The 472619-nt window shown below is 49.0% G+C and overlaps 9 protein-coding genes, 4 non-coding genes and 2 pseudogenes across 27 annotated transcripts; 7 read left to right on the top strand and 8 right to left on the bottom strand.

Annotated features, from left to right (window-relative positions):
• The first annotated feature begins 12564 nt into the window (after positions 1 to 12564).
• Positions 12565 to 12950, top strand: LOC133085719 (small ribosomal subunit protein eS17-like; annotated as a pseudogene).
• A 47495-nt stretch (positions 12951 to 60445) lies between these two features.
• Positions 60446 to 63335, top strand: ANKRD9 (ankyrin repeat domain 9). Of its 2 annotated transcripts, XM_061182909.1 has the most exons (3): positions 60446 to 60632; positions 61604 to 61678; positions 62247 to 63335. In XM_061182909.1, the coding sequence occupies exon 3, from the start codon at positions 62294 to 62296 to the stop codon at positions 63236 to 63238; it is 945 nt and encodes a 314-aa protein (XP_061038892.1). In that variant the 5' UTR covers positions 60446 to 60632; positions 61604 to 61678; positions 62247 to 62293; the 3' UTR covers positions 63239 to 63335. The 2 variants fall into 2 exon arrangements, with proteins under 2 accessions (XP_061038892.1, XP_061038893.1); XM_061182910.1 differs by lacking the exon at positions 61604 to 61678.
• Positions 63336 to 69959: 6624 nt separating this feature from the next.
• Positions 69960 to 167658, bottom strand: TECPR2 (tectonin beta-propeller repeat containing 2). 3 transcript variants are annotated; one of them, XM_061181289.1, is made up of 20 exons: positions 167527 to 167658; positions 152525 to 152814; positions 143200 to 143328; positions 142687 to 142818; positions 138442 to 138599; positions 129488 to 129800; positions 126862 to 126994; positions 123583 to 123900; positions 121372 to 122345; positions 119166 to 119349; positions 116827 to 117000; positions 113302 to 113482; positions 111950 to 112091; positions 108497 to 108761; positions 107730 to 107819; positions 105923 to 106156; positions 95326 to 95474; positions 71536 to 71677; positions 71025 to 71174; positions 69960 to 70704 (listed from the first exon to the last, which is right to left on the bottom strand). In XM_061181289.1, the coding sequence occupies exons 2-20, from the start codon at positions 152741 to 152743 to the stop codon at positions 70553 to 70555; spliced, it is 4239 nt and encodes a 1412-aa protein (XP_061037272.1). In that variant the 5' UTR covers positions 152744 to 152814; positions 167527 to 167658; the 3' UTR covers positions 69960 to 70552. The 3 variants fall into 3 exon arrangements, with proteins under 3 accessions (XP_061037272.1, XP_061037274.1, XP_061037275.1); XM_061181291.1 differs by having other exon boundaries at positions 108497 to 108737; positions 167527 to 167657; XM_061181292.1 differs by lacking the exon at positions 69960 to 70704 and having other exon boundaries at positions 71061 to 71174; positions 71564 to 71677.
• LOC133085792 (mitochondrial import inner membrane translocase subunit TIM14-like) lies at positions 130661 to 135346 on the bottom strand (annotated as a pseudogene).
• Positions 167550 to 180307, top strand: CINP (cyclin dependent kinase 2 interacting protein). The gene is made up of 5 exons (XM_061181293.1): positions 167550 to 167789; positions 170852 to 171020; positions 173347 to 173476; positions 178382 to 178511; positions 179442 to 180307. Exons 1-5 carry the CDS (start codon positions 167582 to 167584, stop codon positions 179642 to 179644), a joined length of 840 nt encoding a protein of 279 aa, XP_061037276.1. The 5' UTR covers positions 167550 to 167581; the 3' UTR covers positions 179645 to 180307.
• On the bottom strand, positions 172487 to 172602 carry LOC133086243 (U5 spliceosomal RNA). The gene has a single exon (XR_009700004.1). It is a non-coding gene; the product is annotated as a U5 spliceosomal RNA (small nuclear RNA).
• Positions 180308 to 184018: 3711 nt separating the features above from the next.
• ZNF839 (zinc finger protein 839) lies at positions 184019 to 200520 on the bottom strand. Of its 3 annotated transcripts, none has more exons than XM_061181286.1 (8): positions 200230 to 200520; positions 194249 to 195133; positions 191527 to 191760; positions 189277 to 189369; positions 188439 to 188579; positions 186333 to 186473; positions 186046 to 186175; positions 184019 to 185229 (listed from the first exon to the last, which is right to left on the bottom strand). In XM_061181286.1, the coding sequence occupies exons 1-8, from the start codon at positions 200518 to 200520 to the stop codon at positions 184373 to 184375; spliced, it is 2772 nt and encodes a 923-aa protein (XP_061037269.1). In that variant the 3' UTR covers positions 184019 to 184372. The 3 variants fall into 3 exon arrangements, with proteins under 3 accessions (XP_061037269.1, XP_061037270.1, XP_061037271.1); XM_061181287.1 differs by having other exon boundaries at positions 191587 to 191760; positions 200230 to 200308; XM_061181288.1 differs by having other exon boundaries at positions 185097 to 185229; positions 185994 to 186175.
• Positions 200521 to 205128: 4608 nt separating this feature from the next.
• On the top strand, positions 205129 to 205235 carry LOC133086050 (U6 spliceosomal RNA). The gene has a single exon (XR_009699834.1). It is a non-coding gene; the product is annotated as a U6 spliceosomal RNA (small nuclear RNA).
• A 436-nt stretch (positions 205236 to 205671) lies between these two features.
• On the bottom strand, positions 205672 to 205745 carry TRNAI-AAU (transfer RNA isoleucine (anticodon AAU)). Its single transcript has one exon. It is a non-coding gene; the product is annotated as a tRNA-Ile (tRNA).
• Positions 205746 to 215213: 9468 nt separating this feature from the next.
• MOK (MOK protein kinase) lies at positions 215214 to 265952 on the top strand. The gene is made up of 10 exons (XM_061182908.1): positions 215214 to 215384; positions 242178 to 242292; positions 258040 to 258118; positions 258248 to 258296; positions 260248 to 260426; positions 261906 to 262007; positions 262779 to 262952; positions 263527 to 263650; positions 265149 to 265349; positions 265430 to 265952. Exons 3-10 carry the CDS (start codon positions 258072 to 258074, stop codon positions 265508 to 265510), a joined length of 957 nt encoding a protein of 318 aa, XP_061038891.1. The 5' UTR covers positions 215214 to 215384; positions 242178 to 242292; positions 258040 to 258071; the 3' UTR covers positions 265511 to 265952.
• Positions 219975 to 221260, bottom strand: LOC133085716 (nucleophosmin). The gene has a single exon (XM_061182907.1). It carries the CDS (start codon positions 221168 to 221170, stop codon positions 220286 to 220288), a length of 885 nt encoding a protein of 294 aa, XP_061038890.1. The 5' UTR covers positions 221171 to 221260; the 3' UTR covers positions 219975 to 220285.
• Positions 265953 to 269256: 3304 nt separating the features above from the next.
• Positions 269257 to 331296, bottom strand: WDR20 (WD repeat domain 20). 10 transcript variants are annotated; one of them, XM_061181275.1, is made up of 5 exons: positions 331033 to 331296; positions 292897 to 293079; positions 290151 to 290243; positions 279559 to 280818; positions 269264 to 269640 (listed from the first exon to the last, which is right to left on the bottom strand). In XM_061181275.1, the coding sequence occupies exons 1-5, from the start codon at positions 331279 to 331281 to the stop codon at positions 269587 to 269589; spliced, it is 1839 nt and encodes a 612-aa protein (XP_061037258.1). In that variant the 5' UTR covers positions 331282 to 331296; the 3' UTR covers positions 269264 to 269586. The 10 variants fall into 10 exon arrangements, with proteins under 10 accessions (XP_061037265.1, XP_061037258.1, XP_061037259.1 ...); XM_061181276.1 differs by lacking the exon at positions 290151 to 290243 and having other exon boundaries at positions 269266 to 269640; XM_061181285.1 differs by lacking the exons at positions 269264 to 269640; positions 290151 to 290243 and adding an exon at positions 276143 to 277009.
• Positions 331297 to 364578: 33282 nt separating this feature from the next.
• TRNAE-UUC (transfer RNA glutamic acid (anticodon UUC)) lies at positions 364579 to 364651 on the top strand. Its single transcript has one exon. It is a non-coding gene; the product is annotated as a tRNA-Glu (tRNA).
• Positions 364652 to 372515: 7864 nt separating this feature from the next.
• On the top strand, positions 372516 to 378052 carry HSP90AA1 (heat shock protein 90 alpha family class A member 1). Its single transcript, XM_061181274.1, has 11 exons — positions 372516 to 372631; positions 373100 to 373261; positions 373354 to 373720; positions 374049 to 374182; positions 374480 to 374800; positions 375021 to 375186; positions 375355 to 375545; positions 375655 to 375802; positions 376028 to 376296; positions 376608 to 376941; positions 377248 to 378052. The coding sequence occupies exons 2-11, from the start codon at positions 373100 to 373102 to the stop codon at positions 377355 to 377357; spliced, it is 2202 nt and encodes a 733-aa protein (XP_061037257.1). The 5' UTR covers positions 372516 to 372631; the 3' UTR covers positions 377358 to 378052.
• Positions 378053 to 403820: 25768 nt separating this feature from the next.
• Positions 403821 to 471555, bottom strand: DYNC1H1 (dynein cytoplasmic 1 heavy chain 1). The gene is made up of 78 exons (XM_061181265.1): positions 471146 to 471555; positions 462644 to 462731; positions 460493 to 460666; positions 460000 to 460255; positions 459275 to 459461; positions 457522 to 457793; positions 457203 to 457430; positions 452770 to 453846; positions 451872 to 452051; positions 450339 to 450488; positions 448535 to 448681; positions 445914 to 446054; positions 445387 to 445563; positions 445143 to 445253; positions 444940 to 445059; positions 444288 to 444527; positions 442498 to 442653; positions 442254 to 442367; positions 441025 to 441135; positions 440737 to 440946; positions 440422 to 440568; positions 439903 to 440069; positions 439627 to 439800; positions 438744 to 438909; positions 438473 to 438661; positions 438185 to 438379; positions 437209 to 437491; positions 436601 to 436701; positions 435855 to 436014; positions 434575 to 434818; positions 434215 to 434398; positions 433723 to 433935; positions 432728 to 432966; positions 432386 to 432542; positions 430525 to 430752; positions 429800 to 430030; positions 429510 to 429650; positions 429093 to 429326; positions 428800 to 429006; positions 428589 to 428710; positions 427956 to 428121; positions 426665 to 426828; positions 424100 to 424229; positions 422541 to 422674; positions 421977 to 422091; positions 421720 to 421881; positions 421424 to 421638; positions 421135 to 421339; positions 419648 to 419821; positions 419416 to 419535; positions 419049 to 419169; positions 417667 to 417862; positions 417068 to 417185; positions 416770 to 416985; positions 415827 to 416039; positions 415568 to 415695; positions 413303 to 413456; positions 412514 to 412660; positions 412268 to 412418; positions 411861 to 412114; positions 411650 to 411784; positions 411441 to 411535; positions 411092 to 411266; positions 410831 to 410906; positions 409968 to 410128; positions 409727 to 409838; positions 409566 to 409626; positions 409348 to 409471; positions 409107 to 409220; positions 408486 to 408656; positions 408157 to 408374; positions 407965 to 408068; positions 406267 to 406478; positions 405683 to 405836; positions 405000 to 405142; positions 404685 to 404853; positions 404349 to 404476; positions 403821 to 404180 (listed from the first exon to the last, which is right to left on the bottom strand). Exons 1-78 carry the CDS (start codon positions 471396 to 471398, stop codon positions 404052 to 404054), a joined length of 13938 nt encoding a protein of 4645 aa, XP_061037248.1. The 5' UTR covers positions 471399 to 471555; the 3' UTR covers positions 403821 to 404051.
• Between the last annotated feature and the right edge of the window lie 1064 nt (positions 471556 to 472619).

The raw sequence follows: 472619 nt of genomic DNA, 5'->3' as shown, positions 1-472619 counted from the left end.
ACTCTGCCCTGCTCGCTTAGTGTCTGTGAAGTTACACCACAAGACTCTGGATAGATTAGCCTACAAGGGCACAAAGGTGATATTGAGTCATTTATTAGAGCAGCAGGAATGGCACAGCACATGGGGTCACCAGCACCACCTACCAAACCGCAAGGTTGGAGCTACTTCCTGGCTGGGTTATAACAATGGGTGCATCACTGGACCTTCCAGCCATTCACTTTTTTCAACAAATATTAACACCTAACATGTGCCAGGCCCCGTTCTAGTTTGACGCCAAAGCCACACAGATGCCTTGACCCTGACACAGATACTGGCCTTGACCCTCTCAGCTCCCTTGTCTGTAAAACACAGATAACAGTAACTACCTCCTGGCCTGGTGGATTTTTTACAGATTCCATCTCTCCAGCCCCTCTTCTTCCACCATAGGGAACCCCTCAACCTGAAGGAAACCCCCTTTCCTGCCCCTGCCTATTGTTTGGGGTGGGGGAAGGTGGCCCACACACAACCCTTCTGATTGGGAATTTGTGAGCTCAGAACTTCAAACCGGCACTCCATAGAGTCAGCAGCCCCACCAGGTTTTTCGGTGACACTCTCTCCCACCCTCTGAGACTAAGAGTTCACACCTTCTCTCCTCTCCTCACACTTCCCACAGCCCCTTCTGCCCTCACTCCCAGCCAGTGACCTCACCTCATTCTTCAGTGGGAAAAACTGAATCCGTCAGACGGGCTCTCATCTTCCAGTCCCCAAACTGACACATCTGCCTGCCTGGCACCCCCCCTCCCCCTCAGTCTCTCCCACCCGAATCTTGATCTCAGGCACCCACCTCCGGCTGCCCTCCCCTTGCTGCTCTCCTGTACCATCAGCCACTCTCTCTCTTTCCCCTTGGCTAGCATTTTCCCAAAAAAAGGGGAAAAACTCTTCCTTGCTCCCAAGCCCCTTTCCGCCTCCTCCCCATTTCTCTACTCCCAAGACAGAAGACCGAAAACTCCAAAGACGTGTCCATACCTGCCTTCCCCACTCCCTCCCTTCCCAGTCTCTCCTCACCCCACCCCAGCAGGGCTGTGTGCCTACTCCTACCTATTGCTAAGGTCACCCACAAGCTCCCGGCTGCCCGATCCAGCGGTCACTTCCGGGAACACTGCCCTTCTCAGCAGCACCTGAGTCCGCCACTCCTCCCTCTGGAAATTCCCTCTCTTGTCTGGACCTTGGTTCCCCTCCTACTTCACAGACCGCTCCCCCTCAGTCAGTCCCCTGTGCAGCTTCCAGCCCCTCCTTCCAACCTGTAGTCGTTGGGGTGCCTCCTGGGCCCTCTTCTCTGTGCCTGATGCATAGTAGGCACTCATTAACCGCACAGTGAGAAATAATGAAAGGGAACACAGGCTGCCGTGGGTGCACAGAGCAGGAGCCAGTCCTAGTGGGGGGAAGGTTCCTGGCACAGCTGAGGTCTGACCAAGACAACACGAAATATGCCCTATAAGGGGGACCTTTGGTTTTGTCAGCCCAGCGTCTCCCAAGTGGCAACCCATCCTTAACATACTCCTCCCGGTGGTTGGCTTGGGGCTTCCCCAACTCTAACCGGCACGTGACCCAGGCCTGGCCAATCAGAGCACCCCAGACCTCTGGCTACAGTGATTGGCTCCACAAGGGCACATGACCTAGCCAGGCCAATCAAGGGTCTTTCTGGAACTTTTTCCTGGAACTCTCAGGAAAGAAGGGACCTCTCTCTGTCTCTCTTTCTCTCTCTCTCTCTGAAATCAGGACCTAAGGATCTAAAAAGCCTAGAACCTCCAAAGCAGGGCCGGGGATGGGGCAGGCAGGACAGGCCCCACCGGGGCTGGAAGCTGGAGGAGGCGTTTGCGCCCCGGGGGCTCGCTTGCCCACAGGTCCAGGGCCTGTTCCAGGGAGCCCTTCTTACCCCACCAGTCTGTGGAGAAAGGCCGGTTGAGTCCTGATAGGATCTTTTGACCTCTCCCCACCGTCCAAACCGCATAAGCCAGGCCTGAAATCCTGGCTTTTTAAGTAGAGCGATTGGACTTGCTGTTACAACTCAAAGAATCCTGGATGTTACGAATAATTAGGCATTAATCCTGTGCAGAACGAGAGAAAGGAGACGCTGGCAGAGAAATAGCACCTTCCTGTCCCCTGTGAAAGGCTTAAAGATAATAGCTAATATCTTCAGGGTGTAACTGTGCCTGCTTGTGCTCTCTGTGTAGAAATCGTCAGCGCTTTCGATCCGCCCAGTACTCCCACTGGGTGTACACGGTTCTGACCGGCTCATCCGCGCCTTGTAGGTAGGGAAACTGAGGCACCACGAGGTGAAGTTTCCGCCTGAACCGTGCGATCCCACTCGCCGGCAGGTCTCAGCCACGTAGCCGTGCGGCCGCAGGCCTCACCAGAGACCTCAAGATGTTGGGAGGACCAGGGATGAGGATGTGGGCAGAATGCCTTGTCTGATTCTACACGTAGTGTTTATAATTCTTATTGCTGCTTTTTTTTTTTGTTTTAGTATTATTGTTAGATGGCTTGTTAGAAAATTCTGCCAGGCAAGGAATAGCTTCCCCAAAGCTGGACCAGGCAGAAGGCAGGGTGTGGGCTGGCAGGAAAACAGCCAGAAGCCAGTCCTGGGAGGGTTCATTTCCCCCCCAAGGCTCTTCAGAAACCGAGACTGGGCAGGAATTTTAGCCATCCTAGGAGTTCTTTTCCTTTTTTTTTTTTTTGTGGCTGCGTTGGGTCTTCGTTGCGGTGCGCGGGCTTCTGATCGCGGTGGCTTCTCTTGTTGTGGAGCTCGGGCTCTAGGCGCGTGGGCTTCAATAGTTGTGGCTCGCAGACTAAGTTGCTCCGCGGCATGTGGGATCTTCCCAAACCAGGGCTCAAATCCGTGTCCCCTGCACTGGCAGGCGGATTCTTAACCACTGCGCCACCAGGGAAGCCCCATCCTAGGAGTTCTTAACCTGCAGTCTGTGGATAGATTTCAGGGTTACCGTGAACCTGGGAGGGTAGTTACAGGTTTATTTAAATGAAACTTTAACTGAAATCTAGTATTTTCTTCAATTATGAATGTAGGCGGTATTAGCAATGGCTGGGACTATGGCACCCCTAGAAATCATGATACTGTCTCATCACATTACATGTTGGAGAGATCTCAGAACAGTGTGTACACTCATCTCCAAAATTACAGAAGATATTAGACCTGCTGCCAGATCTTGTTACTTAATGTGTTAATAACCAAAGAAAAAAACTCAAAATGGATTGTGTACCTAACTGTAAGAGCTAAAACTATAAAACTCTTAGGAGAAAACACAGGAGTAAATCTTCACTTCGCAAGGAGTGACCTCGAGTAGGCAAAGCCTTCCTAAATACAATTCCAAGAGCATAAGGAACAAAAGAAAAAAGTAGATAAATTGGACTTCATCAAAATTTTAATTTGGGTTTTGTTTTTTTTTTTTTTTTTTGCAAATGAAACCATCAATAAAGTTAAAAACAGTCCACACAGTGGGAGACAATATTTGCAAAACATGCCTGGTAAAGGACTTTATCTAGAACATGTAAAGAATTCTCACAACTCAATAATAAAAGATGAATAAAATGGGTAAAGTATCTGAATAAACATTTCTCCAAAGAAAGTATACAAATTGCTAATAAGCACATGAAAAGTTGCCCAACATTAGCCACCAGGGAAATGAAAATCAAAACTGCAGTGAGATACCACTAGGTATCCTAGCCCACTATGATAGCTATAATAAAAAAGAGTGGTAATAACAAGTATTGGGGAGGATGTGGAAACGTTAAAAACCTTCATACACTGCTGGTGTGAAATGATGCAGCTGCTTTGAAAAACAGTCTGGCAGTTCCTCAAAAAGTTAAAAATATAGTAACCATATGACCCAGCAATCCAACTTTTAGATGTATAACCAAAAGAATGAAAACATATGCCCACACAAAAACTTGGGCACAAATGTTCATAGTGGTGTTATTCACAATAGCCAAAAAGTGGAAAAAACTTAATGTCCATCAACTGATGAATGGATAAACAAAGTGTGGTCTATCCATAAGATGGAATTTTTTTTAACTTCATTTTTTAATTAATTTATTTTTTTGGCCGTGTCGTGGCTTGCAGGATCTTAGTTCCTCAACCGGGGATCGAACCTGTGCCCCCTGCGGTAGAAGCGCAGAGTCCTAACCATGGGACGGCCAGGGAATTCCCCCATAAGATGGAATATTATTCAACCATAAAAAGGAAAAGAATACTGACATGTGCTACAACATGGATGAGCCTTGAAAATGAGCCCTGCTGTGCGTGAGGCTCACAGACCACAGAGTAGCCTCATGGAGCTTACTTTCCAGAGGGAGAGAAAGACAGTGCCACACATAGACCATTATAATTGTGATCGGTCCCAGGAAGGAGGATCACAGGGACCTGGGCTGGGACAGGGGCCTCAGGCGGTCAGGGAAGTCAGGAGGGCTCCCTGGAGGAGGTGACCTGTGAGCTGAGACATGAAGGAGTGGGCCACGTGGCCTGGTGGGAGCAGCATGCTTGGGGCAACCCCGGGAAAGGAGGGGTCCCCAAAGTGTGGAAACTTGAGACAGACCTAGGGTCTTCTTTCATGTTAAATGAAAGAAGCCAGTCACAAAAGAGCACATACTATATGATTCCACTTATATAAAATGTCCAGAGTTGGCAAATGAACAGAGACAGAAAGAAAATTTTTGGTAGCCAGGGGCTGGGAGAGGAGGGCACTAGGCAGTGACTGCTGATGGGAATGGGGTTTCTTTTTGATGTGAGGAAATGCTCTAAAATTGATGGTAGTGCTGGTTGTACAACTCTGTGAATATACTAAAAACCGTTGAATTACACACTTTAAATGGGTACATTGTATGGTATATGAATTCTGTTTCAATAAAACTGTTTTCAATAAAGCCTCCCTGCTGGGCCTGGAGATCTCAGGTTCGGCTCTCCACACCGGCCGCCTCGGGTGCTGCAGATGAAGTTCTGACTTGGCCCGGATGCCAGGGCCAGCAATGGTGACTGCAGGAAGGCCACCTGAGGCTCTGTCTCACAGGTCCCTGCTCGGTCAGCTCCCCGTTGTGCATTATGGCACCCCAAGTCAAGTCTTTCAGCCTCGACCTCCACGTTACAATGAGCATCAGAGGCCAAGCCACAGCCTGTCTTCAGGGTGGGACTTGGGAGTGGAAGTATCAGGCCCAGGCCCTTCCTGCCCAGTTCCCCCCGCTCTTTCTTTAAGTACCTTCAGGAATGTTTCACTCTTTATGTAAGAGCCCTCCCCAAGAGAATTTGGGAGATGGCCACAGGCCTGGGATAAGCGTGGGGGCTCCAAGGGTGACCCCCTCAAGGGGCTACAGGCTTGTGAGAGGACCAGCTGAGACAGACCTTAGCCCCAGGCCTACAGGTGGCTGAGGGAGGTCTCCTCGCTAGAGTCCAGTGGCCCTCCAGCCCTAGGTCTGTCTCAAGTTTCCACACTTTGGGGACCCCCCCTTTCCCGGGGTTGCCCCAAGCATGCTGCTCCCACCAGGCCACGTGGCCCACTCCTTCGTGTCTCAGCTCACAGGTCACCTCCTCCAGGGAGCCCTCCTGACTTCCCTGACCACCTGAGGCCCCTGTCCCAGCCCAGGTCCCTGTGATCCTCCTTCCTGGGACCGATCACAATTATAATGGTCTATGTGTGGCACTGTCTTTCTCTCCCTCTGGAAAGTAAGCTCCATGAGGCTACTCTGTGGTCTGTGAGCCTCACGCACAGCAGGGCTCATTAAATCACCACTGCTGACTGTCGTGGGGTCAGGCTGGGACATTTAAACAAGACCTGAGTCAGAGCGTAAACATCGCTGGGCAATAAATGCTGAGCATAGCACTGGCTTCCCAGGTAGCCCCGTGGCTGGCAGATGCCGGCTTTCAGGCTGCCGCCTGGCTGCACCCAGACATTCAGACCCTCAGAGAGAGGAGCGCTCCTTCTCTCATCTAGAAACTGCCTTCCAGCGTGTGGTTTCCTGCCCGAGGACCCACCCCTTATCTACAGGAGCGACAGTGGGAGTAGGACCCCCTCCTCCCCTCACCCCACAGGATGCTGTGTCCGAAAAAGGCAAACCTGCTAAAGCCCCCCTGAGACAGACAGACACACAGACAGGGGAGACAGATGGCCCTGGCAGTTGGCGTGGGAGCGCTTAGTCCTGGAGCCAGGTCATCGCCACAGGGGCTGCAGGGAGCTTTCTCTTGGGCAGGGTAGGGGGTACCTGGGCTGTTCCTCCTCCCCTCCCTGCTTGAATGTCGGACACCATCCCTTCGCCCCAGAACAGCCAAGGATATCCTTGAAACATGGACTGGATCCTGCCCTCCCCAGCTCACAACCCCCGGGGCTTCCTGCTGAGGATAAAATTCAAAGCCCCCTCAGAGAGCTCCAGGCCCCCAAGGACGGCGTCTCCCTCCCCGCCTTCCACTCCCGGCCTCTCCCTCACCTCCTCAGGGACTTTGCACAGGCTGTTCCTGGCCTGGAGCACCTCTCCCCACCTGACTCGGCCATCACCTCCTCGGGGAGCCTTCCCGCCTCCAGCGCCCCCCTGGCCTCCCCCTGCAGCGCCCTCTCAGCCTCATCTCAACGACAGTTGTGGCTCTTTGTTCTTGTTGGCTGTTGCTCACTCACTAGACTCCACGTTGGCACCGGGACACGTCTGTCTGTCCTGCTCACAGCGCACTCCAGCCCTGGCTGGTGCCTGGCCTAGAGGAAAATACCCCTCAGGGTCCCCCTCGTGGTGCGCACGTGGGGTCGTGGGGTGCTGGGGGTGATGGAGGCGAAGGGGAGGCCCGGGGAAGACCACCTGGCCGCTTGCGAGAAGGACTGCCGTGGCCCAAGGGCAGGGCTCAGCCAAAGCCCCTCCTCAGTCCTCCCACCATCTCACCAGCCTTCCTCCCTACGGCCTGAGCATCTGTCTTTTTTTTTTTTTTTTAATTTTTTAATTTTTTTTTTTTTCCAGCCATGCCACGCGGCTTGTGGGATCTTAGTTCTCCAACCAGGGATGGAACCCGGGCCCTCGGCAATGAGAGCACGGAGTCCCAACCACTTGACCGCCAGGGAATTCCCCTGAACATCTGTCTTGCCAGCATCTGTCCCCTCACTGGCCTAGAACACGTGGGCCTCGGTAAAGGTGAGGGGTTCTGATGAGTGGCCCAAGAGGATGGCATCCTTTTAGGTGGGGGCACAACACGATTAACATCAGGGCCCTTTTACCAAATGCCTGACATTTGCAGAGCCAGTGGAGGAATCAGGCAGACCTGGGCCAGCCCTGCTCCATCTCCCGGGTGTGGCCTCTGCCCATTCAGCCTCCGTGCCCCTGCTTCCGCTCTGAGGAGCGGTGAAACCTGTCCCCAAGGGTTGCTTCAAAAATCTCAGAAATCCTTAGAAGGAATGGAAAGATGGTTGGTGGAGCCCATTTGTTCACCTTCGGTCCTGCCCCAAACCCCACCAAAAGGAAAACAAAGGGACAAAAACAACAGCAAAATCTTGGAAGCTGAAAATCAGGTGGGAGAGTGGTCACCGACTTCACCCACCAGATAGAGCTGGTACCAAATCCAGCTGTGGGGAAATCTGAGGAGTCACCCCGGACTATGCAAACCCCCAAAGCCTTCCCGTCCACACTGTGGGCACCAGGCCCGCCCCCTCTGCCCAGTGGGAAGTGGGCTCTCTACTTCCTGGTGTATTTAAGGGTCCTCCTGACAACCCGATGATGTAGGGTGGGAGACTGTGCAACTCAAGTTCGCAGAGCTGGCCAAGGATGGAGGGACCCAGCCAAAGAAAGGGATGAACTGTGTATGGACCCAACCACAAAGTGGATGAGCCTGAAAACAACATGCTAGGTGAAAGAAACCGGCCCCCAAAGGTCACACGGTGTCTGATTCCATTTCTATGAAATACAGAGTAGTCCATAGAGACAGAGAGCAGATTTGGGTTGTCAGGTGCTGGGGGAGGAGGGAACGGGAGTGGCTGTTTATGGGGACGGGGTTTCCTGTCGGTTCTGCAACAGATACTAGAGATGGTTGCACAACACGGTGAATGTACTTAACAGCCACTCAGCTATACAAGCCAAAACGGTAAAAGTGATACATTTTATGTTATGTGTATTTTCACACACACACACAGGAGAACTGAGGGACCAAAGTTAGAGCCCAGGACTTCCCTGGTGGTCCAGTGGTTAAGACTCCGCACTTCCAAGGCAGGAGGCACGGGTTTCATCCCTGGTCGGGGAACTAAGATCCCACATGCCGTGGAGCAACTAAGCCCATGCACCACAACTACTGAGCCTGTGCTTCAGAGCCCGTGAGCCACAACTACTGAGCCCACGCGCCACAACTACTGAGCCCACGCGCCCCAACTACTGAGCCCACGCACCTAGAGCCCGTGCTCTGCAACAAGAGAAACCACCGCAATAAGAAGCCCACGCACCACAACGAAGAGTAGCTCCCGCTCGCCGCAACTAGAGAAAGCCCGCGTGCAGCAACGAACACCCAACACAGCCAAAAATAAATAAATAAAATAAATTTTTAAAAAATACTTTAAAAAAAATTTTAAAAAACAGAAACCACATCACATCATTCCCCTGCTTTAAACCCTCCATTGGCTCCCATCTTACTCAGAAAGGAAACAAAGGCTTTCCAGTGGTTCCTAAGGCCCTACCCACGCAGGCCCCCAGTGACCTCTTGGACCGTGTCTTGTCATCTGGCCTCCTCTGTGTCACCAGCTGGCTCTAACTCCACTACCCTTCCTGCTGATCCTCGAACAAACCAAGCACACCCAGACCTCAGGCCCTTTGCACCTGCTGTTCTCTGTGCCAGGAATGCTCTTCAGCTAAGGACCCCCTCGGCTCACTCCTCACCTCCTTCAGGTCTGACCACTCTTTTGAAACAGGCCACCCTCCACCCAACACACTTTTTCATTTGCACGTGTCACCAGCTCGCATATTTTACAGATTTGTGCTGTCTGTCTCCCCCTTAGGATGGCAACCTCTTGAGGACAAGGATTTCTGTGTGCTTTGTTCACTCTTGTTTCTCCAGAACCTAGAGCAGTGCATGGCACACGGTGGGCTTCCATAAACATCTGATAAATGAATGAACCGTTTTAGGGTGAGGACACAGGGCCCAGAGGGGCAGAGTGATGCAGCTGTGACCAGCAGCTCCAGGGTTTCCTCCAGGCCTCTCTCCGGAGCTCCCCTATCCTTCCAGCTCTCGGTGCTTGTTATTTTTGTTAGTATCCACTCGTATTCAAGACGCAGTGTTCTCACAACATCTTCTTGCTGAGAAGGCAAATATTCAAAAATACTTTGACAATGACATTCTCCACTTCCCCAAGGCTGTGTGAGATGCCAGAAATGATGGGACTAATTAGCAGCACTGACTCCCCACACATCCTGGCATCTGTGTCTCCTGGGGAGAGGGCACGGTGGCCAAGACTCTCTGGGCACTGCACATGGACCAGGGCAGAGGGCAGTGGGGCCTTGAACCTGGGCTAGGACTGGCTCCACCTCTGGCAGCCCGAGGGCCCCTGAGCCCATCCTGGGCCTCTCTGGCCTCAGTTTCGCCATCTGTGAAATGAGAGGGCTTTTGCCTCAGGTTCAGGTCCAGATGCTGCCTGCTGCAGGCAGCTGCACTGCCCCCATCCTAGAGCGCAGGGCCCACGTGCCAGTGCCAGTGCCAGTGCCAGTGCCAGTGAGGTCTGAGCGGTTCTTTCTGAACAACCTCAGAGACCTGAGCCCCTCTCACTCAAGCCCACTCTCAGCCTCTTTCACTCTTTGGCCGTCCACACGGCTTGCAGGATCTTAGTTCCCTGACCAGGGATTGAACCCGGGCCCCAGCAGTGAAAGTGCTGAGTCCTAAGCACCGGACTGCCAGGGAATTCCCATCAGCCTCCTTCCCTCTTCAGGTTAGCTGCACACATCGTGAGTGTCCCGCCATGCCGGCTGCTAGGGACACAGCGACAGGTTCCCGCATCAAGGTCAGCTCTATCCCGGTCCCAGTCCCCTTGAGACCAGCTTTATTTGACCCTTGCAGCAACCCCAGGAGGCCTCCAGCACAGGGGCTATTGCTCCCATTTGACAGATGTGCAAAATGAGGCCCTGAGAGAGCAAGTGACTTGTTCCAGACCCCACAGGAAGCTGGGTGGACAGAACCACAACTTGAACATGGGCCTTCTGACTGCTGGTTCAGGACTCTCATCTGGACACCTCTGAGAAGTGTCAAGAGGGAGCCTCAAAAGCTGGGAAGGGCCCCCTATTCTCAATCACAGACAGATGGACCCAAGCCCAGCTCACAGACTCCACTAGGCTCCGGGGCCGCAGAGAATGGGGCTGGAACTGGCCAGGGGCCAGTGGAGGGCCAGAGGGGCTGGAACTGGCCAGGACCGAGGTGGGAGCTAGGTCCCTCCAAACATCAATTTCATCAAGCCACTCCTCTGCTAAAGAACCTTCCATGGCTCCCCCTGCTGAGCCGCACCAAGCCTACCTCCCTAGCATCACCCTAAAGCCCCACACGTGTCCCTTGTCACCCCCCACCCAGCTGCAGCAGACTGGTCTTCAGGTTCCTCCAGGTCCCAAACTCATCCCCACCCTGGCACCTTTGCTGGGGCGGGGATCCCCACGTGGAGCTCCCCACACCAACCTGGTCCCATTTCCTTCCCTCCTCAGCAGCCCTTACTCCATGCCAGCTCTCCCTCCCGTGGTCCTGGAGATCAGAATTCAGGAGGACAAGGTCCCCACCCTCCAGAAGCTCATGGCCTAGTTGGGGAAGCAAACATGTCTATGAAAAATCAGAATACAACGAGGCGACGGCATCTTGGGAGTGAAGGAGCCAGCAGGGATGGCAGCTCCTGATTCTACACGGGGCCAAGAGAGGCCGCAGGGTTCCCAAACCGAGAATAGCTGGAAGGACACTCCCAGCAGGAGGAACAGCCTGCGCAAAGGCCCCCGGGAGTGAAAGAATATGATTTTTTCCTGGAAAACAACCCACCATTTCCCAAGCCCAAGTCCTGCATGGAGATGTGACAGCAGACGAGGCCTGGGAACGTGAGGGAGCTTGAATGCCAGGCGAAGGTGTCGGGCTTTATCCTCTAGGATAGGAGTGAGCAAACTACCACCTACGGGCCACATCTAACCCACCACTGGTTTTTGTACAGCCCGTGAGCTGAGAATGCTTTTACTTTTTTAAATGGTTGAAAAAAATCAAAAGAAAAAGACTATACTGTGTGTGACACAGAAAGTTATATGAAATTCAAGGTTCAGTGTCTATAAATAACCTTTTATTGGAACACAGCCACACCCACTTGTTTACATATTACCTGTGGCTGCTTTTCACTACAACAGCGGCGTTGAGTAGTTGGTTCACAGGGCCTGCCAAACCTAAACTATTTTCTATCTGATGCTTTCCAAAAAGTCTGCCCACCTCTGCTCTAGGAAGTGGCAGTGGTTCCCAAAGGGGATTCCAGGGAACACTCATCCCATGAGATGCTCTGGGAGAATAGGGTTCCCCAGGTGAGTAAATCTGGCCTACTCTGCCTGCTGCATCCCACTCCCTCCAGAGAGGGACCGTGAACAATAGTACAGTAAAGGCACTGAGAAGTCCTGCAGGAAAGAACCTTATTTAACTGCGATGAGTCATTAGAGCTGTTCACAGAGATTTGAATCCTCTCCTTCCACGCCCATGGGAAGACTGCATATCTCCTTGGAGGTAGGCATGGCTGGGTGGCTCACTTTGCCACTGAGATGCAAGTGGAAGTGACATGCATTCTCTCTGAGTGGAAGCTTTATGAGCCCGTGGGTGACTTAACACTTCCTCCTCCTCTTCCCCCTGCCATGGCGATCAGTGTAGTTCCATCAGCCTGGGCCCTGGAGTGAGAAGACTTGGAACAGAGACCCTGCCAGCCCATGATGGCCATGAAACAAGAGCAAGAAAATGTCCCTTGCTGTGTTGTGCCACTAACAAATGGACAGGGGTGGAGGGGCATATGGGAAAGCTCTACCTTCCACTCAGCTGGGTTGTGAACCTAAACAACAAAGTCTAATTTAAAACAAATGGGCAGAGCATATGATCCAGCAATCCCACTCCTGGGCATATATCTGGAGAAAACTCTAAGTCGAAAAGATACATGCACCCCAATATTCACAGCAGCACTATTCACAGTAGCCAGGACATGGAAGCAACCTAAATGTTCATCAACAGATGAATGGATAAAGAAGTTGTGGTACATATATGCAATGGAATACTACTCAGCCATAAAAAGAACAAAATAATGCCATTTGCAGCAACATGGATGGACCTAGAGACTATCATACTAAGTGAAGTAAGCCAGACAGAGAAAGACAAATAGTATATGCTATCACTTATATGTGGAATCTAAAATATGATACAAATGAACTTATTCACAAAACAGAAACAGACTCACAGACATAGAAAACAAACGTATGGTTACCAAAGGGGAAAGGGGAGGAGGGATAAATTAGGAGTTTGGGATTAGCAGATACAAACTACTGTATATAAAATAAACACTCTTTTGCCGAGGACCTGCCAACATGGGCCATGTTTGCACCAAAACCGTGAAGAAGGCGGCCCGGGTCATCATTGAGAAGTACTACACTCATCTGGGCAACGACTTCCATACCAACAAGCAAGTGTGCTTTATTCCCAGCACGACGCTCTGCAACAAGATAGCAGGCTATGTCTGATGAAGCAGATTCAGAGGGGCCCAGTGAGAGGTATCTCCATCAAGCTGCAGGAGGAGAGAGAGAGAAGAGATAATTACGTGCCTGAGGTCTCAGCCCTAGATCAGGAGATCATTGAAGTAGATCCTGACACTAAGGAAATGCTGAAGCTGTTGGACTTGGGCAGTCTGTCCAACCTGCAGGTCACTCAGCCTCCAGCTGGGGTGAATTTCAAAGCGCTGTGTGGAGCCATTTGACTCTTCCTGCTGTGCTGTGATACCTTCAATACACCTCAGACAACAACAACAACAAGAAAAAGATAAACAGCAAGGTCCTTCTGTACAGCACAGGGAACTATATTTAATATCCTGTAATAAACCATAATGGAAAAGAATATGAAAAATAATATATATACATATATATCTGAATCACTTTGCTGTACACCAGAAATTAACACAACATTGTAAATCAACTATGCTTCAATAAAACTTTTTAAAAATTTAAAATGGGGCAGAGGACCTGAATAGACATTTCTCCAAAGAAGATACGTAAATGGCCAATAAACACATCAAAAAATGCTCACCACCATTAGTCAGGAGAGGAATGCAAATAAAAACCACAGTAAGATCCCACACCCAGAAGGTAGACAATCACAAGCGTTGGTGAGGATGTGTGGAAACTGGAACCCTCATGCCCTGCTGGTGAGAATGTGAAATGGTGCAGTCACTGTGAAAAGCATTCTGGCAGTTCCTCAAAATGTTAAACATAGAGTTACCATAAGACCCAGAAGTCCCATTTCTAGGTCTACGCCCCAGAGAAATGAAAACTTACGTCCACACAAATACTTGTACACAAATGCTCATAACAGCATTACTGTATTCATCATAGCTAAAAAGTAGAATCAACTTAATGTCCATCAACTGATGAATGGATGAACAAAATGTGGTCTATCCAGGGACTTCCCTGGTGGCTCAATGGTTAAGGATCCGCCGGCCAATGCAGGGGACACGGGTTCGAGCCCTGGTCTGGGAGGATCCCACAGGCTGTGGAGCAACTAAGCCCACGAGCCACAACTACTGAAGCCCGTGCGCCTAGAGCCCCTGCTCCGCAGCAAGAGAAGCCACCGCAATGAGAAGCCCGCACACTGCAGCAAAGAGTAGCCCCCGCTTGCCGCAACTAGAGAAAAGCCCGCACAGCAACAAAGACCCAACGCAGCCAAAAATAAATACATAAATTTAATTAAAAAAAAAAAGAATCCACCCTCTTAGGCAGGAGACGTGGGTTCGATCCCTGGTGGGGGAACTAAGATCCCACGGGGCAACTAAGCCCGTGCACCACAACTACTGAGTCCGTGCGCCACAACTAGAGAAAAGCCTGCATGCCGCAATGAAAGATCCCGTGTGCCGCAACTAAGACCTCACGCGGCCAAATAAATAAATATTTTTTTTAAATGTGGTCTATCCATATGATGGAATAGTATTCAACCATTAAAAGAAATTAAGTACACCATGGATTAACCTTGAAAACATTATGGTAAGTAAATTAGTCACAAAATGCCACATATAAGATTCCATTTATATGAAACATCCAGAATAGATAATGCTATAGAGGTAGAAGGATTAGTGGTTGCCAGGAGCTGGGGGGAAGTGGGTTAGTGGACATGGATTTCTAATGAGTGCAAGGTTTCTTTTGGGGGTGATGAAAATGTTCTAAAATTGTTTGTGGTGATGGTTACACAACTCTGTGAATACACTAACTGAATTGTACATTTCAGATGGGGAATTTTATGGCATCTCAATAAACCTTTTATTTTAAAAAATCTGTAGGCAAATTAAAAAAAAACAAAAGATTCTGGGGTCGTTTGTTACTATCACATACTCTAGCCCTTCCCTTATGATATAACTCAGAAAGAGGAAGTGACTTGCCCAGACCTCATGGCTAGTGGGCAGCAGGGCTGGCCACTCACCACCTGCCTTAGTCCCCTGGCTATGGAATGGGAACTGTGATCTTGGTGGGTCCCAGGTCCTGGGTCGCCTGGTGGTCTGAGAGAGCTCCAGGGTGACTACAGGGGCAGCCCCCCTCTATTCCACCTATCCCACCCTGCAGGACAGCTGTGGCTTCCTAGAGAGAATGCCTGGCAGGTGCTATGCGAGGGGCGGCTGGATCCCCAAATATAATTGCAACCAAGATGGAACCCGGTGATTTCCCATTTCTGGACACAGAGGCACTCTTCTCTCGGGCCCAGTGTGGGGCTGAGGGAATCACAGCCACGTGCAGAGCCCCTTCGCAGGCAGTTTCCCCAGGGCTGCAGTACTCACGGGACAGGCGGGCCCACCTCTTAGGTGGCTCCAATCCCGAGTACACGCCTCATGCGTTCATTCATTCACGGAGGGTCTGCTCTGTGCCGTCCTGAGCTGGGTACTGGGGCCAGCGCTGCATCAGCCCAACAGCCCCCTTGCCCTGGAGGCCATTACACCACTCACGTGGTCCCCACCAGACGCTCCAGTCCAGCCCCCAGTTACACGACCACGGCCCACCCCAGCTCCAAACGTGTGACGACTCCCAGCCACTTCTAAGCAAAAGGCAAGCTCCTCACCCTGGCATTTGAGGCCCTTCGTGGTCTGGTCCCTTCCAGCCTCTCCCATCACCCGAGTGCCCGGGGCTCCTGAAAAAGGGACCTGATCCCAAATTGTTCCCAGAATGGCCCCTGCCTGATCCCATCCCTCCTTCTGGTTCATTGCATTCCCTCGCCTGGAGTGCCCTTCCCTAGCCTGTCCGGTTGGTCCTAGTCTCTGCTGCTGGACGATGGGTAGGAGGGGAAAGGGCAGCAGAGCGGCCCCTGGCTCTGCCTCTGGCTGGGGGAGGGTGTATGGAGGTCAAGGAGGTGGTAACCAAGGCTCCCCTCATCGGAGTCAGCCCAGCTGAGCTCTTGCCTCCATGGATTAACCCGGTGGCTCCCGTGAAGCTATCATCTGTCAATTGTCCTCTTTGTGCACAGGAGTGGTCTGAAGCCCAGATGGAGAAGTGACCTGCTCCGTGTCACATGGGTGAGAAAGTGGCAGAGCAGGGACTTGAACCCAAGGAGCCAGAACCTCTGAATCTCAGTGCCACTCTCCCCCACCTAAGGGAGCCACCCTGGCTGTGGCCCCAGCTCTGGTACCATGGGCAGCCTGGGGTCCCATCACTTACTATCTCAGGGCCTCAGTTTCCCCATCTGCACCGAGGGGAGGCCGATCCTGTCTTTTCCTACCCAGAGGACACACTCTATCAGATGGTTGCACAAATACACCAGGCCCAGCTCTCCCGATGCCAGTCCGGCATGGCCACTGGGACCTGGAGGGACAGAGGCGTCATGCCCACACAGAGCGGTGTCCTTTCCCTGGCTGTCGGGGGAGACAGACCAGTAAAGGGACTGTGCGACCGGGGTGGAGAAGAGTGCTGTCTGGGTCAGTGCAGGGGCTGGAGGAGGGGACATGTGAGCTGAGTGAAGGGTGAAGAACAATTAGAGGTTTGCCAGGCAGACAAGGGTGGGAAGGGCATTCCAGGCACTGGGAAGAGCATGTGCAAAGGCAGGGGAGGAACCAGGGTGAGCAGAGCCTCTGCCCTCAGGCGCCCTGCAGTGTGGAGAGGGAGGGCAGGGTGGTGCCACGGTGGGAGCCTGGGTGAGGCTCCAGGGCAGCATTCCTGATGACCTGCCCCTGGGCCCCTAAGGTCCTGAGACCCAGAGCAGCAGGGTTGGGTTAGCCTTGGCCCAGAGGCCCAGAGAAGACAGGACACCCTGGTACCACACAGCAGGCAGGGCCCTAAGGGCGCCTACCCAGCTCACAGCTATTTCTGGTCTGTTCCCACAGGCCCTCCCACAAAAAAACATCTGCTGCCTGAGGTTTGGGGTGTATGTTCATTGGAGAGCTTCTTTCTGGGAATAAGTGTGGGTCTCCTAATTCCTGGTGTAATTCCCTTGATCAAATAATGAAGCTCCTACTCCCATTCTCATTCCCTTTATGCTTTGCCTGCCAGGAAACTCATAGCTACATTTGATGCCCAATTACTGATCATTAATGCCCTGGTATTGGAAAATGCATGTCTCTCCACATTCTTCATTGTTCAATATTATCTGTTCCTATTGTTATGAGTTCATTGTTTCTGACTTTCTGTAGGCTGTTGCTAATTCTTTCTGGAAGACAGAGTGGTATGAATCTCAGATTATACATAAGGAAAACCCAGCATATACATTTGACCCCGTGCACAAATTCTGGGACCACATGGCTGAGCAGGGAGGAGGGGCTGCTGGAGACCCTGCAGAACCTGCCATCGTCCTGTGCTGCACCCATTGAAAAGCCTCTGTCTCAGGCAGGCCTGTCTTCCTGCTGCTGCCAACAGGTCGAGGCACCCTTGCCCAGGCTGTGCCGCCTGCCTGAGTACCCTTCCTGCTCCTTCTAATCTATCCTGGTCTAGGCTTCAGGCTCAGCTGGAGGGCACTCTCCACCGCACAGCCCACCCCGACCACAGCCCAGGTAACCCAGGCTGGTCCCTGCATTACAGGGTGAGGGGGGTGGGCAGGGCCACATCATGGACATTTTCTGAGTCTCCACAGAAGTGAGGCCAAGATGAGATCTTCATCTTTGCCGATGGGACCTGAGCACATAGGGATGTTAGCCCAGGTGTGCGCAGGAAGGCTGGCCTTTGTCATGGGGCAGGGTTTGGGGGCCCATGGCTGCCCTGATGGGGAAGGGAACTCCCCATCCCAGGGAGGTTGGGCTGAGGATCTCTGAACTTCGGGAAGTACTCGGCTGGAGGACATGGCAGGGCCCTCCCTGCCTCCCCACACCCACCCCGTGGGCTGGGTGATGCTGCAGTTTGTTGATTGGCTGAGTGATTCCTGGCAGGGCCGCCACCAAAGTACCCCCCCTCCCCCGCCAAGTCTCCTGCTCCCAGTTGGGCAGGGGTGCTGGGCTCCATGGGGTGCCCCCACAGTATCACAGGCAGCTCCTCAGACACACGAGCAGGGTTCAAGGGGCCAGGGTGGGAAGGACAAAGAGGACAGCAGCCCCGGGGCTCACGATCCAGGGGGCCTGAGGGCTGCAGGGGGTGGGACTTGCAGGGCAGGAGGACATTCACCATCTGACACAGTTTATCTACATCTCATGCTGCTGCAGGCACTGCTGCACTTAGCCAGGTCCTGCTTCCTAGTGGGAGAACACGGGTGGGGCTTGCCTTAGGTCACCTGCAGGGAGGATGTCACACCTGCAGGGGGTCCTGGTGTCCTCACCGAGCCCCCTGAGGGTGGGCTAGAGCAGGAGTGGCTGAGCTTCTCTGAAGACCCCCCAGCGTGACCTATCACTTTTCTCTGCCCACTAGGAATGGCCTCTCCACTCCATCCCCATCCCCACTGGTCAGAATCACCACACACTGAGAGGAACTGGGATCACCCCCAAGTGTCAGGTGAGGAATCAAGCTCAGGGCCCCACCTGGCCTCCTCTGCTGGGTCCTGGGTCTGTGGGCTCTGGAAGGCAGGGACCAGACCCAACCCTCACTGTGGCTGGGCCCCTGGCTTGGAGTCTAGCCCAAGGGGGCTGGGCATAGAAGGAGACCACCTGCTACCTGCAGACACTCCTCACGCACCTGGGGTGGCACACACAGCCCAGAGGGGCCCTGGGCCCTACCACACCTCAGACCAGCCCATGGTGACTGGAACAGGCCTTGGGGAGCCTAGGGCTGCAAGAGGCTAGAGTCTAAACCTCTGCTCATCCCATTTTACAGATGGGGAAACTGAGACCCAGCTTGGGGTAAAGGGGAGGACCAGTGTCCCCCAGCCTGTAGACTAACAGTGCTCTCAGGAAGGAGCTGGGGAGCCAGGCAGGGCCTGGCCTACCCACCAGGAGGGCACAAGTGTCCCTGAAGTGGAGTGACGTGGGCCTCCGCCACCAGGGGAATAGGGCCTGGTCCTGTGGGACCCTTGGCTTGTGGCAGATGCTGAGGAAGGGCCAGGCGAAGAGAGGGGATCACGCGGGTCACCCCATGGCTCCCCACAGCCTGACCCCACGCTGGGAGGGGCTGCCCGGGGCCTCAACAGGTGCCAGGTGACCCTCCCCTCCCCCCTGCCAGGCCTGTCTGCTCTTAGGATGGAGGGAGGAGTCTGCCCCCGCCCCCGCCCCCCCGCAGAACTCAGCATTCTCTCTCCAGGTCCCCCGTGCGAGGACCTTCCAGACTGATTTATTTTTCCGAGGGAGGAGGAGGCGAAAGGAAAGAAAAGAACCGCCAAACCCAGCGAGAGTTTGGAGGAGCTACTGGGTCCCGACCCCGTTGTCCAGATAAGGAAACTGAGGCCCAGAGGACGCGAGACTGGCCCAAGGCCACCCGGAGGCCAGGGCTTGGCGGCGGCTGGGCCGCGGGGCCTCCGTGGGGGTCTCCGCGAGGCCGGCGCCTCCCCCGCAGCCCGCATCGCCGGCGCCGCCGGTTCTTTGTCTCCCGCGGTCACCATGACTACGGTTCCCGGCAGCTCCCGGCCGCGCCTCCTCCACCCGCTGCCTGCGAGGGCCCGGCCGGGGGTGGCGGGGAGGCGGCCGGCGGTGGCCTCGGCGGCCCCGCCGTCACTTCCAGGCCGGGCCTCGGTCTCCTGACCCGGCAAATGGGCGGGCACGCCGCCAGGGAGAAGCCTGGGAACCTGCCCGAAAGGCGGAGATCCTGACTTTTCCCCTTGGGGCGTGGGCTGAGTGTCCTGGGGCGGGCCCCTCCTCTTTCTGCGCCCCTTCCCGCCCTTGTCACATGGGTGAGACTCATGTGGCGGGAAGGCCACAGGAGCCTTGGGACACGGCAGTTACCCACTACTTGAGAGCCACTGTCGTCATTCTGAATAAAACATGATGACTTGGGTTGAGTTGCTTCAATCATCTAATGGCCAGCGAGCTGGGGCCTGGACAGGCCCGGGGTTGGTGCTGGGCTGCGGCAGGACGAGACCCAGGTGTCCCCACCTTCACTGAGCAGACAACACAGTCTACCCCGTTTGCTATTAAGAGGAGCTGAGCCTGGATCTGAAGATGCAGGAAACTGCCGGGGAAGGGCATTTCACGCTGAGGGAACAGCATAGACAAAGTCCCAGAGGCTAGAAGTCTGGGGCCCTTCCCCCAGCTGAAAGAAAGCCCGGTCACAGGAGGACCCCAGGGGGCGGCGTGGGGGGAGGCCAGCCCCTTGGGCTCTGCCATGTGCAATCCCAAGGGGGTCCTCTGCCCAGAAGAGCCCATGTTTGGTTTAATGCTCTGCTGTTGCCAATGTGAAATTCTTAATTTTTGAGCAGGGTCCTTGCAGTTGCATTTTACACTGGGCCCTGCAAATTATGTAGCTGGTCTGCCATGAGGCAATGCAGAGCCAAGGGAGGATTTCTTGTTTAATTATTATTTTTTAATTGTGGTAAAAATATACATAAAATTTACCATTTTAAAGTGTGCAGTTCACAGGGAACTTTATTCAATATCGTGTAATAAACCATAATGGAGGGATATGAAAAAGAATATATATATATATATTTATACATATGTATAACTGAATCAGTTTGCTGTACACCAGAAACTACACACAACGTTGTAAATCAACTATACTTCAACTAAAATAATAATAAAGTGTGCAGTTCAGTGGCATTAAGTAATAAACATCGTCGTGTAACCATCACCACTGTCCATCCACAGAACTCTTTTCATCTTGCAAAACTAAAACTCTATACTCTTAAACAACTCCCCATTTCCCCCTCTCCCAGCCCCTGGCAACCACCATTCTATTTTCTGTCTCTAAGATTTTGGCTACTCTAGGTACCCTCCCATAAGAGGGATCATGGGGAATTGCCCTTTCGTGACTGGCTTATTTCACTCAGCATAACGTTCTCAAGGTCCATCCATGTTGTAGCATCTGTCAGAATTTCCTTCCTTTCTAAGGCCTGAATATACTCCACTGGATGGATAAACCCCGTTATTTATCCATTCATCCTTCCATGGGGATAAAGCCAGCGGGCTCCCCGTGGCCTCGAGCCCCTCACAGTCTCGCCAGCTGAGCCCCAGCCTCACCTGACACTACCCTCCCTTGCTCCCAGCATTCATTCTTCTATCGTTCATCATTTAATGAAAATCTACTACATATCAGGCGCTGGGGATACATCACAGAACAAAGTGGACAAAGATCCGACCTCCAGAGGCACTCAGGCCACAAGGGCCACCAGTTCTCCCCAGTGCTTCGTGACCCTCCCACCTCAGGGTCTTCAGTCCTCCAACTCCCCTGCATGTACCGATCCCTCCCGCTTAGCTGCTCTCATGCTCCCCCTCAAATTTCTTTTCCCAAAACAATCTCCCCACCTCGCCACCATGGTCGGGTTTCCCTTGTACACATCTATACTTCCCTGTCCCTCTTTTCCACAGATGTTAGCACAGCCCAGTGGCGGACCACTGATTTACTAGTGGGTCATGAAATCAATTTATGGAACAACTAGCATTTTCTTTCTTTTATGCAAAATTGTCATACCGTGCAATGCACCCATTTTAAGTATCTAGTTCTTTACGTTTTAGCCAATGTATGCATCAATTATGATATAGAGCATTTCCGTCACCCCAAGATGTCCCTCAGTGCCCCTTCCCCATCAATCCTCGGGGCCCCAGCAACCCCAGATCCACTTTCTGTCACCACAGATTAACTTGGCCTGTTTTAGAATTTCACATAAATGGAATCATACAGTACGTAGCCGTTGTACAAGGATTTTTTTCACTCACTGTAATGTCTGTGAAATTCACTCATGGTGTTGTGTGTATTAGTAGTTTGTTTATTTTCACTGCAAAGCAGCATTCCTTTTTACAGATATACCACATTTGCTTATCCATTCACGGTTGATGGGAAATTGGGTTGTTTCCAGTTTGGGACAACTATGAATAAAGCGTTAAAAAAATTAAATAAGATAGGCTAGACATGGTACTTTGTAAGGGTAAGCTCTGTTCCATAAGCTTTTCTCTCCTTTCTGTAATTGAACATGAGTGCACAGGGCATGGGATAGAATATAATCCTTCCCGCAGCCATGGCGGAGCAGCCAGCTCTGGAGGCCACGTGTCCCTGGTCAGGGGCAAGCGGGGGTCTGCGTCAGAACTCTGCAGGCCTTGTTCTGAGCAAGGGTAGGAGTGGGGAGGATGGTCCGTGCCCGGAAAGAGACCTCCACCTGACCTGGAGATCTGGGACCAGGCACTGGGACCCCCAACAGTCCCTGGGAGAGTGTTTGGGCCATTACTGCTCTCAGGCCCCTGCACTTGGGCTGGTCCCCACTGTGCTTCTAGAGTGAGGGAAAGCCTGGTGGTCAGCCCCACTTCTGCTGTTCAGCAGCCCTTCCTCTGGGACCCCATCCCCATGGTCAGGACTTCCTCCACTGCTAGGTCCCAAGCCATGATTGTGGGAGGCCAGGGAGCTCAGGGAAGGAGCCCAGACACCCCCAGGGCCTCGGACTCGGTGACACTCCTTGTCTCTGGAAATGTGCCTGTTCCAAACTCGGGCTCCCCAGCAGAAGAGCAAGTGGGACTTGGCCACACTGTCCCCAGGAAGAGCAAAGGGGAGGCTGGGCTTGGCGCATCCCAGGGCTGCAGGGGCCCCTGGGCACGTGGGCTGGAAATGAAGTAGGGTTATTCGTTCACAGCCACGTCTCTCCAGGGTGGGGCTGCCGTGCCCATTATTAGGTTGAGGAAGCTGAGGCTAGGAGGGCCGGGGTGCCGGCCCTGCCGCAAGAGGGGCTGGAGCCACAGGGGCAGGCCGTTAAGACCAAAATTCTGACACACACCCACTTCCAATGCAACTCAGGAGGATTTTCTTGCCTTCACATCCCAGTCCCATCGGGGAGGGTCCCCTGACTCCTCTCTCTGCCCTCCCCGCTGTCTCCTGCCTCGCCTCCCACGACAGCTGCGCTGGTGTCACCCGAATTTTGCAGATGAGGAAACCGAGGCCGAGAGAGGTTAAGCAAGTTGTCAAGGCCACTTTAAAGTATGTGCAGGGGGACTTCCCTGGTGACGCAGTGGTTAAGAATCCACCTGCCAGCGCAGGGGACACGGGTTCGAGCCCTGGTCCGGGAAGATCCCACATGCCGCGGAGCAACTAAGCCCGTGCGCCACAACTATTGAGCCTGCGCTCTAGAGCCCACGAGCCACAACTACTAAGCCCACGAGCCACAACTACTGAGCCAGCGTGCCACAACTACTGAAGCCCACGCGCCTAGAGCCCATGCTCTGCAACAAGAGAAGCCACCTCAATGAGAAGCCCGCGCACCGCAACGAAGAGTAGCCCCTGCTCGCTGCAACTAGAGAAAAGCTTGCACGCAGCAACGAAGACCCAAGGCAGCCAAAAATTAATTAATTAATCACTTAATTAATTTAAAAAAATAAAGTATGTGCAGGGAGGGAGTGGCGAAGCCAGAGTTGCCCTCCAGCCACTATGCTCCAGGCAGGGGGTGTCTCCGCTAGTCCCAGCCCCACCCGGCAGGTGGGCAGCCCAGCACGGCCCTGTGCCCTGAGTGGTTGCCAGACACCCCCAGAAACCCCTTTCTCCTCCCACCCCTCACACCGTTCCTCTCTTCCCAGCTCCTTTGCACCAGGCCCTCCTCAGATGTTCAGGCCACACTGTTGTGAGGGCCTGGACTCCAGCCTGTGACAGGTGTTCCCAGCCAGACTCCCAGGGCCTTGGGGGCAAGAAAGCCTGGCAGGCCGCGTGGAGGTGTCCCAGCTGCAGCTGAGTTACTAAGAGCAAAATCCTACGCTCGACCTGAACACCCCCCCACTGGGGTCTGGGCGCTCCTGGCACAGGGGCCTGGAAAAGGAGCAAGATGGCCCTCTTTGGAGGTCTTGTCGTGGAAAGAGCGCCTGGACGGGTGGCTAAGTGAATAAAGCGGGCGCAGACCGTGGGTGCGGAGAGAGAGACCACTGCGTGCCTGGAAGAGAGAGACTGACATCGACAGGAACCGGAGGACACCTGGAAACCCAGACAGCCTGACGGCGGTCACCCTGCCGGGCACCAGAGCTGGGCTGTGCTTTTCCAAGTCATCCTGTGCTTCCCAGGGTTTTTACCAGAAACATCTGTTACTTAGATAAAAACAAATTATACAAAATCTACTGAACGAAAAACAAAGTGAAACCTCATTGGAGCCTTCAGTTTTCCCAAGAAATGTCTACGGAGAGGGGGACCACCAGAGTGGGGGCATATCACCCTGGGCCTGAGGTTCCCCCCACCCTAGGGGAGGGATCCCCGTTCCCCCCTCCCCCCTCCCCCCTCCCCCCTCCCCCCTCCCCGCTTCCTTTCCAAACCCTCCAAGCACCGCAACTTCCCCGGCCCCAGGCTGTTACCGTATTCTCCCTGTGGAAGCTCCGGTTACCATATTCCCTCGTGTATGTGCCAATTGGGTGCTCCCCTGGATCCGTGGAGCCCCTTCCCCCAGGGTAAGGAGAAGCTCGGATTGCTCAGGACCCCTGGGGACTTCACTGTTCACACCAGGGAATGTTCCTCCTCCTCCTCCTTATCCCTTTCTCTATTAATTAATGTGTATTTTTATCGAAGTAATGCAATAGTTTAAAGTATATGCACATGACATGCAAAGAACTTTAAAAGATAAATAGGCCTATAATGTAAAGCAGCAGCCCCTCGCCAACTGCCCCACCCCCATCCCTCCCCGGAAACAACCCCAGTCAAAGCTTTTGGCTTCTTCTGGATTTTATCTCCATGTTTATAAACAACATGCTTGTGCTGCTGTTACTTGATTTACCAATTTGAGCCATTATCTAGTGACTTCCTCTTACAGAAGACAAGGGTTGAGCTTTCTCACATATCGCCCCCAACACACCCATACAACACACTCTCCCTGTGTCACTTCCCATTACCAATATGTAACAATTTTTGGTTCAACCAATATTCAGTTGTTTCATCATAATGATTATATAAACATTGTTTGCTACTGAGTCAAGTAATGCACTATGGTTGAATTTCCTTTCCGGTTTAACTTTTAGTTTTTCATGAAGTTAATAATTAGCTTTGTTTAGGCTGCTTCAAAAGTGGCTCCCAAAGATCCCCACCACCTGGTGTTCACACCCTTTTGTAGCCCCTGTCCTTGAGTGCAGGCGTGACCGGTGACTCACTCTAACCAAAGGAACATGGCAAAGGCGATAGGATATACATGATTATGTGATACAGTATAAGATTGCAGAGCCCATCATGCTGGCGTCTCTTGTGCCTTCACTGGCTTAGAGAAGCAAGCTGCCATGTTGTGTGGCCATGGTAACTATATGTGGCCTTTAGGAGCTGAAGGCAGCTGCTGGTCAACTGTCAGCAAGAAACTGAAGCCCTCAGTCCTATGCAGCAAGGAAATGAATTCCACCCACAACTTCAGTGAGCTTGGAAGTAGATCCTTCCCCAGTCGAGCCTCTGATGAGTCTGCAGTCCCAGCAAGCACCTTGAGTGTAGCTTTGTGAGGCCCTGAGCAGAGGACCTAGCTAAATTATGCCCAGACTTCCACAGAAACTTTAAGATAAATTTGTGGCAATTTGTTATGCAGCAATAGATTACTAATAGTTTACTTTGTATCCATCGCTAAATCTTCCCAATGCTTGGATAATCTCTCAATACTATCTCCTAATACTATCTCCTACCTATCACAAAATCTGTCCTCCCCACCACCCCACAACTTCCCTCCCAGAAGCCCCCCCTCCTGCAACAATCCATGCTCGCTGCTCTCTGGGCCTTCAGCACAGCTACTGTTGACCTGGGATCCCCCTTTGCCTCTCTCTAGGGTTGGATCCCTGTTTCCTGGATCCCACGTCTTTCTTGTTCTTGGTTTCCTTGTCTCCAACAGCTTCCTGAGAAAAGGTGCATGGAAGATTGATTAGTATAATCCTTGCACATCTGAAAAGGTCTTCATCCAACAGCATGCTTGGTGATAGCTTGGCTAGATATAGAATTTCAAATTGAAAATCATTTTTACCAGCATTTTGAAAGCATTTCTCCATTGCCTTCTTAGCTCCCAGGGCTGCTGTTGAGAAGCCCATAGCCTCTCTGACCCTCAATCCTTTCATGACACTTGCTTTTCCTCTCTGGAACTGTTTAGGATCTTTGATTTAGCCCTGGTGCTCTGGAACCCCTCTACCTGGGGGGCAGGGTGGGGTGGTCTTTGTGCAACTATTGTGCAGGGCAGGCCTCTGCACTCTGGGAACTCATACCCTGCAGACCTCTCCTTCTGGGACTCCTGTACTTGGACTTAGCACTCCTGAGTTCATCCTCTAATTTTGTTGTTTTTCTCTTTTCCTATTTTCTATTTCTTTGTCATTTAGGTCTACTCTTTAGGGGATTTCCCTAACTTTTACTTCCACCCTTTATTTTGACTATTGTCTTTTAAACTTCTACAAGCTCTTTGCTCCATTAAAACAAATAACATCGTTCTGGTTTAATGTCCTCTCTAAGGAATTAGGATTTGTTTTGACATTTTCTTCTGCCCCCTGAATCCTCTCTTTTCACCCTACTTCCTTTTCTCTCTTCGTTTTGGTCTCTGTTCTTCCATCAGAGGGTTTCCTCTAATGCCTGGTGATCCTCGGCTGCCACTCACACTACCGTAGAGCACAGACAGGCCAGTTGGAATCTCTGTGTGTGGAAGGACTCCCTGTTGGATTTTCAGGCATCCAGACAGCTTCCTTGGGTGCATCAGTCAGCTTTGCTGAGTTATGCTACAGTAACAAACAACCCCCCAAATCTCAGGGACACAAAACAGCAAAGGTTTCTTTCTCCTTCATGTTATGTGGTGTCTGCAGGTTGCTACAGCTCTGCTCCATGTGTCCTTTTCATCCTGGGACCTGGGCTGAAGGAGCTGCCCCCTTCTATGGCAGAGGGAAAAGAGCAATGGCAGGACCACAGGATGACTCTTCAAGTTTTCAGAAAGTGCAACATGGCACTTCCACTCTCTCTTCATTCACCAAAGCAGGTCACATGGCCTTTACAGCAAGGGGCAGTGAGTGATCAGGAACCTTCCCGTGCTGGTGCTTTTGGGTCTCCACAGAGGACACCTCCAATCTCCCACCTGGGGACACATGCTTGGTTCCTGGCATTCCAGGAGCAGGGCAGGGAAGGATTGGGAAGCTGTGGTTATTCAAGCATCTTTTTCACCTCCACACTCATTCCTGCCTCTGCCATGCCTGATGCCCTGATTTTGGAATCTCTCTCCAGAGATGATGCATCTTGTCTTCTGCAGGGGGGTAGGGTGGGGTGGGTGGAAACAGGGAAGTAGATGGTGAGCAGCTGTGGGAGGACTTGGGAGTGTACACATGTTCTATGCTGTGTAACAAATGACCACAGACTGAACAACTGAAAACAACACACATTTATTCTTTCACATTTCCCAGGGGTTAGAGGTCTGGGTGAGCTGGTCCTCTGCTCAGGGTCTCACTTGGCTGCAATCAAGGTGCCACTCACTGTGTGTTCATCTGGAGAGTCGGCTGGGGGAGAAAAAATCTGCTTCCAAGCTCATTCTGTCGGTTGCTGGCAGGATTTCTGTCCTTGTGGCTGTGGGACTGAGGGCCCTGGCTTCTTGCGGGCTGGTGGCTGGAAGCCACACACGGTCCCTTGCCTCTTGGGCTTCCTCTACATGGCTGCTTACCTCATCCAGCCCGCCAGGAGAGTCTCTCCCTCATCTGCTTAGACGGAGGTGGGACGTCCCATCACCTGTGCCATGTTCTGTTGGTTAGAAGCAAGTCACAGGTCCTGCCTGCACTCCGGGGAAGGGATTACACAGGGATGTGAACATCAGGGGACAGGAGATCATCGGGGTCACATTAGGGTCTGTCCACCATGAGGGCTGTCATCAGACCCGCCCCCACCTTCCACAGAGCCCAGCCTAGTCCCCCCAGTCTCTCCTGGTCTATGCGTGCTGGTCTATGGTATATACCACCTCAGGGAGGCACATAGGTAGCTGTCCCCCTTCTCTGCTGAGTCCTGTCAGTTTCTATCTTCCTAAAATGTGCTGGACCTCTCATCTGCAGTCCTCTCCTCTCTCGTGTTTATACCTTTTTAAACTTTTTTGCCATCGTTTTTATAAAGTTTCCAGAGGAAGCGGAGATAAGCATGAGATTTATTCTCCAGGTTTAACCTCCCCCCTCTATCCACCAGCTAACCCTCCCCCATCTGACAGCCTTGGCTTTGATGTGGTCTTCCCTGCCCCCTCTGCCCATCCTCCACCACCCACCTCCTGCAACCACCAGCCCACCCAATTCAGAGGCCACTTGCTGCTCCTTGCCTGCACCTTCGCAGCCTCCGAGAGAGACACTGACACCTGTGCAGACACACTCCAAATTCTTTGAGCTCAAGTTCTAATTCGGGGGTTTTCTGCGCGCACTGTGCTCTTTCCTGCCACTGTGCCTTTGCACATGCTGTTCCCTCTCTGGTACTCCTCCACCCCCACCCTGCCTCTTGGCATATCTTCCTGTGACTCCTACTCATCTGCAGGCTAGGGCCCCTCTCCTGGGAAGCCTTCTCTAAGTGGTCCAGGATCTTGCATCGACAAACATCTGCAAAATGGGCATCCCATCCATTTCCCTTATCCTCCCACAAAGCCGACCAGGGTGAGGAGGTTGCAGGGTTGCCTGATGGAGCAAGAAATTCTTTTCTTCCCAAGCTGGCAGAGCCCTGAGAAGGCACCAAGGCCAGAGGGATCTATTAAAACCCTAATTGGCCGCACTACGCCCCTGCTTTCAACCCATCCGTGGCCCTCCTGTGCTGTTAGGCCAAGATCCAAAGGCCTGCGAGTGGCCCACAGTGCTCTGCGGGGCCGTCTCTGTGCCCTGCCCCCAGCTCGTTGTTCTTTCAAGGGAGACCAGGAGTCCTCTCCAGTCTCAGGGCCAGCTGCTTAGAGCCCTTTCTATCTCTCCAACTCCAGACCTTTCCCTAGTCATTTCCAAAGTCACGCTGCAGGTCTCTCAGTGTCTCTTCCTCGGGGACTCTCTGGGCCCCTGCCCCTCTGACATCCCCCTCCCTGTAGTTCTGGGGCACAGACCACCTTGTACCATCCCCAGGCTGTAAGACCCGTGGGGGGCATGGCTGTGTCTGTGTCACTCAGGACACGTCCCGAGGCTATCTCAGAGAGTAGGTGTTGAATGCAGGAATATGGAACTCGGGACAGCAAAACCCACTTTGCAGCTTAGAGTGCACAGATAACCAAGTCCAGAGGGTGCTCAGGGCCAGGGGGACGTGCTGTAAGCAGCCTGGAGCCAAAAAGCCAAACGGACAAGTGCAGTGTGGACCCAGCCTCAGCCTCAGCTGAGCCCAGGGCTCTGTGACGCCAGAACTATGCTCTCTGCCCCTCACCCTCCCTCAGATGGGGTCTCTGCCTGAGGTAGCCCTGGCAGCATCAGGTCACCAGCCCCCTCCCCACCTGCAGGGCTGGGTGCCCTTCTCCAAACCAAAGGGGGAAATGCTGGTTGCCAGGCCCAGAACTAGGAGGGTGGGGTGCCACCCACCATACCATATGCCTGCTGGTTGGCTGGGTACGGTTCCCCCTGGAACCCCGGGGTGCTCTTATCTGAAGAAGGAGGCATTGGAAGCTGGCCAGAGGACCCCTCAGGGTGAGCCCAGAGGAGTGGGAGCAGCCCTGGGGCCCCAGGAGACTCAGCCCTGGAGAGCTGTCACAGGTCACGGAGCCCAGCGCCTGGAGTGCAAGGCTGCAGGATGACTTTGCTCCAGACCCCATAGTGGTCCAGCCCAGACAGCAGGGCTGTCGAGTTGGAGGAAGAAGCAGTGACATGTGTGCCCTCCCCAGCAGGCACCCAGGGCACTGAACAAAGGACCCATCCCGGGCGGGCGGGGTGGGGGTGAGGGGTGAGTCACTAAGTGGAGAGAAGGCTTCCGGATAAGGTGGGCCTCCAGCGGGGCGAGGGAGGCGTCCACACGCACAGGAAAGAGCACTGGAAGACTCAAATCCCTGGTCAAGTCACTGCCCTGCCCCATTTGCCGCCTGTAAAATGGGTCAGCGATCCCCCTCCGTACAAGACCAGGCAGCATTGCAGACCAGCCCGAGAGAGGGGACGGGCAGCCTGGCTGCGGGGGGAGTTTGCAAGGCCAGGGTTTGAAAACAATCGGATTAATTCTCCCCATCAGGGCTTGGGGACAGGGTTCAAAGTTCCAGCTTAATCTCCTCGGGCGTGACGCGGAGGGGTGCATGCGCACTGGGCTGGGGGAGCCGCTCCCCCGCGGGTCCCCGGAGGCGCGGAGCCCCAAGTCCACAGACGGCGCGTCCGCACACGACACCCCCGTCCGCAAGCCCTGCGGGTGTCGAAGCGGGCTGCTCGGTCCCCGGGCCGTGCGGTGGCGCGCGGTGCTGCCCCCCAGGCTGAGCTGGGGGAGGTGACGCGGCAGTGGCGCGTCCTTACCAAGGAAAACCGTGCAGCCCTTGATGGGGTGGGGGCGGGAGTTCAAATCTCGACGACACCCCACCCTCCTGAGACCTTGGAGGCCACCTGGCCCCTTTTGTGCCTCCCTCTCCTCACCCGAAACGTGGGATAATAATAAAAGCTGCCTCGTGAAGTCGAGCGCTCCTCTAGTGGCTCCCGGCAGCTGCGAGGGTATTTCTCGGGGTGGAGCCCGGGTCACAAATATTTTGGGGTTTTTTTGGAGGGGGGAGGGGGAGTTATTTTCTGAGTTTTTGGGGTTTTTTTTCCAGTGACTGTGCATTACTGTTGGTCTTGGACGATAAACTGTCCTCCGAGAGGCCCGCAGTTAGGGGCACGGCTTGGAGGCGGTGCCATCGCCCCATTTTACAGTCGCAGAAGCCGAGGCGCACGGCTGGGGGCGGGGCCGGGTCCTCCCTGAGCTCAGCCGGGGCTGAGCGGTCAGAAACAGTCACACACGCACACGCACACACACACCCAGCCCCCCCCCGCCCCCCCCCCCCCCGGGTCAGGCTGTGCGCCCGCGGTTGTGGCGCGGCCGGGAGGGAAGCCCTGGGCTCTCGGATTTCATCCCGCCGCCCGTTCCCAGCAGCTCCGCACAGATGTTCTCCCGTTGGGCCTCCTGGGCCGCGTTTTAGGGGGCCTTCGCTGGTTCTTGGGGGATGGGGATGGGCCGCCCGTGCTTTAGTCACCAACTGGCAAGGCTTAGCGAGCACCTGGCCGGGATGAGAACAGCGGGCTGGGCGGATGTGCCCAGAAGGCCGCGAGGCTCGGGGGCCCCTCCTGTACACCAGGCCCCATGCAGGCCGAGCTTTCTTCCCTCCTCCCAGCTCCCCAAGGGAGGGACCGCTTTGCTTCCTGTTACGGCTGGGGAAACTGAGGCCCAGAGAAGTTAGGTAGCTTTTTCAAGCTCAGCAGGCAAGCTTTGAGCCGAGCCTTGAAGGATGGGACAGATCTGTTCATCTGGAGAAGGGAGGGTTGGTGTTAGGCAGGGGAACCGCTTGGGCAAAGGCATGGAGGTGGGCCAGGATGCAGGGGGCTACAAAGAGGGGTGGAAGCCAGCCGTGAGCGAGGTCGGGCCAGATGGCGAGGGCCCAGCATGCTGGATGGCATCCGCCCTGAGTGCACTGAGGCTTAGCTGGGCATCTGAGGAGCCGGGCGGTCAGATGGAATCAGGGGAGCAGCCAGGAGGTTGTCCAGTGTTTGCTGGAGAGATTTTGCCTCTGATCAGGAGGGGGACAGGGAGGGCCACTGGGAAGGAGGACAGGGCTTGCGGGGCCTGTCACACCTGGTGAGTGCTGGGAAGCTGGTTCTGGGGAGAAACCACCAAATATCTGCGTTTGTTGCGGGGGGAGGGGGGTGATTCTTGCAGCTCTCTCTGCACAAATCCCTCCTCTGCCCCCTCCAAAGGTCTGGGAATGGTTAGGAGGCCTAACCATTCCCAGAGGAGGAGGGCTCCCTGGAGGAGGAGGCACTTGGCACTGTGACAGCCTGGTCTGAGGTGGTGGGTTCCTCCATGAAAGGTGGTAGGGGCAGCAGGGGATGAGGGCAGAGGACAGCCAACAGGGTGCCCAGCAAGCTGGTTGGACCGGCTGGGGAGGGGGCACAGCCTCTGGGTGGGGCACCCGTGACACACTCCTGCCTGGAGGCCGGTGACCTCAGAGGCCGCATCCGGGGGTGCCACCCTGCTTGGGGTCTGGGGCAGCACCGCGCTGTAGAGAGCGCAGAGGGCGTGGCCCCAGCCCCACACCTGGCCACCCCGAGCAGAAACCTTAACCCCTCAGCCCTTGACCCTACACCTGCTCAACAGCTGTCCAGCCCTCTGTGCCTTTTCACAGCCGGGCTGCTCCCTAGAGGCATCCACCCCTCCTGCCCGCCGCCTCCCTCGTGGCCTCCCTCACCCTCGCTCTGCCTTCGGCTCCCCTAAGGCGTCCACCTCCCTGGCCGCCCTGGGACACAGAGCCCTCTTCTGCCCGGTCTGTACCCACTCTTCCTGGGGGGAGCTCCCCTCCCTGGGATTCATCAACCTCCACCCCCCAGCTAAGGGCGCCCACCCCGTGCCAGTTCCAACCTGCCTCTTCCTGAACTTCAGACCCAAATAACGGCTGCCCTGGGGGAACTTAGTGCCCACGTTCTGTAGGCTCCTCAGACACACCATGCCCCGCCCAACTTCCTCCTTGGGCTGAAACCCGTGTGGATTCGAATCCCAGCCTGCTCCAGCTCTTACAGGCTGTGGGATTTGAGAACAAGCTACTTGCCTCCCTGTGCCCCCCAAAATGGGGGTAATAATACTGCTGACCTCATAGTGTGGTAGAGAGGGGTCCGCGTTAAGTTCCCGGCACAATAAGGGTTCCGTTCCGAGGGTGTTAGAGTCTAAGAAGACCCCTCATCCCACTCAAAAGGGACATCTTCTCCGGGAGGTTGTGGTGGACAGCCTTCAAGAAGACCCCAAATGATCCCGCGTCTGGTATTTACAGCTGGGCATAATCTCCGCCCCTTTCAGTGTGGCCGGAAAGTAATGACCTATTCCAGGGAATAGAAAAGAGAGGACTTGATGGCATCGTCACTTCTGAGATTAGTTTATAAAAAGACTAACTTCTGTCTTGGGTGCTCACTCCCCCTCTCTTGCTGGGGGCGTGGGGTGCCATGCCCTGAGCAGCCCTGTGGCCAGGCCCCCTTCGCCAGGACCTGAAGCCACCAGCCTCCCATAGGGGAGCTCGGGAGCAGATCTATGCTCAGGGTCCTTCTAAGAGTTTACATTTTCCCCTGGTCTTTACAACTGTCTCATCTATACCTAATTCAATAGCAGTTTTAAAAATTAAATTGCTATGAACAGGTCTTTCCAACTTGCCAACTTAGTTTTCATAGGCCCAGTGACTCTCTTTTCACACTTGTATTTCAGCAGTTTGTGTATCACTCAAAGGACTCACAGTCACGTGTTTCAGGGTATAAAGAGGTTGGGGAACAAGGCAGTGATCTCAACGAGTAGGGCAGAAGCTTCGGGTAGGCATGGAGCAGCCTCTCTCAGGGGTTTCTACCCTGGCTGGGGTGGGAGGATGGCTTAAAGGTTCCAGGAGCTCCTAGAAAGTGTACCCACTTTATTGTCAGGGATGGGTGTGTGTGGGTTTTGGAAAGTAGCAAACGTCGGTTTTTGCGCATGTGCTTTACAGAGGGTGTGGAGTGGCCCCATGTAGTGAGCTGGTTAAGTGCAGCTGGGTTAAGAAAGCTTCTGCTGCGTTGTTATGGTTTAATTACCTACCGTGCTATGGCCTTTACAGCTTCTGGGGCTTCTAAGTGCTTAAATCTGGGGAACATCTCTGTCGACCCCCACATTTACCTCTGTACCCCATCAGTCACCAAGGCTCAGTGGTTGTGCCTCCCAGATATCCCCGTGGTCCCCTTCGCTTCCTCCCGGTAATCACACCCCCCCCCTCAGTTCAGCTCCTTCCAGAAAGCTGCACTGGGCTCTTCCTGCTCCCATGGGCAGCCAGAAGCTACCTCTCACTCCCCTGCTTACACCTTCCTGCTCCTCCCCTTCAGCCATCCCTCTGCCCCACCTGCCCGCCCCTCCTTTCATTGCTCCCCCTCCTGCGCTTTGACGTCCAACCTTCCCACCTCACCCAGGTATGTTTCCGAGGCCCCTCCTCGCCACCTGCTCACCCAAACTGCAGATAGAGGATGTGCAAAGAGCCTGGGGCTCTGGTCCTACCAGCTGGGACCACTTATCTGTCCTCCATGTCCTAGTTGTCCCAGCTATAAAACAGAAGTAACGGTGGCTGTCCTTGCTCTTCCCTAGATTGTTGGGGGGATCAGATAACAGAGATGAAAGGGCTTGAAAAGTGTCAAGGGCTTTGTGAAGGACTAGCATTATTATTATTGTTGTTGTTATTTTATTTTTTTATTTTTTATTTTGTTTTAGATTACAGCTAACATTTTATTTATTTTATTTTATTTTTTTATTGGAGTAGAGTTGCTTTACGATGTTGTGTTAGCTTCTGCTGTACAGCAAAGTGAATCAGTTATACATATACATATATCCACTCTTTTTTGGATTTCCTTTACCATTTAGGTCACCAGAGAGCATTGAGTAGAGTTCCGTGTGCTATACAGTAGGTTCTCATTAGTTATCTATTTTATATATAGTAGTGTATATATGTCAATCCCAATCTCCCAATTCATCCCACCCTATTATTATTATTAATTATCGTTGTTGTTATAAGCACTCAGAAACAAGACATTCAAAGCCATAAGATGGCTCGTAAGAAATGCCAAAAAGCAGCAAAAATCCACCAGGTCCTTCCCCAAGTGGCAGGCGGTGGGGAGAAGAGGTTGGGGGTGCAGAAGACCTGGTTCAAGACCTGGGTTCAAGTCAGCTTCCAATGGGAGGAGGCTGCCAGGCCAACTCCCCTTCCTCAGATACAGCGACACAGTGCCTGAGGCCACAGTCCTTTAGGGGCCCATGAATTGTTTCAATTCTGTTTAAAATCAGAAAGGAGAAAAAAAAGGAACTTTTAGGGCGAAGAAAATGTTCTAATGTATATTATTAATATATTCTTTATACTAATGCAGTCATAAAATAGAACTCTTGTTTTTTGGTTTTTGTTATTTGTTTTGTGTGGAGGAAGGAGCCCAGGAAGGCCAAGTCCCTCGGGTGTCTGAGAGTCAGGCGTGGCCCTGGGCCCTGGGCAAGGTTTTCACATCGTGAGCCTCAGTTTGCTGGCCTCCAGCACGGGTGTGGTTGTATGAGCCGCGTGGGAATGAGTGAGCTATGCAGCCTGGGTGCTGGGCTGGGGGCTCCTCCATCCACCCATCCAGCGGGGTCTCTGATCACTGCTCTGGCACTTGGGACGCAGTTTAAGAGAGGCCGACAAGGTCCAGGCCTCATGGGGCTTAAAGGGATTAAGATGAAGAAAGTGTGAAAGGAAAGAAAGGAAGAGGGAGTAGAGTGAACCAGGTACAAGGAAACCTTTGGAGAGGACAGACCCTTTCCTCCTTCTCCAGCCGGTGAAACAGAGGCGGGGGAACTAAAGCCGGTGGACAGAGCTCCACCGCCCTTGCTGGGGTCCCCTCCCGAGGAAGGAGCCGAGCAGGGTGAGGGACAGGAGCCCTCCACATCCTACCCACATTCCCAGCGTCCTGGGCATGTCGTCTGAGCGCTTCTCGTGCGTCAGCATGTGCCACGCGTGCATTGAACCCCTGTGAGGTGGGAGCAGGTAACTCACCTGCCTTACGGGTGAGGAAGCTGCCACTCAGGCAGGTTAAGCCTTGTCTGTTTGCCAGGCTTGGGCGTGGCCCCTCCATCTTAGGGAACGTGTGCTCTACTTAGAAGATGCTCAGGAGGAATTCCAGACAAGCTGATGGAGGGGCAGAGGTGTGTTTGGAACAGGAAGTCTGCCCCGGATGTCCCAATACCCAAGTGTGTGTGTGTGTGTGTGTGTGTGAGAGAGACAGAGATTTATCACCTACGGGCACATCCCAGCCCACAGCCCCACCACATACACACAAAAGTGCCCCTATGCAGTTGTCACCCAACACGCTCAACCCGCGTGCAGGCATAACTTCCATCCCGGGAGGTGACACAGCAGGCGGAAGAAAATGTTTGGCCTCCTTCATTCTGAATTCAGACACCACCCTGCCAAGCACCCCAGGACAAACTGCAGGGGCGACGTGTACCCTTCCTAAGAGGACGTGCATGGCCAGCTGCCCCAGCCCTGGGTCCCATCAGGACCCTCCTCTGTGCCGCCTGGGAGTGTGTGTGGTGGAGAGGGCCTCCCAGCGCAGCCCTGTAGCCCCTCTGGGCCCCGGGGCCCCTCCTAGCCTGCTGGGCAGCCTGCTGGGAGGATGAGGGCTATGGAAGGGGGGCTGAGGAGGGGGTGGGGCAGGCGTCAGGAGGGAGCACCAAGAGGGGCCCTGGTCTCTCTCCCTGCCGGCCTCCTGCCAGGACCCCTGCCAACTCCCCATTCCACCCCCCTCACCCCCGCCCTGGCTCCAGGCCTGGCAGCCTGCCCTTTACCACTCTCACGGTTCAAAAGAGGGGGTGGGGAGACCCCACTGAAGCACAGCCTCCAAAGTGTGTCTGGAAACTCCTGTGGAGCCTGGGTGGGGGCCGGGGGGCCCTGACTCCCCCTGGGCCTCAGTTTCTCCCAGGAAGACCCACCTAGAGCCTAGAGGAGCCCTGAGGACGGGGTGGGGTCGGGCATGCATGTGCTCCCCACCCGGCCTGGCAGGCTGTGGGCGTTCTTGGCAGGAGCCAGCCAATCCCGGGCTCTGGAGGAGGAGACCGGTTGGGGGTGGGAGGCTGCCAGCTCTGGCAGAAGGAGCAGCACAGCCTCCAGGCTCCCTAGGAAGGGCCTCCATCCTCCCCACCCAGAGAGGCCGGACCCCAAAGCGCAGTGGCCTCCTGCTGATGGAGGCGGGGACCTGGGTGTTGTCTTGGGTCATGGGTGGCCACACCCCCCACCCCCAAGATCCCTGGCCGTCTGCGAAGACCCGGGCCTCAGTCTCCACTTCTGTGCAACGAGGGGCTTCCGATTCAGCTGCCTGGGCGGGGCCGGGCTCTGAGCACGTGGGCCTCGTGGACTTTGGGAGCTGCCCTCTCCACCCCACTACGCTCACCTCCCTCCCAGATCACTAGAGGGGCTGTGGACCCCAGAGGCTAGAACCCAGTTCCTGGTATCCCAGACTCCAGAACCCCAGCACAGGGAATGCTGGGCCAAGAACGTGCTCCAGAGCTCGGGCTGCTGGCGGTAGAGTGTAAAATCGTCACTGTCCTCCATGCAGCTTAGTGCTTTTCATTCAGGCTCCCACGTCCAGGGCCGGGCAGAATGGAGCTCTTCCTGCAGAATCTTGGGGCTCTTCTCCGGAATCTCCCGGTCTCCGAGCCTGGGTGAGTGCATCCTGCCACTGGGGCTCAACCCCATCCTGGAGGCTCCTGTCATTGCCCTGCAGGGTCACCGGGAGGGAGCAATGCCCACATCTGTGGAGGAGGAAACCAGGGCCCCGCGGAGCTCACCCACCAACCCACCCATCCTTCTCAGAACAGGACTGCAGTGTCCTCAGGATGCCTTGCTGGCCCTGGCCCCAGCGGCTGCTCAGGATGGGGCGGGGCTCCGGGAGACCCAGGGGCGGGGCCTCCGGAGCCTCCAGCGGCTCAGTTCCCAGCGTGCTCTCTGCTCAGTGGCTTCGGGGGCTGATGTAACGAGGCATCCCCCCCTCCCCCGCTTGGGGCCGTGTGAGAAACCTAGCCAGGGAGCCTGTACCCCCCTGCTTGGGCGACCGGGGGGGGAGCTGGCACGTGCCCAGCCTCGGGAGCATCATGGTCATGGGTGCAGAGGGCATGCCCAGAGCCCACCCCAGGCTGGGGTGAGGGCACACCCCGAGTGTCTCTGGAGGCCCTGGGAGGAGCTTCTTTGACTAGAGCGTCAAGTGATGTCCTAATCGGACCTTGGACCTCCACAGAGCCTCAGTGAGCCCCAAATCGTGGCGGAGGCCAGGCCTAGAGAAGGGGATCTGAGCCCCCAGGGGTCCACGTAAAGCCCCGGCATTTCACGCTTCCCTGCTCACAGGCTCCAGTCTGTGGAACGGTAATAACCCCATCTCAGGGGCTGTGGTGAGGGCCAGATAACACCGGGGAAGGGCCAGCCTGGCACACGGCCTGCCCCGGGCCGGGCTGCCTGTCCCCCGCCCCACCCCATTAACCTGGAAGTAGTGCCAAGAACTTCGGAGGGGCGGGGCTGGAGGCTGGTTTTTAAACACCTGGAACCTTCTACAAGATCCAGGTCCACTTTGGGGCAGGGCTTTGGGGCCCAACCCCCCCCCCGCCCCGAGTCCTGGAAGGCCAGGCGGGCAGTGCAGGCCCCGGAGGGTGGCGGCTGGCCTCAATCACAGATTCTGTCCGTGGCCTGTCTCTCCGTAGGCACCCCGGGGCGTGCGGTGGGCAGTGCACTGGCCCGGATGGTCTGGAGCTCCCCTCGGCCCCTCCCCGCAGCTCATCCCTACAGATGGCACCTCCCTGCCTGCCCAGGCATCCCCGCCTGCCCCCACCATGCTGCACACTGCTTAGTCACCCTGCCTGCAGCCCTAAGTGTCCACACCTCAGACCTTCGCTCATGCCGTGGCCCTGCCGGCCAGGCTCTGCCTTCCCTCCCCATCCGTCCGTCCTCAGAACTAATTCCCCCCTCCCACGTTATCATAGCTCCTGCTATTTACATCAGCCAGCGTGGTGGGCCCTGACCTCCTATCCCCCACTGAAGTGGGCACCCCCCAGGGCAGGCGCCTGCATCTCCCGCCCTGGGAGCCAAGGACACAGCACCAAGGGCTGCTGAGCAAATGTCTGTGGAAAGTAGGAAAGTCTGAATGACAGAAACACACAGATCAACAGATGCTATTCACAGCCTCACAAGAATCTCACGTTTCCCCCATTTTACGGACGAAGTGGGCTCAGAGAGGTTAAGTGGCTTGCCTGAAGCCACACAGCCTGGAAGTGGCAGAGCTGATCCGAAGCCAGGTCAGTGAGCCTTCAGCACTGGCCTCTTGGGCCCCTGACAAGATGCAGGCGGAGACACCGTGGCCCTCACAGTCGGGCTGACAGACACAGGAACAGAGACTCCAGGTCTTGCCCTGGGAGGAGGGGAAACTGCCTGAGGAAGCTTCCTGCCTGAGGAAGGAAGTTTTCCACATCAGGGACCCACGGAGAGAGGGGCTCAGATACCAAGAGAGCAGGTTTGCCACGGCCTGGGGCCTCCGCGAGCACGCAGGCCCCTGAAGGCCTTGGTCGGGGGCTTGGCTGGGGGCATGACTGGGCAGCTGGTCCCAGGCCTTGCAGGCCCAGGGAAGGACGGTGCTGAGTATCCCTGGTGGTTGAGGTGCCCACTGCTTACTCCGGGCCCCCTTGGAGGTCCCCTCGCCACAGCAGTCGAGGTCTGAGGGCTTGGAGGACCCCAGAAGCCCTCTGCCAGCCCTGTTGCCCTCAGAGTGTCCGTGTGGGAATTGCCCAGGAGCGAATTACAGCGGAGAGTCCAGACAGGGATGAGGGGGGAGCAGGAGGCTGGCGTCTGCCTTTTAAACAAGCCTCACCTCCACACCCTCTCCTGTCTGCCTCGCCAGGGGAAGCAGGCCGGCCAGTATGGATTTGGCTTATCTGCAAGGCTGTGGTGTGGCCAGTGCCCTCAACGTTCGTCAGGGGCAGGTCAGTCCCCTACGTTTCCCGTCATTGTCACTGACCGTACTCAATCATACTATTAGCTTTCACTAAGCACTTACTTAGGCTGCTCTGAGGGCTGCTATAGAGGATCTCACTTAACCTCACAACTCCCGATTTTGCAGGTGAGGAAAGTAAGGCACAGAGAGCTATGTAACTTGTCTGGGGTCACACAGCTGCTATGTGTAGGGCTCGGGACTTGAACCCAGGTTGTCTGGCCCAGAATCCCTGCTCTTAACCACCAAGGTCACGAGGCTTTTGTATTTAACAGCTTGAGCACCCATCTTGAAACAGGGAGAATGTCCTTCTTGCCCCTCTGGACCCCTCACCCCATCCCACGGTAAGTCCAGGCACTCCCGGGCCTTGCTCGGGCCTGGAGAAAGACTAGGAAACCTGCTCTGTCACAGGGACGTGCTTCCCGGCTGCCTGACTGCTGGGGCCACCCCACACAGATGGGGGTCAAGGGACAGGAAGGGAGGAGGGAGGGGCCGCTCCCAGGGCCTGGCTGCCCGGAATCGCCCTCTGATTACACACGTCGCAAGCCACCCCCAGGCCTGGGTCATAGCAGACCCCTGCAGTTCCCCAGGGCCCTACCCCTTCCTGCCAGCCCCTCAGGGGCCTGAGAACAGCAAGTGGAGTGTCCCGGAGCCCTGGCTCCCCAGCAGGCCAGATGGCTTTTCCTTACTTAAATTTTTTTAGAGTTTCTTTTTTTTTTTTTTGCTTGTGAGATCTTAGTTCCCCGACCAGGGATTGAACATGGGGCCCGGCAGTGAAAGCGCAGAGTCCTAACCACTGGACCACCAGGGAATTCCCTAGAGCTCTTTAATATTTGTTATCACAGTAGTACAAGGGGTGAGGTTAGGAGAAAAGGGAGCCACAGAAAGGCTTGGGAGGAAAAGCACCCATGATTTCTTTCCTACCCGCCCGCCCCCAGAGAGCCATGTCAGCTCCTGGTGGTGACCTCCTCCCTCCCCCCGTCCCTCTTCACCAGCCCCCGAGTCCCTCCCCCATGGCACCCATCCCCAGTCTTGGTCCTCTCTTCCCCTGCCACCTCTGTGACCCTAAGAGATAGGATGCCCAGCCGTCCTCTGTCCCCTCAGATCCCTCCTGTCTCAGGATGACCCTGGGGGGCCTTCCCTCCCCCCACCCCCCAACGGTCTCCCTGTCTGTGTTAATCAGGTTGCAGGTTGAAAATCAATAATCAAGTTTTAGGCTCCTGCGAATCTGTAAGTGTTGGAACAGGCACCTTTTAAACAGGAGCTGTTCTACCCTTGGTTTTGGCCTCTGTGGGCTCTCTGCTGCAGGGTCACGAAATGTCAGGGCAGGGAAGGGCCTTGGAGACAGTCTTCCTACACCCCCATTTCACAGAGACACGCAGGAGCTCAGAGAGGTGAAGGGACTTGCCCAAGGGCACACAGCTTGCCAGTGGTTGGGGCAGAGACCTCTCACCACCCCTCAGGTTCCTGTTCCCACCCCACCACCTCCAGTGTCCAAGGAAATAGAACCTCTGAAGGTTTATCTGGGCATTTGCTGCCTGGAATTAAGATACTTCCCAGCCTCTCTTACACCTAGGTGTGGCCATATGACTAAGTTTTGGCCTAGATGTAAATAGTGTTTAATTTCAGGAAGGGTCCTTAAAGGACAAGGCACACCTTGCTCCCCTTCCTCCTTCCTGCTGCCTGTAATGCAGATATAATGGCAGGAGCTTCAGGAGCCATCTTGGAGCACAAGGTGATCTTTGGAATGAAAACTGTGCATGGCAGAGCCATGTATAGAAGGAGCCCAGGCTCCTGATGAGAGAAAACTAAACTTCCATCTTATGGTAGCCACTGGTATTTTGGGTTTCCAGCTGGGTCTGTTTCCTCTCCCAGGGTGTCTTCTCTAAGGAGGCCCCACAGGGAACAAGCAGGTCTTGGTGCAGAGCAGACCCTGGGGCTTGTGACTTGACGCCTCACGGGAGTGCAGGGGCGCCTAATGTTGTTTTAGTAGCTTAACCCCCAAGGAAGGAAATCTTACTCAGAGGCCCAAGAACAACAACAAAATCCCTTCTTCAAGTCGAGAAGCTCCAGTTGAAAGGAATGGGGTGGGAGCTCCCTTGCTCAGCCTCTCCTCACGGGCCCCAAAGCCCCTGAGCCCACCCAGCACCTGCCCAGGCTCTGTTCTCAGAAGCACCTGCCTCCTCCCCTTTATTGACACAGGTTGTAATGACTTAGCCTGGAGGTGCGAACAACCATTTCCCCCTGGGGCCAGGCGCGGGCTCCAGGAATTCAGGGTGTAGCTGCATCCCTCCCTGAGCCCTCCTCATCCTGCAGAGACAGGTGAGAGAAGCAGCAGTCCCCTCGCCCCCTCCAAGATACTGCCTGGCATGGCTGGGCAGCTGGAATCAGGGTCAAGCCCAGAGGAGCACGAGGGGCTGGGGCCACAGTCCTCCCACCAGACCCCTTCAGCACCTCTCCACCTCTCCTCCTGTGTGTATGGGCTCCTGGCCTCTCTGGGCGTCAGTGCTGCCTTCTGTCAAGTGGGCACATGGCACCTTGCCCTGCCTGCCTCTCTCTGTGACTCAGAGAGAAGAGATGAGCAGGACTCTGGGGTGAGGGGCTGGCATGCACGTTGCCAACCTAGCGGGCCAGGGAGGCAGCCGCAAACGACACCCTTGCTGACCCTTGCGTTCCAGGGGACCCATCCTTCTGTTTGATGAGTCATCCCGAAGCACGTCATGAAACAGGGTGGTGCTTTCTCCGCAAAGTGGCAGATGGAACACAAGCTTCTCGAACTTCTCCACCAACATTTCCTTAATTGTGGAGGCCAGTGAGCTCAGAGGATGGGACCTGCTGCTAGCACAGAATCCCTTGGTTTATCAAAACATTCATGTGGGTGTTGGGCTCTGTCCCTTTAAGATGGGAATGCTTCAGTAACAAGAGTTAGGTTTTATGCAGTCACTCAATTTCCCACTTCTCACCCCAAATGCCTGACTAAACCTGATGCTCTGGAAGCTGATCTGTGTCTATCCCGTGGCTATTCCCCCACACCCCACACCACACACACACACTCACACTCCTAGTTGAGAAGCAAAGTTTTAGGAGAGCGTGAGTTTTGCAGTCAGAGTGACTGGTTTCCAGTTGTGGCTCTGATGCTGTCAGCTGTGTGACCCTGGCCTTGTCACCTAACCTCTCTGAGCCTCCATTTCCTCTCTGCTTTCACTCCCCAGCGAGGCCAGTGTGGGGATGGAGGTAGGCGGGGTGGTAGTCAGGATGCTGTTTTCTTTTCTGGCACAGAGCAGGCCCCCAAGAACTTTAAAGAGGCTCTGTGGAGGGCTTCACTCTGTACAGGGAGACCGGGTCCATCAGAAGCTGTGTTGGGCAGACTCAGGAGACTGAAGATGCAGAGTGACTGAGGCCACAGTGAGCAGTGCCTGTCCTCCATTCACCGCTTCCAGGAAGAGGAGCTTCATGAGGGTTTCCTGCCTTGCTGTGAGGCTTCTCTCCAGGGGGGCCACCTGGAGCAGATCCAGCTGACCCCCGTAACTGACTCCCCTGACTCCAGGCTCCTAAGTCCACTTAGGACTGATGGTCCAGCAGGAGAGCCTGCCCGGCCACTTGGATCCGAGTTTTCCCACTGGCAACTGTGATGTCTCCTTGCGGGTGAGTGAAATGCCCAGATTTCACTCTTCAGTCTCAAGGCCTGGCTGGGTGAGGGCGTTCTGGCTTGGCAGCTCTGCCCTGGCCGGGACCACAGCAAGTCCACCCGGGAGACAAATACTTCTGGTTGTACAGCATAGAGGCCCTCCAGTTTCGCTCAGTGGGTGGATCCGAGGGTAGGATGAGCTCTTGGGTGCCTGGAGGAATTTCATTTTTAAAAATCGTGATAAAATACAAATTACGTAAAATGGACCACCTTAACCATTTTTAAGTGTAGCGTTCAGTGGTACTACATACATTCACATTGTTGTGCAACTCTCACCCCCATCCATCCCCAGAACTTTTTTCATCTTGCAAAATCGAAACTGTTTCCATTAAACAAGAATTCCCCTCTCCTCTTCTCTCCAGTCCCTGGCAACCACCCGTTTCTACTTTCCGTCTCTACGAATTTGACTTCTCCTGGTACCTCATCTGAGTAGGATCACGCAGCATTTGTCCTTTTTGACTCTGCATAATGTCCTCAAGGTTCATCCATGTTGTAGCATGTGCCAGAATTTCCTTCCTTTTTATGGCTGACTAATACTCCATTGTCTGTATAGGTTCCATTTTTTTTATCCATTCATCCATCCATCCATGGACACTTGGTTTTTTCCCACCTTTCGGCTACTGTGAAGAATGCAGCTCTGAACATGGGTGTGCAAATGAGGTAGTTTTTTTGATGGTGGCGAATTCACTTGAACACATATTGGAGCAAATGACAAGTACACCACACTTCACAGACATGAATGCTTAGGGCGCCGCCAAAGTGATGGTGATTTAAGGATAAACATCCAAGAATGACAGTGGAGGAGTGAAAGGCCCCGCATGCCTTGGGTACCACTAGGTTTTGAGAAAGTCGGAGCACCGTCAAGCGGAGGCCAAGCCCAGGCCTCCCTCCTTGTCTTTCCCTCTCCAAGGCCCTCCTCTTTCTCGTCAGCTCTACCCAGACAAAGCCCGGAGACCAGCCACCGCCCAGCGTGTCCCTCTGGGTCTCTTTTGGCTCCAAATCCCAGAAGGCATCTGATTAGCTGTGCTCTCACCAGGCCACCCTGATAGGTCACTGGTCAGCCAATGGATGGGCTCTCTGCGGTCAGGTGCTCTGCCTGGTCCAATCAGTGGTGGGGAGAGCGGGCTCACGTGGGGCTGCCTGGGGACCTGTGGGTCTCCCAGTGGCCCGCACTGCCCTCAGATTCCCAGCTCCCGTGGCTCCTCCGAGGTGGGCCCCGGAGGATCCCCTGCAGGCGGGAGGCTGAGGGTCAGGGTCTGAGCTGACTGCCCCTGAGCCCCAAGCCTGCCGATAAACAAGGGCGGGAGGAGTGATGGGGAGTCGTGCTGCTCGGTTGAGACCCGCCGGCGCCCCTTCTCCTAACGAGGCACCCGGGTCCTGGTGTTTGGAGAGTTGCTGTGGCTGTGTGTGTGGAGCAGGGGGTCCTAGGGGCTCCCCAGACGCCGCTTTGCTCTCCTGGGCAGCCGTGCCTTCCTGCCAGCGCCCCTTTTCTCACTCAGGGAGCCCGACAGTGAGGACTTCAGCTCCTGTGCTTTGTCGGCCTTGCCTAGATCAGGAAAACCCAGGTCCTAGGGTGTCCTGCTGGGAGGTGGGACCCTCTGCACCGGCTCTTCAGCGAGTCTCTGCGCACAGGGTCTGTGGGTTCCAGACCACGGGGCTCGGGGGAGGAGTGGTGTGTGTGTGTGTGCTGCTCTCCGCCAGGCTCTACTTCTCCCAGCGGATCTCCCCTCCCCGAAGTGTCTGCCCCCCATCCCAAGAGAGGAGCATCCCTAATTGCCCTGTACTAATTGCCACTTCACCTGTGCAGCTGGGCGGGGCCTCCGCTGGGCCTGGAGCTTGTTACTGGGAGGAAACGCATTTCTCCAGACTGGGAGAATTCAGACTTGGGGGGGGGGGGCGGGTAACTTCTTCTGGTTTGTAGCATTTATCATTCAAAACAGGCCTCATTCCCTTATGGAGGGTTTTCTGTAAACAACTTAGAAGGTATCCCCACATCATCTGGGCTCCTACCCAGCTGGGGTTCCTGGCCTAAGGGACAAGGGGTGGCACCCCAGGGCACTGCAACACTACACAGGCCCCCAAGGGTTTGGGATCTGAAACCTGGAAGGCTCAGGGCTGTCTCCAGCACTGGTGGGCCCTCAGCTGAGGCCCAGCCCACTCTGAAGGCCTAGCCCTGGTTTCTCTCTTGTTCTCTCAAGAGCTTTATTGATGTATAACTTATATACGATGAAATTTCTGGAGTTGAAAGGGCATAATTCAATGATTTTTAGTACATTTATAGAATTGTGCAACCATCACCACAATCTAGTTTTAGATCATTTCCACCTTCCAACATAATTCTCTGCGCCTCTTTGAAGTTAATCCCTGCTCCCACCCCCAGCCCCAGGCAAGCACCGACCTGCTCCCATATCTATATATCGTACTTGCCTTTTCTGTACACTTCATGAAAATGGAGTCATACAATACATAGTCTTTTGTGTTTGGTTTCTTTCTCTTTTTTTACGGTTGTTTTTTTTTTTACATATATCCCCATATCCCCTCCCTCTTGTGTCTCCCTCCCACCCTCCCTATCCCACCCCTCTAGGTGGACACAAAGCACCGAGCTGATCTCCCTGTGCTATGCGGCTGCTTCTCACTAGCTAACATATTTTACATTTGGTAGTGTATATATGTCCATGCCGCTCTCTCACTTTGTCGCAGCTTACCCTTCCCCCTCCCCGTGTCCTCAAGTCCATTCTCTACATCTGCGTCTTTATTCCTGTCCTGCCCCTAGGTTTGTCAGAACTATTTTTTTTTTTTTTTTTTTTTTAGATTCCATATATATGTGTTAGCATTCAGTATTTGTTTTTCTGACTTACTTCACTCTGTATGACAGGCTCTAGGTCCATCCACCTCGCTACAAATAACTCAATTTCGTTTCTTTTTATGGCTGAGTACTATTCCATTGTATATATGTGCCACATCTTCTTTAGCCATTCATCTGTCGATGGACACTTAGGTTGCTTCCATGTCCTGGCTATTGTAAATAGCGCTGTTAAGTTGTATTTTATTGTGATAAGATCTACCGTCCTAACATAATTTTAAGTGTGCAATACATTCTTGTTGACCATTGGTGTGTTTGATTTCTTTTACTTAGTATCATGTTTTTGAGGTTCCTCCTTGTTGTGACATATATCAGAGTTTGTTCCTTTTTATTGCTGAATAATTTCCCGTTGTATGGATAGACCACAATTCCTTGATCTATTCACCAGTTAATGGCCTGTGGACACGTGCTTCCACCTTTTGGCTATTACGAACAATGCTGCTGTGAATGTTCATGTACAAGTCTTTGTGGGGACATAGATTTTCATTTCTCTTGGATGGTTACCTGGGAGTGGAATTGCTGGGTCATACGGTAAGTTTAAGAAATTGCCAAATTGTTTTCCAAAGTGGCTGCACCCCGCTCCCAATGTATGAGAATTCCAGTTAGCTCCACATCCTTGTCAACAGTTGATATGGTCCATCTTTTTCATTTTAGACATTCTAATAGGTGTGTAGTGGTATTTCATTGTGCTTTACCTTGCATTTCCTTAATGACTAATGATGATGAACATGTTTTCATATGGTCATTGGCCTTCCTTGGCTCATTGGCTCATATACCTTCCTTGGTGAAGTGTCTGTTCAAATTTTTTGCCCCCTTTAAAAACTGGGTTGTGGGGGACTTCCCTGGTGGTCCAGTGGGTAAGACTCCGCACTCCCAGTGCAGGGGGCCCGGGTTCGATCCCTGGTCGGGGAACTAGATCCTGCATGCATGCTGCAACTAAGAGTTCACATGGCGCAACTAAGAAGTCCACTTGCTGCAACTAAAAGATCCCACACGCCGCAACTAAGACCTAGCGCAGTCAAAATAAATAAATAAATAAATAAATAAATAGATAAATAAATAAATAAATAAACTACAGCACATTTTAAAAAAAAACAACTGAGTTGTGGGAATTCCCTGGCAGTCCAGTGGTTAGGACTCCGCGCTTTCACTGCTGAGGGCTGCGCAGCACAGCCAAACCCCCCCCCCAAAAAACTGGGTTGTGTCTCATTATTAGTTCAAAGAATTATTGATATAGTCTGGATATGTGATTTGCAAATATTTTACCTCAGTCTGTGGCTTATCTTGTCATTTTATCAATGGTATCTTTTGAAGTGCAAATGTTTTCAATTTTGATAAGGTCCAATTTATCATTTTTGTTTGTTTGTTTTATAGGAAAAAAATCTAAGACATCTTTGTCTAACCCAAGGTCATGAAGATGATCTCCCAAGCTCATTCTTGAATTTATCTTCTTATCCCTCACCCCCCACTTCCTAGGCCTGACGGTTCCACCTCCTCCGTTTTTTCTCCTTGCACTCAGCCACCTCCTTTTGTTCCCTTTCAGCAGTGATTTTTTTAAAAATCCCCAAATCAGATCACACTCCACAAGGGCAGGGATGTTCCTCTGTTTTGTTCACCAATGAGTCCCAAGTGCCTAGAACAATGCCTGGCATACAGTAGGTGCTCAGTAGATGCACTTTGGGTTGAGTCATATTGTTCCTCAGGAGGCACTGTATTGCACTTGGAGAAAAGGCCAGCCTCACTATCCAGGCCTACAAGATCCAACACAATCCAACCGTACCCACCCTGCCCCCTTGCCCACTCCCCTCCTACCACCCCGATCTTCCCTCTAATCCTCAAAGGTGTCAAGCTCATTCCCATCTCAGGGCCTTTGCTTCAGCTGTTCCCTCTGCCTGCAATTCACTTCCCTCTGCATTCCCCAAGCCTGGCTCCTTTTGTCAGTATGAACTCAGCCTAAACATCACCTCCTCTGAGAAGCCTTCCCTGACCACCTCATCTAAAACAGCTGTCCCACCTGCCCATCACACTATCACCACCCTATTTTCATTGTCCACAGAGCACTTTTCTCCAGATATTTTCCCAGTTTATATATTTACTTAGTGGATGATTATCCTCCATCCTCCATGGGCCCCAAGATGGGAGCAGGGAGGAAAACAGAGCTCCCAGGCCCTCTTTAGCCAAGCCCTTCCTCCTTCAGGAGGCTTCCTTGGTTATTCCGGCCACTAAAGCTTTCCTGTCTCCTGTCCGTCTTCCTTCCTTTCCCACTGCAGTAAGCTGTAAAGTTGGTGCCCCACAATGGACCATGCTTCCTAGTATTCATGTCCTGGGGAGGTCTCATTCCACATTGTTGCTGAGCTCGGCCATGTCACTTGTTCTGGCCAATGAAATATTAGCAAATATGATGGAAGTAGAAGTTTGATGCTCTCTTGCATATTGAGGATTGTTCTCAGTGGAACGTAGCTGCCATGCTGTGAAGACGCCCAAGTTAGCCCTGTGTAGAGGCCAAGTAGAGGAGAACCAAAGTACAGTCATCCCTTGGTATCCACAGGGGATTGGTTCCAAGACCCCCGCAAATACCAATATCCAAGGATGCTCAAATACCTTATATAAAATGGCATAGTATTTGCATATAACCTAGGCACACCCTCATCTGTATTTTTAATCATCTCCAGATTGCATATAATACCTAAGACAATGTAAATGCTGTGTAAATCCTTGCTGGCACCAGGCAAATTCACGTTTTGCTTTTTGGAATATTTTCCCCAAATATTTTCGATCCTTGGTTGGTTAAATCCAGGAATGTGGAATCTGTGGATACAGAGGGCCACTGTACCTGAGATGACAGCCCATGCTGGCAGCCAGCTGAGTTCCCAAGCTGACAGTTAACATCAACTGCAGCCATGTGTGTGAAGCCACCTTGGACATTTCACCCCAGTTGAGCCGTCAGCTAATTGCAGCTGTATAAATGATCCCAGAGGACAAAATATGAAGCAGAAGAACTGTCCAGTCAATCCAGAGGATGGTGAGAAATAAAAAGTCATTGTTGTTTCAAGCCACAGTTGTGGGGTTGTTTGTTACACAGCAGTAGGTAACTGATACACCTGTGGAAGTCTCTTTTGTCTCTCAGGGCTCATTGGCATAATAACTGCAGCCCACCTACCCATCCTACCCTCCTTCCCGCTTTCCTGTTCATTGCTCTTGGAGTTTGGCAGTTTGCCTAATCCTCCCCCTCCTTGGAGCTGGGAAGTCCCTCCCAGGCCTTACTGACCTGTCTCCTCACCTGCCCAGTTCTGTGCTCCCTCCACAGTAGTCATCAGGAAAGCTTAGGACCTTAGCGACACCTGGTAAGGCCCTCCCTGCCCCTCTAGGACCTCAGCGCCCCATTGGACAGGGGGTGGCAGAGTGAGGGGCCACACCCTGAGGATCCCTGACCCTCCCATCCAGACTGCACTGGACCCTCAGTGGGCTCTGCTAGGCATGTCCCGTCCATTGCTCCCTGGAGTGGGAGCAGAGGACAGGCTTGGGACGCAGTGACATGGGGGTGGGTGGCCCAGGAGTGGGTCACAACCGACAGCTAGGTTCCCTCCAAGGCACCTCCCAGCTGGGCACCTTGTGGCCGGCTTCTCTGAACACTCTGGTCTCAGTGTCAGCCTTCTGTAAAATGGGCCGGGCTACGATGAACCCTCCCCTGGAGAGGAGCAGTTAGGCCGCTTGCAGGAGCAGCAGGCTCAGCTGGGGGGACAGCATTCCAAGCGAAGGGACAGCCAGCAGGAAGTTCTGTTCCCTGGGGGAGAGGTAGGGCTGGGCGAAGCGCTCGGGCAGAGCGGGTCACCGGGGGCCACTGTGGCCCGTAGGCCGCTGCAGGCGCTGGAGGGCAGAGGCGGGGTTGGGGGCCTTGTGGCTGTCTACCTACGGGGACCAGGGGCGCAGCGATCGTCCTCACTTCGAAGACGGGAAACAGAAGCACCCCTCGGCCTCTTCCACTCCCGGAGAGCTGCCCTCCGCACCCTGCGCCCTGCCGGGGTTCGAGGACTCCCTGGAAGGGGGCGCCCCAGGAAGGGATGCGAGGGGAGGGGGAAACGCAGAGCGGGGCCCCCCTCGCTTTTCGCGCCCTCCCCATCGGACAACACCCCCTTCCCTGCCACGCCCCCGGACTTCGGATTGGCCTATCGGGGCAGTGATCCCGCCCACGAGGAAAGGGAGGGGCCGCTAACCCCGGGGGACCCGGCGTGGGTAAGGAAAGCGGGGCTCGAGGAGCCCGAGCGGGCGGCCGAGTGGCCACAGGCGTGGGGTGGGCACGATTGTCGCTCTTTCACGGCGGAGACTGAGACCCAGAATGGGAAGGGGCCTGCGGCGGCCACGTGGCGAGTGGAGAGCGGGGTGGGCTGTTCGTGGGTGGAGACCCAAACCCGTGAATCCCGCCGCTGGGGCAAGGCGCCCAGTTGTCCCCTGTCCGCTAGTGACCTGGGGCGCCCCGGCCCCGCTCCCTCGCTGAGCCCCGTGCCGGGCTGAGGGCCGCGACGACGCGCGCGGCCGCCAGGGGGCGGTGTCGGCCCGCGCCGGCCGGTGGGACAGGCCACCGCTTCCAGCTCTGAGCGGATGGAGAAACTGAGGCCCGGCCCACAGTGGCTCCAGCCAGGGCCTCGCCCCCTCCTCCGTGGGGCCGCACGGCGGGATCCGATAAGGGGACCTCCCTCCCCAAGCCCCGGACCCGATGAGTCCCATAAGCCTAGTTGACGTCCCCGTCCCCCCACGCCCGCTCCAGCCCCTTGCTGAGTGGCTCCGCCTCCCCGGACCTCAGTTTCCCCTCGTGTCACCTGAGAGAAAGTGATAGACGCGGGGATCCAGGCCCGACTGCTCGGGGGTCTTGGGAAGCGGGAGGTTCCTGTGCGCGGCTGGCAGGCGGGGCCGCTGTTATCCTTAGGACTCGTCTGAGCTGTGTGACCAGGGCCAGGCCTTAGTTTCCCCTGCTGACTCTCTTCACTGCAAACCACAACTATTTACCGAAGGGGACAGTGGAAAAGAAAGCGGGAGGTGCAACGAAGTGGGGGGCTGCCCTTGGCCCGGCCCACCTTGGCTGTGCCCCCTCAGCACCCAGGGACGGGGTGCTGCCGGCTCTCCCAGGGCAGCCCGAGGCCTGGGCGTGGAGCCCCGAGGGGGCAGTGATGCGCTCAAGGTGACACAGGCAGGCCGGCGTCCAGCCCCTCCGTGCTGGGAGGCTCAGGGAGAGGGCCGGCCGGCCTGCCCCGCCAGCGTCCTGCCCCTGCCAGAGCTGGCCTCCCCCAGGAGAAGCCAGGTCTGAGCTCTGCGGGCTCCTGCCTGGGTGGGCCGGAACCTGGGCTGGGCCACGGCCGAGTCTCCCCTGTGCTCAGGGCTCCTGGTGCCTGGGACTCTGGTGCAAAAGAGATGAATCATGTACTTCCTGCTCCCCGCCCTCCAGGGACTGGCCCACACTCCCCATAGGGTGACTGGGCCGGCCAGACTCCTACCCATCCTGCTCCCCCTGTGCTCAGCCGGCCCTGACCCCACCCCCAGCCTGACCAACTCCTGCACTTAGTCATCAGTATTTATGGGGCACCTACTACCCTCCCGCAGGGACAGGCTGTGGGCAGAGGAGAAACCCCCAGGAGTGCAGGACACTGTGGTGGAGCCCAGAGAGGCTGGGCGAGCTCCTTCAGCCGGGTGGCACCTGAGGTGAGTCCGTGTGGACTTCTGGGGATGGGCAGTCCAGGCGGAGGCAACGGCGTGAGCAAGGGCTCGAGGCCCTGAGGCCTGAAGGCCAAGGTTCTCGTGGAATGTGAAGGGGTCTGGTCCTGAGGCAGAGCAGGGGTTTTCGACTCGGGTGGGTGGCATCTTTGAGCAGGGAGGGCTCCTAGCAGAAGGGCTGAGTTGACTTGGATTTGACGGGATCCCCTCAGGCTTCAAGAGGCTGGGGCTGAAGCTGGAGCCTGGAGAGTCCAGGGCAGCCTGGCCCTGGGAGGTGGGATGGAGTAGCGAGGGGGGTGGGGTGGGGTGTTTGGACACAGAGTCCAGGGGATGATGTGAGGGGTGCAGGTGACTCCTCTTCATCTCAGGTAGCCTCCTCCTCCAGGAAGCCTCTCCTGCCCACTCACCTCTGGTCCTCAGGGCAGGCTGCAGGGGCTTATTAGTTGAATTACTGAGTAAAGCTGCTCAAAAGGGCTGGCTGACCATCTGAGTCCCCTGGCAAGGGATGGAGGGGCCCCAGCCCACCATCCCAACCTGCATCTGAGGCCCCTCCATCCTGTGAGTGGGAGAGATTTCTAGCAGAACTTTCCTCAGCTTTCACAAGGGGTTGGGAACTCACGAAACCAAAGCCTTCCCTTCCTAGGCCCAGACGAGGCTTATATGCTCCAGCCCTGTGGGCAAAGCCCTGTCCCTTCTCTGAGCTTGTTTCCCTACCTGTAAAGTGGGCTGACAATCCAGCCTACCTCCCCTGCGAGCCCATGAGATGACGGCTGAGAGAGCATTTTGCCCGCGGGACCTGCCTCTTTAAAAACTTACCTTAATTATGCAAATAATATTTGAATATATGCCCCTTGTGAATGACTCAAACCATAAAGAAGGTACAGAGAATAAAAGCTAAGAGCTCCTTCCTCCTCCTCCCCCTCCCCCTCCCCCCTTCCTTTCTTCCTCCCACCCCACCCCCCCTCCCTGATGTTCTCCCCAGGAGGCCCTGCAGTCCACAGATCAGTGTGTGGTTTCCAGTATTTTTCAAACAATAGGGGGACTTCCCTGGCGGTCCAGTGGTTACGACACTGCGCTCCCGCCGCAAGGGGCACGGGTCTTTTAACATTTTTATGTTGAAATATTGAAAATTAATCCTAGGAGCTCTGTTACTGCCGTGTCCTGCAAGAACTCAGTGACTTCTCAGGAAGGCCCTCTTATCTCCTCTTGACAGATGAGGAAACTCAGGCTCTTTACTGCCGCCTGTGGCTGCATGATACCTGGGCTGTGCGTTAGTTAGTCACGTGGCAGCTGTAGGTCTTACCTCCTAAACCAGGACCTGTTGAGAGTGAGGGGGACACTATTATAATTATGCTGGGATGACAAGGGCTGTCCTGAGCAAATACTCTAAGGAGTCAGGACTTTTTCAAGTGATAAACCCCTGTCTCCAACTGGCCTAACCCAAAAACTGGATTATTTAAATATTAAATAAAATATTAAATAAAATTATTAAAGACTAAATATACTTTAATATAAATATTATATTAAACATTTATTTAATTAATTAAATATTAAATTAAAAAATAAAAAACTCAACCGGCTCATTTAATGAGGAAGCCTGAGTCCTCAGGCACGGCTGTTTCCAGGGATCCTACATGGACCCAGAGACACCAGCGAGAGTCTCACATTGGGCTGGTGGTGGGGGCGGATTTGAGGGAGATGCTCCCTAGGCTTCAGGCCGACACAAGGTCCTCTCCAAGAGCCAGGAGAGGAGCAGTGCCCAGCTGGGAAGGATGCAAAAATCCCAGCTGGGACGGATGCATCATGATTATTTTTGGTGTTCCTCTTTGGATGGTCACCTAGGAGGTTTCCGGTTTTGTTTTTTTTTAAGATTTTATTTTATTATTTATTTATTTATTTTATTATTTTTTTTTGGCTGCATCGGGTCTTAGTTGCGGCACGCGGGATCTTTCATTACAGCGCATGGGCTCTTCGTTGCGGTGCGCGGGCTTCTCTCTACTTGTGGAGTGTGGGTTTTCTCTCCTCTAGCTGTGGCGTGCAGGCTCCAGAGCGCGTGGGCCCTGTAGTTTGCGGCACACGGGCTCTCTAGTTGAGGCACGCGAGCTCAGTAATTGTGGCGCACGGACTTAGTTGCTCCGTGGCATGTGGGATCTTAGTTCCCTAACCAGGGATCGAACGCATGTCCCCTGCATTGGCAGGCGGATTCTTTACCACTGGACCACCAGGGAAGTCCCAGGTTTCCAGTTTTTTATTATTAAAAACACAGCAGGGACTGTAGCTGCTTAACAGTTGGTAGTTAACCTGTATTCTCTTCAAAGGTTTTACTCTGAAATAGTTAGAAATAAAATATGCAGGCAGACCTCATTTTATTGCACATTACTGTGCTCCACAGATATTATGTTTTTCTCAAATTGAAGGTTTGTGGCAACCCTACGTCGAGCAAGTCTGTTACCGCCATATTTCCAACTGCATTTGCTCACTTCCTGTCTCTGGGTCACGTTCTGGTAATTCTTACAATATTTCAAATCTTTTCATTGTTATTATATTTGTTATGATGATGTATGATCAGTGATCTTTGATGTTACCACGACAACTCACTGAAAGCCCAGATAATACTTAGTATTTTTACCAATAAAGTTTTTTTTTTTTTAATTTTATTTATTTATTTATGGCTGTGTTGGGTCTTCGTTTCTGTGCGAGGGCTTTCTCTAGTTGTGGCAAGTGGGGGCCACTCTTCATCACGGTGCGCGGGCCTCTCACTATCGCGGCCTCTCTTGTTGAGGAGCACAGGCTCCAGACGCGCAGGCTCAGCAATTGTGGCTCACGGGCCTAGTCGCTCCGCGGCATGTGGGATCTTCCCAGACCAGGGCTTGAACCCGTGTCCCCTGCATTGGCAGGCAGATTCTCAACCACTGCGCCACCAGGGAAGCCCCAAGTTTTTGTTTTTAATTAAGGTATGTGCCTTGTTTTTTTAGACATAGTGCTATTGCACACTTAATAGACTACAGTATAGAATGAATATAACTTTTATATGCCCAGGGAAACCACAAAATTTGTGTGACTCACTTTATTACAATATTTGCTTTATTGTGGTGGTCTGGAACAGAACCTGCAATACCTCTGAGGTCTGCCTGTAAAATTAAGGTTGAATTCTTTCATAAAACTGTAAAGAATTAAACAAGTGAACAAAACCAAAGCAGTGAGCATCGTACATGGAATTTGGCACTTGGGCCAGTATTTACCTGGGATAAGATACCTACAAAAGAAATTGGTGGACCCGAGAGCACGAGCATTTTCCCTGCTGGTGGCGCCTTCCAAGGTGCCCTCCCCTCCTCTGCATGAGAGTGAGGGCTTCATTCCTGACCTTGTCAGTACAGGCTGTTTTCGGTATCCTCAGTTTTTGCCAATAGGCAAAACAAGAACTTGTACGTTTGCCCATTTCTTACAGAGCTGAACATCTTCATGGGTATTGGCCAACCTGTGAATTGCCTATTCATACCCCTCGCCCGTTTTCCTGGGTTAATCTTTCTAACAGGTTGCAGGAGCGCCTTACACATTCTGAATGCAGACCCTTGGAGGCCAGGTGGGCTTTGGCCCAGTCCAGCCAGGTAGTGGTAGTGCAGGACCCAGGAGAGGTGGGGGTGGGTGAGGGATACCCGCCCCCCCCCGGTCCTGGCCACTTCCCATACTGGCCTTGGCCAATCCTGTACCCTGGAACAACTTCCTTTTTTTTTTTTTTTTTTAGAGTATTAGTCATTTTATTTTTTTTTATTTATTTATTTTATTTTTGGCTGTGTTGGATCTTCGTTTCTGTGCGAGGGCTTTCTCCAGTTGCGGCGAGCGGGGGCCACTCTTCATCGCGGTGCGCGGGCCTCTCACTATCGCAGCCTCTCTTGTTGTGGAGCACAGGCTCCAGACGCACAGGCTCAGTAATTGTGGCTCACGGGCCCAGCTGCTCCGCGGCATGTGGGATCTTCCCAGACCAGGGCTCGAACCCGTGTCCCCTGCATTGGCAGGCAGATTCTCAACCACTGCGCCACCAGGGAAGCCCCAACTTCCTTTGAGATCAAAAATCCACCTGACTCATGTCACAGATAGAGACTGGCACTCAGACAGGTGCAGTTACGCAGCCCAAGTCCCACAGCTGGTGAGTAGTGATTAGAACCCAGCTTGTCTGGCACCAGTTTCCTCCCCCAGGAAGCTGCCCGCCCTCCTCTCTACCTGCAGCACAAACCCCGAGCTGTGCTCCCAGCCCTGGGCCACCTGCCAGATCCCCCCTGCTCTGATGACAGGCTCTGCTGGGCTTGCTGGGGGCAGCTGGGGCTCAGGTCAGGGAGGATCTCCCTGTGGTCAATGAACCCCTCTCCTCAAGCGCCGCCCTCCATCCCTTATCACTCTCAGCGAATGACCTTGAAAATAGAAGCTATCTGAGTAGACTTCTCTGACTCACCTTTACCTGTGCTCTCATTGGCATCCATGCCCAACCCTCTGCCCCTCAGGAAAAACTGTCCATGCCCGTGGCAGGGGCCTTCCTTCCACTCGTGGCAGCCTGGTCCCTGCTGGCCTCCAGGTCATGGCTCCATAGGTCTTCCCTGCATCAGTGTTTTGGCGCATCAGTGTGCTGCACACATGAGCACACGTGTGCAAGGTGCAGCACACTGCACACGGACACTTGTGTACACACATGCAGGCACAGCATGCCAGGCATGTGCACAGATGCACACGTGCCTGCACGCACACACACGTGGCTCCAGTTTTTTTTTTAAATTATTTAAAATATTTATTTATTGAGGTTGCACCGGGTCTTAGTTGCAGCATGCAGAATCTAGTTTCCTGACCAGGGATCGAACCCGGGCCCTCTACATTGGGAGCCCGGAGTCTTATCCACTGGACCACCAGGGGAGTCTCTCTGCTCTTTTATTCTTTAACCCACTTACCTCCAGCCCCCTTTCCTCCCTACACATCTTTCCCCGTCCCTCCCCCCACTCTCCTCTCCACATAGGCTTCTCCTGCAGTCCCATGACCTTCTGTAAAGGGCACCATGACCTCCATGTAGCCAAATCCTCCTGACCCGCTGGTGGCACTTGTCCCAGGTGGCCACTCCCTCCTCCTCTGCACACCTGGGCCCTTTTGACTTCCAAGGGCCTCTCCCCATCCCTACATGCTAGATGTTCCAGCCTGGCCTCTGAGCCTTCACTCCGTTTTTGTTTTTGTTTTTTTAATGTTTTATTTAATTAATTAATTTATTTGGCTGCACTGGGTCTTAGTTGCGGCATGTGGGATCTTAGTTCCTTGACCAAGGATCGAACCTGGGCCCCCTGCATTGGGAGCGCGGAGTCTTAGCCACTGGACCACCAGGGAAGTCCCCGAGCCTTCGCTCCTGGTGTCATGCTTTCAGTGCCTTCTCTCTCCTGTGACCCCCAGCTGTATGTCACCAACGGGGCTTCTCCCTCCACCTCCCGTTACCATGGACACACCAAGGTGGCTGACAGGCATCTTCAGGGACGCCCCACCCCCTGCTCCTCCCCGACCCGGGCGGCATTCTAGACTGTTCTCTCCCTCTCACACCCACCCCAGTTGGTCAGAGCCCACACAGAATTCGCTGCTTGCCCCAGTGCCCTCCATGCCGCTCGCCCTGCCACCCCTTCCCAGGCCAGTCGGCTACTGGGGCTTCCACCCTCTCCTCCTGGGGTTTGCTCCCCGCGGCGAGAGGGAGCCTGAGAAAACTCGAGGCAGCCCCTGCTAGGAGCCCTGGCTCCCCCGAAGTCCTCCCACTGACCTCGGGGTCCGTCTGTGTTTGCAGCCTCGCCCACTACCCCTCCGACCTGGCCGCACACGGACGCCGCCGCCTGCCTGCGGGGGGGCGGGACAAGCTCTCCCAGGAGAGAGGGGAGTGGGTCAAAGGTCATACTTAGAAGGCTGTGCTGGTGAGCCAGGCCTGAGCCGGGCAGTCTGCCCACCCCCAGGCCCCCTTAGTCTCTCTGGGAATTGAGCCCTCTGCCCCTCCTCCGCCCACTCCCCACCCCCTGTTCGCAGCCTCAGAGGGCACCAACCCGACACAGGACGCTGCTTCCTTAGGGGGAGCACTTCCCCCCATCGCCGCCCCAGACTCTGCCACAGCCCCATGGAGGCGCGGGCAGGGTGTTCACAGCAGCACTGGGGGACCACACGCGTGCTGGGCACAGGGGACAGCTTTCACCAGCAGAAGACTCAACAGAGATGACGTGTGCCCCAGAGCGGCGCGTACCCCTGAGGGTGAGTCTAAAAGTGACCGTGGGAGAAAAAAGCAAGCTGCTGAGAGGGAGCGCTGACGGCGTGATGGAGAGGGTTACAGTGTCAGCTGCCACCGTGGGAAAGCGCCGGCGCTGGGACTGGGCGGCAGGACAGGCACGCAGGCCTTCAGATTTCCCCACATGTTAGTTCTTAAACCGGCTCATGGGCTCCCAGGCATTTCAAAGTTATATTATCATTTTGTATGCCTGAAATAATCCACTAACTTCCAAACCTCCAGGTCCTTGGACAAACCCAAGCTCCTTGTCTAGCCATTCAAGGCCCTATGCTTCCCGGCCCCTCCCAACTGACCTCTGGAGCCTCCCTCTGCCACTTCCAGACCTTTGCTCCAGCTGTGTCCGGGCCAGGAATGCCTTTCCTCTGCCCCACTTGGTCTTTCTGGCTAAGTCCATGTCCATGGGAAGCTTTCTAAGTAGTGGAGAAATGGGGTTGAAACCGTGCAACTTAGATTGGGACTTGGACCCACAGGCTGGGACTTGAACCCAGCCAAACCCAGATTGGGACTTGAACCCGTGGTCTTTTAACTGAGATCACACACCTGGTCTCAGGACTTAATGAAGCTCGGGTTCTTGATGTCTCATTGCAGAAAGAATTCAGTGAGAGGCAAAGTGATAGGTTAAGAAGTGGATTTATTTAGAGAGAAACACACACTCCACAGACAGAGTGTGGGCCGTCTCAGAAGGCGAGAGTGGCCCCAGGGTACGGGGTTGCCAGTTCGTATAGGGGTGGGTAGTTTCACAGGCTAATAAGTGGGAGGAGTATTCCAGCTATTTTAGGGAAGGAGTGAGGATTTCCAGGAATTGGCCCACGGCCCACCTTTAGACCTTTATGGTTGGCCTTGGAACTGTCATGGCGCCTGTGGGTGTGTCATTTAGCATATGCTAATATATTACAAGGAGCGTATACTGAGGCTCAAGGTCTAGTGGAAGTCGACTCGTTCACCATCTTGGACCTCTTTGGTCCTAATCAGTTTGTGTCGTGTCCTCGGGCTGTGTCATTCTTTTAAAGGTTGTGCCCTGCCCCCTTCCCTCCTGTTCCAGGGTCGGACTTGATTTTGAGCGAGGCCTTCGGGAAACCCAGCGAAGAGTGAGGAGGGCAAGTCAAAGGGGGAGGCGAGGAGGGTTCGAGGGGTGGAGAGAGACCTGCCCCGAGGCCAGCTGCACACCAGGCACCTACAGCCGATGCCCTGTCACCCTCATTCCACCGGTAGCCATGGAGATGGTGTGAGGTCTCACCTCCAGCCCTTGAAGAATAGAATGGGGACATGGGAGCAGGGCAGCTAGCGTCTTGAGCCACAGGTAGTTCACCTGGGACACCACCTCCCTACGTTGTCTCCCAGGGTCTGGGGGCTCCAGAAGGCCAATGTCAACCGTGCAACCCCAGGATTTCCATTCACTTTGCCCCACCCATCAGAGAGGTCTGGAACAGGACAGCTGGGAGAAATTGTAGGGAGACTGAGGACTAAAGCAGGGAGGAGAGGACAGGTGAGGTGGGGCAGAGGTAGAGCCTGGACTCCCAGCCCAGTGTTCCCTGTACCCCCCACCCCTGGTCCATGATCGTTTTCTGTAAATCTGGTGGTGATCATGGACCCCCTGAGAGGTATGGTAGGGCCTGCAGGGCCATGTTGCACTGAGGTGGGTGGCATTTTGGGTGCGGGTATCTGGTGGGTCTCCGGCACGTGCGTGCTCCACTCTTTGGCCCCCTTGTGGAGAGGCCGGGGTGGTCAGGGCCCCGACCACCACAAATGTCTGAAGGAAAGAAGGGGAAGTGCCCAGCTTCCCTTCAGGCTGCTCCTCACTTGGAGGTCACCTCCCAGTGAGCCCCGATTTCCTGGCCGGTGAATTAGGGGTCATAATCCCCACTGCTACCGGTTGCAAAACTGAATTGAAATCAAGTATGTTTAGCACAGAGATTGGTACACACTAGGCCCTCATAAATGGCTGTCTGCATCCGTTCATCCATTCGTTCCCTGGGAAAGTCAGCTTGGAGCAGGGGCTCGAGACGCCCCGACCCTCCCGGGCAGAAAGCGGCCGGGGCCCTTAGGGGTCACAGTTCCTACGCCCTGACCCCTCCACGTACAGTCCCGGAAAACAGTCCCGGAGGAGGTCATCCCCAAGGTCACAGAGGGTCAGCGTAAAGGGGACGTGGAATACGACTCGTGGGGTGCCGAAGAAAGTCACGCTCGGCGGAGCCGGGGCGCCTAAGTGCGCGCCCAGTCTCTCACTGAGCCGGGGCACAGCAGGCGGGGCCCAGGGGCCCTTCCCGGCGCGGGTCTCCCGCCGCCGGGAGCTCGAAGCCCGGAGCCTTTCCTCGCCGGCCACTCGGGTTTCCGGGAGCCCCGCCCCGCTCACTCCCCATCCCGGCCCCGCCCCCCCGCGCGCCCTCAAGTTTCTCCCAACTTTTCCGCGGGTCCCCCTGGGCGCCCCGCCCGCCGACCGGTGACGTAACAATGGTGCAGCGCGGCGGCCAATGGGCGGCGGCGGGGGCCGGCAGCGCGGGCCAATGGCGGCGGCGGGCGGCCCCGCGGTCCTGCCCGGCCGGGGCCGCACTGCGCCGCCCGCCGCCCGCCCGCCCGCCGCCGGCGCCGGCACCGCCGCCCAGCGATCTGGCCGCGGCGGCTCAGAGCGCGGCTGCGGCGGGCGCGGGCGGCGGCGGCACCCTCCCGTCCGTCTGTCCTGGGAGCTTCGCCTGCGCGCCGACCCGCGGGGGGACAGCAAGCTTTCCGGCCCGCAGCGGGGGCGGGGACGCCAGGCCAGCGGCCCCTCCGACCCCCAAGGTGAGTCCCCCTTCCTCGGCCGGCTCGGCGTGTAGCCGCCGCCCCCCTCATCCCCCCCAGACACACGCGCACGCAGGTGCAGCCCTCGCTGCGCCGGCCACCGGCCCGCAGACACTCTGGCCTCGACCCGCGACCCGCGCCCACCCGGGGTCCCGCCGTGCCGCCGGTAGGGGACGGGGAGGAGCTGGCGGGCGGCCCTGGGCTCGCGGCCTTGCCCTCGGTGGCCCAACCCCCCATTCACTGAGCCGCGACCGTGACTCGCTGCCCAGTGACGTGGGGCGGCTCAACTTTACGTAACCTGCCCCGCTCCCAGTGTCCACACAGGGTACACCCGGGGCGCGGAGACCCAGGGGTGGGGGGTTGCTCCAGTTACGGTGTCCCCAAAAGGGTGCTGTGTCTCCAGCCCCCAACCCCTGTGCCCCTCTCTGTAACTTAGTTACCCAGTGTGTGTGGACGCAGTTTATCCGCTGACCCAGGTCCCTTGTGACCAAGGGCTTACCCTTGAGAAAACGCAGTGGGGAGCTTGGGCCAGGGCCAGGGGTTGGAGATCAGGGCTCAGGTTGGCGCAGGGGGCTCAGAGGGCAAGGTTAGGGCTCAAGCTGGGTTCCCTGTGGGTTGGGGGTCCCCCCACTTCTGGAATGAGCCCGAAATAGGAGTTAGGAGATCTGGGTTCCAGGCCTATCTCTACCATGACTTGCCAACTGACCTTGGACAAGTTTGTCCCTTACTGGAAAATGGGATGACAGTACCTGCTTCTTCTAGTCGTTGGGAAGACTCAGGGAGCTAGCAGACCTGGAGGGGATTTACGGACTGTGAAGAGTGTACACGCCAGTTTCTAGGTTGATTTCATCCTCTTGCCTCCTCCCAGGAGCTGGGGGCGGTGACATCCAGTAAACACCATGTTCGGGTGGAAGGCTAGAGGCCCCCACTTCCTGCTGTGGCTCACAGACTGCCTTCCCTCTTTCTTACAGATGAGAAAGCTGAGGCTCAGGGAACAGTAATACACCCACCTACACAGAACTAGGTAATCGCGGTGCGCTAGCCAGGTAGGTCTGTCTAGAGCTCTGACCCTGCCTGGCCTGGGGTAGGGACCCCGACCGCAGTCGGGGGTCAGACAACAGGGTCAAGGTTAGATGGGGTTGGGGATAGGGAGCTTGGGCTACAGAAAAGATTTGGCTCAGCTTGAGATGTGGGATGCAGCTTTCCTAGTCCCCTACCTGGCTTTTCCCTTGATTGGAGTTGAATGCAGCTACCACAGGTGGGAGCAGGAACTCTTCCAGTGGGTCCCTGGGCTGGACGGGGTGTGGGGTTTCTGTGTGGCCTTGACGGTAGGTGGGGCAGTGAGGCCAGGGACAGGGAAGGGCATCTTTAGCAGAGGTACGGGAGAACAAGACAGTTTTGGGGAGGGCGATCAGGCGCAGCTAGATCAAGGATGTAGGAGGTGGTTCAGGGCCTAGGAGAGAAGGGAAGCTGTGAGGAGTGACTGGGAGGGCCGGTCGGAGGCTGGGGGCAGGTACGAGAGAGGCCCGGACAGGTGGGGCTGTGTGAGGATTGGACGGGAGACCCCTCTCCGCCCGGATCCTCAACCCTCACTGCGCTTCCCTCTGCCCGCAGGTGGTCGGCCCCAGGCCCATGCCCTGAGACCGGGAGGCGCCGCCAACATGCCGTGGGACGCGCGGCGGCCCGGGGGCGGCGCGGACGGCGGGCCCGAGGGCGCAAGCGCGGCGCGCTCGCGGGCGCAGAAGCAGTGCCGCAAGTCGTCGTTCGCTTTCTACCAGGCCGTGCGCGACCTGCTGCCCGTGTGGCTGCTGGAGGACATGCGCGCCAGCGAGGCCTTCCACTGGGACGAGCGCGGGCGCGCCGCCGCCTACTCACCGTCTGAGGCGCTGCTCTACGCACTCGTGCACGACCACCAGGCATACGCGCACTACCTGCTGGCTACGTTCCCGCGGCGCGCACTCGCGCCGCCCAGCGCCGGCTTCCGCTGCTGCGCGGCGCCCGGGCCGCACGTGGCGCTGGCCGTGCGCTACAACCGCGTGGGCATCCTGCGCCGCATCCTGCGCACCGTGCGCGACTTCCCGGCCGAGGAGCGCGCGCGCCTGCTCGACCGGCGAGGCTGTAGCCGCGTGGAGGGCGGCGGCACGTCGCTGCACGTGGCCTGCGAGCTGGCGCGCCCCGAGTGCCTCTTCCTGCTGCTCGGCCACGGCGCTTCGCCCGGCCTGCGCGACGGCGGCGGCCTCACGCCGCTCGAGCTGCTGCTGCGTCACCTGGGCCGTGATGCCGGGGCCGCCCCCGCCGTCGGGGCGCCTGCGCCCGGGGAGCCGCGCCAGCGCCGCCTGCTGCTGCTCGACTTACTGGCGCTGTACACGCCCGCGGACGCCGCCGGCCCGGCCCGCCGCGAGCTGCTGGGCGACCGGCCGCGCTGGCAGCGGCTGCTGGGCGAGGACAAGTTCCAGTGGCTGGCGGGCCTGGCACCACCCTCGCTCTTCGCGCGCGCCATGCAGGTGCTGGTCACCGCCATCTCGCCCGGCCGCTTCCCCGAGGCCCTGGACGAGCTGCCACTGCCGCCCTTCCTGCAGCCGCTGGACCTCACGGGCAAGGGCTAGACCGCGGGGGCACCCCGGGTGCTGGATTTTTGGAGAATACTATTTTTCAGAGCGTTGTACCCGGCACTTTACATATATTGTTGTCTGGACGGCAGAATCTCTGCTTTGTCTGTAGCGTGCTTTGGGGGCTGGGCCAGGACGGGCAGGCGGACCCGGAGCTGCAGGTCTTCTGGATCCGGCCGCGCTCAGCTCCCCACCTCCCTGCGTGGAGCTGAGCTGCGGGGTCAGGCGACGCCTGAGAGCCGGGCCCTGCCCTCAGCTCACTACCCAGACCCTGAGGAGCGGCCTCCCATCTTGATTTAGAGCCTCTGGGAAGGTGTCCCAGAGGGAGAGACAGCTGAGCTGGGCAGGTGCAGGGGGGGTGGACTGACGTGTCCAGGCAGGGGGACGGCGTGTGCAAAGGCCTGGAGGCCGAGGGAACCGCCCGTGGGCGCTGGGCGGAGGTTCTCTGCCCCGTCAGCAGGTGGGGCCTCGACCACTCCCCTGTGGGGCTGGGCCTCAGGTCCCGAACTGTGGCGGGCAGGACCCAGGCTGTGCCTCCTGTTTGCCCCCGTCCCGTACTGGTCACCTGCCTCCTCCTTGGCTGTCACTGGGACCGTCCCCTCCCCAAAGAAGCCCAGGCCTGGACTTGTCGCAGTCGCCCGTTTGGCTGTCTCCTCTGGCGACTAGCAGGTACCTAGTCCTGGGGCTCCTGACGGGGGTGACTGCGTCACACCGTGGGCGGGCCCTCCAGCCTCAGCCAATAGAGCTGGTTTCCGCAGGAAGGGTTTGCAGATGGAGACTGGTTGACCCTTCAGGACAAAGGGACCCTGGCTGAGAAGCTGGGTCCGTGCCCCGAGGAGCCTTGGGATCGGGGATGGCCAGGCTGTCCTGCCCGGGAATTCTGCTGGGCCGTGAAATTAAACCCGCGCCGGCATGGGCTGGAGGGCCACGATGTTCTGCCAGGAGCAGAGGGCTAACGATCTGCCCGATGAACAGTGACCGCCTGGCTGGGGGCACCCACTGCCCACCCTGCCCCCAGTGTCCCCGAGGGGGGGCATGCCTGGGGGCCGAAGGGGCTTTGGGTGGTGGTGGCAGAGTCCAGGGTGGTGGGCCGTCGGAGGGGGGCTGTGGAAGGGGCCTGGGCAGCGGGAAGCTCTGCCAGGGGGCCTGGTTCTGGTCTGCACCTGCCACCCACTCTGAGGGTGACCTTGGATAAACCCCTGCCTTGGGCTTCAGTGTCCCCAGCTGTTTACAAAGGGGTTTTGGAGCATCTCCAATCTCCCTACCTGCCCTGGAAAGGATGTGACCCCCGTTTTTGGGAAGCATAGGGTGGGTGGGCACACAGCCCTGGTGGGGAGGAGGGGGGGGATGGAGGGGTGTACGGCCCAGTGCTAATCCTAGATTCTGGGTGGGAGTGAGGGCTTCTCCCCTTCTGCTGTGTGTCCTGGCCCAGTTAAATAGCCTTTTTGAACCTTGACACTTGGGGGCAGTGGATACTAGCATCTCTTCTAGCTTAAAACTTGGGACATCAGGAGTCCCCTGGTTCTTACCGGGGATGCGTTGCTGGGGGAGGGTGCATTCCTTTGGAGGAGGTGGAAAGCACAGACCAGAGCAGCAGGTCACCGTGGCTTCTGGGCTTTGGGCTTAGGGAGATGTTGGGAACTCTTGGTGCCCTCGTGCCCAAGCAGCTTCTGCCTGGAAAGAGCCTGGGCACCTGATGGGGGACCTGGGCGTGCGGACTTCCCCTGATGTCTCCCCGGTCCCAACTCTGTCCTCTGGGGTCAGCTCTCCTGGCCCAAGGCTCAGGGCTAGGCCCCCATCTGCTTCCCTGCTAGACCTACAGCTGCCCCTTTGGTGACGAACTCCTTTGAGCCCCCTGGGCTGGGGATGGGGTGATGCAAGGTTTGGGGGGGCTCCCTGGCGGGGACCCCACAGAACCCACTGTCCGGAGAGCAGGAGGTGGCCCCTGGGCTGGTCCTGGCACGCAGGGCAGGATCCGGGCAGGAGTTGTTGTGGGCACCACAGCAGGGGGCCTAGCCGGAGCACAGCTTCATAGCTTGGAGGGGTGCAGGGCAGGAGGGCAGCAGGGGCGTCAGCCCAGGGTGTCCTGGCTGCGGCTGGGTGGGACAGGGAGCCACAGGGAAGGCTGAGGAAGCCCTGTGGCAGCAGAGCGGAGCCTGATTCCTGGCACAGCTCCCACTGAGTCCCACTGGGGATGCCTGGCTCAGGGCACCCCAGGCGTCCGTGGGAGCAGAGATCCCAGAGCAGCAGTGCAGGGCAGAGAAGCCTCAGGGTTATCTGGCCGCTGCTGCCGGCCGAGTGAGGGCGGGCGGGCGGGCCTCAGCACTGGCCTTATCGCTCCCCTGGGCCCTCCAGCACCCCCCGTCACCACTACCACCCTGGCGATGAGCAGGGAGGCCTGGGGAGGGCCAGAGTCAGCCAGGAGACTCAGCTCCTGGCTGTTGGCAGGTGGCCTTGATGGCTTCTCAAAGGCAATGGCTCTGCCTGGGACAAGGCCCACGTGTCTGGGGCAAAGCGCCTTGGTTCGTTTGTTCACTTCCTTCATTCCATGAACCTTGTCTAAGGAAAACCCCACTCCTGCCAGTACTGGCCCCGCCATGCCCACCCAGGGGCCCAGTGAACTTCTAACTCCGGAGAGCTCAGGGGCCAGAATCTCTGCACCCCAGACACCTGTCGGGGAGGACAGAGAAGGCTGGGCTGCTCCTCCCCGAGGTACTGTGACCCTGTGCCTGGAGCCCGAAAGGGACAAACAGCCCTGTGATGGCCTGTGGCCACAATGCCCCTGCTTTGCCCCCACTTTGGCCATGGTGACATGACTGTGCCTCCTTTGTGTGCTAACATCCCATTACTACCTCGATATTCCCACTGATTTCCTTTCCTGTTAATTTCTTCAACTTTAAAATACTGTATTGAGAGCAGTTTCCTAAGTTACCCGGAGTCCTGTTCAGAACAAGGATGCTTCCTGAAGTCAGGATGGAGGGGAAACAGGCGCAGTTGGGGAAGGCCTCTGCTCCAGAAGTGTGTGGATGTGAAGCAGCCCTGCTCCACGGTGACTGGTTTTGTCCTGCTACAGTTTAAAATTGAGGCATACTTGACATAATAAATGCACAGACTTTAACTGCGTGGTTTGAGGGGTCATGACCAATGTCAACACACGTGTAACCATCCCAACCAAGGCAGAGGTTGAAGATAAGAGATTTCTATCCTCAGTGGTTTTTTTTTTTTTTTAGCCACACTGCGGCTTGCGGGATCTTAGTTCCCCGACCAGGGATTGAATCCGGAGCCCAGGCAGTGAAAAGCGAGGAGTCCTAACCTCTGGACCGCCAGGGAATTCCCACATCTTCAGTGACTTTTATAAAGAATTTCTGCTGGTAGAATGCATGCTCGTGGTAGAACACTCGGATTGTGCAGAGAAATCCAGGGCAGGATGTGGCAGGGCCCCCTCCATGCGGCTCCCAGATAAAGAGGCTGCCTGCCTGCCTGGCGGCATCCTACCACCCAGACAACCACTGCTACTAGCATTTCGGTGTATTTTTTTCTGTTTTTCTCTATGCACATATATACATATGTTCAATTTTTTTTTCTATGCATACTTTTTCACATGACATCAGATCAAATCTAGTATTTAAAAACTTACTGTAGAGTAAGCATTTCCATATACTGTAAAACACTGTGTAAATACGATTTTTGAGAAGCCTTTGGTGTTTACTTTGTGATATTTGATTCAGCTAGCGCTGATACGATAAACAGTTGATGTTAGAACTGAGTCTTTAAAATGTGCATTTTATTTATTTTTGGAATAAATAACACATTTACATGGCTCAAATTCAAAAGATACAAAAAGGTACACACTACAGGTGACCACCATGACCAGCTGCTTGTGTAGTGTCTTTCTGCCCCTCCTCTGCCCCCTGGAATTATGGGAAAGATTTCAAACCCACCAAAAGTTAGAAGAGTACAACGTGTCCATTGGCATTATCTACCTCTCCCTGTATGTATGATCTCCTACAAACTCACATGATCATTACCACGCCCAAGAGATTTAACGCTGCTATGATAAAACTGCATGACAGACTGCTCAGAACACATTTCCCCCAGGAACACACCTGCTTTTTAACAGCTGCATACTGTTTCACGAGAGGAATGCTCCCGAACGTCAGCTGTTTTTAGTGTTTCACAATCACAAACAATGCTGCGCTGTATGTTTAACCCTGACTTAGGATTTGTTCTTGAGGACAGGCTTCCAGAAGTAGGAGTTCTGGGGCTTGAGGGTTTTAAGGCTGCTGCTGGACACTCGGTGGCTTTCCCAGAAGGGCCGTGCCAACAGGGGGCTCCCCGCTCGCTCCATCTGCACCCCTGCCCTGGGTGCTCACTAAGCAGTGCCCTTTCATCTCCTTTGTCCATACGTGTGTCTTCGGTGTTCCTCCGACTTGTTGCAATTATTTCCCCTTTTAATTCTATGCGGGGTTTTTACTTCACAGCATCTTTCTATTTTGAAGAAATCAAATCTATATAGTATTTTCCTCTGACTTTTCCCACTACTTTTGAGTTTAGAAAGTGCTTGCCATCCAGATATCAGATACTGTTTTTTGCCCCCTAGTTTTAAGATTCTTTAATCCACTTAATGTTTATTTTGTCTGAATGGTTAAGTAGCGGGCCACATCAGTTAACCGTCCTCTCACCTGTGTGCCGCCTTCACCTTGTTAACTCCCCGTGGGCCTCGCTGGGCTGCCCGACGTCACTGGCCCTTCCATCCACGTCCTACTTCATTTGCTGGCCCGTCATCACTCCTGGCAATCCTCATCTGTTTCTTCTTCTCAAGACGGTGAGGTGGCGTCAGACAGCACAGGTCTGGAGTCCCACAGAGCTAGGCTCCAATCCCAGCGCTCCTTGTGTCGACTTGAGCAAGTTACTTCGCCTCTCTGAGTCTCACTGGGGCTAACGGTATTGACCTCTCAGGGCCCTACTGAGGACGTGAAGCTGCACGCATGAGACCCTCGCAGCATATCTGGCACAGTCAAGGGGGGGTGTCTGTGGGTATGAACATTATTTTATGGATTCTTCTCTGCCTCCCCCCAACAAAAAAAATCCCAGTGGGGATTTTGACAAATTGAGTGAAAGCCATAAATGCCTTTGGAAAGGATTGGTGTCTTTTCTTTGCACAATGGCTGCGGTCTTCCATCAGGAATGTCGACTGCCTTCCCAATTCAGGCTTTCTTGGAAGTCTTCAGTAAAGCTTGGCCAGCCCTCGACTGTTTCCTGGCACGTGACGCATCCCGCTGCTGTCATGAACGTGATCTTTTTCCACGTGCTGGTTTCCACTAGGGCACTTCTGGTATCTGGTTTTGTGTCCTGGATGGAGACTCAGGCCCAGGGTCTTGAGCCCCCAGAGCCTGCCCACAGCGGCCCTGCGCTCTGCCTCACGGTAGGGTGTCCTCCCCAGGGCCACCTCTGCAGTGACACTCCCCCAGGACAGCCCCCGGGCAAACTGGTCACGAAATGACATCTGCCCACACCCTCCTGGCCGTGGGGCTGGGCTGGCAACACCAGCAGCAGATTCTTTGCGGCACCAGTGGGAACTCAGCCTTCCTGAGTGCCCGCTCAGGGCACCTTCTCACCACTCAGACATCAGACTCGACGAGGCTCGGAAAAGTCTAGTTTATTGCACTGTCTCAAAGCACAACTAAAAAAAAAAAAAAAAAAGGCTACAAGTAGTTTAAAAGTATCAAACTAACTAGACTGGGGTTTAATTGCACTAAAGTCCCGTGGGTTCAGGAGAGCTCTGCCATCTGAGGAGCCGGGCAAGGCACAACATACGCAGAAGAGGAGCCTCAGCCAGCCTGGGCTCCCTCTGCTGTCACCAGACTTTTGAGAAAAAGGGTTCTATAAAAGTGAAGTAGTAAGTAAGGTCTGGGATTTCAGCATCTTGTCCTCATTTAGACCTGGAAAGCCTCCATCCTCGTGGCTGGCTGGGTCCTGTCAGAGAACAAATCTTATCGCTCTTCACCTGTGGCCTGGGGGCTCCGGGACACACTTGCTTAGTAGAAAACAGGCATTGAGTAACTGGGCCCCGGGCCAAGGGCAGGCTAAAAAAAGCAGCCAGGCTGGAGTCCTTCCGTGGGGCTGCCTCCAAGGGGGGGGGGTGGCGGGCTCAGGGTGGATGCCTGGCTGGGCTGCCAAGTCCTACAGCTCAGAGGCCAGTGACAAGCGTGGGCACTGCAGGCCGAGCCCAGGGACTGAAGTCTGACGTGGCCACAGCAGGCCCCCGTTTCAACCTTGTTGGGCACCCACCCAGATGCCCGCTGACACTGCCTGGCTGCCACTCGCAGCCAGCAGGCAGGTCCCGTGGCTGCCCCGCACATCGAGGACACGCAGGGCGGTGTCCGTCCTCTGAAGCTGCAGCCGAGAACAGTAGAACAGTGCAGGCTCAGGATAAACCAGGGGAAGGAATCAAAGGCCTTCCCCTGGTTTCAGAAAATACATTTCTCTTCTAAATTTGTAAGATCTGATTTCAAGTGAGGTATCTCATGTAGGTTTGTAATACAACAAACAAAAAAGGCAAGAATTAGTAGATTCATCCTCTGAAGGTGCTTCTGGTTTTCACGACGTCACCAGCAGCAGGGCTGAGTGTCACCCTAAGACATTCCTATGTCACTAACATGGCTAAGGTTCCCACGTCCCACCACACCTGCCTCGGATACACACGCACACTTCCGTATTCCGGGTCACCCACTGGCCTTTATTGTTCTGCTGGAGGCGAGCCTGGCCCCCTGGGAGCGGGCAGGGAGGGCGTGCGTGGCGTGTGCATGTCGCTACGCATGTGTTCCTGTCCTGGCACAGCTGGCTTCCCATCTGGTGTGTCCAGCAGGGAATGGGTGCTGGGACCTGCATCTCAGAGAGGAGGTGGAGGGACCCTGTGATGGAGACGAAGCCATCCCAGGAACACATTCAGCGGGTGGACGGCACGGACCTTGGGCTCCACGGGCCCGGGAGCGGTCAGTGATGGGAAGGTGACCGCGGCAGACGGCGGTAACCGTAGTGCATGCAACTGGAGCAGCCACCGTCCCACTCGGGGACGGCCTCAGCGGGAGTTCAGAGGCACTGCTGCTACAGCCACAGCTCCGGACCTCTCGGCCGAGGCTGTGGGTTCTGGAACGAGATGGAAACAAACACGGAGGAAAGCAAGAGTGGGGCGTCCAACCTGGCTAGACGTGTCTGACGAGAGCGGGCGAGGCGTGTCCAAGGGCGAGTGACTCAAAACCGCCCGTGTCCACCACACGAGTCTCGGCGGCCTCTCCGCCGAGAGCTCCTTCAGATGACCTCCCACTCGTCGTCCAAGTCCTCGGGGTGGGGGGCGGTGGCCGGGCTGCTCTGGGCGCCGTGGGAGCGGCTGCAAGTCCTCGTCAGCCGCTGCAGGAGGGAGCCGGGGGGGCCCACTGCCCACAGCTCGTCTGACAAGGTCACTGCGGGGACAAGAGCCAGCCGCACGCCCGTCACTCCCCAGCCCGGCTCCCCGTCTGCACGCGCACTGCCTAGCGGCAGGGCCCCGGGCACCCCCCAACCGGCGCCTCGGCTTCCTCAGCCTTCAAGGGGGCGGCCCAGCACCCCGTCGTCTTCCCGGGAGACCCTGGCAGAGTCCGGGCGCTGCGTGGCCCCCGCCAGGTGTGACCTTGGGATGGGCTCTCGTTGGGGTTAACCAGCCCCGGGGGAGCAGCACCGCCCCGGCCCCCCGCCAGAGCCCCACCGACGCCATCCACGGAAGCCCCGGCGCCCCGGCACCTGCCTGTGAAACACGTCACGTGCCCGGGAATCTTCTTCCAGTAGTCTCCGGCAGGGTTTCTGTCGGTGACACCGTACCGTCGGGCAAGATCCCCGTTGGGGCAGCGGGCCCACACGGTCCTGGCGCTCAGGGCCAGCTGGCAGGCCTGCAACCCTGCAGGCAAACGGAGCGTCCGTCTGCCCTCGGCCTCGGCCGCAGAAGGGACGGACCAACCCTCCCCACAAGCCTGCTCTCCCCCTGGCTGGGCACCGAGTGGGAGCCCAGGGAAAGGATGCCCTGTCTGCAGGGCCGGCGAGGCCGCAAGAGCCCAAGACCCGAGGACCAGAGCCCAGGCGGTCCGGAAATGGTCGTCCCACAAGGAACCCAAGGACATGGGGCTGGCGCTCTGCTTGCGGGGTCCCCACGCTGGGGAACACTGAGGTAGACGCTTGCTGTCACCCGCCTCAGCAGAGCCTCGGAAACAAACCAGGCCCCAGTGTGGCCGCAGTGGCCACCGCCCACCCAGCGCCTCTACCTGGCACGTGCTCCCAGTCGGTCCCCACCGGCATCTCCTCGGTGATCCCAACGCGGACGTGCACGTTCCACCTGCTGTCCAGGGCCCACAGCATCTGGTCGCTGGGGCTGGAGTGGACGCTGACCAGGGCGACCCCGGCGGGCTGGAAGCAGGAAGGGCCTTTCCTCAGGGAAGGAGGTGGGCGCACATGATTGGGGAGGGCAGTTCCCGCACCGCCCAGGGCAGCCCGGCACGGCAGGAGCGGCGGGCAAGGGGGTGGGGGGACCAGGCCTGTCCCCAGAGCGCAGCCTCACAGGGACAGAAACGCCCCGAAGACCCAGGCCGAGGGACCTCCCACCAAGCAGGGAGCCCCAACTCTTCAGTGCTGCATGTCCTGGGGAACAAAGATGGGCCAGGTGGCAGGAGAAGGACACGGGGAGAAGACCTGCGGGATGCCGGGCCAGGAGGGGCGGGCTGCGTTAACGGGCAGCGACAGACGGCACGTGCCGCAGGGGAAGGGGAGGTGGCCGGGGGCCTGGCCTCTGAGGGTCCTCACAAGCCCCTGTTCACAGCTTCATGCTCGGAGAGAAAGCACACGTGGCCCAGTGTTGGCAGTGGGTGACTCTGGGTGGACCAGAGTCTATGGGAGTTACTGAAATCTGCCTGCAAGTTTTCTGTTGGTCTAAAGTTTTTCAAAATGAAAAGTTAAATTTTATAAATTATAAAGGTAAAAGACACCAAAAAATGCAGTTGCCATTGAGAGTGTTGGGACAGAGGGTCCACGGGGAGAAGGTGTGTGGACCGGCCCGGGAGCTCGATCAAGGGTGGCTGGGCAGCCTGGGGAGGGGTCGAGGCGGGTGTCTGTGGAGATGTGTCTCCCCACTCATGCCCCGAGCCCCCCTCTTCTGCTCTGCTTGTCATGCAGACAGGGCCAGGCCGAGAGCCAGGCCGACTGTGCACAGCTGCCACGAGCTTCGCAGGAAACAGGAACGGGCAGGCGAGGAGGCCAGTGGCCCTGCTCAGCCTTGCCTTCGGGGAGGGGTGCCCTAGGCCCAGCATCCTCCCCCTCCCCACACGGTTCCAGAGAGGAGGAGGGGCTGCAGGGAGCGGATGGAGGGCCCTGAGGTCGATCTGCACACCACGCTGGGCACAGACGCGGCTGACAGCGCCCTGTGTGCCTGTGAGAGATGCAATTAGAACGCATGGGCTCTCTCAGCTGAGGAGCATCCTAAATCCTTTTCAGGCAAGAACATAAATACTGAAAGCGTTCTTTGCCTTCCCATGACTGGTGTGGCTGTGACTTTTTCGGCTCTACTGAGACGGGGGTCTGTGCCCCTCCCCTGGAATCTGGCCTCTCACTTCTTTGACCAAAACAACATGGCGGAAGCATCCCGCTGGCAGGGCCGAGCCTGGCCTCGAGGAGCAGGCAGCGTCAGCTTCTCCTCTCAGAGCTCGGCCGGCGTGGAGAGGTCTGCGGTGCGGAGGCCCCGCGGAGGGGAGAGAGGTGTGCGCGGCCCACAGAGGCCCCGCCGCGGTGAAGCAGAGAAGGGCCGTCCATGCTGGACTCTGCCCGCACCCCAGCCCCAGAGTCCTGAGAGGCACGAGCACTGAAGCGCTGATGGAAGCCACGAACTTCCAGGCAGCGGAGCAGTGGGAAGACAGAGAAGACGGCTGTGATGTGGAGGCAGGGAAGAGCCGGCGGGGGGCAGGCGGGGGAGAAGCCCTCGGAGGAGGAGGGCCCGGAGGAGAGCCGGCGCCCCTTCTCTCTCGTCTCCCTCCTCGGGCTCCCGTCATCTCCTGGACGGCTCTGAACCTGGACCCCCTCGGCCCCCCGGCCCCACTGCCCGGTTTGGGCCCGGTCCCGCCCGTCACCAGGCTGCCCAGACACTGTGGGACCCCTCCTGCCTGCCTGCCTGCCTGCCTCGCTGCCACGTCTCCCGACTGCCCAGAGTACAGCGGGAACTCCTCGCGTGCCGTCCCTGCCTCCTCGGGGCCTCGGCCGGCCTGCCCTTCCCCCACACGTCCTCGTGCCCAGGGCAGGCTGCAGCCCACCCTGCACAACCCCACACAGCTCCTGGCCGGGGGAGCTACACCTGCCCGGGCTGAGCTCCCTGGATCCTGGAAGTGCTGGGGGCATGGACACGAGGCTCCCTGCTTCCCTCTGAGCCGGTGCCTGAGCCCAGCCCTTCACTTGTTCTCATCCAATAAAAGACAGCTCTTTACTGAAGGGTCACATACCTTTAAAAAACAACACAAATCCTAAGTGTACAGCTCGGCGGGCTTTCAGGGCATGAGCAGCAGCCGCTCCCCCCCCCCGCCCCCAAACTCGATGACGTCAGGACGGGACTTGAACCTCACTCCCAGGGGAGGCAGCGGTAGGGGCAAGGACGGGAGCCAGTTCTCAAAGGACAGGAGCGCAGAAGCAGCTGGAGTCCAAGCAAGGACGGTGCTGAGTGCACGTCGCGAGGATGAGCGAGGCCCCCGCAGGGACACATCCTATGGGGGGGGGTCATCCTGCAGCATTTCCCGGGCTGGGTTCCGCGGAACACCATGCCACCCCCGCAGCTCTCGGATCGGCTGCTTCCTGGACACGCACCTCCCCGTGGAGCCATGCGGTCACTTGCTCAGCAAACGCTGAGCCCCTGAGATGCTGGGCGCCGGGGAAACCTCCCCTGCAGACAGACCACGCGCCTCTGTCCTCACAGAGCCTCCATTCCACTGGGGGTGGGCCAGGCAAACACACCAGGGCTGCGCCGTGTAACGGGGAGAGAGGGGCCAGGGGAACACCATGGCAATGGGGTGGGGGGGTCCTTGACCCTGTCCCCCCAGCGGGGGCACGCCAGCCTGGAGGCCGGTGAGTGAGGAGGGAGAAGCGAGAAGGCAGCAGATTCCGTGCTAAGGGAGGTATGAAGAGAGGAGTGACGTGAACGGACACCGCTGCTGCGAGGACCGACCTCAGGGAAGCGGGAAGGAGCAGAGAGAGCCCCGTGCTGGAAGCTGGTGGAATAACCCAGGTGAGAGACAGCTCGGCTGGGGGCGCTGGGGAGGACCCAGGAGACGCTGTCCCCGCTCTGATTCTCAACACGGGCTGCTCACGCCAACCACCCTGAGGGCCCAGGCCTCGGCATTTGAAATGCCCCACTGGTCACTCTGGTGTCCAGTGGTGGTGGGGCTCTTTGAAAACACTTTAACTAATAGGATAATAAAGAAGCAGCGGGAAGGGCTGGGCAGTGGTAGCAAGTGTTACTCAGAGGTCAGGAGGAACACAAAATGAGCCCATTAGTAGCCCCTGGAGGCCTGCAGAGGGGTGGTGGAGGGCACAGCCGGGGCCGTTGAACCAGACTGCAAAGGGTTAAGAGGAGAAGAGGCCACAGGGCAGAACGAGGCTGCTGGGGGGCTACCTGGACAAGTCAGCTCCTGGGAGAGGGACAGGGATGCAGGGAGGCGGGCTGTTAAGGTTCCAGGAGGGGAGAAGGGGCAGGTGCAGTCCTGGGGTCGCTGGGGGGTGGGAGGCGGGGAGAGGAGCAGCGGACTTCTGCCTCAGAGACAGGTCTTGTCCCGGGAGGGGAGGCGGCGGCACAAAAGAGTTGTCAGGCGCCCCCGCCGGCCCCACACGCTGCCACCATCCTCTGGGACACTGGGTCACGGCCCTGGCAATGTTCTGTGTCTTTTCCAGGTGTCTCAGTCACCCGTGTGTCCTGAAGGACAGTCAAACAACAGGTCCCAAGGAGTGTTGTTTGATAAGGTGGAGAGGAAGGAGGTTCTGGAAACTCACTGACTGGTGCTTCCCAGCCAGCCAGCCAGCCAGCCACTCAGCCACCTACCCACCCACTCACCCATCATCTACCTGTCACTGCTCACCCCGCCCACCCATCACCGCACCCGCCCACCCGTGCCTCCACCGACCTCCCACCAACCCCAACCATCCAGCAGGTGTTTGCCTGAGCGCCTGCCCCGTGCCAGGCACTGTGCTAGGTGCTGGGGATCAATCTTCTTGACTCCTGGATTTTCAAGTCTGGTGAGAGACACGTCGTTAATCAAACAGTCACACGAGGACATGTAAGGCTGCAAAACAGGGAAGGGGAGCTACAGAGGTGAAGAACGTGGTGCTCTGAGAGCACGTACCTGGGGTCAGACAGGCGGTGAGGCAGGGCTGCCCTAGGAGCTGTCGGCCGAAGTGAGACTGAAGGCCGGCCAGGAAAGAACCAGGAGAAAAGGGCAGGGAGGAGTGTGCCGGGGAGCAAGAGCACGTGCAAAGGCGGCAGCACGGCCCGCAGGGCCGAGGCTGGGGCGGGAAGCGCAGGGCAGGGCACCACCTGCAAGGTCTGTCTCCTCAGTAGATCCCAGCAAGGTCTGCTGGGCCCCAGGGCTCTGAGATCAGAGGTGTTCAGACAGAGAGAGGTTTGGAAATGTATCCGAGGTCTGATGGCAAGAAACAAGACACAATGAACAAGAGGACCTCCCAGCCGAATCGAGGACTCAGTGCAGGTCAGACAGGCACACCACCCTGGCCTCTGGGAGGAAAGGGGTTAAGGCGGAGGCAGTATGGAAAAGACAGGGAGATTGCATAAATGTCACCCACCCTCTGCCACCCCGAGAGCTCCTGAACTCGGCCCAAGAAATGCTGCTTCACAAAAGTCAACTGGAACAAATTCCAATGACCTTACTCCCAGAGGTCAAGCAGGGCCAGAATGCCAAGAGGGGGCTGAACAGGAAGTAGTTGTGAAGACTACTCCTGCCCACGAACTGGCCATTTTCAAACTAGGAAACTCGGTCTTGCTGAACCCCAGACCCCTCCCTAGGGAAGATGGGTAAGGCCAGAGTGGTTCTCAAACCTTGGAGTCCCTGGGATTCGTGGGGGACCTTGGTAAACTGGCACATTCCTGGGCTTGGGGCCAGACCTTCCACATCAGACTTCGGGGCTGGAGCCCAGAAGTGACTAAACAAGCCCTCCTTCTGTGCGCTACCTTCTGTAAGACAGCGCTCTACACTGTGAAGTAGACAAGGCAATACTACCCAAAGCGATCTACAGATTTCAATGAAATCCCTACCAAAATCCCAGCTGGTATTCTTACAGAAATGGAAGAGCTAATCCTAAAATTCGTATGGAATTACAAGGGCCCCTGAACAGCCAAAACAATCTTGAAATAAAAAACACAGTTGGAAGACTCACACTGTCTGATTTCAAAACTATTATAAAGCTACAGTAATCAAACAGTGTGATACTGACATAAAGATAGACATGTAAATCAGTGGAATAGAACTGAGAGTTCAGAAATAAATCTATACAGCCAAGTAATTTTTGACAAGGTTGCCAAGATCATTCAATGAGAAAAGAGTAATCTTCAACAAATGGTGCTGGGAAAACTGGACAGCACACACGTAAGGGAATGAGGCTGGACCCTTAACTCACATGGTATATAAAATTAACTTGAAATGGATCAAAAATAAATTTAAGGGCTTCCCTGGTGCCACAGTGGTTAAGAATCCGCCTGCCGGGCTTCCCTGGTGGCGCAGTGGTTGAGAATCTGCCTGCCAATGCAGGGGACACGGGTTCGAGCCCTGGTCTGGGAAGATCCCACATGCCGCGGAGCAACTAGGCCCGTGAGCCACAATTACTGAGCCTGCGCGTCTGGAGCCTGTGCTCCGCAACAAGAGAGGCCGCGATAGTGAGAGGCCCGCGCACAGCGATGAAGAGTGGCCCCCACTTGCCACAACTAGAGAAAGCCCTCGCACAGAAACGAAGACCCAACACAGCCATAAATTAAAAATAAATAAATAAATAAATAAATAAAAATTAAAAAAAAAAAAAAAAGAATCCGCCTGCCAATGCAGGGGACACGGGTTTGAGCCCTGGTCTGGGAAGATCCCACATGCCGCGGAGCAACTAAGCCCATGCGCCACAACTACTGAGCCTGCGCTCTAGAGCCCGCGAGCCACAACTACTGAGCCTGCGCTCTAGAGCCCGTGACCCACAACTACTGAGCCTGCGCTCTAGAGCCCGCGAGCCACAACTACTGAGCCTGCGCTCTAGAGCCCGTGACCCACAACTACTGAGCCCACGTGCCACAACTACTGAAGCCCAAGTGCCTAGAGCCCGTGCTCTGCGACAAGAGAAGCCACCACAATGAGAAACCCACGCACCGCAATGACGAGTAGCTCCCGCTCGCCACAACTAGAGAAAGCTCACGCGCAACGAAAACCAAAAACGCAGCCAATAAATAAATAAATAAATAATAAATAAATGTAAGAGCTAAATCTGGCAATGATTTCTTAGATATGGCACCAATAACAAAAAAGATAAACTGGACCTCATCAAAATTGAAAACTTTTGTACATCAAAGGACACCATAAAGAAAGTGAAAAAACCCATAGAATAGGAGAAAATATCTCCAAATCATATATCTGATAAAGGTCTAGTATCCAGAATTAAAAACTCCTTAAAAATACAGCAACAACAAAAATAAAATAAAATAAAATCCAATAACAGAAAGACAACTGAATTTTAAAAAGGTCAAAGGACTTGAATGGACATTTCTCTGAAGACGTACACATGGCCAACAAACATATGAAAAGATGTTCAACGTCATTAGTCATTAGGGAAATATAAATGAAAACCACAGTGAGGTATCATTTCACACCCACTAGGATGGCTAAAAAAAAGAAAATGGAAAACAAGTATTGGTAAGGATATGGAGAAATAGGAATTCTCATCTATGCTGCTGGGGATGTCAAATGGTGCAGCTGTTGTGGAAAACAGTTTGGCAGTTCCTCCAAGGTTAAACATAGAATTACCATACAACCCAGAAATCCCACTCCTAGATATATACCTAAGGAATTGGAACAGATATTCAAACAGAAGCTACACGAATGTTCATGACAACACAACAATAGCCAAAAAGTGGAAACAACCCAAATGTCCACCAACTGATGAGTGGGTAAACAAAATGTGGTCTTATCCATACAATGGAATAGCATTCAGCAATAAAAAGGAATGACGTACTGATACTGATACAACATGGATGAACCTCAAAAACATGATGCTCAGGGCTTCCCTGGTGGTCTAGTGGTTAAGAATCTGTCTTGCAATACAGGGGACGCCGGTTCAATCCCTGGTTGGGGAACTAAGATCCCACATGCCGTGGGGCAACTAAGCCCGCGCCTCAACTAGAGAGCCAACGAAAGATCCCATGTGCCACAACTAAGACCCGATGCAGCCAATAAATAAATAAATATATTTTTAAAAAATGATGCTCAGTGAACGAAGCCAATCACAAAAGGCCACATATTGTATGACTCCATTGATATGAAACATCCAGGAGAGAAAAATCCATACAGAGGGAAGGCAGATTAGTGGTTGCCAGGGGTTGGGGGGTGGGAGGAACGGAGAGGGACTGCTACTGGGTGCAGGGCTTCCTTCCGGGATGACGAAACTGCTCTGCAGTCACACAGTGATAAAAGTCACACAACGCTGTGAATGCACTGAATGCCACTGATGGTAAATTTTATGTATGTGTATTTTACCACAATCTTTTTTTCTTTTAAATAAATTTATTTACTTATTTATTTTTGGCTGCGTTGGGTCTTCGTAGCTGTGCTGGACTTTCTCTAGTTGCCGCGAGCAGGGACTACTCTTTGTTGTGGTGTGCGGACTTCTCACTGTGGTGGCTTCTCTTATTGCGGAGCACGGGTTGCAGGCGCATGGGCTCAGTAGTTGTGGCATGTGGTCTCAGTAGGTGTGGCATGCGGGCTCAGTAGTTGTGGTTTGCGGGCTCTAGAGCGCAGGCTCAGTAGTTGTGGCGCACAGGCTTAGTTGCTCCGCAGCATGTGGGATCTTCCCGGACCAGGGCTTGAACCCGTGTCCCCAGCATCGGCAGGTGGATTCTTAACCACTGCGCCACCAGGGAAGTCCCTACCACAATTTTTTAAAAAACAAAAAGTAGACAGGCCTTGGTTGTGACAATGTACTATCGTTTTGCAAGATGTCATCATTGGGGGAGACCGGGTAAAAGGTACACAGGGTCTCTATTATTTCCTACAAATGCATGTGAATCTGCAGTTTTCACAATAAAAATCTCAATGAGAAAAAGAAGCAGACAGCCTAGAATTTTGGTTTATTCATATTCAAAACTTCATAAAAATGAAAAAAGGAAGAAGAAAGATGCAATTTGTAAAATGGAATAAATAAGGAATTTAAGATTTAAAATCATTTGGAAATGCTAAAAAATTATGTATAATCTTGGTGTGCTTCCAAAGTCTGTGAGACAGTATGTGTGTGTGTGTGTGTGTACGTGTGCAAGTGTGTGTGTGTGGGTGTGCGCCTGTTCCTGCTTATTTTTAAGTGTCCTTTAAAGATGAGCTGCAGTGCAGGTGATGGGGAGGAAGCCACACCCCCTTTCTGGAAGCACCCAGATCACAGCCACCAACCTGCTTTGATATTTACAAATCAAAGGGGCTGCTTGTGACTGTAAACATCCCATGTTCTCAAAAGATAAGCACTGGTTACTCATTATTATGAACAAGTAACACCAGTGTTACAGGATACACCATTACTCTCTCCCATTAACTGAGAGACTCTCTACACAATTTATAAACTGAGATCTTGACTAGACATGATGTTGAAGTTAAGGGGTGAAGTTTTCACGTGATGGACTGTTCCCAAACTGGGACTCCAAAGGCTCTGCTGCTGTGCGCACCGGCCTGGGGGCCCAGAGTGACCGTTCTCAGGTTAAGGGATTCTTCTTAGCTGCCAGATGCAGCGAAAATACAGCTGAGTTTAGATAACATGAACTGGAAATGTGACAGGTTCTGTGTTTCCTGGAATCAAGACAAGTTTGTTTTCGAGTTACATACAGTACTTGTTAACTCTGACTCCAAGCTTCTCGTCTCGTATATCCCCCCAAGAATTCTGACTACAGTCACTAAGTTAGTTGTGGTAAGACCACACACTCTGAAGACCACACATACAGATGGCCAAAAAGCACATGAAAAGATGCTCAAAATCACTAATTATTAGAGAAATGCAAATCAAAACGACAATGAGGTATCACCTCACACCGGTCAGAATGGCCATCATCAAAAAGTCTACAAACAATAAATGCTGGAGAAGGTGTGGAGAAAAGGGAACCCTCCTACACTGTTGGTGGGAATGTAAATTGCTGCAGCCACTATGGAAAACAGTATGGAGGTTCCTCAGAAAACTAAAAACAGAACTACCATATGACCCAGCAATCCCACTCCTAGGCATATCTGGAGAAAACCATAATTTGAAAGGATGCATGCACCCCGGTGTTCACTGCAGCACTATTTATAATAGCCAGGACATGGAAGCAACCTAAATGTCCACTGACAGAGGAATGGATAAAGAAGATGTGGTACATATATACAATGGAATGTTATTCAGCCATAAAAAAGAACAAAATAATGCCATTTGCAGCAACATGGATGGACCTAGAGATTGTCATACTGAGTGAAGTATGTCAGACACAGAAAGACAAATATCATATGATATCGCTTATATGTGGAATCTAAAAAAAGGATGCAAATGAACTTAATTACAAAACAGAAATAGAGTCACAGATGTAGAAAACAAACTTGTGGTTACCAGGGGATGGGGGGGGAGGGATAAACTGGGAGATTGGGATGGACATATACACACTACTATATATAAAATAGATAACTAATAACCTACTGTATAGCCCAGGGAACTCTACTCAGTACTCTGTAATGGCCTATATGGGAACAGAATCTAAAACAAGAGTGGATATATGTATACGTGTAACTGATTCACTTTGCTGTACAGCAGAAACTAACACAGCATTGTAAATCAACTATACTCCAATAAAAAAACAACCACCACACACTCATAGGATAAGACTCTGGTAATCACAGACAATGGAGAGATACAGCTGATGGCCCTGGTCACCGGTCACCCGCCCCTCCGCTGGTGGCAGCTGAGGCAGGCAAAAGTGTGCAACCCAGAGGTCATCCACCCCTCCCTCAGCTATTTTCACTAACATTGGTTTTCTACCCAATTTTGTGAGATTGCAAGCTTGGACCCTGTGGTGTGTGGCCTCAATTGCTTCAGGGGCCTCCGAACTGGTCTCCATCCTACCCGGGGCTGCAGGATAATCTGCACTGGGCATGTAACTGTCTTGCACCGTTGGCCATGGTCCCTGCTACCTGCAGGGTAACCCCCGCCCCCCATAGCCCTGCACCCTCTCCCAGCAGCACCCCCTTTCTGGCCTCGTGGTTGGCCAGGCCCAACAGCGCTGGGCTTTGGCTCTAAGCAAACAGGACTTTGCACCCCACCTCTGGATTCCCCTTTGCAAGTCTGCTGCTAAAACCCTCCCTGCTCTGCAAGGCCCAGCTCACAAACCACCTGCTTCACTGGCCTCCTGAAGGACCCCCTGCCCCATCTCCCAGCCCGAAGGCGCCCCATCCAGGCTCATCCCACCAGGCCTTCCCCAGTGTGCCCCCTATACCCCCACTCCCCTCGGGGCTGGGCAGACTCGGAATCCGTCACGCTTTTCCATTTTCACAGCTCGCAGAGCTCCAAGCGTGGCTGGTCTCACAGAGCCTCTGCTCAAGAAACTCTCATGCAACTGGCATATCGGGGGGCAGCGAGGCTCAGGAACCCCCCCGTGAGGAGAGGGAAGGCAGCACAACCGACTCCAGCTCAAGAGAAAACACAGCCTCTTACTAAAAAGCTCTGGCTTTTCTGAATCAAGGGCTCACCAAAACCGATTTGGGGCTGGAAGGGATGCAGGAGACTGGCTAAGCCCAACCCCCTCGTATCCTGGGTGAGAAAACTGACAAAACTCAGGCTGAGAAGTGAGGGTCCTGCCCATGGCTCTGGGGCTCAGACCAGAGTTCTCCAGACTTGTAGCAGACTGAGCCTTTGTCCCAAGGACGACACACACACACACACACACACACACACACACTTCCCTCAGCCAGAATGTGAATAAATCCAGGAGAAAAGAAAAAAAATTGAAAAATTTGCAGCCAAAGGTAATGTTTATCTAGACAGATCCTTCTGGTATGGACTTCATGTGACCTTGGATAAAATTCAGCAGGAGTGGTTCAGGAACACCAAGGTGGATGAACCGGAGAGCCTGCAGAGCAGCACAGACCCCACCGCGAAAGACGCCTTCTGGAGAGAAACCCTAACCCCTCGTGGTGGCCAGTCGCGCTTTCTCGATCCCCTTCCTTCCCCTCCAAGCTGTGCCCTCCCTCTGTCCTAATGAACCCTGAATCCACCTAACATTTGTGACACGCGGTGAACTCTGCCTTCCCTTGAGGATTTGGGGTCTGGACCGAGCACCCCGAGGCTGCTGTAGGGAAGCCCTCCGGCCGTCCCTGGGCACGTGGCCCCAGAGTGGCTGCGCTTCCTGAGGTCCGTCTGGTCGTTTTAGTTCCTCCACGCTTTTTCTCCTGCAGCAGAGCCTCGTGCTGCCTCGGGTCTATTCCTTCTCATTTCACAGAAGCTTGAGACCCGGATACCAGTGGTAACAGCCTGTATTTAAAGTACCAGCAGGCTCTCAGATACTTTGGCCTTCAACTCAGCGTGTGACCCGGGGCAGATCCCCTCCTCCTCGGGCTCTGTGTCCTCAGCTGGACGATGAGCAGGTGACCTGCGAGGCTCCCCTACCAGGTCTTCATGCTCTGAGTCTGGGACATGGCGGTTCTGGCTGCCCTGGGCCGGCCGTGCCACCCAGTGGTCTCCCCCGAGGCCTGCAAGCCCCGCTCTGCGAGCTGCCTTGGACCCCTGTGGCAGGCACCCAGGGCAGGTGCACGGGAGCAGCTCTGCCAGCACTGGTGGAACACATTTGGCTGAAGTACAGGATTTTATTTGGAGAATGAGCTGCACTGCTAAAACTGCTGACCCAGCTGAGCAAGGCACCCAGATGCCGGCCTCCGGATGGGAGCAAAGCTCCTCTGCTTCTTTCTTCCTCTAGTTGGCCGACTGCAAAGCCAGAGGACCTCCCTCCTGGGGATTCCTGCGCCGGCTCCTGCAATCTCCTCGGCCCCCGCAGCTGGTCTGAATCCAGCAAGACACAGCATCTGCTAACTGCAGGGGGATGTGCTAAAGAAAAACACTCAGAAACAGGTTTCCTGGGCAGCTGTTACGTTCCGTTCTTCCTGAGCAGGGGCTGGTGAGGTCGGCCGTGACCGCTCTTTCTGTTCACCACTGGGGAGCGGACCCCAGCCCGGGTGACTGTGCCCGTGGTCAGCGGCAGGGCTCCAGCGTTGCTGTGATGCGAGGTCTGCAGAAACTCCGTCCCCGGGCGCTGGTCCCAGGTGCCTCCAAGAGCTTCTCACATTCAGCTGCTCAGCTGAATGCCTGGGGCTGAGGCCCTGCTCACCGGCTGCTGCCCAGGCAGCCTGGGGCTGGCCGTCCAGAGCAGCAAAGCCCAGGAGGGAAAGGTCCCTGGAGGTGACCCTGTGGTTTGCTCCCCTGGGACCGCATGCGGACCCTTCCTGGTGCTTGCACACACCTGTCAGCTGGGACAGATCCCTGGGTGTTTGTTTCAACCTCTGGGTCATCGGGTGTTAGAGACTGGTGAGGGGACTGCTGCAGGGCTGGGGAGGCCCATCCGTACCCTGGCGGCCCTGGACTGCGGGTCACAGTCTTCCGGAACGAGAAGAAAGGCTTAGGGTCAAATCCCCCAGCGAAGGCTAATGTTTCTTAGGAACAGGGCTTGAGGGGATGAAAGCTCAAAACAACAGGTGTTCAAATGGAGCCATGGGGAAAAAGGCGACGTGGGGGAAAAAATAAAGAAGTGGCAGAAAACCAATTGCCCTCAAAGTGGGGCCGCTCCGTCCAACAGCGTTAGACTCCATCTTTGGAGGTCTTCGCCCTCACCCGCAGGCAGCACCACTGTGTGTGTCAGCGACTCCATGTGTAACAGAGAGCTCCACCGACACCTCGACACCACTCAGAGATGCTCAGAGGATTCAAGGAAAACGGACAGGAGGGAGGGGGCATCCTCCGAGGAGCCCTACCAGCACGAGTGTGGAGTGGGAAGGGAGGACCCACACCACGGCTCTCAGCACTGGGTGTGTGTCCGAATCACCTGCAGGGCTTTGAAAAGCCCACAGCCTCCTGGGCAATGATAACAGAAGGAACACACGCATCCATCCTTGCAGTCCCTTCTGAAAGAAACAACACTACAGCGGGAGTGGAAGAGGTTTTTTTTGTTGTTTAAGTTCAAATCTCACAAGGATAATGACAAGAGGAGAAAACTGCCACACAACTTTGGAGGCTGGAAAGTAGAGAATGAGCAGGAAAGGACTCAGCAGCTGAGAGCAGAGACCCCCCCAGCAAACCACGCAGCCCGATCACCACGCAGAGACCGCAGCCAGCAAGTCTCACGCACGCTCAGGGTCCCCAGCCAGGCTTGTGGGCCCCCCGCTTACATCAAGGTCGCCAACGTCTACAGAAAGCCTCTGCGTGGAGAAGACAGCGGAGAGACAGAAAGCAGGCAACTCAAGGGACACGGAGACTACGCATGGGAAGAAACTTCAAAAACGTCTTTGAGGGCAAGAGAAGACTCGACCACTGTGAAACAGCAAAAGGAGCGCCCAGAAATTTAAAATATAATCACAGAGGAATTCCCTGGCGGTCCAGTGATTAGGACTCCATGCTCTCACTCCCGAGGGCCCGGGTTCAACCCCTGGTCAGGGAACTAAGATCCCACAAGCCTCACAGTGTGGCCCAAAAAAAAAAAAAAAAAGGTATATGTGTGTGTGTGTGTGTGTGTGTATGTGTATGTGTGTATATTTTTATAGAAATAACCCAATAGAGGGATTGCAGGATAAAGAAGAAAGGTAAAAACATAAAGAGAAAGAAAATAGGAGAGAAAAGGTAAGAAAATTAGAGGCCACTTTAGGAAGTCCACAGTACAAAAGCAGGATGCCCAGGAAGAGCACACAGAAATGGGAGGGGCAGAGGCCAGAAGGTGACTGCCAACAGGGGAACAGGACACATCCCAGAACAAACGCCACAAGCTCCAGGCTGAAAGGGCTCCTGGCACGAAGAATAAAACAGGCTCCCCCAGGCACACATCACTCTCTGCTCTCAGAACGCTGGGAACAAACAGATCTTACAAACTTCCAGAGAGAAAAAGCAGGTCAAATATCAAGGATCAGGTATCAGAATGGCTTCAAACTTCTCAACAGCAATACTGGACACCAGGAGATGACGGAAGAAGACCTTAAAATTCTAAGGGAAGTCTATTTCCAACCTAGACTGCTATACTCATACAAGGTCAAGGATGAATGTGGGCAAAGACTTTCAGACACACAATGCCTCCAAAAGTTACCTCTACAAACCCTTCTCAGGAACCGACCGGAGGATAAACTCCACCAAAAAAGAGACAGAAAGAGGAAGACACAGGATCCAGGAGAGAAGGGATCCAAAGCACGAGCAAGGCAAAGGGGGCCCAGGAAGACAGAGTGACCAGGCCAGAGGGCTGGCCAAAGCATCCAGGACAGATGACTCCAAGAAGAATGGGATGGAGCCCACATGTCCAAGTGTACGGAAGGGAAACGGACACAGCTGACAGGGAGAGTCTGGGGTTGAATATGTAAAACACAGAAAACCAGATGGGAAAAAAAGACAACGATCGAGCCCATGGAAAACAGAGTCGTGCGGACAAGCAAACGGAGTGCAGTTTACTGCCTGGCTCAGCTCTGGAGGGCGTGCGCCCCATCACAGCACCGCAGCTCCCGAGGATGGAAGCAGGGAGACGGGCACACGGCTGGGGGGACAGGCACCCTTCCCTTCCAGCAGGAGTCAACCGAAAACCCCTAGAGCTAGAAGGATAGAGACGCAGCTCCCTACGAAGTTATTCAGGGAGATGACGCCAAAAGAAAGGAGTTCTCTAGACGGGGGACGATGGGCGGGGAGACGTGTTTCCTGTAGCACACCTGTAGAACCAGCTGACGTGTAACCTGTGTAGTTTCGTGTGTGACTCTGATTAAAATAAGAACCAACCAACCAAGATGCCTGAGCCCCATCCCGCAGAGCTGATCTCCAGGGGAGGGACCCAGGCCTGGACATTCTCAGCAAGTACCTCAGCCGGTCCCCAGGTGGATGTAATTCTTCACTTTCCTGGTCAGGAGATGAAGGGCCAGTGAGTTCGGACAACTTGCCCAAGGTCATTTGGTCTCATATGGAAAAAAATAACTTTTAGTTCAGGTTCTTTTGACTTCAAATAGCAGACTCTGCCACTGGAGGTCCTGGCTGGCAGAGCCCCAGGGGCCGTTGTGTCCCCGAGCACTGTCCCCTGCTGCTGAGGGGGAAATGCCGCCACACCTTCCCGCCATGTCAGCGAGACCTGACGGGTCAGCGACAGAGCTGGCAGGCACAACGGGGGCAGCCGGTCTCGTCAACGAGAGAAGGCCTGGACCCCAACACACACTGGCTTCCTGTGCCCCAAACATTCGGAGTCAGGGTCCCCACTCACCTGCCACCCCAGCCCTGCGTCTCACAGACGTGCACTCTGGATCCAGGGAACCAGGCCGAAGAGTTTCACGGCTCACTGCAGGCCTTCCTCACCTAGAGCCTGTCGCGCCCCAGCCGTCGGGGACACCCACTGCCCCTGGAGTCAACGGCAAACTCTCCAGGCCAAGAGCCAACTGCCCCAGAACCTGAGCCCGAGGACCTCTTGAGTCTCCCCTGTCACACGATGCCCTTCCTGCATCCTACCCTCCCAGAGGGTCTTGCTGGGTACGACTAGGATTTAGAGCCGAGAGGCACAAGAAACTGACGTCTCACCAGGCTCGGGATGGTTCCCAAGAATGGACTGTCCCCAACAACGAACCGTCCTGCCCAAAAGCACCACGGAGCAGCACTTTTCCCTACTCAGCAACACTGGGCCAAATGCGTTACTTGCTGGTCACTGCAAGTGCCCACTGGGTCTGCCAGGCCCAGTGCAAGGACTACATCGTCCACAGGAGCCAGAGCTGGCAACCCTTGGTGACCTGGGTTTCCTTCCTGGCTGCTACCCTGACCTACTGCCCCCTCTGCCTTTGGTCACTTAACCTTTACCTCCCTCCAGGGGTGGCCTCCCTCACTCCTGCTCCCCTGCAGCACCCAGCACAGCCCCGCGCACTCTCGCATTCCTTTCAACTTTTTTACTGTTTGATACATTTTAAACAGCTCTACAGGGGTGTGACTGACATCTAATAAAACGCACACATTTAAAGCGTATGATTTGTGGGAATTCCCTGATGGTCCAGTGGTTAGGACTCCGCATTTTCACTGCTGGGACCTGGGTTCACTCCCTGGTTGGGGAACTAAGATCCCACAAAACGAGTGGCGCAACCAAAAAAAAAAAAAAAGGAGTACAATTTGATCATTGTTGCCATATGCCTACACTGCTGACACCACCCCGCACCCCTCCTCCGTAACCCCCCCAATCCTGCTGCCCCCACAGGTCCCCAAGCAACCACTGCTCTCTGTAGCTACGGATGAGTCAGCGTTCTCTAAATCTCATGTAAGTTAATCATTATAATATGTATTATTTTTCCACCTGACTTCTTCACTCAACATAATTAGTTCATCAAGTTCGGGATATTTTCAGCCATATTTCCTCAAGTATTTTTCCTGTCACCTCCCCGTCTCTCTTCTCCTTTGGAACTCTGACTACATTTATATTAGGCCACGTGAAGTTGTCCTGTGCTCACTCATGCCCTGCTTTTTTTTTTCCAGTCTCTTTTCTCTCTGTTTCAGTTTGGAAGCTTTTTATCACTGTGTCTTCGAGCTCACCAATCTTTTCTCCTGTGATGTCTACACTGCCGCTGATCTCATCCAGGGGATTTGCATCTCAGCGATTACAATTTTTATCCCTGAAAGTTTGATTTGGGTCTTTTTTACGGCTCCCATTTTTCTACCTAACGTGTGCAATCTTTCCCCAGCTTCTAGAACATAAAGGATAAAGCCATAACAACTGTTGTAATGCCCTGCCTATGCATTTTATTTATTTACTTATTTTTTGGCCGCGCTGCGTGGCTTGCAGGATCTTAGCTCCCCAACCAGGGATTGAATCCGGGCCCTCGGCAATGAAAGCACCAAGTCTTAACCCCTGGACCGCCAGCGAAGTCCCCATCCGTAATTATTATAATAACTGTCATTGTGATAATCTGCTAAGCAGACTCTTTACAAGGGCGGGTGCCACCCCTGCTTCACTCCCCTATGCGGCCTTGCTGTCTGCACTGGACACAGTCAAGCTTCCACTGTCATAAACAGCATAAAAACAAAGAGCTTTGGGAACATTTCTGATTATTTCCCAAGACTGATTCTTATTAGATTATTCAGTTATGAACTTACTCCATAAGTAATACAAGTTCATTGCAAGATATTCACAAAATAGAAGTGAATTAAAGGAAGAAAAACAATCAGCCACAACAGCACCACACAGCTATAACCACTGCTATCATTTTGCTGTATATCTTTATAGATTTTTTCAATGTACACACAATCTTTAAAAAATATTTATTTACTTATTTATTTTTGGCTGTGTCGGGTCTTACTCGCGGCACATGGGATCTTCTGTTGTGGCGCGTGGGCTCTTTGTTGTGGCATGCAGGATCCAGAGCGTGTGGGCTCTGTAGTTGCAGCACACGGGCTCTCTAGTTGTGGCCCGCAGGCTCCATAGTTGTGGCACACAGGTCCAGTTGCCCCTCGGCATGTGGGATCTTAGTTCCCTGGTCAGGGAACTAACCCACGTCCCCTGCACTGGAAGGCGGATTCTTAACCATTGGACCACCATGGGAAGTCCCGCACATAATTTTATTTTTCTTCTAAACAAAAACAGAATCATCAGACATACTTGGTAACTGACATTTTTATTCTCCATGGGAAGAAAACCTCCTCTGGGAAGCATCGTGCAGGGGATGTCGCTGCCCATGCTGCACGCATCCTGCAGAACTCAACTTGGGCCTCAGCATGAACCCTTGGCAACATCCTCAGGAGCAGGGACCTCCTAGACACTAAGCATGTGACTAGCAATGCTGTTCTCTTTCTCTTATTAAAAAACCGGGACTGTCAGATGTGACTGTGCCTCATGTTTGGCACGTGGAGCTCTGAGCTCCCTGTCCCAGGATGCCGTGTCGTGTCTCTGTGTGGTATCGCTCACTGGGATGTGAGGAGGGATTTAACCCATGGTGCCCCAAATGCAGTGAGAGGAATCTGGTTTAATTACCCCCAAGGTCTTGTACTTTTATGTCAGGAGGGAACACGAGTCTTCAGAACACCCCAAAACTCTTAGAAGCAGGCGGCTGGTTGTACCTGCAGAGCTGGGCTTTGGGGTGTGGGTGCCCCGCTCCTTCTGCCATCTCTATCCCCTGTGTTTGTGACCTATGCCAGCCGCGGAGGGAGTATGAGCAGCATCCAGGGTTGCCCAGAGCCGCCCTGGACGGGAGCAGAGAGTGAGGGCCGCTCTCCCTGTGCCCTGCGCGCTCCCGGTGCCCCAAGACGAGTCAATGGAAGGCCCAGCAGGGGTGGGGGACTTCTCTAACCCTAACGCCTCTCCAACGCAAGCCTTCCTGACGCTAGCTGTGAACTTCTCTAAGGATCTGGATGTGTAAAGCAGCATCAAGTTCTGTGCCCACCGGCAGCATCTGCGAGCATGGCATTCTCATGGGATTACCTGTTATCATGTTTGCATATTTATTTTGGTTTTTTTCTCTTCATAGAGCTAAAAATACCCAAAGCAGCTGAGTTTAAAGTAAGTTTTTAAGTGTTCATTTGGCCATTTACCAGTCATATTAGTCTTAGTTTTCCTAGTTTCTCTCTTTTCCAGGAAAAGCTATAATCCAGGCAGAGTAAACGACCCCGGAGACCAGATGGGCCAGTCCACACAGGAAGAGTCGGCTGGAGCCTCCCCTACGGGAGGCCAGGACACTGGGCGGGCCAGGGAAGAGCAGGGACTGCTCTGGAGGCGGAGGGGGCAAAGAGAGGGCAGAGAGGATGCTCCGAAGGAAGAAGTGGGGCCAGTGCGGGTGGGGCAGCTGGACGAGCCTCTTCCACTCGGGCACTCAGTGCCCCCAGTGCAGCGAAATCCCAGCATCAACTGTGCTCGCTTCGCACACACCTCTACTATGGACAGAAAATTCTCCCACTGAAGCAGCAAACTCCAGAGAAAAGATGCTAAACACAACTATAAATATTTTCTCCACATCCTTCCAAATGTTAGCAAGTCTGAAAACTGAGTCATTCGTTTTGAGTACTTTGTTAAAACTTCACCCCAAAACTCCTACAGGAGGGATGTTTCACCAGAGAAGAGAAAGGGACACAGAAATAGAGAAACCGCTGCTAATTTAGGAAGATCCCTGTGGGTTCACTTCTCTGTGCCCTTTAGCATCTGTTACCGCTTCCGTTTGCTTCAGCTGCACACATCCTACCTGTAGACCAGGACGTGCACGTCCAAGAAGAAATAAAACAAACTAGAAAGAGGTCGAGGACTTCCCTGGTGGCGCAGTGGTGAAGAACCCACCTGCCAATGCAGGGGACACAGGTTTGAGCCCTGGTCCGGGAAGATCCCACATGCCGCGGAGCAACTAAGCCCGTGCGCCACAACTACTGAAGCCCGCGCGCCTAGAGCCCGTGCTCCGCGACAAGAGAAGCCACCGCAACGAGAAACCTGCGCACCGCAACGAAGAGTAGCACCCCCTCGCCACAACTAGAGAAAGCCCGTGCATAGCAATGAAGACCTGAAGTAGCCAAAAATAATTAATAAATTTTTTTTAAAAAGAGGTCGATTATGATCAAAACATGGAAACCCCATTTACATTCTGATACTTGAATTCAACCAAACTGTCCTGATTTTCTAAATCTTTTTTTAAAATAAATTTATTTACTTTTGGCTGCGTTGGGTCTTTGTTGTGGTGCATGGGCTTCTCATTGCGGTGGCTTCTCTTGTTGTGGAGCACGGGCTCTAGGCGCGTGGGCTTCAGTAGTTCTGGCACGTGGGCTCAGTAGTTGTGGCTCACGGGCTCTAGAGCGCAGGCTCAGTAGTTGTGGTGCACGGGCTTAGTTGCTCCGTGGCATGTGGGATCTTCCCGGACCAGGGCTCGAACCCGTGTCCCCTGCATTGGCAGGCGGATTCTTAACCACTGCGTCACCAGGGAAGCCCCTTTCTAAATCTTTTAACAAGGCCTCATCCCACCCCACCCCCACCCCGCCCCTGGACTAGTCTTCTCAGGACCCTCTGCAACTTTAAGATGAATTTGAAATTCAATTTAAAGGTAGGCTTTGTCCTAAAACACTGAGAGTGAGGCCGCCGAGCATGTGACACGCTGCCTGGACACAGCGTTCCATCGCAGCTCCGGCAGGCAGTGGCTGGCCCAGGCCTTGGTCCTCAGCAGGGCTTGGAAAAGCGCAGCAAAGGGCCTGTGCAAATGTAAAGCCTGTTTTTTGTCCCCACAGGAACCAACTCTCTATCTACAAATTCCACGGCCAAGTGCATTTCTTCTACAGCACGCTGAAGCTACTGAATAAGAAAATGTGGTCTCATTTAGCGGAACTACTTGAAATAGTTAATGTTTAACAGCCTATTTAGCAATCACTACTTTATTCAAAGCACAGCTTTGAGGCCCTTTCATGTGAATTTGTTCTATTTTGGCCATTTTCCTGGGCAAAGCTGTAGATCACCACAGTCAATAGAGCACTCCAAGTAAAGCTTTCTTCCCCCAGTTTTAGCTTTGCTTCCTAGAGGTTATTCTAGAATCTAAATGTTGAAAGGAAGAGGAATTCGCAGTTTCATGCAGTCCTTGATGTGACACCAAAAGCACAAGCAACTAAAGGAAAACGTAGATAAAATGGACTTCATCAAAATAAAAAACTTTTGTGCATCAAAGGACACCATAAAGAAAGTGAAAAGACAATCCAGAGAATGGGAGAAAACATTCGTAAATCATAATTCTTAAAAGGGTCTACTATCCAGAATATATAAAGAAGTCTTACAACTCAATAATAAAAAGACAACCCAATTACAAAATGAGCTAAGTATCTGAATATTTTAGTTCTCCAAATAAGATATACAAATGACCAATAAGCACATGAAAAGATGCTCATTAGTCGTTAGGGAAAAGCAAATCAAAATCACAAGGACATGGGGATGTAATGTACAGTATGACTATAGTTAATACTTATTGCATATTTGAAAGCTGCTAAGAGAGTAGATCTTCAAAGTTCTCATCACAATAAAAAAAAATTTGTAACTACGTATCATGACAGATGTTTACTAGACTTATTGCGGCGATTATTTTGCAAGATATACAAATGCTGAATCATTATGTTGTACACGTGAAACTAATACAATGCCATACGTCAATTATATCTCAATTTTTAAAAACCCTATTGAGGGACTTCCCTGGCGGTCCAATGGTTAAGAATCCTCCTTCCAATGCAGGGGATGCGGGTTCGAGCCCTGGTCAGGGACCTAAGATCCCACATCCCTCGTGGCCAAAAAACCAAAACATAAAACAGAAGCAGTACTGTAACAAATTCAATAAAGACTTTAAAAATGGTCCACATCAAAAAAATCTTAAAAAAACAAACAATAAAAACCAAATGAATTATAGCAAAAAGTGCCAAGTTGGATCAGATCAGCTTTCCTTTCTCTACAGGTCTGTTCTAATACAAATCAGAACATTCAGTAACCCACACAATATAAAAATTACTTCTTCCTGTTTCAATAAACTTTTTTACCCTGTTTTTTAAAAGAAACCCACAATGAGATACCATTTTACAACTATTAAGATGGGTAGAATTTAAAAACTGGGCAAGAAAGATTTTGCAGTGAGGATGTAGAGAAATTGGAATCCTCATACATTGCTGGTAGAATGTAGAATGGTGCAGCCACTGTGGCAAACAGTCTGGCGGTTCCTTAAAAAGTTAAACATACAATCACCATATGACCCCACAATTCCACTTAAAGTTATACACCCAGCAGAATTGAAAACGCATGTCCACATAGTCTTGTACACGAATGTTCACAGCAGCATTATTCATAGTAGCCAAAAAGTAGGAACAACCCAAATGTCAATCAACTGATGAATGGATAAGCAAAATGTGGTCTATGCATACAATGGAATATTATTCAGTCATAAAAAGGAATAAAGTACTGACACACGTTACAACGTGGATGAACTTTGAAAACGTGAAGCCAAGTGAAAGATGGCAGATACAAAGGCCACATATTATATGATTCCATTTATATGGAAAAGGAAAATCCAGAATAGGCAAGTGCATAGAAATACAAAGTAGATTAGTGGCTGCCAGGGGCTGAGGAGACAGGGGTTCCGGAAGAAAAGGGAGTGTCTACCAATGGGTAGGGGGCTTCTTTTCGGGGTGGTGAAAAAGTTCTAGAATTGGATAGCAGTGATGGTTGCACAACTTTGCGAATATACTAAAAAATACTGAGTTGTATGCTGTAAAAGGGTGAATTATAACTCTTTAAGAAATAACATAAAGCTGTCAGGGGTTAACGACGACATACCACAGGAGCAGGCAACAAGAGGGTGCCTCGTCTAAGGGGGCTTCAGACCAGCAATGAAACCAGCTAGAGGTCGGCTTGCCTTCACCCTCGCTGCGCACCAGCAGAGCCCACAGTGCCGGCGACACCACCTTCCCCTGTCGCCTGACCGTGGCTGTCAGCGCACCGCCGTGTGCAGACGAACGCGAAGCGGGCGTCCGCACAGCGCTTTCTAATTCGCAGACGCGATCCTACTCGCTCTTCGCAGGACCCTGTGAGGACGAAGATCCACGTGGAGCCAGCCTCCCCGTGGCCATGAGCGCTGACCAATGGCCTGAAAGAACTCGGGACCTGACTCCTGTCCAACTGTAGGGTCTCCCAGCACAGGCCCCGTGTCCCATGGGCAGGACTGGTGGTCCTCATGACCAGCCCTGCACCTTGACCTCAGCTGCCCCATCCCTGAGGGTTCATGATGCCCAAAATGTAGACACTCATGAACACAGGCATTCACCCAAACACCTGATTTCCTTCTTGTCCCCGTTTAAGCACTTTTTGTTCAAGGACTAACCACTCCTGCCACACTGCCACCTCTGCATAGGGCAACTTCATTTTTTCCCCCAACAAAGTCACAAAGCGGGGACTAGCAACAGTTAGAGCAAATAACTCTCATTAAATCACAGCCCCCCGCTTATAAATTTTAGCAGGAATACACTTAACATAGCAACCAGGCGCATCAGGTATTTAAGGGTAACTAAACAGTACACTAAAATCAGACTCCCGCTTCTGATTCGAGCGGTGGAACAGTCAAATGAAAAGGAAAAACATTTAGGATACATGGTAAACTGAAATATGGCCGGGGTCGGGGGAGGGGATGGGGCGCACGAGAAGAAGAATTTCTTCAACAAACCAGGAAAGGCACTCACAAAATAATGATAATACATTATCTCCATGACAAGATTTTAAAATGACTTTTACTTTCTTCTCTATACTTTTGGATATTGTTTGATGTTTTCAAAAATAATGTTCATTCTGTAAAAAGTTAGAAATGAAACACTTTTATTTTGAGAAAGAAAAAAAGCAGCATTGGCTCAGATAATCGTTAATCTGTTCGGCCCTGAACTTCACAAATATCAAACTCCAGGTGTGGGATGCCAGTGAATGAGCGTGTGTTGACCTGGGGCACACCTTAGTCCCCAGGCTCCCTGACACGCCCCTCCTCCCCCAGTGGCTGGGAGGCCACACTAGCAGGCGTGGTCCTCTCCCCAACACCAGCACCCGAGCAGCTTACTGACGAGCAAGTTAGTATCAGTTAACTTTTGCTTACCTGGACAGGCGGTTCAATCATTATCCAGGCTGGAAGCATCAGACTGGGATTCAGAGGCTGGGTACCGACACGGAAGTAAACCCCACCCCTGGAATCACAGGCCCAGACGTGCTGATTTCCACATGCCAGGCTCATCAGTTTTACAGCTCCTATAGACAAACAGAGAAAAAGTACACACATTAATTACTCTTGTAAGATGACTCATGTTTCATTTAATCTATGAACTTTGATTTTATACTTCAAAGAAAGAGATGATGCTGCCTTTGCAGATGAACTCTGTTGCTTGAGAACATTACAGTGCACGGGAGTCACCAAGGCCTCTGGCTGCCCTGGCACCTGCCCCGCGCCACAGAGCAGCCCTTGCACGCCACGGGCAGAGTAATCAAGATGCCATCCGGACAGTGCCCTGAGCCACCAAGCCCGGGAATTAATATCTCAATGTGGGCCCCATCATTAGCTTCATCAGATACGTGACTATTACCAGCAAATTCTGGATTTGGGCCAAGGGAATTCATCTTTTAGGTAATCTTTTTTTTTTTTTTTTTTTTTTGGCTGCGTAGGGTCTTAGTGGCAGCACGCGGGATCTTTGTTGTGGTGCGCGGGCTTCTCTCTAGTTGCAGCGTGTGGGTTTTCTCTCTTTGGCTGTGGCGTGCAGGCTCCAGGGCATGCGGGCTCTCTCGCTGAGGCGCGAGAGATCAAGATCCCACATGCCGCGGGGGCTTAGTTGCCCCGCGGCATGTGGGATCTTAGTTCTCCAACCAGGGATCGAACCCGTGTCCCCTGCAGTGGCAGGCGGATTCTTTACCCCTGGACAACCAGGGAAGTCCCTCTTTCAGGTAATCTTGATCCTAATTAGAATTAAAATTAACTAACTAAGCCTCCCAGGATCTTCATTTTTCTTTTTACATTTCTCCTTGTTTATTAAACCAATTTTAAGAGGAAAGGAAATGGGAGGAGTCTTCAAAGAGAAATTTGATTAATAGTTTATCTGGCAGAAAGAGCAACAGCCCATAGTTACTGACCTGCGCACAATGATGCACGGCTACTGCCGCCCCAGCTCATGCGTGAGGCCGTCAGGACGCAGACCCCGGGAGAGAACGCCGAGAAGCCGGGATGCAAAGGGCAGGCCGCGGCTTGAACCCAGGCCAGCCTGACCCTCCCTGCCAGCCACCTCTGACCTCGGGGCCCCACATCCCGTGAACACGCAGATCTTACACGGTCAAGCTCCCTCGCTTTTGACAGATGAACATGCCTGGGTAACCCATGGCTTATCAAGTTATGGAATGTTTTCATCGTCCCAGAAAGTTCCCTCAAGCCCCTTTCTCAAGAAAGTTCCGCCCCTCTGCCCCGAGGCAGCCACTCTTCTGATTTCTATCGCCATGTATCTGTTCAGTCTGGTCTAGATGACTGTAAAAACAGAATCACAGGTATGCACTCCCTGGGCCTGGCTTCTTTCACTCAGTGTGATGTTCTGTTCATGACATTCATCCAGTCACTCCTTTTTACTGCTGAGTATGAGTCCACACTGCATGTAAACGCCACAGTTAGTGGTGTATCCTACTGACGGGCATTTGGGCCATTTCCACTTTTTGCTATTAGGAGTAAAGCTGCTATCATCATCCCTGCAGAAGACTTTTTTTTGTGAACATGTGTTGTTTTTCTTGAATAACACCTAGGAGTGGAGCTCCGGGCTATAGGGTAGATATCTGTTTAACATGGAAAGAGACCGCCAGTCTTCCCATTTTACACGCCCACCAGCGGTGTGTGCTGGTGGCCCACACCCTCACCAGCATCCACTTCTGGCACCTCTGTCAGCCATTCTAGCAGGTGTAAAGTAGCATCTTGTCATGGTTTTAATTTGCATTTCCCTGGTAACTAGTGAGGTTGAGAATCTTTTAATGTGCTTATGGGGGGTATCTGTGTTATCTTCTTTTGTGAAGCGTCTGTCAAGTCTTTTGCCCGTTTTATCAGGTTGAATGGTTTGTCTTCTGATGGCTAAGTTAGAGGATGGCTCATTTTGACTGTGAAGCAGGGAAAAGGCGGCGCAGCTACATGCACCGGCAGTGCTGCTCCTGAACGCCTCACACAGTCGTCACCGCTATCAGATGACAGGCCAGGTGTCTACACCACAACGCACCGGCATGGATCCTGCTATGGGGAAATCTCGTCACATGTGTTTAGCTTAAAAGTATCAACCCACTACTACTGAAAAAATTCTTAGTATCCCTTTGTACATTTCCTGAAGATGATGATTTCTCTTATACTGAAATTAGCTGTATTTTTAAAATCTTTTATAGAATGTCTTACCGGGGAGTTAAAATAGACATCCCAGAGCTCTAACATTACCCATGAAAAGATTTGTAGCGATCCAAATAAAGTACTTTCAGCAGTAAGTTCCAGAAACAGCTGAGAAACAAATTCTAATTTTAAAATGCTAATTAAAAAATAATTTTATGTTGGAGTTGTCAACCTGCCCTAACAGGAACTACAGGTGGTAGCTGCTCATGTGAGGAGAGTTATGTGGTGACAAAAACACACTGGGTCAGCACCTCAGAATTAGCAGCGAATAACACCACCACCAGTGAAACACGGAGTTCACATTACAAGGCAAGTGTTCTTTTAGAACAAACATAAAAGGTTGCTAGAATATACACTTCAGTGTATAAATCAGCTTATTCTGAATTGAAGAGACAGGTCAAAGAAGAAAGCATTTAATCGAGGGCTTTTCCGTAGTCTCCGACTTCGCAGAGGGTCTCCCAGGCTGCCTGGGTGCAGGTGCATGAGGTCAGGGCAGGTGGCAGAGAACACTGGCCCCCCCGCACTCCCTGGCTCGTCAGTGCCCCGTGGAGTTAAGCGGGGCCCCATCACTGGTTCTGGACAATGGGCTGCAAGAAGGGACCTGTCACTCCTGAGCTGAACCACAGAAGAGCGGGCAAGAGGGCCTTGCCTTTCAGCTGTCCCCTGCCGCACGGACCACAGGGGCAGAGCCACAGAGCACCGCAGGGGGTCAGCAAGCCACCACCTGGGAACCACGACCACAACCATCGAAAGACTGACAGGTCGAGAGCCAACTTCGTGGGAGCAGAAAGCAACCTTCACTGTGTTACATCGCTGGTATTTGGGACTCGTTACTATAACAATATTAGTCCAACTAACACAGACATGCTGTGATTTTCCTGTCTTCCCATTTTGTTTTTCCCTCCCATTAAAAAAAAAGAAGTTTTAATTACTTTATTCAACAGATGAGATATTTTCCCTTTAGGATTACTTTTTTAACATGTATTTTAGAACAAAAAGTGGCATTTATTTGGTGTTTTACTATTTACAAGACACTTTTCTGCATAAATTACTATATAATATAATCCTATTTGTTACCTAAAGGCACGAACCGACACTGAATATTTCTTCATTAAATGCTGTGACCAGATGTATTCAATTACAAATTGCATTAGTTTGCTAAACATTCCAGTGCCTGACATATGCATATTTATGTGTACTGGGAAATCAAACGTTACGAGCATCTTAACTATCTGCTAAATGACGCAAATTTTCTTCCAAAAACTAGGACTGTCATAAATCATAAAATTCCATATTCAGTCTCTATAACTGGGTTCAGTAGCTAGACATTTAATTGAAGAATTCTCTTTATCTAAGAAATGGAAATCAAAACTACAATGAGGTACCACCTCACACCAGTCAGAATGGCCATCATTAAAAAAAATCTACAAAAAAAAAATCCACAAATAACAAATGCTGGAAAGGATGTGGAGAAAAGGGAACCCTCCTACACTGCTGGTGGGAATGTACATTGGTGCAGCCACTATGGAGAACAGTATGGAGGTTCCTCAGAAAACTAAAAATAGAGCTACCATATGATCCAGCAATCCCACTCCTGGGCATATATCCAGACAAAATTGTAATTCAAAACGATACATGCAGAATAAAACAACAACAACAACAACAAAATAACAACAAAAGGATACATTCACCTCTATGTTCACAGCAGCACTATTCACAATAGCCAAGACATGGAAACAACCTAAATGTCCATCGACAGATGAATGGATAAAGAAAATGTGGTACATATATATAATGGGATACTACCCGGCCATAAAAAGACGAAATAATGCCATTTGCAGCAACATGGATGCAACCAGAGATCATCATACTAAGTGAAGTAAGTCAGAAAGAGAAAGACAAATACCATATGATATCACTTATACGTGGAATCTAAAATATGACACAAATGAACCTATCTATGAAACAGAAACAGAATCACGGACATAGAGAACAGACTGATGGTTGCCAAGGCGGGGGGGCGGGGTTGGGGGAGGGATGGAGTGGGAGGTTGGGGCTAGCAGATGTAAACTATTATATACAGACTGGATGGACAGCAAGGTCCTCCTGTACAGCACAGGGAACTATATTAGGTATCCTATGATAAACCGTAATGGAAAAGAATATTTAAAAAAAAGAATGTAGAGCTTCCCTGGTGGCGCAGTGGTTAAGAATCCGCCTGCCAGTGCAGGGGACACGGGTTCGAGCCCTGGTCCGGGAAGATCCCACATGCCGTGGAGCAACTAAGCCCATGCGCCACAACTACTGAGCCTGCGCTCTAGAGCCTGCGAGCCACAACTACTGAAGCCCACACGCCTAGAGCCCGTGCTCTGCAACAATGAGAAGCCACAGCAATGAGAAGCCCGCGCACCGCAACGAAGAGTAGCCCCTGCTCTCTGCAACTAGAGAAGCCCGCGTGCGGCAACAAAGACCCAACGCAGCCAAAAGCAGATAAATAAATAAAATAAATAAATTAAAAAGAAAAATTAAAATGCTAAAAGAATGTATATATAACTGAATCACTTTGCTGTACAGCAGTAATTAACACAACACTGTAAATCAACTATACTCCAATTAAAAAAAAAAAAGAGAGAGAAAAAGAATTCTCCTAATCTAATCCCAAAGTAGCAACTGACTTGGTAATTTGTATAGGAGCAGAAAAGAGAGATGCTACCTCTTAAAAAAAGAAATTAAAGGCAGAAATCATGTTCATGACTTGATACTTTGCTAAAGTCATGCTTGAAATTGAAATGTCTGCTTGCAATGTAAAGACTGGTGACATTCCAGACTTTACAATGACCTGGAGCTGCCCAAGGTCAGTGCCAGCATGAGGTAGTCCGGATCACGTTTTCGGCACTGGGAAGATGGGCTTTTGTTTCTTGTTTTCAGTGTCAGAACGCCTGTAGAGGCCAGGACTGAAAGGGAACCAGGTGAAGCACATCTCTGAACAGCTCTAATAAAGCCAGCATCTCCTACCTCATGCCCTGGGCAGGCTGATGGCAACCTGGAGCTGGACTGATGAATTACAGGTGAAGACATCTTGTACCTGCTGTTAAGACAGTTTTATCTGTGATTATCAGTAACAAGGAATCAAAACTCATATCCCAGAATCAGCTAGAAATGGAGTTACAAACAACGACGGATTGCCCTGACAGTCCAATTTCCTGCTGCGCGTGGATGTGGCCATGCACAAGGCCCCTGCTGGCAGAGCCCCTCCACCTCCACGTGGAAACTCCTCGCAGGTCAGACCAAAATGACTGTTGGGACAGAGTAGGAGCAGGAAGCTCAGGGAAAAGCCCCAGGGTGGGGATGCTGACTGAAGTAGGCAAGAGCAGGGAGGACATTCTAGGCCATGGGAAGAGAGGCGACCCCAGGGGCCTAGACGGGCCTGGCACACAGGGAAGAGCGATGGCGGGTGGCCGGAGCCCCGCTGCACGAGGCCCTCGAAAGGCAGGCTGGGTCAGGCTGCCAGGGCACCAGGTGCTACCCCGAAGACTGGAACTTGATTGCAGGGCGTTGAGGGCATAGCCCGGGAGCCGTGTTTTAGGAGAGATCGGGCAACCATGGCAGGAGGTGGGCACACCTGGAGCCATGAGGCGGCTATGGCAGTGCAGGTGTGGAGGGGGAGCTCTAACCCTGGCAGTGGCGGGAGGGAAGCAGAGGGTAAGACAGCCCAGGAGATCTTCTGGGGTAGGTGGAAGAGACACTGCCAACCACACTGGCTGGCAGAGAAGCAAAAACAGCCAGAGAGAATTCTGCCCTTTCCAGCAGAATTTAATGGAACAGAGGAGTGAAGTCAGGAAAAAGAGTACATTTTGGACCATCAACAAAATGAAAAGGCAGCCTACTGAATGGGAAAAGATGTTTGCAAATAGTATGTCTGATAAAGGGTTAATATCCAAACTCCGTAAAGAACTCAGACAAATCAATATCAAATAAACAAACCGTCCAATTAAAAAATGGGCAGAGGGCCTGAATAGGCATTTTTCCAAAGAAGACATACAGATGGTCAACAGGCACGTGAAAAGACGCTCAACATCACTAATGATCAGGGAAATGCAAATCAAAACCACAATGAGATAGCACCTCACACCTATCAGGATGGCCATCATCAAAAAGACAACAAGGGACTTCCTTGGTGGTCCAGTGTCTAAGAGTCCGAGCTCCCAATGCTGGGGGCCCAGGTTCGATCCTGGTCAGGGAACTAGATCCCACATGCATTGCACCAACTAAAGATCCTGCATGCCACAACAAAGATCCTGCACGTGGCAACAAAGATCCTACGTGCTGCAACTAAGACCTGGTGCAGCCAAAAAATAAATAAATAAATAAATAAAATTTAAAAAGACAACAAATAACAAGTGTTGACAAGAATGTGGAGGAAAGGGAACCCTGTTGGTGGGAATGTAAACTGGTGCAGCCACTATGGAAAACATTATGGAGGTTCCTCAAAAAATTAAAAATAGGACTATCATATGATCCAGCAATTCCACTCTTGGGTATTCATCTGAAAAAAACGAAAACACTAATTTGGAAAGATATATGCACCCCAGCACGCTGTTCACTGCAGCACTATTTACAATAGCCAAGATGTGGAAACAACGTAAGTGTCTACCAACAGATGAATGGATAAAGAAGATGTGGGGTGTGTGTATGTGTATATACATACACACACACACAATGGAATATCACTCAGCCTTAAAAAAGAATGAAATCCTGCCATCTGCAACAATGTGAATTGATCTGGAGAGTGTTATATCTAGTGAGATGTCAGACAGAGAAAGACAAATACTGTATGTTTCACTTATATGTGGAATCTAAAAAAACAAATAAATGAACAAATACAACAAAACAGAAATAGAGTCACAGATTCAGAAAACAAACTAGTGGTTACCAGAGGGGGGTAGGAAGGGGGGAGGGGCAAAACATGTGAAGGGGATTAAGGGATACAAACTACCATTTAAAAAGCAAATTAAGGACTTCCCTGGTGGCGCAGTGGTTAAGAATCCACCTGCCATTGCAGGGGACATGGGTTCGAGCCCCGGTCCAGGAAGATCCCACATGCCGTGGAGCAACTAAGCCCGCGCGCCACAACTACTGAGCCTGCGCTGTGGAGTCCATGAGCCACAACAACTGAGCCCACGCGCCACAACTACTGAAGCCCATGCGCCACAACTACTGAAGCCCGCGCGCCTAGAGCCCATGCTCCGCAACAAGAGAAGCCACTGCAATGAGAAGCCCGCACACCGCAATGAAGAGTAGCCCCCGCTTGCCGCAACTAGAGAGAGCCCGCGCGCAGCAATGAAGACCCAACGCAGCCAAAAATAAATAAATTTATAAAAAATAAAAAAAATTTTTAATTAAAAAAATAAAAAGCAAATGAATTACAAAGATGTAACATACAGCACAGGGAATATAAACAATAATAATAACTTTATATGGTGTGTAATCTATAAAAATATCAAATCACTATATTGTACACCTGAAGCTAATATAATATTGTATGTCAACTATACTTCCCAAAAAAAAAAAAAGAGTGCATCTGGGAAAGAGAAGTTTGCTACTGAACAGAATCCTCACATGTAGAACCACAGTCTTGAAAAGGCTGTGCTTCCTTTCACTGCTGTGAGCACCACCATGGCCAACTTTTAAAACAATGAAGCGTCCCAGGTAACCCCAGGCAAGTAAGCAAGGCAGCATTAACGTTACCTGCGTTACCACACTCTCTGTTCACTACTCTCCAATGAGTGCTGCCGGATGACAGCCTGCCATGGACACTGGCAGAGAGCACACACCTGAACTCAAAATCTGCATCCCCTAATATAAATAATACTTTTTTTAGAAACCTTGATTCACCGGTTTGTCCCACAGGCTACACAGACCATCCCTGGAAAGAGCCAAACAACAGAGCAGCTGGTGGCCCTGACCTGCCTTTTGCTGCCCCCCACCCTGGCACGCGGAAGGCCAGCACCCCTCCTGCTGTTCCCTGCACGCCTCCGCTGCCTACCAACTCTGGACTTGCTTCGTTCTCCCAGGACGTTCAGAAAATGGTAAAAGAAGTCTTTACCCATCCTCTCAGTATCGGCCAGTAACCCAGATAAACAAAATCCAGAGCTCAGGGCAGGAAAGACTAAGGCAGAGCTTCCTGGACTCGGCCCCCGTCATGCACAGCGCCAGACGCGAGCGAGCACCGCCCCTCCCCCAGCAGCTTGAGGAGTTGGGCAGCTTTCAGGGCGTCACACCTGCCTGAGACAGGTTGCGTTTGCACACGATGCTTACTTGCACCATCATTCTGGAGCGGGGATTGCTGTCACCATCAGAAAGGTGAGGACTGAGGTTTGAAGGTGACCCGGCAGCTGGCCCGGGGCCCGGCTCTGCACGCGGCTAGCACCGCTCCCGCTGCCGCCCTGCCTCTGCCGGGAGCCCCACTCCTGGGCCCAACCACCTCACCTGCGGTCTGTGTGACCCACTCCAGGCCTGGCTGGACTCCGGACGATTCTGCAGGCAAGAGGCAGGGCGGCTCTGTGAAAGCCTGCCGTTCTCGACTCCTGCACCCCTGCCCCCAGCACGCAGCGAAAGCCAAAGCACATCCTGAACCCAGGGTGGCCCTGTCTGGCCCCTCCCACTCTGAAAGTGAGACTCAATCCCACCAAAGCCGAGTCACTCCCCTTGAAAGAACGGCCACCGACCCCAGGGAAACCCAGCCAGCCGCCTCAGAGGCTGTAACACTCTGGCCAGCGCGCCAGTGCGGGAGGACGGGACCGAACGGGAAGGGAGGTGTGAGCCGGGGGCCGGAGCCCGGAGGCCAAGCCGCGCTCGAGGCCGTTCTCTCAGCACGTGCTGCGGCACAAAGGCCTCCTCTGAGCGGGGGTGCCGGGCAGTGAGCTCCGCTTCTGCCCCAGAGGGGGGCAAGGGCAGGGCCCCCAGCGCTCCCAGGATCCTGCAGCAAGGAGGACACCAACCTCGCCCTGGCCTTTTTACCTCCAGAGACTCCCACACTGGTCTGCTTGGGGGCCAAAGGAGGGTGGCTCAGGCCCACAGGACCTCTGAACCGAGGAAAGGCTCCCCGGGGCCGGCGGGAGGGCGGCCCCGCGCTGGCAGGCAGAGGCACGGCCAGCTGCGGCCTCGCTGGTCCATCACCATCAACGATGGCGGCTGGCAGGCGCTCTCAGAAGCTGGACGGGGACCGGCCTTGGGGCTGGGATTAGGTTCAAAACACAGGGTGCGAGTGAGGCCAAAAGCATAATCAAAATGACCCTGGAAAACTCCTAGCCTTGGAACAAAGCTTGCTTCTTCAGTGGAGAACCAACCTGCTTCTTTAGCTAAGCTGGGCTGTATTTGGGGGCCTCGTGGGACAAAAGAATGACGATCCCTCTGCACATCATGGGACGGTGAGAGGCCCGTCAGCTGGAGACGCAGCCAGGGGCTGCCAGGGCGGGAGGTAGACAAGGCGTCCTCCCTTCCCTTCTTGCCTTCTTTGTCCTTTTTTTTTTTTTTTTTTTTTCAAACGAGTACATGTGGTTGAATTCTCAAACGTTAAATGTTTGTAAAATTCAATTCTACCACCTAACAAACAAAATACTGGTTGTCAGTTCACCAAAATGGGAAACCGTTGGGCAGGGAAGTATTCCTAAGGCTCGCGTGCACTCCGGAGCTGCCTGGCGCAGCCGGCACCTTCTGACAGCCACACCTGCCCATCGGCCCAGAGGATAACCTAAGGGTGTGGGCTCATTCTATCATCGTATTCCTTGGAACAGGAATGAATGATTTATAAACGGCCTCATGCTGCGTGGCGGCCCTGCAGCCCTGTGGGGGAGACTCAGAGAAGGGCGGCAGCGGGAGCGGCACACACCCCTCCAGCGGAGGGAGGCCTGGGCACTCTCCTGGCTGCGGGCTGCGGACCCTGGGTCCCCCAGACGGAAAGGGCACAAAGCAACTGCCACATTCAGACAGAGCAGCAGAGGCAGCTGCATCCACAGCATCATCTCGAGCGTGTCTTACAGCAGCTTTCTCTGAGTTCATGCTCCTCCTGGGTTCTGAAAACCCTGCGACCCGTAAAGCGTGGGAAAGAAAAGCTCCTCACGAAATTCTTAAGAGGCCCATTCCCCTGCAGGAGTGGCTAATCGACCTCCTGAAATCCAGCAACCAACCAGGCAGCCTACAGGAATTCACGAGCGTTGAACACAGGGCCCCGGGAAGCGGGTGGGCACCCCTCCCGATGAGGCCGGAAGGCAGGGCCTGGCGGCGGGGGCGGGCATACCTAGCTGCGAGAGGTCCAGCCTCGTCCAGTGCATGCCCGTGGGGCAGCTCGCGGACAGCGTCCGGATGAACACCTGGCCGAGGCTGTCCAGGGCCCACAGGGCGTCTTGGCAGGCGGCGTAGGCCCTCATCTCGGCGTCGGGGGGCAGCTGCACGGTGGACGGGCGTGACTGGGCGTGCTGGGCGCTGACGCGGCACAGGTCCTTGCTGCTCTGGCAGAGCCACAGGGAGCTTCCTGCGGAGAGGTCACGGCGTCACCGGCGAGGCTCTCGGGGCAGCCTTTGCCTGCAGAGTCTGGCTGCCCAGCTCCCACCCTCACCCCCCACCTCGGGGAAGGAGCAGCCAGGACTCAGGGGGACACACCGGGACCAGCCAGTTCATAGGAAACAAGTCCAACACACTTGAAAGAAATGAAAGGAAGCTGGGCTAACGAGACCTCAGGGGGCCCACAACGTTGCCTCAGAGGCCCGGACCTTGGACGTTGTATAATGGACCGGGAAGCGTTCAACTTGGTGTGTTAACCAGCGTCCTAGAGGGAGCAAGGTCGGCAATGCCTCGGAAGGACGGCACCGAGGAACCTCCCCTGTCCTGGTGGCGGGTGAGGGGAGGGCTGGCGGGGCGGAGGCTGCTGGAAAAGGCCCGGAAAGCTGCAAAGCCTTTTCTTCCCATCCTCACCTCAAAATTACATGCTTTCGTTCTCTCCCCCGTTTTTAGAGTCCTTCAGGTTTAATTCACTTTAAAATGCAAACCACACTTGGGGAAGTTAAAACCTCAGTCAGAATATATTATCTGAAGTATATTGAAAACTTGGGACCAGTTATGGTCTGGAATTCAAAATTACCTTGGATCTTGAAAACATAAGGTAACGGGTATGCCATATGTTTACGGAACAGCCCGGGAGCCAGCAGTACCCGCCCCCCCCACCACCACCCACGACGTGCAGCAACGTTCCTGCAACAAAACGCGTCACCGTCACAGTCAGCAGGACAGACGGAGGCTCTAAGGAGCCTCCCATCAGCTCAGGTCAGGCTTTGCTGCCGAATGACCTGTGCCAAGCTTGGGAAAGAACCTATGGTTTGCAGAGCTTACTCACTGCACGACTGCGGTCGGAACGAGCTGGGGAGGAAGCACTTTGTTGTACTGACCAAGCTCTAGCACATCCTAGTGGGACTACGGGCTCGAACTCACCAACTGCTCCCTCTGAACCAGGGACGCCCGACATCTTCTCATCTGACCCTCAGCGCGATCCTGGGAGGAGGCTTCGGCCTCCGCTGGGGCCGCCTGACTGCCCCAGCTCCCAGCTCCTGGGGTAGCTGCACTGCCTCTCCTGGCTCCAAACCCCGAGCTGTGGTCAGGGCTTTGGGAGGTCTGCCCTACCAGGGGCATGACAGTGGGACTTAGGCCAGCCGGAGGCTGTAAACCAGCCTGTGAGGAGGTGACAGAATTCACAGGGGAAATGGCCAGGCATCCAGAGAAGCCTGGTGCCTACTGGCCCTGAGACATGTCGCTGAAGTCAACAGCTGCCGGCCTCAGCGGTCACACTGTACGCTCCCCTCCTTCGGAAGGACAGCTCGCCTCCAGACCCCCTCAGATCACCACAGCAGGTCCTTCTCTCCTGGGCAGGCCTATCCAGCTTCGGGGGCCCTCGGCTCAGCCAACGAGGGCTGCGGGCCTGTGACACCAGCGCATCCAGTCCCTGGGGCCCCACGGCCATGCTCCCGCCCCAACTAGGCCACGTCAGACCATGGTTGTAACTGTCAGACTGCTGTAACATGGTTGTAACCTGTGCACTGCACTCCCCAACCAACCTTCCTTTGTGGGAGCAGTGGAAGCCAACACAAAGGCCCACTTTGTGGCAGAAGCTGTCCCCCGGGGAACAACATTATTCCAGTAAGTGCCTAGAAAGAATAATGGGAAGAGTATGTTAAAGAAAGAAGAAAGAAAAACCATACACACTTCAGAACTTTAGTTCTAGACTACAACTGGCCTTCAAAACCCCTTACAGCTGGTTCTAGAGTGTCCTCAAAGTAGGAGACCCAAGCCAACACTGCAGGAGCCAGCCCGACAAGCAGAGCACTGTCTAGCCCAGGGTCGGGGGAGGCCACGCAGGGGGCGGAGAGCTGGGGAAAATTCACAAAGCAGGGTTCACTCACAGAAATGAAGCCCCAGTGGGGAAATGTGGATTTACACCTACGTTTACAGATCTGGCCAGAGCCTTGCATGTTCAACAGTGCGATGATTTTTTCTGCCAGGCTCTTCAGGGACGGGAGGACTTTTTCATTTAGCTGGAAATTAGTAACGTAAGAATGAGCTCCGCGTGCTCTTCTTACAGCCTAGTAGGTTCCTAATGGAAACTGATCGCACACCATCCAGAGGCGGGTATCCAAGCCGTAGGAATGACAGACTAAAAGGAGGGAACTGATAGAAAGCAGAGGGAATGCCTCCATTCCAGACACTTCATACCACTGGCACTAAATTATCTTTTCCACTTGAGATCATAAAGCTTTTCCTTAAATGCTGGCTCTAAAGAGGAGCTGCCTATCAAGCCGGCATAGAAATGAAGTGATTCACCCACCGATGAGACTTCCTCTAGAGACGTGGATTTCATTCTTGCCTGAGGAGATCCAGACGCCGCTGCTGTTGACCCCTAGAAGGCTCGGCTGGCACTGGAGCTGCTGAGACCACAACGCCATGCGCAGTTTATCCGCCACCTTCTCAACAGGCACCTGGGCCGCTGTGGCCACCGAATGTGTGGCATGGATTATGGTCTGGAACAAGCTGCACTGGTCAAACACCACATAGTCTGTGATGCTCACCTGGAGGGGAGACGGGCAGACACCCTGCTCTCAGTGCAGTTACAAGCGCCTTCTGTATGCTCGCTGCCTGAGAGGTAAGGGCCCGGCCCCCACCCATCAAACACCCAAATACCCACGTGCACGTGCACATTTGTGTGAGGACTGGAGAGGAGTGTGGCAGGACACCCCCCACTGCTGGCTGTGATTACTTCCGAGGGGTGGATTCAGAGGGATGGAAGAAAACGTTCACCTTTTATTTTATACACTTTTCTATTGCATGGACCTGTTACAAAGAGCATGTATTATTTTTATGATTATCACCCCCTCGCACCCTATAAGTCTTTTATTCTAATTCTTACAGCAGCTTTCTCTGAGTTCATGCTCCTCCTGGGTTCTGAAAACCCTGCGACCCGGGTGAGAAAGGATTATTTTGTTTTTAAAATTTAGGAATTTCTAAGGGACAACAGTGTACAATACTTAGAATCATAATATGGGTTTAAAAAGGTAGTGTAAGTAGGGTGATGAAGCAATTCATGACCTAACTGGGACTGTTAATAATCATGCCAGAACAATAGCACAGACCAGACCTGTCCTGGACGTGTAGAAGGCACCCGGGCTCAGATTCAAGACACGCTTCTCTCACATTCCTGAAAGAGATCTTTCTCCAGGGTGCTGCCCTCTAAGGAACCCTCTCCCTTGCCGGCCAGCTCTGGCTGTTAGAAAGCTCTCTGACTCTGCGTGACTTTCCACGTACTTCTGCCCTGCTGGGTTGGGTTACAGAGAACGTCACCGCCCTACGCCTAGGACAGCCTCGTGCAGGCCACACTCCCAGATCACGCACAGCGAAGTGCTGAGTGAAAGTGACATCACTTAGGATAGGGAACTTAACGTATAATAAGCAAAACACACAAAAAGGAAACTATTATAAAAACCAGTACTGTAGTACATGTGCGATTGTGGCCCTTCTTATCTGTGAAAGGGCTCGCACTGACTGTGAGCCGCTGCCTGCACTGAGGTATAAGCAAACGGTGTCAGCACGTCAGCCCCAAGGCCCTGCTGTGGAGCCCGCGGCCCTGCTTCTCTTGAAGAGCAGAGCACGTGCCAGCCTGGCTAGGCAGACTCCATCAGAGCCCACAGGACACTGGGCAGGTACCTGGGGACCACTGCCACGCTGCCGTGTGATGGCCCGGGAGCTCTGCCCTTCGTCGGGGTGTATGACGCCAGGCCACACAGAAAGTCTGTGACAAGCTCAGTCCTAGCACCCAGGATTGGCAGATAAGCAGGATGCAAATTAACAAAAAGAAAAGAAAGGTTTAACAGCCAAACATAATGCTGGCTCTAGCACTACAGAGAAATCAATCTTATAGTAATTAAAATAACTCTGTTTCCAAACACCTCAGAGATGATTCTGTCAAATTTCTCTGAAGACAATGTTCTGAGTATTATGATAAAATGATAACTAGTTTTCTTTAGGCTAAAGACAGAATTTAGTACATCTACTACACTTGAGTGTGTGTGTGTGTGTGTGTGTGTGTGTGTGTATAAAACCATATAATATGGTTACAAATACAGGGAGGGTAATTTTCAATCAATTGTGTAACTTTTCAAATAGTACCTGGCGTATTAAATTAGAGACTGTGTATATACACACATACTGATCAAAGAGCAAACACAGCTTACTTTTCCACATCCTCATCTGAAAGACCTGAGAGCAGCCACTGGAAGACCTGCCCTCGACGAGGCAAGTCTAAGACGACAATAACACCTGAAACAATCTATGGAGACAGAACACTCAAGAGCTGCTGTGTATCCCACAGCCGCCGATGCCAGCACAGCCTTACCTGCCACGCTGGGGGACCACAGGCGCTACGTTTACACTGAATGGTGCCAAAAGGGCAAAAGTTAGCTTGATTATACCTTACTACTTCTTTCTTCTTTTTTTTTTTTAATTTCTTTTTGTTTATTTATTTATTTTTGGCCGCGTTGGGTCTTCGTTGCTGCGTGCGGGCTTTCTCTAGTTGCGGTGAGCGGAGGCTACCCTTCATTGTAGTGCGCGGGCTTCTCATTGCAGTGGCTTCTCTTGTTGTGGAGCACGGGCTCTAGGCGTGCGGGCTTCAGTAGTTGTGGCGCATGGGCTTAGTTGTTCCGCGGCATGTAGGATCTTCCTGGACCAGGGCTCGAACCCGTGTCCCCTGCATTGGCAGGCGGATTCTTAACCACTGTGCCACCAGGGAAGCCCCTACCTTACTATTTCTCAAAGTGTTTACTTTTCTGGGGGCATGTGGGAAAATTCCCCTTTCTTCGTTGAAATACCATTTACTTACAAGGCCTCTTGTACAAGCAGAGATAGTGAATTTTAATTGTGGGTTGGGTTTTTCACATCTATTGTCTAATCTCTTTTCTTCTTAGTACATTCCTCCAGAATTAATCATTATTATTATCTAGGTCTTCAAATGGCTGTCACTGGATTTATTTGGCATATAATGACAAATTTCTAAATAACATCAAAATTAAAAAATAAATAAATAGGGACTTCCCTGGTGGCACAGTGGTTAAGAATCCGTCAGCCAATGCAGGGAACACGGGTTCAACCCCTGGTCCGGGAAGATCCCACATGCCGTGGAGCAACTAAGCCCGTGCGCCACAACTACTGAGCCTGCGCTCTAGAGCCCATGCATCACAACAAGAGAAGCCACTGCAATGAGAAGCCCGCGTACTGCAACAAAGAGTAGCCCCTGCTCGCCACAACTAGAGAAAGCCCGCGTACAGCAACGAAGACCCAACGCAGCCAAAAATAAATAAATTTATAAATAAATAAATAAAGCCTACATGTTTAAGCAAAGAGGGCTTCACAAGTTACGTCCTGTGATGAAATCCCTGATAATTCTTTTTTTTTTAAATTGAAGTATAGTTGATTTACAATGTTGTGTTAGTTACTGCTGTACAGCAAAGTGATTCAGGTATACATATGTATACATTCTTTTTTTTTTAATATTCTTTTCCATTATGGTTTATCATAGGATACTAAATACAGCAGAGCCTTGTTGTGCCCTGGTATTTCTAATGTGCTCAAATACAGCAAAGTCTAACTCATCCAATAGTAAAAGCGAACACTGTTTATTTACTCCAAGCCCCCGATCTCTTTAGGGAAAAGAGAGGGGCTGTAAGAGGGAGAGCGGAGCCCCCGACTCAGGGAGGCACCCAGGCACGTGGCCCGGGAGCTCAACACCTACTTGCCACCAGTGGTCGTCGTCCCCTTGGGGCTTCTTGGAGACGACGCCAGTTCTGAACCACAGGTGTCCTCGGATGTCCAGGGCCCACAGGGTCTGTTGGTCCCCGAGAGTGATACAGACAGGTTCCAAAGCCTGCCTTTCACTGGAAACGAGGAAGAGAGCGCGGAGTCAGCACTCGCATTCATGGCCCCCAACGCGTCTAGGATGCCGGCATCAAGCGTCCTGGGGGGCTCAGTGTGGGACAAGAGACAAGTTCCTAGGAAGGAAGCTTGAGTTTCGAGTTAAACGACTGTGAGATATATACTGTTCCGAAGCGAGGGGGCGTCTGAAAGACTCCCTGAAGGCCCAGGACGGTAGGGGGAGCTCTTAAGGGAAACTAACCCAGGGAAGAAGAGAGCAGGCGCATGAGGGATTCCAGGCCCCGAGTGGCCCATCTCCCCACCCCTGCCTTCACCAATTAAGCGAACAGAAACTCCGCAGCGTGCCAGGCTGTGTTGGGCAGCTGCAGCCTGGCAGACGCTGCCCACTCTGCGGGCAATGCCCTCCTCCCACCCAGCCGGTGACGTCCCCGCCAGCTTCGAGGCCGAGCCGCGGGTCCACTCTGCACGGTGCCTGCCTGACCTCTGCAGGGGGAGCCGAGGCGTCCTCGGTGCTGCGCGTCCCTCTCCGGCTCAGGACCATCTACACTAGCTGGCGTTGGTTGCCCCGGATGGGGAGCTCTTCGAGGGCAGGGCAGGGTCACGCTCACTCAGCCCAGCGCGGTCCTGGCTCACAACAGGTGCTCACTCAAGCTTACTGGGTTGCTCAATTCAAACCGAGAGTATCCTGATCTAATTTTTCTAAAGACTACTGATAATTTCACACCAGCAAAAAGATCTGACAGTAATTCTTTAATTAAAATTTTGACTGGTAGAAAGTAACGAAATAAATTCCAATTCAGAGATTAATTTCAACTGACTAGGAGGATAATAAAGAAAAACATTTGGCCCTAAGTCATCTGAGACTCTAAACGGAAACTATCTGACACTGGGCAGTTCTATAGAAAGACCATCACGAGAGACTCGTGACCGTGTGGGGCTTGAGATTACACAGGAGGGCAGTAGCATTTATAAAACTGAGCTCTGACCCAAGGTCCAGTGTGCCAGTCAGAAGGAGACACAGAGTGCCTTCAAGGTCAGGCTGCTGAAATTGGCTCTGGCAATCCCAGAGGACACCACGACCTTGGAAACCTTCAGGGAACCAGCTCTGCCCAGGAGAGGCTCACGTGGGTCCCTTAAGAAGAGTCAAGTTGACAAAGAACAGACAGTGGGACAAACAGGACGCTGATAAAGTGTCTGCTCCTCCTCCGATACCTGACGATGTCACATTTCCAGTGCTCCCCTTCAGGACAGAAGCTGCTTACACCCTCCCGGTACAGGAGGACTCTCTGCTCCGTCAGTGCCCACACCACGCTGTTTCGGGCTGCGACCTGGGACAGTGGGTACGGACAGTCAACCTTCACGGCTCTGGCACAGGGGCGATCCACGCTGAGACCTGCCGGGGAGAAGGACAAGAAGCCCCCAAAGACACACAATCAGGACTTCACACCTCATTTTCATTCTGTTTGCTTACTTTTCTTTTTTGGTATTTTGCTATATCCTTTCACAATAAGTATTTTCTCCTTTTAAGGTCTAGTCAACATAAAATAGTTAGATTGTGCTTAAATATAATATCCACCTGAACTGTTTTCAGATGCTCTTTGAAAACTGGAGGAATAACAATTCCGAATCCTCTGGTGTCCCAAAGTAGCTAAGAATGTTCCGCAAGAACGTGAAAGCCCAGTGCAGGAGAGCAGCCAGCTCCGGAGCCAGGAGGGCCCAGGCCGAGAGGAGCCAGTACCAAGGGACGTCTTCTGTGGCCACGCCCCTCAGAGCCTCAGCTGCCCCTGGGCCCACAGGGATCTGAGGGCTCCAGGCATCCTCTGCAGAGCACCTCCAACAGGGTGGTTCCCCTCCCCCTGCTTTGTATGTGGCATGGGGGGCTTCCACTGCTAAAATGAAAACCCCGAATTTCCTAGATGGAAGGTGAGGGCCAGAGCTCAGGGTCCCCGACTCCCCACCCAGGGCTCTTCCCCCCTCTCTTTGCAACCTCTGTCTAACGAGCTTCAAGGCCACTCCTAAGGGAGCTGGCACAACAGCTGTTACCTAAAACCCCGTATTATTCCACAGCCTCAGCCTGCAGTCAGGCCTCGGAACTCAGCATACTCCCTGCCTGATCACAACAGCACCCTATGGTATCACAGTCCTTGGGCTGCATTTCCTCAAACTCAACTAGGTAGGAATCACCTCCTGGACTTCTTACACTGCAAACCCTCAGGACAACCCTGGAGACTCTAACCCAGTAGCTCTGGGTGGTTTGAGCTTGTCTGCAACCACTGCCCAGGTGACTCCTAAGGCCCTCCTCACCCCCAGGCCAGAAGTACACTGTTTCCCCAGCAGGAACAAAACTCAGATGCCACTGGAAGTTGGACGAGCGTATGCCTTTCCAGCTATTTTTCACTTTCAAGGGAGACATGGGAACCAGGCTGGAGAGACCAGGGCCGGCATGTGGCCCAGAGCTGGCAAGGCTGCCCTCTGGGCTCAAGCAGGAGCTGCTAGGATGCCGGCTCTCCCACATCTGAGAGCGAGCCAGATGTTCAAGGGCTTTCAATCTCAGAGAATCGAATATTTGCAAACGAAGCAACTGACAAAGGATTAATCTCCAAAATTTACAAGCAGCCCATGCAGCTCAATACCAAAAAAACAAACAACCCAATCCAAAAATGGGCAGAACACCTAAACAGACATTTCTCCAAAGAAGATATACAGATTGCCAACAAACACATGAAAGGATGCTCAACATCACTAATCATTAGAGAAATGCAAATCAAAACTACAATGAGATATCACCTCACACCGGTCAGAATGGCCATCATCAAAAAATCTACAAACAATAAATGCTGGAGAGGGTGTGGAGAAAAGGGAACCCTCTTGCACTGTTGGTGGGAACGTAAATTGATACAGCCACTATGGAGAACAGTACGGAGGTTCCTCAAAAAACTAAAAATAGAACTACCATACGGCCCAGCAATCCCACTACTGGGCATATACCCTGAGAAAACCATAATTCAAGAAGAGTCATGTACCACAATGTTCACTGCCGCTCTATTTACAATAGCCAGGACATGGACGCAACCTAAGTGTCCATCAACAGATGAATGGATAAAGACGATGTGGCACATATATACAATGGAATATTACTCAGCCATAAAAAGAAACGAAATTGAGTTATTTGTGAGGTGGATGGACCTAGAGTCTGTCATACAGAGTGAAGTAAGTCAGAAAGAGAAAAACAAATACCGCATGCTAACACATATATATGGAATCTAAAAAAAAAAAAAAAGGTTCTGAAGAACCTAGAGGCAGGACAGGGATAAAGACGCAGACATAGAGGATGGACCTGAGGACACGGGGAGGGGGAAGCGTAAGCTGGGATGAAGTGAGAAAGTGGCATGGACATATATACACTACCAAATGTAAAACAGATAGTGGGAAGCAGCCGCATAGCACAGGGAGATCAGCTCGGTGCTTGGTGACCACGTAGAGGGTGGGATAGGGAGGGTGGGAGGGAGACGCAAGAGGGAGGAGATATGGGGATGTATGTATATGTATAGCTGATTCACTTTGTTATAAAGCAGAAATTAACACACCATTGTAAAGCAATTATACTCTAATAAAAGATGTTAAAAAAAAAAATCTCAGAGAATCGTCCCTGGCTGACAGTTCATAACAGAGATTAAAACCTTCTCTTGGAGGGCTTCCCTGGTGGTGCAGTGGTTAAGAATCCACCTGCCAATGCAGGGGACACGGGTTCGAGCCCTGGTCCGGGAAGATCCCACATGCCACGGAGCAACTAAGCTCGTGCGCCACAACTACTGAGCCTGCGCTCTAGAGGCCGTGAGCCACAACTACTGAAGCCTGCACGCCTAGAGCCTGTACTCTGCAACAATGAGAAGCCCTCACACCCCAACCAAGAGTAGACCCCGCTCGCCGCAACTAGAGAAAGCCTGCGCACAGCAATGAAGACCCAACGCAGCCAATAAATAAATAAATAAATAAATAAAATCTATTAAAAAAAAAAACCTTCTCTTGGAATCAGCAATATTAAATGGTTAAAAGATTTACATTTACATAAATCCAGTACGGCCTCTTGACATCCGAAAAAGAGCTCCTGCCCCATAATCGTTTCCAGGCACTGGTGAATCACATTGCTTTTGGAAACCCGTATCTCATTTTGCTGACAGTGCGTAAACACTGACTCTCATTACAGTTTATTTTTAATAAACAAGTCCCACTGTGTCTCTTTCTGCTGCTAAAGGTCCCCCTCAGGGCAGTTTCCTAGGATGAGATAAACTGCTATTTAGAGCAAATTATTTCTCATTGTTTTTTCCTGACCCACGTGTAAGTAAGCGTATAGAACCAGGGCTTTGACCTGGCTGAAAAAATCCAGCCATAAGTTGAAGGGAAAAATGATTCTAATGCTATTTCTCTGTTATTCTTTCCTCTTCAGATCTGACATTGCAGGATAAGGGATACGCAATGGTTAGCCATAAGGAGAATAAGATTCTGTTTCTGTGCCTCACTAAATAATTCTATTAATTCCTGCCCTAAATTTGTCCCGGGTTGAATGTGAGTCAGTAGCAGAAAACTGCTAATAGATTCCAACGGCAAATACTCTCTTTCCAGAAGTGTTTTCATTTAAATTGACTTCTAGCTTCTTGGTCACTGTCTCTAAGCACGTCGCTGCCAAAGCGCAATCACACCAGACCCGACGGGCGCCGGGGCGCCGCCTGCAGCTACCTGTCTGTAGGTACAGGTCCCCATTTGTCCTGATGATCCAGGCCGTGTCATCGCTCAGGGCCACAAACACCGCCTGGGGCAGGGCTTCGTACCAGTGACGCTTCCCCTTGATGGTCACTTTTCCACAAGCAAAGGCTCGGTTAGATTTCTGTTCAATCTTCCAGAGAAGGGCTCCTGTGGAAATAAAAATTATATTCACTGTCCAATAAATACTGAGAATTTTCACCCCCAGAAGTCCATTCTGGGTGCTGTGGGGAAGAGAGATTTCTACAACACACCCCCCTTTGCTTCCACCCCGACTGGGGGAAGAGCCTGCGGCGCCGAGGTCTGAACCCCTGCCACCACCCCCCACCGTGTGGCTTGGGCGTCATGTCACTCAGTGTCTCCAAGCCTCATTTCCTCATCTGTGAAATGGGATCGTCTGCCCCGTACACGCTGCTAGGAAGGCTGCAGGTGAGACTGTATCAAGGACACAGCACACAGAGCTGGCGCATCAGGGGCACTCACTGCACGGAAGAGAGGCAGCACCAGCACTGCTAGGTGTGCCAGGTGAGGACCCAAGCGACCTTCAGGAGGCGCAGTCAGTGTCCTGAGAAAGGTCGAAAGTCCTACAGGGATGCAAAGGGAGTGGGTCAATTCTGGACCAGCCAAATGGATAAGGTGCAGATGGAAAGGAAGCACTTGAGCTGGGCTGTCCCTTTTTTCACTTAGAAAGGGACTGTGATACATAGAAGAAGGGGAGGGAAGGAGAAGGGCAGACAGGAAGGCCGTCTATGGAGATGCAGGTGCCATCTAAGAAACCACCGGAGTCACCAAGAGCACGGAGGGCTGGACGAGAGGGTCTGGCACGAGGCGCCGAGGGAGGTGTGGGAAGCGAGGCAGCTGGCCAAGCCCGCGGCCCCTGGGGTGCCCACGCTGGATGGGGCCCTGCAGGACCGCTCGGCCCGAGCACCAACCCTGGTGGAGACAGAGCTCCTGCTAGAGCAGCGCGGGGCTGAACGGTTTGGAAACACACAGTAATTCATACAATCAGGAAAAAACCAAAGTTTATACACGGCTGGGGAGACAGAGCCAAAGGCGAATGAGAGGAAAAGAATTAAAACCCGTAATTATATAAAGCCAGCTAATGGGACAGGCTATTATCTTAGTCTCTAAGGAAAAATATTTTTCAAAGAGGTAAAGAGATAGAACAGAACAACCCTGAACAAACTGGTATTTTACATAGTGACAAAGACCAGGAGAGTTAGAGGAAATCCATCTCAAAGCACAGAGGGCGGGGGGAGGTCACAGGCTCAGTGTTGTCTGCCTTGCATTCCAACGTCCTAACAGTAAACCAGCTACGATACACATACACACTTCTGTTCCACTCGCCATCCCCCAAATAGGTAAAGCGGCCAACATTGTGACAAACAAGCAAATTATTCTGTATAGATGAGGGGGTAGAACCTCATCCAGGAAGCGTCTGCTCCAGCTCGCTGAAAATGGCCTGATCATGGCATGAAGGAAGGAAGGCATTTTCTTTTCACAGTCAGGGAGTAGATTATTCACCCAAAGCATATATATAGCTCATTACCGAATAATTTCTAAGAAAGAAACCAAACAATCCAAACTTATCCAACACAACCACGGGCCCATCTTCATTAGTTCAGTTGCTTTAAAGCAACATTAAGGGACTTCCCTGGTGGCGCAGTGGTTCAGAATCCGCCTGCCAGTGCAGGGGACACGGGTTCGAGCCCTGGTCCGGGAAGATCCCACATGCCACCGAGCAACTAAGCCTGTGCGCCACAACTACTAAGCCTGCGCTCTAGAGCCCACGAGCCACAACTGCTGAGCCCACGTGCCACAACTACTGAGGCCCGCGCACCTAGAGCCCGTACTCCACAACAAGAGAAGCCACCGCAATGAGAAGCCCACACACCGCAACGAAGAGTAGCCCCCGCTCGCTGCAACTAGAGAAAGCCCGCACACAGCAACGAAGACCCAACGCAGCCAAAAATAAATAAATAAATAAGCTTTAAAACAACAACACTGAGAAATAGAAACAGATTTACTTTTATAAGGCATTTGTATGTTAATATTTCTAAAAAAAAAAAACCTCAAAAATGCAAGCTATTTGTATAACTTACAAAACATGTTCATGTGTTACCACTGCAATTAATAAAAAACCAAAAACTGAACTGCAATTACACTATTTTCAGTTGATGTCAAATGCAGCAATCCGCGTTCTTTGGAGAAAACCCCTCAAACCTGCGGGAAAAGGCAAGTCTGCTGAATGGACTGGTCCCTGTGTGCTCGGGCGTCTACACCTGGGGCAAGAAGCAGGGAGCCGGGAGGCGAACCTGAGGGCGAGACTGCCACCTGCTGGACGGCATCTTCAAACTTCTGCCAGCGCAGCCCAGCGCCCGGCAACGCGCTGCAGAACAGGCCGCCTTTGTAGTCCAGGCACCAAATGTACTTCTCGGAGACCGCCAAGCTGAGAATGCCGTAGCCCGGCCCGGAGTAACCCATCCAGCTTTCTGCAAACTAACAAGGACAGAGCCTGCTGAGTTCTGCGGCAGAGGATACAGCTGCATGTGTCGTACTGTCGTCAATGAGAAAAGTGTGCAATCACTTAAGTCGGCCCTCTATCTCTGGACCAGCTCTAACAGAAACATTGTGAAGTGGGAGCGGCTGTCCCCTACAAAGACCCCATAACGTTCCTGGATAACACTCTGTCACAGATACTACAACCTCTTCCCTCACCTAGTGCTTACATTCAAAGGATCTGGTTTTATTCTACAGGTATACCTCACTTCCCACTTGTATGCAAATTGATTTTTTGTACAGCTAATCATTACAGATGTGTTAGGAGAAATGGCACTACCACTATCTTCGTTTTTTTCACCGTATCTTTTTAAGCACTGATCCAATCATCGGACACGTGGCACATCATGTGGTTGATGGAAATCTGGCCAAGACACTGCCTAACTGAACCTTGTAGACTAAGGTTTAGATGTTAGGGTTCTTTTAAAAATCAAAGCTAAATAAAGTGTGCACTTTAACAGCTTTCCAAAACTGGAAAAGAAACCCATGTATCTGCACAATCACCCACACATGGACGTTCACTGCTTCACAGAGTATGGCACCCAACCCCTCTCGATCTGGCCCTGGCTCACCAGGACACGCCTTACCCACCCCCCAACCCAACAAAATGTGGCTTTCCAGCTCTCTGGAGGGGGACAAGGGGGGGAGCGGTGAAGGCTGGGGGAGGTCCTCAAAGTACCAGGTGTCCTCTCACCTAGGACTTTTCTAAAGTTCTGGCCTAGAATGCCAACTGCCCACGCCCTCGGCCTCAGCTGCTCGGCTCCTGCCATGGTTGGTGGGCACCGCACCCCGCCTGCACTTTGCTCATCACCATCGCCCGAGTCCCACTCAACTGGGAGGATCTGCACACACGTCCAGGACTCTGAGATCCACGACTGCCTGTCACGGGCACTGCAGTGTCCCCAGCGCCTGATGCAGAGTCTGGCAGCCGAAGGCACTCACGAAAGGGTGAATGCGCGGAAGACTGAGTGAAAGGGCATTTTGTCTTACAACAAATAAGCAGGACATTTCACTTTCGAGGCAGGACAGACAGCACAGAGGTTTGAGAGAGAGGGCCCTGGGCCACCCTGGCCCCACTTGCCATGCGACCTGGTGAAAGCCATTTAACTGTCTGAGTCTCCACTTCCTCCTGTGAAACGGGAGCACCTAGTTTGTGGATTTTGTTTTTAGAGAAGTATATGAGTTAAACTTGTAAAGTGCTTAGCATGGCACCTGGCACGTGGTGAGAGCTGCCCCAATGCCACACATCATTAGGACGGAGAGAATCCAGAGGCACACCTGGGGAAAGCACACATGGCTATAAGTTCACACGCATAATCCACACCTCACATCCACTTAGCAGGAAGGGTTACAATACACAGTTTTGAAACCAAATACAGCTAAATAATAATTACTTGCTAAGGAAAACAAGCACTTTTTAAAAGCCACTTTTTTATATGAAATGACCAAGAATAGCTAATAATCGTCTCTTAATTGCAGTAGGCTAGGTAGAACCCGACCCAGGAAACTGAACACTCGAAACCTGGTTTCTCCACAGCCTGCAGGGGAGCCCTGGTGCCGCTGTTTAGAGGTCAGGGAGACACGGCTCCTCGAGACGCGTGTCTGAGGGGCAGCGCCTTCCCCTCCACAGGTGGACGGGCCTCTCGCCACTGGTTTCTGGGAGCGGCCCCCAGGCCCATCCAGCTGTCCTCTGGGATGACTAGCACTAGCTGCCCGTGCTGGGCCGGCCCCGCCGGAATCAACAAGGAGAGGCTGCTTTTGTTGGTAAAGTGGGTAACTGAGCAGGGGTGACAGGTCAGCAGGAGTCCAAGCCATTCTAGATCCCTGCGCTGGAAATCCCCCAAAGCCAGACTTCCAAACACCTGGCATACAGGTTTTACAGTAGGAATATAATTTCTTTGCATAAACAGAAAAATATAATCAGTTTGCCAATGATTTCCCTTAAGAAAGGAGGGCACCTACCTCCTCTGACTTCAGCAGCCCGGGCTCATCTGTGCCCGGCGGGCGCAGGTCCTGCAGGGAGCGGCTCCCTGCCAGCTCTGCCACGCTCGTCTCCGAGGACGAAGAGGGCAGCCCGTGGGCATAGATGTCCTCCTCGTCACTGGACGTCAACGCCTGGTCCCGTGAGGGCTGCTCACGGGCGCTGGCCACCGAGGCGGAGACCCAGCGAGGCCGTCGTCCTCCTGCACTCCCCAAGTCACATTCGGAAGCAGCCACTGCTTGCTGGCCTGTGTCATCGTCAGTAACAGCGTGCCGGGGACTTGAGCCGAGGTGGCCTGGGGCCCCCAGGTGCCTCAGGAAGCCCTGCTCTTCACTGGGCTCCTCAGCTCTGGTCCCTGGAAGCCACTGCTCAGCACTGGGAGCCCAGCTGAGGCTGGAAGGCACCGGGGGTGAGCCCGGGAGGGGGGCTTCCGGAAGAGTGCTCTGGGGCTCAGCAGGCTCCATGCCCCCCACCTCCCGGGCCTCCGCTGAGCTGCCCTGCTCTCGGCAGGGTGACTGTGTGCTCCCTGGCCCACCGCTCACGGGACAGGGCTCCTCTTCGAGTTCCGCGATGTCATCACTCCCTTCCGCATCCTCCCTCGGATGCCAGGGTGAACTCAACACCCCGCTAGGCGGCTGTGTCTCGCCTGCGCCGTCACATAGTGGGATTTCGATTCTTCCGTCACCTTCTTCCTTCAATGAGTCAGGGGCGGGGAGGGGCACCTCCAAGACACTAAATGTTTCGGGGTCGCTATATTCTGGCAGGACACTGTTGGCCTCACCACTGAGACTGCACTCCTGGTCAGGAGACCCTGTGCTGGACTGATCCACGATGCTGCCCAAACTCGAGGCCGTGGACAGCAGGTCTGTGTTCAGGGACTGGGGGCTATCACCAGGACCCTCCCAGCAGGGAGTCGATTCAAGGGAACTGGGGCAGGGAGTCCCGCTTCCACCTTCTGTTTAAAAGAAGAACGTTTAAGATTAGGCATGAATCTAGTAAGACACTAACTAAAAAACAAAATTTTGGCTTAAGATAAAAGCATTTTAAATGAAGGATATCTAATTGGTGAAGAATAAATCTCTTAAGTACAAATTATCCCAGTGCAGGGATGTTTTAAATGGATGCAAATACTGTACACTGATGGGCTCTGAGCCCTCCTTCAAGAAATGTTAACTGGGGCTCCCCTGGTGGTGCAGTGGTTGAGAATCTGCCTGCCAATGCAGGGGACACGGTTCGATCCCTGGTCCGGGAAGATCCCACATGCCGCGGAGCAACTAGGCCCGTGAGCCACAACTACTGAGCCTGCGCGTCTGGAGCCTGTGCTCCGCAACAAGAGAGGCCGCGATAGTGAAGAGGCCTGCGCACCGCGATGAAGAGTGGCCCCCGCTTGCCACAACTAGAGAAAGCCCTCGCACAGAAACGAAGACCCAACACAGCCAAAAATAAATATAAAAATAAAATAAATAAAAGATTACTATAAAAAAAAATGTTAACTAAGAAAAACAAAGGAACAAATGGATCACAGACCAATTTCTTTTAATTACTGAAATGCTAAGGGATCTGATAACATTTTCCTTCAATATCGCAGTGATCTTTAGCTAGAGAGGCTCAATAGGCACCAAGGAGTAAAAAATTTTTAAAAATTCAGTGTTAAATCCCATATCTGGGAATTCCCTAGTGGTCCAGTGGTTAGGACTCCATGCTTCCACTGCCAAGGGCCCAGGTTCAATCCCTGGTTGGGGAACTAAGATCCTGCAAGCCGTGCAGTGCGGCCTAAAAAAAAAAAAAAAGAGAAAAGAGAAAAAAAAGCCCATATCTGATGACATACCCTACACTAAACATAAATTGATCCATCTAAAGATTTCCATGACCTTCCTTCCAGGTTCATAGAATCTCTGGTCTAATAAATGATGTACATGAATAAACTGAAATTTGTACTTAAATATTGAAAAGTGTAACACCCAGACCTGTTAAGCAGGGTGGTGTGTCACATACAGTTTAATGCTTTACGTGTGTGTACAATGTATAAATATTTCACAGTAAAACTCCTTCGAGGAGGAAAGACATCCGCTTTCTGTGCTCTCCAGCGCACGGGCAGTGCTCACTCCGCAAGCAGCAGCCGGCCCAGAGAGTTTGGTACAAGGCCCCACGGGGGCGGAAGGAGGTCGTGTGTGCTCGGCCGTGGACGGTACCTGTCTTCTTCTTCCTCTTCTTCTTCTTCACTTTGAGAGGCTTCACAATGAGCTCTTGGTCGAAGTCCTCCGAGCTGATCACGCTGAATCTCTTCGAGGTGAGCTGGCTGCTCTTGCCCAGCTCGGGAGCTGCCTGCGGCCCGGAGCCGCTGTCGGTGGAGTTGAGCGAGCTGCTCCGGCTCCTGGGCTCGCTGGCCACGGAGCTGGCCACGGAAGAGCCTCTGAGCCTCGTCTCGGAAGGCGTAGCCCCCGGCGGCTTCTCCGCACGCTGCCCATGGACTTGCTCTGGGCATCCTGACGTCTCCAGACCGTCCCGCACTGAGAAAGAAGAGTCAGTTTTACCATGGTTACTGGAGGGAAAGATGGAGTGCTCTTATTAAGGTTTGCCAGCCCTAAATACCAGCCTGCTAAATTCAGAGAAACCAGCGAAACTAAAAGAATTGTACAACAGGTTCCAACACATGGTTTTTGTTCTCCAGGAAGTTCACGTATCAAAATCAGTAAAATAACTCACAGCAGCTGTCTTCTGTAAATAACTCAAAGTAAGGGACTGTCATAAGGTAGAGCATTTCTCACTTCAACTCACAAATAATATATAAAGGTGAGATGCCTATTTAAAAAGGGCTTAGGAAAAATAATAATAATAAGGAAGAAGAAAGGGCTTAGAGGGAATTCCCTGGTGGTGCGGTGGTTAGGACTCGGTGCTTTCACTGCCGGGGCCCCCGTGGTGCAGCCAAAAAACAACTACTCCAGGGGCCTTTGAAAAACACACACGTACCTATAATAAAAATTCTCGAAGTTCAAGGAGGGAAAGGTAATTTTTCACTAGCGCAAACTCAAAACAGAGGAGTTCATTACAGGAGTCCGTGTGCGAAGAGAGAGAGCAGAGCAGGACTGGCAGTGGGATGGTGGGTCCTGGCGCTCTGTCCCCACCTCCATGGACACGTCCTCCTCTCAACACGACACCAGGAGGTTCCAGCCACAGGACCCTCAACACAGGACTGGGGCCCATTTTGATCCATCCAGCCATCCTTTTGTTACCGAGTACCTACTGCGTGCCAGACGCGTTCTAGGCATGGAGACACGGCCCTCACCCAGACGGGCGGGCATTCCTGCCTCGACTGGGGGCCACGAGGGCCGCCTGCAGGCTCCGGAGCGCACAGTGGGGACGAGCAGGGCAGGGAAGGGACTCGCAGAAGGTCACACAAGATTACACAGGCAGATCTTGGTCTGCAGCTGCACCGTCCAGGACAGTAGCCACCAGCCGTGTAGCTATTTAAATTCAAATTCATAGACATGAAACAAAACTTAAAACCAGTTCCTCAGCTGCACTCAGCACATTTCGAGTACTCGGCAGCCACGTGCGGGCAGTGCCGTTACAGAGTATCTTCATGCCTGCAGGAAGTCTACTGGCCGCGTGGCTCCTGGTCACTTCTCCCCTGTAAGCGGCACTGCCCCTTGGTGACACTGTTAAGGCCCCCAGCTCACAGGCTCAAGAGTAGAGCTCACGCCCCTTCTATGAAAGTTACGACCCTGGAATGATGTTCGCCCCAACCTGCCCTCTGTGACTTAAGAGGTAATTCACTCTCTTCTTGCCATCTCTTGGGAGATTACAAATTCAGGACAGAGACAGCTAATACTTCATTTTCGTCTTTTTGAGGCTAAATATCTGGCTAAAGTGAGGCTGTTTTTCATATTCTCCAAGCAGCCAAACCTCGTATTCTAACGTTTAAAAGACAAATGCTATAGCCGTGTCCCAGGCAGGCCGCTCCCTCCCGTGCTGGAGGGAGGGAGCCCCACTTCCTGCCCAGGATCCCCGCTGCCTCTCTTGCGGTCACTCAGACATTAGCTGATGCTGGTCAGAGTAGAAACACCGAGGATGGTCCTGTGGCCAAGAGACCCGAGGGACGCAGTGGCGTGCCCACAGCCACGGCACAGGGCGGGCCCTCCTGACTGACCTGGCGAGGCAGGGGAAACAGCGGCTGAAGCGGAAATCTGGACGGTGACTTGGGGCTTTCACGCACTACCCCATCCTCAATCTTCTAATCTGTGGAAGGAGGCACCGCTGACTAACGTGCTAGGGCCGTCTTCAAACCGCGCGCTGTGTTAGGGCCACAAGGTGAGCCACGAGAGCCTTGCAGTCAAAAATCTATTCTTTTGTAAGGTAAGTGGTAGGTCAGTGACCGTGAAGTCAAGGAGCAGCAGGAAAAGGGCCCCCAGGAACGCGGTGAGGAGAGACTGACTCAACTACGGCAACTGGAAGAAGTTATCAAAAGCGCAGCGATACCGACCGAGTCTTGAATGATGAGGGGGAGGGGTGCAGAGGGCAGCACCCGAGGAGGGCAGGCCTCATCGGGGAGACCCAGGCAGCAGTGTCAGGACAGGGGCACAGCGAGCGAGGAAGGGCCAAGGCCACTCCAGCCCCAGGGAGGAAGGCGGCCTGGTTGGGGAAAGGCGGGGGCAGGACGCCCGTGCAACTGCCCGGTGAACTTCAGAGGCCCCACGAGGCGCTGGCATCTGTGGGCACCGCCCTCACCTCGGGCATCGGGCCCTCCCGCACGGGGCTGTTCGGAGGACTGGACGAGATCGTGAACGTTAAGCGCTTAGCAGAGTCTCTGGAAGATGGCGAGCACAACTCAGTGATGACAAGGCGGGGAGGGGCAGCAGGGCAGGGGCCACACAGCTGTTGTTGCGACCACCAGGAACAAATACATAAAGTACCATGGCCGTGTGCATGCACGACAACACAGAGTAAGGTTCTCTGCTCATTAGAATTTGGGCTTAAATACGAATTACCAAAAAAAAAGTCAAAAGCACAGAGAATAATCAATACTACAAGGAAGAACTATGTTAAAGGTAAAAAAACGTGTTCCAGGTGACAGATTGAAATGTTCTAAAATCTTAGGCATCAATCCCACAGGCTGTCTCAGAGTGTCGGACGGAGATGAGTCAGGTGGGTGCCGAGTTCTCCTTCCTACTCACCCAACCTCCCCAACCTCCAGACCCACAGAAGCAACTCCACCAAATGTGAGACCCTGGCTGATGTAAGCCTGAAAGCAGGGTAACCGTCAAGAAAAGTATCACAAACCATCTTTTCAGAATCAAAGGAAACCCTCTGAACACCTCCTTGTTTCGAAAAAGCTACAATCATTTAACGAGCAAAAAAAATGGTACGTTTTATACATCACAAACTGTAATTACATACATTTTATAACAAATTTTGTAACAAATACATTTTATAACAAACACATTTTATAACATTTTACAACAAATACAAACCTATTGATGCTAGTCCTTCAGGCCTGCTTGAAATTCTTATAATGTTCCTGTCTCCCTTTAAGAAAAATATTTCATTTTCTGTGCAGGAAACAGACACGATATCACCTGATCCTTCCAAACCAGCAATTGTGGCCTGTCCAAAAAAAAAAAAAAAAAAAAAAAAAAAATCACAAAACCAGGCAATAGTAATAGTTCAAATCGTACAAGCATGTGTAGGAATCCAAATAAGTCAAACAACTGCTCTTTGTTATCATGACTTCTGAAACTTAGGGTAATTCAATCCAAAGTTAGGTAATATCTGACGGATGTGTGACTGAGTCGTACCCCCTGTCAGTAAATTTATGAGACTGAGCGAGCAGTCTCTCCCCGCCTCTCGGCCTCCCTCTGAACCGGTCCCCACCTTGCTCCCCGCTCCCTCACTGCCCTCATCTGGCTTCAGGTGCATCAACTGGCCAGTCCAAACCCCAGCCCTGTTCCTCCACGACGTCCCGCGCTCTGCTTGAATTCTTTTCCTGACCCTTGCTCACTGGGAGAGTTCCAACTTGATTCAGAGGCCGCCTCCTTGGGAAGCGTCCCTGACAAGCTCACCCTCCTCAGCAATGCCCAGGACTCTTCAGAGCTCACAGCACTTTACACAAACCCCCACCTGGCACGTCTCTCCTGGGCTGGAATGTGTGCTGGCAGGTCTAGGTCCCCTACAGTGTGGAGTCCTGTGGGAGAAACTAGTAGGCATTGCAACCCTTGGTTTTGAATGAATAAGTGAGGGAGGGAGGATTCCCCTAACGTCACCTGAAAGCAGACAGCAAACAAAACACAGGACATCCCTGACTTTAAAAAAAATTCTTGCTTCTCAGTCAACAGTGCAAATAAGAGACTAGTTCATTATAGAAGAGAAAATGAGTCTTAAGTCCTTTGTAAATTCTTAATAATCCTGACAGTAGTTTGAAAGCTTTCAATCATGTTGCCATGTTCAGACTGTTTGCTCATGACCAGGTCCTCTGTCTCCACTTCTCCATCTATAAGATGAAGTTAATTATACCTACTGGGGAAAGCCCTGGGTAAGTGCTCAGAAGAGAGGAACTGATGTACAATTAATTACACTGCATCTTGACCCCGCCAATTAACAAGTGCACATTAAGTTCAAAGAGTACCCAGAAAAAGAAGAAAAGCTGTGTTCTCTACACCTGGGGAAGAATACAAAAATGTCTTTCAAAACGTTCCTTAAGAAAAGAAACAAACTCAGGGCTAAAAGGCACCTTGGTGATTCCCTAACCCAACTCACCAGTCCCCTCCCCATGTTCCAGGTAGGGAAACCAAGCCAGGCAGATGAGAGACTCCTGGTTATACGTAGAACCAGACCAGAATCTCCCAGGAAGAAGAAAAAGGTCAGTTTTTCTTTCTACTAAACCAGTAGTACCAGGCATGGCTGATAACAATCATTAAGAAGCCTTGTAGACGAATTTCATTTTCTGTTCACACAACTAAGAAAACCCTTTGATTTCTACAGTGAAGCGCTGCTTGTAAAGAAAAGGGCGTCTGTTAGAGGCCTGCTGACTTCAAGAAGGAAGAACGTGAGCAGGATGGGGCTGGGGCGTGGGGTGAGGAGATGACTTACAAAACAGCAAAAGCTCTGCTCTTAAGAATAAACTGAAACTACACAGTTCTGTTTTTTTTTAATTCCTAATTCCACCCCTGTTGGCAATAACCTCTTATCATCCTGATTTAAACAGAAATTTTTTCCTACTATGATTTAATAATGCTGGAAAAAAAAATAACGCTGGAAAGTTGTCCAAATACATCATTAAGTGGGGAAAAAAATGGCAAAACAATGTGGCTCCATTTGGGTAGGAGAAATAAGGGTAAAAGAACAGGGTGGAAAGAAAGCTAGAGAAAGAGCCCCCTGCCCAACTCAGCGTTGCCCTGCGGAGGCCTTGGGGAATGAGTCCTTATCTTACTGTTTCCGTCATGTTTGAGTTTTCATTTAATACGCTCACAGTGGGCTTCCCTGGTGGCGCAGTGGTTGAGAATCTGTCTGCCAATGCAGGGGACACGGGTTCGAGCCCTGGTCTGGGAGGATCCCACGTGCCGCGGAGCAACTGGGCCCGTGAGCCACAGTTACTGAGCCTGCGCGTCTGGAGCCTGTGCTCCGCAACAAGAGAGGCCGCGATAGTGAGAGGCCCGCGCACCGCGATGAAGAGTGGCCCCCGCTTGCCACAACTGGAGAAAGCCCTCGCGCAGAAATGAAGACCCAACACAGCCATAAATAAATTAATTAATTAATTTTTTTAAAAAATGTACTTAAAAAAAAATACGCTCACAGTAATTTGGTAGTTAGAAAACACGTGATCCAAAGAAATTATAAAGAACAAGTTTAATTTTGTGCTTAAATAAAACACACACACACTTTCTTAGCAGGGGACAGGACTATGAATATTTAAACCAAATATTTTTTCAAATCTACAAAAACAACCAAACCTTCATTTGGATTCCTTGACTGGCCCAATGGAAAAAGCAAAGCATCAGAATCAACACTGTTCCTTCTATCATCTGAGAAATGAAGCAGAATAGTCTATAAACATTCTCTTGCCTCTAGACACCAAAGATGTGGTACAATCACTTTACTTACCTGGTTGACAGTGTCTAGAAGATAAATACTATATTCATTCCAACTCAACACCCAGCCTTCTTGAAAGAAACATGAAACAAGCCCCAGGTGTTTCTCGGGTGAGCTGCAACTTCCCTTGTCAGAGGATTCCAGGCGCGGGTAAAGCTCGAAAGGCTTGACTCCTCCAGCAAAGACATCTTTTAAGATAAACGTGGCCTGAACGGTCCCATGGATGTCAGCCTTCCACAGCCGGAGCCCAGGCCGTGATGCGTACAAGGTTAGATCGCTTTGCTTACAAAGTCCTGGTATAAAACAAGCACCAAATTTCCCAGTGCTGAAATTACAAGAAAAAAAGGAGGAAAGAAAGAAAGAGAATGGACTGATTTAAAGTGCTAGCTGTCAACCCCCGATATTAACTCTAACAAGAATTTCCGGACTAAGCCAAAACAAGATTGATTCTTTTTCGAACCCTTTTCTACAGTGTGTTTTTTGGTTAACTGAACCGCCTGGCCAACCCTGAGGCCACAGAGGACCCGGTCTCTGTCGTGCCCTCCCTACAGCATCCTCAGAAGCGTGCACCCCGCTGAGCACACACTCCGGTTACTGCACACAGTGTATTTTTTTTTAAATCATGCTGTTATAGTTTTTAATGTATGAAATCTGAAACAATTTAGATTTATCACTGACAAAGTGATAAATACATACCTAGATCAATTTCTTAGGTTAAGTTGTGGCTAAATTCACTTTTAAGTTCAAGGTTCTAAGTGACTGGGGGAGTCCTCTGTACCTTGAACAGCCTTCTGTCCCGATGAGATGAGCCCCTACTATAACAACCTGTGCTAATTCCATCATATTTATCACACTGTACTTTAATTATCACTTTATCAGTCTCCCCTCAGATTGGGGATTCCTTCAGGGAGAGACTATCTTGTTCACTTTGTCTTGAAATAGGTACCAAATTATTTGACAAATGAGTAATGAACAACACTTCAAATGGCATGCATTTATCCATAATTATTGAGTATTAACCTACAAATATTCTATAATCCGATTTTAAATCCTCAAATTTATACCAAGGCTTTGATTTAGCTTATGCTAATTTTTAAAATGTGTAGCTTTGAGGCATTTTATTATAAAAAGCTGGTACTCATATAGGTAAATGAGTAAGAACTTAACATTCATCATACATTTACTTCATTTTTTAGCTTGACCTTCTAGTAAATCTTTAGCTTCATTGATTTTGGCTGCTATATAAGGAGATCCTCCCTTGTCTGAGTGATTTAAAAGCATTATTCATCGATGAGCATCTCTTATGTTTCCCTTATTGGCAGCAGGGCTTACACCTAGTATTAATGCTGCTTCCCGTTTTGTCATTTTGTGTTCAAACCCACCTCTGTAATAGCCACCACTGAAGGCAGATTTCGGTAGACTTTGAACGACTTGTTTTACTTGAGGCTCCGTATGCTTCATGGCTTGCAAAGCGTAACCCCCTGCAAATCCGGCAGCAGCAATGGCCAGTCCAACCGCTACCACTGTACTGGCCGCGATTCCCGCTCGGCTCCCCGGCTCCACCTGGAGCCCGGCGCATCCCACCCCGCCAACTCTACGCCTCTACCCTGCACACAGGGCTTTATCTCCACTCTCCTTTAATCCTCAACACAGCCCTGTGAGGCAAGTATCACGACTCCCGTTTCAGAGAAGAGGAAACGGAGGCAGAGGTGACAGAGCCAGGACTGACCATCCTCTCCTGCTCTGAAATTCTGTTCCTTCTAACATCTGACTGCTGTGCTCATCGCAACCAACATCCCAGTGAATGAGCTTCAGGTCCAGAATTGGGGCAGCACTTTCAGAATTTCTCTTAAACCCATCAGAGGGACCAATCTCCATTCTGATCCTCCGGCTTGGGTTTTTTTTTTTTCCTTCTATTTTTAATATCATGAAATATCTAACACAAACAAAAGAATATATATGCTTTGAAGCCTAATAATGAAATATACACCCAGGAACCCATCCCTCAACTTTGGAAATAAATCGGTAGTCACATCGCTGATGCTCTCTGGCTCCAAGAGTCCCTGCCCACTCCGTTCCCCCTGTGTGAGCCCTGAATTTTGTGTTCATTACTCCCTTGCTTTTATCGATAGTTTAACCACATACCTACGTGCTCCTAAACGCTACATAATTTAGTATTGTTTGCCTTTCATTTGTATAAAAATAATAGTATGATGCTATTTGCATCCTTTTGCAACTTGCTTTTAACTTGACATAATATTTCTAAGATTTATCCTTGTGGATAAATAAAAAAGCTGTAGCTTATTCATTTCCACTGCTATAAAGTGTTCCACAATTTATTCACCCTCTTGTTGAAGGGTATTTGAATTATTTCCACTTCGTCGTTTTGAATAGTGCTCATTATGAGCATTTCTGCAAATAACCTCCTAGTACACAGGTGTAAGAGTTTGTCAAGGATATTTCAGAAGTGGAACTGTTGGATTGTTGGGTAACTGCTGGGCTGTTGAGTAAAAGCAGATTCAACTTTGGAAGACAACTTCAAACTTTTTCCATTGTGTTTACACCAGCCTATACTCGCATCAGCAATCTATGAGTTCTCATTGCTCCACATCTTTGCCAAATCCCAGACGTCCACCAGAGTTCAAATATTAAAAGAGTTTCAGTTTGGGGGCCTCCCTGGTGGCGCAATGGTTAAGAATCCGCCTGCCAACACAGGGGACACGGGTTCGAGCCCTGGCCCAGGAAGATCCCACACGCCAGGGAGCAACCAAGCCCGTGCGCCACAACTACTGAGCCTGCGCTCTAGAGCCCGTGAGCCACAACTACTGAGCCCGTGTGCCACAACTACTGAGCCCGTGTGCCAAAACTACTGAGCCTGTGCTCTAGAGCCCGTGCTCTGCAACAAGAGAAGCCACAACAATGAGAAGCCCGCGCACCACAACGAAGAGTGGCCCCCGCTCACCACAACTAGAGAAAGCCCACACAGCAACGAAGACCCAAAGCAGCCAAAAATAAATAAATTAATAAATTAATTAATTAATTGATTTAAAAAAGAGTTTCAGTTTAACCCTAAGTCCTGCTGATTCTCTCTCCAAAGTATTTCCCTGATTTTGAACGGTAGAAAGAGGACTGGCTTTAGGTCGACACCTGGGCTCAATTTCCAGCCCTGACATTTAATAGCTATGTGGTATGGATCTCAGTTTCCTAGTCTGTAAACCAGGGATAATAATTCCCATCTCAAAGGCTGATGTGAGGACTGAATGACAATCTATGAAGACACAAAAAAGCAATGCTTGTGACACTGTAAGTCCCCACAAACGCTCAACTGCCTCTAATTCTACCCCTGCTACCATCGTGTGCTCCTGTGGGTGCTGGGCCCTCTCCTTACCCTCACTGCACACACAGCACACCCGACCCCCAGGGAGGCATCCACAGGGCCCATCTCACAAAGGCACGCAGATAAAGTTATCTGGGTGTTTCTCTGCACTTCAGCATCTCACTACACCCCTGTGGCACCTCAGTAACTAAATCCTTCCAGACAGGGTCCAAGGAGGACACTGAATATCGAATTCAGCTTTGAATTGAAGATTGTTAGACTAACCTAACACTGTAGATCGTTCATGGACAGCTCCATAATCAGCATCATGTTCTGATTATTATCTTTAGTGATTTGTTCTGCAAAGCTTCTCTAAATAGAGACACCCAAAGGAACTCTGGCACGGTAGCCTATAACCTCTTCCTCCTGCTTTTCCTGTCAAATCAATTTCTATTTGGTGATCCAATTTTCAAATCTATTTTCCTTCTACTAATAAGTCCTCTTAAAAATCTCTTGTCGGGGGCTTCCCTGGTGGCGCAGTGGTTGAGAGTCTGCCTGCCAATGCGGGGGACACGGGTTCGAGCGCTGGTCTGGGAGGATCCCACATGCCGCGGAGCAGCTGGGCCTGTGGGCCACAATTGCTGAGCCTGCGCGTCTGGAGCCTGTGCTCTGCGGCAAGAGAGGCCGCGATAGTGAGAGGCCCGCGCATCGCGATGAAGAGTGGCCGCCGCTTGCCACAGCTGGGGAAAGCCCTCGCACAGAAACGAAGACCCAACACAGCCATAAATAAATAAATAAATAATTTAGGGGAAAAAAAAAAAAAAAAAAAAAAATCTCTTGTCGGACTTCCCTGCTGGCGCAGTGGTTAAGAATTCACCTGCTGGACTTCCCTGGTGGCGCAGTGGTAAAGAATCCGCCTGCCAACACCGGGGACACGGGTTCGAGCTCCGGTCCAGGAAGATCCCACATGCCATGGAGCAACTAAGCCCGTGCGCCACAACTACTGAGCCTGCACTCTAGAGCCTGCAAGCCACAACTACTGAGGTCCGCGCGCCTAGAGCCCGCGCTCTGCAACAAGAGAAGCCACTGCAATGAGAAGCCCGCGCACCGCAACGAAGAGTAGCCCCCGCTCTCCGCAACTAGAGAAAGCCCGCGCGCAGCAACGAAGACCCAAAACAGCCAAAAATAAATAAATAAATTTATTTAAAAAAAAAAAATCTCCTGTCACTTCACCTTAGGTGACTAAAACGCTCATTTTAACAAACATTTAGTGAGCTCCTGCACCACGTAAGAGACTATGCGCTGCAGGCAACGTGAAAGATGCATAAAAGGAAGGTCTCGGCCCTGTCTTAGAACGTACTGCAGCAGACGTACATCTGCGAGGTGCCATCTCTGAGGCTCAGAGGGCTGCTCGAGGACTACAGACAAAGGGGACACGTTTGACTGGGGCATCAAAGGCTACACCTTGGTCACGGAGTGGACAATGCCCAGGCTGAGAAAGGGGAGCGGGCACTCTATGGAAGGACAGGCTGAGCAGGGGCCTGGCGTGGGGCTGGCTCTGAGGAGCTGCTGAAATGTGTCGGGAGCGGGTTGGGAGAAGGCAGTTAAGTTGGGGATAACTAGCTATAGCCGGGTGCAAACCGTCCTCCACCCCAGACTCGGCCACCACCTGCCTGCAGGGTGATTCTGCAGCACTTGCTGATGTCATTCTGAATCAGACACAAAAACTCCAAGTTTTAAGGTCTAAGCACTGAAGGATTCTAAAATCATAAACACATTAACTTAGCTTCTTAATTTTGGTGGAGATGATTTCTAGAAAAAACATTGATGACTTTAAAAGACACCTTAATTCCCTTTATGAGCCACATTAACATGTAAGAAGTGTTGCTGGTGATCAAATTCTAACCAGCAAATGGTGTTTTCTAACTTATGTATAATAATGCTGAGCACAGACAGAGAGCCTGAAACGGGAGAACGAGCCAAAGCCGGGACAATCGTCTCCACAGCCAAATGCCCAAAGGCCACCAGACGGGCACGATGTGGCTCTGGCGGGGGCGCAGGCTCCACACCCCACACCCGGCCCGGACTGCAACACGCAGGTGCTGCCGACCCGGGACGGTCCTCCCGACTGGACCGCAGGACACAGTGACAGGCACGGGGAGGGCGCCAACAGAAACACAGAGGAGAATGGAGACGGAACACACGTCTGGGGATGGCTGGGGACTTTGAGATTTTCTGGGAGAAGCATACACGCTGTTCTGTCCAACCTGAGGAGGTTCGCAGACTGGGTCAGGTGAGGACGACCTTGTCTTCCGGCACTCCCTGCGCCCGTCCCCGAGCCCGCTTCCCCGCTGGCCCACAGCAGCCGCCCAACGCACCGCCACACGCTCCATCCAACCTCTCGCCAGCCCACGGTCCCCTCCAGGCAGCCCCTAGTTCTGCGTTCCCGTCTACAGAAAAAGAGTCCTGTCTACACTCACTGCCCACTCCCCCTCCCTCAGCCCCTCCATTGCCACGGCCTGTGCCCCACGAGGGCGGGCACGCGCGGCCGCCATGTTGCCAGAGCCAAAGGTCCGGCTCAGCCCACCTCTCGGGGCCGATCAGCGGCTCCAACACGGCTCTCCCTGACACGCAAGCAATGGAGTGCCCCAGAATGCAAGGCCTCCCCACTCCCTAGTGACACTCACTCCCCAGGTAAGCTCCTCCGTCCCAGAGCTTTGAACCCTGTCTAACGGCTAACGGCCCCCGTGTGCACAGCTGCGGCCCCACCTGCTTCCCGAGATCGGCCGCGGCTCCTCCGCCAGCCTTCTCGACACCAGTAGCCGGCAGCCCCGCCTGGCCAAGTGCTCAGGCCACCGTCTCTGAGGGATCCTCTCTCTCACACCCCGGAGCCAACACAGCCGTCGGCTCTGCCTTCAAAGCGTCCCCACCACCCCGGCCCGGTGTGAGGCCCTGAATCGCCCGGGAGCCCCTGCCAGCCTCCCTGAGCAGCTGCCCTCGCCCCCCTCACGCAGCAGCAAGACTGACTCCCCAGGTCAAGGCCGCTCCTGACTCTTGATGGCACTGGCATAAAGCAGCCCCTGAGCAGGGCCCACAGGATGGGCCGCCCCCAGCCCCCCCCGCCCCCCAGCACCTGGCCTGCGCTCCTCAACCCTTGGTACAGGCAGTGCTTCTCTGAGGCGGGTCTCGCCGCCCCTCCCATCCTCCCTCAGGAATCTGCTCAGGCTCCCCCCGCCTGCCTACCCTAAACACACACCCGCTGAGGCAGGCATCCTCGCTAGCGCCATACCCGTTTATTACTACGGAACATTCTAGAACATATTTAACGTCTGTCCCCTCACAGGAACGTGAGCTCCTTAACATCAGAGCTCTTGTCCCCCTTGTTCACAGCTGTCTCCCCAGACTGAGAAGGGCGACTGGCACACAGCAGAGACTCAGAAAGGATTTTCCAAGGTTGAATGAATAAACACTCTCCCTGGGTGACCTCATCCGAGGCCAGGGGTCTCAATGTCACCTGCATCTGATGACCTCATTTTCATTTCTGGCCGAAACCCCTTCCCTGAGTTTCCAACCTGTATATGTTACGCTGGTCTGTGATTCCTGCTTAGTTACCTAACAGGCGTCTCAGATGCAGCACCCCCAAGACAGAACTCCTGAAGCCCAGACCTTAACCCTCGTCTTCCCAGCTCAGTCAAATGGCTTCACCAGCTGTCTAGCTGCTTTAGCCAAGGGCACAGAAACCCTTTCTTGTTCCTTTCTCCCCGTTGCCCCCTACATCCAATTCACCCCATTACCCCTCCATCCCCCTCCCCTCTCCTCTCCATGCCGGGTACCCAGGCGAGGCTCCCGGGCTCCTGCAGCAGCCGCCTCACTGTTCCCTGCCTGCCCGTCTCCAGCTAAGTCTCCAGGCAGATCCAGAGTAGCTCAGACAGTCCTTCTCCTGCCTGAAGCCCCCCAGTGGCTTTCCGTCTCGCCTAGAATAACTCGGGTGACAGCATCCCTCGCCCCGGGCTGGCTCAGGCCCTCCTTTCCAGCACCCGGCCCACCGCTGCGCAGCCACCCCAGCCCCCTTCTGGCTCCTCGAACATTCCAGGCCCTGGCCCGATCCAGGGCCTTGGCATCTGCTGTTCCCCGAGACCAGAACGCTCTTCCCATGCTTTAGGCTTCAGCCCACAGATCTCTTCCCCAGAGGCCTTTCCTGACCATTCTGTCTAAGAGAGGCCCTGCCCCCAGCCGACACCTCACCCTGAGGTTGACCGCAGCCTAGACCTTTATCTCACTTGAGGGCAGAGGCCCGTCCCCTGGTTCACCGCTGTCCCACCGTGTGCCACCCAGAAGGACATTGTTGCATGGAGCACCACTTCCAGGAGGCAGACATGGCTGACGTCCTTTTCTAACCACAATCTAACACAGCACACGACAGACACAAGCCTTCAGGACACAGAGGTTAAAAACGTTTGTTCATTCTGTCATCCCTCACTTCTCTAATACAGCTCCCTAGGAGAAACGGGCCCCATTTATCTGTTTCTGCATCCTGAAACGGTGCCTGGCAAGAGTATGCTTCTAATGCAAGCTGCCGAAAGACTTGGCTACACAAACGCACCAGGAGAGGTTCACGCAAAGTTGCTCAGGTTTCACACAGGAGGTTAGAAGGCCAGGTTTGAAGAGAAAGACTGTTGGGTATACGATCCATGTGGAGGTAACTGGTTTTTAAATCTCTCTTTTTACACTCTGCCTTCCTTCCAAAAAGACACAAGGTAGTAAGACACCGACAGACAAGCCAGGACGAGACGTCAAGCAGAAGAGTGGGACCCTGGCAGAGGGAGTCACGACCGAGTTCTGCACAACCCCTAAGCCCAAGCTACAAATTCCGCTGAGTGTTCCAGGGGCCAGTAGGGAGATTACTGTTATAAAAATGCCAAATTGTTGGTGGAATTAAGGGGGTATTCAGCGTGGAAAGTAGAAGCCGAAGGGGAAGCGCGAGTGTCTTTTAATAGCCACGGACCGCCAGGCAGAAAAAGAATAAACTTGCACTGTGCTGCTGCAAAGCCCGGGACACAGCACAACGCACGCTGAGAGGACCGGAGGCTGGCACCCCCAGCACCACCAGCCGGCCCTCACTGACGCCCGCCCGCCCGCCTCCTAGCCGCCGGCTCCCCACTCTCCCCCCCCGCGCCACCCAGCCCCCCGTGCCCCCCCAGCCCGCGTGCCGTCCTGCCCCTCCGCCTCTCCCCCGGGCGGGCTGGGACTGGACTGACCCTGCTCGCCGCTGTTCGTCCAGGGAGCAGGTCAAGCGAGGGGCCCTCTCCCAGCCAGCAGCCCTGACTCCTTCCAGACCCGTCCCGGCCCCAGGCCGGGCTACAGCCCATGTGAACTCTTCCCGCGCCCCCCACTCGGCTCCACAGCAGCTGACACAACCGGTAGCACCTCCCCTGCTGAGGTCACTCCGTGTTCACGACGGCCGGCGCGCGGAGGGAGTGAGGAGCGAGCTCCCACCCGACCCTGAGCCTGACCCCTGACCCCTGACCCCTGACCCGGGCCGTGGAGGAGGGGGCCCGCCGGGAGGGACTGGAGCAGCCACATGTGGCGGGCAGGCTGGGGACCCGCCTGGAGCCCCGTCACCACGAGCCTCGACAGCAGTGCCGCTCACCTTCTCCTTGGCTGTGCTCCGACTTGCCTGACAGACTTCTCCTCGGTGTGGAAGAGCAGACTTCTCTGCACAGTCGAGACGAGCAGCACCTTCTGGCTGTAGTCCAGCTGCACGATGGAAGCCGGCTCCTCCAGCACCAGGCGGGAGTGGCAGACGCCCTGCGGAGAGACGCCAGGTGAGGCCCGCCGCGCGGCGCGCTGCAGTGACCCGCGCCAGCCTGAGAGCACTGGCCCGCGTCCCTCCTGAGCCTGCATTTCGGTCAATGTCTACCTTAAAACGAATGCTTTAATTCTCACCGGATCCAGTGTCAACCCACCGCAATGAAATTATTTGCAGAAGTCCTCACTAATGAGAAAACAGTCAGGGTCACCATCTATGTCAGGCTACATCAAGTTGGCCAAGAAACATTTAAAAATTCTGTATAATTTTTTTAAAATGTTCTCAGTACACGGTTCAAAGAAGAATCCATAAAGATTAAACAGAAATATGTTGCACGATGTGTATTATTAATTCCAACAGAACACAATGGGACTTTCTATAATATTATTGTGACAACGGTCAAAGTCCACACCGCACTCCTCCCCCACAAAGAGTTCAAAGCAATCGTGGGGACGTCATATCCTTGCCTACTGAAAGGGTCAGAAGAAACAGGTTAGAAAGAAATTAAAATGGTATTAAGTACATTGAAGAACAAAGTAAAGTTCTAGAAGGCATTTTACTGCTAACACAAACTATATTTCTTGGTGTCAAATATCTGCTCCTATAAGCCACTCTTCTCCTGAACCCGTTTCTTTAATTGTTTAGAAATACTGATGCAACGTCACAGACCTTTGCAGGGAAAGAGGGAGCAACAATCAGATCCATTGGTAAGATTTACATACAGTAAAATTCACCCTTTTTAGATATACAATTCTATGCATTTTGACCAATGCATTCAGTTATGTAACCACCAGCACAATCAAGACAGGGAAATCCCCACTACCCCGCAAACACCAAGGACATCAAGCCAGATTTCCCTCCCACCTTTGCAGTTATGCAGACTGTAGCTTTTCAATTTTTGACTTAGCTTGTAATGGAATTAAATTTATTGTACCGTATTGTGCAAAAACACACGTCTTTTTTACAAATCTCATGAAATACCTGTGTCTTCGAAAAAAAAATGATCAGAACCTCAATAAAGCTGGGAAAAAATGATCTGTATGCTAAGGACAGTGCTTTCTGCACGTGATTTTTCTCTCCATTTCCCGACATCATGCATGAGCAGTGTCCCCTCTGTGCAACTCAGGCTGGGGGAGTGACAGCAGGAAAGTACAAATATGGGGACCCTTAAAACCTTAACAAAATGTTTTCCTGGAGAGTAGCAGTTCTCAAAGTGTGGTCCACGGTCCCTGAGGGTCCCTAGGACCTCTCAAGGTCAAAACCATTTTCATTCTAATACTAGGTTTTATCTGCCTTTTCCACCAAGCTGTGGTTTGTATTGATGGTTGGTAGAGCTACTGAAAGCTCAAATGGGCCCAAGATGAGCAGGGCACCAAAATCCGGTAGCTGCCACGGTGCCCTCAGCCACTGTGCACTTGCAGCAAAAACATGAATTTCACTTCAGAAGGTCTTTGATGCAGGAAAATGGTAATTCCATCTTATCCTGACCCTTGTGTATGCCTATCTTTGTATTCTGTGTGACAAAACAGGGCATGCACGCAGCCCTCCTGCTGATGCTGAAGTACTTTGGTTCTCTCAAGGAGGAAGCACTTGTGCGATTGTATGAGCTGTGAGCTCAACCAGCTGCTTTTTTTCACAAAATACATTTTTACTTGAAATACTATAATTATTCAAACTTGGGTATTTGGCAGGCATTTTCTCAGAAAGAACAAAGTGAGCCTGTCAATTCAGGGAAAATAAGTGATAGTATTTGTTGCTGATAATAAAATGCAAGTTTACAAGTGAAGATTAGAATTTGATAACTTGTATCCACCCTTGTGAACCTGACAGATTCCCAACAGCTAAAGACTTTTCTCATCAGAATGATGGCGATATTAACAAAGGTGCTTTCTTTGATATTATATAATTAAATGTTTCAACATTTGGAAGATGTGCATCACTCAGTAGATCAATATTTTCCAAGTGATCAACGCACGATGTTACAAAATCACACGTGGGTCAAGGAGCCATTCTAAGTGCAAGACAGACCAACGGATTTCACTGTAACAGAGTGAGAAAAATTCCTCTGTATGCTTTCAGATTTCATGTTGTAACCAACCTTTAAAGAAACCACCATTAGTCAATTTGGGGATGTGATTAAAGAATATCCACAATTCTCTGGAAGGGCTATTAAAATACTCCTCCTGTTTCCCACTACATATCTGTGTGAGGCCAGATTTTCTTTACGTACTCCAACCAAAACAATGTATTGTGACAGACTAAATGCAGAATCCAGCTGTCTTCTATTAAGGCAGATATTAAAGAGATTTGCAAAAATGTAAAGCCATGCTACTCTTGCAAACAGCAGAAGTTTTGTTTTGCTTTGTTTTTTTTCAGCCGCGCCGCATGGCTTGTGGGATCTTAGTTCCCCGACCAGGGACTGAACCCAGGCCCTCGGCAGTAAGAGTGAGGAGTCCTAACCACTGGACCACCAGGGAATTCTCAGCAGTAGTTTTGAAAATAGTTATTTTCACAAAAGTATGTTATTTATGTTAACATATAATGAGTTCATTATTTCAAAATAAAATTAATAAAAAATTTTTAATTTCTCAGTTTTAATTTCTAACATAGTGCACTCAGTAGATATAAAACCCATACAAACAAAACCTCTTTGGAATCCTCTTTTTAAGAGTGTAAAGTGCAAAGGGGTCTTGGGACCAAAATGTTTGAGAACTACTGCTAGAGGACATTCGTGGAAGACAGGCCAGTCTCGGATCAGAGGGACTAAAAGTCACCCAGCTAGTAACTGCTGAACTCCTAGACGCACTAGGCATGACGGCTACAAGTAAGAAAACCAAAGGACTGCGCCACCAAGGAGTTCATTCTAACTGAGCAGAGGTGTGACAAAACAAAGCACAGGCAGGCCTAAAGCCACACGCGCAATGGGAGCACACCCTAGGTTTGAAGTTGAGCTCTGCCAGGCATCAGCTCATGACTGGATCCCTTGGAGCCTGGGTTTCTTATCTACTGACTGAAGATCAGCACACACAGCTTAGGGCTCTGTTGTGAGGCTTAAATAAAATGACAAATACGAGGGTGGGACTAGGTTCCCTGCTGCCACCAACCCTCCTCCTTTCCCACCACTCCCTCCCACACAACCAGAGCTTGGCTGGGGGCGAGCTCACCACCCACTGGAAGCACTGACCTCCATCCACAGTGTGGACAGAGAATGCTGCCCGCCACATGGATGAAGAAAGGATGCTGCAGCTATCAGCCACTGCAGCCGCCCGCAACAGTCCAGCTGGAAGGGTTCAGGACGGAAGAGAACAGGATACTTACTGGCCCTAGACAGTTAAGGTGTGTATCAAAGGAATGATTTCAATGAGCCCAGACTCTGGTATCTTCCCATACATAGAAAAGCGCTGAAGTCATTAACTTGAGATGTTTGTTTTTTCTTTAATTAGCAGAAATCTTGATGTTCAACTACCTGATTTGTTTTTGCAAAACTCCTATATATCCTGGTTCTTCCCTTATCTCTTCGGAGCAGTCCCTCAGAGTCATGTGAGAGACTGTCTATGGGCTTAAGTCCTCAGTAAGTCCGCTGAATAAAAATTCTCGACTTTCAGGTTGTGCTTTTTTTTTTTTTTTTCAGTCGACAATAGTCATGACCGTGAAACACTTCACATCCTCCTACAAACGCTTCAAGGAATTAGGTTTGATAGTGGCTACTTTTCTAATTGGTAGCAATAGAAAACAGGAGAATGAAAAAAGTGTATGTTCCAGAAGAAACAAAGGCCAATTCTTTAGATACAGAAGTAGAAGCTTATAAAGCATTAGAAAAGCCCTTGAAAGAAAATGTTACAAACAACAGTTGAGATTAGAAAGGGACAACGGGGAGTTCCTGGTGCCCTAGAGGTTAGGATTCCACACTTTCACTGCTGTGGCCTGGGTTCAATCCCTGGTTGGGGAACTGAGATCCCACAAGCCAACCGGCACGGCAGACAAAAAAAAAAAAAAAAATAGGGACAATAATCAAGAATTCAAGTTGACCAACTACTATAATTTCTCCAAATATAAGACAACCAATATTTCTGAAAATAATTTTACCTGATCTAGATCCAGAGAAGAATAGACAATTTTCCCTTTGTCATCTCCAGAGAACAATTTCATTCCATTGGGGCTCCAAGCCAGAGCTGTTATGCTATTCTTGTGAATACCAGTGACGTCAAATCTCCGAAGCTATGAATAAACGATGAAAATACACACAAGAAAAAGACAAGGATAAACACTGTGAGATGTGAACAAGGTGGTACGCAATCCCTCCTGTTTATGGAAAAGCGGGTGTTCCCAAGTTGTTTCCATGCAAAAACCTGCACAAGGGTCCACCTGTCTATTTACCTTTAAAATTGACAGAGAAGAGCCAGAGAATATTAAACAAAATTACCCATATATGCTTTTTGCCAAGTGTCCTACCAGGAACAAAAATGTCATCTGATTATAAAGAGCACAGAGTGAGGTTTTTCTGAGCAAGTATTTTCTTGGCAGATGAGGACTCCTCATTTAAAAAGACATGAGGAATTTGCCAAGAAGTTAAGAAATGCTAAAACGATTAGTACTTACCTGTTTATTTCTCCCTGGCAACGAGGATACAAGTTGAAAGACTGCAACCCTCCCAGAGGCTGTGCCTGCAGCCACCAGGTCATCGAAGCAGCTCAGCAGTTTCACCACCGTGATGGATTCCGTTTTCCCCTGAAAGAGGAAACATTCAAAAACAAATGGGCCATAATTCAAAGAGTCATGTACCACAATGTTCATTGCAGCGCTATTTACAATAGCCAGGACATGGAAGCAACCGAAGTGTCCATCAACAGATGAATGGATAAAGAAGATGTGGCACGGGCTTCCCTGGTGGCGCAGTGGTTAAGAATCCACCTGCCAGTGCAGGGGACACGGGTTCGAGCTCTGGTCCGGGAAGATCCCACATGCCGCGGAGCAACTAAGCCCATGCGCCACAACTACTGAGCCTGCATTCTAGAGCCCGCGAGCCACAACTACTGAAGCCCATGTGCCTAGAGCCCGTGTTCCGCAACAAGAGAAGCCACCACAATGAGAAGCCCGTGCACCGCAATGAAGAGCAACCCTCGCTCGCCACAACTAGAGAAAGCCCACGTGCAGCAATGAAGACCCAACACAGCCAAAAATAAATAAATAAATTTTAAAAAAATAGAAGATGTAAACAAGATGTGGCACGTATATACAATGGAATATTACTCAGCCATAAAAAGAAACGAAATTGAGTTATTTGTAGTGAGGTAGATGAACCTAGAGTCTGTCATGCAGAGTGAAGTAAGTTAGAAAGAGAAAAACAAATACCATATGCTAACACATATATATGGAATCTAAAAAAAAAAAAAAAGGTTCCGAAGAACCTAGGGGCAGGACAGGAATAAAGATGCAGATGTAGAGAATGGACTCGAGGACACAGGGAGGGGGAAGGGTAAGCTGGGACGAAGTGAGAGAGTGGCATGGACATATATACACTACCAAATGTAAAATAGATAGCTAGTGGGAAGCAGCCGCATAGCACAGGGAGATCAGCTCGGTGCCTTGTGTCCACCTATAGGGGTGGGATAGGGAGGGTGGGATAGGGAGGGTGGGAGGGAGATGCAAGAGGGAGGGGATATGAAGATATATGTGTACGCATAGCTGATTCACTTTGTTATACAGCAGAAACTAACACAACATTGTAAAGCAATTATACTCCAATAAAGATGTTAAAAAAAAACAAACAGAAAAACAAAACAAATGGGCCTGTCACCAGGCCAGCTTTCAGACTATGAAACATTACCTACCAATGGAATGTAAAACCTCATTGGACTGCAGCCTATATATATTCCTGATTGAAAATGTATACAATTCAGAAAGATAATTAATCTCTTTTTCTTTCCAGGTTTTTTATCTTTGAAATGACAATTGTTTTTTTTTGGCTGTGCCACACAGCATGTGGGATCTTAGTTCCCCGACCAGGATTTGAACCTGCATCCCCTGCACTGGAAGTGCAGAGTCTTAACCACTGGACCACCAAGGAAGTCCCTGAAATGACAAAATTTTAAAACTGCATTTCTGAGAAAGGAAATACTGATCAATCAAGTATGAATACACTGAGCTCTTATCAAGAGAGTACTAAGGAACTTGGATAAGAAAGGTAGTTCCCCTCAAAACTGGAGTCTGGCGTCAGAAGGGCTATCCCAGACCCAAGCTCTCCTTTCTTCTCTCTCAACGTGGACAAGTCATCCACCGACTGTAGTCCATGGTGTGTACCTGCCACACAGGCTTGCTTGAGGATCAATGAGACAATACATTTGAGAGTGCTTTATAAACTGATTCCTGGCCTGTTTTGGTTCTCAGATCAATAATCGCATTAAATAACACTAACTCAAGCTTAATATATTGGTTTATTAAAAAGCACGTCAAGCACTGAATACAGATATTCGGGCTTCCAGAGCATCTAAATGATCATTTTTCATTTTGAAACCACTCATTCAGAAAAATTACACAACCATTTCGACCTTGCTAAGACATATGGCAAGATCTTCAATAAGCCATTTTGATCCCTGATGCAGTAATTTAGATGGTAATCAATCTGTCAAATATGCAAGCATCCCCTCTGCATTCAGGGTGCTGAGTCAGCTGCTATGGTAATACACAGTAGGGCGCAGGCCCGCCCTCTCAAAGCTGAGCTGTAGCAATGAGACATGCACATGGAGAGCTGCCCCCCGCGAGTGGGGGTGGCAGTGACTGAGCTCACTTTCATCTGCCACTTTACAGCTTGCAGCGTATGTTCATGGGCTATAAATACACTTGGTGCCACATCGTGATACAGGGTAAGGGACCTGGATCTTAAGCTACAGGAAGGAAAAGGGGGACCCCTGAAGATGCCTGCTTTTGCAGGTGTATCAGTCAGAGGTGTTTCTGGTAACCCCATTAGGAACAGGATGGAAGGAGGAAGGCGTGGGACCAGGCATGAGGACCAGCTGGGAGCCTCCTGCGATAGTTCAGGTGGAGGTAGTATGCGCCCGGCCAAGGGAAGTGGCAAACTGAACAGGTGCAAGGGCAGTAAACCCCGACGAGGAAAGAAGAGTATAAAGACCCGGTCAGAAGGAGGGCAGCAGCGATGAACAGAGCACATCGACTCTCTCTGTAAGGGACGCTCTCTCAGTCACGCGTGTCCTGTGCTGGGCAACCTGTTCAGCGCTTCACAGGCGTTATCTCCCGGGGTCCTCAGACCACCAAGAGGGCAGGTGCTGGAGTTATCCTCATTTTACAAAGGTGAAGTGATTTGTCTCAGGTCACAAAGGTAGAGAGAATCAAAAGTCAGGACTCACGCCCAAGTGTGACCCTACAGGGGCCCTGCTCTGCCTCGCTGCCCTATGCCTTCTGAGCAGATCCATGGCTGTGGAGATGGAAGGTGTGGTCGGCTTTGGACAAGAAGGAGAATGAAAGGAGTGCGGGAATGTGAGTGATGGTTCCATCTCTGCTTTGAGGGAAGAAAGGGACATAACATGTTTTAGATGTGTATCGTCTGACATGGCAACAGAATGTTAAAAAGAGAATATTTTTCCTGGGAATTTGTAATTATAAAAACTGCTACTACATCAGGAATCAAAATCACTTATTGGAGATCTTGCCACATCATAGCACAAAATCAAAACGGTTGTGTAATTTTTCTGAATGAATGGTTTCAAAATAAAAATCATTGCTCAGATGGGCTGGAAGCCTGAATATCTACATGCAATGCTTGTACACGTGCTTTTAATAAACCAATGTACTAAACTTGACTTAACGTTATTTAATATGATAATTAAATAGATTTGGTTCTTGACTTAAGAACCAAAACATCCGAAGAATCAGATTATCAATATCTAACTATACTTCAGACAGAAACAAAATATGAAGTTTCAACTTCTCACGGTATAACACTCTAACTATTCTGAAAAACATTCCTCTCCAAACACCTAGAAATGTTGAATAAGATACATAAAACATTCTTTTAAATGATATTTAAAAAACACTCTCTAGCTATTCTGAAAAACATTCCTCTCCAAACACCTAGAAATGTTGAATAAGATACATAAAACATTCTTTTAAATGCATAGCTGATCTCTAGAAAGTAAAGAAAATCTACAAGAGCCAAAAACAAAAAGAATACTGTCAAACTAGAACAGAAGCCAGCCCTGAAGCTACAGGCTACATAGGGCAATCTGGCCAACACCTAGACCCTTGATTTTCTGAGGTGAGCATGGTTAATGAGGACAAGGCTTCAGGCCAGGTGAGGTGGGGAGCTGGAACTGATATCCCCTGCTAAAGCCAGAATCCCTGAAGACCTAACTCTCAGTGAAAGTGTAAACTAGGGAGAAATCAATTTGCTGGGAAATGAAGCTGACAAGGACCTTTGTCTTATCTCAGGCATTGACTGGAGTGAATAAAAAAGAATGGTTCCTAAGACTCTGTAATCACAAAGCTGCCGTATCCAGCACCAGAGTTTGAATTTATTCTCCCTTCCCACTGAAAAGAACCTTCATGCCAGGCACTTTACCTGACATGCTTCCGTGTTTGTAGCACTCCAAGGTGGCTGGCAGAGTGACCATCAACCCCATCTGTGGAATACAGTCTCAACCCAGGGCCCTCAGCGCTCCCACATATTAGGATCAGCCACATAGCTCACAATTAGACATGACCACAGGGAAATAGGTCCCCTCAAGAAGAATCAACTAAAGAAAGCAATAACAGAATTGGACAACTCCTCATCCTGACTCAAGTATTTCATTTAGAGTGAGGAGACCCAGAACATAAAGAAATATGCTTCAAGGGAGGGATAGATTGGGAATTGGGGATTAACAGATACACACTACTATATATAAAATAAACAACAAAGACCTACTGTATAGCACAGGGAACTATATTCAATATCTTGTAATAACCCATGATGGAAAAGAATCTGAAAAAGAATATATAACTGAATCACTTTGCTATACACCTGAAACACTGTAAATCAACTATGCTTCAGTAATAAAAAAGAAATATGCTTAAAAATGTTAAAGAAATGTAAAAAGAAATCGAAACATACGACCAAACTATTATCAGAAATAATAGAAATGAAAAAGAATCAAAAGAATGTAAAATCTCAGGGGTAGACTAAATAGCAGCCTAGTCACAGATGAAAGAAAATTACTGAACTAGATGACAGATCTGTGCGGCAAAGAAAAGATAAAAAATATGACAGATAAGTTAAGAGTCATAGAGAATAGAATATGAAGGTCCAACCTACATCTAATTGGGATTCCAGAAGGTAAGAAAACAGAGGATAAGAGAAGGAAACATCTTCAGAGATAAGGGCTAAAAATTATCCAAAACTGATGAAAGACCTATATCCTCAGGAGCACAAGCCTTGAACAAGACTCATGAAAAGAAATACACACATACACATCTTGTAGTGAAACAGTAAAACCTCAAAGGCAATGAGAAGATATTAATATGTCAGAGAAAAAAGGGAAATAACTAAATATGAACAATTATTAACAAAAGACATCTCAACAATGGATGTTGAGATGTATCATCCTCAAAGTGCTAAGAGGAAAAAACTGTTAGCCTTGAATAGTATACCTCTAAACAATTCAAAGACAGAGAGACATTCAGACAAACAAAAAAATCAAGAGTACTTACCACCAGAAGACTTCAACACAAGAACTACTAAAGGATGTACTCTAGGGCTTCCCTGGTGGCGCAGTGGTTAAGAATCCGCCTGCCAGTGCAGGGGACACGGGTTCAAGCCCTGGTCAGGGAAGATCCCACATGCCGTGGAGCAGCTAAGCCCGTGCGCCACAACTACTGAGCCTGCGCTCTAGAGCCCACGAGCCACAACTAGTGAAGCCCGCGCACCTAGAGCCCATGCTCCGCAACAAGAGAAGCCACCGCAATGAGAAGCCTGCGCACCGCAATGAAGAGTAGCCCCCGCTCGCCGCAACTAGAGAAAGCCCATGCGCAGCAACGAAGACCCAGTGCAGCCAAAAATAACTAAATTAAAAAAAAAAAAAAAAAGGATGTACTCCAGCAAGAAGGAAAATGGCTGCAAAAGGAAGAACTGAGATGTAACAAGGGATGGTGAGTAAAGACGTTGGCAAAACTGTGAGGGAATCTAAACAGTGACTATAAAATATAATAATAATAATGTCCAACTTGAGTAGTTAAATACAGAATGAAAACACTAGATAGTTATGTGTATAATAAGAAAGGCCAGACAGAAACATCATAAGAAAGCTACAGACCAATATTCCTCCATGAATACAGACACAAAAAATCTGAACAAAATATTACTAAAAGGAATACAGCAAGATTAAAAAAAAAAAAAGGATAATATGGAATTCCCTGGTGGTCCAGTGGTTAGGACTTGGTGCTTTCACTGCCAGGGCCTGGGTTCAATCCCTGTTCAGGGAACTAAGATCCCACAAGCCGTGCCACAAGGCCAAAAACAAAAGGATAATATATCATGACAAAATGGGGTTTAAAAGAGTAATGCACAGTTGGAATAATAACCAAAACTCAATTCATGTAACATAACATATAAATAAAGAAGGAAATCATATCATCACAACAGATTCAAGTGAATATCTGACAAACTTCAATACTCACTCATGATAAAAACTCTCAGAAAACTAGGATAGAAATAAACAGAAATAAAAAGCGTCCGTGAGGAATCTATAGCTAACGTAATGGTGAAGACCAAGGATAAGGCCCAAGGATAAGGCAAAGACATCTATTCTCACTGCAGACACCATACTGAGGTCTTGGCCAGCACAGTAAATCAAGTAAAAAATTAAAGGCATACAGACTAGAAAAGATGAGGTAAAACTCTTTCTTCAGAGGCAAGCAGGATCATCTACGTAGAAAACCCAGGCTTCCCTGGCGGCCCAGGGGTTAAGAATCCACCTGCCGGGCTTCCCTGGTGGCATAGTGGTTGAGAATCTGCCTGCCAATGCAGGGGACACGGGTTCGAGCCCTGGTCGGGGAAGATCCCACATGCCGCGGAGCAACTAAGCCCGTGAGCCACAACTACTGAGCCTGCGCTCCACAATGAAAGGCCGCGATAGTAAGAGGCCCACGCACCGTGATGAAGAGTGGCCCCCGCTTGTCACAACTAGAGAAAGCCCTCACACAGAAACGAAGACCCAACACAGCCAAAAAATAAATAAATAAATAAATAGCACTCCTACATTCTAAAAAAAAAAAAAAAATCCGCCTGCCAACACAGGGGACACGGGTTCGTGCCCTGGTCCGGGAAGATCCCACACACCATGGAACAACTAAGCCCGTGCGCCACAACTACTGAGTCTGCACTCTAGAGCCCGCAAGCCACAACTACTGAGCCCACGTGCCACAATTACTGGAGCCTACGCACCTAGAGCCCATGCTCCGCAACAAGAGAAGTCACGGCAATGAGAAGCCCACGCACCGCAACGCAGAGTAGCCCCCCCTCACTGCAACTAGAGAAAGCTCGCGCACAGCAACGAAGACCCAACACAGCCATAAATAAATAAACAAATTAAATTATATACATATTAAAAAAAAAGAATGTGGAAACCTTACTACCATATAGGTCCCTTACTCTCCCCTCTTACATTATAGTTATCTTATATATTACTACATGTATACACACTGAAAACTCAATCAGTGTTATAATTGTTGCTGTCAAGTATATTTTAAAGAACTCAAGGGCTTCCCTGGTGGCGCAGTGGTTAAGAATCCGCCTGCCAATGCAGGGGACACGGGTTCAAGCCCTGGTCAGGGACGATCCCACATGCCGCGGAGCAACTAAGCCCGTGCGCCACAACTACTGAGACTGCGCTCTAGAGCCCGCGAGCCACAACTACTGAGCCCACGTGCCACAACTACTGAAGCCCGCGCGCCTAGAGCCTGTGCTCCGCAACAAGAGAAGCCACCGCAATGAGAAGCCCGCGCACCGCAACGAAGAGTAGCCCCCTCTCACCGCAACTAGAGAAAGCTTGCGTGCAGCAACGGAGACCCAATACAGCCAAAAATAAATAAATAAATTTATTTTTTAAAAAAAGAACTCAAGAGGAGAGAAACAGTCTACTGTATTTACTATTATTCTTCCTTCATTACTGATGTTCCAAGTTTCCTTCTGGTATCGTTTCTCGTTTGCCTAAAGAACTTCCTGAAGCAATTATTTAGAGCAGGTCTGCTGGCAATGAATCCCCCTAGTTTTCCTTCATCTGAGAATATTTTTATTTCACTTTCTTTCCTAATAGATATTTTTCTTGGGTAAAAATTCTGAGCTGACCATTCTTTTCTTTCAACACTTTATAAATGTTGTACCACTGTCTTCTAGCCTCCATAGTTCCTGATGAGAAATTTGTGGTCATTCAAATCATTGTCCCTTACAGGAAATGTGTCATTCTCTGGCTACTTTTAAGATTTCTCTTTGTCTTTAGTTTTTGGAAGTCTGATTAGGATATGTCTGGGCATGGATTTCTTTGGTCTATCCTGTTAGGGTTTCACTGCTGGATTCATAAGTCTTTTTTGTTAAGTGCTGAAGTATTTGAGAGATCTCAGATATATTAATCCATAACCATAGTTTTAAAGATTAACTATGTAATGGTTTTAAATGTGTGGGGAATTTGAGCAGTCAAATCCATGAGCTATTAAATAAAGAAAAGAAATAGCAATAGTTTTAATTTTCATACAAAAAATACAAATATAAACTCTAGAGCCAATCTGCCCAAGTTCCGACAATGGTGCCACCACTTCCTAACCACCTCACAAGTCACTCAACCTCTCTGTACCTCAGTTGTCTCCCTAGTAAAATGGGGATGAGAAAACATCATCTACCTCACAGAGTCTTGTGAGGATGAAATGCGTTAATATATGTAAAGGTTTACAATAATGCCTGGCACATAGTAAGTGCTATATGCATGCTAACCATTTGTGTTATTTTAAATTGAGTATAGAGGCTTAACAAAAACTAACTTTTTAAGTTAAACTTTAAGTTGAATATTGATTAAAATATAGATCTTTGTAAATATTTCTCTTAAACACAAAAGCCTTGTCTTAGGCTGTAAAAGTCCACTAACCACAGGCAGAGTAGAACCCCATGAGGCTGTGAGGCAGGAGCCACAACTGAGTCACCCTTGAGTCTCTCACAAAACCCGAGCACTCATAAATCACAGATATCAACTCAGCGGGTGAATTCAGTCCACCTCCCCAACAACTACAATACACAGAGATGCCTGAGTCAACCAGCACAGAACAGAGGTCGGCCAGGACCCCAATGGCAGTGCTCTACAGAAGTGACCTCATTTAAGATGCGCGTGTTCTGGAAGCCAGCCAACATTGATCCTGATCCTGTTTTCACAGTAATTTCACCAGAGTAGCTAGAGATTATTTGAGTAAGTCAGGTACGGTATTTTGAGAAACAAAACACGTAGAAAACACGTAGAGGGACTTCCCTGGTGGTCCGGTGGCTAAGAGTCCACGCTCCCACTGTAGGGGGCACAGGTTCGATCCCTGGTCGATGAACTAAGATCCTGCATATCGCATGGTGCAGCCAAAAAAAAAACCAAACCAAAACAAAAAAGAAAACACTTAGAAAAACATGCCTACTTTCAAAGTTTTCTATTAAGTGTTAAACACTATAATGTTCTCTCTTAAAATAACTCTGGATTTTTGGAGGCAGGAAAAAAAGTTAAAACATCAACATTTTTAGCTGTACTCCACCTCAATTAAAAATGGTCGTAAAGTATTGTTTGGCAAGGGCACTCAGGCCATATTCTAGCAAATCAGAAGTAAATTACCCCGTCCTGGAGCTCACAAGCATGTTAAACATTAGCCAGGGCGCACACATGCTTAGGTGAGGACAAGCACGACTCACCTCAAAGTTGTACTTCCTCATCTGGTTCAAGTGCCGGCAGTACAGGTAGAGCATGCCGATGCTACTGCCCACGGCAATGTAGTCCCCGTTGGCGTCCAGGGCCGTGAGGTAGACCACTGTGGAGCGGAACCCCTTCTGGATCTTTGTGGGAATGGCATTGAGGAGATAGTACAAAGGGCAGAACTCTCTGAATGTAATAGACTCTGATACGGATGCCATGGCCAACGTTTCCACAGATGATCTTCAAGCAGGACAAGCAATTTTAACTGGCATCTAGGGAAACCTGGGGGCTAAAGAACAAGGCATTATAATGCTTTCAACATCTAGTCATGCAAACAGAAGTCAGTTGTAATGGTGGGAACGAGGAACTTTCAGGTGGGTATGAATTATAGTCAGAGCTGAATTAAACAGAGAAAGTAAAACAAGTGACATTAACATCACTTTTGAGCATTTTAATTCAAAACTCACTTCAATATGTGCTGGCCCCTGTAATTTATATTGTGATAAATGCTATGGAGGAGAAGGGGTGGAAAAAATATTAAAAGCAGTTCTTAATCTCAAGTAGCTTTTGATCTAGTTAGGGAGGCAAAAGAAACTGTGAAGAGACATAAAACCACATGTGATTAGGTGCTAATCTGTGGGTCTCAATGAGAAGAGGGAGAGAGCAGTGTGGACTGGAATGTGGAGAAAGCTTCACCAGAAACATCCAGAATTCTGAAGCCCACCAGGAAGGACAGAATGTGGAAAAGAGGAATTCCCTGGCAGTCCGCACTTCCACTGCAGGGGACACAGATTCGATCCCTGGTCGGGGAACTAAGATCCCGCAAGCCGCATGGCCAAAAAAAAAAAAAAAGCATGTGGAAAAGAAACAGTAAAGACACTGCACTAGGAGAACAGTGGACCAATCCAGACGTAGGAATAAGCTCACTGTGTCGAGGTGGTGGAGAAACATGTCCCCCGGCTGGATAGCCACAGCCTCCACAGCACTCAGAACCTCAGCTACACAACACCTCCTATCTGTTCTGCACTGACACCCACACCTCTGGAAAATCTGGATTCAAAGCTTCCCTCAATAAAGGGAAGCATGTTATATATCGTCACACAGCGTGTTATACTTTATGAAGTGTTCATTCACCCATTTAATCCTTACCCTACAAACTTTTACATGGTTTTGGAAGTCCCAGCCACGGCAATCAGAGAAGAAAAATAAATAAAAGGAATACAAATTGGAAAAGAAGTAAAACTGTCACCGTTTGCAGATGACATGAGACTATACATAGAAAATCCTAAAGATGACACCAGAAAACTACTAGAACTAATCAATGAATTTGGTAAGGTTGCAGGATACAAAATTAATGCACAGAAATCTCTTTCATTCCTATGCACTAACAATGAAAGATCAGAAAGAGAAATTGAGGGAAGAATCCCATTTACCATCGCAACAAAAAGAATAATATACCTGGGAATAAACCTACCTAAGGAGGCAAGAGACCTGTACTCAGAAAACTATAAAACACTGATGAAAGAAATCAAAGATGACGTAAACAGATGGAGAAATACACCATGTTCTTGGATTGGAAGAATCAATATTGTGATAACAACTATACTACCCAAAGCAATCTACAGATTCAGTGCAATCCCTATCAAATTACCAATGGCATGCTTCACAGAATTAGAACAAAAAATTTTACAATTTGTATGGAAACACAAAAGACCCCGAATAGCAAAGCAATCTTGAGAAAGAAAAGCAGAGCTGGAGGAATCAGGCTCTCCAACTTCAAACTATACTACAAAGCTACAGTAATCAAGACAAGTATGGTACTGGCACAAAAACAGAAATATAGATCAATGGTACAGGATAGAAAGCCCAGAGATAAACCCACACACATATGGTCACCTAATTTAGGACAAAGGAGGCAAGAACATACAGTGGAGAAAAGACAGCCTCTTCAATAAGTGGTGCTGGGAAAACTGCACAGCTACATGTAAAAGAATGAAATTAGAACACTACTTAACACCATACACAAAAATAAACTCAAAATGGATTAAAGACCTAAATATAAGACCAGACACTATAAAACTCTTAGAGGAAAACATAGGAAAAACACACTTTGACATAAACCACAGCAAGATCTTTTTTGACCCACCTCCTAGAGTAAAGGAAATAAAAACAAAAATAAACAAATGGGACTTAATTAAATTTAAAAGCTTTTGCCCAGCAAAGGAAACCATAAACAAGACGAAAAGACAACCCTCAGAATGGGAGAAAATATTTGCAAACAAAGGAACAGACAAAGGATTAATCTCCAAAATATACGAACAGCTCATGGAGCTCAATATCAAAAAAACAAACAACCCAATTGAAAAATGGGCAGAACTAAATAGACATCTCTCCAAGGAGGAATACAGATGGCCAAGGGGCACATGAAAGGATGCTCAGAGTCACTAATTATTAGTGAAATGCAAATCAAAACTACAATGAGGGGACTTCCCTGGTGGCACAGTGGTTAAGAATCCACCTGCCAATGCAGGGGACACAGGCTCGATCCCTGGTCCTGGAAGATCCCACGTGCCACGGAGCAACTAAGCCCATGTGCTTAGTTGAGCGCTGCACTCTAGAGCCCACGCGCCACAACTACTGAAGCCTGCACGCCCTAGAGCCCACGCACTGCAACTACTGAGCTGGTGTGCCTAGAGCCCATGCTCCACAACAAGAGAAACCACCGCAATGAGAAGCCCGTGCACCGCAACAAAGAGTAGCCCCCGCTCGGCAACTAGAGAAAGGCCGTTAGCAGCAACGAAGACCCAACTCAGCCAAAAACAAACAAACAAAAAACAACTACAATGAGGTATCACCTCACACGGGTCAGAATGGCCATCATCAAAAAATCTACAGGGGGCTTCCCTGGTGGCGCAGTGGTTGAGAATCTGCCTGCCAATGCAGGGAACACGGGTTCGAGCCCTGGTCTGGGAAGATCCCACATGCTGCGGAGCAACCAGGCCCGTGAGCCACAACTATTGAGCCTGCGCGTCTGGAGCCTGTGCCCCGCAACAAGAGAGGCCGCGACAGTGAAAGGCCCGCGCACTGCAATGAAGAGTGGCCCCCGCTTGCCGCAACTAGAGAAAGCCCTCGCACAGAAACGAAGACCCAACACAGCCACAAATAAATAAATAAATAAATAAGTAAATTTATTAAAAAAAAAAAACTACAGGGCTTCCCTGGCGGCGCAGTGGTAAGAGTCCATCTGCCAATGCAGGGGACACGGGTTCGATCCTTGGTCCAGGAAGATCTCACATGCCGCAGAGCAACTAAGCCCATGCGCCACAACTACTGAAGCCCGCGCACCTAGAGCCCATGCTCCACAAGAGAAGCCACCGCAACGAGAAGCCCGCGCACCGCAACAAAGAGCAGCCCCGCTCGCCGCAACCAGAGAAAGCCCGCGTGCAGTAGCAAAGACCCAACTCAGCCAAAAATAAATAAATAAAATAAATAAATGTATTTTTAAAAAGTCTACAAACAATAAATGCTGGAGAGGGTGTGGAGCAAAGGGAACCCTCTTGCACTGTTGGTGGGAATGTAAATTGATACAGCCACTATGGAGAACAGTATGGAGATTCCCTAAAAAACTAGAAATAGAACTACATATGACCCAGCAATCCCACTACTGAGCATATACCCTGAGAAAACCATAACTCAAAAGGACACATGCACCCCAACTGGTTCATTGCAGCACTGTTTACAATAGCCAGGACATGGAAACAACCTAAATGTCCAAAGACAGATGAATGAATAAAGAAGATGTGGTACATATATACAATGGACTATCACTCAGCCATAAAAAGGAATGAAGTTGGGTCATTTGTAGAGATGTGGATGGACCTAGAGTCTGTTATACAGAGTGAAGTAAGCCAGAAAGAGAAAAACAAATATTGTATATTAACACATATATGTGGAATCTAGAAAAATGGTACAGATGAACCTATTTGCAGGGCAGGAATAGAGACGTAGACGTAGAGAATGGACACATGGACACTGGAGGGGAAGGGGTGGGTGGGACGAAATGGGAGATTTAGAATTGACATAAATACACTAACATGCGTAAAATAGATAGCTTGTGGGAACTTGCTATAAAGCACAGGAAGCTCAGCTCGGTGCTCTGTGATGACCTAGATGGGTGGGTTGGGAGGGGGTGGGAGGGAGGTCCAAGAGGGAGGGGATATATGTATGCATATAGCTGATTCACTTCATTGTACAGCAGAAACTAACACGACATTGTAAAGCAATTATATTCTAATTAAAAAAAAAAAAAATTTTACATAAGCTACTGAGGGCCAGAGAGTCACAAGACTTGCTCAAGACCACACGGGCAAGACCTGAATCTAGGCCTTTGCCCTTCAAGTCCTCAGCCCTTTCCAAAGGACTCTCTATCACATCCCCACCCCCTGCTTCTCCTTCTCCACACATCCTCTTCCTCTCCTGTTGATGGCCATCTCTGCCTGGCCCCCTCCACCACTGGTCTGTAAGCCCAAGAGCAGAGGCCACATCCACCTCACTTACCCCTCTAGCCCCTGGAACCTAGAAAAGGGTCAGGCACATCGGAGGCACTAAGTATTAATTAATTTATTTTTTTATAAATTTATTTATTTTATTTATTTATGTATTTTCGGCTGCATTGGGACTTCGTTGCTGTGTGCGGGCTTTCTCTAACTGCGGCGAGCGGGGGCTACTCTTCGTTGCGGTGCGCGGGCTTCTCACTGCGGTGGCTTCTTTTGTTGTGGAGCACGGGCTCTAGGTGCGCGGGCTTCAGTAGTTGCAATATGCGGGCTCAGTAGTTGTGCCTCGCAGGTTCTAGAGCACAGGCTTAGCAGTTGTGGCGCATGGGCCTAGTTGCTCCGCAGCATGTGGGATCCTCCCGGACCAGGGCTCGAACCCGTGTCCCTTACATTGGCAGGCGGACTCTCAACCACTGCGCCACCAGGGAAGTCCCACACTAAGTATTTATTGAATAAATGAATGAGTTATAAAAAAGGAAAATCTGCAAGGAAGGAGTGAGTTCAAGAATGGAAAAGAAACAAAATATCATCTTTTCTCCAATATGGCCCCAGTTCAATGCTGGAATAAAAATCCTCTAGATCATTTTCAGACTCCTATTTCATTTGACAGCCACAATAGACAATACATACAGTGAAGCAGGCAGGGTAACTTACAAGCACCTTTCCTAAAGGTAAGTAAACAGTACTAAGTCCCTCTGCGATGGTTAAGAACATTAATATACCCTCTTTTAGCAGAAGTTGAAGCCCTGGGAGGTTCAGAAATTTGCCCAGGGTCATATAATTTTAAGTGATATTTTGACGGTGAATGTTGATCCTGTCCATACAGCAGCATACTTCATAAATTTACAACTTTGTAAGGTCAAGACTGCCTTGGCTAAAAGATATCCATGCTCCCCAATCTTTGGTTTGTACAAGTACTCCAGAGAGGTGGGCAAAACCCACATGACCCTGAAATCAAATGAAAATGAAACGGCTATCAGGCAAACACAAGAGAGAACAGCCACAGTCAGACACCTTGGGAAAGCATGTACATCATTGTAAGGAGGACACTAAAGCCAAACTAACAATGAAAATAGCAACAATGGTAACAGTGAACACTATTACTTAACGGAAACTGTTTTAGTGCACGAACTCATTAAATCCTCACAAAAAACCTCAGGAGGTTGGCACCACTGTTATCTCCACCTTACAGGCGAGAAATGTTCTCATTTCAACAGTTCCTCTCCAGCTTCAAGCAGAAGGGCGTCACAGGAGCAGGAAAAGATGTATTTCCTTGATGGGTGTGTGCACACAAACACTGATGCGCCATGATTTACGTGATGTTTTTAAAATAAAATTTCATTTTTATAAAAGTTATAAATGTTCACTATCAAAAATGTAGCAATATAGAAAAGTACAAAGAATGAAATAAATGCCACTCATAATCCCATCATAGAGACATGTTACATATATAGATAGGGTATAGCTACATATGTGTAAACACACAGTTTTTCACTTAATAAATCATGAGCATTTGCCATGTCATTAAATACTTCCCTAGAATAAGATTTTTAGTGACCATATAAAAAAACTGCAGAGAACACGCTATATTCATAAACCAAGAGAACATGCTATATTCATAAACCAAGATTTTCTCAGTGTTTTAATTTCCACTTTAGCTGATGAGATCTCCTAGGAAGCAAGCAGAGGTACTAAGCACTTCACAAATGTCAGCTGATATTAATTCCTCCTTTAAAAGTCTTTTTCCTCAAAGTAGCTCTGTCAAATTATGGCATTTAGATTTCAAAAACTCATTGCCTTGAACTGATACTATTCACTGAGAGTTCCATAATCTCTACACAGAAGGGGCTTTGAGGTTGCAGTCTGGTTAGAAGGGGGCAGAGGACTTGCCTCGATACTGCACTTGTAAAGCAGGCACACTAGTCTCACTTAGAAAATATGTTTATTTGAGGTGGCTTAGGCAGTATTAGAGAATAATATGGAAGGTCAGAGTCTCTGGAACCATCTCCTTGGCACAATCAGTGATCATACAACCAAAAGCAACTTCAAATGTGTAAGAAGGGAGTGCAGGACTCGCTGGCCAAACTCCATTAAAAACTATCATAATTCTGTAGCAGGTAACAGACAGCATAATCAAATTTTGGATCAAAATTATTTAAGCTGAGGGCTTCCCTGGTGGCGCAGTGGTTGAGAATCTGCCTGCCAATGCAGGGAACATGGGTTCAAGCCCTGGTCTGGGAAGATCCCACATGCCACGGAGCAACTAGGCCCGTGAGCCACAACTACTGAGCCTGCGCGTCTGGAGCCTGTGCCCCGCAACAAGAGAGGCCGCGATAGTGAAAGGCCCACGCACCGCGATGAAGAGTGGCCCCCGCTTGCCGCAACTAGAGAAAGCCCTCACACAGAAACGAAGACCCAACACAGCCAAAAATAAATAAATTAATTAAAAAATCCTTCCTTCTAAAAAAAGAAAAAAAAAAGTATTTAAGCTGAAACCCTAGCATTCATCCATGATTTCTCCCTCTCCCTCACCCCTACAGTAATCCCTCACCTTGTTCCATCAGCTCTATGTCCTAACCTACCTCACAGCTGGCCCCTTCTCACCAACTCTGTGGCCATGCCTGAGATAAAGCCAGTACACCTCTCACTTGGACCACTGCATTGTTCTTGTAACAACTGCTCTCCTGCTTCCACACCTGTCCCTGGAATCCAGATTCATACAGAGCAGTCAGAATAAGCTCTCTGACTTCAACAAAATTAAAAACTTTTGTGCTCCGAAGGACACCATCAAGAAAAGTAAAAAGACAACCCACAGAATGAGAGAAAATACTTGTTAATCATACATCTGACAAAGGACTCGTATCCAGAATATATGAGAAATGCTTAAAACTTAATAATTAAAAGGTAATTTTTAAGTGGGCAACAGATCTGAATAGACATTTCTCCCCGGAAGACATACAAATGGCCAATAAGCACATGAAAAGATGCTCAATATCATTAATCATCAGGGAAAATGCAAAACAAAACCACGAGACATCACTTCACACTCACTAGGATGGCTATAATCAAAAAGACAGATAAGTGTTAACAAGGATGTGGAGAAACTGGAACCCTCATACATTGTAGGTAGAAAATAAAATGTGGCAGTCACTGGCAGTTCCTCAAAAGGTTAAACATACAGTTACCATGTGACCCAGCAATTCTACTCCTAGTTATATACCTAAGAGAAATGAAAACATATGTCTACACAAAAACTTGTATACAGAATTTCATATTACTATTCATAAAAGCCAAAAAGTAAAACAACCCAACTGTCCATCGACTGATGAATGGATAAACAAAACATGGTATATCCATGCAACTGACTATTATTCAGCAATAAAAAGGAATGAAGTACTGACACATGCTACAATATGATGAACCTTGAAAACATTATGCTAAGTGAAAGAAGCCAGACACGAAAGACCACACATTTGCATGACTCCATTTATATGAAATAGCAAATGGCCAAAATAAGCAAATCTATAGACAGAAAGTACAGCAATGATTGCCTGAAGCCAAGAGAAGAGAGTGGGGGTGGGGATGACTGCTTAAGGGTATGGTGTTTCTCTTTAGGGTGGTATGTCCTAAAACTGATTGTTGCATAACTCTGTGAATATACTAAAAAACACTGAATTGTACACCTTGAATGGTTAATATATATGGTATGTGAAATCTCAATGAAGCTATTACCCCAAAAAAACAAACAAAAAAAAACCCAAAAAACAAAACAAAACAAAAAAAGCAGAATCAGCTCTCCAACATGCATTCATGACAAAAACTTCAGTAAACCAGAAACAGAGGGGAACTTCCTCAACCTGATAAGGAATATCTACCAAAAAAACCCAACAACTAACATCATACTTAATGTTGAGAAACTCAGAGCTTCCCCAACTGGGCTTCCCTGGCGGCGCAGTGGTTAAGAATCCACCTCCAATGCAGGGGACACGGGTTCGAGCCCTGATCCAGGAAGATCCCACATGCCGCGAAGCAACTAAGCCCGTGCGCCAAAACTGCTGAGCCTGCGCTCTAGAGCCCGCGCTCTAGAGCCCATGTGCCACAACTACTGAAGCCCATGCACTTAGAGCCCGTGCTCCACAACGAGAAGGCACCGCAATGAGAAGCCCGCGCACCGAAACAAAGAGTAGCCCCCGCTCAACGCAACTAGAGAAAGCCCGCGCGCAGCAATGAAGACCCAATGCAGCCAAAAATAAAAAATAAATAAGTAAATATATTTTAAAAAAAAAAAAAGCTTCCCCAACTAAGATCAGGTACAAAGCAAGGATGTCCCCCTCTCACCACTCCTTTTCAACACTTACTGGAAGTTCCAGTTAATGCAATAAGACAAGGAAATAAAAGGTATACAGATTGGGAAGGAAGAAATAAAACTATGTTTGTGGATGATATGTTCATCTATGTAGAAAATCTGAAAGAATCAATAAAAAAACTTCTGAAACTAATAGGCAATTATAGCAAGGTTTCAGGATACAAGATTAAAATACAAAAGTCAATCACTTTCCTATATACCAGCTATGAACAAGTGGAATTTTAAATTAAAAACACAGTATCATTTACATTTGCATCCCCCCAAACAAAATACTTAGGTATAAATCTAACAAAATATGTAAAGAGCTATACAAGGAAAAGTATAAAACTCACATGAACAAAATCAAAGAACAACTAAATAAATAGAGAGCTATCCCATGTTCACAGATAAGAAAATTCAATATTGTTAAGATGTCAATTCCTCCCAACTGGATGTACAGATTCAGTGTAATCCCAATAAGTTATTTTGTGGATACCAACAAAATAATTCTAAAGTTTGTATAGAGAGACAAAAGACCCAAAATAGCCAACACAATATTGAAGGAGAAAAACAAAGTTAGAGGACTGATACTATGCAACTGCAAAACTTATTATAAAGCATCAGTTATCAAGACAGTGTGGTACTGGCAAAAGAACAAATGGATCAGCAGAACAGAAGAGAAAGCCCAGATATAGACCCACATAAATACAGCCAGCTGATCTCTGACAAAGGAGCAAAGGCAATACAATGGAGCAAAGACAGCCTTTTCAACAAATGGTGCTGGAACAACTGGACATCCACATATAAAAAAGTGAATATAGGCAGAGACTTTTCACAAAAATTAACTCAAAATGGATCACAGGGACTTCCCTGGTGGCGCAGTGGTTAAGAATCCACCAGCCAATGCAGGGGACATGGGCTCCATCCCTGGTCCAGGAAGATCCCACATGTCACAGAGTAACTAAGCCCGTGAGCCACAACTACTGAAGCCCGCGCGCCTAGAGCCCGTCCTCCGCAACAAGAGAAGCCACCGCAATGAGAAATCTAAGCACCGCAATGAAGAGTAGGCCCCGCTCGGCAACTAGAGAAACCCCGCGTGCAGCAACGAAGACCAAACGCAGCCAAAAAAAAAAGGATCACAGACCTAAATGTACAGCACAAAAGCTATAAAACTTCTAGAAGGCAATATAGGAGAAAACCTAGATGACCTTGGGTATGGTGATGACATTTTAAATAATATCACCAAAGGCATGATCCACAAAAGAAGTAACTGATAAGCTAGACTTCATTAAAACTTAAAACTTCTGCTCTGCAAAAGACAATGTCAAATGAAGGAGAAGACAAGCCACAGATTGGGAGAAAAACTGCAAAACTTACCTATCTGATAAAGGGCTGTTATCCAAAATATACAAAGAACTTTTAAAACTCAACAACCCAATTAAAATACGGGCCAAAGATCTTAATAAACACCTCACCAAAGAAGACATACAGATGTCAAGTAAGTCTATGAAAAGATGCTCCACATCATATGTCATCAGGAGAATGCAAATTAAAACGAGATACCACCACACACCTAGTAGAATGGCCAAAACCTGGAACACTGACAACACCAAATGCTGGTGAGAATTGGAGCAACAGGAACTCTCATCATTGCTGGTGGGGATGCAAAATGGTACAGCCGCTTAGGAAGACAATTTGAAGGTTTCTTACAAAACTAAACATAATCTTACCATATGATCCAGCAGGTGCAGCCCTTGGTACTTATCTAAAGGAGTTCAAAACTTATGCCCACACAAAACCTTCACCAGGATGTTTACAACATCTTTATTCATTATTGTAAAAATCTGGAAGCAACTAGCACTTTAGTAAGTGAATGAATAAATAAACTTTGGTACATCCAGACACTAGAATATTATTCAGCACTACAAAGAAATGGGCTATCAAACCATGAAAAGACATGGAGGAACTTGAAGTGCACATTACTAAGTGAAAGAAGGCAATCTGAAACGGCTGCATGCTGTATAATTCCAACTCTGTAACCTTCTGGAAAAGGCAAAGCTATGGAGACAGTAAAAAGATCAGTGGTTGCCAGGGTTTGTGTTGGGGAGGGGAAGGGATAAGTAGGCAGAGCACAGAGGATTTTTAGGGCAATAAAAATACTGACACCATAAAGATGGATGCATGTCACTATACATTTGCCCAATCCTACAAAACGCACACCACCAAACCTAAGGTGAATGATGGACTCTGGGTGATTATGCTGTATCAGTGCAGGTTCACCAGTTGTAACAAATGCCCCACTCTGGTGGGAGATGCCGATAACGGGGAGGCTATGCATGCGGGTGGGGCAGGGAGTATACGGGAAATCTCTGTAGCTTCCCCTCAGTTTTGCTGTGAACCTAAAACTGCTCTGAAAAAAAGTGTTTAAAAAAAAAAAGTTCTTTGAAAGAGAAATGGGTGGATCTCATACCACTCACCCTATTCAACATTCTACAGTGGTTCCCCAGTGCTCTGAGAATAACCAAATACCTTTCTGTGGCCTACAGGCCGTGTGGTCTGACCCCTTCCTGGCTCCCCCATCACATCTCCACCTCTCTCCACTCATCCCCCAAGCTCTAGCTCCACTGGCCCACTCTTCCCTCCTCAGGCTTCAGAACTGACTATTCCCCCTACGATCGTTCATCTCTCTCCACACACCAGGCTTCAGAAAGGCCTTCCCTGATCAGATCACTTACAATATCCATCAGTCTCCTCTTCCTTCTAACATATCATCCTGTTTATGTCCTTCATAATTCTCATCACAACCTTTAATTACTTTATTTGATAAACAGTTTAATGATCATCTCTCTCATGAGAAAGTAAACAACATAAATTCTCTCGTTTACCAATGAAAAGGCTCGTACGTAACACTATCTTTGGCACGGAGTAGATGTTCAATAAAGATTTGTTGAATGAATAAATAAAATGTTAACTTCAGGTCTTACTGCAAAAGAATATTCTCAATCCAATCTTTAAAATCAATAATGCTTCCCTGGTCCTGAATATTTCCATTAAAAATATAAAACATCAAAACACTCTTCTTTGAGGCAGGATAATTCTCTCCCCCATTAGCACCACAATCCCATACACCTGGAAGGTGGGAGCTGACCTTCACACTGACTGATAGCACCCAAATGCCTGATGGGCAGTTTTTAAAAACTGGAGCTAGGACTAATAACACATAGTCTAAATCATCCACTTAGTACAGCGATCGGAAGTTGCCAGAGCACCCTGACAACTCTAATGGTTTAAGGGTTCTCTCCAAAATCTCTAGGAAGTGACAGTTAGTCACTCCCTGTTGTACAGTCTTTTTTTTTTTTTAACATCTTTATTGGCGTATAATTGCTTTACAATGGTGTGTTAGTTTCTGCTTTATAAGAAAGTGAATCAGCTATACATATACACATATCCCCATAGCTCCTCCCTCTTGCGTCTCCCTCCCATACAGTCTATTTCTGAAGTCTGGCTACAACATCCACTGCTCTTTTAAATGTTAAAATCTTATGGCTGAACATAATGAGATGGAGGCAGTCATTTATCTTCCAGATGAAGTTTTGTCACTTTTCTGATCCCAAGCCCGCTGGCTAGCCAGTGCTCAGAGTCTAAAGCCTGATGACAGCATCAAGTTGAGCAGTTCAACAAACCGGTCTGCGTCCAGCTTCATCTCAGGCCACTCTTCCATCCACATACCCCACACTGCAGCCACCACAGTCCCTGAACACACCACGACCTGTGTGTCTCTGCAAAGTCCCTTTCGTTCCTTCCCCATCCCCCATACACATCTTGTAAGAACAAGTTCTCCACAGGAAGCCTTCAGCCTCCCTCGGACACTTGGTTGGTCTTCCTCTGCTTTCACAGAACGCTTTGAGGGCAGTTATCACACAGCACCATCATGATTTGTTCTCTATCTTCCTCAATGGCTTCTTTCTAGTCTTCATCTACATCCTGTTCATCCACAAATTTGCAGCGCTTCAAAAGACCAATGGGGAGTGTGGTACAATCAACGCTCAACACATACTTGTTGAATTAATCTCCCTCAAAACACTGTGCCAGAATTCCCCAAGTATGACAGAACAAAATATAAAGCCACTCTACCTCAGTTACGTCCATCATTATGCAAAACTTCACTGGTTTCTTATGTCTGGATCCAAAGAATACGTTCATTTAAAACTGACACACACTTTGAACTACAGCTCACTTCCACCTCAGCAGTTCATAGAGCCATCAACTACTCCCTCTGGATTCTATCAAGCTCCTTGAGCTCCACTGTATCTAGAAATCTCTCCTTGCTTGACTCCGAAGCTTGTCTTCATTATGTGTGTAACTGTTTCCTCATCTGTTCTTCACTTATTCTAAGTTTAATCAACTGCTCTGCCTGACGCCTGTTTCCTTCCCTTTTTCCTCATTAAGTTCCAGGAGCCATTTTGTTCAAACTACATAGAAGCTAATATGAAGTGAGACCTTCCTCAAACTTGAAGTGTAATTTCTCTAAGAGAAAACTGAAAACAAATCCAGTAGGAGCCAATCTTCTATTGAAAAAGACAATGTGACAACAAAATAACTTAAACCTAACAAAAGCTACTTACTAGTCACTGCTTCAGAAGAGGACTTTCCTTATCCCACCACCAGTCTCCAAGCCAGTCCTGAAAACTCAAATAGAGCATCCCCTGTATCTATGCCTGCTGGTTCTCAAGTTTGAAAGTTCCCTGAGGGCAGGGACTGGGTCTGTCTGGTCCACCACAGCATCCCTAGAAGCTGGTACTGTGGCTGGCATACAACAGGCCCCAAATAACTATCCGCTGAATGAACCAACAAGAGATGTTGGGAAAAAAAAAAGCAAGGTCAGAGCTTTATCAAGGTACATTGTAGCTGGGTGAGAGAAAGTACAAAATGCCTTGCAGCTCCTTGCAGGAGTCACGGGTGACCACAAGGGCTACAGTGGCTTTATTCCCAGATTCTGCCCATGCTGGGATCTGGGTTTGGGGATTTCCAGAATTCCTTTCCTTAAAGTTCTCAAGACCTTGGCTACAAGGAGGAAGTCAACCCCAAGGGCAACTGATCACTCCAGCAGATAAGGCAAAGGTGCATCCATGCTGGTACCCCACACTCTGCCTACAAATGTTAACAGAAGCAACAGAACAGAATAAAATTCCTGAATCTCCGCGAGAAAGTAAGGAAGAACAAAGAGCAGGGAAGAGAAAAGGAAGTAGGGTATGCGGGTAAGGAGAGCAGGGGCTAGCCTTTATTGAAATGGACCGCGTGCCAGGCACGGTGCTGAGCAATTCACACGCACTGACCCATTTAATCCTTCCACCAAGCCAGAGCTAGAAACTATTACCATCCCTACGTTACTGATGATGAACCTGAAGTTTAGCGAGACATCACTTGCCCTGAGCACACAGCTAGGAAGGGGCAGCGCTGTTAGCCGGGTCTGACTCCAGGGTACCCCACTCTTCAACCTGCACTCACTATTCTGCCTCTGAGGCCTTAAGGCAGGACTGGGAGACGAGTCGTTCATTTATCCATTTAACGAACACTTACTGACCACCTACTGGGTACATGCCAAGGCGTGGTGCCAGGCGCTGGTGGGCGGATGAAGGGACGGGGACCGAGAGGGTCGGGGGATAGGACGCAGCGTCAATCATAAGACCACGGAGCTCGGCGCCTCGGGCCGGCGGCGCAAAGGGGATGCGAGGGTGCGGCACAGGGGAGGGAAGGCGCGGAAGGGGAGGGGCGAGCGAGCCGGGTCGCGTGGGGCGGAGGGCCCGCGGGAGACGTCGGCAGACCCGCGGCGCCCAGGAGGGGTGGGCGACGACTACTCCCTCGCCGGACTGCCGGCTTCTGCCGGGCAGGCAGCCCGGCGCTTCGTGTGCCAGGGCATTCGGCCTCGGCCGTCCGGCGCGGGCGAGACGGAGTCCGGGAAAGGGGGCGAAACGGGCAGTGAGACCCTGAGGCGAGGGAGGGTGGCCCGGGGGCTGCGTGAGCGGTGGCGGGAAGGCCGAGGGAGGGGCGCGGGGCCGGGCGCGGGGCCGGGCGGCGGGGCGGGCGGCGTCGCGGGACTCACCTCCCGCTGCAGCCCCTCCGGACTCTTCGGCCCCGCCGGGCCGGAGGAGGCGGGGATGAACTCCGAGCCGCGGGGGCTGCCGGGAGCCCGTTCCCTGGGCAACGGGGCCGGCACCGACGAGCAGCAGCTGGCTCCGCCGGCGGCTAGAGCGGCAGAGCCTCAGGAGGCGGCGGGTGGGATCGGAAGTGACGTAGACGGACTTCCGGTGTGCGTGGGCGGGGCTCCGGGTCTCTTTCCCGGGATCTCTGCGGCCAGCATGGAAGGTGCGTGAGAAGGGCAAGTTCCCCCAGGCAGGGAGGGTACCATTGTTATAGTTTGATCTTCAGGCTGGCCTGAGGCCGGAGGCCTCCTGGGTTGAATGGCGGTCCGTCCCTTGCCCCAGCCCAGCCCGCTGGCCCCGATCAGGCTCTGCGGTCGGCCCGGGAGTCAGTTTTGCCGAGCCTCGATTTTTTCATGTGTAGAACGAGATGATGCAAAGGAGTGTCAGCAGATCCTGACACTCAAATTGTAATTGTCGTTATAAATTAGCACCAGCGGAGCACTTTCCCTGAACTCCCCTCAGAATTCCCGGCCACAGAGCTTTCTGCTTGTAATAAAAGCTATCATTCAGCGAGTGCTCACTGTGCGCCAAGTCGTGTTCTAAGTACTTTCAGTGGATCAGCTCGTTTGAGGCGCACAGCGATCCCATGAAGTAACGTCAACAGGTGGGGAGTCGAGGCTCGGAGGGGATAAGTAACGTAGCCACTATGCTACTGCCCTGCCCTGTGATTGATAACTGATCTCTTTCCCAGCTAGACTGTGAGTTTCTTGAAGTCAGAACATTGTTTTTGGTTCCTAAATATGTGCTGGGTATGGGTCAGACACGATGAATCACATGTGGTCCTCGCCCGCAAGGAGCCCCTACTGGAGGAGGGAAACCCTTAGAAGATTATAGTACAGGTGGTAAGAGCTTTTTCCCCATTTAACACATTCTAGTCAGCACCTACTACGTGCTGAGATATGAGAGGGACCAAGACAGTCTTAGTCCCTACTCTGGTGGAACTTAACAGTCTATCAAGGAATGTACTAGACATTAAACAAGCAAATACACTACACTGGTGAGTGGCATGAATGAAGCTGAATGAAGTACAGGGTGTTCCAGGTATATAGTGCAGTGAGTCCTTACCCAACCTGCGGATCCAGGAGGACTTCTTTGTGGAAGTGACTTTCTAAAAACCTACATCAGATCATGTCACTTCCCAACTCAAAGCTTACTGCTTGCTTTCCATTGACTTGGAATAAACCCAAACTTCTTATCTTGGCCTATAAGTTTCTAGCTGTCTGACTGTCTCCTCTCTCTCCATTTCATTCTAGCCACACTGGTCTTGTTCTTTTCTCACACTCACCAAGCTCATTCTCACCTTAGGGCCCCTGCTGTTGACTTCTCATCATTCAGGTTTCAGCCTAAATGACAACGTCTCAGGGGTTCACGCTAACACAAGACCCTGTTTTATTTTGTGGCACTTATGATCTAAACTGATGATCATCTAATTGTCTGTTATCCACCTCATCTTTGGAAAGTAAGTTCCATGAAAATGGTCCTGGTCTATCTAATTCAGTCACTTCAGCCCCCACAGCTGGCATAATGTAGGCACTTGGCGAATATTGGTTAGTTGTATAAGTAAAGAGTGAATGAAAAATCAATATGATATTTAAAAGTGGAGCTCCTAGGATGGGAGAACATCTCCTAGGTGGGAGTCGTGCCCACGTACGTTACCCTATGCATCTCTTCCATCTGGCTCTTCCTAGTAATCTAGTAAGTAAAATGTTTTCCTGAGTTTTCTGTGAGCCACTCTAGCAAATTAATCAAATCCTAGGGAGGGGGGTCTTTGGAACCTCCAACCTATAGCCGGTAGGTCAGAAGCACAGGTGACAACCTGGACTTGAGACAGGTGTCTAAAGTGGAGGCGGGGGAGGAGTCTTACAGGACTGAGCCATTAACTTGTGGAATCTGATGCCATCTCCAGATAGATAGTGTCAGAATTGAGTTTATTGCTTGGTGGTAGTGGGAAAAACACGTTGGAGAGGCCCTTGTGGTAATACATCCTATGTTGGATACTTGCCATGTGCCAGGCCCTCACACCCTCACAGCTTTACATATATGTATATGTTTTTGGGGGGGTTTTTTTGGCCGCGCTGCGTGGCATGTGGGATCTTAGTTCCCCGACCAAGGATCGAACCCACGCCCCCTGCAGTGGAAGCGTGGAGTCCTAACCACTGGACTGCCAAGGAATTCCCAGCTTTATATATATTATCTGATCTTCACATCAACTCTTTGTAGTAGATATATTTTATCCCCATTTTACAGATAGGCACTTTGAGTCTCTGAGAGGTTAAATAACTTACCCAAGATTGTACAACTGGCAGTGACAGAGCTGGGATTCAAACCCAGTCATTCTGGTCTTCAGAGTCTAGACTCCAAACTATACCGCCATTGTGTGTCCTGGATTGCTTAAGGGGCCTCTCTCAGAATTTGGACCTTATCCTGTGGGCCATGAGACGCCTTTGAAGGATTCTAAGTAGAGAAGAAGAGAGGGCACAGGAGGGCTGGGAGGGCCCAAACAGCTTGAGTGGTCTGGGTGTTGCTTCCCACAGGAGCTGGGATCTGGGTGAGTCCTGGGGTATGGGCAGTGTTAGCCCGAGGAAGGAAAGAGCTTTCTAGCAGAGAGAACTGCACATGCAAAGGACTTTTCAAGAGCTGCCAGTAGTTGATTTTAGCTAGAGATCGAGGGGCTTCAAGGTCGGGGTTGAGGTGAGTGTTGAAGCAGAGAAGGAGCCAGGTCCTGAAGGCCTTTGGACCTCCTCCTGCATTCCTAGCGTGGAGATCATTACTGCATCTCTGGGGTTCAGCCTTGTCAATGTGTTGGAGTGATGAGCTCTGCTGACCCACAAAGCTCCGAGCAAACGTCAGGTATCAAAGTTCCAGAGACTGGAGAATGGGCACGGTAAGGCAGGGGCATCGGAGCCTCGTAGCAGAAAGTCACAGCTCCACCTCCTTCCCAACCTTTGAAAGTGGTCAAAGTGCTTGGGGTAAAACTTTGTGGAGCCATTAAGCTTCGAGAGGATTCATATATCTGGCGAGACCTAAAAATGTAAAAACAATTGTGTTTTGTCTTGTTCCAGGGACTTTCACATTCATCCACACGTCTTCATTTCCACAATGTGATTTGTCCAGTGGATGTAGTGTTTCCGATAGTTTTACTGTTGCAAATTAGAACAGTTTGGGTTTTCCCCCCAACCGTGATCATGAATTTCATAATATTATGTTTCTTTTGCTCCCTATCAGCAAAGACTCTTGGAAGTGCAACGCCCAGAAAACCTGTCTTATCTGTCAGTGCAAGGAAAATTAAGGACAATGCAGCCGATTGGCATAATTTAATCCTGAAATGGGAAACCCTCAATGATGGAGGTTTTGCTACTGCAAATAATATTGCCAACCTGAAAATGAGTTTATTGTAAGTACCTACAAAGTGTGCTCTGTGTGCTTCACCCTTAATGATTGGGCAGAAATTTCATGGCAGTCTTTTAGAATGGGAAGGGTAGTCTCTAGGAACATGGATAAATTATATAAAGTGAAAAAGCAAGTGATAAAATGATGCATGCAAGTATGAACTGTGTGTGTACATTTTAAATGCAAAATTATACTACAAATTGTTCATGGTTATATCTGTATATAAAATTATAAAAATGGATTGGAAGGATACAGACTCAATTCATGACACTGGTATCTTCTAGGAAGAAGTATCACTTCATAATGCTGCATTTTATTTCTGTGGTATTGTGATTTATAGTAAAAAAATATATATGTTTGGTCTTTGTCCCTGTTCCTGACACACGGCTCTTAAAACCCTTATAATTTCCTTAGGGATATGAGCAATGGGAGAATCTTTAGTTACGCTAAGATTTGTTCTTTTGTTCTCCAGTTCCTGGAATAGCTCCAGAGTGATAAAGGGGAAAGGAGTCTCCTGTCATCATAACAAGCCCCTTTCTACACACCTGAGTTCGTGTTAATGAAGGGGCTTCTGGAAAACCCTAAGGAGGGAGGCAGTAACCACGTGATTAGAGTTGGCATTATCAGCCCCACTCCCTTACCTCACCTCTAGGGAGGTGAGAAGGGCTGGAAGTTGAATTAATCACCGATGGCCAATCATTTAATCAATCATGCCTTCATAATGAAGCCTCCGTAAAAACCCAAAAGGACGGGGGTTTGGAGAGCTTCCGGGTTGGGGAACCAGAATGCTTCCATGTGCCTGAAGGGAAATGTACCCCAGACTCCTCAGGGACAGAAGCTCCTTTGCTCGACCTTCCAGACCTTGCCTTGAGTACCTCTTGTCTACAGGTATATGAATAAAGGATACGAATAAAGGATATGAATAAAGGATATTTGTATCCTTTAATATCCTTTGTAATAAACCAGTAATCTAGAAAGTAAACTGTTTTCCTGAGTCCTATGAGCTGGTCTAGCAAATTAATTGAACCCAAAGAGGGGGTCGTGGGAACTTCCAATTGACAGCTGGTCGGTCCTAAGCACAGGTAGCAACCTGAACTTGTGATTGGTGTCTGAAGTTGAGACGGGGACAGTCTTGTGGGACAGAGCCCTTAACCTGTGGGATCTGATGCTGTCTCTGGTAGACAGTATCAGGATTGAGTTACATTGTAAGACACCCAGCTGGTGTCCGGAGAACCTGAGAATTGCTTGGTGTGGAGAACCGCCCCCCTCCCTTTGATGACCAGGTGTCAGAAGTAGAGAGGGGTATTCAGAGCAGAGGAGACACACAGGGGCATGTTTTCCCTTAGCAAGTTCTTCTAAAAAGACAAAGGAGTTATGAAAAAAACTTGTTGGCAGTTGCCAATTCTAACTGGAAGATTTGCTTTACTGTTCTTGCACTTTCCTATATTTATGTTTTTGTTTTTTTTAATCAGCTTTGCTTATGCAAGGCCTCAAAAAATTTAAGCAAGACTCAAGCTTGTTCCTACCCACGAGCATCTTTAGTAAAATGCGAAAAATTTATATGATCTGAAGAGAAACATGAGTATGGATCTATATATGTGTAGTTTTAATTTCTCAAAGTTGTAATTATATATTTTTATATCTTTGTCTACTGGCCAGGGTCTAGAGTCTTAACTTTCTGGCCTGGGCCCCTGGCTCTTTCCAGTTCTTTCAAACACATCACACACGTCGGCCCTCTGCTGCCTTTTCCTGCTCAGCAAGTTCCATGAAACAGTTCTTACCTTACTGCATAAGATGCTCTCTGATATTTTCTATTCTAATGTTTAATTTTTTTCCTTAAATTTCTTTTTTTTTGGCCGTGCCGCACGGCATGTGGGATCTTAGTTCCCCGACCAGGGATCCAACCCATGTCCCCTGCAGTGGAAGCGCAGAGTTTTAACCACTGGACCACCAGGGAAGTCCCTAATTTTGTTCCTTAATTGTTGATTGTGGCCCCACTAGATTAATTTCAGGTGCTGTGGGTCACAGCCTTCCGTTTACAAAATGCATTCCTAGCTGTTGGACTCTGAGGAAATGATCCGTGTCTTATCCCCTGAGGATGCCACAGGGCTGGATTGAATTGACTTGTTCTAGGGCAGAATTGAGTAGCGGATGGACATATTCGTTGTATATATAAATAACATGTAAACGTGATGACGTGAAACGACGCCAATGGAAAAAGTCGATGATGACATAAGTACATGGATATTGAGTTTTCGAGGGTTCATCACAACGAAATGAGGCGAGCCTGTGGAGTGTATTTTGTTCCCACTCTTTTCCATCTTGTCCAGGAGCAAAGACACGATAGGATTAGAGAGCAGCAGCCTGGCTTCTGATGAAAACGCAGAAAAGGAGCACCCAGAATACAGCAGGGAGCTCGAGATGCTGTGCGAGGGGCTGCAGACCACCCTGGATGCTTTGGTAAGGTGCAGGGATCCCTGGGTGTTGCGTTTGCACAAGCGCCTCACAGCGTTCCACGTGGTGGGTCGTGCTTTCCTTCACCAGGCTTTCGTTTTTCCTTCCTCAACCTCCTCTGTTGGTCTCTCTCGCTCTACGTGTCCCATAAATCTTGTTTCCCAAGATGCTGTCCTAGACCTTGGTTCTTTTGGTCCTGTGTGTTGCCAGGGCAATTTCACCCACTCCCAGGCTCCACAGGAAATGTGTCAGACTTTGGGGACCCTGCAGGCGCTCTCACCTCTACTCAGCGACAGTACGGAGGCGAGTGGGTGTGGCTGTGTTCCCATAAAACTCTATTTATGGATGCTGAACTTTGCATTTCAGATAATTTTCATGTGTCACAAAATATTCTGCATTTGATTTATTTTTTTTTCAACCACTTAAAAATGTAAAACCCATTCTTACTTAGCTCAAGGGACGCACAGAAATAGGCTTTGAGCTGGAATGGGCCTGTGAGCCTTGATCTCGCACGTAAGAGATGCTCTTATATGTTGTTGAACTAAAGTCTGGGTGTCAGTACCCACCATGCTGGCCGCCATGTGTGCACGAAGCACCTCATCTCGGCCAGACACAGGGATAAGGTGTTGCACACCTTTGAACTAACTAACTAAAGCTTCCCACAAACATAGAAAGTCTGTATAGTTTAACCTTTCTTGATGGAAATGTTTCTAATGTTTTACATGCTTCCTTGCCTTTTTAAACAGAATATGTCAAATATAATTGTATTTCTTCAAGATACCACTTATTCAAAGTTAGGGTTCCACGTATTATGAGGCAGACTATAGGTTTAAGAGTTTTTCAGGAAAGAAGCACTGCCCTTTTAAACATCACATCCATTGTAAGATGTAATGGTTTCTGAAACATTAAAATGAGAAAAATAAATAGTGCATTGAGAACATTTTGGTGATTTAGCCTTTTCATTGATTGAAATGCAATACTGTCTTCAGGATATTTTGCCGTGTATGGGGCTATTTGTCTCCTCTAAATAAATGATTAGGTTTTTGTAGTTGTCCTGTCTGTTTTGTGATGCTGCCTTCGGGTTGTGCTGTGATAAGAAACACTTGCCCCCCTGCCCAGGCTCTCCACCTGGTGCTCAAGCAGGAACAAGACAGGCCCGGGTCATCAGTCACTTTGTTTTAAGCCCCACTCACAGGAAGCCTGGAGGATAAGGTGTGTGGGCTTGGTGTTTTCTTTGTTTTATCTCCAGGTTCACAGCTGTGTCTCCAGTAGTTGAGTTCTAGACCTAGACTTCTGGACCAGTAGAGAATTAACACAGGCAGAGTAATCAATCGAAATTTCCAGAACGACCCAATTGAAAACTGACCATGTGTATGTTTTTTTCCCCAAATTAACCCATTTGATTATGGCAAGTGGTTTTGTTTGGACCAAGCATGGGCACACATATTGCTTGAAAGAGAAGAAACTGAATGGCTAAGTTCCTATATTGAAATATTTTATTTATTTATTTCCTGGTCACACTTAGCTTTTTTTTTAATTAATTAATTAATCTATTTATATATTTATTTATTTTTGGCTGCTTTGGGTCTTCGTTGCTGCGCGCGGGCTTTCTCTAGTTGCGGTGAGCGGGGGCTACTCTTCCTTGTGGTGCGCGGGCCTCTCATTGCCGTGGCTTCTCTTGTTGCAGAGCATGGGCTCTAGGCGCGCAGGCTTCAGTAGTTGTGGCATGCGGGCTCAGTAGTTGTGGCTCGCGGGTTCTGGAGCGCAGGCTCAGTAGTTGTGGCAGATGGGCTTAGTTGCTCCGTGGCATGTGGGATCTTTCTGGACCAGGGCTCGAACCCATGTCGCCTGCATTGGCAGGCGGATTCTTAACCACTGCGCCACCAGGGAAGTCCCACACTTAGCTTTTAATTGTCAGTTTTTGTTGTTGTTGTTTCATTGAAGTATAGTTGATTTCCAATGTTGTGTTAGTTTCTGGTGTACAGCAAAGTGATTCAGTTAGACATATAAATACATATTCTTTCTCATATCCTTTTCCATTATGGTTTATTACGGGATATTGAATATAGTTCCCTGTGTATACTGAAATACTTTAAACAGCCAACAAAGTTAAACACACGATGCTGGGCTTGGTCGTTTGTCGTTCGTTAGATGTGGCAACACTCCCACCAGAACCTCTTCATCCCTGACCTTCCATCTTCCTTTCTGGCATAAAACGTTTCACAGAATCCCCAAACTGGGTTAAAATGAGAAACACTTCTGACGTATACTAATGTGACTTTTATAAAATGTGAAAGCCCTGGGAAGGATTTTGTTTCTAAATGCCATTTGGCTTTCTTTAGTTCACAAGTCCTCATTTATAACTCTATACATATGCACACCTCATTAGGGAAGAGCGTCTGCGCGGGACGAGGGGGAAGAGGCATTTTGCCTTCCATTTCAGGCATGTCAGGAATGACTGACGGGTTTTACTTGTCCATCCTTGGTTCTCCCCATTCTTAAGTGGCTGTCTGGTACCACGGGACCCCTTCCTCAGTCCCACTGACCCGCACAGAGGAGGGACGGCCTGGGAGGATGTTAGGAGGTAGAGTCAAGGTCCAGAACATCCAGCCAGCAGCTTGAGGGACTGAGCAGTAACAGGTGACACGTCCTGTCCCTGGTCCCTCTAACCACAGCACGGGTCCAGGGTGAGGGGGCGTGGCCTGGCAGGGCAGCTGAAAGTGGCTGCAAGGTTTTAGGTGACTGCGTGCCCATAGTGACCTGAGTTCCCAAGGTCTTCAGACAAAGCCTGGGCTGACCATGGGTGCTAGTTGTCAGGCCCCAAAGTTCTGCTCCAGTGAATTTATTCTATTTTAAAGTGGGTTGAGGGACTTTCCTGGCGGTCCAGTGGTTAAGACTCTGCACTTTCACTGCTGGGGGTCTGGGTTCGATCCCTGGTCGGGGAACTAAGATCCCGCAAGCCGTACAGCGCGGCCAAAATATAGAGTAAAATAAAGTGATTTGAGAATTAGTTCTCATTCTTAGGTTCAAAACCAATGTTGATGTTATAAGGATATTGATATTATTTTTCCTATTTTCCTCCATCCTTTAGAGAGAATGGTTTCCCAGACTTGACTTTGTCTTGAATCTGACATTGGTAGAGGGTGGAGGCACCCTTGTCCCTAAGCTGGACGAACATCTCGAGGTGTGGGCTGTTGGCTTTGGGAGGGGACGTGGAGCTGAGAGCGTGTCCAGCTGCTGTCACTTTAGGGCTGCACGTGCGTGAGACTTTGGTATTGTCATTGATGAATGAGCCCCAGAATGGGGCTGGCACCTCTGGCCCGGCGGTGTCAAGCCTCCAGGATTTTCTTGGCTCTCCTGACCTTTATCAGCTTTTCTTAGCATTAGGTGGAGCTGCTGCAGGATGCAGAGGAGAGAGCTTAGGATTGGGTGTCAAGAGACTTGGGGTCGGAAAGCGTGGTATCAAGTCTTGGCCTCGTCCTTCCCTAGCTCAGCAACCTTGAGCATTTTCCCACCTGTGGTACGGAAATGATGAGTCCTGCCTCTTGGGGTTGGGTCAAGTGAAATATCGAACCTGGAAAGATTTGGGAAAGGAGTCTAGTCCTTTAAAAATTAATGTTCGCTAAATTTAGTGCATGCCTCTTCAGATGTAATTGGAGGGTGGTTGAAGGACTAAGTGCAAGGAATTAAGTTTGTTTTTTTTAAAAAGGAATTCCTGGGGGCTTCCCTGGTGGCGCAGTGGTTGAGAATCTGCCTGCCAATGCAGGGGACACGGGTTCGAGCCCTGGTCTGGGAAGATGCCACATGCCACGGAGCAACTAGGCCCGTGAGCCACAACTACTGAGCCTGCACGTCTGGAGCCTGTGCTCCGCAACAAGAGAGGCCGCGACAGTGAGAGGCCCGCGCACAGCGATGAAGAGTGGCCCCCGCTCGCCACAACTAGAGAAAGCCCTCACACAGAAACGAAGGCCCAACACAGCCAAAAATAAATAAATAAATTTATTTAAAAAAAATATTAAAAAAAAAAAAAGGAATTCCTTTATTTTTATTTTTTTTTATTTACAGGAGCCTGCTGTGTCCCCCTTTGCCTGGCAAAGCAATAAAGCTATTCTTTTCTACTTCACCCAAAACTCTGTCTCCGAGATTTGACTCGACACTGGTGCACAGAGGCCGAGCTTTTGGCATTAAACTCAAAGGCAGTTCATAAGAGTCAGAAATGAGGGACTTCCCTGGTTGGTGCAGTGGTTAAGAATCCGCCTGCCAAGGCAGGGGACACGGGTTTGATCCCTGGGGTCCAGGAAGATCCCACATGCCATGGAGCAACTAAGCCCGTGCGCCACAACTACTGAGCCTGAGCTCTAGAGCCTGCGAGCCACAACTACTGAGCCGGCGCACCTAGATCCTGTGCTCCGCGACAAGAGAAGCCACTGCAATGAGAAGTCCGCACACGGCAATGAAGAGTAGCCCCTGCGCACAGCAACGAAGACCCAACGCAGCCAAAGATAAATTAATTAATTAATTAAGTTTTTAAAAAAGAGTCAGAAATGAGCTCATTTAATGCCTCTTCTCTTCCCGTAAAAGCGAGAGCCTGCCTTGCCACCCCTCCAGGTCTTTGGTGCTAAAAAATTAGTGATGTTCGGAAATCTTAATGAAGCGGGACCCAGCAAGCTTCCTCTTCTCCAGCACTGGAGATGTGGGCTTTATTACTGAAGTAATCCAAATTAGTGAAGTCGTAGCAACTGTCAGTCTCCTTCTCCCTGGAAATTTGCTGCACATGGAGTTAATGGTGTTGGATCATTGGACTTAGGATCTCAACAGACTTACATTTCTTAGCTTTGAAATCTTAGAGTTATTGAATCTAAGACAGGATTTCAAATAGTAATCTCATATTCTAAATTAATATCTTTTCAGACTAAAATACAGATGAAAATGGAAAAGCTGTCTTCCACTACCAAGGGGATTTGTGAACTAGAAGATTACCATTACAGGGAGGAGGGAAAACGGCCCACCCTCTTCCACACGTGGCCCACAGCCTATTTTTGTAAGTAGTTCTTTCTGCATTGATTTTCAGGGGTAGGTTATGAGAGTATTTGGTGTCATTTAGATCTGGCCCTCTAAGAAGCTGACAGGCTTTGAAATTCAATTGAAGAGGATCCATTGGGAAGGAAGGAGATGAGGACATCTTAGAGGAGCGTTTCTTCTTGCCTTTAATTACCTACTAATCAGCAAAGAATATTAAATGTAATTAGAGACCCATGAAGCAAGTTGCCATTATTAGCCCTTTAAGGCCAACGGGTAGAATGCACTTTGCCTCCTCTGTAGAGGCAGCAATCTCGTTTTTGTTTTTCAAGAAGGATGGGTTTTTGCTTTTTGTTTTGTTTTATTTAAAAAGTACATGGTGGGGGGGTCACTTCAGCCAGCCCCATGGAAGAAGACTGCTGGGAAAACAAACTCCATTACTTAAATAAGCTGTGAGGTAAGGGCTGTTTTTTTGCTTTATTAGTTTAAAAGAAGGACTAAGCTATTTGATGTTGCTTTGAGACTTAAATAAGGGAGAAAATCACCTAATGTAACGTGTTTATTGAACATTGTCAGTTTGAGGTCAGTCTGCTATGTATAATGATTGCCATTTCCTAAGAGTCGAGTGGAAAAGGTAACAGGTACTTTTTGATTTCATGACACTTACTTACCATGTTATCTGATTCTAATCTGCACCGGCTGGAGCCCTTCTTCCTCTTGTGCTGTCGCTGACTCTAGCTTTTAAGGAGGAGCTTTGCGAAGTCCCTGGCTGTCCAGTGGTTAAGACTCAGTGCTTTCACTTCGGAGGGTGCGGGTTCCATCCCTGGTCTGGGAATTAAGGTCCCGCAAGCTGCACAGCCTGGCCAAAAAAAAAAAAACAGTGGCAGGTCGTCCCTAGTCAAGGGTACCCCCTTGAACGCCACTGTTCAGGGACGGCTCGCGTTCCTTTCAGACGAGGTCTCCCGCAAGCTCTCCGACATGTACGGCCGGGAGCTCCGCCTGAAGCGCACCGTCGTGGAGCAGCTGGCGCACACGGCCGACCGTGACCTGGCGCTGAGCTTCCTCTCCATGTGGCTGCACCAGCCCTACCTGGAGGCCGACAGCAGGCTGCTTCTGGAAAGCATGCTGCTTGAAACCGGCCACCGAGCGCTGTGACCTCCCAGCGCGGCTCCGCGCACCTCTGGGCTCTGGACCTCAGCTTCTGCAGCTCCCACGGCGGACGCTCCTTCGGGTGGGCCCCGTGCCGCACCCCGGGATCACGGCCCCTGTCGCACCCCGGGATCACGGCCCCTGCCGCACCCCGGGATCACGGCCCCTGCCGCACCCCGGGATCACGCCCCGTGCCGCACCCCGGGATCACGGCCCCTGCCGCATCCCGGGATCACGGCCCCTGTCGCACCCCGGGATCACGCCCCGTGCCACACCCCGGGATCACGGCCCCTGTCGCACCCTGGGATCACGGCCCCTGTCGCACTCCGGGATCACGGCCCCTGTCGCACCCCGGGATCACGCCCTGTGCTCTGGCGCAGCCACCCACTGACCTTAGGATCTTCCAGACCTGATCATTTCACCAGCTCTCTGCGGTTATCACTGCTGCCTGCCGTCCACCACTCAGCGTCACCTGCACCTATTGTGAATGTGTCACTATGAAGACTTCTGCCCGAAATAAATGAGTTCCTCAACAGAATGACTAAGTGATCTTGTTTTTGTAAATTAGGTGTATTTTACATAGATTACATTTATGTAGAAAATCCCTGGTTTAATATTTTTGCGTATTGTTTAAACTGTGGGACCGTATTAGTTTTGTAATCACAACTAATCTTTAAAGTACCGTAGAGTCACTGAGCAAAGACCAGCATCATGGAAATGAAAACTGGTTCCCAAAAAATTACCCCTATTTTTGTACTGAGGCTGTGACAGGCCAAGTGAAGTGTCTTCCATGTCATTCTCCGGGCATAAATCCTATAGTTTGGCAATATTTGCAACCAGATATCAGGGGTCAGTCCTGCCATTGCTCCCCAGAAACAGAAATCTAAGAAACTTCATGCTGTGTGATACAGGATGTAGCCTCATGAAACTGAACTTCTAGCATCCCAGGCAAAGAACAAGTGCTTCCCAGGCAAAGAAAGAAAATATTCCCAAAATAAAAGACTTTATATATGATGGGAATGTATTTTGAGCGAAAGGATATCTCACTGTGTAAGTTGGCATAGCCAAAGCATTTAAAGGCAACATGTCTTAGAATTTCTCTTTCCTTTGCAGTATTTATTAAAATCTAACCCTCAGAAAAGCAGCCTGTCAGATGTCCTGCAGTCTGGAAACCGCCTGGTCAGCATTCGGCAAAAGTGGCACCCTGCCCCCTGCTTCCTGCAGCTTAGACAGCAGGCTGCAGTCCTGAGCCAGACAGGTGGGACGGGCCCTCCGAGGCACGAGGTCAGTTTTATGTTTGGGGTGGGGTGTGGTATTTAAAGAACAAATGCTCTTCAGAGGAGACCCTGAAGAATTTCTAGCCCTTTCTAGGACATTTCCTGTGTTCGTGATGCCTCGTCCCCGGACACCCAGGTTGCCCAGGAGAACTAATGGAAACGATCAATGCTGCTGATGCCAAAACCCCACCTCTGCACTAGCACTGAATTGAATCTCGGAGACAGAGTTTGCGGTGAAGTAGAAAAGAATAGCTTTATTGCTTTGCCAGACAAAGGGGGCCACGGTGGGCTAATGCCCTCAAAACTGTGTCCCACCCTGGGGTGGGGTTGCTGGTAAGGATGAGGGTGTGTGCAGGGCCCTCGTTCCTTCAGTCCAAATATCACCTGGCATCAGGCGGTATCATCGAACTGTGGCCTCTCTGGAATAAAGAGTGCTTCATCAAGTAGTTAACGTCTTCTGTTGGTTGGGGGTTTTAGTTCTGCAGAAGAGCTCAAAGGTATTGTTACATGTACCCCTTGAGGAGGAACCAGGACCCTGCCCCAAGGCTGCACTATTGTTTCCTGACTGCTCCACCCTTGTCTCTGCATCCCCTCTGTTCCCTGATTAGCGACTGTTTGAACCTGCCCTTTGGAACTCAGGGAAGGCCATGGAAGCTGAATGAAACCAATTTCCTACAAACAAGAAATGGGTGACGTGGAAAGACTTGTGCCCGGGAGTCCCACAGGGTCCTGCTCCGTTTCACTGCAAAGGACAAACAAGTGAATGAGCCAAGTGTCCAGTGGCATTAGCCCAGGGGTCCCTCACACAACAGAAGAGGCATCAAATTGACGGAAGAGCTCTCGGCTGTTGAGTTTGCTGAGTTCCAAAGTCATTACACAACTATAGGACAATTTCTATCTGAAAGGAACAATGAAGCCATTGGAGAACCTATATTGGACTTCTAAGCATAGTGGATTGATCACCAGATATCTGCTCTGCCTCTGGAAATCTTGCAAAATAGACAGTAAAGAAATATTAACAGGTAGAATCCACAAAAACAGAACTGGGTTGGGGAAGCAGTTCAAGATGAATTCACGATAAGTACATTTAATGAAAACTAAAAAAAAAATTCCCTCTCTCTCTCTTTCCAGGAAACACAGAAGCTTAGACAAACCATGAAAGTAATCACAAGGTACCGAACACAGCACAGCTGTGAACAACAGTTCATGTCATCAGTGATAATGTGACCTCTGTTGATCAACCACTCGTGCTGTTCACCAAATACTCCCAGACTCCTGCCTTCCCGGCCCATGGAAAGCCTGCACTTCAGTGCCCTTGGGGTTGGGTGGGACCTTGTGGCCACTGACGTGCCTCTCGTGGTGGGTCTAACCTCTGGCGGAGCTCTCTCCCTCTGGGGGCGCCACCGGCAGTGCTTGAGTTGTGGCTGCCCCTGCTGGGTCCCCCACCGACCTCTGAGTGACACGACTTGGGAGCAGGAGACACACGCCCCTTTGTTGTTTCAAGCTGCTGAGGTTTTTCAGAGCTGTTACTACCACTCTCCAGACTGACCCGAAGCAGTTTTAACCCCTCTGGGGGAGGGGTTTGGCTGGTCGTCCTTTGGTATCGACTCTCTGCTTCATTTAAGTGTTACCTGGCGTGTGGCTACCAGTGGAGAAGGAGGTCTCAGAGCCTCCTGTGCAGCAAGGTGTGGCCACAGGACTAGCGAGACGTGAGCAGAGGCCCCGTGTGTCTTCCAGATCACGGCCCTGGCAGGCCGCGCGCTCCTCCTGCCCTTCCTCACCTCCCGGGCGATGGAGCATACACACGAGGCAGCGAGCCTTCCGAGACCTCTGGGAAGAGGGCACCCCAGGTGCGGAAGCGACCTGGGTCTGGACCACCTCTGGAGCAGAGCCACTCAGCTCCCTGAATGCCCAGCGGCTCACATTTGTACTTGAGAGGTGCCATGCTCTGCATACGTCCCCCCAAGTTCGTGTGTTGAAGTCCTAACCCCCACGCTCCAGGACTCCAGGACTGGACCCCCAGTGGTTTCGCGCGGCTCTGGGTTCCCGAGAAGTGCCCCTGAGTCCACAGGATGTGCTGAAACCGAGCGGGGCCCAGTGGGGCTCCCGGGCATGGAGGCCTTTTTGTCCCCCGTTTCTTGTAGGCAAGACTGCAGCCTCCATGACCTCCCCTGAGTTCCAAAGGGCAGATTATGGAACAGCTGCTAATCAAGGGAGGAGCAGCCGAGAGACCACCGGAGGCGAGATTAAAGGGACCAGAGAAGCTCATCAAGACTAGGAGACCCGGCCACCCGAGACCCTGCACACCCCCTTATCTTGTCAGCAACCCACCCTTGGGAGGTATTGTTATAAAACTCCTTATCAAATCCTCCTGGGTTGGGACACATGGTCTTTCCAAGGCAGGAGCCCACTGTGTCCCCCTTTGTCTGGCAGAGTAATAAAGCTGTCCTTTTCTACTTCACCCAAAACTCTGTCTCCGAGATTCGACTGGGCACCAGTGTATAGAGAAGCTGAGCTCTCGGCATCAGTGCCACGGCCTGACCCTCGAGCCTGACTCTCCTGAGCGGCTGTGGTTTACTCATTCCATCCTGCAGGGGCGCCCGCCCTTCTGTTCCTGTTGGACCCGCTTTGATATCAAGTTAGAGGACAGGAAAACGCCCCCAGTCACTGAGAGGGCTGTAGGCAATGCGGCCCCCCAAGAATAAAGCCTGCCCCTCCACAGCAGGCCTTGCGGGAGCACAGCACCAGGGGGGTGCAGCCCACGACCCCCAGCTCTGCCTGCCTGGGGTCTCTCCTGACAGTCTCTGCCATAGGGGGCAGAGGACAGCTGTGCCCTTTTGATGCTCTCGTCTGAGTGTGGGCAAATGGCCCTCCCTTTCTCTCCCCGTAATAGAGCCAAGGAAAACATTCCAAAAAAAGAGAGATCTTGATAAGTGACTTTACATGTGGGACATCAAAGGACTGGGGGTCCCATCCCTATGCCTCACTTTCCTCATCCATAAAGTGTCAGTAGAAACAACTTTCTTTCCTACTTCCCAATAAAATGCTGCCCAGATGGCAAACTTACATATTTATTTTTTTATTGAGCCCAAAAGAAGCTTCTAGTATGGACCAAGTCTGGTGAAAGAGCAGCATATCACCGAAGAGAAAGGGGGCATAGTTTTTTGGAACTGGGGAGCAGGGGAGATTAAAGAAATAGTGTAGTGGTATTAACTGCAATAGTTGTCAAAAGCTCCTAGGAGTTAGATGTATCGGGAATTTGTTATCAGGTAACGTATCTGCCATTATTACAATGAGCAAGATGTAGAAAAAGGTAGACAGTGGGGTAGAAAGACATTATTCTTTATAAATAAAATGTTCACTTGCATCAGTATTCACATTAGAAAAATAAACATTCCTTGAAGTAGACCTCCGGGTAAAATACATACAAATCTAGGACTGCGGCTCTGGCTTCATTTCACTGAGAGGGCTCCGTCTCCACGGTTTCCAGAGGAACCCCTTCCGGGGGGCCTGCCTGCAGGGCAGGCCCCTCTGTGTCGGTCACTATGACAATGTCCCCCTCCCCAGACACTACGGAGCCTGGATGGGACAAGATACGCCCATCAGAAGTCTGGATAAATATCTGCTCCTGTCGCTGGGACAGCAACGTGGGGCCCCCACTGGCATTTTCAAAAGCCATGGCTTCCCTGACGGCAGTGATGCCCTCCAGCTCCCTCCGGTCAGCGTGTGTCTCGGTCCCGCAGGGCGACTGGTCCAAGTCCCCCGCGTGGCCTGTGAGGGCCCCTTCAGGACCCAGCAATCTGCCCCGGCTGGGTTGAGGCCCCGGCTCGGACGTGGTGCCGTAGGCATAGCCGGCTGGCATGACGTCCACGGACCATGCTTTCTCCTGCGGCGGGGCCGCGGCCTCCGGAAGCAGGACCTCACCGGGGCCGCACACCTCGCGGAGGCTTCCCGCCTCTGCATTTCCAGGCCGGCCAGGTGGCAGGGCCATCGAGGTGCCGCAGAGAGCCTGGCTTTCCGGGCCGTCCCCAGCGTCCTGTTCTGACGAGTGTTCCTGGGCCTTCTCCCCAGAGGACGCTGCCACCTGGTCCTGGGCCAGCGATCCTGGTTCTCCTAACTGAGTATAAACCCCCGGCCCACGGGCTTCTCGAAACAAGAGAGCAGGGTCTGCAGACCCACTCCCGGCAGCTGAGTCAGCAAACGCTTTCCTCTGCTGGCCCGCCTGTGCTGTGCTGCTGTCGAGCTCAGAAACCGGCATCGTGGGACTTTCTTCAGGTGGGTGAGAGGCGCCCCCATTTACTCCAGGGGCAAAACCTAAACAGTTGGGAAAAACAGACAATCATTTGTGTACTGCTATGGCCAGTCACTGTACTCACTATCCAAAACAAGCTAGTCCAAAGTAATTTTCTTGCCCAAAAAATGAAAACATAAACCCTCCTTGTTACTTGGTAGCTTCCAAGAATGGATGAAATTAAAAGAGGAAACCCAGACTAGTTAGGGGAGAGGAGCTGTGTTCCAAGCCGGTGCCACAGGGTCTTCATCGTCCTCAATGAACAAATCGGCCCTCCCCTCCGGAAGAATTAAGCAGTAAGTTCTAGAATGGAGAATGCCTCTTTAAATTAGAGACTTTAGGATCAGGCAAGGTATCAGGCAGCCCTGATAAGATTTTAGAAAGTTATATAATCATTCTCAGTATGCCTGCCGTACGTTCCAACTGTCTCATTGATCAGTTCTGGCTAGAGCCGAAATAAAAGCTAGAACATGTCTCATTTTCGAACGTTAACTCTCAGCTGGCACTTAGAGCCAAGTCTCATGAAAGCCAAGCCATGGACTTGGTGTGTCCGTGGGACCTGTCCCTGGTCTCAGGTCTGCCTAACTTCTTGGGACCCGCCCCCCCGCCAGGTACAACCGACTCAGTACCACGAGGCAGCTCTTCATTTCAATAAGGGACCCAAGAAAACCCCAAAGACCCCAAGACTCACGGGGAATAAACATGGAACCACAGAACACTGGGAGGCTGGGGTAAAACTCTTGAGAAAGCAGAGGGTTCTCTGAGACGTGGCCACAGGGGCACCCACCTGAGCAGCAGGCCTCTGAGCCCCAGGGTGCACCCCGCAAAGAGCGTTTTACCCGCACTGGCCGCTGGGGCACACGAGGCCGGCCCCTGCAGGCCTCCACCGTCGGCAGAATACTCTGTGGTGTCCTGGGGCACAGGTTCTCTTCTGGTCCTTTTCACCGAAGCCAGCCTCTCCTCTGCGGTCTAGGAAGAGAAGATGCAACCAGCTAAGACTAGGGAGAAACAGGCTACCTTGCACCTTTTCTTCCTGGAAAACAGTGTTGTGAGTTAAAGAGATCCAACCCCAATAATCCAATGTTGAACAGACAGCAGCCGGGCGCCCCCGCACGGCCATGCCCACCTCGTTCTCCCTCTTCTGTGGGCCAGCGTCCTCCAGCGCCGCCCGGTCCTCCTCTCGGCTGGTGCACTTGGGAGGAGTGCAGTCCGTGTGTATTTCTTTTTTCCTCAGGAATTCTTCTGTGATTCCTAAGGACTCGGCAACCTGAGCAGAAAGGGGCCCATAGAGACGCTCCACTCAAAACACAAGATTCGGAATCATGTCAACACTTAAGAACAAAGGGCTGAGCTTAAATCTATGAAGTCCCTTTGTACAGCAAGGTGCCACCTAAACAGTGGGAAAAATGAAGATAAATTGTCGTCACAAGCTTCATAATGTTAGTCTCACACCATGGTAACTTTCTTGCCCATTATTCCTCCTTTTTTGAATTCTCACTGGTATCTTCAGAAAGATAATCCTGCCTATTCTGGGACCAGATCTCCTTTCCCAGTTGGTGGAAAGGATGTGGGTTTGAGAGCCAGAGCTGGACCCCAGCACCTCTGCTCAGAGCCTGGGTGACCTTGGCAGCCACCTACCTGCTAAGTCTCCTTATCTTATGAGGGAGACCACAGTTGCCCTGAAGGGACTTTGTAAAGATTAGATTAGACTCCCTATGCAAAACCTATGTAAAGCACTGGATGTTAAGGTAATAACCAACAGCCATCATCACTGATACCTAGACAGCATAAAGAGAACACCACAGAGCAGGCAAGGGGTGGGGCAGGAAGGAAGGGCAGCAGGTCACAGTTAAGCTAGAGAACAGGGGTCGGCAAGCTTAGTGCCCAACAACCTGACAGTGTCCCCTGCCAACAGAGCCACTGTCTTCGCTCCAGAGAGGCTGCGTCACATCGCGAACTGCCCACAAAGAAGGGTCCCAGTGAGCATGCACAGCGTCCGTGCACGTCCTGTCTGCTCCATAACAGGATGGTACCCACACCGGCTTAACCGACAGTTTATAAACAGGTAGGTGACCACTGCCAACCGGGGCATCTATGGGAGGCTTAGCAAAGAATCCATTGCATTTTAAAAATATATGATTTAAGAAAATAAAACACAAGAGTTTATTAGGTTATATTAAATATTGAATTTGTATAAAACTAATGATCATGACCCAAAAAAACAAAACCCAAAAAACCCATGTATTATATTACAGTGTAGATTAAGACTTCTTGCTACAGAAGTACCTGCTCTGTACTGAGAAAACACTCACCTTTCCAATCACAGACAGGCAGCTCCATCGTCCGTGTAATCAAATGGTAGGAGCAGTCAAAGTCAACATGGCCTAAGCAGTCTTCATTGTTGTGTGAGTGATTTTTTAGTAAACCCGACACCACGTATTTACCTTCTGACTTACTTACGTACCTGTATTCACTAGCTGGTTGTATTTCTTAGATCCCGCATATAATTGATGTCATACTGCATTTGTCTTCCTCTGACTTACCTCCCTCAGCATAATGCCCTCCAAGCCCATCCATGTTATTCAATTGTCTGGCGAAACCAGACTATTACAGCCCCGGCACGTGAGAGCCGGAAAAGCCCGTGAACTCAGCGCTGCCCTTTGGCAGAGGGGTGGAGGGTGCAGGGACTTGCCGGGAGTCAGTGAGCTGCTCGGTGGAGGCGCAGACCTGAGTCTCCGTGCTGGACACAGTGAGAGGCCCCTGGGTGACCTGACCACGGGCCACACTCTGCCCAGCAAAGGGTTTGATCCAAGGCAAGTATATCCGTATCAGTTCACGACATATTTTTGTCAAGGACCCAATATAGCTAAAGGCAATGACACTGAAATGAGAATTCTGTCAACGCAACCACAAACAATAACTACTGGTCCCTGTGTAACTCAGCCCTTTGCAAACACCTACACACTGAAGACACAGTCTATTAATAACTGTGATCATCGGTGAGTGGGAGGATTATGGGTGTTTGCAATTTTCTTTTAGCTTATCTGCATTTCCGAGTTTTCTGAAAAAAGCATGTATCACTTTTATATTAAGAAAAAACCCTGCACTTGACGGAAGAAAAAGCTAGAAGAAGTTGACTGTGAAGATGTCACTACTAAAATAAACATTCTCCTTTTTTAATGGACAGCCTTCTTTCGGCTATAAGAGCGAGTCTCTCTTGTGAGCTTGTTACCTTACTGTTGTTTATTTCCAGAGAACAGGGAGCAGAGCTATGGAGGTAATCTTGACACATTTTCTTAACCATTTTATGCAACTCTTCAAATTCCTTGTACACAGCTGGGAAGAAAGGTTTTGCTAGATGACCTTTTTCAACCTTAGTGAAGATAAAGATGACAAAAAAAATGTTTAAACCCAAGGCAATGAAATGGAAAATACAGAGAGAAATCTGAAAGAGGGAAGGACTCAAGTTCCTCAGCCCTCAGCAGCCATCAACACAGGCACTGCCTTCGCTCCCCAGCGAGAGCCTATGTGTGCCCAGCATTGTGCTCGGGGGGCACCAGAATGGGCCTGGGAGAAGCGGCCCAGGAAACAAACCAGCCCAGATGAGGGCCACCAGAGGATGGTGGCCAGGGGAGCGGTACGGGAAGGCAGAAAGACCCTGAGGACGAAAACGGGCACATTCCGGGGCCTGCAGGCCAGGGAGGGCCAGGCCTCTGCCCCTCGGGGCGCCTCCAGGAAGCGTGGGTGCCGGCAGTGAGGCCGCATCTCAGAGCGGGCTCACCGGGGGCAGAGCTGCAGGGGAGGAGGCTGGCAGGGTGGGTGGGTGCCAGGAGAAAGGCGACTGTCGCTCCTCCCACACAAAGTGAAAACAGTCACAGAGTCCACGAGCGGCCTGCCTGAGAGCTGTGTGCTGGGCATCCGGGCAGGACCGGCAGGCTCACTTTAGCTCTGTCCTGGGGGAGGGAGAGGATTCCCAAGGGCCTGGCTCCTTCTAAGTAAATATGAAGGACGCCTTTCTAAATAACTTCAAATCATCCCCTCAATCACTTAGAAACACTAAGGAGACTCACCTTCATCAGAAGAAATTCAGACACGGTCACGACCTGAGCCAGCAGAGGCAGAGCCAACTCCACTAGATCCTCCCGGTCACACTGGTGGAGAAACTACCAGAAGAAAGCGTTTGACATCTCTGAAAGCATGGAAAGAATTTCCCAGCAGCCAATGAGTTGTTGTAGCAAAGAACACAGAAGGCAGAAAGTTCCCTAAATTCTCAGTGATTACGTGCCTCTCGACTGTAAACGTTCTGCCTCGTTAAGTATCGCACTTGCTCGCCCACTGACAAAGCCCCCTGGTCGACACTGGGTTCAGAGTCTGGCTCCTGCACGACAGCACTGAGCGAGTGGTGGGCGCCTGGAGAAGGACACAGCGGTGGGGAAACGTGCTTCCTGCTCTCCAGGGCTCACCAACTAGTGCCCGAGACGAAAATGCAAGCAAATCCCGGGGCAGCCCGCTGCCAGGAGACCACCACCAAAGTACACGTACAGGCAGGACAGACGAGGAGACTAGGACCCAAGGTGGGGGGGGAGAGGATGCAGGGAGGGCACCATCCTCAGTCCTCAGGATGGGGGAGGGGTGAGTGAAGGGGGAAAAGAGGGGTCATGGGTGCCTCTGGGCTCCCTGCTGAGCACCCGGGCAGCCCCCTGATAATAGGGGGTGGGGCAGGAAGCCAGCCTGTGGGCTCTGGCAGGATGTGGAGGGTCTACAGGACAGCAGGTGGGGATGCCTGAAATCAGCTCTGAAGCTCGGGAGTGGTCTGGACAGAAGTACAGGCGTGAGAGTCAGTAGACGGAAGGTGGTTTGAGAAACCAGGAGGATGGGTGAGATCACCCAGGGAGGCAAGAATGTCAGGGCGAAACCGACAAGTCCTAGAAACAGTCATACAAGGCTCAGAGAGGTCACTGGCTCAGGGCTTAGGAAGGGCCATCAGTTGGGAGCTGCAAACTGGCAGGGGTTCCGAGGAAGCCACAGATGGTCATAAAACAGTCAAAAAGCAAAAGGAAAACTTTTTCATTTGCAAGATAAAAATGTCTAATCGTGACTTTCAAGAGCCCTTAGAGCAAAACGACCAGCTGGTTTCCAGCACTCGGGAGGCGTGAGAAGGCGGGCATGTGGGGCATGGCCCCTCTGCGGCCTGGCCCACGTCCGGACGTTCAGGACGCGCATCACAGCAGCAGAGAGGGCGCCTCCTCAGTCCCCCGCTCCCCAGCCACGCGCACCTGGCAGTCCTGCCGCTGGCTGCTCTGGCCACCACCTCTCCCCCTGCACAGCGTCCCCGCCCAGCCAGGACAGGGCCCGATACTAGACGGACACCCAGTTCCTGTGTAAATGAATACCCGTTTCTGGGGAGACTCCCGTCTGTAAGATCAAGAGCAGTGCTGTTCGGAGCACTCCTCCACTCTGTGTGACAGGTGTGGCACTGCGAGTCAAGGTGACGTGTTAGGGTCGCCTCACTGGTCTCAGATCCAAATTCTGGATCCGCCACCGACCTGCGGGGTAACCTGGTACAAGTTAACAGCCTCTGTGAGGTTCAGGTTTCTCACCTAAGTGGCGCTACTAAGGGTCAGGGAATCAGTGAAACGAGGCACAGCTGGAACCGAGCAGGAGGCACAGCAGCCGGCGCCGCCGAGGGGCCAGCGGGAAGCTCGTGTGTAGGAGCTGGGAGGCCGGGCCCCTGAGAGCCGGCCACTCTTTCTGGGGCCAGTTGTCTCACTAACTTATCTCGTGCTCTCTCTTGCTGTTTTTCACTTCTTTTCTTTAAGATACTCATCCAGCCATTAGCAGGCAAATAAATACATCCTAGTCAAAGACAATTTGGGTAAGTTTGGGTTTCCGCTTTTCTAAGCCAATCCAACTAAATTCGATAAACTTACTTTCAAGGGGGTGGAATGGAGATTCTAGAGTTCAAAACCCGAAACATGCTTTTATACCTTGAAACTTTTTACAAAAAAACAGAAAACCATTTCTGTTGTTTTCTAAACTGCTTCCATGAAAACACAGCTTATAATTATTCTAAAACTGAAAAAGGCAAGCAGCTCTGTATTTAAGACCCTCTGGTCATTTCAAACAGGTACACCTAGGAGTTATTTCAGATAATGCTGTCTTTGAATTTATTACACACTTCATCTGATTACACATCAGGTGAACTGTTTAGTTGACCTAAACTGGGTATTTTACTTCTAAATTCAGAAACCTAATAGTGAACCGCCACGTACCATGCCAGAGACACAGGTTTCAAGAACAGGGTTCTAAGAGCGACGCACCTCCAGGAGCCTGGCTCTGCTCCTTGCTGGGCCCTGTGCACAAACTGCCCCAACGCCCACCTGTGGGCGAACCGCTCCGCTCTGCTCCAGGACGGCGGCGCTGGGCTCTGGGAGGGCCACGCAGTAGCCGCTTCTTCTAGGTCCGGGGTGTCTCTCTGATCCCAAAAGGGCTGAAAAACTTCCATTTTTTGGTTCAGACACCAGCGCCTCTTCAACGTCTACAGACTGACCATTCTAGATAGGGTTGCACACCCAAACAAAAATAAAATAATCATGCTTTATACACCACGATGAAAACCTTAAAGCAGAACAATGTCAAGTCAAAAGCAAGGAACTTGCTAAATTCTTCGTCTTTGCATAATTAAGACACATTAACTATAATCAATGCATCTTACAAGTAAACCAAGTATCTCTTTAAGACACCAGACGAATACTACCCTGCAAGTCAGGGCTGACAAACCCTAACCCTGGGGTGTTGCCCAAAATGAAACAAAAGACTTTTCTGATGTCACTACCATCTTAAAAACTGACCTGAATTTTGTTAATTCATAATTTACCGATGACTTTTAGATTTTTTAAATTACTTTTTATTGGATATATTTCAAATACCATAAAATTCATCCTTTGGAAACATACAAGTAGGTGGATTTTAGGATATTCACAAGCTTGTGTAACCATCACCACTATCTAATCCCAGAACAGTTTCATCATCTCCCAAAGAAACCCTATACATTATCACACATTCCTCCCTCCCCCCAGACCCAGCAGCCACTAATCTACTTTCTGTCTCCATGGATTTGCACAGCTTTGGGAAGAGAATCGGGATCTAACACTATCTAGCTATTTCCTCATTCTGTGCCAATTCCCTCCTCCTCTGAAAAGAGGAATAATACACCTACATCTCCCAGGACTGGTGGAAGGTTAAATACAAGGAAAGCTAGCACAAAGTGTGTCCTCTTAAAGAATTTTCCCTCCAAATCGTCATTAAAATGGAGCCTCAGGAGGAACGCCAGGTCTGCCTGTGGCTTTAAGCACCACGTGGCCATCCACGGCCGACTCAGGAGAGGAGAGGAGACATAGTTCTGGTTGGAGGGAGCCGCTCTGGGACCCCACGGCCTCAAAGCCGTCTGGAGCAAGGCTAGGTGCCTAAATTCCAGAAGTCAGATATCCAGAAGCTGCTTTTGCTGTGGTGTAAGATTTCATTTTTGAAGGAAATGGAAGGTGCCAGCTGGCCTGGTCGTCCAGTTTGTCTGAGGCAGTCCTGGCTGTGCCTGCTGTCTCTTGGAATGATTAATAGTGCCCCTTTCATTCTCAGAATGTCTGGGTTTGGGTGACAAACTACATGGTCATCCTGGTCCTACTACAACTTAAGAAAAGTTAGAGGTCTCTCGAAAGTCGGGCTCTTGCCAGCTGTGAGAGGCGTAGAACCTCCTAGCAGAGGCAGCCGGGCCTAGAGTGCAGGCTTTGAGGTCAAAAGACCTGGGTCTAACCCCAGCCTGGACAGAGTCCTAGGCGTGCCTCGACGGGGAGCCTGTCGTCCCCGCTGAGCCCCACGCGCCTCATCTCCAGTAGGGACCCCTGCACCTGCCTTTAGGGCTCTCACAGGATTGAGAGAATGTACGTGATGCTCCCGCCCAAAGCAGGCGTGCAACAAACGGTATGACTGTTATTACTATTATTACTGAGGCTGCAAGGTGAGACAATATTTTTGAATCCTAACACAGGGCTGTCCCATGGTTCTACCACTAGGCCTCACTCGGTACAGATCTCCTGGGCCCAGGAGGTGTCTGTCTGTTCAGGTCCCAAGGAGCGGATGTGAAAGCGGAAGCAGCCGCCGGCCTCGGCCCTCCTGCAGGAACCCCGTCCACTGCTGGGAATGAGGTCGCCACGAACAGGCAAACACGCATTTTCAACAGCTTCCAGGTCCCTAAAGTCACAAACTCCCATCAAGTAGTCACATCAATTCCAACGCCGGTTTCTCTGTTTAACGTCTGAAAACTACAAATAACGAACAACAGCTAACACAAGTCAAAGGAAAAGGAAGGAAGCTTAAGACAAAGTGGGATGAGGGCGACCACAAAGGCCCGCCGTTTGTTAAAGTGATCCACCTGCTGTTTTTTAAATAACTGACCTATTGTACATGGCACACAAATGCTCACCACACATGTTGGGTAAGTTAAAATTTCAGTAAATAAACGTTGACGTGGTGATGCAAACTCATGGTGACTCGTATCTGCTTTGTCTGATTGAGTTTCAGAAGGGGCAAAGCAAGGAGAGAACACGGCAAGCAGACGTCTTACTGCGGACGCCCCAGGAAGCAGCCCTGTGGACTGGCGCCCCCCACTTGGACCTTTCCCAGGACCACAGTCATGTCAGCATCAGCCAAGAGTGCTTGCGATTAGTTTTACTGACCGGATCTACAGGACTGGTGCCTGCGTTCCCATCAGTAAACCGTCTGCACTAGACGGAAGACACACTTCTCCTCGATTACCTGGCAGCAGTGCAGACAACATAAAGTTAACTTAAGGATGATGGGCAGGGGACTTCCCTGGCGGTCCAGTGGTTAAGGCTCCGTGCTGCCAATGCAGGGGGCGTGGGTTCGATCCCTGGTCGGGGAACTAAGATCCCACATGCCGCGCGGCGTAGCCAAAAAAAGATTTAAAAAAAAAAAAAAAAAAGGATGGGCAGGAATCAGGACGCTATCGCCAGACAGAAACGTTACCTGCAGGCCACCCCGTGCTGAGCGGGCCCCTTCCTCACTTAGAAGAGCTGGCGTGGACAGCTCCGGGGATGCCAGGCTGGTGGTCCTGCTCTCTGTGGGGCCCGGGATCACGCTCCCATTGGCTTTTTTAGACAGCAACGTCTCAGGCTCCAGGTGGCCATGGCCTGGATTCAGTTTAAAGTGCCGGGCGAGCCCCCCCTTTCCTATATACGACTTTTCACAGGTCTGACACTTAAAAGTTTTGGGCCTCAGAGAGCAGCTCGATAAATCAAAGAGCGCCTGCCTTCCCCTGTGGTCTTCATCTTCCTCCACGCTCAGTTCTGAATAGTCGTCAGAGTCTGAGGGGTGACCATCGGCCAAATCCTCTGTTTTTATGAATTTATAATCTTTAGCTTTATACTTGGGAGGTCGAGATATCCGTCCAGAACGTGTTTTCACTTTTAAAGATTTTTTTAGTTTCTTGGTGCATTTTGTTTGCGAGCTGGAAATAAATAAATTTGCTGGACTGGATGAAACAGATGTTCCTGCCGGCGGGTCAGAGGCTGGCAGAGGGGGCGGCGTGGTGCCTTGTCCACTCAGGGCCTCAGAGGCCAAGACTCTCCGCGCAGGGACTGGTCGGAGGGCGAGCGGTGGCCTCTGGACGAACACCTGAACGGGAGGCTGAGGTGGGTGACTCAGGAAACACGGCTGTGGCCCGGGGCTCAGGAGGGGCTGCGGCCCGAGCAGCTGAGAGCTGGCGACGCTGAGCCCCAGCGCGCTGCAGTGTCTCCCGAGCGGCTGGCTCGGCCTGGCTGTCTTGGGCTGGATGGTGGCCAGTGCAGGCATCGGCTTTTCCTGAGCTTTCGTCTCTCCAGATGTAACCTTGACACAAATGGCTTCCAATTGCTTAAACACAGAAAGAGAAAAGAAGCACCATGCTTATCAACATTTCTGCAATTTTACTCTCATCTTAAATCTACTGTTGAGATTTTTTTCTAACTTATGCATCTTACATAGAAAAACATCTATATAATGTATCTGTACCGTTTACAGTGGTGTTTCTCAGCCTTTCTGCCCAGTCCACAGTAATCTATTTTACGTCACACCCCTCGTGCTTGCAGAAACATTTGCTATATAAACAAAATAAAAAGTTCATGCACTTACCATTCCTACATAAATGCCTTCTGATAGTATCTACTCTACATCACTTTAAAAAAAAAAATACCAGTCATGACCCACTAATGAGCTCATGAATATCCTTCTTGATAGTTTTACCACAGGTGTATTAACTTGGAGTTCTTAGTACTCTAAATTGGACTCAATTCAATATGTGGCCTCTTTTTTAAAAGTTTTCAGTGAAATTCTGGAAACCAAAAAAGCCATGAAGAACTATGTAATCCAGGTCGCTACCACCTACCTTACAACATGCAACATTACTACCCAGGGAAAGCCCTCTGCTATGCCCCCAACCCGCATGCCTTTTTCTGCGTCCTATCCTGAATTTGCTCTTTACCATTCTCATGCATTCTTTATATTACACTTGTAGATATCCCTAAAAATACGCAGTTCCGTTTTGATGTGTTTTTAAGCTTTAGGTCAGTGAATATCATCTCCGGTATCTCATCGGGGCTTTCTGCTCCCTATCTTGCCTGTGAAATTCATCCATATTGGGGTGTGCAGCTCTCAGGCGTTCACTTGCTCTGCAGCACGAGAACAACGTTCTCCTGTCAGAGGACAGGTGGTCGCCAGCCCTGCGCTCTGGTCTGCTCTGCGCTGTGACGTATGTGTGTGTATACACGTGTGAGTTTCTCCAGGGCACACACCTAGGAGTGGGGCTGCATTTCTTCACCAACTTTTTTTTTTTGACATCTAACGAAGTTTTAAATGCATGTGCTTTTTGATCCCCAGCAATCCTGCTTCTTGGATCCCAGAAGAAACACCGGCACAGGCACAAAGATGTATGTCTGGGAGGTTCGAGGCAGCACTGTCTGTAACAGCAAAGCACCCACCAAAGGGAAGGGCTGCTGCCAACAAGGTTCCACAAATACTGAGCAGTGCCCGGGTGCCCGACACAGCGCTGCAGGTGTTACGGAGACAGCTGTCATGGGCTCGGGGGAGGGCCAGCAAAACAAGGCTCCTGCCCTCACCGAGCAGAAACAATGAGCATCCTTCTCCAGGGAGAAGAGACAGACAAACCTCATCACCCAGAGCCGGCTTTCTCAACCACAGCACAACTGACATTTCGGACCAGTAAGTGAGTCGTGGCAGGCGTGCTGTGCACTATTGAGCACCATCCCAGCCTCTACCCGCCAGGTGCCAGTAGCACTCCCCGGGCTGTGACCATCAAACGTCTCCAGGGCTTCCCGGGCGGCGCAGGGGTTGAGAGTCTGCCTGCCAATGCAGGGGACACGGGTTCGAGCCCTGGTCTGGGAAGATCCCACATGCCGCGGAGCAACTGGGCCCGTGAGCCACAACTACTGAGCCTGCGCGTCTGGAGCCTGTGCTCCGCAACGGGAGAGGCCGCGACAGTGAGAGGCCCGCGCACCGCGATGAAGAGTGGCCCCCGCTCTCCGCAACTGGAGAAAGCCCTCGCACAGAAACGAAGACCCAACACAGCCAAAAATAAATAAAAATTAAAAAAAAAAAAAAAAAATGTCTCCAGACAGTGCCAAACGCCCCCCGTGGGGCAAAACTGCCCCCAGTTGAGAACCACCAATTTGGGGTCACCAACAGGCCCTCTTTGGACTCAACCCTCTACCAAGTAGAGGGTCAATAAAAATATCACACAGGACAGAATGGAAACCCTCACTGACATCAAGCTGGAGTGTATCTGTCTGAGTGCATGTTATACACTTACTACAAACAGCAGAGACAAGTCAACATATTGGTTTTTAAGGAAGGGTACAGAGCTGGTCCTGGGTTACTGTGAATCCAATGACAACTAGATTTACTTGCGCATCTTTTAAGAATCACATTTGGGGCTTCCCTGGTGGTGCAGTGGTTGAGAATCTGCCTGCCAGTGCAGGGGACATGGGCTCGAGCCCTGGTCCGGGAAGATCCCACATGCCGCGGAGCAACTGGGCCCGTGAGCCACAATTACTGAGCCTGCGCCTCTGGAGCCTGTGCTCCGCAACAGGAGAGGCTGCAATAGTGAGAGGCCCGCGCACCGCGATGAAGAGTGGCCCCCGCTCGCTGCAACTAGAGAAAGCCCTCGCACAGAAACGAAGATCCAACACAGCCATAAATAAATAAATAAATAAATAAATAAAATTAAAAAAAAAAAAAGAATCACATTTGTTTCACTTTACTACCAATCACTTAGAATGTGTCTCTAAGCTCTTGGGGTATTACCAGATAATGCCACTAAAGACAAACAGACAGATAGACCACCCCCCCCCACCCCACCCCACCCCCACACCCTGCGCCAAATCCTATTGTTTTAGAATTACCACAAGTGGCCAAGCTGGTCTAATTCTTTCATCTGCTTTCCAGACCAGTTTACCAAGTGGGTACTATACTTGATACTTTGTTATATGTCTATTTCATTCAACAAAGTTTTACTAAGTATCTCTGGGTGCCAATACACAAACAAAAGTTAAGTCCCAGCCTCACCCTTGGGGAGCAGGTGTTTCCCCTGCCCCACCTCAGTCACCTACAGACCTGCTGACTCAGGATATCCTGCCTCAAAATCTGTACTTTCAAAGCTCCACTGATGATTCTGAAGGCAGACTAGGTTTCCTAAGGAACACCAACAGGAAAACGACACCATGGTGCAACGGGTACAGTAAGAGGGGCAGGAAGAGTTCAGGCCTGGTAGGCTTCCCAGAAGCGGTGACCTCCGTGGGGGCCTTGAAGGCTGAGTAGAATTTTTGCCAGATGGAACACATATTCTAGGTGTAAGGAAAAACGTGTGAACGCAGGGATGCATGAGAAAGGGCACGTCGTGTGGTAGGAAACTGGAAATGTTTCTGTGGGGCAGGAACGGGAAGAATGGGAGGGATAGGGGCTGACCTGTGGGAGTGTGTCCACTTGGTCTGTGCCTTCTAATCCACACCACCCCCGACAGAGAACCACGGGGCCTGGGATCTCCAAAGGCACACCCTGCCCCACCTCCAGCACTGCCTCTCCTCTCCTGTATTTTCAACTTGGACCCAGCCTTGCAGATCTAATTCAGATGCCACCTTTTCTGATCCCCGCAGCCAGAAATAACCTCTCCCTTTCTCTCAATGCATTTAGTTCTTTATGGTACCTCTAGCTTTCTGACCTTGATCAGAAGTTATCCTGAGTCATGTTTTACCTCTCTGGTGACATCATAACCTCCCTAGGGGCAAGGTACACATCTGATTTGTCTTTGTGGCCTCCATGGCACAGCTTGGGGGGGGGGGGGCGGGCAAAGAATATTAGCTGAACAGACTGCAAAATAACATCGTCGTGAATGCACGTAGAATTTATATTATTCCAACTAGATTAGCTACCGAACACAATCATGCTACCTAAGTTTGCTTTCGTTTTCTGGAACACGTCATTTTTGGACTCTTTCCTAAGCTACCAAACCCAAAAAGCTGTAGCCACATTCAACAGGCCCTGGAGAGTAGCCACACCGGGGGGACCCTGGGCAAAAATCACCCCCTCTGAGCTAGTTCCTCATCTGTAAAACGCTGATAAAAGCACTTTTGTGTGGCTGCTGAGAAGCAAGCGGCTCAGCACAGTGCCGGGCACGGAGCAGAGGCCGGCAAACGAGCCACTGGCACCCTTCTGACTCCACAGACCTGCTGTGCAGGGCTTATGGGAGAAGCATCTGTTTCTCCAGCAGAGTACGAGCTGGAAAGTTCACCCAAGGAGCCAAACCTCCTGCAAGTAAGGAAACTAAAGCCCAAAGAGGTCGCGTTACCCAAGGTCCCAGCTCTAAGAAGTATGGCATTTGGGCAGAATCATACTTGTCTTCCCAAACTTTAGTGAGACAACCTTTCCAGTCTTGATGACCAACTGGGTATGACTCTAAACTGTCAAAATCACCCAGTCAAAAACAGAACCGTAAGTGAAACCCCGTGAAGACTGCTGATTCTATTCTCTACCTATTTATTCTAGTGCAAGAAGAATCCATGGCAATTCTGGAGTGAGAAGCATTGTCCTTTACAAGCCCAGTGCTGAAAGGGGATGTGACTTTACACGTGATCGGAAGGACCGCAGGCTTCAGGTGCTACACCGGACCCTCTGGGCTCGGAAGACCACGTTCTAGATCCAGCTTCCCTAGCAGCCAAGAGCTGTGTGACGGGGAAATAGCACCGCTGAGAAAGGACGTTGGCCAGTATACAGAGTGCTTTCACGTGTCTCATTCATTAAGCGAATGTCGGGCACGTGCTGGGCCATTTGTCACTGGGGTTACAAACACAGGCACTGCCACAAGCCCTGCACCAAGTTACTGTAATGTACTTATTCTGTCCCGAGTCTCGGCCACTTGCAGCACCTTCCACCTGGAAAATTCTCCTCTTAATGTCCTTCTAACCCATTCAGGTCTCCGCTCCGGTGTCAGGCCTAAGGACTGCTCCCTCTACAGCAGCCCCCGTGTCAGGCCCACAACGTGCCTCACGTTCTTCAGGGCTGTGGTCGACGCTGCGCCTCGGGCAGGGCCCGGAACACCGTGAGTGCTCAAGGAAGGCGGAATGAACGGACGAAGGCCTGCGAGAGGAGCCAGGCGGCACGGAGGAGCCCTGAGCAGGGCTGGGTCCCAGGCAGGGGCCGCCATGGGCACAGGCTCCGAGGGCCCGGCGCGGGGGAGGAGCTGAAAACGCTGGGGCGGTGACAGGTGCGGGTGGCCTGCGGTCCCCATGGAGCTGAGTGTGGGGACGCCCTGAATTGTAACGCGGGCGGACACCGGTCTCTCGGGCTGGGCAGCTCTAAGGCCTAAGAGGGGAAGCGCGGGCGCGGGCTCCGGCCTGCCCGCCGCGAGGCCTCGGCCCCCTCCGGGCCTCAGTTTCCCCACGTCCCTCCCGGCGCCTCACCTGCGGCGGTAACAGGCGCGGCGGGCGCGGGGGCTCGGCCCCGGGGCCCCGCTGCAGGGCGGCCTGCTGGGCCGCGTCCCGCAGCCGCCGCGCCGCGTCCTGCAGCACGAAGGGCGGCGGCGGCTTCGCGGGTGGCTGCGCCTTCGTCACCTGCTCCAGGACCCGCCGCAGCTGCTCGGGGCCCAGCGGGGCCACGCGCGCGGCGCTGCCGCTCTGGCCTGCGGGAGCCCGGCCGCCGCCGCCGCCGCCGTCCTCACTGCCGTCCTCAGCCTCCGGCTCCGCGTCCGCCATGACGGCCGAGGCGGGGACTCGAACCCGGGTCGCCGAGGGCCGGCCGCTCAAATGTGCGTCACCTGGGAAAGGGGGGCAGCTACGAGTGCCCCGCAGGCCAAGACACCTCGGAAGGCGAACGCACCTGACCGAGCAGATCGGTAGGCGGGGCCTGAGCTGGTCCGGCTCTGCCACCGCTTCGCCAACAACAGGACCCGGCCGTATTTTCTTAGGGCTTGTCGTGGACGTATTTATCGTTCACATGTCACCTCCTCCAGGAGCTGTCCGGGAACTCTCAGGCAAAGGTCCTCGAGGTTCCAGAGCTCCGGCCCTAACATCACCCTGGCCAAATGTTCTCAACGTCACCTGAAGACCCTGCCTGGACGTAGACTCCTAGGCCCCACCTCCAGACCTTCCGATTTAGTATGTCCGAGAGGGGGTTCAAAGTGTGAATTTTTTTAAATAAATTTATTTTATTTTATTTATTTATTTTTGGCTGCGTTGGGTCTTCTTTGCTGCGCGCAGGCTTCCTCTAGTTGCGGCGAGCGGGGGCTACTCTTCGTTGCGGTGCGCGGGTTTCTCATTGCGGTGGCTTCTCTTGTTGCGGAGCCCGGGCTCTAGGCGCGCATGGGCTCAGTAGTTGTGGCTCGCGGGCTCAGTAGTTGTGGCGCACGGGCTTAGTTGCTCCGCGGCATGTGGGATCTTCCCGGACCAGAGCTGGAACCCGTGTCCCCTGCCTTGGCAGGAGGATTCTTAACCACTGCGCCACCAGGGAAGTCCCTCAAAGTGTGCATTTTTAACAAGTGTGCTCCCCAACCCCGAAATTGTTTCCATGCCGGCCCCCTCCTCCCTACCCACTCACCCAGACGGGGCGCACCTCGAGAGTGTAGTTTTACTCATTCAGTGTCCAGCGGTGCACGCTCAGGGAATGAATGATGGACGAATATGAATGAATGAACAAACGAGCGAATGAACCGCCCCACCCCTCTTCACAGCTCAGTCCGCAGCTCTACCGCCCCCACTTCGTCGGGCCATCCTTTCCCAATCTCCCCTCCTTTTACTCTCCTGATTCCGCGTGTCTTGTAGCCGCTAGTGCGTGCACCTGTCTCAAGGGGGCAGTAGAGCCATTGGTCAACAAACACTAAGCGCTTGTTGGGTGAGTCATCATCGCTGCCCTCTGTATAGAGTCTAGGCTGGAAGAAGGAAGACAAAACCAGCATTTGCAGTACAATATGGTGAATGCCATGATGCTCATGGTGGGGGCAGCTGGGGGCCAGGCTGGTGTCTGAGAAGTTTCCAGTGAACTTTCTGATCATTTTTCTCTCCACAGGACCACCATCATCATCACCATCATGGTCAATACTCTCGCATTCACTATGCTCCCTGCAGTGTCTAGCATTAGTAGCCTCACTAAGGATTGGCCAGAGGGGAGATTAGATTTGTGGAATTTGCTTCAATTTCTTTATTTCTTTTTTTTTTTTCCCCTCAATATTTATGTATTTGGCTGCGCTGGGTCTTAGTTGCGGCACTCAGGATCTGCGATCTTTGTTGCAGCGTGCAGGATCTTCCTTGAGGCATGCGGGATCTTTAAGTTGCAGCATGTGGGATCTATTTCCCAGACCAGGGATCGAACCGGGGGCCCCCTGCATTGGGAGCGCAGAGTCTTAGCCCCTGAACCACCAGGGAAGTCCCTGTTTCAATTTCTTAATCCTTTTGTTTTCTTTCTTTCTTTCTTTCTTTCTTTCTCTTTTCTTTTCTTTTCTTTTCTTCCTTCCTTCCTTCCTTCCTTTCTTTCTTCTTTTTTTTTTAAAACTTTTGAAAGAAAGACCTTCTCATCCTTCCATCCTCAGATGTCAGAAAGATCCTCTCTAATCCCTAAGCCAAGAACTGCCCCTCATCTAGAACACAGTATCCCATTTATCTTTTTGAGCCTGTCAGGGAGGAAAAACTTTTCCTCTATCCTCTCAGGTTCAGTCTCTGGGGGAGTGTAAATTAAACTGACAAAAGACAGATTAACAAGAAAAAAGACCATTTTTAATAATGTATTTTTATTCATGTGCCTACAGGAATTCACAGAAAAATGTGACTCAAAGAGGCAGTTAGAATGTGGGGCTTATATAGTATTATCTTAACAGGGGAGGGGATGGGTGGAGAGGGCACTTACCAGAAAACAAACAACTTAGGAAAGATAAATAGGCTCTTACCTAGAGTAGATGGGAGATAAGATAGTTTTATGACAATGCCTGTTTAGGTGTGATGCCAGCTTCTCTCCAGTGATAAAAGTCAGTCTTGCCTGATTGTTCCCTGGGGATTTATGACAATTGAATTCTTTTGAGTTCTTTTGGAAGGCTCTACTTTAGGCAGATGAGGCTTTTCAGGAACTCAAATGGCTTCTGCTCAAAATAATTTTTATGCCGCAGAGGTGTATTCTGGACCCCTTCAAGCCCTTGTTTAGGAAAGTATGGGCTCTGAGGGCAGCAACCTCGGCTGGCTTCTCCTCTGCAAGGTCCCCGCATCTAACAAGGTGCCTGTAACACACATCCAAGGTGTGAAATGCAACCAGTGTACAGGTGTCTATTCTAGAGGTCAGCAGCCCTAGGTTCTCCTTCTAACTGTTCACAATAACAATGGTCCCATCGCTGGCATTTAGTGGGCACTTTTAGTACACACTGAGCACTTGCCAACGGCTTTAAGCCTGTGGTCTGTGGCTTTAAGCCTTGAGCCGTTACAGATTTAAGTCAGAGCTTAAGACCTATTTGAGAAAAGAATGAATGATTGCCCCCACGCCCCGTGACAAGCTGAGAACAGCGCCCTCAGGGTCCAGTGGTTAGGACTCGGTGCTCTCACTGCCGGGCCGGGTTCAATCCCTGGTCTGAGAACTAAGATCGGGCAAGCTGCAGGGCTTGGGGAAAAAAAAAAAAAAGAATGAATGATCTAGTAGATGTTCTCACTGGAGATTTTTCAAGCATGGTTGTGAAATGGAGCCGGACTGTATGGTCTTTCCCCGCCATGTCCTCCGCCTGCCTTTTGTCTGTAGAAAACCTTTAGCCAAAGAATAAGTGTAACCAGAGAAGTGAGAAAATACAGAAGCAAAGGAAAACAGTCAAATAGGACAAAACAATAATAGTTTAGTCAGAAAGCAAAGTCAAGGACCTTTAGTTCCTCCTCAAGGGCTATACATAGTATTCTGAGCCGTATCCTGGGAGCTGTCTTGTAGGTTCTGAAATCCCCACCAGGTGGAAGAAAGTAACTACATGATGACCAGACCGTAGCCATGACATAAGCTGCCACAATTCCGAGAATTAGCCTCAAAGAAATGGGAACAAACCGACCCTGGAACTGAAGATTAACTGTACTGAAAACAATCAAGATGACGCTGATCAGACCACCGCACGACAAATTTCAAGATGACTGTCAGAGCTGACTGTGCTGTGTCTGCATGTAGCCCCCTCCCTCTGTCTATAAAAGATCTTGCCCACTGGTTGTCAGTGGTGGGGAGTTGGCCTTTCGACAGGAGTCCGGCCTCACTCCCCACCACGCCCCTCCCCTCACTGTTGGCATCTGAAATAAAGCAAACTTTCCTTTCCACCAACCTTGGCTCTTTATTGGCTTTTGAGCAGCGAGCAGCCAGAACCCACTTTCGGTTACAGTTGGACCCTGATATAATATGGCATTCACCCTAAAAAGCTAGACTTTGTTAAACTAAAAATGCCTGACTTGGACTATGAGGGAGAAATTCATCCAGCTGCCCTCTGGCTACACACTGCAGAACCAGGAGGAAGAAACGTGAAGTCTAAGAGCTCTCTGAAAAACAAAAAAGTAGCAAGAGGTTTCCAGATGCTTCTGTTACCCAAAAACTAGGTTCGCCTCTTGGTGGGTGTGGAGCCAAAAGACAACCTAGCCAAAAATTGAGAGAAGGAAAGATGTATTACTTGCAGAGAGTAAGGAGAACACCAGGGATCTCTCTCAAAGAGGTGTCAATCCAAACAGCAAAATTGCGGAAGGGGCTTGGGTGGTATATGTATATTCATGAAGGGGCTTGGGTGGTATATGCATATTCATGAAGGGGCTTGAGCAGAGGAGAATTCAGCCTAGAATTGGGGCAGAGTTGTTGATTGAAATCACGAGGGTCAGAAAAGGTCAACGTCATCAATCTTTAGGTTCCAGTAGATCTGGTGAAGAAAGTTTAAATTCTGCAAAACAGCTCAAGAAAGCGCTTCCGGCTAATCTTTACCACTGAAACAGAACTGGGAGTCTTTACAACTGATTTATTATCTTTGGTATTGTTACTTCTCTAGCCCAATAACAGTTTGTTCTTTCGTTCCCTTAAGATCATTGTTACTGAGACCTGTTCAAGGGCAAGCATTGTGGCCAGGCTTAGATCACAGAATGACTTAGGCCTGAAAGGGCTTCTCTCATGTCAAAAAAGCCATGCCTGGTTCTCTTTCTCCCGCCCGCTGCCCAATCTGCTTACACTTCCACAACCAGAAGGGCCTCACTAAAAACATGGCAGTCATTGGCTGGTCACTGCCTCCATGTGGGTTGGAATTTGTGTCTCTCATTTACTGCTCCCTGCCTAGACTAGGATGCCGGGCATGCAGTAGGCTCCCCATTAACATGTGTGGAATGGTGCTCTCCTTGGCAGCACATATACTAAAATAGGAAGGATACGGAGAAGATTAGCATGGCCCTCGCGCAAGGATGACACTCAAATTCTTGAAGCGTTCCATATTCAGAAAACAAAAAACAAGACAACAGCAAAAAAAAAAAAAAAAAAAGATGTGTGGAATGAATGAATTCCAACCCTGGATTTTCAATTCTAAGAACTCCAGAAAACTGAGGTCTCCCCCCGAGGGGCCTCAGAAGCTCTGCATTAGGTAGCAACCGGCGGTGGCAACTGAGAGCATCCTAAAAAAAGACCCTAAGTGGGCTGCAGGCTTGCAACGCGCCGGGACTTGGGGTAACCAGTCACAGCGCGAGCCCGCGTGGGATCCTGCCCTCCCTCCCCACCGGCAGCCTGCCCCAACTTCCGGGCCGAGTCCAGAATGATTCCGCGACTCCCTCCTGTGTGCACGCGGCTCACAGCACTCAAAAGGCATATTTTTCAAAGACAGTTACAGTTGTAAAACAAACCCATAACGTGGGGGAAGGAAAAAAAAAAAGCCGCACTCGTGGCCCGTACGGGGATCGAACCCGCGACCTTGGCGTTATTAGCACCACGCTCTAACCAACTGAGCTAACCGGCCACTCGACGGGCTCCCGCCGCCGGCGCACCTACGAGATTTCTCCGCCTGCTCCGGGCCGTGAGCCGGCCAAGCGCTTCTAGGCGGAGTCAGCCGCACTGACTTCCAGCCGGCTCCGGCGGAGGGCTGTTGTCGTCCCCATTGGCCAGATTAAACAACTGAGACCCTGGGGCCTTTAAGGAGAAGGGAGGTGACTTCTTACAGCGACTCGGAGGCTTTCGCAGGGGAAATGCAAGCTGCTCTTAAAACTTAACTCGGGAGTAGGATTTTCCAGTACTGCAACTCAGTGCAATTTTTATTCATCTCTGAAAATCCTTGCAGCATGGAAACTTCGTGTATCAAGAGCATTTGGCGAGGCTAAATACAGCTTGGAAAATGCAGAAAACCAGATAACGGACAAAAGAACCACCGAATTCCCCACCGCCCCGAAACAACGGCTACTGGAGACTTGGCATCCTTCTGGCCAATCTTTTTTCACTGTACGGTGTATTAAAAAAATATATAGATAGATTCAATTCAACCTTGTTAAAAAGAATATAATTTTTATGTTACTTTTTGTACTTAATATTCTATTGTAAGCATATCCTTCAGTAATTGAAAATGTCATTTAAAATGGTTCCTCAGTGTTTCTTCAAGTAGGTAAGGCATAGTTCTTCCTTCCCCCTCCTTCTGGAATGTATGGAAATTGTTGTCATTTTGCCCTCTCTTGCTATTTAGCACATGAATAAATCATAAAATAGGGGCAGAATGGGCAATATGACAGCCACTGCAAAGGCATAGGGTCTGTATGCAAAAAAAAGGAGAAAAAATGCTGGAAAGACAAAACTCAAAGATGTCCATTCCCCCACCTGTATGTCCCAGGGGTCTCTTGGTCTCTGAGAGGCCCAAGCCACCTGTGCTGCTGGGGTAGACGCTCCAGGAGTACAGGAGGGGAGCACCAGCTTTTCACACTGTCCACGGCTCTGGTCTGATTACTCCAAAAAGCAGTAACCATCTCCCACGGCAGATGTCTCATCAAGGTTCCCTGCTGCGAGCAGCAGAAGCCAACTCTAGCTAATCTTAACAGAAGAGATTTAACTGAAAAGATGTGAAGTAGCTCATCCCACCACCAGGAAGGCTGGAGAACCAAGTGTGGACAAAGAGCCACTCGGTCAAAACATTCTCATTCACCCTGGCAATGCCCTAACCCCAGGGAATCAGCTGCGAGCAAAACAGACCGAATCCTGTCCTCACGGAGCTCAGTTTAGCAAAGACAGGTGTTAGAGTGAGTGGAGAGGTTTAGGTGCTGTGCTGTAAGTAAGCTGTGCTGGTGGTGGAGGGTTGAGCAGGTTCCTGGAGACTGGGACACTTGACTAGGACAGATAAATGTAGGCCAAGGAGGTAGAGTGAGCTGCCCGTGATGGCAGGCATCCTGTCCATTTTGTTTACAGCTGAATGCCCAGAGCCCAGCACTCTGTCTGGAATAATATGTGTTTAATAAATAAGAATCAGATTGTTACCGAACCAAACTTGGGTCCCCTCGCCCGTTCACTGTAAAGCCCATCTACTGACCCCGAGTTGTGGTGAAGGAAAGCACAGCGTTTATTGTAGGGCACCAAGCAAGGAGTTCAGGAGTGCGAGTGCTCAAAATACCCCAACTCCCCGATGGGTTTCAGCAAAGCATTTTTAAAGGCCAGGTGAGGGAGGGGCGTCGCAGGGTACGTGATCAGCTTGTGCACAATTCTCTGATTGGTTGATGGTGGTAACAGGATGGTGTCACAGGGCTTAACATTATCAATCCTTAGGCACCAGTAGGTCTGGGGGCTTCATGCTCATGGTCATCAAGTAGTTAATTTCTTCCACTTGGTGGTGGTTTTTAGCATCTGTAAAACAACTCAGGAAATGTGCATCAGATACTATTATCTAGGTACTTCCGAGAGGACCTAGAGCAGAAGATATGGGGGAGGGGTCTGTCCCTGGAAGGCCCCATGGGGTTGTGCTCAGTTACAAGATGGATGAAGGAGCTAATTCCAAAATTATCTTACACTTTAAAGCGAGGTCAGATAGGGACTTCCCCTGGCGGTTCAGTGGTTAAGACTTCATCTTCCAGTGCAGTGGGTGCAGGTTCAGGGAGCTAAGATCCCACATGCCTTGGGGCCAAAAAGCAAAACATAAAACAGAAGTAATATTGTAACAAATTCAATAAAGAGTTCTAAAATGGTCCACATCAAAAACAAACAACAACAAAAAAGCAAGTCAGATAAAGTTATTTCTTTCTGTTCACACTGTCCCCTTCTGGCCCAGCCCTGATAGGGTTGCCAGATTTAGCAACTAATCTAGCATAATAAGTATGTCCCATGCAATATTCGGGACATGCTTGTACTCAACCATATTAGTTGTTGATCTGGAATTCAACTTCAACTGGGCATCCTGTACCGTATCTGGCCATCCCGCAGCCAGAGTAACAGCCGTTTGAAAGGCCTCACCTAACCAGCTCCTTTCCCGCATTCCCTCTGCCACTATCACCTTCCTTCCTGGTGTTCCAGCCGCGTGTCCTGAGTGGGCGGGGCGCTCCTGGCCAAGTCTATTGTAAGGCCAGGACCCGAGGTTGGGGAGACGCAGTGACTGAATATAGACGGCAGGGGGCACCCTAGATCTACGTAGTCAGCTTCGCACTTGGGCGCCTGGGCTCCTCGGAGCCCGGTGCTGACGGAGGGCTGGGCCTTTACCCACCGCTATTCTCCAAAAGTCTCTGAACTTGTCCGGCCAATTCTCACTCCATCTTACAGGGCTTCCAAGACAAACAAGCCCTAATTTTCATTCTTTGAGTTAGGAAAACGCAAACATACATGATCAGAATTAAATGGTATTGAGTATTATTACTCGGGTTTTTAAATGTCCGAGGGGGCGGACTTTGGCTCATGCCACTCCCTTGGATTTTAAAGTCATTTGCTTTAAATTCAACTTATAAAACTTGTCATTCTGCTTATAAGTTGGATCCTTTGGTATGAAAATAAAGACACACTCTAGTCGTTTCCTAGAGCTACCATAGTAAAATACCACGAACTGGGTGGCTTAAACAACAGAATTATTCTCTCACAGTTTTGGAGGCCAGAAGTCCAAGATCAAGGTGTCCTTGGGGTTGGTTCCTTCTGAAGGTTCTGAGGAAGAATCTGGTCCATGCCCCTTTCCCAGCTTCTGGTGGTTTGCTGGCAATCTTTGATGTCCCTCGGCTTGTAGAAGCATCACTCTGATCTCTGCCTCCATTCATGGATCCCAACTTCCTAGAACAGTGCCAGGCACGTAGCACGTATTCAATAAGTATTTGTTGAATGAATGTTAAATTCATTGTGCTGAGCATCCCACGGGACTTTTCAAGTTGGAAACATGTCCTTTCATCCTGATGAAACATTTCTGATGAATGTTCCTGAAGGAGATTTGACCACCTCCTTCACTTCATATGCTCTCTTTTCTTTTTCTGGAACACCATTCTTCAGAGGTCAGACCTTCTGGGTTTATTCTTTAATTTTCTTCTCTCTTTTGTCTGTCTCCTGGACAATTTCCTTGAACTTTTTTCCAACCTTCTTTTTACATTTTTATTTTGACTCGGGGCCCTGGTACACACAGACAAGGAGAGAGCAAAACACTTTCAGTATTGAAGCTAACTTCTTGCCAGTTGATTCTGGAAAAAAAGGAAAGAAAGGGGGGGAAGAGAAATGAAATGCTTCATTGTACGATATGTACTATGTCAAAGCTGTTAGACAATACAAAAGAAAAATAGACAAATAGAAGGGTTTTTCAGATGTTGCTTCTAATTTGCTACAACAAATCTGTTGGTTCCGGGGACTTTAAAAAATGCACTTCTGGGACTTCCCTAGTGGCACAGTGGTTAGGAACCCACCTGCTAATGCAGGGGACACCAGTTCAATCCCTGGTATGGGAAGATCCCACACCCTGTGGAGCAACTAAGCCCGTGCGCCACAACTACTGAACCAGCACGCTGCAACTACTGAAGCCTGCACGCCTAGAGCCCGTGCCCTGCAATAAGAGAAGCCACCGCAATGAGAAGCCCGTACACCACAACGAAGAGTAGCCCCTGCTCACCTCAACTAGAGAAAGCCCTCGTGCAGCAATGGCCAACGTAGCCAAAAAAAAAAAAAAAAAAGGATAAATAAAATAAATTAATTTTTAAAAATGTACTTCCTTAGAGTATGTACATTCATTGCAAAGCTTTTACAAAGGTCTCTTTTAGACACAAGAGACAGCTATAGAGGCACAGGGAGCTGGAAGCTGCAGACTCGGATCAGAGCCCTGGGTGGCCACCAGCAAGTGGGTGACCTTGGCAAAGCCCTTCCCCTCTCTGGGTCCCCAACAACAGGCCACATGGCTTCTACACCCTGTCAGTCTGCCTGTTTCATTCTTCCCTACCAATGATTAAAGTTTGTCCTAGATGCTCAATAATCAGTGAAAATCATTGCCTTGCCCCTGTCATAGAGGAATGACAGAGCAGGTGACAGCTGATGATGTTTCTTGATTAGTCAACAACATCTATTGAACATTTGCTCTGTGCCAGGCCTGTGTTAGACTTGCTGTTGAATCTGGCATCTGTACACTGACACCAAATTAAATCTCGTAGACAGAGTTTGGGTGAAGTAGAAAAGAATAGCTTTATTGCTTTGCCAGGCAAAGGGAGCCACAGCAGGCTAATGCCCTCAAAACTGTTGTGTCCCAACCTGGAGAGGGTAGTGAGGAGTTTTCTAGTAATGGTTCACAGAGGGCGTGATCAGCTAGTGGACAATCTTCTGATTGGTTGGTGGTGAGGTAAGTGGGAGTCGGCATCATCAACCTTCTGGTTCCAACTGGTCTGGGGTCTCCCTGCTTGTGGGCAGCAGACAGTTAACTTCTCCCACCTGGTGGGAGCTTCAGTATCTGCAAAAGGGCTCAAGATATTGTTACGTGTATCCCTTGAGGGGGAACCAGGACTCCGCCCCAAGGCTGCACTATTGTTTCTTTTTTTTAATTTATTTTTTATTGAAGTATAGTTGAATTACAATGTTGTGTTAATTACTGCTGTACAGCAAAGTGACTCAGTTATACACATATACACGTTATTTTTCATATTCTTTTCCATGATGGCTTATCACAGGATATTGAAAATAGTTCCCTGTGCTGTACAGTAGGACCTTGTTGTTTATCCATTCTATATGTACCGGTTTGCATCTGCTAATCCCAACTCCCAATCCACCCCCACCATCTCCCCCCTTGGCTTGACTGCTCCTCCCTTGTCTCCGAGTCCCCTCCCTTCCCGATTAGCAACTGTTTGAACCTCCCCTTTGTAATTCAGGGAAGGTCGTGGAGGCTGAATGATGCGTATTTCCTGCAAACAAGAAATGGGGTACACAGAAAGGCTTTTGTGCCCTGGAGCCCCACAGGGTCCTGGTCAGTTTCAGACTCTGGGCAAAAATCAAACAGTATTGTATAGTGCACCACGGATATGGTATTTAATCTTCACCACCACTCTTTGGAGAGTGTATTTTTGTCCTCATTGTACATGAAATGAGGAAACAGTGGTCCTGTAACTTGGCTGGGGTCACCCGGTATGATCCTCACTCCCCTAGCACTTTAAGAACTTTTTTTTTCTTTGGCTCCACCCCGCAGCATGCAGAACTTCCCTGCCCAGGGATAGAACCTTCGCCCCAGCAGTGGAAGGGCGGAGTCTTAACCACTGTACCACCAGGGAAGTCTGCATTTTAAGAACTTTTCTATTCTCCTTCTAGGAAAACTTTTCTTGCATTAAAAAAAAAAACAAAACACTATTGTTCCATGTGCCTTTTTGTAAGAAAAGTGCATAGATGTCTCTCTAGCCTGACATTGGACCTCTTTTGCGTCCACACTAGACCACAATCTCATTCATAGTGTTTGGTTAACCACCATTCTTCGTGTTAATTTGAATGTCTAATGTTCTTCTTGCTCTTATTTCATATTCCTGCTCATGCTTAGTTTCCTCTGAGATACATTTATTATTATTATTATTATTATTACTATTATTTTGGCTGTGTGGCGTGGCTTGGGGGATCTCAGTTCCCCGACCAGGGATTGAACCCAGGCCTCATCAGTGAAAGCCCAGAATCCTAACCAGTAGGCCACCAGGGAACCCCCTATTATTTTCTAAAATGAATCTAATTTCTAATATCTGTAGGTAGATTTGCATTTTACCCACCTTACCAAGGTTAACATGTTTGAAATTTCTGTCCTTCCTAATTTTTCTTTCTAACTTCTGCCCATTTCCTGGTTTGAACGTTAATTAAGATGCTCAGCAGAAACAGATTGTCTGCTAAACATAGCCTAATGGCTGAATCTCTCGACATTGGAAATTAGGGAAAAGCTAATGCTAGGATACAGGATGAACTGTCTGAGGAACAGTTTTAGAATGAGTCAAAAGTGCAAGTGGCTATAATTAGGTAGTGTTCCGGCAGAGTTTTAAAAGCAGAGCTCCTAGGATGCAGGCTGGCTCCATTTCACGAGCATCTTTTGAGCACGTTAATATATGCCTGGCTGCTGCCACTGGGTGCGCTGGGCGGGCAAGGGGCTCAGGGCGTGGCCCTCCCTGGAGGGGCTCACAGCCTGTTATTTCTCATCTGCCAATTCTTCTTTTGTCATTTAGGGCATGAGTGGTCTAAGGAAGCAGGTTAACCAGGCCACACAGCTGAAACCCGAGAAGGCTGACCCCTCTGTCTATAAACTATAGGGAGAGACCTTCCTCAGCAATTGCTTTTCGAAGTAGCATTTCCTAGTCTATTTAGAATTAAAGAAAGAATAAGGCTGGGAATTCCTTGGTGGTCCAGGGATTAGGACTCAGCGCTTTCACTGCCCTGGCCCAGGTTCAATCCCTTGTCAAGGAACTAAGATCCCGCAAGCCACTCAGTGCGGCAAAAAAAAAAAAAAAAAAAAAAAAAAGTGCAGCAGCAGCATCACCTGGGATTCTGTTAGAGACGAGAAATTTCAAACCCCACCTCAGAAACTTTGGGTGTGGGGCCCTGCAGAATCCAGAGTCACCTGAAGGCAGGTGATTTCGGTGCAGGCTAAAGATCGAAAACCACTGCTCTGGGCAAAATCTCGCACCAATTCTCTTTTTGTCTTCCTGCTAAGGTCCCTGTTTGTATCCTTTGATCTTCCATTCCGGAGGCCCTTCCACACTCCCTTTCCCAGGGCCTCCAGGTACGAAGTGCAGGTTGCGGACCAGGGTGCAGGCTGCGTGGCACTTGAGGGCTGAAGTCCACTAGCCCCTGCTCACCTGGGGAGGCACACCAATGCTGCGTCTACCTACAGGGGGCGCCTTGCTCTAACACCTCCTCAGGATCAGGACCCACCTGGTCTCCTTTAGGATTTCAGTACTACTTGTCCATAGTGAAGGTGAACAGAAAATGCACATTGGAATCGATGAGGCAGGGGCTCACCTGCTAACTGCATTTGCCTGTTTAACAGGTATTCAATGAATATCCAGAAACTTGCTCTGCCTCCAGAAGAGATGAAAGACAGGTGGGTGGGCTGCCCAAGGAGCTTAGAACCTACCTGGGTGGCAGAAAGGAACATGAAAGAGACAGTGAGAGAAAGATAAATGTGACTTAAAGACAAGTCCCCACGTAAGGGGAAAGACCACAAGGAAAGAAGAGAGAAATCAAATTCCAGTGATCTGGAGAGATTAGATGTGGCTTTTCAGAGCCAACAAAGACAGTACCATCAACAATAATAATACCAGCAATAACCACCCTTTGTTTTTTTCAATTGATAAAATTCACATAACATCCCATTCTAACTATTTGATATGTACAATTCAGCGGCTTTTAGTAGACTTACAAAGTTGTGCAACCATCACCACTATCTAATTCCAGAACGTTGTCAACACCACAAAAAGAAACCCCGTACCTGTTAGCACTCACAGCCGTTCCCCCCGCCCCTGGCAGCCATTAATCTACTTTCTGTCTCTATGGATTTGTCTAGTCTGGGAATATCCTGTAAATGAAATCATACAATAGGGTGGCCTTTAGTGTCTGGCTTCTTTCACTTAGCATCATGTTTTTGAGACTGATTAATGGGTTTAGGGTTTCCTTTTGGGGTGATGAAAATGTTTTGGAGCTAGATAAAGGTGATGGTTCCACAACATTGTGGACGTACTAAATGTCACACTTTAAAATGGTTGATTCTATATTATGTGAATTTTGACTCACATTTTTAAAGAGAAGTAAAAAAAAAAAAATCAACGTAGATATGCTTTGACTCAGCAGCTCCACTTTAGGAATTTCTCCTATGGGTACACATAAACATATAGGAAATGATATATATTCAGGGCTGGTCACTGCAGCAGTGTTTGAAAGAACAGGCTATTAGAAACAACCTAGGGCTTCCCTGGTGGTGCAGTGGTTAAGAATCCGCCTGCAGGGGACACGGGTTCGAGCCCTGGTCAGAGAGGATCCCACATGCCGTGGAGCAACTAAGCCAGAGAGCCACAACTACTGAGCCTGAACGCCACATCTACTGAAGCCCGCGCGCCTAGAGCCCATGCTCCGCAACCAGAGAAGCCACCGGAATGAGAAGCCCGTGCACCACAAGGAAGAGTAGCCCCCATTTTCCGCAACTAGAGACAGCCCGCGCGCAGCCACAAAGACGCAACACAGCCAAAGATAAATAAAATTAAAATAAATTAATTAAAAAAAAAAAGAAGCAATCTAGATGACCATCAGTAGAGGACAAGTTAAATAAGGGATGGTACAACCATGAACTAGTATAGCCATTAAATAAAATAATAAAGCTCTTTGGGTACTGGTAGGGGAAAATCTCCAAGTTAAAGAGTCAAGTAAAAAACACAAAACACAGAGCAGAGTCTATACTATGCTACCGTTGGTGCAACAAAAAGGGAATAAAAGATCTCATATAACATGAGATCTTTGGGGAGATCTACCCTATGGGGAGAGGAACTGCGGACAGAGGGGTGGGAGGGAGGACTTCCACTTTGTTGGCTCTGTTTTCGTTATTTTTGAATCTTGAATCATGTTAATGTATTATCTATTTTATATTAATATATTAATATTAATATATTAAAGTTAGTGGATGTTCAATTGTAAGATGAGAACAATACCTGCAAAGAACAGGTATCAACTGATAATTATTTAGCGTGTCCCAGCCCAGATAAAGCTCAAGGCTGTTGTCCCAAAGCTCAAGGCATTAGGCCCCAAATCGCTAAATTCTCAGGACCGCTGGAGAGAGCGATCCCGGAGAAGGCCGCCTACACAATAATTTTGGCAGGGAACTGCCTGAGGCTGCCGGAGATTGCTTAGCAACTAGAGTGAGGAGGCGGGCCGCAGTGCGCACGCGTACACTTACGGCTGGCGGGCGCGGACAGGGCGTTTTGCGCACGCGGCCAGGCCGTTTTGCGCACGCGCGGGCTACGGCCTCGAGGCGTTCGGGGCCAGACGGTTGCTAGGGTGATAGGAATACAACATGGCGGCCGGATCCTAACGCTCTCCATCTAGGGACCACCGCGGAGGTCCTAGTTCGGGACCCTGCCTCAAAGGAGTGGAAGCTAGGGGCCACCCTTTCTGTCCCTTTCTTCTCCTTCCACTATCGGCAAGGGGTTGTCGCCGGCTTCCGCATCCATGATGAAGAGTTGAGTGGGGCTGGGGAGGGGCGGGACGAGGGGGAGAGTGGCGGCGGGACGGGGGCCAGCTTCCGCAGCCGCTCAGAGGGCGGTGGGAGGCACCGAGGGTGGGGACCCCAAATCTCCCTGGGCTGTTCGAAACCCCCGACTGCTGGGGTAGCCCGAGGGGTTCGGGGCTGCTCTGGGGGCCGTGAGAGGTCCCACAGCGCCGACCCGAGTCCAGATGAGGCTTATTTTGATGCGAGGTTATGTTTGAGTTTGGGGAGTTGACTGAAAAAAAAATTTTTTTTTAGATTTTTTAAAATGCTGGATTGAACCTGAGATTCTTTTCTTGAACATTCGGCAGTAATGTAGTGAGCGGTTACTCTGTGGCTTCCTGCCTTTTATTGACATTGATTTAGTGGACAATTGAGAGGAAAGCTGGGCCGTGTATTTTCTTTTATTATTATTTTTGGGTCAAGCAGTAGTGTTTTTTTGTTTGTTTGTTTGTTTGTTTTAATTTATTTTATTTAATTTATTTTTGGCTGCGTTGGGTCTTTGTTGCTGCATGCGGGCTTTCTCCAGTTGTGGCAAGCGGGGGTTATTCTTCCTTGTGGTGCGCCGGCTTCTCATTGCAGTGGCTTCTCTTGTTGCGGAGCACGGGCTCTAGGCGCGCAGGCTTCAGTAGTTGTGGCACGTGGGCTCAGTAGTTGTGGCTTGCGGCTCTAGAGCGCAGGCTCAGTAGTTGTGGCGCACAGGCTTAGTTGCTCCATGGTATGTGGGATCTTCCCGGACCAGGGCTTGAACCCGTGTCCCCTGCATTGGCAGGCGGATTCTTAACCACTGCGCCACCAGGGAAGCCCCCAGTAGTGTTTTTATAGGAGCTTCCTAACAAATTTTGAAACAACTCTTTAGTGAAAGAGTGTACTGGGAAGTTGTGAAATGAGGTAGGGGTAAGACATTTACCTGTGCTTCGATTTGTGGATTATGGACAATCCAAGTGTAACAACTAGAATGGTCTTCTTCTTCTTCTTCTTTTTTTACGTTACTTTACAGATATAATTGTCATTTACGCTTGTGAGCCAGAGGTGCAGAAAAATTCCGACCTCTCTTGCTGTGGAAAGATTAAATTATGTTAGGTGTAGTTATAATGTTTAATTTGCATTGTATTCTAATTGTCAGTTGGTAGTTGGTATATGGCATATACCAACATAAAGTGTGGACATATATACACACATTTTACGTATAGTGTGGACTTATATACACATATTTTTTACGGTATTCCTTTTTTCCTTCCCAACTATTTATTTTGAAAAATTTTTAATCTACAGAAAAGTTGCAAGAAGAGTACACTGAATATTCATACACCCTTCACCTAGGTGCACCATTTTGCCTTATGTTTGTGTGCCATCTCACTTGTGCTCTGGCATTTTCTCTCTCTCTCTCAATTATGTATTTATTTATTTTCGCTGAACCTTTTGAGAGTAGTTGTAGACATCACTACATTTCACCACTAATAATTCAGCAAGTATCCCCTAAGAAGAAGAACATTCTCCTACATAATCACAGTACAAATAACATGTTGATACAATGCTGTTATGTAATATGCAGTCTATATCTCACATTTTCCCAGTTATCCCAATAATATCCATTACAGGTGTTTTTATTTTTTTCCAGGATCCCAGTCAAAAATCACAAATTGCATTTTGTTGCCATATCTTTTTGGTGTCCTTTAGCTAGCACAGTGTCTTGCCTTTTGTGTCTTTGATGACAACATTTTTCCAGAATCCAGGCCATGTGTTTTGCAGAATGTCCCACAATTTGGATTTGTCTGCTAGTTTCCTCATGATTAGCTTTATTTTTTTTTCTTTTTTCCTTTAACATCTTTATTGGAGCATAATTGCTTTACAATGTTGTGTTAGTTTCTGCTGTATAACAAAGTGAATCAGCTATATGCATACGTATATCCCCATATCCCCTCCCTCTTGCGTCTCCCTCCCACCCTCCTAATCCCACTCCTCTAGGTGGTTGCAAAGCACAGAGCTGATCTCCCTGTGCTGTGCGGCTGCTTCCCACTAGCTATCTATTTTACATTTGGTAGTGTATATATGTCCATGCCGCTCTCTCACTTCGTCCCAGCTTACACTTCCCCCTCCCCGTGTCCTCTAGTCCATTCTCTATGTCTGCATCTTTATTCCTGTCCTGTCCCTAGGTTCATCAGAACCACTTTTTTTTTTTTTTTTTAGATTCCATATGTATGTGTTAGCATACGGTATTTGTTTTTCTCTTTCTGACTTACTTCACTGTGTATAACAGACTCTAGGTCCATCCACCTCACTACAAATAACTCAATTTCATTTCCTTTTATGGCTGAGTAATATTCCATTGTATATATGTGCCATATCTTCTTTATCCATTCATCTGTCGATGGACACTTAGGTTGCTTCCATGTCCTGGCTATTGTAAATAGAGCTGCAATGAACATTGTGGTACATGACTCTTTTTGAATTATGGTTTTCTCAGGGTATATGCCCCGTAGTGGGATTGCTGGGTCATATGGTAGTTCTATTTTTAGTTTTTTAAAGAACCTCCATACTATTCTCCATAGTGGCTGTATCAATTTACATTCCCACCAACAGTGCAGGAGGGTTCCCTTTTCTCCACACCCTCTCCAGCATTTATTGTTTGTAGATTTTTGATGATGGCCGTTCTGACTGGTGTGAGGTGATACCTCATTGTAGTTTTGATTTGCATTTCTCTAATGGTTAGTGATGTTGAGCATCTTTTCATGTGTTTGTTGGCAATCTGTATATCTTCTTTGGAGAAATGTCTATTTAGGTCTTCTGCCCATTTTTGGATTGGGTTGTTTGTTTGTTTTTATAAATTTATTTATTTTTGGCTGTGTTGGGTCTTTGTTTCTGTGCGAGGGCTTTCTCTAGTTGCGGCGAGCGGGGGCCACTCTTCATCGCGGTGCACGGGCCTCTCACTATCGCGGCCTCTCTTGTTGCGGAACACAGGCTCCAGACGCGCAGGCTCAGTAGTTGTGGCTCACGGGCCCAGTTGCTCCGCGGCATGTGGGATCTTCCCAGACCAGGGCTCGAACCCGTGTCCCCTGCATTGGCAGGCAGATTCTCAACCACTGCACCACCAGGGAAGCCCCTGTTTGTTTGGTTTTTTTTGTTTGTTTTTTTGATATTGACCTGCATGAGCTGCTTGATTTTGGAGATTAATCCTTTGTCAGTTGCTTCATTTACAAATATTTTCTCCCATTCTGAGGTTGTCTTTTTGTCTTGTTTATGGTTTCCTTTGCTGTGCAAAAGCTTTTAAGTTTCATTAGGTCCCATTTGTTTGTTTTTATTTCCATTTCTCTAGGAGGTGGGTCAAAAAGGATCTTGCTGTGATTTATGTCATAGAGTGTTCTGCCTATGTTTTCCTCTAAGACTTTTATAGTGTCTGGCCCTACATTTAGGTCTTTAATCCATTTTGAGTTTATATTTGTGTATGGTGTTAGGAAGTGTTCTAATTTCATTCTTTTACATGTAGCTGTCCAGTTTTCCCAGCACCACTTATTGAAGAGGCAGTCTTTCCTCCATTGTATACTCTTGCCTCCTTTATCAAAGATAAGGTGACCATATGTGTGTGGGTTTATCTCTGGGCTTTCTTTCCTGTTCCACTGATCTATATTTCTGTTTTTGTGCCAGTACCATACTGTCTTGATTACTGTAGCTTTGTAGTGTAGTCTGAAGTCCAGGAGCCTGAATCCTCCAGCTCCATCTTTCTTTCTCAATATTGCTTTGGCTATTGGGGATCTTTTGTGTTTCCATACAAATTGTGAAATTTTTTGTTCTAGTTCTGTGAAAAATGCCATTGGTAGTTTGATAGGGATTGCATTGGATCTGTAGATTGCTTTGGGTAGCACAGTCATTTTCACCATGTTGATTCTTCCAATCCAAGAACATGGTATATCTCTCCATCTGTTTGTATCATCTTTAATTTCTTTCATCAGTGTCTTATAGTTTTCTGCATACAGGTCTTTTATCTCCTTAGGTAGGTTTATTCCTAGGTATTTTATTCTTTTAGTTGCAATGGTAAATGGGAGTGTTTCCTTAATTTCTCTTTCAGATTTTTCATCATTAGTGTATAGGAATGCAAGAGATTTCTGTGCATTAATTTTGTATCCTGCTACTCTACCAGATTCATTGATTAGCTCTAGTAGTTTTCTGGTAGCATCTTTAGGATTCTCTATGTATAGTATCATACCATCTGCAAACAGTGACAGTTTTACTTCTTCTTTTCTGATTTGGATTCCTTTTATTCCTTTTTCTTCTCTGATTGCTGTGCCTAAAACTTCGAAAGCTATGTTGAGTAATAGTGGTGAGAGTGGGCAACCTTGTCTTGTTCCTGATCTTAGAGGAAATGGTTTCAGTTTTTCACCATTGAGAACGATGTTGGTTGTGGGTTTGTCATATATGGCCTTTATTATGTTGAAGTAGTTTCCCTCTATGCCTACTTTCTGGAGAGTTTTTTTTTTTTTTTTTAATACATTTATTTATTTATTTATTTTTGGCTGCATTGGGTCTTTTTTTTTTTTTTTTTTTTTTTTTTTTTTTTTTACTGTATTAAAATACTGAGTTTATTTCACATGTATATTTTTGTCTCCCCACCATTTCCATTTGTCTGACCACCACTACTACTATGTCCTATCATAACATTCCATACATACTTAAAACCAAGCAAAGGGTGGAGTTCCAACTTTAAAAACTAAACAGGCATTTTGGACAACACATTCTTGGCAATGGAACCTGGACAACATTTATCAGACACGGTAGGGAAAGTTCTCACTCTGCATTATAAAAAGGACAGCCAGATATCAACTGTTACAGAAATGAAATAAGACGGAAAATTTTAACAAACTGTTTAAACTATTTTCTTAAAGAGACTTCCTCCACTGCCAGAGATCTTGAATAGCCTCCTGGTCAGTCATCCGGAAACAATTCTTCACATAATTGATGAATTTGGCTTCCACTTTGGGAAGGGAACCACCTTTTTCTATACTTGCTTGCATTTTTGCTTTAATGTCTTCTACAGAGCTAGGTCCTTTCGGTGTTTTAGGAGTTTTTTCCTGTTTTTTGAAGGATTCTTGACCTTTTGATCTTGGTGTTGATGGTTTTGAGTCTTTTCCATTCTGGTTTGATTTTTGTGCATTTTTGGCTGGAGTATCTCGTACAGATTTCTTTACTGGAGCTTTTTCTTCAGCTTCCTCATCATCAAAGTCATCATCATCATCATCTTCATCATCATCGTCGTCATCATCATCATCATCATCATCTTCATCAGCAGCAAGTTTTACTTTTTTCTGTGGAACCTTGCTACCACTTCCAGGGGCAGAACGCTTTCCAGATATACTTAGGAGTTTCACATCCTCCTCCTCTTCATCTTCTGACTCTGCATCTTCCTCCACAGCTACTAAGTGCTGTCCACTAATATGCACAGGCCCTGAACCACACTTCAACCGTAAGACCACAGGTGGTGTTATTTCAAAGCCCCCAAGGGAAACCGTTGGCTGCACAGACATTTTCAAAGTTGCCAGTGTTACTTTAATTGGACTGCCTTCATAATTCATCGCCTCTGCTTCGACAATGTGCAATTCATCCTTTGCGCCAGCCCCTAAACTGACCGTTCTTAAAGATAACTGGTGCTCATTTTCATCATTATCCACCTTAAAGTGATAATCTTTGTCGGCCTTTAGTTCACAACCGAAAAGATAGTTCTGGGGCCTCAGGGGGCTCATGTCCATGTCCATCGAATCTTCCATGGGTTGGTGGCACGCACTTCGGTGGGAGAGAAAGTGGACGGAGATAAAAGACTACCGCTCGAAGGAACAGTCGCGCAGGACGGAATCAGACCAGGGCTGCATTGGGTCTTCATTGCTGTGCACGGGCTTTCTCTAGTTGTGGCAGGTGGGGGTGACTCTTCATTGCGGTGCACGGGCTTCTCACTGCAGTGGCTTCTCTTGTGTGGAGCACAGGATCTAGGTGCACAGGCTCAGTAGTTTGGCTCACGGGCTGTAGAATGCAGGCTCAATAGTTGTGGCACACGGGCTTAGTTGCTCCGCGGCATGTGGGATCTTCCCGGACCAGGGCTCGAACCTGTGTCCCGTGTGTTGGCAGGCGGATTCTTAACCACTGTGCCACCAGGGAAGTCCCTGGAGAGTTTTTTTTTTTATCATAAATGGGTGTTGAATTTTGTCAAAAGCTTTTTCTGCATCTATTGAGATGATGATATGGTTTTTATCCTTCATTTTGTTAATATGGTGTATCACATTGATTGATTTGCGTATATTGAAGAATCCTTGCATTCCTGGGATAAACCCCACTTGATCATGATGTATGATCCTTGTAATGTGCTGTTGGATTCTGTTTGCTAGTATTTTGTTGAGGATTTTTGCATCTGTGTTCATCAGAGATATTGGCCTGTAGTTTTCTTTTTTTGTGACATCTTTGTCTGGTTTTGGTATCAGGGTGATGGTGGCCTCGTAGAATGAGTTTGGGAGTGTTCCTCCCTCTGCTATATTTTGGAAGAGTTTGAGAAGGATAGGTGTTAGCTCTTCTCTAAATGTTTGATAGAATTCACCTGTGAAGCCATCTGGTCCTGGGCTTTTGTTTGTTGGAAGATTTTTAATCACATTTTCAATTTCAGTGTTTGTGATTGGTCTGTTTATATTTTCTATTTCTTCCTGGTTCAGTCTCAGAAGGTTGTGCTTTTCTAAGAATTTGTCCATTTCTTCCAGGTTGTCCATTTTATTGGCATAGAGTTGCTTGTAGTAATCTCTCATGATCCTTTGTATTTCTTCAGTGTCAGTTGTTACTTCTCCTTTTTCATTTCTAATTCTGTTGATTTGAGTCTTCTCCTTTTTTTTTCTTGATGAGTCTGGCTAATGGTTTATCAATTTTGTTTATCTTCTCAAAGAACCAGCTTTTAGTTTCATTGATCTTTGCTATTTTTCCTTCATTTCTTTTTCATTTATTTCTGATCTGATCTTTATGATTATGATTTCTTTCCTTCTGCTAACCTTGGGTAGTTTTGGTCTTCTTTCTCTAATTGCTTTAGGTGCTCTAGGTGCTTTAGGTGTTGTTTATTTGAGATTTTTCTTGTTTCTTGAGGTAGGATTGTATTGCTATAAACTTCCCTCTTAGAACTGCTTTTGCTGCATCCCATAGGTTTTGGGTCGTTGTGGTTTCATTGTCATTTGTTTCTAGGTATTTTTTGATTTCCTCTTTGATTTCTTCAGTGACCTCTTGATTATTTAGTAGCATATTGTTTAGCCTCCATGTGTCTGTATTTTTTACAGTTTTTTTCCTGTAAGTGATATCTAGTCTCATAGCGTTATGGTCAGAAAAGATGCTTGATATGATTTCAATTTTCTTAAATTTACCAAGGCTTGCTTTGTGACCCAAAATATGGTTTATCCTGGAGAATGTTCCATGAGCACTTGAGAAGAAAGTGTACTCTGTTGTTTTTGGATGGAATGTCCTATAAATATCAATTAAGTCCATCTTGTTTAATGTATCATTTAAAGCTTGTGTTTCCTTATTTATTTTCATTTTGGATGATCTGTCCATTGGTGAAAGTGAGGTGTTAAAGTCCCCTACTATTATTGTGTTACTGTTGCTTTCCCCTTTTATGGCTGTTAGCATTTTCTTTATGTGTTGAGGTGCTCCTATGTTGGGTGCATAAATATTTACAATTGTTATATCTTCTTCTTGGATTGATCCCTTGATCATTATGTAGTATTCTTCTTTGTCTCTTGTAATAGTCTTTGTTTTAAAGTCTATTTTGTCTGATACGAGGCTTGCTACTCCAGCTTTCTTTTGGTTTCCATTTGCATGGAATATCTTTTTCCATCCCCTCACTTTCAGTCTGTATGTGTCCTAGGTCTGAAGTGAGTCTCTTGTAGACAGCATATGTACAGGTCTTGTTTTTGTATCCATTCAGCCAGTCTATGTCTTTTGGTTGGAGCATTTACATTTAAGGTAATTATCGATATGTATGTTCCTATTACCATTTTCTTAATTGTTTTGGGTTTGTTATTGTAGGTCTTTTCCTTCTCTTATGTTTCCTGCCTAGAGAAGTTCCTTTTGCATTTGTTGTAAAGCTGGTTTGGTGGTGCTAAATTCTCTTAACTTTTGCTTATCTGTAAAGGTTTTAATTTCTCCATCGAATCTGAATAAGATCCTTGCTGGGTAGAGTAACCTTGGTTGTAGGTTTTTCCCCTTCATCACTTTAAATATGTCCTGCCACTCCCTTCTGGCTTGCAGAGTTTCTGCTGAAAAATCAGCTGTTAACCTTATGGGGATTCCCTCGTATGTTATTTTTTGCTCTTCCCTTGCTGCTTTTAATATTTTTTCTTTGCATTTAATTTTTGATAGTTTTATTAATATGTGTCTTGGTGTGTTTTTCTTTGGGCTTATCCTGTATGGTACTCTCTGTGCATCCTGGACTTGATTGACTATTTCCTTTCCCATGTTAGGGAAGTTTTTGACTATAATCTCTTCAAATGTTTTCTCAGCCCCTTTCTTTTTCTGTTCTTCTTCTGGGACCCCTATAATTCGAATGTTGGTGCGTTTAATGTTGTCCCAGAGGTCTCTGAGATTGTCCTCGATTCTTTTCATTCTTTTTTCTTTATTCTGCTCTCTGGCAGTTATTTCCACCATTTTATCTTCCAGCTCACTTATCCATTCTTCTGCCTCAGTTATTCTGCTATTCATTCCTTCTAGAGTATTTTTAATTTCAGTAATTGTGTTGTTCATCACTGTTTGTTTGCTCTTTAGTTCTTCTGGATCCTTGTTAAATGTTTCTTGTATTTTCTTCATTCTGTTTCTGAGATTTTGGATCATCTTTACTGTCAGTACTCTTAATTCTTTTTCAGGTAGGTTGCCTATTTCATTTTCATTTATTTGGTCTTGTAGGTTTTTACCTTTCTCCTTCGTTTGTAACATATTTTTTTGTTGTTTCATTTTTTTTTCCTTCTCTTTTTGATGGGTGGTGCTCTCTTCCTGTCTTACTGGTTGTTTGCCCTGAGACGTCCAGCACTGGAGTTTGCAGGCAGTTGGTTAGAGCCAGGTCTTGGTGCTGAGATGAGGACCTCTGGGAGGCCTCACTCTGATTAATATTCCCTGGGGTCTGAGGTTCTCTGTTAGTCCAGCGGTTTGGACTTGGAGGTCCCACCACAGGAGCTCAGGCCTGACCTCCGGCCTGGGAACCAAGATCTCACAAGCATGTTAATAAGGCAGACATTTGAAGGTAGCAGCGATGGTCCTTGTGCCCTAGGAAGCAAACAGCTAGTGGTTATGACTCGTGCTAGGCTCGGAGGACAAGGTTTGCATGACAGCCATGGGCACTTCCGGTTTTCTAAACCTCATGATTAGCTTTAGCTTAAATATTTTCGTCAAGAATACGTCAGAGATGAAGTCGTGTCCCTGTCACTGTGTCCCATCTAGAGTGTCCGATGTCAGCATGTCTTAGTTTTGTTGAAGCTAGGTTTGATCATTTGATCATTCCGTTTATTCACCTTTGCCTCTTAGACCCTTCGTGCTTCTCTTCCTGGAGTCAACCACTCTTACCAGTTTCCTGTGCGTCTATATGTATGTATGTATGTGTAAATTATTGTGTATCTATCCTCTTTTAAAAATACTAACGTTAGCATTTATATGTATACACACACGTATATATATGCATTGATATATATGTTAACATTTGCATTTTATGATTTATATCCTTTAAACTTCTGGGGTTTTAAAAGTATATATTAGGTATTATTTGATATGTTCTTTTAGATGGCCATTTTGGTAGTTTTAATTACTTGGTTTAGTGGTGCATCTTTATTCTCCCTTCCTTCTACCTTAAAATCCAGTCTGAGAACTGGTGTAACCTATTGTCCTTCAGGTTTAAGTCCTGATCATTAATTAAATGCTTAACAAATAGTTAACAGTGGAGAGAATATTCCAGAACAGGAAGTCACAGACACAGAGTCATGGAATTAGAATGAACAGGAAGAGTGTGTAATGGTGAAATTAGACTTGTAGCTTGAGGTCATTGAGTGAGGCTGGGAATGCTAGATTATCATGCTGGTCTTTATTTTATGGTTTTCTAGATGTATTTTCTTTTTTTTTATTTTAATTTTAATTTTATTTATTTTTTTAGCTGTGTTGGGTCTTTGTTGCTGCGTGCGGGTTTTTCTCTAGTTGCGGAGAGTGGGGGCTACTCTTTGTTGTGTTGCGCGGGCTTCTCATTGCAGTGGCTTCTCTTGTTGTGGAGCGTGGGCTCTAGGCGCACGGGCTTCAGTAGTTGTGGCACATGGGCGCAGTAGTTGGGGCTCGTGGGCTCTAGAGCGCAGGCTCAGTAGTTGTGCTGCGTGGGCTTAGTTGCCCCATGGCATGTGGGATCTTCCCAGACCAGGGCTCAAACCTGTGTCCCCTGCATTAGCAGGTGGATTCTTAACCACTGCGCCACCAGGGAAGCCCCTAGATGTATTTTCTTATTTGTTTTCCAGGCAACGCCCAAGTGCTTGGGGATATATTGATCACTCTGTGGATTATTCCTGATCACCTCCTTTTTGCTTTGCATCATTTGCAGTAGTAGGGAGCAAGGAGTAACACAGCTTAGTTGCTAAGGGTGTGGGCTTTGGAGCCAGGCGGACAAGGTATCCTCTGGCAGGTTACCGACCTTTCTTTTCTTATGCTGGTTTTCTTCATCATTCTGGGTTTCTATTGCTGTGTAACAAATTACCCCAACTTAGTGGCTTACAATAACAATCATTATTCTCTCCCATGGTTCTGTGAGTTGCCTGGACCCAACTAGGCAGGTTTCACTTGGAGTCTCTCATGTGGTTGCAGTTAGATGGTGGCTGGAGCTGGAGTCATCTCAAAAGTTTCCTCACTCAAGTGTCTGGTGGTTGATGCTGGCTATCAACTGGGACCTCAGCATGGGCTGTCAGCCAGAACATAACACTCGGAATCTCCATGTGTCTTGGGCCTCCTCACAATATGGCAGCTGGGTTCTGAGAATGAGCATCCGGAGAGTTTGAGGTGGAAGCAGCATTACATTCTCTGATCTAGCCTCAGAAGTGGCATAATGTTACTTCTGCATCCCTCAGATTTGAGAAGAGAGAACATAGATCCCATCTCTTGATGGAGGAGTGACAAAGACACATAGTAAGACGAGCGTGTGGGATGGGATATCTAGAGGCTGCCATCTTTGGAAAATAAAACCTTCCACACTCATCTTTAAACAGGCATAATAATACCTATTTTATAGGATTGTTTCAAAGTTAAATGAGATAATCTACATAAAACTTACAGCACAGTGTCTGGTACATGGTAAAATGTGAATGAGTTATCATTTGCTATCCCAGTGGATGGAAGGCAAGGATGTAAAAGGGGAAAGAATGGGGGCTTCCCTGGTGGCGCAGTGGTTAAGAATCCGCCTGCCAATGCAGGGGACATGGGTTCGAGCCCTGGTCCGGGAAGATCCCACATGCCGTGGAGCAACTAAGCCCATGTGCCACAACTACTGAGCCTGCGCTCTAGAGCCCGCGAGCCACAACTGCTGAAGCCCGCGCGCCTAGAGCCTGTGCTCTGCAACAAGAGAAGCCACCACAATGAGAAGCCTGCGCCCCGCAAGAAAGAGTAGCCCCCACTCGCTGCAACTAGAGAAAGCCCGCGTGCAGCAGCAAAGACCCAATGCAGCCAAAAATTAAATAAATGAATAAATAAATTTATAAAAAAAAAAAAAAAGGAAAGAATGGCAAACATCAGTCAGATCCTTACTTTGCAAAAATTTACGCTTACCTAATCTAATGGGAGTATCAATTTTTTTCCTGTCTGTACTTTTTAATGGATTATTCAAAATGTATCTATAAAAAGAGAAAAAACTACATGTTCTGAAGGCAGTAACAGTTTGCTATTATATCACAGAGAGAGTTTTAAAAATTATCTGTTGTAATTGCAGTGAGGTTTCAGCTTTCTGTCCCTCATAATGTAACTGAGCAGGACCCTATGGAGCCTTCCTGGGACAGACCCCTCCCCCATGTCCTCTGCTTTTTCCCGGGACAGATCCCTCCCCCATGTCCCTCCCCCATGTCCTCTGCTTTAGCTCCTCTCTGAAGTACCCAGATCATAGTATCTGATGCACATTTCCTGAGTTGTTTTACAGGTGTAGAACCACCACCAAATGGGAGAAATTAACTACTTGATGACCATAAACAAATAGCTCCCAGACCTACTGGTACTTAAGGATTGATAATGTTAACCCCTGTGACGTCACCCTGTTACCTCACCATCAACCAATCAGAAATTGTGCATAAGCTGATCACATACCCTGGGACGCCTCTCCCTCACTGGGCCTTTAAAAATGCTTTGCTGAGGGACTTCCCTGGTGGTCCAGTGGTTGGGACTCCACGCTCCCAATGCAGGGGGTTCGGGTTTTATCCCTGAAGGGAACTAGATCCCACATGCTACAACTAAGAGCCTGCACGCCGCAACTAAAAATACCACACATGGCAAGAAAGATCCTGCATGCTGCAACTAAGACCCGGTGCAGACAAATCAAAATAAATAAATAAATAAATAAATAAAAATTAAAAAAAAAAATTGTTTTTAAATGCTTTGCTGAAGCCCATTGGGGAGTTTGGGTATTTTAAGCACTAGCTCTCCTGGACTCCTTGTCTAGCGCCCTACAATAAATGCTGTGCTTTCCTTCACCACAACCTGGTGTCAGTAGACTGGTTTTACTGCGAAATGGCGAGGGGACCCAAGTTTGGTTCGGTAACAATTTATGTCAGTATTTTTATAGAATCAAAGTTGCAAGGGACTTCACATAATGTTGTTCCATGCTCTCCTTCCTAGTGTGCATATCACCTTCTGTTTTATAAAAATAGATGCATCAACTAGCAACTTTTTCCCTTTAAATAAAACAAAATTAAGTAAAAATAATCGTAGCTTTGTGATAAATTCAAGCAGTGAAAGGTTTTAAATTAGTCTCAGGACCCTTCCCTAGTGGGCAGAGTCCGTCCTGGTTAACATTTTCTTAGATGTACGTCCATAAATTTTCTCTGCATATTGTGTGTGGGGGTGTGTGTGTATATGTATGTATTTGTTCTAAAATTAGATGTGATTATATTAAATATGTTGTACTATAGCCTGTTAGGATGATGCTTCAATGAAGATGTTTGAACATAGATCTTTGAGTAATTCTTCATGTTCATCAGTGGCATACACTGATTGGGTTAAAGGGTGCAGTTTAAATTTTAAAGTCTAAGTGTTTTTTTTTTAAAGTATAATTGACCTACAACACTATGCTAGTTCCAGATGCACAGCATAGTGATTCAGTGTTTCTGCACATTACAAAATGATCACCATTTTTATGAGTTTATGAATACTTTTACGTCCTTTTGTGTTTTCACTATGTTTGGTAATTCAGGTCACAATTTTCCACACTACAGCAAGTCATTAATTGGGCACAGCCTTCTTTATTGAAGGTTCCTGACCTTGTTTTAGTGATTTGGTTTGAATTACTTAATCTCTCACGGAGAGTGGGAATTACAAGCTGAATCCTCTTCCTTTTAAGCTCTAGTTGAGGGTTATACTCACTAATTAACCTCCCTCAATTCTTTTCACCCCTCCACTGGTGAAGCCCCATCATTCTGGTGCTTATCACCTGCCTTGATTAAAATCTTTAGAAGCAGTGTTTGAATACAAATATTTGCATTTGGGTGTGACGGGTTTAGAATTTCACAATAAATGAATTTGAACTCCATTTTCACGCTTTAAATAAGACTTAAATTCCACTTAAACAAGCCTTGGTTTGGTAAAAATGAATAGAATCTTAATTAATATGAACGGACTTATTTATCCTCCTTGTTCTATCTACCCTTTTTTAAAAAATATTAATTTTATTAAGTCTTGACCCTTGAGTTTGTCTTTTATTATTATTTTTTAAATATTTATTTATTTGGCCACACTGGGTCTTAGTTGCGGCGTGCGGGATCTAGTTCCCTGACCAGGGATTGAACCTGGGCCCCTTGCATTGGGAGCACGGAGTCTTAACCAATGGACCACCAGGGAAGTCCCTAGCTACCCTTTTCATATAGCTATGTTATTTAAACTTTTCTTTGTCCTTGAGTCTGGGTGATTTTTTGGTTGGTTTGTTTTTTAGTGATTGTTTACCCTCTCTATTCCCATTAATGTAGGGCAGGATTTTTTTTACTAGCATAGCTCTATATCCTTCATAGCTTTGTGTTGTGCTTTGTGTTCATCTTAATGTTTCTTATCTAACAGTAAAGGCCTGTGAAAATATGCCACATCCTGTTGGAGAGAATAGGAAGATACTTTTCCTAAGTAAGTGTTTTCTCATAGGGGTGTTTCTCTTTTCTCTCCCCTGCCTTTCATCCTTGTTACCCCCAGACCCTTTGTCTATTGGAAGAGCCATGGAGGAAATAAGTAACTCTTTATCCCCGCGGCCATCTCCAGGGCCATGGGTTCCATTTATTGCTGGCTGGTCATGATGGTCTGGAGCCAGCTTGGAATGCTGGCGCACACTTGGAGTTTGTACTTAAACTACTTTAAAATGCAGAGTTGGGAATTCCCTGGTGGTCCAGTGGTCAGGACTCGCACTTTCACTGCTGTGGCCCAGGTTCAATCCCTGGTCGGTGACTAAGATCCTGCAAGCTGTGGGGCTTGGCCTAAATAAATAAATAAAGTGCAGAGTTGACTTTTTTTTTAAAGCAAGTCTGCATGTGTATGTATTTGTATGATCACTACCATCCTTTTTTCACTTAGTATTAAATTATGGCTGAACAGTTTCTTATATTGTTAAATGTTATTTGAAAGCATCATTTAAAAAAAATTTATTTTATTGAAGTATAGTTGATTTACAATGTTGTGTTAATTTCTACTGTACAGCAAAGTGATTCAGTTATACATGTATATTCTTTTTCATATTCTTTTCCATTATGGTTTATCACAGGATATTGAATATAATTCCCTGTGCTGTACAGTAGGACCTTGTTGTTTATCCATTCTATATTTAATAGTTTGCATCTGCTAATCCCAAATTCCCCATCCATCTCTCCCCCACCCCCTCCCCTTGGTAACCACAAGTCTGTTTCCTATGTCTGTGAGTCTTTTTTTTTTTTTCATAGATAATTTCATTGTGTCATATTTTAGATTCCACATATAAGTGAAAACTTATAGTATTTGTATTTCCCTTTCTGACTTACTTCACTCAGTATGACAATCTCTAGGTCCATCCATGTTGCTGCAAATGGCATTATTTCATTCTTTTTTATGGCTGAGTAGTATTCCATTGTTTATAGGTACCATGTCTTCTTTATCCATTCATCTGTTGATGGATATTTAGGTTGTTTCCATGTCTTGGCTATTGTGAATAGTGCTGCTATGAACATAGGGGTGCATGTGTCTTTTCGAGTTAGCGTTTTCCCCAGATATATGCATGGGAGTGGGATTGCTGGATCATATGGTAACTCTATTTTTAGTTTTTTGAGGAACCTCCATACTGTTCTCCATAGTGGCTGCACCAATTTACATTCCCACCAGCAGTGTAGGAGGGTTCCCTTTTCTCCACACCCTCTCCATCATTTATTATTATTATTATTTTAAATATTTATTTATTTAGTTTATTTATTTGGCTGCTCCGGGTCTTATTTGGCTGCGGCATGCGGGATCTTTTAGTTGCGGCATGAGGGATCTTTTAGTTGCAGCAGGCAGCATCCCTGACCAGGGATCGAACCTGGGCCCCCTGCATTGGGAGCGTGGAGTCTTAACCACTGGACCACCAGGGAATTCTCATTTACCAATTTTTAAGTGTATTGTGGAATAAGGATCTAACTTGAATTTTTTAATGTGAAATCTCCCAGATTAATCAGCTTTATTGAGGTATAATTTGCACACAATAAAATTCACCTATTTTAAGAGTATAGTTTGATGAGTTTTGGCAAATATAGACAGTAGTGTCTCCACAGTCAAGATAAAGAACCTTTGGGAATTCCCTGGCGGTCCAGCGGTTAGGGCTGTGTGCTTTCACTGCCGAGGGCCCAGGTTCAAATCCTGATCAGGGACCTGAGATCTAGCAAGCTGCATCGTGTGGCCAAAAAAAAAAAAACCAGAAAAAACAAAAACAAGATACAGAACCTTTCTGTCACCCCCAGAAGTTGTCTTGTGCTCCTTTGCAGTCAGTCCCCTCTCCCTACTCCTGACTCCAGAGATCATTATTCCACTCTCAACTGGAGCTGTGGTTTCACCGCTCCTCGTACCGAAGAATGTGTCCCGATATCATTGGCAGTGGGGTTCCCAGATTCTGCTTTTGTCATGGACCTTGTCAGCTGAGCCAGTTACTTTGGAAAGGATCTGTTACCGGGGTCGCTGCTCTTATAAGTACATGTGTGTGACTTTATCTGCGTCTCCTGGGCAGTGTTCTGCTCAGGGAAGACAGCAGTGGCAGCGTGGTTGGGAAATGCTTTGGGGTCAGACTCCCTGTGTTTAAAGCCTGCTGCTTATGGATGTGACCTTGGGCAGGCTACCTAACCTCTCAGTGCCTTAGTTCCGCATTTGTAAGATTAATGGGGTACCTACTGCGTGGGACTTTTGAGATGATTAAGTGAAAAATGGTGCCTGGTACCTAGTGTTCAGATCTTGGTGTTTAATAAATATCTTTTTCCGGTAGAAGGAGCCAGGGCTCCTTGGTGAAGTGGTTTATCCTAGGACTGAAGCAGGAAATGCATAAGATTTTGTAGTGCCAGAAAGTGTAAGAAAGTACTGAAAAAGATACAAACCCCTTATTGATGGGAGCATGTCAAAGGGACAAAGGAGCCAACTGAAGGAGCTCCCTAAGGCCAAAGCTGGAACAATTTGAAGCAACAAGATAAAGTAGTATTAGATTATCCCGAAGTATAAAATAAATATCCATGGATCCATACTAATATTAATGAAAACATATTCTAAAAGACAGTTTGGGGACTTCCCTGGTGGTGCAGTGGTTAAGAATCCGCCTGCCAATGCAGGGGACACGGGTTCGAGCCCTGGTCCGGGAAGATCCCACATGCCGCGTGGCAACTAAGCCTGTGCACCACAACTACTGAGCCTGCACTCTAGAGCCCATGAGCCACAACTACTGAAGCCCGTGCACCTAGAGCCTGTGCTCCGCAGCAAGAGAAGCCACCGCAATGAGAAGCCTGCGCACTGCAACGAAAGAGTAGCCCCCGCTCGCCGCAACGAAGATCCAACGCAGCCAAAAATAAATAAATAAATTTATGAAAGACAGTTTGATTGGAGGGCTATGAAGTTAATTTAAATAGCACCCTTCCAGTCATTTTATTCTTCTTACCCTTCCAATCTCACTGTTGCATTTATGCGGATGGTCTGACCTGGGAAAGGAGGTAACCTAAGGGACAAGAGTTCTCTCTCACTGTGATCAGAAATACCCAATATTTAAAGACAGATGAATAAAAAAGTGTTGGTTGTCAATTAGTCAATAGTAATAATTTTGTGAGTCAGTTGTCAGCAAAGTTCCCCCTGCAGTATATGTCCAGGGTATTATAGGAATATTAGATTATGGGGCATGTGACCTGACATTTCCTCTTTGATTCATTTGTTGAGTATGTACAGGGCACGAAAGAGAATAGATAGTAGACTTTGCCTTTAAGAGGCTTATGGCCCTATGGAGAGAAGGTGCAAAGTGGACCACGGGCAGGTCTGTGACAGAGGACGGGGTACGTACAGAAGGTGGAAAAACATCTGCTCTAACGCCTACCTACCAGGTTGGTCCTGGGGGATTAGAATCTACAGCATCATGTACTCAGTTTTGGACACCGTGCACTCATTAATTTGGCCTTTAATATTATCTAAACACGAGCGTGGCTCTCTCCCCCTGCCTCTCTTTTTAAGTAAAGGACCTAAAACTGGGGGCACGGAAACACACTCTAAGTCCTCAATGTGAGGGATTGTGTCTTACTGATCTTTGTGTCTTCAGTGTCTGGCACAGTGGATAGCTGATGCTAATAAATCTTTATTGACACCCACAATGATGTAGTCATACCACCAGGGATGTTTAATTCATTTAGGCTGAAGTACAGCATAAATTGCGTTGGGGGGGGCGGGTCCCAAGACGACCCCTTGGTTCCATGATTTGCTCGGAGGACTCACAGGACTCAGGATATGCTCGTACTCATGGCTGCGACTCACTCCAGTGAGAGGGTACAGAGCGAGATGAGCAGAGAAAGGGACGTGGGGCAAAGTCTGGAGGAAACGAGACGCAAGCTCGCAAGATCCCTCTCCCAGTGGAGTCACACAGGGCGGGCGCGCTTAGTTCTTCCAGCAGCAAACTGTGACAACACGTGTGGAATATTTTCTATAAGCGAAGCTCATTAGAGCCCCAGTGCCCAGGATTTTTACTGGGCGCTGATAACGTAGGCACCCTCTGCCCAGAACATAGCAAATCCCAGCTCCCAGGAGGAAAGCTGATTCAGCGTCAACCCTATTGCTCCCTCCGACAGTGTGGGCACCCTGAGTCACTCTTACTGTGCAGGGGCTGGTGGAAACCCTCCCCAAGGGCCGACCTTGCAAGCAGACCTTTCTAAGGAGAGCGGTCTTAGGCCTGCCATGTGAACTCTTTTCTGCACAGTAATAGACTGTGTCTCCTTTCAGGGAAATTTCTGGGCATTCCAGTCTAGTCCATCCAAGAGAAGGGAAAGGGTTGGTGTTGTTTTAACAAGTAGCAGCTATTCCCTGGCTATTGCTTGACGAGTGAGAGTGGGGTTAGGCAGGTCAGGGTGGGTCTTCTTGAGGGCAGGAGGATGTATCACTCAGTAAAAGGGTCCGACTGGTTGAATTTTCCCATAGAATTTCAAGTTTGGAGGCTCCTTGAGAAATTGGTCAAAGTTGTTTTATAAAGTTCCAAACTGGACAGATTAGTGGTAAGCCACAGGGCCTGTATTTTGGTCAGTTTGTTTTGAAGAAGCTTTTTGGGAGATACACCCAAGACTCTTATGTGTCTTGTTTCCAGGACTTACTGCGCAGGTTACCTGTTTTAGAGAGGCTCTGGGATTCAGTTTCAGCTGTGGTTGTCAAGCAAGTTACAGCTTCTGGGTTTTATCAGAAGGGATCTGACACTTCAGTCCTGAAGACTCCACCAGGGCTGAGCCCTGCCTTGCTCTAGCCAACTTCTCTTAGAGGGCGAGTGGGAAGGACTGTAAAACTGGCAGAATAGCTTTGAAATCCTGCCTTGCTGGGAACTAGATCAGTTAATTTTTTATTCAGGGAAGACGTGGTTAAGAGGGATTCTGCTAGCTTAGTTTAAAGGTCTTCAGTTTGGGGGTGTAGAGCAGGCCTGGGGTATTGACTGGTATTCTTGGGGGACATGTCTGCTTACACACAGCACACCCTCCTGTGTGCTCCTCAGTGCCCTAGAGACACACTGCCTTTTCAGGGAGAAGCACTGAGGAATTCTGTAGTCAAACGTGTTTCTCTTTATTTAGCCCTGCATTTCCTAGGTTTATTTGCTCATAGGACCCCCTTTTGTGGAATACCCATTAGTGTTTGGGGGGTTACTAGTGTTTTGAGGAACTCAATTCGGAAAATGCTAGTCTAGAGATTCAGCACCCTCAGGTGGTTTTCCCTGCTGATGATGTGCAGGGAGGCCCCTCCCGGTGTGATGGCCCACCCTCTTCTCACACAAAGCACAGGCGATCGCGAGGCTTGGCTTCCATCGCAGTGTTTGCTGAGGACTGTGGCTTGTAGTGTACAGACTTCCTTACTTATGAATGGAATGGTCTTAGTACTAAAATCATATTCCATTGCCCCAAGCATTCTTTGTTTCTGCTGTTGTTTTTATGTGTTTCTTTGTCTTGGTGTAATGTAGTTTGTCTCCAACTCTTGTTAGTTGCCAGGACTAAGTAATGTTAGTGCTGGGGCTGGCAGTCCTTCCCAGAGGGTTTTCACTTAGGACAAAGGAGCCATCTGGGAAATAGGATGGAGGCCTGTTGCAGGGAACCAGAAGAGGCTCTCTGGAGCTAACCATGGCAGAGGACATCCAGTCTCCCTGTTGGGGGGGGGGGTCTGTTGAAGAATATAAGTGGCCCCTAAACTTTGTTCTCATTCAAGAGGTTGTTTTCGTCTGCTTCAGTTGTGAAGACCAGTAAGTCTGACTACAGTTCACAATGTGGAAGCGTATTACAATTATAACAATCAATTAAGGGTGAGCTTGAGAACAGGAAAACTCTAGAGCAGGAAGGCCTGGCCCTCCTGGGAACTAGAACCGTGGTGAAAGCAGCTCCTTGTTGGGTCCCAGCAGTGGGCGTTTGTGGATGTGATTATTCCGACATTAATATGATCTGAGTCTGTTTTTCTTTGTGCCTTTCCTTGAATATACTCTTTATTGTATATCTTTTCTGTTCCTCATACTTTCTGCTTATTCCTGACTTTGGCTTGCTTTTTTTCCTCCAATTTTTAAATATTGGAGTATAACATACATCTAGAAAACTGCACGAATTACAAGTACAGGTTGGTGAATTTTCAGAAAGTGAACATGCTTGTGTAACCTGCTCCAAGATCAAGGAACAGAGCGTTACCCGTGTCCCGGAAGTCCCCAGGGTAACCGCTGCTCTGACTCAGGCACCACAGATTTGTTTGTTTTAACAGCTTTGTTGAGATACGATTTACATACTATAAAGTTCACCCAGTTAAAGTATACAATTCAGTGATTTTAGGTATTTTTACTGAGTGGTGCAACCATCATCATCATCTGTTAAGACACTTTCATCATCCCCAAAAGAAATTAGCATTGATTCCCCGTTTCCCCCAGACCCCACCCACCCTAGGCAACCACTAATCTACTTTCGTGTCCGTGGATTTGCCTATTCTGGACATTTCATGTAAATGGCCTTTTGTGCTTGGCTTCTTTTACTTAGCGTAACGTTTTCAGGGTTCATCCATGTTGCAGCACGTGTCTGTGGCTGAATAACAGTCCATTGTATGGATAGACCATATTTTGTTTATCCATTCATTAGCTGATGGACATTTGTGTTGTTTCCACCTTTGGCTATTATGAATAATGCTTCCATGAACATATGTGTACAGGTTATTGTTTGGACATATGTTTTCATTTTTCTTGAGTATATACCTAGGAGTGGAATTCTGAGTCATGTGGGACTCCGTTTAATATCTTGAACTGCTAAACTGTTTTCCACAGTGGCTGCACCATTTTGCATTTCCACCAGCAATGTATGAGAGTTTTCACTTATCCACATCCTCAGCAATACTTGTTGTTATCTATCTTTTTGAGTCTAGCCATTCTAGTGGGTGTGAAGTGGTGTCTTATGTTTTTGCTATTTTTAATTTTCTTGTCAATTATTTATATTTCATAAATTGCCACTTTCTTTACGATGATATTATATAAAAATAAATATACTTAGCTTTTAATCTCAAACGCCATTTTCCTTAAAGGAATCACAAAGAAAATCTCTCACCCCTTAAAAATTGTTTTTAATTACTTTAAAAAATTAATACACATGCAAAGTGTAACACAAAAAGAAGCACAGATGGGTATATAGTGAAAAGTGAGTCTCTCTTCCGTTCCTGCCCTCCCACCCATCTAGACCCTCCCCTGCAAGGTAACCACTGTGGCACTTTCTTGTGTTCCTTCTGTGTATAGGTTAGCATAAATGTGAGTGTTGTGTGTATTCGTTTTTTATTGCTGCTATAACAAATTGTCACAAACTCAGTGGCTTAAAACCACACAACGTAAACGAGTCTCCCTGGACTAAGGTCAGGTTGCTGGCAGGGTGACATCCCTCCTGGAGGCTCCGGGGGACAATCTGTCTCCTGGTCTTGTCCAGCTTCCAGAGGCCACCTGTGCTCCTTGACTTGTAGCCTCTCCTCCGTCTGCAAAGCCAGCAGCGTCACATCTTCCCGTCTGTCTCTGATTCTGTTTCCTCTGCCTCCTTCTGCACTGGTGAGCTCCCTGTGGCTGACGCATTGCGCCCACCCAGTAAATCCGAGATCACACCCTTGTTTTAAGGCCGGCTCCTCAGCAGTCATAGCCGTTAACTCCCTCCTGCTGTGCAGCCTGACATTCACAGGCTCCAGGGATTAGAACATGGACATTGTTGCGGGCCGTTATCCTGCCTGACACAGTGTGTAAACTTTTTTGAAAGCAATGTTAACACGGTTTACACACCGTTCTTTTGTTTGTCTTTTTCATTTTTTAAAAAATTATGTCTTTATTTATTTATTTAAATTTTTATTTATTTATTTATGGCTGCATTGGGTCTTCATTGCTGCGCGCGGGCTTTCTCTAGTTGCGGCGAGCGGAGGCTACTCTTCGTTGCCGTGCGCGGGCTTCTCATTGCGGTGGTTTCTCTTGTTGCAAAGCACAGGCTCTAGGCGCACGGGCTTCAGTAGTTGTGGCTCGTGGGCTCAGTAGTTGTGGCTCGCGGGCTCTAGAGCGCAGGCTCAGTAGCTGTGGCGCACGGGCTTAGTTGCTCCGTGGCATGTGGGATCTTCCCGGACCAGGGATTGAACCCGTGTCCCCCTGCATTAGCAGGCGGATTCTTAACCACTGCGCCACCAGGGAAGTCCCTGTCTTTTTCATTTAATACTATATCTTGAAAGGATATTCCCTGTCAGAAGCTAAAGAGCTGCCTTACCCCTCTTTATCTGCCATATAATAGTCCTTTGTATGGCTTTTTCATAATTTATTTAACCATTTTTCAGGTGTTTCTTGAGGTGCTAGACTTTTTAATTTTGCGTAGTCAAATAAATCAGCCTCTTCTGAGTGACTTCTTACCTTGTTATGCTTAGAAAATCTTTTTCCTTTAGTGAAAAAAATGAATGTTTTCCTTAGATTAAAAAAGATATCAGTTACATTCTATGTGACATTTCTGGGGCTGCTGCAATAATTTGTCACGAATTTGGTGGCTTAATACAACAGAAATTTCTTCTCTCCAGTTCTGGAGGCAGAAGTCTGAAATCAAGGTGTGGGCAGGGCCGCGCTCCCTCCGAGGCCGCCAGGGCAGGACCCCTCCTCCTCCTCCCGCCTCTGGTGGCTCCGGGCGTCCCTTGGCTTGTGGCCACGTCCCTCCAGTCTCTGCCCCTGTGTTCACACGGGCTCCTCTTCTACGTCTGTATGTGTGTCTCTCTCTTTTTTTGTTGTCGTAAGAATCACATAACGTGAGATCTACCCTCTTCATAAATTTTTAAGTGTATAGTATTGTTAACTTTGTGCATATTGTTGTACTACAAATCTCTAGAACATTTTTATCTTGCATGACTGAAACTCGGTACCCATTCAGTAACAACTCCCCATTTCCCCCTCCCACCAGCCCCTGGAACCACCATTCTACTTTCTCTGTGTGTCTCTTATAAGGACACTTGTCACTGGACTTAGGGCCCACCCAGATAGTCCAGGACGTTCTCATTTCAAGCTCCTTAACTTAATCACACCTGCAAATACCTTATTTCCAAATAAGGTCACATTCACAGGTTCTGGGGCTTAGGACGAGGACATGTCTTTTTGGGGACCACCATTCAACTCACTTCACACTCTCAGTGCTTTTATCTTCCTCCCTAGAAATCATCTTTGGAAAATAAATTTTTGTGAAAAGCTTTACGAATTATTTTCTTCAACCCTTCTCTTCGGGAGTTGTTGAGCATCTATCATATGTACAGCAGTTACAGGTTCTTCTTTCTTCCTGTGACAGTTACTACAGTCTGGTAGTGGTATACAGTATTTTGAATGCTAATAACGTGGTTAGATGCTGTCTTGGGGGAAAAGTAGTTTTTCCAATTTCTACAAATATGTGATTACAAATAGGATTTTCTTATTTTGCATGGCCTGAAGCTAGTATATATGAAAATGTACACTGAAATTGTTATTTTTTAGTAAGATTAAAAAGTGACATTAGGGACTTCCCTGGTGGCTCAGTGGTTAAGAATCCGCCTGCCAATGCAGGGGACATGGGTTCGAGCCCTGGTCCGGGAAGATCCCACATGCCGCGGAGCAACTAAGCCCGTGCGCCACAGCTACTGAGCCTGAGCTCTAGAGCCCGCGAGCCACAACTACTAAGCCTGCATGCCACACCTACTGAAGCCTGCGCACCTAGAGCCCGTCCTCCGCAACAAGAGAAGCCACCGCAATGAGAAGCCTGCGCACCGCAACGAAGAGTAGACCCCGCTCGCTGCAACTAGAGAAAGCCCGCACGCAGCAATGAAGACCCAACACAGCCAAAAAAGAAGAAAAAAAAAAAGCAGCATTAAAATCAATATTACCTATATATGAATTTTTATAAGTAAGAGTAATACCATACCAAGTACCCTGTATCAGCAAATCTGGTTAATGTACGTATTAAACTGTAACATTGGGAAAACAGTTTGCCTCAGGCCCTGAGCTTCCCTGCATGTTCTTGCTGCGTGTGCCAGATGGCAAGGCTTATTCATCTTGTTTACTGCTTATTGAAAAGTGCTGGCCCATTGGCCCTAGATTCCTCTCCTGTAAAGCAATCCACTGCGTGTGCAGGTGTCACCTGGGCCCATCCTGTCACCCCTGTGGGACTTCGGGGCAAGGGGAACCAATGCTAATATGCTGATGCTCATATGCCTTGCTGTACCATGAGAAATGAAGTCCTTTGTCTCTGACCCAAGAGGCTGTGTCTTCTGCCAGCATCCATGAAACAGTGGCAGGCTAAGATAGTAACTTACAAGTGGGATAAAATCTCAGACAAATATAAACATGTGAAATCTTGCAAATACAAATTCTGAAAATTCTGTTGTTCTATTTGTTTTATAAATTATGATATTTATTTATATATTAGTATGTTAGGATAATGCTTACTAGGTGCATAATGGTTAAACCCCCAATTCTCATGGCCTTTATACCAGAAAGGTATTTTTCTTGTTCGTGTAAATGTCCTACGTGGTATTCCTGGTTGAGGGTCTTTCCGGGTGGCTTTTCCACCATCTTTATGTCATGGCTCCCAAGGTCTCCTGGAGGTCATATCTATTCTGACTAGTCACAAGGCGGCATGGGCAGGGAGGATCCTGGAGGCGGTTTTGCCCTTTTGTTTTAACTTTTCACCATGGCAATTTTTAAGCATGCCAGAAGTAGAGGAATTAGTAGAGTGAATGCTCTTGTGTATCTGTGACCTAGTTTCAACAGTGATCAACATTTTGTCATTTTTACCCCCATCACTTTTTTTTCCTGGAGTCTGTATTTTTTATTGTTGTTTTTTAAATAAAATAGTACTTTCATTATGGAATATACCTGACTTAGATAGTGAAATACCTGCAACCTTATCCCTCAGAGCAGCCACAGACTGTGGTGCGTGTGTGTGTGTGTATGTGTATTGTCTTTAAGGACATTATTTTTAAGGATCTGTGTATCTGTGTCATTCTTTCAAATATATTCAATACATCCCATTGTATAGATAAACAGTATTTAATTTATACCGTTTTCTGTTTGGGGGCATTAGTTTTTCCCTATTAAGTAATGTTATGCTGACATTCTCACCTCACATATACTTGAGCAAGTATGCTTTGCAGGATAAGTTGTAGAATTGGAATTGCTGGGTCAAAGGATATACACATCTAAAATATTTAATAGGTATTGTCAAATTACCCTCCAAAATGACTATACCAGTTTATACTTCCAGCAGAAGTGAATGGGAATGTATAGGCTTTTAAAGCGAATCTAAACATAGTATCATTTCATCCGGAAACAGTTTAGTACTTCTTGCTAACAGATAAGGACTTTTAAAATCTTTAAACATATCATTTCTAAAAAACATTATTCTAAAAAAAGTTGTGCCTTTTTTCTGTTGGTTTGTTCAAATCAGAATTCACACAAGGTGTTAAAATTGTGCTCTGTCTAAAAGAGGTGTTGAAGGGGAGGCCCTCCTTTGGAGCGGGGACAGTTTTAAAAGCCTGCTCTGTGTTGATGTCGGTTCGGGACCCAAAGGTGATGGGCTCCTTTTGGTCCAAGTTTGTTTAATAGGTTTCTGATCTGTTTGCTTCTGGTCAGTTCCACACTCAAGGGTTCTTTTCTAAACATTCTTCTCGAGCCCGTCTTATTTCTTTGGGGCCTTTCCTGTTTTGCTTCTCTGTCTCAATCTGCAAGAGCCTCCTTCCTCTCTGAGGCAAGCGCCTGGGTTGGGTGGGGAGTGGCTGCCTTCCCGTGACCTTGGTGCAAGGCTGACTAGCTTGTTTGTCTGTCAAGTCTCACTGCTGCTTTCTGTCAAGATTTTTTTGGTTTTATCCTCCTGTTATTTGGGCTGCGGAAGCTTTTCCAACCCAAAGAGACTTTTGCTTTCTGGGCTTCTCTCATTGCTTCCATTTCTGCTTGGAAAGTAGCTGTTCTCTCCTGAGCTCACTTTTGTCCCGCGATCTCTTGCCCAGGCAGTCAGTAGTGTTCAACGCACTGTCATTCTGACTCTTCCCGCCACCTTCCCTGGGCCGACAGGCTCAGTGGATGCTTGGTCTGCGAGCATCTCGTAGGCGAGCTGAGCCTTTCCTCGCTGGTCAGGACTCAGGTCATGTGGTTCCCCGCTGCACGAGGGGGAGCAGAGACTGCGTGTTGCCAGCATACAGCCCAGTTTCTCTTGAAATGAGGGGAACACTGAACCTTAGAAAACATAGGCGAACTATCCTCAATATATTGCCGTTGGATTATTTTACAGATAAAGACGTCTGCTATCTGGAAGTGAGTACAAAACAGATGCATAAGTAAACATTTATTTTTATAATTGTTTTCATTTATAGACTACAAAGCAATTGGCAAAATAGGAGAGGGAACGTTTTCTGAAGTTATGAAGATGCAGAACCTGAGAGATGGAAACTATTATGCATGTAAACAGATGAAACAGCACTTTGAAAGGTAGGCAACGTGAGACCTATTTGAGACTAAATACAGACACAGGTTTTTGTTTTCATTTTTTTTGAATTTTATTTTATTTATTTTTTTATACAGCAGGTTCTTATTAGTTATCCATTTTATACACATTATTGTATACGTGTCAATCCCAATCTCCCAGTTCATCCCACCACCACCACCACCCCCTGCCACTTTCCCCCCTTGGTGTCCATACATTTGTTCTCTACATCTGCAGACACAGGTTTAAATCGATGAGAGCAACGTAATGGGAAAATTGTATTCATGTGATAACATGTCATATCAGAGTTCTTTGGGCAGTGAGGATTAGAGGCTAATTTTATATTATTGTACTGGAGTTTATTCATGTCCAAGTTTACTACAATATCAATGATTGATGGTCACAAAGAATTTAAGTGGTAGACGTATGCCTCACTTTAAACAGTCTATATGTTCCTAAGAGTTGTGTGTATGTTGGATTTTTATAATTGAAACCTTAGATTTAAGATATTGGAGGTCCGGGGACTTCCCTGGTAGCCCAGTGGTTAGGGCTCTGCGCTTCCAATGCAGGGGGCGCGGGTTCGATCCCTGGTCGGGGAACTAGGATCCCACGTGCCATGTGGTCAAATAAAAAAAAAAAGAAAAAAGTTAAAAAAAAGATATTAGAGGTCCTTGTGATTTAATTAGTTGTAAATCAGTTACTATTGAATATATTGAAAAATGAGTTTCAGATAGGATTAGAGAAATGTATTCCCTGGGAGTGATCAGTTGCAGTTTGCGGAGAGGGAACTCTGTGGTTCTAGATCAGTCCCTTTGAGACTGCTGTGGCTTCTCCCACGGAGCAGCCTCCTAAAGCGCTTGAGCTTACAGCTTCTTAACATGCGTCACACTAAGGAGTCAAAGACCAGATGTGTTTAGGAAACTGTCAGAATAATGAAGTAAACGATGGCTTCACTGCAACTGTTAAACTTTTCAATAAAAAGGTTTGAAACTCTGGTTTCAATTTTTTTTTTTTTAATATCAAAGGAATTGAAGCCTCTAAATATCTAAAGCAAGGTTTTTTAAAAACACAGTAATTCCCCTACATTGATGTAGAGCCTTCCAAAGTGTTTTGAGGTATAGACCTTGATTTCAAACTCTTAGTATGAAAGATAGTTTTTCAGATCAGGAAGGAGTACAGGCCAGTTAAGCGTGTCAGGGAGTATGGAGAACCGTAATGTCATCCTCGTGACATTCCCAGAGGGTAGGCGTAATCACGTGAGGAAAGGTGGTTAGTGATGTGAAGTTACTAGAGAGTTGTCACTCTTGGTCACTAGGTGGGCAGAGCCAGGCCAAAGCATATGGTGTTTACCTACCACTGCCAAGACTCTGAAGTCACTGGGGCTTCTGCTTTTCCTCTCTTCTACCATGGCTTCCTCTGTGTATTCTGAATTCTTTGTATTGCTTTCTCTTCCCCCCCCCACTCCATCTTTACCTTTAAACTACTCGTGGTAGAGAATTTGATACACAGTGTTCTGATTATCCCATATCCAAAGAGCAGACTGCCTGAATCAGCCACCTTGGAGAAATGCTCCACAAACCCAGCAGAGCCGAGAAGGGGCTTTGAGCAGCAGGTGTGATACACTTGTGCCGTCGGAGAGGCCCAGATCCCTGTCAGCTCCCGCTGTCGGGTTCAGGGGTAGATGTACTTGCAGACAGCAGACGTGCCAGGTGTTATTTTAGTGAAGAGATAAATACAAAAGTGGACCGGACAAACAGCCTGCAGACGTTAGGCGCTCCTGGGATTGTTGCTGTGTCAGAACGATGCACAGTCGAGTTCGCTCTGTTGAGCCAGCCGTCAAGGAGAGGTCATACTGGGTCACCGATGTGCCTTCAGGAAGGTAGAGAGATCTGTAACATTTTAGAAATATTCCCATGAAAGAAGATTAGAATGCTTTGAGGGCAATCCCCTGGGGAGGCGGAAACACTCAGTTTATCTGGAACAGTACCTTCGGGTAACCTCAGTCCCTGGGGAGAATGTGGAGTTACCTGAGGGCCGTGGTTTCCTAGCAGTGAAGCAGGTCCTGGATCCATCAGGCCCCCGATGCTGGAAGCGCCTCGTCCTCCCCGAGCCTCGGCTTCCTGTCGTGAGGCGCTGGAGGACTGACCAAGGCAGTGAGGAGACAGGAGCTGGCGACGTGGGGCACGTGATAGACACTCAGTAGATGGTGGCCTACGTTATAGGATGTGTGATTGTTTGTCATATTTCAGAAGCAATTCATTGTCTTAACTTTAAAAGTGGTTGATTAGAACACATATTTTTCTTTTAAAATCCCATAATAAGTAAAGATATTTTAAAATAAAATACCACTGAATCAGTGATACTTTACTTTTTTTTTCAAAGTTTGTGTGTGTGGAGGGGGGGCGTTATTGTCAGCCATTGTCACGTATTTCCTTTACTTAAAAGGAAATGCACTTTGAGCTGGTGGTGTTTTGTGGCCCTTTGATGTCCGGAACCAGTGACAGAGTCTCCAGCATAGTTCTGATAAGTGTCTGCTAACCTGTGTAATCTAAACCCACGGGGAGTTGGATTTTGGGCTATAGGCAATTATAATCCAGTGCTATCATTATTTATTTGATAAATGTTCCAGCTAAAATTGAGCCCGCTCTGGCCGTGGGGAGCACTTTCAAGTTGGCTCCTATGTTCCTTTGACATCCCCCATCATTTTCTTTTTTTTTTAACACTTCTTTACTTTTTGGTACTACAAGATTCTCTAAGCTCATCTTGTATTTTCCCTGCCCCTAGAATCTTCCATTTCTCAAAGGAGTTTTGGTCCCTTTTATTGGAGAAAGGTATTTAGAAAATAAGACCTTGGCACCAGGTATGCTCATTGCTCCTGGAATGTCAGCACGTCTGGGTCCTCTGAGCAGACAGAGCTAGTGTGTATGTATACTAACCCATGTGTGCACCTCTCTCTCTCCCTCTTCATTCAAATAACCATGAGTGCATACTGATGTAAATAAATGGCCGAATGAATAAACAAATTGGGATGAGGGGAAAATTCTTCCTTATAGAAGAATTCTAATTCATAAATACAGAGGAATGAGGGAAATGGAAAATCATCATTAGAATACATAGTAATAATTTCTGCAGGCAAGATAAACTGATGAATGCTAAAATTAGTAAGGTGAAACTTTAAAGAGAACAGAATTTCTGGGACTTCCCTGTTGGTTCGGTGGTTAAGACTCCGAGCTACCACTGCAGGGGCCACAGGTTCGATCCCTGGTCGGGGAGCTGAGATCCTGCATGCCCTGTGGTGTGGCCAAAAAGAGTTTAAATAAATAAATGGAACAGAATTTCTGCACAGCCTCAAGTGATCGCCTCCCAAATATTTATTAATTACTGTGGTGGTTTTAACTTATATCCACAAATTGTTTGATATTCCTTCCTCCAGGAGGTGAGGCTTATTTTCCTTCTGTTTGACTGTGGGCTGGACTTGCTGACTTGCTGATAAAGAATAGAAAATAGAAAGGGAAAGATAGTAACTTTACAATGAGAAACCTGGTAGATACCAGCTTAACTAAATGATTAAGATTAACATCATCCGTAATACGACATACTGATATCATGTACCTTCTGATAAAGTGGCATGGGAAGAGCATGTCACCTCCATGGTATTCTTTCCCAAAGATCCATAATCTCAGTTGAATTATGAGAATACATCAGAAGAGACCAAATTGAGGGGCATTCTACAAAATACACGCCCAGTACTCCTCAAAACTGTGAAGATAAGGAAAAACAAAGACAGACTGTGGAGCTGTCACAGAGTGGAGGTGACTGAGGGGACATGACATCTTAATTGCAGTGTGGTCTCCTGGATCCTGGACGAGAAAAAGACATTAGTGGAAGAACCGGGGAAATCCAAATAAAGTGTCTAGTGTAGTTAATAGATTTGTACCAATGTTAATTTTTAGTTTTGATAAATGTTATGTAAGATGTTAACATTAGGGGAAGCCAGGTGAAGGGGACTTCCTTTACTATCGTTACAACTCTTCTGTTAGTCTAAAATAATTTCAGAATTAAAAGTAAAAAACAAATCAGGGGCTTCCCTGGTGGCGCAGTGGTTGAGAATCTGCCTGCCAATGCAAGGGACACAGGTTCGAGCCCTGGTTTGGGAAGATCCCACATGCCGTGGAGCAACTAAGCCCGTGCGCCACAACTACTGAGCCTGCGCTCTTGAGCCTGTGAGCCACAACTACTGAGCCCGTGCGCCTGGAGCCTGTGCTCTGCAACAAGAGAAGCCACCACAATGACAAGCCCGCGCACCGCAACGAAGAGTAGCTCCCGCTCGCCGCAACTAGAGAAAGCCCGCGCACAGCAACGAAGACCCAAGGCAGCCAAAAATAAATAAATAAATAAATAAATAAACTTATATAAAAAAAATCAAAACAAACAGAAAATGACCATAGAGGATCTGGAATGAGTCATATTGCACATAGCTTCTAATATGAAAAGGGTATTGCTATTATTTCTGATTTACAGGAAGAAATGACTTTATAGTTTCTAGAAGAATGTTCTAGAAGAAAGACAACTGCTTTTGGTGTCATTTCTAGGAATATTATTGCTAATAATTTATTGGATGGTCCAGTGTCACTGATCCTTGATCCACAAGTTTTATGCTGTTCTTTGGTTTTATTTTTGTTTTTCAACTGTGAAAATAATATCTCTAGCTTTTAGAGTTCCGGAGTATCTATCATAATTATAAAACAGTTTAATCTTATTCACTTGAAGAATAAGTTTAGGTTCCTTTAAAAATCCATTTCTGCTCTGCTTATCATTGCCTAACTGAACCCTCACAGTCACCTCGCCCAGTTGTGTGGGTGATGTGAGAAACGAGAGTCAGTAACAGAGGAAAAGCACGCTGAGTCACACAGGCAGGAGGAGCTTGGTTTTGGAGCCTCTGACCCCACCTCCTCCCAGAAATTGATGGCTTTTGCAGTAATCTTTGCTCATATGAAGTCCGGGTAAGGTATAATAAACCAGTTCATTAGTACTGTGTCAGGAGGGGTGCTTTCAGCTCCTGAGGATCGTTTTCCTCAGTGGCTCAAAGTCTCAGTTTGGAGATAATGAAGTTAGTTACTTGTGTAAGGCCCGCAACATGACCAAGTTGTTTTTTATGTTTGTTTTTTTTTAAAATAAATTTCTTTTTTTCTTTATTTTTTGGCTGTGTTGGGTCTTCATTGCTATGTGCAGGCTTTCTCTAGTTGCGGTGAGCGGGGGCTACTCTTCGTTGCGGTGCGCGGGCTTCTCATTGCGGTGGCTTCTCTTGTTGCGGAGCACGGGCTCTAGGCGCATGGGCTTCAGTAGTTGTGGCATGTGGGCTCAGTAGCTGTGGCTTGCGGGCTCTAGAGCGCAGGCTCAGTAGTTGTGGCGCACGGGCTTAGTTGCTCCGTGGCAGGTGGGATCTTCCTGGACCAGGGACCGAACCTGTGTCCCCTGCATTGGCAGGCGGATTCTTAACCACTGCGCCACCAGGGAAGCCCCTGTGATTTTTATTTAATCTATACCTCCACCCAGTCTCCTTCCCCACTTGGTTATTATACAATTCTTTGTTTTTTAATATTTATTTATGTATTTGGCTGCACCGGGTCTTCGTTGCGGCACACGGGATCTTCATTGCAACATGCAGACTCTTAGTTGTGGCATGCGGGATCTAGTTCCCTGACCAGGATCGAACCCAGGCCACTTGCATTGGGAGCGCGGGGTCTTACCCACTGTACCACCAGGGAAGTCCCTAGAAATTCGTATTAAATGGAATCTCACAGTCTGTGCTCTTGTGTCCAGCTCCTTTAGCACAGCATAAAGTCCTTGAGATTCATCCATACTGTCGTAGCAGCAGTTCATACCTTTTCGCTGCTGAGTAGTATTCATTCCAATCTATGACTACAAAACAACTTGTTTATCTGGTCTCCTGTTGAGGAACTTTTGGGTTGTTTCTGGTTTTGGACTGCTCTGAATAAAACTGCTATAAAACTTTATACAAGACTTCTTGTGGTTATATGTTTCCATTTTTTTAAAATTAATTAATAATTTTATTTATTTTTGGCTGCATTGGGTCTTTGTTGCTGCGCACGGGCTTTCTCTAGTTGTGGCGAGCGGGGGCTGCTCTTCATTGTGGTGCACGGGCTTCTCATTGTGGTGGCTTCTCTCGTTGTGGAACGTGGGCTCTAGGCACGTGGCTTCAGTAGTTGTGGCGCACAGGCTCTAGAGCACAGGCTCAGTAGTTGTGGCACACGGACTTAGTTGCTCCACGGCACGTGGGATCTTCCCGGACCAGGGCTCGAACCCGTGTCCCTTACATTGGCAGGTGGATTCCTAACCACTGCACCACCAGGGAAGCCCGAGTGTTTCTTTCTTAAATGTTTAAAATAATTCACCGGGCCTAGAAGTTTTCTTTGTGGGGAGCTTTCACTCCCATCCCCCTACAGTGTTTGTTACAGTAAGCTGGAAACAAAATGAAGTAGTGGAATGGGTGATAACACGGTACATCGCACCATGGAACAGTCAACAATCAAATAGAACAACACCAAATAATTTGGATTTTTGTAAGATTTTTTAAAGCTTTATTGAGATATAATTTGCATATTATAAAATCCACCCATTGTGAATTTTAGGAAATTTGTGCAGTTGTGCAACTATTACCATAATACCATTTTCGAACACTTCTATCACCTGTGCAGAGACTTTCAGTAACAAATTCAGCTTCTTTGATCAACATAGGGCTATTTTGATTTTCAATTTTATTTCATGTCAGATTTGGTAATTATGTTTTTCAAGGAATTTGTCCATTTAACCTAAATTGTCCTATTTCTTGGCATACAGTTCATAATACTCCCTTCTCTTTTCAATATCTATCTGTTGCGATATCCCCTCTTTCATTCCTGATATCAGTTGGTTGTATTGTGTTTTTTGTCTTTTTTTTCTCCATTGGTCTTGCTGGGAGTTTATCAGTTTTACTAATCTTTTCAAAGAACCAACTTTGGGCTTTGTCAATTTTCTCTATTGTTTATCTGTTTTGTATTTCATTGATTTCTGCTCTTTATTATTGCTTTTCTTTTTTTTAAATTAACTTATTTATTTTTGGCTGTGTTGGGTCTTTGTTGCTGTGCGCGGGCTTTCTCTAGTTGCGGCGAGCGGGGGCTGCTCTTCATTGCGGTGCCCGGTCTTCTCGTTGTGGTGGCTTCTCTTGTTGCGGAGCACAGGCTCTAGGCGTGTGGGCTTCAGTAGTTGTGGCACACAGGCTTTAGTAGTTTTGGCACGCAGGCTCAGTAGTTGTGGCTCACGAGCTCTAGAGCGCAGGCTCAGTAGTTGTGGCACATGGGCTTAGTTGCTCCGCGGCATGTGGGATCTTCCTGGACCAGGGCTCCAACCCGTGTCCCCTGCGTTGGCAGGCAAATTCCCAACCACTGCGCTGCCAGGGAAGCCCTATTATTGCTTTTCTTCAACTTACTTTGGATTTAATTTGCTCTTCTTATTCTACCTTCTTAAGGCAAAAACTTAGACCATTGATTTTAACCATTTCTTCCTTTCTAACATAAGCGTTTAAAGCCATAAGTATTCTTCTAAGCGTTGTTTTACCTGCCTCCTATACATTTTGCAAAGTGCTTTCTTTATTACTTGCTTGGAAATGTTTTCTAATTTCCCTTGTGATTTCTTCTTTACCCATGGGTTATTTACAAGTGTGTTATGTAGTTTGCACATATTTAGGAATTTTCTAGATTGCTTACTGTTCGTGATTTCTAATTTAGTTCCATTGTGGTCAGAGAACCTGTTCCATAAGTCTTCAGCATTTTGAAATTTATTGAGCTTTATCTTTTGGTCCAGCATCTTGTTCCTCTGAGTGAGTGTTCCATATATACTTGAAAAACATATTTTATCTGTAGGTGTTGAATATACTGTTATATAAATGTCAGTTAGGTCAAGGTGGTTAATAATGCTGTTAGGATCTTCTGTATCTTTACTGATTTTTTGAATGATTATTCTATCAGTTATGGTAGAGGGGTGTTGAAATCTCCAACTCTCTTACTTTAGTTTTGTCAGTTTTTACATCATGTATATTGAACCTCTGTTATTTAGAAATACACATTTATAATTGTCATGTCTTCCTGATGTACTGTCCTTTATATCATCATGAAATCATACCTGGTAACAATCCTTATTGTGAAATCTATTTTATCTAATAGGAATAAAACCACTTCTTTTCCCCCTTTACCTTGAGGACTTTTTCCTACAGATTCGATTGGTTAGAAAAACTTACTTTCCAAGAATTCCCCAGTGGTCCAGTGGTTAGGACTCGGTGCTTTCATTGCTGTGGGCCTGGGTTCGATCCCTGGTCAGGGAACTAAGTCTCTGGTGGATGGAGTCATTCGACTGGGTATGACCCCATGGGCCCAGCCGTGGGGAAGGGGGTCTCTTGTAAGAGTCAGTCTGGAGGGTGGTGACAGCCAGCCTCAGGCCGTCAGCCTCTATTACTTGTATTGTAATTTGGGATGTGAACGTGGTGGCAGGCAGAGCAGTCTTCATAAAGCCCACAGTAAGACACACCTGCCAAGAGAACACCTCTCCCCAGGTGAATGACATTGAAAACATGTACAGCCTTCATTAAAGATAAGAAAGAAGACTGGGTCTGCCACCACCTAGAGAAATGGAAATAAAAACACAAATAAACAAGTGGGACCTAATGAAACTTAAAAGCTTTTGCACAGCAAAGGAAACCATAAACAAGACGAAAAGACAACCCTCAGAATGGGAGAAAATATTTGCAAACAAAGCAACTGACAAAGGATTAATCTCCAAAGTATACAAGCAGCTCATGCAGCTCAATATCGAATAAACAAACAAACCAGTACAAAAATGGGCATAAGACCTAAATAGACATTTCTCCGAAGAATATATACAGATTGCCAACAAACACATGAAAGGATGCTCAACATCACTAATCATTAGAGAATCGCAAATCAAAACTACAGTGAGGTATCACCTCACACCAGTCAGAATGACCATCATCAGAAAATCTACAAACAATAAATGCTGGAGAGGGTGTGGTGAAAAGGGAACCCTCTTGCACTGTTGGTGGGAATGTAAATTGATACAGCCACTATGGAGAACAGTATGGAGGTTCCTCAAAAAACTAAAAATAGAACTACCATATGACCCAGCAATCCCACTGCTGGGCATATACCCTGAGAAAACCATAATTCAGAAAGAGTCATGTACCACAATGTTCATTGCAGCTCTATTTACAATAGCCAGGACATGGAAGCAACCTAAGTGTCCATCGACAGATGAATGGATAAAGAAGATATGGCACATATATACAATGGAATATTACTCAGCCATAAAAAGCAATGAAATTGAGTTATTTGTAGTGAGGTGGATGGACCTAGAGTCTGTTATACAGAGTGAAGTAAGTCAGAAAGAGAAAAACAAATACCGTATGCTAACACATATATATGGAATCTAAAAAAAAAAAAAAAAAAAAGGTTCTGAAGAACCTAGTGGCAGGACAGGAATAAAGACGCAGACCTACCAGAGAATGGACTTGAGGACACGGGGAGGGGGAAGGGTAAGCTGGGACGAAGTGAGAGAGCAGAATGGACATATATACACTACCAAATGTAAAATAGTTAGCTAGTGGGAAGCAGCCGCATAGCACAGGGAGATCAGCTCGGTGCTTTGTGACCGCCTAGAGGGGTGGGATAGGGAGGGTGGGAGGGAGACACAAGAGGGAGGAGATATGGGGATGTATGTATATGTATAGCTGATTCACTTTGTTATAAAGCAGAAACTAACACAACATTGTAAAGTAATTATACTCCAATAAAGATGTTAAAAAAATAATTTAAAAAAATATTGAATTAAAATATTTATCTCAAAAAAAAAAAAAGAGTGGGTCTGAATGTGAAATGTTTATTTTCAGATGGTATTTACATTGCTCAGTTAGTTCCTATAAACTGATTAATAGGAAATTTTAGTATCTGTTTCTATATTTATTAATTGTAAGAGAAACTACCAAGGTATTCTTTCAGGAACTTAGATGGGAAAAGTTTGACTATATGTCCAAAGCTATAAGAACCTTGATTTTTATAAGATAATGTAGAAACGAGATATGCTTAAGATCAGCTGCTAATGGGAGAAATAAAATCTGATTAACTTGCTTGAAATATTTGTGAGTTTTTCAGTTGTGATTGTAGACAATAAATAATGATTTGATAACCCTGATTTTAAAGTTGACCTGAATTATAAATTAGTTATTTATTTTTACCTACACAATAGTATTGAGCGAGTGAACAATCTACGAGAGATACAAGCACTGAGGCACCTGAATCCTCACCCAAACATTCTTACGTTGCACGAAGTGGTTTTGTAAGTATATTCGGGGCTCTAAACATTATCTAAATTTGATGATAATTATTAAATCTCTTTTTAAGAAAGAAAACCATGGTAGACATTTTAAATATTTGCTTTGTAGCTCAGAGAATAAAAATTTTTGTTTTATCTTAAGTCACTTACTTATTTGGACCAGTGTCTGTATCTGAGTCCTAATGTGGAAAGGCCTTCATTTCAGTGACTCCACCTCATAAAAGCAAACAACATTCAAACGGTTCCTCTCCTGTAGCAGTTGGGCTTCTGTGTAGACGGTGGTGACCCTGGGCATCCGAGTGTGAGTTGTGACCTACTGGGAAAGCCCCTGGTTGTCCTCTTTCAGGGACTGCACTTTATTGCTGCCACTTGCCATCTCTGTGTGGTCTCATGCAGCCTTTCTTACTACAATTGACATAATTTCAGGGGATTTTTAATTTCTGTTCAAATTATAGAGTAGCTTCCGTAAGGTTTACCTGTTGATGATGAAGGCAGAGCACAGCTTGTCTGGAGGGGCTTGTCTGCCAGGGGCTGGGGCTGGGGTCCTGGCCTGGAGCTCTGAGACTGCGCCCCTCAGCAGGAAGCCTGGCCTGTACAACCAGCCGAGAAACCGCAGCCTCTGACTGTTAAAGTGCAGGAGATTTTAATCAGGAGGCTGAACAGTTCTAAACTCAAAATGCAATGTCTTGTCATGGCTGTGTGGCGTCCTGGCCCGCGTGCTCTGAGCCATTAGTTGGGGCCAGGTCCAGAGACCGCAGTCTGCGTGTGACGGTCACAGCCCTGCCTGTGCTGAGGGTGCTTTATGTGCACTTTGCAAAGCACTTCTGCGCACGGTTGCACGTGGGCCTCCTGACAGTCCTGAGTGACAGCGGGGACCCCTTCCAGCCCCACCAGAGGCGCCTGGAGCAGGGTCCGGGGGTGACACTGCAGGGGCGTGATGTGACACATCTTCCTCCTTTTTGTCTCGGCTGGATTTTGGGGTTTGCTCCCTGCACTGTGCTGTATCCCAATCACATGGAAGTCATTTAGGTAAATTAAAACTAAATTTGCAGCCACAGAGCATGAATCAAATCCTACTTTCTTTGTTTTGCTTCCGCAACTCCTCAAACCTCATTTCTTCTTTCTGCTGATAGTTACTTTGCTATTTTCAAGACTCTTCTCTTTGAAAATTGTGGGGAGGGGGGCTTTTAGAATTTTTGCCTGAAGTAGAGTTTTACTATTATTTAAAATTATTTTTGCCTGAAACGTTGATTAAAAATCAAAACTTCTGCTGTTTCAATCATTACACTTTGGTCTTTGTCTGATGTAGGAGTGCTTTGTGTTTATCAGAAGTGTTTACAAATGAATTAAATATTTGATTATTTTTTCTGATGAGGACAAGAAAAAAAAACATTTTAAAAACCTGCTTTCTTCTTCAGTGACAGAAAATCTGGTTCTCTTGCACTAATATGTGAACTTATGGACATGAATATTTATGAACTAATACGAGGTACGTAGAATAATTTCAAAGCTAATCTAAGATCTTTTAAAGCTTGTAGTTCCCATATATTTGTTTTAGTTCTCAAAATCATTCGTGCAGTAGTTTCATCTAAATATACGGTACTGGGCTGTAAACGTGCAGTACTCGTGGGAGGTGTTTTTCTGGCAGTCTTGTCTGCTCAGAACTCAGCTGCGAACGAGCAGAGCCGCGAGGCGTTCAGGCCGGCTGGGTGACGCGGTGAGGAGGGCGCGGAGGGCGGCGGCAGCTCAGCCCTTCCTCAAGCCTGTCCCCTTCTAGCACCTTTCCCGGCTCTGCTGCTGCTGGACGTTCTCCTCTCTGCTTCAGAATGAGGCAGGGCTCCCTGCTCAGATAAGCCCTCTGAGAGGGAACCTCCTTCTGTTTGCATTCTTATGAAGTCCCCTGTATTGCAGAGTGCTCATTCATTTCCTTTCTTTTTTTAATAAATTTATTTTATTTATTTATTTTTGGCTGCGTTGGGTCTTCGTTGCTGCGCGCGGGCTTTCTCTAGTTGCGGCGAGTGGGGGCTACTCTTCGTTGCGGTGCGCGGGCTTCTCATTGCGGTGGCTTCTCGCGGAGCACGAGCTCGAGGCGTGCGGGCTTCAGTAGTTGCAACGCGCAGGCTCAGTAGTTGTGGCGCACGGGCTTAGTTGCTCCGCGGCATGTGGGATCTTCCTGGACCAGTGCTCTAACCCGTGTCCCCTGCCTTGGCAGGCGGATTCTTAACCGCTGCACCACCAGGGAAGCCCATCCTGTTACTTTTAATGCTGGTGCTTCTGGGAAGCGCCATTCCAGTTTGGCTGTGTTGACGCAGCTTGGATGTCCCAGGTCAACCCACTGGGTAGAGCATGCCCAGTGCCGTGTGCATTTCATGATGGTAGGTCCTGGTTAGGCTCTTTGAGCCTTAGTCCTTGTCTAGAAAATGGGGATAATCATAGTGTCTGACTCTTAGGGTTGTTGTGAGGAGTAATAATACGTGTGAGGTGTTTGGAGCAGTGCTGGCTTGCGTGGCCTTCAGTCGAGGTCAACTGCTGTCATCACCATCGTCATCATCATTACTTTACAGTTTACAGTGTGCTTGCTGTGTGTCCCTGCATTTGCTCTTCCTGGTTCTGTGAGCTCAACTCCATTACAGAGGTGAGGCAGTTGAACTTCCAAGAAGTTAGAGCCCTTGCCTGAGACGAGCCAGCTTCAAAGAGCAGAGCTGGGAGGACCCCTCCTTGAATTGTGTCTTGTTGCGAGAGGGGTGCTGGTGATGGCTCCAGCTCCATGCTGAGTGTGACACCCCACCTGCTCCCCTGTAACTCCTCTCAGAACAGGGTGCCATCAGGCAAGGCTCTCCTTTGGAAAACACCGATGGCAAACACGTGCTCACACGGTGCCGCAGGGCATAGCCTCCGGGCCCAAGTGTAGACTGTGGGCATTTGGCTGTGCCATGGTGGACCCAGAATGCACCCCCAAGCCTGACCAGGAAAGCCAGGCGGAGGCCTGGGTACAGGGTCTCTAGTGGGAAGGCAGTGTGCTGGATATACTATCACAATGCTGGCTACACTGGAGGCCCTTTTCCTTCCGTTAGTACTGACAGCCAATGCCATAGTTAATCATTGTGTTCACTTCAGATTTTTTACATTGCTGGTATTGTATATGACGTTTTTAAGTACCGTCTTAATGAGAATATTGGGTAAAAATTAACTTGGGAAAATTAATTTGGTCGGGAGAGCCAAAAGAGAGAAATACTGTTTGCAGTCTGCTGGCATTCAGTAAAGGGTCATACAAGGAACTTCAGAGTGGTTTATTAATTGTACTTTGTGTATTTGTTTCAAGATGTTTGTGAACAAGAATCTGGTGGGAACCAGATGCAGTCTTGGGGCTGGCGAGTTAGGATCTTGTTTTGGGAAAATAGTGTGAAAGTCAGTAGTCAGTCCCCTCCTTGTCAAGGGTGTGGACTCCTGTTGTTCTGACCAGTGGCCCACGTGGTTCATGAGGGCACCTCTGTCCACTAGGAGCCCCCGTGTGCAGGCAGGACTCTCACGGAGGACAGGGGAGGGAGTCATGGCCTTGCCCCACGGCTGTGAATGGGTGGAGCAGGGGAGGCCCAGGAGGAAAGGAAGGGCAGGCATCCAAAGAGCCCTCCGCCACTGGGGACTGAAGGCAGCTGGAAATGCAGATTCCTGGCCCACCTGCCTGGATTTGTGATTCACTGGGTCTAGGTTTGGGCCTTGGAATCTACTTTTTAAAAGATCCCTGGGTGCTTATGAAGATTGGATGGATTAGACTTTTCCTAAAAGAGTCCACCTTTTCTGAGTTCAAGTTCAGATGACTGTAATGGCAGTTTTATGCTATAAGATGTGGATGTGTGGACATGGCTGGGAAGGGTGTGTCTAGGAACAGAGCAGCATGAGTGCAACATGCAGCAGGAGAGCTTTGGGGGCGCGTGCAGAAACGTCCCCAAGTGAATGTGGCTGGAGCCTTCGATAAACAAGCGGGATATGATGGGGCGCAGTTCCCAAGGTGAGGGACCAGGCCTGGCGGCCCATTCTGAGAACTTGCTGGAAAGGCAGCTTTTGGGGCCCCGCCGCAGACCTACTGAACCAGGAATGCCGGGGGTGAGGATGGGGCGCATTCTGTATCTTCACAAGCCCCCAGGGGACTCGGGTGCTCCTGGGTTCTGAGAGCCCTGTGCTGGGAGGGAGTCTGCCGAGGGGGATCTGGAGAGCCGGGCTAGTCAGTGGGCAGCGAGACCCCCTGCCCGATGAGGGCCGAACCTCACGAAGCTTCGTCCAGCCTCGCGTGTGACAGAGAATAGAAATTTTACTTTCTTTTCACCTTTATATAGATAATAATTTGATAAAATTCCTCAAGCGGGGGGAAGCTGACAAAGTCTTAGTTTTAATTCTTTCAATTTAAATTCTGGAAAACTGATGATAAATTATGTGAAACAGAATAAAAAGATTATAGTATGCCATGGAAAAAATTCATTGCACTTAGACATTTTGTAATTTAAATTACTTTCTATTATTAACATAAACAGTCTTGTTATGCGAGAAAAAGAATACATTACTTTTTCGACAGAAATTGCAAACTTAGGATGAAAAATGTCTAGTGGGATATGTGCTCACGGAGGGGAAAGTGGTTTTTTGAGTTGTTAGGTGAGAGTGGATATTTTGCAGATTTAAAACCTAATGACTTAAAAACACATACCTCTGATATTAAAATCAAGTAAAATGTGACACCTTCAAGAACAAGGGCAGCTCTGATGCTGGAGTGTAGTACTAAGAGTTTCGGAGCATCCTGAAAGCTGCAGGAGGGGAGAAGGTGTAGATTACAGGCTGCTGCAGGGCGCTGTCAGCCGGCGCCCGGTGACTGCTTCCTTCTGTGCGAGAGGAACCTGTGGCTGTGCAAGTCAGAGCAGCCATTGGTCTTCTTGGGTTAAGAAAACGTGATCCATCCCCTTAAAGACGGAGATCTCCACGTAGCCAGGAAGCCGAGGAAAACCCTGGATTTGAGCTCATAATCCGCGTGAAGGAGGGTGCCCTGGAGGCCCACCCGAGGCTGCGTTAGGACCTCCAGCCCGAGCTGCCCTTGCGGCGATCACTCAGCGCTGTTCTGACTGCAATCCGAAGGCCTTGCGCTCTGTGATTTTAAATGAAATCATGCCAGTATGTAGAATTTTAAATGGCATATTTTGTAGATAGACTCCATATTTCCTAGAACTACTCCAGGTTATTTTTCACTGAGGAAGTTAGATTTTTCACACATTGCTAAATAAAAATGGATTCCATCTTTTGTTTCAAAAACAGGGATATGGGCCATTCATTGGTAACCATATTTGCCTATTTCCTTGATGGCACAGGGAGAAGACACCCATTATCAGAAAAAAAGATTATGCACTATATGTACCAGTTGTGTAAATCCCTTGATCACATGCACAGGTAGGCACTTGGAGACCTGGCAGCTTTCAAATTAATAAAATGTATTACCGTTCATTAAGAATATAGTATAAGAGAATTTGAATGAATGAGGTACAATTAATTCTATCCTTCCTTTTATATTGAATGCAGAAATGGAATATTTCACAGAGATGTAAAACCAGAAAATATATTAATAAAGGTAAGAACTTTTATATGAAAAATTGATATCAGAATAAAGGTAGAATATAAAAACTTTTCACTGGATGTTTTCAGTCCCAATGGATACTATGTTTGTTATAACATGTTTGTTTTTTTCCTTCCAGTTTGGAAAAAAATGGTTAATTTAATAAATGCCATCAACATAACTGTACATCTGGGAAAAGGCACCCTTCTTATACTATATACAAAAAATAAACTCCATTTAAATTATCATTCTAAACACTCTAAATATAAAAGTGGAAGAGGCAGGATTTGAGCTCTGATATGTCTCACTTGAAAGCCCTTAAACTATACCTGTGTAGAGTGTACAGTTTGCTCGGTTTGGGCACATGTGTACACCCATGAATCCATCATCGCAATCAACTTCACAAACAAATCCAAACCCCCGAAAGCCTCCTCTTGCCCTTTGGTAGTCCTTGCCCCCTGTCCCTTGTCCCCAGGCAAACACGAGCTAGATGTTCTATAAATGGAATTACATAGCATGTACTCTTTTTTGGTCACTCAGCATCGTTATTTTGAGGTTCATCCACATTGTAGTGTGTGTACCACGCCTTTCGAAATTGTCCCACAGTTCTTGGATGTTCGGTTTTGTTTCTGACGTTCTTCTATTGCTTTGCATTTCAGTTTGGGAAGTTTCTATTGGCATATCTTCAAAGCTCACTGATTATTTCCTTGGCTGTGTTGAGTCAATCAAAGTCTTTTAAAATTTTTGTTACAGTGTTTTTTGTTTGTTTGTTGTTAATTTTTTTTATTTTTGGCTGCATTGGGTCTTTGTTGCTGCATGCCGGCTTTTTCCAGTTGTGGCGAGCGGGGGCTACTCTTCGTTGTGGTGCACGGGCTTCTCATTGCGGTGGCTTCTCTTGTTGCGGAGCCCGGGCTCTAGGCGCGCATGGGCTCAGTAGTTGTGGCTCACGGGCTCAGTAGTTGTGGCGCACGGGCTTAGTTGCTCCGCGGCATGTGAGATCTTCCTGGACCAGGGCTTGAACCCGTGTCTCCTGCGTTGGCAGGTGGATTCTTAACCGCTGTCCCAGCGGGCAAGTCCCTGTTACTGTGTTTTTTATTTCTAGTGTTTCCTTTTGAGGTTTTCTTAGGGTTTCCATCTCTCTGCTTACGTTTCCCATCTGAACTTGCATGCTGTCTTCTTTTTGCATTAGAGCCCTTAACAAATTAATCATAGTTATTTTAAATTTCCTGTCTGGGAATTCTAAAATTCTAAAACCCGCGCCATATTTGAGTCTGGTTTTGATGCATGCTTTGTCTCTTCAGACTATTTTTTCTTGCCTTTTAATATGCCTTGTAATTTTTGTTGAATGCATTGGGGAATGGGAACAGAGGTAAAAGGCTGTCAGGGTAGGTTTCTTGATAATCTGGCTAAGAGGGCTGCTGTTTAATGTTTGCTCTAGCTGTAGGTGCCAGAGGCTTCAAATTTATTGACAGCATGAATTTTATTACTTGAATGTGAGAGGTAGAGAAGATGGAAGAAACACTTTGAAACCTGTTTCCCTGGGCTGTCTGACTTCCTTCAAGGATCCCATGTAGGTCAGGCCCCCAGCCTCCCCCGAATGGGAACCAAGCTGTCAGAAGCGCTGGACGTGGTGGGGAGTTTGAGGCATAACAGGGCATGTGACCAGGGTGTATAGTTCATCTGTAGACTTACACTGCGACTTAAAAATTTCCAAAACCTGTAGACATTTTGAAATGTCTGTTAAACATAGCCAGAATATTCGTAAGTGTGTTCCACTGAAGAGAAATACCGCTTCCTCACCTGCTAGAGGCAATTTCAGGTGCTTATAAAGCCAGTACTTTATGTTCTACAAGCTAGTTTAGGTGCTAGGAATTTTCCCGTTGGTGCATAAATATTTGAAATGGTTTGTATTACAATCGCTGCTTGACGAGATGTTATTTGTCCCTGCTTCTCTCCCCCCTTGCAGCAGGATGTCCTGAAATTAGGGGACTTCGGGTCCTGCCGGAGTATCTATTCTAAGCAGCCGTACACGGAATACATCTCCACCCGCTGGTACCGGGCCCCAGAGTGTCTTCTTACTGATGGCTTCTACACCTACAAGATGGACCTGTGGAGCGCGGGCTGCGTGCTCTACGAGATGGCCAGGTGGCGCCAGAGTCGCAGCTGCTGCTGGGCTAGGGGGGCTGTGCCAGGGTCCTGAGGCCGGTCCACGCGGGGCTCGGCCGTCCAGTGGCTTCGCGCCAGTCCCTCCCTCTACGGTGCAGAGTTTACAGTCCTTCTGGTGTCGTGGTGGTTTTTTAACTCGACACGAAATGTGTCAAACGCTTTTCCTTGCTTCCTGGGTATGGAGGAAAGAACACTATCAGTTACTTCTTTCCCACTGGCCCGCCCCGGCCCTGGGTCGGTGGGCCTCTCCATTTGGCCTCATCAGCGATAGGACTGATGAAGCCAGATGAAGGAACAGAGTCGAGGCGTGCTTACTGCCGCCTCGTGGGGCCTGCCATGGGGGCGGCGTGCGAGCGGTGCCCCCCGTCTACCCTCAGAGTGCAGTCGTTCGGGTGGGGTGCTCTGGCCCCGGGAGTGAGGGCGAGCTGGATGGAGGCCAGGAAGCCCCAGCCCTAACCGTCCTCCCCTCCCCCAGCCTTTGGGCTTTACCGCTGGGCGCAGCAGGGCCAGGGCAGAGGCCCGGGAAGGGAGGAGGGCCTGTCCCGTCCACCGGCGGCGGGGGCACTGGGTGGAAGAAGCCCCGGGAGGAGGTGGGGCGGCACCTGATCGTAGTGGGTCAGGTAGGACGGGTGGGTGGATTTAACGTCGGGGTGACGCACATCAGGATGGTACAGCCCAGCGCAGGCAGGACCCGGGTTGTCCAGTCCCGCCTGCTCGACTGACCCCTTGATAAATACAGACGTTCGGGCCCTTTGGGACACGCCTTCTGGTTCTAGATCATTAATATTGATAAGTGACTGTTATTTTTGGAAAGGAGAGTGGTGACTTCACTGATGCTAAAGTACCAACAAATGATCTTTTCTCCCGTGCTAAAATCCCTGAGTCAGTTTGGAGGGATGTCAGAGGCGCTGGTGCCGGCGGCATCCACTCAGGGCGTGGGGCAGCCCACGCTGAGCCTCGCTGACTGCACTCTGTGCCCGGCCTGCCCCACCTCAGAGCCGTCCAGCTCCCCTGCGTTTCCTCTTCTCCCCTGCGGCCTGAGCTCCTGCCGTTTTCCCTGAATAGAAGTCATCTTACCGTCAGAGCTACGTTTTTAAACTCTTCTTTGTGGCCTGTAATGTGTTATGGGTCTAAAGTCTTTTATCCACAACTCCCAAATCCGTGACTGCTCCAAAACCAAAACGCTCCTCGGACCTCATTTGTCTACACAACCCGACCTGACCCAGCCTGAATTTTTGTCAACAAAACTCCCCAGGCCGTGAGGAGGCTCTGGGGGGTTTCATCTCTCAGCAGGCAGAGACACCTGCTGTGCAGATACGGGAGTGTGGCTCTGTCCCTTAGAAAGACACCGACCTGTAGGGACAGTAGGAGGAGAAAGGCCCAAGCATGGGCGGGGGGGCTGGAGGTCCCTCTGCTGGGAGGCCGCCGCCCTGACCACAGCCCTGGCTGCCCGCCCAGCCTGCAGCCCCTCTTCCCCGGAGCCAACGAGCTGGACCAGATCTCGAGGATCCACGACGTCATTGGCACGCCTGCTGGGAAGACCCTCACCAAGTTCAAACGGTAAGTGCAGCCCCCCGGGCCGCCCCACCACCCTGCCTCTGTCGCCCGCAGGGGCCTCCTCACAGCCCCGCGAGCCCGGCAGTCGGGTTTTGTCCCCGGAATGTTCACTCCGGCCACAGAGGTCTTTGGGAAAGGCTCCCCAGCACAGGCTGCACGCACGGACCGTGGGGAGCCGCCACCCGGCACCTTGGCCACACTGACCCCTGGGGGGGGGACTCGGGGGGGTGGGCAGCACCCAGCAGCTCCCAGAACCCTAGGGAGGTAAGGAGATGACAACCATGCTGGATTCTTTTTCTTTTTTAAAACTTTATTTCATTCTTTTCTGGTGGGAATGTGGTATTAGTCTTCTCAAGAAAAAGTTTTCTTACACTTATAGCATAACAGATTTCACGACCTCCCACCCTTTTTAAAAAAACAGACTTAATTTTTTTAGAGCGGTTTTAGGTTCACAGAAGAACTGAGCGGAAGGTACAAAGATTTCCCATCTACCGCCTGGCCCCACGCAGCGCACAGCCTCCCGGCCACCAGCACCGGCCCCGGGGTGGCACGTCTGCTATCATCGAACCTACGCTGACACGTCATTCTCACCCAAAGTCCACGGTCTCCACGAGGATCTTGTATTCTATGGGCTTTATGCCCCCCTGCCCCCTGCCCTTTTTAGATTGTAAACTGTTACCTTCAGTGCAGGTCCCTGTAGGGTCGTGATGCTGGACCGGCCACGTGCTCTAAATGACGGCGTGATCGTTTATTATCATTGGGCTTTTAATACAGGTCGAGAGCTATGAGTTTTGATTTTACTTTTAAAAAGGGATCAGGAATACCTCTCCTGACAGCCAGTTTGTCCCCGCAATGCCTCTCCCTCCTGCACGCAATGGTGGCCTATGATCCCGATGAGAGAATCACCGCCCACCAGGCCCTGCAGCACCCCTACTTCCAAGGGCAGAGGTAGGCGCCCTGCCGAGTTCCCGTGGGGCACGCGGATGGGTGGCTGGTCCCCGGGAACGGTGCCGGTCCCTCTGGGAACCCGCATCTCGCCCCTTCCTGGTATCTTCCCCCAGAAGGAGGCGATTAGTGGCATCACGGCAGGGTGGAAGGAGGGTCTGTGGCTGCTTTGCGGTTGATGCCAAGGCTGTGGTGTTAAGCCCCGGAGGGTCACGTGGCGCACGGCAGGGGGAGCGGGCTGAGCTCGCCCGCTGTGAGGTTCCAGGGCGCGTGCGTTGGGCGACACCTGCCATTGGAAGTACCTGCCCTGAGGGCTTCGGACTCCACTCCTCTGTCCCCTCGTGCGTGTGTGACGTGGGTGACGTCTGACCCGAACCTCGAGTCCCTGGGCAGGGGTGGGCCCACGGCTCCGGAGCCCAGAGGCTGTCAGGCTGAGACAGGAAAGGAAAAGCTCCTCGGGATATGGCTGACATGGATGAGAGGAGGGGCGACAGGCACAAGCCCGCGCTGGAGACAGAGGAGGCCTGTGGCGGCCGTGTTCTCAGCAGAGGCGCCCCTTGTCCCTTCCGTCCTGTAGGGCAGCTGAGAAGCAGGCTCCGGCCAGGGCCAGGAGGAAGGCCTCTGCTCTCTGCCCCGAGCGGCCGGTGGCACCGGAACTACTCAGTAACAACTGGCAGCTGGCACAGGAGGGCAGCAAGCAGGTACTGAGCGATCAGGCCGTCCGAGCTGGGACCGGACACCCTCAGGGGCCCGTGTCTCTCTAACGCAGATGCCACCTGTGGAGGTGCCACATCTGCCTGGAAAGGGCGCCCGTCAGCGACCTGCCCCCGCGCCAGACGGCACCTCTGCGCTCCCGGCCTTTCTGCGCCACCAGCTAGGGTCCACAGCGTCGCGGGCTGGGATCCTCCCAGCCGCAGGGCCAGGCCGGTGCCCAAGCACCGGGCAGACGTCACCGCGTTGTGCCCGCAGAGGACCCTAGCCGGGGCACCGGGAAGCCAACACTGGCCCAGGTGACCGTCCCCACTCGGCCGCGGAGCCCCTGCGAGAGCAGCAGGCCCCAGAGGAGCACTCCGCCTGGCACAGAGGTGGTCTCGCACGCTTTTTGGTGTAGAAACCATAGCTGCATCTCGCAATAGCTTCCCCTTTCTCTCACGTGCCGCGGGGCCCCCCTTTGCTCGGCTCCTCCAGTTTTACAGTTGTGGGCTGGCACCAAGCTCTGTGGTAGCCGTGGCCTTCCATCGTTTCTCACTCAGCCCAGCATCTGTTGAGTGTCACTCTGCGCTGGGAGCCGAGGATGCAGGTATACCTGCAGCCAGGCTGCTTTCCAGAAATCCGGACCCCCGTGTCCAGCTACCTGCTTGATGGCTCCAGCTGAATGTCCAAAAGGCAGACTTGTTCAAACCCGATCTCCTGTCTCTCCCCCCAGACCTGCCTCTCTCCCCGTGCCTTCCCTCCAAGGGCGGATGAAGGCAGCTCCCCTTCAGCTGCTCAGGCCGCCAACAGGGGGCGAAGCCCACCCGCGCCCCCCCGGCTGAGCCTCCCTCCCTTTGCCCCTAAGTGCCCTCCCTGCCGGGCCTCCTCTCCCTCTTGGTCAGCTGTTGGGGTCTCTCCTGCTGGCACCCGCCGCGGGCGCCCCTGTGGCAGAGCCGAGGCGCACGCTCTCTGCCAGGGCCCCGGAGTGAGGGTTCAGGCTGTGCCGGCCATCACGTCTGGCACGACTGCCCACTCTTCTGGCCGGTGGCGCCGCGGACCATACGTAAACGAATGGTGGGGATGGATTTCAATGAAACTGTGGACCCTGAAACTGGAGTCTCATAATCACATGCCGTGAAATTTTCTCCAACAATTAGAAGATGTGAAATCCATTCTTTGTGCACAGGCCACACAGAAGCAGGCTGCAGGCCGCTTTGGCCGACCTCAGGGAGTCCGAGCGGGAAGCGTCACCGTGGCCTCGGCCCTCGGAGCTGCGCGTGCGTCAGCACGGCCTCCCCCGCTGTCAGCCCCGGCCCCGGCCCAGGGGGCGGCCACCGCACTTCTGGGGGGCTGGGACGCGGTGCGTGTTGCAGTCACCACACTGTCACGCCTCACGGTCAAGAAATTGTATGAGGCAAAAGTAGTACAAAAGAGCCCCTTTTGCTTTTCCTATTCCCACAAAGGGGAAAGCATCGTATGTTCATCTGACCTTTGCTTTGTTTCTAGAAACAGCCCCTAAAGCAAGAGGAGGACCATCCCAGGAGACACGGACCAGCCCACGTGGTGGAACTGCCCAAGCTCAAGCTGTCGGGAGTGACCAAGCTGTCCTCGTACTCCAGCCCAGCGCTGCAGTCCGTGTTTGCCCCCGGAGCGACCCGGAAGGTCCCGGTGCTGAGACCCCTGAAGTGTGTTGGCCCAAACCAGAAGGTGGGCGTCGCACTGGTTCCCCTGGCGCCGCGCTCGCGCCCATCCGGCCTCTGCTGAGTGTCTGTCACTTCCTTTAACAGACAGACACACAGAAGGACATCAAGCCTAACCTGAAACAGCACCGCCTGCCCACGGTAGAGCGGAGAGGTGGAGGCTACTGAGCGGCGCTGTGGCTCCCCTGCTCGGGGCGGCTCCCACCCGGCCGGGCACCAACGAGCGGGGCGGGGGCTCCGGGAGGGGCCCGGCATCCCGGGAGAGCTGCCCCCAGACCAGCACCAGCACCTCGGCCTGCAGCCCACCGGCCCGAGGCTGCTTGCATCCTAAAGGCAGCTGTACCGTATGTTCCGGTCTAATACCTTTGTAAAATCGCCTCATTCTAGGGTTTCGTTTCATTTCCGTAACATAAGAATTTGGGGCAGGGAATATTTTGTAATTTTTTGTATGAATCAAAACAGAAATCATACTTTGTTATGGATTATTTAGGCCTGGTTTCACCGAGGGCTCTGCACACGGTGCCTTCTTTAGTCCATCCATCACCAGTAGTGTCGTAGCACGCTTGGCTTCCAGATTATACCATTGGAGACCCCTGATTTTTATTAAACAATAAGCTATCATTACAGTGTTGCATCTTAATATATTTTGAGTTAAACATGTGTCCTGATTATCCATTCCTTTATTTTGACTTTTGTGAACGTATCAGGGGCATAGATTTTGTTGGGGAGACTTCGGTGCAGCTTCACTGTTTCACTTGACCGTCCACTGAGGAACGACACAGGCTGGCGCTCAGCCCTCGGAGCCCCCGGGTGCGGGCCGCGGGCAGCTCGCCGGTCCAGCTCCCAAGGCCCAGCTTTCTCCGTGAGTAGAGGCCGCTGCTTCCCGATGGCCTGCGAGCGTGCCCAGCTTCGTTTCTGGGGTGCCAGCAATAAGCGGGCACAAGAAGAAACCTGTTTCCCGTGGGGGAGGGAGGGGAGGTGGCAGAGCATTGGTGGCGCCGGAAGGGGCAGGGCAAGGGGCCAGGAGGGACGGCACGCAGGGCTTGGGGAGGTGGACGTGGCCCCCGGGGTGGGGGCAGGCCGTGGCCAGCATTTCCCGGTGCCCGGGGGAGGGGGAGCCATGGGCGCGGGCGCGTGCGGGCCCAAGGCGGGCAGAGCCGGTGCACGTGGGGAGACCTGGGGGGCTTCGGGGACGCCCCGGGTGGAAGTGGCGTTGGGGCGGGGCGGGCAGAGGGCTGGGGACGCCGCGTCCCGGGGGCGCTGCGGGCTCGGAGGAGTCGGAAGAGGCCAGGGACGGGCCCGCGCTCTGACCCCGGCTCCGGGTGAGGGCACGTGCAAGGACAATTTAGGGAAATCATCACCCCCTTTAAGTATATAAACGCGAAGGGCCTCTCTAAAGTTCTTCGGCGCTGTACCTTCTTGAGAAGGAACCCTCCTCCCTGCGGGCGTGGTGCCTTGGGCCCCGTGGGGCTCCGCCTCGGCTGCAGGGGGCGGGTCCGCTTTCCCCGGGGGGCCCCTGCGTCCACCAGGTCTCTGTGCCCCGTGGGCCTGGCGACGGGCAGGCGCTGGCCAGGCTTTGGGGGCACAGGAGGCCGCCGGGCCCTGCTGCCGGAGCGCTGGTGCGTCTCCGTGCACCCCAAACCTGACCAGTTGCGAGGCCGGGCGGCTGGGCCATCTCAGCCTCCCCGGGGCCACTGGAGGGCCCGTCTCCACAGACCCGAGCAAGGGCGCTCCCTCATCACCACCCCGACCAACTCCCTCGTCCACGTTTGAGACGCGGCTGGGGCCGAGGTTGGGGGCAGAGGCCGCGGGCGGACACGCCAGTCCAAGGGGCCCGGCCCTGCCGGCTGTCGAGGTAAACCTGCTCCCGAGGAGACAGAGCAGGGGCGACGCTGCCGAGGGATGAGAGCGCGCCAGGCGAGCAGTAAGGGCCGACGAAGCGTACCAGGTGCGCCGAGCCGACCCTCCGTGGCTTCCGAGGGGAGGGGTGGGGGCCGGCCTGGGGACCCTCTGCCCTGGGCCTGCGGCTGCGGGGCGCGTGCTGGCGGGGTCGCCGGGACGGGTAGGAGGCCGGCCGATTTTGGAAGCCATCTTGGACCACTTGGCCGGGGACCAGCCAAAAAAAGAAAGATGCGTTCCCAGCACGGATGCATCTCGCAAACTGCAGCGCAGAGTCGGACGGAGGGCGGTGGGCGGAGCTAGTAGGGCTGACCGCCCTGAGCGACGTCAGCCTCGGGGCGCGGAGAGCTGGGCCGCACCCTGGGGCCTCGGACTTTTCACAGTGCTGTTGTCCTGGGGCCACCAGGTACCCACCCGTCACTTCCTACAAACACGCAGGAAGTCCACAGGAAAAGGAGTCGACCCAGGAGGACCGCAAGGCTCAGGATTCTGGACTCGAGTTCCAAGGCGGCCTTTTCTGATCTCCAGAAATACGCGCGGCTTCCTCATAGGTCTTCTGTGTGACGGACAGTACTTAGAGACCAGTGCTTTGACTAAGATGACAAATACCAAACTATCTAAAATGTGCTGATGTTTTCATAGGAAGGGCATTCTGAATGTGTACAGCATATAAATCGTGATTCTTTCACTTACAGCAAGAGGGTGTCCTGGTGTGCGGTGGTTTCCACCTTTCGCGAAGGCTCCTCTGCCGTGTGACAGAGGCTCGGCGGTGGCGGAGCTCCCCGTGGAGCAGCCCTCCCGGCCTGGCGGCCAGTGAAGAACTGGCTGCCTGACCCTCCTCCTCTCCTCTGAGAAGGAAGCCAAGACCCAGGCTGATGAGGATTTTTCTGCAACAGTAACGTTATCCTGTTGCTACGTTCACAGAAATGATGGAAATGGAGGTGGACACATCTTTTCTAGCCTAAAATCACTTAGACGCGCCCCCAGTTTAATGGGATCACTTAAGAGAAATGCGTTTTAGGCACTTCATGGTTTAGAGTCTGACCACATAAAAAGGCCTTCAAAGGGTTCAACTGTGTATGATTTTTTTCAATTGAGAAAAGTTCCTGTACTTGGCAGCTACACTGTAATGATTCTAGTTCCCTGTAGCGTCTGCAAGTAGGCGTGGGCATGACCAAGCTGCTCACCAGCTGGCTTCAGCCAAATAAAAATCCCATGTAATTGTCATCAGCCTTTTCTCTGCATCCTTAACAAAGCACTTTCACACTCACCGTACAGAGTCGTGTGTGATCTTCCAGCAACAGAAGGTGGACTCGTGGACTTGAAGCTGTTAAGGAGAAAGCTGTTCCCTGAGACCGCAGTCCGCACGCATGGGCAGCTGCCCACAAAGGCCGAAGATGGGGAGACGGCAAGAAGGGGCCAGAGAACCGAAGGGCTCTCCGGATGAGCCACGGTCTTGAAGAGCCTGCCTCACATCACGGCTGCAAGGGACATGGTGTAAACATTTAATTCAACAAAAACAATACAGTAAAAGTTGAGCCAATTTAACAGAAGATAAACAAATGGTATATTCAAGAAAGTTTTAATATTAATTTTTCTGTGAATTAGGAATATCACTCTTAGAAGATGAAAAGTACTCCTGAAGCGACCATTTCCCCAATTGCAGAATGACATTATTTATACATATAATACAGAGCCGATTGCATTGGAACAAGAGTGTTAAAATAAATGTTAACAGATTAAAAAGGGCATCTTCACGCCACACCTTGGAGGCCCATTACACCCATACTCAAAGTTATTTTTTAACAGCATTAAACTATTTCAAGTGCAAACAATTTTTAGAAACCTATGCGCGCAGCATCCGTCTTCCTGAATTACATATTTAAGCCAGAAAGTAACAACTTTCTTGATGAGTGCATTCCAGGTTGTCTTCTGACACCTAAGGTGTTAAAAAGAAAATCAGCGCAAAAACAGAGTGAAGTACTATTTTTAACAGTTGGATTTAAGGGGATTTCTTGTCCAAGAAACATTTTATTTCACACTATGTATATATTACATAAATATATATAACATTTTTATTACATTGAGTTTTAGAGTAAAAAGCAAGAAAATCTCATTTCTTATATTTTACTGCAGCCCCAAGAGAACGATTTAAAAATGGAACCAGCTTCTTTGGGTGAGCGGCGCCGAGCCCCGTGTTCCTCTTCCGCGCTGCCCTCCACACGGGCGATGCCTGCCTGCGGCCGGGGCTTGATGTCCACGTGGCTCACGTGCGGCCCTGGGCTCCATCGTCGCTCCCTCAAGACCCAGTCCGGGGTGAGAACCTCCGAGCGGGAGCGGGCTTGCTACACTACAGTCCCACCTGGAGAACTGGCCTGGTTTGGGGCTGACATTAAACCCTGCAAACAAAGCAGTTTACATTACTCCAGCAAAACACGGGGCCGCGAAGAAAGTCACAGTCACTCATCCTTTCCAGCAGTTTCACAGGAGCACAATTAGCTTTCTGTTGGTCTGGAAGCCAGGGTTTTAACAGCCCCTCCGTGTCCATCTACTTAATTCCTAACTAACTCATCGGAATCCTGAGCCTGGTCCCCCCCCCGCCGCCTCGGGTGTCACGCTTTGGGCAGGGCTGGCCTGGGGGAGAGAGTGGTCTCTCAGGGCCAGGGTTCTTTGGAGCATCGCCGCCCAAAGGCGAGGGGCACCTCCCAGGGGGGCTGTTCACTGCCCTCCCCAAGGGCTGCAGCTCCGGGCTACAGACAGGTCCCCCCGGCTCCGAGGCCAGCTCGCCCAGTGAGACCAGAGAGCCGCACGCCCAGTCCTCCAAGGGCCGGGGTGGCCGCCAAGGACAGAGTCTAGTGGCATTTTTGAAAAGGCGTTTTCTTTGCTCTCTCTGATGGGTGGTGTGATGGTGGTGCCCCTCTGGCATTAGCGCCAGCCCACAGGGCCCAGCAGGTAGAGAAAGCAGGAGCCAGTCATGGGGGTGGGGAGGCTCAGGACAAAGGCTGCCACTTGGCTGCGGTGGATCTGGGGACTCTCCGCACCAGTGAGGGGTGGTGTCTGTCCCTTCGGGCTGGCTCCTACAGAGAGGTAGGAGGCTGTCACGGATTTCTCGCAATACAGGCGTGAGCTTAGGTAACCCTGAGAGTTTTACCTCTTGTACAGCAAAGAGCACTTACATTTCCCTGCATTTGCTGGGATGCACGTAGTTCCAGCACAGTTTGGCATTCATTTATTAAGAATAATTTTAAGGTTACAATATTGCAACACTGAAGCTACAAATTTTCAGTTCTGTGAACACAAAGATCCTTAAGCTGTCCCCCAAAATGCTGCACACAGAACACGCCTTTACGCAAACATGGCTGCGTTTTCACACCTGGCCTTGGGCTGACGCAGATGAGGGGTGACGATCTGAAACTGACCCTCAGCTTCGCCCACGCCTTGTTGGAGGGAAGCTGGGAAGCACGCAGTCCCGCTCCAAGTCACTTTATCTCCAGTTTCTCACCTTAAACCCGAAATCCGTTAATCTAGGCAAGATCAGGAAGCAGGGGCGAATGGAACTTAGCAACTCGCCTCTGCTCAGAATCTACAGGAGCGCTTTTCCTTGACCTCGGAGTTACTGCTGGAAAGGCACACAGCCCTGTCTGATCTCCACGGCGATGGGCAGCTTCTCACTCAAACCCCTCAAGACGGTGTGGATGGAGCCTGACAGAGGAGGTAAAGCTCTGGCCGGCCCGACGGGAGAGAGGAGCTCTTTTGGACACTGTGCCCATCCCGGCCCAGTCCACAGAGGGGAGGACGGCTGGTTTACCGTCTCGGTGATGAAGGGAATCTTTGGCCAAGTGAGGAGAAACGCTCCCCCCGAGTCTGAACTGAGCTGCAGTGAGGCCGCCGGGCCCGAATCCCTGTCCATCGCGGACAGTCTGGAGGGAAGAAGCCTGTGACATCACAGATGACCGCATCCGGTCTAAGGTGTCTGAAGCAAGGGGACTCTGACCTTCGCGGGTCAGCCACCGGCAAGGAGAGGGCGGCCCGGGACTAAGCTCCCCGGGGTGAGCAGAGCAAGGCCTCAGCATCTGCTCGGTGCCCAGCACGCAGGCCAGGAGCCTGTCGCGGGGGAGGCCTGACCCCTGTCCTCTTCCCAGAGATGGAATTGTTCTGCAGGACAGACACACCGTGGAGGCATCGGGGGGAAACACCACTATTCAAAAGAAAATGTGAAAAGTAACCTTATTTCTGTAAGCCTGTGCTTTAGTTTAGAAGTTGCTGGGTGATGATGAGAAAGATGGAAGACACACTTGCAGGCCTCCATCGAAGACTCCAGAACACTCTTAGGGGGAAGCCTGGCCGGACGTGTTAACCTAAGGGCACAGTTTGGGGCAGGTTTTTCAGCGAGGAGGACCCGCCGCCCTCTGCCCCGTTCTGGCTGCTTGTGAGGGCGGCCTGCCCTCTGACTGCGTCCTCCCTGATGACTTTCTTGGGGAGGATCAAGCGCCTGGCCTCAGAGGCCCTGCTGGCTTCCAGCTGTCCGGGCAGCATGGTAGCTGCTGGTCTCTCCACCTGACGCCGGACAGCTGGCAAACGAGGGCTTTACATACATCACTCAAGCAAAAGATTTCTCCAGCCAAGAACCTGCTTAATATCCTATTACCCACCCCCAGGAAGGAAGCCTATTACAGAAATAGTGGCAGCTCTTGAATCTAATATTTAATAGGTAGTTCTGTTCTCACCAGAGTTGCCATTTTATTCCTGCTAGAGATTTCATGTGAAAATTGATAAAATACCCCAGCTCTTAGTTTGGATTTGATTATAATTTATAATACTAAGCTAACAGAATTAAACCTTGTTTCATAAAAACGTATATATAGGAAAAGTAATATTTCAGCTAAAAAACAATTTACAGCAAAGGAACATGTCTTTGTTCATGGTTGCTGCCGAGATCAGAGACCCTGACAGCAAGAAAAGACCGTGAGGGTCTCAGAGGCCCTCGTCAGAGAACGGCCTTGTCCTGAAGTCCCGCTGGGCCCACGGCAGGCCTCCCCATCTGACCCCGGCTGCCATGGGCTCGTCTGTAAACGCGTGAGACCGCAGACCCTCGAGGGAGTGGTCGTGGGATGGGCGTCCGGCGCTGTTCAAAGCCTGGCCAGTCGACTCTCAGAATCGCCCTCCTCACCCCAGACGAAAGTGACGTGCACACTGGCCCCGGGACAGGTCTTGCTGCAGACTAGCAGCCTCTTGAGACGGCAGAGAAGTGCTACAGGAGGAGCTCAGCGCTGCTGCGGGGCCGAGGGCCAGACAGGTCGCCGGGGTCGGCCTCACCTGGAGGGGTGGCCCTGCACCTGCCACAGAGCACTTAACCCTTGTGGTTCCGGTTCTAGGCAACCTGCCAGGAGCTCCCCCAAATTATCTCACTTCCCTCGGAGACTAAGAGGTAAATATTTGTGAAGTGAGGCCCTTTTAGAGATGGTACACCAACGATGAGCGCCGTCACCCGGCTAACTTCCTCAGGGCCGCTTCTAGCCGTGGATACAGTCTCCTTATTTCATCCACAACCATCCCGCCACTCACGCTGCCCAGGCCGCTGCGTAAAAGAACCACAGAAAAGCTGGACAGAGGAGCTCCCATTTCATTCCAAGGCGCATGAGGCCCGGACTCAGTGAGCCAAGTTTAGGAAGTGGGTGCGGGCTGGGAGGGGCCCACTCCACCGGCGCGTCCTCTGAGCCCTTCTCTGAGCATCTGGACCCCTCCCTGCCCCAGACCCACTGTTCACCGTGGCCTGGGACCTTGGCTCCACTGGGCAGCTGCCCCTTTGCCAGCCCTGACCTGCCCGGTGACTGGCCACACTGGTGGTGACACATTTCCCCAAAGAGGCCATTCAACCTGGGAAAAGTCACCCAGGGAAAATGATCGTGGTGTTTTCAGACATCTGCGAAAAGGCTTTCTTAGGGCACAACCAGTCAAGGGCTCCTGCGAGAACCGTGCTGGGGAAGAGAGCCTCGCCCACGGCCTGCAGGCCCTCCCGCCCGGGTGACGCGCTGTGGCTCTGACATCCTCTCTGCAGGAGGCCGGGACCTCGCGTGTCTTCTAGCTTGAGTCCCGTCACGGGGCATCCATGTGAAGGCTACCGACACTAGAGGGGGTGGGGCTGAGCACCCCTAGATGTTCTGTCCCTTTCAAGAGATCTGCTGGTCCAGAATCGACTGTTTCAAAAGGCAGCCACACGTGGGAGAATGGACTTATGTTTTCAAGGTGTACAAACTAGTTATCTTTAAAAGACCAAAATGCTGTGCGTGTGTGCATCTTTTTAGAATTCCTGTCAACCTACTAGCATTCAGGGCTTGAAATCCCCTGGAGCGCTAAGGAGAAAACGTGCGGCTTCTGCGGTAGTAAAGTCCAAGTAGGTCCCTCTGAGGGCGGAGTATCGGACCGTCTCTTCTGCTCTGGCAGCTTCGAGTCAAAGGCAAGAGCCCACGCACCCTGCAGCACGGGCGGCTCAGGAGGACAGCGCGGCCAGGAAGATTCTGGAGTCCACCGAGAAGGACAGGCGGCCAGGAGGGGCTTCCAGAGGCTTTGCCAGCCCCGAGCTCCAGGCCCAGGCGTCTCACGAAACTGCAGGGACGCGGCGGCTGAGTGGGAGCCCCGGGGCCTGACGAGGCCTCCGTCCCGGGCAGCTCGTCGCTGCCCCCATGAGCCCCGGGCGGAGCGTGCGGGCCCAGGCCTGGAACTCTTGCCGTGAAAGTTCTTTCGGAGCCGGAGGCGCCGGTGCTGCCGAGAGCGAGGGGCGGTCCAGAGCAGGACAGCGCACATCGCTCCTGCTTCCCGGGCCTGGAGGACCGGCTCCCACTGCCCCGCTTGCGGGGCTTGTTCTGCACCGGAGCCTCGGGGCCCGGGCGCGGGGCAGGACCACCTCCACGGCGATGACAACGCCTCCGGCAAACAGAAAATGACAAGCGTCGCCTGCCCGCCACCTGGGAACTCAGCGCAGCCCCGGCCCGGCCACCGCAAAGCATCCGCGCGCTCCGCACAGAACCGGCACCAGTTCGGCCGCAAAGCCAACCCACGGTCCTTCCCCACATGGGACCTGGCTCAGAGGAAGGTCACAGAAAACAGTGAATACCTCCCATGCTCAGAACAAACATCTCACTTAGAAAGCTTCTAATTCGGAAAAACTCAGAATCAGTAATAAGAGGTAGCAATTCCTGGGGCTATTGGTTCTATAAACATTAACAAGGCCCTTAATTTTACAGCATTTAGAAGCTTTTCTTTTTTGGTTCACTGAGATTTTTTTAAAGCTCAGATGTGAAAGTGACTACTGAAAGTTTATCTACATTTACAATTCATTCACACGTTTATTTAATGTCATTATACAGAGGACAACCCCAAAGTTCTTCAGAATATCAAGTATGTAGTAAGTCTCTAGCTGTAACAGTGACAAGGGAACAGCTAAAAACCAAGGCAGTGAAACAGAAACACGATTTTCTTAAAATTATAAAGTAACAATACTGATATTAAAGCTTCATTAATTATTGCAACAGTTAAGAACTTAATTTACCAACATTTCATGTTAGGAAGGCTCTTTATGAAATTTCTTCAAGTTTTCAAGAAATTAGATGAGAAGGTAAAAAAGGAAATACATATGAGTTTTGATTTTCACTAAAGGTAAATATTCATACAATTTTATACAGTGTCACCTAATACAGTAACCTTTAATAAACTTAGGTATACAGAAATCAAAAATGCAGAAAAGTTTTCTTTTACATATTTAACTCGAGCGACAGCGATGTGACCATGACACAAAGTCCACGTAACAGACACAGCAACGAATAAAAAGTCAGTACCAGTGGAACAGCTTCCCTCTCCCGGAGGGGCTTCTACATACAGGTTTGAACTTGGCTCTGAGTTTCAAAGGGAACAGCTGGATACAAGTGCCTTGCAAGGGGAGCCCTGGACTCCACCTTCCCAGACCGCCCCCTCTCACTGGCCAGCACTGGGGTGGTGGGGCTAAGCCCCCTGACTACCTGAACAGGTGACAGTCCCAAGCAGCCCAGCGCGACAGGTGTGCCAGGACAAGAAGGGGGCCTTTGCCGATTGTTCCCTGCTGTGGTGCCCGAGGCGGACATCTCCTCCGGGTCACTTACCAGGCCTACACGCGAATGCGGAGGAAGGAAACCCCAGGGGTGGACACGCCCGGCACAGCGGGACGACCCGCACAGGAGGCCAACTGCCCCCCCTCGTTGCCCTACGCGCAGGGGCCGCGGCCGGTCGCCCTGGGCCAAGCCCTCCCGCACGGAACGGGACGCGGCGCGCCGTGCGTTTTTCCTGGGAAACCCACGGTCGACCTCTGCTTCTAGTTCCTCCTCGGACAGACAGGTCCACAAATGTGGCCTTTGGGTTTTCAAAGGATTCCTTCCGCGGGGCTCCCCGGCCCTTTGGCTCTCGCCTCACACTTTGAGCTCCCTCAACCAAGAAATCAAAGCTCTCCCTCCCAAGCAGGACGTAACGAGAACCTTGTACACGGGTGCGGACACTGATAAAGCTGCTTCACCAACTTCAGCGCAAGTTCAATACTGGACAATTTCTTAAAAATTCAGGATGTACCACAGGAAGTGGAGGAATCGGGGAGAAACGGCTGCCGGGCCACCTGCCAGCCTGGACTTGGCTGTGGAGCCCAGCGGTGGAACAGAATACTGGGGGCACGCGTGTCACACGCCCATAAAAACTGAGAAAGCTTCAGGGCCTTTTGTTCCTCATCGTTTCTGGATGTCTGAGACAATAATCACTGTCATAGCTTATCCCTGTATTTCCACTCCTCTATTTTTCTTTCATAAAGGCATTTATCCTTAGTGCCAAGTCAATGGCTCACAGGAGAACCTTTCAAAAATGTCAGAAGGTCCAGTCAGCACAAAAAACAAAATTAAGATTCTTTACCGCTATTTAAATCAATTTAGAACCCAAAGCTACTGGTTATTTTTAAAGAGTCTGCCTACTCCCTCTTACACATTTGCCTTTAAAAGAAGGCCAGGTTTTCCAAAGGCTTCCCACCCCAGCTCTCCCAGCGGAGGAGAAACAGAGAAGGGCTGGGGCTGGGGCGGCCGGTGGGTTCAGCCTGCATCGCCCAGGTCACAACACAAACCCAGCTCTGGAATTCCCAGAAGCTTTAAGGGGCGAGCCAGGGCAGGGCAGGCAGGGAAGACCCCACAGCCTGGCTAGTGCCCTCCGAGGGGGTCCTGTCGCCGCAGGCGGGCAGGCAGGCAGAGCCACCTCTTGTTGGGGGGGAGCAGCTCGGCTCACGTGCTACCCTGAGCACTTTATTTCTCTGCTTTTCATCGACGCGTCTCAGTGCACGGTGGAAAAATCGTGCTGAGCGAGTAGGAATAACCTCTTCTGGCCAAAAGCTGTTTTATCCCAGAGGTTAGGTTAGAAAAGATATTCTCGCTCAGGATAATGTTTCAGCTGAAAAACTGAAAAGTTCCAATGAGGAAGCTCAAAATTTGGGGAGAAAACTACAAAAAAACACTCCCCAGATTTCCTTTAGTGGCCACGGTGCCTTATATACCTGCGACTGGAACCCCTCGAAGCAACCCCCCTCCTGACCCAGGTCTGCAAGAGCCGTGGCGGCCCCGAAACAAATCTGAGGGAGGAGAGGAGGAGCCCGCCCGCCCCCCTCCCTCTCCTGTGCCCCCTCTCCTCAAGCTGCCGGCAACTTTAGTCCTGGTCTGGGAGAGCACCTCGCACTCTGTCCTCCCGACGGCAGGAGAAGGGCGCTGCTGGCTGTCACAGAAAGGCGGAGGCATCAGAGGGGCAGAGTGGACGGAAGCAGCCGGGCCGAGCCGGGCCGGGCCAAGCGGCCCCTCCCCGGCAGCTGACACCCAGCCAGGGGCCCCAGCCAGACATCAAGGATACACCGACCAGCAGAAGCTGGAAGACTGAGACTGTGACCGAGCCCCAAACCCCAAACTGCGCAGGGACCGCGGCTGTTCCATCGGGGGCGGGGCGGAGGAGGTGGGGCCCGGCTTCCATGAGCACCTTCAGAGCTTGCTTTTAAGGGGCCAGTAACGTCCTCCTCTCGCCTCTCCTGGCCCCGCTCCCATCCACAGACCGCCCCCTGGGTAAGCCGCCCCAGCAGACGCTGAACGACAGAAGGGGCCAGGAAGAGCCCCCGTCGCGCGAGCATCAGGCGCACGGCCCGCCCACGGCTCTCCTGCCCGCGCTGCGAGGAGCACAGCGCTCAGAACGGGAAGGTCATGGCGGCCCACTGCCCCGTAAAGGCTGCTTACTTGGGATTCGGCCACTTGGGCCAAAGACAAAGTCCTGAATTTTGAAACTGCATACTCAATGCCTCAGAAGCATTTGAAACCGAATTTCTAAAACTATGCAGGTACATACAATTGCACAGGGAGTGTTGGTTCCTGCTCTCCATCTGACAGCCCAATTTCCTAGCCTCCAAAGGGGAAACGGTCCACAAGGATGGCTGTCTTTGCCACCTCAGATCAGTTAACATTTAGGAACAAAGGACCACATCTTAAAGGCAGACAGGACATTAACACTCCCACGGCCGTGATGCATGAACGGGGAAGGCCACCGGGGCTCTCACGTGGGGAACACTGCCACTGCTGTCACAGGCCACACACACCAGCACACGAAGGAGCCCGGGGCGCACAGAGTGAACGGCTCCGGCCCTGACACGCGTGGAGCGCGGAGCCGGCGGGACGCCGGCCTGGCCTTCGGCAGGGGCGGGGGGGGGGGGGGGCGGCTGTAAGAGCACAGAGCTACCGTTCCATCAGCCAGAGGCTCGCGCCGCAGAGACACTGAAGTCTCCAGGTCGGCACTTTGCTGAATCGCATTCACTACTCAAACCAGTATAAATGATCAGTATCTCTATATTTAATTACAAAGGCGTGCACAACAGAAAAACAAACCTAAGTGACCAAAGTAAGTTAACAGATGAGATCATTATCATCTTGACACGAAACATACGGGTCAAAGAGCCGTCTCATCCACCGTGAAAACTAGAATTTGAAAAGCAACTCCTCCGACAGCGGATAAGGATCTGAAGGAATTAAGAGTCGAGCACAGCAGCTTCCCCTGGAAGTGGAAGCAGCCGTCTGGGCAGAGGGAGAGCCAGCCCTGCCCCCAGCAGCCACAGGCCCCCCCGGGGCAGGCGCTGGGGTAGGGGGTGGGGTCCCTGAGACAGAGGCCGAGGGCATCCCGAGAATGATCCGGAAGATCCGGGACCACGACTGCCCTCCAAGGAGAAGAGGAGCCATATGCACCTGCCCTTGCCCTCTGGTGGGAACACAGAACCCAAACCAGGGAAAAGTGTCAAGCTCTCTGAACCTTGGGGGCCTATCAGTCTTCTCAAAACAAAGCTGAGGAGTCTGCCCGGGCCCCGGTCATGTGCCTTTCTGACCAAAGAACAACAAACCAAACCCACGCCAAAAAAAAAAAAAGGAAAAGAAAAGAAGAGCTCCTTCCCCTTGTTGGAAAAAACGTAAGCAAATCACATCCACCATAAAAGATCTCGGCTTGAGTGGCAAGAGGCACTTCTGACAACACTGCGGGCGCCCTCAGCCCGCAGTTCGCGGTAACTGTCCAGGCTCTGAGAAACATGGGTATTTTATTTAGTGCACAGAGTCTCAATCAAAGTGCTACAAACTGCTTCTTTGAAAAAAGATGTTTATTAAACAATTTTAATTGTCATAAAATGACTAAAATGGGTTTTAAAAATTAAGGCTCTTCTCTTTCTGTGGATTGCCAGAACAATGTAAAAATAATATCAATCAACCCTGCTGAACGCTTTGTTCCTAAAGTTAAATTTCATAGATTCCTAAACATTTTATGATTAAGATAAAAAGTTGGACTATAAATGACAATTAATGGCCGTTCGTATTGAACACACACTCTGATCAGGTGTACAATATTCTAATTGAGTAGTTAAGCAAAAATATTCCAGTTAAAGCAGAAATTTTAATTTTAGCATTTTAAAGTCATTGTTTCCCCACACTGTCATGATTTTCCTAAAATCGAAATAGTCTAATACAGGAGCGCTAACCTTGGGACTCTATATACTCCCAGGAGGGTGACTGACTTGGCTGGCAATTAGTTTGATTATATTTTTTAAACGTTCTAAGGTGAATTATCAAATGATTCAGAATTACATGGCATGCAGTATCCAAAATTATGGCTCTGATGCATTTAGATTTACATTAAGAATAAGAAGTGTCATTCACATTCATTGTACACCCCGCCCCTCCCGCAAGAAAAAAATCACTACCTATTCAAGTTCTAGATCTGGTGCAGCATTAAGGATTAAAACTTACCACTTTACCAGGCCTTCCCCATGTGCAAATAAATCCCTCCTGACAAGCAGTGACTATACAGTCTTCAAGAAAAATTAATACAGTCAGTCTTTCATGTGCTATCTTTTTACAGATGAGCGGCTCTAACAAGGGAACGTCTTCCATCCGAGGACACAGGGGCGTCCCCAAAGTTTTAGCTGGGTCCGTTTTGGTTTTAGTAACTAGGTTCAGTTTGTCGCTGCTCTTGCTAGAGATGTGTCCCATGCTATGGTTTCGCTTGTGATCTTTCTCATGGTGCCTGTCCTTCCGGTCGTGTAGTGAGAGCGTCGCGAATTTGCTGACCCCGGAAGCGATGGCCCCGTCCGCGATGCTGCCCTTGCTGCCGGTGCTGGAGACGGCGGAATGCGGGAGGCTGTTGGACCGCGGCAGGGGAGGGGGCGCCGAGTTGCTGGGGGTCGTGACGCTGTTGCCAGTGCTTCCGGCAGGAGGACTCGTGGCGTTCATGACGTTCGTGTGCGTCCTTGCTCTGGAGAGGGGCTGGTGGGGGAAAAGGATGTCTTCCGTGAGGTCCCATAAGCAGAGCTGCGTGTCCTGGCCCACGGAGCCGAACCGATACGTGACACTGACGGGGCGGCTCTCGGTCGAGTTCCGCTTGGACAGCCGGGACTGGGTACTGTTTGCTCGGTCTCTCCCAAAGTGAAGAAGGTCCTGGAAGTCCTCGTCGCTGCCACTGAACTCCATAGGGTCGCTCTCTTCCACGCTAGTGGTGTAGGGGTCAAACGCCACCACGCTGACCCAGGATTTGTGCCCGTGGCCCCGCGCGATCACGCGGCAGTCTCCAAAGGACCAGACGGTCACAAGGTCGTCCTCTCCGCCCGTCACGATGTACTTGCCATCCGGGCTCCAGCACACGCACAGCAAGCCTCCAAAGTAGCTTTTCATGGTGCCGTGCAGCTCCACCGAGTCAAAGTTGAACACCCGCAGGAAGCCGTCCTGGCTCACGCACGCCAAGAACTTGCCATCTGGGGAGAAAGCAAACTCGTTGAGGGCCCCCTCGCCCACCGTCCACTTGAGGAGAGGGTTCCTCGTGGATTTGCTCTTGCAAGTGTGCACGGCAAAGCTCTCTCCCTGCTTCAGAAGCTGGTAGTGGGGGGCTGTGGTGCCACAAGCGTGCTCCACATTATACAAGTACATGTTCCCACTTGAATGGGCTACTAGGAAAAGGCTTTCCGAACCAGGAACCCATTTGACACAGGTTACTCGTGACTTGTCTATTAGTCTCTGTGAAGACAAAGGAGAACAAGTTATCACAATGGAGAAGTTTTAAAGGTCGACTTTTCCAGCAAGAAACCTTGTCTGCTTCTCGGTGAGAAGGGACGCGTCCATCCAGGCACTCCACGCCCTATCCCGCGGTCAGGCCAGCGAAGGCATTTTGGCCCCTTGTGGAATTACCTTCTAGAACTGCACCTGGGTGTCAGGCCACTGGGTTTCATCGAGAGAGTCAGTCATTCAGCAAACACTGTTGAGAGCCTAGTACGTGCCCGACAGATACTACACCAGGCGCCGGGACCCACCGGGGAGACGGACAGCCCCGGGCACTTCGCACGTCTCACGCCAGGAGCGGCTGGGCCTGTGACTCCTGCACCTGCACAGGGTCCTCACTACGAGGCCCCCAGCAAAGTCTCGCAGCCCCCACGGCCGGGAGCCCTGGGCCCCCAGGGGCTCTCTGCACTGCATCGCCCCGCGCGCCCCGTGCTGACTACCCCTGCCTCTTCCGGCTGCTGGGGCAGGGTGGGGGGGGGGGGGGTAGTGCACGTGCAGCCAGCAGCACCCAGGGCAGCACCGCCACCTCCCTGGGCTCTGCCTCGGCCCTGATTCACTGCAACTTCCTCACTCATAGCCGCTGTCATGTGTGTATCTTTAGAAGCCATTCCTCCATCTTCTTTGAAACAAGGTGGTGTTTAAAAAAATAAACAGATGATTAACACTCAGCAGTATGTGCCTAATCACTGCCACTCTACTCCACGTTTATTTTTGATCCACTGACCAACTGTTTCTTTAACAGGCACAGGTCAGGAGTCTTGCCTTTAACACCAAAAGAACAAAAGGCAAAAGTAGAAACCCCCCAAAGGGACGACCACCCCCCGAGTACGCTTCCCTGCTTGCAGACCTTTCGTGGGGCTCACTGGCACAGCGGCTTCCACGAAGCTGCCTGGTCCCCAAATCACAGCACCAGAAACCATCTGGGAGTTCCCAAGACCCCTGAGTTCTCAGCCAAGTCCTGCTGCCAGACTCTCTCCACTGCCAGCCCGGTAACCGGGTGCCTCGGGAGCCCGGCGGGCTTCGGGTGAGCTACACGCTCCCACTTCCCTCACGTGCTTGGGATTCCCCACCTCGAGCCTCAGAGGGCCACGGGCCACAGGGACGGGAAGCCCACCGGGACACAGGGCCTCCTGCCTAGTCGGCCTTGCGCTGTGTGTCTGCTGTGTGCTGCATCTTTACAGAAAGTCACAGAATATGAAAACACTTGGTTTCGTCAAAGAGACTAATGAACCATGCAAACTGCTGCAGAAAATTAGGCCCTGGAAGGGAGGTGGCCAACAATGGTCCCAGCCAGGGAGGAGTGGAGAGGCGTGACCCTGCCCGGCACGAGGGCCCAGGGCTAGCGGGCCGGGCAAGGGTTACTGAGCAGCAGGTGTCACTGCTGTCGCTCCGCAGTGTCACAGCCGCACTGTCACTGCCTCTTTCCTCTCCTGCCCGGTCTCCTGCCCGGTGACCCTCCTGTATAAGGCAGCTGACCTATGCTAACGCCAACAACCTGGAAGCCCAGCGCTGCTCTGTCAGGGTTTCCACGAGACCTTCGCCATTTCTTCCACAGAGGTCAGAGGCACCTTACGAGGCCAAGTCAGGGCTTTGGTCTTGGGGAAGCCTCCCCCCACCTACCAGACCTTGCTGTACCCACTGGGCTCAGGCTGCCCCAGTACTCCTGATCCCTTAACCGTGACTGGTCTGCTGGCCTAGTGTCCAAGGGTGGTGCCGGTTCACCGCCATCAGTGGCCCCGTTGGGCGGCTACAGAGTGACCTCAGGCTGAGGAGCCAGGCTGCTGGCTGCTGGCCATGCCCGGCACTGTGTGTGGCTCTCAACTCCTGCACCTCGGATTTCACCACAACCAAATCTAATCTCAATTTTCCCAACAGCTCTCCACTGTTACTCTATCATGTGTGGAAAATTTTAAGGATGGACATAAAAACTTCTAGCACTATGGTTAGGAGAAAAATTTTATTTTTGGCTTAAAAAGGCACAACGAAAATAATTCCATTAGAACTCAAAACTGGAATACTGTCAAGTAAAAACGGTATTTCCCTACAACTGTGAGGAATGGAGATAAATAATCATAGCACCATTATTAAAATACATGTTACTGGGGTGACGAGACACATTTAAAGACTTTACTCCACGTTAAAAAGGTGCATTGAGACTGCTGTAAGTAGACACGTGGATGCAACTTATGGACAAAAACCTGAGCCCACCTTCTGTGCCCCTGCTGGGCACCCACGTAGACACGTCACACCTCAGCACCTGGGAAGCAGGCACAGCAGCTTAAGCAACTGCAAACCAAAAAAATTAATGGACCACAGATCCAGCTCTAATGTGGGACGGGTTTCTCAGTTGTTCTACACCTTCAGTTTTCCCTACCAGATTGTGCGCTCAAGCGCAGGGAAAACGTCTGCTTCGTCTTGGGGTACGTGGCAGGCGTATCAGGACAGCCGTGCTAACTTCCAACCTGAGGATCTACTCTGCAGCCAGGCACTGAGCAGTGGCTCTGCACACACGCTGTTTCATCCTCAAAATAACCCCGCAACGTAAGCTTTTATTTTTTTAATAGGTAATACAGTCGTAATTCATATATATTAATAAAAGTATCCAGTAGAAAGCCTCACTCACACCCCTTTCCTCCATCCCAGATCCCTTGCCCCCAGAATTACTGTCATTAGCTTCTTGTTTATCTCTGCGAGTGTCTTCCTGTGTGGACAAGGCAAACACAGGTACAAGTTTATCCACACTCCTTTTCTTCACTGTCTGCGCCTCTGCTTTCTCCTGCAGTCACACACGTGCATCTCTCTGTACTGGTACGAAGACAGCTTCCTCATTCTTTTCTACAGCTGCAGAGTACTCAATTATATGGATATACTGTGGTTTATTTGAAAAGTCCCCCACTGAAGGACATTTGTATAGCAAAGAATAACCTGCACATACGGCAATTTTCACATGTATAAATATACCTGCAGGATAAATTCCCACTGGAATAGCTGGGTCAGGAGGTACATACATTTATAATTTTTTATAGATATTGCCAAATTACCTCCCATAGAGAATGTAACAATTTAAATTCCCACCAGCAGTGTAAGTATGACTGCCCATTTCCCCATAGGAAGGTAGGTGTTATTGCCGTGTTACCCACCAAGAAACAGGATCAGAGAGGTCCGCAAACTCGCCTGCGGTCCCTCCCGCTCACCACTCACTCACGTTTCATTCATTCCTTCTTCCATCCTTTACTGAATGGACACTATATGCCAGGCGCTGACAGCACCGACAGACAGACATCCCCTCCTGAGTGGAAGTGATGTTCAAGTGGGATGAAAAGATAGCGAAATTGACAGGATCTGACGGTAAGGAGCGCTGTGCTGTGAGCAAAAACCAACCAGGGAAAGAAGACAAAGGGCAGGAGGAGTAGAGGGATTCCAATCTCAAGCAGGAAGGCCCAGAAAGGCCTCTGGCTCTGGGATGAGGGCGCGCTGAGCAGAGAGGTACAGGGGCAGCAGAAGCAGCGGGCTGGAGGATGCAGGGCGGAGCGTCCTCACAGGGGGACAACTGTGGGGGCGCTGCTGGGGGAGCAAATCAAGCACTCTTCATCCTAGAGACACGGAAGGCGCTGATGCAAGCGGGATGGACCGGGCAAGATGACACCCAGCACGGGCCCGTCAGCCCCAAAGTGGGGCTGGCGCCTTCTGTGCCACCGACAAACGTCAATAAACCAGGGCGCCCCTCCCGCAGACCCCGGGCAGTGGGAGGCACGACTCCAGGGCTAGCTCGGAGTCACTGAAGTAAACCGCCCTGGGCTATCACGTGGTTTGGGTTTAGCAAAAAAGTTAGAGAACAGAAATTAAAAAACAAATACCTAGAACATCTTATTCAATAAATATAAAGAATGCAGCCCACTTTCTGCACCATAAGGGTATATTTTTGTTCCAGAAAATATCTAATAAAAAAAGTAAGGAATCTTCGTCAGTTCTCAGTGTTAACTAACAGGATTTCCCTGCTGGGCTTGAATTCTCCAGTTTCAGTGGGGCCTTGATCTGGATGAGCATACGTTTGAGTATGTTGAAAAAACACCCTTGGCCAAACCCCAGGTCCCCTGAGGAGCTCCTGAGTACAGGTGGGGCAGGGGCTGGGAGAGGCAGGGGCCTGTGCGGGGGGCGGGCAGCCTAATCCAGGCTCAGCGCAGTGCAGTGGGTCTGCGGATGTGCATGCTAACCGTTTTGGCTGGAGCACCTGAGCAGCGGCAGGAAATCAGGTCTGGAATCGTGAGCTGGGACTCGAGGACATGGAGCCCCAGGCTAAGGGGTCTGGGCTGTGACCCTGAATCCCTGTGCTGACCAATCCCACAGCCCCGAGCACTTGAAAGTGGCTGGTCCAAAGTGAGACATGCTGTGAGTATAAATTACACACTAGATCCTGAAGACTTGAAAAATTATGGAAAGTATCTCATTCATAATTTTATACTGGTTATACATTGAAATAACGTTTGGATGTATTAGACAAAGTAATACTTTTTTTTTTTTTTTTTTGGCCGTGTTGGGTCTTCGTTGCTGTGCGCGGGCTCTGTCTAGTTGCGGCAGGCGGGGGCTACTCTTCGTTGCGGTGCACGGGCTTCTCATTGCGGTGGCTTCTCTTGCTGCGGAGCATCGGCTCTAGGCACGTGGGCTTCAGCAGTTACAGCGCATGGGCTCAGTAGTTGCGGCACGTGGGCTTCAGTAGTTGTGGCACGAGGGCTCAGTAGTTGTGGCGCACGGGCTTAGTTGCTCGGCGGCATGTGGGATCTTCCTGGACCAGGCATCGAACCCGTGTCCCCTGCACTGGCAGGCGGATTCTTAACCACTGCGCCACCAGGGAAGTCCCAAGATAAAGTATCTTAACTTCACCTATTTTTAAATTGATGTAATGTGGCTATTAGACATTTTAAATTGAATTTGTGGCTCACACTGTATTTCTACTGGCTGTACTGCTGCAGACAGTGGGGGCACCGAAGATTTCTGAAAAGGGAAGCTACAGAATGAAGTGAAGTCTCCCGTCAGTAGGTACAGAATGGTGCGGGTGAAGAGAGACTGGTTAGGAAGCTATGACAACTGTCCGTGGACAAACAGGTCTTAAACTTGACCAGCGGTGGTGTGGCAGGATGGACTGTTTAACAGTGGGCTAGGCTGGATGGAGTAGGAGGTGGGGTGGGGGTGAAGGAGGCGCGTGAACAGACTCCTAGGTTTTGAGCTTGAGTGACTGGGAAGGGGGGTGACAGAAAAGAGAGGAGGGGTGACTATGCTGGGGAGAAGTTCAAGGGTCCTCATCGAGTAGGCAGCTGATGAACATGACTGTGGAAGACGAGGAAATGGGCTGCGAACAGTAAGAGCCGGGTCTGTGACATCCTGAGCTCTCCAAGGCAGAAGGTGTACAAGGAAGAGGAGGAGAGTGTGAAACTTTGGAGAAAGACTACTTATAGGGAGCAGGACAAAAGTCAGGAAAGCAGAAGGAAAGCCGAGAAAACCAGCCAGAAATCCCATGAGGAGAGGAAGGAACTGACGCCGAGTGAATGTCCGACAGGCCAGGGGCTCTGCTCCCTGCTTCACGCTTCCCTCCATCCTGTCACAGGGTCTCTGGGGGCGGCTCTGTGCTACAGGCCAGGAAGGGAGGCTGGAGAGGGAGCTGGGCGAGGGTCCAGGAGAAGAAAGCCCCCTGCTCCGAGGCTGAGGTGAGGCCGCCCCGGCAAGAAGGGCAAGGAGAGGAGAGCGGGGCGGGTCTCAGGGAAAGACAGGTGCTCAGGTCATCTGGCATGACCACTGAGCTTTCCATTAAAGAGGGAAATTCCACAACGCTCAAAGGCCTACTTTTAAAATCACTTCCATAAAGACCAAAACCAAAATCTGGGTATTACTATGCCAGGTCTGTACGTCAAGCCACCTACCCAGGAAGCGGGCTCCCACACCCACTTCTCTCCCTGGTAATCACCCACGGCTCCCACATTCCCCATTCTGAACGCAGAAGACACTGCCTCATTTCTAACATCAATCCAGTGAAAGTCCAACAAACACCAAAACTACCGTCCTTAACAGCATTCACAAACAAGATTTTCTAACTATACTAAACTAGTTTAGAGGAAGCAAGAATAAAAATAAATCTGTAACCACATTAAAGCACCACTGCTAAAATGAAGCTTTCCAAGCACATACTTTTTAATTTTCTTTTTTTCACTTCTATCAACATGATAAGCAGGAAAAAATTCTTGGGGGGTTGCTGGGTATGCATTGTACAGTGCAGATATTAATTTATAACAGAAGTACTAAAAACAAACAATTCCAAAACCACAGCAGCTGCTGGAAAAGCCATAATGTAGCCACAAGCAAAAACGGTGACTAAGGGCTTTGGTTCTGTAAAGGCATTTAAAGACAGCTGCTTCTTCCCTCAGGAAGTATTAGGAAAGGGTATTTCAAAGCCCTGTGAAAGAGGATCAGATGTCATTTTTATCAATGTCAAAACTTTAAGGAGTAGATCATTAAGCGCTCGTTTCCTTCCTTTGATTAAAAAAAGCAAAAACAAAAACAAAACTAACAAAATGCCCAGAACCACTCTCTCGTTAGAGGACTAGACAGAATATTGCCAAGCTGGGCCTCCTCTCCTCCCCACTCCTGGGGGCGCTGGGTGCAGAGGGAGCCTGCAGCCTGGGATGAAAGAGCAGACACAGCCTCAGGGAGCGGCAGGGCCGGGCGTCCACAGGGAGCCTGCAGCCCACCCAGCGCGCTGCCCGGGCCGCACAACCCGCGCGAGAGGAGAAAGTCAAGAACAGGAGGTCTCATCACATGCCAGGGATCAAAGAAGCCCAAATGACACGTTCTTTCTAGATTTTACATCCACCCAATAACCAAACATACTTAAAAATCCTTTGAAGTTACTGTTCTACGGATACAACCCAGATATAATCAGAATTTTTACAAAGGCAAACAAGGCTGAGTTCATTACCACACAGAAACTGCCCCTTTATGACTCTTTGTCCCCAGTACATCGTAACCGTTCGTAATGAAAAGTGGACTCCTCCCCCCTTCCGGGCGCTGACCAGGGCACCTCTCCTTCCCTGGTGACCCTTACCATGAAGGTAGGCTCCACGGTCTGGGAGCTCATCAGATGTGCCATTAGATACCATCAAGGGCATAAAACATACAGAACACTACACACAGAAACCTGAAGTCTACTCTAAGGCTTGAGAGAAAGCAGTGTCTCAGGGGATCTAGGCTACCATTCCCCAAGGGAGGCTAGAAAGGACCAGCCTTCCTCCTGGGCTGAACTGGTACAGCGGCCAGGGTCTCAGCATGACTGGGACGGCCCGGGGAGCAGGGCTCTCCTCTGCTATCTGACATAACTGGATGGACTGAGGGCCAGACCAGGAGGTGAAGGTTGCCAGCAGCCCTAATGGAAGCTGCGAATCTGACAGTTCTGCCTCATTAAAAAGATAAAAAATTACAAAGACAATGAAGTTAACAGTGAGCAATGGCATTTCTAGGCGATGTTTTCCCATTTTCTCTGTACTTCTCTATGTCCCAATTTTTTCTATAAACAAGTATTTTAAGTTTTTTAATCAATGGGGGAAAAAAAATCACCTTTTAAGATACACTCTCTTCCCAGATAGAAAATTTCCACTCTATTCCCAGATAGAAATTTTCACCTATCTTTGGTCTAGTGTGGATTTCTGGAACTTATAAGTTCTTCTCCATTCAACCACCCACCTATACATCCATCCAAACATTTACTACACTTTCATGGACCAGACACCTCCAGAAAGGAGCAAAGGCCAGAGTAATCAATACTGGAGTGTGTGTATGCACGTGTGCATGTGTATAATGGGAGGCTGAGGAGCTCTCTGGTGAGTAAGACAGACAGACACCAAACAGTCATGATAAACAGTCCCCATTGTCTGCCTTACTCGTGTTGCTTCTCTGTCTGGGTTGCCCTGCTCTTACCTTCTTGTCCTGGAAAATCATTTGTGCTTCTCCTTCAAAACTGCTGGTATCTCACCTCCCAAGAAGCCTTTCCTCCAACCCCTAGTGAAAGAAACCCTTTGAGTTTCCCCTCCACCTGGAACTTTTCTCCCCAGGGCTTGCTCTCCAGGCCCTCTGCTAACATCTCATCCTCACCACACCTCCAGGTGGGGACCGCTCTTACCCACTTTCCGGCTGAGGAGAAGAGATGAAGTAAAGACCCACATCCTGCAGGCAGTAAGCGGCAGAAGGGTGTCTGACCTCTAGGCATTCGGGTTCAAGGGTCTATGTTCTTAGCCACTGGGCTGTGAGTCTGTAAATTTCATGGTAATACACTGACTGTTGTAAGTGCTCCTTTGCAGGCCATGAGCAGATGACCAGAATCTTGGAGTATAAACAGGGCTCGGCCCCAGACACGTCTAGGACTTAGCAAGGACTCGTCTTTGCTCTTACTGTGCCTTCTCCACAGACCTGCCATCTAATCTCAGGGACATGATTACTATTTATATGCTGACAACTCCCAAAATTCACCTCTAGTTTTGCGCTCCATATCCATGTATCCAACCACCTACGGGCCTCTCAAGCTTACCAAGTACAGAACGGAACTCTGATCTTTACCTCTGCTCCCAGCACCTGCTCCTTCCCCCCCTTACCCAGTGCAGTAAGTGAGCCAGAAACCCAAGATTTTTTCCCTCGCCTCTCCAGTTTCGTCTCCAAGAAGCAGCCAGGGTTACTTTCAAAAACATCTATCTGACCACCTCTTCCTCTTGCTCCCTTCTGTGAGATCCCACAGTTCAAAGAAGCAAAGCCGGGTCAGGCCCTGAGTGGCAGGGCCTCCAAACTCATGCCCTCTCACTTCACAACACCCTCCCAGGTCCACCGTCCTCTCTCAGGTCTCTTGGTCCCAAGCTCGTTCCTCCAGGGGCCTTCACCGGCTCTCCCTCTGCAGGGGCGCTCTATCTCCAGCTCCTTACCTGGGGGCCTCCTCAGGCGAGGCTCAGCTCAAAGCACTTCACTTCCTCCGAGAGACGGACGCTCCCCACGTCCCCGTAAAGCAGGCCTCCATGTCTGTCTCTCCTTCAGGCCCCCTATCTCCTCTGACATCACAACAAGTCACCACCATTTGCCGTAACTGTGTGTATGTGTGTGTGGTGCTGTTCACACTTCTCTCCCCTCTCTCTGGAGGGGAGACACAGGGGCGGCTGTTATCTGCCGCTGCAGACCCAGTGCCGGGCACATGGTAGGCTATCAAGGTCTGTCGAATGGATGAGAAAATGGCCACAACTCTAGTTCAAGTCCTCAGCTCTCACCTGGACAGGTACTAGAGCCTCCTCACTGGTCTTGCTACCTTCATTCTCTCTTTCTTCATTCCAATCCACCTTCCACAAGTGCTGACAAGAGTTCTAAAAAAACACATTTGATCCTGTCACTCCCTTGATTAAATAAAAGCCCAAAGGTCCCCCACAGCCTCCAGTGTCAGATCCAAATTTCCCAGCATGTTATCAAAGGGCTTTTACAATCTGGTTCCAGCTCATCTGTCCGGCTTTAACTTCTGCCACTCCAAGGCCCACGTGCTGTGGTTTGGCCACCCTTGGCCTCCACATGCTAAGCTGTTTTCTCCAGCTTTGAAGGCCTTTCTCATCCTCCTCCAACTCCTATGCATCTTTCAAACCCAGGTCAAATGTCACCTTCTGGAAGCTTTCTCGAACTGTCCCCACTGAACTTAACTTTTGTTTTTATCTTATGATATTTGATACATACTGAGGAATGCAATTAATACATTATCCCTTGGTACTTTGTTCATAACACTGGGATAAACACACGTTCCAGTACCCTTTCGGTCCATCTCACTAAACTGTGAGCTCCTGGGGAGACAAGAGCCCATCTGGCAACCACACATGGTGGGGCTTACAATCTATGACCAATAAGAGCTCGTGGAATTAATTTCTGGATCCAGCTCTATCATCAACTTGCTACCTGATGTGGACAATTCACTTACCTTCTCTTTGACTATTTCCTCATCTGCGCACGATGGAGACAGCAGCCCACCCTCCCAAGCCGAGGAAACAGACAAAACACTCTGAAACCTCCACGTCTCATACCAATGCAAATCACAGCCTAATGACAGCTTCGACCACCATCCCTGGCACTCTCTGAGAAACACACCCCTGATGGCCCTTTCTCTTAGACATCCTGACCCAAATCTGATGAGAAGGTTACCCACACAAGCCGAAGAATGTCCTTACTGTGAAGGGCGACCAATTTCTGCCTCCAGCTGTCAGTGCCAAGTTGGCATTCAACCACACACAATCCTAGCACTCTGAACAGCCATTTTTCAAATAAAATGTAAAAGGAGTAGGAGGTAGCTCATGCGTCACTCATTAGGAGTGAGGAGGTGCTTTCCAGCCTGCGACCCCCAGCTGTCCTGAGTGAGGAATGGGTCTAGCTGACGCGTCCGAGCGCTCTCAGGGCCCTGTGGTCTCTGCCCCACCCTCCCCCAGCGATGACACACACACCCTTCTTGTTCTCTAAGTGGCACTCTGTGCCATCCTCAGCCGAGCAGCCTCCCGGCCTTGTTTACCAACAGCTCTTTACATGGCTCCAATCCCTTCCCCCTCAAAAACACGTCCCCTACCTAAACACAAATAAAACCCCACAATGACGCCAAATTCACAATTTCTATTAAGAATGCAGAGAAGTCTAGTTTTGTGCCCTCACTCTCCCCACCAAAAGATCACCACCCCCCAAAAAGATCATCCAGCTACTAAGAAATCACTCCCTCAAATGATGTTAATAAAATGTTTAGGTAAATAGAATAATTTTCTGCTTAAGATTTTTTTTTTTTTTAAACAGAAAATGGGTTTAAATACTTTTGTCAATCCAGACGGCAAGTTTTGTTTCCAGTCAACCCAGACGAAACTAGAAGAGGAGATGGTATGGTTCAAAAGATTTCACCAAATCCACTGGCAATGTCAACCAGGAGCGCCGTGGATGGACACTGGATATGCATGGACAGCATATACCATGGGGACTGCAAAAGGAGTCAGAATTTTAACTGCAATTTGTGGAGTGGAGTATTCTTCCCCAAACAAAATTAATTCTTAAAAATCAGAATTTATAATGCACTTCTGTTCCAAGTTAATGACTTTAAAACCATGCAACAATCAAAACCACTTGCCCTTCCTGAGAGGAATCCATGTGACCTGGCCCTTGTCACACCAGGGTTGAGGTCACAAGCAGACTGCAACCCAGGGCTTCTAACTCAGCAAGACTGCCTCGTCTTTTCCATTTACTAGGAAAGTCATACCGACGCAGAGGAGGAAGCACGTCAAATACGTAATGGCAACACTTGGGGCTGAAAAGCCACTCCAATCGCTTATAAAAATATAATCTATTTGCCAGCTTACATCTACTGTGTTTAATGGTTGACATGTTCCTGAACGGACAGCTCAGATATCTCAGGCTCCTGCCAGAATGAAACTGAAGACACTAGAAACCCCAGCACATGCTACAACACTGGCAAAAGCTATGTCATAGGATCCAATTTTAAGTGCTGGGATTTCTAACCATGTCAAAGGTGATTTAATAGCAAACATTTACAAGAGCAAGAGAACAAATTCTCAGTCAAACGCCTGTCAAACATACACACCAAATTTTAGCTACAATTTAAGCAACCTAAGGAAATATTATCAAGTTCTTTGATCTGCATGAAATTTTCTGGTGATGTGAATAAAATAAATTCTTTATTTTCTTATTTAAATTATAAATATCAAGCTACAAGTCTCATCCCTATCTCCATTATAAAAAAATTTTTAAAGCACCTGCTATAGACACCTGAGCATCTCCATAAAAAATGCACAGAACAGTTGGCCCAAGGAAGAACAGGTAGAAGTCAACAAGTTAACGCACCACATTTAAACTTGGGTAATACTAGGTAGGACATCTGAGAATGGAAAATGGGCTTCGCTCACAGTGTAAAATAAGGCCCACTACCCTCGGTAAGAACGTATACATTCTTAAAGGGATTCTTAACAGCTAAGACAGGGTGCTACTTACTTCCTCATTAAATAGTTTGCTAGTTTCTTTTTTGATTGGGTCTATAAGCTGGACTTGGCCTGCGGAAAAGCCCACTAGGAGAGAGACACTTTCTGCTGTGGCTGTTAGGTGGTTGAAGTCATGACAAGTAGGCTGTGTTCCTTTGTATATCCTTTTATCTATTGGTTTACTCAAGTCAGCAGCCTGGAGGAGAAAGAGAAAAATACACACGGTAAACAGCACATTGAGATGAGAAATCTAAGTTACACTATTTTATACTCCATTATGATGTTCAATCTTAAAAATAAAAAGTATTAAAATATTTTTGCGGTTTTTAGCATTTTATAAAAGCACTTTCACATACCTCAGCCAATCTGATATTGTTAGACTATCCACAATATGTTTATAACTGTTATTCTCGTAACTTATTCTTCTTCAAGTATATTTAACAAAGACTCCTGGACTTCAGGAGGAAAAATCCTTGAGATACCAAATTCAGTATTTGCAAAATGCATTCCAAGCACTTTCTAACAAAGTTAACTTTAACCACATAAAAGCTCGGCTTTCAAATACAGCTACAGCACCTAAATGCTCATCGGTGAGTTCACCTGCAGCCCAGTCATCCTCAAAGCGTGGTCCCCAGACCAGCGGTAGCAGCAGCAGCATCACCTGGAAACTCAGAGGTGCAAATTCTCAAGGCCCACACCACACCAAATGAATCAAACTACAGGGGGCAGGCGGGGTGGACCCAGCAAGCTGTAGTTAAAACGGTCTTCCAGGTGATTCTGACACCTACTCAGGCTGAGAACCACTACTATGGCCAGTTATACACAGGCAGTGACTCCTGTACTGGGTCACACTCTCTCTTCTGCATTAGCTTCCAAGTAACTTTCACTTGTCGAGCCCACACTCCAAGTCTGGTACATGCATCATCTTTAATCCTTACAATGACCCTTCAAAATAGATAGTATTTTCCCCATTTTACAGATGAGAAAACAAGTTTAGGGAAGTTAAATAACTCAGCCAAGGTCACCATACCTACCTAGTAAGTGGAAGGGCTGGATTTGGAACCCAGGTCGGTTTTACCATAAAGGGGATAGGGAGAAAACACACCGCACACACTCCAAACTCTGACTCCTGACTTGGGCTAAATGTGATTTTTCAAAGTGCCTCACCCCTTTTAAAGCAGGATCTTCTCTTCATGAGAAGCCTTCTGTGCAATCCAAAATGCTGGGCTGTTATTGCTGAAATAAAGGAAACCCAACCCCTCCCACTGTCATTGGAAAATCACAGGCGGAGACAACTGAACACATCCTTTAAAACACCCACTTTGGCCCTGTGTGCAGTTCCGGGGCTCACAGCTCTGGTTCTCTATGGACCATCTCCAGGGTTAGGTTCTGAAGATTTCTTTCTTCCAAAGAGGCCTGTGACACTGTACTGAGAATTCTAGATTTTTCAGATAACAAATACAGTGTAAAAAAAGAGGACCTCAAAATGACAGGCTCAAAACCTGAGCATTTGGCAGTCTGGACCTGAGTGGCACAAGTGACCCTGGGAGCCCCAGGGCAAAGGAATGAAGATTCATGCCATGTGGACACTCTCCCTGCCTCACCTCAGTTAAAATGGGGATGAGAATCCATTCTACCAACCTCATGGTACTGTCTGGAGGATGAAATAAGAGAACATATACACGAAAGAGCCTTGAAAAGTGTAATATATAGTATGATGCAAAACAAAAGGAAGTCCTGACTTTGGAGCAAGGAGAAAAGGGACGGTGGGCAAGGAAGCGGGTGCTCAGCAGAAGGCAGATGCCAGAGACAGGAGCCCCTTCACTGCGGACAGTCCGCCTGGAGGGAAGCAGCTCCTGGGCTGGGCCCTGAGGGCAGGGAAAGAGAAGTCTAGGCTAAGGCAACAACACAGCAAATGATCTCAGTGCAAGGAAACAGCAGCGAAAGTAAAAATGCTCAAAATATAAGACAGAGTCAAAAATCAAATTTGAAACATGAACAATTATTATATGATCTCTATATCGGCATATGTTAACTCGAGACTTTTTTTTTTTTAGTTTGCTTAAGCAACTACCCCGTGGACTCCCCTGGTGGTGCAGTGGTTAAGAATCTGCCTGCCAATGCAGGGGACAGGGGTTCGAACCCTGGTCTGGGAAGATCCCACATGCGGCGGAGCAACTAAGCCCGTGGGCCACAACTACTGAGCCTGCGCTCTAGAGCCCATGGGCCACAACTACTGAGCCCATGTGCCACAACTACTGAAGCCAGCGCGCCTAGAGCCCGTGCTCCACAACGAGAAGCCACCGCAATGAGAAGCCCGCGCACCGCAACAAAGAGTAGCCCCTGCTCGCCGCAACTAGAGAAAGACCGCGCGCAGCAACGAAGACCCAACGCAGCCAAAAATAAATAAATTAATATTAAAAAAAGAAACTACTCCATGAAAGAATATACATAAAATTATGCACCAAAATATAAAAATCAATTCAAAGGCAAACCAAACATTAACAGAGAGAACAAATATAACTTAAATGAGCAAAAGAAATACAATGATTCTCAGCACAACAGAGAAAGTTTAAAGCACCAATTTTCCCAAGTATTGCTACTAGTTTTAAACTTATGGATCCCTCACAATAACAATGTTAGCCTCAGTTCTTGGTATATTTCTTTCACATTCCTGCCCCCTAATATGGAACTTTACTGAAAAGCGTCTTTTGTCACAGATGTCACTAGATCACACAGGAACACACATCTAAAGTATCTTAAATGCCAACTGAAAGACAATTTTCACTCTCGAATCATGTATCTATTCCAAGAACGTCCTGTTACTAATTTGCTTAACAAAGTTTCTCCCTAGATCGTTGCTCTCAAGGTGTACCAGACCATGAACAGTCTGCTAGCCTGCAGTCAAAATTAAGTACACAGATTGAGAATAAGCATTTAGAAACTTTTACGGCAATGTGACAGAGTGATTTTATACCTGTTGAATCTAATGATAAAAAATTCAAGTTTGCATTCTGCATGTCTTTTTCAGGTTTTCTAGTAATCCTTCTTTTTTTTACAAAAGTATCAGCCCAGATAGACTGGAAATTTTAAGAATTGGTCTTTCAGTACTGGTGGGAGAAGCACTGTCCTAGAAGGCGTAAAAGTAGACCTAGGCCCAAGGAACACAAAAATGTCTCTTACCGAAGGTCACTCCTTCCCCCGCAAACCCCCAATGGCCCTGATGGCACTAGAACAGCAGAACGTTAGCCAAGCAACGTGCCACTTACGCCCAGCAAGACCTACTGTGAGCCCTGTAGTGACTGCGAGGGGTGTACCCATAGGCAGTTATTCTTCCGAGAAGCCTGGGGACTCCCCCAGCGGTGCCTGGGCTTTTTGGAGCCCGACCCCAGGTGCAGGCAAAGGTGGGTCCACCAGTGCCTGCCTTTGTTTCCAACAGCACCACCATCTCCAGCTCATCTCGTCCTCTTTCCTCTTACAGCCAATCACCGAGTTCTGTCTCTTTTTCCATTGCTGTGCCGCTGTCTTCTTTCCTCCTCCTCCTCCTCCTTTCTTCCTAGGAGGTGGGGTGGGGGCGTGCCAGTGGGAATCCTGAACCCACCCCCCTTTCAGCAGCAGTCACAACGACCTGAGCTAGCCGCTCCTTCCCCAGGGGGTCGTCAGCCCTGACACACGGCTTCCCAGGTCAAGGCAGTCTGGTGGAAGGAGAAAGAGCCCAGACTCTGGAACCAGGCAGGCCTGGGTTCAAACCTCACCTTCCCTCTTGGTAGCTAGGTGGCCTTGGGCAAGGTGCTTGTCACCTCTCCCAGAGCCGCAGAGAACAAAGTCCCCTAGCTCCACTGCAGGGTCATGGAAAGGCCCGCAGGTAATGGATATAAAGCACTGAGCACATATCAGCACTCAAATGGTAGCTACCATTATTAATTTATCCTTGTCACATCCTACCTGGGGGCAAATGTCTCAGTGGCTTCCTAATTTCCATCACATCAGAATACAACAACTCCCAAGCAGTCCTGCCCTTCGTGGTTGGGCCCCATCCATCTCCCCTAACAGCAAGAGCAACTTCTGTCCATTGAACACTTTCTATGTACCAGGACGTTCACACTTATCATCTCGTTTAACCTCACAGTCCTCGCCTCAGAGTCGGCACTAATACCATCCATGTTTTACGGCTGAGGGACCTGGGAAGGAATTAAGGGGTCGAGGGCCGTGTCCCACCACTCCACCTCGTTCTGCTGTCCCACCCGTCCTCGCCCCCCACCAGGTGTGTTGAGTCTGGTGCAGGCAGACGTCCCCTCTTCCTGGTTTCATTAAGTCGCCCCCTTTGTTGGGATAGTCTCCTCTGCCCCTGTTCCCAGGAGTATTACCCATCAGTTCAAGTCCCGTCACCTCCAGCAAGCATTTTCCCAACTACCGTTTCCTGAGCTGGCTCCTTTATCACAATTCTCAAGTTCTTAGTTCGTTCCACAAAATTTAGTATTTAATCACTTATGTGATCACAGTATTGTTTTATGTCTGTTATCATCAATTAGAATTACAACTAAAATTACAACAAAAACTTCCTTAAAAAGCAGAACTTCTTTATTAAACAGTTACCATTGTATTATTCCACAAAATTACTTGTTTTTCAGCTTTCTGGTAAATCCTGCATAGACAGGCTACAGATACTTTGGTATTTTTTTAGTGCTTTTGCATCCTAATTATTGCCAATTATCTAAATTCTTAACTGTGAATTTATAGCAGAACCAATTTATTTAAAAGTCTTACCAATTTTAAGAATTGACAAGAATTTTAAGAACTGGTAAGAATATTTGGTTATTCAGCCAAACAGAGTATCCAGTTTGTCATAAATGCTCAATATCTGTTTAACAAATGAAACTGTGAATGTTCCAAATTTTTCAATTTTTCAATTAAATTTCATCATTATGCTCATTAGTTTCTGCACAAGGAGTTATGATTACAATTAATTTGTCAGTGTCTCATTCTCAACTTAACAGAAAAAATTTAAATGATGGTTTAAAAATTCCTACTACAGAAACAGAGCTGGTTAACCAAAATCCTCAGTCAATAAGTACAAACTTTAAAATGTCATGTTTCTTTTTTCCTTGGACTTTTGATCCTTAAAATCCCTGCAATTCTCCTCATGACGAATACTGTCAAGACATGAAGTCAGCTGGGTGGGTTTAGCATGGAACTACGAACATTTATCACAAAGGCTTGCAAAAGAAACCAAGCTGCTGCAGCTCACACCTTCACCCCAGATCCCTGCCCGGTCCCAGGGAATGCTGGGGAGCCGACAGGAACGTGGAGGGGGGACTGAACCGGTAGGGAATGGGCTCCCACGGGCGCCCCGTCACAGCCATTCCAGGAGCTCAGAGAAGGGTGCTCGGTGGGCCCGGGCCGAGCCCTTGTCATGGGAACCTGCTACTTGATACTCGAGTGCCCAGAAGCATTTGATGTGATATGGAAAATAATCTCAGAAAGACCTCTTCTGAAAAATGTATGCCAGATGATGGTATGTGGGAGGCACGTAGGTACTAAAGGTGGGCTTTATTTTCCCTAAATGTCACATTCTCCCTCCCCTTTAGAGAATGACCTCAGAGAGAACCCGTCTCACAGAACTTGCCAGAAGAGACTCCTTTTACTGGCCTATCTAAAAGCTGCCAAATGCCCACCCAGACAAGAAGCTCACCCTGTCTACACCAAAAATCACTCTCTTCCCTCCTAAGCCCCTCTCCCGAGCTTTAAGCCTGTCGCCTCGGTTGGGTCCCCCGCCCGGCACCCCCATGCCAGCTCAGAGCCCTTCTAGCAGCCTGTCCTCCTCCAGGCCCCCTCCTAGCCTAGGGGCAGTTTACGGGCTTAGCAGCAGGCTCCTTCCACCAATTTCTACACACCTCCCATTCTTCCCCCACACTTGCCAGATTAATCCTCATGAAGACTTGGGTCGATCTCCCACTCCCAACCTCCTCGGCTCTGCCCGGCCGTACCAACGGCTAAACTCCTTAGTTGGCATCCACAGGCCTTCCTCTTACAGGCCTCACCATCCCCTGCCCCTTCACACACACTACCCGCAAGGGCAGCACGTGTTTACCTGCTGCCTGCGCTCTTTGCACCTTCCTGCCTTTCCTTACGTTTCTCCTTTCACTTACAATACTCCCCTCCCCTCCCCCCTCCATCACACAAATGCTGCTCACCGCAGCGCCAGTGTCATTTCCTCCTGATCTCACCCCGGGAGGCAGGCTTTCACTGGGCCTCCACTGAGTGCCTATCCCCATGTGCCACATTTATTAGCGGTAATATGTGAACTGTACTCCATATATTGTGAATGTCCTTTCAAAGACAACAAAAAAGTCAGGAGGCTGCTCAGTCACTGACGGCCTGAATGGATTAACCCAAAATAGCAGGAGCAGCTCCAGTGGCATCAAAGGTCTCCATTATGCCATTTGAAAATCAAAAGAGAACTGCTGTAGTGCTTTCTATTACCGTTCTTTTTGATCACATCTCAGACAACCAAAGTAGGAGCCAAAAGTGGACAGGGGATTACTTCCCAGTGCCCCAGAAGATCACCGAGTTGGAAAGACAAGGAACAATTGGAGTCCTATCTCAAGACCTGGGATCCAAAATAAACCACATTATAAAGACTGTTCCACAGTTTTTCCTGGGGGAGACTTTTAACCTAGTCAGGCTTGGGGTTTCTAATGTCTGCGAGGGATCTGTCCACAGTCTGGGGCTGGACCACACCTAGCTGGTCATCCTGGGGAAACGCCTCCCGGTCACAAGAGTGAATGAAATGAGACTCAGACCACTCCGAGCTGTTATATTTGCTTTGTGAACAAAAATCAATGTACTATTTAATACAAATCTTCTTCAGCACGGTGGAAAATAACCTGGGGCTCTAATGACAAAAATACCAAGCAGTGATTTTCAAATATCTTCACTGCCCAGGTGAGCAGTTTAACACTCAGGTAACAGTCAGTTGTAAGGTACTGCACAGATGCTGATTCCACAGTCCAAGCCACCTGCCCTTCAAGTAGACACAAAACCAGGCTAATCTTGTGAAATAGCCCCACAACTCATCTTTCTCATAGTTTCTTCAGTTCAATAGTTACATTCAAAATATCTGCATAATTGGCATTAATGGTATTTAGAGTCTAACACATTAAAAAAAGAGATATCAGGGGTATTAGGAAGTCAGGTTTGGGATAACTTATCCCAGTAGGAAAAAAAAAAGGTCACTCAACTGTACCGTTCCAGCGTTTCAAAAAGGCCAGAAGCATGTCTGTCTTACTCGCCACTCTACCTCCAATGCCTAATAAAGCGCCTGGCACACAGAAGACGTTGTTAAGTATCTGCCATAGAAATGAAACAATTCCGAAAATGGGAAAGAAAAGTACAGTGATGGGAACCAGAAGAAACTCAGAGCCAGACACATATATAAAAGCACATATAGAACCCTTCTGCTGACCAAAAGCCTAACTAACAACCAATGCCTTCTTGGGCGCCCATCTATGAAAGAAAACCACCTCCATTAGCAAATACCGGAAAGTCACTTGACGGTTTACAGAGCACCCTCAAGAGGGTGCACCCTCCAGCATCAGTTCTTCTGACCGTCGTTACGAACCCGTGCATATAAGCACTACGGCCACTCCCATGTTATAAACAGAGAAACAGAATGAGCCGTCAAGCCACAGCAGGCGGTGGAGTCCACGCCTTCTGAACGCCGGCCCCTGTGCTCCTTCTACCGCGTCACGTTGCTGACAGGACGTTGACAAGACAACATCAGAGGCAGCACTTACTCTAAAATGCTATTACTGTGTGACTCCATGCTCCTATGCTTGCTGAAGTGGCAATCAAATATTCCAGCCTTGCTCAGTTTGGCCCAGATTCCAGACCCACCTTCTCAACGCATTTGCCTTGCAGGGCTGTTTTCTTAAAATGGAGATAATCCCAAGCATAATACCTGACACTTAAAAGGCACTTAAGAAAAGTTAGTGAAAACTCATATTTCTCCTTTTGAATACATAAGGACTTGCTGCTTATCAGGGAGGCTTTGAAAATTCTCAACATTCGTTAACACTTTCAAAGAAATCTAAATAAGGAAAAACAGGGATATTTCTTTCTGCCCTAAATTTCCTGGAGAAAAACAGCAGAAGCCAAGTTTAGAGCATGTTTTCCTTCCAATATAATTTTCCAAAACAAGACAGTACCTTCCCTTCCTTAGTCTCCATTCCTCCTTCATTGTCAGACATGCTAGCACACGCCCACACTTGCACTGGCACACCAGACCCACTCCCTTTACTGAAAACAACTGTCACGTCATCTGCCAGCAGGCCTCTGCCAGTCCTGACCCCGGAATGAGCACCCAGCGCTCACATTCCAGAGCTCCTCTCCTGTGCACGACAGCAGCAGCAGCGAGGCCATGAGAAGTGGGGCAGGGAACTCCAAGGAAGGAGATAGAAGGGAAGAACAATGCCATCCACCATCAGAATACAGGCAAATAACAAGACGTAAAATGCGAGGGGTGCCACCTTTAGGTCATTCCAAAATGGGAAGAGATGCATAGACACAAAATGCATAAAATGTGTTCAGTGAAATCTTCACAGCAACGATCTGTGGAATTGCATACTGTTCACCAAAGAAATACTTCTCACAGGAGCCAGAGAAGGCTCCTCCTTTGGAACTCTGCTCTGGGCGGGGTGGGAGCAGCCGCCCAGAGGAAGCAGGGCTGAGACTATGTGAAGCGTCTTCGTCTCCCCTGGCCCAGCACTGTCAGTCAAGTGTCTGCTAAAATAATACACTTCTGTTGTTATCACATATGCCATTTTCTCCCAAGGCAGTCTGTCACTTAAAAACTGTTAGCTATGTAAACTCGACTCCTCTTCCCCCAGAGTGATTTTTCAAAAATGAACTTGATAAGCTACTAAACTGCAACATCTTCGCCATCTCTTCGTTCCCTTATGCTGCACTCCACGTTCAGGTCAAGTCTCTTATCACAATGCGAAACGCTACAAATGGTTGTCCTGGTGCTTCGTTTAGGCTAATGAAATACTGATTTCTTCATTAAAGAAAAACTATGAATAAACATTAGATAAAATCAATTTGCACACATTCTAACACCAGATCTCACCCCATTAAAGTGCTGACATATTCAAATGACCTATTTTTATTAAACCCTTCTGTTAAATATGCAGACATATGCATTCCTATTCCCAAGGGAATACCAACATCTCAAGTGGAAGAAAAGGCAAGAGGCTTTCATTTCTGTAAAAGATACTCATTTCAAATTCTTAGAAAACAGGTATTTTTAAAGTTTCCCCTAAAAGGGGTGGGGGCGGGGAGAAATTCTGTGACCTTCTAAAAGTGCTGTGACAACACTGGTAAAGACCACTCCAAGGCAGTGAGTAGTTCCTGTCTGCTGCCTAGCTGCTGCCCCACCACCTTCCTGGCATCTACATGCCCGTGAGCTTGTTATGTGTGGCCCGGCACACAGATGACTCCTCCGTTTTCTCCTTCACGGTGCTGAGCAGCTCAAGCAGTGCCCTGCAGAGGGGAGCCCGTTCGAAGCGAGAAGTGCCCTGAGTCTCCAGTTGTGGGGAGGCCCTGCAACTTTCTGACACTCATTTCCTTATCCTGCATTGAAACTGAGGCCCAGGGAGGGGTGGTGATCTGCCCAAGGCTGCACAGACCTTAGAACTGTGCTTTCAATCACATCAAGTTGCTACCTTTTCAATCACCCAACTTCAGGTGGAACAATGAACTACTGAATCGGTAACATATGAAATTTCAAAAAATGGCACTGATGTGTACCAGTAATTTTACACCAAATGACAGTACTTTGGAGCCAGTACATTGCTGGGTTTTCAAATAGGAAGCAAGAGAGCCAGAGAGCACATTAAACTTATCTCACAATGAAAGGAGATCAGCCACTAAAATCGATGGCCAAAACACTGGATTTGGCCTCTGTACTTCAAATAGTTATTCTCTGATCCAGCCAGGCCTCAGGTGAAGAAAGCAGACTCAATTCAATGACAGTTACAGAGACCTGACCGATTTCTAAATACTACTATGAAGAAAAGCTTTGCTCTCTCCTTCATCTAAAGTTTTATAGTATCACTGGAACTACCATTCACTTGGCACTTCTGCTGTTTGTCATTTTGTCATATGTCTTATCTCCTCAACTAAGTCAAATTTTGGGGGGACATAACTGTCTTACAGGCTACCTCAATGACAGCCACTCAGACATTTCTGATGTTTTTTCCCCTACCAGATTAAAAACGCCTTTTTAGGCACCTGAAATGTACCATGCACTGGTACAGCACTAGTAACGCAATAGCAGCCAGTTTCAGAATGTGGACCAGTAAGACTAGCACAGACACGAGCGTGGAGGGGCAGGCCTCGCCTAACTCTGACGGGAGTGTAAACTGGCCCGCCTTCGTGCAGAGCAAGTTGGCAACACGGAGCAAAAGCCTCCTTTCCTTTAAACACAAATTCAACTCCTAGGAATCTGTCCTTAGAAAACATTTTCCAAGTGTGTAATCTATCTGTAATAGCCCAGAGCCGGCCCAACACAAATGCCCATCCACAGTAGGCTAGGTGAATAGCAGGCTATACGTGGAATACTACCCATGGAAGACATGCACGGAGAAAAAACATGGACAAACCTCAAAAAATAATGTTGAGTGAAAGAAGCCAGATATAAAAGAAGCACAGCATATACTAAATAATTCTATTTATATAAAGTTCAAAAATAAGGAAAACTCATGTGATGCTGGAAGTGAGGACGGTGGCTACCCCTTCAGGAGTGTGGGAAGGGGCCACAGGGAGGCTCCAGGTGGCTGGGAATGCTGTTTCTTAATCTGGGGTTGGTTCTACTTTGTGAAAAACTAATAGAACTTTACATTTATACACATTTCTGTTTGGATGCTATCCTTAAATTAAAAAATAATTTTAATGATCAAACACACAAAGACAGTCAACTCAGCTTTGTTTCTAACAAAACATTATTAACATCTTATGTGTTTGAAAAATGAAATGGGTAAATATATCATGCAGCCATTTAAAATGAAGACATTTACTTACCAGCAAAGAAGGACGTTATATGGTATATCATTAAGTGAAAAATGCAACAATAAAAAAATAGGTTTCAAAAGATTAAAAGAATTATAAAGAAATCTGAAAATTGTATTCATACTGTAATCATATTGTTAGCAATAATAGTACATTGTTACCCCTTTTTTTTTTTTTGGCCGTGCCATGCAGCATGCGGGATCTCAGTTCCCTGCCCAGGGATCGAACCCGTGCCCGCTGCACTGGGAGCACAGAGTCTTAACCACTGCACCATCAGGTAAATCCCAGTATATTGTCATTCTCAATGTCTTGTAGAATAAAACAAAAAATTAATTATGTGAATGTCATTAGGAATTCAGATTTTCCATATAAGACGTATTAAATGTATAGAAGCAATGACCAAATGGCAATAGGAAATCCTAGTGCCCAGACTGTGTCACAAATGCTATTTGTCACTTAAAGTCACCAAAGGCTCCTATATACTTGATACCAGGTATGGGGCAGGAAGTGTACAAGATGAATCTGGAACATCTTTCTGTACCGCTGAGCAAGAAAGCTATCAAAGACTACTGAAGTTGTGTCCAAAAGATTCAGGGGCTGGACTTCCCTGGTGGTGCAGTGGTTAAGGCTCTGCGCTTCTACTGCAGAGGGCGCGAGTTCGATCCCTGGTCAGGGAAGATCCCACATGCCGCACAGTGTGGCCAAAAAAAAAGACTCAGGGGGCAAAGCAGAGGGACTATCATTGGTCAATGATGGGACAATTTACACATAAAAACAATACTACAGAATTTTCATGGAATAAAATAAGAATCTGAGTTCACACTAATGTCAATAAATGGGGAGAAAAAAAAAGCATTCGTCTACAGTAGACTAACACCTAATAAATGTAGAAGGAAAAAATAATGGAGTTTGAAAATCACCATTTTACAACCATCACAGTAATACAGTAATAACCAATTCAGCCAAAAATCATCAATGGATGCTAAAGCTAGTGGATAAAGGTCTGATGAGAAAAAGGGTATTTATGTAGTCCCAAAGTATCCCTTCACAAATTACATATCAATTACAAAGAGAAAAGTGGAACTTGACCATGGATTAATTTAGCAAACACAACCTTAGTCAATGTTCACATCACCACTGTGACCAGAACAAAGCAGCGTCCTGTGTCTCCTGACCTGTTGCTCCAAGAAAGACACGACAGTGGTTCTGTGGTGCCCCCCACAACTGTAGACTATGAATCTAATCACAAAAATATCAGACAAATCTAAACTGAGAGATTCTACAAAATAACTGGTCTGAACTCTTCAAGACGTCAAGGTCGTGAAAACAAAGAAGCAGCTACGGAACACTGAATGAGACTAAAGAGCCTGCCACTACCTGTAGTCTGTGAACCTGGACTGGCTCCCAAACCAGGGGAAAATGGCTCTTAAAGGACAGCATGGGGGTAACTAGTGAAATGTTAATGTGAACTGCAGATTAGATCAGTTATATTTAGATTCTGATAAATGTACGGTACTGGGGTTATGTAAGAGAAAATCTTGTTCTTGGGAAATAGAAACTGGGGTTTATATGAATAAATGGACATGATGTCTACAAATTACTCTCAAATGATTTATATTATATATGTACATACATACACATGGAGGGAAGGGAGGAGGAATGGAGGAGAAGAGGGGGAGGGAAAACACAAATGATAAAACAAATAGGCAAATTTTAAATAATTAGTCCATCTGAGGGTTCTTTGTACTATTATTGTCATTTTCTGTAAATGAAATTACAACCAAATAATTTTTTATTAAAAAGAGATTTAAGAGGCATGGACACTAACGGCAACGTGTGGTCCTTGTTTGGAAACAAATTTAAATGAACCAATTACAAAATTAATCTGAATAAACTGATTATGAAACAACACTTATTTGTGGTAGTGGTTACATGAATCTACACGTGGGATAACACCGCATGGGAACACCGCACGGAATATACACAGACACACACACACACACACACACACGAACCTAGTGAAATCCAGATGCGCTCTGCAGACTTCACCAATGTCAATTTCCTGGTTTTGATATTATACTATAGTTATGCAAAATATTACCATTTGGGGGAAACTAGGTGAAGGGTACATGGGACCTCCTTACACATTTTTTGCCAGTTCCCATGAATCTATATTTCAAATTAAGAAATAAATAAAATAATTAAAAGATCCTTATGTATCAAGAAACCAACTGTAAAAAATATTTATGAATCTGTCAAAGAACAGACTTTGATCAAATATAAATTTTTTACATGTGAAAATATGGTTTTATTTCTCCAGTCTATGTATTGTAGAAAAAGTACAGAAGAAAACAGATGATGTTTGGGGTTGGCTTTAATATAATGCAGTAAGGGTGAGATAATAGATGAAATGAGACTAGCCATATGTAGACAACTGGCGAAGCCGGGAGACATTCTCTCTACTTCTGTGTAAGTTGTAAATTTTCCGTAATTAAAAAAGTTTCATTCTGTTTGAGATGTATATGTTTGCAAAGAGAACAATTTGAAAAGATATTCAGTAAAGTATTAAAAGTGGTTATTAAAGGGGGGGGTAGTACTTAGATGACAATTTTTTGCCTATCTTAATTTCTAACTTTTCCTCAATAATTATATATTACTTGTGTAATTTTTTAAATAGAAAAAGAAGAAAACACAGGCCAAAAAACCAACTGAAACTATTTGAAAATTATTCTGGTAGTTTAAAAGCATGTCATGGCCTAGCAGAGAGTCACAGGAAAATATATGCCTTGTGAACAAACAGTAAAATTCACCATAAAAGGAAGCCTACGGTTACACGAAGTAAATGTATGAGCAGGGATGATATATCACCAAGAGGTGATGATATATTCTGAACTGGCCAAATCATAAGTTTCACACCAATTACGACTGCTGGTGTCTGTTATTTATGTTTCTGTGGCACCAGTGATGTCACTCAATGAGATGAGACAGGACAGGAAAATTCTTTAAAGAAGCCAACCATTCAGGGGACAGATAAGGAGGCCGTGGCTGGTTCTATTGTTCCACTCTTCAAATAGTACTACAGTGTGAGAAGCATTCACTGTGTGCTCCTAATTTGCTACAGTGGCAAATACAGATAACTTTTCCCAGAGTCCTCTTTGGGAAATTCAATCTGCTCCAAGTTTACTTCCAAATTTTGCCTCTAATGTAGGTCTAAAATTGAATCCCCATCTTTCTCACAAGAACTGAACTGCGAATTTATCATCAACCCCATGCTTTTCTAGAGATTCTAGGCCCTAAATTATCCTCAATCCAGAAGAAATAGCTAAAATGGTTACACAGTAGAATTTCTCCTTTGGTATTCGGCAATATTTTAACATTTAAAATCTGGAGGCCTGAAATAAAAATATTAGGCTCAAGAGGGACAGTATTGTATTTGTAGTCTCCATGGGGACAGTTACTGCATTTTAAATGTAGGTTAGCAGGCCAACCAGCCGAATAAGCAGTTTCAAACTGAAGCCTGAAATCAACCATAATCCAAAAGGTAGCACTTGGCGACAATCGCACATTTGCTTCACTCTAAGCACTTATCATTCATCATCTCACATAATAAAACATACATAATTAAAAAATTGCTACTAGCTTAAAAAATTAAATATGAAGCTATTCACAAAGAAGTGGACTGAAGAAGCAACTCATTTCCCAGCATGAATAATTCTGTAACATATCTCTATAGACAATGGTCTTATGTGAACATAGGTAACCTAAGTCTCACATTCACGGAATCAGAAGACAGACAAACAGAGCTGGAGCGGAGCTTTAAAAAAGTCACATTTGCTCTCAAGATGTTACAACTTAAGACCAAGGAAGCAAATTGTCTAAAATCACAAAATCAATTCATACCGCAGCTGAACTGGAGCTCTATACCCAGTAAACTCAGGAAAGGCACTAGAGTAGCCTAACCCAAAGCCCTCATTTCCGTCTCCTTTCCTTTCACCTGTGGTCTTCTTGCTTCTACATCAGACGTAACAACTAGCTGTCAGAACTTGAAATTATATTATTTATAACACAGAGTGAAGAAATACACAAGACTTCGCATAACTCATTAAGCTTAGCATAAACCAAATGACGCTCATTCAGTTGGCACCAAGTGCCAACTGCTGCGAGCCTTCTCCAGGCTGAGAAGGGAGGAGGGAGAAAGGGAGCTGCTCGCCTCTTGATAAGTCAAAGCTCTGGAGCTGCTATGTCCTGAGCAACTAAGGCCAAATCCCACTCCCACAGCTCTTTCCAAAGCCCCTGACTGTCTTCCAGAAAATCTTCCCTCTGCAGCCAAGCCAAATGCCCACTAATAAAATTCTGGCCAGCAGGGATGTACCCAAATTTTGTATGCAAATACAAGAAGGATGGCAGAAATAGGCAGCGATTTTAAGCTAGGCTGCATAGACACTGAAAGCTAAGAAATGCAGGCCAGGAGCTCAGCTTGGTGGTACACATGGTTATGACAAAGGCTGAGGCTCCACATACCAGCAGGTCCCATAAGCAGCATTTATAAGTTTATAAGTGGCCATAAACTAAAAGGCAGTCTTCAGGGTGGTATGGAAAGATCTCATCTCTCCCCCATGTAGAGTACTGCCGCTAGATCTGTCTTTAAATTAGAAGAGACACACAATAACACAACATCCCCATATTTTCTTGTTGTCCACAGCAAGTCTGAGTGCTTGTGCTGTTCTCACAAACTTCTCAGACCTCAAGCACATACATGCTTGTCGGGCGGCGAGAAACCACGGCACACTCAAGACCCCAAAGGAGGGAGAGCATGGCAAAGCACAGAGAGCCAGCCAGGGCCTGTCCCGGTGCAGGACGAGGCTGAGAAAGGCACTGTGAGACTGTTTTCAAGCCTGGTGTGTCCCATTCCAGAAGGCCACCTGCCTTCATCACAGGTCTTCGGCCTGTGTCCCTAGCAAACACCTCAATTATTTGACATTTTTGAAGGGCCTAAATTATTTCTCTATGGAAGGTCACGCATCAATCCCATCCTCCACACAGGTCCTAATGCAGGAAAACAAAAACACTGAATAGGGTACCATTTCAAAAATGTAAAGTGACAGGTTACAGAGAAAGCTCTGGCTGAAAACCTACATTACACTTTGAGGAGTGATTAGGAGCGCAGACTGTGGAGCTAGGATGCCTGGGTTTGATTTGGGTTCTGCCATTCCTAGCGCTGTGAGCTTGGACAAGTTATTTAGCTTTCCACACTACTGTTTCCACAAAATGGGGAAATGGGGATAATACAATAGTTCCTACTATATACAATGTTTGAGGATTAGGGAGTTACAATATGTAAAGCGACTGGAATAGTGCTCACTCAAAAAGCTACCTAAGTATTAGCTATTATCATTATTAAGTAAATAATATCAATTCACATTTGATACATGCATTCAAACCAAGAAGTACAGTGAGTAAGCTTGGAAATAAGCACTTAATTCCTTGTAGGAATTTTAAAAATAAATGTATTTTTCTACTCAATTGCCTGTCCAAAAATGTGTTTGGAGGGGTGGGGGTTTGGAAGTGAGGGAGCGAAGGTCAAAGAGGTGAGAGGAGCACACAGAGCCTAAATAACAAGGCCTCTCCCCTCACCAGAGACGGCAGCGGTCCCCTGGGTCAAAGCGGCACTCAATCTGCTAACACGTGTTCACTTCACTTTCCTAACACAGCTGGACTAAAGCAAAGCCAGCAAAATTACTTCTCCCAACCAATTAAAATTTTTCTAAATTCAATGTAACATATTTTTTTAAGTTGCAAAAATAATACAGGTGCACAGGCCAGAGCTGTGTCGTATACCAATTTATACCTCAACGAAAATACAAGTTGATTTCTGAGACAAAAATACTGAGTAGCACGTATAATGCAACGACTAGATGTGTGAAAATACAGAGGCTGGGCTATGATCTCAAAGTCTCTTTTACCCCCCAATTCTCTGATACACTGTTAAGTAAACGAAGATAAAGAAAAGGAAATAAAACAGTCTGTGTTTCTATTAAAAAAAAAAAAAAGCTAGAAGGTTGTTGCTTAGTAGATTGGGTTAAGAATGTGAGGGGAGAAGTCCAGAAACATGGGCATTACAACCATTTGTTATATGACCGCATGAGAGCCACAGACTCACATGTGCTCTCGGGAAGAAGGTTTTATGTGAAAGGCAGTGTGACGTGCCAGAAAGGACACAGGCTTAGGAGTCTGACAGACCCACTGAAATCTCACGCTGCCACTTACCAGCTGTGTAGCCAGCCGCCTTGGCAAGTTACTTCATTGCTCAGAGCCTCCCCTTTCTCATCTATATATCAAGTGGGAAACACCACTCCCTATTTTGCAAAGTGTTTGTGAGGATGAGACAATGTATGTGAAAGCACCTAGTTTAGTGCCCAGCACCGAGGAGGTGTTCAATAAATGATAACCGTGATGATAAACAAATTAATCAATGGCTATTAATATAATCCACAAATTAAATGGCCAATAAGCTTTAACTGAGTGTTAAAGCTATGAGGAAAGCCCTGAATTAGATCCCATAAGGCAGTGGTTCTCAAACTTTAGTGCATCAAGGACTTCCCTGGCGGTCCAGTGGTTAAGAACCTACCTTCCAATGCAGGGGACGCGGGTTCGATCCCAGGTCTGGGAACTAAGATCCCACATGCCCTGGGGCAACTAAGCCCACGCACCACAACTACTGAGCCTGCGCACCTCAACTAGAGAGGAGCCGCGCGCCACAACGAAGTTTCCGCATGCTGCAACTAAGACCCAATGCAGCCAAATTAATTAATTAATTATTTTTAAAAACCACAAAAAACAAAACTTTAGCACATCAGAATCGCCTGCTAGTTAAACAGCGTGCTGGGCCCCACCCCTGGAGTTTCTGACTCAGTTGGTCAAGGGGGAGGGCAGAGATCTGCATTTCCACAAGCTCTCAGGAGATGCTGATGCTGCTAGTTGAGGGCCACATGTAAGAGAACCTCTGCTGCAAGGGAAGCAGAGAAGGGAAGGGAGAAGAGGAACCCTTCTGTTTTTGAAAATGTGACAAATCAAATATTTAGGCAATGGTCTAGTTGAGCAAAAAGGTGTGGGATGGCACTTGAGAAAAGACCAAGACAGACAGACAAAACAAGTGTACAGGGGCAACAAGGTGTCAGCTTGGCTAGTTAAGTATCTCATTACGAGAACTGTCAGAAAGATTTTGAAGAGGCCATTGGTAGGCTAACTTTATTACTAGGCTCAGCTTGGATTTTTGATAGTTTAGTAAAGTGAGCCATTACAAACCTTGAAAAAGTTAACCACATGGTGAAAATGGCAACTTCAAGCAGAGATGCAACAATAGGTCAGGCCAGGCAAGGTGGCACAGAAATAGGAAGAAAAGAGCAAAAGTAGTGAAGGACCACCACTGAGTCTATGCAGGTGATCCCAAAGCATCCTCCATCACTTACAGCCAGGACCTTCAGAGCCTTCAGTCCAAGAGATGATCGCCCATAAAGGGAGCTTACTAGACATGAGAATCAAGCCCCAGTAAACCCTATTTATTAACGTGGCACAGCCATGCATTAATCAAGGGAGCTAAGAGACCTCAAACACGATTCACTCAAATGAGAGGGTAAAATCTCTTATTTCTTTAGTTTTATATCATTTACTAAACATGTTCCTTTAGTGTAGTACATAATATTTATTAGCTATCATTATACCTATTATTACTAATCTTTTTTTTTTAACACCTTTATTGGAGTATAATTGCTTTACAATGGTGTGTTAGTTTCTGCTGTATAACAAAGTGAATCAGCTATACATATACATACATTCGCATATCTCCTCCCTCTTGCATCTCCATCCCACCCTCTAGGTGGACACAAAGCACCGAGCTGATCTCCCTGTGCTATGCGGCTGCTTCCCACTAGCTATCTATTTTACATTTGGTAGTGTATATATGTCCAACTAATCTTAATCTTTATTTACCAACTGAAAATCCTACAAAATTTATCTCAAAACAATGCTCACCAATAGACTATACTTCAATCATTATTTTTAAGTCAATATTCGTAAGATAAAGACAACTACAACTTGGGAATTCCCTGGTGGTCCAGTGCTTAGGACTTGGTGCTTTCACTGCCGTGGCCCAGGTTCAATCCCTGGTTGGGGAACTAAGATCCTGCAAGCCACGCAGTGCCGCAAAAAAAAAAAAAAAAAAAGATAACTATAACTTATAATGAAAAAATACACAGGACATCATGATCTACTCAGAGTTCAGCAGAAAACTGCTGACAGATTATTTTCCACGTAAGACATAAGAAGTAAAAAAATGCTAAGATTGTTGTAAAAAATAATAATAATAAGGGGTGGTTGAAACTCCATCTCACATCTTATTCCAGAATAAATCTCAGCAGTATCAAAGAGATGTCAAATGTAACTAATGAAACTTCAGAAGTACAAGAAGAAACCATGAGGATTTTAAAAAATAAAATTAGAAGGGCTAATAAGTATGACCCCAAACCCATAGCCAAAAGGGAAAAGACTAATACGTTTTCCCCTAAAAAATAAAATTTCTACCTAGGAAAAACCACCACAAGCAAAATCAGAAAACAAACGACAAATGGAACCAAATGTCTGCAACTCAGATCACAAATTAAGGGCTAATTTACATAAAGGAGAGCTCCTACAAGTAAAAAAAAAAAAAAAAGAAAGAAAGACCAAAATCCTAGTAGAAAAATGTACACAGGATATTGACAACTCACAGAAAATATAAATGGCTCTTAAATATATGAAATGACGCTTATATCACTTTTCATTTATCAAACTGGCAAAGATCAAATAATAGCACACTGTGCCAGAAGTATAAATTGGTACAACCTGTGTAAGATAATCTGTGTCTATCAAAAGTACAAATGCACACTCCTTTGACGCAGCAATTCCACTCACAGGAGTTTATTCCTCAGATACACTAGCAACAGGGCAAAGTGATATATGTGCAAGGTCATTTACTGCAGCACAGCCCGCACCAGCTAAAGACTGGAAACAACTTCAACGCTCATCAAAGAAGGAACTATCGCACAGTCATACAATGCGATATTGTGCAGCTGTTCACAAAATAAAGAGCTCTTTACACACTGATGAAGAATAATCTCCAAAATATATTTTATAAAACAAAACAGAAATAAGGTACAAAACAGTACAGATGCTAAAACTTACATTTTTTTTTAAAGGAGGGAGGAATATATCTGTGATTTTATGTGTAGAACCATAGCGTGTCTCTGGAAATATACACATGAACATAACCCTGGTTACAGGGTGGCTACGGGACAGGGTATGAGAGACGTTTCATTGCATGCCATTTGAACTTTGAACCACATGCATGTATTACCTATTTAAAAAATACAATATACCTATGAGAAGTCAGAATACCTATGTTCTTTTTTAAATTTTTACTTTATAGTGGAGTATAGTTGATTTACAATGTGTTAGTTTCAGGTGTACAGCAAAGAGATTCAGTTTATATGTATATGCATATATCTACTCTTTTTGAGATTCTTTGCCCATTTAGGTTATTACAGAGTACTGAATAGAGTTCCCTGTGCCATACAGTAGGTCCTTGTTGATTATCTATTTTATATATAGTAGTGTGTATATGTTAACCCCAAACTCCTAATTTATCCACCCCCCCCCCACCTTGGTAAGCATAGCTTTGTTTTCTAAGTCTGTGAGTCTGTTTCTGGTTTGTAAATAAGTTCATTTGTATCATTTTTTTAGATTCCACATATAAGTGATATCATAATATGATACTTGTCTTTCTCTGTCTGACTTACTTCACTTAGTATGATAATCTCTAGGTCCATCCATGTTGCTGCAAATGGCATTATTTCATTCCTTTTTACGGCTGAGTACTATTCCATTGTATGTATGGACCACATCTCCTTTACCCATTCATCTGTCGACGGACATCTAGGTTGCTTCCATGTCTTGGTTATTGTGAACAGTGCTGTTATGAACTTTGGGGTGATAATACCCATGTTCTAAATGAAGATTTTCTCACTAGGTTACCTGAGATAATAAGTTCCTTCCACTACGCACTCAATACTTACTGAGTTCTACGTGTGTCAAGCACTGTTGTAGGCACTGCATCCCAGCAGGGAAGACAGATAAACCCTCTCGTAGACTTAGGAGGGATGCAGCCAGTAAACAAATAATCAAATGAGCATCAGAGTGGAAAGGGCTATGAAGAAAATTCAGTCAGGAAAAGGGAGTTGTGGGACTGAGGTGGAAGGGTGATTGTAGAGCCTTTCTGGGGAGAGGTATTGGAAAGCTTCTTTGACAGGGACACACTTGGGCAGAAATATGAAGCAGTGAGGGAGCCAGCCCTGTTGGCTGCCCAGGGAAAGGATTCTTGTCAGAAGGAATGCATAATGCACGCAACAGCACGCATAATGGCTCTGAGGGTGGGACGTACTCCCCTTCAAGGAGGAGAATGGAGGGAGTGAGAGAGAGTGTGGCAGAAAATCTCACGGTGGGGGGGGGGGGGGACACGTACCAGATCATAATAAGGAATTTAGGTCTTATTCTAAGTGATATGGAAAAGCATTAGAAATTTTTAAAAAAATATTTATTTGGTTGCACCGGGTCTTAGTTGCAGCAGGTGGACTCCTTCAGTTGCGGCATGTGGGCTCCTTAGTTGTGGCATGCATGTGGGATCTAGCTCCCTGGCCAAGGACTGAACCCGTGTCCCCTGCATTGGGAGTGCGGAGTCTTAACCACTGTGCCACCAGGGAAGTCCCTAGAAATTTTTAAACAGTGGAGAAACGTGTTGTGACCTATATTGTTTAAAAGATCCCTCTGGCTGCCATCAGGAGAAGAGACCGGAAGAGGCAAGGGTAGACGCAGGGAGCCCATGGAGCTCACTGTAACAATCCAAGTGAGAGACGGTGCTTCCTCAAACTAGCAAGGCAGTGGGGTGGAGGTGGGAAGTGATCAGGTTCTGGATATAATTTAAGGCAGCGCCAACAGGCTTCACTGAACGGTTGCAAGTAGACTAAGAAAAAGAAAGAAGTCACAGGTGACTCCAAAGTATTTAGCCCAAGCAACTTTTTACAATGATCTAATAGGTTCATTTAAAAAAAAAAAGTCACACCTTCATACAAAGCTCAGCTACTCTAAAATGGGTTATAAATACCATCAACAGGGCTTCCCTGGTGGCGCAGTGGTTAAGAACCTGCCTGCCAATGCAGGGGACATGGGTTCGAGCCCTGGTCCGGGAAGATCCCACATGCCATGGAGCAACTAAGCCTGTGCGCCACAACTACTGAGCCTGCGCTCTGGAGCCCACGAGCCACAACTACTGAGCCCACGTGCCACAACTACTGAGCCTGAGCACCTAGAGGCCGTGCTCTGCAACAAGAGAAGCCACTGCAATGAGAACCCTGCGCACCACAACAAAGAGTAGCCCCCGCTCACCGCAAGTAGAAAAGTCCACGCGCAGCAGAGCAGCGAAGACCCAATGCAACTAAAAAAATAATAAATAAATTAATTAATTTTTAAAAATTAAAAAAAAAAAGATCCCACGAGCCGCAATGAAGATCTCCCGTGCCGCAACTAAAGACCTGGGGCAGCCAAATAAATAAATAAATATTTTAAAAAATAATAATAACATGGAACAGGGACTTCCCTGGCTGTCCAGTGGTTAAGACTGCGCTCTTCCAATGCAGGGAGCACAGATTTGATCCCCGGTCGGGGAACTAAGATCCCACATGCCACGCGGCCAAAAAATAAATTAAATAGGACTTCCCTGGTGGCGCACTGGTTAAGAATCTGCCTGCCAATACAGGGAACACCGGTTCGAGCCCTGGCCCAGGAAGATTCCACATGCCACGGAGCAACTAAGCCCGTGCACCACAACTACTAAGCCTGCGTGCCACAACTACTGAGCCTGCGTGCCACAGCTACTGAAGCCCTCGCGCCTAGAGCCCATGCTCCGCAACAAGAGAAGCCACCGCAATGAGAAGCCCGCACACTCAGTGAAGAGTAGCCCCCTGCTCGCAGCACCTAGAGAAAGCCCGCACTCAGCAACGAAGACCCAATGTGGCCAAAAATTAATTAATTAATTAAAATAAATAAATAAATGAAAGTGTGGCTCAAAAAATAAATAAATAAATAATAAAAAATTTTTTAAAAACACATGGAACATTTTAACTAGGTTACAAGGAAAAAGATCATTATGTTTCAAGTAACTGGTATCAAAAAAACATATTCTATGACCATACCATGTGAATAAGTTAATCAATAACAAAACTAAACACCATGAATAGAAACAAAAAAATGCTTGTTCAAAAATTCAGGGTTAAAGAGGAAAATAAAATGGAAATTACAAAATAGTTAGATCTTAATGACAATGATATTACCACATGTGTAACATACGGGTGACTGTTAAGGCAATACGTAAGAGGGATTTCTACAGCCTTGAGCACATCATTAAAAAGCAAGAGAGGCTAACAACCTATGTTTTCAATTCAGAAAGCTAGAAAAAGAACAGAGTAAATCTAAAGAAAACAAAGGAAGTAAAGATAACAGATATTACAAAACAGAAAACAAAGAAACAGCTGATTCTGTGAAACAAAATTTTAATTGACAAACTCTTACAAGTCTGCTCAAGAAAAAATTAAAATATGAATGAGGGGTGAAGCTCAAGCTGGTGACTGAGGCCAGTAGCTGCCTAAGAATGGCAGAAACATGAGTGTCCCAGTGACTCCACAGCAGGTCCCTCTGCAGAGGGGGCCACAGTTCCAACCCAGAGATGGCCACATACATGATGGCAGACAGATGGTCTAGAAAGCAAAAGACAACAGGAGCAGAAGAAGGAACTGGCAAAAGTCACTATCAAGAAGGAAGCTCTAGAGCTGACAGTGACAGAGACGGAGCTTTGCTGGAGCGCAGGCAGTGTGAGTTTTAATTGCCCTAACAAACGGATGTGTGCTTTCAGGGGAATACCCACTGGATTAATTTGTTGCAATAAATACTTTTTCCTTTGGGGCGGTGAGAAAAGGCACAAACAAACAATTTTAGGTACAAAAGATACAGATACAGAGGAGTATCTGTACTCCATATAATGGGAGTAAGAAAAGAAAAGGGAACAGGACTGAGCCACAGGGAAATCCAGTTAAAGACTAGGTAGAGCAGAAGAACGGACGAAGGTGAAGTAGAGGGTGGCCAGAGGCACGTGCACCAGAGAGGGAGAAAGGAAGTCAAGGTTAAAGTGTCAGGACAAGGAGGGTTTCAACAAAGAGAAGATGATCAGCTGTGTCAAATGCTGCTGAGAGGTCAAGGAAGCTGCGGGCTGCATGGCGTCCAATGAATCCGGCAGCCTGACGCTGAGTGGCCCGCATCCTGAAGAAATCAGAGCAGTGGGAGGCGGGGACACACTGGAGCGGGGGGGGGGGGGGGGGGAGGCAACTGCTGCCATCGGAATTAGTAACTGCGGAGCTGAAGCCATTTCAGCCGATGACAAGACCCAGAGTGTCACTAGAGAAGAGAGCGCCAGAGGTGGACTACAGGAGGTCACCGGGGGTGGACATGGAAGACGAGAAATCGAGGTGCCAAGGTGTTTGATGGGTTATGCAGTGGACACGAAACCACCCAGGATGGTGGCAGGAACTGGAGCGGAGAGGAAGGCTGTGAGGCAGGTACCAAGGTGTTCAATGAGCAGAGGCGGCTAGGAAGTTGGCTCATGGCCATGAGGAAGGAAGAGGAAGGCGGCATGAGTCTAAGGGCAGAGGCTGCAGAGGGGCGCCAGGAGCGGTGGCAAATGGACCTACGCCTAGTCTTAGTGCTGCTCACCGTGCAGCGCGGCAGTCAGGACTTGGCGGAGCCTTTCCAGCTCAGCCCACACCCCACCCTCTGAGCTCTCTGGGACTGCAAACTGCGGCCACACCAAGGGAAGTCCTGAGCGTAACAACCACCGATTTTTAACTAGCTGAGCTAATACCGCCCTCAGTCTTGCTAGCTACACATACACCTATTCCAAAATCCAGAGGGCGAAAAAGATGTAAGGAGTTGTACAATTCCTAGAATTAAGTGGGAAGTAAGAAGGGACTGGAAGGGAGAGTTTGAGCACTTTTTTCCAGGACACCAGGATAAGGAAGATGTCGCTTCTGAACAAAGCTGGCACCAGGCAATCAAGACACCAGACGAAGCTGCCTCCTGGGTTAGCCCAGAAGAACTCTAACAGCACAAGATTCGAGGCTGTGACTAATTTCTAAGAGCCTCTCAACCAATGAAAAGGGGCTGGCAAGCCTAGCTCTGTGAGCTTTAGTAACAAACACTAACCATGTTTGTCTTGTGACAGGGATTTTGAGAGATTACTGAATTTACTCCAATAAGTCCTTAGGGGACTCTAAGTTCAACCAACTCATTCATTTAAAATCAAACACAATATGCCTACTATGTACAGGCACTGCAATGGATATAAGATGAATAAGATGATTTCTGCCCTCAAGATTCACCGTTCCATGGAGGAGACAAAGATTCAAACAAAAAACTCCAACACTGTGAAAAGGTGGGAGGACATTCATGATAGTCCAACAGCAAGAGCAAGGGAAAGAGAGGTTTCTAGAGCCCGAGAAGCACCACACAGCCCAAGCTGTGCTCGGTGTGCAACTGCAGTGAGCTGCATTCCTTGCTTTACTGATTCATCTCACCACGAGCTCTTCTCTTGAGGAACGAGCTGTGTCTACTATGCCTGGGGCCCCAATACCTAACGCAGTGTAAGACCTTCAGTGTAGTCTGCATCTCTTGGTTGCCCACCCAGTATTGATCTACAGATCTATTCTCCTGTCTGGTATCTACCCACACTGCAGCTCCAGCATGAGCTCCAGAGCAATCAGGATATCAGATAGTCCAATCCCCATGCTAAAGGTGTGGGTTAGTCAAGACTCCCGGTCAAACACTGCAAATTTCCTTGGCCACAAGAATGGGCTGGTAATCCGGTTTGGGGTAATGAGTCAAAGGAGGTTTGCTGGGGGCTTCTATGAAACAATCTTCTTTATTCTTCCGAGAAAGTGATTAGAAGAACTGTTCATTCTCATCCTGGGTACTGGCTCTCAATGTGGTCCACGTGGCACAGAAATGTGAAGCCTAGCACCGCAGCACTATTCTGCCACCGAAGACAGGTTGATACACAGTAGAAAGCAAAACCCGGAGACTCTCAGCAAAACAGAGCTGGTGTCCCAATCAATCCACATCTGAACCCCACCTTACCTCCAGAATTTTCAATATCATAAGCCAACGCATCCCCTATAAAGTTTAAACTTGTTTGAGTTGGGTTTCCTGTTACTTGCAAACCAAAACATACCTAACATTATAATATATTCAAGATATGCTAAATCCCCAAACCACTAGTGAATCGCTGCCCCCCAGCTGCTGTATAGCACATTCTAATGTTCTTCTCTTGCTTCCAGAAAAGTCTTTGTTAAGCCTAAATTTTAAAATGTAAATCTTTTCCCTCTTATTTAAACCTTGGAGAAGGGCAACTGGTTAACACCTAAATAATAAAACTGTGGCTCAAAGTTATAAAAAAATTATAAAAGGAAATTTACAAATTTATAAACTTAACTATAAAAATATGAAACTTCTTCATAGCAAAAACAAGCAAGCACAAACACACATACACATGCACACCCCTAAGCAAAGTTACAAGACAGGGGACAAACTGAGAAGAAAAAAAATCTGTTAATTCATTACCACAAAGGACTCATCTCCCTAATGTATAAAGAGCTCCTTAAAAACAAAAAAAACCACCCAAGATGTCCAAAAACCCAACAGAAAAATGGGTAAGGGATACGAAACAGTTCATAGAAAAAGAAATACATTTCACTCTTAATATATAGAAAGATGTGCAACCTCACTTAGTACAAGGAAAAAACAAACTTATACTAATTTCTCACCTATCAGATCAAATGCAAAAGTATGGTGACACACTGTTGGTGAGGCGGTGGCTGTGATGCAACACAAATTAGTACAACCCCTCCCTGTGGAGGGCAGTTTGATGATATCTATTGAAAACATATATGCATTTACCCTTTGACTCAGCAGTATCTCCTCTGGAAATACGTACTACAGATATACCTGCCGCTGTGCAAAATAATATATACGCAAAGTTATTCACTGCAGCATTATTTGTAATTTAAAAAATATTAACAGTCGAGAGTCATCTGGTTAAATAAATTATGGTACATCCACAGCATGGAGTATAAAGCAATTATAAGAAAGAGGGAAGAAGCTCTCTATTTACTAATATGGAAAGATTTTCAGTATATACCATTCAGCAGAAGAAAACAAGATGCAAAATACCACACACAGTATGCTCCTTCAATTCCTTCAAATCTCTGCTCAAATATCATCTTATTCTTATAATAAGAGAAGGATGAGTCAGAAACAAATAAAATGACTATAGGGAGAGGAAGGGAACTGAGTGAGGGGTCGGACAGAAATGGAAACTAGGGGTCTCTGAATATTACCTTGTTTCATAGTTCCGATGTTAGAGCCACATAAATGCTTTACATAATTAAAACACACAAAAAATGTATTTTTGACAGCTTTATAAAGGTATAATGATATACAAAGAACTGCACATGTTAAATGTGTACGATGTGATGAGCCTGGACATATGCAAGCACCCATGACACCATGACCACAATCGAGGTAACAGACATACCTAACACCTCTCAAAGTTCCCTTGTGTCCCTTCATTTCTGTTTTCGTTTTTTGTAGTAAGAACACTTAATATGAGATCTACCCTCTTAACAAATTTTGATGTACACATACTGTACTGCTAACTACAGGCACTATGCTATACAGATCTCTAGAATTCATGCATCTAGCATAACTGAAACGTACACAAAATTAAACTCTAAAAAGATCTCTCACGTACTAAAACTGGATTACAGTAACAGTTGCACGACTCGGTAAATTTACTAAAAAAAAAAAAATGAATTGGACACTTACAATAGAGGGCAGGAAGGTACAATAATTTGACTGGATTAAGTCTGAAGAGGCAGTAAAAGAGAGAAAGCTGTAAAGACCACCGCCTCTCCAACTTTAGTGAGCACATGAGTCAGCTGGGGACCCTCCTAGAAGGTGGATTTGGATTCAGTAAGTCTGGAGTGGGGCCCAGTTCTGAACTTCCAACAAGCTCCCAGGTGACGACGCTGATGGTGCTTGTCTGTGGACCACACTTTGAAGGGTCCAAACTACTAGAGGAGCTTTGCTCTAAGCAGCTGCTGAGAAATGGGGCAGTAGCTGCCCCAGGCAAAGGACCTGTAGGGAGTGGGTGGGGGCCAGAAAAGGGTTCTCCCCTTCTTTCTTAAGATGGAGGGAATAACAACATGATTGCTGTAAAATTTGATTCAGTCAGGGCTAGAACAGAGAGTGTGTGCAAAGGAAGTTAAAGCGATTAGCCACCGCATTTAAGACAGGAGTGTGCTGGAGAGAGCAGTGGGTGGCAGGAGAACTGAAGGAAAGTGATGAGGGTCCAATGACAGGTGGTGGTGACACAATCTGATAGCTTGAGTCCTGAAAGAGGGTAATACACTAGGAATCTTGAAGGAGAATAATACACTAACATAGTACATCACCTCAGAAGTAGTACCAAAAGAAAGAAAATACATTAAAAAATATCTTAAAAAAAATCATACTGAAAGTTTGAGAAGCTAGGATATAGCCAACAGTTAAACGATCACCACTAAGGAAGATAATCTTATCCTCCCAAGACTTGCACAAGCTTCAACCCTCACAGAGCGGCTCCCGACTTCCAGGAGGAGCCACCAAATGCCACATCCTTAGGCCTTGGGCTTCTAGTTCCCTGGTTCAGAATCCTCTCCCCCTCAGTGCACCCACCCATAAGAATTCAGTTCAAATGTCACCTTGTTAAAACCTAAGTTCCCACTGCATTTGAGACAAACAAACATTACAATGTAATCAATCATCTGAACCAAAAGGAACACAGAGTCAATCTGGTAGAGTAGTTCTTGTATTTCTCCCTCTATTTAGCACAGCAAGGGCAAAGAATGATGAGGAGGAAAACGAAAGGAAGCACATGGCACAACCAACTCAGAATTCTACATATTCAACTGCTTTGGAAAATATTACACCACCACAAGCACCACAAAGACCTCTCCACGGAGCTAAAAGTTTCACCTGACAGAAGAAACCAGTTACCCTCCTCGCATTCCATCACACACATGACACAAAAGAAGGTAAGCCAAGACATCTAATCAGGGTGCTGAAACTTTCTGTGCATGGACTCCTTCTCAAAATAATGTTTTTAAATACAAAAGATTACAAAGGAGATCAATTATATTAAAATACAGTTGTACTACATTAAACAAATTTAGGATTTTTTAAAGTTTATTTCACATTGAATAACAGGTTCTAGCAGCAGATCCACTAACTACTGTAATTTCAAAGCAGTGATGAGTACAAATGATATTTGATATGTCTGCAACAACCATAATGTGATATGCAAACATCTGTGATTTTCACTGGTAATAAAGTCACAGGTCTGTTACTACTGTGATTTGTTGCCTATATTCATAATTGAAGAACATGTTAAAATTCAGTTAGAAGTTCAGTTAAAAATAAGGATGTAAAATATTTCTTTCCATCTAGGTTGACATACCTCCTAAATTCTAATCAGATTAAGAAGTCCTAGAGAATTCCCCGGCGGTCCAGTGGTTAGGACCCGGTGCTCTCACTGTGGAGGGCCCGGGTTCAATCCCTGGTCAGGGAACTAAGATCCCACAAGCTGCATGGTGTGGCAAAAAAAAAAAAGCCCTAAGAAGTGAATACTGTCTAAAATAGCAGACACCGTACATCTCACCACTATTTACTCATCCATCTTACCACTGGACTGTAGTCACCTTAGGCCAGTGACTGTCTTATTTGTCTTTGGGCCTATAGGTCCAATAAATGTTAGGTGGATGGACAAGCCATTTATTATTCTACTGGACTGTGAACTCCTTGATGGCAGAGACTCTGTCTCAACAACAATATAGAGCAGGCACTCGAATCTTGATAGAATAAATGAGTGTGTGGATATCTTGTCTCTTTGGTTAGAAGATAATCCTCTTAAGGTCAGGGATAATGTCTTATACTTCTTTGATTTCCCATAGTCTAGTATACTGCTTTTCACATAAAACCACTCAAATATCTATTAAATGAAGCATTAAGACATGACAGAGCCTCTGAAACGAAGCTCAAAGTAAGCAGAGAATGAGCACCTGTACCAGTTTTGCTGTAGCAGGAAAACAAAAAACACACACAGCCCAACAGCGAGCCGGCTGTGAACCAACCAAAGGAGAAACAGCTTAAGGTCACAGGGATAACCTACAATGTGGTTACTTGAAAATACATTAAAATATTCCTATTCTTACTTTAAAATATAAAAACCTTAAAAATTCCTTCCTCGTGAATGGTTCTTGCTTCTTTCTCATAAAATCTACAGTTTCAAGTACATTTTCCTACTGCTACAAAACAAGATAAAATGTAGCACAGACTGACTTGGCCTGTTTTTAGTACAATGTACCCTACTTTTAAAAATTCCATATTACAAAATAGAATTGACAATGCAAAACATTACTCAGTTTACAAATTACCAATTGGAAGAGAAGCTGTGAAGTTGAGAAAAATGCTAAAAGAGTGGGGGGGAGGGATAAATTGGAAGATTGGGACTGACATATACACACTACTATACATAAAATAGGACTTCCCTGGTGGCGCAGTGGTTAAGAATCCACCTGCCAATGCAGGGGACACGGGTTCGAGCCCTGGTCCGGGAAGATCCCACATGCCGCGGAGCAACTAAGCCCGTGTGCCACAACTACTTAGCCTGCGCTCTAGAGCCCGTGACCCACAACTACTGAGCTCACGCGCTGCAACTATTGAAGCCCGCGTGCCTAGAGCCCGTGCTGCGCAACAAGAGAGGCCACCGCAATGAGAAGCCCGCACACCGCAACGAAGAGCAGCCCCCGCTCGCTGCAACTAGAGAAAGCCCGCGCGCAGCAATGAAGACCCAACACAGCCATAAATAAATAAATAAATAAATAAATCTATATTAAAAAAAGAAATACAAGGCTACCCATTTTGAAATTTACAAAAATGTGATCTGTACACAACATTTCGGGACAAATCATCTATTTGAAATCCAACCCAAAATTCTTCCACTAGGCAGAGAAATACCTCTTCATTTCACCTTTACTCCTTAATTCCACCTGATGCCTATACTGCTTATGCCATGTGCTGAGCACACACCTTCTACTTTACCTTACAATTATCAAGACAAAAATACAAGCTCCTTACAGACAGGGAGTGTCTTAATTTACCCTCACATCACCCACAGCAGACGGTAGTAACTTGCATGTAACAATTCAGCAATAAACACTTGATGAATGAGGATTACTTTTTTCAAAGCAAGACGCATCTTGCACTCTATTATGAAAAATAGATGCCAAATGTTCAGAGGATAACTTGTCATTGATATTCTGAATTTTAAATGTCCTGAAAATTAAAACTGAGAATGTCTGCCAATTTATTTCTATTTTTGATATCTATTCCTAAATAAACAAATAGGACATTTCATATTTCTGCACAAACTAACCTAGCTGAAATATAAATAAAACTTTTCTCTAAGACATCAAATATCAGACTACAAAAATCTTTACATTTATTTTTATTAAAAAAAAATTTTTTTTTAATTTATTTATTTTATTTATATATTTTTGGCCACACTGGGTCTTTGTTGCTGCTCACGGGCTTTCCCTAGTTGCAGCGAGTGGGGGCTACTCTTCATTGCAGTGCATGGGCTTCTCTTGTTGCGGAGCATGGGCTCTAGGCACGCGGGCTTCAGTAGTTGTGGCACGCGGGCTCAGTAGTTGTGGCTCGCGGGCTCTAGAGCGCAGGCTCAGTAGCTGTGGCGCAAGGGCTTAGTTGCTCCGCAGCATGTGGGATCTTCCCGGACCAGGGCTTGAACCCGTGTCCCCTGCACTGGGAGGCGGATTCTTAACCACTGCACCACCAGGGAAGCCTTACATTTATTTTTAAAATAAGGTTCTTTAGGCATATAGCCAAACTAGTCAGTGACAAAATCCACTAACTATGTTTTGATTCTTGCTCAAGTTTTCTACCAGAGCACAATAAACAAATAAAGGCACTAGATGATTAACTCAATGTTAATAAATATAGGTGACAAGTCGCTTGAGGGCAAGACTTTGTCTATACCCAGCATCTAAAACATATCTAGTACCTCATATCTGGTAGGTGTGCCCCACAAATATTTGCTGAAAGAATGACATTCATGACTAGCTCATGGATCTCACTGACACACTCTGGGAGCTTCTTACCATTGCTTACATCCATCCATGGAGTCTCTCAAAATCTCATCACCATCCTCCTCTTCAAGGTCAAGAGAACCAAGGTATCATATGAAAGTTTCTCAAGCCTGCCTTAAGGGATAAATTAACATGCTTTTCCCTCAGTATAGAAGATGCTATAGTCAAATAACTAAATGTTTATATCAATACTTCAGAAGTCATTAAGTGGCCCTTAATGGGGAAAAACAAAAACAAAACAAAACAGATTCCCATCCAATTCCACATATGCCCTACTAAATTAAGTACAAAATTTCTTAAAGTAAATTTGATATAAAAAATTCTAGACTTCTAAGCCTTTTTCTAAATAATAAATGGAGAGCAGAGAGATGTGAAAATAACAAATGGGGAGAAGGGTGCGAACATGATCCTCTCTGGAGCAATCCAGTATCTAAAACTAGTCTGTGGATAAAAACCTTTAAAAGGCATCTAGTTCACCCTCCCACACAAAGCATGAATCCCTCAGTCACCAACAGGTAGTCCTGCAGTCTCTGATAAAGAGACAGAATATTTCCTATACGGAATGCTCATTCTCTCTCAAGTCAACCCATTACCCTCCTGGATAACTCCAGCTCTAAAAATATTCTAGCTGCTATTTTTTTTTTAATTTTTATTTATTTACTTCTTGGCCGCATCTTGCGGCATGTGGGATCTTAGTTCCTGGACCAGGGATTGAACCCGCACCCCCTGCAGTGGAAGCGCGGAGTCTGCTTCCACTGGACCGCCAGGGAAGGCCCTTTAGCTGTTATTCTTAACTGAACTTCTGGCCCCAGCTTCATCTCAGCCTGGTGAGTACCCAAGCTTTTTCTAGCATAAAGACCTAGAGTCACTATGTGTTCAACTTGCTTTCACAACACACCTCACTCTTCCCAATTCCCATTCAGAGAAGCAGGAAAAGAATCCAAGACATGAAGACATCTCCCCAGTACAAAGATGAATTTTCATTTAAAAATTATTGAGCACAGAATTATACAACCTTAAGAGTTGAAAAGGCCTTGGACACCATCCAATTCTACCTTTCATCTATTGTAGGAATTGCTTCAATCTCTGGACATTTGTACAGAACATTTGTGGCCTAGAATGTTAAGATGGGGGGAAAAAAGTAAAGGCTCTTTGATTTGAATGTTAAGTAATTCTGAGTATAGCTTTAAAAAGTTGCTTGATTCAATTAAAAAAAGGTGGGGTCATGGAGGGTTAAATTAGGAGTTTGGGATTAGCAGATACAAACTACTATATATACAATAGATAAACAACAAGGTCCTACTGTATAGCACAAGGAACCATATTCAGTATCCTGTAATAAACCATAATGGGAAAGAATATGAAAAGGATATGTATCTATACGTGTAACTGAATTACTTTGCTGTACACCAGAAACTAATGCATTATAAATCAACTATACTTCAATAAAACAATTTTTTTTAATTTGAAAAGTTGTTTGACAGTCCATAGATCTGGTAGGTAACATGGTTTGATAGAAGTAGATCAAAAGTAATCCGCACCAGTTGTCTACTTTCCACTACTTCACTGTCTCTTGCTACATAATTTCCCAGTTATAAGAAGCTAAATTTGTTACCAATAATTTTAAATGTCTTTTGGGAATTCCCTGGCAGTCCAGTGGTTAGGAGTTTGTGCTTTCACTGCCAGGGGCCTGGGTTCAATCCCTGGTTGGGGAACTAAGATCCCACAAGCCATGCAGCGCAGCCAAAAAAAAAAATTTTTTTTTAAATTAAATAAAAATGTCTTTTAAAAGATGTGAGCTATTAAAAATACCTGTTACTTTTGGGCCCGAAATTGAACAGATTTTTAGCTCCTAAAGATCTTTTTAAAGTAAGACATAGATGGACAGAGACGGTTTATCCAGTCATTCACTCAACAAATTAACAGTAGGGGTCTACTCTATGCTGGATGCTGTGCTGGGCACTAAGAAGACAGAGAAAGCAGAAAAGACATCCTATTCTAAGGGAGCTTTGTTTACAGAAGAGACAGAGAATTACAAATTGAGAAAAGTGCTAGAAAGGCAAAGTACAGGATGCTATAAAAACGTGTAACAGAGAAAACTGATCTAGCCTGCGAATTCAAAGGACATGCTGAGGAAGTGATGTTTAAGCTTAGATCTGAATGGTGGCCATTTGCATTTATGTAAAAACAGATCTCCATAAAATGAAAGGGTTGGTACAATAAGCCCAGTACCTTTGGCATCTTTATCCTAAAACCACCTCTTTTTTAAAAAGAGGAAAGCAAAGTATGCTATAAAGAGATCTGAAAGCTAGTAGCTGAAAGTTCTTTGGGAGGCGGGGCAGTGTCTCACTCATCTTTGGTTACCCCACATCCCCTTGCCTAGTATAATTATTACCATAGTAGTCACTCAAATCTTTGCTGAAATGCTGAGTTCACCCTCCGTATTAAATCAATGTTCATATTATTTTTAGCTCAGCAAAACAAATTCACAAAACTAGATGTCCTCACACAAGAAACCCTACTCCGAACTTCAGTTTTGAAAAGAAGATGCGTGATGAATTGGGAGATTGGGATTGACATATATACACTAATATGTATAAAATGGATAACTAATAAGAACCTGCTGTATAAAAAAATAAAATAAAATTCAAAAATTCAAAAATTCAAAAAAAAAAAAAAAGAAAAAGAAAAAGAAAAGAAGATGCTTTCATCTACCTCACAGGATTGCAAGATTCAATGAGATAACACAGGGTAAAACGCTGGGGTAAATTCTGAAGTGCTTGGAGTATTCGGTTATCTGCGTAACCAAAAAGCTAGATCAGTCTCTTCTCACTAAGACAGTTCTTTAGATTCAGTTGTGCTTCTTTACCATGAATTCTTTACCATGAGAAAGAAACTGCATCACAGGTTTGCACACGCTCTCTTGGCTCAAGAAAGCCTTGGCTTTCTCTGAAGGGTGAGACTCCATAAACTGAAGGCGCCTTCTAGCTCTAGAAACTGACCTGTAAGTGTTTTAAAGGGACGAAGATTACACTCCTTAGCTTAGATTTTAAACTACCTCCTAAATCTGGGATTAAGAGATACAAATTATTATGTATAAGATAGATAAGCAACAAGGATATATTGCATAAAATGGGGAATTACAGCCATTATCTTATACATTTAATGGAGTATAATCTGTAAAAATACTGAATCATCATGCTGTACACCTGAAACTAATATCATATTGTAAATCAACTATACTTTAATAAAATAATAAAAAGACCTAGTTTCCACTCATTTCACCTGCAGATTTAAGTTGAATGTATTCATCCAATTTAAACCTTCTGAATGTTCTAAATAATCTGATTAATTGTTGTAAAACTTTATATGCCCCAAAGAAAAAAAATTTTTAAAGAGTCAAAACGACCAAATGTCAAAAACGGATTTATAACTCCTAACCCCAAAAAGTAAAATTTGGTTTTTCGATTAAGGAAAAGTATCTGCTCTGTTTTAAAATCAGAAAAAAAGTCACAAAAACAATCACTTGTATTCAGAAATAACAAAAAATAAATGCAAACTCATTCATGGAAACCGAATTTTTTAAAAAATTACAGTGGCTAGGAGACAGTTGAAACGTCCACCATACAATGCAAATGTATCTACAAGATACTACCACATGAAAATGAAACTTTACAAAAAAGTTAATGTGCTCAAGTAAATTATGCAGCTGAAGGCAAATCTACATGTTTAAGATTTGTCTTGTTTAAAATAATTTTTTGCTGTAGCTTTGAAAAGCTCTCCTAGTTTATCCTTCATTCAATAGTATCCCACTAAAAAAGGACACTATTATGATACTTCCAGGCAAGAGACATGTTTTTATGATGCAAACCAGAGCTACCAGATCCAGATAAGGTTTGCCACTAGAATGCTTCAGAAATACTATACTTTAATAGAAAACTTGTTTAAAAAGGTAACATCTACACTAGTAATCGTTAATATATTTAGCTTTTATGCACTTTTAAATTTTTATGTAAATCCATTTAATAACTTAAAATTCTAAACTTGTTACCAGAGAAAAAGCTGATCATTTCAGTCCTTGTATCAATGTCAAGATAGCAGCTCCTGTTTGACAGATGCTCTTAATGACTATTTTAACTATATTTTACATCTACTGAGTGTTTCGGGGCTTTAAAGTTCATTACAGTCATTATGCTATTAATCACAACGGGTGTACCACAATATTCTCTTTCTAAAGAGCTGCAGATAGAAGTTAAGTAACTCTTACAAGGTCACGGAACAAGTCAGTGACAAAGTTGGGGACAGGACTAAAACTTCAGCTCCTAGACTACTCACTACTTCACACTTTTCCAATTCCGAAAAAGTAAAGTCAAGCGATTTACTTTCAGTAATTTATAACAAGATACCTCAAACACAGTACTACACTTATCATAAACACTAACAAAAAGACTCCCCTCGAACAAATGAGACAACTTGTTACATTTAGATACCACCGTCACATCCCTAGTTCTTGTAACCAAGAAAAAACCTACTGCTTCTGGATATAGTAAATCCTGGAAAATGTCCACCCTTCAATATATACAATTTATTTTCACACTAACTGACTATTTATAAATTAATCTGTTATCACCTTCTCCCACACCCACGTACTGTGGAGGGCATTAATTTCCTCACTCTTCCAAGAGTCAACTCAAAGACCACATATCTCAGAAGTAAGCAGTTCTCAATGAGAACAAAGTTACATAGCCAATGAAAGAACAGCTCTAATAAGTTGCTTCTTTTTAAGAGATATTTTTAAAGGATGATTACATGCTTGACAGCATTACTGTTAAATCGCCCGCCAAGAATAATGGTTCTTGTGATGTAGCTTTTAAGGCATATGCCTCCCTGTTTGGGACACAGTCTGACTTGTTGGACAAGACTGATCTGGGCACGCTCACACACAACCCCTAAGAACCAGCCCAGTCCACTGAAAACATCTTCTGGACCTCTTAACTGTAGGAGTACTCAGCCCTTCCCATACCTATGAGGGACAGGAGGACCCTCTTTAACATTCTCTCAGGAGAAGGTTCCCTTCGAGGAGGCAGTGACAGCCGTCCTCCCTCGGATGTTTCTGGAAACAAAGTGCTAACACCAGAAGGAGAGGCTCCTAGGAAGTGTCAGTGTGGCAGCAGGTGGAGTAGCCCTTCGTGCCGAGCAGGTCCTTTCTGACCGAGTCTCAAGTCCTCCGCTTCCCAGCCCCGGTTCCGCCTTACAGATCTTCCCAAGCCGCCCCGCGTCCCTGGTCTCTAACCCAGAGCGAGACTCTCCACCCTCCTGGGAGGCGAGGCGGTCTCAGCAGACCAGACGGCCACCCCACCTCTTCCGGGGACTCGCAGGCCCGCTCCCGGGCCGTGTCAGAGCCTGACGGACCCGCAGGGGCGGCAGCCGGCCCTTTCTGGGGCCTCCCAGCCGGAGCCCCGCACCCCGCGGTCCCGTTCCACCGCCCCCCACCCCGAAACACCACCGCCACCACCCTCCTCACTCCCGCATCCCCCTTCCTCAGGAGCACTCCGGTGGAGTTACCGGCCCACTCAAAAGTAAGAGCGACGGCCAGCCCGTCGGTCACCCTGGCCCCCGCTGTCACCGCCCTGCTCCTGGCCTCTGCCCACGCCGCTGGCGAGCCCCGGTGACGCCCGGGTCGGTACCTTGCGGACCCCCTTGTAGATATAGAAGTAGAGCTCCCGGCCCACATTGAAGCAGAGGCGGTCGCCGTTGCCAGACTGGTCGTTGAGGTTTACGAAGGAGACGCGGACAGGGTTGGATCCCTGCGAGTTGAAGGGCACCCGGTTGGGCCGGCTGTACTCCGAGTGCGGCAGCAGCTTGTACAGACCTTCCCGGGTGGTGAACTGGGTCTTAATCTCGTTCATCTCCTTCCCTCCTCCCTCCGTCGCCATCTTGGAAAGCAGCGTTCATCCTGCCCTAAGTGCCCGGATCACGCCCACCGCGCAGGCGCCGTCCTGGGCTCTCGCCCTCCCCCCCGCCCCTTCCTCCTGGCCCCTCCCACCCGCGAGCCGGCCCCGCGGAGGCCGGCGAGGAGAAGGGGCGGGCTTGTTTACGGCCCGACTGCGCAGGCGTGCTCACCTGGCGCGCTCCACGCTGCAGGGCGTCAGCAGGCTCCTCCCGCGGGCGGGGTCTCCGGGCCACCCCGTTGCGGCGCAGGTGTTGCTGTCCGGGGTCCGAGGGCGGCCTAGCGGTGCCGCCTACTCCACCGCCCCGGCCGGGCTGAGCCGGCAAGGGGAAGCCACGGCGGTGCTGCGGTCGGCGCCGCTGAAGGGAGCTCGCGGCGGCCTCCTCGGCTGCCTCGGGCCCTGTCCTGAGAGGTCCCGGGACCCCGAGGAGCGGAAGAGAGAGCCGTCTCTGCCGCCGCAGATTCGGGGTCAGCACGCGGGGTGCCGTGAACCGAGCGCTCAAGCCCCAGTGTTCCACCCGCAGGAGGGTGCGGGGGAGCCCCGAGTCCGGGAGAGGGCCGGTCCCCCTGTTCTGGGGTCTCCCCTCGGCCACCCCGCACAGTCGTCTGGATGCCCGGGTCAGGAAACCCCTGTGCACCTCCCCGAGTCAGTTTCCGAGAAGGTACTGAAGGACCTCAGTTTTCCGCTTCACCATGTTTTGTTTTGGTTTTTTTTTAAGGTGGGGTGGAGGGGAGAGGAGCGTATAGATATACAGCATCTGTGTTTGCCAGTCAAATATCTGAATACCTATCTGTAGTGAGCATTGGCTAATTTTAAGGAAAGCAGGTTGTGTTGGCGCTTCTGTTTCTTAAATTTGTCTCCACCAGGTGTTTAGAGAAGGGAGGGTCGGGTCAGGTCGGGAAATAGCTTTGGGAACCAGAGACTGAATCTAAGCATGATTCACTTCTCTTCCTCAACAGTTTATGAAGAGCTCTTAGTAAAGTTGGAGGCTGTTGATTTTTTTTTTTTTTTTTTTTAAGGCTCAAGTGGAATCTGCAGAATTGTTCACTAGGCATAGTTGTGTGGATATACTGTACTAGGTCTAGATTGTAAGGCAGAAAAACAAATTGTAAGGCCGGCACACGTGTTGCAGGTTAAACAATCACCGTTTTGTAGCTGGGTTTCTTGGCATGTTGCAGTAGAATACGAAAGTTTCTAAAGTGACAGAAACATCCTGATAGAATTTCAGGTGGGGGTGGTGGGGAGCCAACATCTGTTACACCAAGAATGATTTATCCCTTTAAGTACAAATCATAGCTGGAGGGTCACAAAAGAAGTAGAGGGCGGTAGGTTCTAAAGAGGAGTCTGAATCCTAAACATCTTACATACATAAGCAGGTAATGACAGTGGAAACTGTGCCAATGATGTAATAATGCATTTGACAGTAACATCCTGTATCCTTTGTACATGCTGGCAAAAAAAGAACTGGGGTAAATCCTACTTAAAGAATAGCTACCTATGGGTTTCCCTGGTGGCGCAGTTGTTAAGAATCCGCCTGCCAATGCAGGGGATACGAGTTCGAGCCCTGCGCTGGGAAGATCCTACATGCCGCAGAGCAACTAAGCCCGTGCACCACAGCTACTGAGCCCACGTGCCACAACTACTGAGCCCACGTGCCTAGAGCCCGTGCTCCGCAACAAGGAAACCACCACAATGACCAGCCTGCGCACCGCAACGAAGAGGAGCCCCGCCCGCAACGAGAGAAAGCCTGCACGCATCAACGAAGACCCAACGCAGCCAAAATTAATACATAAATAAATTTTAAAAAAAGAATAGATACCTAAAACACCTAAAATTTTGTGTTACAATTGTTTTGATGTTATCTGTCTTCTGCTAAAGGTCAAAAAGATATCAGAAGCCTTTTAAAATGGCCAGGATGTATTCTGCGGTCCCATGGATTTATTCCAATTGTCTATAACCATGTTATTTTACATTGAAAATGTGCATACTCTCCTCGAGGGATAGTGACATCCTGAATCATCTAAAAATAAGTCAGCTGTGTTCCCTAGTTATCAAGGGGGAAAAAGCGTAATACATTTTGGAGGGAAAAAAAAAAACTCAGCAAGCAAAAATTAAAACATAAAAATTATATTAGCAGCCCTCAAATTAACTACCAACTTTCAATTACCCATAATACCTGTATACCTTAGTCTTCTATTAAGGTTTTATTCTACATAAATTTAACATTTTATTGAGATCACAGTAATAATAGGCTGTTCACTTTGTCCCATCCAAAGCCTTTGAATAATCTCTATTCTTAATACTTTTTCTCTTGTCATTTTTCCCCCCACACTCATAGATTCAATAAATAACACCAAATTTATATAACTGGGCCTGACCTAAAGTTTATTTCTGATTTTCAGTTTCAAACCAGGCATTTCTACATGGATTCGTGCCTCAAATTCATCCGCCTCTAAACCTTATCAGTTCCCTTTCCACATCTTCAAAGTTGAATCATTATAGCTTCATGAGTATTTCCTTAATTTCACTTTTTTCTCTCAACTTTCGTCCTATAAACAACTACCAAATTAATTTTCTTAAAACAATGCTTTAGACGTTACATTTTTTTTCCCAAACACTCTCAAAGACTTTGAATATCCATGTTATTTAAGTCGTACACCAAGCAATTCTCAGCCTGTCCTTACATTTTGCATGAATCCTCCATTCCAGTCAGACTGCTCTGCCATCACCCTTAGCCCTTTCTCTTGCTTGAAAAGACCTTCCTCTTGTTTCCTCTTCATAGCCTATTCTTTAAGAACTAGTTTGAGTCCCATCTTCACCAAGCCTTTCCCAAGCCCTGGGTGATAAAACAATCCTTGAAACCAAGGATTCTCCATTCAGGATTCATAGTTGGCATCAGGGAGTGTTTGAACCTCTTGTAATAGTATTCAAAATTTTGTGTACATGTTCATTCTATCATCGGAGTCTATAGCTTTCATCAGATTTTCAAAGAGGTGTGACCACCTTCCCCCCAAATTTAAAAATTACCACTCTAAACTTCTTTGGCACTTCTCTGAGCTTTCATTTGTCCTGTGTACTATACTAAAATGTTATCTTCTTTTGGTATTTATCAGCATATGCTAATTGTATTGATGTTTATCTTTTAGGATGCACTGCTGCCTTTCAGCAAGATTGTTACGCACACTCCAACATATGAGAGACCTTGTTAAAATTCTTTGTCTCCTCGAATATGTATTTGAGCGCCCACATATGCCACTCTGTTGTAGCCTTTGGGATACATCAGAAAACATAAATCCTTCACTCATGGAGTTTATATTCTTGTAAGGAGAAGACAGAAGATAAACAATCAACATGAATAAGTAAATCATGCCATGATTGTGCTAGGAAAAAGAAGTAGAGCGAGATAAGGGGGGTTGGGAGTGTGCTGAGTAGCTCGCAGTTTAAAATGTGGTGGCCAAGATAAGTTTCCTTGAGAGGTGACATTTCAGCAAAGACTTGAAAGGGGTGACGGAGTGGGCCATGGGAAGATCTGGGGAAAGAGCTGACCAAGCAGAGGAAGAAGCCCCCCAGGGCCCCCAAGGCAGGAGTGTGCATAACATGTTAAGGAATAGTGAGACAGCCAGTGTGGCTGGAGCAGAGTGAGTGGGGAAGCCATTGCAGGGATTAAGAATCCATTTGTGGACTTCCCTGGTGGCGCACCTGCCAATCCAGGGAATACGGGTTCGAGCCCTGATCCGGGAAGATCCCACATGCCGCGGAGCAACTAAGTCCGTGCGCCACAGCTACTGAGCCCGCGTGCCACAACTACTGAGGCCCGCGCACCTAGAACCCGTGCTCCACAACAAGAGAAGCCACAGCAATGAGAAGCCCGCGCACCGCAACGAAGAGTAGACCCCGCTCGCCGCAACTAGAGAAAGCCCGCGCGCAGCAACGAAGACCCAACGAAGCCAAAAATAAAAGAATAAAAAAAAAAAAGAATCCATTTGTTTGCTGGCTTGAGTGTAGACTAAAGGAGACGAGAGTGGACGGGGAGTCCACTTCAGAGGTTAGCGATGTTCATCCAGGCCAAGGGCGATGGAGGCTTGCTCAGGGAGTGGTAGCAGTTGAGGTTAAGAAAGTGTAAAGAAGGAATTCCCTGGCCGTCCAGTGGTTAGGACTCCGAGCTTCACTGCCGGGTTCGATCCCTGGTCGGGGAACTAAAATCCCACAAGCCACACAGTGCAGACCCCCCGCCCCCAGAAAAAGGGCTAGAGAATCGTAGTTGTTTTCTGAAGGTAAAGCCAAAGCCAGTGGAATTTCCCAGCAGACCTTGTGGGAGAAATGGGGGAGTCAAGAATGACTCCGCAATACGCATAAGCAGCTGGAGGATGGAAGTGCCATGAACTGCGATGAAAAGGCTGGAGAAGAGCAGGTCTTGAAAGGAGGACCAGGAGTTCAGTTTTGAGCATGTTGGGTGTGGGGTGTCTATTAGGCCTTTACAGGAAATGTCCGGGAGGCAGTTGAATAATCAGGTCTGGAGAGAAGTCTGGCCTGCCGGCATATATTTGGCAGTCCTTAGCTGATGGTCTCTAAAGCCTGGATCCGGTCACCAAGGGAGCGAGTGGGAACAGTGGGACAATCCAGGAGGTGGAGGAGAAGAGGAGGAGTATTTGTTGATGAAAAAATACCATTTTTTTACCAGCTTAGTACATATGGAATATTCACTTAGTACATGTGGAATATTCATTTAGTACATATGGAATACCATCTTAGTACATATGGAATATTCACTTTAGACCAAACTTACTGTTTTTCTGATTCAGAGATTAATTCATTAAGATGCTGAAAAGCTTTTTTTTTTTTTAACCTTGAAGAGAAATAGTGTTTGCCACAGTGACCTTATAAAGAGAAACGGGCATAGACGGGTGTCTTTAGGAACCACATTCGACTTCTTTACTGACTCACTATGTACAGTAACCAATCTCCCAGATTTATCTTGTTGGATGAGTTTATTCTATTAGTACATCATGACTTGGTGCTTCCTTATAACACCATTGTGAGACTTGAAAACAAATTTGGAAAACATCGCATAACATAGTGTCCTTAATAGAGCGCTCCAGCTTTCTGCTTCAGATTTGCAGAATGGTTAAACTGACACACCACTGGGATTGTTCAGTTATATGTACAAATTGATCTTGTATAAAGTATCTTATTCTTTCCTAAATAATCATTATTAAGTGGATGCAATACTTAATATTTCACACATGTCTAGCAATAAAAGTGCTTTTTAAAGAGCTCTTTTAGGGTTTTCCAATACAGCTCGTTTGGGGAGCGCCTACTATATGGGCATTATGCCGAGTGCTCACACAGACTCTGGTCTTCATGCACAAGCTGGTGAAGGAGGTACCCTTATCTCCTGTCCACATGTGAGAAAAGAGAGTGATGAAGTGACTTGTCCAAGTTACTACCCTAGAGTTAGCTATTAGCAGAAACAAAATTCGAATTCAGGTCTCAAAAGAGAAACTTCTTGGAGTAAAGTAACAAAATATACTCTGTTTTTTTAAATTAATTAATTAATTGATTTATTTGGCTGCATTGGGTCTTCGTTGCTGTGTGCGGGCATTCTCTAGTTGCAGCGAGCGGGGACTACTCTTTGTTGCGGTGCGCAGGCTTCTCACTGCGGTGGCTTCTCTTGTTGCGGAGCACGGGCTGTAGGCATGAGGGCTTCAGTAGTTGTGGTGTGAGGTCTCAGTAGTTGTGGCTCGTGGGCTCTGGAGCGCAGGCTCAGTAGTTGTGGCGCATGGGCTTAGTTGCTCCGCGGCATGTGGGATCTTCCCGGATCAGGGCTCAAACCCGTGTCCCCTGCCTTGGCAGGCGGATTCTTAACCACTGTGCCACCAGGGAAGTCCCAATATGCTCATTTTAAAACTATACATTACTAAAAGGGGAAGAATAGCAATTCAGATGGAGCAAGCATGTATTTTTAAATTAAAAAAATTTTTTTTGAAGTATAGTTGATTAACAATGTGTTAATTTCTGCTGTACAGCAAAGTGATTCAGTTATACATCTATGTGCATTCTTTTTTATATTCTTTCCCATTATGGTTTATCACAGGATATTGAATACAGTCCCCTGTGCTATACAGTAGGACATTGTTGTTTATCCCTTCTATATATAGTAGCTTACATTTGCTAACCCTAACCTCCCACTCCATCTCTCCCCCACCCCCCTCCCCCTTGGCAACCACAAGTCTGTTCTCTAGCAAACGTATTTTTTTTTAATTCAAAGGTTTTTTAAAAAAAATTCAAAACTAGAAAATACAACGCAGAGAATGGGAGAAAATGTTTGCAAATCATGTATCTGATAAGATACTTGTATGCAGAATGTATAGACAACTCCTACAACTTGAAAAACAACCTGGCTTTTAAACGGGCAAAGGACTTGAATAGACATTTCTCCAAGAAGATATACAAATGGCCAGTAAGCGCATGAAAAGATGCTCAGCATCATTGTCATCAGAGAAATGCAAATCAAAACCACAATGAGATCCCACTTCACACCCACTAGGGTGGCTATAATCAAAAAGACAGATAATACCAAGTGATGAGTATGTGGAGAAATTCAAACCCTCATATCCTGCTGGTAGGAATGTAACACAGTGCAGCCACTTTGGAAAATAGTCTGGTATTCCTCAAAAGTTTAAACAGTTACCAATGACCTAGCAATTCCACTCTTAGGTGTATTATACCCAAGAGAAGTAAAAACATGTCCACACAAAAACTTGTACATGAATGTTCATAGCAGCATTAGTCATAATAGCCAAAAAGTAGAAACAATCCAGATGTCCATTGACTGATAAATGAATAAACAAAATGTGGTCTATCCACACAGTCGAATATTATTCACCCATAAAAAGGAATGAAGTACCAATGCGTGCTACGACATGGATAAACCTTGAAAACATGCCGAGTGAAAGAAGGCTGACACCAAAGGCCGCATATCATGTGATTCCATTTACATGAAATGTCAGCAACAGGCAAATCTACAGAGACAGAAAATAGGTTAGTGGTTGCCTAGAGCTGGAAGGGTGAGGGGGAAGGAGGACTGACTGTTAATGGGTACGGGCTTTCTCTTTAAAGTGACAGAAATGTCTAACATTGATTGCAATTGTTGCATGATTCTTTTTTTTTTTAATTATTTATTTGGCTGCATCGGGTCTTGGTTGCTGCACGTGGGATCTTCGTTGCAGTGCGTGGGCTCTCTAGTTGTGACACACGGGCTCATTAGTTATGGCGCATGGGCTTAGTTGCCCCAGGGCATGTGGGATCTTAGTTCCCCGACCAGGGATCAAACCTGCGTCCCCTGCATCGGAAGGTGGATTCTTAACCACAGGACCACCAGGGAAGTCCCATACAATTCTGAATATACTAAAAACCACTGAATTTTATACACTTTATTTATTTTATTTTTTTATTTTTGGCTGCGTTGGATCTTCATTGCTGTGTGCGGGCTTTCTCTAGTTGCAGCGAGTGGGGGCTACTCTTCGCTGTGGTGTGCAGGCTTCTCATTGTGGTGGCTTCTCTTGTTGCGGAGCATGGGTTCTAGGTGTGTGGGCTTCAGTAGTTGCGGCATGCAGGCTCAGTAGTTGTGGCTCACAGGCTTAGTTGCTCCGCGGCATGTGGGATCTTCCCGGACCAGGGCTCGAACCCGTGTCCCCTGCATTGGCAGGTGGATTCTTAACCAGTGCACCACCAGGGAAGTCCCTATACACTTTAAATGAGTGAGTTGTATGTGCTATTAAAACTAGAGCAAACTACACAGGGCCCAGTTTATTTTTCGAACAGCCACTAAATTATTAGGAATAAATACTTACGTATTGGGTTGTTTGGACTCACCTAATAAACAATAAACAGAACTGTTAGGTGTTCTTTTGGTCTAGGGGTGACGTGAAGAAATTACTGAGACGCTAAGGACTCTGAGAAACAAGAAAGTTTGGGAATCTGCCATGAGGCATGAACCTCCCTCAATTTCCAAGTTGTACCTGCATTTTTATCTCTCTCTGAACCCATTCTTACTCTTTTCTTCCAGAATCAAAGGAAGAGGCATCTCTTCTTTTCAAAACAAATTCCTCCACCATGCTCTGGTAGTGAGTCCCTCCTGTGCGCTCCAGGACAGCATGCTTCAGCAGTGATGTTCCCTGTCTCCTAGGCAAATTCCCACACTGCTGCTCGACTGCTTCCTTCCATGCAGTGCGAATGTGCTGAGCAAGGAATACTAGTCAACAGAAGTGCTCTTTTTCTCCACTTAAAAACAAAACACCTCTATCTATTGCCCAGTCTCTCCACTCCCAGCCTTAAAAGACTCACAGCTGTCTCCCCCACCTCATATAAATACAATTCCATGTGTGCTGTCTTAATTGTCTTAGACTCTAGAGATAAGACAGAAATGTGGGCTCCAAACCGTAGTAATGAAGGAAAAAATATAGGAAGAGAATGAGAGAATCAGTCATCACAAGGCTGTGACATTCTGTCTGTCACTCACAGGCACAGAACCAGTTGAATTATTTCTGAGAGTATTCTTAGAACTGCACCCAAATTAGGACATCGCTTTTCGTGGCTAGAACTTGTGCTAGCTTTGTTTTTCATTGTGAACCTCCTCCAGTTACAGATCCAATGACAGCCTGTCCAAGCAGCCCAGTGAACTTTGTGGGTTTTATCTCTTTAGAGATTAGAGCAAGGACCTTCAAGCTTAATAGCCTCAGTAACAATTTCTAACTTTCTGAGAACCTTAAACAGGAAAGAGAGAGAAGGAGGTTGAAAGAAAAAGAGTTGGTATGCTGTATGTAAAGAAAAAATTTACATGCTGCTTATACATGATTAGAAGAACTTCTCAGCTACTCTCTGGGGTAACATTACTGGGCTGTTGAGAAGCAGCCAGTAAAGTTGAGTGATTTCTAGCCATAGGCTTCTGTAGAGTAGTGGTTGGGGGCCTGTGATAGGAAGTAAGATGCATTTGTTAAGCTAAAAATCTGTTTCGGGGCTTACCCTGGTGGCGCAGTGGTTAAAAATCCGCCTGCCAATGCAAGGGACACCGGTTCGAGCCCTGGTCCGGGAAGATCCCACATGCTGCAGAGCAACTAAGCCCGTGCGCCACAACTACTGAGCCTGTTCTCTAGAGCCCGCAAGCCACAGCTACTGAGCCCACGTGCTACAACTACTGAGCCCACGTGCCACATCTACTGAAGCCCGCACGACTAGAGCCCGTGCTTCGCAACTAGAGAAAGCCCGCGCACAGCAACAAAGACCCAACACAGCCAAAAAAAAAAAAAAAAAAAGACATATAATAAAGTTGGCAGGGTTAATTTAATAAAAGGTGCTGGAACAACCAACTAGCCATTTATAATAAAATAAATATGGATTCCTAATTCCTTCCTCAATCCAAAATAAGCTCCAGATGGATCAAAGAGTTAAATATAAAAATTAACCATGAGTCCGAAAAGAAACTACTTCAATAAATATATTGGTAATCTTGAAATAGGGAAGTCTTGTCTAAACATAACCCAAACCTCACAAGTCTTAGTCTATTTTTATTCTATATTTTGCATGGCGCAAAACACCACTTAAAAAGATAACAAACTTGGGAAAAATATTTGTAACACATATGGCAAGGGGATAATATCCCTAAAAATAAAAATGCTTCTTTAAGTCAATGAGAAAGGAAAAATAACACAGTTTAAAAAATAGGCAAAGGACATAAGTAAGCAGTTCACAAAAGTTGCATTTATCAGACTTTTTGTTTATGACTTCTGAGTTTCCTGTCATGCCTAGAAAGAACTTCCCTGTTCCAAGATGCTCAACTTTTCTAATAATGAAAGAAATGCAAATTAAAACAAAAATTTTTTTACTGTCACATTGGAAAATATAAATTATCAATAAAAACTTGATAATAGTGTTGCCACAGTTTTTTGTGTTGGCAAAAGTATTAAGAAACAGGCACTTTTAGTCCCCGTTGGTAGGAATGTAGATTGCTATTATTTGGAGGACAATTTGATAATCACTATCAAAATATCTGTTGTAGTTATGTGATTTGACTCGACAACTCCAATTTTAGGAATTTACCTGCACAAATGTACAAAGTTTATACTAGGATTTTCACTGAAGCATTGTTGTTAATAGTGAAAAATTGGAAATTCCCTAAATAGCCATCAGTAAGTAATTAGATAAATAAAATATGGGAATGCCATACATTGCAGCTGTTAAAAAACAAATATGTAGGACTTCCCTGGTGGCGCAGTGGTTAAGAATCCGCCTGCCAATTCAGGGGACACGGGTTTGAGCCCTGGTCCGGGAAGATCCCACGTGCTGCAGAGCAACTAAGCCCTTGCACCACAACTACTGAGCCCATGTGCCACAACTACTGAAGCCCGTGCGCCTAGAGCCTGTGCTCTGCAACAAGAGAAGCCACCACAATGAGAAGCCAGCGCACTGCAACAAAGAGTAGCCCCACTCGCCGCAACTAGAGGAAGCCCAACGCAGCCAAAAATAAATAAGATAAATAAATGTATTAAAAAAAAAAAAGGAAAACATTTCGATGCTGTTATGGGTTGACTCGTGTCCCCCCTAAAGAGATGTTAAAGTTCTAGCCCTCGGTGCTTGTGGATGTGATCTTTCTTGGAAATACAGCCTTTGCAAATGTACTTAAATTAAGATGACACTGTTAGGGTGGGCCCAGATCCAAAATGACTGCTGTCCTCATGAGAAGAAGAGACAGAGACTCACAGGGGGGAGAACACCGCGTGAGACAGGCAGTGAGCAAAGTGCCGCAGCTGCAATTCAAGGAACCCCAGGATTGCCAGCAAACCCCAAAAGTTTGGAAGAGGCAGGAAGGATTCTCCCCTGCAAGTTTCAGAGAGAGCATGGCCCTGCCTGTACCTTGATTTGAAACTTCTAGCTTCCACAACTGAGACAATAAATGGTTTAAGTCACCCAGTTTGTGGTACTTTGTTGCAGCAGCCCTAAGAGACGAATCAGGATATCTAAAAACAAGTGAATTTCAGATATGAAAAACTCACAAGTTAGGGAAAAAGGTAAAGTTATTATTTACAAATGATATTTGTTTGGAAAATGCAAGAAAATGAATGGAGAAACCATTACAAACAGTAAGCGATTTCAGTAAGGTAGCTAGGTACAAAATTACTGTACAGAAGTCATTATGTACACAAGCCACACCAGTTAGCAGAGATATAAACGGCTTTATTTACAATAGTTATGAATAAGATAAAACACCTAGAAATATACTTAATAAGAACTGCAAGATCTTTATGGTAGAAACTTTAAAACGCTACAAAGGACTCCAAAGCACAACTGAACAAGTGGAAAGGCACACAATGTTCTTGAACAGAAAGACTCGACATGATAAAGGTATTCGTTCTTCCTAAATTAATCTATAAACTTAATGTGATTCCAAAATTCCAAACTATATTTGGAAACTAGACAAGATGATTTCACCGTTCAAGTGGAAAAAGTAAAAAACCAAACAAGGAGACCCATGAAAGTTCTAAAAAGAAGAATAAATGGGGAATCATCCTTATCAAATATTAAAAGTTTGATAAAACTATAATAAAATAATGTAGCAAGGCACATGATCAATGGAACAGAACAAGAATTCCAGAAATAAACACAAATACACGAAAAAATTTTTTATTTTTTTTTTTAAATATTTAAAATCTGTAAGTAAAAGATGAATGTTTGATAAAGAGAATTAGGACAACTGGGTAGCCATCTGGGAGAAAAAAGTCCAAATGGATGAAAAATTAAAATATAAAAAAGAAAAAATAGGGACTTCCCTGGAGGTCCAGGGGTTAAGACTCCATGCTTCCAACGCAGGGGGTGCAGGTTTGATCCCTGGTTGGGGAACTAAGATCCCACATGCCGTGGGTGTGGCCAAAAGAGAGAAAAAATAATAGAAGCAATGAGGGGAGGCATTTTTAATAATCTCAGAAGTAGAAGATCTTTCTCAATATGACACAAGACTTGGAAGCCATAGAAGAAACTTGACCACATTAAAAAATGCTTTTCCCCCTCAATACAGTTGACCCTTAAACAATTCAGGGGTTTGCTGACCCTCTGCACAGTCAAAAATACAGTATAACTTTACAGTCGGCCCTCTGTATTGCCAGATCTGCATCCTCGGATTCAACCAACCACGGATTGTGTAGTACTGTAGTAGGTATTTATTGAAAAAAAAATCTCATAAGTGGACCGGCCCAGTTCAGACCTGCGTTCTTTAAAGGTCATCTGTGGTGGACGCTGTCAGCCCTACTGCTATTATGGTATTTTGGTCCCTTCCCAGCCCAGGAAGGGGACTTGCAGGGACCTTTCCCTCCAAAACAAAACAAACAAACAAACAAGGGAAGACATGATTCAGCACAGGCAGTTTTCTTCTGCTCACCCTGTATCTAACACCCCCAAACTCAGATGTGATAGATAGAGCTCGGGCTAGGCCCAAAGCCCTGCTAACTGGGCACCTAGGGAAGGGCAGGCACGGTGGAGACTGAGGTTGCCGTCCAGACGGCCACTCCCATCAGGGAAAGCAGAAGGCCCAGCAGGCATGCCTGATCCCACGGCTGTGTCACGCAAGCTACACTGGAAATTTCCCGCTCAGCTGCCCCTCTCCTGCCTTTATATGAATTCTCTGAATCACCTTTGCAGAGAAAAGAAAAGTGTTTGCTTTATTTAAAAAAAAAAGTTTTCCTTTTGATAAACCACTGTAAGCAAGATCAACAAACAAGAAACTGGAAAAAGTAAAGAGCTCCTAGAAATCAAAGAAAGGCTAACAATCCAGTGGGCAAAAGGATATGAGCAAACATTTAAGAGGAAACAAAATGGAAGTATGTCTCAAGCATGAAAAGATACTCAATCTCAGACTTAAGAAAAATGTAAATTAAAATAGCATAGATAAAATATTTTCCATCTGTTTTCAAAGTGAAAAAGTTTGCTGTTTACAAGGTCTGAAGAAACAGATACTCTCATATCTTGCTGGTCATGGTGTAAATTGGTACAAGCTCAAGAGAGAATAATTTGGCAATGACTAATACAAATCTAAAACTTACGTACTCTTCAATCCAGCAATTCCACTTCTTGGAGTTTATCCTACATATACCCTAGCAAATCTAGATTCCCCATCCTAGCAGAAATCTGAAAGTTTATTCTCTGGAAAAGGCAAAACAAAGAGTTTCTGTACAGGGGATTCTAAGCCAAATTAAGGTCACAAGTAGTGTCTTGAATATGAGGATTAAGTGCGCATGTGACTACTGAACCCTCTTTCTCCCCACTAGGCTCCCAGGATATTGACAACCAAGCCTTTACTCTCAATACAGAAATTTTAGAAGATTCTTTTCTGGAGAATCTGGCAGTTCCCGAGATACAGGCATAAAAGCTTCCCCCAAGAAATGGCCCATGCCGATTATCCTGCAGTGAACCCCAAACTCTGAAAGTCCTAAAGACCATGTGCTCAGATGTACCAAACAGCTTTTTAATCTCCGTCTCTTAATCATAAGCAGACCACCAAGGATTATCCGTACATCCGAGAAAAGCCTCTAAACGTGAGTTTTAGAGATCAAAACAAATGAACAAAAAGAAGCATTGTTGGAGAAAACAGGTCATGCAAAGAGATGAAATTTTAAAACAAATGCTAGTATTCTCAGGTAAATAGATACTGTATCCATGAATCAAAACCAGGATGACCTTTTTTGTAAGAAACTTCAGAAAATAAGGGACTTCCCTGGCGGTCCAGTGGTAAAGAATCTGCCTTGCAATGCAGGGCCTGAGGGTTAGATGCTTGGTCAGGGAACTAAGATCCCACATGCCACGGGGCAACTAAGCCCGCGCGCCGCAACTACTGAGCTCACACGCCTCAACTAGAGCCCGCGTGCCTCAAACTACAGAGCCTACGCACCCTGGAGCCTGTTCACCACAACTAGAGAAGAGAAAACCTGAACGCCACAACAGAGAGAAGCCCGCGCACCACACATGAAGATCCCGCGTGCCTCAACGAAGATCCTGCGTGCCGCAACTAAGACCCGACGTGGCCAAATATAAATATAATTAATTAGTTAATTAAAAAAAAAAAGAAACTTCAGAAAATAAAAAAAGACCTTTGGAATATTAAAACCTTGATAGCAGAAATAGCAACGCTAGAAGGGTTGGAAATTAAAACTGAGAAAATCTCCCAGAAAGAGTAGCAAGACAAATGGGAATCCTCGGAGAGTAAGAGACAGGAAAGAGGTCCCACCCTAAGAGGTCCACCCTAAGAGGTCCACCCTAAGAGGTCCCACCCTAAGAGGTCCACCCTAAGAGGTCCCACCCTAAGAGGTCCACCCTAAGAGGTCCCACCCTAAGAGGTCCCACCCTAAGAGGTCCACCCTAAGAGGTCCCACCCTAAGAGGTCCCACGTCCAAACACCACGGGAGGAAACCATCCACAGAAGATCCAAGAAAAATGTCCAGAACTGAAGGACACGAGTTTACGGAGTAAATGAGCCCAACAGGTACCCAGCAAAATGGATAAAAATAAATCCATACCAAGGCACATCATTGCGGAATTTTAGACCACTCGGAATAAAGAGAAAATCCTGCAAGCTTGCAGAGAGAGGAAAAGTCACAACCAAAGGGTCAGAAATCAGGATGGCTTCAGACTTCTCAGCAGCTACAGCAAAAGCCAGAACACAAGCTCCAAGGTAAGCTCTTTGACTTGTCTCTGTGTATCTTAATCTCTGTTCACTGATGTATCCCAACGGCTCAGAGGCAGTGCCGGCTGTGTATTAGGTTCTCAATAAAAATGGGTTGGGGGCTCCCCTGGTGGTGCAGTGGTTAAGAATCCACCTGCCAATGCAGGGGACACGGGTTCGAGCCCTGGTCTGGGAAGATCCTACACGTCATGGAGCAACTAAGCCCTTGTACCACAACGACTGAGCCTGCGCTCTAGAGCCCGCAAGCCACAACTACTGAACCCTCGTGCCACAACTACTAAAGCCCACACGCCTAGAGCCCATGCTCTGCAACAAGAGAAGCCACCGTGATGAGAAGCCCGCACACCACAGCAAAGAGTAGCCCCTGCCTGCTGCAACTAGAGAAAGCCTGCAGTGAAGCCTGAAATGAAGACCCAACGCAGCCAAAAATAAAATAAATAAAATAAATAAATTTATTTAAAAAAATGTTTTGGGACTTCCCTGGTGGTCCAGTGGTTAAGACTCCATGCTCCCCATGCAGGGGGCCTGGGTTCATCCCTGGTCGGGGAACTAGATCATGCATGCATGCCACAACTAAGAGTCCGCATGCCACAACTAAAAGATCCTGCATGCCGCAACTAAGACCCAGTGCAGCCTAAATAAATAAATAAATAAATAAATAAATAAATAAATATTTGGGAAAATAAATGTGTTGAATGAAGGAGAACAGTGGAGAAATACTTTCAAAATTCTGAGGAAATACTTCTTCCAGCCTGTAACTAAACCCATGCCAAATATCAATCAAGTATGAGAGCAGAATAAAGACATTTTTGGACATGGGATTTACCCTCCCTGTGCCCTCTCTCAGGAAGCAATGAGAGGATATGTCCACCAAAAGAAGAGAGTAACCATAGAAAGGCAAACAGTACAGGAAATAGGAGACCTAACGCTGGGGGAGAGACATGGGAACCCCCTAGGAAGACGTGAAAAGAGATCCCAGGATGAATAGTTCTGCATCAGATGTAAAGGACAACCAGTTCAGATGGGAGCAGCCTCCGAGATGCCCACCGCCATTGTAGTACCTGAGAACAAAGTGCTCTGGTTATCTTGACCCAGATTCTTATCTGTACTTAGCTGCCTGGACCATGCACTGATGAAGTTCCCACCGTCCCTCCCATCCCCTGCCACCTGAATGAACTGAGAGCATTCATTTCACTCCGTAGAAATACTCTTCTCGGAACTACTCCTGAGAGTTGGAGGTTGGCCAAGACGAACTAAGAAGCAGAAAATACAGCAAATCCCATTCATCTTGACATCAGTCCCGAGAGACATCCTGAACTTGACCCACCCTATAGTCCAGTCAGGTGCTCCAACCTCAGTGACACTTAGGTTTCCCAGCATACTTTCATCACCCTGCTGCGTCAGGTTCCCTAAGGCCACCCCCATGTTTGGGGATTCACTAGGAGGACTCACAGGGCTCAGCATAGTGTCGTACTGGAGGCTGTGATTTATTACAGCAAAAGGATACAAAGCAGAATCAGCAAAAGAAAAAAGGAATGGGCATAGTCTAGAGGAAACCAGGCATGAGCCGAGAGTCCTCTCCAAGTGGAGTCACACAGGCTGCCATCATTCCTCCAGCATCGAACTGTGACAGCGCATGTGAAGCATGCCAACCATGGCAGCTCGTCAGAGACTTAGTACCCAGACTTTTGACTGGAGTCACCCTCCACCTAGCACACACCAAACTTCCAGAGTCCCAGAAGGAAAGCTGGTGTTCAACACAAGCCACATTGTTTGCATAAATAGTTTACGCACAAGGAACCACACTTATCACTTAGGGACTGGTGGAAACCCTCCTGAAATCCAAGTTCCCAGATGCCAGCCAAGGGCCAACGTTGCAAGGGCCAACCTTTCTAAGGAAAGCAGCCTCAGGCCTGCTCTGTGAACTCTTTTCTGCATAATTGCCCACTGATCTTACCCAAAAGGGGCTCCTGTAAACAATTCCAGAAGCTGAAGCCAGGCTATGACCTAGAACCTCTCTTTAGTTTATATTTTCCTGGAAACCTTCCATCGGATCATGGTAACATTGTCCTTTTTTTTTTAATTTATTTATCTATTCATGGCTGTGTTGGGTCTTCGTTTCTGTGCGAGGGCTTTCTCTAGTTGCGGCAAGCGGGGGCCACTCTTCATCGCGGTGCGCGGGCCTCTCACTGTCGCGGCCTCTCGTTGCGGAGCACAGGCTCCAGACGCGCAGGCTCAGCAATTGTGGCTCACAGGCCCAGCCGCTCCGCGGCATGTGGGATCTTCCCAGACCAGGGCTCGAACCCGTGTCCCCTGCATTGGGGGGCAGATTCTCAACCACTGCGCTACCAGGGAAGCCCCACATTGTCCTTTCTTTACACAGCTAGGTATCTTCTTGCCATTTAGTTTTCTCTTTGTTTTATTTACTGAAAGATATTGTTGCAAGGTATACACCAAGGTGATAAAATCACAAAACCTATTCTCCCCTTCTCCCCTGGTAACAGAGTCGTGATTGGGCACAGGGCTGTCCAGATGGACTGCATTTCTGAGGTGCTAAGTATGTGACTACGGTCTTGCTTATGGGGCCTAGTAGAAGTGACGTGCTGCTTCAGGGTCTGGGTCTAAGACTTTCGGGTGCCCCCCCATCTTTTTTTTTTACCACTCCTGCCGGCTGGCACCTACAAGTGCCAGTGACAGCTTCAACCATACAGATGGTGAAATGCCCTAGTGACAGCGGAAAACAAAGATGTAAGGAATCAGGTTCCCAGAATGACCACATAGAATAAGAGCTGCCCCACCAACCTGAACTGTTCACATCGGACTGGCATGGGAAAAACTTTTTTAGAAAAAAAATTTACTTATTTATTTATTTAGGCTGCGCCAGGTCTTAGTTGCGGGATGCGGAATCTTCATTGCGACCTGCGGGATCATTCTTTTTTTTTTTTTTTTTTAGTTGCGGCCTGCACGCAGGATCTAGTTCCCTGACCAGGGATCGAACCTGGGCCCCCTGCATTGGGAGCGCGGAGTCTTACCCACTGCACCACCAGGGAAGTCCCCAGAACTTCTTTATTTCTTAATGCAATGTTGAATATCTTTATTTCAGCACTTTATCCTCTCCATCCCCCAACTAATACAAAATGATAACACAAAAGACAAGGTGGTAGCTACCTCAGGAAGAGGCACACAGGGAGCTTCTAAGATCCAAAAATATTCTGGTTTTTAACCTGAGTAATGGGTACAGTGGCATTGATTGGTTTTATTCTTATTCTTTTAAACACACACACACACTTTTGTATGTATATATGCATGTATGAATCATCCCACAATTTTAAAAAGTTAAAAATAGAGTAATAATGAAATACCATTTGACCCTTGCCATACTGGCAAACATTAAAAAGTTTGATAATATCCAACATTGGAGAGTGTGTGGCAAAACTAGCATCTTCATAAATTTCGATAGGAATGTAAATTGATCTAAACCTTTTGGAGTATAAGTTTACATTATCTACGAAAAATTTAAATCTACAGAGCAAATCAACAAGAGAAAGACAACTCAATTTTTTAAATGAGCCAAAGACTTGAACAGACACTTCACAAAAGATAACATTCCAATGGCCAATAATCATTTGAAAAGGTGCTAAATGTCATCACTCATCAGGGAAATACGAAATAAAGGCACAGTAATACCCTTGCACTCGCAACAGAATGGCTAAAATTAAAAGGACTGAAAAACCAACTGTTGGTGAGGAAATGGAACAACTGAAAGTGTAAATTGGTTACAACCACTTTGGAAGCCGGTTCTGCAACGTCTACTAAACTAAGCGCAAACATGAGCTAAAACACATATGACCTATGACCTAGCAGTTCCTCTCCTGGGTTTAGACCTAATTGAGATGCATACTATGTTCATCAAAGAAATGTATACAAACATTGTTAAAGTAGCTTTATTTATAATAGCCCAAACTGGAAATAACCCAAAGTCTATCAGCAGTAGAATGGTTAAACGGGTTGTGGTACATTCATATATTTCTGTGGAATACCACGCACAAATGAAAAAATAACTACTGTTACACACACAACATGGGTGAATCCCACAGACACAATGTTGAGTGGAAGTACCCAACATAAGAGTACATACTATATAATTCCATTTATATGAAGTTCAAAACCAAACCAAACTCAGGACTTCCCTGGTGGCACAGTGGTTAAGAATCCGCCTTCCAATGCAGGGGATGCGGGTTCGATCCCTGGTCAGGGAACTGGATCCCATATGCATGCTGCAACTAAGAGTTCGCCTGCCATAACTAAGGAGCACACGTGCCACAACTAAGGAGCACACATGCCGTAACTAAAGGAGCCAGTGAGCCGCAACTAGGGAGCCTGCCTTCTGCAGCTAAGAGCCGGTGCAACCAAAACAAATAAGATAAAATTTAAAACAAACAAACAAAACAGACAAAACTCATCAATGGTATCAGAATAGTGGTTATCTTTGAGGGAGATAATGATTGAGAGAGGATACAGGGACCCTTCTGGGGTGCTGGAAATTCTATGTTTTTATCTGGGTGTGTACATTTGAAAAACTTTATGAAGCTCTACACTTAGGATTTGAGCACTTTATGTAAGTTTACTTTAATAAAAAAAAGTAAAGAAATCCAATTGTCTAATAAAAATAAATAAAACATATTAAAGTCAGGAAAAGACAAGAATGGCCATCGACTCTACTACCATTTACCATTGTACTAAAGGTATTAACCAAAGCAATCAGACAAGAGGAAGAAATTAGATGTATAAAAATTAGAAAAGAGGAAGTAAAACATTTACTCTTTGTTGATAATATGATCAAATACTTAGAAAACCCAAGAGAATCAGCTAAAAAACTGCTATTAAGTGAATTCAGTGAAGTGATAGGGTATAAATTATCTACAGAAGTCAGAAAACTTCATACGCACAAATACACAAAGGCATTGCAGTGAGCATCCTCACGTGTATCCTCTTATGGGCCCACGTGACCATTTCCCTTGGAGGAGTGCTCGGGAGCAAGATTGCTGGGTCACAGGGTTCACATATTCTTCCTTTGATTGACACCTCCAGATGGCCGTCCAGAACAGCTGCGCCAGCTGACACACCCACCAGCATCCTCACTAGTGTTTGCCACGTCCCTGGAGAATGTGCTTCTGCAAAACTAGGGGCTAAACCAAGAAAGAGGAAGACACGGGATCTAGGAAGCAAGGATTCTAGCCCAGGAAAGTGGGGAAAGGAATTCCCAGAATGTGTGGCAGGGCTAGGTTGGAGCAGGAGGATACGACGAGGTTGTGGGAAGGAGGATGCCAGGAAATTAATAGTTGACCCACTGCATTTAAGTGGTTTGAAAGTATTATATTGATAGGTATTTGAAGGATCTGTTGGAGAATTTAGGAAAATTTTTTTTTAAAAAACCAAAACAGTGTAAATGTAAATACAAGGCAATCATTAGCAGAATAACTAGAAGTTATCAAAAAGGGGAGGGAGGGGACTTCCCTGGTGGTCCAGTGGTTAAGGCTCCGCACTCTCAATGCAGGGGGCACACGTTCGATTCCTGGTCGGGGACCAAGATCCTACATGCTGCATGGCGTGGCCAAAAAAAAAAAGGGGGGGGGGAGGGAGGCATGTAATGATACCCTTTTGGCTCACCGTTGAACTATTTTTACATATCCTTAAAAATATAAACACTGATTATTGATTTAACCAAAATTTATCGTAAACTATAATGGGAAGATGGGGAAGCAGAAGCAAGGGTTAGTGGTAGTAAAAGAGCTAAATCTTCATCTATCATAACAGAAAGTCATAGTATCTATTGGTAATTTTTTAAATAGCTGCAATAGGCCTATTTGGAACCTGCTAAAAGAGTTGAAAGTGAGAAGTAACCACTGACACTGCAGAAATACAAACGATCATAAGAGATTACTACAAGCAACTCTATGCTAATAAAATGGACAACCTGGAAGAAATGGACAGATTCTTAGAAATGCACAACCTGCCGAGACTGAACCAGGAAGAAATAGAAAATATGAACAGACCAATCACAAGCACTGAAATTGAAACTGTGATTAAAAATCTTCCAACACACAAAAGCCCAGGACCAGATGGCTTCACAGGCGAATTCTATCAAACATTTAGAGAAGAGCTAACACCTATCCTTCTCAAACTCTTCCAAAATATTGCAGAGGGAGGAACACTCCCCAACTCATTCTACGAGGCCACCATCACCCTGATACCAAAACCAGGCAAAGATGTCACAAAGAAAGAAAACTACAGGCCAATATCACTGATGAACATAGATGCAAAAATCCTCAACAAAATACTAGCAAACAGAATCCAACAGCACATTAAAAGGATCATACACCATGATCAAGTGGGGTTTATCCCAGGAATGCAAGGATTCTTCAATATACGCAAATCAATCAACGTGATACATCATATTAACAAATTGAAGGAGAAAAACCATATGATCATCTCAATAGATGCAGAGAAAGCTTTCGACAAAATCCAACACCCATTTATGATAAAAGTCCTGCAGAAAGTAGGCATAGAGGGAACTTTCCTCAACATAATAAAGGCCGTATATGACAAACCCACAGCCAACATTGTCCTCAATGGTGAAAAACTGAAACCATTTCCACTAAGATCAGGAACAAGACAAGGTTGCCCACTCTCACCACTATTATTCAACATAGTTTTGGAAGTGTTAGCCACAGCAATCAGAGACGAAAAAGAAATAAACGGAATCCAAATCGGAAAAGAAGAAGTAAAGCTGTCACTGTTTGCAGATGACATGATACTATACATAGAGAATCCAAAAGATGCTACCAGAAAACTACTAGAGCTAATCAATGAATTTGGTAAAGTAGCAGGATACAAAATTAATGCACAGAAATCTCTTGCATTCCTGTATACTAATGATGAAAAATCTGAAAGTGAAATTAAGAAAACACTCCCGTTTACCATTGCAACAAAAAGAATAAAATACCTAGGAATAAACCTACCTAAGGAGACAAAAGACCTGTATGCAGAAAATTATAGGACACTGATGAAAGAAATTAAAGATGATACAAACAGATGGAGAGATATACCATGTTCTTGGATTGGAAGAATAAACATTGTGAAAATGACTCTGCTACCCAAAGCAATCTACAGATTCAATGCAATCCCTATCAAACTACCACTGGCATTTTTCACAGAACTAGAACAAAAAATTTCACAATTTGTATGGAAACACAAAAGACCCCGAATAGCCAAAGCAATCTTGAGAACGAAAAATGGAGCTGGAGGAATCAGGCTCCCTGACTTCAGACTATATTACAAAGCTACAGTAATCAAGACAGTTTGGTACTGGCACAAAAACAGAAATATAGATCAATGGAACAGGATAGAAAGCCCAGAGATAAGCCCACGCACATATGGTCACCTTATCTTTGATAAAGGAGGCAAGCATATACAGTGGAGAAAAGACAGCCTCTTCAATAAGTGGTGCTGGGAAAATTGGACAGGTACATGTAAAAGTATGAAATTAGAACACTCCCTAACACCATACACAAAAATAAACTCAAAATGGATTAAAGACCTAAGTATAAGGCCAGACACTATCAAACTCTTAGAGGAAAACATAGGCAGAACACTGTATGACATAAGTCACAGCAAGATCCTTTTTGACCCAGGTCCTAGAGAAATGGAAATAAAAACACAAATAAACAAATGGGACCTAATGAAACTTAAAAGCTTTTGCACAGCAAAGGAAACCATAAACAAGACCAAAAGACAACCCTCAGAATGGGAGAAAATATTTGCAAATGAAGCAACGGACAAAGGATTAATCTCCAAGATTTACAAGCAGCTCATGCAGCTCAATAACAAAAAAACAAACAACCCAATCCAAAAATGGGCAGAAGACCTAAATAGACATTTCTCCAAAGAAGAGATACAGATTGCCAACAGACACATGAAAGAATGCTCAACATCATTAATCATTAGAGAAATGCAAATCAAAACTACAATGAGGTATCATCTCACACCGGTCAGAATGGCCATCATCAAAAAATCTAGAAACAATAAATGCTGGAGAGGGTGTGGAGAAAAGGGAACACTCTTGCACTGTTGGTGGGAATGTAAATTGATACAGCCACTATGGAGAACAGTATGGAGGTTCCTTAAAAAACTAAAAATAGAACTACCATATGACCCAGCAATCCCACTACTGGGCATATACCCTGAGAAAACCATAATTCAGAAAGAGTCATGTACCAAAATATTCATTGCAGCTCTGTTTACAATAGCCAGGACATGGAAGCAACCTAGGTGTCCATCATCGGATGAATGGATAAAGAAGATGTGGCACATATATACAATGGAATATTACTCAGCCATAAAAAGAAATGAAATGGAGGTGTTTGTAATGAGGTGGATGGAGTTAGAGTCTGTCATACAGAGTGAAGTAAGTCAGAAAGAGAAAAACAAATACAGTATGCTAACACATATATATGGAATCTAAGGGAAAAAAAAAAAAAAAAAAGAGGTCATGAAGAACCTAGTGGCAAGATGGGAATAAAGACACAGACCTACTAGAGAGTGGACTTGAGGATATGGGGAGGGGGAGGGGTGAGATGTGACAGGGTGAGAGAGTGTCATGGACATATATACACTACCAAATGTAAAATAGATAACTAGTGGGAAGCAGCCGCATAGCACAGGGAGATCAGCTCGGTGCTTTGTGACCACCTAGAGGGGTGGGATAGGGAGGGTGGGAGGGAGGGAGATGCAAGAGGGAAGAGATATGGCAACATATGTATATGTGTAACTGATTCACTTTGTTGTAAAGCAGAAGCTAACACACCATTGTAAAGCAATTATACTTCAATAAAGATGTTTAAAAAAAAAAAAAAAAAAAAAAAAGAGTTGAAAGTGGTTGCCTGTGTGTAGCAGGGTAGAGGAAAGAGGAGTGGTAGAACAGGGGGCTGCTCTTTTTCATTATGAGCTTCCTAGAACAATTTTACCTTATTTTAAAAAATATTTTAATGTTATTGGAGTATAGTTGATTTACAGTGTTGTGTTAGTTTCAGGTGTACAGCAAAGTGATTCAGTTATACATATACATATATTCATTCTTTTTTAGATTCTTTTCTCATATAGGTTATCACAGAATATTGGGTAGAGTTCCCTGTGCTATGTAGTAGTTCCCCGTTAGTCATCTAGCTTATATATAGTAGTGTGCGTGTGTTCATCCCAAGCTCCTGATTTATCCCTCCCCCCGACGTTTCCCCTTTGGTAACCATAGGTTTGTTTTCAATATGTATAAATCTGCTTCTGTTTTGTAAATAAGTTCACAATTTTATATTTATTTATTTGTTTTTGGCTGCATTGGGTCTTCGTTGCTGTGCGAGGGCTTTCTCTAGTTGCGGCGAGCGGGGGCTACTCTTTGTTGCAGTGCACAGGCTTCTCATTATGGTGGCTTCTCTTGTTACAGAGCATGGGCTCTAGGTGCGCAGGCTTCACTAGTTGTGGTGCGCGGGCTCAGTAGTTGTGGCTCACGGGCTCTAGAGTGCAGGCTCAGTAGCTGTGGCGCATGGGCTTAGCTGGTCCACGGCATGTGAGATCTTCCTGGACCAGGGCTCAAACCCGTGTCCCCTGCTTTGGCAGGCTGATTCTTAACCACTGCGCCACCAGGGATGTCCCCACAATTTTATTTTTAAACTATATATTACTTTGAAAAAATTAAAAATAATTTTAGGTTGTAATAAGAACTATGAAAGCAGTAACAAGTTCTGAGAATTCTGCTATATTCTAATAACCCTATTCCATAAAGTTGGAAATCAAGGATTCAAGATAGGTGTTTGTGATCTGTGCAGGAGATCAGATTCAGGAACATCAGAAGATGAGAGCTTAGAGGTCTACATTTTCATACTGACAGTAGATCAAGCCTACCAGCAACATCCTGAAACAAACATCAAGTTGTACCCATTCAATAAGTACAGCATTCTCTACGTCAAACATACCTCAGTAATGTGGTTTAAGTACACACACACACACACACACACACTCATTTTATTGAGCTTTACTTTACTGTGCTTCACAGATACAGCATTTTTTTTACAAATCGAAGGTTTGTGGCAACCCTGCATCCAGCAAGTCTATCCATGCCATTTTTCCAACAACGTTTGCTCACTTTGTGTCTCTGTGTCACATTTTGCTAATCCTCACAATATTTCAAACTTTTTCATTATTATTTGTTATGGTGACCTGTGATCAGTGATCTTTGATGTGACTACCCTGACTCCCTAAAGACTCAGATGATGGTTAGCATTTTTTAGAAATAAAGTATTTTTAAATTAAGGTATGTACATTTCTTAGACATAATGCTATTTATTGCACACTTAATAGACTACAAGATAGTGTAAATATAACTTTTATATGCACTAGGAAATTAAAAAATTCGTGTGATTCGCTTTATTGCAATAGTTGCTTTATTGCGGTGGTCTGGAACCAAACCCGCAATATCTCTGAGGTCTGCCTGTACGTATATATTCCTGAAAGAGCTACTTAACAGCAAGACAGATTCACAGTATATATTCCACCAAGCATGGTTTTTTTTGTTTTGTTTTGTTTTTTAATTAATTTATTTATTTATTTATTTTTGGCTGTGTTGGGTCTTCGTTTCTGTGCGAGGGCTTTCTCCAGTTGCGGCGAGTGGGGGCCACTCTTCATCGCGGTGCGCGGGCCTCTCACTATCGCGGCCTCTCTTGTTGCGGAGCACAGGCTCCAGACGCGCAGGCTCAGTAGTTGTGGCTCACGGGCTTAGTTGCTCCGCGGCATGTGGGATCTTCCCAGACCAGGACTCGAACCCGTGTTCCCTGCATTGGCAGGAGGATTCTTAACCACTGTGCCACCAGGGAAGCCCCTCCCCTAGAGCTTTAGGAGGGAGTGAGGCCCTGCCAACACCTTGATGTCGGACTCCTGGCCTCCATAAATTTCTGTTTACGCCACCCAGTTGTGATCATTTGTGACAGCAGCCACAAACACCTGCCAAAGGTTAGGAATTCCTTATAGTTCTTGAAGCTGAAGTCCTTCCCCATGGAACTATGAGAGCCTGAACTACTGTCCCCACCCCCACCTGCAGCACTGGAGCTGCCAGAGTCCTCACCCCCAGGCCCTCTGAAAGGGCTGAGCTCGTCAGGGGAAATGGCCTGTACTTTGCCGAAATCACTGCATAAGGCAGCAGCTTTTCTGTCCCTGAAGCTATTTCTGCCTTCTCTCAGCATCACTCTACTTGCTATCGTCCCCTCATCAGTGGATCTATCCCTTCTTTGTTCTTCTTGCTCTAAGAATAACCTTAAAGACCTTTTTGTTTTCCTCAGGGTTTCTGGCAAACCGCAGCACTTCCTGACACTGTTTCTGGGGATTGTGTCATTTCCCAGGATCCATCTCTGGTGATGCTCTCCTTCATTTGTATTTTGTCCGTCCTCTCAAAAAATGAGCTCAGCAGGGAGCTTGGGCTGGCACGCTGATCTCCACTACTGCTTCCCTCTCCTCGCCTTCATCATGATTATTCATGATTTATAATCAGGATGTCTTTTTAAAGAAGCTCCCTACTTGATAGTAGGTGACAGAATAAAAGGTTCTTGATTAAACGGTGGCTCTTTTCTGCTCCCTGAAGGTCAAAAGCTAATGAAATACTTTGATCGAAATGAATTTTGCTACTCTTTGCTATAAAAATAGCAAAAATCTTCCAGGAGGGGTTGAACAGTTGTTTGGGTGGAGGCTTTTAGAGGTCAGGAATCATTGATCCGAGGGCTGCTTCTGAGCAGGGAACTGGAGAAGGCAGACTCGGCTCAGCCTGTGCACGGATGTGATGTAAATGACTCGCATGCCAGGCGCCTAGTTCACGGAACTCTCCCTTCTCTGCTTGGACCCTTGTTACAGCTTTCTAATTGTCTCCGTGCGCCCAGGCTTGGGACCCTTGAATCCCAATCCCTCCAAGCCGCCAAGAACACAAATCTCCAAATGGCCTGCTGTTTCCTGCAGGCTGGAGACTACTTCCCTCCGTTCAGCCCCGGGCCTTCCAGATCTGGGCCTGCCTCTTCCACGGGCCCTCCTCCCCACATGGCTCCCTGCCTCCCAGCTGCTCTTGCCACACTGCTTCTCCCCTCACGCCTTTGCACACGTGGTCCCCTCCACCTGGCGTGCCCTTCCTCCGCCCTAATCCCTCTCTTCCTTGTGACTCAGCTCAGGTGTCATTAGCCATCGGGAAGCCTCCTCTGGCCCTCACTGTGCTCCCATCACACCCTGAGCCTAGTTTTATCATTACACTTACATCAGGGAGTACAATTACCTCTTCTCATGTCTGTCTCCCCAACAGTGAGTTCCCAAGACCAGGAAATGAGTCTTGTGGACCCTGGACTCTCCAGACCTAGATCAGTGTGTGTTGAATGAAGGTTGAATGAAATCTCTTGTCTCTTGGAGGAACATCAGACATTTAGCAATGCCTATTCTCTATTCATCTACCTTATAAATAAATTATTTTAAAATGTTTGAAATACTTTCTTATATTTATTCTTATCCAGAAAGAAAAGAAACTAGAAAATTTTATAATAGAAAATCCATTTAGCTTTTTCATTATTTTTATACTTCTGCCAACTGCCAAAAATTATCTGAGGCAACTTATAATGAAAGGGAAAATATCAAGCCATTAAACCACAGCCCTCCACCACCACCCTCACCAGTAACAGACTTCTGCTTACATCTTATTGGCTGGGACCAGGTCACATGACACCTCTGACTGCTTAGGGGCAGGGAAAGCAAGTACAGCTTTCCAGCCTTCATAGTGAGAGCTGTCAAGGGAGAGGCGGTTGGAAATAACTGATTAGACTACCAAGAGTGTCTGCCAGTGAATGTAAGTAGCATTTAACAGTCATTAATTTAGGTTCTTATGTGACCCAGGAGTCCTGCTCATAAGCAAATATGTTTCCATCTCTTCAATTTGGAAGACACTCTGGGCTCTACCTAAGAAAGGAAATGCACTCTTCTTCTGAGGTCTTCCTTCCTGAGAATGCTGGAAGATGCTTACATGATGTACCAGTCAAACTCTTTGGTTGCAACTAACAGGATCCCGACTCTCAGTGGCCTAAATGAAAAAGCCAAACCATGGGAGGTGCAGGGGGTGGGGAGCTTGATTCCACGCCTGGATCTTGAAATCTTCTCACCATCCTGGTGACATTCACTCCCCATGATACCAGACTTATGGCCTCAACATCCCAGACTCACATCCATCCGTATAACCTTGAATCTGAATGGAAAATAAGCTTTTCCCAGCATTTCTAGTTAGAAAGGTCTGATTGGTCCGATTTTAATTGGATCCTGTCCTGAACCAATCAATGTGTCCAGAGTCACAGGTTAGGATGGGATAGGAGCATGCCCCAAAGGAACAAAGGTACTGACACCAGAGGAAGGGGATGGAAAAAACACCCAGGGGACAGAAACAGCGTCCACCACGCTGGTGGGTGACCATCCTCCAGGCTGCTGTGCCGCTGGTCTCTAGTTCTAGCGCTGCTGCTGAGACACGATGACAAGTCAAAATCAACTCCCATTTCCTGAGCACTTACTATGTACCAGGCGTTGCCCATGGCTAATAATCCGCCTGCCAATGCAGGGGACAGGGGTTCGAGCCTTGTCCGGGAAGATCCCACATGCCACTGAGCAACTAAGTCCATGCGCCACAACTACTGAGCCCGCGCTCTAGAGCCGGCGAGCCACAACTCCTGAGCCCACACGCCACAACTCCTGAGCCCATGTGCCAAGAGCCCGTGCTCTGCAACAAGAGAAGCCACCGCAATGAGAAGCCCACGCACTGCAACGAAGAGTAGCCCCCGCTGGCCGCAACTGGAGAATGCCCGCGCACAGCAACAAAGACCCAACACAGCCAAAAATAAATAAATTAATTAAAAAAAAAATTATACAAAATAATCACAGGAAGTAGGTATTATCATTCCCATTTGGCTGATGAGGAGAAACCATCACAGGGCAAGTATGTGACAGAGCCTGAATGTGAACCCAGGTTTTTGGTTCCAGGGCCTGTCAAAACAGAGGACAGAAGTTTGTGATTTACAGAAGTCATGTCATTCATGTGTTTAGCTTACACACACACACACAGCCATGTAACCAGTGCAGGAATCGTGCCCACCGCCGTGTCCATATGCCCTGGTCACCATTGCCTGTGCCCTCACATGGTTCCAGTGAGCAAACAGCCTTGTTTTTCATACAACTTGGCCCCTAAAATCAAATTAACCACCCCATCTGGTGCTCAAGGAAGAACCAACACCAGTTCTAGGCTGGAGGAAAACCCACTGCACACATCTACAAACAGACGCCCTCCCAGGGGGGTTTCCAGGGGGACTGCCCCCCGAGCCACCAACTGTGCAACCCAACCAGAGCTTCAGACGCTCCAGTTCAGCTCACCTGCATCGTCAGAACAGTGCTGCTGCGTGGAGCCTGGAAAAATAAGCACCAAGTTCCGGTTTTGCTGCAGGCCCTCTAGCCTGTCCAGCACCAACGGCAGACGTGCCGCCTTCCTCGGGAACGGGAGTTGGGGATGAGGTGAACGTCCTCGAGGTCACCCAGCTCCCTGTCCTCTGACTCTGTCCACCTTTCTGGTCCCCAAGTTGGCTTTCGAAGCAGGACGAGAACATGCCACATATGTCAATCCCCTTGACAGTGACAGGACAAGTCTAAGGAAGCCAGGCGTGTCCTACTGGGGCAGGTCCAAGTTCATCCTGTGCCCCCCTCAGGTCCTGGCAGGTAGCAGGTGCTCGGCACATGTGTGTTCGAGGTATCTGTCCTCATTCGGGGGTACCCTCCCGCAGAGCCTCTCTCACCGGCTTCGTTCCCCCCCAACCCGTGTCGTGGTGACTTGCTGGCCGATCCCCGGGTCTGCTTCCAGGTGTTAAGGTTGCGGCTGCTGCTGTCGTGTTGGCTTGAACACTTCTCCTCCCGGCACCTGGTGAAACCGTGGCTCCGCCCCCGCTGGGCTCTGCCTTTACCAGGAGCTGGCTGCTCGTCTCTGCCGTGTTTGGTTTGGAAGTCTGGAAGAAGGTGTTCGTGCTGCCCGTGGGGTGCTTGTTCACTCGGACCCAAAAGAGGCCGAAGTGCCCCCTGGGTGTCGGGCGTGTGTCTGGATCCGCTGCCCAGTCTGTCTGTCTCTGGGAGCACACCCCCATCCCACTCTCTGGGTCACCAGGCTCCCTCGGGAGAGATCCCGACCTCAAGGGAGCCAGCCACGTGTATTGTTTGTATTGTTCAGGGTAAGGGGACTAAGGTTTAAAATTCCTGCCCTAAACACTTCCAGGTAGCTCACCAGCCATCCACGCCACCCTTGGTGAGGGGTGAGGGCCACAGAATGGCAAACGTTGTTGCTATCGTCGCTGTTCATTCCCTCGTCTGCCCATTCTTCCTTCGCTGCACTAGCATCACCTCAGGGCCTGCTAGGGTCCAAGCGGTGCCCAAGAGGGTGCCAGGTCCCTGCCTGAGTGCACCTGACACGCAGTACAGGGCTAGAGTGCACGCGAGAAAAGTACTGGGAAGGAGCAGAAAGGCATCCAATTCCCTGGGCTCCCAGAAGAGGTGGCTCTGGAGCACCTGCCCACGGAGGGAAAGCGCTGGGGCGTGGGGGGTGCGGGGAGGGGAGGTGGTTGGAGTGACGGATCCTGAGACGAGAGTGCTGCTGGCCGGAGGTGGGTGGCGGAATGAAGGCAGGGCCTGGCAGACTGTGCCGAGGAGTTTGGACTTGACCCCGCGGTCAAAATGAGCCATGGAGCAGGGATTCAAATCCGTGGCCAGTAAAGACATGAAAAGATATGATTACTAATCTAGGAAATGCAAATTAAGATCACAGTGAGAGGCCACTGCGCACCCACCAGGTTGGAAAACAATCTTTACTATGTCACAGCAAGTGTTACTGATGATGCAGAGCAACGGGGACTCTGCTGGGAGTGTCGACTGACAACATTGTTTTGAAAACAATTTGGCTATATTGACTAAAACTGAACAGTTCAATACCCAATGAAACATGGAAGTGTTACTGGAATATCCACAGCAGCACTGCTTGTAATAGCAAAAATCTGGAAAGAGCCCAAATGTTTACCAACAGAACAGATTCACAAACTGTAGTACAGTCGTGCGGTGGAATATTATACAATGGGAAAAACAGATAACTACAGTTATTCGAGTCAATATGAACAAACAGTGTTGAGCAAAAAAAAAAAAGTCACAGAATACATGTGATAACCATTTATTTATGTTCAAACACATCCATCTTTTAAGGACACACACACACACACACACGCACACATGGTAAAACAGAGCACTTCAACATGGTTGGTGGGGAATTCCCTGGCGGTCCAGTGGTTAGGACTTGGTGCTCTCACTGCCGAGGGTGTGTGTTCAATCCCTGGTCAGGGAACTAAGATCCCACAAGCTGCGTGGCACAGCCAAAAAAAAATTTAAAAATAAAGCTCATTGTTTAAAAATAAATAAAGCTCATTAAAAGAAATTAAAAACATGATCGGTGATGTCGAATAACATTCAGCAGGGTGGCCCTACATGGCTGCTAATACTATACTCTCCAGCTGATATATATATATATATACACGATAGATCAGCATCCTGAGAGAATTCACTGAGTTTAATGCCCCTCTCTGCTGCCATCCTCCCTAAAAAAGGAAAAACGTTGGGAGGCTTGCCAACCCTTCTGGTTTTAAAGGGGGAACTTTTAAATAATAATTTTATTTATAGGTTTTTTTTAAAAAAGAGATTAGACGAGATAGCATTAATGACAGGAACACCAAGGCCTCTGAGAACACAGGGGCAGGTTGCTAATCCACGGCGGGGTGGTGGGCACAGCGGTGATCACAACCGGCCGGCTTCCCGCCCCTAAGAACACCCTGGGGTCTCTAGAGCATGAAATTCTTCACCAGCCCCTTCATACACTTGTCAGGTTTAATTCCCTAGTTATTTTAATTTGGATAATGAGATTGAACGTTGACTGAAATGTCGTGTTGGGTGGATTTACTTATCCTGTATTTTTAAATGAAATGCCAAGTTGTTGGAAGGGTTCGGAATTTACAGGCAGCATGTTGTCGGCGTGCTGCTCAGAATACTGCATTGTGACGTAGCTTAGAAATTAAAAGGTTCTTGTTATACATCCAGTAGCAACTTGAACTGTGAACTCAGCACAGTATTTGTCATAACATATTCATTGGGACACAGTTGTTAAGTAACACATTTACACACGCTTGTCTGCCCTAACTTCAGAGAAGGTAGACGGTGTTTGCAAAGTGTGGAATTTTCCAGTAGCTCATTCACTGCTCGGTTCTATGTAGTAACACACTTGTGCCCCAGTTGATCTGCCTTGAGTGAAAGAATTTAGAACCACATGAAGACAGATGGAACCTGCTCTAACTGTCCCATCCCTGCCCCCTTTTTCCAGATGAGGAAACTGAGACTTAAAGAGACTTGCCCCAAAGTCAGCACAGGAGGAAAAAAAGAGGGACAGAGAGGCAGACACCACCTCTCACCGGGCAGGGAAGAGGTAACGATGAGGAGTGGGCGTTTTCCAGGCAGGACTAGGAGAGAGAGGCAGGAGCAATGGCACAGGTGCAGAGGTGTGAACCGGCAGGAGTCTGGGGCAGGGAGGGGAACCCTTTATTGCAGGGTTTTGAGGTGAGTGGGGAGCTGGGGGGGGGAAGCAACAGGATCACCTCGCTGTGGAGCGCCTGGTAGGGACCCCCTCATGGGGAGTCAGTGCCAAAAACGACAACCCCATTCGTGGCCAGACCAAGCTGCCCACCACCTGGGCCACATGGGCAGAGTCCTAACTGACAGCCAGGTGACCCCTGGCTCAGTGCAGCTGGAAAGGAACTGTCAGCTCTTAGGCCAGCCAGGGACATCACACCTGCTCGTTCCCCCACCCCGTTTCAGCTTCTGACCCACCTCACCTCACCCTGGGGCGTCTGAAGATCATCAGCCCCTCTGGGCACCTGTCAGGGCAGCTGGGTCTGCTCTTCCACCGGCTGAACAAGAGGCTGCCCTTGGGTGGGTCTCAGCCTAAAGGCCTCTGCCCTTGTGTTGGCCGAGACAGAGAAGGGAACGGGGAGGGCAGAGCTGCCCCTGCCGGCCCCGCTTTAGGGCCACCACCCGGGGATCCCAGGAGATGTCAGGGAGGCTGAGAGGCCCAGGGAGGGCTGGACACACCCCTAACTCCATCTTAAGACTCAGAAGATTTGATTTGAAGTTGGCATTTTTCTATCCTCCGGTCTTTCTTCATGTATGTGGGGTTTTCGTGGTGAAATACATATATATACAAATTATATATAATTTAATACAATATATATGCGTGTATATATATATAATTTTTTTAGTTTAAGAAAGTTGCCTCCTCTTTTCTCACAGTTAGTTTCATTCCTACTCAGTGGAAGACTGGAAGCTTTGCCACGAACTCTCCAGGGTGAGACATTAATGATGGTGATCTAGGGAATTCCCTGGTTGTCCAGTGGTTAGGACTCGGCACTTTCACTGCCGAGGGCCCAGGTTCAATCCCTGGTCGGGGAACTAAGATCCCGCAAGACGCGCGGCGTGGCCAAAAAAAAAAAGAAATGATGGTGATCTAGACTGCAACTCACATAATTCTCTCTTTCCTAACTCTCCAGTTCATGAGAAATAAAGAAAAATGAAATTCCTAAACATCAAATCCATCTCCAGTTGGAGGCCCCAAACACAACCAATCACCTGGCCGGTAGATGGCACCAAAGGCTAATCTGCCTATGGACGGAGGGTTCCTACCCGGTTCCTTCCAACACTCAGTTACCCCTTCTGCACAAAGATGGTAGATGGCCACCTGCTCTGTGCCCGGTTGTGAGCTGGGTTTGGGGGATAAAGAGATGAGAAAGACAGAGTCTAATTTCAGTTCGTCCCCGTGGGCTAGAGCTGTGGAAGAGGCACCCAGACAGAAGGAGGGCTGGAGGAGGTGATTGCCGAGCTGCGCTGAGCTCCTACAAGTGTTGCCTGGAAGAGAGAAGGGTGTCCCAGACGAGGAACTGCCCTGAGGTTCCAGGTGTGTCTGGGAAACAGCTGACAGTGGACAGCAGGGTCGGGGACAGTAGATCAGCGCCAGACCTTAAAGTCTGTGATAACCTCTGTCCAGCGAATGAACGAAAGGGTGACGGGCCCTGCCATCACCATCACCCACACCAGGGTGTGTTGGATCCCCTGCCCTGGGGTCATTCTGCTGCCCGGGAGGCTGGGAGGGGCCAGAGAAGGGAGGAGGGAGGCTGGAACAAAGCCAGAAACCACCACCACGCTTTCACGTTCTGTCCTTCCTCCCTCTGTATCTGACTCTCTTCCATATTCTTCTTAAATTCCAGCTCACCTGATCAGGGTTGGCGGTGGCGGGGCCCCAGCCTCCGACAGTCGGCGGGGTCTGGGTGACGGGTGGGTGTCTGCAGCCAGCGTTCCGGGTCTCAGAGCTGAGAGCACCGAGATCAGGATGTGGGCTGACGTGACAGAGTGAGTGGCTGGAGGAGTGAGGGGCCCAGGAGTAGGATGAGCTGGGCAGCTGGGCCTGGGGTTTGAACACCTAGACAGGACTCTGGCTCAGTGTCTAGGGAGCCCAGGGACATTTCTGCACCGGGAGGTGGGCAGGTGAAACAGGAATGCAGACCAGATAAACCCAGGGAGAGGCAGCTGAAGGTGGCCAGGTGACGAGGAGGTGGGGAAGAGCTCCCGCAGACTTGGCAGCTGTCAGAATGTGGGGCTGAGGAATGAGCCAACGATGACTCAGAAGGTTGGAAGGTGAATTCAAGGGAAGGTGGCAGTGCTTCCGGGAAGCACTCTGCGTTCCTGCCCAGGACCGCTGGTTCCTTTAGGACCCGAGGACAGGCCTGAACTCGTATGCGTGCTTATGGTCCATCTCCCCGCCCCCCACCCCACTAGAATGTAAGCTCCTGAAGGTGCGGCCCGGGATTCTCCAGCTCCGTGTGCCTTGCCCGGGGGCGCAGCACACACCTGTCCTCTGCCTGACTCGGGGCGGGGCAGGCTCGGGAAGGAGACCAGGAGGGCTGGGCATGGGACAGGGAGCGAGAGGCCCCCACCCCTCTCCCTCGGCCACACCCCTCCCTCGGTCACACCCCACACCGCAGGCGCGCGCACGCGCACACACACCCACACACCCCCGCAGGTGCAGCCCCTGACCCCAGCCCCCTCTCTCACCCCCTCCCAGCTCCACGGCTGCACTGAGACTGTGGTCTTCAGGAAGTCCTGCTGCTGTCCACACACGTCCACTTCCCTTCCTGCCTGGCCGGCCCTTCCACCGTGTTCTTGCTCACATCCCCAGCGTCCCGTTTACTGGACGCCCATCCTCTTGGATGCCTCATAAATGTTTGCGCCCAAAATGGTGACACTGAGCCGGTCACCTGCTGCCCCATGCTGACTGCAGCCCCCCCCCCTCACACAGGACGCCGCGGGGCTCCTTCACGTCACCCAGGCTGTCACCTCGCGCTCGTGGTCTCTCCCACGCCTGCCCCTTCTCCACCCACCAGGTCTGCAGGTGCAGGCCCTCCTTGGGGCTCACTGGTCCAGACCTTCACCTGCACCGTGGTCGGAGTGGACACAGGTCTGACCGGGCCCCTGGGAAGGCCTCTGATACCTGCCATGGTCCTCGGGCCACATTTCGAGTCCCCTGGCTCAGTGCACTGCCCGATATGCCATCCCCTGCCTCACGCTGCTCTGTGTCCCCCTCCCCCCATCACACGGAAGGGCTCTTCCCACCTCCACTTGCTTTTCCGCCTTGCCCTCTCCCTCTTCCCCACTGACTCCTAGTAATCCTTCTAGATTTTGCTTTTGCAAGCACTGTTCCTTCTCCTTCTCCTGGGTGCCCCCCTAGCCCAGGGGCCAACGCCCGCCCTCCTCAGCTTTCGGGGAAGCCTCCGGTGGGGCCCACACCCTGCCAGCACGTGGCAGCTTATAAATCCACGGGTCAACGTGGTGCTGGCTGCACGTGTGCCTCCACCACGAGGGCAGCGACCCGATTCCCGCCCAGTGTGTCCCAGGGCCTGGACACGGGCTTTCAGTAAACAGGCATTAAATGAATGGTGCGCATTAAACAAGACACCATTTCCTCTATCGAAATTGGCAGTTTTTTCCGGCCACACTCAGTGCTGACAACGGTGGGACAGCAGGGGGAGGGAGTGTTCGCTGTCCCCTCTTCTGGTGACAGCACGTGGCGAGCTGATCAGGAAGCAACCTGCCCCCTCCCAGACTTCCAGGAGAGGCTGCCCAACGTGGGCTTTGAAGGATGGGTTAAAATTTGCCAGAAGAAATAAAATTTTGGTACCAAAGTATCCCCAATTTTATAGTCAACAGGAAAACCGGTTTGCTCTGTGGAAATCTACCTTAGAGCTGACTCTAAAACACATATGGCCAGAAACAGAGGGCTGGCCCCCTTCCCTTGCTCGCAGCATTCATCACCCCCTTTGGGGCTCTACTCTCAGCCCTCCCTTCCCTCTCAAGCTTGAGCCCAAGCCCAGCAGGTGGTCACGAGCGCAGGACAGCATCCTGGTGCTTCTGTGGCTGCCAGTACGGTCACCCTGTCTCCCTGCTCTCCGTCAGGGGAACAACAGTGCCCCCATCCTCTGAGCACTCACTGCCTGCCAGGCGCTAAGGTTTCCTGGGGATTAGCTCGGGGCATTCTCCCACATCCCTGTTGTAGAGATGAGACAACCTAAGCACAGAGAGGTTGCGTAGCTTGCTCAAAGTCACACAGCCAACTGCAGACTGTGCTATAACAGACATCCTGCTCCAAGTCAACTGTACCTCCTTCCAAAGTATGGATTTTCCAGTATAGTTATAATTTGATTGTAAACACTTCTCCAAGGTCATTGCTACACATCAATTTTTTAAAAAACAGCTTTATGAGATATAATTGACATGGAATAAAATGCACATGTTTAAAGTACAATTTGATATGCTTTGAGATAGGCAAACACCTGTGAAATCACTCCTGCAATCGACATAGTGATCAGATTCATCACCTAAAGTTTCCTCATACCAAGGGACTTCCCTGGTTGCTAAGACTCCACGCTCCGGATGCAGTGCACCTGGGTTCGATCCCTGGTCAGGGAACTAGATCCCACATGCCGCAACTAAAAGTTTCCTCGTGCCAAATCCCTCCCTCCTGCTCCTGTCGGCCCCACTCGCCCAGGCAACCACTGATCCGCTGTCACTACAGTTTGCATTTCCTAAAATTTTATGTAAACGACTGGCATCTTTCCCTCAGCATAATTATTTTGCGTAGAGAACATTTACTAAGATAGACCATAATCTGGGCCATAAAGCAATAAAATAAAAGGATTCAAATCATGCAAACTATGTTCTCTGACCACAGTGGAATTAAATATTAGAAATCAATAACAAGGGCTTCCCTGGTGGCGCAGTGGTTAAGAATCCGCCTGCCAATGCAGGGGACACGGGTTCGAGCCCTGGTCTGGGAAGATCCCACATGCCGCGGAGCAACTAAACCCGTGCACCATGACTACTGAGCCTGCGCTCTAGAGCCCGCAAGCCACAACTACTGAGCCCGCGTGCCTAGAGCCCGTGCTCCGCAACAAGGGAAGCCACCGCAATGAGCAGCCCTCGCAGCATAACGAAAAGTAGCCCCCGGTTGCCGCAATTAGAGAAAGCCCGCGTGGAGAAACAAAGACCCAACACAGCCAAAAAAAAAAAAAAAAAAAAAATCAATAAAAAAGATATCTGGAAAACCTCCAAATATTTGGAAACTAACACATTTATAAATTACCCATGGGTCAAAGAAGAAATCAAAAGGAATATCAGAAAATTATTTAATAAACATGCATACAGCAGTTACTGTGTGCCAGGCCCTGTCTTGGGCCATTTCCAAAAACAGAATGTGCTAATTTAGGCCTCGTAACAACCCTATGAGGAAGACACTTTCATACCCATTTTTCGGACGCTGAACCCAAGGCACAGAGGGAGTAGGTGACTTGCCTGTGTCACGCAGATAGGCAGTGGCAGAGCTGGGATTTGAATCTGGGACACCTGCATCCAGGGTCCGTGCCTTGTGTCCCACTTTATCAATGGAGGGACACTGAAAGGTTTCAAATGGTAGAGAAAAATGGTCAGACTCCTGACAGCAAGATCACTTTGGGATGAGTTCCGCAAATATTTAGGAGCTACATCTGCAGGACTTGGAGGTGTATTAGAAGAGCGTTGAGGAAGCAGGAGATGGCTGGGTGCAAAAGGAAGAAGTGAGAGTGGAGGGCAGGGTTGGAGGGCTCAGCAGTGCCCACGCCTGGAGGGAAGGGGCCCCACATCCTGAGGACCTATTTACATCAGGGGATGGGCGGGGCCTGGTAGAAAGGTGAGATGGGGGTGCGCAGGGGTCCCTAAGGAAATTCTTGCGGAAGGTCCACTAGAACACTGAGAGGCAATGGTGTTTCAGGTGGAAGGAAGGGTGTATGCACGGCCCTGTGGGGGCAGCTTGTGGAGTGAGGTTTAAAAGGAGAGCGATGGGGAGCACAGTGGGAACTGAGCACCGGTGGGCTGGAAGGGGCACCCTGCAAGGCCCGGCAGGCCTGGGTGAGGAGCTTTCTCTCTGGAGTGACGGGGTGTCAGCCAGTGTCTGGGGAGTGTGTGCAGGAGGGGACTGACGGGGCCAGATCTGGGCTCTCACAGCTCGCCCCAGCTACAGAGTGGAGACACACCAGAGCGGAGGCAGGAATCAGTCTGGTGGCTACAGAGGGCTTCCAGGTGAGCGGCTTCCAGGCACTGGGGGAGGGGTGGGGGACGAGGATGGAGGAAGGTGGACGGACTCAAGAGCTATCTAGGAGATAGAAGTGGCAGGGACCACACCAGGTCCCCTATGGGGATGCCTGGGGTTCTACAAGGTGGTGGGATAGTCATCTGGCTAGTGAGCCCTGGAAGAAAGCCAGGTAGGTGGGGGAAGTGAGGTCAGCACCCGGGTCTGGAGCTGGAAGAGGGCCAGCGAAAGGCCAGGGGTGGGGGACGAGTCTGAAGAGGGGACAGAGGAGCGGCGGGGGAGAGGGAAACCCCAGCGTGCTGCTGGTGTAACCAAGCAGCGGGGTCGGGAGGGCACCGGCGGTTGGTGTGGAACCGGTCCCAGGCGTCAGGAGGGACAAGACCAAAACGACCCTTGTACTCAGAGACTGAGGTCGGCAGGCAGGCAGGCAGGGGAGAGCCGGAGCGCAAGAGGATTTGGAGGAAGGGTGTTAAGGCCGGAGCTTGCTGGGAAACCCTGGCTCCCCAAGCGGCCTCTGGAGGAGGGGAGAAAGCGCCAGAAACCGAGAATTTCACAGCCGGGGCTTTGAACGTTTCCTCTACAAGAACGCTTACACCTCCCGGGCAGTGGCCCGAGTGGAGTGGAAAGAAGCGGGCCGGGCCTCCGAGTCAGGAGAACAGGACGGCGGCTGCCGGGCTACAGGAGGGGAGCCCTTGCGCGGCTGCCAGTGGCAGTGGCGACAACGAAACTTCAGCGCTACCACCCCATCTCCCCTCCCCCGCTCCCTCTCCTCTTCCTCCCCCCTGCCCGCCCCCAGCCCAGGCCGCAGGGAAAACCCGGGCCGCCGGGAGCTTCCACACACAGCTGGGGCCAGAAACACGTTTTACAACGCACCCCAGCGAATGCTAACAACCCCCATCTACCCTCACCACGTGGCTGGTAGTTTCCAGTCTATTTTGCCTGTTTTAACGCTAGTCAGGACGCCCTGCGTCGATTTCAGTGCCTCCTGAAGAGTCTCCGGCCCCAGTGGAGAACCCTGTTGCTGGAAAAGCTGGGTTTCTCTGGAGACTAGGAAGTGGAGGGAGTTGTCAGTCAAGTTTGCTTACAACCTAAGGAGCTTCCAGATTGTTCCGGGGGGGGGGGCAATGGTGGGAGGAGCTAGAGACAAAGGAGTCGGTAGGAGGGGGATGGTTTACCGGGAGAGGCCTGGGCGGGGCAGGGGTGCGCCGCCGGGCAAGCCTCGGTTTCCTCAACGGTGAACAACCCCCCGCCCCCGCTTATTGACCTGGGTGAAGCCCAAAGACGCCACCCCGCCTCCAAAATTCTTCCAGCTGTGATCTGACACTATTCTAAACACGTTTGGAATTCCCATTTAGAAATTGGCTTTTAAAGCAAGTTAATCACCCAAACCATGAATTACATACTTCGTATGGAAACCTCAAACTACACAAAAGAATAAGTAAAAGAGATGAGCTTTACAAAATCATGATGCGTGTAGCTGGGTCAGCTTGCATGGTCACCACGTCCCGGAATTCCAGACTAGGGCCCGCAACGCGTTGAAGGATACGGTTTTAAAACAAACCAAAAGTAGGTACAAATCCCCAAGGGACTGAGCAAGAGCTGGGAGAATTCCATGTTTTGTGTCCGTTTCAACATTTCCTCCTGGGCACAGCAGGGCCTAAGGACAGGACCAGTCCCCAAATCCGAGCGGTGGCCTGCCTTGAGGTGGGGTCTATAGCGATGAGTGGGGAAGCCCTCGTTCCCCATCCCACCTCAGCTTCAGAAACAGCCGCATGGGAGCCCCACGAGGCCCAGGGGTCCCCTTTGGTCCCCATGCACATACGCGGGTCACCCCTCGCTCACACACCTCTGCACCCCACACCCAGGCCAGAGCCCCGGGCCTCTGCATAACGAGGCTCTGGCAAGCACCTGTTGCCAGAATTCCTGTACCCTGAACCCATAATCGCTGCCCCCGGCAAAAAAGTGCGCCCCGTACCTCCAGACCCGGCCCTGGACGCCCAATCGCTGCCCCGGGCCCCCAAACCCCTAACCGTGGCTTTGAGCCTCTGATCAGGACGCCGGGCGTAAACATGTGACACGGGACCGGACCCCTCACCCCTGCTTCGATTTCCTACATGCGGCCTCAAGGCCCCAAACCTGGCCCCGGGCCCCCAGTCTCGGGCCCTGACGGTGGAGGACCCGAAGCTTCCACAACCTGGGGACACGTTTTAACCACCGAGAGTTTACTTTTCTGCACTTCACACAGCCGCGAGCACGGGCACTCAATCCCCGGTCGCACTCCCCGCGGCCTGGACAGGGGTGGCGGTTCACCAGGGCGGCCGTTGGGCCGACGCGCGCCGAGCAAGGGTCGTGGGGCCGGGGCCGACGGCGCGCAGAACGCAGCGGGCGCGGGGAGAGGGCTGGGGGTGACGGCCCCAGAAGGCGCGAGACCTTCCCGAGAGTTTCAGGCCGCGCAGGCGCGCAAGAGCCCTGAGGTCCGCGCGGGCGCGCGCGGCGCGGCCGTGGGGGGCGGGGCGCGAGGGCGAGGGGCCGCGCGGGCCCGGGGTAGGGGGCGGGCGCCGTCCAGGGCGCAGGCGCAGGCGCGCGGCCGCGGCGGCGGTTGGGGAGGGTTCTTCCGGAAGGTTCGGGAGGCTTCTGGAAAAGGCGCCGCGCGCTGGGCGGGCACGCCTCTATATAAGGGAGGCGCGGGGACGGCGCGCCAGTTGCTTCTGCGTTTTGGTGCTGCGTCGCTGCGGAGCCTTTGCGGTCCTTTAGCCGAGGTGAGGGGGCGGAGGGGCTCCGCCGGGATCCGGGGTCGGACGGGAGAAGGCGGCGGGTGCACCCCCCTCCCCTCGGGGCCCCTCGGCCGGCGGCGCCGGGGCGGCCGTGGCGTCTCGCAGGCCTCGGGCCTGCAGCGGTTTCTCCTCCCCTCCCCCCCGCGGGAGCGGGCGGGCCTGGGGGCTCCGGGGAAGCGGGAGCGGGGGCCGCGGGGGCCGCGGAGGCCTGGGTTCTGCGCCTCGGGAGGAGTCCCCGGGCCCGGTTCCCGGCCGGGGCGGTGGGGGGCTTCATGGCGGAGTCGCGCGGGAGCGGCGCCCGTGCGGCCGGCGTGGGCTGCGGCGGCTTTGGGGCCCCGGAATGAGGTCATCCCTTTGTCAGCCGGCGCCTCGTGCGCGCACCGGCCTCCGAAGCGGGCGCGGGACGTGGCGGGACCCCGTCCGGCGGCCTCACTGGCTCCGTGTTCTCTCCAGATGCCCGAGGAAACCCAGACCCAAGACCAGCCGATGGAGGAGGAGGAGGTGGAGACGTTCGCCTTCCAGGCGGAAATTGCCCAGTTGATGTCGCTGATCATCAACACATTCTACTCGAATAAAGAGATCTTTTTGAGGGAGCTTATTTCAAATTCGTCCGATGTAAGTCTTTCAATGTAGAATTTGGATTTAGTTTCGGTATAGAATTCACCGTTTAGGGGCCTTGTGTGTAATCTTCTGTGTTTTTATAATAGGCTCTGGACAAGATCAGGTATGAGAGCTTGACAGATCCCAGTAAACTAGATTCTGGGAAAGAGCTGCATATTAACCTCATTCCGAACAAGCATGATCGAACGCTCACCATTGTGGACACCGGGATTGGAATGACCAAGGCCGATTTGATCAACAATCTTGGTACCATCGCCAAGTCTGGGACCAAGGCGTTCATGGAGGCTTTACAGGCTGGTGCAGATATTTCTATGATTGGCCAGTTTGGTGTTGGGTTTTATTCGGCCTATTTGGTGGCCGAGAAGGTGACCGTTATCACCAAGCATAACGACGATGAGCAGTACGCCTGGGAGTCTTCTGCAGGAGGATCCTTCACAGTCAGGACTGACACAGGTAGGCAGCTGACAGAACACCTTGCGGCGTCAGTCGTTTGTGGAGGGTGGGGCGCTGTAGGCAGTGGACCCCTGGAGGTGCTGTGAAGTTTGTGTTTAAAAAAAAAAGAAACTTGTGTTTCCCTGAAGTGTGATAGCCTGCCTTTGTGGTGGTTTATCTTGGCCGTTAACTGCTCTGGGAGTCTTTTCATTTGCAGTAAGGGTAAGCCCCTGCTTCATAGGCTGTTAAAATAACTACTGGGAGAGCTAAATTGATAGTAAGTATATTTCTTAACCTTGATTAGGCCATTGAGATTGACGTTGAGCTCGTTTCTCCATTTCCTTTTCAGGAGAACCTATGGGTCGTGGAACAAAAGTTATTCTGCATCTTAAAGAAGACCAAACTGAGTACTTAGAGGAACGGAGAATAAAAGAGATTGTGAAGAAGCACTCTCAGTTTATTGGCTATCCCATCACTCTTTTTGTGAGTTTCTGTACATTTTTCATGTAGGTAACCAAAGCAACTGAATTGAAATTTTTAGTCCTTAGAGTCTTTGATAAAAGAAGAGTTCTGAATTTACAGTATTTACTGGGCTGGTGGGTGGAGCTCTGTCTTACTTTGTCCAGGCACCCAGGGCTATTGAGATATATCAGAAACCGATGAGCAGCTTTCTGGCTACTTAATGTTTTCAGTTGGTTTTGGGTGTAAGTGCCTCAGTGCTGTTTAGCTTTTTTTTTTATTTCTGGGATGGAGAGGTGACGTGATTTACGTCTTTTGAAGGTGGAGAAGGAACGTGATAAAGAAGTCAGTGATGATGAGGCAGAAGAAAAGGAAGACAAAGAAGAAGAAAAGGAAAAAGAAGAAAAGGAGTCTGAGGACAAACCTGAGATAGAAGACGTTGGCTCTGATGAAGAGGAAGAAGAAAAGAAGGATGGTGACAAGAAGAAAAAGAAGAAGATCAAGGAGAAATACATTGATCAAGAAGAACTGAATAAAACAAAGCCTATTTGGACCAGAAATCCTGATGACATTAGTAATGAAGAGTACGGAGAGTTCTACAAGAGCTTGACCAATGACTGGGAAGATCACTTGGCAGTGAAGGTGAGTGCTGAGAGCTTCAAAGCTAGTGTCTCTCCAGGTGGTCTGCCTCAAACCGTTAAATTTGAGGGTGGTTTCTGGCAGCTTTCTCTTGCCCACTGCCCCATCCTTCTCCCAACGTCTTCAACTTATGTAACTGCAAGTGTTTGGCTGTGGGGTTTAAGAGGTACCTGTTGGTGAAAGTTGATTGCACTGTCTTGATCTTGGCTGTGTTTTATTACAGCATTTTTCAGTTGAAGGACAGTTGGAATTCAGAGCTCTTCTTTTTGTCCCAAGACGTGCTCCCTTTGACCTGTTCGAAAACAGAAAGAAAAAGAACAACATTAAGTTGTATGTTCGCAGAGTTTTCATCATGGATAACTGTGAGGAGCTCATCCCTGAGTATCTGAGTAAGTAGAGTTGGGTATAAAGAACGGTCACTGTCACTGGTCAAAGAAATTCATCCTACCAATTCCCGATTTTTAAAGGGGAAAAAATCATCTGTGGTTTTTCGGGTTTACGTTTCTGTCGCTTTTTGTCTTTGGAGTGACCGTGAGTGCATTTGCTGTTTGTTTCAGATTTCATTAGAGGTGTGGTGGACTCTGAGGATCTCCCTCTTAACATTTCCCGTGAGATGTTGCAACAAAGCAAAATTTTGAAAGTTATTAGGAAGAATTTGGTCAAAAAATGCTTAGAACTCTTCACTGAACTGGCAGAAGACAAAGAGAACTACAAGAAGTTTTATGAGCAGTTCTCTAAAAACATCAAGGTTAGTTATGAACACATTGGACCATTAGGACTAGGAATCAAACTGGCCTCTCGTTTTAAATGATTTTTTAATGCAGAGAAAGTCTTCCTAAAGCTAACCTATTTTTCAGCTTGGGATACATGAAGATTCTCAAAATCGAAAGAAACTTTCGGAGCTGTTGAGGTACTACACTTCTGCTTCTGGTGATGAGATGGTCTCTCTCAAGGACTATTGCACAAGGATGAAGGAAAACCAGAAACACATCTATTACATCACAGGTAATGGGCAGTAAATGTTAGTCGTGTCTTTGTGCTTGTCATTCCATAGGGACAGTTGGGTGTGTTTTCTACCCATGTGGTGTTACATATAAATTAGTAGGGGTTGATCTAGGCAACATAGTGTGAGCTAGCTCTTGTCTGTGGTTAGATCAAACTACATAGGAAAAAAACAAAAGGAAATGAAACTGCTTCCTGTTAAGGATCTAAAACTTTTTCATATATCAGGTGAGACTAAGGACCAGGTAGCTAACTCTGCCTTTGTGGAACGTCTTCGGAAGCATGGCTTGGAAGTGATCTACATGATCGAGCCTATTGATGAGTATTGTGTGCAACAGCTGAAGGAGTTTGAGGGGAAGACCTTAGTGTCAGTCACCAAAGAGGGCCTGGAACTTCCAGAGGACGAAGAAGAGAAAAAGAAACAGGAAGAAAAAAAGACAAAGTTTGAAAACCTCTGCAAAATCATGAAGGACATCTTGGAGAAGAAAGTTGAAAAGGTGTGTGAATACAGTCTTCTCACCTACATTTAAAAGGAGTGTCAGGTGTTTTTCAAACTGAAGTTTTCTTAACTAATAGAAAACTTTAGCATTCCCGTTTAGTGATGGATATAGATCTCAAGATCCTTAAAGACATCAAGTGTAAGAGAACTCACAGGAAGAAAGCGTTAGGTATCTGAGTTTGCAAATAGTATTTCTGATTCGTCAGTACTGAAGTTCCTTAAATGTTCCTAATGAAGCTGACAACAAATACTTACAAGTTAGAATATGAAATCTTCTTGGGCCTAGTTATCGCTGTGCTTTGATTACAGGTGGTCGTGTCTAACCGATTGGTGACGTCCCCGTGCTGCATCGTCACAAGCACATACGGCTGGACCGCAAACATGGAAAGGATCATGAAGGCGCAGGCGCTGAGGGACAACTCCACAATGGGCTACATGGCCGCCAAGAAGCACCTGGAGATAAACCCTGACCATTCCATCATTGAGACCTTGAGGCAGAAGGCAGAGGCTGACAAGAATGACAAGTCTGTGAAGGACCTGGTCATCCTGCTGTACGAGACGGCTCTCCTGTCTTCTGGCTTCAGTCTGGAGGATCCCCAGACACATGCTAACAGGATCTATAGGATGATCAAACTTGGTCTTGGTAAGCCTGTGCAAATACCATGTGTCAATACTCTTGGGGGAGAAGCTTAAACACATGACTGTTGAAGAGGGTGACGTAGCTTTCAGCAATTTGAACAAAGTTGGGCTGTCCCATTCAGTTTGGGAAACCCTAAGTCACATGAGTTCATGGGGTGTGAAATAGGCCTTTTGATTGTACAGGATAAAAAATGAAACAGGGTCATACACCCTGTAATTGCTCCGCCTTGGAAAGTGGGTATGAACCGGCGGTGTTGGGATAGTTAGGTGGCTTTAGGAAATCTCATCCACGGTGTTCATTTCCAAAAAGGTATTGATGAAGATGACCCCACTGCTGACGACAGCAGTGCCGCCGTGACTGAGGAGATGCCGCCCCTCGAAGGAGACGACGACACGTCCCGCATGGAAGAAGTAGACTGAGCTCTGCCTGAGGATTACGTGGCCGCGTGTTCAACACCCTTGTTTTCATTTCTTCTGATAATATGTTTTCAAGTATTTCTTTATTTTTGTTAACATTTAAAAACTTGTATGGCATGACAACTACTTAAGGGGAAGATAAGATTTCTTTCTACTAAGTGTGATACTGTGATACTTTAGGCACTAAAAGCAGAGCTAGTTTTTTTCTAGTTTGTTTCATGTTGGCTCATCTTAACAGATGGAAGTAGCGTGTGTTGTAAGGTGTATGTAACCTACGTTAACTTCATGGTCTGAAGTGTTTAGCTATCAAGCGGATTCTTTAGTAGACCAAATCTTCTGTCACTGAAGTGTTTTGAAGTATATACCTTGATGTTTAAAAGAAAATATTTCTTAAAGCAACTTTCATCTTCTGGGATTTACTTTTCAAACCTTCCGCCGCCTGTACTGACTGCATGTGCCAGGCCCCTAGCAATTAGTATATGTTCAACTGAACCAACTTGACGGGCGTCACTGTCCGTACAGAGGGCTTGTTTTCCAAAGAAAAGTGTTGTTGAGAGTAGCAAAATTACAAGCCTATCTAGGCATGTTGTAAAGCTGTTTGAGAAGTGACTCGGAGCAAGTTTTGTGAATGGAGACGTAGTGCTCAAGTCACATTTTGCTTTAAAAGTTGTAACAAATACAGATAAATTAAAAAGAAACTTATTTGAAAATGTCTTATTTGGGGGGGGTATAAATGACGGGATGGTCCCAGAATGTAAAATGTTAGGTGTGTACATCTTGCCTACGAGGAGTCAAGGAAGTAGATGATTGGTGTTGACTGCCAGAGTCTTACTATTGTGATCTGCCCAGGGTGCCCTCAGGTGGCAGGTGGGGGATGAGCATATGTTCTCGTGATGTGTCTTCTGGGGATTTTTGGTTTTGGTTTTTTTTGGCTGTGCAGCATGCAGGATCTTAGGTGGTATCTTAGTTCCCTGACCAGGGATTGAACCCACGCCCCCTGCAGTGGAAGCATGGAGTCTTAACTACTGGACGACCAGGGAATTCCCAGAGCATATATCCTTAAAAGACACAGATGAGAACAGGTGAATCTGACACTGTGTGTTAAATTTCCTAATAACAGCCATTCTCCCGTAGGATTTTCATGTCCAAGCTGCGCTTTGACGGTATTTGTGAAGCGTATCTGATGCTCTAAATACCGTCCCTGAACTACCCTGGCCTTATGAATGTCGGAAAGTTCTTTACCGCACCTACGTAATGAGTGCTACCTGACACCACCTCTGCTCCTGGGTCTCTGGTTCTTTACCGAGCGTCAGGCGAGGTGGGTGTAGAGAAGGTTGCTGGTAGCTGTGAGCAGCAAGTTGGAGAGGCGTAAGCTTTGGGAAGGTTGGTGGTAGCAGGTCTATACAGGATTTGGATGCTAAGCCTAAGTCCACATAAAGAGTGACAGTGATTAATAGGGGGCAGGGAGAGGACTTGAGTCTTTATACTGTGGAAGGTCTGTCACCTAGTGTTCAGTGGGTACCAAGTGCCTGGTAAAGTAATCGCCTTTAATCCTTATAATCTTCAGCAGAAGTTCTTACCTCCCGTTTGTCTAAGGAGAGAATTGAGGTGTCCACACTGTTCTGGAATTAGGAATTGGAAGGCCAGGGCAAAGGGGGAGTTTTCTTCCATGTTTCCCATGTCTAGTAGGAATATAGAGGATTCCACTAAAAAGGAGCATTTCAGGGAAACAAACTGAGAGCCTCTATAAATAGTCCCACTTAAAAAATCTCCCACTGAGCATGTTTTCCGAGTTACTGGAAAGCATTTATGGCAGATACGTGTACTTTGGAACTGTACTACCCCCAGAACTCGTGTGCCAGTGACTGGACCATGGAGACCGTGGATGCCCAGCCCCGGGAGGTGGGGGGGGTGGTGAGGAGTGGAGCTGAAGGACACACGAACACGACCTGGAGGTGACGCTCCTCAGGCTGGCGGGGTCTCGAGCCAGCTGCTGCCAAGTCCAGGGTTAGGTCCCACCCTGCCTAGGAGAGTAGCGAGTGCTGAAAAGCAGAGATAAAGGTGTGGTGCGAGGTGGAAAAGCATTCCTTATTCACAGATTATGTGGCTGTGAGGACAATCAGAAAGGGATCTACAAAATTGGTGTAAGAATAAATACAGCAAAATCCTAAGATATGAGATCAAATTGAAATTTTGTTAGGAGTTAACAAAGAACAGTCATTAATATTTTAAAATTCATAATACCATATAGGAATAAATTCTTTACAAGAAGTTTTGCAAGACCTGTATGCTGAGAACTGAGAAAACAAGAGACCTAGGTAAACAAAGTGGAAGAAGCCAGACAGAAAAAGCTACCTACTGTGATTGCATTTTCATAAAATTCTGGAAGAGGCACAACTATGACAACAAAAAGCTCAGTGGGTTGCCTGGCGCCAGGAGTCCTAGCAGGGACATAACTGCAGAGGGACAAGATTCCGTGCCCCAAAGCTTGAGGCGATGGCTGCACAGCTGTATATGTTTATTAAAATTTACACAAAATGGGTGAATTTTAACGGTGTGTTGTACATGAGCGTACATGATTAGCAAATGAAAAAAGCAATGCAAAGGTATAGAAAGCAGTCTACTGGGGTTCAAAAGGGACTGAGCCGGCCATGTGCCTGCACCTCATTACTTGTAAATTGGAGCCAATACTACCTTAGAAGCCTGTCTGGCACTCGCCAGGTAGTGGGCTTAGCAGGTGCCTGGTCAGGCGGGACCTTTCCTCCTGTTCTGTGAGTCCTGTGAGGTTGCCTTACTTACTTGGGCTCAGGTCCGCAAGTGCCAGCCCCCTCTAGCTTACTGTGCCCTCGCTGTCTCTCGGGCCTCAGAACTTTCAGTAGTTCCTACCAAGCACGGATTTGTCATGTTTTGATTGAATGCCACCGAGGGACCAGCCCTGCACACAGATGAGAGGTGCATCGCTGGGGAAGGTGGCCACAGTGAAGGCCATGGAGCCCCAACTGAGGTGGAAGCCCAGAGCGAGGAGGGGTCAGCTGGTGGGGCAGGGCTGGGGAGGGGGTGCTCCAGGAAGGGGGTGGCAGCTGATACAAAGCTGACCCCACTTCAACAAAGAAGTGGGGGGCTTCCCAGCATAATAAGCAAGGCTTGAGAGGCTGGATGCGTGAGATTTGGGGAACACATGGGCGTCTGAGAAGAGAAAGCTGGAGGATGAAACTGATTAACTGTGTGTGCCTTGAACGTGAACCATTAGCCTCGGGCTTGGATTGGAGACTGTCCAGCAACTTAGCCAATGGGAAGGCAGTTGCTGTGGTCTGCCATGGGGCTGCTTTTTTTGGACAGGGGGCCCCATGCCCACCCCTTGAGAAACATCCTCGATACCAGGAATACTGAGGGGATTTGGTAAGTCAGCTCCACCAACTCTGAAGTTGTTTCATCTTCATGAGGTGCCCCTTATTCCATTTTATCCTACAGGTGGGAAGAATCCCACTGATGGTACCAGGGCGCAAGCACGCCAGCTCCCACTGGGTTCTCTATCCCGCAGCCCCCGAGCTAGGGTCTGACGACCTTGCCTCTAAAGATTGAGGTTTAGGAAGAGCCAACAGGACCCGTCCTGACTTCCAAGAATAGAGATGTTTGTTTTGTTCTCTTACGTATCCCAAATACTTAGTGTTTGGCACATGGCAGGCACTCAAATATTTGTTAACAAATTAGTGTAAGCATTTCACAGTTTACAAACACTTTAACTTACAGTTTCTAATTGTTTTCTTAACTTTTATTTTGGAGATTTCCAAAACATATGCAAAAAGCAGAGAGGGACAAATAAGTGTTGACAAGGACGTGGAGAAATTGGAACCCTCAACACACTGCTGATGGGAATGGAAAATGGTGCCCTTTTGGAAAACAGCCTGGCAATTCCTGGAAAAGTGAAACAGAATTACCATATGATCTAGCAATTACACTCTTAGGTATCTACCCAGGAGAAATGGAAAACGTGTCCACAAAAACACATACAGTCCTCCCTGGGTATCTGTCCCTCAGGGGCTTGGTTCCGGGACCCCCGAGGATATCAAAATCTGAGGATGTTGAAGTCCCTTATATAAATGACGTAGTCAGCCCTCCGTATCCTCAGGATATGTGTACACACATTTTCATAGCAGCGTTATTCATAAAAGCCAAAAGGTGGAAACAAACCAAATGTCCATCGATGGATGAATGGATAAATAAATGTGGTATAACGGTGCATTGGAATATTGTTGCCGTAGAAAGAATGAACCTTGAAAACCATGCCAAGTGAAAGAAGCCGGTCACAAAAGGCCACGTATTTATTGTATGATCTTATTCATATGAAATGTCCAGAATAGGCAGATCCATAGAGACAGAACGTAGTAGCTGGATGGTTGGCCAGGGACTTTGGGGAAGAGCCATGGAGAGTGACCACTTAATGAGTACAGAGTTTCTTTTTGAGGTGATCATAGCGTTGAAAAATTGATTGTGATGGCTATGCAATACTGTGAATATAGTAAAAGTCACGGAACTGTACACTTTAAAGTGAATGAATTATATAGTATATGAATATCTCAAACTGTTATTGAAAAAATGGAAAAGGAGTTTGGTGGTCCCTCAAAAAATGAACAATTACCATATGATCCAGCAATTCACTTCTGGGTATATACTCAGAAAGCAGTGACTCAGAAAGGTCTTGTACACCCGTATTCATAGCAGCGTCATTCATATTAGCCAAAAGGCAGAAACAATCCAGACACACGCATCAGTGAATCAATGGATAAACAAAATGTGGTACATACACACAATGAAATATTATTCAGCCTTAAAGAGGAAAGAGATTCTGGCACATGCTGTGACACGGATAAATCTTGAGGACAGTAAGCTACATGAAATAAGCCAGACACGGAAGGACAAATACTGTATTTATGATTCCACTTCTTTTAATTAATTATTATTATTTTTTTTTTTGGCTCTGGGGCATGCAGGATCTTAGTTCCCTGACCAGGGATCAAACCTGTGCCCCCTGCAGTGGAAGCTTGGAGTCTTAACCACTGGACTGCCAGGGAAGTCCCCTGTATGATTCCAGTTAATATGAGGTCCCTGGAGCAGTCAAATTCATGGAGACACAGTGGAATAGTGGTCGTCAGGGGCTGGGGGAGGGGGAGTTGGTATTTAATGGGGACAGAGTTCCAGTTGGAGATGATGAAAAAGTTCTGGAGATGGATGGTAGTGATGGTTGCACAACAATGTAATTGTATTTGATTCCACTGACGTGTACACTTAAAAAAGGTTAAAATGGTAAATTTATGTTATGTATGTTTACACACACACACACACACACACACACAAAGTAGAGGGAACTGTTTTATGAGCCACTACATACCCATCAGCCAGCTTCAACAATTATCATTCTGGGTTCTCACTTGAGTTTGGAATCTTCTAAGTATCATTACTGATCCCTTTTGATAGATGAGGAAACTGCAGCTCCAAGTGGTCACAGGTAAGAGGTGAGGTCATGAATGGACTGTGTTTTCCACCACTCACTTCCGCAGTGGGTTGTCCACAGACCTCGGCTTTTTCCCACACCAGCTTTTCCAGTCAAAGACCCATTCAAAGCGTGTGATTGATGGAGCCTGTCCTGGCCTGTGTCCTAGATGCCTGGTTTCTCAAGGCCTTCACACACCACATCACAGCTCCTCCACCTGGGATGGTAAAATATACATAACCTTTTACCGTTGTAAGTGTACGGTTCAATGGCATTAACTATATTCAAAATGTTGTGCAACCATCAACACTATTTCCCAAACTTTTTCATACCCCAAACAGAAACTCTGTACCCATGAAGCAGTATCTTACCTGGGATGGTCTTCGTGCCCGTCTGTCCCAGGCTAACTCCTCCCACTGCCTGGCCTCAGTTTACCTGTGGCTACACTCCCTGCATCCTCTCCCTTTCTTGGTGGCATTTCTCACAATTGTCCTGCAATTAGTCTACAGTCCGTCTTGCTGCCTGTCAACCATGAAGGTAAGCACATATATAGTTTGTTCACTGCCAGCCTGGTGCACCTGATATATATTTGTGGATTGAATGAATACCTGGTACACACAACTGATATGTCCCCTCTTCCTGTGGGGATGGCAAATTGTTTAAACAATTTTGTATAATTTGGGAAGATGTCCTTCCTTTTTCTAAGACTTCAAGATCTGCTCAAACCTTTGAAAGTGTGATAAGAGATTACACTTCTATAGGAAGGAACATCACTTTTCCTCCTAGGAGGAACATTCCAGGAAGCAGGGCTCTTCGTGAGTCATGGTGTATTAATAGCACCATCAAAATCTGAACAAAGATCCTGTGATGCTGTTGCATCTCCGAGGAGCTGAGCATATTATCTGCCAAGTGTATCTCTCTGCTCAGAACATACATCATCTTTTTTTTTTTTTTTTAAATAATGTTTATTTATTTATTTTTGGCTGCATCAGGTCTTAGTTGCGGAGCACGGGCTCAGTAGCCCTGCGGCATGTGGGATCTTAGTTCCCCGACCAGGGATCAAACCTGCACCCCCCGCATTGGAAGGCGGATTCTTAACCTCTGGACCACCAGGGAAGTCCCGAACATACATCATCTTCTCATGAAAGTACTGTTAAGTCCTCAACACTAGACCAATGAAAGTTCTAGAGCTTTAAATGTGGTCCAAAAAGCACTGTTTTTTTTTTTTTAATTCCAAGTTAAAAAATCAGAGTGAAAAAAATTGATAAATCAGCTACCCACTTTTCAAAAAGTTGAATGGATGAAGCCAATAAAATATTTAACATTTGAACTCCGTTCATTGTACGTGGAACCTCATGTGCCGTTGTTCTGATTCAGCCAGCTGGTCATGGCAAGTCAGGCCGATCCACACCCCACGCAACCTCCCTCCGTCCCCTCAGCTTTCTGAAGCAATTTCTGACTTTCATCGTATCAATTCATCTGCAAGTACTTCATCTTTTCCTTAACATATCTTTGTAACTCAGACTGAAGGTACTTGGCACTACAATTAAATGCACAATTAAAAACAAGACAGGAGGGCTTCCCTGGTGGCGCAGTGGTTGAGAATCTGCCTGCCAATGCAGGGGACACGGGTTCGAGCCCTGGTCTGGGAAGATCCCACATGCCGCGGAGCAACTAGGCCCGTGAGCCACAACTACTGAGCCTGCGCGTCTGGAGCCTGTGCTCCACAACAAGAGAGGCCACGATAGTGAGAGGCCCGCGCACCGCGATGAAGAGTGGCCCCCACTCACCGCAACTGGAGAAAGCCCTCGCACAGAAACGAAGACCCAACACAGCCAAAAATAAATAAATAAGTAAATTAAAAAATTAAAAAAAAAAAAAAAAAACAAGACAGGATGTTCATTTTCACCACGTGAATTCAACACCATACTGGAGGTTCCAGCTAGGGCAGTTAGTCCCGATAAATAAAAGGCGCCCTGATCGGACAGGAAGGAGTAAAAATTATCTCTACTTGTAGATGACATGATCTTGTATATAGAAAACTGTTAGGAAGGGACTTCCCTGGCGGCCCAGTGGTTAAGACTCCGAGCTCTCAATGCAGGGGGCACAGTTTCGATCCCTGGTTGGGGCACTAAGTTCCCGCATGCCACACGGCATGGCCAAAACAAAAACAAAAACAAAAAACAAACTAAGGAATACACACACACACACTTATTAGAACAACAAGTTCATCAAGGTTTCAGGATACAAGATCAATATACAAAAATCAGTGGTATTTTTATACACTAACAATGAACAATCTAAAAATAAAGAAAACAGTTCTATTTACAATAGCAACAAAAAGAATAAAATACTTAGAAATTTTAACAACAAAAAAAATACAAGACTTGCATACTGAAAAAAACTACAAAACATTGTTGAAAAAAGTTAGAGGAGACCTAAGAAATGAAAAGACATCCCATGCTCACATATTGGAAGATGTAGTACTGTTAAGATGGCTGTATTATCCAAACTGATCTACAGACTCAACACAATCCCTATCAAAATCTCAGCGGGCATTTTTGCAGAAATTGACAAGCCTATCCTAAAATTCATATGGAAATACAAGGGACTCAGAAGAGTCAAACAATTTTTTTTTAAAATTAATTTTTATTATTTTTGGCTGTGTTGGGTCTTCGTTTCTGTGCGAGGGCTTTCTCTAGTTGTGGCGAGCGGGGGTCACTCTTCATCGTGGTGCGCGGGCCTCTCACTGTCGCGGCCTCTCTCGCTGCGGAGCACAAGCTCCAGACGCGCAGGCTCAGTAGGTGTGGCTCACGGGCCTAGTTGCTCCGCGGCATGTGGGATCTTCCCAGACCAGGGCTCGAACCCGTGTCCCCTGCATTGGCAGGCAGATTCTCAACCACTGCGCCACCAGGGAAGCCCCGAGTCAAACAATTTTGAAAAAGATGGACAAAGTTGGGGGTCCACACTTCCTGACTTCAAAAATTACTAAGAAAATTAGTGCAAATCAAAACCACAATGAGGTATCACCTCACACCTGTCAAAATGGCTATCATCAAAAAGTCTACAAATAACAAATGCTGGAGAGGGTGTAGAGAAAAGGGAACCCTCCTACACTGTTGGTGGGAATGTAAATCAGTGCAGCCACCACGGAAAACAGTATGGAGTTTCCTTAAAAAAATAAAAATAGGGTTACCATATGATCCAGCAATCCCACTCCTGTGCATGTATCTGGAAAAAACAAAAACACTAATTTGAAAAGATACATGCACCTCAATGCTCACAGCAGCGCTACTGACAATAGCCAAGATATGGAAGCAACCTAAGAGCCCATCAACAGACAACTGGGTTAAGAAGATGTGGTGTATACACACACACACTCACACACACAAACACATACACACACACAATGGAATATTACTCAACCATAAAAAAGAGTGAAATACTGCCATTTGCAACAATGTGGAATATTATGCTTAATGAAGTAAGTCAGACAGACAAAGACAAATACTATATGATATCACGTGTGGAATCTAAAAAATAATACAAATGAACGTATATACAAAACAGAAACAGACTCACAGGCATAGAAAACAGACTAGCAGTTACCAAAGGGGAGAGGGAAGGGGGGAAAGACAAATTAGGGGTATAGGATTAACAAACAACTACGTATAAAATTAAGCAACAAGGATTTCCTGTATAGCACAGGTAACTATACCCATTATCTTGTAATAACTTACAATGGAATATAACCTGCAAAAATACTGAATCACTATACACCTGAAACTAACACAATATTGTAAATCACTATACTTCAATTTTAAAAAATTAGTGACTGTGCAGCTAATATGATTTGTGACATATTCATTTGGTAATTCCTTTCACCATTCATTGAAAAAAAATATTTTTGAGCAGTTATTGTGCTGTGCACATGAGGGAGTTTAGGATTGAAAGTTCCTTGGCTCACAGGGTGACAGTCTAGTGAGCCACATAGAAATCAACAGGCAGGGGCTTCCCTGGTGGTTCCAGTGCTTAAGACTCTGCGCTCCCAATGTAGGGGGCCCGGGTGGGTTCGATCCCTGGTTGGGGAACTAGATCCCGCATGCCTCAACTAAGAGTTTTCGCATGCCACAACTAAAGATCCTGCATGCCGCAACTAAGACCTGGTGCAGCCAAATAAATAAATAAAAAAATTTTAAAAAGAAATCAATAGGCAGCTTCTACACAGGCTGGTCTGGCCTGATGTGGGAGTGCAGAGGAGCGGCTCTTAACCAAGACTTCGAGGTCAAGGAAGGCTTCCTGGAGGAGGTGCCAAACTAAACCGCGGAGATTAAGAAAGTCGGGGTGGGGGCGGGGTGAGGGACGCCTTTCCAGCAGAAGTCAGAGCTGTGGATGGTTGGGAGGGAGAGGGCTTGGTACCTTCCGGAATCGGGAAGGAGACGTGGGAGAGGCTGCAGCCCTGGGGCAGGCGCAGTGCTCCGGTCAGGATGCCGCCGGGGAGGAGCGCGGGGTTAAAGAGTTTGAAGGTCATCCCAGGGCACAGGAGAGTCACTCAAGGTTTTGTGGCAAAATTGTGTCCTTAAAAAGGCCTCTCTGGCCGCGAGTGGAGCACGGACGGGGGGCCTAGCGCGGCGGAAAGGATCAGAGGAGTTTTGCGAAGGGGCAGCAGGAGTCCACCGCCTGAACGTTGGGGCGCGGCGGGCAGGGAGCCCCAAGATTAGTTGCCATGGAGATGCCTGTGACGTCACACAGGTCCGGACCGCAAGACCCTCCTTCTCGACTCGGTGATGGTGACTGTGGGAACAAAATGGACATGCCATTCGGAAGGTAAATCTGCAGTGACCGTCCTGTGCCCTGCGCACCCGACGGTCGCATTCCCACCCCAGCTGCTCTGAGTTAGCATCAACCCCAGCGCCAACTTCACCTGCCCAGGGGTCCCGCCGGCCCCGACTTGAGTAACAACACGGCCCCCCGGAGTCGCCCTCAGGAGCCAGTTCCTTGCTACGTCTGGAGGCTGCAGGGGGCGCTGCGGGTCTCGGGCAGGTGGGCGCAGGTGCGCCCGCCCCGCACCAGGTGCTGCCCCCCGGGGCGCCTTTCCCCGCAGCTGCTGCCGGGCGCGGCGGCGGTTAGAGCCGCGCGGGCGGACCAGGACGCAGGTGGGCCTTCTCCGGCGAGGAGGGGCCCCAGCGTCCGGGAGGGGCCCGAGGCGGCCGAGCCCAGACCCTGAGGGGGTCCCTGCCCCGTGGGAGGAGGACCGCCCAGCCCCGTGGTGGCCTTGCAGGAGTGAAGACCGCGTTCCCCTCGTGGTGCGGGTCGCTGCCCCGCGGGACTGAGGACCTGGCCCCCAGCCCCGGGGGGGGGTCACTCGTGGGAGGGAAGAGCCTCCACCGTGCGGGTGGGCCCTGCGGGAGCGAAGCACCCTGGGGCCCCTCTGACGTGAGGAGTGAGGATGGGGCCCCACTCCCCGGGGCTGGGGCTCTTTCCCCCTTAAGGAGGAACATCTGTTGTCCCCTCCTCCCCGCTCCAGGAGGCGGGCCTGCAGGGTGGAGCGTCCCCGGCACGAGGTGAGGGCTGGCGGGGGAGGGACGGATTGAGAAGCGGCTCCGCAGCTCCCCTCCGCGGGGCGCCCCGGGCCGGCTCCGACCGGGCTGAGGGCGGGGGGGCGGCCTTCCGGCTGACCCCGCCCCCTCCTGGGCCGGGCAGCCGCCTGTTCCTGGGAGGTCTGGAAGCTCCCCGCCCCCAGGCCCACGAGAGAGTTCTAGGACGCCCAGGGGTCAATTAACGTCTGCACGCAAAGCTACACAGTATTTTTCCAAACTAAAATATTATTTTAACCTGTGGTTTCCTCTAGACAAACTGACGTAAAATAAGAAATAAAATCCCGGACGGTCTTGTTCTCTAGGTTTTCTGCGGGTTCCTTCAGCCTGAACGGGAATTCTTCTGTTTCGGTTGTAGAACTTTGTGATCTGATGGATTCTGAGGGGAGCCCAGGAGCTTTGGAGAGGCTGACCTACCACACAAGGTAAAATGAGACGTGGCCACCTCTGAAACGGCTTTTCCCTTTAAAGCTTGGTCAACATTGTCTTAAACTGTAGTTGTAAGGTTTTTTAAAAAAATTATTTATTTATTTTGGCTGTGCCGGGTGTAAGCTGCAGCATGCGGGATCTTTAGTTGTGTCACATGGACTTCTTAGTTGTGGCATGCATGCAGGATCTAGTTCCCCGACCAGGGATTGAACCCAGGCCCCCTGCACTGGGAGCTTGGAGTCTTACCCACTGGACCACCAGGGAAATCCCCAGGAGTTTTAACTTTTGACCTGATTTTCACATGGCATTAAGGGACAGGAGATTGCAAAATGGAAAAAAAAAATCCACTGTCATTCCTTTTTTTTTTTTTTTAATATTTTTAAAATTTATTTATTTTCCTTATTTTTTTGGCTGCGTCGGGTCTTAGTTGTGGCACGTGGGGTCTTCGTTGAGGCATGCAGGATCTTTAGTTATGGCGTGCAGGCTCTTCATTGTGGCGCACGGGCTTCTCTCTAGTTGTGGCGCCCAGGCTCCAGGGCACATGGGCTCTGTAGTTTGCGGCACGTGGGCTCTCTTGTTGAGGCGCACGGGCTCAGTAGTTGTGGTGCGCGGGCTAAGTTGCCCTGCGGCATGTGGGATCTTAGTTCCCTGACCAGGGATCAAACCCGCATCTCCTGCATTGGAAGGCGGATTCTCTACCACTGGACCACCAGGGAAGTCCCTGTCATTCCTTTTTAATTCATATCTCAGAATAATTGTACCCAAAAGTGTCTGGTCAAAATAATAGCAAGTATGTATGAAGGTGTCCGTCTTAAAAATTAACAATGGAGAAAAAAAAAGAAGAAAGAAATCCCCCCTGTGACTTGTGCACGAAAATATAGACCTAATGTCCCCCGCCCTTCCCAAGAACCTGACCACATACCCGGCAGAACGTATTTATTTGGAGCGTCCATTCTTTTTTTTTTTTTTTTTTGGGCCAGGGATCGAACCCCGTGCCCCCTGCAGTGAAAGCGCGGAGTCCTAACCACTGGACCACCAGGGATGTCCTGGAGCGTTCCTTCTTGTTCTATGTGCAGTTAGGAAAGGGGGATAATGTTCAGTCTCCTGACTTCCCTTTAGACTATTACACTTGAATAATATTTGCTGAGGACCTACCCTGGCGAGTTGAGCCGATGAAGGTGTCCTTGGAAGATGTTCACATCCAGGATTGTTTCTTGTTAGAGTGTGTGTGTGTGTGTGTGTATGTGTATGTGTGTGTGTGTGCACACAGGGGTTTATCTTTAGAAATTCGACCTTCAAAGACTTCTTACTCTCTCAGGTTCCTGGTCCAGGAAAGGTGCTCAGATATTTGAAGCTTGGCCCAGATCTTAGTTTCACGTGGGTAGAAAAATAAAGACCTAGCATCCTGTGTAACGACAGACTGTTTCCAGGCTGCCTATCTGCACTCGAATAAAGCTAATCGTCTTAGAAACCACTTTTGGGGAAGAGGAGTTTGAGAAATCTTTCAGGACAAATTTTATTGCAAGGAAAGGATGCCCATTTTGAACTGTTGGTTAGTTTTTGAATATTGTTAAGTGAGAACTTTTGAGTGTGTTTTTTCTTTGAAGTGGAAATGCAAAATTGAGTTAAGCACTGGGGCCAACTTCAAGGTGCCCCGTTCGGCATCCTGAATCCCTTCGTCCCCAGCGTGCCTCTTCCATGTGGTCATATGGAGGGTGGGGGCCAGGAGGCTCACGATATTTTTTCTCCTTTGCAGATCTTGAGAGTAGATTTGCTAAGCTCCTCTTTGTCAAAAGACCATTTTGCATCTGCTCTGTTCTTTTCTCCAGACCAGCGTCTCTCTCCCCCAACTCCTCTGCTCTCAGAAGCTGGCTCTCCGGACTTCACCTCCACCTTCTGTTTGCGGCCCCTGTTCCTGGTTGCTCCTGGACTCCAGGTAGGAACCTTCAGAAGTGGCTTCAGTTTGGGAGCTGGCGTGTCCCTCAGGGGTGTTCCTTCCGGGCGTGGCTCCAGGGGTGGGGTGACCTGGGCTGCAGAGCCTCTGGGGTTTTGGACTGTTTTGGGAAGGCCCATTATCTTTTCCCTCTTTCTGCCTTGTTAGCAGGCTTTTTTTTTTTTTTTTAATTGGAGTATAGTTGATTTACAGACAATGTTGTGATAGTTTCAGGTATACAGCAAAGTGATTCAGTTTTACGTATATATACATATGTATTCTTTTTCAGATTCTTTTCCATTATAGGTTATTATAAGGTATTGAATATAGTTCCCTGTGCTGTACAGTAGGCCCTTGTTTATTTTATATTTAGTAGTTATATCTGTTAATCCCAAATTCCTAATTTATTCCTCCCCCGTCCTTTCCCCTTTGCTAACCATAAGTTTGCTTTCTATGTTTGTGAGTCTATTTCTGTTTTTTATTTTAATTAATTTATTTTTGGCTGCATTGGGTTTTCATTGCTGCGTGTGGGCTTTCTCTAATTGCAGTGAGCAGGGGCTACTCTTCGTGGTGGTGTGCAGGCTTCTCATTGTGGTGGCTTCTCCTGTTGCGGAGCACAGGCTCTAGGCGTGCAGGCTTCAGTAGTTGTGGCTCGTGGCCTTCAGTAGTTGTGGCTCGCGGGCTCTAGAGCACAGGCTCAGTAGTTGTGGCGCACGGGCTTAGTTGCTCCACGGCATGTGGGAGCTTCCCAGACCAGGGCTCGAACACGTGTCCCCTGCGTAGGCAGGCAGATTCTTAACCACTGGGCCACCAGGGAAGCCCTACTTCTGTTTTGTAAATGAGTTCATTTGTATCATTTTTTAGATTCCATGTATAAGTGATATCATGTGGTATTTGTCTTTTTCTTACTTCACTTAATATGATAATCTCTAGGTCCATCCATGTTGCTGCACATGGCATTATTTCATTCTTTTTTATGGATGAGGAATATTCCATCGTATATGTTAGCAGGCATTTAATTTTTTTTTTTTTTTTGGCCGTGTCTTGCAGCTTGTGGGATCTTAGTTCCCTGAGCAGGGATTGAACCCATGCCCTCTGCAGTGAAAAACGCAGAGTCCTAACCACTGGACCGCCAGGGAACTCCCAGAAGGCATTTAATTTTTGTTATTAATTTTTTTTCCTATTATCCAGTATTTTACTAATGCATTAAAGCATTTTATTTACAAAGTGAATTTTTTAAAGCTTCAGTAGGAAAATTTGCCAAGTGTTCAACCTGCAACAAATGTCTAATTACCACATTGACCCTTTGCCAGTTAGTACACGAAACCAGCAAAAGATGCCAGAAGAGGCTGAGAGACAAACGCACCCTCTCATCTTCCATTTCTGTCTTCCTGTTGGGCTTTTACTCCTCTGGTTTAATAACCACAATTGTGCAAAGTTGAGGGCCCGATGGGCAAGGGGATGGGGCTAGGACAGGTCAGGGGCAGACCAAGGACTGGCCAGTGGTTGGTTTGCTGGTCCCTAATTTTTCCATTTTAAAACCCCAGGTTAGGGACTTCCCTGGTGGTCCAGTGGTTAAGACTCCGTGCTTCCACTGCAGGGGGTGCAGGTTTGATTCCTGGTCAGGGAACTAAGATCCTGCATGCTGTGTGGTCTGGCCAAAAAAGAAAAAAACAAAAACCCAGGTTACCAGGTTATGACTTCTTGACGCCTGTGAAGTCAGTCTGTGAAAAAGACCTTTTCCCAGGTGGGCCCTGGGATTGTTTCTGGGTTTTTTTTGTTTTTTTCTTTTTGTGGCCATGCTGCATGGCTTGTGGGATTGGGACTTGAACCCACATGCCGGGTATTTCTCCCCACGTATTGGGAATATCACTTTAAATGATTGAAGTTCTGGTGACCAAAGTTGAATTCAGGATGATTTCATGTCTAACCTGGTCTTTTGCCATCCTTGGTGCTTTCATGTTTGACTACAGATGCCTCCAGCCCAGGTTGGGGGCTGTCCCATCCCTCACAAACTAAACAGCGCCGTGATCTGCTCTTGTTCTTTTGAAGTTCAAGTGAAAAGAACAGAATTCTTTAAGATCATATGATTTTTCTCTGAGTACAACACTTGTACTAACAGGGCTTGTTAGTTTCCTGTGGCTGCCATAACAAATCACCACCAACCAGGTAGCTTGACAAAACAAGAGATTTATTCTCTCGCAGGCCTGGAGGCCAGAAATCTGAGATCCAGGTGATGGTTGGTTCCCCTGGAGACTCTGAGGGATACCCTGTTCTAGGCCTCTCTCCAGCTTCTGGAGAAGCTGGGAGGGGGTACCATTCATTCCACTCATTTTACGGGGCCTCCTGAGAGAATTTTGGACAGCACCCTCCCATCAAAGAAGAAACACCATATGGCATGCAGACTTCCACCACCCGGTGGATGGGTGACACTCTGATTTAAAATGTACTTTGGGACTTCCTTGGTGGTCCAGTGGTTAAGGTGCGACTAACGTTCAATCCCTAGTCGGGGAGCTAAGATCCCACATGCCTTGTGGCCAAAAAACCAAAACATAAAACAGAAGCAGTGTTGTAACAAATTCAAGAAAGACTTTAAAAAATAAATAAATAAAATAAAATGTACTTTTCCAGCGGCTGGGTGCCCTTTGAGCCTGATTCCCTTGGGTGGTGCTTTGCATGGAGTTGGATGTTTCAGTGACATGTTCATCTCGGAGCAGCCAGTGAAATAATAAACCAGCACAGAGAGCAGTGTGCTAATCCCTCTCACATCCATGATGGGCTCCTCAACGGCTCACCCATTTTACTGATAGGGAGACTGAGGCTGGAGAAGCTACTTTATTTTTTCAATTATTTATTTATATTGAAATATAGTTGATTTTGAAGTATAGCTGATTTACAATGTTCTGTTAGTTTCAGGTGTACAGCAAAGTGATTCAGTTATACATACATATATATCAGATTCTTTTCCCTTGTAGGTTATTACAAAATATTGAGTATAGTTCCCTGTGTTATACAGTCGGTCCTTGTTTATCTATTTTATATATAGTAGTGTGTATCTGTTATATTCTGAACTCCTAATTTATCCTTCCCTGCTTCCCCTTTGATAACCATAAGTTTGTTTTCTATGTCTGTGGGTCTGTTTCTGTTTTGTATGTAAGTCAGGAGAAGCTACTTTATTTATTTATTGGCCTCACTGTGCGGCTTGTGAGATCTTAGTTCCCAGACCAGGGATTGAACCCCGGGCCCCGGCAGTGAGAGCGCTGAGTCCTAACCACTGGACAGCCAGGGGATTTCCTGGAAAAGCTACTTTAGACGTCTGAAGTCGTGCAGCTGGGTTAGTAGCAGGCATGGGTTTTGGACCCAGGAGGTCTGGTCCCAGGGCCATCAGCTATTCAGCCTCCAGGAGACTCTTTGTGGTTTCTGGCTTGGAGGTCTTACAGGATGGTGGAGCCGCTCTAGCCACAGTGAAAGGAGGGGTGTGTCGTGGGGGGAGAGCATTTGGTTTGGGACATGCAGAGTGAGAGGTCTCTGTGGAGCACACGTGCGTGATTCATCCAGGAAGCATCACTGAGCACCGCTGTGTGCTCTGCACCGGGCCAGGCCTGGGGGACACAGCTGTGGACACAGCAGCAAAAAGCCCAGGCGATGGAGTGAGCTGGCTGAAGGGGCTGCGGATCCCGGGCACAGAGGAGGAGGATACAGAGAACGTTAGAGAGAGACGAGAACCAGGGAGAAAGCGCAGCCTGTGTGTGTGAGAGCGAGAGGAACGGCAGCTGAGCGTGGGGGAGGTTAGCCCACGGGAGACACGGGGCCTCTAGGACGGCCTCACACACACTCTGGTGTGTGTACCGGGCAGACGCTGGGCGGGCAGGGGGCACTCAGGGGTAGAGCTTAACGGACACGACTGGCAGGTAGCAATTTGGTGGCTCTCAGGACAGAGTGGTGACTTCTAAACTCTTCCATAGGAGATGTGCAAACAAACAACAGATCTTCTAACATCTCCAGCTTCCAAGCAGGAGCCTTTGTAGACACAAGTGCAGCCCACCTGGAGTTGTCACCTGGGGTAGGTTGTGACCTCGGCAGAGGGCCCCGAACTGCGGAGGGTGGTGGACCGGGAGAGAGCAGCGCAGCCCCGTGGGGTAAAGGAGCGGGGACGGGGCGCTGCAAAGAGGCCAGAGGAGAGAAGGTACAAGGTCAACCGGCTGAGACGGGCCCGGGGGGCCGAGAGCCACCTTCTGGGGGTGGAGGGGAGGGCGTGGGGTAGGGGTGAGGAAGGGGCTGGGGGCCTCCCCAAGGCCCACTTTGACCTTGGCTAGGAAGAAGGGTCCAGAAGGAGAGGCCAGGAAGAATTACTGGGTTTGTGTAACCTGGTGGCTTCGAGCATGGTTTCAAAGAATTCTCCAGTAAATCTGCATGATAAGGGCTTTTAAAAGTAACCTGTGAGGGTGGAGAGTGTGGGTTGGCTGTTATGCGCTCTGCCTGAGAAGCTGCTGGGCCGGGTGGGCGGGGCTTTGAGGGGGGGGTCCTGAGACCTGGCACCTTGGGGCCCAGGACATCCCAGGGTGGCGTTGTGTGTGCCTGTGTGTCTCTGTGTGTGTGTGTCTTTGTGTGTCTCTGTGTGTGTCTGTGTGTGTCCCTGTGTGTCTGTGTCTCCGTGTGTGTGTCTGTGTGTCTCTGTGTGTGCGTGTGTGTGTCTCTGTGTATGTGTGTCTGTGTGTGTGTGTCTCTGTGTGTGTGTGTGCGTGTCTGTGTCTTTGTGTCTGTGTGTTTGTCTCTGCCTGTGTGTGTGTCTCTGTGTGTATTTGTGTGTGTGTCTGCGTGTCTCCATGTGTGTGTCTGTGTGTGTGTCTCGGAACAGAGTGCAGTCACATGGCAGGAACTAGGACCGGCTTCTGGCCTTAGCTCTGTACCTCAGGGCGAATCAGATGTTCTTGGCCTCAGTTTCCCCAGCTGTAAACTGCTGGACACCCTCAGACCACCTGCAAGCTTCCATCTATTAACTGAATTCCTCCTGGCATCAGAGAAATGATACAAGACCTACGCAGAGGGACTTCACTTACTTAACTTCATTTACTTATTGTATATCGTGTAATGGTTTTTTTGTTTTTTTGGCTTCACTGCGGGGTATGAGGGGTCTTAGTTCCCCCACCAGGGATCAAACCCGCGCCCCCTGCAGTGGGGGTGCGGAGTCTTAACCACTGGACCACCAGGGAAGCCCTAATAGCTTTTTTTTTTTTTTTAAAGAGATTATGCATTCATCAAAGTAACAGTGCTACCTTTTAAATTTTTATTTATTTATTTATTTTATTTTTGGCTGTGTTGGGTCTTCGCTTCTGTGCTAGGGCTTTCTCTAGTTGCGGCAAGCGGGGGCCACTCTTCATCGCGGTGCGCGGGCCTCTCACTATCGCGGCCTCTCTTGTTGCGGAGCACAGGCTCCAGACGCGCAGGCTCAGTAGTTGTGGCTCACGGGCCTAGTTGCTCCACGGCATGTGGGATCCTCCCAGACCAGGGCTCGAACCCGTGTCCCCTGCGTTGGCAGGCAGATTCTCAACCACTGCGCCACCAGGGAAGCCCCCTAATAGCTTTTTTTAACCATGTGTATGAAATGCCTTTTCATGAAAAGGTCTCTAAGAAATCCTTTACCCTGGTGCCCATCAGCCAGTCCCTGGCCTGCACCCCAGGCAGGGGGGCGGGGAATGGGGAGAAAGGGGGGTCAGCTTCCTCTACTTGTTATAATTTCACTTTTTGGCACTTTTATCTAACCTAGGCCTAGAGAGAGTACTAAGTAACTCCCAGGGTGTGTTCCTTTGGAAATCAAAATTAATTCGGTTTGGGCCTGTCAGAAGGACATGGGAGCCAACTGAACAAGTTCCAGCCAAAGTCGGAACAACATAAATGATGTAGTATTTATTATAACCCAAGTATAAAGTAAATGAGTCCGTACTGATATGAGTGAATGACTGAATAAGTCAATAAATGGGAGAAAAATCACCCAGGCCGAGGAATTTATGGAACTTCTCCCTCCGGGGGCGTCATCCTAACTCCCCACGCCTGAGTGGAGGCTGCGCGGAGAGACTTCTTCCCAAAGAGGACGGGGTGGAGAGGGAGGCGAGGGAAGGTCACTGTACAGTGGAGAAGGCTGCGGGGCATGGCCGCAGCCCGGCGACGGACACGTCAGGGTGACAGCACCTGCTGTGATGCCCTCGTGATGAGAAGGCGCCTCACTTCTGTCATCCTCCCCACACCCGTAACCCAGTGTGTTCACGAGGAGAGCATCAGTAAATCCCAACCGAGGGACAGCCTCGCAAAGCTGTCAAGGTCATCAAAAGCAGGGGAGGTCTGAGACACAGCCAAGAGGAGCCTAAGGACATGTGAACTAAATGCGACGTGGCGTCCTGGATGGGATCCTGGGACAGAAAAACGATTTGGGGGGAAAATTAGTAATATCTGAATATATGGATTTCAGTTGATACTAAAAAAAAAAAAATAGATTTTTGGGTTTTGCTGGGAACTTTTCTAGCCTTTAAAATGCTAATGCATATGGTGCTTTAGGGTCTGGTTTGTAGCATTTCCTGTTTCTGCCTCAGAACTGGTGTTCCAAGGAGCCCGGTTTGGGGAAGCCTGAGTCGACCATGTGTGGCGCACACAGTGGCGGGTGGTGCGTGTTTGTAACAGACGTGTTTCCCACAGAGCCTAGGGCACCAACCCCTGGGATTCCGGAGGAAAGCAAGTGACATGAAACAGCAAGGAGGTGTGTAGTCTCTTTTCTCATGAATTCGCGTTGTGATCTGTCTTGTTTTGTTTTCAGTGGATGTTCTCTCTCTGCTCTTCTTGGGGTGCGTGGTTTTTTTAAAAAAAAATTGTCAAATGTTTTTAACGACCTTGTGCTTCTCAGGGAAAGCTGAGTTTGTCAACTTGGGCAAATCCGTCCCCAGTCTGGGCTTACATTTCTCATCTGCTGAAAAACAAACCAAAGCGGAGAGGACAGGTGAGCTGGATGAGTGGCCCCCCACTCTGCTCCAACGTTCTAGAACTTTCTGTGTCAATGAATGTGTGACTTTCCCCGTGAGCTTCTATAAGACCGGGCATCCGGGTGCGAAGGGGCTTTCCCCAAATCGAGGCACTGGTTGTGTGCTGCCTCCCCATGCCGCCAGCTGCTTGTGGGTTTCCTTTTAGTTAAAAACATTTATTTAGAAAATGCCCTAGATTTGTCTTACTGAGCTATAACTCACAGAGCGAATAGCTCTGACTTTTGACAACCGTACCAGGGCACTGGAGACAGAACAGCTCCACGGCTCCAGGAAGCTCCCCCTGCCCTACTGTGGTCAGCCCTCCCCCACCCCTGGCAACCACTGACCTGTGCTTTGTCCCCGTGAGCTTGACGTTTTGCAGTTAAGTGAAAGGTCCATCACCGGCCCCGAGCCATGGCTGGTCTGTGGAGCGGCCAACCCAGCTGCATCCAGGCAGCGTTCCGCGAGACCAGCACCAGGGCCGGATTCCAGAAGAGGCAGAGAAACATGCTCTGTCGCCTCAGGGTACTCCCTCCCCCCTTGGCGGGGTGGGGACACAGTGGGGAGGGGTGGAGGCCCATAGCAGACCCCGTGTCCGGAGAGCAGGAACCCTTGCCCAGGACCCCACCCCTCCTTGGAATCCTTGGAATTAGTCTTCTCAGCGGTTCTTCTCAGCGGTGTCACCTTTTCATTCTTCCCCAACTAGAGATGTTCAATTTCCTGTCCTTTGAGAGTCTGTCTTTTGATTAAGAACAAGAGTTGCTTTTCCTGGCAGCCTGGTGTTAGAGGGGAAGGTTCTAGAATATTGGATGCGAGCCCTGGGTTCTTCCCAGGGACCCTGAGCAAGGCCTGGCCCCTGTGTGGGCCTCAGCTGCTGCATCTGTAAAGGAAGGGTTTGGGGTGGATGATCTAGAATCTTCCACCATCTTCTGGCTTTGGGTCCAGAACACGTGCCAGGTGCTGTGTAGAATGGGTGGGTCCTTCCTGGTCCTTCGTGGTGCGGTGGTGGGTGGTTGAATCCAGCTGCCGAGTCTGTCTCCTCTCCGCATTGCTGGTTCCAGTTTCCCCGCTTCCAGTGGCCCAGGTTTGCATTTTAGTCCCGCAAGCCGCACCTGCGAAGGGGTCCCCCGCCTGTGTGCAAGCTCCCAGGAGATGCCTCTCCTTGTCACCACCCACCCCGCAGGGCCACCGTCCACAAGTGTCCGCATGGCAGGAACTGCTGGCCTGGGCGGTGGGCCCCTCGTTCCTTGCCTTTGAACATGAATCTGCTGTCTGCCCCCCTTCGTAGAAAGGATCGTTCAAACCTTTTATTTTTTCCAGGCCAATCACAAGAGGAATCACCTGGACTTTGCTGAAGTATCTGGAGAGAGGTATGTCGCCGAACGAGCCGGCAGCTGCTCCTGTCTTTAGGGAAAGTTGGGAACCCCCTGAAATCCAAGTTTCCAGAGGCCAGCCAAGGGCAACCTTGCAGGCAGACCTTTCTAAGGACAGTGGTCTCGGGCCTGTGCTGTGAACTCCTCTCTGGCCAGGGGTGTTGCTATATTTTAGAAAAAACTTCACTTGGATATTTAAGTTGATTGTTTTTTTCCCCTTTCCAATTTTTTTTAAGAATAAAAAGACTCAAAGTAGTTTGCCTGAGATTGACAAGAACAATAGGTTTGCAATTAGTCAACCTCAAAATGAATCAGTCAAATTAAATTCACTCCCGCTAATCTCTCGCAGGTGCAGTTAACCCTGGCCTCGTGGTGGTTTAAGACACCAGGTGTCGCTGAAGAACAGGGCGGGCGTCCTGCTACGTCGTTCTACCCCAAAGCAGTGAGTAGAGGACCTGGCCAGGTGTTTCTCAGTTTGCGAGAACTGATGCTGTCAGTTTATTGCAGTGTGAGACACCCCCCCCTCCACCCCTGCCCTCCAGCAGCCAACATACACCCAATCTGGGCCCTGGGGCCTCGGGGCCTGGCAGGGACACTCACTGCTCTGCCGGGGGGTGGGTGTCACTAGAACGGGTGTCCACTACATGAATTCCAACAATTCTGACCAGTGTCTTTTCTTTCTTTTTTTTTTTTTTTAAATAATTTTTATTGGAGTATGGCTGCTTTACAATGTTGTGTTCTGAGCAGTTTCTGAATCTGGAATGATTTCGGCTGCCTCTAGATTAAGGTGTTTGTATTCATTTTTGCCTTCTGGAATGAGTGACAGTGTCGGCTCTCCAAAGGGGAAATGAGCCCTCTTGGGAGTTTTCACTACCCAAGGGAAAGGACTCCACGGGGTCCCTGCTGACTCGGGCCTCGGGTCCCTCTGTGGGTGACTGAGGCCGCAGGTCAGCGGGGAGGGAGGTGCGCACACGTCTGGCCATGTGGATGGACCTGATTGTTTGCCAGTCCTCACGGCCGGGCCGTCTGGAAGGAGGCCTCAGCACCGCACAGGGTCGCCCACGGTGATGAGCCGCGGGCACTTGGGCCTGCTCTCTGCAGGCCTTTCCAGCCAGAGCCCCTCAGTCCAGAGCACTGGCACGGGAGGAAAAGAAAGAAGAGCAACAGGTAGGAAAGTCTGGTGCGAGGTGGCGGGTGAGGAGGGTCGGAAAGCTCCGAAGCCCCCTTGGCTGGCGGTGGTAGAGGTGGGGACATTTGGCTGCCCTGGGGGGGGCGTCTCCTGCCGCTGCTGTTCAGACCCGCTGCGCATGCGGCCGGCCTTTGAGAACAACCTCGGACACCTTGCAAACAGTGTTTGGACTTAGAGACTCATTTCCGCCTCCTTCGGCCGCCTGGGACGGCTCTGTGTGCCGGGGACCGAGGCTCCACGGCCCGGCCGCGGCCTGTTTGTGCAGGCCGATCAGGGAGCTGGGGCGGCCTGAGTGTGGCCCTCACCAGGGTCATGGCGCCTGCTCTTTGGAGGAGCCGCTGGGAGGAAATGAGCTCAGACCCCTGGTGGTGGGCAGGGTGGAGCCAACACTGGGATGAGGGCTTTAAATGATGGGGCTCAGGCTGAGCCCCCGGCAGTGGTGAACCCTTGGGCTTTCTGGGGGCTGTGGCATACTTATCGAATGCATTAAAAAAAAAAATTTATTTATTTGGCTGCACCGGGTCTTAGTTGTGGCACGCGGGATGTTTAGTTGCGGCATGCGTGCGGGATCTAGTTCCCTGACCAGGGGTCGAACCCGGGCCCCCCTGCACTGGGAGTGCAGAGTTTTAACTGCTGGACCACCAGGGAAGTCCCTATCGAATGCATTTTTAACGATTTATTTGCAGGGCCGATCATGCAAAATTTGCCAAGGTCAGTGATGGAAGAAATAATTTAGGCATGTAAGGGGTGTGCTCTACTTGACTCCACTGCTAGAAATTGCTAACTGGCTCAGAAATCCTTTTGTCATCGGTTTTTAGATCTTTATGATGCCGATTCAGAAGATCTCCCTGGTCACTCCTCCTGTAGTTTCAACGACTGCTCTCTGGGCAGTGTGAACTGTGACGTGCCTTTGCACACGCTCAAGTCCACGAGTCCAGGGGAGGTGGGCTCAGAAGACCCCCTCTCGGCGAACGTTCCAGTCCTGGCCCTGACGGCCGCCAGTTGGGCCCCCGCACCCCCGGAGGCCAGTGATGTGGACGTGCAGCCAGCAGAGGCCAGCGGCCTGGAGGTGCAGGGGCGGACGGCCAGGCTCCCAGGACCCCTGGAGGACTCGGAGATGGCGGAGGAGGACTGGGGACCCCACGAAGTCAGCAGACACCAGGGCAGAGCCAGAGCATCACGGCCGCCACCTAGACTCGGGACCGAGAGGGACAGGGGGCCCAAGCTCTCACTCTCCAAGAGGAAACTGGAACTTTTACTTGCAGAGCCTGAGAAAAATAAGAGAAAGAAGCAGTACGTGGCCTAGACCAAGGTGAGCGGGGTGGGCAGGGTCACCTGGGAGCGGGTGTGATGCGTGACAGGCCAGGGCCTCAGCGGTCAGAGCAACGCTGACTAACATAAAGAGCTTCCGTGAAACCTGTGGCCCCTTTATGTCTTTTTTTAAGGTTTAAACAATAGAAATGTATTGTCACAGTTTCGGGATCTAATAGTCCGAGAGGAAGGTGTTTGTTAGTAGTTTACATCCTAAATAATGTCTCTGGGCCCCACTACTTCGCCTACAAATGGGTTTCCAGTTCAGGAAAGGCCCCGCCTCCCCTGAATTCCAGAGAATTTCCTTACTTTTGCTAAACATTTATGTATTTTTTAAGCCTTGACTCGGGGCGGTAGGGGCCCACTGCTCTCTGGCTGACCTGTCTCCCGTTGGGCCCTTACGCCCCCAGAGCTCTTCACACGCAGCCGTCCCCGGGGGGCTCGGGCTTTCGGGATTGATGAGAGTTTCGTCAGGATAGTGAAAACAGATGGGCCGCTGCCCCTGGCCTGAGAAGACTCCCTCTGCCCTGTCCCATCCTTTCTCTGTCCCGTCTCCTCTCCTGAGCAGGGTGTCCTGATGGGGTAACATCTGAAAGAACGGGTGGCGGAGGCTCGTTCCTTTTTCTGTCTCACTGAGCCTTTTTTATTGGTTTGTTTTTATTATTATTTTGGCTGCGTCGGGTCTTCGTTGCTGTGCGTGGGCTTTCTCTAGTTGCAGCGAGTGGGGGCTACTCTTCGTTGCGGTGCGCGGGCTTCTCTTGTTGCAGAGCATGGGCTCTAGGTGCGCGGGCTTCAGTAGTTGTGGCTTGTGGGCTCAGTAGTTGTGGCTCGTAGGCTCAGTAGTTGTGGCTCATAGGCTCAGTAGCTGTGGCTCGCGGGCTCTAGAGCGCAGGCTCAGTAGTTGTGGTGCACGGGCTTAGTTGCTCTGCAGCATGTGGGATCTTCCCGGACCAGGGATGGACCCCGTGTCCCCTGCGTTGGCAGGCGGATTCTTAACCACTGCGCCACCAGGGAAGCCCCTGGTCCCCCTTTCTGCCGGCTCTGCCCACTGTCTAGCCTGAACCCCCGATGGCAGGTGAGGGGTGGTCTGATGTGGGGTCCCTCTTCGGGCCCCACGGACGGAACTTCCGTGGTGCTGAGGCTGGGGGGCAGGAAGTAGGGGCCCCGGGGAACCCCCATGGGGAGCCTCAGTCCTGGGCCTGCAGTGCCCTGCCCCCACCCCCAGGACACACGGGGACGAGGGTCTGGCAGTTGGAGTGGCTCCTGCTCCTGCCCTGCCCTGTGTTCCCCCCCTGCCAGGCCTTCAGGGTTTCTAGGATGGCATTCCTTCCCCTGTGCCCTGGAATCCCTGCCCGGCACCACCCAGCACCTGTGCTCGAGACCCTTCCCCGTAAATGGGGTGGGGGGGGGCGTGGAAGGGTAAGGCGGGGCCAGGCACCCACGGTGGGCCTCCCAGGGCTCTCCCGGGCATTAGCGGCGCTCGGGCGAGAGCCTGCGGCACCGTTAAATACTCCCAGTGACTGAAGCCAAGCTAAAAAGCCTCATTTATTGGTTCAGAGAAAAACATGTAAAATGGGCCCCAACCTTCAGTCCGATACCGCTCTGGACTCCCTCAGGCCACCCAGGGACCCCCGAGTGCCCGTCCGGAGCCGGGTGGGAGGCGGCTCCGGCTCTGAGGCTCCAGGCCGCTCCGCGGAGGCCGCTGGGGCTGGGAGGGTGTGGGCAGGGCCGGGGCGTCCAGTCGGGCCTCAGGCCGTGACCGCGCTCGGGCCGAGCTTGGCTCACAGGCAGCCCGCGGCAGGACGGCCGGGGTCACGGCGGGGCCTGCGCCGGCGACCCAGCGCCCCAGGAGCTCTCGCGAGGCCCCGCACAGGCCAGAAACCTGCTTCGCAGGACAGCACGCCCGTCTCTTCCAGCCGCCACCCCAGGGTCGTGGGAACGAAGGCGCCAGGGAGGAGGCGGGACGAGGGCGTCCACCTGGGCCACGGGGTCCCGGTGACGGGACATGGGCCACGGCGCCAGCCCCACGCCCCGGGAGCGCCAGCGCTCTCCTAGGAACGGGGCTGCCTCTGTGTTGTGAAGGCTCCAGGGTGTCCACAGGAGCCGGAGCTGAGACAAGAGGCCGGAGCCGGCTCATGCTTAGTGTTTTATTTCATAAAACAAGCCACGCTTCGGCCCTCAAAACCACGTCCCTGGGTCCCTCCCGTTTCCGCCTCCCAGCCGGTCTGGCTCCTTTCGGCTTCTTCCAGCCTCACACCAACAACTTTCCTTTGACAAGTCCGTACCTTGCACACATCCTAATAATGAATGAACGTTAAATATTAGTTTTACTGTTACAGAAAGGGGCGCTAGAAAAGGCGAGTCTCACTCGGTGCAGAGAACGGCAACGCCGCGCTCGTAGAAGCTGCGCGGGTCCTCCTTGGTCGCGATCTCGAAGTCCACGGTGAAGATGAGGTCTGCTCGGGTGAAGTTCAGGTAGACGGGAAGGGTCACCTGCGAGGAAAGGGGGCTCTGGGTCAGGGGCTCCACGCGAGAGGGAAAGGACGGTTCCTCCTGCGACGCAGGGACTCGCGGCTGGAAGAGGGCGGGGACGTCGCCCTGGCGCCCGGTGGGCGTCCTCAGAGTCTCCCTGACCCCAGAGGACGGGAAGGAGCCACTCACCACGTTAGCCTTTCTCTCTGCGTTTGTCTGCTTGAGCCAGCGCAGCTGCGTCAGGGGGAGGACGGTGGAGATGGCGTTGGAGAGCGAGAGCTTGTTGTTGCTGCACATGGCCCCCTGGAGCTTCAACCCTGGGGTCGGGGGGGCGGGCGGTCAGGACCCCCCGAGGGGAGCACAAGCTGCGCGGCCACGGGCCTGGGCTCTAACCTAACACGTTCGCGTGGGAACCACCAGCAGGCGGCCCGCGAGGGGGCGATGGCCGAGCGGCAGGCCCGGGGACGGGGCAGGGGAACCTGAGCGAGAAGAGAAGCCCGGCCGGCCGGAGCGGCCCCCACTCACCCGTGACCCCAAAGCTGCAGGCGTCCAGCGTGGTGCTCTGCGAGGTGGTGACGTTCACCTCCAGGCAGAGCTCCTCCAGGGACCAGCTGTTGGCCTGGGCCACGTACTGCCTGGTGGCAGTGATGTACGCCTCGGGCACAAACAGGCCGCCCAGGCACACGTGGATGTTCTGTGGGAAGAAGCAGCCCCAGCTGAGAGCCGGCCCCACTGGGCCCCTGAGCGCCAGCACCCGGGCCAGCTGCCGACCCTCCCCGGGGACCCTCCCCGGGACCTTCCCCAGGGACCCTCCCCCGGCTCCTCAAGCGCGGCCGCCACCTTTAGCTCCTTGGCGCCACCAGAGGCAGCCGCCAGCGAGATGCTCTGCAGCTGTTTGATCCTCTCACTGAAGTCGGAGACCCACTGGATGACGGTCATGCCGGCGGGCACTGTGTAGTGGGACCAGCTCCGGGGCAGAATTCCTGCAAGCGAGGAGCCCCGGCCTGGCGTCAGTGCCGACGGTTCCCGCGGCGCAGGTGGGCGCATGGCTGGGTGCTGGCAGGTGTGCCTCTGCGTGCAGGCTCTGCTGCTTCCCCTCCCTGGTGCACCTCACGCCCTGCACGGGCCACCGTCCCCGCCACGCCTGCCCCGCGCCCAGTCCGGGTGACCCACAGGACGCGTCTGGAGAAGCACGACCGCCCCGAGGAACCACAGCTGCAAACCCCGCCGCGGGCGGCTCGGCGGTACTGCCAGTCGAGGCTCTCGGGGCCCACGGAAACCCCGGGGGTCCCTGTGCCTTTGGACCCCAGCACCCCGCCCTGCTTTCCCCCGTCCTAGTCCTCCCTAAAGACTGCAGAAGCGAGTAAAGATTTTGTTCAGTGTTCAGTGAACCAGCATAAAGGGAAAACAAATTCTCAGGCGTTTCTAAGCCTGCTCCCAGGTGCGGGCATCGAGCTGCCCTGAGGGAAGTCTGGGCGAGGCCCGGCCGGGAGCACCGGCACCCAGCGGCACCGCAGGCGCACCTTTCACCAGCTCGTTGATGAGTGTGCGCAGGTAGTTGGTCTGCTTCTTCTTGCCCTCGCACACCTGCACGACGTCAGCAAGATCCTGGCGGACGTCCTGGAGTAGCTTAGCGCCCATCTTCACCTCTCTCTCAAAGAATCTGAACAGAGGATCCTAAAGGTGTTGGAAAAGAAGGCCAGAGTGAAGGAGGGGAGGGAGTTTGGGAAGAGGTCTTCTCTCCAGCAGAAAACAGAACCAGAAGTAACTCAGCCTCAGGGAGCCCCGGTTTCATAGCCCTCCCCGTGTTATTCACAGTGTCACCCCAGCTCGACCTTGCGCTAGACCTCGCGTGAAGCTGTGGGCCTGCCTGACGGATGGCAGCTCTGGACAATTCCGTAAAGAAGGAGAACGGCTGCCGCCGCTTCCTTGGGAGTCATTTACCTCCTCGTGGAAGACGGACCACCTTCACCCTAGGGTGCTCCCTCCGGCCCAGCCCAGGTGCGCGTGCGCTCCGAGGCGACACTGAGCTCGGCTCGACCCGCCTGGTCCCACTTGCTAGGACCACCCCAAGCCCAAGGATGCGGCGGGGGGAAGGCCCAGCCACCTTGATGTTCTCCACCGTGCGTTTGAGGTGGCTCAGCGTCTGGGGAATGAGGTGCAGCCAGTTGGATGCGGTGGTGTGCAGCGTCCGCATCCAGGCGGGGCGCCCGTCGGACGTGGCGTCCGGCCTCGTCTTCTTCTCCGTCTCCGCGTAGGCCAGGTCGTCCTCGTCCTCCAGCATCTGCATCTTCAGCATTTTACTGATCATGTCCACGCCTGGGCCGCAGGGAGAGAGTGCACAGCAGGAGAGCAGAGGGAAAGGGACTTGAAGGTAAAGGCCGCACAATGCATTTGTTTACACAGGTGTAACTGTGCGCCCTGCAAGGTACCACGCGGGCACCTGTCCTAAAGCACGGAGGACGGCCTGGCCAGAAAGGTAAGGTGGCAACGACAGAAGGAACAGCACCACCAGGTCAGGTCCCGACTGCTGGGGCTGCTCCAGTGGCCGAGTGCAAACACCAGAGGCCTCTCCCAGGCTCGTGCATCCACTGTCGTCAGGGGGTGGGCTCTGGGGCGCGCCGGCGCCAGGCGGGGAGGCCACCTGGGCTGCTGACGCGTGACCACTTCGGCTGGGACTGCGCTGAGCCATGTGGCGGCCTCCCGCAGGCTCTGGACTCTGCCTGCGGGTCCCTGACCCGGGCGGGGCGCTCCAAGTCCAGTTCCCGAGCAGTGCTATCACCTGGAGGACAGGGCTCAGCGTCCCCAAGCCAGGCCCCTGGGCTCACACCTCCCGGCCTCCACGTGGGCCACACCACCTGGGGCACTGTCAGCTCTGGCGTGACACGGGGCTCAGAGAACAGTCACTACAGTGTTGAGGGCGACCCAGCGCCGGTCCCAGCAGGCAGCACCGGTGTTAACCCGCTAAGTGATCTCAATACACGCTGCCGTACGAGACAAGGCCCAGCACCACCCCCCCGCCCCGAGACCTGCCCAGCACCCAGGCCTCAAGCCCTCCTCTGCTTCCCTGCTGGCCAGCCCGACCTCCCTCTTGGTCACCTGTGGGGCCTGCCACCCCCCGCCTCCCCAGCAAGAGGCACGCGTTCGGGGTCGTCATCAGTCAGAGCAGGCCCCACAGCTAGGAGTTCTTCTCATTACAGAGCTGAACCGCAGGCCTGAGGTGAACTGTTGGGGTCTGTCCTATCAACCAGGGTGTGAGTTTGGGCAAATCACCCATCTTCTGGGCCTGTTTCCCATAAAGAGAAGTCTGGCTCAGAGAAGCAGTTCTCAAACCTGAGAGTCTCAGCCACCGGGGGGCTTATCAAAACAGATGCCGCGCCCCAGCAAGCCCAGTTCTGATTCCCCGGCGTGGGGCCCGAGGACCTGCAAGTCTAAATTTGCAGGGGAGGCTGAAGTTGTTGGTCTGGGGACCACACTTTGAGAACCACTGGGTTAGATGATTTCTTGAATAGTCTTGAAGTTCTAAAAAAGTGTATTCCAAAAAGAGACTAAAAGATTTAAAATGTCACTTAATGCCAAGAGTTTAAAAAAACTGAACAGGAGAAAAAATGAAATTACTTCTGAATCTAAGACAAAAACCTAAATGCAATTTCCCGACTCCACGTACGCAGCTATCGAGCCTTTTCCCCGGAACGGAGCCCGTACTGCAGGGAAGACACCGGCGGGAGCAGATGATTTTCCCTGCCTCCCCGGGAGTGGAGGAAGGGAGGTGTGGTCTGGGGGAGGAGGAGAGCTGGGCACCCACCCTGGGTGGTGAGGAGGACCTTCTCAGCGTTGTTGGGCAGGCCCAGCCAGGAGGGGGTCTGGGTGTCGGGGAGCAGCTCCACCCACTGCACGAACTCCTCTCGCCTGGAAAAGCAGCGCGCCGTTAGCACCGTTACACGCGGGCCGGACGCGCCCGGTGCCTCCCCTGTGGGTCCCGGGGGCGGGCGCCCACCTGATGCCGTCTGGCATCTGGATGTCTTTGTGCCCGTCGACCTTGCAGGCCAGCTTAAATTCACTGTCGAAGCTCCTGGTGGTGAACAGACGCTCCAGGAAAGTGTTGAGCAGCCGCTGGTCGAATTCGTTGTCCACCCGCCCGCCGTAGATGGACTGTGCCATCAGGGTCTTGAGCGCCGACCAGGGGATCTTGTCTGGAGAGATGTTCTGCCTTCCCTGGGGGGGCGGGGAGAGGCTGATCACGGGGGTGGAGGCTCCTCCCTCACGCTCACGGCAGGCAGCCACCTGTACACGAGTCCCCCCTCTCACGGCACAGCCCACACTTGCCTTGGCCGTGTCGTCCAGCCACGTGTCCACCGTGTCGCAGGCCGACCGCAGGTCAGACTCCCCGAATTCATACTTCTTCGACCACCCCAGGGGTGCGTATCGTAAGCGTTCTTGGATGATGGCGTGGAACCAGGCCAGCAGGAAGTACAAGCGAGCACGCTCGTTGGGAGACTAGGCAGGGAAGTTAGCAAGGAGAGCATCACCAGAACGCAGCCCCCTCTCTATCTAAGAAAATAGTGCCGATCCTGTCAGAATCAAAGTCTTAAAAAGAGCTTTCCACGTACTAACGTTGGAACCACTGTGATCTTAGTAATTAACATGAATGTTGTTGTTAGGAGAAAACTACGCCAACTTTTCTATTAATAAAGATGTACTCCCAACTACGCTGTTAGGATAAGCTATTTAGCCAACAGAAAATTACATAGGAGAGAACAAGTTTCTAAAAATGGTAGAAAAGGTGGATTAAGGCACAAAAGGAAACAGCACTTAAGAAACACAGAACCGACACACCACTCCTGCCACAGCGCTCTCCTGCCCGCGAGCCGAGCCCCGGTCTCCCTCGGTGCCCGGACGTCTGCGCGGCTGCTACACCCCAGCTCGCCTCCGAGCCCCCGAGCTCACCTTGCATATCCGAGACACGGGGATGCTGCTGAACGTCCTCAGCATGTTGGCCTTCACGCCCGGGGGCGGCTCGAACACGAAGATGCGGCCCGCTCGGAGCAGGTTCACGGGCACCTGAGCAAGACATGGCACCGGTGACCGCGGCTTCCACGTGCGTTTCAGCTCACACACACGTGCACACGGACACAGAGGTGCCAAACCAGCGCCTCGCACGCCGCCTCGCACCCTCCGCGCCACCCACCTTGGGGTTGATCTCCATGGTGAGGAAGAGCCTGAAGCAGGCGTGCGGCTGCAGGGAGTGCAGCTTCTTCTCCAGCTGCATCAGCCAGCCCGGGGCCAGGTGCACGTTTTTCAGCATCACCCACCTGCAGGCGGGGGGGAGGCCGCAGTCACACCTCACCGCTCCGGCCTGAAGTCTTGGGCACTTGGGCCTTGTAAAGCAAAACCAAACAAGCCTACCTGCCCGACTTCACGGCTGTATTTATCGCCTTGTCTGCTTGGTTAAAGCCTTCTGCCGAGCCTGGTACCAGGAAGCTTAGTGTCAGCACGCGGACTTGGACTCAAGGCCCACCCCCCTTGAAGTCTGGGGTGCCCCCGTGGGGCTGACCAAGCCCCCTTACCGATGGCAATGGACGTGATCTGTGTGTTCTGCTCGGCGGCGAGGTCCTCCACGTGCCCGCTGGCATCGTAGCCGGGCACAGAGCACATTAGGACAGGGGTGTTTGGCTTTACCTGCAGATCAGGAAGTCGGAATTGGGTGAGAGAGCATCCCACCCGACAGCGCACCTGTCGCGGGAGGAGAGCCCTGTGGAGGGGCTCGTGAAAACGGGCCGGTTCAGAGTCCGCGGGGCCAGAGCGTACCTCCGTGTCCACGATGTGGGTCAGGTCGAGTGGCTGCTCCATGATGGACATGAAGGAATCCCCGAGGTTTGTGGAGACAAACATGTGAGCCATGGCCAGCAGGCGGTCGGGGCGGAAGGCCTGAATCAAGAGCAGCCGGTGGATGGCTTGCCCGATGGGAGCTGAAACGAGGCCATGAGAAGGGCTGGGGGTTGGTGACAGCACAGACTTGGAGATGTTCTCCCGCCTGGACTGCTCTTGCCACCAGCTCTCGCTCTGCAAACACTCAGTGTCCGAGACTCAGCTCAAACACCCCAGACGCCACGACACCCGCTCTGTCCTCTCTGCCTGAGAACTGCCACCACCTCCACGCTGTCACTGAGCCCTCTGGGAAGAGCTGTGACAAGACCTGCGCCCGGGTCTGTGGGTGATGAACGGTTACTGATTCTAAATGACTGACTACATCGCACCCATCTGTGGAGAACCCTGAAGATTCTCAGGAATGTCTAAGATCACAGACACCCCATAGCCCACGACTGAGCTGCAGCCACGCTGGACACCACCCTTTTCTTCCTCCCCATCGTGGGGCCTGTCTGGTCCAGAGCCTCGCATAACACGCTCGAAACCGGCCGGTTTCCCCCAGATGCTGGGAAAGGACCTTCTGATCTATTTCTCTTTTGGTCTTTAAGCATGAGTTGCAGCAGGAATTGGGAGTTTTTGCCTTCTCACGCCTCAGCCGTCTCCTAAGTTTTAACACTGAAATACTTATCTCAGGAATCAGTGGCTTTTTATCTTTGGGGAGCGTCCCTGCATTCGAGCAGCAAAGCCCAATTTTACACTCCGGTCCGGAATGAAAACAACGGGGGAGGCCTCGTGGGGCTTACTTGCAGGGCTTTCCTCGCTCCAGAGGTATGGCACCGTCTGCTCTGGGGAGCTGCTGTCCAGCCAGATGCCAAATTGCTGTGGGGACAACAGTGGAAGTGTCGCCATGGAGCAGAGCCCACCTCTGGGCAGAGAGGTTGGGACCAACGTGTCAGATGTTTGACGTGAGAAAACACCACACAACGCTCTGGGTTTTACACGACACGCGCGACTCCCTGGGAGTAAGGCAAGCTTCCCCCTGGGAACGTTCACAAGACGCTTACCTCGTCTGCCTGAACCTTCGCAATCAGATCCTTAAACGCGGGCAGGCAGCTCAGCCTCACCACCGCCTCGGCCTGCTCCACCGTCAGACCCTGGATCTTGGGCGTCGAGCCAGCGTTCAGGACGATCTCCTTCCCCCTCAGGAAGTGCTGGAATTCGGCATCGTAGGTGGGCTCCCTGGGAAGGGGGCAACAGTCAGCTGGGGTCTCTCAGATTCACTTATACTGTCACTAAAAGAGCAATAATGGCTTAAAGAAGGAAAAAAACCTCATCCCATCAGAAAATGCTAGTAGGCAGGCTGCAAGATGATGACGTTCTCTGGTGGAAAGTGAGGCGGGGCAGCCGACTTACCCGATGGTGCCCTTCAGTTTGATTCTTGCCAGCAGCATGGCGAAGGTGATGTGGTCCTGGTGCAGCATGCCTCGAGCTACCCGGTTAAACGCCACCTGGAACCGAATGCAGGAAGCACTGCCGATCCTGGAGAACTACTCCCGAGCCCCCCACTACACGCACGCACGCACACACGCACCCACCCCGGGACCGCCGGGCGCGCGCCGTACCTGGAAGAGGTCCTTGGTGATGATGGAGAGGCGCTGCGTGTGGTCGGTGACGCCCTTCAGGTTCGGGTTCTCGTACAGGACGTTGTGGTAGATGTCCAGGAAGAACTGCAGGGAGTACTGGTACAGGAAGTGTATCTGGAAGTGGCGGAGGTGGCTGTTAGCGCCTGTGCACGCGGGGCGGGAGCCCCCGGCCAGGCGCGGCCCTGCTCACCTGCTTCAGCGACTCCATGGTGAAGTAGATGCTGCTGCAGGCGGTGGACAGCGGCAGGTACTGCTGGGACACGGTCTCCACCTCCTGCATCACAATGTCCGTCTCCTCCACTTTCCTCGTCACCTCGGCGGCCTCTTTCTTGAGGTTCTCCAGGGTCGTTATGATCGTGTCGTCATCCAAAATGCGCCCTTTCACCTCATTCAGAGCTTGTAGCAGAGACTTTTCTAGCTGACGTAAGCGCAGCTGAAATTCCCCTTAAATGATGAGAACATCCAGAGTTCACTACAGGACTTACGTTCTTTCCGAGGAGCGCTCTGCGATGCGTCCGACACAAGCCTGGCGCACCCTCGTCCTGTGAAAGTTCAGGCCCCCGACCTGCACCGAGAACTATGGATCCAGAGACATACCTTGGAGTTTAAGAAGATCGGAACGTTTTTCATCCACGTCAGGTCTTTCTGCCTTGAGAACTTCATTGAGACACTGGCTCTGCAAACTGCTACGGGTGACGGTGAAGTTGACGAAAGTAACCCGGGAACAGAGATCAGGTGGGAACTCGACCTGCCAAAAGGGGCGACAGAGCAGGCAGCTGTGCTACACATCCGTGGCCTCGCCTAAGGCCGCCCCGTCTGCACGGAGGAGGGCCCGCCCCTTACCGTGGGGTCCCGGGTAGACAGGAAGATGACGAAGGACGGCGACAGGTCTATGTCCTGGTCGCCGAGGGTGATCAGCACCCTGCCCCCCGTTCGCCGGACTTCACGGTTCAAAACTGGATTCAGGACTGGGTCGTAGCTCTCCACGTCCTGCGTGTGTGTATGTGAGGTGTTATGGACAGGGAGAGTTTTACAGTGTTCACTTTCACCCATATAACTGACTTCCTACTCCAGATAAATACGTCTCCCCAGAAGCCACCCAGCTATTTAGACCCGTGCTGCCCAACACATGGCCACTAGGCACGTGTCGCTACTTAAACAAAATTAAAAGTTCAGTTCCTCGTCACGCTGGCCCGTGAAGCGCTCAACGGTGGGGCCACCGTGCAGTTCAGCACAGGCTAAAGAACGTTGCCGTCACTGTCCCAGTGGACGGGGACGATCAAGACCAACTGGAATTTTAAGTGCAAACACTGCTTCTCTTGGATTTTTTATAGATCTCAGAGCTTTAGCCTTGCTTTTTTTTTTTTTGGCCACGCCGCTCGGCTTGTGAGATCTTAGTTCCCTGACCAGATGTTGAACCCGGACCCTCGGCAGTGAAAGTGCCGAGTCCTAACCACTGGACCATCGGGTAATCCCCTAACCTTGCTTTCATATCAAATGACGTCTTGCAAAGTTCAAAAAGTAGCACGTATTATGTGATTCACATCAAACTGCATTTGCAAAAACCTAAATGCAGCCCTAAGGGCCGTCCCTCTGGGAAGCCGGGTCTGCAGCGCTGAGAGGCACACGAACCTGGACCAGAAGGGGGTTGCCGAACCTCAGCGCGCTCTCCAGGTTCTTCCTGAAGGCGTCGTCCAGGAAGCTGGTCCGTGTGATCTTCCGGTCCTTATACTCATTCATGATGAACTCTGTGGCCTGTCCTGAGGGGTCGATGATCAGCGGATACCTGAGGACGGGCCCCAGAGAAGTAGGTTACAGGTCCAGAGGAAGCACAAGGACGTGGTAGGCAGAGCCCGACAAGATGGCGGGAAGGCTGTCCCACACTCAGCTGTGGGTTCCAGGTTTATCGGCAGAGACCTCCGTGACCTAAGGCTTAATACTAAAATCATCTTTTTGAAGAACTTCTATGATGGGGAGGTAACTAAACCACAGACTCTGCTAAGAAGGGCTGTAGTTAAAGCTTCTTTTCTTTCTGGGACAGACAGATGTTTCTCTAAGAAGTCCGAGCATACTGCACTAGGATGACTGTTTTCTGTAGAATTTACTGCTGCCCCTCTCAGGGCCAGCTCCTGGAGGGCAGGTATCAACACCACTGCTGCTGCAGCCCCACGAGCTGACGGCTGTGAAGAGTTTACGCTGCCCAGGACCCTCTTCACTCAATGCTCATGATAACCCTACAAGGTAGGTGTTATCCTCACGTCCATTTCACAAAGGAGGAAAAAGGGGCACAGAGAGGCGAACATCATTTGTCCAGGGTCACACAGCCGCTTAACAAAAAAATTTTAAAAACATAATACACACACGTGATTGTACAAAATTCAGAAGCTACAAAAGGGCAAGTGGTGAGAACCGCCCCTCCCCCCTCCTCCCTGGTCACCGGTTTCTGGTCCATGTACACAAAGGAGGTTTACGTGTTTACAGACACACGTGTGTCCCCGGGGGAAGCACACCACCCCACACTTGTCGCCTGCCGGAAGCACCCTCACACGCGGGCTCTGGACGAAGGGCCGGGTCTGCAAGGGCCCCCGGCCTCCCACCGGGGGGATGCACGGTGTCCTGTTCACTGGCCCCAACGAGGGGCGTCAGAGGCATTTCCGGGCCTCTGGTAGGACACACTCTGTCCTGTGAACGTTCTGAGATGCGTCATTCTTCACGAGTGCCGGGCTTTGGGACACCCGGAAGCATGCATTTTCCATGTAAGACAAATGCAGCCCCCGCACAGACCCCTCATAGACGCCACAACGGATGGACATTCCCGCCAGCGCCCCCTGGCGAGACCCCGCGCCACTTGTGAGACCTGAGGGTTGGTTCCCCTTTGTGCCCTGGGGACAGTGGCGTACAGCAAGGGCTCAAAGGTTCCAAGATGTGCAGATACGGTTAAACAGGACTCTGGGAATCAGTTTTTTGAAAGAAAGAAAACCCAGGGTGGCTGGGTTTGGGAGCTGCCACAGAGGAGGGTCAGTCCTTGAACTGCACTGTTAGCCCCCGTCGGCTGCAGGCCCGTTCCTCCTCCTACTCTGGCCCCCTCCTTAAACCAAAATCAGGGAGCAGCTTCCCTTAACTCTCTCTCTAGCTAAACACTTCCAATTCTTGTAATATTTTAAGAGACAGTCTGTTTTTTGGCCGCACTGCATGGCTTGGGGGATCTTAGTTCCCCAACCAGGGATCGAACCCACACCCCTGGCAGTGAAAGCACCGAGTCCTAACCACTGGACCGCCGGGGAATTCCCAAGAGGGTCTGTTTTGATTTTTGCCCAATACACAGCCATGCCCATCAATTTCAAAAGGTTACATGAAGCTTCCCTAGTGGTTAAGAATCCGCCTGCCAATGCAGGGGACACAGGTTCGAGCCCTGGTCCGCGAAGATCCCACATGCCGCGGAGCAACTAAGCCCGTGCGCCACAACTACTGAGCCTGCGCTCTAGAGCCCACGAGCCACAACTACTGAGGCCCGTATGCCTGGAGCCTGTGCTCCGCAACAAGAGAAGCCACCTCAATGAGAAGCCCTCACGCCACAACAAAGAGTAGCCCCCGCTCGCCACAACTAGAGAAAGCCCGCGTCAGCAACGAACACCCCATGCAGCCAAAAATAAATAAATAAATAAATTTATATATTAAAAAAAAGGTTACACGAGAACCATTCATTGTAGGACAGTTTGGACAGTCACAACATGAGAAAAAGGGAACCGTGCACAGCCCACCATCAGAGGTGAGCATGCGGACCCTCCCAATGTCCTATTCGCCTCTTCTAAAGGTGTGTTTTGAAAAAAAAATGAAAAGGGGAGCACTGCACACGAAGATGTCTAACCCGTGCCCTTGCTGCGCACAAGCACGTACCTATTGAAGCGTTTCAGCATGATGGCGTTCTCCGTGCACAGGTCGTCTGCAGGTAGGGAGCTGGCCTGCCAGCGGAGACGCTCGTCAGCGTTGGACAGATACTCCGTCCTCGCGATATCTGTGCGGAACTGAGAGGGACAGCAGTTACGGATCCTTTTCTTCAGGACGCAGACAGGCACGGCTTCCCAGTGGAGATGGTGACAGCTTACCGACCCTCATTTTGGCTCCCACCTTTTTGAAATTCCCTGTGGACGGTTACCTGGATGTTGGCTTGCTGTAAGTGATGGGACCAGGTGGTAAACAAGTTCTGGCGCATCTGCTGGTCAAAGTAACCCGCATAAGCAATAAACGCAGCTGACAGGAGACAGTCCCCGGCGATGGTGGACATCTGGTTCTTGAAAGTTTCACTTGTTTTTTCCCATCGTTCCCGTTCAGCAGACAAGCTCTTGAGAAGAGCGGTGCTCCGGTTTACCTAAAAAGAAAACCAAACAGGCTTTATGCTGAACAGTGCAAATCTGTTCCTGCCCACTGTGGGCAGGGTCTGGGAGGGCAGGAGAGACAAGCACACACATGGTTCAGATCCCGAAGGAGGTTGGGACCCAGATCACCCACAACTGAGGACGACACAAGCCTCAGAATCTGAGGGCATACGATGAGTGTAGAGAATTAAGTGTCAGCCTTGAGACTTGTGTGTGAGCAGATATGCGGGCAGGAAGCAGGTGGAAGGAACCTCCAGGGGAAGGTTGACCTGGAGGGAAGAGGCGCCAGAGGCAGGAGGCTAAAGCGCCTATTTTGAGGACCCAGGAGGAGTGTGGGCGAGCGCGACGGGGACCACAGAAGGGACAGGCAGAGGGACGGGAGACCCTCAAGGAGGCCCTCGGTGATGCCACTTATGAAGCCCAAGGCGGGAGAACAAACGGGTTCGGAGCTGGCCGCGGGGGAGGGATCCCCCGGCTTCAGACTGCCCGGCTGGTATCCACCGAACGCCACTCAGTAAACGCACAGGAAACAGTCACCAGGACCCCCGTGGACGTGAAAGAGCTAATTCCCCGGGATGACCGCGGCCCGTGCGGCCCGTGCTGTCGTCTGTTACTCTCAGCGCTTCCCCCGGCGAGGCCGGCGAGGCCGGCACGGTGAAGGACGCCGCGCGGCAGCGTGTCAGGGGGGTGGCAGGAAGCGCGCGCTCGTGACCACCACCCTACCTTGGCTTCGACGGCCGCCAGGTCGGCTTTGATGGCCTGGGCCTCGGAGATGAGGACGGCGTACTCCTCCTTGTAGCGCGCGATGCTGGCCTCCAGGTCGCGGATCATCTGCTCCACCTCGTTGGCCTTCTGCTGGTTGTCCTCGGCGTCGTCCTCCAGCTTCTGCAGCTCGTTGCGCAGCGGCTCCACTCGCTTTAACATGTCGGCGTAGTTCAGCTGCGGAGGGCAGATGGATGGTCTTTAAAAGGGACCGGACACAAGGCCCCCTCACACAGGGCTTCCCAGCCAGGCTGATTACCTGTGCGATGGCCCACTTAACCATAGGCCCGCAGGCCAGGGAGGCCCGATTGACGATTTCGTAATTGTAACTAGGATTGGACATGTAGTTCTTCTTCATCTTCTCCCTTATGGCGTCACTGCAAAAGAGGAATTGTGTTTCTAAGCATGTGCAGGGCAAAAAGTAAAGAAGAGTTTTTAGGAAATGGAAATGTAGAGACTAGAGCCAGCTCCCATCTGTCGCTCCAGGGACCACGGAGGAGGAGCCAGCCCGACCCTAGTTCTCAGGTGACGAGGCCACTGCTGCTGAGAAGGACTCTCACCTTCCCGCCGCTTCCCTGTTCCCCGACAGGAGACAGGCTCAGGGCCAGCTCCGCGCTCGTGGCCACTCGTGGGGATGGAACAGTATTCGGCTCACAGAGCTGAAGGGGTCAGGGGACTACTGTCAGGAACGGGGGGAGGAAATCTGACTGGTCTGAGTGGCCATGGCCTGGAAGGGTGTTTGCGCAACTGAGGAGCTGACGTTACCTTCTGTGTGCGCTAAGCCAGGGACACGAGGCCACAAGCAAACACGAGAACCTCACGCCACCAGAACGGTCTCCCCCAGTGGGCGCCACCCACCTGATCTCCTCGGCGGAGAAGTTCACGATGGTGGGGATGAAGTTCTCCCTCATGATGATGGAGCGAATCTGCTTCCAGTCTGTCGTGCTCTCCCCCAGCAACAGGCAGATGGACTCGAGCGCCAGCTTCACGGCGGCAGGGGGGTTGGCCATGGACCGCACCTCCACCAGGTGCTGCTTCTTTATGGACTTCACGGCTGGGCGTGGCGGGAGCACAAGAGGGTGGGGTGGAAAGGACGCGGTGAGGAGGGGACCAGGGCACAGCCAGACACTTTGACTCTCACCAGGAAAGGGACAAGTGCGCAGAAGATCCAAGTGAATGTGGGATGTTCTGTCTTAAAACCCTCTGGAATAGCTGAAGTGGCCAGAATACTGACAGAGATCTTACTGTACTAAGCCTAAATCGCAACATTCTGTAAAAAGGACAGCATCTTTAAAAACGTCTCACAAATCCTCATTAATTCCTTTACCTCTATAAAGATTTAAGTATTAAAAAAAAAAGCAAAATGGTCCATTTATTTTACACCAATTGAACAAAGACCTTTTCAGTCTGCCACAATTCAGAAGTTGTCTTCACCGGCTGGGGTGAAGATGTGGAATTAACAGTTCTAAAAAAAATAGCCAATGCTTTCCATAAACGGAAATGCACATTTTCCTAACCTGAACTTTTATTAAAGCACTTTTTTAAAGTAACTCTTCGGCAGGTGAGAGCTAAATTAAATTCTCATCTAAGTACAACTCTCAATGAAAATCTATGGTGCATTTTAATTCCTCTTGTGGTGTAATGTGAAAACTACAAGCAATTGGGTTATTTGAAGTAAGTTAAAGGCTGATGGGCAGGAAGGGGCCCAGGGTTAAGGCCACGCCTAGGTACCGGGCAGACTGCAGACTAAGACGGGACGCCGGGTCACTGCGCTCCTCCTGCAGCGTTTCCCAGGTACATGGGGTGGAAAAGGAAGGACGGGGGACTGCTACCAATAATTAAGTTAGTCATCGCTGGCCACGACCAGGACGCTCTAATAATTATAAATAAGACAGCAACACTGCCTACTTTACGATATTTCTGGATGAAATTCAAGCCAGAGGTTTGCAAATAGCATATTTATGAAATTATCACCAGATTTTAAAAAATGTACTGACAAAAAGCTTATTTTGTCAATTTTCTCTTATGAAAAGGGTTTCACTATGGTGAAAGCAGACTAGCTTTATGGAAACTTTGCTTTAAGAGATGAAGACAGTCTTAAGTATTTAGAAAAGGCTTCAGAGACTTATCAATGACACTTTTGGAAATGTACATAACCGGGACCTCTGGGGGAAGGCCATGCTGCCCCCTAACCCGTCCACCCTTCCCAGAGAGCCAGGCCTCTGACAGGGCGCACACACCATTCTGGGCCTCGATGACGGCCGGCTCCACCTTGTCGAGGTCTTCCTTGACGCTCATCTGCTTGTCTGCGATGACCTCCTGCTGCTTATGCAGCTGTTCCTGAATTTCCTGGCTCATGACCTGGAGAGGAAGGACGGCTCAGCTCCGGGGTAAGCACCGGCTCATCTGCTGAGTCCTAAAATGGCACTCCTCGTGCCGCCCGGGACAGACAGACAGACAGACACACACACACACACACACACCCTGCCCCCACCACAGACCCGTTCAACCCTAAAACCCGTCTCAGACTAAACTCCCTACTCCCTCACGAGAGACGGAGAACGCCCGGCCCACATAGGCCACGGTTCCCAAAACACAAAGAAGCACCTTTTTCTTCTCAGCCTCTTGCTGGTCCTTCACCATCTTTTTCAGCTTGTCGTTGGCCGCTGCATTCTTCACCTCCAGCTCTTGGCTCTTTATCCTGAGGTCCCGACGCAGCTCTTCTACCTGAGGAACAAAAACCACGTCAGGGAAATGGAAAACACGCGGCGATTAGCTTCACATTAAGAGGCCCTCCCCTAGCCCAGCCCCAGAAAACGCCGCTCAGGCCGCGAGGTACCTGGTCGACCGTCTCTTTGATTTTCCTGAGCCCGACGTTCAGGTGCATCTGCTGCTCCTCCAGCTCACTCCGCTTCTCGTGGAACAGGTCGGCGTAGTGGTTGATGAAGTCTAGGTAGTGGCGAGGCGTGATGGCCATGGTTCTGCCTCCTCGCTTCGCTAGCCGAGCATTAGCCTTTTGGAAAAAAGTCAAACCTCTTCGCTCTCCAGGACGTTCGTCCTCTGCGATTTAACCTCAGAAAATAACTGTTGTGCTGGTGCGGCACGACGGCACGGCCCCAGCCCCCGGGAGTCACATCACTCGAGATGGAGTCTAGCTCAGGCTCCCACGGGACTGCAAGGGGCCCTCACACCTCTGAGCTTCTCCCCCGACCTCTAGGGCTAGGGCAGGGCCAACAGGACACCCACAGGCTCAGAGTGGTCTTCACAGAGCCTTCCAGAGGGGAGCAGACTGGACTCGTCTAACAAAAAGAGTCTAAAGGAGGGGCAGCAAACCACAGCCAGCAGGTCAAACCCTGCAGCGCAGCCTCTGCATGCGGAGTGTCAGCCCCACGGCCACGCTCGCTCATGGCAACGCTGCTCTCGCGCCACAGCGGCAGAGCTGGGCAGCCGTGCAGGGGCCCAGCTGGCACCTGGCCCTTTGCAGAGAGAGTGCGTGACCCCTGCTCTGGGGGAAGAACACAGGCCTGGCCAGAGAGGCAGCGAGAGAAGCAAATGGAATCAGTGTGGGCAGGGAAAGGGCCAGACGGCTCCAGAACACACAGCCGGGCGACAGGCGGGGTGAGACGTCATTGACAGAGGTAGGAAAACAGGGGAGAAACAGGCATCTCTTTTGTGGGTGATGGTACAGTGTCAAATCCAAAGCACCTGGGGGTCTACTTTTACATCGGTTTAGCTTTACGTTAGTACGGCAGTTAGTTTTGTTTTTCCCATGATCTCAAAACTGAACCCACACTCAGCCGTAAAAAGAAACGAAACTGAGTTATTTGTAGTGAGGTGGATGGACCTAGAGTCTGTCATACAGAGTGAGGTAAGTCAGAAAGAGAAAAAAAAATACCGTATCCTAACACATATATATGGAATCTAAAAAAAAATGGTTCTGATGAACCTAGGGGCAGGACAGGAATAAAGACGCAGACGCAGAGAATGGACTTGAGGACACGGGGAGAGGGAGGGGGAAGGGTAAGCTGGGAAGAAGTGAGAGAGTGGCATGGACATATATACACTAGCAAATGTAAAATAGATAGCTAGTGGGAAGCAGCCGCATAGCACAGGGAGATCAGCTCAGTGCTTTGTGTCCACCTAGAGGGGTGGGATAGGGAGGGTGGGAGGGAGGGAGACGCAAGAGAGAGGAGATATGGGGATATATGCATATGTATAGCTGATTCACTTTGTTATAAAGCAGAAACTAACACACCGTTGTAAAGCAATTATACTCAAGATGTTAAAAAAACAAAAAACAAACCCCCCCCAAAAAACTGAACCCACCTGGTGAAGAGTCTGATGAACGAACACACAGCTGTTTACGATGGCTTCCCGGTGTGACGGTGGCTGCGGCAGTTTGTCATACACGACTGGCATGTAATCAGGCACGATGTAATTCGGCTTCTCCAGGTCCATCTTACTCGTGAATTCTTTGCCGACCTGATACAGAGCTTCAGTGGACCAGTCCCCAAACCAGTTCAACACACACCTGAAAAAGATGCCCACATCTCGAAACAGCTCCTGAGAGCAGGGCCTGCCCCTCGGAAAGCAGAGCCGAGTGGGATCGGCGTACCTGTTGAACAGGGCGGGGGAGGTGGCCGCGCGGTCCTTGAGGCCCTCTGAGGACGGGTTCATGGTGAAGACGACGTGGAGGTTGCGGATGACCTGGCTGGTGAACCACTTGTAGAGCTCCTCGTGCGAGTCCAGCATCAGGCCCTCCTTCTGGGCCCCCTCCTTACACTGGGTCATCAGGGTGGCATACTCATCTCCTTCGAAGAGGCCGGGAACCTAGGAAGTAAAACGGCACCGTGGCTGGCCGGTCCTTGGAACCCGGCGCCATGTAACACGCTGCGGCGTGTCACCGATTACCTCTCCGTTGGCCAGAAGGGTGTTCATCCGCTCCAGGAATCCAGAATCTAACACGTTGGATTCGTCCATTATAAAAGCTATCTTTTCGTTTTTACAGCCAGAACGTCTCAACACCGTGCGGAGATCTTCATCGAAGTCCTCCCCCGTGTACTTCCTGTGGACCTACAGAAGCGGGGCAGGTCAGCTCCACTCTTGCTCAAGGAGCTGCGTGCACGCACAGGGTCTGCTGTGGGCCGAGAGGCTGTGGCCAGACCCACCTTAATCTGGTACACGCTCAAACCGTTCATCCAGGCCACGAAACGGGACAGAGTGGTCTTGCCCGCTCCGCTGACCCCGATCAGAAGCAGGTGGCCTTGAGGCTGGCGGAATATTCTGAAACATTATCAGACAGAAGAAAGAGTCAGGCTTTTATGCTCCACTCCCCTTTGGACACTCAAGTCCTAAACCTTCTCAGGATTAGTCTACAACATTTGGAACGCGTTTTAACTTGAATTTGTGCACTAAACATTCGTACAGCAATTGTTATTTGCCAGGTCCGGTGAGGCGGCAAAGGTCAAAGAGACATGGCGCCGCCCCCGGACACCCTGATGACTCGAGGGAGACAGGCCGATGCTAGCAGGAGGGTGAAGGGTGGTAGTCGCGGCTGGTGGGAAGCTCGGCTCAGCAGAGCTGGACTAAGAAGCGGGACTCGCTTGGCAGAGGACGGCAGGGGCGCGCGAGGCCTGCCAAGAGGACGGCACGAGGCCTGGCCTGACCCCCGCCCCCCATCAAATCGAGAGCAGCTCGGGTGAGCGGTGAGGCTGCAGCAACAAAAAGCCCACCGGTCAATCCTGAGCACGTGGTCCAACACCTCATTAAACAGGACCAGAGGAACATCGAGCTCTTCTTCGTAGAAGACTTTCAGCCTGGCTTTGACATAATCTCTTAACTCTTCTTGGTCTACTGGGATGTAATCCTGTAGGAAAAAAGGTAAGATCCAATTACGAAGAAGAAATCATTTTAGTTCTTACAGCAAAGTGGATTATATTTCCATATACCAAGAAGCTGTCAAAAAATGAGACGAAAGCAGGTATTTATAACATAGGAACAAAAATATAAGTAAACTAGGATGAGATTAAAGACATGGAAAATCTTTACAGAGAACATCGAACTTCACTGAAAGACATCACAGAACATCTAAATAAATGAAGAAATACACCATGATCATGGAGAGAAAAACACACAACTAAAAAGGTCAGTTCCACCCAAATCACACACAGATTCAATGCAATCCCAGTCAAAATCTCAGTGGTGGACGGTGGAAGTTGTTTTGGTGCAACTTGACAAGCCAATTCTAAATCTCGTTTGGAAGGGGAAAAGCCCAAGAATGGCAGGATGACCCACCCCTTTAAGAACCAGGTGTTCTGGACAGGGACTGTCCTGTCAGGTGGGCTTGTAACTGTGGTCAGGACCACGTGGTTTCAGCACAGGAAGCAGCAAGCGGGCCAGTGGACAGGACAGAGCTCTGTACCAGACTCTCGCGCACGGGGAAGCCCACGTGACAGTGCGACACTGCAGAGTCCCAGTGGACGTGCAAAACGGAAAATGAACCCACAGCTCACCCCATACACTAACTCAGTTCAGATGGATTAAGGGTTTAAACGATATTCCATTACGAATGTTTGTTCTTCAAAAGATGCTATAAAGAGAGTGAAAAGACAAGCCACTGGGAGAAGATGTTGCCCATAAATGAAACAGGATTAGTATCTAGAGTCTAGAAATAAATAGGAAATTCTAGAAACGCTGAGCAAACCTCTCTGGTTCTTCTTGCTTCTGTGCCTTTGCTTCTATCAGGCCCTGTGCCTGCCGTGCCCTTGCTGACACTCAGATGAAGGCCTATGAACACTTGCCTAAGCCCCTATGTCAGGGTCAGCTCTCCCAAGGTGGAGCCATCCGCCCTGTGAGACGGGGCTCCTGAAGGCAGGCTGTCCTCATTCCTACATCAGCATCGCCTCCCGAAGGAAATGCACATCAAGACTGTCACCTCCTACGATGTCGGCTCTCCTTTTCAGAGAAAGTGGCAGCTCACAGCTATTCTGGAAATGTCACTCTGTTTAGCATCCTAGTATACGAAACATCTTCACACAAGTTATCCCTAACTGCCCTGATTTCACTGAAGCCCCGTCTCCTGCTGGCTGGATCCACAGCTCTTGGAGCGGCCACGGTCCTGGGATTCTCTGCCCTAAATTATCAGCGGCTGCAAATACGTGGCCCATCATGCCAATAGCCGTAGCTTCCTTCATAGTGCGCTTCAAGGCAAAGATGTTTCTGATGAGAAGGTAATTCTAACTAGAAGGACAGGAGCAAAGAAAGTATTCCTAACGTGATGTAGACGCGTTACCTTTGACAACCAGTTGCTGTACAGGATGGGCCGGCTCATTGCCTTCTCCTTGTCTATGTTGGGGAAATGCTTCAGAGCAACCATATCAATATTTTCGTCGGTCCAACGCCTCTCCTCATCTTCTACAAGTCTGTCGGAAGAGAAGACAGAGGCCGTGGTGAGAAAACACCTCGTTTTGTGGGTGCTGTGGGCTACTCCAAGGGCTGGCATTAGTCTTCTACCAGAAATTTTCATTTTCTACAAATGGAAGAACCTAAGACTCTGAACTCGAGACGACTTAAGTAATCCGAAACCTAGATATTAAATATGAAAATCTTAAAAAAAAAGCTCCTCTAAAAATGTTTAATTACATTGATTTACAAAATGAAAACTTCATTTTAGTTTCTAAGCTTGCTTAATGTAAATGTTTTAAGTATTAAGGGGCATTATGGGGACAGAAATAGGGAACTACAAGGTGTACAGTTTTGGAAACACAAGGCTTACAGAGAAAACCACAGAGCAAGCAGGTGAGACTCTAACTGTCCCTATAGGTGTGGGAGGTACATTTTGAGCAGCTGAATACGTGATAACTTAGGCTACCAGGTGAAGATCCAATGAGCATGTCACGTACTTACCGTAGCCAACCAGAATTTAGAAGCACAACTGCTACTGCGAAATTTCAATCCAAACAAAATTATATCTCTGGTATGTTAAGAAATGTAAAAATGATACTGTAGCCCAATTATTTTTTTTAATTAAAGAAGGGAGAATGAAGGTAGCTCACCTAACATAAAAAGGACCGCCTTTTAAAGTGGTAGAGCCCCAATACGAGAGAGAAAAGCTGGGCTGCCAGGGCTCGTGTGCCCCCGCTCTGCCTTGGTTAGCTCATCTCTCTCCCTGGCTCTCTGCAGGGCAGCTCTGGGGGAAATGAGAACTCCAAGGAGGCTGGCGTGGAACCCAGTCATCTACAACAACGCAATATTCGAAGACTCCTCGAAAGCATGGGTGACAAAAGCTGCCTGAAGGCAAGAATAACTGGTCCAGACGTGTAACTGCCAAAGGCTTAAGTATTTCTTAGTCTGGAGGGAACCATCTGCCTTGGGTTCTGCCAGGGGAGTAACTATTAACCAACTCCTACGACTACCCACACCTGAGGCCACGAGTGGTCAGAGGAGCTTGTCCTGCTGGGACCGTGTCCTCTACAGATGGGCCACCTAGGGCAACCTCACACTTACCCCGGGACCGAGGGGACCTGCCCTGCCATCAAGTTCCTGCCCTCCTGCTCCTACTCTGCAGCCCCTCTTGCTCTGTTCCGAGTAACCTGTTCACGGGCAGAACATTTCCGCAAATAGTCTGCAACAGGAAATCGTGGTGCTGCACTAAATAGTAAATCAGTTAAGATTTGTTGTTTGTTAGAAGTTTAGAGTTAAAGCAACACAAGTCTAATTTTTTCTCACTAATCAAAAATGAGCCTAAAAGGCTATGAAGGACTGCAGCGCTAAAATACATAAAATTAACAATATAAGAAAAATCAATAAAAATGACAGAGCAGGAACTAGGAAAACTAAGAATTTACTATAAAACAAAGATTACACAGAACTATAAACAAAGAATACAAGAAAAAGATTCTGATTTAAAAAGGTCAATAGGGACGTCCCTGGTGGCACAGTGGTTAAGAATCCGCCTGCCAATGCAGGGGACGCGGGTTCGAGCCCTGGTCCAGGAAGATCCCACATGCCGCGGAGCAACTAAGCCCGTGTGCCACAACTGCTGAGCCCACGCGCCTAGAGCCCATGTGCCACAACTGCTGAGCCCTCATGCCTAGAGCCCGTGCTCCGCAACGAGAGGCCACCACAGTGAGAAGCCCGCTCATCGTAACGAAGTGCAGTCCCCGCTCGCCCAGACTAGAGAAAGCCCGCGCGCAGCAACGAAGACCCAACGCAGCCAAAAATAAGTGGAAAAAAAAAAGGTCAATAATTTTTAAGATGCCTTGAGAGAGAAAACGACTCAACTTTTTACTGAGACTTACGACGGTTCAAACCACAAAACCTTCCACGATCCAAGCTGACCACTACAGCCACTAGCAAGTCTCTCCCTTCAGTACTGGTCACTTAACTAGAAAATGTCAAAACTTGCAAGACTTGAAATAAGTGGCCAACAGGTAAAAAGAGTAAAGTCCCAGAGATACAGCTGCAAATCCTCTGATGAGAGCAAAGACTGAGGGTGAGGAAGGGGTGGTGGTTACAGAACTGCACCCCAGGCTGCTGTTAGAAGGCACTGAAATTCACCTGTGACCTCTGTGCCCTGACCTTGTGTGGGGCCCACCCGACAGTGAAAGAGGTGAGTTAAAGTGCCTTGCCCGAGGTTACACGGTAACCAGCAGGGCCGTCGGGGTCTCGTACGTGGGGGCGGCCGTGATCAACTCCAGATGCAAGGCTGCCCTCGCCACCTCACTCCTGTCCCTCACTCCTGTCCCTCACCAGCTCAGCCTGCCTCAGGGCAGGCCAGCCTCATGCAGACCCTAACTCGGGGGCTCGGAAGGGTCAACGTAGGGGAGCAGGGAGCTACCCGGAGCCTTGGCTTTACCTGTCCTGGAAGAGACGGAGGGCTTCATGTGCCCAAATCCGAATGAGGCCTTCCACAGGCAGAGTCTCCAGGGGTCTCAGTGCCTCGAAGATACCTCGCACCCACCGGGTCATTTCACGGGGTGAGTAGATATAGTGGGGCTGTGTGTCCTGAGTGAATCTCTCCTGCAGGAATCGAAAAGATGCAAGTTACATGTAAATGTCCTAAGACATGAAAAGTAGTTAAAAAGTCAAATGCAGTATAACATTTTTATATTAAGAATAAAGACTCTAGACCCTGGAATATTTGAGAATGAATTGGTAAATAATGTTGGGACTACTGTTCAGAACAAAGCAAGATCCAACTCGCTCACTTTATGTTGCAATTAATTATATTTAAAGATTTATATGTAAAAAAAATAATAAACCTGTTAAAAAAAAAAAAATAAACCTACAAAAAAAATTCTTCTAAAAATACTTTAAAAAATGTAATTCCTAAGTTGAGGGAAAGCTTTTCTAAGCATTATTTCAAAAGTGGAAACAATTAAAGAAAAAAGTCTACATTTAATAACAATTAAAATGCTGTAGGAAAAAAACTGCAATCCTACAAAATTTAAAACATTTGCGATACGTGACAAGCGAACGCTCAGAAAGGACTCTAAGTGAGACGGCTGTCTCAGTGGAAAGTCGGCAGTTCTCTCACACGAGCCCTTGTCAGAGGCTAACAAAGAAACGCAAACCAAAACCGTGAGAGCCACTTCTGCTCATCCAGTGGGCAGAGCTCTTTTTTTTTTTTTGGCACTGTCCCGCAGCATGTGGGATCTTAGCTCCCCAACCAGGGATCGAACCCGCACCCCCTGCATTGGAGGGGCGGAGTCTTAACCACCGGACTGCCAGGGAAGTCCCAGTGGGCAAAGACCTTTTCAATAAATACTTTTTCAAGGCTGAAAGAGGCATTGTGGTGGAACTGTAACCGGTCCAGCCCCAACAGGTTTGGCCATGTGCAGTCACCACAAACGCTGTAGAAGAACAAGTACAGACAGGCACATGTTGGTGCTGTTAAAACAGAAGTGTCCACATCCTTTTAGAAATGGCACAGCATGGTCTCGGTTTCATAAGGGGAATGAACACATGTACATGTGCCAGACGAGGACGGCAAGAACAAGCTAGAGAATATTTGCGGTTGCAGCACCGGCTGGAAGCATGATCTGTTGAGACCCTGGAGCAAGTCTCCCGGCTCAGCCAGAGCTCCAAGTGAAGCTCAGTCTCTCAACAGAGCCTTTTGGTCACGACGGGGCAAAGACGCCGCGCACCTGGGACATGGTGTAGAATTCCACCATCGCCGCGGTGAGGGGCTCTGCGTATGTGCGCAGGGACGGGATGAGGCGCAGCATGGCCCGGTTGAAGGTGCCGTAGATCTGCGTCAGGGAGGCGGGTCCCGGGTAATCCACATACACCACAGGCACGTGACGCAGGAACCTGCACAAAGACAGCCAGCTCAGCCTCGTATGGGGTGAGGAGAAGCGTACCTGAGAGGGCTGCTTCCCTGTCCCAGGCCGACCGGGGGCTTCCTGACCCACCCCCATGGCTTCACGCCACAGCTGACTGAGGTCCCACACAAACTACTCGGGCCTGGGTCTGACAAATAACTGTAGATGCAAAAAACCAGAAAAGAACCGAGCAAAGGTGGGAAAATGATTCAGGCTTATTTCAGCCTCATCCTGGCCCTACAGGCAGGTCTGGGGCAGCTCACTACTGCCCAGCAAGTCGTCGCTTTCATTTTGAGTGTGTTCCCAGCACAGAGACATAACCCCGGAGGAACCCCATGACGAGCAGTATTTTGTTACCTTTTTATAATTAAAACTACAGTTTCATCATGCTACATTTAAAGCAAACCCGGAACTGGTGTGTGTGAGATCAGGCAAGTCTACAGGGCTGTGTGTTACCTGTGAGAGAGGGGCTTTCTTCCAGGATCAGTGGGCGGATTACAAGCCCCGACAAACTGGATCCTCTCCAGCTTCACCCAGGTTTGATCTGAGGTTCGGTAAAAGCCTCCGTGCTCCACCATCTGAGGGAAAGGGGGAGTGAGACACGTTAGGGGCAAATGTGAACAGGACACGTTGTGGAGGAGAGGGCACCTCGTGGACATAAACACACCTGTCTGATGAAGGATATGACCCTCTGCGTCCCGTATTTATCCATGTCTGGCAGGTTGATTTCATCACAGAACAACACCAGCCACTTTCCAAGCTGAACAGGGGCCAGAACGACCCCGTTAGGTGTGCGTCTGTACTCGCAGTAGTGGTCAAAAGTCTTCAGCAGGAGCTCTGGAGTAGTAGCACTAGAGAAGTTAAGACCCACGACCTGGAGAAGGGAAGAAACGAGTGAGGTGCTGGAAGGCCGACCCCGTGCTTGAGCCCCGGGCCCGCTGCCCACTCCAGCCTCTTTACCTCCATGTCGGGCAGGGCCCGGAGGGCGCTGAAGAGCGTCATGGTCTTGCCAGACCCAGGAGGGCCGCACAAGACCAGCGGCTTGTGCTCGGCCAGCCAGGTGTACAAGAGGGCCTCGTGGCGGACGGTGTCCAGCGTTGGCACGACGACATCAGGGGCGGCCACCTTGTGCGTCTCCACTTCAATCTGAGGCACCTTGGCCTGCCACGGCGACCATTCTCCGCTGATGGACACCTGCACACACGGGCGGGCGCTGGTCACCCCGGGACCCACGTACCTGCTCACCTACAAGACTTGCTCACTTTCATGCAAGTCAGAACCTCCAAGTCAACCTGCATCCCTTGTGCCACAGAAAACTAAACGGACAAAACCGTCCTACGAAAGAAAAGACGACGTCCAGTCGAGGCGCGCACTCACTTCGTAGTCGATGATGGGGATGTTGGGAGCAGCGGGCAGTGGCACCGTCGTGATCCTTCTGATGTATTCACCCAGCTCGGCTCTCATTTTCAGCCGACTGTCTCCAGACAAGGACCAAAGGATGGCGTAAACCAGATACCGCTATTGGAATAGGAAGTGGGTCCCGTTTTGAATGGAATTTCAACAATAAAGGAAAGACATTTACAACGACGTTACCCTGAAGCAGTGGTGCCCAGAGATGCTGCCGGCGCCGCCCCCCAGCCCCTGGCCACAGCCGGAGCCCCCCTGACCTGGATGTAGCGCTCTAGCTGCTCCAGCTGCATGGGGAAGTCGGGGTGGTTGGCGTTGTACTGGGCCACGTTGCGGCAGGCCTGGTGCAGCATGGAGAAGAGCGAGCCCAGGCAGCGCAGGCGCGTCAGGTCCATGATGTGCTCCAGCTTGAAGGCGTGCTCCAGGGCCTTGGTGACCAGGCCGTTGGACGTGAAGTACGGCTGCATGATCGTCGCTGCGTCCCTCTGGATCTACAGGAGGGAGTGAACGATGCTTAGCTACCATCTCAAAAAGCGGGGAGGTTTTCATCTGCTCTAACCTAGGCCCAGGAGAGGATCACGCAACTGCGAAACATAGTTTTATGGGTTGAAAAAATGAGGAATGAAGCTTCAACGACCAACCCTTGTTCCTTCATCTTGGTGGTTCTCAAAAAAAAATCACGCTTCCTAGGAACATTGGTCTTCACCATCGAAATGCAAAAGGTCCACCTTTCACCAATTTGCAGAGAAAACCGAAAGAATTCTTTAAATTTTCCGTGCACGGCTACGCTTTTGCAGCTGTGACTGCACTGATTATGCAAACCTCCAGCGAGTGCCCGGCCTCAGCGGAGGAGCAGTGACCATCGTGAAAAGCACCCCGACTTCCAGATGCTCGGGGCGGGACGCCCGGCCTCGCTCTGTGCAGCGGCCCAGCACCCTCAGATGCCCGCTGGCTGCACTCGGCGGAGCGGCGCTGGCCGGCGTACCTGCAGCATCGGGGAGGCGGCCTCCTCGCCCTCGTCCTCCTTGCCCTTGCGCCGGCGCTGGGCCTCGTCCTCCCCCTCGTCCAGGGGGATGCTGCGCAGCCTGGCCAGGAAGTTGTTGAAGATCATGTCCGTGCTGAGCACGTCCTCGCTGAACCAGACCATGCCGCAGCGCGACACCGTGGCCAGGGTGGCGTACTTCAGGTCCTGCACTTCAAACATTATGCGCACCTTGAGAGAAGAGAACACCGAGCACAGTTAATGACACGGGTTTGGTAGAGACCCGGATGCTAAAACTATTTTACCTACATGCCCACTGAAAGAGCAATTTAAACCAATCTTGCTGCACTTGGTTTAGAAGTAAAGATGTCTACAGTTTGCATCATCACAACATCCACCAACCTCTCTCCCTGAGAATCTGGGCAGGAAAAAACCTGTGTGTGGCGGGGAGGAGAGGAGAGGAGCTCTGGTGGAATGGAGCCAACAGCTCCCTGGGTGGCAGGGTCAGCAGTGAGGCGCTGTGGCCAGGTTCCTGGCCTTGAACCCGCCGGCAGGCTGGCCAGCAGGGTCTCTTTTCGCACGTGGGGTTGGCAGCCTCGCCAGGTCCCACTGCTAGTCGCCAGTGGGGCTGAGATTCAAACCGGACGGTCTGATCCCAGAGCCTTAACCTCACTGCTTAACACACCTCACAAGGAGATCAATCTTTCTGACAACAGTTAGAATCTACTGGGTAATGAGCTGTAAGAAAAGAACCTGACAAGTCAAATCAAGACACGAGTCTGCGTAAGCGCACATTCCCAGACCCGCGGCTTGGTTTCCGAAGCGGTGATAACCACCGATGCTGACCCTTCGTCACGATAAAGGCTCCTGCTCACCAGCGGCTCCGGAGTGCTACTGGACTCCTTTCCCTCCCGCCCACCTCCAGCCCGTCAGCCGATCCCACTGGCGCAAGCTTGAACTCGGCACCCACAGCTCAGCTACTTCTCAGCACCTCCACGGCTGTGCCTGGGGTGCCGTGGCCTCCCAGCTCACCTAGCGGGCACGCTCCAGTCCTCAGTGACCCCGGGCCTGACCTCTTCTCGCCCGTTTCCCCTTGGGGCCTGCCCCAACTTCTCTCCGCATCAGCCAACCGCCCCGCTCTCCTCGCACACACCGGGCACGGCCAGACGCTCCTCCCGCCACCCGCCCCTCCACCTGGAGCGCCCGGAAGCCACAGGAGCTGCTCCCTCGTGCCCTCAGCTTCCCCGGGGAGCCTCAGCGCCGCCCTTTCTGACAGTGCAAGCTCCACCCCTCGGCACCGGCGGCTGCTCCCCTCCAGTTTACTTTCTCTGTAGCCCCATCACCACTTATCCTGTCTCCCACCTCAGACTGTGAGCCCCAGGAGAGCAGGGGTTTTGTCTATGTTGTTTACAGCTACATTTTCAGCATCTAGAACGAGGCCCGGCACACGACGGAACTCCAGAAAAGTGGGGTCAAAGTATGAACGCGCACCCAGGCCAGGCCTGCCCATGTTTACCGCTCTATCAGGTGGTGTGGTCAGGACCTGGATCAAGTGCTCATTTCCAAGGGATGACCCTGAAAGCGTCCGTATCTAAATCCCTCGCTCTGCCATTTCCCAGATATCCTAACTATAACCCCACCTTACGGAGTTGTAGGAAAGGCGACCTGGGAATTACGGAGTAGGCTTAATATTCAGCAAGCAGTGGAAGGTTAAGAATGAACCCTTTGAAACTATTTCTCACGAGCCACAGGAGTGGAAAGCACCCAGCGCAGAGAGGCTGCGGCACTGACTGCTACCACAGAGGCTGGAGCCGCCCTCCTGGCTGCGCGCCAGGCAGTCGGGGCAGAATACTTGGCCTCGTACGTTGGGCGGAAGGCTGAGGCGCTCTCCGTTGGGCAGAGTCAGCAGCTTGTTGTCATCCAGCACCGAGTTCAAGTTCTCCACCCACTCGGGATCCACGTCGCCATCAAAGACGATCCACTGGCGCTTCTGCAGCTCACCCCTCACGTTGTCTATGATCCTGGTGTGGGAGGATTTTACAGCAGCGGGTGACTGAGGTTGAAAATGCTCAGCCTGTAACGGTTTCTAAAGTGACTTTAATTTGTCCAGAGCGTGGTAAGAAGAATAACGTACGCTGTTACCACGAGGACAGAGTGCCTAGGTTCCAATTCTCCGGAGTGCAGACACCCACCCAAGTGCACTTACTTTCTCAGAACGTGTGTGAACAGCCCATCGGTCCACTCCCTGGTGTTGGGGTCCAGGGTTCCGTACAGGTGGTCTTTGCTGATGGCTTTAGGGTCGATGATATGGGCCACGCCCTCCACACCCTCGAGCCTCTCCAGAGCCTTCAGAAGAACGCGCCAGGCCATGCTCTTCCCGCTGCCCGAGGGCCCCACCATCATCAGGCCGTGGTTGATCTGGGTGATCTGATAGAGCTGGAGAACCTGAGGGCCAAACCGACCAGCACCGTGACCACTCCAGAGAAAGAACGTGGGAGGTTCCTCACCACTTCTCCCACCACCAAGCAAGAATCGCGTGCTGTGACTCTTTCAAGGCAAGTACTGGGACTTTCTAACCAGAGAGACCTTCAACCGGCCACAAGCACAGCAAATACAGAGGGTTTTTACTGAACTGTGGAGCTGTTTGACTGAGTCAGGAGACGCTCACCGAGCTGCCTCAGGAGAGACCCCCGAGACGCCCTGCCGGGAGGACAGAGACCAGATAAACAAGCCGCCTGTCTAACCCAGGACCGCAGCTCAGGGTCGGCACGCACAGCTTGTGCACGTGACACGCTTCTTCTTAAGTGAGTCTCACAGAGGAGAGAAAGGATAGAAGTCGATACAGAATGTAAACTCTATTGATTAGCACATTTATGTTGCTAATCGTGGTACCGGAAAGTCTTGTAAGCAGATCTTTTACTGCCATAGACGTTTTTCATCATGATCCCCTTTTAGCCAGCATTTTCAGAGAACAAACTGTACCACATAATTGAAAATTTCAGGTAAGTTTCCCTGTCACTACTCTCAAGTTAAGAAAAAATCCTAACAGGACTTGGGGCAAATCTTCACAAACCAGATGACGCGCCTCGTGGACAAAGCCTGATAAGACGTGGCTTCTCCCCCAAGTCCACGGCCATCGTTACCGCTCGCGGCCGCCTGCGGGGTCTGTGAGGCGCCAGCCAACACCACGATCCCAGCTACCTTTTCAACCCACATCCCGCCAACTTCTTCTCCGTCTCCGTATGTCAGGTACATCTCCTGGCACACTTTCTTGAGCTCCTCCCTCAGCGCCGTCATCTCGCCCCGGTGATACTGGACCCCGGGGAACACGTCCGACAAGAGGCTGAAAAGCAGCGGGATGTCTTCTGCCACCAGCTTTGGCACCATCGTCTCACAGACGCTCTGGATCAGGATCTGCGTGGGGAGAAGGGGATGAGCTCTGGTGGGGGGGGGGGGGGCGGCTCCACATTTACTGCCGTGTCCCTGGAGGACCCACGGCACAGCTGTCCCGTGAACAAGCAGTGCGGTCCAGCGCCCCACCCCCACCCCCAGGCTTCCCGTCAAATGCGGGTCCCCTCCGTTCACCCCGGGGCACGTGAGTCGCAATGAGAGCCCTCAAGGCACGACTTCAGGGTGGCAAAGGGAAATACAACCAGAGTCTGGGTCTGAGTGCTTAAAGGATGCCCCGCACACCTCTTGCTCAGGGAGATTTTCCGCAATTTCTCCTTCGTCGACCACCTCGCCGCGCTCCTCCTTCTCCCTCTTGATCTTCTGAATCCGCTCCCGCTTCACGTTTCCTGCACTCACCAGCACGCTCTTCAAGGCTCGGAGACCGAAGTCGTAGTGGCTTTGAGAAGACAGCTGCTCGTCACATAGTCTAAAAGAGAACGGGTTTTCTTACGAAACAGTGCACTTTGAGCACCCGGCGCGTCAAACGTCAAGAAGTAAGAGACGGACACGCGGAAGGTAGTGTCGCAATTACACAGGCAAACTTTAAGCGGCACACCTAACACATGCTAGAAACACGATTCGGAATAACTCTAAGTGACTCACTTGAAGAACGGGACGATCTTATTGGCAAGGACCTCGGCGGTGCGGAAGCCCTGTGAGTACAGCATGACCTGGGCGATGAGCTGCCGGTCGGGCTTGGTCATGGCCAAGCTCCGGAACAGCTTCTTCAAGTTGTCTGGAAGGTTCGATCGGCCCGCGTAGCCGGGGTTCATGGTGATGAAGATGGCCATGTCTGGGCTCACCTTGACTTGTTTGTTCAGCAGCTCACAAGTAATGGGGGCAGAGGCTGAAAATCGGATGATGGTGTTAAGACTCGTGATAGTCAAAAAACCACTCCAAAATCTCTCTAAAACTGCAGAGCAAGCACCCATCTCCCTGCCGGCCCAGGACTCCAGGGGAGCTGCCGTCTGGCCTTTCCGCAGGCTCTCACCAGGCACAACGCCCACCGGCCCAGGCAGGCCCATCTTCACCCACCTCACCCACACAAAAGCCGTCCGAATGTGTAACGGATCAAGTCACCAGAGGCAGGAAGCCCACTATTTGTGCATTCCTAAGCGTCACAAGGTCAATGCAAGAATAGAAACGCAGCCCAACAATAGTTGCAGAAATAAAAACCAATCCATGTTGTGACAAAACTGACCGGCTGAGGTCACGAGAATGACCCACTCCTAGGGTCATCAAAGGAAAACACAAAATAAACAGCCCCCCCGCTCCCCATCCCTGGACTACTTAGGGATCAGACTTCCTCCACAGGAGAACATGGAACACGGAGTACACAGGTACTGATTTCTTTGACACTCCCTTTGTTTTATTTAGGAGGTCTGGTAAGATGAGTTACCGTTATTATGGAAAAAAAAGGAATTTTAAAAGGTAAACTCGCCAAGGTGGATGTATTTATTTACGTCCTCCAGCTCACGCGCCCAGGCTGTGTGCGCAGCAAGCCCCGGGGCCCTCTGAGCAGGCACTCCCACCGTGACGAGGGCTCGTTCCCAACACTCCGGCCAGGAGGCCTGGCTCTGTGGGATGCAGGGAGCAGGAGGGGGACGCGGGGGGCCCAGAGCGGCTCAAACCTGTGTTGTGCTCAGGCGCCGGGGGAGGGAGCGCGGGGACGGCTACAGGGGAAGGACTGACGGCTCCGCGGGGCTGCTCTGGGACGAGGGGTGCAGCGTTACCCTGGGCCCTCCCGCCTGTCTTCCCTCAGGTCGCACTGCCCCGCCGGCAGCAGCGCGTCCTGGAGCTACGTTAAATTCTCGCTTATTTCTCATCAAAGAGGCGGCCCCCTCTGCGCCCTCCAGGTAACCGTAAGGAGAAGCCGGTCTCACTCTTGTCGCAGCTGGGGCTGGAATGCTCGCGCAGTGCCTCCTGGATGCACTGCACCTGCTGGGACACGGCCGACAGCATCCGCTCCTCCAGGCGGTTGAACTCGTCAAAGCAGCCCCACGCGCCCACCTGGCAAAGCCCCACAAAGATCCGTCCCATCGCCTGAAACGAGAAGAAGGGAAGGGAGCTAAGACCGCGGCCGCGGTGCTGGCTGTACGGGGCTCCGCTTCTGGCTTGGATGACTGGTCCCACCCTGGGCAGATCACGTCTTGAAACCCTTGTCTGCTCATCTTTGAAATGGGAACAATATCGCCTTCCTCCCGGGGTGGGGGGGTGGGAGGGGCTGTGAAGGTGGAATCAGCTTCACACGTGAGGCAAGGAGCCCAGCCCCACACATCAAGTGCCTCAAGAACAGTGGTACAGATGTAACGTGTCATTTTTCCTCCTGTGCCAATAAAATCCCAATGACAAAGTTAACACGTTGTTTAAAAAACCTTTCCCATAATATTTTATTCCCAGACATAGACACCAGAAAGATATGTTACACTGAGGAGTTTGAAGAATTTGAAGACGTGAAGCTCAAGTCGGTGTCAAGCACGTGCTGGGAACCTCAAACAGCTCAAGTAACCCCATCCCCAAAGGACCATGCTGTGCTGTAAGGCTAACAGCTTTGAGAGGTGCCACCTGCTATTCCCCACCCAGCCCTCTCAGGCCCTTAACTCTAGGTGGTTCCCACAGAGCTCCTCACCTGGAAATCAAAGGTTTCATCACAGTTGAAAACTAAAACAAAGCGTCCAAGCTGATGGCCGAGAGCTTTGACAGACTCGGTCTTCCCAGTCCCAGCAGGCCCTATTATTTGAAGAAAAGGAATTGAGAACTCAAATAAGAACACACCTTTAGTTTTAACAACTGTAAAAAGCAATTCATTTTAAAAAACCAAAGTACAATCATCCCTCGGTCTCCATGCGGACTGGTCCAGGACCCCTGTGTCTACCCAAATCCATGGACCCTCGAGTCCAATAGTTGGCCCTCCGTATCCACAGGTTCTGCATCCATGGATTCAACCAACCTCGGATGGAAACTTTAATCCATGGTTGGTTCAATCTGAGGATGTGAAACCGGTGAACATGAAGGGCCAACTGCCTATCTATTAAAAAAACTGTGTCTAAGTGGACTCACACAGTTCAAACCAGTGTTGTTCAAGGGTCAACTATAAATGTGATAACCGCCAACGGATTTAAAGTTTTAGAAGGTAGCAGCCACGCAGTTAAGAAATACATTTAGATCATTTGCTTTATCTTCGAAAAGTACGTTTCCTATCTGACTCCATCCGTCCAGGTGTGGGGAGGGACTCACCGAAGGGGGACCCGCCCAACCTGGCCTCCAAGGCCTGGGTCATCGTCAAGTAGCAGCGGTCGGTGAGGGGGGTCTGGACCAGCTTGTCCTGGACACCCAGGTACTCAAAGCCATAGTTAAACTTGGCATTTGCCATTTGAATCGACAATTGCTGCAACACGTCAGTTTGCTTAGGGTCAAAGTAAAATCGCATTTGGCTGAGCCACTCAAAAGATTTGGCGTTGTCGATCTTGCTCTTGATCAAGGACCTGGTGACACCTCTCTGGTGAACCAACTCTGTAATCTGAAGAAAGGGTCACTTTAAAGAGTTTATCAGAAAGTACATTTCATGAACTAAAGTATGTAAACTAAAGTACATAAGCGTATCCTCGGGGTGCGGGGGTTATTTAGTAGACTTTTAAATTGAGATTCTAGGTCCAGTTACAGTGTAAATATTCACTTTTAAAAACAACAGAACTGTTGTTCACTTTTAAAAACAATAAAACTGTTATTCACACAATGGAATTACACAGGATCAAGAGCTGCAGCAAAAACAAAGAAACAACAAACAACAAACAAGAACTCTGCTAGTTGCAACGAGCATGAAACGTGATGGGAGCAGAGCTGTCTCTGCCCCAACAGTGCATCTGCTGCACACGGGGGCGCAAAGCCCAGCAGCAGCAAGCAGCTCGGGCTCAGAGACGCGCTGGGCTGGTCCGCCACGGGACACGTTCTTTGGGAAGGAGAGGACGAGAGTGTGAAAGACCCAGAGGGACGAGTGTCACCCCTTTGTGTCAGGAGGTCGTGTGTGTTAACTCCTGTCCCCCAAGTCTGCCTTTCAACAGGACCAGAGAGCCAAGGACACACCCCAGCGTTTGTCAACAGGCCATCCACTTGTTTTTCTCCCTGACACCAATTAGGATCTTTTTCAAGCGTGAGTTCTTTCGGCTGTCCGAGGCGAAGGCCCAGGAACCTGAGTGGGAGGAATGGGACTAACCAAGTGCTCCAGCTTGCGTCTCCGGAGCGGGGGCTGCTCCATGAGGACCGAGTCGGCCAGCACGTTGAGGGTGACCTCCACGTTGCTGAGCACGGAGTGCAAGGGGGCTGTGTCGCCGCTCCCGCCGATGCCGCTCAGCGCCGCCTCCACGTTCTCAGACCAGGCGATCTGGGCTGACAGGACCACGAGCTGGGCCTGCGAGGCACGGCACACAAGACCCAAAAGGATGGTTTTAAAGATCAGCCAGTGCCCTCACCTTCAGACTGTCCCCCTTCTACTGGACAGTACCTGGTATTTGTCAATCCAGGTGATGTAGGTATTTGGGTCAATTGAAGTTGCTTTACCAAAAATCTCAACTTCTGTAACAGACTCGGCAAGGAGTTTGGCCAGCGTGACTCTCATCTCCTTCTCTACTAGGGTGAGCCACTCGTTGATTTTGGGATGTTCAGTAATTGACACAGGAGTTTTAAACATAACCTGAAATAAAGAAAATCTAAGAATTAAAGTGCGCAAAGATGGGAGTGAAGTTTTCTAAGTTACAATCGATAAATGTAACTACCTCCTCTCCTTCACGGGACGAAATGCCCAGGACGACAGAGTTATCTTCATTCAGGATGATGCTCGAAACACCAGCAAACATTTTCTTGAAATGTTTCTGTAACTTAGCTACATTCTTACTGTTTCCAATGATTTCAAGCAAATCTTCATCACCCACAAAATAAAACCTAAAATTAAAATAGCATTTAAGTTGCTAAAACATTACATATACACAAATAAGGGGAATCAAGGCAAAACTTCAAATTGTATAGGAAAGGAAAGTGGATATGGATGGTGGTGGACCATCTCCAGCCTGAATTCAGATCACATCCAAATTTCTTCCAGCCCTCAGCAAAAGATATACACTCACCTAACAAGATCCTGAAGAGAAATTCAATGGATTTCATATAATTCACCTCACCTTATGAATTTTTTTAAAAACCTGCTCTATTTATACTAAGTAAACTATTCAGAAAGAAAAGAATGCCACTTAGAAAATAAAATACAACTTCCCTGGTGGTCCAGTGGTTAAGACTCCCTGCTTCCACCACAGGGGGCACGGGTTCGATCCCTGGTCAGGGAAGTTCCGCACGCCACACGGTGTGGCCAAAAAAATAAAGAATCGCAGCTAAATTTTTAAGAGATGCTAGCTGCCTGGGAGGGTGAATAATAGTTTAAATGAAGCTTAGTAAATGAACCCACGGTAGAAAATTAAGGATTATTTGTTATAATTAGGAATCAATGGATGAAGGAGAAACGGTATTCACTAAATCGGTTATTGGTAACAAAACCCTTGACGTCAGAGTGACCAACACACAGGCCAGGAGGGAGGGAGGGAGGGAGGGGCGGGATGGAGGCGCCGGAGCTGACCTTCCCTTCAGTCCCCGTAAAAACCACCCTCTCACCTGGGGAAAGATGAGCGCTCTCTTTCCAGGTACTCTCCCAGGGCTTTCTGGATCTTTCCTAGCAGGTCTGCTAATCTCTCCAGAGACCTCTGTACCCCCTGGATGTTCAGAACATCCATGACCAGGGGAGACTTGGATACTTTTTTCATGAGAGCCAAGAATTCCGTGCTGATACTACAAATCAAATTAAAAGCGAGGTTAACGTCAGCCTTCGTGCAAAGGGTGGTTACCAGCCAAGCCTACCCTTCAGCCCTCCATCCCGGCTCGAGGCTGTACCTCTGGAACCGCTGGGTTTCCACTGGCAGCAGGTGTTTGATGTCCGCGCTGCCCGTGAAGATGCCCTCCAGGTAGACCCAGCGCCTCTGCACGTCGATCCACACGTCGAAGAGAGCCATGATCCGGTTCAGTTTGTCTTCCCAGCTCAGGGCATCCTCTTCAAACACCTAGTGGGTGGATGGAAGGCAGAGCTCAACTGCTAAACTCTCCACTCTCAGATACACCAGAACTTACCCCAATATGCAGATAAAGATCCTGTCCAGTTATGTGACTCACATTTTCTACCAAGCACCTGGTAACTGTGAGTCTGGCCATTTTAATTTTTTACTTATTTTTAAAAAACCTATTTATTTTGGCCGCACAGCATGCTGGATCTTAGTTCCCCTACAGGGATCGAACCCGTGCCCCCTGCAGTGGAAGCGCGGAGTCTTAATCACTGGACCGCCAGGGAAGGCCCTGACTCTAAGTCTGAAGGTAAAACAGTGGATGTGCGGGAGGGACATCTCCCCACAGCGGTACCTTATAATACGGAGAGAGCTTCATGGCGGACACACTGTTGATGTGCTCTTTGACCTTGTTGAAGAGGTCGTCCCAGCCTCGGATCAGGCGACACTTGTTCTGATAGTTAACCAAGTCTAATTCGTAAGTATTCCACACTTCTCTTATCTGTATTGAAACCGAAAGAGGCACGTCATCAATATGTGGGCGTTTGCCAGTCACACGAGTGACCGAGTGTAATGGAGACAAAAGGGACCACATATGAGGCTCAAATCTACGTCAGTCTATGTCACAGCCTGAAACAGGATATGGAATGCCCATCAGCCTATTACTTACCTGCTTCAAAAATTCCTCCAAAGCCATCTCCCCCTGTGCTACAAGCAGCACATCCTTGACAACCGCTTCATTTTTCTGCAAGTCAACGTCCCAGATCTGGCCGAGGGTCAGCTCAGAAACAACCCAGTTTACATGAAGCCGTTTCATCAGCTGTTTCCAGTGGCGATCTTTAAGTGCTTCGGATTTCAGTTCAATCACCAGCATGTTTATCTGTGGAGAGAGTGAGCCATGTTACCCGTGCAGCGTGTGTCTAGCGGACATCTGTGACCACAGCTCTGAGTCACCGACCTTGAGGTAACCTTTCAGAAGCCTCTGGACAAACTCATAGGACGCGTACTGCCGTAATCGTGCGGGGAAGTTTTTCAGCTGGTTCAAGAGGCCATCTAAATTTTGCCGAAGCTGTCAAGAGAAACACAAGAAGGTATTTAGTTTGCCAACATTCCTTTAAACGATGAAATATTTTTAAAATGGTTTTAGAAGAAATTTTACATTAATCTGGATGAATAACGTAAACGACCATTAAGTGACATTTTGTGAACTCACAATACAGCTCCTTGCTTGCCAGGTTTCTGAGTAAAGTCTACACCTGTCAATACGTACAGGTGCACACAGCATCTATCTTTAACGACACCTACCTGTCGATACGTGCAGGTGCACACAGCACCTATCTTTAACGACATCTACCTGTCGGTACGTGCAGGTGCACACAGCATCTATCTTTAACGACATCTACCTTTCGATACGTGCAGGTGCACACAGCACCTATCTTTAACGACATCTACCTTTCGATACGTGAAGGTGCACACAGCATCTATCTTTAACGACATCTACCTTTCGATACGTGAAGGTGCACACAGCATCTATCTTTAACGACACCTACCTTTCGATACGTGCAGGTGCACACAGCACCTATCTTTAACGACATCTACCTTTCGATACGTGAAGGTGCACACAGCATCTATCTTTAACGACATCTACCTTTCGGTACGTGCAGGTGCACACAGCACCTATCTTTAACGACATCTACCTTTCGATACGTGAAGGTGCACACAGCATCTATCTTTAACGACATCTACCTGTCGGTACGTGCAGGTGCACACAGCACCTATCTTTAACGACATCTACCTGTCGGTACGTGCAGGTGCACACAGCATCTATCTTTAACGACATCTACCTTTCGATACGTGCAGGTGCACACAGCACCTATTTTTAACGACATCTACCTGTCGGTACGTGCAGGTGCACACAGCATCTATCTTTAACGACATCTACCTTTCGATACGTGCAGGTGCACACAGCACCTATCTTTAACGACATCTACCTGTCGGTACGTGAAGGTGCACACAGCACCTATCTTTAACGACATCTACCTTTCGGTACGTGAAGGTGCACACAGCATCTATCTTTAACGACATCTACCTTTCGGTACGTGAAGGTGCACACAGCATCTATCTTTAACGACATCTACCTGTCGGTACGTGCAGGTGCACACAGCATCTATCTTTAATGACACCTACCTTTCGAGGCTGCACGGAAACCCATGGCTGCTCCTTCATCTGATCAATCTGCTCCCAGACCTTAGAAAGTTCCGACCAAACGCCTTTGAGGTCCTGTAACTCCTCTAAGGCCACCTGCGATGAAGCACAGTAAAGCAGTTGAACTTGGAAGCAGAACCTCCCCAGGGCTCTTGAGACACTCCGGGCCAGAGGCAGCGTGAGCATGAGGAGCCCGGCCCCACCCGCCCGCTGGAGCCATCCGTACCTGCACGCGCTCTTCGCTGCCACTGAGAAGTCCCGTATCTGTCAATTCCAGCGCCTCCTTGGCCTTCGCGCACTTCTCCCTGTCATCCTTCAGCCTGCCGAACTTTCCTTCATATATGGTGAGAGCCTGAAGCGCCTCCTCTGGGCGAAGATTGCCCTGAAGCAGTCAAGGCCAGAGAATCAGAGCCGGGGCTCAGGACAGACGAGCTCTGGCTCTGAGATGGTGGAGGGGGCCTGCTGGGTTTCTAGGATTTGTGATTCCTGGAACACGTCTACGCATGTAAACATTCAAAAGCTGTACCCTGGTGATGCGCGTCCGTTACTGGATGAACTTTTGCTTCCAGACTTGACACAGGAAAGGTGGAGCACCTCTCGACTCAGCCATCCCCTCACTAAGTGCCGTGGGAGATGGAAGAGAAGAGTCAGGACAGACCTGGGCCTGGAGCAGGACACTCCTGACCGAGGGGACAGGGCGCTTGGGGCTGCCAGCCATGCCCTCCCTGAGGTGCACAGTCGTCGTATCAGTTACCGAGAGAAGAAGGAAAAGGAAAGCACTGTTCTCACTGGAGGAGACTCTACTTCAGCCTTAACACTGTTTACACGCTTCCTCTCCATTCTGATAACCTTTGAGAATGACTACAGAAAATATCAAAGTTTTCACTGTAACACATTACTAGCAAGGTGAGGCAACAAAAGATATTCAAATTCCGGTGATCACACTCTTGTCTAGTGATCAGTACTCACTCCCCTGCACAGCCTGGAAGCACTGGCGTTAGCAAAAGCACAGCCTGCTTAACACCGGGGCCCCTCAGCCAAAATGAAACACAAGGCAGGACCTTGGGCCCAGCAGCACAGACAGGGCTGCAGGCAGGACAGAGGCCAACCCAGTAGACGTGGGGCGGCCAAATCAGCCCCCAGGACTGGTGCGGAGAACCTACATCCTCACTGCAAAACCAGACTGACGTTCAGAGCATTTCAAAACCCTTCCCCTTCTATGAGTACGTGTATGTCTAAGTTTGAATTCCACCCAGTGAGCCAGGCAGGCCGTGACCTACGTGCCTGAGCCCCACACTGGCCGTCCCCCTGCCTGGACGCCCCCTCGGCCACGGCATGCTTGCCAGCCCCTCCCTCAGCCTCCACATGTCAACCCCCTGCAGAGCAGGAAAGCACCAACACCCCTTTCCCGCGGCACGTATCACCATCTGACTTAAAACACATGTTCTTCTCGTTCACTCTTTACCCTCCGTGCCCCACTGGAGTGTAACTCCATGCAGGTAGGGCTCCTTTCTGGTCACCGCTGTATCTCTGCTGCCCAGAATGTAGTCGGTGCTCAATAAATACTTGAATGAACCCAGAGACCAGGGTGTGGCAGGTCCCGGTACAGAAAGCCGTAATGACCGCGACAATGACGTCACAGCTCAGGGCTGCCCCCCACCGCACAGACCTAGCAGTGGCGGCAGCGGGATGCTTGGCCTGTGTCCACGAGAAAGGAAATTCTAACTTCCGTCTATGCCTAAGTAAGAGGATAACTTACAAACAGAAAAACGTTAGTCTTTAAAACAATTCCCTGACTTAAGTGACTGTCATGAGGAGTTCCGGGTAAAAAGAGGTCTAAGTCGGCTTTCGTGTTTTCAAATCCACTACCTGCAAGTACTGCTCCTTTTAATTACAAGGGAAAGTCTTCATTCTGGAAAGCTAAGCCATGGCAGGGCCTTTTAAGTCTGAAAGCGGAGACGCCAGGTCACCTGCTGCCGGCTCGGAAGAAGCTGCGGCACCGGGGGCGAGACTCACCGTGACAGGCTTGGTCTTCTCCCAGTCGGTCAGCAGGTCGGTGGTGCGGCTCTCCACGGCCCGGTCCTCCTGGACGATCTTCATCTGCAGGTTCGCCACCTGCTGCTGGATGGCAGAGTCCTTCCGCCGCATGATGTCGTTGAAGGCTCCCCACTCGCCCTCGATGTTGTCAATGTAAAGCCAGGAAGGCGGGAACTGGAACCTTTGCTTTTCCAGCAAGCGCTGGCCGTTGCGGTAGAGCTTTGAGGGTTACAGAATACACTGAGCACTTTCCTTCACAAAGGCAGCAGAGACTGCTGTCAGATTCCCACGAACGGGAAGGCACCCCGCGGCTACGGAACACACGTGCTCCCCTCCCGACGGCGCCGTGGCCAGCCCCGTGACTGCTCCTGGTGGCACCGGGTGGCCCTGAGCAGGGTCTAAGCGCGCTGGAGCTGGGCGTCACACCCTCCTTCCAAATTATGAGAAGGTAATTCAAGTTTGAGGACTTGAAGGTCCACAACTACAGCAAAAGATTTTAAAAGACAGGAGCCTGTGGTTCTCAAACCCTGAAGCGCCTAAGAATCACCTGTCCACCCTTGCGAGCACGGCAGGGGAATGACAGAGACGCCCCGTGGACCCCACCTGAGACACAGCGAGGGACAGGGCTCACCTCGACTTGCTTTTCAAACTGCTTGATCTTCCGCTTCAGAGACTGCACGTAGGTGATGAAGGTCACGGCGTCCGAGGTGCTGGCCGTGTCCACTGAGTGTTGTTCCAGCTCCTGGCGGGACTGTCCGGAGAGAGCGCAGCGTTTAGCAGAGGGCCAAGGGGCGCCGGGGGGTCCACCACACGGGCAGGGTCCTGCCTCCTCACCTTGGAGATCTGGGAGTGGAACTCTGTCATGTTGGAGCCGAGCATCTGCCCGAATTTGCTGAGGACCTCCTTATGCCAAGAGTCGTACTTCAGGTTCACCTTAGACTGGACCTACAGGTGAAGGAGCGCGCGACAATGGATCAGCGAGTCTTTCTCGCTGGAGTGTTTATGCTTCAGCTTCATTTCAGTCAGACGTTGCCGTCCCAGCTCCCCGGACGCCTTTCAATGAGACAGCAGAGCTCACCTTGCCGTAGTCTATGACTACTGGTCCAAACTCTTTCTTGGTCTCTGCATTGTCAAAGGTTCCTCGGGCCTTCCTTATCTGCACCAAGAGAGCCTGCCACTTGTTGAGATCTTCCCCGAGTCTGTTATAGATGTTCTCAGCTTGCATGTCCCACAAACACTGATACTGAAGCCAAACCTGCAAGTGAAGAAGAACATAGTTAAATACTACAGTTTGATTCTTCATTTTGTAAAATATTAACATATATTTTCATATTCTGTTACAAGGCTCAGGTTCTTTCATCGCCGTTAGGAAAACTCTCACTTCAAATTCTCAGAATTTTCCTATCAAAAGAGAATAGTTTCCTGTTCTCCAAAATGATTAATATCTCACAGGGTTTGCCCTATTGTTCACTCCTTGTTTTAAGACAGCAAATATTACCTCATCGTTCACATTACATATAATCAAGACCTTTTAGCTCCATATTCATTAAATCTCATACTCCTAAGTGTGTAAGACGACATATTTGAATGAAATTAGCTTCTCACCTTGACATACTGCTCGACTTCAGTTACGATGCCCATGACCGCAGAATAGGATTCCTCCAGGGCAACGGGGCCATCTGGCATCCGTGTTAGAGCATTCCGGTAGAATTTCTCTTCTTCGGTCAGTTCGTAGTGGACACCCACCTAAACAAACAAAGCCGGAAATGAACGCAGGTAGTGCGCACAAAAATGTGAATCTCAGTCACTTTCACTTAATTAAAATAAACCGAAAGAAACTGTATTTAAGGGATAACATTCACTTATCCCAGTCACAGGTAACCAGAAGCCTACTTATAACTCCTCAAACCAATGAAAGGAACATCAACCACAAGCCAGAAGATGTGGCGTCACGATTGGCACAAGGCAAAAACAGTTAGAGAGCAGGCGAGCCCTAGGAGCAGAGAGCCCGGCGCCCCAGAGCGGGGCCCTGCAAGACCTGAGCCTCTCATCCAAGAAGGCAGGACTGAAGGTGGCGCCTAAGAGAGCTTGAGATGACCACGACCAAGTGTTTACACCAACGTGGATGCTGGAACCCGCGACACAGTCATTCGTTTGTTTCAACCATTTGTGGGCTGTCACGTGCCAGGCACTGTTGTAGGTACAACAAACAGACAAAAACCTCTGCTCACATAGATATACATTCTGTGGGAGGAGAGAGACAACTAAGGGAAAAGCAAAATACACAGCATGTCACAGGGTGAGCAGTGCCATGAGGAAAGCAGGGAGGAGGGGGCGAGGGGATGCGGGTGCAGGGAGGATGTCTTTTGAGCAGGGGAGTCAGGGAAGGCCTCACCGAGGAGGTAACGCGTGGGCAGAGGCCAGGAGGTGGAGGGAGGGAGCCTTGTGAGTATTTGCTCCCGGGGCTTCGAAGCAAGGGGATCAGCAAGTGCAAAGGCTCGGGGGCAGGAGTCCGCCCAGCGCACGTGAGGATGAGCAAGAGCCCAGCGCGGCTGCAGCAGAGCCGCGAGGGGAGAAGCAGGTCAGGGAGGCGGTGTGTCACGTGGGGCCCAGCAAGGCACCGTGGTGGGTGAGACAGGAAGCCGTTAACGGGCTCCGAAAAGAGAAGCGTCAGGGCTAACACACAGTTTTAAGACGCACTCGGGCTGCTGTGTTGACAACAGATTGTAGGGGGCAAAAGCAGACACAGAGAGACCAGTCAGGAGGGGGCTTAAATAATCCGACGGAGGGATTATGGTACCTTGGACGGTGGTAGCGCTGGATGTGGTAAGAAACAGATTAGAGTTAATTTTTTTAATATTTTTAAATTAATTAATTAACTTATTTATTTTTGGCTGCGCCGGGTCTTCGTTGCTGCACGCGGGCTTTCTCTAGTTGCGGCGAGCGGGGGCTACTCTTTGTTGCGGTGCACGGGCTTCTCATTGCTGTGGCTTCTCTTGTTATGGAGCACGGGCTCTAGGCACAGGGGCTTCAGTAGTTGTGGCTCGCGGGCTCTAGAGCACAGGCTCAGTAGTTGTGGCGCACGGGCTTAGTTGCTCCATGGCACGTAGGATCTTCCCCGACCAGGGATCGAACCCGTGTCCCCTGCATTGGCAGGCAGATTCTTAACCACTGAGCCACCAGGGAAGTCCCGATTAGGGTTAATTTTGAACATAGCGACAGTGGGCGTCCAGGAGCAGGTTGGAGGATGGGAAAGAAAAGACTGGGGGAGGAGCAAATCTGAGGGAGGGGACTGAGAGATAAGTCCAGTTTGACACGTCCATCAGGTGGTCACATGGAGACACCAAGGAGGCAGAGGGACAGGCAGTCTGGAGTTCAGGAAAAGGCCTGGCTGGAGACAGGAACACGGAGTTGTGCGCACCCGGCTGGTATTTAAAGCCAACAGGCCGGATGAGACACAGAGAGAGTAGGGTGGAGACGGCGCTGAACACGTAGAGCCAGTGAAGCAGGTGGGCCAGGGAGGTGGAGGAAAGCCAGGAGAGCCAGCAAAAAGAGTGTGGCAAGGAGGGGGCAGGAAAAAGAGAACTGAGCTTACGTTCACAGTTAAGAAAAGAGACACACTTCCGGATAGGATCACTGTTTTCTAGAAAAGTCGGTTACAGCAGAGGTTGTGGAATATGTTTATTTGAAAACCACTGGTCCTATTTAGAAGTAATATTGCCTAGAGACCAGGGACTAAATGCAACGGTCTCTTGAGTTTTCCTTTTGCTCTAGGAGTGTCCTAATAAGAGCGTACTATATCTGGGATTTGCTTTAAAATAATCTGCTGCTGGGGGGTGGGGAAGGGAATATAATGAAACAAAATTGGCCACATGTTGATAAATAAAGCGGAGTGGTGTGAGCTCATATGATTCCCTCTGCTTTTGTGTATGTTTGCAAATTCCCATAATAAAATGCAAGTGGGAGGGTGGGCAGGGAAAAGCAGGAGTTAAAGTTCCCAAAGAAGTTCACGGAGGGAATTTCTAAGAGACCACTGACACCAGAGCTCCAAACCCGACTGTGTGGAAAAGTAACTACTGGGAAAAACGTCAGGTCACACAAAGCTTCCTCCAGCTTTCCCTCAGAGTGCCGAGCTGAGGTCTGGAGTTTGAAAAGACGCGTCAAGAGCTCTTTAAAGAGGCGCGTGGCGGTGGAGTCCCAGAGTGAGAGGGAGGCGCGGAGCTCACCTGGTACCTCTGACTCTGGATCCTGGGGAGAGACAGCACCACCATCTTCCAGGCGAACATCTCCTGGTACAGCTTGTACCTGCACTCCTCGATTGGCGGGTTCAAATAGATGACCTGGTTGGTTATTCTCAGCTCATGAACGACATTCTATGAAGCAAAGATTTCATTTTTACTCAGCAGTCTATTTCAGTAAAATGGCTTTGATATAGAACATTTTCTCTCTCTAATTATTAAACTACTTCCGTCTGAACCACAAAGTCTGTTACTTTATTAACAGACCCGGTCTTCCCTGACTTCATGTTTGTGGTCTGTGCCCTCCCCAAAGGAAGAGGAGGTCAGAGGGCAGGCCCCGCTTGGGTCCTTCCTGGGTCCCCCAGTGCCTGGGTGTCATACACACAACAGGTGCTCAGTGAAGCACCATCGGATCTGACGTGCGTGATGATCTCTGGACACGAGGACCTCGCGACCTGAGAAACCAGTGGCACGAGGCCGATTTTACTGATGTATGTTTACAAGTCGGGGTCAGTCTGTGCCACCTGCCAGTGCTTTAAGCTAATGGAGAATTCCAGCTCAGTCTCCACTAGATACTGTATCCACTCAGACACACTCACTGGCTTTTCTGCATCTCAGTATTTTAAAAAGTACACTCTGGGGATGAATATCTGTAATATTCCAAAGTGAAAACCTTTTTCAAGCATAAAAGCGGAAAAAAAAAAGAAAAGGTATAAAGTCTGCGTAGAAAATAAAAAGCCAATTGTTTCTCCCAGATCAAAGTTTTTACTTGCCCAGTTCTTCCAGGCTTGTTTTGTGAGACCTTTTTATTGGTAAATGTAACACACATACTGTAAACTACATAAAACTAACACATGGCTTAATGAATTAGTGTAAGGTGGACAGCTTTATAACTACCACCCACGACAGGAGACAGGGACCTACTTGCAGAGTCGGAACAGAACTTTCTGGAAAGCTTGCTAGGCCCCAGTTGACCACTCCTTCACACGAATGGGAAATAGCTGGCTTGGAGACAAAGACTGCTGTCCAGTGTGCTGACCAGTGTGCTACTGCATTCTCCCACAAGAATTCGATTCAGATTTTTGTGAAAACACTGACATTTTAGGGTCATAGTCTGAACATCTGCTTGTAGCAGATTATCATGTTCAGTTCTGGAAATGATTTCTTACATATCATATATGCTTGGAAAGCAGAGATTTTTTTTTCCCAGTGTAAATTTATTTCTAAATATTATTTCCTATTAAAAAAAACTTCTGTTTTTGAAACTATTTTAGACTTATAAGGGAGTTCTAAGGCAAGTATGAAGAGTTTCCATACACCCTCACCAGCTTCCTCTAATGTGGTGTAATTTCCAAAACGAAGACGTCAGCACTGATACAATACTAGGAACTGAAACACTGACTTCAGCCCGATTCCCCAGGATCTAATGAGGACGCACATCACAGTTACTTGCCACAGCTCCTCACTCCCTTCCAGTCTGTGACATTTTCTCAGTTTTTCCTGTCTCTCTCTCATGACCTTGGCATTCTGGTGTCCTGCAGGATGGCCCTCCACCTGGGTTTGCCTGACGTTTTCCTCATGGTTACTGGGGGAAGACCACAGGGGTGAAGAGCCCTTCTCATCACACCACAGGTGACACCACACATCTCCCCTGGGATGCTGACTTGGGTCAGCTGGGCGTGGTGGCACCTGTCAGGTTTCTCCACTGTAAAGTGACCTTTTCCCTGGTAGTTTTTAAGAGGAGAACCTTGTTTAATTTACTATCGAATCGGCTGCCCTGGGAAATACTGACCTTGATCTTCGGCTCTCCTCCAGGTTTGTGACTAACTTGAGGTGCGTCCGTATCCATGTCAACCTCTGCTTTATCCTCAGCTTGTCCAAGAAGCACCTGGGTCCAAGCTCTCAGGCCAGCTTGCAGGCGGACGCCCAGTATTCTTTCAATCTACAGAGAAAACATGTCCAAGAACAGTGTTTCTTCCAAAAGTTAGCTCACAGAGCACGTTAACGGAAAGCCGATGTTTTAGGTCCAGGACGAACTGTTTCTGACTACAAGCCTTCACCCCTGCTTCTCAGCCTCATTTCCTCACCTTCCAGCCTCAGATCACCGTCTACTAGGCTGACTGTGCTTTCCACTTGCAGGATCCCCACTTATAAGTGATAAAGATATTAACACAAACACAGCAGATGAGCGAAGGTCTTGATATTTGTTCGGTATGATAGACAATTTACAAAACAAAAGCATTTTCCTGGTAGCCTCAGAGATGAAACTAGAAAACTATAACTTGGAGATTAAACAATTTTCTTTTTCTTTTCAAAACTGAGGCATAATTGACATGAACATTATTAGTTTTGGATATACGACATAATGATTCAATATTGGTATATATTGCAAAATGATCACCACAATAAGTCTAGTTCACATCCGTCACCAAACAGTGACCATTTTCTTTCAACAAGTAAAGAAGAAAGCCAGAATTCTCTTCTGATCTGTAACGAGACAAATAGATTTCCTATGACTAGGATGTCTGTATGTCTTGTTTAGCGCCTGGCCACACAACCATCCTGGGAATGCTGCGAGGGCGGCTTGAGATAAACTGGGACTTGCAGTCGATTCAGAAGAGGGGGGCCTGTGAACTTTCACTCTGTTTGGGTCCCACTGGTGGATACACTGCAACTTCTGTATCCATTTTAAAGGAGAAAACCTGTGACCCACACACAACAACTTCAGAACTGACCAACTACCATCTGTTCCCTGAGTGACCTCTGCCATAAAACATCCTCCTTCTAGAGACTTCACAGCTGCACTCTGACATCCACCAACGAGAAAGCCACATGGGGTGGTAAGTATGCTTCAAACACACACACACACACACACACACACACACACACACACCCCTACACGGGTGAGCCAAGATCCCCTCCACCAGGAATAAGAGGTTCTTGGATGCTGGGTGGGATGGTGGAGGGGGACAAGGTGGTCAGAGAAGGGTGCCAGGAGAAGAGGGCCCGGAAGAACCACCTAAATTATCAGCAGAGCAGGGAAGGGCAAGTAGGAGGTTGTTAAATACCCAGAAAATAGAGAGAACTCTTTCTCCTCCCCCATAGCTCCCTGCTTCCAACTCACGAAGAAGGTGACTATGGCCAACACCACCGTTCAGCTCTGTCATTAGCTACACGGGGTTTCTGGAGAGAGCTGGACCGTCACTGGTAACGTCTAGGGAAACACGTGCTTCTCGGCGACAAACTCATCAGCTATGGAACAGCGCCCAGCCTACGCAGACAGCAGACAAGTGGGCAGCACTGTGCGTAACAGCCCCGTACCCACCTCCATGTCCAGCTTGTTGACCCAGATGGGCAGGTTGGAGTAGGAGTGCAGGTTGAGGTCGTCCACGGCCTTCTGCACTCTGTTCAGGATCTCGGAGAAAGTCTTATGATCATACATGCAAGTCTCCAGGGACCGGACTTCCAGGTCTATTTTTTCCTCAATAATCAGCAGATCATCCACCTAAGGAAGGTATATTTAGTATTTAAAACACCCACTCACTCTATTCCTTTATCTTACGTATATTCTTCTCAATTAATAAATGTCCGAGGCAGAGAAGTTCTCCCACAAATAGCTAATCCTACGTGTTGGCATGAGAACACACCTGTGTCTCTGTGGAGGAAGGGAAACGTATGGAAACAAGCAGCCTCCCCCCTTGCCCGCTCCTGCTCCCGGGAGGGGTGACCTCTGACTGTCAGTTTGGGAGCAGGACACCAACGCGCTCCGCTCAGCACTTTCCCTCGCTGGGAGCCGGCCGCGCACCAGACCAGTGGACTCTGTCCTGCTCGCAGTGGCAGGCGCAGGGCCAGGAGGTGGCAGCTGGGCAGCTGGGCGAGGGCCTGGGGAGGAGGTCCAGGTCTGGGGCAGACTGACCGCAAGCACCACGACTGTAGATCGAGAGCCCATTCTCCACGCAGCTTTACCAGTAATAAAGCTCTCGTGCCCTTCACCTCTCTACTGGTTTCCTACCTGAACTCGGGCTGTCACTTGACGGCTTCCCTAAAGCCGCAACAGCATCCAGCAGCCCGGAGAGTGAAAGGCTGTTTTCTCCCTCTCAGGGACTCGGCCCTAAGCTGTAGGGATCACGCGTGCCCTCTGCGGGGGAGCTAATGTATTAACTGATCAGCCACCACTGGGTTTAGCTCATTCCCCGGACGTGGAGGATGAAAGCAGAACACACCTTTTCTTGGAAGTTGAAGACAGTCTCCGCTAAGCGCTGCACGTAGGGGTCGAGCTTGTAGGACTCCCACACCAAGGCGATACCCTCCGCGATCAGAGCCTGCACCTCCTTTTTCAAGCCTGCGACCAGCAGGGAGATGGTGTTGCGCTCCTCCACCTTCTCACACGTGCGTTCGTAGGTCCGAACGCTCTCGATCAGCGAGATGGCAAACGGGTAGAGCTGGTTTGCTTGGTGAGCCTTGTTCACAATCGCCAGCGGGACTCGGAAACCGAGCCACTTGAGGTTTCGAACTTCTTTGGAGAGTGTGATAATCTCGGGGAGGAAGTTAACCTTCAGCTTGAGGACGTTTCCGGACCGGCCCCGGACGCGCGTGCTCTCGATGGTGAAGATGCGGCCCGAGACGCCCAGGTTGCGCTGCTGCACCTTGCGGGCCCAGTCGTCGAAGATCTCCTGCGTGTTGAGCTTCATGCGGAAGCTGTCTCCGTCCTGCTTCAGCTTCTGCCCCTCCACGTGGTTCTCCCAGCCCTTGCCCAGCACGTCCTCCACGCGCTTCATGTAGGCCGTCAGCTGTCGGTCGATCTGCTTCGCCCAAATGATGGAGCCCGACACCGGTGGCAGGTCGCGCACGTGGCTCATCTTACACGCCTGGCTCTGCGGGTACTGGACCTTGAACTTGTCGTGCAGAGACTCGATGTCGTCCTTCACACGCTGGATCAGCTGGGTCTGGTACTCGCGGATGGCCCCACGGATGTGAGGCCTGACAAACAGCGCGTTGAACCTGGAGAAAATCCTGAACATCTCATTGGCGTTCTTGGCCGTGCCGAGCTGATCTCGAAGGCGAGCGGTGATCCGGGTCTCCACCCTGTCGATCCTCTCGTCGTATCTCTTCATCGCAGCCTCCCAGGCCTCCGTGCCCTCTTTGGAGACGTCGAGCCCGTCCACTTCCTTGACGTTCTCGTAAGCGAGGTTGACCTCCTCTATGGCATTCGCGTCAGCAGCATCAAAGAGAACCTCGGCTACTTTCATGTCTTGGGGTTCGGGCACCTCTCCTTGGTTCTGCTGTGCAACTGCTGTGACCTGGAAGGAGAGGATTCGTAACAAAAAAGGTCTGCCAAATGAAGACTCATCCTGCTGCACATAAGCAGCACACACCACACAAAATGACCCGTCCACCACGGAGGTTCAACGTTTAGTCACACATTTTACAACCACAGCTCAACAAGACCATGTAAGACACTATATGGTATGTTCTAACTCTGTGCTGGAAAGATCTTCTGACAATGTAGTTTCGTTGCTTAAGCTAAAAGAACATGTCTTAAAACCTGGGTTTGGGGTTCTTCCCTCTTCAGTGTTTAGACTATGATTAAAATTGCATTGGAAAGCTCAGGAATTCACAGGAGTGCTACGTACAAACTCAGTATCCAACATGCTTTTCCTTTTTTTTTTTTTAAACTTTAAATTATAATCCATCGGTCCATGCCACAGCAGAGGGACAAATAAAGTGCTACAGTAACTGAGAAGAGTCCATTCAGTTCCCTTCATGCTACTGGAGAGACAGCAGAGTACACACAGGATCTTTGCCTCAGGAAATGTTAAGACTTCCAGGCATATCTCAGGTCCACACTCTCACAGAATTATAACGCTAGGCAGGGGTCTTGATCTGGGGTCCACAGATGCCTCGGATGAAACTCAGACAGTCTGTGAATTTGTTCGGGGAAAATCATTATTTTCACTAACTCCCTAATTAAATTTAGCATTTCCTTCAATTATGAATGTGGGCTACAGCCACAGTTGTTCACAGTTGATGACTCTGTCATCAATAAATCCTGCCTCATCACATTACAGTTGTACACATCCTAAGATCTTGTTTATGTTCACTACTTCAAAATTATGGTATTAGGCCTGTCACTAGGTCTTGCTCTTTTATGTGTTCATGGAGAAGCACACAGATTACTAGATCACAACTTCAAAACTGTTGACAACTGTTTACTTGTAAACCTGTGCGTTTTAGTTTATGTATTTAAAAACATTCTGAGGACTCCGGGTGATGACACTGTAGGAGCAAAAACTGGGCACAGTGAGTAAGCAGCCGTTTCAGGACAATGGAAAACAAGCCATGGCAGCCAGCACCTTGAGCTGTGTTTGTATCAGGTAAGAGCAGTGAGCTGACGGCCGTCCTGCCTGGAGGGGCTCCCATCCGCCAGCTCAGGCAGGAAAACCCGCAGCTTTGCAGGTGGGAGCACAACAGCAATAAGCATAAAGGGGAGATTCTGGAAAAGACAGCCTGACAAGGGCCGAGGCACTGAATTACACGGACACACTGGGGAGTCCTGCAAGAATGAAAAGTCTGGGCAGATTTACAACTTGCTGTCAACCAAGAATTCTATAACCGGTGAAACTATCCTTCAAATATGAGAGTGAAATATTTTTCCCAATAAACAAGAAATGAGGGAAACTGTTGCCAGCAAACCTACAGAACAAGAAATACTAAAGAAAGTCCTTTAGGCTAAAGAGATAAGACAGCAGAGAGTAACTTAGGCCATAGGAAGGAATGAAGAGAACTGGAAAATATAAATCGGGGACAAACGTAAAAGATTGTATTATTATTTTTCTTTTCTTCTCCTGATTTTTCTAAGATAAATATGACTGTTTAAAACAAAACTTGTAACACTGTATTGCTGGGTTTACAATATATGTAATAGGTATGTAATATATATGTATGGGAAGAACAGTGTTATTTCCACTGTTATAAATATGACAAGCAGGAGGAGACAGAGCTATACTGGTTATGAGGTTCAGTCAGTATTGAGTATATCATGATAAATTAAAGATCTATAGTAATCCCTAGAGAAATCACTAAAAAAGAAAATTCAAAGAAATACAGCTACAAGTCTATAGAGGAATTAAAATGATATACTAGGGGCTTCCCTGGTTGCGCAGTGGTTGGGAATCTGCCTGCCAATGCAGGGGACACGGGTTCGAGCCCTGGTCTGGGAAGATTCCATATACCGCGGAGCAACTAGGCCCATGAGCCACAATTACTGAGCCTGCGCGTCTGGAGCCTGTGCTCCACAACAAGAGAGGCCACGACGGTGAGAGGCCCGCGCACCGCGATGAAGAGTGGCCCCCGCTTGCCACAACTAGAGAAAGCCCTTGCACAGAAACGAAGACCCAACACAGCCAAAAAATAAAATAAATAATACACTGATGTAGTGTTATAGCTTTAAAAAAAAAAAAATGATATACTAAAAATAACACAAAAGAAGGCAGTACAGGAACAGAGAAACAACAAAAATGAGACGAATGGAAAACAAATAGCAAATGGCAGGTCTAAATCCAACCATATCAATAATTATATTAAATGTGAACAGACTAAGTCGTCCAAGACCGTTCTGAGAATGTATGCCTGCACACGTGAGTTTATTATACATTTTACAAATATAAAGGACGTACATATACCATATGGTTTACAAACAAAAAGAAAGCAGACGATGATCTTTTAAAACAATTATATCTGAGAAGAGGGACGTGGCAAAAAAGGGTCGAGACACCCTAGGCCAGAACGAATCAGCCCCAGTCTCAAGTCTCTCATGGACACAATAAAGGGTTAACATTTAGACCAACACACGCACACGTGTACACATAAATTAGTACCGCACTGAGTAAAAAGATGCCGAGGATGCATTATTAACAACCTGCTCCACCCTGAAAAGAAGGCACTCCTAATCGGAGCATGAACCTTTCTAGATGGCATAATTTCTAGGCTGGATCCCCCCCATCCCAACTAACAGCTTATTACAAAATTTTCAAACTACAGGAGGGTAGAAAGAATTCTAGACTGAATACCCATATACCGCCACCTAGAGCCTATAATTAACATCAACCAATTAACATTGGCTCTATATTGGCTTTAGCCTACATCTATCCATTTACCAACTCCTCTACCTATAAGTATTTCTGGACTGGGTTTTTTAAAGGGAGAAAAGCATTGGTGAAGAAGAGTGGTGAACTGAGAAGAGATAAAAAAGCACGAACAAAGAAAAGGAGTCATTTAATTCTTTTAATAAATCTGAGGCAAATGCAATTATTATCCACATTTTAGAGATAAGGGGTCTGGGGAAAAGGTTAAATAATGTGCCCCAGGCATATGGCTAGTTCAATGGTGGGATTAGGATTTAATCCCCACGACGTCTGGCTCTGGGGTCCATGCAATTTGGGGATGCGGATTAATCAATGGAGAATGTTAAAGATTTGAACTGAAACACTATGATTCAGAATCACTAGATCTTAAAGATTACAGTGACGGGTGAAAACGGAGCTAAAGAAGTACTTCACAGTATAAAACAGAAACAAATAGTTAAATCTAAAAAAAAAAAAGAGAGAGAGGGTCATTCAAACAATGCACATACGGATTTTTAGAATGTGAATCACACCTGCGGCCTCAGGACCCTGACAATGACAGCTCTCAGCTGCTCGTGCTGGCGTCTAAACTTCCTCATCTGGTCAAGGCGAGCCTGAAGCTTCCTGTGAGCAGGGTTGATCCGCCACACCATCTTCAGGTTTTCTTCCCTTTTCCTTTTGACAATGTCTCTCAACAACACCTGGAGTTTCTCATATTCGTCATCCCAAGTCTGAAAGACTTCAAAGCACGCGACCATAACCTGATACGTAATTTAAGAAAGGAAGTTTACTGTTAAAGCATATTTTCATCTCAGTGCCCTCAGGCTGGTTTTCTGATATATTACAACTCACTTTTTCAAATTCTTCATAAGCAACATGCATCAGTTTCCTAGTGCCCAGCACTTTGAGTAATTGAGAACTCAAGTCTCTTGAAATCGCCTCCACCAAACGCAGTGCCCTCTGAATGGGGTATTTCGTGTTTCGGATCTTTCTCAGATGGGTGAAAATTGCAACAAGTGCCTGCCTTATCTTGTCCAGCTCAGTGGCAGACAGCAAGTCATTCAAAGGAAAATCTTTCATCAGAGGATTGTAGTCATTCACAGTTTCCAAAGCCTGTTTCAGACCTAGATTAACAGAGAAACAGTTAATGGTTTTCACATGAAGTGATACAACTATAATGTTGTTATATGTCAGTTACACCACAATGAAAAAAAACAGAAAGATATTTCTTTTAGGTTTAAATACTGGTTAAGTAAACTAAAGTATATCCTCACAACAGAACGTTTTGATGTTGCAAAAGATTTAGTGACACAGAAATTGTGCTATTTGAAAGAAAAGAATGTTATTAACAAGATAATCCCAGTGTGGTCTCATTTTTGCTTTTTTAAGAATATCAGTCAACTCATATGCACTCCAAAGGCTATGAGTGGTAGCCCCAAAGATTTCATCTTTTTTTGCTTTCTATATTATCTAAACATTCTAGTAATACCACTTTAGTTTTTTTTTTTAACATCTTTATTGGAGTATAGTTGCTTTACAATGGTGTGTTGGTTTCTGCTGTATAACAAAGTGAATCAGCTATACACATACATATATCCCCATATCCCCTCCCTCTTGCATCTCCCACCACTTTAGTTTTAAAAAACTAGAATTTTGTCATCCTTAAGAACAGTAAAATTTAAATTTTATACCCATGGCTCAAGTTAGGGGAATGTATTATGGACATGGAATCACAGAAAAACCTGGCTCCTGGTCTATTTTTTTTTTTTTTTACTTCCTCTGGCATAAGATTTACAAAAGAAATGTATGAGGAAAGAAATAAAGGTTTCAGAGGTATTAAAAAATTCAAGGTATACATTTCAGTACTAGTGAGTGCCCATATCCTAGTGAATGTATGCAGTATGATCAAAGTAACTGGAAGGTTTCCACCCGGAATTCCCTCTAACATTTAAAATGTGGGCACCACAACCTTTTTTGGAGGGGAAGGAAAAGAACATGACAACTACTGCAGTCCTGATGACTTGTTCTAACACGTCTCTGGTGGGCACAGAGTGGTAGAGCAACGTCCACCCCTGGCCGGTCATTCCACATTTGTGTGCCTGGTACATGCTCATTCAACATCACTCCCCCTGCTGCCCGTTCAGAAAATAACTTTATCTTGACCACTTTTCAGAACAGGGAGGAGGGCAGAGAACAGAGGAAAGGGGCAGGTAAATAGCGGAAGAGAAAGTACTGACCAGCTCTCCTTCCACAGACCTGTGGGCAAAGAACTTCTGCTTAACGTAAACCATGTTTCTGCTTGGATTGTCAAAAGCACACTTGACTTTACACTATAAAACTACAGCCTACTCAAGGAACCAAGTAACTGAGAAACAGGAGGGAAGCTCCCAGGGTGCCCTGTACTCATGCCTAGAAACTGGCTTATGTTCTTAAAACCCCGGAAGGGAAAGGGAGGTATGTGGGAAAATCATTTTCATTACCTAGAGCTGGGGAAAAGATAAGATGCAAAGGAGTAAATAGTCAAGAAAGATGGTACATCTATTAATTTGCATCACAAAACCCAGGTCAACAGCTTACTGATCAGACTATCAGCTCTAGTTTTTACCTGTGTCAGTGTCGAAGCTGACGGTGGCATGGAAACGCTTGCCGTGTTTCAAGATATCCAGAGTCAGGAGAACTTCTGGGCTCTCTCGTTTCTCCTGGATGCGGTATAACGCACGTTCCAAGTTTAGCCAAAAACTAATTTCCTGTAAGGCAGTTCCTGAGGCAGGATCTCGATCAAGTTTGGTCACCTTAAATATAAAATAACGTTCAAGAGTATTCAGCGTTTAAACAAAGGTAGAAAACGTACCGTTAACTAAAAATATGCATTATTATTTAGTTTTTACATTTCAAGTAGATTTCCTTCCTTGTATTATAAGCGGTTTAGTTTGAAATCAAAGGTCCGGACTTCCCTGGCGGTCCAGTGGTTAAGACTCCACATTCCCACTGCAGGGGGTGCGGGTTCGATCCCTGGTTGGGGAACTAAGATGCTACATGCCACAAAGTGCAACCAAAAAAAAAAAAAAAAAAAATAGAAATCAAAGGTCTGAGACAGCTGAGATTAGCGTTCTCTCAGGGATGGTATTTAAACCATGTCACACGGTACCCTGACCACTCCACTCCACCTGGGCCGACATTAATCCTCCACTGAGCATTCCCAGGACCAGTGGGAGGTACTGCTAACAGTCATCACAGAAGTCACCTCATTGACAAGAACTCGGACAGGTTTTCTCACAGATATTAAAGAGTAAAGCATTTTACATGATATTTTCAATACTGTGCTCTTACTTTTTGAATTTCTCGGATCCAGCGGTTAACTCCAGATTGTAACTGATTGAGAAAAGTTGGGTCTTCAACCTTATCTCCAAAGTCTGTAACTTTTGGCTTTTCTCCATGCTCATAACACTGTTTTGCAACATTTGTAATAATTGGATGAATGGGCAGGCTGATCTCTGGAATTTCAATATTCTGCTGCAGGTGAAGGAGTCCCATTTCAAGTTCTGCAATCTTTTTTTCAACTGAAGGAGCCATTTTATCACCATCCCTAAAAAGACAGGAAATACCTCAAACTTTAGTGCGCTATTGGTCTCCAAAGAGATTCTACTATTTCAGGTCTGTCAAATATTAATAATATACATTTTATTAATGCAACAGATTTACATCCTCTTGGTTTACTAGCTTTTCCCTCCCAATTTCTGAATTTTACATCATCTTCCACAGTGTGTTGTGAACATTAAGTAAAATACGGCATTCAAACTAACGAAGGAAAAATGGTTTTTACCTGTCTGCCTTGCCAGACTCTCTGATATAGGACTTAAAAAAAGGAGCCACCGCATTGCTAATGAAAGAGTGCAAGGTTTCATACGGCGAGTCTTCACTGAGTGTGAGGACTCGGAGCTGGGAAGATACTGGCTTGTCTGCATCAATCACTGGAGTTCGTTTAATGAACGCCAAGCTGAAAGAACGGAAAAGAAAAAATTAGAACAAAGAGTCTCATTCTTCATCAGTTTTAAAACTGCAGCCTTCTTTGTGTGGCATGCAAACTAAGATTCATTTGAATGTTTTGATTTACAAATCATATTAGAAATAGACTAAATTGTTGCTTTTCTAATAGTGAAATACATTGCTTCTCTTTCTTTACTCACCTATGTGAGAACTAGCAAATCAAGGTTAAGGTTATAACATGTGACCACGAAAGCAGGCCAAGTTAGTTTATCTCATATGGGGGTTGAGTTCATAACCTTGCCCTCAGGAAAACTAACCTCCCTAGCAACTGCAAGTTACAACAAGCCCCGATTAACTTAAATCCGATCTCATAATAATTTGTCCCATTCATTTATGGCATTGAATCACATGTCAACTTGACTAAACAAAAGTCACCTGCAGGTTGAAGTGACGAGAGAACATTCCAGGCCCCTACAGCCTGGCCTAAACCAACCCTTCCAGTTTCATCTCCTGCTACGCACCCCCTACCCCACCTGAGACACCCTTTAAACTACATGGCCCATTCTCTAAACTTCATGGGCTTTTGTGTAGTTGCTTAAGAAACCTATATTCATCTGCTGAAATTCCAAGTAACCCCCAAAACCCAACTCCAGCATCACTTCTCCCATGGGGCCGTCCCTAAGCAGAAGCCATCTCCCCAGTCTTCATGGTTCATGGCATTCTACACCGCTAAGATTTCGCCAAGTATTACAGCTAGTTGTGTATCTGCCATCCTTTCTCCCAAAAGACCGTAAACTTCTTGGGAAAAGGAACTATGTTTTATTCCTTTGCACACCTACTGCTGTATCTTACACATAACAGGTGCTCAAAGGTGGTTGAATTAACCGCTTCAACAGAAGCAATATTTGAATTTTCCAGTCCTCATATTATGTATATGTACTTTATACCTAATACTTCACATTATTCTAAAAAGTCAGTGAAGCTTCCTGATGTGACACGCTGAGAAGGAACACAGTCACAGTAGTATTCCTGCTGAAAATGTGCAATTTGACTGTAACCATGGAGGAACATCAGACAGATCCAATGGAGGGGCAGTCCATCAAACTACTGGTCTGCACTTATCAACAATGTCAATGTCATCAAAGACACAGAAAGAAAGACACAGAATTGGATTCTGGATTATGGGAGAAATACTGTAGGGGACATTATTGAGAAAATATGAATATGTACTATACCTAGAGTAATACTGTACCAAACTTTCTGGAATTTGAAAATTGTACTGAGGCTATGAACAAGAATGTTCTTGTTCTTAGGAAATGCTGTGAAGTATTTAGGGATAAAGAGGCAGGTTGTAACTCTCAAATGGTTCAGGAAAAAAAATGATGATGCAAACGTGGCAAATGTTAACTGACATCTGGGAGTTCTACATGCTATCCATGCAACTCTTGTAAGCTTGAAATTATTCAAAATAAAAAGTTTTAAAAAGCCAATGCAAAATAAACATTTACGCATTTGAATTTGAATATGTCTACTGGAGTATGAACTGGCACAACCTTTTTAAAAGGTGGGAAATCTGGTAACACACATTAAAGACTTCAATGATGCATCGCATCTGAACCAGTAATGCTATCTTTAGGGATTTATCCTAAAAAGAATCAGACCGGTACCTATGAATGTTTACTACTTACTTATAATAATGAAAACTCAGGTATACTCTGAGAGCATTATTAGATATGCTAAGTACATTATGGCTCAAACCTAGAATGGATGATGCCATGATATGGCAATTAAAATAAAAATATTTTAGATTTTATACTGACTTGGAGATCCTCTTAATTTGAATAAATAAAATCAAAGATAAGAAACTGAATTAAAGAGCAGAAATCTTCTGAGTGTTTTCTTAGTATCTTTGTCTGACTCGATTAGGATTTACATTTAATCCTCACAAGTTTATAGTCCAAAATAATGGTATATTCATACTACTCACCTATTGGACTTAACTCCATAATGAATGTCTATGTTGATGTTATAGGAAATAAATTCTTTTTCTTCTTCTCCTTCATCACCAACATCCTCTACAAATCATAATAAATATTCTATCAAATTCATGTCAGTATTCCAATTTTTAATTTATCAACTGTTCAGAGCACGATTAGCCTCACCCCAACCCCAGCCTGACGTTTAAACCCCTACGTGACTTGGCTCTACTTAATTCTCCCTTCCACCCATTTTTTTCTGACTGCTGACCCAGGCACTTATTTGCTGTGTGATCTTGGGCAAGGTTCTTAACCTCTTGGCACCTCCGTTTCCTTGTTTGTAAACCGGGTACGCACTGGCAAGCCTGGGTCGTTGAATGACTGACTGAGCCGCTGCCTAGAGCGGGCCCTGGCCCCAGGGCGGCGGTGCTAGGTGGTGTCCGATAAGGCCAAGTTCTCCCCCACCGCATCCCAGCAGTCTCATCCCCTGTGCTCCAGTCACAGAGGTCGCTTCCCACCCCCAGCCCCAGTGTATTCTGCTCAGGTGTCTACTCAGCACTTTCTATGCGACAGGCATTACTTTAGGCGCATCACACATCTACCCCTCACGGCAACACTGTGGGGCTTGGCATGACTATTATTCTTATTTTCCAAGCAAGGAATGTAAGTAAATTGCCCTCAGATATGTGACTGGAAAGGGACAGAGTGAAAATTCAGAAGTCTGATTCCAAACCCCGGGTCCTCACCAGTACACAGCCTGCCCTCTTCCCTCTTTAAGGCCCCTACAGGGAAACCCCATCAAGAAAACTGCTATCAAGAAACATCCCCAGGTCACCAAGGGGGCATTCACCTGGCTGTCCTCTCTGCTCTTATAGCGCTTTCAGAGCCTCCTCTGGGGTCAATTTATGAATACAGCAGTAATCTGAAAAAGCTTACTGGAATTTAATACTAAGATAACTCAAGATGCATGTGAATACAATTTCTAGATAGTTAAAAATGAAAATTGAAAAATTAATATAAAAATCATAAAAATGGGAAGTAATACTAACCTCTAGATCTAGTACTAATCAGCTAGATGCGTACACCCTCTAGCTGAATTATCTTTGGTACGACATACTGTATGGAATAACTGCATTAGCAACAATTAATATCGAAGGATTAATCTAACTTGATATGTACGATTCGCCCTCACTTCTAAGTCATGGTGTAATAACAAAGGCAGTAGACTTAACTAAGTGATCTCGGGAAAGTCATTTTTCTTCCTCTCAGCTTCAAATTCGTAAAATGTAAAAGGAGCAACAGAGGAGGGGGTGGGATATTAAATTAGGTGGTCTATAAGGTTTCTGTAAATGCTAAAAACTATGAGCAAAAGCTATTTGCCTCTTTCATTTTAAGATGAGACAAATACAAAATTCACACTAAAAGAATATAAAATATTAGTATATTTATTTATATATATATAAATATATATTTATCAAGACAATAACTCTTCCAAAATGTTGTTTTTAGTATAACTTTAGGAAGGAGAGGAGGAGTGAGTGGCAGAACATTTTCGCATGCCAGTGACTTCCTAGCTGTTTTTTAAAATTACTAACTACCTCAAAAAAAAACCCCAAACCAACCAACCGAGTTTTCTAACTACTGAAATGTGGACATACCACAAGATAAGATAAATCATACTGCCTGAAACCAACCAAACATATAATTGCAATCTGTAAAACACAAAGACAAAGAGTATAAGGAAATACCCCCAAACTAAAATAGTTGTCAGGGTGGTGAGATTATGAAATATTTTTTCCCTTGATTTTTGGAACTTTCAGTAATGCTGTTCTATGATTTATATAAAATATATGTCATTAATATAACACCCAAACAATAAATAGACGATAAAAGTAACATTCTATAATCACCAAAGGAAATTACTAAGTAAAAATATGCTGTAACTTTGAATCATCTCTTCCTCCCGGACAGAGCAGAGCGGCATCCTCTATACAAATAAAATCATATAGAAAACATGCCGACTGGACACAACATCTAACCACATCCCCAGCACATCCTAATGCAAACAGGGTTAAAGGAACCGGGCGGCAGGCCAGGCAACGAGTCACGGCTGTCTCCGGACCACTGTGAACGCCCAGCCCAGCCCGCACTAGGAATAACACTGCAATGCAGCAGGAGATGGCTGGGGCTCGGGAATGCACACACGATGACATAATCCTCAGACATGGGTATGCAAAATAGGTGTCCTCTACTGCTCTGTAAAATTCTAACTTCCTTTGATGACAGTAATTTATGCAAGTCATTATTAATATCAGCCATAGACTACATTTTGGATTAGTTTTTTAACGCTATTCCCCATAAATACGAAGATCATATGAAGTCTGAGGATGTCTGATTCCCATTATAAAGAACACATGACATTGTTTTATAAACTGCCAAACAATTTAAACTTTCCTGCCTCTTTATAAATTATATTTTCCAAATAACAATAATTCTATTTCTGCAGAAACTTTTTAAAAAAATTGATTAAAGGACGAGAGAAAGACACTTAATTGTTGATTCCTAACAAAGAGGGTACCAATCCTGCTATATTAGAGGCTTATATACGAACACAATCCGCACGTTTATCAGGAAATACCACTTTGGGTAAAGTTTGAACCAGTTTCCTAATGATGCTAAAGTTACTGGTTAATACACAGACTGATACTGTGCTGCCTATTAACACATTCAGGGAACTAAAATACCAGCACAGAAAGTGCTGCGCCCGACTCTCGAGTTCCTGTGCTGCAAGCCATACTGATACACATTACAGCGCCCTGCGGACATTTCTTTGGTTAACTTCTGAGAGTTTATCAAATTTCTAGAGATGTTCAAAATCTCATTTAGCACTATTCTGCGTATGCTTCTATTGAAAGATGAATGTACTTCAAAGAACGAGTGATTTGTATCATTGCATTGTGAATTAGGTGAGCAATGTGCCTCATTTAATGAAATACAAACAGATGCACATTCAATTACCTTAAGACTCATACCACCTCTCCTAGGTAGATGGGTATGTGTCCACAGACTGGTGAACAGGCAACTGCAAAAGGGCGAGGGGAGGCTGCCGGCTCCCCTGCCCTTGGTCATCCCCTCCTTCATTCTCCCCTCCCAACGTTCTCCAGCCACAGGGCAAGCCTCTTCTCAAGCTAGCAAATGAAGCCAGTCATTTTCTTTGGCCAGATTATGTGTTACATGTTCCTGGCTCTCTTTGTCTTTCCTCTTCTTTTCCCTTTAAAATCCAAACAGACTTCTAATACCACATTATTTTGGCCGATCACTGTCATACACACCCTCCCCTTTTTTCTCCAGTGGTCGCTCTAGTGTTCCCCTTTCCCATCCCTGGTACTTTCTCCAGCCACCTCAACGCCCACCCACCCTTCTGTCCTCCCGCTGAGGCTGTGACTTCTTCGCAACCACTCCCTGCCCTGCACAAGGCTAAGAGCGTGGTGAGAGTCTTGAGTCTTCTCTTCCATCCATAACATTGCTGGGAATTTGAAAGGAGGGTTGAACCCCATGTAATCCTTGTACACAAGGTAAAACTGGGGCTCCTTTTGACATTTCCAGAAAAAAAGAGAAGTGAAAAAAACTAAGTCAGTAATGCCTAAAGGATTTAAGACTTCATGCTTTTTAAGGCTAACACTAATTCAAAAGAAATAACTGCTATGAAGTAAATGAAAACAAACACTCCTATTTAATGGATACCAAGGAATTCAACAGAGAAATTAGTTCTTAGGTTTCAGAATCCTTCTTAAAACATCCTTTTCCTAACTGGGTCTTAAAATCCTGCGGTTTTGGTTTCCTCACTCGTGACAGAGGCGCTGGACTAAATCTCTCCCGCCGTTCCCAGCCTGATACTCCACGATGCTGAGAGACGAAATTTCCATCTGTCTTTACTTTTTAAAAAGAAGTAATGACTGCTTTCCCTTTCCTGTACATGAATTTCACTCACTACGAAACACCTCACTTTGAAACGCATCTTGTTGCAGACTGCTTTGTCCTACAGAGGGCGGAGGGCCCACCTACAGCGTGACAGCGCAGGACAGCAAGAACCCAGGTTGATGGACTCCCGGCCCAGTGCTCCAAGACAGTGCCGGGTCACAGTAAATGTTTCCTATTAATTTATTAATCATTTTATTAACCATTTTGGGGTCTAAGCCAGAAATGAATACTTTTTTTTTTTTATAACTAAGTTTTTTTTTTTAAACATCTTTATTGAAGTATAATTGCTTTACAATGGTGTGTTAGTTTCTGCTTTATAACAAAGTGAATCAGTTATACATATACATATGTTCCCATATCTCTTCCCTCTTGCATCTCCCTCCCTCCCACCCTCCCTATCCCACCCCTCTAGGTGGTCACAAAGCACGGAGCTGATCTCCCTGTGCTATGCGGCTGCTTCCCACTAGCTATCTATTTTACATTTGGTAGTGTATATACGTCCATGACACTCTCTCACCCTGTCACATCTCACCCCTCCCCCTCCCCATATCCTCAAGTCCATTCTCTAGTAGGTCTGTGTCTTTATTCCCGTCTTGCCACTAGGTTCTTCATGACCTTTTTTTTTTTTTTTCCCTTAGATTCCATATATATGTGTTAGCATACTGTATTTCTTTTTCTCTTTCTGACTTACTTCACTCTGTATGACAGACTCTAACTCCATCCACCTCATTACAAATACCTCCATTTCATTTCTTTTTATGGCTGAGTAATATTCCATTGTATATATGTGCCACATCTTCTTTATCCATTCATCCGATGATGGACACCTAGGTTGCTTCCATGTCCTGGCTATTGTAAACAGAGCTGCAATGAACATTGTGGTACATGACTCTTTGTGAATTATGGTTTTCTCAGGGTATATGCCCAGTAGTGGGATTGCTGGGTCGTATGGTAGTTCTATTTTTAGTTTTTTAAGGAACCTCCATACCGTTCTCCATAGTGGCTGTATCAATTTACATTCCCACCAACAGTGCAAGAGTGTTCCCTTTTCTCCACACCCTCTCCAGCATTTATTGTTTGTAGATTTTTTGATGATGGCCATTCTGACCGGTGTGAGATGATACCTCATTGTAGTTTTGATTTGCGAAATGAATACTTTTAAACCATCAATCTACTACATTTCTTCTCTTTTTAGGGAAATTAAGTCCTCAGAAAAATAATGTTTAGAACGCCACAAAAACATTCCCCACACATCTCCCTATGCCACCACGTCTCTAGGAAGCTGAGTCCTGTAAGGAGCACCGGCTTTCTTCCAGTCAGGAGTCTTCCAGACTCCAGTCATCTCTGCACTAATGAAGAGAGGGTAAAACCCCCTGAGCTATGTACGTCAGGAACAACTAAAAATCCCAAGCTTCGGGGAAGCACCGACTAAAGGCAGCCACTACTTCCAGTCTTAAAGACAAAGCTCCAAGGGTAACACACCTGAGTGGAACAAAACCGAACCAAAACCCCACAGCACCCGTTCCCAGCCTGGTCCCAGACAAGCCCTGGAACCACCACTCCAGCAGCTGCACACCGCAACATCCTTACCGGTCCCTACCTTCACCACCCAACCTTTCATGGGACGGAACACACCCCAAAATGCACTTCAGGTAAAAAGCGCTACAGAAGTGTCATTAACATCGCAATATGCCTATCACGTAGGGATCACCTACCTGGTCATACTTTTAGAAGTACGCTATGAGGAAAACAATTTTCTATAGGCCAGGAATTACAGGAAGGAGATTTCTCTTTTTAAAACGGGGAGCTACAATTTAACATTCCCTTTCACCAACTCTTCACTATCAAAATTAACTGTTAGGGGGACTTCCCTGGTGGTCCAGTGGTTAAGACTCCGCGCTTCCACTGCAGGGGGCATAGGTTAGATTCGATCACTGGATGGGGGACTAAGATCTCGCATGCCTCGCAGTGTGGCCAAAAAAAGAAAATAATGATAAACTGTTATAGTCACAACCTTTATTCTACACTTTAAAGAAGGCTCTACTTTAACAAAAAAAGTGTAAAGCTAGCTGGAGTACTTAAAAAAACATATAGAGATAGACCTTCATATAAAAAAAGCTTCTATATTCAATTACATGTGTTCGGAAAATTCTTTCCATAAAAAAGGGGGGAAGTGGGGGGAAGATAAAGTAAAAGTAACTTCTCCTGTTCATTAAATAAATTATATGACTTCATTGTTGGTGGCGGTCTTTATTCAGTTTAAACCATTCAGATTTATTCTCCATATCATAATGCAAGCCTGCCTTTTCACTGTAAATAACTACTGGATGTTCGTATTTGATTAAATGTGCAAATGGCAATGCTAACTCATAAAAACCAGCCCTCCTTCTAAGTGACCTGGGTTAACACTTATATCTAAATTATGCTAGTGTAGCCAGGATGCTAATAAGACTGATGGGACCACATAGTTTTTCCTCAGATTTTTCTAAGTGAAAAATAAGTTAAGACAGGTTTAATTACTAGAAATACTTCCAGGACTTTTATAAATCCAGGAATGAGATAGGATTTCAATTGTAGACAGTCTCATTACCTAGTCAACATTCAAAAGTGCAAGTCATTATGGAGCCAAGATTTGGATGCGTGGATACCCGCTTTGCTGAAAGCAGAAAATGTACCCATCAAGAAAACAGAGGTGATTTGCACCAGAAAGCATTCAACAGAAATAGGGTCCCCCTCCAATAATTTTAGCAAAGTTCAATTCTAAGGTGTTTGAGAAACGTGAATCACTGAGGAGCACTCTAGAAGCAAAGAACAAAACCTACAATTTTTTTCTGTAAAAAAGAAACTGAGACCTAAGGTAGAAATCACTGATTTCAAAACAAAAACAGTGCAGTGAAAATATGATCAAGAATTAGCCAAGGTAAAGCTACTCAAAATACAATAACAATGTAGATTAAAATGGATTTTAATAAAATAATGTATATTCATTAAAAAACGACCAGAAAGACAGATACCAAAATGCTGACAGTGGTCATATCTAGGTCGAAGGATTTCAGGTGACTTTAATTTTATCTGTACACTTTAATTTTCTATCGTGACTATATACTTTTTTTGAAAGAAAATAGATGAATTAAAAAAAATTTTTTTAAACAGTAGTGGTTTCCATGCGGGAAAACAACCCCAAACATAAAAGAAAACCCTAAACAACTTTAATTCTCTAAATATGCCTGGATGGCTTATTTGCTTTGAACATTCCTTGTGGATCTAAGAAAAATACTCTTTCACACTCGCTGACCCTCCTGCAGAGGCCAATGCTACAATGAAGCATCTCCTGAGTAGGAAAAACCTTTGAAAGAAACAAACTATCTGCAAGAACCGAAGTGTGTGTAGCGGTGAGAGGGGGGTGGTGAGGCAGATAGTTGAGATTCTCTTACTGACAGAACCATACAGCTTTTGAGATTATAAGAAGCTTGTCTCCGAACACTTTCAGACAATGCCCAATCCTTGGTGCTAAGCTAGCATTTACCTGGACATCATCCTTGGCTTCCCGGATGGACGGTGCCACACCCATACATGTGCTGTCAAATAAGCTCGACACTGGCTACAAAATGGTCTTAAAGCATCAAGGGGAAACCCTCCCTGAAGGCAAGCTCCACTCTCAAGAGGAACCTAGGCTTGCTTTTGGGAGGTCACTATTTGAGGAGACTGCTGGAATATGCAAACCTTTTGTCCCGTCCCTCCACTAGGTGCCTAACCTAAGTCTTTCTCCTTTTAAGATCTGTAAAATAGATTCAAAGACCATTGGGTCATCATTAGGATCATCTAAGCATCACACAAATACAAGGCATGATGAAGGAAAACAAGCAGTGGACTGGAAACTGAGATGCTGAGTCTAGCCTAGGGAGTAGGATTAGCCGGTGTGACCTTGGGGCAGTCACTTCGACTGAGCCTCAGTTTTCTCGCGTCTGAAGTGGGCAGATGCACCCACTCAGCAGGGACAGCATGAAGTCCAAGAGGGAGACCTGCGTGCGCTATCCACCCAGAACAGTGATGCCCCGCTCGCAGCCGGGGCTGTCACTGTCACTCCTCGGGCCTCGGCATCTGGGTCCGCACAAGGCAGAGGCAGGGATGCCCGCCGGTCAAGGCTCCCCCAGCTCCGGCTCGCCAGGATCTCCCCCTACACCCGACGACCGAAGGACCACAATCCAGGCTGCCCCCGGCGCCGCCCCTGACACATCCCTCCCGAGGCCGGCCTGGCCTGGACACAAATCGAAACCGAAAAGCCCATGTGACATTGGAGGCCGGCATGCGGCCTCCGCCCGCTCTCAGCCCGGGAGACACTGTCTCCACCCAACTCGGCCATCTTGAGGCCGAGCAGACAAAGCGATCCCATTGTTGCGGGTGACGGCGAGGCTGGGCGCCCTCCTCCGTCCCCGCGACCCGGAAGGGGGCACCCTGGGGCCCCGGCGGCAAGGGGTGTGGCGGGAGCGAGGCGGGGCACCGGGGGACCCGCCGCAGCCCCGGCCCCGCACCTTTGAGCGTGGAGCGCTCCACCAGGACCGTGTGCACCTGCGGGTCCGAGAGGAACTTGCGCATCTGCTCCAGGGCGCTCTTCTCCTCCAGCGCCGCCTCGAGCGCGGCCGGGGCCTCGCCGCCATCCTCCAGCAGCAGCGGCACCAGCTTGCGCAGGTGCTTCTGCAGCACCGACACGTCGGCCACGTTCTGCACTGCCGACACCTCCAGGCCGGCCGAGCCGTCCTCGCCGCCGCCCCCGGGCTCCGACATGGCGCCGCGCTCGGGACCCGCAGGCAGCGCTGAGAAGGCGGCCGCGACTCGGCGCGAGAGCGAGCGGGCAGGCGCACGAGAGAAACGGGCAGCACACGCCGACCGCCCGCTAGCCCGCTGCTGACTGAGGAGAGTGAGCGCCGGCTCCTCCCTAAAGGCCGCCGCCCGCCGGCCCCGCCCCGCCGCCGCCGCCGCCGCCGCCCGCCCGCCTCCCGCCGCCCGCGGCCGGCGCCCGCCGCAGCCACTGGGCCCCCTCACGGTACCGACGTCACGACGTCGCGCTCAGGCGGCCCGGGTGACTCCGCCGCGCAGCCTTCTGGGACTCGTAGTTCCAGTGCTGGGCGGGGCTCCGCAATACCCACACCTCAAGCCCTAAAGGTGGGAACTTGCGGGGGGCGGTGAGAGGTGGTCAGGGACTACGTCTGTCCTGTTCACTGCTGTGGACTCAGCGAACAGCACAGAGCCTGAGACACTGCACTAATACTGAATGAATGAATGGTGTTAACGAGCTAACGTGTTTTGAGCACTTAGCCTGTGCCTGACATTGTTCTAAGCACTTAACCCGTGTAGTTTCTTTGAACGAATGAATGACTACGATGTGTTGAGCTAGAATATAGTCATCTGTGTTATTAAATATACATAGGGAGACTGAGGATCTTTTTCAGAGGGGGAGGAGATGAGGGAAGTGTCACATTGCTAGGAAAGAGGGAGGTTGGGAGGGGACATTCCCAGAGCAGGAAGCAGCTTCTGCAAAAGCAGAGAGGCCTGACTGCAGGAGCGATGTACGGGAAAGCCAGGAGGTGACGCCTGAACGGTGGGGTGAAGCCTGGCTGTTGTGGGTCCTGGTTGCTAATGGCAAAATAATTCCCCCCAGAATGCCGTGAGGACCACGGGGGAGACCTACAAGCATCCACCTGGAATAGCAGCCGGGGCTGACGCTGTCATTCCGATGGCCTCAGCATCTGGGTCCACACAAGGCAGGGACTGCCGTGCCTGCCCAATAAGTTTTCCCCCAGCTCCCATTTGCCTGGACCTCCTCCAGTACACCGAGATGACATAAGGGCCAGAATTCAGGCTGCCCACATTCTTGGTCTAGAAATGAGTTATTATAAGGAGCATTAATTGGCTTTTGAAAGTTCAAACTCATCACTCGCTTCTTAAGTTGGGTGGAGGAAGGGAAGCCAAAGGTGCTATTTTTATATCAATGTGCACAGTCAGAGA

Source organism: Eubalaena glacialis, chromosome 2 (assembly GCF_028564815.1).
Source record: "Eubalaena glacialis isolate mEubGla1 chromosome 2, mEubGla1.1.hap2.+ XY, whole genome shotgun sequence".
Taxonomy (NCBI): domain Eukaryota; kingdom Metazoa; phylum Chordata; class Mammalia; order Artiodactyla; family Balaenidae; genus Eubalaena; species Eubalaena glacialis.
This window is presented reverse-complemented; position numbering and strand designations above follow the sequence as displayed.

Coding starts and splice junctions, on each gene's coding strand:
- MOK (XM_061182908.1), top strand. CDS start 258,072: ATGCACTATATGTACCAGTTGTGTAAATCCCTTGATCACATGCACAG. Junction 258,297..260,247: donor CAGAAAATATATTAATAAAG/GTAAGAACTTTT, acceptor CCCCCCTTGCAG/CAGGATGTCCTGAAATTAGG. Junction 260,427..261,905: donor GTGCTCTACGAGATGGCCAG/GTGGCGCCAGAG, acceptor CTGCCCGCCCAG/CCTGCAGCCCCTCTTCCCCG.
- TECPR2 (XM_061181289.1), bottom strand. CDS start 152,743: ATGGCATCCGTATCAGAGTCTATTACATTCAGAGAGTTCTGCCCTTTG. Junction 138,600..142,686: donor CTTCTCTGGATCTAGATCAG/GTAAAATTATTT, acceptor GTCTCTCCGCAG/GGCGTCTGCCACTCCCGCCT. Junction 113,483..116,826: donor GGACCTGTACCTACAGACAG/GTAGCTGCAGGC, acceptor TCTCCCCGGCAG/GTCTCAGCGTGGATCGCCCC.
- WDR20 (XM_061181275.1), bottom strand. CDS start 331,281: ATGGCGACGGAGGGAGGAGGGAAGGAGATGAACGAGATTAAGACCCAG. Junction 293,080..331,032: donor TCTACAAGGGGGTCCGCAAG/GTACCGACCCGG, acceptor TTTCTCCTCCAG/GCTGCTGACTTGAGTAAACC. Junction 280,819..290,150: donor AGGCTCTAGTACCTGTCCAG/GTGAGAGCTGAG, acceptor TTGTCTTCACAG/AGACTAATAGACAAGTCACG.
- ANKRD9 (XM_061182910.1), top strand. CDS start 62,294: ATGCCGTGGGACGCGCGGCGGCCCGGGGGCGGCGCGGACGGCGGGCCC.
- CINP (XM_061181293.1), top strand. CDS start 167,582: ATGAACTCCGAGCCGCGGGGGCTGCCGGGAGCCCGTTCCCTGGGCAAC. Junction 171,021..173,346: donor AACCTGAAAATGAGTTTATT/GTAAGTACCTAC, acceptor CATCTTGTCCAG/GAGCAAAGACACGATAGGAT. Junction 173,477..178,381: donor AGACCACCCTGGATGCTTTG/GTAAGGTGCAGG, acceptor ATATCTTTTCAG/ACTAAAATACAGATGAAAAT.
- HSP90AA1 (XM_061181274.1), top strand. CDS start 373,100: ATGCCCGAGGAAACCCAGACCCAAGACCAGCCGATGGAGGAGGAGGAG. Junction 375,546..375,654: donor AGTTCTCTAAAAACATCAAG/GTTAGTTATGAA, acceptor CCTATTTTTCAG/CTTGGGATACATGAAGATTC. Junction 376,297..376,607: donor TGGAGAAGAAAGTTGAAAAG/GTGTGTGAATAC, acceptor CTTTGATTACAG/GTGGTCGTGTCTAACCGATT.
- DYNC1H1 (XM_061181265.1), bottom strand. CDS start 471,398: ATGTCGGAGCCCGGGGGCGGCGGCGAGGACGGCTCGGCCGGCCTGGAG. Junction 440,947..441,024: donor TTCTGAAAGGTTACCTCAAG/GTCGGTGACTCA, acceptor CTCTCTCCACAG/ATAAACATGCTGGTGATTGA. Junction 411,267..411,440: donor AAACTGAAGGGCACCATCGG/GTAAGTCGGCTG, acceptor CCCCCTTCCCAG/GGAGCCCACCTACGATGCCG.
- ZNF839 (XM_061181286.1), bottom strand. CDS start 200,520: ATGGCGGACGCGGAGCCGGAGGCTGAGGACGGCAGTGAGGACGGCGGC. Junction 191,761..194,248: donor CAGCACGGGGTGGCCTGCAG/GTAACGTTTCTG, acceptor AACCCTATCTAG/AATGGTCAGTCTGTAGACGT. Junction 186,474..188,438: donor TGGAAATAAACAACAGTAAG/GTAACAAGCTCA, acceptor CTTTCTGCTCAG/GTTGCCGAGTCCTTAGGAAT.
- LOC133085716 (XM_061182907.1), bottom strand. CDS start 221,170: ATGGAAGATTCGATGGACATGGACATGAGCCCCCTGAGGCCCCAGAAC.